The sequence below is a fragment of the Ambystoma mexicanum genome, chromosome 5p (assembly GCF_040938575.1).
Source record: "Ambystoma mexicanum isolate Mex_15411 chromosome 5p, UKY_AmexF1_1, whole genome shotgun sequence".
Classification (NCBI taxonomy): Eukaryota; Metazoa; Chordata; class Amphibia; order Caudata; family Ambystomatidae; genus Ambystoma; species Ambystoma mexicanum.
This window is the reverse complement of record NC_090930.1, coordinates 1348929433-1349506148: the sequence shown is the minus strand read 5'-3', so window position 1 is coordinate 1349506148 and position 576716 is coordinate 1348929433. Positions and strand designations below refer to the sequence as shown.

General features: G+C 45.4%; 1 protein-coding gene across 1 annotated transcript; it reads right to left on the bottom strand.

Moving 5' to 3' along the window:
* Window positions 1–115362: 115362 nt before the first annotated feature.
* On the bottom strand, window positions 115363–496146 carry LOC138481559 (fibrous sheath-interacting protein 2-like). Its single transcript, XM_069613745.1, has 4 exons — window positions 483516–496146; window positions 329702–330316; window positions 173560–173608; window positions 115363–115538 (listed from the first exon to the last, which is right to left on the bottom strand). The coding sequence occupies exons 1-4, from the start codon at window positions 496110–496112 to the stop codon at window positions 115423–115425; spliced, it is 13377 nt and encodes a 4458-aa protein (XP_069469846.1). The 5' UTR covers window positions 496113–496146; the 3' UTR covers window positions 115363–115422.
* Window positions 496147–576716: the final 80570 nt, after the last annotated feature.

The following is a 576716-nucleotide window of genomic DNA, read 5'->3' as shown; positions in this document are numbered from 1 at the left end:
GATCAAGCCAAGGTAGCCTTTGTGTTGTCATATCCCAACGGCAGTGCAGCTGATTGGTCAATTCCACTAGTTACTCAGGATGACCCAATTCTTCGGGATTTTCAGGGCTTTCAAATGAGCATGGAAAGACTATTTGCCCGGCACTCCCAAGGACAGGCCCTGGATAACGAACTTTTGTCCCTACGACAGAGCAACCAGGACCTTCTATCCTACATCGCAACATTTAATAGGTTGATAGTGGAAACTGGATGGCCCGAGGTAAAACGAATCACGTTATTTCATCGAGGGCTTCGAGGAGAACTCAAGGATGTCTTGGTTCAAGTTGGGAACCCACCTCAAGACTCCGCTGAATATATAGACTTAGTGGTCCAGTTAGATCACAGACTTAAGAACAGAAAGGCTGATCGAGCCAAGTTTGAGAATCGGGTGTTGGCCAAAACCCACGCTAACCCCAAAGGAGCAGATGCTTCAGAACCCATGCAAATCGGAGGGGTTAAAGGACCCTTAACCCAGAAGGAAAGAGAAAGGAGACGGAAAAAGCAATTGTGTCTATATTGTGGAATTTCTGGGCATTTTCTATGGGATTGCCCTGTAAACCTACCCAAGAAGGTGGTAGGAGCTGCTGATAAAAGCCATATGGAGTCAGACTTGGGAAACGACCACGCCCGACAAGCGTAGAGGTCCGCTTGCCGAGCTTGAAAAAGGATACTCAGACCTCGCATTTCATCATACCAATAATGGTCCTTGTAGATCCAAGGCAGCCATCGCGTATGCACGCAGTAAGGGCATACATTGATAGGGGGGCCATAGGAAACTATGTGGACTATGAATTGGCTTCCAGGATGAATCTACCTCTCATCCGAAAAACCACCTCAGATGTCATCACCACAGTCGATGGAACTGAAATTGCCTCTGGGCCTGTAACTCATTCCACCGCAGAGATGACACTATTGGGTCAGGATGGTCATCGAGACACTATTGTGTTTGATCTAATCAAAGCCCCACAGTTAAAAAATAATACTGGGGATACCTTGGTTGGAAACACATAATCCTTGTATTGACTGGCGAGAGAAGAGAATAACCTTCCTGGATTGCGCACAAACCTGTTACCCAAAGAAAAACCTGAACGCAGGCCTGGCCACAGTAACCACATCAGTCGTGCAACTACCTCCAGAATTCCAGGATGTCTTCCAAGAACAGGCAAACACCTTACCACCTCACAGATCGTACGATTGTCAAATCGATCTCATACCCGGTGCACAACCCCCTTGTAGCAGCATCTACGCCCTTACGGAACCTGAGAACCTTCACCTACAGCAATACCTAGACCAGTACATTGCTAATGGCTTCATTCGCCCATCCAAGTCCCCTGCAGCTTCAGCTTTGTTCTTCGTGCCCAAAAAGGAAGGTGACCTCCGAACGTGCATAGACTACCGCGCATTGAACCAGATCACTGTTAAGAACCGATACCCATTGCCTCTGATCCCCGAACTACTAGACCAAGTAAAGGAGGCTTGCATATACACTAAGTTGGATCTCCGGGGGGCATACCATCTGGTACGTGTGAAAGAGGGCAACGAATGGAAGACTGCTTTTCACACTAAGTATGGGTTATTTGTATACCAGGTGATGCCCTTTGGGTTGTGCAATGCACCAGCAGCCTTCCAATACTTTATGAACGATGTCCTTGGTGAACTCATTCACGTTTGTGTTGTTGTATATATCGATGATATTCTAGTGTACTCCTCTTCAGAATCTGACCATGTGAAGCATGTCCGAGCAGTCCTTGAGAAATTGCGCCAGCACAAACTATATGCAAAACTGGAAAAAAAAAATGTTCATGCCACAGAAGTTGAATTCCTTGGGTTTATCCTGAGTCCAAAAGGAGTCCGAATGGACTCACGAAAGGTGGATGCAATTCTTAAGTGGCCAACACCGAGTTCAGTTAAAGGAGTACAAAGCATGCTCGGCTTTGACAATTTCTACCGCAGATTCATCCCGGATTTCTCACATGTTGTACATCCCATCACAGCACTCTTGAGAAAAAACAAACGCTTTATGTGGACTGAAGAAGCTGAAAATGCCTTCCAAGAGCTGAAAGCGAAATTCACGTCTGCACCTGTACTAGAGCACCCACGCCCTGAACTTCCATACATAGTGGAAACTGATGCATCCAGTTTAGCCATGGGAGCTGTCCTGTCCCAAAAGGACCCTGAAACTGGCCAGCTTCACCCAGTAGCATTTTGGTCCAGAAAGTTCTCGGCACCCGAGTTAAACTATGCTGTTACTGACAAGGATTTATTAGCCATTAAATCCGCCTTCTAGGCTTGGCGGCACTATCTTCTTGGTGCCAGGCATACCATTACTGTGATCACCGATCACCGCAACTTGCAGTATTTAAAGACAGCCAAGGCCCAATCGTCACGCCAGCTCCGATGGGCATTATTCTTTGCCGAGTTCGATTTCGTGATAACCTACCGACAGGTTGCAAGAACGGTAAAGCAGACGCCTTATCCCGAATAGGGATGGGAGAGGCAGAAGTGAACCCAGAACTAGTACCTATAATTTCCGAACAAAGGATTCTTGGCATGACTACTCTACAGACGCTAGAGGACATTCAGGTGAAGATTCCAGCAACTCTTTGATTCCACAGCCCTGCAGGACTGGGTAAAGAAAGGCCCGGACTACTCTGTCACCAATAACCTGCCTTATTACCAAGGGCGGCTATTTCTGCCACACAAGGAACTACAAGAGCTAGTCATTTCCCATTATCATGACACCCTAATGGAGGGACACCCAGGTATCGCAAAGACTGAAGCTAAAATTAAGAAACAATTCTGGTGACCCACCTGGCGAAAGGATATTAAATCATTTGTAATGTCTTGTGGCATTTGCGCCCAAAACAAAAGTCAGAAGAAAAAACCAGCTGGACTCTTCCAACCTTTAGACATTCCGCCTACACCATGGCACACCTTATCGTTAGACTTTATTACTGATCTACCTCCATGCAATGGACTTAACACCATTCTAGTTATTGTGGATCTTTTTTCCAAGATGGCCCACTTTATTCCTTTAAAGGGATCACCTTCAGCTTCAATCCTGGCGAAGGAGTTCCTTGAAAACATTGTTTGCATACATGGATTTCCGTCCGTATTGGTCTCTGACCGGGGCAGTCAATTCATTTCACATTTTTGGAGGAAATGTTGTCAATTGGCACAAATTGATGTGAGGTTATCGACCAGTCACCACCCCCAAACCGATGGTCAAACGGAGAGGACCAACCAGACTCTTGAACAATACATGCGTTGTATGTTACATCAGACTGAGAGTAATTGGAAAGACATTCTTTGGATCGCTGAATATGCATACAATAATTCAGTACATTCTGGAACCTTATATGGGCACCATCCTCGAACCTCAGACCTTGACTCACCCCAACACTTAGAAATGCCCGCAGTGGACCATCTGCACACTACGATTACACAAGCCTTTAAGGCAGCAACTGCACATTTAAAACAAGCGAAAGAAAAATACAAGAAAAATGCTGATCGGCATAGAAGCGATACTCCACAATACCAGATAGGGGACCAAGTATGGTTGGCCACAAAACACATACCTCTAAAGGGAACACGGACCTTTAACCCCAGATATTTGGGACCTTACTCTGTTAAGGCCATTATCAACCCAGTGGCCGTCAAGTTGGACTTACCTGCTAATATGCGAATTCACCCCGTTTTTCATGTGTCACTTTTGAAACCAGTGTACCCAGGGACAAGACTAACCAAGCCACCAGACCCCATCCTTATAGATAGGGGAACCAGAATTTGAAGTCAAGAACATCCTTGTCTCAAAGTTGGTGAAGTCAAAGCTTTTTTATTTAATCAACTGGAAAGGTTACAGACCACAGGAAAGGTCATGGGAACCTAGTGACCACGTTCATGCACCCCGAATGGTGAAAAAATTCCAACAAACTTTCACAGACAAACCAAAACCACAGGGAAGAACGACTTTAGGAGGGGCCTTGGGGGGGGAGTGCTGTCATGATGCCCACCCCCGGGGATCCAGATCAAGTCCAGCAGCCCCGGAAGCAGGCATCAAGTTATTCCAAGCAAGCCCAACAACATCTGCTAGGGGCCATTTGGGTGCAGTCCTGGCGTCTATGGTACCAGGCTCATATGGAGAGTCAGTCCTGGCGCCATAGGCGCCAGGCTCATAGATTGAAACTTACCTGATGCAGACCATGCTGCAAACTTACCTGATACAGACCATGCTGCAAGAGCTCCAAGCCAAAAGAGCTGGAAGAAATAAGTTATTTTATGCGCGTTGCCTCGCCTGCTGCAGCGCCGCGCTGAACTCACCGGCCTTCGCAGCATCTTCACTATCCACTGCATCCTTCTGCATGTTCCCGCCACACTCCGGCACCTAAGGGGAACACAAGAACAGCAAGGTGAGCCAAGGGAATAAACAGAGGCAATATTAGTTACCCCCCATAGAATTACCTGATTTCACCACCGGGGGTACTATTCCCTGAGACTTCATACTTTCTCTCAGCGCCTGAATAAGGGAGAAAGCAACAGGTTACATACTGACATTATTTTGTCGAACTGTGTTGGATAATACAAATCCTTACCTGAATATTACCGGTTGCCACGAGGAACTCTTCGATAGGGTCAAGCTGCAACCTGCTAGGAATCGGACTAGAGTGAAAGTCAGACATTTGAACTCTTACGAACTACATACTTTCGGCGTCTTGCCGGAAATCTCAGAGTCAATATTGTTCTGGAACTCACCAATTCCTGCGAACCAGTGAAGCAACTGGTTATCTACGCGCCCCTGCGCTTAATGCAGGATGGAGAGCTCATCTTTCCAAACCATCAGGTGAGACTATAAGAGGGGACATCAAAGGTGATCAGTGGGGAGAACAGCAGGGGTGGGGGGTTTACGCTCAACTCCACGGGTGGTAATTCCCTTTCTCCATTTGCAGAAGAATATTCCTACGAGCCAAGCAAACAAAGCTAGGTGGGCCAGTCCAGTCCGTCATCTCAGCACTACGCGTCACATTGGTGGAGACCGCAGCTGTCCGGTTCAGATCAACACCCCTGTGGGTGCCAGGTGAGCGTAACAGTCAATTGGCTGGGAAGCAGGAAAGCAATAACCAGGTGTGGCTTTGCTTAGTATAGCATAGTCTTATTGTGTGCTTTTTTCACAACTTGAAGTACATTGCGAGGGAAGTGGCAGTGATTGTCCATTGTACACAATTAATTTCTCCTTATTGTTTTGTTGGCATTGGGTCCCGACATGTCCGAAATAGAAGCTGAGTTTTCTGATCTGTCTGGTTACCTTGAGACAAAACTTGTTGCTTTTGCTGCATGGTCATCTGAAAATGTCTTAACTTGGCGAGACAGGATTAGCGCTAAAGTGGAGTAAGAAACCCCTGATGAGATTTTTAAAAAGGGGGTTATGGTACAAATGTGTCACTTCGACTATTTCAAGCAAAAGAACACAAACCAGAGATTGACTGTATTATTCGGTGATATGCCAAGTTGTGGTTTTCCTTGCATAAGCTTATTAGGCTGCGAGGAAAAGATTCTGATGTCATTGCTGTGCTACCGTGTAGGTTAGATGCTTAACGCGAAAGGTTAATACAGATGGAAGCAGATTTAAAACATAGAGAGCTGAACATGCAACTTCAAGCTAAATGTAATGATCTCAGTGCACAGCTGATTCAGAAAGACAAACAGTTTTCGGAAAGTGAGAAAGAATGAATACATTTAAAAAGCATGTTAGACAGTGTCCGAAAAGATAGAGACATGGCAATTTCAGTAGTTCAGAGACTCAGGAAGGATGGTAGTGAGAAGGCTAAAGAGTTGCGAGCAATGGAAAATTAAATATTTAAGCTGTTAGATGAAAACGAGGAAAAAACCAAAACAGTTGATCATTAACAGACACAAATTGATGAATTGCAAGAGGTAATCACTAAAGTGAGTGGTCAGAATTCTGCACTTTATCATGAAACACAGCAGCTTCATGCTTCGTGCAGAGAAATTAAGCAACACGTCTCAGATTTTGAATCCCAAGAAAAGCAACAGTGCACCAAGTTCACTGAAGCTGAATTGCAGCTCTAGTCAGCGAAACTTGCCAGCATCTGACCACTCGGCAAGGCCTGGCCATGGTACAGTGTTTGAGGCTGAACCACCCACAACTGCTCACCCACATGCTCTCTCACAAGAGAACAGTGGGGGGAGGACACATCCCACAATGCACCATGAAGTACATTAAAGTTAATGAAGTCTATCAAGGATTTGATCAAACCATTCAAAAAGGGATCAGATAGCTGTATTGAAGATCACCTCGAATTTGTGACCAAGATTTTGCAGATGCTCCAAATTCCTATGGCCCAATATGGCATCTATTTTCACCTTATATTAGACTCTGCATCTGCCAGTGTCACTCAAGGCCTAAATGAGCAACATAAGTGGTCTTGGGAGGATTTTGAGAAAGAGATTAGGCAGCAATTCTCACCCTATCATTCCATTCAACAGGCCAAAAAGGCTGCTTATAGGATGACAGCCCAGCCAAATGATTTGCCCGTTAACCCTCATTCAGTAGAATTAAAGACTGCTTACTTTTATGGGCTCAAGCGAGATATTGTATCTCAGCCAATCCGTGAATTTGACAGGGAAAAGCCACTAGAATGGATCATTGAACAGGCAACTAAAATCTATGAGGTAATATCTAATGAGAAGGAAGAGAGAGCTTAGAGAACCTAGACCAAAAGCTAAAGAATCCACATCAGCAGTTCTAGAGGTACAGTCTGTAAAGATGCCACTAGATACAGCCCAAATTCAGGAAAAAAATGATACACCACACAATCAAAGGGGCATGGCTCCACAGAGAACACCGCCCCAAACTCCTCTGTTCCAGTCCATAGACCCCAGTGACAGAAGTACATATATTAGTCCTCAGTATCTTGGGTAAACTCCCAAGGTGGGATTTCGATATGATATGCCAGGGCTATATAACACCCACAATCAGATGTACAATGGGCCATTTCAGACATTAGGGGCCCAGAGTGGATTTGACCCTAACACAATGGTGTATGGCCATCAGGAAAGACCAAGGTATGTGGATAGGTTAATTGAAAATGGAAATAAGCACATGGAACAATTCCCACCACTTGAAAGACAGAATATGAACTATACACCGCGCCAGTATAGTCAGTCCCCACCACAGGTTGACCATGAAATCAATCTCCTGAAAGGTACCAGAGCAGGCCTGGTCAGAGTGAATTAGAAGTGAACCAGACCAAGTGTGTGAAAATGAGGAACAGGAAATAAGAAATGAACAAGAAAAACCAAAAGACCAGCGTGTCAGAAGGCAATTTAAAAAGAATATGCAATATGAAAATGATGAAACACACACTGTCAAACAAATGATTGTTTGTGACAAAGTGGATCATTACAGGGTTAATGGTACATTGAATATCTCAGCAATGGGAAATGAAAAGAAAGAAGCAAATTACCCATCCTTATCTGATTATCAAAATACTGTTCATACCTCCACAGAAATGAAAATTCCCCAAGAGACAAGTGCAGGTCCGTCACTTGAAGAATATTTTGAGCCGCAGATTTTTCAAGAGGCGAAAATGACAGTTACCGTACAAAATGTATTTAAGTGTCACACACCAGAAACTGATATGCTGCCACATGACACTTGTGAAAATATAGATTCACTAGGTTCCAGAATGGAGGTAAGTGGAAAGGACCAAATCAATGAGGAAAAAGCAGTAGAGTAAAGGGAAATGAACACTGGTGGTCCCGAAACAGGGGGGCAGTCAGTGACTGTGCTGCAAATGGGTTCTTAGTGCAACAATATAAACAAAGAGATACAAAGAGAGATGGGCATAAAGGGGGTCAAGTGTAATTTCATATGCCCCTTTGCATAGCAACAAGTTAGGCTGACCTAAGGAAAGTAAACCCTGAAATCAGTAACAGTTCACATTTACTATGTATGCTAGAAGAAGGCAAGGACAGATATTATGCTCATATTACTACTGAAAAAAGGTGCAATGCATTAGCAATGATTGACACAGGTGCCCAGGCAACCGTGATGTCCAAGAAATTAATGCAAAGCATAACTGAGGGAAAATCCCCACAGGACATGCTGATATTGAGGCAGAGTGAGGGCTCTGTGCATAATTTGAATGGGGAATAAATACCAATGGTGGGTGTCACTGAAATTGGCATCTTGATAGGGAGACATAGAATGAGACAGGAAGTGGTGGTCAAACCCAGAGACGAGATATAATTCCTTATAGGCACAAATTGCCTTAGGAGACTGCCACCTTTTATTGATGGGGTAAATGGGGTATTGTGGTCTTTGACAAAAATAAAAAACTGAAACCTAAAAAGGTAATGAGCGAGAGCAACAGTGCAGGATGTCACACCATTGCTAGATCAGAAAGTGTGGTGCAAGTGTATCTTCAATATGGCTGTTTGCCTAGTGTCACTGTCATTCTCATGTGCCAGAGTGAAATGCAAGGAGAAAGGGAAAAGCAATCTGTAGAGATTTTTCTGGACCCCAAGTAAAATTGACAGACAGAGATTGATGAAAACACATTGCATGTTTATCCAAATGAGGAAAATTGTAAATCAAACGTTGCTGTGAAGTCAGATCAGGAAAAATATATTTCAACAATTGCAGAGATACATGTTATGTTATGTTTAGTTCGAACGTGCACCGCTACAACCAAAAGGCAGTCTCCAGGCGCTCGCGTGTCTCTGCAAGAAAGAGGACAGGGTTGGATAATGAGGGTGAGTGATAGGATAGGTCCAGAACCAGGAGAAACTGGCGTCTGTGTCTTGTGGCTTGCAGCTGGGTTGATTGCATGCACTGGCTTGTTGTATCCATACGGGTAAGGACCAATGCCTGGGATGTTATCTATGGGACTGTATGTTATATTACGGTGTATCTGTGTGGTTCATGTGTAGATTTGCTGGTATTTAGGGTTGTGAGCACTGGCTTGTTATGACCATACAGGTAAGGTCCAGTGTCTGGGTTTGTTTGTTGTAAGTGTGTGTTACTCCTGTTGGTTGTGTGTTACGATATCGGTTGGCTAGTCCTGTGGGTGTGTGTAGTGTTTGGGTGGTGTGTTTGAGGAAGTAGGAATAGGGTGGTTAGTACATTGGCTACTCTCTAAGTTCTTCTATGTGGCTAATCTCCACAATCCTATCTATTGTGAGACATCTAGTGCAACTCATGGTTAAACTTCACAATTCTAAGTGTGACGCATGGCTAAACTTCACAATTCTATCTAAGTGTGGCACGTGGCTAAACTTCACAATTCTATCTGAGTGTGATGCATGGCTGGACTTCACTATTCTATCTAAGTGTGGCACATGGTTAAACGTCACAATTCTAAATGTGAGGCATGGCTAAACTTCACAATTCTATCTAAGTCTGGCACATGGCTAAACTTCACAATTCTATCTAAGTGTGGCGCATGGCTAAACATCACAATTCACTTTGTGTGATGCATGGCTAAACTTCACAATTCTATCTAAGTGTGGCACGTGGCTAAACTTCACAATTCTATCTGAGTGTGATGCATGGCTGGACTTCACTATTCTATCTAAGTGTGGCACATGGTTAAACGTCACAATTCTAAGTGTGATGCATGGCTAGACTTCACAATTATATCTAAGTGTGACGCATTGGTTAAACTTCACAATTCCATCTAAGTGTGGCGCATGGCTAAACTTCACAATTCTATCTAAGTGTGGCGCATGGCTAAACATCACAATTCACTTTGTGTGATGCATGGCTAGACTTCACAATTCTATCTAATAGTGATGCATGGTTAAATTTCACAATTCTAAGTGTGATGCATGGCTTAACCTCACAATTCTATCTAAGTTTGGCTCATGGCTAAAAATCACAATTCCAAGTGTGATGCATGGCTAGACTTCACAATTATATCTAAGAGTGTCGCATTGGTTAAACTTCACAATTCCATCTAAGTGTGGTGCAAGGCTAAACATAACAATTCACTTTGTGTGACGCATGGCTAGGCTTCACAATTCTATCTAAGTGTGATGCATGGCTAAACATCACAATTCTAAGTGTGACACATGGGTAAACTTCACAATTCTATCTAAGTGTGGCGCATAGCTAATCTTCACAATTCTATCTAAGTGTGGTGCATGGTTATACTTAACAATTCTATTTAAGTGTTACGCATGGGTAAACTTCACAATTCTATCTAAGTGTGGCGCATGCTAAACATCACAATTCTAAGTGTGATGCATGGCTAAACTTCACAATTCTATCTAAGTGTGTGGCATGGCTAAACATCACAATTCTATCTAAGTGTGGCGCATGGCTAAACTTCACAATTCTATCTAAGTGTGGCACATGGTTACGCTTAACAATTCTATCTAAGTGTGATGCATAGCTGGACTTCACTATTCTATCTAAGTGTGGCACATGCTTAAACATCACAATTCAAAGTGTGACGCATGGGTAAACTTTACAATTCTATCTAAGTTTGGCGCATGGCTAAACACCACAATTCACTTTGTGTGATGCATGGCTAGACTTCACAATTCTATCTAATTGTGATGCATGGTTAAATTTCACAATTCTAAGTGTGATGCATGGCTAAACTTCACAATTCTATCTAAGTTTGGCTCATGGCTAAACATCACAATTCTATCCAAGTGTGGCGCATGGCTAAACATCACAATTCACTTTAAGTGTGACGCTTGGCTAGACGTCACAATTATATCTAAGTATTGCGCATTGTTAAACTTCACACTTCTAAGTGTGATGCATCGGTAAACGTCACAATTCTATCTTTTTTTTTTTAACTTCTTTTTATTATTCAGCGTGGCAGCAAAACACAGGCGAACAGCGTCAGGCAATTACAGTATGAATACAGTGTACATAATGTAGGTGCGCAGAGGTTACTACACATAATAACACAATCAATGGGCACAGTCACAGCATGGAGAGGGCAACAGAAGACTATGATAGGGGTGAGGACCCAAGCTGGTGGGGGGAAGTGGGTGGGGGGGGGGCATCCGGTGTCGCGATAAGATCAGACATGTAAGAGCAGAACCTGAGCCAGATATTCCTAGGCCTGCAGTGGGTGGGTTGCATATGGGACCAGGCTTCCTCAGAGTCCGAGGCCCACGTGACCGCTCTCAGCCATTGGGCGTGTGTGGGAGGTGAGGGGCGAAGCCAGCAGAGCAGGATGGAGCGCACCGCGAGAAGCAGGCAGAGGCCAGCTAGTTTTTTGGAATCACGGGAGAGGCCTGGGAGGTCATGAAAGAAGCATAACACCGGGGAAGGAACAATGGGATGGTCAAGCACAGCAGACACTGTCGAGCAAACTGCTTCCCAAAACTGTGAGAGGCGGGGGCAGGACCAAATCATGTGAATGTAGTCGGCATCGTCCTGGCCGCATCTGGGGCAGCTGGAAGGGTGATCACTGGACATGCGATGTAGTCTGATCGGGGTATAGTGAAACCTATGTAGTACTTTGAACTGAATGAGTTTAAACCGGGAGTTGAAGGACACTCGATGTGTGCGCTCGCATAGGTGTGCCCAGCGCTCATCCGACATTTCAACACCAAGGTCTGCCTCCCAAGCACGCTTCAGTTTGGCAAAGTCTAGGATAGATCTGGATTGTAACATAGTATATAACCTGGAAATTTTACCCCTCGTGGGCCCGGGGGAGGTGAGCTCCTCAATGGCAGGGTCGTCCGGTGGCAACGCGGGGAACGTTTGGTAATTACGCTTGAGGGTCCTGCGGAAGGGATGTATATTGGAGCCATACACTCTGGCCGCTCCTCAAGGACAAAGGGAGATCGGGCCATTCAACAAATATACCCTGGTCAAACACATCGCGTAACAACTCGTAGCCCGCGTCCGCCCAGCGACGAACCATGCCTGGTGGAACCCGCGGGACCCCCGGGAGGAAATTCCAAAGAGGGAGGTTGCCGTGGAAGGCGTAAGCAGTTCCGGCCAGCTTCCACATTTTTGCTAATGCGATGGATGTGCAGGCGACCGGGCTCTGTGAGTCCAGTGCCAAGGGAGCGGGTTGTATCACCAAGGAGCGGATGTCCCGGTCACAGACCGCAAGCTTCTCAAGTCGGACATGCGGGGGAGGGTCCGTTGTATTAAACCAGTAAGAAGTATATTGGATTTGGGATACCAGCCAGTATTTAAGAAAGTCAGGGGCACCAAAGCCCCCGTTAGACATGGGGGTAGACAGGGTATCGATTTTTAGGCGGACCGCACCCGAGTGCCAAAGAAAGGAATTCACAGTACGGGTCAAATCACGGAAGAAGCCCCCCCCCCCCTGGCCACAAGGGTACGTCGTTAGTGAACCTGTAAGGCAACTGGGGCAACACCACCATCTTCAACAGCCCCATCCTGCCTGCCAGGGAAATCGGGAGTTTGTCCCAGACCCGGACCTTGGCCGTCAGGTGTGTGAGGTACTTCTGATAGTTTTCCTGGAACGTCAGCACCTGCTGGCGCATTACCACTATCCCCAAGTAGGTAAATGTGGATTGAGCCCATGTGAAACCAAGGGTGTCAGGAGGAGGGAGAGTGCATTCCGTGAGTGGGAAAAGAGTGGATTTCGAGCAATTTACTTTAAGGCCCGAGATTCGACCAAACTGAATGATGTCCTCCAGTATTGGGGGTAAGTTGATGGAGGGAGAACGCAGAAACAACAATGCGTCATCCGCATATAGGGACACTATGTCTGTCTGGCCCGCAGTGCGGAGGCCTCTATGAGCATGGAATTGGCGGAGCATATCAGCGAAGGGCTCTATTGCTATAGCGAAGATCAAGGGAGGGAAGGGGCACCCCTGTCTCGTCCCCCTGGCGATCTCAAAGAGGGGGGAGCAACGGTCGTCGGTGCGGACCCTGGCCACAGGAGTAGAGTAAAGCAATCTGACCCAGGAGAGAAAGGAGGGGCCGAATTTGCAACTCTCGAGAACCCGCCATAGGTACCTCCATGAAACTGAGTCAAACGCCTTTTGCATGTCAAGAGTGACAGCCACTGCGTGCGTCTCGGGACTGATTCTGTCTATTATGTTAAATAGACTTCTCAGGTTCAGGGAGGTAGAGCAACCTGGGATGAAACCCGCCTGATCCGGATGGATGATAGATGGCAGGAAGGGAGCTTACCGGAGCGCCAGAGCCTTGGTGTATATTTTGACATCACAATTTATAAGTGAGAGCGGGCGATATGAACCACATTGCGAAGGGGATTTACCAGATTTAAGTAGTACTGTGATTGTGGCCTCACGGAGTGAAGGGGGGAATACACCGGCCTCCACAGACTCCTCCCAAAGAGCCAGCAAGTGAGGGATCAGCTGTGACTTAAAATGCTTGTAAAATTCGACTGGGATACCGTCCGAGCAGGGGCTCGCCCTGAGGATAAGGAGTCTATAGCGTCGGACAGCTCCTGCAGTGTGAGTGGGGAGTCAAGGGAACCCGCGGTCTCCGGAGACAGGGTTGACAGAGGAAGGGCATCGAGAAAGGAGTCGATCTCCGCCACTGACACCTCATCTGAGTTAGAATATAGGGTTTCATAGAATGTGAAAAATTCCCTGTTGATGTCTTGCGAGGAGACAGCCATGGAGCCGTCAGGCCTCTCAATTCCAAGTATGTGTGGGGACCCCTTCTCGTGACGGATCAGTCGCGCCAGAAATCGACCGGGGTGCTCACCCTCCCCGTATCTCCTCGCCATGCCAGGACTATCCAAAAACCTTTGTTAACGATCCACAAGGGATCGGAACGTGTCCAACTCCATCCCGATGTCAGCCAGGTTGCCTAGGGTAGAGTGAAGTGAGCATGTAGCTTCCAGGGTCGAGAGTCTGGATTCACTAGCGGCAAGATCTCTCCGGATCGACTTAAGGACCCCATTCTCCTTGGACAACGCAATCCCTCTAATACAAACCTTAAAGGACTCCCATAAAGTGGCCTGAGACGTTACCAAGCCCGTATTAGTCTCGAAGAACTCTTCAATCGACAGCTCGAGCTCGGAACAGAACTCCGGGTCCAGTAAGGAGAGGGGTTTCAACCTCCAGTTGCGAGTCCGGCCGGGATCAGGACCCCAACCGATGGTAACAGTGACTGGAGAATGGTCAGACAGGGTTCTGGGAAGGATCATTAACTGTATAACATTCTTAACCAATTCGTTGGAGATCACCCATCTGTCAATGCGGGAATAGGAATCGTGGACTGAGGAGTAGAAAGAGTAGATGCGGGAATCCGGGTAGAAGAACCTCCATGCATCCACCATGGCCAGACGGGGTTGGGATGATAGTGCAGCGTAAGCTGCCCTGGAGAGGTGACGGGGCTTGGAGCCAGACCTATCGAGCGCTACATCAAAGATTGTGTTGAAGTCACCCCCCCAGAGGATAGGAACAAGGGGGAAGCCATCGAGGAGGGAGGTGACCTGCACATAAAAATCCGGGTCATCTAGATTAGGGCCATAGATGTTCAGCAGAACCACTTCTTTGTGATGAAGCATGGCATGGAGCAGTACATATCTGCCTTGGGGGTCAATTAACGAGGAAATGAGGGTGAACTTGAGACTCTTATGGATGAGGGTCATGACCCCACGGCTTTGAGTGGAGAAGTCAGTGAAAAACCTATGGGGGCCCCAGGTTTTGGCGAAGCGCATGCACTGTTCGGAGCGGGCATGTGTCTCTTGTAAAAAGAGAATCTTGGATCCGTGGCGCTCGGCCTGCAACTGGAGCTGCCTCATCTTTTTATAATTACCCAGCCCCCATACGTTCCAGCTCATAAAGGTCAGGTCACTCTCAATCACAGATGCGGAGGCGTTTGAAACAGAGAAAATGTCAATAACCAATGGGCCAGAGTCGCAGCCCTGCGGCAACAGTTCCTGAGTGCCACACCACAGTCCGCCTTCGCTGCCAGCGCCAACTTTTTAATAACAAAACCCCAAACATGTCCCACCCCCACCACATCCCCCCCCAAACAGAGGGTTGACAATCCCAACCCCCCTCAGCCAAAACCAAACCAGAGGCATCAGCGCCTGGGGGCCTGTAGGCCGGACTGGCCGCGTCGCTCCGGGCTGCAGCAGATCCAGTAGAACAAAAGGCGCCCACAATAGGAGTCGCATGTAACTTGGGCAAAGTACTTGTACATGGTGATATGGTACGTCTATGTAAGTTGAGCAGAACAAGCAGATTATGGGATAGAGGATCAGCGTGGCCCCGATGCGGGAAGGCGGCAGGGCCAGGCCACTCCCCGTTGGGAACCTAGGGTAACTGCAGAACCGTGGTCAGAGGAGGGGGATCAGCCAGGGAAATGTTCGTCAATGAACTTGGAGGCCTCCTCTGGGATCGTAAAGATGAACACCTGGTTAGCGTGTTCTATGCGAAGTTTGGCGGGATAGAGCATAGCGTATTTGATGGAGTGGTCTCGCAGCCTTCGTTTCACCGCTTGGAAAGTCTTGCGTTCCCGTTGGACAGCTGTTGAAAAGTCCGTGTAAAGGTGAATCCTTGCGCCGCCCAGTAGTAGCTCGCCTTTGAGCCTTGCGGCCCTGAGGAGGGCTTCACGGTCACGATAGTTCAGCACACGAGCTATGATGGGCCGAGGCGGAGCACCGGGCCTAGGTTTAGCCGTTAGAGCGCGGTGTGCCCGCTCAATAGCGAAGTGTGAAGAAAGCTTGGGCTCGTCGAGGAGCGACAACAGTGTGCGCTGAACAAAATCTTCCATTGGCTGTGGACTTCATCCTCGGGAACCCCGATGATGCAGAGGTTGTTGCGCCTTGAGCGGGATTCCATGTCCTCGTTTTTCTTTTCCACCTCGAGGACTCGGTTGGAGAGGGCGACGACCTCAGAGCGCAGGGCACCCAGCGCGTCCTCAGCGGAGCCGACCCACGTCTCGACCTCCAACACCCAGCTATAAGTCCTCTCAATGTGGGCCTTAATAGAGGGTATAGTGCCGTTCATGTCGTCTAATTTTGAGTGAAGTGCGGTGAAGCCCTCCCGAATAAAGTCCATCATATTTTGGGATTCCGGAGCTGCGTCAGACGAGGCAGCAGGGGCCTGCTCGGCAGCCTCCTCCGACGATCTCACCGCCGCTTTCGCAAACATGTTGATGGAGCTCTGTTTCCTCGTGCCCCCCTTGGTCATCCTGGCAATATCGGAAGTCGAGGAGAAGGCAGGGGGGGCACGGACCCCGCACCTCGTAACACAATGTACAAAATATGGTTAGGAACAGGAAGCAACCAGAGGCCGTGGATCAATGAGTATAAGATATTGCGGCAGCCAGGGCAAAATGTGGAAGCTTAGCTAGCCCAGGGAGACCTGGGGTACAACGCCAGGGGAGCACAGATGCAGGAGACCACGGGGGAGGGAAGTAGCGATGTCCAGCGGTCACTGTAAAAGAAGGGGCCCAGGCGTAGATGACTGAGTACTGTGAGTAGGGGGAGCGCTCCCTGGCTCAATGACCTGGCAGTAGGGCGGGCCGATCTCGGGCTCGAAGTCAGCAATGTGGGGTAAGGCGGGCCCCAGGTAAACAACAGATCCAGCAAGAAGTAGTGGCAACAGGAGCGCCTCGCCCACTCAGGAGATAGGGGGCCCCCCAGTGCAGGGATGCGGGCGGCCAGCGAAGATTAGGGCTCCCCCAGTATGGCAGGCAGGTGAAGATGGAACCACAAAGCAGGAGGGCCTGCAGCCCGAGCACAGCCAGCACAGGAGTTGCCCCAGAGGCACAGAATCAAGCAGGGGGGGGCGCGTAGCAGCACCCCCCTTGACGTACCTTTATCACTCCCGGCTCCGCGTCCAAGGGCGCAGGGGCCTGCCACGGGGGGGGAGGGCACCAGCAGGGTGCGGGCCAAGAGCAGAGGAGGCCCGGCCGCGGCAGCGCCGAGGAAGACCCTCCGGGGTCCACGCGCAGTCGAAGGCAGTCCAGGGGCCAGCGCGGGGCCGCGGCTCCAGGGGGACCTCCCGCGCGAGACGGGCCCAGGTGGAAGCGGGTGGCGGGGCCGGGATCACGGCCACAACACAGGTCCCCCCCGGAGCGGTCGGCAGTCGATGTGGGGAGGATCTCCAGTCCAGGGGAGGCGAGGAGCCGCCCAGCAGCAGCGGCCACAGCCGCGGGGCCTCCGCAGCGGTAGGAGGCGGCCCCGGGGCAAACGAGGGGTCCGCGGCCCCGGGAGACACAATCCCACACGGTGGGACCAAGCAGGAGCAGGCGATGAGGGACAGGGCCCCGGGGCACACCGCGGCCCCTCTCCAGAGCAGCCAGAAGTCCCTGGAATGCAGGAAGGTAGGCGCGTCCCCCTCAGGCGTCTCCCTCATGCCAGGTATTGGCACGAAGCCGCGCCGACGGAGGGGGAAGGGCGAAGGGGCGCCCGGATCTCAGGATCCCCAGCTCCGATTCGAACAGGAGCAAGGCCAAGTGGTGCCAGGTCCCCTCAGAGGATCAGTCGTGCCCTCCAGGGCAGGGTGCCAGATCGGCAAGGTGCTCAAAAAAGTATTGTGGGATCTGCAGACCACGGAGAGCTACGCTCAGGCGGCCATCTTGTTCGGCGCTCAACAGCGCCCCCCCCAACGTCACAATTCTAGCTAAGATTATCTTGAAACAAACAAACTACTAGGAACACGTCAATCTGATTTCAGACCCCAACACGGAACAGAAACTGCCCTTGTTGACCTCAAAAGACAGATCGATGAACTAAAAGACAAAGGTAAAGTGGCCATCCTACTCCTCCTAGACTTATCCGCGGCATTTGATCTGGTTGACCATAAAATACTATGTGACCACCTGTCATCAGCAGCTCATTTCTCGAACTCCACTGTCACGTGGATTCAATCTTTCCTTGCTAACAGGACTATGCGTGTCTTCTCACCCACAGCAGCGGTCGATCTGATTCCCATCACCTGTGGCATCCCACAAGGCTTATGTGTGTCGCCTACATAGTACAATATCTTTACAAAGCCTTAGTTCGACAAACTGGACCATCTGGGTGTCACCTACACTAATTATGCAGATGACACCCATATACTCCTACCCTTATCAGGCACCTACGACATAGATGTATCTCGGATCAACAAAGTCTACACCATCATTCAGGCATGGATGGCCACTCACGGCATCTGCCTGAATGATGATAAGACAGAGATGCTCCTAGTCGGCTCACCTAACAACTTACAGAAACTCAGTCCTAACTACGCCAGTATCTACATAGATGGGAACAACATACCCATTGCCAAAGATGTAAAAACACTAGGTTTTTACCTTGATGCCAATTCTAAACTAACCAAACAGGTAAACATGACTGCTTCAGCCATTGCCTACACTGGCAAGCTGATCAGGGCATGTAGACCCCCTAATGTCACCTAACAGTTGCCTCACAATGGCCAGAGCACTCATACAGTCCAAATTGGACTACTGCAATGGTATTTACCTAGGCGGCAATAAATGCATTCTCAAGAAACTGGAGATTTTGCAAAACAATGCGCTTAAAGCCGCATTAAACATACCCAGAAGAGAGCATATCTAGGCAACCAGAAAACGTTGTAAATGGCTTTCCATACAAGAAATAATTGATCTGAAAACTCTCTACCTCACCCACAAAGCATTGAACCACCGAGCCCCACCCTATCTTACCGACAAATTCACCTTGAAATGATCAGCCCGGACCACAAGATCTACCAACACCTCTTGCCTAGTGGTACCCAGATATAACCATAAAAGAGCAGGTGGCTCCAGTTTCCCAGTTCTTGCCTCCCAATTATGGAACACACTCCCACAGGATATCAAATCTATTCAAACCTTCAGAAATTTCAGAAGTCACGCCATCACCTGGCGACTCAACAAGAACTAACATAATCTACCATGACCATGACCTCAGTCTGCCCATTTATGTTCCTACTCTCTCTTGCATGAACGTAATTTATGCTCAGTCTTTCGCTTTAACTGCATTAACTAAATCTTTTGCTACGTAATTTATGCTTCTGTATGTATCATGCTCACCATAAGCCTTGTATGTATCATGTGTCCTATGTATTATTACTGCATAATCTGTATCCTGTAACCATTATCTTCACCATGAGCGCCCAGATACCCCTGGGCCAGGCGCGCTATATAAATAAAATAAACAAACAAACAATTGTGGCGCATGGCTAAACATCACAATTCAATTTGTGTGACACATGGCTAGACATCACAATTCCATTTAAGTATGATGCATGGTTAAACTTCACAATTCTAAGTGTGATGCATGGGTAAACTTCACAATTCTATCTAAGTGTGGGGCATGCTAAATATCACAATTCTAAGTCTAACGCATGGCTAAACTTCATAATTCTATCTAAGTGTGGGGCATGGCTAAACATCACAGTTCAATTTGTTTGACACATGGCTAGACTTCACAATTCTATTTAAGTGTGATGCATGGTTAAACTTCACAATTCTAAGTGTGATGCGTGGCTAAACTTCACAATTCTATCTAAGTGTGGGGCATGGCAAACATCACAATTCTAAGTCTGACGCATGGCTAAACTTCACAATTCTATCTAAGTGTGGGGCATGGCTAAACATCACAGTTTAATTTGTGTGACGCATGGCTAGACTTCACAATTCTATCTAAGTGTGATGCATGGTTAAACTTCACAATTCTAAGTGTGATGCGTGGCTAAACTTCACAATTCAGTCGAAGTGTGGCGCATGGCTAAACTTCACAATTCTATCTAAACGTGACTTGGGAAGTATGAATATGCCTAAATTGAAGAAGGATTAAATGGAAACACCTATGAATTGGTACACAGCAGTGATTTGGAGATTACTTGCTAGCTGGCTAGCATTGGTGTGCTATGTTATGTGGGTAAATAGAGTGCTATGGCTTTTCTGCAATACAGTAATTGCTGCACCCAGACCACACTAATCAGTCACTGCTGGTTGACAGCAACATGCTTCCCAGGCGAACACAGGCGAACAGAGGCAAACACATACTGGTGCTGCTTCTTCAGGAGCTGCTCTTGCCTTGGGACCTTAGCCGAGGGCTGCTCGGGCAGGAGGCAGCCCTGTGACATCCAGCTACGAGGGCTTTCTGCTGGCCCTGTGGCCCGTCATGGAGGGTGGGAGGTGAAAAGCAGGGCAAGGGGGGAAGATGCAGTAAGGGAGCGGGGGGAAAGCCTGTTTTAAGGCTCCGCCAAATGCACATTCATTACAGAATTAAATAAAGATTTACACGCAGTGCCTGAGGTTAAAAAGCCAGGCTGCAACCTGCTTTTAAAGCACACAGAGTGCACTTTTACATAAATAATGAAATCAAAAAAGTGACAGACAGCAGCCTGCTTCCAAAGCACATGGAGTGCACATTCAAACAAATAATTAAATAAAAATGGTCAGGCAGCAGCCTGCTTCTAAAGTAGACGGAGTGCACACAGAGGGCTTCGTGCTGGCCCTGCGGCCAATCAGGGAGGGTGGGAGATGAAATGCAGGGCAAGGAGGTAAGAAGTTAAGGGAGTGGGGGAAGAGCCTGTTTTGAGGGCCCCACCAAATGCATATTCAGTGCAGAACTAAATAAAGATTTACATTCAGTGTTGGATGTTAAAAAGCCAGGCCACAGCCTGCTTCCAAAGCACACATAGTGCACTTTTACATAACTAATCAAATCAAAATGGTCAGGCAGCAGCCTGCTCCCAAAGCACACAGAGTGCACTTTTACATAAATAATTAAATCAAAATGGGCAGGCAGCAGCCTGCTTCCAAAGCACACGGAGTGCACATTTAAATAAATAATTCATGGAAGAAGGGCAGACCCCTAAAACCCAAAAGATGGGATATGCTGTCATCAAGACAATCACATCCTATTCAAAATGGTTGAATCTGAAAGAGAAGAGCAGCAAGGTGAAATGCAGAAAATTGAGATGGGGGTTAATGCGCCAAGATACTTAAGGGTGGTGGCCCTCCAAAGAGACACTGCCACACAATTAGAGGAAATAACAGAAGTCCCTCCTTTGGAGGACTTCCCAGAATTCCCAGACTTCCCTCTGCAACTAATCCAGAACAGGACTGCGAGACTTGTCCTTGGCTTCAAGCCCTCGGATCGTATCTCTCCAGCTCTGAAATCTCTCCTTGGCTCCCTGTGGCTGCAAGGATTAAATTCAAAACCCTCTGCATTGTCCACAAGGATTTCTGGGGCCTGGGTCCAAAATACCTTCAGCTATCTCTCCACAAACACCTCCCCTTTCTAGCTCTTTGCTCCTCCACCTCTAACTCCCTCAGGGTCAGTAATTTTTCAAAGAAACGAGCTGGGGGTAGATCTTTATCTTCAGCTGGGGCCTCCCTCTGGAACAGCCTCCCTGCCACTCTAAAACTTGAGGAGAACCATCTCTGGCTCCGGAAGCACCTCGAGACCTTCCTCTTTGCTTCTGCCTTCTCTCCTCCTCTCCGCTGCCAATCTGTTCTCTCTTGGCACTGTGCAACTGGCCACCCTCTGTCCTGCGGGCCCAGGTACCTGCTCACCCTACCACCCTCCTGCACTGCCTTAGTGCCACCCCTTGCACTGGGGTCTGTATCTGTACCCATGCAGTCCCCCCACCTTTTTCTTCCTGCAATTATCAGACCGGTAGACCCTGTCGGCTGCCTTAAACCCAGCACTTGCCACTTGCTGGCTGCACTACCACTGTTTGTTGCCTTTATCATTTATTTATTATTATTTATATGTTTCTCCTTTGCTCCGCACTTTCCACTTCTCCCCCCTTCCATGCACTTTTCCCCTCCCCCTCTCCTATGCACTTGCGCGTTCTGAAGAGCATTGTTTTGTTCTCCCCTGTTCCCCTCCCTTGCCTTGTCACACTCTGAAACACTTGTGTACGATCGCAATAGAAATAAAATATCAATATCAATTTTCTAAAATGGTAGAGGAACGCATTCAAGCTACAGATGTTTGCAGAAATGAAGTAGCGAGAGGTCAGTTGAGGAAGATATTTATGAAGTTCAAATAGGTTTTTGCCCAAGATGCCTATGACTGTGGGCTGACTGATTTACATGCTGCTACACAACCTGAAGGGTATGCTAGGGAGCCAGTATTTGTGTGACAATATAGGTTACCCCTGGCCTGTCTGAAGTCCCTGGAGGAAATAATAAAAAATCTGGAATCCAGAAGCATCATTAGGCCTATTCACAGTACTTCAAATACTCCTGTATTATGTGTGCTAAAGCTCAGTGTCCAATGGTGCTTGTATGCAGACTTGAGAGAACTAAATAAGAGGGTACCTGTTTCAAGGTGGCATCTCCCATTTATGGATCAAGGCCTTGCACAAGTTCAGGGGTCAACAATATTTACCACTCTGGATCTTACAGCTGTATATTGGTGCGTGCCATTAGCTAAAGATACACAAACCGATTTGCCTTATCCTTTAATCAATTACAGTATGCATGGTCCTGGACCCCATTTGGCTATTTCGATAGTGAAGTGAGTTTGGGATCTTCCTAAGTAAAGAACTCCCAGTTGCAGCTGAGAGAGGAACTGTGATGTATGTGGATAATGTGCTAATCAAAAACGAAGACTTACAAAGTCACTTCAATGAAATTAGACATGTGCTCGGTCAGTTGAAAAAGACTGGCGCAAAGTATATTTACAGAAAGCGGAGTGGTGTAGCAAAAGGGTAAACTTTCTAGGGCACGAAGTAACAGAGCATGGGTTAAATCCACAAAAGAAAAAGGTGGCAGCTATTCAGATACTAAAAGATCCCACCAATTGAAAGGACTAAAAGGTTGTTTAGGAATGACAAGTTACAACAGGAAATTCATTGAAGATGATGCAGAAATCACACAACCTTTGACTAAATTACTGAAGAAAGGGGTACCTTGGAACTGGGGAAAGGGACAAAGTGAGGCAGTAGCCAAGTTAAAGGGCTGTTTGATGAAAGTCACATGTTTGGCTTATCCAATAAAGAACCAGGATTTCTTCCTTGGTAGGTTTCAAAGATCAATGTATGTCAGTGATCATGTACCAAAAACAAGATGTAAATACCAAAACCATTGCATATGCCAGTAAGGCATTATCACAGGTAGAAACTAAATTCAGCAAATGTGAAAAAACACATTTGACCACTGTCTGGGCATTATAACATTTCCGTCCCATTATTCAAGTCATCAGCCTTTACAATGTGTACAAAGTAAAAGTATCAGATCAGGGAATTTGTCTCAGTCAAGAATCACACCATGGACATTGGCATTGCAGGGATTCCCAGTGGAAGTGACATATGGGCAGAACAAAAAGAGTTGCTCAAGGGCTAGCAGACTTAAATGATTGTGCAGCTGTCTGTGCAGCTGAAAAAAAGAGCTAGACATACTTTTGACTGAATTTGAACAATCCCCACACAAAGCATTCAACGAGGAAACATACACGTTTCTCCCAACTGTGTATGTAGATGGATGTGCATACTACATGGGAGATGGTTCTGAAAAATAATTAGTGGCAGGAATAGGGTATTCATGGGTCAAGTCTAGGGGCATTCTGAAGGTAAGCATGAGATTGTGCCCCAAAAGCAGTAAAGTTGCAGAATTGGCTGCTATCTATAAGGCAGTATCCACAGCAGTAGAAAATAAACTTAAAGAAATAGTTACTGATTCTGATTATACCCCAAATAGTTTTGTGGAATATTCACCCTGGTGGAAATTGCGAGGAATGGTCACTTATAACAAGGGTCACTTATAACAAGAAGCCACTTAAACAAAGCAAAATTATTCAGGCCACAGATAAACTTGTTTCAGAAAATGACCTGATCATTCATTGGAGGAAGATACAAGACCATCTGAAAACACCAGGGGAAGACAAGGAGGGTAATGACAAGGCAGATCAGTTAGACAAGATTGGGGCTGTGATGGGGGAGTTGTTTCCTATTGAGTACCTAATGGGTGAAATCCAGGTAGATGCAATAACACTCTCCAATACTCAGAGAACAGTTGATCAGCGGTAGCACAGTGGAGTTTGATATCCGTGATCACAACTTGGTCAAGGCACAAAAAAAGACCCTATTTAAGACTGCAAATTGTTCAACCTTCATTTCCAAATGTTCTTCATATATGTTTGAAGCATTTTCAGGTGGGTTTTGCTGCCTTTGTGTATGTTATGGTGCTGTTCTGGCCCTTTTTGGGTACTTTTTAGTGATAAAATAAAGATTTTGGGAAGTAATGGGTTAATACCAGCACATTGTTCAACCTTCCTCCTTTCCAAAATGTTCTCCTTCTGTGTTTGCATCATTTTCAGGTGTCTTTCACTTCCTTTTTATGTATTATGGTACCGTTCTAGCCTTTTCCATGTACTTTTTCATGTTCAAATGTAGATTATGGGCAGTAATGGGTTAATGACAGCATATCGTGCAGCCTTCCTCATTTCCAAAATGTTCTTCATGCATGTTTGGAGAATTTTAAGGTGTTTTTTGCTGCCTTTTGATATGTTCTGGTACCGTTGCGGCCTGTTCTGTGTACTTTTTCGGGATAAAATGTAGATCTTGGGCAGTAATAGGTTAATAGCATATTGTTGTACCTTTCTTATTTCCAAAATGTTGGTCATGTGTTTGCTTCATTTACAATTGAATTTGGCTGCCGTTTTATATATTAGGGTACCGTTCCGGCCCGTTCCGGGTACTTTATTGTAATAAAATGTAAATTTTGGGCAGTAATGGGTTAATGAGAGCACATTGTTCAAAAGATGTTCTTCATGCATGTTTGGAGAATTCTCAGGTAGGTTTTGCTGGCTTTTTATACGTTAGGGTACCGCTCTGCCCTGTTCTGTGTACATTTTAGTGATAAAATGTAGATTTTGGCAGTAATGGGTTAATGAAAGCACATTGTTCAATATCCCTCATTTCTAAAATGTTCTCCTTCTATGTTTGCATCATTTTCAGGTGTGGTTAATTTCCTTTTTTTATATTATGGTACCGTTACGGCCCGTTACGGGTACTTTCTTGTAATAAAATGTAGATTTTGGGCAGTAATGGGTTAATGAGAGCACATTGTTCACAAGATGTTCTTCATGCATGTTTGGAGAATTCTCAGGTAGGTTTTGCTGGCTTTTTATACGTTAGGGTACCGCTCTGCCCTGTTCTGTGTACATTTTAGTGATAAAATGTAGATTTTTGGAAGTAACGAGTTAATGACAGCATATTATTGTACCTTTCCAATCTCCAAAATGTTTGTCATGTGCGGTTGCATCATTTTCAGGGGAATTTTTCTGCCATGTTATATATTAGCTTGCTGTTCTGGGTACTTTTCATGATAAAATGTAGATTTTGGGCATTAATGGGTTAAGCACAGCACAGTGTTCAACATTCCTCTTGCTAAAATGTTCTTCATGTGTTTTTGGAGAATTTTCAAAAGGGTTTTACTGCCTTTTTATATGTTATGGTACGGTTCCATGTAGTTTTACGTGATAAAATGTAGATTTTGGCAGTAATGGGTTAATGACAGCACATTGTTCAATCTTCCTCATTTCTAAAATGTTCTCCTTCTATGTTTGCATCATTTTCAGGTGTGGTTCATTTCCTTTTTTTATATTATGGTATCGTTACGGCCCGTTACGGTACTTTCTTGTGATAAAATGTAAATTTTGGGCAGTAATGGGTTAATGACAGCATATTGTTCAACCTTCCTCATTTCCAAAATGTTTTCCTTCTTTGCTTGCATCATTTCCAGGTGTGTTTCTCTTCCTTTTTATATATTATAGTACCATTCTGGCCTTTTCCGTTTCATGTTCAAATGTAGATTTTGGGCAACAATGGGTTAATGACAGCAGAGTGTGCAACTTTCCTCATTTCCAAAATGTTCTTCATGCATATTTGGAGAATTTTCAGTTGGGTTTTGCTGCTTTTTAATATTTGATGGTACCGCTCCGACCTGTTCCATGTACTTTCTCGTGATAAAATGTAGATTTTGGGCAGTAATTGGTTAAAGACACCAAATTGTTGCACCTTTCTAATTTCTAAATGTTCTTCATGTGTGTCTGAATCATTTTTAGTTGAGTTTTGCTGCCTTTTCCTATATTAGGGTACTGTTCCTGGCCTGTTCTGTGTACTTTTTTGTGATAAAATGTAGGTTTTGGGCAGTAATGGATTAATGACAGCACATTGTTCAACCTTACTCCTTTCCCACATTTTCTTCATGCATGTTTGGAGAATTTTCAGGTGGGGTTTGCTGTCTTTTTATATATTATGTTACTGTTCCGGCCTGTTCCATGAACTTTTTCGTGTTAAAATGTAGATTTTGGCCGGGTTAATGACAGCAAATTGTTCAAACTTCCTCTTTCCAAAATGTTCTTAATGTGAGCTTGGAGAATTTTCAGGTGGGTGTTGCTGCCTTTTTATATGTCATGGTACCATTCCGGGACGTTCTGTGTACTCTTTCATGATAAAAAGTAGATCTTGTGCAGTAATGGGTTAATAACAGCATATTGTTGTACCTTTCTAATTTCCAAAATGCTTGTCATGTTTGTTTGTTTCATTTACAGGTGAATTTTTCTGCCCTTTTATATATTAGGGTGCTGTGCCGGCCCGTTGCGGGTACTTTATTGTGTTAAAATGTAGATTATGGGCAATAATGGTTTAACGACAGCACATTGTTCAACCTCCCTCATTTACAAAATGTTCTTTATGCATGTTTGGAGAATTTGCTGGCTTTTATACGTTATGGTGCCGTTACGGCCTGTTCCGTGAACTTTTCTGTGATGAAATTTAGATCTTGTGCAGTAATGGGTTGGGTTCATAACAGCACATTTTTGTACCTTTCTCATTTCTAAAATGTTTGTCATGTGTGTTTGCATCATTGTCATGCGAATTTGTCAGTCTAGAAAAATGGATACCTCTCATATTTGACGGCAAACGTATGTTGGTGGCCGTGGGCCAACCGTCTCATGCACGATATGACAGACATATAGGTTTACGAGTTTGCCAATGAACGACCATTTTGATGTAACAAGGATCGCCATTTTGTTTTCTAACCATTGCTCATTGCTTTCTGTTCTTATTGCTTCGCAGCACATTTTCTGCTTACATTGCTCGACTGTAAACATTGTTGTCTGAACGTGAAAGGACAAGGCTGCAGGGCCGCGAGGATAACAAGAGTTCGTTGAAACACAACGTAGGCAGTGCCAGGAAGGAATGCCCGGCTCCCTCCCGAATGTAGCCTTGGAGCAGAGCTATATATGGTAGAATATGTTAGAATAAAGCAGATAAAGGCTTGAATTATGCTCTTCTTACGGCCCCCCTTTACTGAGCCCTGTGGAGCGTGTCGGCTCCCAGGACACGAATAGCACCTCATAGATAGCAAGGTCTGGAATGTGACTCTTCCCCGAATGTAGCTCGCTTCCAAGAACAGAAGCACTGTGTTCTGTTCAACAACTGAAAGATGCCTCCGCACTTGCAAATTGCATATTGTTACTAGAATAGATATTTGAAGTTGTCATAATTGTCGAAAGTGTCCATCATCACACCGAGTTCAAAGAAACCCAATAAAGGGGGGTGTTAAACATGTCATAGTTGATTGTATGATATGAATTTTGTATATATGTAACTGATGTACGTAATTCACTCTCTTGCGTCCCTCGAGGTCTAGAGATAAACGTCGCGGGGAGTGAGACTGAGTTGGCCAACTGAGACTATTTGCTTTGCAATAAACCCTAGCTTTGGGAATACAACCTCGTGCCTGGCGTATCTATCGTGTGTGGTGACTTGCCTTGTTTCCATAGACGTAAGGGACCCCTAGGGGCCCCTTTCAAGATGGCACCCGAATAGGGACCCTCCCCCACTTGTTCCATCGCATATGTTGTAATTGAGTCAAGGCGGAGAACGGCAAGGACGGGACGATCGAGCCGGGATCAAGAGGTGTTCGGGGCGCCCTGTAGAAGTGATGAGAGATTCCTTTGCAGATCTGCACACATCTGATCCCTGATCGACGTGCCTGGCTAGAGAACAAGGATGCGAGGGTCCCGAAACGAGGCGGAAGCCAAGAAACACAGACACGATGTCATTGGTTGCATCAGTATACAGACGACTTGTGTCCGAAAGGACAAATTGATTTATCAGGTGAGTCATTCCCCGATTCAAAGTAATCCTGATATTGGTTGAGAGTTGACTTTGCAAAATCAAATGCCCTAGGTAAGGTTGATTAACCAGGGGGAAGGTTGAAACATGCCTGGGGTATTGTCCACCCTAGCAGGGTTTTTCCGCTGTGGTAGACAATCTTTGGAAGATGGCCGAATTGCACCACCTGGGGAAACACCGGCATATGAGATCTATGTGAAGTATGGAGTGGGTGCAATAATATTCTGTGAGACTTGGCATAGGCAAACCAGAAAGCAACAAGACCATCAGTGGCCGATTAATGGTAGTTTTGAGATAGCGAGAATAGATAACTTGGAAAGGGTGTTGATAGGAAAGAAAGCGCGTCCTGCAGCATTTGATATCGTTAAGGACTGGAGAAGGGAAGCAATGCTCCGATTTAGAAGTAGAGCGAAGCATGCGCGCAGGCATAAATCGAAAGGTGAAGTAGCGGAAGAAAAGGAAGAGGAGGAGTGGGCTGAGAGTCTAAGGAGGTCAGGTAGACGTGACCAGTTGAATATAGAAAAAATATACCCACAACGAGAATTGCACATAGCAGATGAATTAATAGAAAACATATTGACCCATACAAAACGAGGCCCAAGATCAGAAGCGAGGCCAAACACGTCAGTAACTAGTGCCCAAATCCCGCCCGAAGCCCAAACTCTCCCTCCTTTAGCTCAAGCCCTCCCACAGCCACAGACCGCGCACGTAACACTTCCTATTAGCCAACCAGGCCCACAGCAGACACTCCCTGTTCCCATTGTCCAAATCCGCACCTCCCGCCTTAGATACAGACTTGGTACCGTCCGTCCCTCCCGGTGTTGAAGTTGAAACCACAGGGGCGAGAGGCGGGACTGAACAATGTGGATACACGAGGGTAACTCGCAGTGCGATCAGCAAAGAAAGGAAGGTGGAATTGCAGCAACAGGCAGAGATGTATATAGACGGGAATGATGGGACGGCAACATTGGCTTTGATATATGACTTCCGAAGAAGCAACGAAAGACAGGTAGTGCTGGAATGCATGGGTGAATATCTGGTGGAGAGATGGAAACAGTTAATTGGGAAATTACCACCGCAGCGATTGTTAGATTTGAATGCATTAGTATGCTGCAGGGAGAGGGATGAAGAAGTGAGAGAACATGTATATGGACTTTTTGAACTTAAGATTGAATTAGATAATCATTATGCCGAAATGTTTACTGCACCTGGGTACAGGGGTAAGGATATCGGGAGACATCGGAAGGGAATGCAGGGGTCACATAATGGACGGCAGCAGTTACCATCGCCGGGGCAGAAGGCTATGGTGGACGAATTATCGTTGTTAAAACAGATGGGGGAAGACTTGAAAGCATGCCTACTGAAAACACGGGTACTACTGCAGCAAGTAGTAGGACATAATAGAGGGAGAGGGAATGCACAGGGAAGGAGTAATCCGAATATGCATGGGGGACCAGTGGGACCAAATCAGTGTGTGTATTGTAAGGGGGAAGGACAGTGGCGAGCGCAGTGTCCACATCTGCAGAATAGAAATGGGTCTGGTCAGAGGTGACAGCATAGAGGGCACCAAGGAGCGAATGGACCAAATAGGAATAGTATGCAGCAGCACCACAATAATGGAGGTAATCAAAACCAAGCCCAAAACCAAAGTGCCCCTAACAAGAGTGAGGGACAGCAAAACCAACAGCATGGAAACCAGTGTGTGGGAAATAGAGGGAAGAGTGGGAACGTTTTCGATACACAGCCAAACACGTATTACAGTAATAGTAATGATTACACATCGGACGATGTGTTATTTGCCGAATAGGACAGCCCAGGACAGGGGTCGGAACCAGTGTCTATTCCCGTGAATTCCCGGACCAGGGGTCCTGATAAAATGTAGGTTTTGGGCAGTAATGGGTTAATGACAGCACATTGTTCAACCTTCCTCATTTGCAAAACGTTCTTAATATATGTTTGAAGCATTTTCTGGTGGGTTTTGCTGCTCTTTAATATGTTATGGTACTGTTCTGCAAGTTCCGGGACTTTTTAGTGATAAAATGTAGATTTTGTGCAGTAATGGGTTAATGACAGCACATTGTTCAACCTTCCTCATTTCCAAAATGTTCTCCTTCTGTGTTTATATCAATTTTAGGTGTGTTTCACTTCTTTTTCTTAATATATGTTGAAAGCATTTTCAGATGGGTTTTGCTGCCTTTTCATATATTAGGGTACCGTTCTGGCCTGTTCCGGGTACTTTCTTGTGATAAAATGTAGATTTTGGGCAGTAATGGGTTAATGAGACCACATTGTTTCACTGTTCTCATTTCTAAATGTTCTTCATGTGTTTCTGCATCATTTTCAGTTGAGTTTCACTGTCTTTTTGTATCATATGGTACCGTTCTGGCCCGTTCCAGGATACTTTTTTGTGATAAAATGTAGATTTTGGGGTATGCAGTGATAACATTGCGGCAAAAATGTCGCCTGTGCAAAAAATCCCGGCAAAAATGCTGTGGTTTGACCCGTTAAAGGTGTACCCCATTACACCATTTAAGGGGAGCGGGGGTTTCAGGGGTGTCCCCCGCTACCCTCTTAAATGGTATAACGGGTCTGGGGGTTGCAGGGGTGTCCCCCGCATCCTTTACATGGATTGCAGTGGCAAAACCATGGCATTTTTGGCGCGATATTTTGTGTCCGCTGCCATTTTTGCAGAGATTTTAACACATGGAACCGATTTTGGGCAGTAATGGATTAATGACACCACATTGTTTCACCTTTCTCCTTTCAAAAATGTTCTTCATGTGTGTTTTGCTGCTGTTATATATATTAAGGTACCGTTCTGGCCTGTTCTGCAAGTCCTGGGAATTTTTAGTGATAAAATGTAGATTTTGTGCAGTAATGGGTTAATGACAGCAAATTGTTCAACCTTCCTGATTTCCAAAATGTTCTCCATGCATATTTGGAGAATTTTCAGTTTTGCGGCCGTTTAATATGTAATGGTACCTATCCGGCCCATTCCGGGTACTTTCTCGTGACAAAATGTAAATTTTGGGCAGTAATGGGTTAATCATACCACATTGTTTCACCTTTCTCATTTGTAAATTTTCTTCACTTGTGTCTGCATCATTTTCAGTTGAGTTTCACTGCCTTTTTGTATATAAGAGTACCGTTCCGGCCCACTCTCTGTTCTTTTTAATCCTCAGTATCCTGGCTTCAACCCCCCATCATACGCTAAGTATGTATAACTTTTCGAATATGGCGACTCATGTGTCTCTTGATATTCCTAATATCTATATCGAAGACATGTTTATGTTGAGAGTTGTGTATAACCAGATGTCTGTGGCTAATAGACCCAGTTTCAAATGCCAATAGTTGCAATCGTTCAGCCATTTTATTTACACCTGACGATTAAGAACCTGTAGGCTGCCCTAGAGGCCTTATCAATATTTTTGGGCATCCAGCTGAACCTATTACCTGTGTGTTTTTTTTATATATTATGATACCGTTCCGGCCTGTTCTGGGTACTTTTTCTTGATAAAATGTAGATTTTGGGTGGGGGGGGACTGGCCAGCAGCCATGCAGTGAGCCAGCAGAACCGAGAGTTCCCGCTAGATCTGCTGATTTGATCCTGAAACAAGTCTGTTTCAACTAGTAACTGCAAGATATTGCATCGGAAAAGTCATGGAGCAGCTGGACCCAAAACCGTAGTGTTTTGGTGCAGAATTTGGGCGCACGGAGGAGGCGCGGTTCTTGCATCGCTGGGAGCGTGCAATTAAGATGGCAGCGAGGCACCCAACCAGCCCGTGTGGAGGTCAGTGAGCCGCGCGGAAGCCCAGGAAGCCTCCAGAGAGCAAGCGGAAGAAGTTGGGGCCGCGCCAAGCAAATAGCTAGCAGGTGAAGGGGTGGGGGCTGCTGGAAGTGATTGGCTCCAAACATTGTGGCGGCCGCGGACCACGACTGTGGTGCGGTCCATCTGGCAGCATCGCAACCTGTGGCAGCACAGTCCTGGACTGGGGCACAGCCACTGCCCAGAACGAGAAGCACTCAGACCTCATAAAAAACTAGAAGCAAACCACGCCAGTAAACAAAAAGCAATTGGTGCGCATCAAGATCGCACATTGAGGGTCACGACCCCCCATGCACCAGATGCCAACTGACAGCGGGAGTCTGCTCAGAAGAGCACAAGTACAGTTCGTGCCCCTGCCCCTGGGCTATGGTCACTGGTGCCTGGCAGGGCTCAAGTGGCGGGGTCCACCTGGAAGCACAGCCCTCATGGTCCATGCTGCACATCGACATCATATTACATCATCCTTACTTGGATTGTCACGCAGCCCTTGCCTCACGGACTGTTACAGCAGTGTGCAGCGATTTTGACCACAGAAGAGGATCCTCTGGCTGTAGAAGATGAGCTGGTTATCCCCACCAAGCTCAAGGGAAGAAGACTCCGGACTGGATCTTCTCTGAGTCGTTGAAGAGCAGATAGCTCAGCACTGCAGCGGGGCTTCACCGGGGCGGGGTAGTTGCAGCAGCCGTCATTCTCTCCGCTCATCTTCGGTTCCTTGTAGTTCCAGTGGCGACTCTCTGACTTCTAGCCCAAGAGACCTGCCTTTTATGCGAAAACCCCCATTTATGCAGCCTGGCTGTCAATCACCCAGCAGGGAGGCTGTCCAGCCCAGAGAACTACCCTGGCCAATCATGACAAAGTGCAACTTGGGTTTCCTAGGATACCCTGTGCAGGGGGTGACTACACCCCTCCCTCACATTCGGCCCATCCAGACACACACCTAAGAGCCCACAAGGGAAAAAAGCACTGACCGTAAAAATATGGAAACAAGTGGGCCAATGGGAAAACGCAGGCCCTCAAGTAGACCACAGTGACACGACCTGAAGGCACGAACATTGTCACATGGAACGTAAGGGGACAAAATAATTATGTCAAAAGGTTAAGAGTGTACGCATGGTTGAACAAAATGAAAGTGAAAGTTGCGTTACTACAAGAAACACACCTGACAAGCGGCAAACAGTCCATGATTATGGGGTAAAGTATATGGCTCAACTTATTCTACCTATGTCAGAGGGATGTTGGCATGGGTGGACCCAATATCCCTTTCCAGCTTCTGGAAGTCAACAATTACAGAGAAGGATGGCTGGTGATAATACACGGCCTACCTGAGAATAGAGAAGTGTGTCCCCAACCATGATGCTACCGGGTTGTTTAGATCACTGGGTCACCAAATATCACCATACAGAGGAGCGGCATACATCTGGGGGGATTTTAATTGCACACTCAACCCGCTATTAGATATATCAGACACCAAATTCAGGAAGCCAATCATGCCAGTGAAAACCTTAAACACCCTCCTAGGCCACCTCAGTTTGGTGGATGTTTGGAGGGAAACATACGGCGAGACCCGAGGCTACTCCAATTTTTCTGCCCCACACGGTACACACAAACACGAATAGACTATTTGTTTACTGGAAAGAGACCCTAGGCATATGTACAGAAATTGGTTTTAAGGCAAAGACCCTATCAGATCATGCCGCATTAATGGCGACATAGATGCACACTACCACAAGACCCCCTTTACCAACATGGTGACTGCACGCGGAAGCCCTGTTGGAAGAGGAATTTCACAGCCATATGTCAGCCGTGATAGAGGAATACTTTCAAGTTAGCACGGGAAGCGTAGACAGGACAGGCACTCTGTGGGACACCTTTAAGGTGGTAGTATGAGGCTCAGCAATAGGGAAGAGGTGGGGCCTTAGAAAGGACAGGATTAAGGAATTATAACACATAAAGGGCAATTTATGGTATACATAGGCATGATAGGGACAATAAATAAAAGATGGCCAGGTCTCGAAATGGGAGAAGAAACAAATGAAGTACTTGACACATGATTCGATGTGGCGGAAGGAGGACACACAGTGTCCAGACGGTACGAACTGCTCCTGCACAACTACGACACCATGGAATCGCCTGCATGTAGCAAATGGGAAGAAGAACTGGGGAAAGCACTAACCGACACGGAATGGGGGAGGGCCCTATAGTACATAAAAAAGGTCTCCAGAAACGCTAGATTCCAACTAACACAATTATACGTAACACATAGAGCATACCTAACCCCAGACAGATTATCCAAAATGGGCGGCAAGACAAAGCAGACATGCCCAAGATGTGCCACTGTGAATGCAAACATGCTACATGTGTTCTGGACATGCCTGGTGATCAGGAAATTCTGGGAGGAGGTCAAGGCAAGAGCATCCACAGGAGGTATCCAAATTCACGCTTGGCTTCCAGAATCCTACTTGCTAGGACTATTCCCGAGAGGCAAGAAGCAGACGGTACACTTAGCTACGATGAAAGACTTAATGTCCATCCTGGCAAAGCGCAGGATAGCGATGGCCTGGAAGTCGAACACCGGTCTGAGGATAGAAGCATGGTGGGCCAATTTGAGACGCTGGTCGCTGGCTGAGTCGGCCGTGTGTCATAGAGCACTACAAATAGGAACGCATGAAAGTAGTGTAAGGATTGATGCTTGGAACAACCTGGTACAAACAATGTTCTTCCCTTTAGCAGAGTCTGACCCAGGAAGTCCCAGCGGGTAAAGGAAAAAACACTGCTGCCCGGGACCCTGCACAGAAGCCCAATGCCCACTCTGGTTCACTGATAGCAAGTTGGAGTTTGCCCCCCATGAAACATATCCCAGTATCCCACACACGATAATGTATGTGTCGCAAGCGGAAAAGACCCGAAATGTGCTGTGAGACGATAAACTATGCTGTACGATACACTGTCTGTTGCATGCATGGTTGTTTTGTTTGTTAACATGTAACAAGAACTCAATAAAGTGTTTTTTAAAAAAAATATATATATTTTGGGCTGTAATGGGTTAATTACAACACATTTTTCAGCCTTCCTCATTTCCAAAATGTTCTTCATATATTTTTGAAGCATTTTCAGTTGGGTTTTGCTGCCTTTTTATATTCCGGCGAGTTAAGGGTACTTTTTAGTGATAAAATGTAGATTTTGGGCAGTAATCGGTTAATGACAGCACATTGTTCAACCTTCCTCATTTCCAAAATAGTCTACTTCTGTATTTGCATCATTTTCATATGTGTTTCACTTCCTTTTTATATATTATGTTAACGTTCTGACCTTGTCTCTGTACTTTTACATATTAAAATGTAGATTTGGGCAGCAATGGGTTATTGACAGCATATTGTTGTACCTTTCTCATTTCAAAAAAGTTTGTCATGTGAATATTTCTGCCTTTCCTTTTCATATATTAGGGTACCGTTCCGGACTGTTCCGGGTACTTTCCAGTGACAAAAAGTAGATTTTGGGCAGTAATGGTTTAATGACAGCACATTGTTCAACATTCCTCATTTCTAAATGTACTTCATGTGTGTCTGCATAATTTTCAGTTGAGTTTCACTATCTTTTCGTATATTAGGGTACCCGTTCTGTGTACTTTTGTGCTAAACTGTAGGTTTTGGGCAGTAGTGGGTTAATGAACGCACATTGTTCAACCATCCTCATTTCCAAAATTTACTTCATGCACGTTTGGAGAATTTTGAGGTGGGTTCACTGCCTTTTTATATGTTATAATAACGTTCCAGCCCGTTCTGTGTACTTTTTTCTGATAAACTGTAGATTTTGGGCAGTAATGCGTTAATGACACCACATTGTTTCACCTTTCTCATTTCAAAATGGTCTTCATGTGTGTTTCCATAATTTTCACTGCCTTTTCATATATTAAGGTACCGATCCAGCCCGTTCCGGCGAGTTCTGATTACTTTTTAGTGATAAAATGTAGATTTTGTGCAGTAATGGCTTAATGACAGCACATTGTTCCACCTTCCTCGTTTCCAAAATGTTCTTCGTGCATGTTTGGAGATTTTTCAGGTGGGTTTTGCTACCTTTTAATTTGTTAGGGTGCCGTTCCGGTCCGTTGCGTATACTTTTTCGTGATACAGTTTAGATTTTGGGCAGTAATGGCTTAATGACAGCATTTTGTTGTACCTTTCTCATTTCTAAATGTTCTTTATGTGTGTCTGCATCATTTTCAGTTGAGTTTCACTTTTTTTTCGTATAGTAGGGTACTGATCCGGTCCATTTTGTCTACCTTTTCGCGTAAAATTTTGATTTTGGGCAGTAATGCGATAATGACAGCACATTGTTCAACCTTCTAATTTCTTCATGCACGTTTGGAGAATTTTCAGGTGGATTTTTGTTGTATTTTGATATGTTATGGTACCGTTCCGACCCGTTCCGTATACATTTTAGTGACTAAATCTAGATTTTGGGCAGTAATGGGTTAATGACAGCACATTGTTCAACCTTCCTCATTTCCAAAATGTTCTTAATATATGTTTGAAGCATTTCCAGGTGGGTTTTGCTGCCATTTTTTATCATATGGTACGGTTATGGGTACTTTTTTGTGATAAAATGTAGATTTTGGACAGTAATGGGTTAATTACACCACATTGTTTTACCTTTCTCATTTCAAAATGTTCTTCATGTGTGCTTCCATAGTTTTAAACTGTTCCGGCCCATTCTGGGGGGTTTTCTCAGTTGTTCGATATAGGCTGGCTTGTTGCCAGTTACAGGTTGGAAGTCGATGTGTTATGACTACTAAATGATTCTACTTTCCTTTGTTTTAAATATGGAATATGCTTATATTACATATTTTACATTTTTTAGGAACTTTGAGTTAATTTACGTGAAGATGGGACCTTGTGTCCCTAAACCCGTTGTACGACATGTCTTTTCCTTTTAGGTGCTCTATTAGACTTTTAAAAAATGAGCATTTCTTTACAATACTGTAAATATGTTCGTTCTTGTTTAGAACGTTTCTCGATGTGCAGGTGTTTGTGAGAAATTGCCCTATTTTGTCAACATCCTCTGTAGGCATTATTTGTATTTCATGTTGATTTTCGAACTTTACTTCGATTAAAAGTGTTTTGTTTTGTTAACTTACACGGCACTGAGATATTGTAACGCTCACCTGATTCCCGTAGAGGCGCCGGTCTTGACTGGGCGTATACCGTATCTTCAAAGGTGATGTGTAACACACGGCTGGCTCTTTGGGCTGGACCTCTGTGCACTGTATGTCTGACTCGAAGGGTAAGATGTCTGCAGATAGAAAATATGGGATTAAGGAACTGGGTTATTGAATGTCTCTCTCTTCTTCCCTTTCTCTTCTCCTGTAGAACCCCAAAGGTTAACGCTCTCACCTTAGGTAAGTGAACGCCGTGCTCTCCATCTGCCTCGGGGCAGGGTGCTGTAACCAGTTTCTTCACTGGATAAGGGGAGCAGGCCTCTTGACTTCAGAGGACTGCTGTCCGTCGTTTACTGCACGAACGGTAAGTTTCAAGTAATTCTAATGTCTTTAAAGTCTTTAGTAATGATGTTTCTTGTTTTGCAGGGTTCCGGCGATGGCGGATGACGGGCTGAAGTGAGTTGAAGATGGAGCCCGTGTGATGAATAGAAGCGCCTGGAAGCACGTAAGTAAGCGCTTGTTGCCTGCTTCACGATGCGCTCTAACTGTCTTTTTATTTTGCAGGTACAAGTTCGGAGCGGCTGCAGGGTGCCGGAATACCCACTGGGTTAGATGTGGAAAGGAGTAATGGCACGTGAGTATTAAAGTTCCCCAATGTCTTTAAACGCACCTTGTTTTGTCTTTCAGATGCGGGATGCAGCGCCGAAGGCCTCCGGAGCGTGCGAAGAGTTGGTAAGCTTTTGTCTTTCAGATGCCGGAATGCAGTGTGAAGACCTCCGGAGCGCACGAAGAGTAGGTAAGCCTTTGTCTTTCAGATGCCGGAATGCAGCGCGAGGCGTTGGTGACAGCCGATGGACCAGGTAAGTGAAGAGCTGTCACTGAAGACCGTAATGCTAACCTGTTCTTTCTTGTCTTTATAGGTGTTGCTGAAGACTGGATTCAGGATGGTAAGCCTTTTTCCTTAGGCCCAGGATCAGATGCAGAAGACACGATGAGCGTTCTGCTGCAGAGGATGCAGAATAACGCAAAGCAAGATTCATCCATCGGGTGTGGTTTAAATAGCCTCCTGTAGTGCTTAGGTAACTCCTTCCACAGCCACGCCTATGTAAGAAAAGAGTTCCAGCTTTCCAGAAGAGTTCCAGTGTTCTGAATCTAGGGAGTGGCTCCTGCCCCACCCAACAGGAAAAGTAGTTCCAAACAGAAGAGGATCAGAGGCTCAACTGGCAGGCAAGTAAGCAGCATGGTCTGCTGCAGGTAAGTCCACCCAAGCATTATGAGCCCGGCGCTTCCAGCGCTGGGACTGGGCATATTTATGAGCCTGGTGCCACTGGCGCCAGGACTGGGTCCAAAAGGTCCCAATTGGGACTGGTTGGCACTCGGAACCTGGGTTATGGATCTGCTTCCAAGGGAGTTGGGAAAACCCTGACCTTTTGGAAGCAGAGATCATGACAGTACCCCCCCTCAAGGCCCCTCCCAAACCGTGCTTCTCCGGGGGTTTTGGCTTGTCAGGAAATGTTCGGTGAAATCTTTTGATTAGGCGAGGAGCGTGGACATATTCAGCAGGTTCCCAGGATCTCTCTTGGGGGCCGTAGCCTTCCCAGTCAATTAGGTAAAATAGTTTAGATTTGGAGATCTTGGAGTCCAGAATGCTTTTGACTTCAAACTCGAGTTCTCCATCAACTAGGATAGGTTTTGGAGATTTAGTTAGTCGGGTTTGAGGTTGCACGGGTTTTAATAGAGAGACGTGGAAGACCGGATGTATCTTCATGTGCGGGGGCAAGTCCAACTTGACCGCTACTGGGTTTACTATGGTAGTGATGGAATAGGGACCAAGGTATCTTGGGTTGAATGTGCGTGGCCCTTTTAGAGGTAGATATTTGGTGGATAACCAGACTTGATCCCCTACTTGATATTGAGGGGCTTCCTTCCGATGTTGATCTGCTCCTTTCTTGTATTGTTCTTTAGCCCTTTGAAGGTGAGAAACAGCTTCCTTAAAGGCTTGGGTGATTGTAGAATGCAGGTAGTCTACTGCTGGTGTTTCAAGATCTTGGAGGGGATCCAACTCCGAGGTTCGAGGGTGACTGCCGTACAAAAGAAAAAACGGGGTTTTCCCAGTTCCCGAATGGACAGAGTTATTGTAGGCATATTCGGCTATCCAAAGGATGTCTTTCCAAGTTTTTTCAGTTTGTTGCAGCATGCAGCGTAAATACTGTTCCAGAGTTTGATTGGTCCTCTCGGTTTGTCCGTCGGTCTGAGGGTGGTGACTGGTCGATAGTCTCACATCAATTTGAGCCGACCGACAGCAACTTCGCCAAAAATGAGAAATAAATTGACTACCTCGATCCGAAATTAGAACCGAAGGAAAACCGTGCAGTCGGACGATGTTTTCGAGAAATTCTCGGGCCAGAGTTGCTGCTGTTGGCAAGCCTTTGAGCGGAATGAAATGCGCCATCTTGGAGAATAAGTCCACGATTACTAGAATCGTATTGTATCCGGAGCATGGAGGTAGATCGGTGATGAAGTCCATAGAAAGCGTATGCCAAGGGCGAGGTGGGATGTCAATAGGGCGTAAGAGGCCTGCTGGTCTTTCCTTTTGACTCTTGTTTTGGGCGCATACTCCACAGGACATTATAAAGTCTCTGATATCTTTTTTCCAAGACGGCCACCAGAAGTAGCGCTTGATCTTTTCTGAGGTCTTGGCCATACCGGGATGTCCTTCCATTAAAGAATCGTGATAACAAGAGATTACTTTTTTCTGTAAATCTGTGCTGGGTAGGTATAATCGTTCTTGGAAATACAATAAGTAGTCCTTTACTGCAAAGTCCTTTCCCTGCAGATGCCAATTCTGTATGTCTGCTGGAGTTACAAGTTGCCTGGCTTTATCCTTAACTTCTTCTATGGATTCTGTGGCGATTACACCCAGAATTCTTTGTTCGGGAATGATTGGTACAGGTTTAGGGTTGATCAAGTGTTCTTCTACTCCCATCCGAGAAAGGGCATCAGCTTTACCGTTCTTTGTACCAGGTCGATAGGTAATTATGAAGTCAAACTCGGCAAAGAATAATGCCCAACGGAGTTGTCTAGAGGATTGGGCTTTTGCGGTTTTCAAATATTGCAGGTTTCGGTGATCCGTAATCACAGTAACGGTGTGTCGGGCCCCCAGCAGATAATGCCGCCAAGCCTTAAAGGCAGACTTGATAGCCAGAAGTTCCTTGTCAGTAATCGTGTAATTGATTTCAGGAGGCGAGAATTTGCGGGACCAAAATGCCACGGGATGCAACTGATTGGTTACCGGGTCCTTTTGTGATAGAACTGCCCCCATGGCAAGGCTTGAAGCATCAGTTTCCACGATGTAGGGGAGTTCGTGACGAGGGTGTTTTAAGATTGGTGCAGAGATAAATTTAGTCTTCAAATCCTGGAAAGCTTGTTCCGCCTCGGTAGACCATTCAAAACGTTTGTTTTTCTTTAACAAGGCAGTGATGGGCTGGACTATTCGAGAGAATTCGGGGATAAACCTGCGGTAAAAGTTAGCGAAGCCTAACATGCTTTGCACACCTTTTACGGAGGATGGTGATGGCCATTTGAGAACTGCATCGACCTTCTTTGAATCCATACGCACTCCGCCAGGTGATAATATGAATCCCAAGAATTCAACTTCAGTCACGTTGAAAACACATTTTTCCAACTTAGCGAAAAGTTTGTGTTGACGCAATCTTTCGAGGACCATTTTCACGTGTTTCCGATGTTCAGATTCCGATGAAGAATAAACGAGGATGTCGTCAATGTAAACAACAACACACACATCTATGAGCTCTCTGAGGACATCGTTCATAAAATATTGAAAGGCGGCCGGGGCATTGCAAAGTCCGAAGGGCATGACCTGATATTCAAATAGCCCATACTTGGTGCGGAAGGCCGTCTTCCATTCATCGCCCTCTTTTACTCGTACCAAGTGGTAAGCTCCTCTAAGATCCAGCTTTGTATATATGCATGCTTTTCTGACTTGGTCCAGGAGTTCAGGGATCAAAGGTAACGGATATCTATTCTTAACGGTGATCTGGTTCAGGGAGCGATAATCTATACAAGTTCTAAGGTCTCCTTCCTTTTTTGGAACGAAGAACAAAGCTGAAGAAGCAGGGGACTTGGAAGGACGAATAAACCCATTTGCCAGGTATTGATCCAGGTATTGTCGAAGGTGAAGGTTCTCAGGCTCGGTGAGGGCATAAATTCTACTACAAGGAGGAGTAGATCCAGGTATCAGGTCTATCTGGCAGTCATAAGACCTATGAGGAGGTAGAGAGTTAGCCTGATCCTTCCGGAAAACATCTTGGTATTCTAGGTATTCGGGAGGTAACTGGGGAGTCTCTGAAGAAATTGCTGCCAGTGCAACACCAGGTGGAGGGTGACAAGTAGAGACACATTCTGGAAACTGGACCGTTCTTGCTCGCCAATCGATCAGAGGATTGTGTTTCTCTAACCAAGGTATTCCTAGAATAATCTGAAACTGAGGGGCCTTGATCACATCGAACACGATCTTCTCATGGTGTCCATCTTGACTTACTAGCGTCACCTCTTGAGTGGTATGCGTTACTGGCCCGGAGGCTATCTCCGTACCATCCACCGTAGTAATGACGTCCTTTACAGCCTTGGGACAAAGAGTTAGATTCATCCTCAAAACCATTTCATGATCCACATAATTGCCGATGGCACCGCTGTCGACGTAAGCTTCAATTGCATGTAATCGATCCGGATTATCAGGGCTAATGAGGACCATAGGTATCACGAAATGCGAGGTCACGGAACTGGTTTTCACGCTCGGCAAGAGGACCTCTATTCTTGTCGGGCGAGGTCGTTTCCCTGCTCAGAGTTTGTAACTTTGGTAACTGCAGCTCCTACTGCCTTCTTGGCAGGTTTCACCGGACAGTCTCGAAGAAAGTGCCCTGAGTTTCCGCAATAGAGGCATAATTGCAACTGTTTTCTCCTTTCCCGCTCCTTTTGTGTTAGAGGACCTTTCAGACCCCCTATTTGTATGGGTTCCCCGGAGTCTACTCCTTTGGAAGGAATTGGCGGTTTGGAAAATACTCGAGCATCAAACTTGGAACGATCGGCCTTCCTGTTCTGCAGTCTGTGATCTATTTGAACGACTAAGTCTATATAGTCCGAACAATCTTGTGGGAGATTCACTACTTGGGCTAACACATCTTTGAGCTCTCCACGTAGACCTCTATAAAACAGCGTAATCCTTTTGTCCTCAGGCCATTGAGTTTCCACTATCAGTCTGTTGAAAGACGCAATATAAGCCAAAAGGTCTTGATTACCTTGTTGCAACGAAAGAAGCTCATTGTCCAAGGCCTGCCCCTGTGAATGTCTTGCGAACAGTTTTTCCATACTGAGCTGAAAAGCTTGAAAATCATGGAGGACCGGATCATCTTGATTTACTAGAGGGATCGACCAGTCTGCCGCATTGCCACTAAGGTACGAAAGCACGAAAGCTACTTTAGCTTGATCAGTTGGAAAGGCTGCTGGCCGGCATAAGAAATGCAACCGGCACTGATTGATAAATACTGCAAACCTCTTTGGGTCACCAGAAAATCGTTCGGGCGGAGCCAGAGGTACATTCCCAGGTAGGTTGATCTGCACTGGATTCATAGAGGATGTAGAAGGAAGATTTCCCCCAGATGCGGGTAACGGGGTCTGTCCGGCTTGTGACTGTAGCAATTGTCTAGCGAGATCATCTGTTCGCTCCTTGGAAATAATCAGTTCCCTTCTTAGAGCGTTCGTTTCCTGACGGGCTGCACGCACTTCTGCCCTTAGTTCCCCAAGTAACTGGGCTAGCTGGTCGGTATCCGAGGTTTCCATAGCGCCTGGACGGGAGTTTTGTGGTAGGCTTTGCGTTCTGTAACGCTCACCTGATTCCCGTAGAGGCGCCGGTCTTGACTGGGCGTATACCGTATCTTCAAAGGTGATGTATAACACACGGCTGGCTCTTTGGGCTGGACCTCTGTGCACTGTATGTCTGACTCGAAGGGTAAGATGTCTGCAGATAGAAAATATGGGATTAAGGAACTGGGTTATTGAATGTCTCTCTCTTCTTCCCTTTCTCTTCTCCTGTAGAACCCCAAAGGTTAACGCTCTCACCTTAGGTAAGTGAACGCCGTGCTCTCCATCTGCCTCGGGGCAGGGTGCTGTAACCAGTTTCTTCACTGGATAAGGGGAGCAGGCCTCTTGACTTCAGAGGACTGCTGTCCGTCGTTTACTGCACGAACGGTAAGTTTCGAGTAATTCTAATGTCTTTAAAGTCTTTAGTAATGATGTTTCTTGTTTTGCAGGGTTCCGGCGATGGCGGATGACGGGCTGAAGTGAGTTGAAGATGGAGCCCGTGTGATGAATAGAAGCGCCTGGAAGCACGTAAGTAAACGCTTGTTGCCTGCTTCACGATGCGCTCTAACTGTCTTTTTATTTTGCAGGTACAAGTTCGGAGCGGCTGCAGGGTGCCGGAATACCCACTGGGTTAGATGTGGAAAGGAGTAATGGCACGTGAGTATTAAAGTTCCCCAATGTCTTTAAACGCACCTTGTTTTGTCTTTCAGATGCGGGATGCAGCGCCGAAGGCCTCCGGAGCGTGCGAAGAGTTGGTAAGCTTTTGTCTTTCAGATGCCGGAATGCAGTGTGAAGACCTCCGGAGTGCACGAAGAGTAGGTAAGCCTTTGTCTTTCAGATGCCGGAATGCAGCGCGAGGCGTTGGTGACAGCCGATGGACCAGGTAAGTGAAGAGCTGTCACTGAAGACCGTAATGCTAACCTGTTCTTTCTTGTCTTTATAGGTGTTGCTGAAGACTGGATTCAGGATGGTAAGCCTTTTTCCTTAGGCCCAGGATCAGATGCAGAAGACACGATGAGCGTTCTGCTGCAGAGGATGCAGAATAACGCAAAGCAAGATTCATCCATCGGGTGTGGTTTAAATAGCCTCCTGTAGTGCTTAGGTGTCTCCTTCCACAGCCACGCCTAGGTAAGAAAAGAGTTCCTGCTTTCCAGAAGAGTTCCAGTGTTCCTAATCTAGGGAGTGGCTCCTGCCCCACCCAACAGGAAAAGTAGTTCCAAACAGAAGAGGATCAGAGGCTCAACTGGCAGGCAAGTAAGCAGCATGGTCTGCTGCAGGTAAGTCCACCCAAGCATTATGAGCCCGGCGCTTCCAGCGCTGGGACTGGGCATATTTATGAGCCTGGTGCCACTGGCGCCAGGACTGGGTCCAAAAGGTCCCAATTGGGACTGGTTGGCACTCGGAACCTGGGTTATGGATCTGCTTCCAAGGGAGCTGGGAAAGCCCTGACCTTTTGGAAGCAGAGATAATGACAGATATTCTTTTTATATTTAGTTTTAAAACAAAACTTTTAGCAACTAAGTACTCCCGTCTCCCTCGTGAGGTTTTCAGTAGAAAGGGACCAGTTACTTTATCATAATAAGACATTTGCTTAAAAGAATTAGAGCTGCAATTGTTACGGTAATTCAGTCTCCTCTTAGAAGCATTGACCACCACTCCTCGGCACAGAGCGACCCTGTTGATTCCACTAATTTGGCAAAGTACTTAGATCTTATTGCGGTGAGGCCCGGGCAGAGGGTAAATAGATGTTGTGAATCAAAGAAAACCAGCCATTAACAGCACTGGCGCTTACCAGTCTTAGTGTGTTTAGACTTTAGGTAAGCTGCAAACTGGGACTTTTGTCCTGAGACTGGTCAGGGCTATGAATAAGCTTGAAGAGAATTGGAAGTCCTAGGTTGCGCTTAAACCATAATACTATAATGATGCATTAAAATAGATGTTGTAAAGTCTCGAATGAGTACGTTGTTGAACAAAACCTGCAACTAGGCTTTAGAGTCTTCATCTTAGATATCGCCGCTAGAATCTCCATTGTCGGAAATAGGTTGAACCTTAGTCTCATTAGACTGGATCTATACGTGGCATCTAGGAATTTCAAAATATATGGCAAAGGTTGGCCAAGAGGTCTAGTTTATTTTGTTATTGTTAGAAAAGTTTGTATCTGTTAGCCATTTCCCCAGTGGTGATCCAGTCTGTTTCCTCCAATTTTGTCTTGACTCTGTCCGGGTTTAGGAGAAGGTCTTCAATTGAAAACCTTATTTTGATCCAGAGGGCTTTACAGGATTGATCCCAGATGTTACCCGCTGTGTTTTTCCCTTTTGATATTTCAGATTTGATTGCTTCGTGGCTTGCTGCCGTATCCGGAGACTCGTATCTCCGAAAGGGTGCTGCCTTCAGTGACAACAGACCCAATTATCTTCTTATTGTACCGATAGGGGTGTACCTTGGTAGTCTGAGCACGCATTTCCAGATCATCCCTTCTAGCAGCGACCACCAAGATTCTTGTATAGAATACATTGCCTCTGACCCTTAAGTTATGATGGGAACTACTTTCCATTACCGGATGTAAAGTGAAGTGGCAGAATCTTTTTTTAAAGATTCGAGCCTGATTTGACAGCGTCGTGGTTTTTTCTTTTAAAGCATGTATATTGCCTTTGTCCAGGGTGTTTGAAGCTATCTGAATTCCTAGATATTTAATGTTAGGTACACATTCCAGTTTCCTTGAATCTATGAACTAAATAAAGGATGGACCCTTCTTGTTATGTTTTCGGAATTGGATGATCTTTGTTTTTGCAGAGTTCATTATTAAGTTGTTTTATCTTGTGTAGGCCTCCTGCCTTAACAGTTGTCTTTGTAGTCCTATTTGGATTCTATCCATCTGCGTAAAGATGGTATGAAATATCCATCCCTCCGATTCTTGGGAGGAACCTTTTACAGGAATTCATGAATGCTGCCAGATCGGAGCTAAACAGGTTAAAAATGTACGGCGCCACTGGGCATCTGTGTTTTATGCCCCTGTATGTCATAATTTTGTCGCTGAGCAGACAAGCTAAATTTAGGCAAACTCTGATGAACATGTCTGTGTGTAAACCTCTTAGCTGGTCTGGCAGGTCTTCTGGACAGTTTCTTAGTTTTCCCCACAGCATATTTCTCAAAATGCTGTCAAAGGCTTTTGAAAAGTTTACAAATGCCAACAATAGATTTTGGGATGAGTATGTTATCTTGTTTTATAACAACGACAGTAGGAACAATGGAGTAGAGGTTCCGAGACCCTTCACAAAGCCGAATTGCAGATTGTCATTGTGACCCTGGTTCACTGCCCACTCTTTCAGCCTTTTCAAGAGAAGGGACACGTATAGTTTTCCCATGACATCCAGTAATAGTATTGGTCGATAGTTTTCTGGGTCTGTCTTCCATGTCTCCGGTTTTGTAAATCAGTAAAACTATAGCGCACTTCAAAGATGGTGGAATTTTCTTAGTGCCCGTGATCGTCTTTAGGATTGCGTCCAACAACCCAGCCCATTCTTCCAGGTTGTCTTTCAGCGTTTTATTTGAAATTCCATCTGGGCCCATGGCTCTCAAGGGTTTTGATTTCTGAATGAATGCTATTAGGTCTTTGTAGTTATAGTCCAGAAGCCACGGTTGATTTCCATGAGTGTGTTACAGGAATGCACCCAAAGGTGTTTGGCCGGCTGGCTGTCCGGCAAGGACAGCCACCCTGCTGTGTGATTGGCAGCTAGGCTGGAATTAATGGGAGAAACCTGCATAAAAGGTGAGGCTTTTGGCTTGCAAGGCAGAGTCGACCACTGGACGAAGGAGTACGAAGGAATACCCAGAAGAACTTGGAAAGAGACGCCTGCTGCAACTCCTGGACCGTTTGTTTGCCCAGTGAAGCCCTGCTGCTGTGCAGAAGCTCTGAATTCGCCTCGACTAGAGAAGACCTGCAAGGACGACTTCTGCCTTTGAGTTGGTGGGACCAATTAACTCCAAAGTAAGTCCGTATGGACATCCTCTCGAAGCTGGTTGTATTTCCACTGCTGCTGGAACCGAAGTGCCAGGTGGAGAAACACCAGATTGTGTGCGTTGCTTTTTAGTTGGACCCTAGCGCTAGGAAGATCCTCCGAACTTCCTTTATGCAGGACTGACCACGCCTCAGCCACCTCAACAGAATGCTGGACCCCAGAAGCAAGGACAGTCTGAAGTGGTATCCGAGAACCGCAGTGTTGCTATTTGCTGTCAGACGAGAGGAGCTGAAACACCAAAGGACCGCTGAATTGAAGTTTGCCCATTGCTGACGCTGACCTTCCCATTGCAGAGCAGGCGTCCCCAGACGTCCTCCCTCTTGTTCCCATGACTGAGGCTCAGGAACAACAGGATCTGCCGAGCTGTACAGGAACAGAAGCCAGCTGGAACCATGTCTTGTAACTAGAGGTACTGTAAAGTCTAAGAGAACTTACCTCTTGTTGTGTAGCCTTACTTGCTCTCAGTTGAGACCCATCTTGGATACCTTGCAGAGTTGCTAAAACGTTGCCCATCACAAGCCTCCCAGCTTGTGGCCCTTCAAGTGTTTTATTTTCTACACATATTTCTAAAAACATTGTGCAAGACTTTTTACTTACCTGCAAAGAAGATCTTCAGCTCCCCTTGACATTGTGCTATTAACATTGGCTGTCCTGGCTCCCTGAGAGGCTCCTCTTACCTTTGACTCTGTGCTTTATCTTTTCAACCAGGAAAGGGTTTCACTTTTTTGACATTGGAAGGTTTTTAAAAGTATGTACCTGTTTGTGAATGATTTGTTAACCTTTGTTTTATTTCTCTATTCTATCTTTTACACCAAACTCAGTATTGCTCTAAATGTACCAGTGATAAATCAATGTCCACAGTGTCCTAGCTATTTAAGTCACCTGAGGGTGTAGGAAATGTCTGTGTGCCATCCCCAATGGGTATCATCTGACTTAGAGAAACAGAGTGTGTTTTGAAGTGTATTTGAATTGTCATATATACTGCTCCCTTATGAAGAAGGCTCATACAACTGACTGTGAAATAAATTAATAATTGTTTTATCAAGAAACCTTGAGTGTAAGTGTTTACTTGAATAACTACTACTGTGAAACTCTGTGTCACAACATTATTGCTCACAATACCAAAGTTTGGGTCCCTATTGCCAGGAGGAATTGGTTGCTGTAGTGCACCCAAAGGGTACTGCATAAAATCTTGCCTAACACTTCTGATCAGATCTTGCTTGTGCACTCTGATCCAATTTGTATAGGCTGTCTTCAGTTTTCCGATTTCAACTGCCACATACATCTCGTCCGATTTTTTAAGACGCATAACTTCTTTACAAATGGCCGACATTTTCTTCAATAGTTGTAAGTCAAAGCTGTGTCTGTTAAAGCTTTGTTTTTCTGTTGGGCGACGGTTAGGTTTCCGGTGTGTGACCAAGAGAGTCATATAGTCTAGTGTGGATGTAAATCTTATTTCGTCCACGTTGGTTGTCTCAGCTCGGAGAATTTCATTCATTTTAGCTATGTCAGACTTCCGTAATTTGAGTCTGCTGCCACTAATTTCTAGTTGCAAGGGGCAATGGTATAGGAGCCTCGAGCGGTTTTCTCCCAATACCAGTCTACTTTTAGTAGGTTGTGGACGCTTTGGTCTATACGTTGTTCTTCCAGCTCTTTAATTGCTCCTATCAAATTTCTAGCAGCAAAAGTATAGTCTATGACTGATGATTGTGAGCCTCAGTCCAAGTTTGGATTACACTTCTTCCTCTCATCATTAGGTGATTCCAGGCTAAACCTCTTTGGGACTTCGGGTCCAAGATATTATAGGCTTCAACCCCATTTTCCTTGCGGACCTCCTCAATTGATAGGTTTAGAACTCTGCAGAGGAAAATAGAAAGATTCATCAAATTATTTGCCCCCTCTTTTGCTTTCCTCGTGATTTATAGCATATTTTCTATGTCCTCAATCTTTAAATTCCAATATATATGAATCAGCACCAGATGATTATTGGCTGAAGAGGCTGTACTCTGGCCGTTGAGATGGTGTGTCAGTACAGTTAATTGAATGAAAGGGCCATAGTTTGTTGAAGACTAGGGCTAAAAAATGGAGCCTGTCATCAGGGTCAGAAGCCCCGCCGAAGGAGCGTCTCTCCTGCTGCACAATTGCTGGGTTGAGGAAAGATGTAAAACTGTCTAGGGTCGGGTTCCTAGACAGCCAAACCTCTTGGAGGCAGATGAAATCCGCTTCAGTCCAATTTGTCACGCTTTTTTCTGTAAAATGAACAAAGCCTCTTGTGTTCCAAGAGGCTAAAGTGAGGAGGTTTTTATCGGTTTCCTTGCCTGGTAATTGCTAGACCTAAGGCATCTGATGTCCTTGTTTGATAGTATAAGCCCTGTGAGGTTTCAGGTCCGGTTTTACAGGAAACAATTCTTCTCCCCGGTTTTGTCTCGTCCATCTTAATTGACAGTCAGTTTTTCTCTTTTGTTTGTCTCAATCCATTGTTCTCCCAACCCAGAGCTTTTCGGGTGTCTTTCAGGCTGGGGAGAAGTTATTCTGTCTAATTGTGAAAGGGGACCCTTTTGTGTTGGTCACCGTCTTTGGTGACAGAGTCTCGATATTCCTGGATGTCAAATCCTAGTATTAAGAGCCTTGTAGTGGCCTCCAATAAAAGGTTGTTCACCATGGATGAAGGTGGGTGTAGCAGGACCAGGTCTGTGCAGTCTTCTGTGAGGAATTCTATTATTGATTGGTCATCCGATGTTGTTTGTCTTAAGGGTGGAACGCAATGGCACAGCTTCAGGATATTTTATCTGTTCAGGATACATTCTCACCCAAGGTCCTAAATCCTCTCCATCCGTACACAACAAATCATACCTCTGGCCTGGTGAAATCAAACTTTAAGGGAGCCTGGGACAGCCCTTGTGTCATGATCTCTGCTTCCAAAAGGTCAGGGTTTTCCCAACTCCCTTGGAAGCAGATCCATAACCCAGGTTCCGAGTGCCAACCAGTCCCAATTGGGACCTTTTGGACCCAGTCCTGGCTCCAGTGGCACCAGGCTCATAAATATGCCCAGTCCCACCGCTGGAAGCGCCGGGCTCATAATGCTTGGGTGGACTTACCTGCAGCAGACCATGCTGCTTACTTGCCTGCCAGTTGAGCCTCTGATCCTCTTCTGTTTGGAACTACTTTTCCTGTTGGGTGGGGCAGGAGCCACTCCCTAGGTTCAGAACACTGGAACTCTTCTGGAAAGCAGGAACTCTTTTCTTACCTAGGCGTGGCTGTGGAAGGAGACACCTAAGCACTACAGGAGGCTATTTAAACCACACCCGATGGATGAATCTTGCTTTGCGTTATTCTGCATCCTCTGCAGCAGAACACTCATCGTGTCTTCTGCATCTGATCCTGGGCCTAAGGAAAAAGGCTTACCATCCTGAATCCAGTCTTCAGCAACACCTATAAAGACAAGAAAGAACAGGTTAGCATTACGGTCTTCAGTGACAGCGCTTCACTTACCTGGTCCATCGGCTGTCACCAACGCCTCGCGCTGCATTCCGGCATCTGAAAGACAAAGGCTTACCTACTCTTCGTGCGCTCCAGAGGTCTTCGCACTGCATTCCGGCATCTGAAAGACAAAAGCTTACCAACTCTTCGCACGCTCCGGAGGCCTTCGGCGCTGCATCCCGCATCTGAAAGACAAAACAAGGTGCGTTTAAAGACATTGGGGAACTTTAATACTCACGTGCCATTACTCCTTTCCACATCTAACCCAGTGGGTATTCCGGCACCCTGCAGCCGCTCCGAACTTGTACCTGCAAAATAAAAAGACAGTTAGCGCACATCGTGAAGCAGGCAACAAGCGCTTACTTACGTGCTTCCAGGCGCTTCTATTCATCACACGGGCTCCATCTTCAACTCACTTCAGCCCGTCATCCGCCATCGCCGGAACCCTGCAAAACAAGAGACATCATTACTAAAGACTTTTAAAGACATTAGAATTACTCGAAACTTACCGTTCGTGCAGTAAACGACGGACAGCAGTCCTCTGAAGTCAAGAGGCCTGCTCCCCTTATCCAGTGAAGAAACTGGTTACAGCACCCTGCCCCGAGGCAGATGGAGAGCACGGCGTTCACTTACCTAAGACATATTACCCTTCAAGTCAGACATACAGTGCACAGAGGTCCAGCCCAAAGAGCCAGCCGTGTGTTACACATCATCTTTGAAGATACGGTATACGCCCAGTCAAGACCGGCGCCTCTACGGGAATCAGGTGAGCGTTACAGAACGCAAAGCCTACCGCAAAACTCCCGTCCAGGCGCTATGGAGACCTCGGATACCGACCAGCTAGCCCAGTTGCTTGGGGAACTAAGGGCAGAAGTGCATGCAGCCCGTCAGGAAACGAACGCTCTAAGAAGGGAACTGATTATTTCCAAGGAGCGAACAGATGATCTCGCTAGACAATTGCTACAGTCACAAGCCGGACAGACCCCGTTACCCGCATCTGGGGGAAATCTTCCTTCTACATCCTCTATGAATCCAGTGCAGATCAACCTACCTGGGAATGTACCTCTGGCTCCGCCCGAACGATTTTCTGGTGACCCAAAGAGGTTTGCAGTATTTATCAATCAGTGCCGGTTGCATTTCTTATGCCGGCCAGCAGCCTTTCCAACTGATCAAGCTAAAGTAGCTTTCGTGCTTTCGTACCTTCGTGGCAATGCGGCAGACTGGTCGATCCCTCTAGTAAATCAAGATGATCCGGTCCTCCATGATTTTCAAGCTTTTCAGCTCAGTATGGAAAAACTGTTCGCAAGACATTCACAGGGGCAGGCCTTGGACAATGAGCTTCTTTCGTTGCAACAAGGTAATCAAGACCTTTTGGCTTATATTGCGTCTTTCAACAGACTGATAGTGGAAACTCAATGGCCTGAGGACAAAAGGATTACGCTGTTTTATAGAGGTCTACGTGGAGAGCTCAAAGATGTGTTAGCCCAAGTAGTGAATCCCCCACAAGATTGTTCGGACTATATAGATTTAGTCATTCAAATAGATCACAGACTGCAGAACAGGAAGGCCGATCGTTCCAAGTTTGATGCTCGAGTATTTTCCAAACCGCCAACTCCTTCCAAAGGAGTAGACTCCGGGGAACCCATGCAAATAGGGGGCCTGAAAGGTCCTCTAACACAAAAGGAGCGGGAAAGGAGAAAACAGTTGCAATTATGCCTCTATTGCGGAAACTCAGGGCACTTTCTTCGAGACTGTCCGGTGAAACCTGCCAAGAAGGCAGTAGGAGCTGCAGTTACCAAAGTTACAAACTCTGAGCAGGGAAACGACCTCGCCCGACAAGAATAGAGGTCCTCTTGCCGAGCGTGAAAACCAGTTCCGTGACCTCGCATTTCGTGATACCTATGGTCCTCATTAGCCCTGATAATCCGGATCGATTACATGCAATTGAAGCTTACGTCGACAGCGGTGCCATCGGCAATTATGTGGATCATGAAATGGTTTTGAGGATGAATCTAACTCTTTGTCCCAAGGCTGTAAAGGACGTCATTACTACGGTGGATGGAACGGAGATAGCCTCCAGACCAGTAACGCATACCACTCAAGAAGTGACGCTAGTAAGTCAAGATGGACACCATGAGAAGATCGTGTTCGATGTGATCAAGGCTCCTCAGTTTCAGATTATTCTAGGAATACCTTGGTTAGAGAAACACAATCCTCTGATCGATTGGCGAGCAAGAACGGTCCAGTTTCCAGAATGTGTCTCTACTTGTCACCCTCCACCTGGTGTTGCACTGGCAGCAATTTCTTCAGAGACTCCCCAGTTACCTCCCGAATACCTAAAATACCAAGATGTTTTCCGGAAGGATCAGGCTAACTCTCTACCTCCTCATAGGTCTTATGACTGCCAGATAGACCTGATACCTGGATCTACTCCTCCTTGTAGTAGAATTTATGCCCTCACCGAGCCTGAGAACCTTCACCTGCGACAATACCTGGATCAATACCTGGCAAATGGGTTTATTCGTCCTTCCAAGTCCCCTGCTTCTTCAGCTTTGTTCTTCGTTCCAAAAAAGGAAGGAGACCTTAGAACTTGTATAGATTATCGCTCCCTGAACCAGATCACCGTCAAGAATAGATATCCGTTACCTTTGATCCCTGAACTCCTGGACCAAGTCAGAAAAGCATGCATATATACAAAGCTGGATCTTAGAGGAGCCTACCACTTGGTACGAGTAAAAGAGGGCGATGAATGGAAGACGGCCTTCCGCACCAAATATGGGCTATTTGAATATCAGGTCATGTCCTTCGGACTTTGCAATGCCCCGGCCGCCTTTCAATATTTTATGAACGATGTCCTCAGAGAGCTCATAGATGTGTGTGTTGTTGTTTACATTGACGACATCCTCGTTTATTCTTCATCGGAATCTGAACATCGGAAACACGTGAAAATGGTCCTCGAAAGATTGCGTCAACACAAACTTTTCGCTAAGTTGGAAAAATGTGTTTTCAACGTGACTGACGTTGAATTCTTGGGATTCATATTATCACCTAGCGGAGTGCGTATGGATTCAAAGAAGGTCGATGCAGTTCTCAAATGGCCATCACCATCCTCCGTAAAAGGTGTGCAAAGCATGTTAGGCTTCGCTAACTTTTACCGCAGGTTTATCCCCGAATTTTCTCGAATAGTCCAGCCCATCACTGCCTTGTTAAAGAAAAACAAACGTTTTGAATGGTCTACCGAGGCGGAACAAGCTTTCCAGGATTTGAAGACTAAATTTATCTCTGCACCAATCTTAAAACACCCTCGCCCCGAACTCCCCTACATCGTGGAAACTGATGCTTCAAGCCTTGCCATGGGGGCAGTTCTATCACAAAAGGACCCGGTAACCAATCAGTTGCATCCCGTGGCATTTTGGTCCCGCAAATTCTCGCCTCCTGAAATCAATTACACGATTACTGACAAGGAACTTCTGGCTATCAAGTCTGCCTTTAAGGCTTGGCGGCATTATCTGCTGGGGGCCCGACACACCGTTACTGTGATTACGGATCACCGAAACCTGCAATATTTGAAAACCGCAAAAGCCCAATCCTCTAGACAACTCCGTTGGGCATTATTCTTTGCCGAGTTTGACTTCATAATTACCTATCGACCTGGTACAAAAAACGGTAAAGCTGATGCCCTTTCTCGGATGGGAGTGGAAGAACACTTGATCAACCCTAAACCTGTACCAATCATTCCCGAACAAAGAATTCTGGGTGTAATCGCCACACAATCCATAGAGGAAGTTAAGGATCAAGCCAGGCAACTTGTAACTCCAGCAGACATACAGAATTGGCATCTGCAGGGAAAGGACTTTGCAGTAAAGGACAACTTATTGTATTTCCAAGAACGATTATACCTGCCCAGCACAGATTTACAGAAAAAAGTAATCTCTTGTTATCACGATTCTTTAATGGAAGGACATCCCGGTATGGCCAAGACCTCAGAAAAGATCAAGCGCTACTTCTGGTGGCCGTCTTGGAAAAAAGATATCAGAGACTTTATAATGTCCTGTGGAGTATGCGCCCAAAACAAGAGTCAAAAGGAAAGACCAGCAGGCCTCTTACGCCCTATTGACATCCCACCTCGCCCTTGGCATACGCTTTCTATGGACTTCATCTCCGATCTACCTCCATGCTCCGGATACAATACGATTCTAGTAATCGTGGACTTATTCTCCAAGATGGCGCATTTCATTCCGCTCAAAGGCTTGCCAACAGCAGCAACTCTGGCCCGAGAATTTCTCGAAAACATCGTCCGACTGCACGGTTTTCCTTCGGTTCTAATTTCGGATCGAGGTAGTCAATTTATTTCTCATTTTTGGCGAAGTTGCTGTCGGTCGGCTCAAATTGATGTGAGACTATCGACCAGTCACCACCCTCAGACCGACGGACAAACCGAGAGGACCAATCAAACTCTGGAACAGTATTTACGCTGCATGCTGCAACAAACTGAAAAAAACTTGGAAAGACATCCTTTGGATAGCCGAATATGCCTACAATAACTCTGTCCATTCGGGAACTGGGAAAACCCCGTTTTTTCTTTTATACGGCAGTCACCCTCGAACCTCGGAGTTGGATCCCCTCCAAGATCTTGAAACACCAGCAGTAGACTACCTGCATTCTACAATCACCCAAGCCTTTAAGGAAGCTGTTTCTCACCTTCAAAGGGCTAAAGAACAATACAAGAAAGGAGCAGATCAACATCGGAAGGAAGCCCCTCAATATCAAGTAGGGGATCAAGTCTGGTTATCCACCAAATATCTACCTCTTAAAGGGCCACGCACATTCAACCCAAGATACCTTGGTCCCTATTCCATCACTACCATAGTAAACCCAGTAGCGGTCAAGTTGGACTTGCCCCCGCACATGAAGATACATCCGGTCTTCCACGTCTCTCTATTAAAACCCGTGCAACCTCAAACCCGACTAACTAAATCTCCAAAACCCATCCTAGTTGATGGAGAACTCGAGTTTGAAGTCAAAAGCATTCTGGACTCCAAGATCTCCAAATCTAAACTATTTTACCTAATTGACTGGAAAGGCTACGGCCCCCAAGAGAGATCCTGGGAACCTGCTGAATATGTCCACGCTCGTCGCCTAATCAAAAGATTTCACCGAATATTTCCTGACAAGCCAAAACCCCCGGAGAAGCCCGGTTTGGGAGGGGCCTTGAGGGGGGGTACTGTCATGATCTCTGCTTCCAAAAGGTCAGGGTTTTCCCAACTCCCTTGGAAGCAGATCCATAACCCAGGTTCCGAGTGCCAACCAGTCCCAATTGGGACCTTTTGGACCCAGTCCTGGCTCCAGTGGCACCAGGCTCATAAATATGCCCAGTCCCAGCGCTGGAAGCGCCGGGCTCATAATGCTTGGGTGGACTTACCTGCAGCAGACGATGCTGCTTACTTGCCTGCCAGTTGAGCCTCTGATCCTCTTCTGTTTGGAACTACTTTTCCTGTTGGGTGGGGCAGGAGCCACTCCCTAGGTTCAGAACACTGGAACTCTTCTGGAAAGCAGGAACTCTTTTCTTACCTAGGCGTGGCTGTGGAAGGAGACACCTAAGCACTACAGGAGGCTTTTTAAACCACACCCGATGGATGAATCTTGCTTTGCGTTATTCTGCATCCTCTGCAGCAGAACGCTCATCGTGTCTTCTGCATCTGATCCTCGGCCTAAGGAAAAAGGCTTACCATCCTGAATCCAGTCTTCAGCAACACCTATAAAGACAAGAAAGAACAGGTTAGCATTACGGTCTTCAGTGACAGCGCTTCACTTACCTGGTCCATCGGCTGTCACCAACGCCTCGCGCTGCATTCCGGCATCTGAAAGACAAAGGCTTACCTACTCTTCGTGCGCTCCGGAGGTCTTCGCACTGCATTCCGGCATCTGAAAGACAAAAGCTTACCAACTCTTCGCACGCTCCGGAGGCCTTCGGCGCTGCATCCCGCATCTGAAAGACAAAACAAGGTGCGTTTAAAGACATTGGGGAACTTTAATACTCACGTGCCATTACTCCTTTCCACATCTAACCCAGTGGGTATTCCGGCACCCTGCAGCCGCTCCGAACTTGTACCTGCAAAATAAAAAGACAGTTAGAGCGCATCGTGAAGCAGGCAACAAGCGCTTACTTACGTGCTTCCAGGCGCTTCTATTCATCACACGGGCTCCATCTTTAACTCACTTCAGCCCGTCATCCGCCATCGCCGGAACCCTGCAAAACAAGAGACATCATTACTAAAGACTTTTAAAGACATTAGAATTACTCGAAACTTACCGTTCGTGCAGTAAACGACGGACAGCAGTCCTCTGAAGTCAAGAGGCCTGCTCCCCTTATCCAGTGAAGAAACTGGTTACAGCACCCTGCCCCGAGGCAGATGGAGAGCACGGCGTTCACTTACCTAAGACATATTACCCTTCAAGTCAGACATACAGTGCACAGAGGTCCAGCCCAAAGAGCCAGCCGTGTGTTACACATCACCTTTGAAGATACGGTATACGCCCAGTCAAGACCGGCGCCTCTACGGGAATCAGGTGAGCGTTACACCTTGTTCTAGTGGGATGTCGTTCTTGTTTTCTCTTGTGGTCATCAGGTTTAAAGAAGCTTGGTGATCTTAGTTTAGTTTTGAGGTCATTCTGCTGAGGCAACAGATTCTTTATCTCTTTCATGTTTGGCGATGGCTTCAGTTTCCACCCCCAGTGTTGCATTGATATCAATTAATCGGTTGCTCACTTTGTCTGATTTTTTTGGTGACGGTTCTTTGGTGTGATTTTTTATTGCTAATTCCCTCGTTTCCGCCAAAGTCCTGAATGGGATTACCAGGTTCTTACCTCCATCTTGTAACCAAGTAAAGCCCATTCATCCCCATTTTTTGTCTGGGTTGTTGGTCTTTAGCGCTTCAATTTGTTCCTCAATCTCCTTTTCTATAGAATAAATAGACAGGTTTGATAGAGAGATCACCTCCTCGTCCACCGATCATTCATCTGTTGTATCCTCTTCTTGCCCATCAGAGTCTTCCACCTCCGCCAGGTGGAATAGCGACTCTGTAGCCTTTACTGGGGGCAGATTTCTGCCCCTAGGAATGGGTACATGAGATGGCCCCATCCATTTGGGGTGGGGGAGGGGCCACCAGAAAAATTGGCACAGGCCCCCCCCAAGCCTGGGGCAGTACGCTCCCCCCCTGGGGGCAGGTGGGCACACACATGTGCCCATCTGCCCCTGGGGAAAGGGCAAAACATAACAAACAATTTTGAAAAAAAAGATGATGTGGGGGGGTGGACACTAAACCACCAGTGATCATATATAATGAAAAGGTGGGTACCCCTATCCCCCCAACCCTAAGAGGATGGGGGCCACCTCGTGTAGCCCTCCCTGAGGGCTGATTTCTTCCCCTGGGAAGGGGTACATGAGATGCCCCCATCCATTTGGGATGTGGGGGAGAGGGCCACCAGAAATCTTGCCACAGCACCCCCACCCCAAGCCTGGGGCAGTACGTTTTCCCCACCATGGGGGCAGATGGGCGCACTCATGTGCCCATCTGCCCCTAGGAAAGATATTATAATAATAACTTCTTTTGGGTTGGGGGGCACTAAACCACCATGGATGATTAGAGTGGATAGGGGAGGTGGCCCTCTCCCACCCCACCCCAAATGGATGTGGGCATCTCATGTAGCCCTCCCTGGGGGTATATTGCAATCGGTCCATAGGGAGGGCTAGAAGAGATGCCCCCCATCGATTTGGGGTGGGGGGGCACCAGAAAACATTGGAATGACCCCCCAAGCATGGGGCAGTATGTTTTCCCCACCCTGGGGGCAGATGGGCACACTAATGTGCCCATCTGCCCCTAGGGAAGAAGCAAAAAAAAGAAGAAAAAAAAGAAAATATTGTTTTGGGTGGGGGTTGAGGGGGCCACTAAACCACCATGGATGTTTTTAGTGGAAAAGGGGGGGTAACTCTCCCCCCACCCCAAATAGATGGGGGGCATCTCATGTAGCCCTCTCTGGGGGCAAATTGTTAGTTCAATCTGCCCCTAGGAAGGAGTACATGAGATGCCTTCCCATCCATTTGGTTTGGGGGGGGCACCGGAAAACATTGGAATGGCCCCCAATGCATGGGGCAGTACATTTTGCCCACCCTGGGGGAAGATGGGCACACTAATGTGCCAATCTGCCCCAACAGAAGGGGCAAAACAGAAAATAAGTTATAAAACTATACATGAGTTAATTTGGGGTGTGGGGGGGTACTAAACCACCATGGATGTTTGTAATGGAAAGGGGGGTGGCCCTCCCCCCACCCAAAATGGAGGGGGACTCTCATGTAGCCCTCCCTGGGGGCAGATTGCTAGTTCAATCTGGCAATCTTCCCCTAGGAAGGGGCACATGTGTTTTTACTAGGGGGTGAGGGTCACTAGACCACCAGGGATGGCTTGAGATGGGGGCAGTGATCAGAGAGTAGTATTTATGCTTTATTTTTGCTGGGCTGACCATAGGTAACCAATGGTTTTTGTTTCCTTTACAGCTTTTTCTACGCGAGCAGCTGCAACGTAATGTGAGTACTATTTTTTTTTTTTATAACTCTGTTTATTGAGTTTGAACAACACAACATAGAGAAACAAACATGGATCATCGGCATACATAGGATGAAGGTAGCATAACATTAATAACAGCTAGAAGGGGCCCACAGGACCAAGGACGGTAAGACAGTAATAAGACAAAACAGGCAACCAATGCAAACAGTGATATTGATCCACCCCCACCAGCGGATCTCAGTGGGCATCTAGCCATTTACCCAATATTTTTTCGAATTTACGGGGGCAGCCCCGTGCATTATAAATTCGGCGCTCTGAAGCTGCGCACCTGTCCAGCTCGTTACTCCAACGTTTCAGGCACAGTGGATCGGCAGATCCCAAGTTAGCTGCAATAAGTCTTTTGCCTGCCCCCAACGCAATTGCCAGAAACATTTTCTCACATTTTGACAGGTCTACTTCACCCCAGATGCCCAAAAGCACCATTTTGGGATCCCTGGGGATTGGTGTCGCCAGGGCGGCAGAGATTGTACTAATACAGTCCTCCCAGAAGGCCCGTAACACCCGACAGTCCCATATCATATGGTAGAAGGTGGCAGCTGCATTTTTGCATGCCCCGTCTTCTAGTCCGCCCCATCTGGCCATTACAGCACGTGAGTGGTATGAGCGATGAAGGATTCTCAACTGTATTAGCCTAAGCTTGGATTCTATACTAATTTCTCTGGGAGACATTAATGCATCAACCCAATCTTCAGGTTCCAGGTGACCTACATCCCTTTCCCACTTTGCTTTGAGCCTGTCTAGCTGTGTAGCCCCGAAGGAGTTAAGGGCCTGGTAGAGAGTGGAGATGACCTTAGAGGGGATGTGTTGCGGGAGGATATTGGTCTCGATGGGGGAGCAGGGGGTATGATTGTCGTGTCAGGGAATTGGGTACGGATGGCGTGGGTCAGCTGCGCATGCCGAAACCGGTCCATGGGTGCCAGGTCGAATTGTTCTCGGATGGTCTCAAAGCCCAGGAGGTGACCCCTTGTATCACATGTGCTAGTGTGTGTATTCCTTTTGCATGCCAGTGACCAAAAGAGCCCATTTTCACTATTTCCGGGAGGAGCGCATTGTGCCATATGGGTTGTGATAGTGTTGGCTGTCCTTTCCAGCCGACTAGTTTGTATGCGTCTCGCCAGGCGCGACGGATATGGTGGGTCATTTTGGGCAGTGCCGGGAGTTGGTCGTGGGAGGCATACAGGATTTGCAGTGGTGTTAGCGGGGCCATGCTCTCCAGTTCGATACGGGTGTGTGGCAGTGTGGGATCTGCGTGCATTCAGTCATTTACCACTCCTATCTGTGCCGCTAGGTAGTAGGTGTGTATGCAGGGTAAACCGATGCCTCCCTCCCATACTGATCTTTGGAGCGTGTCAAGGGCGATCCTGGATTGTTTCCCACCCCATAGCAGTGTGCGTAGGTTCTTGTCAATGAGTGCGAAGGTTTCTCGGGGGATGAGTAATGGGGCATTCTGGAGAACATACAACAGTCTGGGGAGGGTCATCATTTTGAATAGCGCGGCTTTACCCATTAGCGATAGGGGAAGTGATTGCCAATGGGGGATGTCTCTGTTGAACCGCTCAATTACTGGTTGTAGATTAAGTCGGAGGAACTCATCAAGTGTCGGGTCAAGCCGTATACCCAGGCATTTAAATTCCTTAATAGAGACATGGTATGGGCAGGTGTCCGGCATCGCAGACTCGCCACCCTGAATCGAGAAGAAGATGGTTTTGGCATCATTAACCTTTAGGCCGCAATGTTCTGGTAGTCCCTGAGAATGAGGGAGACAGCCGGGCATGAGATGCACGGGTTACTGAGGTATATGAGAAGGTCATCCGCATAGAGCGAAAGGCGGTCTTCTCCCCCTTCCGGCCATACGAAACCAGTCCAGTTGGTATTAGCTCTAAGCTCAATTGCTAGCGGTTCAATGGCCAGGAGGAAGAGGAGTGGGGATAGCGGGCATCCCTGCCTCGTGCCCCGACCCAAGGGAAATGATTTGGAGGACCTGTCATTCACCCTCACCGTGGCCTCCGGGGATGCATAGAGAAGTTTTACCCATGATATAAATGTCTGCCCCAGGTTCATCCTAGCCATGATCGCCCACAGAACATCCCACCCCACAGAGTCAAACGCCTTTTCGAAGTCCACCGCCAGGAGGGCGAGTGGGGCTGGTATTTCCTTTGCTCTGCGCAGTGCCAATTGGACTCTGCGTAAGTTCATTCGAGTTGATTTATTGGGCATGAATCCACATTGGTCCGGGTGGACGACGGTCTCAATCACCTGCAGTAGTCTGTTGGCAAGTGTTCTGGCGAGGACCTTGGCTTCGCCGTTGATCAGGGATATCAGACTATAGGAGGCACATTCCTCTGGGGGTTTCCCAGGCTTGTGTATGACTACTATGCATGCCTTCCTGAGGTCTGGGGGGAGTGCTCCTAGTTCTCTGCTGCGTAAGAACATGCGGTGCATGTGGGTAGATAGTGTGCCACTGAGGCATTTCCATGTTTCCGTTGGGAACCCGTTGGGGCCCAGAGTTTTCCCGGGTTGGAGCTGTGCCAGCGCCTCTTGCACCTCAGTGTCGGTGATGTCAGTATTCAGAAGATCTGATTGGTGTTGTGGGAGTATCGGAATCTTGATTCGGTCGAGGTAGCGTGAGGGTTCAACTGGCGGGTTCTCAGTGGGTGGGGTATAGAGATTTTTGTAGTAGGCGGCGAATGCCTCGACAATGTCAGAGTCTTCTGTCAGCAGTGTTCCATCTGGAGACCTAATGGCCCGTACATGTCCCCTGCTTTGTTCGCGTCTCTCTAACCAGGCCAGAGTCTTGTTGGCTTTGTCGCCCCGCTCGTATAGTTGGCTCCGGACTGATTGGTGGGCAGTTCGTGCGTTATCTATCTAAGGGCATCCTGCGCCGTGAGCATCGCCTCTTTTGCCTCTTGCCGTTCACACTCCAGGACTCGTGTTTCTGCTTCTCTGACCTTCTGGACTTGACGTTGTTGGTAGGCGGAGACCGCTGAGATAGCATCCTCCCGGAGGACTGTCTTGTACGCCTTCCAGATCGAGATCGGGCAGTCCACAGAGCCTTCATTGAGTTTGAAATATTCTGCTGTCTTTTTTTCAAGCATCTCAGCATTTTCGGGGAGATGAAGATTGTATGTGTTTAGGCACCAGTTACGTTCCGGGCGGCGGCAGGAGTTTTTCATGGTTAGGAGGAGCGGAGAGTGGTCTGAAATTCCTCTTGCGAGGAATCCAGCGTCGAGAAGCCTGTGATTTATGTTGCGAGGGATAAAGGCATAATCGATCCTGGCGAACAATTTGTGGACCCCCGAATAGAAGGAAAAACCAGCCTCGTCGTTGTGAAGCGATTGCCAAGTGTCCGTCAGTCCCAAGGCCTCGGCGAACGCGGCGAGCGGTGTGGAGGTGGGGCGGGTTCCAGACCTCCAATGGGATCTATCGACTGCGGAGTCCATTACTTCATTAAAGTCCCCCCCAATCACCCACGCATCAGCCTCTTCTTCCAGGAGCAAGCTCTGTAGTTCGGAGAGTAGTTCTTTCGCCAGCGTGGGGGGGGCACAGATTGCTGCCAGACCCCATTTCTCGCCCCAGATGTCAGCTAGCAACAGTACATAGCGGCCCCGGGGGTCAGTCCTGATCTTCCTAACGTGGAGGGGAACTCGCTTGTGGACGAGTATCATCGTGCCCCTGGCACCTTTCGTGAATCCGGCATGGTAGGTATGCGAATAATTGGATCTTTTGAAAAAGTTGCTGTTTGTGCCTATCAAGTGCATTTCATTTAGAAGGGCAATGTCCGGCGAGTGTCGGTTTAGGTACTGGAGCACCAATCTTCGCTTTATGCTGGAGCCGAGGCCGTTGACGTTCCAGGACAGTATGGTTACCTTGTTGGAGTTCATTCTATCTGCGTGAGTCTTCTTGTTGGGACGTCTGGGAGGATTAGTGGCAGTCGCGCTTTTTCCAGGGACATATGGCGGTTTCCTTTCAGGGGAGACATCCGAGGGTTGCCTTGCCTTGAAGTGCCTGCTGACTGGCTGATAATTGTGTCCACAGTCCTGGCCAAAGACAGTGCTTGGTTTCCTTGCCTGCGTTTGTCGGCTTCAAGCCTTCTTGTCCCATGATTCCATTTCCTTAAGTCCCCAAAACTGCCCCCACCCTATACTTCCCCCCCAACTGGGAGCACCTGTCGCCCAAACATTAAACTTATAACTTGGTAAACTTCCTCGGGATAACCCTGACTGCGATACCGCCCGCGCCGCATTAAGAGCGGCGGCCGCTAGGTGAGCACTTCCATGTTATTACGTTGCAGATTAGTCCCCCCATTGTGTGGGCCTTACCCCTTTTCCGTGGGGCTCCCCGTCACGTCGTTGTCTGCATTTGCTGGAGATCGAGGGGGCGAGGGCCGCTCGGGCCGGGGCCTCTGTGCGGGTGGGCCCGGTGGTGTGCGCCTCGCTCTGGAATCCGTGAGAACTTGGGTTTCCAGCCAGTCCCATGCTTCTTTGGGAGTGTAGAATAGATGAGTGGTGCCCTCATAGTGGACTTTGAGCGATGCCGGGAAAAATAAAGCATATTTGATAGAAAGCGACTGAAGTTTCTTCTTGACCGAGTCAAAAGATTGGCAGGCTTTTTGGACTTCCTTGGTGTAGTCAGGGTAGAACCCGACCCTATAGCCGTTGTATGTAACCGGGCCGGAGGCCCTCGCCATTTGTAGGATCGCATCTCGATCGCGGTAGTTCAGCAGGCGTGCGATTATCGTTCTAGGCGGGGCGCCCGGGATAGGTGGGCCGGTGGGGACTCTGTGCGCCCTTTCTATGGAGAAGAATTTGGATAGTTTTTTGGGGGCGAAGACATGAGTTAGCCAATCCTCCAGGAAAAGTTCAGCGCTGGGGCCTTCCTCCTTCTCCGGTATTCCGAGGATCCTGAGGTTATTGCGCCGCGCTCTCCCCTCGCTGTCCTCAGCTCGGTATTCCAGTTGGGCATTTTTTTGGGTGATTGCTGCAAGTTGTTGTTCCAAGCGGTGCACCCTGTCTTCTGTGTCCGACACTCTCTGTACCACCTCACCAAGCCTGGCAGATAGATTGCGAAGGTCTTGGCGTATAAGGGACACCTCTGTGGATATGCCGCCTATTTTAAGTTCCAGTGATGTCCTCAAGTCCCCAATCGCTTTCATGAGGTCCGTCAAGGAGATTGGGGAGTCCTGAGGCTCGTCGCCGGCCCCATCGTCTTCTGGGGGCCGAGGTCCGCGGCGTGGAGGGGCCTCCACGGTGTAGAGGTCAATTTTCCTTTGCAGTGTTTGCCGCTTGGTCTTTTCCTTCCCCATGTCGCAGTTGATCGGCCCCGTGCAGTGGGGGTCCGGCTGCTTCACGTAGTCACCCAAGGGGTGGATGTAGGGTTTGGAAAAGAGCTGGTGTGTGCCAGGCGGGTGTGTCCAAGCAACGTATGTCCGTGTGCTGGCTGCGCCTTAATACAGTTGGTAGCGTATCTCCGGTCCACGGGGGAGCGCAGCACACGGTTCTCCTTGTCCTGCTGCAGCTCGACCCCGGGTGCTGCTGTCTCGCCGATTGTGGGGAGGGGGGAAAAGGACAGGAAGCGTGGGTCCGAGCTGCGGGCAGTCAGTTGTGCGGGCCTTCGAGGCGCAGAGCTTCACCCGCTCACGTCGTCGACAGGGCCGGGAAAGGCGCCTTGAGGATTGGGCCCCTCGCAGATGCCTCGCGTATCGCCCACTGCCAGTGCTGGGCCGGTGGAGGAGATCGCGTAGGATCTCCGGCGGTATCTGTAGGGCGCCACCTGTTTTTGGAGGCGGGTTGGCTCTACGTGCCTTCTCAAGGAGGGTTCCCCACGCTCACCGTGTCGTGGAGGGGGCGGGCGCTATGCCAGGGCCTCAGCGGCCGCGCCTCGCCCGTCTGCAGACTTCGGGGAGGATCTCGCGTCTCCTACTCTGATTTTCTTTGGGGTTGCGGGCACTGGTTCTCTGCTGCATCCACTAACCCCGGGGCGCGGCTGGGGTGGGAATAGTACTCTTTAACTGGAGTTCTTGCAGGATAATTGTAGCGGCCGCCGGGAGCCGAGATAGTTAGGTCCGCATACGTTGGGCGCGCATGCGCAGTCGTGAGTACTGTTTGTAAAATAATATTCTATGGTTACAGCCCATTGTCAGTGGGGTGGGTGGGACTTGGGTTGGATTGTTGACGGTGTGGGTGGGAGTGGGTCATCAGGGGAGGTATTTTGGTGGACTGGGGCACAATTGCATGGTCAGGTCACAAATTGCCCCCCATGCCATCATAACATTGGTGTTTCCCCTGGAGCGGCTGTCTCCCATGTGGGTTGACCGTCCGCAAGCCCAGGCTGCACCTCTGGCTTTGCTGCGTTACAGAATTTCCCTCGGGGGAGGAAAGAGGGCGCTGCAGGGGCTCCCTGGAGCTGCCGCTGTGCTTGGGGACGGTACACCCACAAGGTAAAAGGATGTCCAAGGCCGGGGACAACACCTCCACCCGTCCTGGAGTTCTGCGTGGACTGCATTATAGCTTTTCCCTTTGGGGAGGTATTGGCACACTGGACGGACTCCCTGGTGGGGAAAAGCTGTAACATAGGCCAGCAACAACTCCAGGGCATTTGGAGGTAATGTCCCCAGCCGTGGGCATCCATTTAACATGTGGGTGTACCATCTCCAAGCACAGTGGCGGCATCAGGGAGCCCCTGGCAGGGTCCCCTTCTCTCCCCAGGGGGAAATTCTGTAACGCAGCCCAGCCAGCGCTCCAGGATGGGCAGGGGTGATGTCCCTGGCCTTGGGTGGCTGTCACCCAAGCCCAGCAGTGGGTGAAGGGAGGCCCAGCAGGGTTCCCGACCTTTCCAGGAGGGAGAAGCTGTAACACAACCCAGCCAGAGCTCCAGGGTGGTAGGGGGTCATATTCCTGGCCTTGGGCGTCTGACTCCCATGGGGGTTGAATGTCCACAAGCCCAGCAGCAGTTCCATGGAGCCCTGGCAGGGTCCCCCTTCCCGGAGGTAAATTCAGTAACGCATCCCAGCGAGACCTCCAGAATAGTCAGGGGTGATGTCCGTGGCCTTGGGCACCCGTATCCCATGTGGGTCGACAATCTCCAAGCCCAGAGTGGTTCCAGGGAGCCCCGGCAGGGTCCCCGACCTTTTCCAGAGGGAGAAGCTGTAACGCAGCCCAGCCAAAGCTCCAAGCTGGGCTTGGGGATGGTCGACCCACATGGGTGATGGGTGCCCAAGGCCTGGGACATCACCCGACCATCTTTGAGCTCTGGCTGGGTTGCGTTACACCTTATCACTCTGGGAAAGGACGGGGAGCCCACAGAGGCTCCCTGAAACCGCTGCTGGACTTGTGGACAGTCAACCCATATGAGGGACAACCACCCAAGGCCACGAACATCACTCCCAACCATCCTGGAGCTCTGGCTAGGCAGCATTACAGAATTTCCCTCGGGGAACAGACAGGGACACTCCCGGGGCTCCCTGGGACTGCTGTTGGACCTGTGGATGGTCGACACTTTTTCTTTTCCGCTCCTGTAGGTGCACCCACACATGTGAGGTACTGTTTTCATCCGGACACCTGTGGGAATGTGGGAAGGTAGGACAGGTGTTGTTGGCGGTGTGTTTCGGTGGGTGGGCGCAGAGAAACGTCTGAAAATTGTGTTTTTTCCCCCAAATTTCTGTCTTTGCCTGGGATTGGGGGTAATAAATTCTGGGGCGATTCACGCAAGTCAGACCTCTGTGGATTCCCATGGGTGTCTTCTTTTCTGAAATGCATGGGGTTCCCTGTTTTCCTTGGTGGCTACGACACCCCAGGCCCAAATCTGTAGGTTGGCTCCCCAAACCCTTTGGGGCGATAGCATTGGGTTAGCCTTTTCCCTTTGTGCCCAGGAAGGTGCACCCATACATGTCCAAAACCGTTTTTGTCGGGACACCTGTGGGAACGCGGGAAGGTATGATATGTGTTGCTGGCAGCATGTTTCAGTGGGTGGGCGGAGTGAAATGTCTGAACATTTTGGGGTTTTTGCCCAATTTCTGACTTTGCTGAGGATTGTGGGTAATAAATTATGGGGCGATTTGCAAAAGTCAGACCACTGTGGATTCCCACAGGTATCTTCTTTTCGGAAATGCATGGGGTTGCCTGTTTTCCTTGGTGACTTCGACACCTTAGGCCCAAATCTGTAGGTTGTCCACAAGAGCAAAATCCTACAGAATCTGCTCTGCCGAAAGACTTGGGGTTACCAGTGGTTTAGCCTTTTCCCTTTGCGCCCAGGTAGGTGCAGCCACACATGTGAGTTACCTTTTCCATCGTGACACCTATGGGAACGCAGGAAGGTAGGACATATGTTTTTGGCAATGTCTTTCGGCGGGTGGGCAGGGGGAAATGTCTGAAAACTTTGTTTTTTTCGCCACATTTCCTACCTTGCCAGGGATTGTCGGTAATAAATTCTGGGACAGTTCGCTCAAGTCAGACCTCTGTGGATTTGCACGGATGTCTTCTTTTTGCAAATGCATGGGGTTTCCTGCTTTTCCTTGGTGGCTGCAACACCCTAGGCACAAATCTGTAGGTTGTCCACAAGAGCAAAATCTGCTCTACCGAAAGACTTGGGGTTACCAGTGGTTTAGACTTTTCTCTTTGTGCCCAGGTACGTGCACCCACACATGTGAGGTACCATTTTCGTCAGGACACCTGTGGGAACGTGGGAAGGTAGGACATTTGTTGTGTTTGCTTGGTTTTCGTAACATTTCAACACATTTACTGCTGCACTTTGTCACACAACCCTTTCATTTCCCAGTTGTAACCTACATTTAGTCGCTGCTTTAGGCACTATACACAATTTTGTAACCTGCACAAGTCCCCTACCCTTGAAAAGGACTGCCTGTGCTCTTTAAAAAAATGCATGCCTGCCCTTCTTCACCACATATGTTTTCCTTATTTATTTTATTTTACATTTTTAAAGCGCTCACACAGCCCGCGGGCATCGAGGCACTGTTACGTTTTTTTGGTTGCGTGATAGTTTTTTTGTTTTAGTAGCATATTTATAAAACGTTTAAACACCTGGAGGATTCTAAGCACGGACCCGGGGATCGAACCTGTGTTGCTTCGTGTCGTACTGCTTCCAAGGCGCGCACTTTGCCACTGAGCTATACTCCCAGGACACATGCTAAGTACATCTGTTTAGGCCGTAAGCATAAAAATACTGCGTACCATAGCTCAGTTTTTGGCTTGTGGTATTGCTTGTTTTGTGAAACATTACGAAAATTGTGTGATTTCCTAACTGGAAGAGTCGGGGGAATGTAGCAGAACATTGCTTTTCTCAAAATTCACAGAAGCTATTGCCTTACCTGGCCAACCAAGTCTACCACATACCTTTTTTTCTGTCATTTTTCCAATTTTTCCACAAACTATGGTGTTAGGCAGAAACCTGTGCAGTTCCCTTAGGGACCACTGCAAACGATTTAAGACTACAGGTGTTTGGCAGTAAATCCACTTGGTAGCCGTCTGTACCACACAGATTCACTTGGTAGCTGTGGCTGAGCAGTCAGACTTCCCTCAAGAAGAGTTAGGCAGTATACAGAGTATACAAAATAGGTACAGAAATACAGTAGCACAAGCAAACACTGACCAGAGCTTGGGTGTAAAGGTATATACTTATTTATTTAACACACACTTATAAAACACACTAGCACTAAGTTGGTAAGATAAGTTCAAAACACAATCACTTTTATCATATGTACAACCCTGATTACTTGTTGGACAAGTCTTAGTTAACACCACTTATTTCCAGACAGAGGTGAGCGCTTAACGTTTGATGGCACTCCAACAAGTTAAATAAAAAGGGAGGGAAAAGCAGAATTATGGAAGCATACACACTAAACACTTTTTAAAGAACCACAGCAAGTTTTAGGAAGGCACAGTCTACTGGGGACCAAGGAAGTTTAGGCGCCAGGCCCACTTTCAAGGGAGCCGGGCGGAAGATGCCCAAGATCAGACAGTTACACAGAGTCTTCGAAGTTTGTGGAGGTAGTTCGAAAAAGGTTTAGTTCAGTGCAGAAAAGTTAGCTAAGGTGTCCCAGGCTAACCCAGGTTCGAGAGACAAGGATTTAATACACCCCGTTCAAATGGTTGCAAGGGAAGCCAGGCGGAACACGGTACCTTAAATGGAGAGGATCCTCCAGCGGGGGCAGTTGTTCCTGGCAGTGGGTGCAAGTCGCAACGTCGTCCAGAGGAAGAGAAGATCTCGTCGTGGAGGAAAGATGAAGGTTGTTGCACTGCCAGGGAAGAAACCAGCCGCGGAGTTCTCCGGTACAAAGGTATTACCCTTTTGGTTCGCAGTAATGGTGAAAACATGGTATCCCGGTTGCCGGGGTGCTTGGCACAGGCAAGGCGGCCACGAGATGCTCCAGGGAGGCGAAAAGAAGGTAGACTGGTTATCCCAACCAGTCGAAGGAAGAAGACTCTCCGGGCTGGAGATCTCCTCTGTCGTTGGGAAAAGTGGTGAGACAGTTCAGCAGGGCTCCACCGGTGGTGTTGTCGTTGCAGGCCGGCTCAGCTTCTCCCTCCTCAGATTCTTAGGTCCTGTGGCGACTTCTGAAGTTCCAGTCCCCAAAGCCCTGCTTTTATGCAGCACAGCCCCATTCACTCAGCCTAGCTGTCAATCAAAAATGCTAAGTGGTGAGCTGGCCGGCTCACCACTTGGGCCAATCACACAAGAGTGCGACTTGAGTTACCAAGGTAACTCAGTCCAGGGTGCCTAAACCCCCTCCCACACCCCCTGTGGTACCCAGACAGAGTGGCACCACTTTTGGAAGCTTCTGTGGAGAAGTCCGCCAAAAAGTGGAACAAAGGGTTTGACTTGGGCTGGAGTCACAGAAGAGAACACAAACGCCATTTTAGAATCGAGTTCTGGCAAACAATACCAACTGGCGAATTAATATTAAATAAATAAACCGGCGGTATGTTTGAGGCTAGAAGAATTAAATAATTAAAGTTGGTAGCCTCGAACAATGGGAAAATCCCATAGAGATATATTCGCGGTTGAATATAAAAAGTAGTATCCACTGCCACCAGCCAAAACTAAATCAGGGGGGACGGAGACTTGCCCCCTCGAACAACAGACCCCGGGGCAATCGAATTGCCCCGACCAATACGTCCACAATATGATGGTTTGTACTGGTTTCTGTTCATAATTTGGGACTAGTAAAGCCAATGGTGACTTTACATGCCCTGGGAGACAGTAGTCAGTCCCAGGGTATGGAGTCTATGTTGGGGGGTCGCTACGACACCCCGGGGTTACGGCACGGAGGGTGCTGTGTAACCCACATCAAAAAAACACATGAGACCCTATGGAGTAAAAGACCCCAAAGCCCATAAAACACATGGAAAGTTAAAGGAACACCTCAAATCATGTCTAAGAGTGGGAGCAAAAATAATCTCACTCTTAGCAGGAGAGAAAAAAATAAACCCCAGAAATCCAGCAAAGCTGCTGGGGGACTCACTAGGTTTGAGAAATTAGCCTTACAGAGAATTCTCCCTAACATATGGAAATGTTCCCTACACGGTGGTTGCCTGACCTGCGTGAATCACCCCTTCCTAAACTTGGAATTCTGTCTACTTTTCAGAAATGTATGCCTTTCTGTCTTCCCATTCAGCTTTCCTACCCCCCTCTTCCATTCCGTCCATGAATGTCCTATTGGAAAAAAGGGCAAAATCGCCTACCTCTCACAAAACGGCTGCTAACCATATCAAAATATATTTTTTGTTTTTTCCACTCACCAAGTTCTTGAAAGCCTGGCAAATGGTGAATTCAGCACAGCAAACCATTTGTTCCTAGCTCTTACAAGGAAAAAACCACAGGCTTCTTTGTACATCATTTTATGGGCATTTTCTGAAAAAAAAAAACAAATGTGCTCCCTTTTTGGTTATTTTCTCTCACCCCTTACAGCAAATTAGGATTCCTTGGTGGTTTTATAACCACCTACATGATGGAAGAAAAGGGTCCAAATTTGGCCAAGATATCTCATGTACAAAAAAGTTACAAGGGATTGAATGGCGACATACCGAAATCACCAAAAAAGACCTTGGCACTGAGGGAATGGGGGGGAGCCTTGGCAGTTAAGGGGTTAATTGGGGGAACACTGTGATATTGCCTTTTAGGGACACCCTGGTACGTAATCACTTGCTGGGTTGGAATTGTAAGTGGGAAAATTAGCATGTTAAGTACTTAGGGATTTACTCCGTTCGGGGTATAAAGAGAGTTGTTGAATATAATGTGGATAAAATAATTGAAGTCATTCAGAGGGATATCAAAACATAGGGAGGTATTACTCTGAGTGGCTGGGCAAAAATAAATGCAATTAAAATGAGGCTATTAGCAAAAGTTTTACATATTATACAGTTGCTTCCCTTGCGGTTTACAAAGAAAGTCCCTGGGCGTATAGACAATGTATTTCAATAATGTTTGTCAGGTGTGGGAAAAAGGGCTAAAATACCTCTATCTATTATGGTTAGGAGTGTTCAGGAAGGGTGATTTGGATATCCTATACTTGAGAATTACTGTAGAGGATTTTTGTTAAAAAAATTGATCAGATACTTTGATGAAGAGAAGTGCTCTATACCATTGTGGGTGCAAATAGAAAGGCGAAAGTTGGAGCCATATCATGTAAGGAGTCTATACTCATTTGGGAAATTACCTAAACAGGCATCGAACCTAAAGCCATTTGTTGTGACTAAACATGCATTGACATCACTGATATTAACTAGCGGGCAAGGTTTGTTTATGTACAAGGATGCATCCATTTGGCACAACCCAGGGTTACAGGTGGATAATAAAATGTTATATTGGAGGAGTTGGATTAATAAAGGTATGTTGGTGATTGGGGACATCGGGAGTGATGGGGGAGTGGTTTCATTTGAGAGTTTGATGGAAAAATATAGATTAAATTGGATGGAGCTTGGAAGATATAGAGTTATGGAGATCTTGATATCTGAGAGACAAGAGATGTTGAATATGCCGCTGATGCAGAAACCTGAGATTTGTAATCTATTTGCTGCAATGCTGCAGAAAGTGTCAAGTTATTTTTTTTTTTTGATAAAATATTTTATTTTCATTTAATCATAACATAGACATGGTAAACCATAACCGAAAGAGAGGCACAAGAAAGAAAGGAGAAAAGAGGCAGCTACATCAGGTGGGGCCAGCATGTCCCATACAACAGTAGTGTTATGTCATCCCCGTTCACATAGAGCACATCTGCAATTCACAATTCACAACATAATGAACAAAAGGACGTTTCTCAGGATCACGTGTCTCAAGGCCCTCTCTCCTCCCATGCCTCCCATATTTTAGAGGCTTTGTTGGGACAGCCTCTTGCCCTATAGACTCGTCTCTCAAACATAGCGCACGTGTCCATGTCTAGTGCCCACTGCTCCATCGTTGGGGGTTCGGGGACCCCCCATTTTTGTGCAATGTTCCGCTTCATCAGGGCTGCAGCTGTGTGCAATAAGAGTTCTCCCCATTTATTCAGTTCATTCTCCCCCGGTGCTCCCAGGATTAGGACTTTCGGGTCAAGCCCTACTGAGGTGGACAGTGTCCGGGACAGTTCCCTACAACAGGCCCCCCAGAAAGATCGGATGCGAGGACAGGACCACAGAATGTGGAAAAAGGTCCCCTCCTCGCTCCCACATCTAAGACAATTTGGATTCGTTGCCCGTCTCCACCCAAACAGTGCAGTTCTGGGATAATACACTCTATGTAATATTTTAAGTTGCACTAGCCTGAGTCTCGTGGAGATAGCAATTTCCCTGGGGTGCATCAGTACCCGTATCCAGTCCTCCGGGTCAATGTCCCCTACATCCGCCTCCCACTTGGTCTTTAAGCCAATCAATTCAGGGGTCGCAAAGGATGTGATGGCGTTATAAAGAATGGATGTGCATTTGGAGGGAATATACTCAGGTAAAATGTTACGTTCTACAGGTGAATACTCCGGTATGCTGACGTCTGACGCTATGTGGACTCTTAGGGCATGGGACATTTGCATATGGTGGTATCTTTCAGTGTCGGGGAGTCGAAACCGGTGTTGCAGGTCGGCAAACGGGGCAAGGTTGTCACCACTAAGAACATCTCCCACCTTTTGTATCCCTGCGCTCTCCCAGCACGGCCAAGGTCCGAGCCTCGCCATTTCTTTCAGGTTGGTATTCCTCCATAGGGGTTGCGCCGCTGATATCTTTGTCCCCCATCCCACAAAGTTATGCACTTGCCTCCAAATAGTAGTGATCTGCGCCCTCATCGTTAGTGGGGAGGGTCTAGGGGGGGTGTCATACAGTAGCTGTAGTGGATCGGTGTCGTGCATGGTTGCCACCTCGGCCTTAATGTGGGGTAGTTCCCGATCCCCGTGCAGTAGGTCGTTGACCACTACCAATTGTGAGGCCCAATAGTAGGTCTGAAGGCGGGGCACTCCAATCCCACCCTCCCAGACCGACCTCTGAAGTGTGGCCAGAGCTATGCGCGCTTGACCACCACCCCACAGGAGCTCCCTGAGGAGAGTATCCACCCGGTCAAATTCAGTCCTCGAGATCTGCAGAGGGGCGTTCTGAAGGACGTAGAGAAATCGCGGAAGAGCCAGCATTTTGAAGAGCGCAGCTCTACCCATGAGGGTCAGGGGGAGAAGCTTCCAATGCTGTACATCGGCAGAGAAGCGATCTAGGATTGGCTTGTGGTTATGTCTGCAGTAGTCAGTTAGGTCCGATGTGATCCAGATCCCAAGGTATCGGAAACCAAGGTGTTCTATTTGATAAGGGCATTCCTGTGGGTCGGGCTGTCCCCCACCTTTCACTGGGAAGAAAACAGATTTCTTCCAGTTGATCCTTAAACCGCTAAATCTCCCATATTGGACAAGAATCTGGGTTACTATAGGGCAAGCTCGGGCGGGGTCTCCCAGGTATAGCAGGAGGTCGTCCGCAAATAAGGAAATCCGGTCCTCATGTCCCTCCGGCCATCCGAATCCCATCCAGGATGTACTCTGGCGAAGCCATATGGCTAATGGTTCTATCGCCAGGGCGAAGAGAAGGGGAGAGAGGGGACACCCCTGCCGTGTGCCCCGCCCCAGCCGAAAGGAGCGAGAGGTCCACCCGTTTACCTTGACTTCCGCCAATATATTTGTATACAGTAATTTCACCCATCTCATGAACTCCACCCCAAAGCCCATACGTGTCATGATCTCCCAGAGGCCATCCCATCGGACCGAATCGAAAGCTTTCTCAAAGTCGATTGCCAAAAGGGCAAGCGAAGTGTCAATGGCGGGAGCTCTCTCTAGTGCTAAATGGAGTCGGTGCAGGTTCATTCGGGTCGATTTGTGTGGCATAAAGCCACATTGGTCCGGATGTATCAGGGTATCGGTCACAGATTGTAGCCTATTGGCCAGGATCTTGGCAAGGATCTTAGCCTCACCATTAATTAACGAGATCGGCCTATAAGAGGCACAGTGCTCCTGGGGCTTGTTCGGTTTGGGTATGACCACGATGGTGGCCTTACGTAGGTCCTGCGGGAGAGCACCTTGCTCCCGGGCTGACAATAACATTTTATGGAGAGATGACGTTATATCGACCCTTCCCAGTTTCTGCCATGTCTCCACCGGGAACCCGTTCGGGCCCGGCGTTTTCCCGGTCTGCAGCTGAGCCAGTGCATCTGCCACCTCAGTCTCCGAGAGATCGGAGTCTAGTCTCGCCCTTTGTTGAACTGAGAGGACCGGGAGTGGTATTTCGTTTAGGAGGGATGGGTCCAGCCGCGAGGTTGGAGCCCGATAGAGTGTTTCATAAAATTGGGCGAAAGCCTTGGCTATCTCTGCGTCCGACTGAAACCTTTCACCCCGAGAATTGGCAATCTCTCGCACACATCGTTGTCCCTCATCTCTCCTTTCCAACCAGGCTAGCATTCGGCCAGCCCTATCTCCTTGCTCATAGATTCTGGCTCTGGAGTCCCAATGGGCGTGTTTAGCATTATCTAGTAGGAGGTTTCGGAGCCGTTCGGTGGCTCGTTTAAGGGAGAGCTGGGTCTGCGGGGATGGGTCCAGAGTGTGTTTATTCTCACACCGAGCCAGGTCACCCTCTGCCTCTGTCACCTCCCGGAGTCTCTCACGTCTTTTATTTGCCACCCAAGAGATCAAGGCACCTCGCAGAACGGTCTTATAGGCCTCCCAGATCACCACCGGGTCCTGTTCACCGTTGTCGTTAATTTCGAAGTACTCAGTGGAGACTTCAGTAAGGTGATCAACAAGTTCGGGGGAGCCCAAATAGTAAGTATTCAATCTCCACGTCCTAGGGGGGAAAACACCCCTCGTACGGATCTCCACCAGCAGAGGCGAGTGGTCTGAGATGCCCCGGGGGAGGAACTCCGCCGCCACTACCTTATAGAGATCCGCATTCGGGATAAAGAGATAATCAATTCTGGAGAGTGAGCCATGGGCACCAGAATGGAAGGAGTACCCCCTGGTATCCGGATGCAACTCCCGCCACACATCACCCAGGCCCAAGGCAGAGGCAAAATTGAAGAGTCTTGTGGGGGCGTCCGGGTTACGATGTCTGAGGTGTGTGCGATCAGCGGAGTTGTACATGACATCATTAAAGTCCCCACCCAGAAATAGCTCATCAGGCTGGTGTTTGCCTAAGAGGGCAGTCAATTCGTCCATTAGCTCCCGTCCTAGACCGGGCGGGGAGTACATCGAGACGAAGGCAACCCTTATGTTCAAAAGCGTACCTAGGATCATCACATAGCGGCCCCGCGGGTCTTGTTCTAGGTTTTGGATGGTGAAAGGGACACGTTTATGTATGAGGATGAGGGTGCCCCTGGATCCCATTGTATATCCCGCATGGAAGGCCGTTCTATAGTTTGTACGTTGGAAATATAGGCAATTTGAACCCGCCAAGTGGGTTTCGGATAGCAGAGCCACGTCGGGGGAGTGCCTACTGAGAAGTTGTTTGATCAGGCGCCTCTTGATCGCCGAACCCATCCCATTTACATTCCAGGTGAGCACCTTGAAGGACTTAGGACGTTCAGTCGGGGTCAACCGGGGTTGCAAGGTTGCCATTCAAGGACCCACACATGAGGTTTATCAGGTGTATTCCGAGGAGGGCGTCCTCGACTACAGTGGTGTGTTGCAATATGTACCGTGAATATTGAGTGATGTGCTGCCTGAGTTATTCGTAGCCTCTCATTACCATGATCTTCAACTTCAACAAAACTCCGGAGCTGGCAGTGACGCGTTGCTCCCGGGATAACAATAAACCCAATGAAACTTTCCTTTCCCACCCCCACCCCATACTCCACCCCAACACGAAGTACCTGTCGCCTCAACATTGCTGATCCTTACCCACTGTAAGGTGACAGCCTTACAAACCCTTATACAATTAACATTTGAACAAATTAACAGATAGAGGGGCGGAAGAGATGCCCCCGCGGGCCGCATTATTGATAACATAGACAACTTATAGCAGTGCTGTGGTACTTCCCACATCTTCTCCTACACCAATTCGGGCGGGCTCCCACTTGTGGGGGGGGGGAAGTCCTGCTGTGACAGCAATCTTGTTCAGTCTCCGGCCATCGCCGGTTGGTTTGGTGAGGGTGGCTGGCCCGGGTCCGGAGGGTGTGCTGGTGGTGGTCTAGGATTTCTGTCCCTGTTAGGCCGGGGCGTCGACCAGTTCCCTTCTATATGCTGTTCTGCCCAGCGCCATGCCTCCCTTGGGTCGTTAAAGTGAACTGTTGTGCCCTTGTGATATATTTTCAGCTGGGCCGGGAAGAGCAGGCCGTATTTGACTCCCATCGCTTGCAGCTGTCGTTTCAGCTTCTCAAAGGACTGCCTCGCTTTCTGGACCTCTCGAGTATAGTCCGGGAAGAAGGCGATCTTGGACCCATTGAATGTGGTCGTGCCCTTGGTCCGTGCGAGGTGTAGCAGCGCGTCTCGGTCCCGGTAGTTCAGTAGTTTTGCTATCACCGTTCGCGGTGGAGCACCAGGCACCGGTCTGCCCGTGGGTATCCGATGTGCCCTCTCCACGGAGAAGAATTTAGAGAAGGATCGTTGATCAAACAGGTCTGTCAGCCATTGCTCCAAGAAAAGCTCCATACAGGGGCCCTCTGCTTTCTCGGGGATGCCGAGAATGCGGATATTGTTACGCCTGGATCTGCCCTCTCCCTCCTCGACTTTGGCTTCCAGAGTCTTGAGTTTGGCAGTGATCCCTTGGAGCTGTTGTTGTACTGCTTGCAGCCCGTCCTCCGTGTTGGAGATGCGCTGCTCCGCCTCCCCAGTGCGTGCCGATAATTTCTGCAGGTCATGCCGGAGGAGGGACACATCGAGACTAATTCCGTCCATCTTCTGCTCCATCGATGAACGGGAGTCCGCTATGGCTGCCATAACATCCCTTAGGGAAAGCCCCGATGTAGAGTCCCCTTCGACCGACGGCAGCAGTGGAGTGTCAGAAGATTGCGATGGGGGAACCGTATATTGGTCGATTCTGTTTTGCGTGGCTGGCCTTCTAATTTTGTCTTTTCCCATGGTTCCTGCTTTTCGGGGCGCCTTCTCTCACACTGGTTCAGGCCAACCCCGACGGTTGCACTGGTTTATGCACGTTGCCCACACCTGGGGGCGCAGGCCGGACGGAGGGGGGGGGGAGGGGAAGGGCGTAGAGAGTCGGGTGTCGGCCCTCGGTCTATCCTTCCCTCCAGTGCTAAATCTTTAATACTTGTAGTTCCAGGGGGGGGGGCCAGGAGAGATCCAAGTGGCCCCTTCGCTTGCAGCCGAAACCCCCAACCGTCACTGAAGCGTCGCCTGGCCGCGCACCCCACTGCGATGTCAGCCAGTATCTCTCGGGGGAGGGGAGGCCAGCAGACCCTCCCGGAGGCGCGGGACTCACCGGGTAGTTCCGCCCGCGCGGCGGACCAGCAGGTTCCAAGATGTCTGCTCGGGGAGGAGTTGTGGCCGAAGGCCGTATTGGCTTCACAGGATGAGATCGGGTCCAGCGGGTTCGGAGTCTCCCGAGCAGTTCGGGGCATGTCCCGCGCAGGGGTCCCTCAGTAGCAGCAGCGGGCACTCACCGGCGGGCCGCCTCAGGGGTGCACGAGCCTCCCTCGCGGCATCGAGCTCTCCGTCCCCCCCGGCCCCGGGAGTGTAGAAACGACTCGCCTCTCACCCAGAGCGCGCTCCGGCGGCCATCTTGTTTCCCTCACAGGGCCGCTTCGGCGTTCCTCTTCTTCGCCGCGTTCTCCGTGGTTCTTGACCGTTTCGGGCTGGAATTCGCCCCGGGTACTGTCCAGGGTGTCGGACACTGGGGGGGGTATCTTGGGGGTCCCCCAAGCACTGCAAATAGTCGAAAGTAGCAGGATGTTGGGCCGCGGTCGCGGGAGCTCCGGGAGGACACGTCTACTGCATCGCGCAGCTGGCCACGCCCCCCGTCAAGTTATTTTTAAAGCTTATGCCAAAGGAGAGTCATTTGTTGGTCCCATGGGAGAAGTTAAGGCAGGCCTGGTCTGAGGAGTTGAGCAGGGATATTTCAGTAAAGGGGTGGGAGAATCTTTGGAAAGTTTCTGTTAGGGCAAAGATTGACTTGAATTTGCGTTTCATCCATCAAAGAATATTGGGACGTCTTTACTGGACACCTGTGCGAATGCATGTTTTGGGGTTGATTGATAGTGAACGTTCCTGGTGTTGTCAGAAAGAGAAAGGTACATTGTTGCACATGTTATGGGATTGTGACAGGGTGATGGACTTTTGGAAGGACGTATTGGACAGAGTAAACATGATCTGGAACATTACATTCCCACGAAGTCCTTTGGCAGTTATTTTCCAGTCACCAAGAAGTGGTTGGAAAATTGACTGTGTAACATTGAGTTGGATCAACAAAGCCTTGTTAGTGGCAACTAAACAAATACTGAAAGTGTGGAAAGCTAGGAAAAAGACGCTTGTTGAAGGATGGCTCATTGATATGTAAATACTTTCAGACTTTGAAAAGAGGATGTTTCATAGACAACATAAGGAGGAAATGTATGTGGAATTATGGGGACCTTTTAATGAATTCTATGGGTGATAAGAGATTAGAGTTTTGAGTATGAAACTTGTAGGAGGAGGGGAGTCTGTTGTGGGGGTGTGTGTCTGTTCTGTCTTATGTCTACTTATATGTTTGTCTTATGTATGGTATCTGTTGTCATACTCTGGGCTAGGGTTTTGGTTGTTGGGTGGATTGTTAAATTTTGACTGTTATAATACTTGTTTATAATTTCAAAATGTTGGAGTTGATGATATCCTGAAACCTGTATATTAGTTCTTGTAATGTTTTGATGATTTGTTGAAAAGAAAATAAAGAGTAAAAAAAACTGTGTTGAACAAAAGTAGCAAACGGCTAATTGAATAAAATACAAAGAACTGTTACTACGAGAGGGGAAAAGCAGCTACAGAGGAGTCCAGCACCACATGGGTGCTCACTTGAGAAACTCTGGGTCATTATCCTGTGTTGAAACTACTGTTACCAAGAGGCCTTGGGAAAGGTGCGAGAAAGGGGTCAAAGTGGTCATACAGGGCTCTAGCAAAATCCTCTGTACAGTTGAAAGTCTTTGACCGGCAGATGTTTGTAAAGTTAAGGAAAGTGAATCCTGCACCGTAAGAAAAGTAGAAGGAACTGTGTGATTGGTAAAAGTTGGCAAGAGTGGATCTGACAGAGGGATGATGATGGAAAGGGGCGAAGCCTAAAATTCCCAATGAACAGTGTGTTGACAAAAGCTGTAGTGAACCTGACGGAGGGAGGCAAACGGTCGAGAAGGGTCTGAGCCCGGAAGAGTGGTTCCAGGGGTGAAAAGCCATCGACACATGAATACAACAAATGAAATCTTTTGAATACAAGCCATAGTGAACGGAGGGAGGCTGACATTCAAGAGGGGTCTGAGCCCGGAAGACAGTGACCGAGGCGTGAAGCATCATCACCCTACATACAATCAGAGAGGAACTTTTGTTGGTAATTTTGAACATATCAGGCCCATCGGAATTAAGAGATCTAACCACCAAAGGTCCTGATATCGCTAGGAAAATGTTGTGTATCTGAGCCCGGAAGAGGGGGATGCAGGGGTGAAAAGTCATCATCAAACGTACCTACGGAAAGGAACTTTTTGTTTGATATTTTGAACACATCAGGTCCTCAGAGGCAAGAGACTTCTTGTATGAAAGAGACTTAACCGTCGAAGAACCTGTCGTCGGGTGCTGGGGAAGCCAGAGAGTGTGATGTGCTCAGGAGTCCCGCCTTGTCCCATGCTCAAAACGTGAGGAAGGGATACCCCCAGCTACCACATCCTGACTTATCATTTGTGAACACTTCTTTCTTTCTTGTAAATCCTATCCTACACTCTTTTTGTATTTAGCTGTAAGGATTGGCAATACTTGTTTTTAGTATAGGCCTTTTATTTGACAAGACGCCACTAGGACTGCCTTATGGTTTATAGTGAAATGTTTGAATACAAAAGGATCGAATGCAATAGTTTCGAACCAAAAGGATCTAAAAAAAATATCCGAATGCCTGTTTTTTGGGGGAAATACCCCTACTTTTTTCTATACGAAACCAAAAAAAAACAAATACATACAAAAAAAAAGGCATTCGAACATTTTTTTTTGATCCTTTTCTTTCGAACATATTGTGCATTTCGAAACTTTGTATTCATAACTTTGACTGGACACCCTGCCTTATTATTTTTTTTTTGTAAATCAAATTTTATTGCCATTTCATAACATAACATTGGACAGTGTATTGGCATACAAAATAAGAAGTTATAAATGGCTCATGAACACCCCTAACTCTACCCTTTGTGAGTATTTTCTCCCGAGCCCACTCCCCCCCCCCACCACCCGCCCTCCTTGTCTGGCACATAGCACAACAAACAACATATAACCATATGAGGTTCGAGGCAGTGTCCTAACTTTCCCGTTTGCATCTGAGGTCATTTCTTAGCTTCGATAAGTTACCATATTTTGCAAAAAAGGGCAGCCACATTTCTCCATTCTTAACCCTTGATTCATTAAGAATATGTCTCATGTGTTCCATTTCGTATATTCTCCTGACTTTTCTGAGCCATTCCTCTTCTGTGGGGGCTTTGTCACGCTTGCAACATTGTGCCAACAGCACCTGGCCACCACCATCATGGTGCAAGTCATTTGGTTTCCCTGGTCTACCCCTTAATTTGTGTCCCAATACCCCAAACAGGAGGCCCCATGGTGATAGTTCTCTTAAGATCCCATCAATCCCCTTGACGAGAAGACCTCCCACCAGTAGATCTGTATATGGTTACATCCCCACCACATGTGGTAATAGTCGGCTCCAGGCTGCCGGCATCTCCAGCACCTTGAGTCTGCACCCGGATACATTTTAGCCAATGGGGCCAGAGGGTGGTGCCAGCGGTGTATGATCTTAATTGGCTGCATCCTATACTGGGTGGATGCTGAGGATTGTGTGACCCTTCTACACCTGGTTAGCCATAGATTGTCTGTTATTCCGCCCATCGTTCCCTAGCAAACGGGCGCTGGAGAGGTTCCGCGTTCAGTAATACCTTATACAGTTTCCCTCGCCTCATCAATTTCCTTTCATCTCCTGCTGTCTCCTCCTCCCCCCTCCTTGGCTACTTTGCCCTCTGTTCCCTCCTCTTCTGGCCCACCTCGGGCTCCTTCCTCACCTCAGCAGGGCATACCATTGATTTGTACCCCTCCCCGGAAGGCCTTTAAGGCTGGCAACCTTCTTCATCTAGCCACTCTCAACTCTTGCTCTGCTGTCCTCTGACATCGGCCACCTCCTGGAAGAACTTGACCTTGATGTCCTCGGTCTTACCGAGACATGGTTCACGGCCAGCTCTGCCACAAGCTTTGACACTCTCCTCCCTGATGGCTGCAAAATCCTCTCTGCACCCAAATCCACCCAGCGCAGAGGGGTTATAGCCCTGATCTTTCCTGAGTAGATTCCTGCCTCTATCATTCCGATGCACAAATACTCCTCTTTCGAATGCCTTGTCTGCATGCTCTCTCTCTCTCCTAGCCACTCTCTTACTGTTGCTACTTTCTACCGACCTCCTGGTCAGATCACCTCATTTCTCTTTGAGTGGACCGACCTCTCCTCCTGCCTCCTGGCCTCAACCACTCAACTCCTCCTTCTTGGTGACCTCAATATCCACCTATATGATCCTTGTTCCTCCTCTGTACTCTTCCGCGACCTCTGTGATTCCCTCTCCCTTTCTATCCTCCCCTCTGGCCCGACTTACTCTGCAGGGCACACAAATGATGTCTTAATCTCCCTCTGACCTCCCCCTCTCCATCCCTCTGACCACTCCTCTCTCCTGGAGTGATCACTCCCTCCTCTCCTCCCATCTCTTCCTCTCTATCCCCCAGGCCAAGCCAACCCCAACACTGCCACCTACCTTCTCGGATATCCGTCCCATGAAGCGTGTGTCAGTTGAGGCTTTCGCCGCTACCTTCTCCCCCCCCTTCCACCTCTGGCTGACTCACATCCTGACACCGCCCTGTCTTTGCTTTACTCTTCCATTTCTGACACTCTTGATGTTCTTGCCCCTGTCATGAAGATCCGTTTGAAGCCCAAATCCAAGTGCAACTCTTGGTATGACTCTGACCTAGCTACACTTTAACGAAAGTGTAGGGTGGCTGAGAGGAAATGGAGGGCTTCTTGTTCATCCTCTGACAAACTGGCCTGTCACCTACTTCAAAGGCAGTACCGCTGTTAGGCAAAGTTTGAATGCAGTGCTCTCTGGGAACACTACAAACAACTATGACTACAGGTATAGGCAACCCAACCTTTGGTATAAGCTAAAGCCAAAGTCAATAGGCAAAAGTATTTGTATAGAATGCAGCACTTCAGGTAGGTAAATGGAAAAGTCTTTGCACAAGTTCTTAGGAGTCTTTGATAAAAAGAAGAAACAAATGTAGGGCCACAAGCTCATTAGACTTGAGTTGCGGAAGTTACAAGCACTTCCACAGTAAGAGTTAAGTTTTCTTAGACTTGTTTTACAGTACCTTGGTAAAGAAAAGATGCAGCTGAAGACTTCTGTTCCTGTACAGCTCTGCAGATCTCACTGTTGCTGGGCCGCAGTCGTGGGGACAAGAGGGAGGATGTTTGGGAACTCCTGCACTGTACTGGCACGGTCAAAGCTGGCAGCCAGCAAACTTTACTTTCAGTGGCTGTTTCGTGTTTCAGCTCCTTGCGGTACAGCAAATAGCAATAATCGCGGTTCCTGGCTGTCAAGGTGGACTTTCCTGACATCTCAGGTCGCACACTCAACTGAGGGGGGTCGGCTTGGTTAGTCCTGCTTCGTGGGAGTCCGGAGGATCTTCCAAAAGCTTTAGGCCAGCTAACAAGCAACGCACAACATCTGGTGTCCCTCTCCCTGGCTCTACGGTTTCCTGCAGCACTCTGAGGAAATGCAACAAGCTCCGCCATGGGTGTCCAGGTGGCTTACTTGGCTTCCTTCCCCCAGAAGCTCACTGTCTTTCGAGCCCTGGTTCTCTCTAGGTTGGCTTATTGCAACAGCGTCTTTCTAAATCGTCCTGCTGCTACTCTCCGCCCGTTGCAACTTATCCAGAACAGGGCTGCAAGACTTGTCCTTGGCTTCAAGCCCTGGCATTGTATCTCTGCAGCCCTGAAATCTCTCCATTGGCTCCCAGTGGCTGCAAGTATTAAATTAAAACCCTTTGCATTGTCCACAAGGCTTTCTGGGGCATGGGTCCAAAATACCTTCAGCTGTCCCTCCGTAAATACATTCCCTCCCGAGCTCTTCGCTCCTCCACCTCTAACTCCCTCAGGGTCAGTCGTTTTTCAAAGAAAAGAGCTAGGGGTAGATCTCTGTCTTCGGCAAGGGCCTCCCTCTGGAACAGCCTCCATGCCACTCTGAAATTTGAGGAGAACTATCTCCGGTTCCGGAAGCACCTCAAGACCTTCCTCTTTGCTTCTGCCTTCTCTCCTCCTCTCCCTTGTTGATCTGTTCGTCCCAGCATCGTGCACCTGGTCACCCTCTGACTTTAGGCCCAGGTACCTGTTCACCCTGCCACCCACCCGCACTGCCTCCTTGGCAATCCCTTGCACTGCAGTCTATATCTGTTACTCTACAGTACTCCCACCCCTTTGTTTTTTTCTGCACTTATCTGATACACAGTGTGCCCTCAACCTAGCACTTGCCTCTTGTTGGCTGCACATCCACTGTTTGCTGCTTTTAATATTTATTTATTCTTGTTTTATTTATTTATTTTTATTTCCTTTTATCCAACACTTTCTACCTCTCCCCCTTCCCTTGCACCTTACCTTTTTCACTCTCCCATGCACTTGCGTGTTCTCAATTTCACTGGATTTGTTTTTGTTCTCCCTTGTTCCCCTCCCTTGCCTCCTCGTGCTCTGAAACACTTGTGTACGAGCACGAGATAAATAAAATATCAGTATCAATATTAATATATGCATTCTATGCAGCCCTTTGTGTCTCTATTTTGAATAAGTGCTAATTCAAAAGGTGTAAGATCTCTACGCAGGTCGTTTCCCCATTGCGTATCGCTGAAAGCTCTCTTCAACTGCAAGTAACGGAATGGAGGGAGTCGGCCAACCTGCAGAAGGTCCTCAAGAATTCCCCCTTGGCCCACATCTGCTCCGCTCTGCTCAGGCCCGCCTCGTACCATTTTCTGAAACTGCAAGGGTTCTGCTATTAGGTTTCTCACAGGGGGGGTCCAGATGCAACTCCGTGGGGAGGGCCATATTGTGATCCACCTCATGTTATTCCCTTCCTTTCAGATCGTCCATAACACCTCTAGGAGGGGGTTTCTCAGGATTCTACGTGGGGTATCTCTCTGGGGTACTGATAACCACTCCCCCAGGGAGACCGGGTCTAAGATCGAGTTGTCCATGGCCAGTCATTGCTTTTCTGACTGCAGGGCTAAGTGTTCTGTTAGTATGCGTAACTATGCCACTTTATAATAGCCTTCTAGGTCTGGATGCCGATCCCCCTCTTCCTTTGCCACGGTGAGTACTCTAAAAGCTATTCTGGGTCTTTTCCCTGCCCACAGAAATTTTAGAAGCCTTTGCTTAACCGTGTCTAAGAAATGTGCAGGGATTGTTGCTGGGAGCATCTGGAACAGAAATAGAAATTTAGGGAAGACTGTCATCTTCAAGCAGTTGAGCCTAGCCATCCATGAAAGGTTAACCCTGGTTCAGCACTCTAGGTCTGTCTTAACTTTTTCCCATGGGGGGGAGGATCATTTTTGGCAAACAGATTACTGAGGTCCATTGGGATCTCAACTCCTACGTAGCAGAAACCTTCTCCCCCTGGATTGAAGCCCATCATGCATATGCGTTGAAAGCGTTGTTTCCTGCTGGGTCATACGCTTCGTAGTACGCTCTTGTTACTCCGCTCTGTGTTTCCTTGTTTCCCCCGTTGTTCTGGCTCCTCCGGTACCGGCTCTCTCTCTTTCCCTGAGCCTTCGTGCTGCTTCTCTCTCCCTCTCTCTCTCAGTATGTCAACGCTGCTTCGGATTCACTTTCCCTGTCTCCTTCCCTCAGCCTGCGGTCGCGGCTCTTCTGGACGACTCTATCCTGCCATTGCTCCGGGAAGATTCTTCATCCTCCCTCATTGGAGAGACCTTCTCTCATTTCTTCCTCCCGCACTCCCATACCAAGCACTGGTTGCAATCACCTTGCATTGGGGTTCACCCTGGGGAATTAGTGCTGCATCTCAGTTGCCAACCTGCTTGCAGAGATCACGTGGAGCAGGAACACTTACCTCTGCCCTTCCCCAAGCCACCACATTCCAAGTTCCACCAGCCGCATTCCACATTCCACTACATCTACTATGTCACTATTACACTACAACAACAGATCTCTGGGACACCTTCACCTGGAAAAGACAGCTCTACTTACCAGCATTGGATCATCCATACCAAGCTTTTTTCTGCCACACAGCTTTTCCCTGGACAGCGGTCGGCTCCCCGGGGTCCCCATTGCTTGGCAGATTGCTCATAAGGCAAAGTGGCCTCCGGGGAGCTCGCCGTTACCTCTTCCAAAAGAAGAAGGGCAAGAAGACTATCACCCAAAAAAGGACAAAGAAATAAGGGGCCCCTGACGTTTCATCAGAAGACACAGGTGAGGAGACAGTGGAGGAGGTGTGCATAGGTACACAGGACACACATCTTGATTCTGAGAGTTTGCAATGCCCCAAGACCGTCATGGCAAGCTAGGAACAATACCAAGAACTGGTCGCCGCCCTCCAATGGCTCACGGTGGAAGTACAGAATCTAAGAGCTGAGAATGTGGCCTTTCGTCAACAGGCTAATTTCAGGGAAGACATGAGAGGTGATCTTCCCCCTTTGTCCTTACCTTGTGGTAAATACGACGGAAACCCAAGGAAGTTAAAGGAGTTCCTCGACGCCTGCTTAGTGTATTTCACTTTCCGCCGACAAGCCTATGAACAAGAAAGAGCCAGAGTTGGGTTTCTCATTTCCAACTTAGTCTGTAACACCCTAGCCCGGGCAACCCCCCTGGTGATTAACTCAGATCCAGCATTTAACGATTATGCCCTGTTCGTACAGCAGTTCAGGAACCTTCCTGAGAGGCCTGAGGTCCAGTTGTCTGCTTATAAGAGCCTGCTGGACACCCGGCAAGGGGCTTTGGATGTCCAGACGTACATATCCGCCTTTCAGAAGGTAGCCGCAGAAGCCGGATAGCCGGATACTGCCCAGCAAACTCTGTTCCGACGGGGTCTCCATGAGGAGATAAAAGAGGAACTGGCTCGAAGTCTCACGCCCTGCGACAATTCATGAATTGGTAACCCGGTCTTTAAAGCTTGAGTGCAAGTCTGAAAGAAGAAGAACCAGAACTGGATTGCCGTTGCCCTACAACATCCCAGTCCAGTCAGAAAAATCACCCACGGAAGAACCTATGGCGATGCTTGACTGCGGCGCAGCTGGGAACTTTATGGACGACACCTGGGCCAGAGAACATAACATCCCTCGACAGGACAAGATTAGTCCCATAACGGTAGAAGGTGTGGATGGCACACCACTGAACTCTGGTCCCATTACCCAGGAGACCCTGGGATTAGAGATATCCATGATGGCACACCTGGAACACATCAGATTTGACCTTATATGCGCAGCCCACTTTCCTATCATCCTGGGCATCCCTTGGCTCAGATGGCATAACCCATATATTTACTGGGTGTCCAACATCGTCCGTTTCCAGTTGCAATTCTGTCTGGATCATTGCTTACATTCCGCTGACAATAGTCCCCGAATTGGAGTGGCAGTATCCTTTCCGACCTCAGTGGTCCGCTCTGTACCCCCTCAGTATCACAACTACAGGGAGGTGTTTGAAGACGTGCTGCCCAGGGAACTACCGCCCCACAGCAAGGAAGACGGCTCCATCAAACTCCAACCTGAGGCCACCGTTCCTTTCGGAAGAATGTTCCCACTATCCTTACCGGAGAAGAGAGCACTTAAGGAATATTTGGAAAGCAACCTCAAGAATGGCCTTATTCGTGAATCAACCTCTTCTGTGAGCGCATCACTCTTCTTCATTCCTAAGAAAGGTACAACAGAGCTCTGCCCTTGCTTTGACTATCACAGACTAAATAGGCTTACCATCAGAGGCTGCTACCCAATGCCGCTCATTAAAGACATTGTTGAGGCGGGTGAGGGGGCAAGCATTTTCACAAAATTAGACCTGCGGGCATCTATCACCTCCTGAGAATGAAGCCAGGGGACGAGTGGAAGACAGCGTTCCGAACCCCTATAGGCCACTTTGAATATCAGGTCATGCCGTTTGGTCTTGTGAACGCCCCAGCCCAATTCCAAAATTTCATGGACAGGATCTTTGCGGATCTCCTGTTTTCATTGGTAGTGGTCTCCTTGGATGATATCCTGATCTTTTCTACCAGTCTATGGGAACATCACTGACACGTCTCCAAACTTCTGCACCGGTTAAGTTGTAACCAGTTGATGGTGAAGCCCGAAAAAAATGTTAATTCGAGACTTCCTCTGTCCCCTATTTAGGGTTCATCCTTTCGGCCAGAGGAGTCCAGATGGACCCGAACAAGACCAAGGCAATCCTACAATGGCCGGCTCCACGTACAGGAAAGGATGTACAATGCTTCCTAGGTCTAGCAAACTTTTACAGGAAATGTATTCCGAACCTTTCTGAGGTTGTGTTGCCTGTAACCACTGTACCCAAGAAGGGGGCAAGATATGTCTGGGAGGGCCTGGCTGAGAGCACCTTCCAGAGCCTAAAGGAAGCCTTCGTATCCGCACCCATCCTTAGACAGTCTAACCAGATCATTCCATTTGTGGTTGAGGCTGACGCCTCTGAAGGTGCATTAGGAGCAGCTTTGTTGCAAAAGACAGATAACGGCTTAGAACATCCCTATATACTATTCCCGGACCCTCACCCATAGCGAGAGGAACTATTCGGTATTGGAAAAAAAACTCCTCGCCAACCGACAAGCCTGTGACGAATGGCACCATCTACTCCAAGGAGCTTCCCATCCTTTCCAGGTTCGCACGGACCACTGCATTCTCAGAGTCCTGCAGCAGATGGAGTGCCGCAATGCTCACAATGCCAGGTGGGCCTATTACTTCTCACAATTTGATTTTTTCATCACCTACTTACCGGGTCGAGAAAACATCCTGGCAGGCACATTATCCCGTAGCCTTGGTGACGACTCAGGGCAATACGATGGACATGAGAAGATCTTAGCCGGAAAGAGATTCATTGGGTTGGTGACAACATTTCTCAAACAAGTCAAACAAGCCCAGGGAGTTAAGGAGTGATATGGGTCTGTACGCTTGGCAGTAGGGAGGGTCCTTACCAGGTTTTGGAAGTATTACTATCTTTGCCTCCAAAAGGGAAGGGGGACCATACTACTATCGCTAATGGCATTAAACACCTTCGCCAATGGGCCGGCCAACAGTTCCTGAAACTGTTTATAAAAATCTGCTGTGTAGCCATCCTCCCATGGGGCTGTCCCGCTCTTAAGTTTTCCTATGGCTGTCACTATCTCTTTTGCTGTAACTCTGGTTTCCACGACTTCTAATGTGTCAATGGAGAGCTTTGGGATGGCCAGGCCTTCCAATGCGGTGTCCCCTAGTCCTGGTGCCTCCCTGTAGAGTTCCTCAGAACACTCTGCAAAACATCTGGGGACCTCTTCCATCAGGTCCACCACCTTCCCTTCCCGATCTCTAATCTTCACCACCTGCCTGTCCCCTCTGTATCCCTGAATCCTATTTGCCAGCATTGTCCCCACCTGGTCACCCCCTCTCGTAGTATGGTTGTTTGGTGTATCTCACTTTCTTGATGACCTTCCCTATTAGTGTGGTATGTAGGGATTGCCTCTTATCCCTGATCTCCTGCAATAGGACCTTCCTATCTCCTGTCCAGCCTTTCAGCCTCTGTATATCTTCCCGTCATATACCCTCAATGAGCACACTTTCCCGTTTTTTTCCTTTTCCTTGCCCCTTCAACTATTAGTAGTCCCCTCATTGTGGCTTTAGCTGCTTCCCACACTAGGTTGGGCTGAACTTCCCCTGTGTCATTGGTCTCAAAGAATGCACATATTTCTTTTCCCATAAACTCTTTAAAGACCGGGTCTCTAAGTAGGGTGTCGTTGCAACACCACCCTGGCGTGACTCTTCTTTTCACCTCAAACGTCCAGGATGCCGTGACCATTTCATGGTCAGACCATGTGACCGTCTTCACCCTGGGGGCTATCATGTCTGCCTCCTGTTCCCTAGGGACCAGCAAGCGGTCGATCGTGGTGTAGGTCGAATGGAGGGGGTGAGAAGAAGTTGTAGGCTTGACAGTAAGAGGCCCTCCATACATCGATCCAGAAGTGATCTTTCAGGAGGGCTGCAAAATCCCTGTTCTCTTTCCCCATTTGTTTATCTGCTCCCCCTCTCACTGACCACCAATCCATCTTTCGGTTGGCTACTAGGTGGAAGTCCCCCCTACCAGCAGGTGTCCCTCCCACCATTTCTCCAGTACTGTAAGGATCTTTCTCAAGAAGGGGAGTTGGCCCGAGTTCGGTGTGTACACCATGGCCAATGTGAACATGACCCCATCCATTTGTACCTTGAGCGCCGGAAATCTCCTCCCGAATCCTTTCCTGACTTGGAGTTCTTTCATCTGGAAGGATCTCACCAGCACAATTCCCACCCCTTCCTTTTTGTGTTATTTGTTTGAGGCCCAGAACATCTGTCCCACCCCACCCTTACTCAATAGCCTTCCCATCCCCTGCTTAAAATACGTTTCCTGTAGAAACAGGATAGAGAGCCGGAGATTCCGGAACATAAATGTCAATTACCTTTTGTTTGGTGAGTTAAGCCCTTTGAGGTTAAGGGTTGCCACCTTCAGCTCAACCATCACTTTTTTTGGGGTGTTTTCTTATGGCTGTGGCTCCCGCCAAATCCTGTTTGCCCTCCTTAGCCCATAACTGTAAGCCCCAAACAGAACCATAATCATTCAGGGCATATAGCACAACCAGGTAGAGACATCTGGATATCTCCAGGTCACCAGGGTATGTGGAGGCTAGCGATAGGCCAAGCCGCCTCTACCCTGATGGGTACTTAAGCATTTAGGGGAACATATCCTTGCGCAGGGCCCCCTTCTTCCCCCTGAATTGTATTTGCCTTCTTTCTGTTTCTGTTCATCTTGGGGGCGGTGAGCGCCGGACCCTCTGCTTTCTCGTCTGCCTCAAGCTCCCATCTCTCCTGCGTTCCTTGTGCTGGGCAAATGCGCTATTGAAACGTTCCCTTAATTGGCATTGGCTCTCACTTTCTGGCTGTGCTTCTTCACTTTGAAGTTCCTTAAGGAGGTTCTCAGCCTCCTCTCCCCGTTCGAGAACATTATCTTCTCCGTTAAGCTCGAATGCCAGGGCAAAGGGAAAGTGCAACGGTATCTCACCCCTTTTCTTGGAGCCATTTTGTTAAGGGCCTGCATTTCTTACGTTGCTCTAAGGTGTACATTGATAAGTCTTGATAGATTGTTACATGGGCTCCTTCCCAGTCTATTGTACCCTTCCCCCTTGCCTTTTGGAGGATTTCCTCTTTGTACCGATAATAGTGGCATTTAGCCACCACCGAGCGCGTTCCGCCTCCAGACCCAGCATCTCTGTTGACTCTGTTGAATTTGAGTTATCTCTCCTCCGTGGCCCCTAATAGCTCACAGCATCTGCTGCAGGAACTTCTCAAGGTCTTGTGATGTTTCGGTGTCTTTGCCTGAAATCCCCAGATGCGTAGGTTATTCATCCATTCCCTGTTTTCCATATTGTCAACTTTGTGTCTGAACTCCCTGTCCCTGCGCTCCAATTCGTTGAGTCTCATGTCCACCTCAACGTCCAGTATGTCTGCTGCCTGTTGCGTGTGCTCTAGTGCCTCGGCCCTGTCCTCCACCTTTGTGACTCTTTCTGTGATGACCCCCATTGAGCCCAGGACCTCTGCCCAGAAGGCACGCAGCTCCACAAGTACTGCGTGGATGTCTTGATGTAGGCCTCCAGGGCCCCTAATTCTTGTACGGCTCCCACCTCTCCTGCCATCTTTGTTTCTGGGGCGGGACCCCTCTGTGTGGCTCTGCTTCCCTCCGCCCGCTACTACCCTAGCAGGCTCGTGGGTCCCCTCTCTCCCCTAGGCTGTGGATTTTGTCCCCTGGAAGCTTCACTTGGGGCTATTTCTCACCTCCCTGTCCCTGGATAGGCCTGTGTCTTTTATCCGGTTCTCCACCTCTGATATTGCCAGGTTGTGCACCCTCAGAGGCTCCTTTTTCCCAGAACCAGCGGCCCTCCTTGCTGTCTGCCCCAGGTTGGGGTCTCCACCTCTCCGAACTTCAGCTGGGTCCTCCTCAGGCCTCTCTGGTCTCTGCTGCCTTGTGTGGTGGTGGTACTCTCCTGCTCAAACTCCTGTATGCTGCCTAACGGTGCCAACGCTCCCAGCCACCTTCACCTTGATGCAGGGTCAGCGGGTATGCCTCGCTGGCCCCTCGCCTTCCTCTCAGTATCTGGGTGGGGGCCTGCAGCTGGCAGCTGATTCTCACCCTTATAGTGTGGAGCGCAGGGTTTCTTCCCACAGAGCCTCCGCGCCAGCAGGTCGATTTTCCTCCTTGTCAGGTGTCTTTCCGATGTATTTCGGCACACTAGTCTTCCGGCTTTGCACCCCTTGTGCAAATTATTCGTGGGCTAAAAGCGCTGGTGCCTCACGTTTGTTCTTCATTGCCTACTAGGGGGGATGTGGATTGGTGCGCTCTTCTCCTGGTGTGCTCCGCACCATCTCCAGACCCTGTCGCGCTCCCGGGACTCTTCTCCTCACTGGGGGGGGGAGGTGTCCATAGAATGCTGCGTTTGATAGGCATTCGGTAGGCTGCCAGTCTGCAGCTGCCTCCCGCCTACACAAGGGATGCACCTCGTCCCGCAGTAAGCACACTTTCCACACAGCGTTGGGTCTTGCAGCAATGTTCTCCCCGCCTTCAGATACCTTCTTAATGTCGCCCTTTCCACCGTCAGGGTCCCAATAAAACTGCTTTTAATTTTAATCAACCATATGCAGAGCTCTCCACTCATGCAGCCGTCTTCCTCCACGCTCCCTGGTGATCTTCCACCTTATTATTATTTGATGGTCATAGCTTGCTCCCATCTTAGATTTAGGTTTCGATTAGGCGTTTTTCCAACCTACCTATACAGTTTACTAAACACCCTTGAACTGTGATCACTTGTGTCTGTGTTTACTGTTGCCACTATGAGTTCCTTACAGGACTCAGGGTCTAGATGCAGCAGATTGGATTTCTTTACTTTCTTTAAGACAAGTGTTGGATGCTTAGGTCCTGGGTTGCTGATGTGCTAAGCACCAGGGCTCTGGGTTTTGGCTTAGAAAATAGAGGAAAGGTGTTGGTAGAGGAGCTCTTCTTTTTTGGCAGGCCCTCCTCGTCATTCTCAGAGGTTGAGATTTCCCGGTCTGATTCTTGTGTGTCTGGTGGGATCGGTATGATGACTCGATGGTAGACCTCCCTGTCAGGTCCCACATCAGTGTCCGGGGTGGTCTCCTGTCACCGATCGTCAGTATCAAGTAGAAAGAATTCTACTGTTTGTTTTTCCTGGGAGGTGACAATGTTCGTCAGCGACATGCCTGCGTCTGGCAATAGTCTTGCCTGAAGTTGTGGGCTTGGACTTGAAAGCTCACTGCCAGAGTCATGTGTCTACAGCTTGTCAGTTTGGCCAGATGCAGGTGTTTCTGTGTGCGAGGTTGGTACTACTGCTGAAATCGCAGCAGAGGGAAACACAAACGTTGGGGTTGCAATGCTTGTTTGCACTGTCAAGGTATGGTTACAGTGGAGCAGCTTTCAGACTTACCACCTTCCGGGTTAGTCGACAAACAGAGGCTGATGTAGACCTTGTAGGATTGGTAGCGGAGGAGGAGATCTTCACCCTGGGCTCAATGCAGTCGTGATTCTGAGGGATTTGGTCTGAGATGTAAATTCCAATTCCTCACAAATGTCTTTCGGTGTTTCCTCATCCCATTTGATGAATACTCTGGGTATTCTTCGAAGGGTGACTATTTTTTCCTTTTCCATAGTCACCTCGTCACTCGCCTTGCGCCTACTTGAGCTAGACTGGTGAGTTTGTTAAAGGGAGAGCGGTCCTCCCACGCATGGCAAGCAGCGAGCTCAGCAAACAGTGGCGTGGCAATAGCAGTAACGAGAATCGTATACATATATTGAATTTGTGATCTAACACTTCTAAAATCGATTAGTGTTTTTTTCACTCTTCCTTTTTTAGTGTATGTTACTGGGCACCAGCCAAGTGTGGCTGGACTCTTCATCTTCTCAAATCTCTTTTCTCTGCTAGCTGCAGTCAGTACCGGCTCCTCCTGCAGCTATGAAAGCATTTGTTTCAAAACCAGTACTGACCATTACCAAGAACACTAGGGAATGATGTTCTTCAGGACTTCATGTCTGGGGTTCCGCTGTGCCTGAAAATGTTATAATGCTAATGCACAGATTTGTTCACTGCACAATATACCCCAGGCAGCCATTTAAGAATGCCAGCCCACCATCTGGTGGCATTAAGTTCTCAGGTACCCTGACCAGCAGTGTATCTCAATGTGCTTGATCCATTACCAACCAATACTTGAGTAGCATTTTGTTTACTGTGGATCTTATATGGTGTTGACCTTGTTTGTTCCTTGGATTGCATTATGGATTGTGTTATGGGTGAAATGGGTAGTTGAATAGAGCATACGATAAGACAAATCTGTAACTAAGACACAGAGCCAATATTCGGTGCGTCCAACTTTTTACACAATGAAGCGCAAACCTCTTGTGGGCAGTGGCCCTGGCCACTTCTCACACGTGGGACGTGGCCCACTGAAAACCAGAACAACAGAAAGGAGACTTGGCTCCTCACAGCAATAGTAACAATGTAAATGGGACATTACATCTCCCCCCTCCTTAGCATATAACTAGGTTTGTTAGTTCATCTCCTCTATCCATCTTGATGGCTTGCTTATATTCCTCCGTGATGGGCTGCGTGTAGATGGATGTACACTTGTGTTTAGATTATCACTGTCTCCAGCATCTCTGTCCTCTTCTCTGTATTCAGTCTATGGGCCTCATTACAAATTTGGAGGCGGTCATGCCGTTCTTAGCGGCATGGCTGCCTCCAAACTCGTGTCCGGGTCCCGAAAAAAGGGAATTACCGGGCCATTCTGACTTTTGCGGGCCCAGTAATTCCCATTCTCTGGACCCGGTACAACCCCATTCCCATTCGAGCCCCCATAGGGCTCAATTGGAATGGGGAGGATGCTAACAACGGACCCGTTAATGACGGGTCCGTTGTTAGCATCGTGGTCTGCTCGCGGGTGGCGGTATGCACATCGGGTCTGGCCCAGACGTGCATTTCGCCACCCGCAAGCAAACTCGTAATGTGGCGGCCCGTAATGAATGGTGCCGGTACCTTACCGGCACCGTTCATTCCACGGCCGCCAGCCTCGTAATGAGGCCCTATGTCTGATGACTCGTCATCAGACACATGGTCAGTGCGGTACTTGCTTGTTCTCTTTCGCCTTCAAAAGTCCGAAAGAAAGATGTGTTTCGTGTGATGGTGCCTTGAGGGCTTGCAGCAGTTATCATTGACCCATGTATGTGGTTTACAGTCATAGGCTCTGGCTTGAATGCGGGGATATCTTTGGCATTTTGGTTTTGTCAGACCAGGACTTGGTCACCTATTTGAATGGAGCTTGGCCTCGCTTGTCTCCGGTGGTCAGCATATTCTTTCATCTTTGTTTTACTTTCCTTGTCTTTCGCTCTTGCAGTGTCGACGTAGGTGGTAGGAAGAGCAGCATGGGGGTTGTGTGGTAGCGTGGTACTTACTACTCGTCCAAACATCAGGGCAGAGGGACATTCCTCAGCCGAGCTGTGAGGTGTGTTCCTGTATTCGCGTAATAGTGTGCAGATAGCCTGCTTGAATGACCCGTTGGTGATGGAACAAACTTGGAGCGTGTGTTTTAGATTGCTCATGAATGCCTCTGCCATTCTATTTGCTTGTGGCCAGTGGCATGATTTTGCGATGCTGAAAACCCAGTTGTTCTGCGAACATGGCGAAATCATGTCCACTAAATGGTGGGCCATTGTCTGACTTTACTACGGATGGGATTCCATAGTCTGCAAAATTTTGTCTATGGCTGGTATTACTGCATGGGCACTTGTGGAGTGGATGAGGTGCACTTCAGAGAATCGACACATCTCGTTGATGATCACTAGCACGTATTTCCCATTTGCCAGGGGGCCAAACATGCCAATGGCCACTTCGTCCCATACTTGCAGGGGCATTGCAGATGTTTTGAGTGGCTCTGGGAATGTCCGTGGGGCAACTGCCTGGCATGCAAGGCACTTTCCTAGTATTTGTTTCACCTTTTCGTCCATCTGGGGAAACCACACTTTGGTTCTGAGTTGTCATTTGGTCGACACTATTCCCCTGTGTGCTGAGTGTGGAAAGGCTAGCGCTTGTTCCTGCAGACTAGCTGGAATGACAATTCTGTTTTCTTTTAATCTAAGGTCTTCCGGCGATGTTGATAGTGTGTCTCTGATGAGTTTGAATGTGCGGAAGTGTCTTTCTTTACTTGGTGATGGAGCTTGTCCATGATTGCTCTTGTTGTGCCATTGATTAGACTTCAGGCACTCTTGTACTGTTTGGAGTACGTGGTCCTTTTCCATGGTTCTAGCAATTGAGCTGTCGTGATGGATTTGGGTATCGCATTGCTTATCAAGTAATTTAAGTGTTGGTTGGCTTTGGCTGACTGACATTCGTCGTGAGCTGGAAGCAAGTGTCTGGATAGAAAATCCACCGGGTTGTTGTCCTTTCCTGGGTGATGGATGATTCTGAAGGAATACTCCTGTAGCCTTAATATCCACCTGGCGATGTAGGTTTGCTGTATATGGTGGTGAGGGCCTGGTGGTCAGTGATGATCGTGAATGGACAGCCATACAGAAATAGGTGGTAGTGGTCACATGCCCATACGACCGCGAGGCTTTCCTTCTCGGGTTGAGAATATGCACATTCAGTATCTGAAAGACTGCGGCTTGCGTAGGCTACAATGCGTCTCAGGGAGTCTGGTGATGCACCTGACTTGGATTGTGCCAATATCGCTCCTAAACCTAGCGGACTAGCGTCTACTGTCAGTTCAGTGTCAAGGTCTGGATCATAGTAGGCCATGCACGATGCTGATGCAATGCGCTTTTTGGTCTCCTGGAAGGCTTCCTTGAATGCAATTAACCAGTGGTATTCCTGGTGTTTCCCCGTGAGTAGTCTGAGAGGCATGCTTACTGACGCAAAGTCTTGGATGTAGCGCGTGCAGTAACTTGCCATTCCCAGGAATGAGTGCACTGCTGACACGGAGGTGGGCGTAGGGGCCTCCACTAGTGCTTGCACTTTTTCGGGGTCGGGTTGTAGACCGTTGCTCGAGAATATGTGTCCAAAGAATTTTAGCTTGATTTACTAATTTCGCACTTTTCTGGGTTGAGCGTGAGATGAGCATTTTCCAGGGCCATGCACACTCTTCTCAGGGTGTCATCATGTATTTCTTGAGTGGTGTCAAAGATTAAAATGTCATCACTATAATTTAAGCAATTTGGGATGTGCTTAATCACTTGGTGGATTTAATTTTGAAAGATTTTGGCTGCTGATGACACATCAAAGCTGAGCCTTTTGTATCTAAATAATCACAAGTGGGTTGAGAATGTGGTGATGTATCTCGACGATGGGTGCAGTTCAAGCTGGTGGTAGCCCTTGTTTAAATCCAATTTCGAAAAAACTTTTGCCCCATGGAGTAAGTGCATCATATCAGTCATCCTGGGGACAAGGTGACGTTCTCTTTCTATAGCTACATTAGGGGCCCTCATGTCTAAGCAGATGCGGGTTCTGGTCTTGTTCTCCTTTTTGGGCACGGGCACGATAGGGGATACCCACAGCGTTGGTCCTGATGCCGGTTCAATAATGTCTTGCTGTAATAGGGATTGTATTTCATCTTCCACGTGCCTCTGGATGTTGAGGGGGATGCCCCTGTAGTGTTGAGCTGTCGGAGCAATGTGCGAGTTTATGTGTAGCTTGATCTGTTTGTCCTTTAATTTCCCCAAACCTTTGAAAAGTACCAGAACATTGTTTTGTATCATGTCCTTCAGGCTGGTGGCGTATGCAGACATGATTTGATACATTATGTGAATGAGGCTCATTTGGATGGCTGACTTGAAACTCAGTATACTTCCACCTGGTACTTCTCCTTTCATGACTTAGATTTTGAGTCTTTGTCTTTTGTCTTTGTATTGGCATGTAGCTGTGAACATACCACGACAATTGAGGGGTTTGTTTGACCCCTAGGGGCAGATCAGGGTGTCTGCTTCTTTTAACTCCTTTTTTGAGGCGTGAGACTTGTATGTGCTGTCATTAATTACATTCACAGTTGCACCTGTGTCAATTAGAAATTCTTGATTTTGTCCATTTAATTGTAGTAGTGATGTTGGACTATATTCTGCGGCTACGCTGTTGCCAATGGCATGTACGTACCCTCTCTTGCGGTCTCCACTGGAGGAGGATGAGTGTGAGTCTCTTCTTCGTCGTGGCGAATCATCCAGATATCTAATTTGTTGTCTTGGTTATCGTCTTTGGGAGTCGTGCCTGCTCCTGTAGAGACTGGAACTGTCTCTCCTTTCCACTCGCCATCTGTCATTTCGTGACGGCTCCTATGATGTGCTCTGGGAGTGGCGCCTGCTGGCGGTAGGTGATCGCTGTGTGTGAGGTTGTGGACTTTCCAACCTTGAGCTGAGGCCACCTTGTCTCCAGGAGTCTCTGCCGGTTTCAGCCGATTGGAAGAATTTTATGTTCCTGCAGACAGACTGGAAATGGTTTTCACCACCGCATTTGTCACAATGATGACCTATTGCTGGGCATGTACCAATATGGGGAAATTTGAATCCGCATCTATAGCATTTCTTTTGTTCCGCTGTGTCTTCTGCCATGCGAATGGGGCACACTGTCGCAGTTGAGGCGGACTGTGTGATCTTAATGTTTTCTAGTGATTCTGTTTGCAATGCTAGGGCAGAGTCAGCTCTCGCTAGCTGTACGATTTTTTCTAGCGTTCTGCTTTTCTGGAGGAGTTTCTTGTGGAATTCAGGGGATTCGCACCCTGCTATAGCCTGTGATTTGAGTGCTTCCTCTGTTGAGTATCAAACAAAGTCACAATATTTTGCCCGCTTTCTTAGTCTCACTATGAAATTATCCATGTTTTCGCCTCTTTCGTGTGTGGTGGTGTGGAAAATGTGTCTTTCGTAGTCTACATTTCTCAGTGGTATTGATATTGATATTTTATTTCTATCGCGCTCGTACACAAGTGTTTCAGAGCGCGACAAGGCAAGGGAGGGGAACAGGGGAGAACAAAACAGCGATCTTACTAGGCCCAGTGACATTGACAACGCGCAAGTGCATGGGAGAGGGGGAGGGGAAAAGTGCATGGAAGGGGGGAGGAATGGAAAGTGCGAAGCAGAGGAGAAACAGATAAATAACAATAAATAAATAATAAAGGCAACAAACAGTAGTAGTGCAGCCAGCAATTTACAAGTGCTAGGTTTAAGGCAGCAGACAGGGTAGGTCTGATAAGTACAGGAAGAAAAAGGGGGGGCTGTATGGGTACAGATACAGGAGGCAGTGCGGGAGGGTGGCAGGGTGAGCAGGTACCTGGGACTGGAGGACAGAGGGTGGCCAGGTGCACAGTGCCAAGAGAGAACAGATCAGCAGGGGAGAGGGGGAGCGAAGGCAGAAGAAAAGAGGATGATCTTGAGGTGCTTCTGGAACCAGAGATGGTTCTCCTCAAGTTTTAGAGTGGCAGGGAGGCTGTTCCGGACAGAGGCCCCAGACGCAGAGATCTACCCCCAGCTTGTTTCTTTGAAAAACGACTGACCCTGAGGGAGTTGGAGGTAGAGGAGCGAAGAGTTCGAGAGGGGAGGTATTTGTGGAGGGATAGCTGAAGTTATTTTGGACCCAGGCCCCAGAAAGCCTTGTGGACAATGTAGAGGGTTTTGAATTTAATCCTGGCATCCACTGGGAGCCAATGGAGAGATTTCATAGCTGGAGAGATACGATCCCATGGCTTGAGGCCAATAACATGTCTCGCAGTCCTGTTCTGGATTAGTTGCAGAGGGCGGAGAGTAGAGGCAGGTAGATTCAGAAAGAGGCTGTTACAATAGTCCAAGCTAGAGAGAACCAGAGCTTGGGATACCATGAGCTTCTGGGGGAAGGAGAGGAAAGGCAGAGTACCTCTGAGGAGGTGCAGTCGGAAATTTGACTATTTAGAGACCTCAGAGATGTGGGCGGAGAAGGAAAGGGTGGAGTCAAAGATGACCCAGAGGTTCATAGCCTCACAGGTGGGGTTAGGAGGAGGGTCAAGGGAGGCCGGCCAGAGAGTGAGGGGAAACAATGGTGAAGGTGTGCCGATGAGGAGGATCTCCGTCTTGCTGGCATTCAGACAAAGATCATTGGCGGCACACCTATCTTGAATGATCAGAGATGAGAGAGGAGGTGGCAGACGGCAGCCTGAAAATGAGTTGAGTGTCATCAGCGTAGCACTGGAAATTTGAGCAGAAAGTGGCAATGCAGTGGGTGAGAGTTGCCAGGTATTGGTTGAAAAGCCAGGACGAGAGGTTAGAACCCTGGGGAACACCACAGGTAGAGAGGAAGATAGATGAAAGGAAGGACCCAAGTTGGACCTACGAGGGTCGATCTGAGAGGAAAGAGGTCAGCCGGACCAGAGCCTGATCAGTGATACCCAGGTTTTCACGGAGACGGTTGAGCAGGATGGTATGGTTGATCGTGTCGAAGGCAGAAGAGAGATCGAGGAGGAGGAGGACAGAGGAAATGTTAGAGTCAAGGTTGGAGAGCAGATCTTTACTGATGTTCAGGAGAGCAGTTTCCGTGCTTCTGGCAGCTCTGAAGCCAGACTGGTGGTCATGGAGACAGGCAACAGAATTGGAATGAAGGTTAATCTGAGAGATGGCCAACTTTTCCAGGAGTTTGCCAAGAAAGGGAGTAATGGAAATTGGGCGATAGTTAGCTGGATCAGCTGTGGGTTTCTTGAGAAGAGGATGCACAAAGGAGTGCTTCAGAGGCGAGGAGAAAGATCCCGAGGCAAAGGAGTGGTTGCAAAAATCAGCACGGTCCAGAGCGAGCGTGTCAATGTGGTCCTTGATGGTTTTAGAGGAACAGGGATGAACCTGTTTTGACGAGGCTTTCATAGATCGGAATTGTCTAGCGACCTCGTCAGGGGAGAAAAGAGGAAAGGACGAGAAGGATGGTGGAGCGGTGGGTAATGGAGGGTCAGCAAGCACAGATTGAGACGGTAGAGGAGGGGTGTGGGTGGAGAGGGTCGACAGGATGTCCTGGGTTTTTTAAATGAAGTGAGAGGCAAGGGCATTGCAAAGAGCAGGGAGGCAACAGGAGGGGTGAAGACTGCAGCAGGGTTGGCCAGCTCCTTGCAGATTTGAAAGAGTTTGGCCGAGTTGTTAGATGCCGCAGAGACACGAGCTTGAATGTGGACTCTCTTCTTGGTGAGCACAGAGAGTCGGTATTGCCTTTGCAGCAGGCGACAGGCCAGTTTGTCAGAGGATGACACAGGAAGTCCTGCATTTGCCTCTCAGCTGCCCTACACTTACGTTTAAGTGTAGCTAGTTCAGAGTCATACCAGGAATTGCACTTGGCTTTGGACTTCAAATGGATCCTCATGCCAGGGGCAAGAGCATCAAGCGTATCAGAAATTGAAGAGTAGGGAGGTCAGAGGAGATCAAGACATCGAGTGTGTGCCCTGCAGAGTGAGTCGGGCCAGAGGGGAGGATGGACAGGGAAAAGGAGTCGCTGAGGTCACGGAAGAGTACAGAGGAGGAGCAAGGAGAGTCTAAATGTATATTGAGGTCACCGAGGGGGAGGAGTTGAGTGGTCGAGGCCAGGAGGGAGGAGGAGAGGTCTGCCCACTCAGAGAGAAATGAGGTGATTTGACCAGGAGACCGGTAGATGGTAACCACAGTAAGAGAATGGGTAGGCGAGAGAGAAAGCCTACAGACAAGGCATTCAAAAGAGGAGTAGGTCTGAGTGGGAATGATAGAGGCAGGAATCCACTCAGGAAAGATCAGGGCTACACCCCCCACCGGACCGGGAGGATCTGGGAGCTGAGAGAATCTTGTAGCCATCAGGGAGGAGAGTGTCAAAGCTCGTGACAGAGCTAGCCGTGAACCATGTCTCAGTAAGACCAAGGACATCAAGGTCTAGTTCTTCAAGGAGGTGGCAGATATCAGAGGAGTGTTTGACAGCAGAGCAAGAGTTGAGAGTGGCAATATGAAGAAGGTTGCCAGCATTAAAGACCTTCCGGGGAGGGGTACAGATCAGAGGTACGCCCTGCGGAGGAGAAAGAGCCCTAGGAGGGGCAGAGGAGGAGGAGAGAGAGGGCAAGGTAGCCAAGGGGGTAGCCAAGGGGGGAGAGGAGGGGACAGCAGGAGATGAGAGGAAATTGATGAGGCGAGAGAAGCGCCTATCAAAGAGGAGGAGATTGGCCTGAGGGCCTTGGACCATGACAGTGCCATTTAGGTAGACATTAATGATGACTTTAGAGGAGCTGAAGGAAGCCATGAGAACTTCCCAGTGAGTGCCACTATTAATGGGAGAGGAGGAGATAGGGCAGAGCATAGAGACCATATGAGGAGTCCATAGATCTGGCGAAAGAACAACAAATAGGATGTCGGTGAGGGTCTGTCTGGCGGAAGCATTGGAGTAGGTGTCGGCCATAGGAAGACCAGGGTTAGAGGCCAAGATATCCTTTTTGAACTTCTTGCTACCAGACTTAGTGAGAAGGGAAGGATAGTCAATGGAGAAGCAGATGGAAAAGATAGGAGAAACAGAAAGCGCCATTGGGGTGGAAGCAAGCAGAAGATGGAGATACTGGGGAGCTAAGGCAGGTAGGTGTGGGACAAAAGAGAGTGGTGAGGTTACTGGGCTGGCAAGTTACAGAGAAGAAACAGTATTTTTTTGCACAAAGCAAAAACAGCAAGATTTGATTTTTTAGAACAAAGCAAAAGCAGCAAGATTTGACTTTTTGCACAAAGCAAAAACAGCAAGATTTGACTTTTCAATCTTGGAATTGGATGTTAGAAAAGGGTTTTAGGAAGCACTGCGCACCAGGATGACAACATGGGAGTAACAAGCAGAAAGAACAGTGATAGTCAAAGGCAGTAGGAGTGAGTCCATAAGGAGGGAACTAACCCATAGTTCTGGAGGAGGCAAAGTCAAGGCAGTCCGGATTTCTTAGAGGAGTGAGGTGGCAGCATCATTGTGGTTAAGGTGCAGGGAGGACCCCAATTAGTGTTCCGGAAGCGGACAGGATGCAGACAGTGGCCTTAGAAGTGGGCCTTTGCTGAGAGGGCCGGCTGAATCCTGCCGGTCCCTGATTGGATGGAAGAAAATACTCAGCAACCAATGGGAGTGCAGCACAGGGAGAGGTGGTTCAGCACAGCCTGTCTATACAACAAAGAAAACCACGGTGGCCATCTTGGAAAGGCCAAAAAACAGTCAAATAAGCAGGCAATAGTGGGAAAAAACTTGTGCTTTCAAAATAGCAAGGCAGCTCCAGGTATTAAAAAGCTAAAAAAAATGGCAGCACGATGAAAATGCAAAATAAAACAGTCCTTCCCAACAATGTTATGCAAATTTTTTTTTTTTTTCTTTTTCTTTTTTTTTTCCCAATTACGATTTTTCAGGTTCAATAATTCCCCTGAAAGTGCAGTAATGCACATAAAGTGCACCTACCTAATGGAATGGCCAGCAACCAGGCACAAACTAGGCAGTGGCGCAAAGTAGTTGTTTAATGAGTCAATAATGCCTTGAAATGTGTCTGCGTTGGTTTCTGGCATTTCAAATACAATGTCTTGTGCCACTGGACCAAGTGAGTGCATTAGAATACCTTGTAATCTGCGTTCTTCTTGTACTCCTGATGCTTTGATGTATATCTGCAATTCTTTGAGCCACCTGGCCCATCTGGGTGCCAGACTGCTGGTGTCTGAGATATCGAAAGGCTGCATGGCTTGCAATTGTAATAAGTCGGTGCCCCCATCTTCTCTGGGTGTGCGGTGGCCGGGCGTAGAGCTGGACTGTGGGCTCTATATGAGGCTATCAACATTGCTTTCAGACATGATGACGCTGGTTCCCTTTTTGCAGGTGAGCTGATTTGCTGGCTGCTCACTGGCACAATGGTGGTGTCTTCAAGCCCCCCCCCCCCCCAGGCACTATAGCCTTCAGGTCTTTGAATGAGTCTTGTGTTGGCCTGGCACGCAGTACCATGTATAGAGGGGCTGGTGCTGTGTTGAGTAGCTGTAGATGGTCACTCTGATGAGCGCCGGTAGGTTGCAGATCTGATAAGGCAGTGAGCAGCAGTATGTCATAGTGGAGGTGGCAATGGCCCACAGGTCTGTGTTGAAAACACGTGTCATATGCAGCATGAGTATGATGTAAATATATGCAAGTTCCTCTGCAACTGTGCCGCTTATGCTTGGAGTATTGCAGCATTCCTTACTTATGGACGCATAGAGCGTCGGGAGGGTGTGCGTGTGGTGTTTGAGGCAGTACCAGCTTTGGCTCCAGCGCTGCGGTTTCTTCCGAGCGGCCTGCGAGGCGAATGTCAGCAGGATTATGTCCGGAGCGGAGGTGCTGCTTCAGACGGTCATAAACCTCAACGCCATTATGAGTGAAATGGGCAGTTGAATAGAGCAAACGATCAGTCAAATCTGTAAATAAGACACAGAGCCAATATTCGGTGCGTCCAACTCTTTACTCAATGAAGCGCAAACTCCTTGCGGGCGGTCGCCCCGCCCACTTCTCAGACGTGGGACGCGGCATACTGAAAACCAGAACAACAGAAAGGAGACTCGGCTCCTCACAACAATAGTAACAATGGAAATGGGACATTACAGATTGACCCATGCAAAACATCCTCATGATTGAATTTTTGACATGTACTGTTTCTGTTGGATTTGAACTGGAGTACCCCTGCAAATTGAGATAGTCGAGGTGTGTGTGACCTGGCCTGTGTTCAGTGTATCTTGGAATATCCTGTTTGGACTGTACAAACAGTGATTTATCCAGTTCTTCAGATCTTTTTGGCTGTTTCCTGGGCTCTAACCACACATGTGGTCAACTTGGTGATCTTTCTGGATGTCTTTCATCTTTTGAACTCAGACCTCTAACCAAACTTTACATTGTGGATGCCATCATTTGTCCCTTAGTAACATTCTGTTGTCATGCGGATCAGCTCCCTTGGGAAGAGTGTGCACTGGTTTTGACATCTATCAGTCTACTCTTGTCGGCAGGTACCCTAGTATTTGTAGTCTATTTGCATCTCTGAGAGCAGAATTAAAGAACTTGGTTCACTGAGTTGTAGGGTCTCTGTGGTAGTTAGTTGGGTGGTAGAGTATGTGGGGGGGCAGAGTGTAAAATGAGGGGTGAATCGTGATGTTCCTTATTAACCCACGTGTGTTTTTCTTTACAGGTCATGTCAGTCATGCACTATTCCTCCCTCCTTTTTACCAGGCCTTGGTACATTGTGCCGTCAATATCCCACCAGGGCAACAAGATGGAGGTGGTGGTCGATCTCATGGCAACTCTTGCCAAACCTATCACTGGTTTGCATATTGATATGATAGCAGCACAATGGATAGAAATCCATTGGAGAATAGATGCCTTCCAGATCAATATACATTCACAGCACAATATACCCCATGCAGCCATTCAGGAATGTCAGACTACTAGAAGACACCATGTGCTGGCATTAAGATCTCTATTAGCTGGACATACAGTCCTTTTCAATGTGCTTCATCCATTACTGGCAAGTAGTTGAGTAGAATTATGGTTTCTTTGGATTGTATGTGCTGTTGACCTGGTTTGTTCCATGGATTGCATTTTGGATGGCCCATGGCTAAACACACCCTTGACTGAATTTTCGACATTTATTGTTTCTCGTGGATTTGAATTGGATTTCTCCTGCAAATTGAGATATTCTAAGTGTGTGTGACCCAGCCTGAGTTTGGGGTGTTTTGGAATATCCTGTTTGGAGTGCATGAACAGCAATTCTACATCTGTTTAGGTCCATCCTGGACTCTGACCACACTTGTGGTGGACTGGGTAATCTTGCTGGATGTCTTTGTGCTTTTGAACTCAGACCTCTAACCAACTTTTGCATTGTGGATGCCAATCATTGTCTCTTAGTTACACCCCGGGGTCATCCGGATCAGGTCCTTTGTGAACAGTGTGCACTGCTTTTTCCATCTATCAGTCAACTCTTGTTGGCAGGTATCGTAGTCTATGTACGATGTTCCTTATTAACCCACGTGTTTTTCTTTACTGGGAGAGAGCCATGCAGTATTCCTCCTGCCTTTTCACCTGAGCCCTCCACACAGGTGTTTTTGTCTGAACCCTGTTGCACTGCTCTTGAGGGGAAAGTGTTGTTGCACCCATGGACCTGTATGTTGCGCACTAAGGAGATCAAGCCTTGACAGATTGTGCAGTCGAGGTCCCACCTGGGTAACACGAGGGAGGTGGTGGCTGATGCCATGGTACCTCTTGCCAAACCAATCTCTGATTTGCATATTGATAAGATAGCAGCAAATGCTGCTATAAATTAGAGCTTGGAGGCCTTCTAGAGCAATATGCATTCCCTTCCCCCCATGATGAATTCGTGGGGGTGTGTATGAACAGTGAATTCTGCGGTTCTTCACTCCTTGCTCAACCAACTACTCCTGCATCTCCATCAGAATCAGTTCCCATAGTCCTGCCTACGGACTTTACCCTTACTGCTACTCTGAAAAATTGTAATGTTGACTCATAGGCGTATTGGACCTTTAAAAGCCAACGACCCCTGCAGTCAAAGACTGTGGGCGGAACAAGTTCTACGCCAAACAACGGCAGCAGGCAATGCTGACTTGGTGATGAAATATGGCTTTCAATAAAGCATTTGCATATTTCATGGGTCTACACCTTACTTCTGTGGTATGGTAGCCTGTACAAAGTTGTATGGGTAGTCAATCCTGCATCTATTGAATTGTGGTTGCCATGTACCTGGATCATATATATATTTCATGCTGCTCTGCTAAGGCCATGTCGCCTTCCTACCAGGCTTCCTATTAGTCCAGTAATACAGAGGCTTCAAAGGAGTAGGCTGTGCATGCTATTTTTGATTCCTGAGTCAGATGTTTCAAGAGATATTATCTGGCAGACTGGAAGGGGGTACAGCACTAAACATCGTACTTGGGAGCCAGTGGCCAACATATGCTCCCCCTTGCATCATCATTTTTACATCCTTCATCTGGAACACCCACTTAGGTCGGAGGCATTGGGGGGTTTGATGGGCAACTGTCATGGCCTGGACCACCTGCAGTCAGGAAAGTGATTGTTTTGGTCCTGGGTCTGGCATGTACCTCGGCTATTAGGACATTACATTCAGAACTTCATGCTTTGTGTTCCCCCACGCCTGACAAAATCACTGTGCTATACCACACTCAGGACTGCCAGACTCCTGCAAGCCAGCAGATTTCAGCATTAAGTTCTCAGTTAGCTGGATCCACAATGTTTCTCAACATGTTTGATTCATTGCCAACGAGTACATAAGTACCATTTTGCTTTCTGTTGATCTTCTGTGCTGTTGACCTGATCTGTTTCCTGTATTGCATTTCAGATTTCCCCCAACTGGACTCACTCTTGATTGGATTTTTGACATCGGCTGTCTCTCTTGGATTTAAATTGGATTACCCCTACAAATCAAGATACTTAAGCTGTGTGTGACCCAGCCTGTGTATGGTGTGTTTTGGCAAATCCCTACTTGGTATGTATGAAAAGTGATGTCTGTGGTTCTTCATGCCGTTTTGGTTTTGTCCTGTACCAGACTTATAGTGGACTGTGCAATTCTTCTGGATATCTTTATGTTTAAACTCTGAAACCTACCAACCTTTGCCTCTTGGTTGCAAGCACTTGCCCCCTAGTTACGCCTGTGTGCTATTTGAGTCAGGTCCCTTGTGAACTCTGTAACCTGTTATCTGTCCATCAGGAAACTCTTGACGAGTGGGTTTTCTAGTCTATGGGCTCTGGCCAAATCTCTGGGGATAGAATACCAGACTTAGGTTTACTGATTTTCAGGCTCTCTCTTTGGTAGGTGGTTTGTGGTCGGGCAAGTGGGGGCAGCAGAGTGCACAGTGACTGGTGGATTGTGTCATTCCTTCCATGCCGGTGAGGGAGATGTACAGTATTTAACCCACATTTTCACCTGATCCATCCCCATAGATATTTTAGTATGATCCCTGTTGGAGTGCTCTTGGGGAGAATGTCTTGTTGCCCTATTGAGGCCATTGAAACCTGCTCCTTGCTTTTGTCTCTTCATAGCCTTTTCTTATCTTCTGAAATTATTTGCATTTCCATTTAATCCAACATTGTTTCACCCTCTCAAATAAAGCCCTACCTTGCTGCAATATGCTGTAATAAGCAACAATCCACTGTAACCAGAGAAGTAAATAGACAAATGGAAATAATTGAAATGAACATCCCCGAAGTATCCTTTACTTATGTCAATGCCTCCCCATGCCACACAACATCCAAGACTATTGAGAAGATATATTTTGAGGTTTGTGTGGGAAGGGAAAAAGCCTAGAAAAAGTAAGCAAACGTTGACCCTTCCAAAGAATCAAGGCAATCTGTCCCTCCGAGAACTTAGATTGTATTCCAAGGGTGCTAGTTGGGCGCATCAACATAAGTAAAAGGCATGGAACACAATGGTAGAAAGATATTAGGCAGATTAAAAGCCCTCCCCTCCACTAGCCTTTCTAAATATAGATGGATAACATGCTCTTCCAGACCATACAACAAAATGTCCAACATGCTCAGAGAATGTTTTTAAGCAAAACAGAAAAGGAACCTTGAACTACAACTTCTCCTGCTAGACAGCCTGGAAGCAAACCCATACCTAAAATAAATTTTACAAGATATCATGCCAGGGCAATGGAGCCCACAGGGTTTACGGGAAGTGACACAGCTGAAGATTACTAAGGTTTTGCCCTTTGCAATACCTGCAAATAGGGATTTCAAAATGTTTAACAAATATTTCCAAATTCATCGCTACTTCCTCACCAAGGCACCCAAAGAAAACCCAATCACCTTCGCTGACACTCGAAAAACAGTAATCTCCTCTGCTGACACTCAAAAAGCAATAATCCATAATTAATCAATGACAAGAGGGTGTGTTTCCCACTACTACAGGTTAAGCCCACTCATAGATAATGAGAGCCACTCCTGAGAGTCAGAACCTGCTGGAAAAAGAACCTGAATACTACCTGCCTGCTAACATTTTGGGTTGGCTGTTCAAAACCACTAACAAAACATCACTTCCTACTAGCTATAGACTGTTTCAATGGAAGGTAGAAAAATTATTTTTATAACCACGGCTGCATCTAGGAAATGGAATGACTCAGTAATGGGTGAGTGTTGACAGCCAATTTGTTCTGAACATGTCCGAAGTTGCAGATCTTAAAAAATGACGTACGTGATGAACTGCCAGCAATACCCAACTATGTGAGAGATCTATATCCATTTCCACTAATGTTTGGGCATTTCCCTGGGGAAGACAATGCCATGGTTAATAAATACTCCATTTGGACGTATGCAGCAACCTTTAACAAATGCAGGACAATCCTCTGACTCAAAATAGAATGGTCAACAATTGAGGTTGGGTTGAAAAAAATGAACGAGCTCAGAGACATGGAAAAGGTCAGTCACACTGTGCATCTCACTTAAAATCTATTCTTAGAGAGACTGAGGAGATTCCAATACAAAGAGCAGCAATGATGAACTGCCATTGACCCAGAAATAGTACTCTTGTGGCACATACCTCGGAGGAATAGCAAAGAACGGACCTTCAGTGGCTCACCAAAACCATAATTATGTTCAGTTTTCCCATAGCAACCTGAAGCAACCTTTATTACCAGTTACTCACTTTTGATGGAAGGTTGATGGTTGCGTAAGGCAGGTGGTCGATGGTTGCGTAAGGAAGGTGGGAAACTTGGGGAGGTGACATACATAGGTCCAAGGTTCTCCTACGGTTCCGTTCATCGGGGGTTAAGGGCCCTCGGGCTGTTGCACCTAATTGCATTGGCTCGTCGGTGGTCTGTGGACGGGATGAAGAAGGAGCAAATTATGTTCTTGGTGTCCTTCCTCTCTATTGATCTCTCTTTCATCCGGTAATCTATTTGCATCACCAGTGCTATAAATTCAGTCAGTGTCGAGGGACGTGAGATACCTCGTCTTTGAGGTCTTCAGACAGTCCCCTTCTGAAAAGGTGACTTGAGCATCGTCAGACCAAGTGGTCTCGCTTGCCATCTGTTTGAATTTTGTAATGTAGGTTAGTATGTCTAGGCTTCCCTGTCTGAGGTAAAGGAGGTGTTCCTGTGAGGCCACTTGGATCTCCTGCCGACCAAACATGGTACTGATACTATTGCAAAAGGCAGTATGAGAATCTAAAATAGGGTTATTGTTGGTGATTAATGGTGTGGCCCAAGCCAGTGCTGGCCCGGTCATTTGTGACACCATATATCCCACACGGTCTCTATTGGTATGAAAATATGCTGCTTTGAACGTAAACTGCACTGCACAGGAATCCAAGAATTCCTTCACTTTATGCAGGTTACCATCAAACTGACCACCTGGTAGGGGACCAGGAGGGACATCAGAGCAGTGTGGAATACGAGGGGCTGCGCAGTCTGTTGTTGAAGCTGTCTTAGGGAGGCATTCTCCTGCTTCAGCTGTTGGACCTCAGTGGTTAGGGACTGGACTGCAGCAATCAGCTGCTGGATTTTTTGTTGTTGTTGCTCCATGATCAGTGGTTTTTATGCCTCTGCCCCAGAACACATGGGACAAGAGAATAGAGACAGTCTCAAGTATACACAGGGAAGAAGCATAAGACCACTTACCTGGGCTTGAGGAACGGGAAAGACTGGTGTTGGGAATTTGCCTGGTGGCTGTAGGAACGCTGTACCGTCTCTCGACATAATAAGAAATCCCCCTCAGAACCCCCAGATAGACCGGCACCGGGGCTTGACCACCGGGAGGATCCCAGGGAAACCCTTGTGAGGAATAAAACCCTTGGAAGAGCTGCTAGGGTGCGTTGTCTCCCTGAGCTGACCAGGCTTGGAAGGCTGGTCTGTTTAGAATTCTGGCAGGCTTAGAGGATCAGGTCCAGGGCTGGACTGTCAATATGTGGAAAAGAGAATACACAAAAGTTAATCCTAGTGACCTTTCTGAGGAGAAAGGAATCCTAAGCTAGGATTCGGGGCTCTTACCATAGGTGAACATAGAGAAGGCTGCTTGGTAAGTAGTGGCCTTTAGAATGTACAGAATGCAGAAGAATACTGGAAAATAGAAAAGACAGAGTGAACCAGCTTATAGAGGAGTTGAGGTCCTAATCAATGGTGGAAGTTACATTACCGGGAGTTTAACCTACCCGTCTGCGTCTAAGCCTTTCCGAGACAGTATTTGAGGATAATGTTGTTTGCCTGGAGGATACTGATCGAGGGTCCTACCTGTGAGAAAAGTGTCTTGGTGAATGCAGGTTTCTATTTGGTAAGAAACCTCAGTGAAAGAATAATGCAGCAAGATACGTTACCTAAAGGTTCCCAGAGAGAAAGCGCTAACCACGCCTTCTGTGGGCGGGGCTTACGTTTACACTGACGCTGTCTGCCGGCGAGTGAATCCTGCGCTGTAACGGTAAGTGACCTAGCTGATTCCTACGTTTAAGCAAGAGAAGAGGCAAGAGGTTTTAAGGATAGCACAAGTAAGGCGTTCATGGTTGAAAGAAAACAAAGTCCTAAATAACGAACTCACTTAGTGTCTGCCGGCTCCTACCAGAGTAGCAACGCGTCGTTCCTCTGGCGTTGCCTGGCAATATGCAAGTAAACAGGAAGTGATCTGATACGCTTGCGCGCAGCTTGGGGGCGAACAACTAGACTGCAAATTGTGTTATAGTTAGGTGCCGGAGCGGCGGCCATGTTGGAATCAGGCCGGAATGGGAAATCCATATTGATGACCATCACAGAGTTTAAGTTGCAGCCTTATTGTTACTATTGTTGTCTATTCTGCCACTGTATGTTTTCATTTTTTTTATTCTTTCCCTTCATCAAACAAATCATGTAGGCAAAACAACAGACACAGAGACTAGGAGTATGTTTCAAGAATGTTGTAATATGTTAGCAAAGAGAAACCAGCTACAGCTTTCTGTATGCTCTAACAGAAAAGATTTACAAAATATACAATTCCAAGTTGACATATGACACAACACGCATTGCATGATGATATCATTATGATGCATAAAAGAATGCAGCTCTAAATGGCGACCGTTACTATGCATGGTATGTCAGAATAATATAGAAATGCTGATCTCAGCAGGATGGTCTACATCCTAGCAATACAGTAAGTTCGGATGCAAACAAATTAGAATGTTGCCTTGTCTTTTAGCAGTTGTATGTTTATTCATAGACAGCATTTAAAACGTGCACTTTGTATGCCTACTTTTGATCAATATGGTTTTCGACCGGTTTAGTTTTTTAAATGGGCCCCCAATCCGTCCCTCTAGCCCGCAATCTGAGTCCCTTACCTCCCCCACCCAAAAATGTATATATAACTAAAAAAGTGCATGCAATTGGCGGATTTTGAGCAAAATAGCACACACTGCACCTGATGAAACTGCTGCTCCAAACACACCCCTTAGACTAGAACTCAACTTATGAAACATCAAGCATGACCTAATAAAATCTGTTTTATATTGGTCAAGGATTTGGTCTACCCCACTTTTATCTAAGTTTAGTGAACCGATGTTCAATGTTCCAGCACAAGAAGGTAGAAATAAAATAGACTGGTGTAGACATGCAAGGCCCTTGATCAAGAATCTGAACCTTTTGGAATTTTGGGTGAATCCCACTTGTATGAATAGTGAATCAAAGGCATTTGCCAAAAGGGCATACACTAATAAGGTGTGTTGTAATATAATTGACGAATGCCAAAAAAAAGACCACTGGTACGTGAATACTGGTTAAGTAAAATTAACTTTAACTTTGAGGGTTACTTAGAAGTTATTAGTCCACAGTGCACAAGATCCCTCTACATTAGATTCAAGTAGGGTATTTTACCACTAGCACATTTAAAACATAGAGCTGGAATACTGCTAAGACGGACTTGTTCATATCATGTGTAAATGTAAAAGAGACACTGCAATAGTTTATATTTTTATGCCCAGTGGACAGGGAGTTAAGATTTGCATATCTGAAGTCTTTATTTATTCGACATGGGTCAAGAACCTTTATAGAAGCCATGAATCTATGTATATTTACTACTAGTAATGTGATTATCTGTGGGGCTGCTAAATGTATCCACCAACATGTCTATTCATGAAGGTATTGACCGGTGGAATTGATGTTGACATAAATTGTTAGTTTTGTCATTTATATTGACTCGGCTTAGTATTCTTATTATGATGCTTTAGATGCACCAATCTGTATATTCTCCGATTTGCTGTGATTTATGTAAAGGATTTATGTAAATGCATTAGGAATGATTTGTTTTAGCATGTGTATGTATTCATAGTGTCTTATGCTTTCATAACTTATGTCGAATAAAGCTTGTAGAAAGAAATACAAATAGACATTTTACACTTTTAGGATAGAAATACTGTTTATAGATGTTCAGTTCTAAAAGAAACTATGAAGAACCATGAAGCCTACATAGCTTTGTATTGTTTGGATAACATTGGATACAATTTGAAGGCGCATTATTGGATTAATGGCACTACCTCTTACATGAAGAAATACTTGAAGATCCCTTACTCAATATAAAATGACGTGGTGAGTATGAAGATTGAGTGCTCAGTATTTTACTACTAGATTCCCTCTTTGAACACACACATTTTAATGATACCAATATGGAGTTATATTTCATCTTAAAATGTTGTAGAGATATCCATAAAAAGTGAAAATATACTGTTGAGATTTAGACATTTTGTAGCAAGATGACACAATTCAATAACGGTTTTGGAAAGCCAGTATTAAAAGGTAAGCAAGTTGCAACCATTGAACACTTACTTTCCTATCAGATATTTTTTTTCACAAATAATGAAATAAATAGATGATTTTTCAGTCTAGTAAAGAAATATTACATTGATCATGAATTACATATCTATCTTTGCGCATTCCAAATTCCCTATCAAGTCCAATGAAAATCGTATTCCTCATATCAATAAACAAACAGAATAATCATCGGCTACAGCAACTGACTAACCTGTGCTCCCCATTTTTTCCTTTTTGTCCTTCTCTCTTACTCCTTGTCTTAGAGATATAACAAGGCTTCAGTCTATTACAACTATTGAGATCAAAGTATTTTTCAACATGATGTACTTTACACTAATGATTAATTATCCTTGATACTGAATAGTGGGTGGAACACAAGGCTGTGTTTCGGCAACTTAATGTCAAGATAATTATACTTCATGCCATTTTACCTCAATGTTTTTTACAATTCAATGTCAAGAAGATCATATCTCATGTTATGTTATTATAATCAGATATTTTGGTTAATTCCCAGACTATATTTTGATGACTTGGGAAACTACGCTTTTATACATTATAAATGTTTCTTTGTCTCAATTGGCCCTTGTGAACTTATTTTATGGATAAATAAGAATTTTCTATAATTATTAATTTTGTATGTTGTAGATTATACCCCTGGTACTTTATATAGGACCAAACACAATTCCTTTTCTGCAACAATTATGAAGACACTGAGTTGATTGTTATAGACTGGCCAACAAAAACAGCCTAGGTGATAATGTTGTTCTAAATATCTTTACTAATAAAAAAGAACCTGCTTAGAGTTCAGCCTCAATAATACAATGATTCCACCCGCCTCTAGTGTTGATTTTCTGTGCAGTCTCTGTTTCTTTTTTTAATATTCTCATAGAAAGTAATGTCCCAACATGTGGTGCATCTACAACCACTGTCATAACTCTTTGTCATACTGTCTGAAATAAAATCCATGTTAAAAAAACAAGCATGTACTCAGATATAAAGTAAGACATTTACATGTTATATTACAATCCAAATCTGTGGCTTACTGCATTCTTAATGTATGAACAACATAAATCAGAATCAACCTTTTACAGCATGTATACTTTAGTAATATGGTTTACATTCCTTTTTTTAGAGAAGCATATGGTGGTTCTCTTTATAAAGATTCATTTTCATGAATGTAATTGTTATATGTTGCTTGCTACATTACCAATATGCATGTGATAGACAGTTTGTGCTATGTTCATGTTACAATATATTTGAGGTTACTAACAGCTTGTCGCAAATAAATTTTTAACTCTACAGCAAATTTGAATAATCTTATTTTCTAGGTTGTGAAGGGGAGACATGTAGACAAATGGATTTTAATGTGAAAAAATGCCTGTTTAGTAACCTTACCAAATTGTTCTAAATAACAAATAACCTTCAATATATTTAGCTGTTACATTCCAAACAATCATTTTTGTTCCTCTGAAAATGAACAAGTCCTGCATGTTTGGCTTCAGTGCCACAAACAGAAGCATATAGTGGAAAAAGTACTATTAGACATCATTATATTTATTCATATATGATAGGTTTCTGTTAATATAAGATACTTTATTTCAATAAATGTGCACTTTCTGAAGTTTTCTTATCCACGCTGGCTTTCAACCTTTGCTGGAATATGCTTTTTTGCATAAAAAAAGTTTACTTAACGAAGTTGACGCCCGTAGTAATGGAAGCCTCTTAGCTTGCTGAACAGGAGTTGAACTTTCACCAAAGTCTGTAAAGAATAAACACGACTGTGATACAAAACACATTATTTCTTGAACATAAATAGAATAAGTATTTTCATTAAACAATATTTTTTTTTTTTCCCTAATGAGAAAGGTAGGTACGAGTGGTCAAAAATGGCAGCGTATTTGGAGGACATAATAATGGAGCTTGACTAAAATGTCTTAAATCTATAGTGATAAATAAAAATGAGAATATCTTGAGAAATATATATATATTGGGGATACTGAAAGACAGAAAAAGAGTAAATAATGCAAGTCCAAAAAGATGAAAATTGTCAGGAAGATAAATAAGAAGAAATAGGAAAATAGCGCAATGGTGCAGTCACGTGTACAAACATACTCTCAGGATTATTTCTGTAACACTATAAATGGATAATTTTTTTATAATGCACTCAACTGATGCCAGCAGCGCACAGTAAGAGAGCCCATGGCTGGCTCTCACAAACTCCATTCTCGAGTATGTCTTTTACTTAGGCAATAAGGAGAAAGAGTGTTTGAGCTAGGTTACTGTAAATTGTGGTTGTTTGTATTCTGGAAATACAGACCCCATGACCTGTTATCACTCTTATTTCTATTCCATAATGCATTCATTTGATATCAGTTTACATCACACTCTCATTCTTGGCTGGGCTAATCCAAGATGAAGGAAAAGAAACAGCAGGGAACACCTGTATTAAATAGAGATTGGGATATAAATAAGTAAGTGGAACATTCAAAGGTTCGAAGGATGTTTAAAGGGTATTTGAGGTGTGGGGGAGAGAAACTCAACCTTGGCATCTAGGTTGGATATCAAAGAGCAAACCGTGGTAGTTCCTAAAAAGTTTTAGGAACTCCCATCCCCTGCACACTATCTATTATCTGTGAAACAGATCAGTCATTTGATGAAGTAATCAGGGTTCATATAAACAGTTTGATATAATTTCTTAACAATCAATAATTAAATATGTAAGATAGTATGAAGAAATAACCATCTCACAATTTTTAAATCAAAACAATCATCATATTTTATTGTTCAATGTTAAGCCCAACGCGTTTCGAGTTTGCACTCTTCTTCAGGGCAAATATCACAATTCCTGAAATTTCTAGAAAAAATAGAGAATGATACATCTTAGCATGCTCTTGCACTTGTACTTCCATGAATAGAAAGTGTCATTTTAATCAATTAGTAGGCAACCACAGATATATTTCATTTGAAATAAACACATACCTTTGACAAATTGAACAAAATTAATGAGCTAAGTCAGCTAATGCTTAAAGTGGTCATCCCTGCTTAGAAGGATCATCCACACGTATCACAATCAAGGGTCTAGGAGGAGTCTGCCTAGTCAAATGCAAGGTAATTCAGAAGGTGAAGCTAAAGTAAGGTCCAAGGTCAAGGCATCACTTACCACTGAAAGTGAATGTATAGGATAAGCGAAATATCTGATAGTTCAAAGTGATGTGATTTCCAGTTGAATCAGTGGTAGAAAACCGTGCTATGAACAAGAGAATATACCATGAGTCAAAAACAATACTATGGTACAGTATAGAGTTATCTATATCAATAAGTCTATCTATACTTACATCGAAAAGCAATTGGTGTCACACAGGACATCCGTCATGAAAGGAAATTCGTTTTTATAAGTAAGTCTCATAAGCCAATCCAGAATACCTCCCTCTGGCGCTCAACTGAAAGTAAAGTAAGAGCAGGAGAATAGCGTAAGCTTAAATAATCTTGGAAGAGAAGATGCAGTATTGTAGAAGAGCCATCAAATGCCCTGAATACTTACATCTTAAGAAGAGAAGATGAGTGAAGGAACCATGGCGGACCACATCCCGCCGGTGGAGGATGTGGTCCACTCCTGGCGGTCCTTCTTAAATACCAAAGTAATTGATGATGCGTAGGAGTGCATATGCGGCAGCACAGTGCTGCATGCACCCGACGTTCGGCTGAGGCAGCAGCCATTAGTAATACGCATCATAGGTCTGACGACACACCCGTGCATGCGCGGTGGCGTCAGGAAAAAGTAAACAACTGACATCATTCCGCACGTGCGCGGAATGGTTCACAGCGTTCAAATGTAGTTAAGAGTCCTGTGGAGCTTAAGACCAGAGAAAAAGGTACTATGGAGGAAAGATAAGTCTATTATCACAATTTACCAACATGATAGACTTGGAATAAGAAGCGGATAATGGAGTGGTCCAGCGACCAGAATTAGAACAACCCATTGGAAGCCGTAAAACCATCTGTCAGTCCTAATAGTTAGAGTCTGTCAGTCCTAAATATTAGAACCTTTTTACCACACATGTATATACATAAAGAGGTGAGTCATAGATACATAAGATCTGGTTGCACACAACTTGATCCAACAGGAAATGTTCAAATTTTTTGCAGGCAAAAGGCAATAAAGAGAAAATAAGAACAACCATCTTGAAGAACATTGAATCCAAGTGTATAAAAATATCTAATAATTAAATGGAATGATATGGTAAATAAACAGTAATTTGAACTCCTGAAAACATTTACAGAGTATACATGCTTCATAAGTAGGGGCCCAGGTAGTAGTCCTTGTTCATACCAAAGGGGGAGAGTGAATCAAGGCAGTGAATCCAAAAAAGTTCCCTCTGGGATAGTCATTTCTGTAGGTCACCTCCTCTAGGGAATGGATCTATAACCTCAAGTATTACCATTCTCATTTGTGCCACTGTATGATGAGGATCTCTAAAGTGTCTGCATACTGGTATTTGATATTTTTAGTGCTGATGTTTGATTTGTGCTTTGTCTATCTTTCCTTAGCTTTTCTGTTAGATTTTCCAACATAATATTTTCCGCAAGGACAGCGCAGAGCATAAATCACATTTTTAGAATCACAAGTTGCATATTGTCTCAGTGGTATTTTCTTTCTGGTGTTACCATGTCGAATATGATCTCCTTCTATCACATTAGAACAGTGTTGGCAATTGAGGCATGGGTAAGTGCCATTTTTAGGTTTATTCAAAACAGTTTGATTAGTTGGTTTATGTTTTTCCACTTTAATCAGTTTGTCCCGAAAGTTTTTGCCCCTCTTATATTTGTATTTGTATTTTATTTATTTGTATAGCGCACCAGGCCCATGGGCAACCGGGCGCATCACTTAGTTACAGCATGAAAAAGCAGACAAAGCAATATTTACAAAGTTAACAGGTATAATAATAACAATAAAAGGACAAGCAGATTGTATTTACAAGGGTACAGCTATGTACAAGTTAAGGAGTGAGCCCAATGCTAGATGTCTTGGGCGGACAACCAAGCTTTGGTAGGGTGTTTGAATCTCAGGAAGGAGGGTTCTGCTCTAAGCTCATTAGGAAGCGTGTTCCATAATTTAGCTGCCATAATAGGGAAGCTGGTTCCACCTGATCTTTGGAGATTGAAACGTGGAACAACAAGGCAGTTTGATTGCGCCATTCTACGAGGTCTAGTGGAGTTGTGGAGGGCAAATCGGTTGGCCAGGTAACAGGGAGCTTGGTTATGAAGGCATTTGTGGGTAAGAGCCAGAGTTTTCAGGGAGATTTGGTGTGGGATAGATAGCCAGTGAATGTTGCGTCTAGTGTCGGATATGTGTTGGCGCCTGGGAATGTTGAGGGCAGCTCTAATAGCATTGTTTTGGACAATTTGAAGCTTATTTAGGTTGCAACGATTGGTGCCTAGGTAAAGTGCATTGCAGTAATCAATCTTGGATAATACAAGGGTCCTAGCCAGGGTAACACAATTGGCTGCAGATAGAAATGGGCGGCAGGCTGTAATAAGCTTGCAGGTATATGCCGCTACGGATGAGACTGAGTTGGTTTGTCTGACCAGGGATAGAGTCGAGTCAATGTAGATACCTAGGGTTTTTGTGTCCTTAGCGGTTAGGATAGTATTCCCATCGATGATGAAGGACTTAAACGCAGGGTCAAGTTTGATAAGTTTTTGTGGTGAACCAAGAATAAGGAGCTCTGTCTTTTCATCATTTAGACAGAGTCCGTGTTGTGCCATACACGCTTGGATGACCTGGTAGATGGCATTGATAGCGAGGGAGTCAGCAGTGTAATCACCTGAGATAGGGATTAGTATCTGGGTATCGTCGGCGTAGTTGGTGTAAGTGACACCCAGATAGTCCAAGATATCGAAAAGGGGTTTAGTGAACACGTTATACAACGTGGGTGAGACACAAGATCCTTGTGGCACGTCACAGGAGACAGGTGCAGGTGGGGCGTCTGCTGCTAGTGAAGAGAATGATCTATTGTCTAAGAAGGAACTAATCCAGGTTGTAACTTTATCGGAGAAGTGAGCAGCTGATTTAAGGTGGTGACAAAGAAATTCATGATTGACAAGATCAAAGGCCGCCGAGAGGTCCAAGAGGAGTACGAGAGCCAGTTTGCCTTTGTCTTTTAGATCTTCGATCTGTGTTTTTAAATCTATAAGGGCAGTTTCAGTGCCATGACGTGGCCGAAATCCAGATTGCCTAAGTCCCAGAAGTTTGTTAGATTCAAGGTAGTCTTCAATTCAATATGCTGCTCGGTCAAGGATTTTTAGTAAAAATGGGACCGTGATGATTGGCCTGTAGTTTGTGGGTATGCTAGCGTCCAGGGTAGGTTTTTTCAGAAGAGGGATGACCCATGCATCCTTTAGATTGTCAGGTACAATCCCAGAGCTAAAGGAGGAGTTGATGAACGTAGTGATGAATGGCGCTAGGTCATGAGCTGAGGTCGCCTTGGAAGTTGGACGGTTTAAGGCTGACGATGATCTTTTCCACTTCAGAAATGGAAAGTGGAGAGAAGCTAAAAGTAGTCAGAGAATCTGGGATGGAATGACTTAGGGTAGGGATAGGGTTGGGTTGTGGGTTGGATTGTAAACTCGTTTGTTTATTATTGATTTTAATTTGGAGAGTGGCAATCTTGCCGAGGAGAGCCTCTTGGATTTTGGTGCACCAAGTGCTGTCTTTAGTGCAAGTATCAGGTGCAGTGACAGGAGTTTCAAGTTCTTTTAGGATTCTAAACAATTCTTTGGTGTTGGATTTGGCTTGTTCGATACGTTTATTGTAAGTGTCTTTTTTTGCCTGGAATATGGCTTCCTTGTAATTAAAGGTGGCCAGGAGGAGACACGATTTGTTAGCTGCGAACTGGTTGCTTTTCCAGTGTGATTCCGCAGTTCGTTTTTCTTTGCGCAGGGTTCTAAGCTGGGGTGTGAACCAGGAGTTAAGGTGGGCTCGAGGTTTGGGTTTTCTCAGTTTAGATGGGGCGATGATGTCTAGGGCTTTTTGCATAGCAAGGTTAAAGGTGTCAACCAGAGCCGTGGGGTCGGAACATGTAAGAACCTGGTCATTGAGAACAGGAAGGAGGAGGGGGAGGAGTCTGTCACAGGTGATGTCGCGTTTATTACGAGTGGCAGTAGCAGGTGCAATGATAGGAGTGAGGCTGATCGGTTTGGACTGAATGTTAAACGTAATTAAGTTGCGGTCAGTCCATGCACACTGTTGGTTGGAGATGATGTTGATGGGACAATTGTGGGCGGCTAGCCAGTCAAGGGTTCTGCCCTTAGCGTGGGTAGGTTGGTTAATAAGCTGTATGAATCCTGCATTCATAAGCATATTATCAATAGTCGTGGCAGCAGTGTCATTGGGATAAGTAAGGCCAAGGTTAAAGTCCCAAAATATCGAGGCTTGGGATTTGGTTTTGGTGTTATGAGTGATGATGTTAGAAAGGTCCTCAGCGAAGGTGGAAAGCGGCCCAGGTGGCCGGTAAAGTAGATGGAAGGTGATAGTGTGGTTAGGGGTGACGGCTAGTTTGGCTGTCAGTGCTTCCATAGAGGAAAAGTGGTGCACAGAGAAAAGGTGGAAGTTTAGAGCATTTTTATGGATAATGGCAATGCCACCACCTTTGGACTGGTTGGAGTTACGATCATGTCTGATAATATTATAACCTGGAGGGATGGCAAGGGAGAGAAGTGGGCCAGAGGCTGCGTGTAGCCACGTTTCGGTGATAGCCATGAAGTCGAGGTCGAGAGTTAGGATGAGGTCAGCCACTTCTAGAGGTGTGCAGAGAGTGATCTGACATTGATTAACACTCCCTTAATATTGCTGGTATTAGGGGGGTTAGAGTGAGGTGATGATGGTTTGGCGTGGGTGTGGACGAGGTGGAGGTCGGAGGCTGTTTGTTAAGATGCGCAGAGTGGTGGGAGGCGTGAGTGAGTCGCGAGCCAAGTCTGGCATTTCCCAAGGTGATGGAACATGGTATGTTCGGTAAAGGTCTAGATGCAAAATGTTGGAGCCATAAGGCTGGGTTGTTAAGGTAAGGGTTGGTATGGTGAGCGATGGAAGGCATAGTTAAGGTGGTGTAAGGGTGTGGGTGCCGTGTGAGATAGAGTAGGATGGGCAGTATTCGTGCAAATAGAATAGTGAGGGTGGACTTGATCGAATATGTGGCTATGAGGCTGTTAGTGGAGGGCATATTGGCATAATACAGTCTTAAAAGCAGATGCCTACCAGAACTACAAGGGGGTAGTTGGAAACAGATAATTCATCTAAGTGATGCAATGGCATGCGCACGATGTTGAACAACAGTAACAATAACCACGGTAGATGCAATGGCCTGCACACAATGTTAAACTACAGTGACCATAGTAGCAGTGTATTTAGGTACTGAGCAGTCAGCAATCAGCAGAAGGCGTGCATATAGGAGGTTAACACCTGGCGAAATGCAAGTAGAATCAGGTCAATATCTAGGTGTAACAATGAAATACAACACCCTATAAAGCATTTAAAACAGGGAGGCTACAGGTGATGCCAGCATAGGTGGTTCTGGAAAGAGGTGGTTCAATTGGGGGTCTGTTTTGATGATGTCCAGGTTTTTGTGTATTATTCTTTTTATCTGAAAACTCTGGCTAGAGTATTTCAATGAGTGGATCAAACTTGTTTTTTCATTTTTGACTTTTGGGTCCAGTAGGTCCTCACAACTCTGTAGTTCTGTTCTCAGTATGGCTTTGTCGATAAGATCCGCTGGGAAGCATCTGTCTTTGAATCTGGATTTCATGATGGTAAATTCCTCCTGTAGTTTGTCAACTTCTGAAGTGATTCTTTTGACTCTGAGGAGTTGGCGGTAGGGTAAGTTTTCTTTTAAATGTTTCGGATGGAAACTTTGAAAATGCAAGGTGCTATTCACATCTGTTGGTTTCCTGTAAATCTGCGTCTTAAGACCCTCATTGGTGATCTCAATAGTGACATCAAGAAAATTCACTGATGGTTTACCAATGTCTATTGTGAACTTGATTCTGTCATTACATTTGTTAAGATGTTCCCAAAATAACAGAAGTTCAGATTCCGTACCTTTCCATACACCAAACACATCGTCAATGTATCTAAACCAACTTTTGATTTTGTCTTTCCAAATTACATTGTCCAGAACATGGGTGCGTTCAAAAAAATACATAAATATATTAGCATAGGAGGGTGCCACTTATGACCCCATGGAGGTACCTGAGGTTTGCAGAAAAAATTGTCAGTTGAATCAAAAGTAATTGTTAAAAAGGATGATATTTATGAGTTCTATTGCAAAAACCTTATGGATGTTGACTTATCCATGTTTTATTAGGAACCATTCCAGGGCATCAATTCCTTGGTTGTGTGGGATTGAAGTATATAGACTACTTACCTCCATTGTAAAGAGTAGTAAGTTAGGTTCATCAATGTTCAGATTTTTGATATTCTGTAAAAAATTAGTAGTGTCCTTCAAGTAGGTTTCTGTTTTTTGAATCAAGGGTTGAAGAGCTGTGTCGAGGTATACCGCTAGGGGATGAAAAATGATTTCTGTTCCTTCGACGATAGGCCTCAGTGGTGGATCCGTTCTGCTCTTATGAATTTTTGGAAGGCCATAAAATACCAGGGTCACCGGGTTTTTTATCAAAAAAATTACTTGTGTTTTCTGATATCCAGTCCAAATTTACAGCTTTGTCAATGTTTTTTTTTTGTTGGTTTCTTTGATTTTGTTGATAGGATCATAATCCAATTTGAGGTAGGTGTCCTGATCTGATAGCAATTTCAGGCAGCCTTCATTATAAAATGAAGTGTCCATAATTACCAGAGCCCCACCTTTGTCAGCCTTTTTAATGGTAATGCTGTTATCCTCAGCTAGGTTTTTAATGATCTTGAGCTGGTGTTTCTTGATGTTTTGTTTGTTTGAGGCGGTGTATTTGAGGCATTTTAGAGCTCTAGTTGTCTTGGTTTTGAATAAGTTAATTAGAGGGTGATTGATTTGCGGATGAAAGTGACTTTTGTTTTTCATTTCCAGATACGGACATTTTTCTTTTTCACCTGTTTCTGTGGTCAGATTATCAAAAAAGATTTTTAACTCCATTTTACGAATTAGTTTAAAAAGGTTAACCTCTTCTTCAAACAAACTCGTGTTGTTAGTTGGTATGAAAGAAATTCCCAAATTCAGAATGTCCAATTAGGATTGTGAAAGTGGTTTTGAAGAAATATTCACTATTATTGGTTCCTTCAATGTTTGTTCTTCTGGCAGGGTTTTCTTTTTCCCTCACCTGACTTTTCTCCTCCTCCTAAAAAACGTTCCGGTGTTGGTGTAGGTACAACTCCAGTCGGTGGAACAGTATTTTGGCCTTCAATGGATACAGGTGTTGGTAGTGCGGTGCCGCTAGTGTATGGGATTTCCTCAATTTCCCCGCTGGTCACATCACTACTATCTGTGTTGTTATTAGTTGGTCGTGGTTTTGGTTGTCTTGGTGTGAAATTAGTTTGTTTATTGCTGCAAAATTCCTGCCAGGAATAAACGATGTCACGGGCGTAATCAAGGGTATCACGCCTACATTTCCTTATTTTTTGCTCTTCTATTTACTTTTTGTAATTGTCTAATTTGTTATTTGTATCTTCCAAAATGGTTTGTAATTCAGCCGCTTTTTTTAGTTTAGACAATTGTGAAGAGACCTCCTCGATTTCTTGATTGATTTGTGCTAATGATTTTGATAATTCTTCAATTGTAAGTAAAATAAGGTCAAGAGAGCATTTGTTCAATATTTGCTCCCAGCGTTTTACAAATTCAAGGTTGTCCTTACAGAGTGTTGGACGTAGATATATTCGAAGTCCTCTAGGTATTCTCTTGGATTTGAAATATTGTGTAAAAGTCGTGGCGTGAAGTTTTTGAGAAATTTCTCTACGGATTAGTCTTTCTAGTTTTTGAATACATTTTTGAGGGTTGTCTATGCTCAATGGTTCTTTACTGGTGTCCTTAATGAGTCCAAGTATCTTCACAGCTTGTTCATCCGAAAAAGCCAATATGGTTGGTGACTTGTCGGTAAGTGTATTAATTTTTTAAAACGACATTACATAGTGGGGCAGGGTGCCAGTGTTATAAGCAAGATGCCACCCTCTCCACAGGATGGGAGGAGGAACAAACGATAAGAAGGAAAAGAAAACACCAGGGCACACCTGTATTAAATAGAGATTGGGATATAAATAAGTGGAACCTTCAAATGTTCGAAGGATGTTTAAAGGGTATTTGAGGTGCAGGGGAGAGAAACTCAACCTTGGCATCTAGGTTGGATATCAAGGAGCAAAAAGTGGTAGTTCCTAAAAAGTTTTAGGGACTTCCGTCCCCTGCACACTATCTATTATCTGTGAAACAGATCAGTCATTTGATGAACTTATCAAGGGTTCATATAAACAGTTTGATATAATTCTTAACAATCAATAATTAAATATGTAAGATAGTTTGAAGAAATAACCATCTCACAATTTTTAAATCAAAACAATCATCATATTTTATTGTTCAATGTTAAGCCCAACGCGTTTCGAGTTTGCACTCTTCTTCAGGGGCAATATCACAATTTCTCAAATTTCTAGAAAAAATAGAGAATGATACATCTTAGCATGTTCTTGCACTTGTACTTCCATGAATAGAAAGCGTAATTTTAATCACTCATTGAAATACTCTAGCCAGAGTTTTCAGATAAAGAGAATAATACACAAAAACTGGGACATCATCAAAACAGACCCCCAATTGAACCACCTCTTTCCAGAACCACCTATGCCGGCATATAAGAGGGGTAAAAACGTTCGGGACAAAATGATTAATTCGGAAAAACATAAACCAACTAATCAAACTGTTTTGAATAAACCTGTCATACCGCCGAGTTCCTGGCGTCTATGGAGCCGCTGGCGACGCGGAACTTAGCTCCGTTCGCTTCGGCCACGCCCCCTGTTTCCTGGTTTTCCTTCCTCTGATTCTTATTGGTTGGGCGCTCCGCGGCCCGGTGTTTTAACCGGCCACTTCCGGGTCACGGATGCGTCGCAACGCTTCCGGTTTCGTCCGTTAGCTGAGTTGCTTGCTGCCTGTGGCTTTCTTCCGAGTCTCTCGCTTGTCTGCTGGTCGGGTCCTCGTACCCTGTCCGGCCCCTTCTGTTCTTCCTTCCTCCTTCCGCCAGTCCTATCTGTCTTTCTCTCACTCCCTTGGTTTTGCTTTCTTTCACCCGTCTCCCTTGCCCTCCTTCCAACTTGCTTACCCTCCCTCCTTCCCATCTTCACTTACCGCTTTTTTTTCTCCTCTTGTCTGCTCAGCTCATTCCACTCTTCACTCGCCTACCTTCAGTATTGCTTGCTGTGATCTCCCGTGTACCAGACTCCGGCCTGTTCCCCTGGACTGCCTTTGCTTGCTGTATTAGTTACTTCCACTCCTAGCCTGTGTACCAGATCCTCGGACCGCTTACTGGACTGCCTGAGTTCTGGAGTATTCACTCCACGTGTTGCCTCCAGACACTTTCCACCAGCTCTTACCCTTCAAGTATTCCTGGTTCCACGGCTACAAGACACCCAACTATAATACAGGGGTTTTTTGTGCCTAAGGGCTTTTTCCCCTCTTGGTCGATCCCGGGGGTGGGGCCCCCTGGTCTCCCCTCTTTGGGGGGGCACGGTGGCTTCCTTCCGGGGTCGTCCCTATCTTCATAAAAAAAAGGTGTCAACCCGAAGAAAAGAAAAGAAGGGTTCTTGGAAGGAAGAAGAAGGTGAGGAGTCGGGGAGGGGGAGATATCAGAAACTACACTTTCGGACGAAGATATCACCGACCCCGGTGACAAAACCTAAAAATGGCACTTACCCATGGCTCAATTGCCAGCACTGTTCTAATGTGATAAAAGGAGATCATATTCGACATGGTGACACTGGTAAGAAAATACCACTGAGACAATATGCACCTTGTGATTCTAAAAATGTGATTTATGCTCTGCGCTGTCCTTGCAGAAAATATTATGTTGGAAAATCTACCAGAGAGCTAAGGAAAGATGGACAGAGCACAAATCAAACATCTGCACTAAAAATATCAAATCACCAGTATACAGGCACTTTAGAGATCATCAACATACAGTGGCACAAATGAGAATGGTAATACTTGAGGTTATACATCCACTCCCTAGAGGAAGTGACCCACAGAAACTACTATCCCAGAGAGAACTTTTTTGGATTCACTGCCAGGATTCACTCTCCCCCCTTGGTATAAACAAGGACTACTACCTGGGCCCCTTCTTATGAAGCATGTATACTCTGTAAATTTTTTCAGGAGTTCAAATCACTGTTTATTTACCATAACATTCCATGTAATTATTAGATCTTTTTATACACTTGGATTCAATGTTCTTCACAATGGTTGTTCTTATTTTCTCTTTATTGCATTTTGCCTGCAAAAAGTTTTAAAATTTCCTGTTGGATCAAGTTGTGTCCAACCAGATCTTATGTATCTCTGATTCACCTCTTTATGTATATACATGTGTGGTAAAAAGATTGTACGTCCCTATGGGGACAGGATAAAATTAGGACTGACAGGTTCTATTATTTAGGACTGACAGACGCTTTTACAGCTTCCAATGGGTTGTTCTAATTCTGGTCGCTGGACCACTCCATTATCCGCTTCTTATTCCAAGTGTATCATGTTGGTAAATTGTGATAATAGACTTATCTTTCCTCCATAGTCCCTTTTTTTCTGGTCTTAAGCGCTACAGGACTCTAAACTAGATTTGCACGCTGTTGATCATTCCGCGCACGCGCGGAATGATGTCAGTTGTTTACTTTTTCCTGACGCCACCGCGCATGCCCGGGTGTGTCGTCAGACCTATGACGCTTATTACTAATGGCTGCTGCCTCAGCCGAACGTCGGGTGCATGCAGCACTGTGGTGCCGCGTATGCACTCCTACACATCATCAATTACTTTGGTATTTAAGAAGGACCGCCAGGAGTGGACCACATCCTCCACCAGCGGGATGTGGTCCACCATGGTTCTTTCACTCATCTTCTCTTCTTAAGATGTAAGTATTCGGGACATTTGATGGCTCTTCTACAATACTGCTTCTTCTCTTCAAAGATTATTTAAGCTTACGCTACTCTCGTGCTCTTACTTTACTTTCATTTGAGCGCCAGAGGGAGGCATTCTGGATTGGCTTATGAGACTTACTTATGAAAATGAATTTCCTTTCATGACTGATGTCCTGTGTGACACCAATTGCTTTTCGATGTAAGTGTAGACAGACTTATTGATATAGATAACTCTATACTGTACCATAGGATTGTTTTTGACTCATGGTATATTCTCTTGTTTATAGCACGGTTTTCTACCATTGATTCAACTGGAAATCACATCGCTTTGACCTATCAGATATTTCACTTATCCTATACATCACTTTCAGTGGTAAGTGATGCCTTGACCTTGAATCTTACATAGTTTTCTAGCTTCACCTTCAGAATTAACTTGCCTTTGACTAGGTAGACTCCTCCTAGAGACTTGATTGTGATAAGTGTGGATGATCACTCTAAGCAGGGATGACCACTTTAAGCATTAGCTGACTTAGCTCATTAATTTTGTTCAATTTGTCAAAGGTGTGTGTTTATTTCAAATGAAACATATCTATGGTTGCCTACTAATTGATTAAAATTACGCTTTCTATTCATGGAAGTACATGTGCAAGAACATGCTAAGATGTATCATTCTCTATTTTTACTAGAAATTTGAGGAATTGTGATATTGCCCCTGAAGAAGAGTGCAAACTCGAAACGCGTTGGGCTTATCATTGAACAATAAAATATGGTGATTGTTTTGATTTAAAAATTGTGAGATGGTTATTTCTTCATACTATCTTACATATTTAATTATTGTTTGTTAAGAAATTATATCAAACTGTTTATATGAACCCTTGATTACTTCATCAAATGACTGATCTGTTTCACAGATAATAGATGGTATGCAGGGACGGGAGTTCCTAAAACCTTTTAGGAACTACCACTTTTTGCTCTTTGATATCCAACTTAGATGCCAAGGTTGAGTTTCTCTCCCCTGCACCTCAAATACCATTTAAACATCCTTTGAAGGTTCCACTTACTTATTTACATCCCAATCTCTATTTAATACAGGTGTGACCTGGTGTTTTCTTTTCCTTCTTATTGTTTGTTTCTCCTCACATCTTGTGGAGGGGTTGGCATCTTGCTTATAACACTGGCACCCTGCCCCACTAAGTAATGTCATTTTCAAAAATGAATACACTTACCGACAAGTCAGTAACCATATTGGCTTTTTCGGATGAAGAAGCTGTGAGGATACTTGGACTCATTAAAGACACCAGTAAAGAATCATTGAGCATAGACAACCCTCAAAACCTAATTCAAAAATTAGAAAGACTAATCCACAGAGAAATTTCTCAAAAACTTCACTCCACGACTTTGGCACAATATTTCAAATCCAAGAGAATACCTAGAGGACTTTGGATATATCTACGTCCAACACTCTGTAAGGACAACCTTGAATTTGTAAAACGCTGGGAGCAAATATTGAACAAATGCTATCTTGACCTTATTTTACTTACAGTTGAAGAATTATCAAAATCATTAGCACAAATCAATCAAGAAATCGAGGAGGTCTCTTCACAATTGTCTAAACTCAAAACACTGGCTGAATTACAAACCATTTTGGGAGATACAAATAACAAATTAGACAATTACAAAAAGGAAATAGAACAGCGAAAAATAAGGAAATGTAGGCGTGATACCCTTGATTACGCCCGTGACATAGTTTATTCCTGGCAGGAATTTTACAGCAATAAACAAACTAATTTCACACCAAGACAACCAAAACCTCGACCAACTAATAACAACACAGATAGTAGTGAAGTGACCAGCGGGGAGATTGAGGAAATCCCATCCACTAGTGGCACCGCACTACCAACACCTGTATCCATTGAAGGCCAAAATACTGTTCCACCGATTGGAGTTGTACCTACACCAACACTGGAAAGTGTTTTGGAAGGAGGAGAAAAGCCAGGCGAGGGAAAATTAAAACCCTGCCAGAAGAACAAACATTGAAGGAACCAATAATAGTGAATATTTCTTCAAAACCACTTTCACAATCCCAATTGGACACTCTGAATTTGGGAATTTCTTTCATACCAACTAACAACACGATTTTGTTTGAAGAAGAGGTTAACCTTTTAAACTAATTTGTAAAATGGAGCTAAACCTCTTTATTGATAATCTGACGACAGAAACAGGTGAAAAAGAAAAATGTCCATACCTGGAAATGAAAAACAAAAGTCACTTTCATCCGCAAATCAATCACCCTCTAATAAACCTATTCAAAATCAAGACAAATAGAGCTCTAAAATGCCTCAAATACACCACCTCAAACAAACAAAACATCGAGAAACACCAGCTCAAGATCATTAAAAACCTAGCTGAGGATAATAGCATTACCATTAAAAGGGCTGACAAAGGTGGGGCTCTGGTAATTATGGACACTTGATTTTATAATGAAGGCTGCCTGAAATTGCTATCAGATCTGGACACCTACCTCAAATTGGATTATGATCCTATCAACAAAATCAAAGAAACTATCAAAAAAACCATTGACAAAGCTGAAAATTTGGACTGGATATCAGAAAACACAAGTAATTTTTTGATCAACAAAAACCCTGTGACCCCTGTATTTTATGACCTTCCAAAAATTCATAAGAGCAGACCGGATCCACCACTGAGGCCTATCGTCACAGGAACAGAAAGCATTTTTCATCCCCTAGCGGTATACCTCGACACAGCTCTTCAACCCTTGATTCAAAAACAGAAACCTACTTGAAGGACACTACTAATTTTTTACAGAATATCAAAAATCTGAACATTGATGAACCTAACTTACTACTGTTTACAATGGATGTAAGTAGTCTATATACTTCAATCCCACACAACCAAGGAATTGATGCTCTGGAGTGGTTCCTATTAAAACATAGAGAAGTCAACATCCATAAAGTTTTTGCAATAGAACTCATAAATATCATCCTTCTTAACAATTGCTTTAGATTCAACTGACAATTTTTTCTGCAAACCTCAGGTACCTCCATGGGGTCATCAGTGGCACCCTCCTATGCTAATATATTAATGTATTTTTTTTAACGCACCCATGTTCTGGACAATGTAATTTGAAAAACAAGTTTGATCAACTCATTGAAATACTCTAGCCAGAATTAGAACAACCCATTGGAAGCTGTAAAAGCATCTGTCAGTCCTAATCGTTAGAGTCTGTCAGTCTTAAAAATTAGAACCTGTCAGTCCTAATGTTATCCTGTCCCCATAGGGACATACAATATTTTTACCACACATGTATATACATAAAGAGGTGAATCAGAGATACATAAGATCTGGTTGCACACAACTTGATCCAACAGGAAATGTTCAAACTTTTTGCAGGCAAAAGGCAATAAAGAGAAAATAAGAACAACCATCTTGAAGAACATTGAATCCAAGTGTATAAAAATATCTAATAATTAAATGGAATGATATGGTAAATAAACAGTGATTTGAACTCCTGAAAACATTTACAGAGTATACATGCTTCATAAGTAGGGGCCCAGGTAGTAGTCCTTGTTCATACCAAAGGGGGAGAGTGAATCAAGGCAGTGAATCCCAAAAAGTTCCCTCTGGGATAGTCATTTTTGTAGGTCACCTCCTCTAGGGAATGGATCTATAACCTCACGTATTACCATTCTCATTTGTGCCACTGTATGTTGATGATCTCTAAAGTGTCTGCATACTGGTATTTGATATTTTTAGTGCTGATGTTTGATTTGTGCTTTGTCTACATAATATTTTCCGTAAGGACAGCGCAGAGCATAAATCACATTTTTAGAATCACAAGTTGCATATTGTCTCAGTGGTATTTTCTTTCTGGTGTTAACATGTCGAATATGATCTCCTTTTATCACATTAGAACAGTGTTGGCAATTGAGGCATGGGTAAGTGCCATTTTTAGGTTTATTCAAAACAGTTTGATTAGTTGGTTTATGTTTTTCCACTTTAATCAGTTTGTCCCGAAAGTTTTTGCCCCTCTTATATTTGTATTTGTATTTTATTTATTTGTATAGCGCACCAGGCCCATGGGCAACCGGGCGCATCACTTAGTTACAGCATGAAAAAGCAGACAAAGCAATATTTACGAAGTTACCAGGTATAATAATAACAATAAAAGGACAAGCAGATTGTATTTACAAGGGTACAGCTATGTACAAGTTAAGGAGTGAGCCCAATGCTAGATGTTTTGGGCGGACAACCAAGCTTTGGTAAGGTGTTTGAATCTCAGGAAGGAGGGTTCTGCTCTAGTCTCATTAGGAAGCGTGTTCCGTAATTTAGCTGCCATAATAGGGAAGCTGGTTCCACCTGATCTTTGGAGATTGAAACGTGGAACAACAAGGCAGTTTGATTGCGCCATTCTAAGAGGTCTAGTGGAGTTGTGGAGGGCAAATCGGTTGGCCAGGTAACAGGGAGCTTGGTTATGAAGGTATTTGTGGGTAAGAGCCAGAGTTTTCAGGGAGATTTGGTGTGGGATAGATAGCCAGTGAATGTTGCGTCTAGAGTCGGATATGTGTTGGCGCCTGGGAATGTTGAAGGCAGCTCTAATAGCATTGTTTTGGACGATTTGAAGCTTATTTAGGTTGCAACGATTTGTGCCTAGGTAAAGTGCATTGCAGTAATCAATCTTGGATAATACAAGGGTCCTAGCCAGGGTAACACAATTGGCTGCAGATAGAAATGGGCGGCAGGCTGTGATAAGCTTGCAGGTATATGCCGCTACGGTTGAGACTGTGTTGGTTTGTCTGACCAGGGATAGAGTCGAGTCAATGTAGATCCCTAGGGTTTTTGTGTCCTTAGCGGTTAGGATATTATTCCCATCGATGATGAAGGACTTAAACGCAGGGTCAAGTTTGATAAGTTTTTGTGGTGAACCAAGAATAAGGAGCTCTGTCTTTTCATCATTTAGACAGAGTCTGTGTTGTGCCATCCACGCTTGGATGACCTGGTAGATGGCATTGATAGCGAGGGAGTCAGCAGTGTAATCACCTGAGATAGGGATTAGTATCTGGGTATCGTGGGCGTAGTTGGTGTAAGTGACACCCAGATAGTCCAAGATATCGAAAAGGGGTTTGGTGAACACGTTATACAACGTGGGTGAGACACAAGATCCTTGTGGCACGTCACAGGAGACAGGTGCAGGTGGGGCAGCTGCTAGTGGAGAGAACGCATTGATCTACTGTTTAAGAAGGAACTAATCCAGGTTGTAGCTTTATCGGAGAAGTGAGCAGCTGATTTAAGGTGGTGACAAAGAAATTCATGATTGACAAGATCAAAGGCCGCCGAGAGGTCCAAGAGGAGTAGGAGAGCCAGTTTGCCTTTGTCTTTTAGATCTTCGATCTGTGTTTTTAAATCTATAAGGGCAGTTTCATTGCCATGACGTGGCCGAAACCCAGATTGCCTAAGTCCCAGAAGTTTGTTAGATTCAAGGTAGTCTTCAATTTGTAAATATGCTGTTCGGTCAAGGATTTTTAGTAAAAATGGGACCGTGGTGATTGGCCTGTAGTTTGTGGGTATGCTAGCATCCAGGGTAGGTTTTTACAGAGGAGGGATGACCCTTGCATCCTTTAGATTGTCAGGTACAATCCCAGAGCTAAAGGAGGAGTTGATGAACGTAGTGATGAATGGCGCTAGGTCATGAGCTGCTTCCTTAATAATAGGCGCCGGGCAGAGGTCGCCTTGGAAGTTGGACGGTTTAAGGCTGACGATGATCTTTTCCACTTCAGAAATAGAAAGTGGAGAGAAGCTAAAAGGAGTCAGAGAATCTGGGATGGAATGACTTAGGGTAGGGATAGGGTTGGGTTGTGGGTTGGATTGTAAACTTGTTTGTTTATTATTGATTTTAATTTGGAGAGTGGCAATCTTGCCGAGGAGAGCCTCTTGGATTTTGGTGCACCAAGTGCTGTCTTTAGTGCAAGTATCAGGTGCAGTGACAGGAGTTTCAAGTTCTTTTAGGATTCTAAACAATTCTTTGGTGTTGGATTTGGCTTGTTCGATACGTTTATTGTAAGTGTCTTTTTTTGCCCGGAATATGGCTTCCTTGTAATTAAAGGTGGCCAGGGGGAGACATGATTTGTTAGCTGCGAACTGGTTGCTTTTCCAGTGTGATTCCGCAATTCGTTTTTCTTTGCGCAGGGTTCTAAGCTGGGATGTGAACCAGGAGTTAAGGTGGGCTTGAGGTTTGGGTTTTCTCAGTTTAGATGGGGCGATGATGTCTAGGGCTTTTTGCATAGCAAGGTTAAAGGTGTCAACCAGAGCCGTGGGGTCGGAACATGTAAGAACCTGGTCATTGAAAACAGGAAGGAGGAAGGGGAGGAGTCTGTCGCAGGTGATGTTGCATTTATTACGAGTGGCAGTAGCAGGTGCAATGATAGGAGTGAGGCTGATAGGTGTGGACTGAATGTTAAACGTAATTAAGTTGTGGTCAGTCCATGCACACTGTTGGTTGGAGATGATGTTGATGGGACAATTGTGGGCGGCTAGCCAGTCAAGGGTTCTGCCCTTAGCATCGGTAGGTTGGTTAATAAGCTGTATGAATCCTGCATTCATAAGCATATTATCAATAGTCGTGGCAGCAGTGTCATTGGGATCAGTAAGGCCAAGGTTAAAGTCCCAAAATATCGAGGCTTGGGATTTGGTTTTGGTGTTATGAGTGCTGATGTTAGAAAGGTCCTCAGCGAAGGTGGAAAGCGGCCCAGGTGACCGGTAAAGTAGATGGGAGGTGATAGTGTGGTTAGGGGTGACGGCTAGTTTGGCTGTCAGTGCTTCCATAGAGGAAAAGTGGTGCACAGAGAAAAGGTGGAAGTTTAGAGCATTTTTATGGATAATGGCAATGCCACCACCTTTGGACTGGTTGGAGTTACGATCATGTCTGATAATATTATAACCTGGAGGGATGGCAAGGGAGAGAAGTGGGCCAGAGGCTGCGTGTAGCCACGTTTCGGTGATAGCCATGAAGTCGAGGTCGAGAGTTAGGATGAGGTCAGCCACTTCTAGAGAGTGTGCAGAGAGTGATCTGACATTGATTAACACTCCCTTAATATTGCTGGTATTAGGGGGGTTAGAGTGAGGTGATGATGGGTTTGGCGTGGGTGTGGACGAGGTGGAGGTCGGAGGCTGTTTGTTAAGATGCGCAGAGTGGTGGGAGGCGTGAGTGAGTCGCGAGCCAAGTCTGGCATTTCTCAAGGTGATGGAACATGGTATGTTCGGTAAAGGTCTAGATGCAAAATGTTGGAGCCATAAGGCTGGGTTGTTAAGGTAAGGGTTGGTATGGTGAGCGATGGAAGGCATAGTTAAGGTGTTGCAATGGTGTGGGTGCCGTGTGAGATAGAGTAGGATGGGCAGTATTCGTGCAAATAGAATAGTGAGGGTGGACTTGATCGAATACGTGGCTATGAGGCTGTTAGTGGAGGGCATATTTGCATAATACAGTCTTAACAGCAGATGCCTGCCAGAACTACAAGGGGGTAGTTGGAAACAGATCATTCATCTAAGTGATGCAATGGCATGCGCACGATGTTGAACAACAGTAACAATAACCACGGTAGATGCAATGGCCTGCACACAATGTTAAACTACAGTGACCATAGTAGCAGTGTATTTAGGTACTGAGCAGTCAGCAATAAGCAGAAGGCGTGCATATAGGAGGTTAACACCTGGCGAAATGCAAGTAGAATCAGGTCAATATCTAGGTGTAACAATGAAATACAACACCCTATAAAGCATTTATCTGAAAACTCTGGCTACAGTATTTCAATGAGTGGATCAAACTTGTTTTTTCATTTTTGACTTTTGGGTCCAGTAGGTCCTCACGACTCTGTAGTTCTGTTCTCAGTATGGCTTTGTCAATAAGATCCGCTGGGAAGCATCTGTCTTTGAATCTGGATTTCATGATGGTAAATTCCTCCTGTAGTTTGTCAACTTCTGAAGTGATTCTTTTGACTCTGAGGAGTTGGCTGTAGGGTAAGTTTTCTTTTAAATGTTTCGGATGGAAACTTTGAAAATGCAAGGTGCTATTCACATCTGTTGGTTTCCTGTAAATCTGCGTCTTAAGACCCTCATTGGTGATCTCAATAGTGACATCAAGAAAATTCACTGATGGTTTACCAATGTCTATTGTGAACTTGATTCTGTCATTACATTTGTTAAGATGTTCCCAAAATAACAGAAGTTCAGATTCCGTACCTTTCCATATACCAAACACATCGTCAATGTATCTAAACCAACTTTTGATTTTGTCTTTCCAAATTACATTGTCCAGAACATGGGTGCGTTCAAAAAAATACATAAATATATTAGCATAGGAGGGTGCCACTGATGACCCCATGGAGGTACCTGAGGTTTGCAGAAAAAATTGTCAGTTGAATCAAAAGTAATTGTTAAAAAGGATGATATTTATGAGTTCTATTGCAAAAACCTTATGGATGTTGACTTATCCATGTTTTAATAGGAACCATTCCAGGGCATCAATTCCTTGGTTGTGTGGGATTGAAGTATATAGACTACTTACCTCCATTGTAAAGAGTAGTAAGTTAGGTTCATCAATGTTCAGATTTTTGATATTCTGTAAAAAATGAGTAGTGTCCTTCAAGTAGGTTTCTGTTTTTTGAATCAAGGGTTGAAGAGCTGTGTCGAGGTATACCGCTAGGGGATGAAAAATGATTTCTGTTCCTTCGACGATAGGCCTCAGTGGTGGATCCGTTCTGCTCTTATGAATTTTTGGAAGGCCATAAAATACCGGGGTCACCGGGTTTTTTATCAAAAAAATTACTTGTGTTTTCTGATATCCAGTCCAAATTTTCAGCTTTGTCAATGGTTTTTTTTGTTGGTTTCTTTGATTTTGTTGATAGGATCATAATCCAATTTGAGGTAGGTGTCCTGATCTGATAGCAATTTCAGGCAGCCTTCATTATAAAATGAAGTGTTCATAATTACCAGAGCCCCACCTTTGTCAGCCTTTTTAATGGTAATGCTATTATCCTCAGCTAGGTTTTTAATGATCTTGAGCTGGTGTTTCTTGATGTTTTGTTTGTTTGAGGCGGTGTATTTGAGGCATTTTAGAGCTCTAGTTGTCTTGGTTTTGAATAAGTTAATTAGAGGGTGATTGATTTGCGGATGAAAGTGACTTTTGTTTTTCATTTCCAGATACAGACATTTTTCTTTTTCACCTGTTTCTATGGTCAGATTATCAAAAAAGATTTTTAGCTCCATTTTACGAATTAGTTTAAAAAGGTTAACCTCTTCTTCAAACAAACTCGTGTTGTTAGTTGGTATGAAAGAAATTCCCAAATTCAGAATGTCCAATTGGGATTGTGAAAGTGGTTTTGAAGAAATATTCACTATTATTGGTTCCTTCAATGTTTGTTCTTCTGACAGGGTTTTCTTTTTCCCCTCGCCTGGCTTTTCTCCTCCTCCTAAAACACTTTCCAGTGTTGGTGTAGGTACAACTCCAGTTGGTGGAACAGTATTTTGGCACCACGACCCGAAGCCCTATAAGACAAAAGAGCAAAGTGACCAGCAGTCATCAGTGGAGATTGTGGAGAAGGTAATTAGTGTCCTGCACCCAATACTGATGTCTGCCAGTACAATAGCAGTGGCACCACTAACAAAGCTATACGAAAATCTGAATGAGAGCTACCGAGACCAGACCACTCGAATAGCACTACTAAATTGCAAAATGATAAAATTGGAAACTGATCTGGTGGACATGATGACGCAAATCACTGTCACTAGACGAGGTAATGACATTTTGTTAGCAGTCCTGTAGGACTCACTGAAAAATAATTCAGAAGATAAACGACTTCTGGCAGAAGTCACAAGACAGACCTTAAACCTACTCCAGAAGGAACAAGATGGAAGGGCCAGCAGTGATGTAAACCAAACTTTGAATGTGAAACAACCACTGACATCCCAGCCGATGCAATCGGGAATGATCAGACAGAACACAGACTCTCTCTTAATTTCAAGCGGGATGGAAAATGTTGTTGCGAACAAGAAAAAGACAATGCAGATGAATACAGCTAAAGAGAAAGAAGTGCCTAAATCGCTGATCGTCGAGGTGAAAGGCCTGGAAGAGAGCGCTAAAGAAAATTAGTGCCACATGTGACGGAATCTGTGAGTAACGAAGAGATAGACTCGCCTCCCACCATAGATCTTACTAATCCACTGTCCGCGAGAACAAAGCAGGATGAGCCACTGAGTGTGGTTCCTGAATCCGCCTCGAGCGATGCGGCGGAAGACGTTCAAAGCATCCGTCCTAAAATCAAACCGACTGTAGGCGCTCCAGATTCGAAAGAAGCCGAGTGGTTTGATATATTCGAAAAGCAGCATGCCATAAGTAAAACTCAGAAGTTGATCAAAAAGCCTGAAATGATTTGAAACAAGGCAAATGCAAAAATAAAACCAAAAACATCTCAATGCCAAAAAATAAAAACGCCCGAAATTCGGCTAACTTTTTCAGAAATATTAAAGCACTGAATGTGACCTTCAATAATCCAGATATGGCAAATGATGAAGTGCAAAAGGCGCCACCTGAAAAAAAAAGGAAAGCCAGATCACCAAGGATTATCGAAACAAGCAAAAAGGTGATCAGTACAAAACAGAGAGAGGAGTATGAGGATGAGATGAATGAGGACGACGAGTTACTGAATATGTCGACATACAGTAATGAGGAAAATGAGGGCGAAGAAGAGACCCCAAGTAAGACCGAAGTGTGGTCAGATGAATGTGACAGGCATTCTGAGCCAGAGGCAACCGAAGGAGAAAGGACTCCATCACCATCAACAAGCTTTCTAAGCCCCAAAGTGCGGGGCCAATCAGTGAAACGGGTGATAACATGGTCGCCCTCACCTGAAAAAAAACCTTCCAAAGATAACACATGTGACGTGAGAAATGAGGTCAAGAAAAAAGTCTTCCAAACTATCGAAGAGAAACGAAAGCAAAGTATTCAAAACAACTCTGCAGGTCAGGGTGTAACTGACGTTGAACTTTTACAGCCAAGCAATACAGCGACGCGAGACCTGAAGAATGATAACATGCGCAAAAAACGGCTACCCAATAAAGAATGCGATGTACTAGAGCGAGACAAAAACAATTCTCACATAGCTGATCCAAGAAATACCAAGCTAAATCCGTGTCTGAAAAAACAACCCTACGCAGCTCGAGCTTATAGAATTTTGATCGTACGAATGGAGCATAAAAGAGGAGATCTGCCCATATACAGAAACCTAATATTACAGCTGTTTAAATTTATTCCTGTATTGAGAACAACAAAAAGCGCAGAAATTGAGCATGTGGAAATATTGCAAGACTCCAATTGCAAATGTGCCTTGTTACACATTAAAGATCGCAAACTCGCTGAATCAGTGATGATGTGCGAGAGGCAGCTGATAGAGGCAGGCTTCGAGGTTTATGGGGTGGACAATGCTTTACTGAATAGCAAAACTATTGAAGGCCCAAAATCAAGAGCTCCAAATCACAGTTTACGATCACAGATAAAAAAAACTGCGTTTTGGGGAAGCCCTCCACGAAGGATCAAACAAAGGCAATTGACGAAAAAACTAAAGTCTTCAAACATTCATCGATGGACTCGCTAGAAGACTTAAAATTGAAAAAAATAGAAATCACAGTTGAAAATGCGGTATTATCCAAATTGTTCGTTTACAATTGTTCGAATGAACAATTGACCGAATTTAAAGGGTCACAATTGACCTTTTCACAATTGACCGAATATATATATATATATATATATATATATATATATATATATATATATATCTCGGTTTGGTAATATATATATATATATATATATATATATGGGTTTTGGGGGGTTTGGCATTGGGTGGGGGGTTGTGGGGGGTTTCCCCCCACATATATGGTACAATTGACCTTCACAATTCGGTCAATTGTGAAAAGGTCAATTGTCATTCGAGCAGTTGTAAAACAAACAATTCGTATACAACCGAAAATGCGAGGAGCGGTAAGACAGCAAGCAATGAAGCAAAACTGTCTGATACTCTAGGTGAAGAACAAAACTGCTGGGCCTCGGTGGCAAAAGCCATAAATGATACCTCCGAAAGTTAATGCCAAGCCCAATCGAATAGCATAGTGTGGGCCACATGAAATACAAGGGGCTTCTCGCATCTAGTAAAATCTTTCCCAAAAGTCTCGATGTCGGCGGATATAATTTTTCTACAGGAGACATAGCTGGACAAAATGCCATGTGTCGAGGGTTTCAAAGTGGCCTTAAATCCAGCAATTGTGCACCGAAAGGGCAGACCAATGTCGGGTCATCTAAATTTGGTAAAGAGAAAAAGTGGGTTCAGCATAAAAACATCACATAACATTTCGCCACATATCCAACATGTGAATCTAGAAGCCAAAGACATGTCAAATGGAAAAAATAACACAGTGTATGTATTAAATGTATACTGGAACACTTCCCCAGTGGATCACCTAAAGTTCGAAAAGGAACTTCTAGACACTATTGATAACATCATGATCGAAAATGCCAATTCGCAAATTATCTTATGTGACGACTTTAACATGAAGCTGTTGGGAAGATCTAGTCTCAAAAAAAGCCCTAAAGAGAAGGAGACCAGAAAAAACGCATCATAGTTAGAGGAAATAACCTCCCGCTCCTTGCGACATCCATCCTAATGTAACCTGGGAAAGAGGCGAACAAAAATCTACATTAGATTACTTCTTTGTATCTGAAAGTATATTGCATGAAATCAATGCCCTATATGTAACCAAATCACCACAAAGTGATCATAATGTGGTAACAATGGAATGGAAGCAGAGACACTGGCAGAATTTAGAACAATGGAAGATGCAGATAGCGTTAGAACCAGGAGGTAATCGCCTTCGCCTAAGATCCAGTGACATACCCGTATTGGCAGAAATGATCAAACCGAAAGACGGGTGCAAAGAGAATGACCCAATCGAATATCAAACCCTCTTGGAGGTGTCTACAACAAAAAAATACTCTCGTAATAAACCGACATTCCAAAGACATAATTTTCGACCCTCAAGTTGCACAAAAGAAAAGAGACTTGCGCTCTGATATAAGAAGAATCTCTAAGAAAGCGATGCCGGACCAGATGCTCGAGATAAGAAAAATGAAGAACAACTACAACAACTGGCTAAAAGCCCATCGTGGGCTCCTAGAACAAAGAGACGCCGAACCAATTCTAGTGGCGTTGAATAAGAACAATCCAAGAAGCGTCTGGTCGATAGTGAATGAGTTGGAGAATCCACAAAAAGCTAGGATAGCAAATATGTTGACCGAAGATCAATGGACAAGCCATTTGGGTCATCTATTTAAAAAAAAAAGAAGAAATCTTCTTCTCCAAACCTGAGTGTAAGCCAACCATGGGATTTAGTCTTTGAACACGAGGAGATCCTGAACACCATACAAAAGATTAGCTCATCAAGAGCAGCAGACCCAGATGGGCTCTCGAACGCCATCCTCAAAAACAACATCGAGGAATGGACAGACCTTTGCACAATACTTTTCCAAAACATAACAAAAGAGGGCCGCATTCCAACATCATGGGAACTGGGCATTATAGTTCCAATTTATAAAAAGGGCGACCGAACAAATCCAGCTAACTACCGGCCCATAGCCCTATGAGATGCGCTAGGGAAAGTATTTGCTAGTCTGCTCCTAAAACAGCTGTCGAGCTGGATAAAGTTAAATAAGATCTTCGACGTACGACAGACAGGTTTCGTCAAAGGCGTAGGATGCAGTTTAAACCTGCTGATCCTGAACCTAGTGAAAATAGATGCCATCAAATCAGGTAATAAAATCTATCTGGCATTTATAGATTTAGCGAACGCCTTTGAGGGAGTCGATCGCAAAACTCTATGGTTGAAACTAAAATCGAGAGGATGTCCACACAGTCTCATTCAGGCCATTAAAGAGCTCTATTCAGAGACCCAAATAAAGATTTGACTGAACAGTGAGGGTCATCTAACCAAACCCATCAAAGCAGAACGAGGGGTGAAGCAAGGGTGCCCATTGGGAGCGACACTCTTCAATTTCTATATCTCTGAGGTCGGATCCATATTTGATGATGTAGTGTCATTCCCCCCAAAACTAAACGGGAAACACATCAGCTGGATTCTTTATGCCGGCGACATGGTCCTTCTGGACCTAACACCCATTGGTCTCCAAAGAAAACTAAATGCTTTAAAGTTGTTTCTCGAGGACCTGGGTCTTGAGATCAATGTAGCGAAATCAGAGATACTTGTCCTTGAAAACAGGAAAGGGGGTCAGTCGAAGACAAAGAAGCTGAGATGGACATTGGGGACTGAAGTACTGAGCAAAGTAATACAAACGAGATACTTGGGGACACTAATAAATTCAAACATAAATGATGACCCAACGATGAAGAAGATCGCAAGCAATTGTAAACAGCTAACAATCCAAGGCAGAATGCTTCACAAAAAATATGGGAAATGTTCCTATGTCCCTATAATAAAGTTCTACAAGAGTAAGGTGACCCCCATTCTGACCTTTGGAGCAGAAAGTATGTTTGGGTGTTCGTCCGAGATTTCGGCCAGGTGCGAAAGCAAGTTCTGGAAACAGATTCTGCAATTACCGCTGAGTTTTCCTACCGCTTGTGTTCTATATGAGGTGGGTCTAACCACACTAAATGCTCCAATAATGTGGAACAAACTGTCCTTATATAGGAAGACATTAGAGGAAGTGGAACTAGCACCCTATGAAGTTCTAATGGAGCCAAAAAAAAAAATCAAGAAGGCAAGACAACCTTAATCATGTGGAGACAGCAATGTAAAGACATCTTGATACAACTGTCAACGGATGAAAAAACAAAATTCAGACTGAATCTATTTGAAACAAAGGAAATCCTGATTCAAAGAAGAATGATCCATTCTGAAAATAGGAACTGCAGATTTTGCAATCATACTGAGGAAAATGTAAAACATCTGGTCCTCTCCTGCCCGCACTTAAGAAATCTGAGGACATTCTTCTTAGGGAAAGAGATGGACAAATACACGACCTACAGTAGAGATGACTGGTGGTGCCAAATGCACAACAGTGATTGTAAACAATTAACCATGGCACTCATGAGATACTTAGAAAAGCTACAAATCAAGTTGGAAGCAGAGAAATTATAAAAGTAGCAGCGAACAAAGGCCCACTTATGTTGATAGAGTGCCTTCTGAGAGTAAGCCGAGTGTTCGTCGATACAGCATGAATTTTCGCCTTTTCTCTCTTTTCTTTTTATTCTATTAATGTTCATGCGTGGACTTTATGTAAGTATTAATTTTTGTAGTAAGTGATGTAAGTCAAAAGTTTATTTAAACTGGGGGAAATAAATAAAAAAATAAGAATAAAAAAAAGCGATAGTCGTGTCCTGGCCACCTGGATGACAGAACCCCAGGGACTAAGGGTGAGACACCTTCTGGTTTCTCATACCCTATTGTGCCTAACCGGGGCTATGGCCATAGCTTGCAGTAGAAAATCATTCAATAGTTGGTAGAACACATCCACGGCCACCAGCCATAACTAGGAGATTGTCTATGTGACATACAAAAGTCACAGGAGCAGAGATAAGGGGGATACTGGCACTCCACATAAGGTGGTGTGTGCCAATCTCTCAGAATATACATTTTTAGAAGAGATACTGAGTATCTCTATATCCTTAAGAACTGTAGTTACTCTAGTATAAAGAAAAAAGAAAAAAATCTGTAAGGAGACCCCAAAGGGTTCCCAGCAACACTGCCCATAGAGAGCTGTGTACTGCAATAGTAAAATACACTTGCCTTAAAGAGATATGGAGGAAGTTAGACTCCATAGGACAGTTAAAACATAGAGAACAGAGTTCCAAAAGACAGAGCCCATTAGAATGAATGAGTGGAAAAAGGCTCTACTTATTCAGGATTAAAGAAAAAGGTCCAGAGGTCCAGCAAAAGGTGCTGGGGGTCGCACTAGGAGAGGGGATGAAGCATAAAAGTGATAAATCACCCTAACACATGGCCTACATTTTATTTTTCACCAGAACATTAAGAGTCAAACTGACAGTTTTGTTCGGGGGAATGGAGTACAGTTGACAAATGAGGATAATAGTTTTTGTAGGCCTACATTATGTTTTACAGTAATGTGCTGCTTTAGTTTTGTTTTTTTCTATAGCATATAGTTTTTGTTAATAAACTGTTACATCTTTCCTTGCCTAAATTATGCATTTCCTTGCTGAAGTATATGTTAGGATGCATATGCAATGGGGGTACGTGCGTATGCTGTGTGGTTATGGTAATGTTGGCTGAATATTGTTCCTCAAATTATGTCTTTTCTTGCTTCAGTGTATGTGTATGCTGTGGGTGTTAGTGCGTATGCTGTGTGTGGCTATGCTAATGTTGGATGAATAATATTGCTGGAATTATGTGTTTATTTTGTTGAGTGTATGTTGGAATGCCTACGCAATGCGGATTCCTGTGTATGATGTGTGTAGTATGTTTGTAATGTGTATGCAGTGGGGTGACAGCGTATTTTGTGTGTGGTTATTATAATGGGGTGAGTGTGTATGTTGTGTATGGTCATGATAATAGGGTGAGTTTGTATGTTATGTGGTGAGTGTGTCTGTTTTGTGAGTGGGTGTGTATGTTGTGTGTGGTATCCAGCATGCAGTTGTACTGGCCAAATGCTACTCTTTTTCTCCTCGTGTGGACGTTGGTCAACTAGTTCAGTCCCTCCCTTCCACCAATCAGGTGATCCCCTCACAAAGGATGTGTGATTCCCGTTCATCACTCTTTGACATCAAAATTGCTATCATTAGGCAAAAGATCGCCTCTCGTTTACTTACACCAGCTTTGGCGCCTGGTGCCACCATCCTTTCGCAGCCTTTCCACTCCTGGTCTGCATTCCCAGTCTTTCATGACTCGGATGTCATTCGAGCCACTCTTAGCTTGAAATTGGCCTCCCTGCAGACCCTATCCTGCTCAGCATTCTTAAAACCATAATTCCTGCTATTGCACCTCTAGTTTCTGCTGCGGTTAATCTGTCTTTCTCCACTGCTCACATCCCCGCCTCTCTTAAGCATGCTTTGATTATTCTCCTTCTAAAAAAACCTAATCTTGACCCTTCTGTTTCTTCAAATTTGTGTCCTATCTCTTTGCTTTTCTTTATTTATTTTATTATGCGCCTAGTACCATACCTGAGTTAAGTTTCTAAGCATGGATCCGGGATTCAAACCTCTGTTGCTCTTCGTGGTCTTGCTTCCAAGACCAGCGCCTTGCCCCAGTGCTATCCTCCGTTCACTAGGAAACTCTTGGAAAATTTAGTTAACCATTTCCTTTGTTTTTTTTCCTGAGGATTTTGGATTTCTTGACCCCTTCCAGTATGGTTTTCAGCCTGGTCAGGGTACAGAGTCATTCCTAGTGTCTGCAGTGGATGATCTGGCCCAGATTATGGATCAAGGCGGAACTGCTCCCCTGATCCTGCTGGAACTTTCCGCCGCATTCAACACCGTGGACCATGACATCCTCTTGGAGAAACTCTCTCTGGTGGGTATCTCCGGCCCGCTCTTTGACTGGTTTTGGTCTTTTCTTGCCAATCTTTCTCTTTCTCTCTCTCCCCTTTCACTTCTTCTCATAGGTTCCTCACTTGTGGTGTTCCTCAGGGCTCTGCCCTTTCTACTCTTCTTTTTAATATCTATATAGAGCATCTTGTTCAACTAATTCAATCCTTTGGTTTTTACTGTTACTCATAAGCTGGTGACACTCAGATCTTAATGCGGCTTGATCTTTCCTCTTCTGTCACTGCTGAGCGGTATCGCTGTTGCCTGTCTGCCATCCATCGCTGGATGGGAAACAACTGTCTCCGCCTTAACAGCGATAAAATGAAGGTCCTTATCATTGGCTCTTCTCCCAAGACCTTAATCTGGTCGACAGCCTTTTGGCCAGCTGAACTCGGCCCCCTGTATTCCTGCAGTGTTCAAGGACATGGGCGTGAAATTTTCTGATTCACTGTCTATGCAGGCCCAGGTTACTGTGATAAGTCAGTTCATTCACTTCAAACTGCGCATCTTGCATAAAGTTCTTCCCTACATTTCCCCTCTTCTGCGTCCCCTGGTTGCATCTTCCCTTACGTCAGGTTCTTTAGATTACTGTAACTCTCTTTTACTTGCGCAGCCTGCTTTTCTTCTTCAACGACTTCTTCACCGATTGCGGCCCGCTACTCCTCTGCCTATCCCATCTTGTCTGATCTGCATTGGTTGCCTATGGCTAAACAAGTTAGGTTTAAGTCCCTGTATATTGTCCATCAGGCGTTTTACCAAACAGGACCTGAATATCTTCAGGAGAAATTGTAAATATTTTCCACCCCGTCTTTTGCGTTCCTCCACGGCGCTGCATCCCTTGGTTCCGCATTTTAAGTACTCCCATGTGAGGGTTTGCTCCTTTTCGGTGGCTTCCGTCCAACTGTGGAACTCCACTCCGCTGTCTCTTTGGGAGATTTCAGACCATCTTTCCTTTCGGCGGGCCTTGAAGACCTTCTTGTTCTCAGTTTGATTCCAGCATGTGTCTCACTGTTAGTTTCATTTACAGTTTTCTACCTCCTTAGCACCATGATGCCTGAGCTGGTGTAGGCTGCACTATAGAAGTGCTAAAAAAATAAGTGTATATGTTATGTGATGATTGTGTCTCATGACAATGGGTGGAGTGATTTATGGGGTGAGTGTGTATGCTGTGTGTGGCCAGAACAATGGGGTGAGTTTGTATGTTATGTGTGGTCATGATAATGGGGTGAGTGTGTATGTTTTGTGTCGTCATAATGTTGGTTGTATAACGTTGCTGGAATTATCTATTTATTTTGCCTGAGTGTATTGCGAGAAACCTGAGGCGTTTCTCCGAGGCTATTCCCGGAGATCCTTTGTTCAGGTGGCCAGGGCAGGGCCATCGCTCTTGGAACCCAACCCTGGGGGCAGACAAGCGAGGGAGGATCACCTGGGCAGGGGGTCCTTGGGGACTATGGGAGACATGCCTTCGGGCGGGACATGGTATTCCTCCCTTTCCGATACACCCCTACCCGACATCCCTTTAGTTGCCATGGGATATTATCAGCAGAGTCCCATCATACCCCAGTACCTTTCTGTAAGAAAAAGGTGAAAACGACCAGGGAAATTAAAACCCAATAGAAAATCCATTCACTTATCACAATACATTTACCCCCTTCATCCGAACACAAGCCTGCATGGGTTTTCCATGATCTGCAGGAAAAAACCTACAAGTCCCACAATCACTACTTCCATTCTAGAAGTACAACTACTGAGACAAATCAGAGGCAGATAGGAGTCATGAGGATTGCCGATAGGAATCCATGGGCAATGGATTCCTATGGGCATAATCAATGTTGTCCTGATAATGAGGTCAGGCAGAGTCAGACAGGGAGGGACAACTACTCACACCTGACTCCAATCAACTCTTTCAAAGTGTATAAAAGGTCAGACACCCAGGCACACTCTGAGCAAGAAGGGTATGCTGAAGGAACCGTGAAGACCAGAAGGAGAAGTCAGCAGCCGGGAGAACCTTGGGAAGCCAGAAGGGGGACGGATTACCAAGACACTGAGGTATAAAGGAGGCTACAGTGTGGCAGGGAAGCTGTGCCCCAGGGAACCAAAACTCTAGCTACACTTTTCTGGTAGTGTTTAAATCAGTGCTTGCTCCCTTTTTCTAGAAACCCAGGTAGTAGAGGGGCAGGTGCTGGGACCCTGACCTCAAGTGAATCCCCATTGAGACCCCACTAATATCTCATCACTGAGGGTAAAAGATGGAAACCCTGTGACTCGAGGGGAGCTGAACCAGGATAACCTGTTGTGTCAAGAACATTGTGTAAATCCCAAAAGAGTCTGTAACTGGCGAAGTGGGAACAAAACCTTGAATGTGCGTTCTGGGACTTATAGCCCAAAAGAGCAAAGCTGTGAGAAAGAGCGGTCGGGCACGGTGTGCGTGCCCAATCAAAGGTCTCTGTAAGGTATCCAGCTGAGAAGGGGCAGAAGTGAAAGTTAAAGAGTTATAAAGAATTGTAAATCAAAGTGGTCATGAGACGGGTCTAGCAAAATCCTGCGCACATTCTAAAGTCTTCAATTCTGGTGTGAAAAAGGGTCTGAGCCCGGATGATGGGGACCCGTGGTCCGAGCCCAAAGGAGGGAGACCAATCGTGAACTTATGAATGTGAGAATCTTGACAACGGAAAGGAACGTTTGTGTTTTGTTTGCTACATCAGACCCTCTGCAGTAAGAGACTTCGAATGGCAAAGAGACTTTGGCACAGAAGGTCCTGATACTGAGATATTGAACTATACGAGTAACAAAAGGAACTACAAGTACCAGCAGTCACTAGGAAAGAAAGTAATACTGTGTGTTTTGACAAGTAAAGTGAACTTCTGTTTCAAGGCAGAGGAAGCCTGTATTCTGACAAACAAAGTCTGCATTTGACAAGCAAAGTGAACTTTGTTTCAAGGCGGAGGAAGCCTGTGTTTTGACAAGAGGCGTTTCTTTTGAGAATCCTTTCTGTTTCTTAAAGACTTTGCCAGAGTAGTGTGAGACCAGCTGAACCACTGAACTGTGTCCTTGTGCAGAGGAAGCCAGAGTGCATGAGGCGTGAGCGTGCTGCCTTGCCCTAGCTGAAAGCATGGGGAAGGGATGCCAACTGCTCAACTGTCCTGACATATTGTTTCTCAAACACTTTTCCTTTTTTGCATACACTACTGTCCCACACCATTTTGTATTTAGAAGTAAGGATTGGTAATAGGTTTATTAGCGTAGGCCCTTTTATTTTGACAGACTCAGCTAGGACTGCGTTATTATTTTTTGATGGTTGTAGCTTGCTCCCATCCTTAGATTTAGGTTTAGATAGGCGTTTAACCAACCCTTTAAAATTCAATAAACACCCTTGAACTGTGTCTCATTTGTGTCGGTTTTCATTGATGATATCAAGCCTTTCCTTGCAGTATGTTGGAATGTCTATGCAGTGATTTGGTGAGAGTGTATGTTATGGGGTGAGTGTTTCTGTTGTGTGGTAAGTGTCTATGATGTATATGGTAATGGGGTGAGTGTGCATGTTGTGTCTGTTTATGATAATGTGTTGAGTGTGTATGTTGTGTCTGGTTATGATAATAGGGCGTGTAGGTTGTGTGTGGTCATGATAATGGGGTCTTTGTACATGTTGTGTATGGTAACAATGTTGGCTGCATATTGTTGCCCAAATTATGTATTTATTTGCTTGAGTGTATGTTGGAATGTGTATCCAGTGAGGGTGAGTGCGAATGCTCGTGTGGTTATAGCTGCAGAGCGTATGGGTGGCATGGTTGCAAAGAGTGTGGTTGGTGTGTACCTTTAACTTTTTGAGTGTATGTTTGTAATGTGCACTGTGAGGAACCTGAAGGCATCCTCGCATCTACTCCCCTTGGGTCCTCTTTTAAGGTGGCCAGTGGAATGCCATCGCTTCTGGATCCCAACCCTGAGGGTGAATATGCGAGGGAGGATCACATGGGTGGAGGGACCTTGGGCAGTGAGGAGAGGATGTCTTCAGGTGAGGCATTGTATCCCCCTTTTCCTTGACAGAATGAACCCTACCCTCCCCCTGTTTTTGTAAGTTATCAGTCGGCCCCTCTTCCACACACACAAACTGTCCCACACTCATATTCCTTTAAGACTGGGATGCAGAAGAGGCAACTTGGAGTAATGCACCCTTACATTGGTGCACACCACTTTGGTACTGAGACGAGTAAGAGGACTGCAAAGCATCACTACAATGGTCAGGCAAGTCCCACTAATGAGGCTAACTATGGTCAGGCAAAGGACTTGCCCCTGCAGCCAATTGATAGGCTACAGGTGCATAAAAGGAGAGAGACGTGAGCGGAAAAGAAAAACCCACCAGGGAACGATAACGCAGCAACCCCACGTGCAGCAGGCTGGAGAGGGGCCAGTGAAAAGTACGCTGAGCGATGCAGAAGAGCAAGAAGGATGCTGAGGCCAGAGAGGGTCGAGAGCCCTGCAGATCTGAGCCCTGTGTGTCCACAGCTGGAGCTGTAGGATACAGAAGACTCCAGGATGTCACTGGCGGCTGCAGCAGGTTTCGGTAGAGGCGCCCCAGCTTGCTGTAGCTCCTGATAAGTGAAGGGGAGGGGAGAGAAATCCGGAGAAGAATGTGAAGGCACCCGAGGAAGCAGCGGCAGACCGATGAGTGACAGAGAGGGAAAAGTCATGTCGGGCTCTCCACGTACTGAATTTGGGCAGAGGAAGATGCCACTCGAATGAAAACATGTAATCAATGGGTCTGGAGACCAAATAGAAGATTATTGAATACCAAACAAGCTGCCAAGTACTTTATGAGTTATTGAATACCAAACTAAAAAAAGATGCAAAGTACATGAAAAATACTCCACGAGTGAAAAGAAAGTGATGTGCATTTATGAACACAGTGAAAAAAAACAGTAATAAGCATTGATGGACAATGTCAAAGTATGACCCAAGAGAAAAAAGCCAGTAAAAAGAGCTTGTCAAGCAAGTGAAAAGCAAATGATAACCGCTATTGGATAGTGTGAAAGCAAGGTTGTGACACAGAATAAACACCACAAAATGAAGTGTGTGAAAATGACGTTGTGGCAGTCAAGAAACTGTCAAGGATATGATATGATATTTTATTTATATCGCGCTGGTACACAAGTGTTTCAGAGCGCGACAAGGAAAGGGAGGGGAACAGTAGAGAACAAAACACTGATCTAACTAGGCCCAGTGACATTGAGAACGCGCAAGTTCATGGGAAAGGGGAAAGAGGAAAAGTGCAAGGAAGGTGGAGAAGTGGAAAGTGCGGAACAGAGGAGAAACAGATCAATAATAATAAATTAAATAAATAAATAAAGGCAATGAACAGTGATAGTGCAGCCAGCAAGTAGCAAGTGCTCGGTTTAGCAGTCAGGGTATGTCTGATATGTGCGGGAGACTGTATGGATATAGATACAGACCCCAGTGCAAGGGGTGGCCCAGAGGCAGTACAGGCTGATGGCAGGGTGAGCAGGTACCTGGGCCCAGGGGACAGAGGGTGGCCAGGTGCACAATGCCGAGAGAGAATACAGATCAGCAGGGGAGAAGGGGGGCAAAGGCAGAAGCAAAGAGGAAGGTCTTGAGGTGCTTCCTGAACCGGAGATGGTTCTCAAGTTTCAGAGTGGCAGGGAGGCTGTTCTGAAGAGAGGCCCCAGCCGAAGACAGAGATTTACCCCAAGCTTGTTTCTTTGAAAAACGACTGACCCTGAGGGAGTTAGAGGTAGAGAGGCAAAGAGCATGAAAGGGGAGGTGTTCACGGAGGGATAGTTGAAGGTATTTTGGACCCAGGCCCCAGAAAGCCTTGTGGATGATGCAGAGGGTTTTAAATTTAATCCTTGCATCCACCGGGAGCCAATGAAGGGATTTCTGAGCTGGAGAGATATGATCCCAGGGCTTGAGGCCAAGGACAAGTCTTGCAGTCCTGTTCTGAATAGGTTGTAAAGGGCGCAGAGTGGAGGTAGGTAGATTTAGAAAGAGGCTGTTACAGTAATCCAACATAGAGAGAACCAGAGCTTGGGGGAAGTAGAGGAAAGGCAGAGTCCTCTGAGGAGGTGCAGGAGGAAGTTTGACTTTTTAGAGATGTCAGAGATGTGGGTGGAGAAGGAAAGTGTGGAGTCAAAGAAGACCCCAAGGTTCTTAGCCTCGCAGAGAGGGGGGCCAAGGGAGACTGGCCAGAGAGTGAGGGGAATGGATGGGGAAGGTGTCCCGACGAGGACGATCTCAGTCTTGTTGGCATTTAGACAAAGATCGTTGGCGGCACACCAATCTTGAATGGCAGTTAGGCAATCAGAGATGAGAGAAGGAGAGGAAGTGGCAGAGGGTAGACTGAAAATGAGTTGTGTCATCAGCGTAGCACTGGAAATCTTAGCAAAAATAGCAATGTAGTAGTTGAGAGTTGCCAGGTATTGGTTGAAAAGCCAGGGTGAGAGGTTAGACCCCTAGGGGACACCACAGGTAAAGAGGGAGATAGATGAAAGTAAGGACCCAAGTTGGACCTGGGAGGGTCGATCAAAGAGGAAAGAGGTCAGCCAGGCCATAGCCTACTCAGTGATGCCCAGGTTATTGCGGAGACGGTTTAGCAGGATGATATGGCTGACCGTGTCGAAGGCAGAGGAGAGATTGAGTAAGATGAGGACAGAGGGAATGTTAGATTCAAGGTTGGAGAGCAGATCCTCACAGATGTTCAGAGAGCAGTTTCCATACTTCTGACAGCCCTAAAGCCAAATTGGTGGTCGTTAAGCTGAGAGATGGCCAGCTTTTCCAGGAGTTTACCCAAAAAGGGAGTAATGGATATTGGGCAATAGTTAGCCGGACAAGAAGGATCAGCTGTGGGTTTCTTGAGGAGAGGATACACAAGGGAGTGCTTAAGAGGGGAGGAGAAGGATCCTGAGGCAATGGAGAGGTTGCAAAAATTGGCAAGGGCTGGAGCAAGGATATCTATATGGTCCTTGATGGTTTTAGAGGAGCAGGGATGAACATGTTTTGACAAGGCTTTCATAGATCGGGCTTGTCTAGCGACCACATCAGGGGAGAAAAGAGGAAAGGATGAGAAAGAGGGTGGGGGGGTAGCTGATGGAGGGTCAGCAAGCGGAGATGGAGAGGGGAGAGGAGGGGAGGAGAGGATGGACAGGATGTCTTGGGTTTTAGAGATAGAGTGAGAGGCAAGGGCATTGCAAGGAGCCTGGGAGGCAAGAGGAGGGGTAGATACTGCAACAGGGTTGGCCAGCTCCTTCAGATGAGTTGTTTGATGCCACAGAGACACGGGCTTGAATGTGGACTCTCTTCTTGGTGTGGTCAGAGAGTCGGTATTGCCTTTGGAGCAGGCGACAAGCCAGTTTGTCAGAGGATGAACATGAAACCCTCCATTTCCTCCCAGCCACCCTACACTTATGTTTAAGTGTAGCTAGGTCAGAGTCATACCAAGAATTGCACTTGGCTTTGGACTTCATGCAGATCCTCATGGCAGGGGCAAGAACATTGAGAATAGCAGAAATAGAGGAGTAAAGCAGGGAAAGGGTTGTGTCAGGGTGTGAGTCAGACACAGGTGGAGTGGGGGGAGAGAAGGTGGCAGCTAAAGCCTCAACTGACACGCTTCATGGGCCAGATGTCTGAGAAGATAAGTGGCAATCTTGGGGTAGGCTTGGGGGGAAGAGAGGGAGAGATGAGACGAGAGGAGGCAGTGATTGCTCCAGGAGAGAGGAGTGGTCAGAGGAATAGAGAGGGGGAGACCAGAGGAGATCAAGACGTCAAGTGTGTGACCTGCAGAGTGATTCAGGTCAAAGGGGAGGATAGAGAGGGAAAGGGAATCGCAGAGGTCAGGAAAGAGCACAGATAAGGAACAGGGAGAATCGAGATGGATGTTAAGGTCACCCAGGAGGAGGAGTCGAGTGGTTGAGGCCAGGAGGGAGGAGGAGAGATCTGCACACTCAGAGAGAAATTAGGTGATTTTACCATGGGGTCGGTAGAGCGTAGTAACAGTAAGAGAGTGGCTAGGTCGAGAGAGAGAGCCTGCAGACAAGGCATTCGAAAGAGCAGTAAAGTCTGAGTGGGGATGATAGAGGCAGGAATCCACTCGGGAAAGATCAGGGCTAGACCCCCTCTGGGCCTGGTGGATCTGGGTGTGGAGAGGATCTTGTAACCATCAGGGTGGAGAGTGTCAAAGCTCGTGACAGAACTGGCCGTAAACCATGTCTCAGTAAGACTGAGGACATCAAGGTCAAGTTCATCTAAGAGGTGGCAGATGTCAGAGGAGTGTTTTACAGCAGAGCGAGAGTTGAGAGTGGCCAGATGAAGAAGGTTGCCAGCCTTAAAGACCTTCCAGGGAGGGGTACAAATCATTGGTACACCCTGCAGAGGTCTGGAGGGAGCCAGAAGAGGGGCAGAGGAGGAGAGAGGAGAGGGCAAGGTAGCCAAGGGAGGAGAGGAGAGGATAGCAGAAGTAGAAAGCAAGTTGATGAGGCGAGGAAAATGCCTCTCGAAGAGGAGGAGATTGGCCTGAGGGCCTTGGACCATGACAGTGCCGTTTTGGTAGACATTAATGATGACGCTGGAGGAGTCGAATGATACATGGGTACCATTAATGGGAGAGGAGGAGACAGGACAGAGCACAGAGATTATATGAGGGGTCCATAGATCTGTCGAAGGAACGACAAAGAGGATGTCAGAGAAAGGAGAAATATAGAATTGAAAGTGGACTAATGACACAGGATTCAGAGAGGAAGTCTGTGTTGGTAGAGAAGTCCAATGAGAAAAAGTGAACATAACGAAGTGCTAAGGGTTATCGGTTGCATGACCAGGAAGCGCTGGCCTGGAATAAATCACCAACGAAATTGCGGAAATAAGAACGTTTGACAATATTTAGCAAGCGCCTAAAAACACTACTGTTTCTTTGATAGAGGTTGATCTGACTATTCCCTTTCTAATATGCCGATGTTTGTCTTTATGTGCACCCTGATGCCTGCGGGCTATGGCACATGATAAATACACAAATAAAATAATGGATGGACCGTGTGGTCCGACAACTGCGCCTAGACAGAGTAACATCTACTTGGAGTGAACCAAGGAAAGTAAAGATACTGAAGCTGTTGTTCCTAACAAGTGTTAAAGTGATTAAAGAAAGGAGCAAGCTATGTGAACTGTTGAAAAGCCTGAAATGTTACAAAGTTGGTTTGGAATACTTATGGAAAGCTAAACAAATTGAAATGACTGTGATTCTGAAGCTAGAAGAGCTGCCTTCTTGAGGAAGGGAACCCTGAGACTTTGTGAATTGTGCTAAACTTGGGCAAAGGAACCCTGAGGCCTTTTTGCAGAACTGTGTTGAACTTGGGGAAGAGATCCCAGAGGTCTTTTTGTGGAACTGTTTTGAACTTGGGCAAGGGGCAGCTGAAACACACGCCAGGAGCTGGAAGACGCTCTGAACTTTATTTTTAACACTATTTCTTTGGTTGCTGGCATTACTACACACTGCACATCTTTAGTTGTGAGGACAAGTATAGCTTTTGGACACAGATGGACTTTTGAGTTGGACTTAATGACACAGACTATCCTTAGTTTATTTAGGAGGGAAACCCCACCTTAGCATAAGGCAAGTTAGGCCTTACTCCATCCTGACATTTAAGAAATAAACCATTTTATTTTTAGAAAAATGAATCTGTTATCTATGTCTTACTTCATGATGCCTTCACAGCACGTAGTGGGGTATGTGATTATGTTGTGTGTGGTCATGATAATATTGGCTGCTTATTGTTGCTTGAATTGTACGCTATTGCTTGAGTGTATGTTTGTAATGTGTACACAGTGGTGGGAGTGTGTATGCTGAGTGTGATTATAGCTGTTGTGCGTATGGGTGGCGTGGTTGCTGAGCATGTGGTTGGTGTGTAGTTTTTACTTATTTTGTTTCATGAAAAACTTGATTGTCATTGTGCATGCGTCATATACAGATAGATTTTCAATCATTGGTACCTCAAAACTGAGCGAGCCAATGTTCCATTTGTTTTCACTGCACCAATTACAGCTAAAATCTAGGTGCCTGCAAAAAATTAGGAGAATCGAACACTCAATTGGGAGATATTTGGGAAGAAAATGTTATTTTGCTTTCGTATGGGAAAACCCCATGTTAAAAGCTGTTCAAAATGCAATCAAAGTACATATATATACATAGTGACTGTGAACAAGCCACTGGTTAGTGGTGAAACGCGTCAGGCTGCCGTCTGGCCAAGCATAATTTGCACTGGGAGATTACTTTTTATCTGTTGCACACACAAAATAAAGGCTGTTATATTATATGCAACCAATGCTGCAGTGTTTGCTGTTGGATTTCCGTGATTCTTTGGATTATTGGAACACTTTTGTTCGTGGAGTGCTGCTCGCCTGAATAGTTTCTGGTTGAAGCCGTTCGTATTTGAAATATATATATATATATATATATATATATATATATATATATATTTCGTTTAAAAAACTTTGTTAAAGGGCGTTATGGTTAAGTTGCGCTACTAAAAACCTATGAAATTCAGTGAAAAAACGTTGTTAAATGGACGTTATGGTTCCAAGTAAAACCGAAAAACCCTTGAGATTCGTCAGTTATGGTAAGCTAAGCAATCATAACTCGCGCCACTACCGTTCACTGCTAAGACTAACACCCAGGACATCAAAGATGACATCACAAATGTCATTGATGACATTACTGATGACATCACATGTGCATTTACCTTTCATGAAAAGTCTGTACAAGGGTTTCTTATTGTAATGTTAATAAAAAAAGTGTGAAGGATCATTGGAATAAATATCAAGGGCTAATTAGTCCATCCAGTATACTAACGTGCTCATGTAGAAACGTAGGTATTGTGTGCAGCAAACATGATGGAGATTAAATATTCATAAGCTTGCCATGTTAAATAGTGAAATGATAACTGTTTTCTTATTAGACTTTTGAATACTATGAAACATGTGATAAGTAGATAATAAAACCCACTTACTACATAATTGCATTATTACAGACAAAACACAAAGAGACAACACCACATACAAATGTGAGTATACGCACAGAAATTGAAGTAAGAGAAAAACAGCAGCAGTAGTAGCAAAAAGTGTTCATAAACTAACTGATTATCTTTATGCACATAAATGATTGTTCTGTTTCAAAGCTGCTACTTACCCTATGTATATATATCACATGATGTGCCCGGACTCTAATGAAAGTAGTGTGAATACAAGATATACAAATAGGAGCTTATACAGGGATAGTACAGTAATAAAAAAAACAACAGAACTATCAAAAAGTGCTGACAACCCTACTGATTATTTTAATGCACAGAAAGGATTGCTATCTTTCAAGCTTGTATCTTCCCCTATGTATATGTTTCATATGATATGACTGGACCCTAAGGGAATTATTGTAAGAACATAGTATAAGTCTACAAATATACTACCTTTTCCACTTTTAATTCCTGACTGTTACTGAAGAAAACCATGTGGCCTAGATATGTCAGTAAAGGAAAAAAGGGGGAGCCACACATGTAATGTCATCAATGACATCTGTGATGTCATCAGTGATGTCTTCAATGACATGTGTGATGTCATCTTTGATATCCTGGATGTTAGTCTTAGCAGTGCACGGTAGTGGCGCGAGTTATGGTTGCTTAGCTTACCATAACTGGTGAATTTCAAGGGTTTTCGGTTTTATTTGGAACCATAACGTCCCTTTAACAAAGTTTTTTCACTGAATTTCATAGGTTTTTAGTAGCGCAACTTAACCATAACGTCTCTTTAAAAAAGTTTTTTTCACTGAATTTCATAGGTTTTTAGTAGCACAACTTAACCATAATGTCCCCTTAACAAAGTTTTTTCACTGAATTTCATAGGTTTTTAGTAGCAAAGCTTAACAATAGTAACTTTGACTTTATGTACATGTAATATAGAACATACTGAACCACTTCTACTGAATGTGATGTCCGCAAACTTTTTTGATGTCCGCGGACATGTTCGGACAACAGTACCACTACCTTAAAAGTCTGGGGGGTCGGGGGTATGTTTAATTGTTATATTACAACATGATAACATTTAAAAAATTCACAAAGTAGTACACATACATATTATATGAAGTAATACATAAGAAATGTAACCCATATATGTACCACACTTACCATTCATTTAAATACAATATGTTCTAAAATGGAATATACCAAGAGAAGATAAATTGGCTTCCAACATAATTACCTCACAGACACTCCACAACTAAGACCAAGACCAGACCTACAGAGTACTCAGAACATATCTTACCTGAAATAGTAAGTGTACATCATTTTACTCATATCTTTATAAACTTTCTGTATTAGTTAAAAAAAAATGATTATATATTTTTTTTTTCTCACAGAAATGTCTAGTACTCTGGAATGGCTAGAGGAGCACTTCCCACATGACGAAATGTCAGAAAATAGTGAAGCTAATGGTACACACTTTACAATATAAACCATTTAATTGTTATTATTTTATATATATTTAACATATATATTTCTTTTTGAACAGAGCATACCAAAATAGAAAATATCTCTGAAGAAACTGTTATGGAAAACACGCTTGACAGCTTAAAAGAAAAAATGGATTTATTATTGAGCAATTTTAATAATTTGAAAACTTTTTTTGAGGATCATTTTAAAACAAAAACCTCATACCATTGTCCCACATGTACTTGTCCCCCCTCACCATATCCCAGTCAATTATCCCCAAACCCTCACTATAATCCAAAAAGTTTTGATGAGGCTTCCATCCCTTCTTCACCTGATACCAATCATGTTGAAACCCCTAATTCTCCTGTTTTTGTTTCTGTTTCTGCCTCACCTTCTCTGTCATAAATTATTAATATATGTGAAATAAAGTAAAATTTTTATATTGTGTTGTAATTAGTTCCCATTTTTTATTTTTTTAAAAACAATGTAGATGTCCGCGGACAGCACAGGTGTTCTGAAATGTTCGTAAATAAACGAAAATGGAGGTGTCCTGAAGAACACTATACCTGTCCATACTGTTCGCTAGCAAGTTGAAACAGTTCTAAGAACCCAAATGGTGTCCTGAAATGTTCGTAATTAAACGAAAATGGAAGTGTCCTAAAGAACACTATATCTGTCCGTAGTGTTCGCTAGAAAGTTTAAACTGTTCTAGAACACACACGATGTCCAGAAATGTTCGTTTGATGTGTGACGCACTTTTAATTAATTCAGGACCCGAACACTGTCCGTAGAACATCAACGCGCATATGCAAACCAATGTCCGTGCATTTGGTGTCCTGCGGACAGGAGCTTCCTTCGCGGACATGTTCCCGAAGGGATCATGTGACCGCACCAACGCTAATTGCGTGTTCTGAATGCAGACACTGTTCGTGTCCCCGAACAAAACCAAAGTACATTTTCGAGTAATCCACAATATTTTTCCATAAAAACTCATCATGGCACAAGTCCCACATAGTAATCCTGAGTTTCTACATATCTTTTGAAACTTTCTGAACCCTTTTTTGTGTTCGATCTGTCCGCGGACAGCGCGCATGTCCACGAACCGCGTACAAGCACCCCTATAAAAGACCACGCCCTAGAGCTTATTCTCATTGTGTTTCTGGCTATTCTTCAGAGCACAGCTATTTCTCGTGCAACTTGCTGATTACAGCATCGAGATGGCATCCCTGGCTGCAGAACTGCCACCTGGTGCTGCACCTGCTTCAGCACCACCCCCACCCCCTCCACCACCACCACCTTCCCAAGGGCCTGAAGAGGGGAACAGGAGTGAGGATGCAGAGGAGGAAGAAGAGAATGACGAGAATGAGGTAGAGGAAATCCCTACTACCCACACTAGACGTGAGTCTTGGGTGTGGCGGTTATTTTCCATTTATGGGAATGGTCCTAAGGCTTGTGCGAACCGTGTTATCTGCAATGAGTGCAAAATGATACTCAGTCGCGGGAAGCACGGTTCGTACAGCTTTGGGACCACGACCATGAAGCGACACCTGAGGTCATTTCACTCTGGGGCTATTCGCAAAGTTGTACCTTGCGAAGAACGTAGTAGGTTGATTTCCTCTACTTCATCCTCCGTTTCTGATCCTGTCACCACAAAGACCACCTCTGTGGGACAGCGTCTTCCTCAAGCTGCCTCACAGGCCATACAGTTGTATGTATGTACTGTGACACAGTACTCTGCAGGGGGAGCGACTTCGGAGTGCTTTTGAGACTATCGTCTCAGAGCACGAGCAGACCTGCTCACTACCCAAATAAAACCCACTCTACATTTTCCTCTCTCAGCTCGCCCTTTCTTATCCCTGTGGTTGGTGTCCCCCCCTTTACCCTCCTTTCCCCTCCTCTCCTAATGTGTTGTGTCTAAAAAACAAAAAAAAAATACCAAATTACAAAAATCAAAAAAAATAAGGCTCTTTTCAGAGCCACCTTTCACAGTTAAAAAATAGAAGTGAAAATAAATGAAGCAGGGCCCTTTGTATTTTTGAGAAGTCCGCGGACAGTTCGCGGACATCAAACAAATTGGGTTGGTACCTTATCATAACCATTGCAATTTTCTCTGGTAGGAAGTGGTGGCTCTTAAAACAGCCTTTGGGAGGTGTTTGTATGTCAAAAATTATAAATACTTAACACCTACTTCAAAATAGATGCTATAAATCTAAAAAAGGTCGTAATGCATTTTGTATATTTGTCAAAAAAATCTGATTGCCAGCATAAGTAAGATGGACTCCATCTCTGCGAAAAATGTATGTACTACGAAACATAATATTTTCATTATGAGAATAAGACATTCCAAAATCTCTTAGAAAGGCACAAACAGCCTTATTAACATTGCGCCTTGCTTTTTCCATTCGTGGACCAAATGAAGAAGGATGAAGCCACATTTGTCTCTGTGCAATCCGTAAAATATTACTTGAGAATTAGGAAACATGTCCATGACCTTCCCAAGTCCTTCCTTCATAGAAAATTGCAAAGAAATTCCAGACACATGTCCTGAACTATTGCCTCCACAATGAATTACAATTCTGTCTGGATGTTGCTCTGTCTCCAAAGTAGCACAAAGAGGTAGCAAGTCCAACCACTTCATTCCACGTACTCCATGCCAGTGTACTTCCACATGTGGAAATCCAAGATCTACAGCTAATCCACAGCTTTCTGCATGCACCTTCAACCAATGTATCCATGAATCTCCCAAAATCCAAACAATCTGTTTTCTGAAACACACAGCCATAGCTATCTGTTGTTCTCTCAACAAAAGAGTATCTGAGAAACTCTCTCCTGGCACAACAAAAAAAGGATAGGACGCTCAACAGCTCGATTCCTTCTCTTCAAAGACATGTATGTACTCAGAGAACAATTTTCTCTAACTCTTGCATACGCAGTCAACATTCATAAATCACAAAGTCTTACCCTAGACAAAGCAATGATAGACATTGGTAACACAGTCTTTAAAGAAGGCATGAACTACGTAGCACTATCACACTTACGTACACTTGACGGTCTATTTCTAATCAACTTTGATGCAAGTAAAATAAACGCTGATATTCCTTGCATTTTAGAATACAATAGACTTCGTTCACTATACACCCCCCATCTAGAAACATATCCTGTTCCACAAAAAGGAAAATGTTCTAAAAGAAAACTAAATCAAACAGAAATGCAACAGGATGTCACTGCAAATCCTCCAAAGAGAGTAAAAGAAACTAAAACTTCATCAAGTACCACAAGCAAAAAAGAACCAATTAGGGAAAGTAAACCAGGTACTTCGTCAAAGAAGGAAGACAAACTAAAAAAAAAAATCACTCAGATACAAAACTACCTGGTCCATTTAAACTCTCAAATATAGTTGGTGTAAGTTGCTTTGCAAATGTAGCAATGAATATTCTATTTCAATTACCACCAATTGTTGACAACATTTACTTACACAGTACAGACCCATTGTGTATGCAAATGTTAGTACTTCACAGAAATGCAGCAAACAATCCTGACAACACGTATAGTGTTTATGGAATAAGACAATTGGACTACTGTGCTGGAATGGTGAAATTCACTATAAACTCACAGGAAGATCCACAAGAATTTCTAATGTACTTACTACAAGTACTGGAAAACAAAAACATACCTATAAAGGAAATCTTCCAGATTTCATACATGTGGAAACATACATGCACTCTCTGCAACAATGTGACACAAGAAGAAATCCCCAATGAACGCTTCGTATATAAATCAATACCTAATTGTGAATCCATTCCATTTCAGCAACTTGTACAAAATGCAAAACATGGTAGATTATGTTCTACCTGCAATTCAGATAATCGCTCCACGTTAGTAATACAAGCACATAGTAAATACGTAATACTAATGCTTCTACGTTACAATGCAGATGGTACCAAAAACAACTGCAAGCTGACTGGATTCACACATGGTCAAATATAACTTGGTAAGAAAACCTTCACAACAATAGGTATAATCTACCACGCAGGAGCCACAACCAATTCAGGCCACTACACTGCATATATAAAAAAGAAATGTGGATGGTTTGAATCTAGTGATAGTACCATTACTCTAAAGCAGAGATTACCAGCAAATCTTACAAATGCTTATTTAATGTCCTTAAAACCAAAATATGATAACTAAACTGTACTTAAACCTCATGTAAACTTGTAGTAAAAAATATAAACTGTTAGAATATTCCAAAAGCTATCTAACTGCCCAAAGATTCTACAACAATTAATCAGATAAATGAATACCACTAAATTAGAGCAAAAAATAGACAGTTAGAATATGCCAATTGGTATCTAACTGTCCCAAAATTTAACAATATCCAAACAGATAAATCAATACCACTAAAATATATAAAAAAAATAGACAGTTAGAATACGCCAATTGGTATCTAACTGTCCCAAAATTTAACAATATCCAAACAGATAAATCAATACCACTAAAATATATAAAAAAATAGACAGTTAGAATACGCCTACTGGTATCTAACTGCTCCAAAATTTCATAATATCCAAACAAATAAATAATGTTACTGCTAAAAAAAATGCAACAACCCAATGTATAAAGCATTAGCCAGAAACAACAAATGAACACTGAAAACAAACAAACAAATAAACTGTAGCATAACAGAAAATCTTTTTTTTTAATCCAACATGGACTTTTTTTCTCCCACAGACCCAATGATTTTAGCAACGAACACAGAAACTGAACAAACAAATTGCACAGTACTCTGATTTGTAATCTACTAAATATGAGGGTCCAAAAAAAAATAATGTTGATTATACAATGTAATAAGTCATTACAAAATACTAATACTAACATGCTATTTTTTCTTTTATCACAGAAATTAACAAGAAATACATGCACTCCAGTTACTAAACCAAACAGCAAGTATATTATGCACTCTATGCCATGTCCACAACCATCGCAGCATATCACACCCATAATATGTTATAACTTTGTTCCTTATAAATGTGTTTTTGACCCAAAGTTATAAGCAACTATAAGTGTGATATGCTGCGGTGGTTGTGGCCAGGGCATAGAGTTTTGGGTGCATGACCAAATGGTCATGCACCCAACACTCTATGCTCTGGCCACAACCACCGCAGCATATCACACCCGTAGAGTCAAACATTTCAACTGTAGCCTATGGAAACTTTTAATGTCCACGGACATTACCAGTGTTCTTAGAACACTTTCAATTTGCCAGCGAACAATACGGACAGCGTCTTCAGAACACCCCCTACGAACATTTCAGGACAACGCAAGAGTTCTTAGAACACTTTCAACTTGCCACCGAACAATACAGACAGCATCTTCAGGACACCCCCTATGAACATTTCAGGACACCGCAAGAGTTCTTAGAACACTTTCAACTTGACAACGAACAAAACGGACAGCGTCCTCAGGACACCCCCTACTAACATTTCAGGACAACGCGTGTGTTCTTAGAACACACCCCCATTTTCTTTATGTGCGAACATTTCAGGACAACGCGAGGGTTCTTAGAACACTTTCAACTTGACAACGAACAATACGGACAGTGTCCTCAGAACACCCCCATTTTGTTTATTTGTGAACATTTCAGGACACCCCGAGTGCTCTTAGAACACTTTCAACTTGCCATCGAACAATACGGACAGCGTCTTCAGGACACCCCGTGCAAACATTTCAGGATACCACGAGAGTTCTTAGAACACTTTCAACTCGACAACGAACAATACGGACAGAGTCCTCAGGACACCCCCTACGAACATTTCAGGACAATGTGGGTGTTCTTAGAACACACCCTCATTTTGTTTATTTGCGAACATTTCAGGACACCGAGACAGTTCTTAGAACACTTTCAACTTACCATTGAACAATACGGACAGCGTCTTCAGGTCACCCCCTACGAACATTTCAGGACAACGCGTGAGTTCTTAGAACACACCCCCATTTTGTTTATTTACGAACATTTCAGGACACCAAAACAGTTCTTAGAACACTTTCAACTTGCCATCGGACAATACGGACAGCGTCTTCAGGACACCCCCTACGAACATTTCAGGACAACGCGATAGTTCTTAGAACACTTTCAACTTGACAATGAACAATACGGACAGCGTCCTCAGAACACCCCCATTTTGTTTATTTGTGAACATTTCAGGACACCCCGAGTGTTCTTAGAACACATTCAACTTGCCACAGAACAATACGGACAGCGTCCCCAGAACACCCCCATTTTGTTTATTTGCGAACATTTCAGGACACCCCGAGTGTTCTTAGAACACATTCAACTTGCCACAGAACAATACGGACAGTGTCCCCAGAACACCCCCATTTTGTTTATTTGCAAACATTTCAGGACACCGTGAGTGTTTTTAGAACAGTTTCAGCTTGCTTGCGAACAAAACGGACACATATTGAGTCCTCAGAACACCCCCATTCAGTTTATTTAGAACATTTCAGAACACCCGTGATGTCCGCAGACAAATCGAACACAAAAAGAACGTCTACCACATAAAAAAGCACAACATTTAACCTATCTCATAAAATCCTCCCCAAACACTTCTACACACCAACACACTCTACTAAATACACATTTTGAACAAACTTTCACTGCGCTGTCCAAGATGGCGGGCGCTACCGAAAATCTGAAGCGCTTCACGCTTAACACCGTCGAATCAGCGAACAAGCCATATGTCCGCGGACATTACGTAAGCCACTCGGCCAATCAGGACAGTGTCCGTGGAGCGAACAGGGAAGTGTGTCCGCGGACCGAACACAGATATCACTAATTTGTTTTTACCTACTTTTTGGTAATTTAAAAAAAAAACTACTGGACGGATTTTCAGCAAATTTGTAAAAGCACGCTTTCTGTACCAAGCCGCTGCTCCTGGTCCAAATTTGATGAAAATCCGTCCAGCGGTTTGGGCTGTAGGCGCGAGCAAAATTTCTTTCCCATTCAGTCTATGGGAAAAAAATACATTTTGGGACCCCCCCTTTAAGTTTCCCCCCCCTGGACGAATCCTCACCAAACTTTGCAAAAAAAATTCAGAGTGGGCCATATACTATTTTTGCAAAGTTTGGTGTGGATTCGTCCAGGGGGAGCGAAGTTATAAGCCACCCAAAAAGTGCTCTTCCTATGGAAACACCAACTTAACCCTAACTACATGGCCACTACCGTGGCCATGTAATATATGTATATATATATATATATATATATATATATATATATATATATATATATATATATATATATATATACATATATATATATATATATATATATAAAACCTTGTTCAAGGGACGTTATGGTTAAGTTGCACTACTTAAAAACCTTTGAAATTCATGGAAAAACGTTGCTACAGGGACGTTATGCTTACAGGTAAAACAGAAAACCCCCAAAAATGTGCCAGTTATGATAAGGTACGCAACCATAACTCGCGTTATCACTGTGCAGTTGTTAGGAAAGATTTTGTAATTGTAGGTAATTTTCCTTCCATGTGGCAACCCCTAAACTTTTTGCTGTTGTTTTTCACCTTGTTCTCGACTTTGCCAGAGAAGTGCAGCCTTCTGCCGCACTCCTCTGGGCTTTCGCTCCTTTCTTACGGGGAAACTGACATGCCCTTAAGACAGTCAGTACCGGGAAACGCTGTTTTCCGTAGTTTCTTTTATCATGTTGCGGCTTTCGTGCAACATGACACAAGAGGGCACTGTAAGCTAAATTACTGCTCCCTTGGGTCTCTAGCCTTCTACAGGCCCTAGATACTCGTTTAGGATTGTAACTGATCGGTGCAAGTGATTCACGGACGGGAATGGTGGCAGCGATCGTTTCTTGTGTTTTGAGCTCCTTTTGGCGTTTTAAGCGCGTTTCTCGCGCTTAACCCAAAATGGTGGCCTGGCTCCCAAAATGGCCAGACCACGAGGCTTCTTTGTCCTGTCCACTGATCGTCTTGCTCCCTTCACCTTCCCCAGGTCGAGCGGACCCGGGGCCTTCCTTATTTAGGCATGTACTTTCCCGCGAAACACGGATGCTTTCGCGGGCTTCTACATGCCTGGTGTGTGCCTCCAGGATGTGGGCTGGGATGTCTGGTCCCAATACACATCCTGGGTGCCAGAGAGTCTAGGGTGGTGTGAATGCCTGGGACCACAGTGGTCCGTGATAGGTCCACGTATGGCGTGAGTGTTGATGAGCGGATCTCCCATTGGGTCCCCTCCGTTTTGCCGCGAAGGGAACTGTGGATAAGAGGGGGCTGGAAACACCACTACCAGGTCGATCTCCTGAGTTCTCACGAACGAAGGAATACAGGAGCCAAGTATCCTGCAACAAAGAGGCTGAACCGAGGAATCGCTGGTGACCCGCTGAAGGACTTCTCCTCTGCACTGCTGTCGCCTTGTGAAACCCTTTTTACCTTTGATCGAACCAGAAGGCCTGTACTGGTACTTCGACCCTTGAAATAGCGGGAACAGCTATTCTCGGCATCTTCACCATCTCCTGCTTGTAAGCCTTCGGAAGCGTCTCTGGGCCATCCAGCAGACTAACCAGCTTACACCGGAGTCTTGCTCTGTAACCGCCGCCAGGTTGTGTAGTATTTCGAGTCCTTGTCACTCTCACATGCTTCGTACACTTGGCGTTCCCAGGTCTGAAGTGAGTAGTGTACATTTGGCTCAGATACACACGGCCACTCCGTTGCCCTGCTGTGGTAACAAACTGTGCGGGTTCCTTCGTTTGGGACGTCTTTTACTCAACTCTGCTGCTGCAGACTCAACACGACGACGAGACGTCCCCTGCTCTTCTGAACCTGCCAGTGACTGAAACTGACGCGGAGAAGCCTGGGTCTGCTTGCATCGGGGACCGGTGAGTAGCATAGCTAGGAACTGGTCGCCCTCCTGCAGGAGCCCATAGCTTTTCCCCGCTGTATCAAATCAGCACGCCTTTCCGTACTCGCGCTCTGCTTCTGCCCACAGTGGAGGCTGCGCTTGAGTTGCGGAACACTGTTCTTCTTCATTTGTACACTAAACTGAACTGCCTGATTTCCCTCGAAGAGACTCCCCTTTTGCCCGTTGGCACCAGCGTGTGCAGGTACTTTTGAGCACAAGGCTCCACTCTTCGTAGGGCTCGGACTTCCTTTTAGTTAGGTGCCTCTGAAGGCGGACTGGGTCCAAGCATTATTTCGCACTGCCTGTTTTCCTTCCCTTTTAGGTGGACTACACATTTCGTGCATATAACGCTTGAGACTTGTTGTATTTGTATATATATTGTATTGGTATGGTATGTGTTGGTTTACTAGAGTTGTATTGTGATTTCTCGCTACGGCCATTGTTTTAAAGGCCTTGGAATAAATGTGTATATATTTTTTATATAACACCTGTTTGGAGTAGTTTGTAAGTGTCCTTGCTTTGTGTGCTCATTGCGGGCTTTCAGTCACCCTCACCCCTCTTGAGACCTAGTCTTGACCGCCGCGATCGCTACCTTGATTGGTCTGGCTCATCCAGAGGTTACCCTGTTCCAAGTAATTAGGTTGGCCTTCTGAACTTCTGCGCCACCAGGACAGAGTTCAGAAATCCGTCTTAACAGCAGTGCAAGGACTAACACCCATGACTTCAAAGATGACATCACAAATGTCAAAGATGACATCACAAATTTCATTGAGGACATCACTGATGCCGTCACATGTCTGGCTCCCTCTTTTTTTATTCACTGACATATGTAGGGCAAGTGGTTTTCTTCACTGACAGGCAGGAAGTGAACATTCAAAAGGTACTATATTTGTAGACCTTACGCTTCTCATATGTTCTTACACTCTTTTCTTAAGGGTTAAGTCACATCATGTGATACATGTACATAGGGGAAGAAGCAGGCCTGAAACACAGCAATCATTTCTGTGCATGAAGATAATCAGTTAGGTTCTGAACACTTTCTGGTAAGACAGCTGCTCATTTGCTTCCCTGATTTCCCGATATGTGGGCATATTTGTGCGTGTTGTCTTTCTTTATGGTTTGTGTGTAGTAGTACAAATATGTAGTAAGTGAGGGGTTATTAGGTACTTATTACATGTTTTGCAGTATGCGATACTCTGAAAATAATGCATTCAGCATTGTACTATGTAACATGGCACAAATTTGAATATTGTACCTCTATGGTGCATGCTGCAGACAATGCCAATGTTTCTGCATGAGGTGGTTACTATACTGGGGAATAACTGTGTACCTACAGTACCTTTTTTATATAAAGAGCATCTGAGAAATCAGTAGGTCTGTTTTCTTTCTAAAATAATTCATTTGATTGTACTTATTTGGGGAAACAAAAATGTAGAAACCCAGATATATCATGTATGAATAATCCTGCGGATAGCTTACTAAACCCCTGCCTAAAGTCTCCTTCTAGGTGGCCAGAGGAAGGCAGATGCTTCCTGATGCCAACACTGGGGGTGGAGTACTTTGGCAGGATCACCTGGGTGGAGACAGGGTCGTGAGTAGCGAGGAGAGTCTGTGGGATGAAACTGTATTTTTCCTCTGATAGAGAGATTCTTACCACTGTGCCAAAAGAGGTCATGACTTATTGTCATTTGAATGTCTCTCAACCTTCTATTCGATCTAAGGTTGTGAACCCTAAGGATGGAACAACAAAGCAATCTATATCAAAAGAAAAACACTTTGTGGTAACTAAAACTAAATGTCCTCCTCAAATTCAAAGGTACACTAAAAAGGATTGTGGACATATTGTCTTCCCTAAACCATCTTCCTCTATAAAAATGAAAAACCCAAAGATCCTCCATTAAAAATAGTAAGGGAATTAAATCTACCCTTACAAGTAATGACTAAGTAGAAAAAATTAACTTTGTTGAAAAGGACGTCATGTCCCAGAATCTTAGAGGAACTGAGACGAGGAAGAGGGCTGAAGAGGCATGGAGATGTAGTAGTCAGGCAATTAAGCCTAATGGCTGTTGCAGGAGTCGGGCAATTGAAACTAATGGCTTACACCTGAAGCCATGTGCCATACCTGTGAGGCATAAAAGGCAGGAGCAGGAAAGGAGAAAAGAAGGAGCTGGAGCATGAGTTGGAAGGCTGGCAGTAGTAGTAGCAGCAGAGGAGAAGCACAAGACTGGCAATTCACAAGGATGTGGGAGCAGAAGGGACGCCGGAAAGTGGAGACAGCATATATCTCCTGCTAGTTCTGAGAGGCTGCTGTGTTCTCAAACCCTGTATTGTTGAAGCTGCACAGAGGAAGACATGCTGGAATTGAAGTTTTTCCATGTGAGCTGAGTTGCTGTGTTTGCAGAGCCATAACCATGCAGTAACCCAAGACCATAGGCAGAAGGCAAGCCAGAGCTTCGGGTGCAAAGGAGATTCCCAATTCACGTGGCTGAACCGGAGACACCCATGCTGTAGAAGGGTGTGGGTCCCAAGTGAACCCAAAGATGTAGTAGAGGTTGAGGAAGTAAGAAAAGCAAAGCAACCCGCAGCTGCAGTATTCATGGAGCCGGTGAGTGGCACTGCGTTCAGATTCACTCAAAAAGCCATGCCGGTAACTGTAACCAGCTCCAAAACAGCTTGCATATAGTCAAAAGTGAGTATAAGTTGTTTGCCGTTCTGAAACTAATTCTTCACAATTGAAATGTAGCGCATGCATTCATTGGGGAAGGTGTGGTGTTTGCGTGAGAAGTGAAGATCACTACATCCACTGTTTTACACTTTTTGTATTACCGTAATGGTTGCGTGTCCTTAATTGAAAAAGCAACCCTTGCTGAAACTATTCCAAAAACTTAACATTGGGGGTCATTCCGAGGTTGGAGGTAAGGAATTACCGGCACCGGTAAGGGTGCCGATGCCGGTAATCCCTTACCTCCGTATTCCGAGGTCCCTTTGCGGGTCCTTCCTTACCTCCTGCTTTTAGCAGGAGTAAAGTACGGGACCAGCAAAGGTACTTCGGAGGTAATTACGGTACCGTAATTTACGGTGCCATAATTACCTCCTTCCCCATTCTCATTGAGCCCTATGGGGCAGAAATGGGAATGGGGAAGGGCAAAAGGTGAATGGGGAATTACCGGTCCCTCCAACCCTGGAATGGACCGGTAATTACTCCATTCACCATGCCGGATTTGGGACGGTTTGGGAGGCAACCATGGAGCTAATTACTCCATGGTTACCTCCGAAGCCGGAATGAGGCCCATTGACTTTTATAAGAGTTACAAACAAATACAGCATCAAAGGAAGGTTGCATGAGGCCAATTGCATTTAAGTTATCTCTGTCCTATTATACGGGAATACAATTACTTGCAACCCTTTAAGTTTAATGAACTATCTTAAAGAGTGGTTGTGCGTGCCTAATGATGTTTTCCTTTTGAAGACTGAACTTTGTAGCATACCTGAATTGACATTCTTTATTTCAAGAAGTTGTTATACTGAGGCCGAAGTTTCTTGTCGTTGCATGCCTAATAATTTTGAAATACGAAGCAAGAGTAGAAGTACCTGAACTGTGGTGCTGTATAAGGTTGTCAGTGAATGTCACAGTGGAGTAGTTTGAAGAAGTAATATACTGTGGGACAAGAGTAACTGTTATCATAGTAAAAGAAGGGTGGTTGTTACAAAGGAAGCAGCGACCAAAAGAGACGTATACTGACAAATGTGCCAAATGTACTGCAGAAGTCCTAACTAATTGTAAAGTTGTAGAGGAAGAAGTTGTATACTTATTCTTTGAACTGTGGAAAATCATCTCAAAGAGAAGAGATTCAGGATTACCATTGGTGCTATTTTTTTTCGCCGTAATTGGGAGGGGATCTTTTAAACCAAAACCAGAGAATTGTTACCAGAGGATTTTTGTCTGATGAACATTTGGTTTAACTTGGTTTAACTTGGCACTGGTTCAAGATTTTTCTCTTCATTTGAACATCTGAAGCTCACTTTAAAACCTGGGAAACAGGATTTTACCCAGGACAGGTGAAGGTCACCCAAATATTGTTTCTTTATTGTTCATTACCCTGTGTTACTTCATTACTTTATTTGAATGTTGGTTGTTTAGAGTAAGGGCCAGTTTACCCCTGTCAGGACTGCAGGAAGGCAGAAACATGGACAGGCTGGGCACAGGAGAGTTGTGGGCGCTGTTGTGGGCACTGTTGTGGAGAAACCAGCTTTTCCTGAAAGGTTGCAACCATACAGAAGGCTGCTTTGCCCCATGTGCAGGAAACAGAAGCTAAAGACTGCATTACCCAGCAGCCGGCGCCAAAGGACTACAATCCCCAGCATGCCAAGGGCCAATTTGGGCCAATCAGGGACCAGGAGGGGCGCGGCGGCCCCATCGCGCATGCGCAGAGCCCCAAGCACGGGGCTTGCGCTTGAGACTCCATGCCGGAAGGACGTGCGGACCGGAGCTCCACGAGAATCATACGCGAGGGGCCCAGCCCCTCCCGAGCAGCAGCTCGGTCCCTCGCCTACACGGGATAAGTACCTCTTCATGCTAAGCTCCCAAGGGGATCGAGGGGGAAGTGCAAGGGGCGACCACTTGCCCATCCAGAGCCCCTGCACCGATGCGAAACGCTAAGTGGGCATAACTTTGGCACCCTACACGCCGGCGGCACATTCTTTGGGGAATATTAACCCGTTCGGGAGTGCATTGTCATTGGGGTGTTTCTGCCTCCTGGAGACCACTGGAGGCCCGCGAGGCGAAAACACCGCACCGAAGAAATCTCGCTACGTTTAAAAGCACGATCGATCACGAGGGTCTGCAGGAAGACCGCTCGTGAATAGTTGGCTACGGCAAAAACCACGTTCGCAGGGGTCTGCAGGAAGACCGCTTGTGTAGCATCTTGCATAGAACAATCCAGGCCCTAAGGGGGGCACTTTAACGTGTGTGTGTGTGTGTGTGTGCGGATGTCGCATGAGGTGAATGCTGACAAATTCAGAGGGCACGTTTTAATGCTTGTCATTTTCTTTTAGCTTGAATCTTGAAGACAACACTTCAGACGTGCTCAAGGATGCGACCGCCCTTCACGGACAGGACTCAGAAGACCAGAGCTAAGTTTGCATGCTAATTCTTTGTACTGGTCTGTTGACTTAGGGTTAGTAAGGGCATTCTTATGTGCAAATTGGTGCTTATGTAAGACTAGCAAGTAAGGGCTGAGGACACCTGAACAAAAGTGCGCAGCAATCAATCTACCCTAAGTATTCCCCCATTGCTACCCATAACCTCTACCTTACCCTCAATCCGGTTTACCTAACTTCCCCCTACCTATCCAACCATCAAGACCCTAACCCTCCTTCCCTGCTCTGGTCCAGGAAACCCGTGTAAGCTCTGACTTGCGGGCTCCGCGACCAAAGTGGGGGTGGTTGGTACTGCGTTGCTCCTGCGCCTTGGAGTTTGGCCTTCGTGACAACCCCTGCTAGAGATTGTTCCCCTGGCCTTTAGAATAGGTAGGGAATCTATTGGTAGAGTAGGGGAAGCAAGGCTTTATTTGCAAACCTATACTTTATAAAATGCCTAATTATAAGCAGTTGTCTGTTACCTTTTCCAAATGGACTCCACCCAGCACTCAATTTCCTTTTATTTTGTTCCTTTTTGCTGCAACAGTCAGTACTTTTTTTTAATCTGCATTTATTTCTAAGAAGTTTTGATTGGCATAACTCTCAAAGGCGGTTAGTAAATGCTGCAGCCCAACTACAATACAGTCCATCAACAAACAATCATCCACATAAGCCAACCATGAAGTCTGTAAGTGGCTTATTTTAGGTGAAATAAAGGGAGCATTCTTGATTGCTTCCCCCACATCAGACACACATAGACTAAATAGACAGGGGGCTAGTATGTAACCCTGTCTTAATGGATTCCTTACTGGGATTTCTTTGGTCATGTCACCAGCCTGATTTGGTCTGACCTATACCACTGTTTCTTCATGGAGCCTTATTATAAGCTTCAGGAGCCCTGATGGAATTCACCAATTGCTCAATTTCGACCATAGTACATTTCTACTTACTAGGTTGAATGCAGAGCTATTGTTGCAATTGTGAGTGTGGAAAGTAATATGGAATTAAACTGCATGGTGGTGGGTCAAATCAAGGTGGCTGAGTGGGAAACATGATAGAGTGGATGAGACTATGTTTATGTCATTTAAGTTAGTTGGTGAGGTTAAAATCTCAGTCATAAGTGGACTGGTTTTGGGGTTTCCAGGTAGTAGGTCTCTAAAATCACCTTTGATGTGCTTTCTAATGCTGGGAGCGCATTTAATGAGATGGAAGATAATGTGGTGTTGGTGTGAGCATAAGAGATTAGAAGAGAAGCATTTTAAGGAAGGAATGTGGGTGTGGAAACCGGGGTAAGTTTGGGTTTGGATGTGTTGGTGGCGAGTCCATGAGCTGTTTTGTGGTTGCTAGATTTCAGTATACGCTATAACTGTGAAGGATTAGCTCATTGTTTAAAAGAACAAATTAAATATAACAAATATGAGTAGAGAATACATGCATTTGTCAGGATGTTCACTTCTTAATTGGTTGACAAGCCAAAACTAAATACATGGTAAATATCTAACAATGAGCGTGTGTAAATAAAAGAGGAAAAGCTTAGGTTTTGGCTCATACTGTACCTTTTATTAGGTGTTGAATGGGCTCACATTTTCCTACGTGTACGTTGCGCTGTGATAAGAAGGAAAAAAGTGATTATTCTCAAATACAAAATTCTCCTAAACATTAATACGTTATTCAAATGTTTTCAGAACATTAGTTATAACATCTGCAGTATTCAAGAAAAAAGAAGATGGGCTTGTCACCTTACCTAGCCAATACATATCCTAGAAACAATATATATTTGTTTATGCCATTGAAATTTAGATACTTGTAAATACACCATAATGGAACTCTTGTCGCCGAACATAATTGGATTTAATGTGATTTTTTTTTGCTTGACAACTGTCAGCTATAACAGTGTTTCTCTGAAGTGCTGGAAAGATTATATTAAAGGAATGTGTCTGTGGTGAGAAGTATAAGGGATGACGAATTATAATAAACTAGGGAAAAAGCCTGTCTACACGGCTAATGTGCGTAAAGGAAGACATTTTCTAAGTGTAAATATATTATGTGGTATATTTTAACGTAATTTATGTTAATCAAAAAATAAAATGTGTAAAGGATCTTGCTCCTTTTACGTGGAGGAGTAGTAACCTCAAACAGAATCTCACAGAATCCGTTGAAAGTTCAACATAGTACATGCGGCCAATTGTTCTATTTGCTCCTCATTGTCTTTGATTCCACTTACAGGTTTTAGACTCAAATATATAATGTTGAGGGATGTCAGAGTAATACAATTCACATGCAGCATGATTCAAAGTAGACATGAGATCATGAAATAAAGTAAATTGAAGTCAAATAAAGTTTAAAACGTACATGAAGATTATTGTTGATTAATACATACCAAGACATATTACAATGAATAATTACATAATGCATAAGTACATTTTTAAAAAAGTGATTTATTTTGTTGGAGAAATAGTGCTTAATCAAATGAATATCTTTTTATATGTTTTTTTAAATATATATATTTTCTCAGTGTATGCAACTTGAAGTATGCTGTTAAAGTGGTTTCCCTGTCTTGGACCTTTTCTGCAGCTAATTGTATGTTATCATTGTTGAAATGCATTTTGTTTGCCTGGAAGATGAACTTGAAGTCTCATTGTTGAATGCGTAAGGCAACAGCTCCCTCTAGAGTTGATAACAGGTGAAGCAGGCAGGAAATACACATTTTGTTTGCCTGGAAGAAGCGGGCAGGACGGATTCAGACCAACTTACATCTGGCTTTATTTTAAAAAAATATTTTTATTAGCATTTTCAAATAAACAACATCAACTCCCCACCCCCTCTCCAACTCACCTTAACGCACGTCACTTAACATTGTTCTCTATCACAGTCATACAACAAATATTCTTGCTTACATAATATTCAATATCCTTATATTCTGTGGACACCATTGTAATACAAATTTGCTGTTCAGAAAGTCCAGGACCAGCGGCCATTCTCAACTAAATGTATTGTGTTCCCCTTGAAGGTTATAAGTCATCCACTCCAAAGCGATAAACCCCCACAATTTAATTAACCAGTCTCTTACCCCTGGTGTTTTTTTTTGTTTCCAAGCACTTACGATGACCAACCATGCAGCTATTACCAGTAACATAAATACCTTACTTTGAATTTTGGTAGTTAGACAATTCTCTGGGTAAAACAAACCACACAACCATTCCTTAGGTGACCACATTATTACAGAGGAAATCGTACTCTTAATCTGATTCATGACTTCTTTCCAAAACCTTCTTAATTTAGGGCACTCCAAACAAATGTGCCACCAATCACCTTTCCCTCCACATTCTCGCCAACATTGCACCATTGAAGTCAGAAACATTTTGTGCAATTTTTCAGGGGTAAAATGCCATTGGTATACCAATCTTCCCTAACCTGAATAGATTGTGTTCATTTAGGGATGTTCCTCCATAAATGTTCCCAATAACTTCTCAGTAGTTCTCTCCCCAGAGTTTTTCCCATTTGTACATATACCCCCAAGCCTGTCCCTTTTCTTCTTCTGTCAGTATCGAATAAAGCTTTGACACCATTTACTTATTCCCAGAGTGTGTGATTATGAATTTAGTGAGCTCTCTTCCCGCCACTTCGCGCCCCCCTGAACCATCTAACCAATGTCTCAACTGTTAATACTCCAATCTATCTTTTTCCGAGAGACCTAATAATTGTTTATATTCCTCAAACGAATACATGTTCCCTCCGTGCGTCATGTCCCGCATCTTTGTGCAGCCAACTGTCCGCCATTGTATAAATGCACCCTGTATCATCCCAGGTTTAAATTGATGGTTCCCAAAAAGTGGGGTAAATGATCATGGGCGTGTAGACAAGGCTCCTTTATCTAACAGACAATACCATAAATCGAATACCACGGCAAGAATCTGGCTGGTCTGCGTGTTCATATCTATCTTGTCTGTTTAGCCACAATACACCTTCCAGTGGGGATCCTGACACTGCCCTATCCATTTTAACACAAGCTTTCCTAGTATCCCCCCTAAACCATTCCTGGAGTACCTGCAGCTGTGCGGCCTGAAATTATTTTTCACAATTCGGTAAGCCCAATCCCCCACTTTCTCTGGGCGCCATCAAAATATGATATGCAACTCTCTGAGTTTTATCACGCCACAAAAATCTCCTAATCTCTTTATTCAGCAACTTAAAATATGATAAAGGAACTTTAATCGGTAAAGCTTGAAATGCATAAAGTAACCTCAGAAGGGTTACCATTTTAATAGTAGCAATCCTACCTAACCAAAAAATGTGCAACAGAGTCCATTTCCCTAAGTCTTCCTTCACCTTCTGCAATTATTGCTGGTAGTTACTATTGAACAGGAGGGAAATCTTCTTTGTATTTTCCGCTACTTGAAACGGCGAATAGGAGAACAAAGTCTCCTTCTGTGATGCGTATAAACTTAATTTCAAGAGTTCCGACTTCCCCATATTAACCTTGAGATCTGCGATACTCTCTACATCCACCAATTCTTCCAACAATGCAGGTATCGATCGTTCTGAATCCCTAAGCGTCAACAGCATATCATCTGCAAAGGCCGCAAACTTATGATTCTCTCCTCCAAATGTAATCCCACGTATATCTTTTCACACTCTAAATTTATATATGAATGGTTCCAAGTAAACAGCATATAAGAGAGGTGAAAGCGGGCATCCCTGTCTGGTGCCCCTAGTTACTTTTATACTACGAGACACTTGTTTGTTAATTGCCAACTGTATCATGGGAACTTGATAGTTAGCTCGTACCATCCGAATAAACGTAGCCCCCATTCCCACATGGTCCATCACATAAAATGAAAAGGGCCATTCTATGCGATCAAACGCCCTTTCCGCATCCATAAATATTAATATTAAAACTGCGGGATCCTGTTTTATGTTAACTTTTTCAATTAAATGGATGCCTCGCCTGATCCTATCCAAAGTCTGTCTCCCCGATATGAACCCTGATTGATCCATATGTATCAATTCAGGCAGGATCTGCGCTAACCTCCTTGCCAAGATATTAGTAAACAGCTTGGCATCAATATTTAGCAGGGCTATGGGTCTATATGTCCCACATTTCATCAGATCTTTCCCTGGCTTGCGAACACCACCACCTTCGCCTCTGACATAGTTGGTGTAATTGCCCCTTTAACCCCTATCATGTTGAATAATTCCTTTAATATCGGGACCAACTGCCTTGCATATTTTGTATGAAAAATAGCCGGAAACCCTTCTGGTGCTTTGTTAATTGGTAACGCCCTTATTGCCTCAATTACCTCTTCCTCACTAATTACCCTATCTAGGTTGTCTTTTTCCTCTGTTGTAATTTTAGGGATATTAATCTCCTCCATATAACATTGTATCTCTTGATAATCAGAGTGACTAGACCCATATGATTCATAAAATTGCGCAAAGGTTTCTGCTATTTCCTGCGTCCCGGTTACTTTCGACCCATCAGGCTGTGATATTCACTGTATCAACTTCACAGCCTCCATCCCCTTTAACTGTCGGGCCAGCAATGTATCCGATTTATTAGCACAGACATAATGTCTTTGTTTAGTTAGAAGCAGTGATCACTTTGCTCTCTGGGTCCGTACCATATTCAGCTGACTATTCAACTCCTTCAATTTAATGGACAAGACCCTCGTTCTATGTTTTACTATAGCCATTTGGGTATCCCGCACTTGGGATTCCAGATCCATTTCTATCCTGGCCCTTTGTCTCTCCCACCGAATTGTAAGTGCTATAAGATCACCTTGTAACACTGCCTTGAAAGCATCCCACGTTCCCTCTGGCGAAACCGACTGATTACCATTTCTAGAAAAATACTCCTCTATTTGAATTCTTATTTCCTCCACCATTTCTTCATCATATAATACTTCCCTGGGGAACGTCCAGGCCCAGAGCCCCACATGAGGTCTCCGGTCTCTAAACTGAACCGTCGGGGGGGCATGATCCAACAGAGCTATAGATCCTACCTCTATTCCTTTCAATTCCCTCATTAGTCTTGCCAATACCCATACATAATCGATTCTTGACAAGGATTGATAAATTTGTGAGAAGCAAGTATATCCCTTTTCGTCCCCCCTCTTCATACGCCAGACATCCCGCAGTGTTACATTTTCAAGGCTTCCTTTTAGCGGCTGTGAGTTTTGAGCTGTTCCTCTCCCTACACTCCTATCTATTTTAGGATCCCAGGCTATATTAAAATCTCCTTTGAGTATTATTTCCCCACTTGCAAAATCTTCCAATTTTCTAACCACTTCCCTCAAAAATGTCCCCTGTCCTGTATTAGGCGCATACACTGTTGCCAGCGTAATTAGTTCATGTTCCATTTGCAGCAGCACAAAGAGATATCTTCCCCCCTTATGCTCTACGTGCCACATCACCAATGCCCTTAATGTATCCCTAAGTCCTATCATCACCCCATGGTCTTTTTGTCTGCGTTGGATTGGTATAATCTGGAGAACGAGCGCAGCTTGCCAAATAATGTATCTACCTTCCTAATGTGTGTCTCCTGTAACATTATGGTATCCACACTTTCCCTTTTTAATATGGCTTCCACCTTTTTATGCTTCACCAGGGAGTTTAACCCTCTGACATTATAACATGAAACCTTAAATGTGTATGATATAGAAACATTCCCTATCTAAATTAAACAATTCCCCTACAAGGATAGCTACCACCTCCACTTTTACTCTGCCCCCCGTTTTAGCCCCCACCCCTCTTTTCCCCAACACATCCCCCCAAACCCATCCCAGGCCCAGGCCTCTGATCCTATGATACCCTTGGGAGACAGCCCCCAAGCAAAGGCCCTATGTACACCTGGGGTCACCCCCACAGGGAAGTATCATACCACCTCCCTTAGATTCCAAGACATTGCCGCCAGCCCCCCGCTCCAGCCTTCCCTTGAGCCAGCAATAGTGTTCATTCCTGCCCTTTGCTTGTATCAGAATGCATTACTCCTTTTACAAAGTTCCTTCACTCCTCTTTTCAGCTCTTCCACCGTGCCCCTTTCCTCGAGGACCCATCAAATGTACTCCTCGTCCTCCCTTCCTCCCCATTAACAATGACCAATTCCATCATTGCGTCCCCTGTTGAGCGAAGTGACTGGCCTGTCGCTCACCATGTCCTGCTTCTTCCTCGATATTCAGCAATGCCAGTACTTCAGAACTCGTAGTGATATGGTGTTGTGCACCCTCCAGGCTGAATAGCAACCCAAATGGAAATGTCCATTTGTACGGTATCTGTTTTTCCACCAGAACCTGTGTTACTTGACTCATATCTCGTCGCTTCTGAAGTGTCGCTAGGGCCAAGTCTTAATACAGTTGAATTTGCATCCCATTTATTGTAACATCTCCTCCTGCTCTGGCTGCCCGTAGAATACTTTCTTTCATAGCAAACAAAGTCATAGCAACCAGGACATCTTTAGGTTTAGTGCCGTGTTCTCTCCCAATCTGACCCACTCTATGTACCCGATCAATCCCAATGTCCTCTGGCTGGACAGCCATCATCAAATTCCCAAACCATTGCTGCACTGTAGTCTAAGATTGTCTCACTTAAGCCTTTAATACGAATATTAGATCTTCTTGAACGATTCTCCAAATCTTCAACCTGTATTTCTAAATGATGTGAGATTCTCGCTAAATGTTCCAACAGTTCGCTATTTTGACGAACCACCTCTGATATCACCATCAGACCATGCTCAGTAACGTCAACTCTTTCGCACAGCTCTTTCAATTCCCCCTTAACTTCGGTCAGAGAGGATCTCAGCTCTTCACGTAACAATGTAAATTGTTGCTGGAAATTATCTGCCAGTCTTCCTTCCATCTCTCTTAAACATTCTTTGAGGTCTTCTTTACTGAGCGCCTCAGGGTGTCTCGGGAGGATAGCTCAGGGGTAACGTGCTTGCCTTGGAAGCAAGACGACACGAAGCACCACAGGTTCGATCCCCAGGTCACGCTTAGAAACCTCTGGGTATTAAGTGCGTTATAAATAACCTATCATATCATATCATTTCAGACACTTCCGGGGTATCCCCTTTCTCGTACTGTATGGTACACATGTGTAGTCATGAAAGTCACAAGATCATTCACAATTGACAACAGATAAGTGAGGATAAAAGTAAAGATTTTTGTCATATTAACAGAATGAAAGTTGTTTGTACAATACATTTGACAACAAAATTAAACATAAGTAATATAAATCCAAACGAGAAGCCAAGAATACAAACACAAAATAATGGTCGCCAAACCATAAGGGATACAATAAAATAAATGTGACTGACATACCGCAGTACAGGGATTGAGTTCGGGGGTTATGGAAAGCGCACATGGAAGAAAAAGAACAAAAAATGAAACAGAAAAACAAATGAGATGGCATTCAAATATTGGAAAAACTATCTGTAACAATGTCTTTGAGAAATAGAAAGTCACCTTATGTGCCCCAAAACCACCTGGTGAGAATGCAAATAAAATGAATCCACCTAGTAGTCAGAGATGGGCTTACCCCTGTGTCTGAGCAAAAAGAGAGGGAATACCAGTTGGTCCAAAGGCAGTGAAAGTAGGAACGGAAAGGATAGACAATTAGTAGAAAATATAGTAAGTTGACTGGTATGTGCAAAGGGCCACAAAAATCAGATTGCATGGAGTATATTACCGTACCATGTAGCGGCTTGTCAGGATAAAGGACTTGAGTGGACCTTTGTGCAGTAGTACATAATGGAGAATCGGTTACAAAAACATCAGTCATCAGTTTCAATCTGGCTGATGTAATTCAGTATGATTCAAACGAGGCAAAAAATGGGAGAAAAACACACCATAAATAGTCTAAAGTGGGGAACTAGATAGACTTCCACTTTGAAGAAATATTTGACTCACCATATGGTGTAATGAAGAGTAAAACCCCGTCTGGTGTCCGAATCAAGGTGGAATTTCTAAATGTGTCCAATATAAGCGCCAATTCGAATGGGCAAGCAAATATCGTGCATAAGAGAGCTGCTAGGGTAAACACAGGCTCTGGACAACAGGCAAAGGAGTGTGTGAGCCCAATGATACGGGCGGGATCATAAGTGTTGTGGGTGACCCTCCCATGTGTATTGCCCCTTTAAGGGGATGTGTCCCTCCCACGTATATTGCCCCTTTAAGATGGGCCATGACTGTGTCATGGCCCAAGCTAATTAAAGGAGCTCCTGCAGGCACGTGAAACAGAGCGGCTGCAGACTCCCAAAGAGGAACGACTGAGTCCGTGTCTCATTATCGATGTAGGCTGCAGGCCTACATGTGGAGGCACAGGCCTGCACGCCCTGATGCCGTGGGACCCGCATGCCAGGATGGCAGCCGATGTCCGCACGGTCAGAGGCCTGGCAGGCTGTGACCCCACTTCATGGAGCTGATGCCCCATAGCACCGGGGGCCCTGCCGGATGACCAGGGCAGGCCCCAACCCCCACACATAGTGGGACTGTCTGGTGCTAACAGAGATAGCACCCAGGGGCGCCTGCCGGATGACCATGGCAGGCGACCCCCAACAATGGCGACGAGGGCGAGTCCACGTGTTTCCCCCCCCTGCTGACAGTGAGTGGTGGGGGGGAAAGAGGAACGTTCGACCCCACCGCGGGTCCAGCGTGGCCTGCGCCTCACTGCCACGGCGTGGGCGGTGTGTGCCAGGGCTGCCCTGCGGTGGGGCGCACACCCCGCGGCGTTCCGCCGCAAGCAAGATGAAGGAGGAGGAGCGGCGGCTCAGCACCCTTGTCGAGAGGTGCGGGGGGAGCCCTGACGTGCTTCGCCCCGGCCGCGGCCCTCAGTAATGGGGGTGCTCGTGCGGCCGGGATCAGAGCATGGTGCCCCCTCTGTGGTGTCTGCTGCAGGGATGAAGATGCGAGCGGCCGCTGCCGTGAAGGAGGCGGACAGTGATTCCTGACGACATCCGCTGTGCTGGGCCGCCGTGTCACGCCGGCACCCGGCGCGTCTGCCACGGCAGAGAGGTGTCGTGCCAGGGCCCTGTGATAATTCTAGCCCCGGCAACAGTGGAGCCTGCTCCGATGGGGAGCGAACAAAAGAGGAGGCGGCGGAGGTGCTGCCGCAACCGCAGCAATGTGGCACCCCTCCCGGGTGAACCATGCTGCAATCCCCGGCGGTACCTCCTGCTGTGAGATAAAGAAGTAACGAGCGGCATTCGCCGCGTTGGGGGAAGCTGTGCTGGCCCCACCCCTTCCCCGCAGAGAGGTGAAATGGCCACTGCTGCTACTGAAGGCAGGGTGAAGATGCCCCTGCGCAGCCAAAGGCAGGGGGCAGAGAAGCCCTGTCGGTGGTCTCCCTGGCCGCGGCCCTCTGCAATGTGGGTGCTCGTGCAGCCAGAGGGTGTACCAATCTGCACACCTCTTCGGTGTCCGCCGCAACAAGAGAAATAAACAAATGTGGCCGTTTGAGATCCTGGGCCCGCGATCGTGGATATTAAAATTGATCCAAGGTCGAACTGGTGAGGGGGAGAGGCCCCTGTATAAGGCCCGGGCCAATGGCGGTGAAGAGTACTATGCTCCAAGTCGGGGAAACGAAAATCATTGTTGGACAGCCCAGATGCCTGAAACCACTCAGTGCAGGCAACCCCAACAGTGACCCTGCCCCCCCCACCCTTTCTGTGGCGGTGAATGGTGAAGAGCTCCAAGACAGAGCAGAGTGTTATAAAGGCGCTCTATGTCACAGCTGGAAAGTGCCTGATGCTCCATGTAAGCCCGGGTCAGGCTGGAGGTGAGAAAGCAGTAAAGCTCGGTGTCCGAGTGGCAGAAGAAAGAACCCTCTGCCCTTCGAGATCCTGGGCCGCAGATATATGCAAATCCCAGCAGCCCCACAGGGTCGGAGAAGCGAAAGTGTAAACATGGCCCCCGCAGTGATTTGGCGAGGAGAACAATCAAGCAATCCTGTGTTGGAGCTGTGCTGATAGAGGCCTCAGTAAGATCCCGGGCCAGGAGGCAGTGAAACAATGTGAAGCTACGAGCCCAGAGTTTTCCATACAAAAACTTGAAGTGCAATGCACGTTGGCATTGGTGTCATCAGGGCCTGGGATGCTGCATGCGGTGGGCCTCATGGGCTGGAGTCGCTCCCTGCACAGTAATAATAGCACCCAAGACTGCACAATAGCCATTTGTAACATGGGAAGGAGGTCGCGCTACTGTCTGCACTTCTGCAATGTTCCCGGGCTGCCAAGGCAGTGGAATGCGTCTCCCCTATGGTCGGAGCACACATACAAAGATAATCGACAGCGGCCTCCGTGCCTGTGTCTGCTGCCAGACCCACACGAGAGGCAGCACCCGGAGAGGGCCACGTTGCCCAATGCACCTCAATGAAGATCCCGGGCTGCTGCTGGGGAGAAGCCACTGCGCTCTGGAAGGAGCAGGAGAGAAGAAAATGCATGCTCCCCGTCGGAGCTCCTGGCATCGAAAAGGGGCCCCATTGAAAGATCCCAGGCCTCATGGTCGCAGCAAGAATCAAAAGAGTCCCAACGAGTTTCTAGGATGCCGGTGGTAATGGAGATGGCAACTGCCGGCCAGAGGCGCCCCAGCAGGCGGTCCCAAGGTGAAACCTGTGATGAGTGCACGAGACACAAAGCAGAGCGACAGCACCGGCACCCACAGGGTCCACAACACCTCGACAGTGGGGCTTCCACCCTCATGTTTATTAAGGCTCCAAGCCAGGACGTTGGAACCATCTGCGCACTGTACACCGCACTAACGGGGCCGTCCATGAGGTGCTGCATGGGATAGGGGACATTCTGCACTGCTGGGCACTCCGAGAGACCGGGTATCATTGTGCACCTGCTGTGACGGCACTGTCCAGCAAGGGATGCAGCATTGGCAAAGCAGGACGAGGTAAAGGCCCTTCAGCACCGGGGAAGAGGCGCGATGCGCTATTAGATGATTCGAGGGGTTTGCTCTCACCACGCACCAGTGACGCCAATCCAGCCCAGCGTTGGCAGCCGGACAAGATCCGGTACCCCGTTACAGCGATCGGAAGGAAGGCCCCACAGCATAGAAGTGATCATCTCCCGGAACAGTGCTGTCGGAACACAAGCCACCCTGCCTACCATATTAGTGGCCCTGACTGCCTGCCACTGAGGACACCCTGGCCGCCTGTCATTAATGACACCCTATACGTTATGCCTTCGAAGGACCAGGTTTAACAGGGCTTGGGGGAGATACCTGCCGGACCCCCCTGAGTTCAGTCAACAACTTGTGTCTGACCAATTAACCAGGCAGTCGTGGGCCCCAACACCAAGAATCAGTGCATCCGTCGCGAAATGGGTTGCAGCTCATCCTGAGTGCTTGTGCGCCCTTTTGTGCTCCTGGAGGAAAGAGATGTGCCAGATCGGGAGAACATCGCCGACAGAGGGGGTGAGTGATGTCCTGTCACCCGTATCCTATCAACAACACAGTGCCCCCATTGACAGCACTTGGAGCAGCCTGGATGCCCCACGACCGGCGTCTCGCTGCTCTGCTCTGAACATCAAGGGTCAGGCCGATGTGGCCCCTGGTACCCGCCAGGTGCGGCTTTGCCGGCTGTGAACTGCACCATTACTGGACCCAGGAAGTGACTCCTGAACAGACGCTGATGGAAGACGGACTGTGATCCTGCGGTCCTGCAGTTGTTCTAAGAGGACTCTGTAATCCTGTGTGTTTGCTGATGCGAACCTGCATAGTAGTCGCATGCCTAGAGTGGTCTCAGGAAAGAACTATAAGGGAAACGGTGGCCCCAAAGCTGTGGGGTGTGAGTAGGTCCAGCTGCCGACCTTGGCGTGTTGTTAGCAGTTGTAGTTCTGAACCCCAGGTTAATAAAGGGTCCTGTCAACTGGGAGAACTGCCCACATTCCATCGCAAGCTCACCCACCACGACTGTCACCCGCGGAGTGGGTTTAGAGTGGCTTAGCATGTGTTATGGTTGTAACTATTTTCAGTTAGCTAGGTATTGTGTCAGTGCTGTGTTTTGGTATTTGGTTATCTTGCAAGACTTGAAGTGAGAACTAGTTTGTCGTTCTGGAATAGGTGGGACGCATATATGTGTTAGCTATGTTTGTTTGTTTGTTATGAAAAAGGAGGAGTGTTGTGGGTGACCCTCCCATGTGTATTGCCCCTTTAAGGAGATGTGTCCCTCCCACGTGTATTGCCCCTTTAAGATGGGCCATGACTGTGTCATGGCCCAAGCTAATAAAAGGAGCTCCTGCAGGCACGTGAAACAGAGCGGCTGCAGACTCCCAAAGAAGAACGACTGACTCCGTGTCTCATTATCGATGTAGGCCGCAGGCCTACACGTGGAGGCACAGGCCTGCATGCCCTGATGCCGTGGGACCCGCATGACAGGATGGCAGCCGATGTCCGCACGGTCAGAGGCCTGGCAGGCTGTGACCCCACTTCATGGTGCTGATGCCCCATAGCACCGGGGGCCCTGCCGGATGTCCAGGGCAGGCCCCAACCCCCACACATAGTGGGACTGTCTGGTGCTAACAGAGATAGCACCCAGGGGCGCCTGCCGGATGACCATGGCAGGCGACCCCCAAAAATAATGCTGGCGATGTAACAGGAGACGGACTCGCCTCAAATGGTGTGTAGATGAAGTTAAGAAACAAAAGTAATGGGGTTAGATGCCTACAACATGGAAAGTCTCGAAATGGTGCTGGAGTACGAGACAAATGCAATGGGAGACCGCGACGTGATGCTGTAATGACGTCACGCGCCTGAGTGTGCGTGACGTCTATGCAAACAGAAAATGTCACATCGAGAAAAACAATTTGCGGATGAACTCAAATTATGTTAAGGGTATAGGGGTCTGAACACGAACGTTCCAGAAAGTATGGCTTCCAATGTTCCTTTATGAAATATGTCTGGTCAGCATGGATTGTAATGGGACTGTGAAGAGAATAAGGAAGAGATGTCTTGTAGACTGAGTGATACATCGTGCAGGATCAACACTGCAAGGGGAGTTTATGTTGTGAGCTATAATAAAATCGGTAAATATGGGCAATCCTCTCCAAGAAATAATATAAGGTGTATGATATCCATTGATAAGAGCTATATAAGAAATATAAATGATATAACAGGCACGAGCGCACAACATTTGCCATCCTATTTGATGCCCAACCCAACTCCGAGACAAGGCAGGAGGGCAGTTATCTTCCCGCAGTGGAGAAAAAGACCACACATCCCTACTCACCGGCGGCCATCTTGGAATCCTACATCTGCCCTTTTATTATATATAATATGATATGCATCAAATACAGGTGAGGTTATAGTTACTATAGAAATGTCATTGAAACACATGTTTAAGCTTCCCATCCGGCAATGGCCTCACCCAATTTCTTTGACATCAGTCTCTTTCCCCTCAGTCTTTACTATCAGGAACCCACCAGACCAAAACAAATGGCTGACAGCTGAGCTGAAAATGGTATTGGAACGGATGGAAATCAAGCAACAGGTGAATGCCATGTGTCACGTGCTGAAGATGGCAGGGCGTTTCCTGTAGATCTCACCTGCTCCTTCTCCATCTAGGCTGCACTGCCACCATAGTGAGTTACACAAATATGAGTACTTTCTCTTTCTGTTGACAGCAATCAGTGGGATGCAACTTTGGCTTAAACGGGAGGATCTGGACAAGTTTATTAACTTGTATTTGACAGTATCTCACTGTTACCGATTAGCAAAAAGATTTAAACAAGAAAATCTGTCAGGCATACTAGAAGAACATCCCAGAGAAAATTAAGCAATCAAAACGGTTTGAAGGTCAGGGGTGTGGGTCTTTTAAAGTACACTAACACATCAAATTTTGTTTATTGTTCCCGAACTTTGAGACCTGGGCCCTCATTACGACCCAGGCGTTGGACCATGGTGCTAATAGCACCATGGTCCATGCCGGTAACTTACCGACTCCGCCATGGCGGAATGGGGAATTACCACCCCATTCCGAGGTTGGCGGGGCGGTAATTCCCCATGCCACCATGGCCCTTCCCCATTCCCATTTTTGCCCCACAGGGCTCAATGGGACTGGGGAAGGCACTAATTACGGCACCGGAAATTACGATGCCGTAATTAGCTCCTAGGTCCTTTTGCGGGTTGGTTTTTTAACGCCTGCTAAAAGCAGGCGTTAAAGTGCCACCCGCAAAGGGACCTCGTAATCAGGCGTTAAGGGTTTAACGGCGCCGCCACCTTTTACGGTGCCGTTAACCCCTTAACGCCTGGGTTGCAATGAGGGCCGAGGCATTGCAAGAGCAATTGGAAACTTACATCACAGAAGACTACAAGTCACACCGGAAATTAAGCTACTGAAAGAATGTATCATTAAGGTAATGTAAGAATTGTATGCCCAGATCCACATATTACATCCCAGGCCTATTTCCTATGGACCACAGTGATCTCTGACTATACCGAAACATTGCTACTCTGAAAGGCGGCCACACTCAATGGTTATGATTGTTTTTTTTTAACATTCAGAAATTAGTTATTTTGATTGTGGCTGCTAGTACTCCTGAATGTGCACAAAGTTTAATAAATCAATGTAATGAGGCGCACCCCAGAACCTTCTAGTGGTTTGGTACTGGACTATTCCATGGAATCAATCCATTGTATATTTGATTAATACTCTGAATTCATTCTTAACTGTTTCTAGCTGATTTCTTTCTTTGATGACATTTTATAATTATTTCTGTAGTATATTTCCTGCATATACAAACATAGTGTGGATAAGTAATCGATTACTAATGATACAAAATTATGTTCTGAGGCATAGATAGTTTAGCAAAATTAATCTACCATTCAAACTATAACAACACGTTTAAATTGCAAATTATAGCTAGTACTACATATTATATGTTAGTACCCGATAAGCACATTTTTCTGTCCTCGACATGTCACTAATGCTTGGACATTCTTCAGGGTTCTTCCCATTGATATGGTAACTTGTATTGCTCATTAATTTCCCCAAAACATGTTCTTTTATTGGTTGTATCTTCTTTCTAATATTTCTTTGATTGATGTGACTACCTTTTAATGTGTTTGGGCAACAGAAAATTACAGTATTTAGAGCTTACTTAATTTCTCACTAATGAATTAGTACAAATCTTAAAAATGTACATACACAATTTATTAGTAGTCAATATGCCTATCTTCCCATCCATTATCAATATGACTTTACTTCCTTCTACAAAAGATTAATTTGGCAGGAAGAATGATCTATGAAGTATTGTCGCATTTTGCTATTTCAAGCATTTCATCTCTGGTATTTAGAGGCATGAACTAGAAAATATCCTACGTCCGTCTCCCATTGTGAACGTGTAGGTCTGCTCTTGCAATATAACTTAGATGGAATAGCATCCACAAGCTGAATAATCATTACTGCAGTTTTATTAATAGAAAATGTATATGATATGATATGATGGGTTATTTATAACGCAGAGGTTTCTAAGCGTGGACCTGGGTGTCGAACCTGTGTTGCCCCGTGGCGAGCACGTTACTGCTGAGCTATCCTCCCGGGATTATATGCCATGTTATAATCCTGAAACTAATTACATTTTCTTAATCCTCACTTATGATTATATAGATTCATCTAAAAAGGTATTACATATGTGGCTCATCAGATCGGACTACATGTTTCACAAGAAAAGATAACTTCTATAGTAGTACCTGTACCTAAGGCTGACAGCGACACAATTGAATGTATAACAAAACCATTGATAAATCCGTAAAGCCAAGTACGACCATAGTCTTTTTCCAAACACTTAAAGTGGAGTGTTGAAGAGCAACGCCTTTGTGCAGCACATGAACACTCAGTGGTAGGAGTGTTAGCTCATAATGGTCATGAGCTTTGGTTTGATCAGGAGTGCACTAAATTCAGTGTTAAGGATTTCAAATGTGTCTTTAAGGATTTCTTTTTGAAAGTAAAACAATACGAGGGTACTAAAAAATCAAGAAGATCCATGAGCAATGGGAGAAACTGGTTAATGCTGTTAAAGACCAAGCAACCTCTCTATATTGGAAGATGTTGCAATGGGGGCAGGTAGCTAGCTACATTATAACCAGCGATTTTGAGATCTCCACTATTATATGAATAGATCCCTTTAAATCATTTCTATGTAGTGTGAAATGATTGTGCTACCCTCAGATGACAAACGATGGATGAAAAGTAAAACTCCTTGACCCGATAGCTTCAATGGCAGATGCTTTTTCATGGCACCCAGAATGGTGGGCAAACGTGGTGTTTTTTGTCATGGTGGCTACATCTGCAGAAGGAAGGGTTCCTAACTTTTGCCATTATTGGTTGATTTATCCAGCAAACAAGAAAGGACTGACAAGAAATCCACAGAGCGATTACCCAATGTCACTTTTTCACTAGGAAGAGGAAGTTTTCTATGAATGGGTATAGAATAGATTGAAGCAATTAGCCTCCTCCAATGGCATAATACCATATATGTGAATGTGCATGAAGGGGTTGGCACAATGAATTACTGTTTGGTTTTGAAAACAATAATTGATAATGTCTCAGAATGCATGATGGTGGGGTGCCACCTGCAAGTGGCCTTCATACATTTTGATTAAGCATTTGAATCTGCAACTGGAAGCCTACTGTAGGCCAAAGCTGATAGGCAAGGTGTCCCAGGTGACTTACTTCAGCAAATCAAACAAGCGCATTCGTGAACTATATATTACAGCCCTGTTTGCTGCATTGGGGCTGTAACACACTCATGAAAGCTGTCAAAATGTGAAAGCCTCCCTGCAGAGACTGAACAAAGCCTAATGACATGTTGTATGTGATGATAACCACACAATTTAAGACTGTGTACCATAACAGAGATTAAGGGCCTCATTACACGGATGGCGGTAATGGTTAACGGTCACCGTTACCAGTAATGGTTAACGGTCACCGTTAACCATTACCGCCTTACTACGAGGTCCCTTAGCGGGTTGGTGCTTTAACGACTGCTTTTTGCAGGCGTTAAAAACCAACCCGCTAAGGGACCTTGGTGCTAATTACGGCACAGCAAAATTGCGGTGCCGTAATTAGCACCTTCCCCATTCCCATTATGCCCTATGGGGCAAAAATGGGAATGGGGAAGGGCAGTGGTGGAAGGGGGAATTACCGCCCCGCCAACCGTGGAATGGGGCGGTAATTCCCCATTCCACCAAGGCGGTGCCGGTATTTTACCAGCAAGGACCAAGGTGCTAATAGCACCTTGGTCCATGTGCTAATACCGCCATCCGTGTAATGAGGCCCTAAATGTTCTTTTGTCTACCAGTCTAGTGCTGCCGTCAAGGACAGTGCAGCACCGACAGACCCTACCACCAGCAGAGGAGTCATACAGGGATGCAAGTGCATTATATTCCATGCTGGCTTTGATATGTGCCATTTTCATATAAAGCTGACCACCTGTGACAAAGTTCCCTGCCTAAGCTTGCAGACCAACAGGGGCTGGTCAAAGAGGCCAGGGGTGCCATGAGCTAATGACTGCTGGGCCCGGAGCAGGTATACAAAGGATCCCCAGAACACTCCCAGACCACTCCAACTTGGTCCCCACACTAAGGCACAGGCAGTCACTGGAGTGCACCGCCTGCCCACACCACCCAAACAACACTAAACCCCAACCACCTTACAGATGCCCAGGACCACCAAGGGGAAATAAGGAGGAAGTCAGAATCCCTTAAGAATAACCCTTAACATGAGGTTTACCCCACTTACAGAGGCCTACCAGCTCCCTCACCAGACCCACACACCTAGTATAGGAAATAAAGCATTTGTGGAAATATATTTCTTTCTTTTACATCAGTCAGTCAGTCAATCCGTTTTTTCGGATAAAAATCACAAAATTAAATACCATTGTTAAAATGAACGTTTGATAAAAAAAAAAAAAACAGAACAAATGAAAATATAAAAACGAATGAGTACTAAAACCAGATATATACAGTCAAGGTACCATTATAGCTGCCTTTCTTAAAATCATTGATTTTTTCAAAGAAGACAACAGACTCCAAGCCACATGAGAAGTATTGGCTAGAAGGAGAAACAATAAAGCGAGGCAACATTGTCTTACGCAGTGCTTGAGCACAGGCAGGATAGTTGCAGATCTAATTGCCTTAAATGCTGAACAAAACAAAACCACGTGCATAACATCTTCCACTGCATCTCTGCACAAAGGACAGACCGAAGTATCTGGAAAGCCCTTCCATCTAGCAGAATTATTCCTTAAATATAAACAATTAAATCGAGCACGAGTGATCAATCAGCGGTCAGTTTTTTGTGGCTCATGATAAGGTATGGCTATATAGACTCTACCCGGCTAATAACTGCTTGCTGTCTATTGGTCATGACACACATCTCTTGACCAGCTCGCGCCTCTTGCTAACTGCCAGAGCAAAAAAGCTTTTGTAAAGCGTTTGTTGCACATGTAGCAAGAGCGTGTTTGGTGGAAAAAGTGTAAGTTCATGGGATTGTGTCAAAAACGTACTTATAAAGGAAATCCAGGGTATTTTGTGCCAGTGATTCCTGGCCAATATGGAATTGATAGTACAATAGGTTAAACCTGTTCTTGCATTGGACTACAGTTGCAGCCAAAAAGAAATAGGAGCAAGCTTCCAATGATCCTCTAAAAAGCCCACTCCTACTTAATTGTTTACTGTGAAATTGGGGGCTGACCCAAGAAGTCCCAATAAATGTTTCAAGAATTTATTTTTTTCCAGGGTCTGTAATTCAACCATCTTTGTATGGCCCCAAAGTGGGGCTCCATACAGAACGGTAGCCTCAGTCCGGATTATGTAGACTTTATAATCAAATTCAAAGGTTGTCTATGATACATGGCCATAAAGTCGGCAAGCCCTCGTAAATACTGGCTCATCTTAAGTTTTTGCCTGCATAGGTGAGCTTGGCCATTTATCACAGCGGTGAAGCGAATAGCCAGGTAGTCAAATTCCATGACCCTGGGAATTGTCACCCCATTACAAATCATTGGATTAATTTTCGTTTATTTCCCCAGGCACACAGTATCACTGCTGACTTCAAAGTGTTAATCTTCAAGTCCAAAGTATTCATGAACGTGGTGTAAACATGAATCAACTTTTGTAGTGTGTTTGGGTTCTTGGCAATCAACACAGTGTCCAACAAAGAGATAGGTCTACACAAACGCAGGCTAGAAGAATCCCATGAAGATGGATATTGGCTAGACTCCAAAAAAGCATTAAACACTACTGTTAACAGTGGAGCCCAAAGGTTAATAAGATCATAAAAAAGCTCAGTAGGGATGGCATCAGGTCCTAGGGCACAATTAGGTGCCTTCTTAGAGATATCGAAAGAGACCTCCTTAAGAAAAAAGGTCAAAGAAGAAATGGATTCTGCACTACTCAAAAAATAATTTGTTTTACATTTGTTTTTTATTTGCTTTAATTAATTACATTTTTTTTGCAAAAAGTATCAAAGTTACAAAGTGCTTAAAACTACGATGAAGTTTTCCATAAGGTCAGACATCTAGTCCCCCTGTTTTTGTTGGATTATTTTGTCCATGAATGAGACAACTGCTATCACAAGTGAAGTCTTTTCTCCACTCATTAGAACAGCCCACCAGTCCTCTGCATCAAGTGAAGAGAAGTTCGACATAAGCTGGCCAAGTAGTTTCGTTCTGTCCCCCGTTGAACCTGGGGGGTGTGGCAAGATGTGTTTCAATGTTTCAACACTATCTTCTGTTCTACAGAATCTGCACAGATTCCGGTTAGATTTAGCTTGGATTGCGAGGACTTTGTTTGTTGGTAGAAGGTTCAGACGTGTTCTAAGAAATTGATCACGATAGAATCTGTTCGGAAACTTTACTAGTCAGCCTGGAAGTGCATTTAGTTTTCGTGTCCCCACCGCCAGGTGTGCAGTTGATTGATAGCAAACAGCACTTGCAAGGGTAGTTATCCAATGTTCTCTCCTAGCTTCTTTTCTACTCATGTCGGGTTTCGTTTTATGTCATCTTCGGTACAGTCAATTTCACTTAGTTTGTCTCTGTTGTGTCTTGTTCAGTTTTTTAAGGTTGCGTTGGACTCTACAGTGCATTTTTTTATTGATGATGTCCAGAATTAGGGGCCAAGAGGGTAAGAGGCACTTTTTGTACAAAGCCAGGTTGTTCCATTCTACTGTAGCTTTTAGAGAGAGAAGGCAAACTCTCAGATCTGAATGGGTGTTGACATCGGGGACTCCCACGTATCTCTTCCAAAAGAGTCCTTCTAGCCGAGGCCATACTTTATTTGGAATATTTAGCATCGCCTCAGCGACGGGACCACCTTTGATTTGTAATAGTTTACCACTGGCAGTATTGCGAATCGACTGAATTTCCTATTCAGTGCTACTGCTTGGCTGGTCAGAGTCTTAGTTCTCTGTTGAAGATTGTCCACCATCGGGGTTTCGACTGGACTATTGTTAAACCAGATTCTTAGGTACTTAAACAATTTGCCTTGTTTGATAGGTGTATGGCTGAGGAACCATTTCCATTTTTCTTTGTGCCTTTTAGTTCTTTCAAAGCACATCATTTTCGTTTTTCCTATATTTATTTTCAGGGCATTCGAACCAATGTAATTTTGGAGGCTGTCTAAATGTCGCGGAAGACCCACTGAAGTTTGGTCTATTAAGACCAAATCGTCAGCATACAATAAACGGTTTAGGAGGACGCCTCCTACCGTTGGTGGAAAACACCTGAGAAAGACCTGTGGCTGCTTCATGTCAGCCAGGAAGAAGTTGAACAAGGCCGGGGCCATTGGGTATCCTTGTTTTACTCCTCTTGCTGTAGAAATTTCAGTTGATAGGGGATCGAACCAGTTCAGCCGTACTCTCATGCTGGCTGGGATTGCAATGCTATCTGGGGTTCCAGAATGGATTTCAGGCAGTTCCGAGCAGCCAATTTTTCCCACAGGCGTTGTCGTTTTACTTGATTGAATGCTTGGACAAGGTCCATATAGGCCACGAAGATCCTTGGTTTGCCCTCCCGCACTCTCCCTTTCAACATACTGAGAAGTAGTATGTTTGTAGCTGTGTGTCACGGTTCAACCGTGGAAAGTATGGAATAAATGGCGGCTTCATTAGGCCACCGCGGAATCAGCAGCAGCATACTAGTGTTCAATGTGCCTTTTGCTTACATAGGCCGACACGCCCCCTTACCAGACGCGCTGCAACTCTTTCGAACTGCCCGCGTCGGACCGCCCGGTGCTCTCTCCGTGTGGTTTTTTCTCCGTTTCCTTCGCTCTCAGCCCTCTTACCTTACCGTACTTCTTCCTTGCCTATGTTTGCCTTCCCCCGTGACGGCCAAGACTATTTACTCTAATTCCTTTTTTTTCTACGGTCGCGTCCTTCCGCGTACCGTGTTTTGCCTTCCTTCTCTCTTTCCCCTCTCGCTGATTGCCTGCCTCGCACGTCAGGGCTTCCTTCCTCCTTAGTTCCGCGCTTTCAGGGGTTTATTTTCCCTTCTGTTCTTCTTTTCTTTACTTCCTCCACTCTTGCACCTTGCCGGCTTCGCCTTTTGGTACAGTCTTTCTTTCTCTCTTACTTTCCTATCGTTCCCCTTTTTTTTGTTAGCCTTCACTCTCCAGCTCCCCATATCTTACCTGCATAGGTGGCTGTCCTACCTTCAGAACCAATTGGACTCCGAGCTCTCAGGATTGTGCCTCTTCCAGGAGTCACAGTTAGTACGCCATTACGCCGTAGCTGACCTGGGTCCACTGCATACTCCGGTTAAGGATTTGGACCTTTCTTCCGAAGCAAGATCTACATCTGCATGTTGATTCCGCTCAGGGTTTTTTGCGCCTTACCAGGCTTTTTCCCTGAATTTGGGGGCGAGCTCCCTTGGGTCCGCCTGACGATTCTCAAATCATTGTCAAGGTGGCCTCGGGTGGAGAGCGTCCTTTTCTCTACGAACGAAGGAAGGGGAAGAAGGCGGAAAAAGGTGAAGAAGTACGCAGAAAGGAAAGAAGAAGAGACAGAGAGTCTAACCTAACCCTTACACCGGAGGTCACAGGTGAGTAGACACAGGGGGAGGCTTCTGCAGATTCTGACACTGTGCCAGTGCCCTTGACGAAACCGGTTTGGAATGGATTGTTGCACCCTGCCCTTTGGTCCATTCTTGCAGCTGCTGTAGGAGCAGAGAGACAAAAATCTTTCTGATTATGTCCAGAAGGGCAATAGGGCGATCGTTTTTTTAAATTTATTTTTTAATACCAATTTTATTGTTTTATTAACAAACAGTATAATTTACAGAATTTCACATGCATACACTTGACAATGCACAACTGGTTGTGTCTGCTTGTTCCCCATCCCCGCAACTCCCCCCTCCCACACTCCAGCCTATTGCACATGTGTTACACCAAATCATATTCCATCTGACTGTACAAAGTGTATGTATTTATCTCTTGCTGTCTATTGCGACTTAGCCTTTATTTCCGCATGGGTTTCACTATGCGTAGAGGCCATCAGTTCTTGAAGCATAAGCCTCCAAGAGTCCAAGTCTGCATTTAGTTCACCTTGGCCACAACAGGCTTCTTCTTGCCACAATGAGGTCTCTGCCAACGTCTATTTTTTGAGGTCACACCACCACAGTCTGACTTCCAGACCCCTGTGTGCTTTCCAGCCCATCGCTATCCTTCGTTTTGCTAGGATATATGATAGGTCCGCTGACATGTTTTGCCTGCTTCGGCCGTGCAAAGATGCAAAGCATACAGGCCGTGGGGGACCGTGTAGCCAACATTATTCCTGCCTTGGCTAGGAGCTGAGCTATGTCTTCCCAATACTGTTGGATCTTCCTGCAGGCCCAGAACGTATGTAGTAGATCTGCATTAATCAATCCACATTTTGGGCAAGTTTGTTCTGTAGCGTTGCTAAATCTGGCAATTTTCTTTGGGGTTAAATACGCTCTATGGGTTATATACAGCTGTATTAACTGTAGTTTCGCATTTCTGGACACTTTTTTATGATAAGTTATCGCTCTACCCCAATCCTTATCAGCCAACTGTACCTGCAGATCTGCTTCCCAGGTTTGCCGGGCCAGCGCAAGCATAGCTCTGTGCCGAGACATTCTCAATACTGTATGCCCCTTCTATGATATCATAAAGTGTTTCTATTGTTTCATCCTGCTGCAGTTCACTATCTATTTCTGGCCATTTCTACTTTAACCTGGTAAGAAGTGAAGCATATATTATATGCTGCCTGCCATGTAAACCAGTTTCTGAGGTGAGTACTGCAAATCCCATTGGCCTCCCTTCTTGTAATAAGTATCACACTTTTCTAACCCCCATGGGTTTCCAGTACTTCCTCACATTCAATCTGAACTGCGGGTCCTCTGCCTTTAGTGCTACCAATGGAATCTGAGGAGAATAGGGTGACTCTTTCCCTAGCAAGCGACAAGCCCTACGTCATATCTTCCTCCCCAGCGTCAGCAACAGCAGGGGTTTCAGGGTATGTGGCATCTGGGTCCATATCACCTCTTTTAGGAAAAATTGAGTGCAAGCCGACTGTAGCAACAGAGTGTCTTGGGACTGTTCGTCTAACAGCCAGTTTGTAACAAATTGTAGTTGGCTCGCTACAAAGTATGCTTCAAAATTGGGCACTTTTATGCCTCCCTGGTTGTGTGGTCTCTGCAGTTTCGTAAGCGCTAATCTGCATCTTGAGTTGTTCCATAAAACCCTACGACACATAGTGTCGAGTTTCTTAAAGAAGCTTTTTAGGGATGTTGTACGGGACATTAGTGAAAAAGTGAAGAAACCTAGGGAGCACCACCATCTTCAACAATGCGGCTCTACCCACAGTGAAAGCAGCAGTCTAGCCCAAAAGTCCATGGATTTCTCTACTTTATCTGCCGCCTTCTGTGTATTCTGTATGTGTTCTGTCTTGAGATCATGGAAGATTTCCACTCCCAGGTATTTGAATGTGTTCACTTCCCAGTAAATCGGTAGCACTGGCAGTGTGTTCAGAGGTTTTCCCTTATATCCTGCTAGGGGGAGCAAGCATGATTTCTGCGTGCTAATCGTGATGCCCGAAAGGTCTGCGTAGCACTCAAGCACATCCAAAATATACTGCAGGTTGGTCTTCGGGTGCTGTACCAGTAAGAGCATATCATCGGCGTATAAGGAAATCAGATTCCTTCTGCCATATGTAACTATACCCGCATCTTGATACTCCTTCCGGAGATACACTGCTAAGGGTTCTAAGGCCAATATAAACAACATAGGGAACCATGGGCAACCCTGCCTCGTACCTTTTCCTAGCAAACATTGGTCTGAGAAATGGTTGCCTGTTTTAACTCTCGCTACCGGAATGCTATATATGTGGGCCCCATGCCAAAACTCTTCAGTGTAGCTAACAACCATGGCCATCAAACCGAGTCAAATGCCATGACTGCGTCTAGCGAGGCCACAGCATAATAATGTGTTCTGTCTTTGGTGTAATCAATGATATGGTGCAACCCTCTCAGGTTCCATGTAATATTCCTAACTGGCACGTATCCCGTCTGGTCTGGGTGTATGAGTTTGTATATTACTGTCTTAAGCCTACTGGCTAATAGGCCTGTTAGTATCTTCCCATCTTCATTAAGCAGCGAGAGGGGTCTGCAAGACCTGCAGTCTGTGTCGGGCTTGTTTGGCTTTAGAATTGGGATGACAATTGATTCTCTTAGCGATATTTGTAGAGTACCTGTGTCTAGTGCTTCGTCCAGCATTTTCAGCAGCGGGGGCGTAACAACTGCTATGAATTCCTTATAAAATTCATTGGGTAGTCTATCTGCTCCCAGGGTTTTGCCAGTAGGCAACCGTCTTATAGTGGTTTCTAGTTCTTCTATGGTTATAGGAGCTTCCAGCCTTTTGGCTGCCTCTGCCTCTAGTTTCTGGAGATCTATCTGTGCCAGGGCCTCGTCTATTTCAAGTGACTTTGTCTTCGATGTCTCTGCATATAAATACTTGTAATAGTTGTGGAAACATTTGTTTATAAATTCTTGCATCATATATACTTCCCCATTCTTCCCTTCAATCGCCCGTATCATATCCCACTTGGATTCGCTTTTGTATAGCCAAGCCAGCAACCGTCCCGGCTTATCCACTTCTGCGTGTTGTTTTTCTACATATTTCCTGTGATTCAGTGCCCCTAATCTATCCCAGTGCTTCAGGCACTCATGCTTCGGACGGATAACTTCAGAGCTCTGGGTTTAGCGTACAATTAAATTCTCCCCACCAAACTAATGTACCATTTCTATATGGGCCAATTTTGGAGTATAGCGAGCAGAAGTAGGTTACAGTGTCATGGTTTGGTGTGCAGGCGTTAATAATGCATAGTTCTCTATTTTCCATAAATCCCTTTACTACAATCATCCTGCCTTCTTTATCCTTAAACGTTTTAAGGACCCTGAATGGTACAGACGGTGCCACCCATATCAAAACCCCTCTAGCGTATGCCGAATATGGCGAGCCTAGGGTGTTGCCACTCCATTTTTTGGTAAGGATGTAAGGACGGCTAATTTCTCAACGGTAAGGTGCGTCTCTTGTAGGAGTGCTATATCCACTTTTGGCTGGAGCAAGTAAGTCATTATTCTATTATGTTTCATATAACTATTTAGCCCCCTGACATTCCCGGAGGCTATCTTAAGTTCACCCATCACAAATAAGGTCCACCATATGAATCGTCAGTCTGATGTGTATATCTTTCATACTCTGTGTGGTTATATAGGCTATCTCTCCCCTAACGAGCCCCAACTTTTGTACCCTCCCAACACCCAACAATTGCCCAGCTCAGTACCTTGTGCTCAGGCATTCCTGCTTCTCACTCTCGCCCCAGTTACTTGTTCACTGGTGTCTTCAGTGCGGCAGGCGGATACGTAACGACTAGTATCTGAAAACAAAAACCAATCTTAGGTGAAAGACTCTTCCTCATTGCATGCTCTAACTCCACACAGTCTGCGCTGCTTGCTCCTGCAATCTACAGAGGTGTTTTTGCCAAATTCTTCTTTCGCAGGGGTTGCTTCACACTGCAGTCTGTCAGCTTTTGCACAAGCCTCGCCCTTCACAGATCGTACAAGCTTCCCTCAGCATGTGTCCATCTCGCAGACCGTTTGGCTGTCTGCCCCAGCTGGCAAGTTTTCCATGTCCATCCACTTGTGCGCATCCTCAGCGGTATCAAAGAAGATGGCCCTTCCTTTGTTTATAATTTTCAGCCTCGCCGGATACAAGAGCATATATTTGTGGTTTGCCACCCAGAGCCTCCTTTTAACCAATGTGAAGTGCAGCCTCTGTTTTTGCACTTGCAAGGTGTAGTCTGAGTATGCTGTAATATTCGCTGATGCTCTTTATATCGTACTACCCTTACCCTTACCCTGTTGTTGAGGATCACACAGTCAGTTCACGATTCGGCGGAGCCAGGAGTCCTTAGATATTGTCAACAGAGGAAGCATAAGAAGGGGAAGACAAGGGCAAGCCTTGGAGACAAAGAAAAAGGGATTCACCCAAATTCCTCGAGCAGAACACAGTACCTTATTCAAGGAAGAAGCTGGTGCCACAGCAGTTGTTCCCGGTAGTTTCCTGCAGATCCTCGGTTCCTGGTGCCTCGATCCGAAAGGAGGACGTCTGGAGAGGTCTGCACCACACAGGGCTGAAGCCGGCAGCAGTGACAGTGAATAAAAGGTGTGCTCCTTAAAAACAGGAGAGGCTCTTCAGATGGCTATCTGGACCACTACAGCAGTGTGCAGCGATTTCGACCACGAAGAGGGTCCTCTGGCTGTGCAAGATGAGCTGGTTATCCCCACCAAGCTCAAGGGAAGAAGACTCCGGACTGGATCTTCTCTGGTCATCGAAGGGTAGATAGCTCAGGACTGCAGTAGGGCTTCACCGGGACAGGATAGTTGCAGCACTCGACTTCTTCTCCGCTTCTCTTCGATTCCTTGTAGTTCCAGTGGTGACTCTGACTTCCAGACCAAGAGACCTGCCTTTTATGCGAAAATCCCCGATTCACACAGCCTGGCTGTCAATCACGCAGCAGGGGGGTTGTCCAGCCCGGACAACCACCTCAGCCAATCATGGCAAAGTGCGACTTGGGTTTCCTAGGATACCCTGTGCAGGTGGTGACTACACCCTTCCCTCACATTCAGCCCACCTAGACACCCAGGAGCCTAGAGGAGGTATTCTGGGCAGAAGCCCGCCAAAAGATAGTGAACAAAGCAGGCAAACCTGGTTTGCCGCGCAAAGTAAAACACAAGAAGGACTTTAACAAAAAGAAATGGCGAATAAACCCAACCAGAGCCAAAAGAAAAAGCATTTGGTCAAGCGGGTTAAAGTTCGAGGCTAATATAATAGCCTAAAACAATACCACGTTCATACAGCGGTAGAAAAGTTAGGGTAGAAGCCACTGCCACCAGCCAAGTCTAAATGTTAAAAGAGCGAAATAATGCTCTAGGAGGTACAGATAACAAGGGCTAACAATTAACCCTTTCCAGTACTCCATGTAAGAAGGGGTGTACTGGATCTGTGGTTAAATGACTAAGTAAACTTAATGGCAACTTTACCCTTTTTCTGGGGGACAGTAGTCAGCCTCAGAAATGGAGTAGGTGGGAAGTCTAAAAGACAACCCTGTGTCACTGTACTGAAGGTGCTTTGTAACCCACAAAAGAAGGGGGCTACTGAAGTGGTGTACTCCAGAGTCCACAATTACAAAAACAGATGAAATACACATGGCAAAACACAGGTAAGAGTGGAAAGAAAGGGGTACACTCTTACCAAGTGGAAAATAAACTCCAGAGATCCAGCAAAGCTGCTGGAGGACTCACTAGGTAAGGGAAATTAGCCATTGAATGAGAATTCTCCCTAACACTCGCCCCCACCCCTCAGACTAAGGGACAGGATGATTGAATCCACTCCTGGATGGTTCTCATACCTCTAGTCGGTTATAAACATCCTAGAGAGACCATCAGCATTTTGGTGGTGACTTCCTGCTCTGTGCTCAATGGAAAAATCAAATCCTTGCAGGCAGATTGACCATCTGAGTAACTTTGGGTTTTCCCCTTTCATTTGCATCATCCATCTCAAGGGTTGGTGGTCAGTCTGAATGATGAAGGGCCTAAACCTCTTCAGTGACCACACAATAGCAAAGCATTCATATTCTATTGTTGCCCACCTTGTCTCAGGATCCTTTAACTTCCTGCTGATCAAACAAATGGGGTGTTCCCTACCTTTATCATCCAGTTGACTAAGGACTGCACCTATACCTACATTAGAAGCATCCGTTTTTACAATGAAGGGTTGGTGATAGTCAGGAGCTCTTAGGACTGGAGCTTGACAAAGGGCTTTCTTCAGACCTTCAAAGGCTTAATTGCACTCCTCATTCCACTTGACCTTTTTGGGGAACTTGGGAGAGGAGATGACATTCAAGGGAGAAGCTATGGTTCCATAGTTCTCTATGAAGTTCCTGTAATACCCAGTGAGACCTAAGAAGGCTCTCACTTGGGTTTGAGTAGTAGGGGTGGCCCAGTGTTGTACAGCTTGTACTTTGCTAGGCAATGGCCTTATTTCACCCCCTCCTACCTCATGCCCGAGCTAGACCACTGTACTCTGACCGATTTGACATTTGCTTGCCTTTATGGTCAGATGGGCCTGTTCCAGAGCCTGCAATACAAAGCCTAGGTGTTCAATATGTTCTTTGCATGTAGGGCTGAACACTGCAATGTCATCCAAGTATGCCATGCAGAAGACCTCCATCCCATTCAGAACTTGATTGACCATCCTCTGAAATGTAGCAGGTGCATTCTTTAGTCCAAAAGGCATTACCTTGAATTGGTAGAGGCCAGCTGGGGTGGAGAATGCAGTTTTCTCCTTGGCATGGTCTGTCAGGGCTATTTGCCAATAGCCTGATGTAAGGTCAATTGTGTTGAAGTACTGGTCTGCACCAAGTTTGTCCACCAGCTCATCTGTCCTAGGTCAAGGATGGGCATCAGTCTTGGTGACTGCATTTAGAGCTCTATAGTCCACGCAGAATCTCAACTCCTTAGATCCTGCCTTTGGTCCAAGCACAACTGGGCTAGACCATGGGCTAGTAGAGGGCTCCGTTAGGCAGAAACCTGTGCAGGCAGTTCCCTTAGGGACCACTGCAAAAGATTTAGGACTACAGGTTGTTGGCAGTAAACCCAATTGGTAGCAGTCTGTACCACCCAGATTTACCTGGTAGCTGTGGCTGAGCAGTCAGACTTCTCTCAAGATGAGTTAGGCAATCTATAGAGTATACAAGATAGGCACCCAAAGTACAGTAGTACAAGCAAACACTGACCAGAGCTTTGTTAACAAAGTATATAATTATTTATTTAAAGACACACTCGGAAACACTTCAGCACTATTACTATAAGCAAGTTCAAAAACACAGTCACTATTATTATATATACATCCCTTATTCCTTATTAGACAAGTCTTAGTTAACACCACTTATTTCCAGGTGAGCGCTTAACTAAAGATGGCACTCCAATAAGTTTAAGAAAAGGAAAAGGCAAAAATTAGGAATGGCACACAACACACTACTTTAGAAGCACCCAGCAAGGCAGAAAAGACAAAGTCTACTTGTGAGCAAAAAGGTAAGAGGACAAGCTCCCTCTTGGAGAGAGCAGAACACAACTGTGCCCAAGATCACCAAAGTTTAAAAGTCTTGCAGGGAGTTCAGAAAGAATTAGTTAAGTGTAGAAAAGTTCAGTTAGCCAGCCTAGGGCCAACCCAAGTAGTAAGTGGAGGCTTTAAGAGTCACCCCACACAGACTGTTGCGAGTGAGGCCAGGCGGACACAGTACCTTCAAAGTGGAGAGGATCCTCCAGCGGGGGCAGTTGTTCCTGGCAGTGGGGACAAGTCACAGCGTCGTCCAGAGGAAGAGATGGTCTCGACGTAGAGGAAAGCTGAAGGTCGTTGCACTGCCAGGGAAGAAAACAGCCGCGGAGTTCTCTGGTGAAAAGGTACTACCCTTTTATTTGCGGTAGTGGAAAAAACGTGGTTTCCCAGTTGCCGGGGTTCTTGGCACAGGCAAGGCAGCCACGAGATGATCCGGGAATGCGAAAAGACGGGCAAACTGGTTATCCCCACCAGTCAAAGGAAGAAGACTCTCTGGATTTAAGATCTCCTCTGTCGTTGGAAGAAGTGGTGAGACGGTTCAGCAGGGCTCCACCGGTGGTGTCGTCATTGCAGGTCGGCTCAGCTTCTCCCTCTTCGGATTCTTAGGTCCTGTGGTAACTTCTAAAGTTCCAGTGCCCAAAGCCCTGATTTTATGCAGTAAACCCCCATTTATTTACCCTAGCTGTCAATCAAACATGCTAAGTGGTGAGCCGGGCGGCTCACCACTTGGGCCAATCTCACAAGAGTGCGACTTGAGTTGCCAAGGCAACTCACACCCCCTGTGGTACCCAGACAGAGTGGCACCACTTTTGAGCGCTTCTGTGGAGAAGCCCACCAAAAGTGGAACAAAGGGCTCGACTTGGGTTGGAGTCACAGAAGCGAACATGAATGCCATTTTGGCATTGAGTTCTGGCAAAAAATCCCAACCGGTGAATTAATATTAATTAAATAAACCGGCAGCATGTTCGAGGCTATATTAATTATTTATTAAAAATGGTAGCCTCGAACAATGGGAAAATCCCATAGGGAAATATTTGCGGTCGAATATAAAAAGTAGTATCCACTGCCACCAGCCAAAACTAGATCAGGGGGGACGGAGACGTGCCCACTCGACCAACAGTCCCCGGGGCAATCGAATTGCCCCGGCCAGTACGTCCACAATATGATGGTTTGTACTGGTTTCTGTTCATAATTTGGGACTAGTAAAGCCAATGGTGACTTTACATGCCCTGGGAGACAGTAGTCAGTCCCAGGGTATGGAGTCTATGTTTGGGGGTCACTAGGACACCCCTGGGTTACTGCACTGAGGGTGCTGTGTAACCCACCTTCCAAAAACACATGAGGTCCTATGGAGTAAAAGACCCCATAGCCCATAAAACACATTTCAAAGTCAAAGGATATCTCAAATCATGCCTAAGAGTGGGAGAAAAAGAGTCTCACTCTTAGCAACAGAAAAAAATAAACCCCAAAAATCCAGCAAAGCTGCTGGTGGACTCACTAGGTTTGGGAAATTAGCCTATACAGAGAATTCTCCCAAACAGGCTCTATAACCCCGAGATCAAGCATCTTGTTGACCTCATTCCTTATATGGGTCCTTGCATTGTCTGACATTCTGTACCCCCTGCTTTTGACAGGCAAACAGTCACCAGTGAGGATATCATGTTGGCCACAAGGGGCCAAGCCTGATGATATTGAGAACAAGGAGCCAAACTGATTTAACAGTAACTTGCACTCATCCTGCTGGTCAGATGTGAGACTGGAAGAGAGATTAACTCCTTCCACTTGCTCATCTAAAGGTAGGCCTCTGAGGAGGCCAGGTAGAGGTTCACTATCCTCCTACTCATGAACTGAAGCTAGAAGCAAACCTCCTATGTCAGGTCTAGAGACATAAGCCTTCAAACGGTTGGTGTGAAAGACTCTGGGTGCCTCCTTAGGATTGCTCAAGTCCACCAGATAGTTCACCTCTTCAAGTTTACCCACAACTTTGAAGGGTCCTATCCATTTGTCCTGCAAGGCCCTCTGCCTTGTGGGGACCATAACAAGAACAAGCTGGTCTTGAGTAAACTCAACCATGTTAGCCTTCTGGTCATGCCAATGTTTGACCAGAGCTTGACAAGCCTCCAAGTTATCACTTTGCCATCATGTGTGACATTCTCCTCCAGAGACCTATCACATAGTCAGTCACTCTGACTGGCTTGGGGGAAGGAGCACTCTCCAACTCCTCTTTAATCAGGGCCAATGGACCTCTGACTGGATGGTCATAAAGAAGTTTGAAGGGACTGTTTCCTACTCCCTCCTGAGGGACTTCTCTATATGCAAAGAGAAGGCATGGCAGTAGAAGGTCCCACTTTCTTTTAAGGGGTTCTTCTAAAGCACCTATTGTCACAGGTTTCCGCCTTTCTCACCTGTTTTTGCTGCTTGATGGACTCTTTAGGAGGAGTTTTCTTCTGTACGGTACCGGTCTTGTACTAGCCCGCTCGGCCGTCTTCGGCTTCCAGTGTCCATTCAGCTTCGATGTCCGGGATCAATAGGAAGTTCCAGGAAGTCCAGGATAAGGAGAAGGTGCATTCGGAGGCGGGTGCACGGAATCCAGGAAGAAGGCTGAATAAGAAGGAGAAAGGATAGTAGGGGAAAGCGGAGGATCCGGGAACCAGGAAACAACAGAGTTCCGCAAAGGCGAACTACGTAGCACACGTCTAGCCACAGCTAACAGTAGCGTTGAGACACGTGGGGCCGCGGGGGTGTGGCTAATTTATAGAACGTGCTGCATCGGACATGAAGACTGGTAAGCAGCGTTCTGTGTTTACGGCCATGTCGGAAGTACAACAGAGTGTAAGCCCCGACGTGTCAAGGACCAGGAGGCCCAGAAGGGGCGTGTCCGATGGTTCATGACAGCATGCCTCCTCCGAAAACCCGTCCCGCCGGGCTTTCCCGGGTGTATGAGATGGAACCTTCTGAGTAATCTGGGGGAATTTAAGTTTGAGATAGGTTCTCATGTGCGTTCACTGGGAGGGTATCCTTTCCATTCCACCAAGTACTGGAGCTGACCACGTTTATATCTGGAGTCACATATTCTGGAGACTTCATATTCCAATTGGTCATTGACAAGTACAGGATTGGGTCTGAGGTTAGTCCTAGAGGTCTGGATTTATGGTTTCAGTAGAGATGTATGAAAAACTGGGTGAATTTTCTTCCAGGAGTCTGGTAATTTGAGCCGAAAGGCCACTGGGTTAATGTTATCTTTTATGGGAAAAGGCCCATAATACCGGGGGGCCAGTTTATTTGGCCGTAGATGTCGGGGTAGGAGTTTCGAAGATAGCCATACTTTATCTCCTAGTGCGTAGGAGGGCCCTGGTCTTCTCTTGGAATCCACATAATGCTTGGTATGAGTCTGTGCCCTTTCTAATTGTTCTTTTGCTTCTCTTTGAATATTGATGACTGTTTCAATCCAGGAATCGACTGTAGGAACAGGTGTAGGGTGTGGAAGGGTGGAAGGTAGCACTGAGTGATGAAATACTTGACTGCAGAAAAAAGGGCTTGTCTTGACAGCCGAATGATCCGAATTGTTATAGGAGAATTCCGCCAGAGGTATCAGAAGCGACCAATCATCCTGGACTTTGGTAGTGAAACAACGAAGATATTGTTCCAGGATTTGATTCACACGTTCGGTAGCCCTAGTATTCGGCAAAGGTGTTTCCAAAATTGAGATATGTATTGCGGTCCTCTGTCTGATATGATCTTGGAAGGGAGTCCATGGAGTCTAAATATGTGTTCCAGGAAAATTCCAGCAAGTTCTGAGGAAGAAGGTGGCTTGTATAACGGTGTGAAATGAGCCATATGAGTGAATAAATCTATGGTGACAATTATGGTTGTATACCCCCTGGAAGGTGGTAGTTCTACAATGAAGTCCGTAGCAATAATTTCCCAGGGCCTTGTTGGTAGTGCGGGCTGCAATAGGAGGCCCACCGGTCTCTTGTTATCATGTTTGTTTTGACTGCAAACTGCACAGGCTTGAATGTACATTCATACGTCAGTCTTCATTCTCGGCCACCAAAATTGTCTTTGTATTAGATGAAGGGTGTTTGTGATGCCACGATGTCCGGAGTGAAGGGTATTGTGACAAAGGTTTATTATCCTTTGCTGTAGTTTCTGTGTGGGGATGACTAAACATTTATCCTTGAAAAGAAATCCATCCTTAGTTCTGAGATTCCATCGATTCTTTCCTGAAAATTCTTTCCAAAGTTCAGAGAACTGTGTTTGTATCCGAACCTCGTCCAGGAGACTGATTGCTTGAGCTACGAATATCGTGTGTGGAAACATTTTAGGGAATGACCGCTCTTCAAGGGTTTCGAAGTCAGGACGTCGAGATAGGACGTCACCAATTATATTCTGTGTTCCAGGGACATGATGAATCCCGAACTGGTATTGGGCGAAGAAGAAGGCCCAACGGGCTTGACGGCTATTCCTACATTCCAGGGCCTGTAATACTTGACGATTTTGATGCTCCGTGAGAACCTGGACAGGATGTTTTTCTCCTAGAAGTAAATGACGCCAATCTGTGAAGGCTTGACAGATGGCTAGCAGTTACTTTTCTAAAACAGAGTAATGGGTTTCACTGGGAGTTAATGTCCATGAAAGATAAGCAATCGGATGTTCCAGCTTGTCGTCAAATTCCTGTTTTAGGACTGCTCCAATGGCATAGTTAGAGGCATCTGTCTCCACTATGAATGGCCGGTTGATATCAGGTTGAGCCAGGATGGGAGCTTATGTAAACTCTGTTTTTAACCGTTGGAAGGCCTCCTCTTGGGCTGATGTCCAATGAAAGGGAGTGTCTTTCTTCAACAAGGCAATGATCGGTTGGACTATCTCGGAAAAGGAAGGTATGAATTTCCTATAGAATTTAGCCAAGCCCAGGAAAGACTGGATCTGTTTCATGGTGGTTGGACTTGGCCAAGATAGTATGGCCTTAACCTTGGATTGATCCATTCCAATACCTTCTGGGCTAAGGACAAATCCTAGATAGTGACCAGTAGTGACATGGAAAAGGCACTTCTCAGGTTTTGCCAGGAGCTTGTTTTCACTAAGTCGCTGTAATACTGCCTTAACATGCTCTTCATGCTTAAGAGGGTCCTTAGAGAATATTAAGATATCGTCCAGATACACGATGACGAAGAGGAACAGCATGTCTGAAAACACCCGATCCATGAAGCGTTGGAAGACCGCCGGGGCATTTGGAAGTCCAAAGGGCATGACCAAGTATTCAAAATGACCAAAGGGTGATCTAAAGGCTGTCTTCCATTCGTCACCTTCTCTAATACGGATCAGATGGTAGGCACCTCTAAGATCCAATTTGGTGAATATTATGGCTCCTCTTACTGCTTCCAGGATATCTGCGATCAAGGGCAACGTATAGCGATCCTTAAGGGTGCACTGATTTAAACCTTGATAATCAAGACAACGTCTGAGCTCATTGGAGTCTTTCTTAGGAACAAAAAACAGTGAGGCTCTGGCTGGGGATTTGGATGGTCGTATGGTGCCATTTTCAAGGTTAGTATCCATATATTCACAGAGGGCCTTTTTCTCCGGTTCGGATAAAATGAACATCCTTCCAAAGGGAATCACAGCTGAAGGTTCGGTTTCAATAGCACAGTCTTCTGGTCTATGAGGAGGTAAGGCTTGAACAATAGCAGAAGAGAACACATCAGAATATTCCTGATAGACGTTAGGAACCCGGATGATGTTTGAAACTGTGAGTGGGCCTTGATGGTTTGCTGAAAGTCCTTCTGATGGTGTCAGAGCGTGGTCCAGGAGTAGGCAATGAGACATGCAGTGCTCGGTACCCAGGAATAAGGAACCTGCTGCCCAATTGATGTATGGATTGTGTCTTTGTAGCCAGGGCATTCCCAAAACCATTTGGTAATGGGCGGACTTTATGATGTCAAACTTTATCTTCTCTCATTGGTGGTTTATTGCGAGCTCAACTTCCTTGGTCTGAAGGGTTATGGGTCCTGAAGAAAGAGGTCTCCCATCAATTGCTTCTACAGGTTGCATAATATTCCGGGATTCGAAAGGAATATGGTGTTTAAAGACCCATTCTTGATCTATGAATATTCCCATGGCCCCACCATCCACCAACGCCAGAATGGGGTAGGTTTCCTTCTTGGATGGCGATACAAAGGCCTGTAAAATGACCAGATTGTTTTGTCCAGGAGAGTTCAAGGATGGAATAGATGTGGAGCAAACATCTCTCTCCTGACACTGTGCTCCATCTAGGATCGGGAGCTGGCTTTCCCGAACGCCGTGGAGGGGCTATAGGACACTCTCTGACTAAATGTTTGTCTGAGGCACAATACATACATAGGTCAGTATGGATCCTTCGCAACCTTTCTTGGGGGGATATGGGTCCACGGAAGGCCCCTAGTTGCATAGGTTCGGGTTCGTTACTAGGAACAGAAGCACATTCGGGTTTCGAGGAGGTCTCTATGGGGTTCTTCTGGAAGGGTAACTTGGTCTTCTTTTTCTCTGCCTTCCTTTCCTGGCTGCGGAAGTCAATCTGTAGAGTGAGATCCATAAGGGCTTGGTATGAACTTGGGCGTGCCACTCTGGCTAGTTCATCCTTGATGTCTTCATTTAGTCCTCTTCAAAAGAGAGTGAAGCAGGCTTCAGAGGACCAGCCTGATTCTTTAGCCAATTGCTTGAATCGTGTTACATACGTGAGCATGTCCTGGGAGCCCTGCTGGAAATCGAGTAAACGTTCCTGAGCACTATAGACCTGTTCTGGGCGGTCAAACATGGGGCCTCATTACACGGTAGGCGGAGGACCAAGGTGCTATTAGCACCTTGGTCCATGCCGGTAAAATACCGGCACCGCCTTGCTGGAAAGGGGAATTACCGCCCTATTCCAAGGTTGGCGGGGCGGTAATTCCCCCTTCCCCCATTGCCCTTCCCCATTCCCATTTTTGCCCCATAGGGCATAATGGGAATGGGGAAGGTGCTAATTACGGTACCGCAAATTGCGGTACCGTAATTAGCACCCTGGTCCCTTTGCGGGTTGGTTTTTAACACCTGCTAAACAGCATGTGTTAAAGTACCTACCCACAAAGGGACCTCGTAGTAAGGCGGTAAGGGTTAACGGTCACCGGTACCATTACCGGTGACCGTTAACCCTTACCGCCTTCCGTGTAATGAGGCCCATGGTCTTAAGGGCTTGAAGGAATCTGTCATAATCATCCAGGAGGGCATCTCCGGCATTAACTAATGGTGTGGCCCAGGTTAATGCATTCTCGGAAAGGTGCAAAATAATAAAGCCCACCTTAGCCCTGGGGGTAGAGAAATAATAGGGCTTAAAAGTAAAGTGGATCAAACAGGAATGAAGGCATCCACTAAGGTTTTTTGCTGTCGCATCGTATTTGTCTACAATGCCACCCAATAGTACACTTTCCTTCGTGGCAGAGTTGCGGGATAAGACTAATTGTTTTAACGCGGCATTCTCTGCCTTTAGGTTTTGTACTTCTGTCGTTAGTTCTTGCATGCCGCGCATAAGATCTTGAATGGCCGCCTCCATGTCTGTATCGACTTTAGTTAGGTGGCGTCTCAATCTGTCACAGGTTTCCCCCTTTCTCACCTGTTTTCGCTGCTTGATGGACTCTTTAGGAGGAGTTTTCTTCTGTACGGTACGGGTCTTGTACAAGCCCGCTTGGCCGTCTTCGGCTTCCAGTGTTCGTTCAGCTTCGATGTCCGGGATCAATAGGAAGCTCCAGGAAGTCCAGGATAAGGAGAAGGTGCACTCAGAGGCGGGTGCACGGAATCCGGGAAGAAGGCTGAATAAGAAGGAAAAAGGATAGTAGGGGAAAGCAGAGGATCTGGGAACCAGGAAACAACAGAGTTCCGCGAAGGCAAACTACATAGCACACGTCTAGCCACAGCTAACAGTAGCGTTGAGATGCGCAGGGCCGCGGGGGTGTGGCTAATTTATACAACGTGCTGCATCGGACGTGAAGGCTGGTAAGCAGCGTTCTGTGCTTACGGCCATGTTGGAAGTACAACAGAGTGTAAGCCCTGACATGTCAAGGACCAGGAGGCCCAGAAGGGGCGTGTCCGATGGTTCATGACACCTATCATGCTCTTCATAGTTCTGTTAAACCTCTCTACCAACCCATTGGTTTGCGGATGGTAGGCAGTTGAGAACTTGTAGGTGACTCCACAGGTTTTCCACATGGCTTGCATGTAGTGAGACATGAAATTTGATCCCCTGTCAGATATCACCTCCTTAGAAAAACCTACTCTGGTAAAAATACCAAGTAGGGCCTTAGCCACAGCCGGAGACGTAACAGTCCTCATAGGTATGGCTTCAGGAAATCTAGTGGCATGATCCACTACAACCAGGATAAACCTGTTGCCTAAAGATGCGGGAGGGTCAAGAGGACCAACAATGTCAATCCCAACCCTCTCAAAAAGAACTCCCACCACTGGGAGAGGCACCAAGGGTGCCACATTCTTGGCTCCACTCTTGCCAGAGATTTGGAAAGTGTGGCAGCTTCTACAGAATTTGTCTACCTCTGAGCCCATCTTAGGCCAGTAGAAGTAAAGAGAGAGCCTTTCCTTGGTCTTCTTAAAACTTAAGTGACCAGCCAAAGGTATCTTGTGGGCTAACTGCAGAAACTGGAGTCGGTTCACTAGGGGTACTACAAGTTTTTTGCAGTCTCCAGGGGTTGACTCAGTCGGTTCACTGTAGAAGAGGCCATCTTCCCAGTGCAACCTATACTTCCCAGGCTCAGTCCCATTGAGCTGAGAAGCTGCCTGTAGGCGAAGACCTTCCAAGGTTGGACACTCTCTTTGTCCCTTGCTGAAATCTTCCCTATTGGGTCCACCTTCTGCCAGTAAAGACTGCAGCTCAGGATGGTCAACAGGGTCAAGATCTCCTACCAGAGTAAAATCTTCTTCTAGATCTGATTCCTCAGTATCTAGTTGAACCATACAGGGTTGAACCTCATACTCAGCCTCAGCTGGTGGAGGAGTCACAGATGTGACTTTGGACATTCTCAGAGATGTCCTTCTGGGCACAGGGGTGCTTGCTGGTTTCTTTCTGTCAGACTTGGGTTTCCCCTTTGTCTCTTTCTGACCTGCAATAGCAGTAAGTAAGTCCTGTGGACTTGGGGTGATAGTTTCCTCTATCATGTCCCCAGGAGAGTCTCTCAAGGTTCTCTCCCTTGCAGACCTAGTGAGCTCCTGCTTCCATCTGCTGGGGGGCCTGGGGATACTAGACACAACTCCAAGAGTTTTAAGGTCATTAATAGCAGGACCCTCCCAGGTACGTTATTTTGCACACATACAGGTATTCTGACAGTCATATCATTACACTGAATGAGAGCTGGTAACTGGGGAACCATTTGCACAGCTAACTTGGTCAGGTGTTAGGGTGCCTTAGCCACATCCTCCACCTTGAAAAAACATTCATTGACCACAGTTATGCCTGCTCCAGTGTCTCTGATGGCAGGAGTTTCCTGGCCATTCACAATGACACTATCTTTGTAATACTCTTTAGTATTATCTGGGATTGAGTTGTAGACATCTAAGTTCTGTTGTTCCCAAAGACCCAAGGACACTAAAGAAACACTAGCTGAGACTCTCATGGGCTCATCAGCTAGTAACTGAAAGTTTCCACTGGTCATAGATACTTCATCCACCTGGGAGAAGGCTAAGGAGACAGTGTTGACCCCTGAAGGTTTACCCTTACATCTGGGATCTCCTTTCACATGGTCAGGCAACCCACAAAGAAAGCATTTTCCAAATGCTATCTGGAATGGGGGTTTGTTCTGACCTCCATCTGGTTTGGGACCAGATAGTACACTAGCCTGATTCGGTTTTCCTTGTGGCTTACCCAGGTTATGTTTGGGGCCCTCTTTTGGATTGGAATTATTGGAATTCTCTTTGTTGTCTTTCTTTGGCTGCTTTCCCTCATCCTTTTTCTGAGTTACCCCAGAATCTTTGTGAGTAGCCCTGTTGGCAACCCACAAGTCAGCAGCCTTAGCTAGCTTCCTAGGATATATCTCCTTTGAATCAGCCAAGTGGTGTCTAAGCTCAGGGGAGCCGACATCAAAAATATACTCCAACATTACAAGATTCCTCAAACCTTCATAAGTGTTCACTTTGTAACCCTTAACCCAACCATCTACGTTTTCTTTAAACATTCACACACCCAGGTAGCCCAAGGGGTACCATCATGCTTTTTGAGGGTTCTAAACCTCTTAAGATACTGGGAAGGGGCCTTCCCAAATCTAGCTATTAATGCTAGCTTCACACACTCATAATCCTGTATATCCTCCTCCCCCAAATCCATTACAGCATCACTTGCAACAGGGGGAAGCCTAGAGAAAAGCCAGGGAATCAGCTGATTCCCTGAGATACCTTGAATCCCATGATTGTACTCAAACATTGCTAACCAATCCAAAACATCAAGTTTAGTCTCATACATACCAATCATTTCCTTTGGCATATGGGGTCTCTTAGGGCTGGAAGACCTAGAAGACTCTGGGAGAGAAGCATTTTCTACAGACAATTTCTTCATCTCTAGTTCATGATTCAGCTCCTTTTTTCTGAGCCTTAACTCTTAATGTTTCATGGCAGTTTGTGCATTAATATGTTTCACTTCCAAATCAAGTCTCATTTTCTCAAGTGCAATAAATTCAGGAGTAAGTGTAGGACCTGTGGGGGTCCCTGTGGACAGAGTTTGTGCTTTCTGAGCAGGCAAAGGAGTTGTAGGGTCACCGAACAAGGACTCATCTACTTCTTCAAAATTAACACTCTCAGAATCAGAAACATCAGTATCCACATTTGCTGGAGGGGTAGGCCTTTCTGACCCACTCTCCAGACTTTGTTTTCCCATTAACTTTGCAATCAATTCAGATTTCTTTCCTTTACCAGAGAGACTCCTCTCCCTACACATGGTTCTCAAAACCTCAGCAGTGTAGTTGAAGAGACCCTCTTCAGTGTGGTTTTCCATATTTGACATGATTTCTTAGTTAAATAGAATTAGTGGTGTTGGCCTTGTGGTTAGTTGAACCCAAGCAATAGCAGCATGCTAAGTGTAATCACTCTACTTCCAAGTCCTCACCACTATACACCAGTGTTAGGCAAAATCCTGTGAGTGCCCTTAGGGACCACTACACAGAATTAAGACCACAGGTGGCAATACAAGTTTTACCTTTGGTACAAGCCTGTACTACTATGTTAAAGTGGTAGCAGTAGCGGAGCGGCCAGGCTTATCTCAAGAGTATATGAGCAGTAGCAGAGATTAAACAAAGGGACCACAATTACTGTGAGTCAAGCAAACACTGACTCAAGGTTTCAGGTAAAAAAATATAAGTACATTTATTTTTAAACCATTCGTTATAAACACGACACTTCTATTAATTCGAAAACCACACGTAAAATATACTACGACTAACCAATTCACTGTGTACGGTATACTTCAAGGTAAGTACCCTGTGTTTTAGCGAACCGGAGTTATGGAACAAAAGATGTTACCGGGAATACACTTGCGATCACTTTTTGACAGTAATGACAGTTCGGTCTTACTAAAGAAACACGTATCCGCGGCAAGAAATGTTACCGGGGCAAAAACACACTTAGCACCTGAGATACCCAGAGAGAGATGGGGGCAAAAATCATAGGCAATACTTTTGTCAAGGCAGACAGAATCAGAGAACACTCTTAGACAGAAATTCAAAAGTCAATAGGCCGGAGCCAGTGTCAAGTGGAACCATGTTCATGTTGTTGAGGATCACACAGTCAGATAGTTCACGATGAGGCGCAGGCAGGAGTACTTAGATATTGTCAACAGAGGAAACAAAAGTTATAAGAAGGAGGGAAGACAAGGGCAAGCCTTGGAGATGAAGAAAAAGGGATTCACCCAAATTCCTCGAGCAGAACACAGTACCTTATTCAAGGAAGAAGCTGGTGCCAAGGCAGTTGTTCCTGGTAGTTTCCTGCAGACCCTAGGTTCTGGTGCTTCGATCCAAAGGAGGACGTCTGGAGGGGTCTGCACCACACAGGGCTGATGCCAGCAGCAGCGACGGTGAATAAAAGGTGCGCTCCTTAAAAACAGGAGAGGCTCTTCAGATGGCTATCCGGAATACTACAGCAGTGTTCAGCGATTTCGACCACGAAGAGGATCCTCTGGCTGTAGAAGATGAGCTGGTTATCCCCACCAAGCTCTGGACTGGATCTTCTCTGGTCGTCGAAGGGTAGATAGCTCAGGACTGCAGCAGGGTTTCACCGGGATGGGATAGTTGCAGCAGTCGACTTCTTCTCCGCTTCTCTTCGGTTCCTTGCAGTTCCAGTGGCGACTCTGACTTCCAGACTAAGAGACCTGCCTTTTATGCAAAAATCCCCCATTCACGCAGCCTGGCTGTCAATCACGTAGCAGGGGGATTGTCCGGTCCGGACAACCACCTCAGCCAATCATGGCAAAGTGCGACTTGGGTTTCCTAGGATACCCTGTGCAGGGAGTGACTACACCCTTCCCTCACATTCAGCCCACCTAGACACCCAGGCGCCTAGAAGAGGGCTTCTGGGCAGAAGCCCGCCGAAAGACAGTGAACAAAGCAGGCAAACCTGGTTTGCCGCACAAAGTAAAACACAAGAAGGACTTAAACAAAAAGAAATGGCGAATAAACCCAACCGGAGCAAAAAGAAAAAGCATTTGGTCAAGCGGGTTTAAGTTCGAGGCTAATATAATAGCCTAAAACAATACCACTTTTATATAGTATAATAGCGGTAGAAAAGTTAGGGTAGATACCACTGCCACCAGCCAAGTCTCAATGTTAAAATAGCGAAACAATTCTCTAGGAGGTACAGAAAACAAGGGCTAACGATTAACCCTTTCCAGTACTCCATGTAAGATGGGGTGTACTGGATCTGTGGTTAAATGACTAAGTAAAGCTAATGGCAACTTTCCCCTTTTTCTGGGGGACAGTAGTCAGCCTCAGAAATTGAGTCGTCGGGAAGTCTAAAAGACAACCCTGTGTCACTGCACTGAAGGTGCTGTGTAACACACAAAAGAAGGGGTCTACTGAAGTGGTGTACTCCAGAGTCCACAATCACAAAAACAGATGAAATACACATGGCAAAACACAGGTAAGAGTGGAAAGAAAGGGGTACACTCTTACCAAGTGGAAAAATAAACTCCAGAGATCCAGCAAAGCTGCTGGGGGACTCACTAGGTAAGGGAAATTAGCCATTGAATGAGAATTCTCCCTAACAGTATACCCTTTGGAAGTGGGCAGATCAACGATAAAGTTGTTGGCGATGTTATGCCACGGTAAGTTGGTCTTTCGGTAGGCTGCAGGAGGCCCAAACGTCTTTTGTGTGGGGTCTTGACTTGAGCACAAACAGAGCAAGCATCCATGTATTGCTTTACATTGACTGGCCCATCCCGGCCACCAAAACTGTCGGGCAATCAATTCCAGAGTGGTTTTAACTCCTTGATGGCCACTGATGATGGAATCGTGGAAGCCTTGCAGTATGGACGTCCATAGGCTGACAGTGTGGACGTATAAATGATCACGAAAGAACGATAGCCTGTCACGTTCACATATATGATGTTCGACTCAGCCACACCCAAACCCATGCACCAGACCCTCTGCGGCAAAGCCAGCGCAGGTGAAGGTTGCGGTGTTGTGCATCACAGGTCTGCAGAGGACGCTGCCTGATCTACGTTTCACGTTCTACACGATGTTCAACGTTCGACTCCGCCACTCTAAAAACCACGGACCGGACCCTCTGCAGCAAAGCCCACGCAGGACAAGGGTGTGGTGGTGTGTGCCACAGGTCCACAGAGGGCGCTGCCTGATCTATGCTCCATGTTCTACATGACGTTAGACTCCGCCATGCTAAAACCCACACACTGGACCCTATGCGGCAAAGCCAGCGCAGGCCAAGGGCACGGTGGTGTGTGCCGCAGGTCCACAGAGGACGCTGCCCGATCTATGCTCCATGTTCTACACACCGTTCGACTCTGCAACGCTAAAACCCATGCACTGGACCCTCTACTGCAAAGCCTGCACAGGCGAAGGGTGTGGTATTGTGCATCGCAGGTCCACAGAGGACACTGCCCAGTCTACGCTCCACGTTATACATGACGTTCGACTCTGCAACGCTAAAACCCATGCACCAGACCCTCTGCAGCAAAGGCTGTGCAGGCCAAGGGCACGGTTTTGTGCGCCACAGTTGTTATGCGCAGCAGAATGAAGTCTGATCTCTATTCTACCTTGTACGTGCCTTTTACGCTCACATGGCTCCCACAGGGGCGTCGATCTGAACTGGACAGCTGCGGTCTCCACCAATGTGGCGCGTAGTGCCGAGATGACAGACTGGACTGGCCCACCTAGCTTCGTTTGCTTGGCCCTTAGGAGTATTCTTCTGCAAATGGAGAAAGGGAATTAACCACCCATGGAGTTGAGTGTTATAGTCTCACCTGATGGTTTGGAAAGATGAGCTCTCCATCCTGCATTGAGCGCAGGGGCGCGTAGATAACCAGTTGCTTCACTGGTTCGAAGGAATTGGTGGGTTCCAGAACAATATTGACTCTGAGATTTCCGGCGAGACGCCGTAAGTATATAGTTCGTAAGAGTTCAAATGTCTGACTTTCACTCTTGTCCGATTCCTTGCAGGTTGCAGCTTGACCCTAGCGAAGAGTTCCTCGTGGCAGCCGGTAACATTCAGGTAAGGATTTGTATTATCCAACACAGTTCGATAAAATAATGTCAGTATGTAACCTGTGGCTTTCTCCCTTATTCAGGTGCTGAGAGAAATTATGAAGTCTTGGGGAATAATGCCTCCGGCGGTAAAATTAGGTAAGTCTATTGTGGTGAGAAGGATTCCCCTTGTTTGTCCCTTGTTTCACCTTGCTGTCCTTTTGTTCCCCCTAGGGGCTGGGGTGCGGCGAAGATGCGGTGGAAGCTGCGCCAACCCATGAAGAGGTATAGTACCCCCCAGCGGTAAAATCAGGTAAGTCTATGGGGGGTAACTAATATTGCCTCTGTTTATTCCCTTGGCTCACCTTGCTATTTTTGTGTTCCCCTTAGGTGCCGGAGTGCGGCTGGAACATGCAGAAGGATGCAGTGGATAGTGAAGATGCTGCGAAGGCCGGTCAGTTCAGCGCGGCACTGCAGCAGGCAAGGCGACGCGCATAAAATAACTTCTTTCTTCCAGCTCGAAGGCGCGGTGGATCGGGAATTCAGGTAAGGAACAAAGGTATTGCTCTTGTTTTAACCTTTTCTCCTTCTTTCTCCCTCTTTCTAGGAGCTCCAGACTCGAGGCGGGCGTGGCAGAAGACTGGATGCAGACTTGCAGGTACGGTGAGTGTTACGCTGCTGGATGCAGAATAACGCGAAGCGTGTGCTGCTCTTCGGGCGTCGTTTAAATAGCCTCCAAAGTAGTCCCAGGTAAGTATTCCTCCTCGACCCCATCCGAGTAAAAAATAGTCCCTAGGTAAAGTAGTCCCTTCCAAGCCTCTTTTGGCTTGGAGCTCTTGCAGCATGGTCTGCATCAGGTAAGTTTGCTGCATGGTCTGCATCAGGTAAGTTTTAATCTATGAGCCTGGCGCCTATGCCAGGACTGCACCCAACTAGCCCCTAGCAGGGGTTGTTGGGCTTGCTTGGAATAACTTGATGCCTGCTTCCGGGGTTGCTGGACTTGATCTGGATCCCCGGGGGTAGGCATCATGACAGCGCCTACCTCGATCTACGCTAAGTAGGCCCCATCTAGAGACTTGTCTACAGCCACTGCCACCTAGTAAATGGCCCAGCGAAGATCACACACCCTATAGGCAACCTAAGCGTTCTGCTCCTTGAAAACTTAGCCCCGCTAGCCAGCCCACCCCCTCCACCTTACATAAGGACCGCTCCGCTCCCACTCCATCCACACAGGCTATCCCTGAGGTGGCCAATGTCTCTACTCCAGCTCCCATCTCAGATAGGAACATCAGGCTAAGCTCAAGGCCCCCAGCATCACTCCTTTTTATCTCCCTGCATCCGTCCAAAGAAGAAACATTCATTTTAGTGTCAGGGCCAACACTAGTCTCTCCACTATAATGACTAAGACCGCCAATGACTTCAACAAGCTAGTCAGCAATATTTCATCGTGCTATACGCCACCGAACCATACCAGTCACAGACGGAATCCACCACAGAACGCTGCTCCCACCCTGCACTGCCCCCCCACTAAGGATATCAGTAGGTACCATGAGGAGCGCCCCCCAGATCATGTTCCCACAACAAGGGTGCCCTCCAACACTCGGCCCCTGATACCTTCGATACCCCTGTCTCCCACTGCCCGGACCTCCCCCCCTAAGCACCAAGCACCCCCATGTTACATGGAGCCCTCATTAACACAAGGTCATTCCCAGCACATGATCTGGACATCAATTATCTGATCACCACTCCAAATCTAGACCTATTGGCCATCACTGAAACTTGGCTTCACCAAGCCGCATGCCCTGCACTGTCTCTAGCCTACCCGGATGGATTCACAATTCTGAGGTGTGATAGACCGGGGTTAGAGGCGCGGCTCTCATTCATAGAGACTCCCTCCAAATTAGGCCATATGGTACTTCCACAGAGAGTCACGGCGAGCACCTCTCGATTAACCTCGCCACTAGCCTGACAGACTCAATCTCCATATATCTTCTCTATCGCCAGCCAGGCCTCTCAGTCGCCTTCGAGGGCGACCTTACCCACACCATAGTTAATAACATTAAGCCCACATCCAGAGTTATACTACTGGGCGACTTCAATCTAGGCCTTCACGACCCCTTAAATAAAGCAGGCACTGTGTTACCTCCCCCACCCACAACAAAGGCAGAAGTCTGGACTGGATAGGCGACCTAAACAGCCAGATCACTGTCACCTCTAACACACACTGCCCTTGGTCGGACCAACATATCCTGGTCTTCTCTCTTCCCGCACAGAAACAACCACTACCCGCCTCACCCACTCTACTTTCCACGCTAGCTTGGAGCTCACACAAAATCTCCAAAGAGTCAATTGCATCATACCTTTCACCCCTAAGCCTGCAACGCCTTAACACTACTGACCCCCAAAGCCTAGCAGACATTTATGACAACACCTTGACATCTGCAGTAAACCTGGTGGCCCGCTCCTTCTTAGGAAATCCAAATCGACCTGCTACCTCAACCCACGGTTCACTACCAAACCCTGCGCTCTTTCGAAGAGACGGGCAGAAGCCATCTGGAAAAAAACCTGTCAGACCATCATAAAATGAGCTTTAAGAAGATTACAAAAGAATATAAACTAGCCATTGCGGCAGCCAAAGCTGAAGTCTACAACTCCAGAATTGCAAAAGCCAGCTCCAACTCCAAAGAATTATTCAGAATTCTCAGAGAGCTAGAAACCCCTGTCTCAGCCCCCAACACCTTCAACAAAGATGAAACATGGTGCAGACATATTCACGATGCCATGAATACCAAAATATGCTTGCTGCAGCATGAAAATAGCAAACAGATAAGCCCCAATAAGCCCCCTTACTCACCACCCGGTAGCAAAATTCACCCCACACCACTATTCCAATTCAGAAATATCTCAGAACTAGAAACAACCAACATCCTTAGAAACCTTAAACAGTGTAAAGGTGACATCTGCCCAGCATCAATCATCAAAGATTGCTCAGAAGACTTAGTCCCTTTCATCACCAAATTCATCAATGCCTCATTCACAGTCAACTTTTCCCAGCTAGCCTCAAAGAATCATGGGTGGTCCCCCTACTAAAAAAAAAACTCTCGACCCTGAAGCTCCTAACAACGGTTCCATGTAATAATGTCGCCACAAAAATCTCGCCATGCAAAAATATAGTCAAAAAAAGGCCGTTTTTTGTGGCAACATTATTTTAATTTTATTATTTGTATTTAACCAAATTGATTTTTACAAAAGAAGAAATTGTAGGTCCACACTTCGTAAAAAGATTTTTGCAATGTTTCCGTTTGGTACTTTAGGACACCACTCTTGGTCAAGGTAGAGTCATTGGGCTAGAACCTAAAGGCTGGAGACTTACTCCCCAGAGTTCAGAGTTAGGTGAAGTGCTGCGAATTAGCTCTTTTTAAAGCCACAGTTAAAAATTTAGCTGCCGTCCGAGACCATTTCGCGGAATCGCCTGCCATCAGGCGGGACCAAACAGTCTCTTCTTCTAAAACAGAAAAGTCTGAAGTTAGTGGTGCTAAGTACGAGTGTCTTTCGGCTGTTAGAGCTGGACAGGATAAAAGGAGATGGCAAATAGTTTCGACCTGATCTGTGACTCCACACAGTCGGCAATTTGAACCCGTTGAACAAGCACGAATAGCCAGAATTTCCCTTGTATGGAAGATGTTCAGTCGTGCATGCATAAAAGTTTTCCTGAGTTCTTTCTCTGGAAATTTTTCAACATACTTCAGTGGGACCTTTAACTGATTGAGAGCCGGAGGTAGATGATGTAGAGACTAATAAAGTAATGTTTTTTCATTTGTATTTATCCAATCCTGGTCACCTAAATAATATCGCCACGACATTTTCCCGGCGATATTATTTACGCCGACCATATATATGTCGATATTATTACCTGATACCCTAACAACTACTGCCCAATCACAACAGTACCCTTCCTGCTCTAAATCCTGGATAGAGCAGCATAGTGAACCTGGGGATAGGATCCTTTAAGACGAGGTAACAGTATCTGAGATGGATGGGGATGCAGATCTTACTCATACATCAATAATCAGACTGACTCAGGAATTTGGCAAAAGTCAAAGCTGTTTTATTAACAAGTCTTTAAAACAGGGAGTACACTGGACATCAACGGATGCTGCACAGAATTATCTCAACGTTTTTTTTATAAAAAACAGTTCCTTTATACTAAAGAAAACCTACTAGGGGTTGTGGTTGGTCAATGGGGAACATCTACATATACTTTGTATGGGATACAGGGATGTGATTGTGTCTCTAAGATCAGGTGGACAGTTAAGCCAATCCCAAGTGCAAGTCATCTTCCGTGTCAGACTAATACACAACATACTATTGGCTTCTCAAACTATAGGGCTCCTTAATACGTGGGTCTCTATAATTGGTTGGCACACTTGTACCCTTCTGGAATATTCCACTTGCAAGCAGCAAGCAAACTGGTCCAGGGGGTTTGGCCTGGTCATGCCTCCCCACCCAATTAGCCCAACATCCATCATCACTCCTGCGGTCTGCCATTCAATTAGCTCCTTTGAACTGGGCCTTGCAGAGGCTAACTATGCCTGAGAATAAAAGGGAGTGTGGCATGGCCTTATCTTCTGGTCTCGGTGTAGCTCGGCCAAAGTCTATTTTCATCTGACCATGTCACTGGAGACCACGGTTTTGAGCTCTTCATTGTATTTAATACTATTAAATGAAGAAATCCTGGCACCCTCAGTGACTTTCGATCCACCTCAAACAGGAAGTAAGCTTGCTTCTCACGTTATTGTATCTTTTCAAGTACACAGCAAGGCTCTGGGCTGCCCCAATACATTCATATATATATACATTGGCGCATCGCCACAATCTATTCACTACGTAGCCAGCCTTATGATTACTTTGTCTGCTGCGTCTGTACAATTGTAAAATAGTTTTGCATTTTTGTCAGTGCTTCTCCGCACATGTAATCTTCATTTCGCTCATCATCAGATTTTATATGGTCTATATTCTTTCTTTATTGGCATCTCTAGTGATTGCTTTTGTAAAGAAACACCCTCCTGGACCTTGTTTTTTGCCTAATTTTGCCAGCCTCAAGCCCCGTTGCAAGCCCTCTCCTTGTCCGTCCCCCCGCTCTAACTTCCTGGTTCCCTCCTCCCTGCCTGCCCTCGCCACCTGATTGGTTGTTCCTGGTATTTCACAAAGGCCTACTAGTGCGCACTGCCTCCCACTCACTCAGTAATCTGTAGCAGAGCAGGTGAATGCTTTTGGGAAAGAAAGACCCTCCTGGGACTTCTGACCTTGTTGCCTGCCTAATTTTGGCAGCCTCAAGCCCCGTTGCGAACCCTCTCCTTCTCCGTCCGCCTCCCACTCTAACTTCCTGGTTCCCTCCTCCCTGCTTGCCCTCGCCACCTGATAGGTTGTGCCTGGTATTTCACAAAGGCCTACTGGCCCGCGCAGCCTCACGCTCGCTCAGTAATCTGTAGCAGAGCAGGTGAGTTTTTTTGGGAAAGAAAGACCCTCCTCGGCTTCCGACCTTGTTTTCTTTCTTGTTTTCTGCTAATTTCCAAGCCTCAAGGCCCGTTGCGAGCCCTCTCCTTCTAAGTCCCACTCCCGCTCTAACTTCCTGGTTCCCTCCTCCCCGCCCGCGCCACCTGATTGGTTGTGCCTGGTATTTTGCACAGCCTCACGCTCTTTCAGTAATCTGTAGCATAGCAGGTGAGTGTTTTTGTGAAAGAAAAACCCTCCTGTGCCTTCCGACCTTGTTGTCTGCCTAATTTTGCCAGCCTCCAGCCCCATAGCGAGCCCTCGCCTTCTCTTCTCCGTCTCCCTCCCGCTCTAACTTCCTGGTTCCCTCCTCCCCACCTGCCCTCGCCACCTGATTGGTTGTGCTTGGTGTTTCACAAAGGCCTACTGGCCCACACAACCTCACACTCGCTCAGTAATCTGTAGCAGAGCAGGTGAGTGCTTTTGGGAAAGAAAGACCCTCCTGGGCCTTCCAAGCTTTTTGTCTGTCTAATTTTGCCAGCCTCAAGCCCGTTGTGAGCCTCCTCTTTCTCCGTCCCCCTCCCGATCTAACTTCCTGGTTCCCTCCTCCCCGCCCGCCCTCGCCATCTGATTGGTTGCGCCTGGTATTTCACAAAGGCCTACTGGCCTGCACAGCCTAACGCTCACTCAGTAAACTGTATCAGAGCAGGTGAGTGCTTTTGGGAAAGAAATATCATCCTGGGCCTTCCGACCTTGTTTTCGGCCTAATTTTGCAAGCCTCAAGCACCGTTGTGAGCCCTCTCCTTCTCCGTCCCCCTCTACTTCCTGGTTCCGTCTTCCCCGCCCACCCTCGCCACCTGATTGGTTGTGCCTGGTATTTAACAAAGGCCTACAGGCCCGCACAGCTTCACGCTCGCTCAGTAATCTGTAGCAGAGCAGGTGAGTGCTTTTGGGAAAGAAACCCCCTTGCTGGGCCTTTCAACCTTGTTTTTTGCCTAATTTTGCCAGCCTCAAGCCTCGTTGTGAGCCCTCATCTTTTCCGTCCCCCTCCTGCTCTAACTTCCTGGTTCCCTCCTCCCCGCCCGCCCTCGCCACCTGATTGGTTGTGCCTGGGATTTCACAAAGGCCTATTGGCCCGTACAGCCTCACGCTCGCTGAGTAATCTGTAGCAGAGCAGGTGAGTTTTTTTGGGAAAGAAAGACCCTCCTCGGCTTCCGACCTTGTTTTCTTTCTTGTTTTCTGACTAATTTCCAAGCCTTAAGGCCCGTTGCGAGCCCTCTCCTTCTAAGTCCCACTCCCGCTCTAACTTCCTGGTTCCCTCCTCCCCGCCCGCGCCACCTGATTGGTTGTGCCTGGTATTTTGCACAGCCTCACGCTCTTTCAGTAATCTGTAGCATAGCAGGTGAGTGTTTTTGTGAAAGAAAAACCCTCCTGTGCCTTCCGACCTTGTTGTCTGCCTAATTGTGCCAGCCTCAAGCCCCATAGCGAGCCCTCGCCTTCTCTTCTCCGTCTCCCTCCCGCTCTAACTTCCTGGTTCCCTCCTCCCCACCTGCCCTCGCCACCTGATTGGTTGTGCTTGGTGTTTCACAAAGGCCTACTGGCCCACACAACCTCACACTCGCTCAGTAATCTGTAGCAGAGCAGGTGAGTGCTTTTGGGAAAGAAAGACCCTCCTGGGCCTTCCAAGCTTTTTGTCTGTCTAATTTTGCTAGCCTCAAGCCCGTTGTGAGCCTCCTCTTTCTCCGTCCCCCTCCCGATCTAACTTCCTGGTTCCCTCCTCCCCGCCCGCCCTCGCCACCTGATTGGTTGCGCCTGGTATTTCACAAAGGCCTACTGGCCTGCACAGCTTCACGCTCGCTCAGTAATCTGTAGCAGAGCAGGTGAGTGCTTTTGGGAAAGAAATATCATCCTGGGCCTTCCGACCTTGTTTTCAGCCTAATTTTGCAAGCCTCAAGCACCGTTGTGAGCCCTCTCCTTCTCCGTCCCCCTCTACTTCCTGGTTCCCTCTTCCCCGCCCACCCTCGCCACCTGATTGGTTGTGCCTGGTATTTAACAAAGGCCTACAGGCCCGCACAGCTTCACGCTCGCTCAGTAATCTGTAGCAGAGCAGGTGAGTGCTTTTGGGAAAGAAACCCCCTTGCTGGGCCTTTCAACCTTGTTTTTTGCCTAATTTTGCCAGCCTCAAGCCTCGTTGTGAGCCCTCATCTTTTCCGTCCCCCTCCTGCTCTAACTTCCTGGTTCCCTCCTCCCCGCCCGCCCTCGCTACCTGATTGGTTGTGCCTGGGATTTCACAAAGGCCTATTGGCCCGTACAGCCTCACGCTCGCTCAGTAATCTGTAGCAGAGCAGGTGAGTGCTTTTGGGAAAGAATGACCCCCCTTTGCCTTTTCACCTTGTTTTCTGCCAAATTTTGCAAGCCTCAAGCCCCGTTGTGTGCCCTCTCCTTTTCTGTCCCCCTCCCGCTTTAACTTCCTGGTTCCCTCCTCGCCGCCCGCCTTCGCCACCTGATTGGTTGTGCCTTGTGGTCATAACTGACACTCCCAGGGCAGCCTTCTGCCCGGCAGCCCCTGCGGGTAAGGACCCCAAGGCAAAGGGCGGCTCCAACAGACGCGGCTCCAGATAGTGTCTGCAGGTGTCAGCAGGGGAATCCAGTGGCCAGCCATCAACCAGCAGCTACTAGTATGGTAGGAGTGTCCAGAGTGGGGAGTAGAGCAATCACTCTACCCCGGAAGCCCAGCGACTTAGCAACTTACCTTCATCTGTACAATACTGTGAGTACTATCCTCTGCCTCCCTCTCCCCTACTGCACAGGACTCTCAAATCTAGCTGTGTTTATTCTTGTACTCAAATCTAGCTGTGTTTAGTCTTGTACTCAATTGCATTGTTAGGCGTAGGCCTCTCTCCCATTATACAGGACTCTCAAATCTAGCTGTGTTTAGTCTTGTACTCGATTGCATTGTTAGGCTTAGGCCTCTCTCCCACTATACAGGACTCTCAAATCTAGCTGTGTTTAGCCTAGTACTCAATAGAATTGTTAGGCGTTGGTCTCTCTCCCACTATACAGGACTCTCAAATCTAGCTGTGTTTAGCCCTGTACTCAAATCTAGCTGTGTTTAGTCTCATACTCAAATCTAGCTGTGTTTAGTCTTGTACCCGATTGCATTGTTAGGTGTTGGCCTCTCTCCAACTATGCAGGACTCTCAAATCTAGCTGTGCTTAGCCTTGTACTCAATAGAATTGTTAGGCGTAGGCCTCTCTCCCACTATGCAGGACTCTCAAATCTAGCTGTCTTAAGTCTTGTACTCAAATCTAGTTGTGTTTAGTCTTGTACTCAATTGCATTGTTAGGCGTAGGCCTCTCTCACACCATACAGGACTCTCAAATCTAGCTGTGTCTAGCCTTATACTCAATAGAATTGTTAGGTGCAGGCCCCTCCCCCACTATTCAGGACTCTAAAATCTAGCTGTGTTTAGTCTTGTACTCGATTGCATTTTAGGTGTAGGCCTCTCTCCCACTATACATTACTCTCAAATCTAGCTGTGTTTAGCTTTGTACTCAATAGAATTGTAAGGAATCGGCCTCTCTCCCACTATTCAGGACTTGCAAATCTAGCTGCATTTAGCCTTGTACTCAAATCTAGATGTGTTTGGTCTTGTACTCGATTGCCTTGTTAGGCGTGGGCCTCTCTCCCACTATACAGGACTCTCAAATCTAGCTGTGTTTAGTCTTGTACTCAATAGAGTTGTTGCGCATGGGCCTCTCTCCCACTATTAAGTACTCTCAAATCTGGCTGTGTTTAGCATTGTACTCAAATCTAGCTGTGTTTAGTCTCGTACTCAAATCTAGCGGTGTTTAGTCTTGTACTCAAAAGCTCTGTTCGGCGTATGCCTCTCTCTCTCTATACAGGACTCTCAAATCTAGCTGTGTTTAGCCTTGCACTCAGTAGCATTGTTAGGCATAGATCTCTCTAACTTTCTTGTACTCAAGAGAGTTGTTGGGCATGGGCCTCTCTCCCACTATTACTCAAAAGCACTGTTAGGTGTATGCCTCTCTCCCACTATACAGGACTCTCAAATCTAGCTGTGTTTAGCCTTGCACTCAGTAGCATTGTTAGGCATAGACCTCTCTAACTTTCTTGTACTCAATTGAGATTTTGGACATGGGCCTCCCTCCCACTATTAAGTACTGTCAAATCTGGCTGTGTTTAGCATTGTACTCAAATCTAGCTGTGTTTAGTCTCGTACTAAAATCTAGCTGTGTTTAGTCTTGTACTCAAAAGCACTGTTAGGCGTATGCCTCTCTCCCACTATACAGGACTCTCAAATCTAGCTGTGTTTAGCCTTGCACTCAGTAGCATTGTTAGGCATAGACCTCTCTAACTTTCTTGTACTCAATAGAGTTGTTGGGCATGGGCCTCTCTCCCACTATTAAGTACTCTCAAATCTGGCTGTGTTTAGCATTGTGCTCAAATCTAGCTGTGTTTAGTCTCGTACTCAAATCTAGCTGTGTTTAGTCTTGTACTCAAAAGCACTGTTAGGCGTATGCCTCTCTCCCACTATACAGGACTCTCAAATCTAGCTGTGTTTAGCCCTGAACTCAGTAGCATTGTTAGGCATAGACCTCTCTAACTTTACAGGACTCTCAAATCTAGCTGTGTTCAGTCTTGTACTCAATTGCTCTGTTAGGCATAGGCCTCTCTCCCACGATACGGGACTCTCAAATCTGGTTTTGTTTAGTCTTGTACTCAACTTGTTGAGATCAACTTGATTCACACCTAGAAGGGTCCAGACTGTGATACTACTGTGGTTGCTAGCCTGCTCTGCACCGCTATAGCATTGTAGTTGCTAGCCTGTGCCGCACACTAGCTACCCGGAAAACTTGAGATTAACTTGATTCACATCCAGAAGGGGCCGCACTGTGATAGTGCTTTGAATTCTAAAGTGCGTCAATCTCTAGGATTTCGATCATATGTACCTTAAACCTAGACATCCCATACTCTACCGCCACCTATCTGAAACCTAGGCCTCTCCCGCTGTCCAGTTACCTCAGATTTGGGTTTTGCATTACTGTTCTCTAAAACCTAGACCTTCCTCTAGTTATCAAGGGGTCTCGAAACCAGCTAGTCGATCTACCACCTGAGACCGTCTGAAACACAGCCCTGTCTGGCTGTCCAGATCCCAATTGAAGCGTTAAGCACTGCGTGCTAACATCTATCATCAACATCGGTGAAACCAAGTACCACCATCCTACCACCAATACACCTGAAAACCCATCGCTACCTACCTTAACTGAGTCCTAGAACACCCAACAGCCGAACGCCTTGCAACCCCCCAAAAGCCCCGGACAGTGCATCTGTAGGAAACACACCTGTCCCATCGATAGGAAGGACAGACAGAACCCAAGAGCATCTAAGCATATCAAGAGTAGAGGAAACATCAATACTGTCCTAGCATGATACATCACAGAGGACTGCACCAAGAACCAAAGTGCCCCGACGCAGAATGGATGCCGAGAAAGAGAGCAAGACCATGCAACAGTGGACATGGATACACAAAACCACTGCCCTCAGTAGAAGCGGCCTCAAATGCAGGAAACACCCCACCTAACAGAGTTATCACCAGAACAAATTACGTAAGAGAAAAATCCTTATATCTTACACCATACCTCGTGACAACCACAGAGCCTCGATATCTCAACGACACTGACATTTCGAGACAAGCAAAGAATCCCCCCAAACACCTGGAAAAAAGACAGGAGCACCCAATAAGAGAGTAGGATGACTCCAACCCCCTTACCCCATACATCACAAGAACGGAGGGCACCATCGATACCCACAACATACCAGACAAGACGACAAAGCTGTGGTAACCAACAACCCAACCATCAACCTAACAGACCGATTCAATGAAGAGCAAGTCATGGCTGATCTTCAACCAATCGGCATCACCAGAGAAGCACCATGATTGAACAGCCATGCTATCAATCTAGTGGACCGCTTCAATGAAGAAGCAGCCGTCGCTGTTCTTCATCCAATCAACATCAATACAGAAGCACCACGACTGAACAACTACAAACCAAAACAAGGAACAACAACTAAATAAAACCATGCCAAAAAAATCCACTGTAATTTAATCAATGCAAGGTCAATGTCCAAACATTCGACCGAAATATACAACCTCCAAATATACAACCTCCTATCTGACAGAGGTATCTGACAGAGGTATCGACATTCTATTTGGAACTGAAACATGGCTAGACGACAACTACAAGATCACCCTCAACAACTGCCTGCCTGAAAACTTCAAATGCGTCCAAGCAAACTGAAAAACCAAAAAGAGGGGGGGTCTCGCAATCATCCACGAGGAACACCTGGCTATCAGACTGGAAGACCCATTAAAAATTGATAAATGTGAATCCTCAATACTACGCCTATCAGGAAACCCCAAAACAAACCTGAAATTCATACTGATATACAGACCACCATTCTACGGTGCAATCTTTGTAGACGCCTTCACGGAAGCAATCACAATCCTAGCCATCAAGCATAATCATCTGATCATCCTCAGAGATTTCAACATCTGGTTCGATGAAGAAACCACAACCACACAAAAATCCTTAACAGTCCAACTAGCAGCAATGAATCTACAACAAATAGTCAAAGGAGCATCCCACTCGGCAGGCATACACTTGACGCAATCTTCGCCAATAAAGAACTCATTACCACAGCATCCCCAATTCAAATACTCTAGAGCAACCACCTCATCATTCCATTCATATTCACAATGACCACTCCAATGAACAAGAAACAAGACAAACCACCAATCACCGTGTAAAGAAACTGGAGAACCATCAAAAACTCCAACCTAACTGAACTTCTGGAACTCAGCAAACCACAAGCAACAATTATGGAAGAAGCTGACCTGGACAAAAAAGTAGCCCTACACCACACCTGGATCGTAACAACCATAGCCCACATCACCAAAGAAAAACCTTTCACTCTTTCACATAAAAGAACAATGGCAAAATGGTTCACCCCACTACTCAGCACCATGAAAAGAAATAAAACAAAAACTAGAACTAGAATGGAGGATCAAAAACAACACTGCAAATAAACTGAAGTTTCTGCAACATATCCACTCATACAAAAAGGAAATACAAAAAGCGAAGAGGAAACACTACGACAACCGAATATTCAAAGCACCAAACACCCATAAAGAACTCTTCAAAATCATAAATGAAATAAAAATTCACCGGGCTGCAACAACACGCCAATTCCATCAACGAAACTATGCAATAACCTAGCAGACCACTTGAAAAACAAAATCACTACCATCCAACAAACCATACAATGCAGACCAAGCTATCATACTACAGACCTGTCTATCCTCACAAGGAACATCCGAACAAACTACGAAACATCCCCGAAATATCACTGGAGACTTTCGTCAAACTGGTCAATCAAAGCAACAAATCAGGCTCTCACGAGGACCCCTGCCCGCCGGACATTTTCAAATCAATTCTCAAGCAAGGAACTCCCATGGAATACCACAGGAATGTCCTCAACCTTTCAATTTCAACAGGTAAAGTGCCACACTCCTTCAAATCAGCGTACATCAGGCCGCTATCAAAGATACAGCAGGAAACGTAGAGGGCCTCTCCAACTACAGACCCATCTCCAACATCCCGTACATAGCCAAACTGCTCGATATGTACATATACAAAACAATCCAAGAATTCATAGAAGAGCACTGGCTCCTAGACCAGTCACAAGTTGGCTTCAGACCAATGAGAGGGAAGGAATCAGCTCTCCTCTCAATATGGGATGACCTAAAAGCAAACGCAGATGCTGACAACACTACTGTCTTGATACTTCTAGACCTATCTGCAGCATTCAACACAGTCAACCACGACATCCTCATAATGAGATTAGAAGGACTGGGAATAACAGACACTGCCCTACAATGGATAAAATTCTTCCTACCAAATAGAACAGAAACCATATGGATGAAACCTTTCAAGTCCAAGAGAACCAAGAGACTCCACATGCAGAGTACCACAAGGATCATCTTTCTCCCCGCTATGATTCAACATCTACCTGTCTCTATTAATCAAAATCATCAAAAGACACAGCCTCACCTGCTACAACTACGCTGACGACACACAAATAATCTTCAAAATACAAGACACTCAAGAAGAAAACACAACACTAGAGAACTGCCTTCGTGATGTATTCAACTGGATGAACTCGAATTACCTCAAAATTAACCCAGGCAAAACAGAGATAATGGGCCTCGTTACAAGTCAGCCGGTACGGAAACAACGGTGTCGGTAAATCCGCTGTCACTGTTGTTTCCGAACCGGCTGATTCAGAGTCCTGCAGGCGGGAGGTGTCACTCACGCCAGGTCTGACCTGGAGGGAGTAACACCACCCGCCTGCAGGCGGACATGGAAACACCGGCTCTGTCATAGACGGAACCGGTGTTTCCATGGTCCCCATCCCCATGGAGTCATACGGGACTCCATGGGAAAGGGCTTAACAGAATTCCACCTCCAGAATTACTGGGTCACCAGGGTTGTAATGCCCCGGTGATTCTGGCAATCACAGAGGTGGAATGGAATTACCGGGCCGGCGGCAGCCTGCCGGTGTTTATGGCACGGCTACCGCGGGACTCGTAATGAGGCCCAATGATCGTCACAAAAAACGAAGGAGGCAACAACTACATTCTTTGGCCAAGAGAACTCGGTACAACCCCAGCGCCATCGTCAATTGTAAAAAACCTGGGTTACTGATGGACAACAACCTCAATCTAGAGCCACAAGTAAACGCTTTACTCAAGAAATGCTTCTTTCTCCTGCGAGCGGCAAAAAGGATCCTATTATTTCTATCATACCTGTCATTCGCCAACAAAACACTTACCATTATTGCTCTCATCATGTCCAGAGTAGATTACGCCAATAGCCTAGAGTTGGGTATGCCTGAACGACTCCTAAAAAAACTACGATGCATACAAAATGCGGGAGACAGACTGCTTCTCAAACTACCCAGAAGAAAACACATCACACCTGCGCTAAAACACTACATTGACTAAAAATAAAACAACAAATAAAATTCAAATCATGTGCATCATGCACAGAGCAATACACAACCAAGGGGCAGAATTCCTGAGAGACAAATTACGCCTACATCAGCCATGTTTAGAAAGATGTATAGGTAATTAAATCATAATCCTATTTTTGTTTGTAGGGTCTCCTTGTGTTGGTATTAGTTAGACGTTTGGACACTTATAAATATTGCCATATGTGTTTCATGATGTTTTAGAAAATTGTGTTTTTTGTACTTTATGAATTTTTGTATCATATAATAAAATGTATGTTTTGTAACTGTGTTGTATGTCCTCGCACTACTTAATGACAAATCATCTTTTGCATTTATACTGTTTTCAGAAAGGCAACTGTCATTCAGGAAGTCAAGCAGATTCTTGAGGCTAATATTATTGAATGCCCCTGGTCTTCCCCCATCGTGTTGGTGGCAAAACCCAATGGGAGCTGGAGATTCTGTTTTGATTTCAGGAAAGTCAATGCCATATCTGCTCTTGGTGCATAACCGATGCCACGCATTGATGATCTGATTGACTGGTTGGGTAACACAGTCTATCTCTCTACAATAGACCTTACACAGTGATATTGGCAGGAAGGTCTGTTATACGGTACTGACAAAGAAAAAATGGCCTTTGCAACAGCCGTGGGTCTGTTCCATTTTAAGTCCTCCCATTCAGACTACATGGGGCCCCCGCAACTTTCCAATTGTTAATGGATAAGATTTTACAACCATACTCTGATTTTTGTGGAGCCTATATAGATGACAATGTAATACACAGTAAAACCTGGGAAGACATTGTCTATCACCTCTATATTGTGTGAGAAACCTGACAGTATCCTCACACATACACCCCTTGAATCCTCTCCTCAGGTGGCCAGGGAAAGACCATTGCTTTTGGATCATGACCTTGGGGGCGGAGATGCGAGGGAGAATCACCTGGGGGGGGGGGGTCCTTGGGGATTGGGGAGAGGATATCCACTGGCTGCAGGTAGAGCCGACAAGTGCAAGGGAGCAACCAGCAGGAGTGAGCCCAGGCCGATTGTTGCAGGCCTGGAGGGAGAATCATGCATCCCAGGAGGCAGCCGAGATGGGACCTGCAGGAGAGACAGGATGCCGGCAGATGACCCCAAGAAGCTGTGGAGCCAAGGGCTGTGAGAAGGGAAACAAAGTCACTGACAGCGTCCGCGTGGAGAAAGCAGAGCTGCCAGCAATTGTACGTTCTGAATACTGAAAAGGCATCGTAGGTTCATCCTTTCTACCTTTTTCCCCCCCTCTGCTCTTAAATATTGTGTTTTTAATGTTTGCACCACCCTTGTTCCCTCTCTGCCCTGTCCTCGCTTTGAAACAGTGTTTTCTTATTGTATAAGCGCCTAACAAGCAAACAATAAATAAACAATAAATAAATATGGAGAGAAGGTGAAGAGTGAGCGGGGCTCGCTGTCTGAAGAAAGTGTGTCAGCGGATCAGAATCCAAGAGAACAGCCGCCCAGAGGAGACGCCAGGGACAGTTGAGTGACAAGGGAAGATCACTCAAACCGGGGCACTACTGGGGGCTGTGGGAAAACCAAATTAGATGCCGAATTAATGAAAAAGTATGCACAAGATTAAATGAACCCAAGGCAACGGGGTGAGAGAAATATTAAGGACAATATAAAATGCAAGCAACAGAGTAAAACATCAAAGTTATTGAATACCGAACTAAATGAAGGCTTTTGGCAAAGCTATGACCAGATGAAAAGTTTGTGGGAAATACATATACCGCATATTGAAAGCAAAGCATGAACTGTATGAAATACATGGAAAGCAAGTATGAAACATAGTGAGAAAGTATGAAAGCAATCTGGTGAAGGAACAAGAACAACACAAATTGAAGTATATGCGGAAAAACATTGTGGCAAAGTCAAGAGACTGGCAAAGAAAAGAACACAGTGTGGCAAAGCCAAGAGGCTTGCAAGGAAAAGCCAAAGTGAGTGTGAATCATCACACAGGTGCAGATACAGAGGTACCTGTGTGGGCTGAAGAGCCTAGGGATCATGGGTTGCGTGACCTGTAATGGATGGACAACTGCGCCTAGACCGGGGAAACCCTATTTGTGAAATCCAAAGTGGTTGCTGAAGAGAAACAGGAAAAAGCAATCGGATTGAACAGAAGCAGTATAAAGTTGATCTGGAGCTGCTTTTGTTGAACTTTGAAAGATTGAGAATAATTACAAGTTGATTGTCTTGAAATTGGGGAAGTAAACCCCGGGACTTTGTGGAATTCTCTTGAACTTGGGGAAGGGCACCCCAAGACTTTGGGGCATTGTCTTGAACTTGGGAAAGGGAATCCTGAGACTGTGTGGAACTGTTTAGAACCTGGGGGAGGGGAGTTGAAAAGTAATCCAGGAGCTGAAATAGGCTCGGGTCTTTATTTGGAACACTATTTCTTTTATTGCTGTCATGCCTACACATTGTTTAGCTTTAGTTGTGAGGGCAAGTATAGGTTTTGGACACAACAGACTTTTAAGTTGAACTTTCTGACTCAGTCTTTCCTTAGTGTCTTTAGGTAGGGAAATCTCACCTTAGTATAGGGCAAGTTAGGCATTCGACCATCCTGACATTTGAGTTAATAAATCATTTATGTCTGAACTTTGAATCTGTTTTCTGTGTCTTGCCTCATGATGCCTTCACAACTGTCATGCCAGTCTTAAGGAAGGAAATCTAAAAAAATGTAAATTGGCTCAATCTGCAGTCAAATATGTAGGCTTGTTTGTGGGGAATGGTACCGTAAAGCCCCAACAAGAAAAGGTTAAAGCTGTGCTCGATACCCCCACACCAAGAACAAAGAAAGACCTTTAAAGAAGTTTGTGCTTTGCAAGAACCTCTTATGCGTTTTGAAATTAAAGAACTGAACTGCCTATGAGAACTAGTGAAAAGTAACAATATCATAAGAGTTAGAAAGTGTCCCAGGAAATTGTGTTGTTTTGAAAAGCTGGAAGATTTGAACTCTTGGTCAAGGGAACTCCTTTGTTTTTGGAACTATTTTGAACTTGGGGAATGTAAGGGAGGCATGGTATCTCAAGTATGAAACTGACCCAAAAGGTATGATTTGTAAAACCTATATTCAATTCTCGGGGTTTGGAAAAACCCCTACTTTGCCCTATTGCTAAAATGGGAGTAGTCTCTACCATCAAATAATAAAGAAAACACAGTCCTAGTTAGTCTCTGTCCAATCAAAATGGCATGTACTAACAAAACCTAATGCCTGCCCTATCTCTTATACAAAAAGTGTGCAAAGGGGAATATGTACGCAAACGAAAATCAGTGTTAGAACATAAAGAATCAAAGTGGCTGAGTCAGCTCTCCTCCCGACATTGGACAGCATGGAGTAAGGCGATCCCCGTAGACAGGATGACACACTCCGGCTCAGGTTCTCAAAACAAAGCAGTTCAAAACATGGATCGAGGCCCACTTTTACAACGTTGAAAACATTCCTTCACAGTTCAACAAAAGGGTTCACAGTTCAAACAAAAGTTCACAAGGGTCTCCCTCAATCAGGCTTAGACCTCTAAAAGTAAAAGTTCATGTAGGTTTCCCTCTGTTGGGCTCAAACCTCTAAATCACAGCACTTGTAGGGGTTCCCTTCCCCAAGCTTTATTCGCATTTGTTAGGGGTTCCCTTACCCTAACTTATCAGACTTTCAGTCTCCCTCAGTCGAGCTCAGACCTTTTTCTGATGTCGAAGAGTTTCAAATGTGCAAGGCTTTTACAATGGACCTCCGCAGGACCACTTCGACTTACGCTTCCACTCGCACTCTTGTGTTATTTGCCCCAGTGCTTCTTTGTCTATGTAGTTCAATATCATTTTATACACACAAATGAAGAGACGGGAATCATAGAGGCAACTACAAAACACTTTTGCAGTGTTCTGTTGCAGGGAACTGCTGAGCAAGACGGTGTACACCATATATCTTGTCACAATAAATATCAACTATTGACATGAATTCATTGACAATAGATTTGGAGGAATCTGTCATGAAAGGAGGTTCATGGAAGATGTGGTCCCGGTGGAAACTCCGCTAGTCCTGTTTCTATCTCTCTGCAACTATGTATCTCTTCCCCTTTAAAAGCAGGGAAGCCACGCCCCCTCAATGCGTTGCAACTGTGTTGCGGTTTCCTCGCTCTCTGGTTCTCTCGTAGTTCCAGCCTTCCTTCGTTTCTACCTTCCTTACAGGAGTTCCCAGCTATCCTGACCACTTTGCTCCCGTCTCGGTGCCTTCATTCTTGGGGTAAGAAGTTTTCCACTTGCAGGGGTTTCTTTTTTTCACGTTAGTACGGTGACCTTATGTGCTTGTACCATTCTCTCCTTCTTATACCAACTTAACCTCCTTCTATCTTTTCCCCTGATATTTTCCTTGGTTTCCTTTCTCCTTCTATTTTTCCACCGAAGTTTCATCTTCCTGTCTCTGGTCCTCTTCCGCCCTCCATTTTTTTCTTCAGAACTACATTTCCCAGTTCGCATCTTGCCTTCAGAGTTTTGTCTCTTCTTCGTCCGCTGGATCTCCATCATACCAGCCTTCAGGATCAGATTTAAAGAAAGAACAGTTACTTTTCAACTTACCTGATTTATCAAGTCATTCTACTGGATCGGACAAGCCATCACCTCCACACCTTCTTGCCATTCCATCTATAGGGGTTTTTTGTGCCACAGGCTTTTTCCCCTCCGTGGTCTGCACAGGGGGATTGTCATTTCTGTCTGTGACTGTTACTCAGCACGACAATTGTGGCGAACTCCCGGAACAGACCTTACCTCTTCACAAAAAAAGGAACGCCTGATCTCTCGGCAACGACTCTTTCCAGATCCGACCTCTCCTCCGGTGAATCGGATCTCGAAGCACAGGTGAGCCCCACTTTTGATGACAGTTTGCAACGCCAAAAGATGGCTACGGCAGAACAGGTCCAGGAGTTGCTGAACGCAGTTCAGACCCTGTCTATGGAAGTACAGGGGGTTAAGGCTGAAAATGCAACTCTTCGCCAGATAGTCGCTGCCAGAGACGCCCACCAGACTGATCTTCCACCCTTGTCTTTAGCAGTTGGGAAGTTTGATGGAGCACCCAAGAGAGTTAAGGAGTTCCTGGATGCCTGTATGGTATATTTCACATTTAGACCGGCTACCTACGCTTCGGATCGCACCAGAGTGGGTTTTCTCATCTCTAACATGATTGGAAATGCCCTGGCATGGGCCACTCCATTGGTTACATCCAATAATCCGATTCTACAAGACTACAACGCCTTCACTACGCTTTTTCGACAGACTTTTGAGAGACAAGAGATCGGAATCGCAGCCGGCGAAGCCTTGTTTGATTTCAAACAGGGCACAATGGATCTTTTGTCATATATTTCGAGTTTCAAACGACTGGCTGCAGAAGTAGATTGGCCTGAACTGGTCCAATATACAGCATTCAGAAGGGGCTTACATGAGGATCTGAAAGACGAGTTGGCGCGAGTACCCAGACCTACTACCTTGGCTGATCTTTTTACGCTCGTACTTCAAATCGAATACAGGATATCGGAGCGTAGATCTGAGAAAAAGAAGAGTCGAAACCCAATGTTACCTGTATCAGGATCTCCTTCATCCCTACCACTATCTTCAAACCGTACTGGGGACGAACCGATGCAAATCGGCACGGCCAGGGGACCTTTGTCATCTACAGAACGAAGCCGACGCCGGGACAAGGGTTTATGTCTTTACTGCGCCTCTGATTCTCACCTGTTGAGGGATTGTCCTGAGGTTCCCCCACGGCGTCGGGGAAACGACGGACCCCGGTCTTAGAAGGAGCCGCTTACCGGGGTTCAGTCAAAGGCTCACCTTGTGCATAAACATCAGGAGAGGACTCTCGCCTCATGGTTCTTCAAGCAACCATATCCAAGAAGAACCAACAAAAAAAAATGTCTTAGCCCTTATTGACAGTGGAGCTGCAGGAAACTTCCTTGATATCCATTGGGCCAAACAAGAAGGCATCCATCTTGTTGATAAACCGGAAGAACAGAAGGTAGAAGGTGTGGATGGCTGTCCGTTAAGTTCTGGGCCTATTGTTCAGGCTGCAGTGGACCTTCAGCTTTGTATCTCCCAGCATCATGAAACCCTCACTTTTGATGTTATAAGAGCAGCTCACTTCCCAATCATTCTGGGAATTCCGTGGCTTTGCAGACACAACCCGACGATCAACTGGTCTCTTAACACCCTGAAATTTTAATCCGAGTACTGTGATCAACGATGCGGAGTTTCCCGAAGCAAGGTTTCCAACAAGATGAAAGAAGCTGTGGTGACTTTTCCGTCCTTCTCATCAGATTCGCCCCCAGTCCATAATATTCATTCTATCTTCCAAGAGTTTGTCGACGTATTCGAAGACAAGTTACCTAAGGCTTTGCCTCCACACAGACCCGAGGACTGTGCTATTGACATTCTGCCTGGCTCTTCGGTCCCATTTGGACGCATGTTTTCTTTAACCATTCCTGAAAAACAAGCACTAAGAGAGTATTTAGATCAAAACCTTCAAAACGGTCTCATCCGACCATCTAAGTCTCCAGCTGGGGCGTCTCTATTTTTTATTTCCAAGAAAGATTCGAAAGAATTACGTCCTTGTATTGATTATAGGGGCCTGAATAAGATCACAGTGAAGGATCGATACCCAATGCCTCTAATAAGGGATATACTGGAAGCCGTAGAAGGATCACGCTTGTTCAGCAAACTTGACCTCAGAGGTGCCTACCACCTTCTCAGGATTAAAGAAGGGGACGAATGGAAGACGGCGTTCCGTACTCCCTTTGGACTGTACGAATACCGGGTGATGCCCTTCGGCCTAGTCAACGCCCCGGCAGCCTTTCAGAGGTTTATGGACCACCTTTTTGCTGACCTTCTGTTTGTCTCAGTTATTATATACTTAGATGACATCCTGGTTTTTTCGCGACACCCTCAACAACACCAGGCTCATCTCACAGAGGTCATGCAGCGACTAAGACGGCATCAGCTGTTTGCAAAACCGGAGAAATGTCTCATTGCAGTATCTTCAGTACCCTATCTAGGTTTTATACTATCCGAACAAGGAGTAGAGATGGATCCCAAGAAGGTTTCCGCAATTCTTGCCTGGCCCTCCCCTTGCAATGTGAAAGAGGTACAAGCTTTCTTAGGTCTTTCCAATTTTTACAGGAGATTTATCGCCAACTCCTCAGAGCGGGTACTACCTATCACAGCCTTATTAAAGAAAGATGTTCGGTTCGAATGGAATTCTTTAGCAGAACAGGCATTCTGCGGGCTTAAGCAAGCCTTTTGTTCTGCACCCATCCTGAAACAACCCGATCAGAGTCGACCTTTTATTGTTGAGACTGATGCCTCTGCTGGAGCCCTAGGAGCCGTGATTAAGCAAGAACATAATGGAGTGGAACATCCGATCGCATATCTCTCTCGCACTCTATGTCCCAGCGAGATCAATTACTCCGTAATTGAAAAGGAATTGTTGGCCATTAAACAAGCCTGCTCTGAATGGAGAGATCTTCTCCAAGGATCAAGACATCCGTTGGAGATACGCACCGATCACAGTAATCTCAAGGTGCTTCAATATATGGAGTGCAGGAATTCCCGCCAAGCTCGATGGGCATACTTATTTGCTCAATATGATTTTTACATAACATACCTTCCAGGAAGTAAGAATATCCTAGCCGACAGTTTATCTCGCAGTCCCAACTCTTTCAATAATCCACCTTTTGAAGGCGAGGTGTTGTTTCCTAAAGTCCGTTTTATACAGGTCATTTCGAAATTCTTGATAGACGTCAAGAAAGCCTCTCCACAAGCCCTACTTCCGCTTCCCAGAAGTCTATCAAGCCGATTAACTACCAAAGAAAATCTATGGTTTTACCAGGGGAGACTTTTCATTCCGGACACTAGGTTACGAGCACGAATCCTTCATTGGGGTCATGATTCTAAAATAGCGGGACACAGGGGTGTCACCGCCACATCCGAACTCATAAGTCGGATGTTCTGGTGGCCAAAAATGCTTACTGACATCAAACTTTATGTACATTCCTGTCCTATCTGCGCCAGAAGTAAGGGATCCACATCTAAACCGGCGGGTTTGTTACATCAACCAAGACTACCTTTGACTCCATGGTCTCATGTCTGTACTGATTTTGTGGTGGATCTTTCCAGATCAAAGGGATTCACAATGATCATGGTCACAATTGACAGTTTCAGCAAGATGTGCCATTTTTCGCCCTTAAAGGGGATTCCCTCTGCTCCCGAAATGGCACAAGTGTTTTTGAGAGACGTGGTACGTCTCCATGGTCTCCCAGAAACGATCCTGTCAGACAGAGGTTCACAATTTACCTCAACATTTTGGAAGATTTTATGTGCTCTTTTGGGAGTAGAAAGAGCTCTTACTTCCGGATACCATCCTCAGTCCAACGGCCAAACGGAGCGACTCAACGCAACCATGGAACAATATCTGCGTTGCTTCGCCAATGAACAACAGGACAATTGGGCATCTCTCCTCCCCATGGCAGAATTTTCGTACAATAACACTGTTCATTCTGCTATCAAGATGTCCCCATTTTTCTGTGTCTTTGGTCGTCATCCTCGTTCTTTCCCTTTGAGTAACATCCCCAGTTCTTCTATACCTTCGGTGGACTCTCTTCTTGATGATATTGCTAGGATACAAAAGAATTCCATTACTAATTTACAGGAAAGTCGTCTCCGATATAAGCTCCAAGCAGATGCTCACCGCACTCAGGCTCCAGGATGGCAAGTGGGAGATAAGGTATGGCTATCAACAAGATACTTACCTAGATGGACTCATCCCTCCAAGTTGAGCCCCAAGTTTTTGGGTCCCTTCCCCATCACGGCCCGCATCAATCCGGTGGCTTTTCGACTGAGACTGCCTTCTCAGCTAGGCAGAGTTCACCCAGTCTTTCATTCCTCCTTGTTAAAGACCTATCTCCCGGATCTCCACCATCGGAAGAAGGTCTTTAAGTTGCAAAATAAGAAACCGGAGCCAGAAGTCTATGAGGTGGAACGTATTCTGGACTCTCGTTACCATAGAGGTAGACTACAGTACTTGGTTCATTGGAAAGGATACTCTCACGCGGAAGACTCTTGGGAACCTGTAACCAACATCTCCGCCCCCAGATGTATACGACAGTTCTATGCCCTTCACCCAGGTAAACCCGGGCCCGTCACCCCAAGAAGGGGACATACTGTCATGAAAGGAGGTTCATGGAAGATGTGCTCCCGGTGGAAACTCCGCTAGTCCTGTTTCTATCTCTCTGCAACTATGTATCTCTTCCCCTTTAAAAGCAGGGAAGCCACGCCCCCTCAATGCGTTGCAACTGTGTTGCGGTTTCCTCGCTCTCTGGTTCTCTCGTAGTTCCAGCCTTCTTTTGTTTCTTCCTGAAAGCCCTCCGTAGCGTTTCTTCCTGAGCTAATTTCTTCCTGCCTATCTGTCTACTGTTGTTACCTTTTTCTGCACGCAGTAATTCGAGGTTTTCTGACATTGTTTACTTTCACTTTCTGTCACGGCGCTCGCCGCTTTTCTTACTCCGCCTCTTTCAGTCCCTTTGATTCGCATCTTGCCTTCAGAGTTTTGTCTCTTCTTCGTCCGCTGGATCTCCATCATACCAGCCTTCAGGATCAGATTTAAAGAAAGAACAGTTACTTTTCAACTTACCTGATTTATCAAGTCATTCTACTGGATCGGACAAGCCATCACCTCCACACCTTCTTGCCATTCCATCTATAGGGGTTTTTTGTGCCACAGGCTTTTTCCCCTCCGTGGTCTGCACAGGGGGATTGTCATTTCTGTCTGTGACTGTTACTCAGCACGACAATTGTGGCGAACTCCCGGAACAGACCTTACCTCTTCACAAAAAAAGGAACGCCTGATCTCTCGGCAACAACTCTTTCCGGATCCAACCTCTCCTCCGGCGAATCGGATCTCGAAGCACAGGTGAGCCCCACTTTTGATGACAGAATCCCTCAAAAATAGAAATCAAACCCTGGGACATCATGTAAACAACTCTGATCCACCAGGGAGAAAAAGGTAGAAGATTTCACCTTTGAACAAACAACTAAATAATGACTGTGCTCGCGCCCATTTTCGTCTTTTTGTGACCATCACTCTGACAACAACGGGGTACATGCGATTGATTCTCCATAAAAGAAATGTTTCCGTCCTGAAGAAGGCCAACACACCTTTCTTGATAAAGGGTACTAGAGATAGTGCTTAATTGACAACATGGCCGAAACATGTCAACTATCAATGAGACTATAATTAGTGAGTCTCTTCTTTGTCTGGAGACCAGTCTAGGTCCATTTGAGACAATTCTAGATTGATGTGACTGAGAGATGATATTTACAGCCTTGTAATACCTGCAGAAAGAAATTTGACAGTATTGATGTAACATTTGTTTGTTTGCACAATTCCACTGTATTATCAACAAACCGCAGCATAATAATACAATAGAAATATGTTGTTGGATCGGAAAAGAGGATCTTAGTGCGACACTATCTGGATGGATAGTGGAGATTGTGAAATTTGATTGGTTTGGTTTCTCGCAGTGTGTGTGGGCATGCAAGTTGTCCCACTATACTCTCCTATGTAATAATATATCGATGAAGCCACCATGCTTTTCTGTGCCAGTTAACTGACAAGAGTTTATTCACTGGTTTATTATTCCAGAGCGTTCGCTGTCTTGGGGAACTGAACTTCATGGACCAGTTATGGTGATTACACACCAGGACATTGACTATACCAATTAGAAGTGGCAACCCCTAAAACCTAGATGGAAGGATTTTGAAGGTTCATTGCTTTTCCAGCTTTGAAAAGGGCAATCGGCCGAAACACGTGTCGCAATCTTGACTCACTCTCTAATAAACCAGTGAATAAACTCTTGTGAGTAAACTGGCGCAGAAAAGCGTGGTGGCATCATTGATATACTAATAATACAATAGTCACTCGTCAACCCCATTGTGTTTCAATTTTATGTTTTACTTCTGAAGATCTGATCACGAATGATTTTGTGTTTTTTACAGTAAAAGCACAAAATAAAATATATTCTTTCAAGTAAACAACATATTTTGTCTCGTGGTGGAGATAATTGACTAATTAAGTCTGAGAAAAAGTTTTATGCAAGTGTCACCAACAATATATATATATATATATATATATATATATATATATATATATATATATATATATATATATATGGGCGAAGAGAGGGGTAATCAGTTTTCCACTTATATTTTTTGAAGTTCAATATCACAAGCACAAGTGTTCAATGTTCACTTTTCACTTCCCCTTTTGCCCGGGTCAATCTTGATCATCATGCTTTTAAAAGTTAATTTACTTCATGGCTTTATAAAAAACATTTCACCTTTCGCGAAGACTTTCGAGTGGGCTACTTCCTTTCGCCGGACCACTCCGCTACTCTGTATCACAGGCTTCACAATTATCAGTAATTTTAAAGTTCACCTCAGGTGTACCTTTCTTCACGTCTCATCCACACGCGTGCAGCCTTTAATTGTAAGATATATTTTTGCCACTTAAATTTTTCCTTAACACACAACAGCCTTTTATCTTGCTCGCCAACTCACCGGCTTTATGCTTTCCTTTCTTGTCTTTGCCGTTTTAGTTCACGAGTCCAGGTTAATACCGCTGGCTTGGCCTCGCCTCCCCAACTCTGTCGTTCACCTGGGAGGGTCGTGGGTGCCTTTGAAACACAGTGCAGTGTTCTTGTCTAGGATTTGGCCTTCTCCACCTATCACTAAATGTTTTTTGGAGGCAACAACCTCCTGCAGGGAACTCCTGGGTTCCTTCACTATTGGTTCTCATCCTTCGATCCGCTGCTCTGCTCCAGTAGATTGGCCTTTACCCAGAAAGTTCTGCTGCTTCTCGTTTTCCCCTTTCTCAGAGTGTGTCTCTATGTTCCGCCTTTTATCGAAGTGGGGAGAGCTAATGGGTATCAAATGTATGATATTAAAGTAAAGTGCCTGACTTTGCCTGTCTTGATTAATGGGAAATGTCCATTGAGATATGTAAGGATTAGTCTGGTTACTCTCAGTCGCCCTGTTCCTCGGCCCAGTGTTTGTGTAGAAAGGGGGCGGGGGGTTGGAACATCAGAGAATCCTATGAAATGGGAGGGATCATGGGTATGGGAAAGTGGGGAAACTGCGTCTCACTATCAGTCACCTCATCCCCACTCCCCGAAGTGTCCTCACCAGGTGATCCTCCCTCACTGGTCCACCCCCAGGTTGTGGATCCAAAGTCGATGGCCATGTCCTGGCCACCTGATAGAGAGATCCCTGAGGGACTAGTAGACGAGACACCCTTTGGTTTCTCACAGGAAGGGGAGCTGATTACAAGCTAAGAGCTGGAAGAAGCTCTGAACTTTACTTTGAACAGGAAAATACAACCTTAGCAAAGGGCAAGTTAGGCCTCCGTCCATCCTGCCTTTTAAGTTAATAAAACCTTGTGAACCAAAATTGAACTGTTGTCTGTGTTTGACTCATGATGCCTTCAAAGCCCAAGTTAGGAAAGCATTATAACACACAGCTCATAATACAAGGGCTTCAGGCTGTGGTGACAGCAGTGTGCTTTTTTAAAAAATTGTCAGCAGAAACAGTGCACATAAATATTGCAAGACTTTAAGTTTCCCAGGAAATCACAGTGCCAGAGAAGACGCACCAAGAGATACTTTTGAGGCCAATGCGCAAGGTGTGAGAAGAGAGCTGGGGAGCCAGAACAATGGAGTAGGGGATCTGGGGCGCGTGACAGGGGTCCAATCGGGAGAGAGAGTTTTCGGTGTCCCTAGGGTGCAACATGGTACAGTGTCCTCGCTGATGTCTGCGGGTACATCATTGGTCAGGCTCGGTGTGAATGTCTCATCTCTTTGCCATTTCAAAATGTTCTGTCCAATTAGTACACAAAAAACAATCAGGGGATCTGATTGGAAATAACAAATAGCCTTAAGTGTTAACTAAGGTAACTGTTATAACACACAAAAACACTTTCAAGGAGGAATATTTCTTGTAATCTTGCTTCTTTCTTTAATTAATGTGTAAACTACCAGAGCCCCTAGATGGAAGAACTCCCTTTCCCTGTGTGGAGTGCCGGTCCCTAGGTAAGAGGTGATGGGCCGCCTATCTAATAGGGAAAGAACACTATTCAGATCTCTCTATCAGTGGCTGAACAAAATTTGACAAGGAGGCTGACCCCCATCTACTTTCATTCTGTTGACATTTCGTGGAGGAATTATTTCCTTGGGGCACCAGGGCCCTATATTACTTTTATTCACCATCCAAGAAGTGTGTCCACTGTATTATTGTAGATCGAGTGGTGATTTGTGGATCAGCCCAAACAATCTAAATAAAAATGAATTTGAGTCTTGGAGATTGATAACAGACCGGTTTGTGTTCGAACCAAGGTTGCAAGCGGCAACATTGTATGACGAAATCTGCAAAGAACAGAGTGAAAGAAGTATGTGATGTGTGACGCAAATATAATTGAATATCCAAGGAGCGATTTTAACTTTTGAAACCAGGGTAGATGCCATATACAGAGTGGTACGGCACCACGTGGGTGCTCATTCGAAGGACTCTGTTAAGCATCCAGCTGATAATGTAAAATTGTGAACTGTGAAATCAAAGTGGTCCTGCAACGGGTCAAGCCAAACCCTATGAACATTCAAAAGTCTTTGAAGCTAAATAAGAACTTTAATTGGTCTGAGCCCAGCTGAGGGAAACTAATTGTGAAAAGGGGATCTGAAGGGATCTGAGCCCGACTGAGGGGAATCTGGGGTGAGCCGTGAATCACCCGCGAACGGATATACTAATAGTAATTGGTCCGAGCCCGGCTGAGGGAGACTAATTGAGAAAAGGGATCTAAGCCCGGATGAGGGGGCTCCAGGGTGAAGTGTGAATCACCCTAGGTGAATATTTGGAAAGGAACTTTTTGTTTGATTGATTCATCAGGCCCTCTGAATAAAGAGACTTTTTGATAATCTAAGAGACTTGGGCGTAGAAGGCCCTGATGCGTGTATCAGAACTGTGTCCTCAGGCCGAAGAAGCCCAGGAGTATGCTATGCTCAAGTGTACTGCCTTGCCCCGTGCTGAAACGTGGGGGTAGGGAGGCCAAAGGCCTGAACTTCTTTCTTTTTTCATGAACATTCCCCCACACTATTTGTAACTTAGCAGTAAGAATTGGAAATAGTTGTTTTTAGTATAGGCCCTTTTATTTTGACGAAGACTCCACTAGGACTGCATTATTATTATTTTGATGGTCGTAGCTTGTTCCCATCTTAAATTTAGTTTTAGATAGGCGTTTATCACCCCCTCGATAAAGTTCAATAAACACCCTTGAACTGTGGTCACTTGTATCTGTCTTACTTTGATACCATGCCTTCCTTACAATAAGAAGAGCGTGAATCTTTATTGGGATATTCATACTCGTCTCAGTGAGGGACCAGAGTGGAGAAAGAGTCTGAATCATTACGTGACTACTAAAAACTTGTCCCAGTACAGAACATGTATAAAGAAAGAGTTGTAATCATCACCGGCTTATTCATACCCGCCCCAGTGAAGAATAAGTATACAGAAAGAGTGAGAATCAATCTTTAGCTACTCATACTCATCCCAGTAAGGAACAAGTGTATACGAAGAGTGAGAATCTTTACTGGGCTACTCATACTCGTCGCAGTACAGAACAAGTACATACGAAGATTGAGAATCATTACTTGGCTACTCATACTCATCCCACTAAAGAACAAGTGTATACGAAGAGGAAGAATCATAGAATCATTATTGGGCTACTCATGCTTGTCCCAGCATTGAACAAGTACCTAAGAATAGTGAATCATTACTGGGCTACTCATACTTGCCCCAGTATCGAATAAGTACCTAAGAAGAGCGAGAATCATTATTGGGCTACTCATACTCATCCCAGTGAAGAACCAGAGTGGAGAAAGAGTTGGAATCATTATGTGACTACTCATGATCATCCTAGTGACAAACTAGAGTGGAAAGAGAGTGAGAATCATTACATGTGCAATAACTATTATACCAGTAAAAGATCATTATGGGAAATACATAAGAAGAGTGAACCTGATAATTGGAATAATAGAGGTGGTCCCAGACAAGGAAAAGATTGGACAGTGAACCAAGAGTTTCTCAAATTTGTTGAATGAAACCAAGAGAGACTAATAAACAAAGTAATTAAAGCAGCAAGAGGACAAAGCCTGAGAGAGAAGTGGAATAACCCCTTTGATACTTTGATAAACGTATTCACCCAGAAGTACCTTTGACTACTTTACTAAAGTGAACTGTTGCAGAAGTCAGCCCACAGGTGATGGGAGTCATTCTCCTGTGCCTTTTTTTTATTGGTGGTAGGGACAGCATAGATTAGTTTTGGACTTGACAGCTCTTTCTTTTAGAAATCGCTGACGACTGATGAGCAGCATAGTTAGTTTGGTCAGGTATTGAAACACCATAGCTTAGGGAAAGGCAGGCCTTTTTACCTTTTATTTAAATAAAGATTGAATTGAAATGGAAGATTTGAGCCCTATTCCTTCTTCTGGCCTGCAACACTTGATAAAGACCTTTCTAGGTCAAAACATGTGTTGGCTACAACAGTTCTAATAAACCCATAAACATTTATGCACAAATCACTGAATCAATGCAATTAATCTTTATGTAGCACTATTTGATTGAATAAATAAGGGAACTAGTGCATGCGAACACGAGTACACACCCATCAAGTTGCAACTTTACTAGGGTGGCCAGGGTACAGCCACCCAGCCTGTATTCACTCAGCATTTCCTGACATATTTTAGATTATAACTCTTTGAGTACCCAGCACAGGCATAGGTGTGCCTTTATGCCACACCCTCAACTTTAATTACGAGTATATACACACATCACCATAGCAGGGTCACTTGCAACCATGGCAGAATGTTTACTAACCAGAGACGAGGATACTAAAGCACTTTTTGCCCCAATATACAGTACAAGCAATGCTTTCAGAAACGCACAGAGCAGTCAGGAAAAAAGTCTGATAAAAATTCTTCAGACTAGAAAAACTTTCTGAAAAAGAGATAAACAAATATTGGGAAAAGGCAACAAGGCAAAACTATTTGGATCAAGGGAAAATCCATAGAGGCCTTTGGGTCTTCATCTTCCTGGACTTTAGCAACACAGAAGATTTACACATTGCCCAAAAATGGGAAGACAACCTAAATCTCACAATTTATGATTGAACTATTAATTGAACAAGCTAATTGTGAGCACATGAGAAAAGAAAAATTAATTGAAGCATTAAAAAAAGAAATAGAAGAGATGCCAACGCCGGAAACAACAAAACTGAAAAACTATTAAAAAAAATGTTTCCAAATGGCAAAATCGTGTATCCGAAGATCAGTATAGCCTTGAAAAAAGACCTTTCCAGGTCGAAAAACATGCTGGCTACAGAAGTTCTAATAAACACAGAAACATTTATGGGCAAATCACTCAATCTATGCAATTAATCTTTCTGTAGGACTATCTGATTGACTAAATGAGAAGGGAACTAGTGCATGTGAACATGGGCTCTGTGAGGAGCCTGAGGGAATCATCCCATCTACTCCCCTTGGAGCCTCTTCTTGTCAGGCTGAGAGGTCCTGTATCCGCGGAAGCTGCTGAACCCCCGACAATCCCCCTGAGATGTATTTCCCAGAACTAGTTTTCAATACAGCTCTGTAAACTACACCCCAAAGGGAAAGGGGGAATGGGACAACAAAACAACACCAGGCAGACTGCGTCAAGGCTAATCAGTGCTGAACCTGCAGAGGATAGAGAATAACATATACACTTCCTTAATTCACTTACTTAACCTTATGAATGGGAAGTCATTAATCCTTAACTAATAATTGAGAATCCTACCTGGTTCTTCTCTTGAAATTTCTTAGAGAAGCGGATAAGAAGCTGAAAATCTCTCTTACTTGCGATACTTGAAATTCCCAGCAACTTCTTACATTAGGCAAAACTGGAAGTCTTAGTTCTTTGTTTGTCTTTTTTCCAACATGCACTGGTAGTTCAATTAGATTGTCTTTAAAATGTTCTTTCTTGTCATTTCAAAACTTTTCAAACTATTTATAATTATCTTGAGTCTTTGAATCCTTGAAGAAAGAGGAAACACATGCTAACTGCACACGCAGGTTATTTCCATTAAAATTATCGATGAACTTCACGTAGAAATCTTCCTGGTTGAAGAACACGCGCAAACGGATGAAGACGCGTGATCAAAATAATCCACACGCGCAAAAAATCCAGACGCGCAATAATTCCCACGCGCAATAGTCCACACGCGCAATAATGTTCTCCTGCGAGACACGCGAAATAAGAACACCCGCGCTATTGAGTTCAAACGCAACGAAGTGATTCTCACGCGCACAATCACTCGCGATGGAAAAAACACACGCGCACTCTCATGGCACGCGACGAACAGATTTCTCGCGCTTTGTACCCCCGCGCTAAAAATCACACGCGCTTTGTATTTCACACGCGCTTTGTACACCCGCGCTAAAAATCACACGCGCTTTGTATTTCACACGCGCTTTGTATTTCACACGCGCTTTGTACACTCGCGCTAAAAATCACACGCGCTTTATATTTCACACGCGCTTTGAATTTCACACGCGCTTTGTAGTTCTCACGCAGCGTATAGCTTTTCGCGCAAAGGATCACCCGCGCAATAAAACACACGCGCGTTTAAAATGGCACGAGACCAACCTCTACTCGCGCTCGGAATACACACGCTAGAAAGCACGCGCTCACTTGAATACGCATGCGACAGTCAAAATCTCGCGCTAAGGAACACTGCACTGGAAACACAAGCGCACTCCGATAGTTCAATAGTTTTAGTAGAAACACTACTTTTAACGAATTTTCAAGGAGACTGTTATTGAGATGAACAGATTTACAGTAGAAATAAAGTCACTTATCTCCTGAGCGAATTCACAAAGGTTTCCTGCTTTTCCTATCTTCAAAACGAATTCATGCCAGCTGAAGACTTCTCCTGAACCCCCAAGAAAGTAGCCGCTCAACTGCTGAGATCTGAAGGATAAAATCCACCAGGCCTAATACTAAAGCAGGAGCAGCCACTGAACACGTCCTCTCAGATGGGGTTTTGATGATGAAAGGCACAGAGTGACAGTTTAGAATGTTCATTGTTGTTCAGCATTGTCTTCCAGCCAATCAGAGCTGTCACTGTGAGGCTCCATCTTGCCTTGGGTCAGAACCAGGATTCTGAATCAACAAGTTAAGGCCTAACCAACTATAATGGAAAACTTCCCACCCACACAAAGCTAATCTGAAAAGGATAATAATAAAAAGGAAACTTGAATAAGAGAAGGAAACCTGACAGTACCCCCCTCCTAATGCCCAGTCTCTGGGCCTATCTTGTGTGGGTTTTTAGCATGAAACTTAGCCACTAAACGGGGGGCATGTACATCAACTGAATCTTCCCAAGATCGTTCCTCCGGTCCATATCCCTCCCAATCAATCAAATACTGCAATCTTCCCCTCACTTTCCTAGAATCCAAAATTTGTTTAACCACAAATTCCTCAGATGAATCCTCCAAAATCACAGGGGAAGGTGGTGTTCTGAATCTAGTTCCTGAACAAACTGGTTTTAAAAGACTAACATGAAAAGTAGGATGTACCTTCAACTGCTTGGGTAATTTCAATCGTACTGCCACAGGGTTGATGATTTTCTCTACCTCAAAAGGGCCCACAAATCTTGGACTGAACTTATTCTTCCCCTTAATTTTCAGGTATCGAGTAGAAAGCCAAACTAAGTCTCCCACCTTATATTCAGGTCCAGTTTTTCTTCTCAAATCGGCATACCTCTTATATTTCAACTTATTTTCTCCCAGAACCTTTTTTGCTCTATCCAAGTTATTTTTCATTATCAACAAACGATCTTCCACTCTAGGATTCCCTGAATCTTCCTCCAACACCTCAAAACTCAGAAAACGAGGATGAAACCCACGACCCAACAAGAAAGGGGACATAGAAGTAGCATCTTTTCCACAATTGTTGTAAGAGAATTCTGCCAACCACACCAAATCCACCCATTCCTCTCTAGCTTGTAAATAACACCTTAAAAACTTCTCCAATTCTTGATTTACTCTCTCCACTTGTCCATTACTTTCCGGATGATACCCAGAAGTCAAACTAACTTCCACTCCAAGTTTCTTACAGAAGGCCCTCCAGAATTTTGAAATAAATTGAGATCCCCTGTCAGAGATAACTTGACTTGGGAGTCCATGTAGTCTAACTACACCTTGCAAAAAACTATGAGCCAGTTTTTCCGCGGTAACCTCTCCCTCTATTGGTAAAAAATGTGCTTCTTTAGTAAGAAGATCGACCACAACAAGAATGGTAGTACAACCCTTATCTTGAGGGAGATCAACTATGAAATCCATAGAAATTGTGTGCCAAGGACGAGGAGGAACAGGTAATGGCTCCAATAAACCATGCGGCTTCCCAACTTGACTTTTCTCTTGTGCACAGACTACACAAGTTTTAACAAAATTCAAGGTGTCTTGACGAATTTTTTCCCACCAAAAATTCCTTCGAACCAGTTCCAGAGTTTTTCTGAACCCAGGATGTCCTGCTAAAATGGATTCATGACAATTTCTCAAAACCTTTTCTCTCAACTCATCAGTAGGTACATAAAGCTTGTTATCAAAAAAAGGAAGATTGTCTTTCAACTTTCTAGCTGGATCCAGTCTCACCCACTCCTCCATCTTCTGCAAGGACATATTTTGACGAACTTCATTCAAAAAATCAATTTCTTTAATGGCTCCAGCTAACAAAAAACGTTCTGGAGCAATTATAGGTTCTGGTTCTATAATCTCTTTGTCTTCACTTCCAGGAAATTGGCGAGATAACGCATCAGCTTTTTTGTTTTGACTTCCGGGTTTAAAAGTCACAATGAAATCATAATCTGCAAAGAACAAAGACCAACGAAGTTGGCGTGGAGACAAAGTTCTGGCAGATTTTAAAAACAATAAATTTCGATGATCAGTAAGGACCGTTACTGTATGTCTTGCTCCTTTAAGAAAATGTCTCCATTCTTCAAAAGCGGACTTTATTGCTAACAGTTCCCGATCAGCAATTGTGTAGTTCACTTCAGCAGCAGAAAACTTTCTAGAAAAGAATGCAACTGGATGTATTTGACCAGTAGTTTCATTCCTTTGAGAAAGCACCGCCCCCAACGCTAAATTTGAAGCGTCCGCCTCCAAAAAAAAAGGTTTAGAAAGATCTGGATGAATTAGAATTGGACTAGAAGTAAATCTTTGTTTTAACTCTTGAAAAGCCTTTTCTGCTTCAAGGTCCCAGTCAAATTTCACTCCTTTTTTCAAAAGCCTCGTTATAGGAGCAACCAGCCGAGAAAAACCTTCTATAAATCTCCTATAAAAATTGGCAAATCCTAAGAAACTTTGTATTTCCTTAACCTTAGTAGGAGGGGGCCATTCAAGAACGGCTTGCACCTTTTTAGGATTCATTTCTAAACCCTTAGGTGAAATTATAAAACCTAAAAACTCCACAGAATCAGTATGGAATTGACTTTTTTCCAATTTGGCAAACAAATGATTTTCTCGCAACTTTTGTAACACCAAGCGCACATGTTTCTGATGTTGATCTAGGTCAGAAGAGAAAATCAAAATATCATCGATATAAACGACAACAAAAATATCCAAGTATTCTCTAAAAACCTCATCAATGAAAAATTGGAAAGCCGCTGGAGCATTACATAGACCGAATGGCATAACTTGATATTCAAACAGCCCAAATCTGGTCTTAAACGCTGTCTTCCATTCGTCCCCTTCCTGCACACGTACAAGATGGTAAGCTCCTCTCAGATCTAATTTTGAGAAAATATTTGCTCCTTGTATTTGATTAAGCATTTCTGAGATGAGAGGAAGAGGATACCGGTTCTTAATAGTGACTTTGTTAACTGCTCGATAATCTATGCAAGTTCTAAGCGAGCCATCCGGTTTAGGTACAAAAAATAAAGGAGAGGCCGCAGGTGACTTAGAATGACGAATAAATCCTTTGGCCAAATTTTCTGACAAATATTCTTTTAAATAATCATTCTCTTTCTCAGTAAGAGCATATACCGTACTACTAGGCAAAATTGTTCCTGGCTCCAGTTCAATTTTACAATCAAAGGATCTATGGGGTGGTAATTCTCCTGCCACTTTCTCATCAAATACGTCCCAGAAATCTTTGTAACACTGGGGAAGTTGACCCACTACAGCTCCCACATCATGACGTCCAATTCCAGTCTCAGCCAGAAAACTAGACACGGAATTACTTTGTTTTACCTCTTCCTCTAAGAGACTTCCTGAAAAGCAATTCTCTTTACAAAAATCGGATTGCATGTCAATTGTCCTAGCACTCCAATCAATTAGGGGATTATGGAGAGTAAGCCAAGGCATGCCCAAGATAATCTTCAACAAAGGGGCATCAATTAACTCAAACGAAATTATCTCTTTGTGACCTCCTGATAACTCCAAAGTTAAAGAACCAGTTCTATGAGTAATAGGACCAGAAGATAAACATGTACCATCAACAGCCCTAGCCTGCTCTACAACCTCCTTCAGAATAATTGGAATTCCCAACGATTTGGCCAGACCCCAATCCATGAAATTCCCAGTCGCACCCGAGTCAATCATTACAGGACCATTTCCCTTACACTCCAAATCAAAAAATAAGGATACATTTATGGTTATATGAGGAACCGCTGTCTGCACCGTATTAGCGATCTGTTGTACCTTGACTGCTGAGGAAGAAGTCTTCTTGGGAGTGTAAGGACAGTTTCCTAAAAAGTGCCCACCTCTTCCACAGTATAAACACAGATTATTATCTCTCCTCCTAGTCTTTTCCTCCACTGTTAACGGGCCTCTGATTCTTGGAGATGAATTATTCCCTTTGGGTTTACTCTCTATTTTAGGTCTATCTACTCTAAGTATAGACTTTACATCACTCTGACCATGACGTCTCTCTGCCTTCCTTTCACTCAAACGGAAGTCCAATTGAATAACCAAATCAATCAGACCTTCACAAGTAGGAGGGCGTTCTACTACTCCAGACAAAGCATCCTTTAACTCATCTCTAAGGCCCCGATAAAACAACGAGGCCTGTTTAACCTCGGGCCACTTGCTTTCTAACACAAGGGACTTAAATTGTGTTATATAAGCAATCAAGTCTCTATTACCTTGTTTTAATTCTAAAAGTTCACCATCTACTTCCAGAGATAACTGTCTTCTATCAAACATTTTTCGGAATATCTCTAAAAAACTGGTATAATTTTCTAAAACCGCACTCTTTTGACTCACCAACAACCCAGCCCAAGCAGATGCCTCCCCAGAAAGATATGACAACATAAATGTTATCTTAGAAGCATCCAATGGAAATAATTCTGGTCTACTCATAAAATGTAATTCACATTGTGTTAAGAACACCCTAAATCTCTTGGAATCCCCATGATAACGTTCTGGGGGCGCCAAAGGAACTGGCATAATTATACTCCTTACCCCTTCTGCCACTGAAGGCGCCCGTTGTATGTGTGGTAACTGATCTTCTCTTTCTAACTCAGGTGGAGAACCTGCGCCCCCTGAAACCTCATCCTCTCTCCTTTCTCCCCTCTGTTGAATTTGTGTAACTTTAACACTTAAGTCATCTACCTTTTGACTAAGTAAGGCATTTTCTTCTCGAGAAATTTTCAACTCCTCCCGTAACTCCCTAATCAAAGATCCTAACATCTCCATGGATTCGTCGGGGTTCATGACAGCTCGGGCGGACTAAATTATTGGCCTTTCATTCTGTCAGGCTGAGAGGTCCTGTATCCGCGGAAGCTGCTGAACCCCCGACAATCCCCCTGAGATGTATTTCCCAGAACTAGTTTTCAATACAGCTCTGTAAACTACACCCCAAAGGGAAAGGGGGAATGGGACAACAAAACAACACCAGGCAGACTGCGTCAAGGCTAATCAGTGCTGAACCTGCAGAGGATAGAGAATAACATATACACTTCCTTAATTCACTTACTTAACCTTATGAATGGGAAGTCATTAATCCTTAACTAATAATTGAGAATCCTACCTGGTTCTTCTCTTGAAATTTCTTAGAGAAGCGGATAAGAAGCTGAAAATCTCTCTTACTTGCGATACTTGAAATTCCCAGCAACTTCTTACATTAGGCAAAACTGGAAGTCTTAGTTCTTTGTTTGTCTTTTTTCCAACATGCACTGGTAGTTCAATTAGATTGTCTTTAAAATGTTCTTTCTTGTCATTTCAAAACTTTTCAAACTATTTATAATTATCTTGAGTCTTTGAATCCTTGAAGAAAGAGGAAACACATGCTAACTGCACACGCAGGTTATTTCCATTAAAATTATCGATGAACTTCACGTAGAAATCTTCCTGGTTGAAGAACACGCGCAAACGGATGAAGACGCGCGATCAAAATAATCCACACGCGCAAAAAATCCAGACGCGCAATAATTCCCACGCGCAATAGTCCACACGCGCAATAATGTTCTCCTGCGAGACACGCGAAATAAGAACACCCGCGCTATTGAGTTCAAACGCAACGAAGTGATTCTCACGCGCACAATCACTCGCGATGGAAAAAACACACGCGCACTCTCATGGCACGCGACGAACAGATTTCTCGCGCTTTGTACCCCCGCGCTAAAAATCACACGCGCTTTGTATTTCACACGCGCTTTGTACACCCGCGCTAAAAATCACACGCGCTTTGTATTTCACACGCGCTTTGTATTTCACACGCGCTTTGTACACTCGCGCTAAAAATCACACGCGCTTTATATTTCACACGCGCTTTGAATTTCACACGCGCTTTGTAGTTCTCACGCAGCGTATAGCTTTTCGCGCAAAGGATCACCCGCGCAATAAAACACACGCGCGTTTAAAATGGCACGAGACCAACCTCTACTCGCGCTCGGAATACACACGCTAGAAAGCACGCGCTCACTTGAATACGCACGCGACAGTCAAAATCTCGCGCTAAGGAACACCGCACTGGAAACACAAGCGCACTCCAATAGTTCAATAGTTTTAGTAGAAACACTACTTTTAACGAATTTTCAAGGAGACTGTTATTGAGATGAACAGATTTACAGTAGAAATAAAGTCACTTATCTCCTGAGCGAATTCACAAAGGTTTCCTGCTTTTCCTATCTTCAAAACGAATTCATGCCAGCTGAAGACTTCTCCTGAACCCCCAAGAAAGTAGCCGCTCAACTGCTGAGATCTGAAGGATAAAATCCACCAGGCCTAATACTAAAGCAGGAGCAGCCACTGAACACGTCCTCTCAGATGGGGTTTTGATGATGAAAGGCACAGAGTGACAGTTTAGAATGTTCATTGTTGTTCAGCATTGTCTTCCAGCCAATCAGAGCTGTCACTGTGAGGCTCCATCTTGCCTTGGGTCAGAACCAGGATTCTGAATCAACAAGTTAAGGCCTAACCAACTATAATGGAAAACTTCCCACCCACACAAAGCTAATCTGAAAAGGATAATAATAAAAAGGAAACTTGAATAAGAGAAGGAAACCTGACAGTTCTCAGGTGGCCAGGGAAAGGCTATCGCTTTTGGATCCTGACCCTGGGGGTGGATATGCGAGGGAGGTTCACCTGGGTGGAGGGACCTTGGGGAATGGGGAGACGATGTCTTCAGGTAAGGCATGGTATCCCCTTACCCTTGTCGGAATGCACCCTACCCTTCTCCTGCCTTTGTAGGTTATTATCAGTCTGCCCCTCTTTCACATACACTGTCCCAAATTCCTATGCCTTTAAGACTGGGACGAGGAAGAGGCAACTAGGAGTAATGCACACTTCCATTTGTGCACACCACTCTGGTACTGAGACGAGGAAGAGAACTATGGAACACCACTACCATGGTCAGGCATGTCCCGGCAAAGGACTTACACCTGAAGCCAGTTGAGGGGCTACAGATGCATATAAGGAGAAACAAATGAGAGGAAAAGGGAGACGCTCCTGGGAAGAAGGATGCAGAAACCGAACACGGAGCAGGCGGGAGAGGGGCCGGTGAAAAGGACACTGGGGGACACGGAAGTCTCCAAGAAGCCGCCAACAGCAGCAACATGCTTCAGAAGAGGCGAGCGCTGCTCATTAGAGCTCCCCTCAAGTGAACGGAGAGCGAGAGACCGCAGGAGAAGAAACCTAAAGCACCCGGAGGAGCAGCCGTTTACTGGTGAGTGGCGGAGTGGGAGCATTCATCCCGAGGAGCTCCCGGGGCTGGGATTGGGCAAAGGAAGATAATGATCGAATTAAACCTTGTAATAAATGGGTCTGTAGACCGAAGGAAAGATTATTGAATGCCGAACAAGCTGCAGAGTACTTAATGAATTATTGAATAACAAACTAAGGAAAAGATATGCGAAGTATATGAAAATACTGCACAATTGAAAATTAAAGTGATGTGCATTTTTTAACAAAGTAAAAGCAAGTGAAAAGCATTGATGGACATTGTGAAAGTATGAGCCAAGCGAAAGCCAGTAATGAGAGCTTGTGAAGCAAGTGAAATCAAATTATAAGCACTATTGGATACTGTGAAAGCAAGGTGGTGAAAAGGAATACACACCACAAACTAAATTGTGCGAAAGGCAAGTTGTGGCAGAGTCAAAAGACTAGCAAGAAGAAATGGAATTGAAAGTGTACTAATGGCACAGGTTCAGAGAGAAAGCCTGTGTTGGCAAGGAAATCCAACGAGAACAAGTGAACATAAGAAAGGGTCATGGGTTATATGTTGAGTGACCTGTAATTGGTGGACCGTGTGGTCTGACAACTGTGCCTAGACTGAGTAACCCCTACTTGGAGTGAGTCAAGGAAAGTCAAGAGACTGAAGCTATTCTGCTTAACAAATGTTACAGTGATTAATGAAAGGAGCAAGCTATGTGAACTGTTGAAAAGCCTGAAAGGTTACAGAGTTGATTTGGAATACTTATGGAAAGCTAAGAGAATTGAACTGCCGGATTTCAAAGCTAGAAGTGCTGCCTTCTTGGGGAAAGGAACCCCAATACTTTGTGAACTTGGAAGGGGAAGCCCAGGGCCTTTTGGAACTGTGTTAAACTTGGGGAAGGGAAGCCCAACGACATTTGGAACTGAGTTGAACTTGTGGGATGGGAACCCCAAGGTCATTTTGTGAAACTGCTTTGAACTTGGGGAAGGGAAAGCTGAAACTCAAGCCAAGAGTTGGAAGAAGCTCATAACTTTATTTTCAACACTGTTTCTTTGGTTGCTGACATCCCTACAAATGATATATCTTTAGTTGTGAGGGCAAGTATAGGTTTTGGCCCAAGACAGACTTTTGAGTTGAACTTAATGACACAGACTCTTCTTAGTTTCATTAGGTAGGGAAATCCAACCTTAGCATAGGGCAAGTCTGGCCTTAATCCATTCTGACATTTTATTTTAGAAAAGTGAATCCGTTTTCTGTGTCTTACTTCATGATGCCTTCACAAATGGTGTCAGAGTGGGATGCGGCTCAACCGATACAAGTCGGGGAACCCTCAAATTTGAAAAATTAAGTATCAGAGCATCAGACCCCTCAGTATCCACTAAGGGCTCTATTAGGTTTGAATTTTTAGCAGTAGGGGCGAGAACATTCCCCCGGGTGAAATAGACTGATACCCACTGATTTGATCCTAATTCCACCCCCTGAAATGCATATTAAACTGGCTCCCAAATCAAGACTAGCATGGAGGTTTGAAATTGATGTACTGGCTGGGTTTATAGACCCAGACTTTAGAGGTGATGTTAAAGTGTTGTTATACAACCATGAAAAAGATCCATTCCAAATCCATTAAGGGGATAGAATTGTTCAATGGGTGCTTGAGAGGGCAATGTTCCCTAGGATCAAGCAAGAGGCCGGGAAGGAGGGAACCGATAGAGGTACTCAAGGTCTCATAGTAGCTATGCCTAATCCATGAAGAGGAGACCTGACCTAGCAGTTAGGCCTGGCTGCTCTCATTGGTGGCAGTACCTGACTGATTTCCATATGGCTTGAACCCTTTTGCAGTAGCGCAGATGGGCTAAAAAACAGTGGTGTGGAAGGTTGCCCAGAGCAGTGCCAGGGGTTCAGATGTTTTCAAAACCTTTCACTGTGATGCTGAAAATGCCTTTTTGTGTGTGTTTTCTATGTTTTCTGCCACTGAGGTCCAGCCTGGACCTCTGGCAGTGCAGCTCTTCATTTTTGCTTTTGGTGAACAACACCCATGGGATACCCCTATGGCAGCCATGGGTGGGGTACACCCTTGTAACCCTTATGTGTGCTTGCGGGCACATGTGTGCTGCCCACAGAGGAGGGTATGGGCTTTTGGCAGCTATGTGCTTACTTGACAGTGGCTCTGAGTGTCCTCCATTTTTGGGACATCCAGGCCCTGCCATAGGAATCAATGGATTGCTGGACAAAGTAAGATGCCCACTATAGCCTCTTTCTTTGGCCTTTCCACCTTGTTTCCCAAAGACCTGGTATCCATAACTCTGTATTTTTCTCCCTGACTGGCTGTTGGGTGGAAAGACTATGGGCCTCATTCCGAGGTGGGCGCAAAGGGATACCGGTCACCGTTAAGGACATTGGTGCCGGTAATCCCTTTGCGCCCTATTCCGAGGTCCCTTAGCGGGAGCTGCAAAGGTACCAGGGAGCAAATAACGGTACCGTAATTTGCGGTACCGTTATTAGCACCCTCCCCATTCCCATTGAGCCCTATGGGGGCTCAAATGGGAATGGGGATTGCCTTTTTCAATGGGGACTTACCGGTTCCTCAAAAGTCGGACTACACCGTTAAGTCCCCATTGAACCAGGTCGGAGTCGGTACCGGTATTGGAGGCAGCCATGGTGCTAATAGCACCATAGCTACCTTCAATCTTGGAATGAGGCCCTAAATATGGCTCTGGGGCTGCCTCCTGTAAGACTGACTGGAGCCTTCACAGGGGATGTGTGTTGTGGGTAAACCCTTGAGGTGAGACCTGTATGAATGGAGTCTGAAGTCAACTCACATTCTGTGCTGTGGGTTTCTGGTTTTGGTTGTGTGACACAATGCATGGACCAGCACTGACTGAAACTGGAGTGAATGCAGTGTAGTGTTTCAGAAAGGCTGGGTGCTTACTTCAATCCACATTCTGTGTTATGGGTGTCTGGTTTGGGTGAATGGCCTGTATACCTGGTGAGCCTGATTGGCTGCCTGCCTGCATGAATGCACTAGTGTATGATGGCTGACCGAGCCTGGCTCAGCCTGAGTGAATGGGGAATTAATGGGTATAGCTAAAGACCCTCACTCGCCAATTTGTTCTGAAGGTGAAGCTGAAACCTGAAGATTGAATCCTGGGTCCAGTCGCAGGACAGAATCTGCAGCTGCATTTCCTCAAGGAATCCGAAGACTGCTGAGCTGACCCAAGAACGTAATCAAGGGAGGACATGGTTAGGTGACCTCTTCCCAAGCTACAAGGGACTATCATGCACCTGCTACTGTAACGCTCGCCTTATTCCCACAGAGGCGCAGGTCTGGCTTCGAGTGCTGATGCTTCTTCAATGGTGAAGCGCAGGACTCTGAAGATGGACAGGAAGGGCCCTCTACTCTGGCTTCTCCGGCTCGCAGGAATATTCCCCTGTGCGTGAAAAGGGAGTATTACCTGACTGAGTTATGATCAAGCCTCCCACTTTCTTCCAACCCTCCACGATACCCTTCCACGATTCCCCGTGAAGTCTCACCTTAGGGTCAGGAAGGATGAGCTCTCCATCCTGCTTCTGATGCAGGGGCGCGTTGAAACCCAGTTACTTCACTGGATTGAGGATTGATGGGAGTTCAGGTAAGCTTGACTATTCAGGTAAGGCTCTGTAAAAGTTCTGTTGCAAGTTCAAAAGTCCAAGCTTAGTAATAATGTTCATTGTCTTTTTGCAGCAAGCGCTAATGCATATGTCTTTTTTCCCCTTAGGGGCCGGGGTTCGGAATGCCGGAGATATGGCACCGACCTGAAGTGAAACGTGTAGTTCCAGTAAATGGCAGGTTAGTTCTGGGTGAGCGCTCGGGAACTGACTTTGCATACGCTCATTCAATGTCTTTGTCTTTTTTCCCCATAGGGGCCGGGGTCCGGAAAATGCCTGGAAGCGGCAAGACCCGAAATGAAATGAGGTAAGTCTTATTCCGTTCCATCTCTCACCTCTTAATCTTGTCTTTTTCTCTAGGCTCTGGGAAGTGGCTGTGTATCCGGATGATCGCTGCTGAAGATGGAGGAACCCAGGAAAAGTGAGTGAAATGCAGCGCTGCATCGATCGTAACAAAATGCTTTTAAAAATAATGTCTTCCCTTTCAGGATCATCGGTGATGTCTCCGTGGTGCAGATTTAGCTGGTAAGGTCTCTTGTCTCCCTTTGCAGGTGACCCAGGATGCTGACAGGCGTGGCTGAAGTCCAGATGCAGGAGCTGACACGGTGAGCGTCCAGCTGCGAGGAGCAGAACAACGCGAAGCGTGAGTTGCTGATCGGGTGTGGTTTAAATAGCTTTGGGAGAAGTCCCAAGTGTGTATCCTTCCTCCGATCAGGTATGTATCCTTCCCCGACCACACCCGGGTGGAAAGTAGTCCCACAGTTAAAGTAGTTCCATTCAGGCCTCAAGAGGGCCTGGATGTGGCAGCATGGTCTGCATCAGGTAAGTGCACATGAAAACACTTGAACACATGTCTAGCTTTATGAGCCTGGCGCCTAAGGCGCCAGGACAGAGGTCCAACATGACTTGGGCCCTTTGGACGCAGTCCTGGGGGAAATGATGCCTGCCTCTGGGGTCGCTGGGTCAGACCTGGCTCCTTGGAGGTAGGCATCATGACAGTACCCCCCCTCAAGGCCCCTCCCAAGGTTCTTCCCTCCGGGGGTTTGGGCTTGTTCGGAAATTTCCGGTGAAACCTTTGAACTAATCGAGGTGCGTAGACATGGTTACTAGGCTCCCACGATCTCTCTTGAGGTCCATATCCCTTCCAGTCAACAAGATAGAAGAGTTTCGACTTTACCACCTTGGAGTCTAAAATGTCTTTAACTTCAAATTCTAATTGCCCTTCAATTTGAACTGGATCTGGAGGCTTGGACAATCGGGTTCCTGGTTGTACTGGCTTCAAAAGTGATGCATGAAAAACTGGATGAATACGCATGTTGGACGGTAGATCCAGTTTAAAGGCCACTGGGTTGATTATAGCTTTGATGGGATAAGGTCCTATGAATCTGGGATTGAAGGTTCGCGGGCCCTTGAGGGGTAAATGTTTAGTTGCTAGCCATACCTGGTCTCCTACTTGGTAAGGAGGAGTTTTACTTCGGTGCAAATCAGCGTTTTCTTTATACTTTTTCTTGGCTTGCTGTAAATGAGTTGCAGCTTCTTTGAAGGCTCGGGTTATTGTGGAATGCAGATGATTTACTGCGGGCATTTCCAGGGTCAGAGGTGGATCTAGGTCAGAGGTCCGAGGATGGTGACCATACAAAGTATAAAAGGGGGTTTGTCCGGTTCCAGAATGCACTGAATTGTTGTATGCATATTCTGCGATCCAAAGGATGTCTTTCCAATTTAACTCGGATTGGTGTAACATGCACCGAAGATATTGCTCGAGAGTCTGATTGGTTCTCTCAGTTTGTCCTTCGGTCTGGGGGTGGTGGCTGGTGGATAACCGCACATCTATTTGTGCTAGTTGGCAACACTTCTTCCAAAAATGTGAGATAAATTGACTTCCTCGATCCGAGACTATATGGAAGGGAAACCATGTATGCAAACTATATTCTCCAGGAATTCCTTGGCCAAGGTGGAAGCTGAAGGTAAACCCTTTAAAGGGATAAAGTGGGCCATTTTGGAGAATAGGTCCACAATTACAAGGATTGTGTTGTAACCAGCACAAGGAGGCAGATGTGTTATAAAGTCCATTGACAGGGTGTGCCATGGCGCCGGTGGAATATCCAAGGGTTGAAGTAGGCCGGCTGGCCTTTTCTTTTGAGCCTTGTTTTGGGCGCAAATTCCACAAGACAGTACAAAAGACTTTATGTCTTTTCTCCAAGAAGGCCACCAGAAGTGGTGTTTCATTTTGTCCTCCGTTTTAGCGATACCAGGGTGTCCTTCCATTAAAGATTCATGATGATGGGCAATAACAAGTTCTTGCAATTCTTTACTTGGCAGAAACAACCGCTCCTGGAAGTAGGGTAAGTCATCCTTAACAGTGTAATGAGGACCCTTTTGACTCCATTCCAGTAAGGTTGAAGAGTCTAGAAGTTGTTTTACTTGTGTTTGGATATCCTCAATAGTTTGCAATGAAGTTAAGCCTAAGATTCTTTGCTCAGGTATGATGGGCACAGGTTCTAAGCTCGAATTAGGTTCTTCCATGCCAATCCGGGATAAGGCGTCCGCTTTTCCATTCTTGCAGCCAGGGCGATAGGTAATTACAAAATCAAATTCCGCAAAGAATAGGGCCCATCGGAGTTGTCGTGAAGATTGAGCCTTGGCCGTTTTTAAATACTGTAAGTTTCTGTGGTCCGTAATTACGGTGATGGTGTGTCTTGCCCTGAGAAGGTAGTGACGCCAAGCCTTGAAAGCAGATTTGATGGCCAGTAACTCTTTATCGGTGATTGCGTAGTTGATTTCAGGAGGAGAACATTTTCTGGACCAAAAGGCCACTGGGTGTAGTTGGTTAGTTTTTGGGTCTCTTTGCGACAGGACAGCTCCCATGGCCAAACTGGATGCATCGGTTTCCACTATGTACGTGTTAAGCTGATCGGCCCGAGAGGACCGCGTACCTGTAATCTTGGTGGTTGGTCTTGCTGAGGTCGCCAGTCTGGAGTCCAGGAACTGATGAATTAGCGGCACGAGGAATCAGCCCCTCCGCCACCCAAAAGAGGAACCGGGTGAAGGGTGGACCGACCCCCAATGTCACGATAAGTACTGTCCAGATGAGCGTGACTCGAGGATTGATGGCTCAAGATGGTGACACTGTAGTTTTAGGTAGAGCCGATTGTAGATATCATGAAGCTTCCGGAACCAATGTAACAGTGAGGAATTACAGCTGATAGAAAGTCCGGTTGGTGCTGATAGTTCCAGAGGTTTGCAGGATTAGGTTCGGAGGTAGGCAAAACAGGAAGAGAGAGAGAACAGCTGGAGACTAGCTGGTACTGGGCAAGTCCCGGGTAAGTCTGAAGATGGGCAGACCCAGTGCCGACAACAAGCCAGGGCTGGAGGCAGGCAGGCTCAGGACAGGCCCCAGGTAAGGCTGAAGGTAGGTTGGCTCAGGAATGGCCACAGGTAAGGCTGGAGACTGGCTGACCCAGGACAGGCCACAGGTAAGGCTGGAGGTATGCTGGCTCAAGACAAGCCACAGGTATGGGCTGGAGACTGGCTGACCCAGGACAGGCCACAGGTAAGGGCAGGAGGTAGGCTGACCCAGGACAGGCCACAGGTAAGGCTGGAGGCAGGCTGGCTCAAGACAAGCCACAGGTATGGGCTGGAGACAGGCTGACCCAGAACGGGCCACGGGTAAGGGCAGGAGATAGGCTGACCCAGGACAGGCCACAGGTAAGGACTGAAGGTAAGCTGACCCAGGACAGGCCACGGGTAAAGAATGGAGGTAAGCTGACCCAGGACAGGCCACGGGTAAAGAATGGAGGTAAGCTGACCCAGGACAGGCCACAGGTAAGTGCAGGAGGCAAGCTGGCCCAGGACAGGCCACAGGTAAGTGTAGGAGGCAAGAACAACGAGGCAAGCGAAGCGAACCGCGTTGAGACGCGACTCGCTGAGAATTGCGGCCTCTTTTATGGGCCGCCGGCGCCCGAAAGGCCTGGGACGCAAGCCGTTCCGTTTCCGGACGCCGGCGGACCCATAACGAGGCTTGAGAAGCAAGCCCCGCTAGGGAGATGAGTTCGGCGCATGCGCGGAGCCGAGAGAGAGGCCTTCCGCGCATGCGCCGAAGGCCGCCAGCCCTGTAGCCCGCCACTCCCCTCCCGGCGAGCCCCCGGAAGCAGATGCGCGGGTAGACTCGCCAGGAGGGGAAGAGAGCGGCAGACCCCCGTTTCCCGTGTGACATAACAGTACGGGAGATCTGGGTGCGGGTGCTTCAATACAGGTGCAGAGGTGAATTTGGTTTTCAGGTCCTGGAAGGCTTGTTCGGCCTCAAGAGTCCATTCGAAGCGTTTGTTTTTCTTTAGGAGAGCGGTGATGGGTTGGACTGTTCGGGAAAATTCCGGGATGAATCTTCGATAGAAATTGGCAAAGCTGAGCATGCTCTGAACACCCTTCACCGAGCTTGGAGATGGCCATTTGAGGATGGAGTCCACCTTTCGCGAGTCCATTCGGACTCCTTGAGGTGTCAGGATGAATCCGAGAAACTCAACTTCTGTGGTGTGAAAAACGCATTTTTCGAGTTTTGCAAATAATCTGTGCTGGCGCAGTTTCTCAAGAACTGCCCTAACATGTTTTCTGTGATCAGATTCTGAAGAAGAGTACACCAGGATGTCGTCAATGTAAGCAATGACACAGACATCGATAAGTTCCCGAAGAACATCATTCATAAAGTACTGAAAGGCGGCAGGTGCATTGCACAAACCGAAGGGCATCACCTGATATTCGAAGAGCCCAAACTTGGTGCGGAATGCAGTCTTCCATTCGTCGCCTTCTTTTATGCGCACCAGGTGATACGCTCCTTGGAGATCTAACTTGGTGTACACACACGCGTCTTTCACCTGGTCGATAAGCTCAGGGATCAAGGGCAGAGGATAACGATTCTTAATCGTTATTTGATTTAGGGCGCGATAGTCTATACACGTTCTAAGGTCGCCTTCTTTTTTCGGCACGAAGAACAGAGCTGAAGAGACAGGAGACTTGGACGGGCGAATAAAACCATTGGCTAGGTACTGATCTAAATACTGACGCAAATGCAGGTTCTCAGGTTCCGTAAGAGCATAAATCCTACTACAAGGTAGTTGAGCATTGGGTACCAGATCGATTTGGCAATCATAAGACCGATGGGGAGGTAACGTGTTAGCCTGTTCTTTCTGAAAAGCGTCTTGGAATTCTTGGTATTCTGACGGTAGCTGTACAGGGGTGGAAGTTGCTGAGGCTAGACCCATAGCTGGATTTCTTAGATAACAAGTTGGTTCACAATCAGGAAAACTTATCTTCTTTGCTCACCAGTCAATTCTGGGATTATGTGTTTCTAACCAAGGAATTCCAAGAATTACTTGAAATTGTGGGGCCTTGATCACATCAAACACGATTGCTTCCCGATGTCCATCCTGACCCACCAGTGTCACTTCAACAGTGGAATGCGTTACAGACCCTGAGGCTATTTAGGTTCCATCTACTGTAGTAATGACATCTTGGGTTACTTTCGGGCGGAGAGGAAGCTTAATCCTGAAAGCCAATTCACGGTCTATGTAATTTCCAATAGCTCCACTGTCGATGTTTGCTTTTATAGCATGCAACTGCTGAGGCTGTTTTGGGTCCACGAGCACCATTGGCATGACAAAATGCGAGGTCAAAGAGTTAGTTTTCAAGCTCGGCAAGCGGACCCCTACGCTTGCCGGGCTAGGTCGTTTCCCGAATCAGGTGTCACTAATTCGTTATCAGTAGCTCCAACCACCTTCTGAAGTGGTTTAACTGGACAATTTCGGAGAAAGTGACTGGAAGTCCTGCAATACAGACAAAGTTGCATTTGCCGCCTTCTCTCTCGTTCTTTCTGCGTTAATGGTCCTTTAACCCCACCGATTTGCATAGGTTCAGATACGTCGGTACTCTTGGAGTTAGCGTGGGTTTTGATCGGTGCTCGGTTTTCATACTTGAACCGATCTGCTTTTCTATTTTGTAGTCTGTGATCAAGTTGAACCACCAAGTCAATGTAGTCTGCGCAGACCTGGGGTGGGTTTACTATCTGAGCTAGAACATCCTTAAGCTCTCCGTGCAGGCCTCGATGAAACAATGTGATCCTTTTGCTTTCTGGCCATCCAGTTTCCACAACCAGGCTGTTAGGGGTGGCTATGTAGGACAGAAGATCCTGATTACCTTGTCGTAAGGATAGCAGTTCGTTATCAAGGGCCTGTCCTTGAGAGTGTCGAGCGAACAATCTTTCCATGCTGGCCTGGAAGCCCTGAAAATTCTGGAGAATGGGATCATCCTGATTTACCAATGGAATAGACCAATCGGCAGCACTGCCACTGAGGTAAGATAGTATAAAGGCTACCTTGGTCTGGTCGTTAGGGAAGGCTCCGGGTCTGCATAGAAAGTGTAAACGACATTGGTTCATAAAGACGGCATATTTCTTGGGATCCCCCGCAAAACGTTCAGGCGGGGCCAAAGGCATGTGTCCAGGTAGATTAATTTGTACCGGGTTACTCAAACCCATAGATGTGGAAATGTCTCCGGAATTAGGTAAAGGAGTGTGCCCTGCCTGGGCCTGTAATAACCTTTTGGCTAGGTCATCTGTTCTTTCCTTGGATAAGATCAGTTCTCTTTTGAGAGCGTTAGTCTCCTGGCGGGCTGAGTGCACCTCTGCCCGTAATTCCCCCAAAAGCTGGGCCAGCTGGTCAGTCTCGGAAGTCTCCATAGCGCCCGGGTGGGAAATTGTGGGTAGGCTTCGCATTCTGTAACGCTCACCTGATTCCCACGGAGGCGCAGGTCTGGCTTCGAGTGCTGATGCTTCTTCAATGGTGAAGCGCAGGACTCTGAAGATGGACAGGAAGGGCCCTCTACTCTGGCTTCTCCGGCTCGCAGGAATATTCCCGTGTGCGTGAAAAGGGAGTATTACCTGACTGAGTTATGATCAAGCCTCCCACTTTCTTCCAACCCTCCACGATACCCTTCCACGATTCCCTGTGAAGTCTCACCTTAGGGTCAGGAAGGATGAGCTCTCCATCCTGCTTCTGATGCAGGGGCGCGTTGAAACCCAGTTACTTCACTGGATTGAGGATTGATGGGAGTTCAGGTAAGCTTGACTATTCAGGTAAGGCTCTGTAAAAGTTCTGTTGCAAGTTCAAAAGTCCAAGCTTAATAATAATGTTCATTGTCTTTTTGCAGCAAGCGCTAATGCTTATGTCTTTTTTCCCCTTAGGGGCCGGGGTTCGGAATGCCGGAGATATGGCACCGACCCGAAGTGAAACGTGCAGTTCCAGTAAATGGCAGGTTAGTTCTGGATGAGCGTTCGGGAACTGACTTTGCATACGCTCATTCAATGTCTTTGTCTTTTTTCCCCATAGGGGCCGGGGTCCGGAAAATGCCTGGAAGCGGCAAGACCCGAAATGAAATGAGGTAAGTCGTATTGCCTTCCTTCTCTCACCTCTTAATCTTGTCTTTTTCTCTAGGCTCTGGGAAGTGGCTGTGTATCCGGATGATCGCTGCTGAAGATGGAGGAACCCAGGAAAGGTGAGTGAAATGCAGCGCTGCAGCGATCGTAACGAAATGCTTTTAAAAATAATGTCTTCCCTTTCAGGATCGTCGGTGATGTCTCCGTGGTGCAGATTTAGCTGGTAAGGTCTCTTGTCTCCCTTTGCAGGTGACCCAGGATGCTGACAGCTGCGAGGAGCAGAACAACACGAAGCGTGAGTTGCTGATCGGGTGCGGTTTAAATAGCTTTGGGGAGAAGTCCCAAGTGTGTATCCTTCCTCCGATCAGGTATGTATCCTTCCCCGACCACACCCGGGTGGAAAGTAGCCCCACAGGTAAAGTAGTTCCATTCAGGCCTCAAGAGGGCCTGGATGTGGCAGCATGGTCTGCATCAGGTAAGTGCACATGAAAACACTTGAACACATGTCTAGCTTTATGAGCCTGGCGCCTAAGGCGCCAGGACAGAGGTCCAACATGACTTGGGCCCTTTGGACGCAGTCCTGGGGGAAATGATGCCTGTCTCTGGGGTCGCTGGGTCGGACCTGGCTCCTTGGAGGTAGGCATCATGACAGCTACTCTTCATCAGAAGTACATTGGAAGCCAGTCCTTTGTGCCTGCCATCTGGAGAAGGGTGAGTCCATAAGAGGAGTGTGGGTACATCTTAATCCAAAGAAGTCCATTTGTTCCCCAGGGTCCAGGGGAGTGTTCCTGACAGCTGGAAGCTAGATTGCTATGTGTTGACTAGAGGAGGGGTACACTGGCATAGTGTTGTTTGACACCCAGAGCTGTGAAAGTTTCACTGATTAAATAATCTTTCAAGGGATATCCCTGAAACGACATCTGACCACATTTTCCAGATGAGGAAGATCCCAGTACGCTGTGTGCAGAGGAAAATCCGCCAGTGGCTTTCCTGCCACCAAAAATAGAAGATCTCCCTAGGGTCCAAACTTGGTTACGGTCCGTAGTCCAGTCCAGTGATCAGGTCCAGGTTGCCAGAAGCAATCCAGAGGTCCATGCTGCGGCCACAGCACAGAAGAACCAATTGCTCATCTTGGATCCTGTTCTCCTGTGGCATCTCAGGTACTTTGGGGGGGGGTGGCACCTGTAGAAGTAAAGCAGAACATTACTGAACATGTATGGACTGGGCTGTAATAGACAAGATAAGGTATACCCTAACTTTTCCCTTACAATTGCCCAGGTGGGGGGATCCTAACATACTATCACTATTTAAGTCTAAAGAAAGTATACTGCCTATGTTCTGAAACTAATCTGCCGTTCTTCTTTGATCTATGCAATTATCCCTTGCTTCGTAATTCACATGCTTTTTAAAGACTGTCAGCGGTTGGTGCTTTTTTAATGAATCTAAGTATTATGAGGTACCACATAGAGTATATATATATATATATATATATATATATATATATATATATATATATATATATATATATATTGGCCATGTAGTTATGGTTAAGTTGCTGTTTCCATAGGAAGAACACGCTTCTAACTTCGCTCCCCCTGGACGAATCCTCACCAAACTTTGCAAATAAGGTATATAGCCCACTCTGAATTTCTTTTGCAAAGTTTGGTGAGGATTCGTCCAGGGGGGGGGCAAAGTTATAAGGGAGGTCCCAAAACTTTTTTTCCCCCATAGACTGAATAGGGAAAAAAATTTGCTTGCGCCTACAGCCCAAACTACTGGACGGATTTTCACCAAATTTGGACCAGGAGTAGCAGCTTGATCCCAAAAGCGTGCTTTTGCAAATTTGGTGAAAATCCGTCCAGTAGTTTTTTTTTAAATGACCAAAAATTAGGTAAAAAAAAAATGGTGATATCTGTGTTCGGTACGCGGACACACTTCCCTGTTCGCTCCGCGGACAGTGTCCTGATTGGCCAATCGGCTTACGTCATGTCCGCGGACATGCGACGTGTTCGCTGATTGGACGGCACAGTGCATGAAGCGCGTCAGATTTTCGGTAGCACCTGCCATCTTGGATTCGCGGACGTCCGCGGACAGCGCGGTTAAACTTGGTTGAAAAATTGTATTTAGTAGAGTGTGTTGGTGTGTGAGAGTGTTTGGGGAGGGTGGAAGAGTATGAGATGGGTTAAATGTATTTTTTATGTGGTAGACCCTCTTGTTGTGTTCGATTTGTCTGCGGACAACACAGCTGTTCTGAAATGTTCTAAATAAACTAAATGGGGTGTTCTGAGGATGCAATATGTGTCTGTGTTGTTCGCAAGCAAGGTGAAAATGTTCTAAGAACACTCGCAGTGTCCTGAAATGTCCTTAAGAAAAGAAGTTGGGGGTGTCCTGAGGACGCTGTCCGTATTGTTCGCTGGTAAGTTGAAATTGTTCTAAGAACACTCTCGGTGTTCTGACATGTTGCTAAATAAATAAAATGGGGGATTGGACGGCACAGTGCATGAAGCGCGTCAGATTTTCGGTAGCACCTGCCATCTTGGATTCGCGGACGTCCGCGGACAGCGCGGTTAAACTTGGTTGAAAAATTGTATTTAGTAGAGTGTGTTGGTGTGTGAGAGTGTTTGGGGAGGGTGGAAGAGTATGAGATGGGTTAAATGTATTTTTTATGTGGTAGACCCTCTTGTTGTGTTCGATTTGTCTGCGGACAACACAGCTGTTCTGAAATGTTCTAAATAAACTAAATGGGGTGTTCTGAGGATGCAATATGTGTCTGTGTTGTTCGCAAGCAAGGTGAAAATGTTCTAAGAACACTCGCAGTGTCCTGAAATGTCCTTAAGAAAAGAAGTTGGGGGTGTCCTGAGGACGCTGTCCGTATTGTTCGCTGGTAAGTTGAAATTGTTCTAAGAACACTCTCGGTGTTCTGACATGTTGCTAAATAAATAAAATGGGGGTGTCCTGAGAATGCGGTGTCCTGAAATGTTCGTAAATAAATAAAATGGGGGTGTCCTTAGAACGGTATCTCTGTCCGTTTTGTTCGTAGATAAGTTGATAGTGTTCTAAGAACACTCGCTGTGTCCTAAAATGTTCGTAAATAAACAAAACAGGGGTGTCCTGAGGACGCTGTCCGTACTGTTCGCTGGCAAGTTGAAAGTGTTCTAAGAAAACTCGTGGTGTCCTGAAATGTTCGTAAATAAACAAAATGGGGGTGTCCTGAGGCCGCTGTCTGTATTGTTCGCTGGCAACTTGAAAGTGTTCTAAGGGCACTCGCGGTTTCCTGAAATGTTCGTAAATAAACAAAATGGGGGTGTCCTGAGGACGCTGTCTGTATTGTTCGCTGGCAAGTTGAAAGTGTTCTAAGAACACTCGCGGTGTCCTGAAATGTTCGTAAATAAATAAAATGGGGGTGTCCTGAGGACGGTGTCCGTATTGTTCGCTGGCAAGTTGAAAGTGTTCTAAGAGCACTCGCGGTGTCCTGAAATGTTCGTAAATAAACAAAATGGGGGTGTCCTGAGGCCGCTGTCTGTATTGTTCGCTGGCAAGTTGAAAGTGTTCTAAGAGCACTCGCAGTGTTCTGAAATGTTCGTAAATAAACAAAATGGGGGTGTCCTGAGGACGCTGTCCGTATTGTTCGCTGTCAAGTTGAAAGTGTTCTAAGAACACTCACGGTGTCCTGAAATGTTTGTAAATAAACAAAATGGGGGTGCCCTGAGGACACTGTCCGTATTATTCGCTGGCAACTTGAAAGTGTTCTAAGAACACTTGCGGTGTCCTGAAATGTTCGTAAATAAACAAAATGGGGGTGTCCTGAGGACGCTGTCCGTATTGTTCGCTGGCAAGTTGAAGGTGTTCTAAGAACACTCGCGGTGTCCTGAAATGTTCGTAAATAAACGAAAAGGGTGTGTCCTGAGGACGCTGTCCGTGTTGTTCGCAAACAAGCTGAAACTGTTCTAAGAACACTAGCGGTGTTCTGAAATGTTCGTAAATAAACAAAATGGGGGTGTCCTGAGGCCGTTGTCCGTATTGTTCGCTGAGAACTTGAAAGTGTTCTAAGAACACTTGCGGTGTCCTGAAATGTTCGCGAACAAACAAAATGGGGGTGTCCTGAGGACGCTGTCCCTATTGTTCGCTGCCAAGTTGAAAGTGTTCTAAGAACAATCACGGTGTCCTGAAATGTTCATAAATAAACAAAATGGGGGTGTCCTGAGGACACTGTCCGTATTGTTCGCTGGCAAGTTGATAGTGTTCTAAGAACACTTGCGGTGTCCTGAAATGTTCGTAAATAAACGAAAAGGGTGTGTCCTGAGGACGCTGTCCGTGTTGTTCGCAAACAAGCTGAAACTGTTCTAAGAACACTCGCGGTGTTCTGAAATGTTCGTAAATAAACAAAATGGGGGTGTTCTGAGGAAGCTGTCCGTATTGTTCGCTGGCAAGTTGAAAGTGTTCTAAGAACACTCATTATGTCCGCGGACATTAAAAGTTCCCATAAGGCATATTTAAAATGTTTGACTTTATGGGTGTGATATGCTGCAGTGGTGGCCATGCTCCCAAGACTCTATGCCTTGGCCACAACCACCGCAGCATTTCACACTCATAGTGGCTTATAACTTTGGGATCCAAAAACAAATTTATAAGGAACAAAGTTATAAGCCACTATGGGTGTGATATGCTGCAATGGTTGTACTTATTATAATATACTTACTGTTTGGTTTAGTAACTGGAGTACATGTATTTCTTGTTCATTTCTGTGATAAAAGAAAAGATCATGTTAGTATTGGTATTTTGTAAGGACTTATAACATTGAATAATCAACATTTTTTTTTTTTACCCTCATATTTAGTACATTACAAACCAGTGTACTGTGCAATTTGCTCAGTTTCTGTGTTTGTTGCTAAAATCATTGGGTCTGTGGGAGAAAAAAAAATCCATGTTGGATTAAAAAAAAACCTTTTCTTGTTATGCTACAGTCTATTTGTTTGTTTGTTTTCAGTGTTCACTTGTTGTTTCTGGCTAATGCTCTATATATTGGCTTGTTGCAGATTTTTGGAGCAGTTACATATCATTTATTTGTTTGGATATTGTAAAATTGTGTAGCAGTTAGATACCAGTTGGCGTATTCTAACTGTCTATTTTTTAATATATTTTAGTGGTATTGATTTATCTGTTTGGATATTGTAAAATTTTGGGGCAGTTAGATACCAATTGGCGTATTCTAACTGTCTATTTTTTATATAATTTTGTGGTATTGATTAATTAGTTTGGATATTGTAAAATGTTGGGTTAGTTAGATACCAGTTGGTGTATTCTAACTATCTATTCTTTGCTCTAATTTAGTGGTATTTATTTATCTGATTACTTGTTGTAGAATCTTTGGGCAGTTAGATACCTGTTGGAATATTCGAACAGTTTATATTTGTTTACTACTAGTTTAGTTAAGGTTTAAGTACAGTTTCGTTAATTCATTTTGGTTTTAAGAACATTAATAAGCGTTTGAAAGATTTGCTGGTAATCTCTGCTTTAGAGTAATGGTACTATCATTACATTCAAACCATCCACATTTCTTTTTTATATATGCAGTGTAGTGACCTGAATTGGTTGTGGCTCCTGCGTGGTAGATCATACCTATTGTTGTTAAGGTTTTCTTATCAAGTGATACTTGACCATGTGTGAATCCAGTCAGCTTGCAGTTGTTTTTGGTACCATCTGCATTGTAATGTAGAAGCATTAGTATTACGTATTTACTATGTGTTTGTATCAATAAGGTGAAGTGATTATCCGAATTGCACGTAGTACATAATCTACCATGGTTTGCATTTTGTACAAGTTGCTGAAATGGAATGGATTCACAATTAGGTATTGATATATATATACAAAGCGTTCATTGAGGATTTGTTCTTGTGTCACATTGTTGCACAGAGTGCATGTATATCTCCACATGTATGAAATCTGGAAGATTTCATTTATAGGTATGTTTTTATTTTCCAGTACTTGTAGTAAGTACATTAGAAATTCTTGTGGATCTTCCTGTGAGTTTATAGTGAATTTAACCATTCCAGCACAGTAGTCCAATTGTTGTCTTATTCCATAAACACTATACGTGTTGTCAGGATTGTTTGTTGCGTTTTTGTGAAGTACTAACATTTGCAGACACAATTGGTCTGTACCGTGTAAGTAAATGTTGTCAACAATTGGTGGAAATTGAAATAGAATATTCATTGCTACATTTGCGTAGCAACTTACTCCAACTATATTTGAGAGTTTAAATGGACAAGGTAGTTCTGTATCTGATTGATTTTTTTTTAGTTTGTCTTCCTTCTTTGACGAAGTACCTGGTTTACTTTCCCTAATTGGTTCTTTTATGTTTGTGGTACTTGATGAAGTTTTAGTTTCTTTTACTCTCTTTGGAGGATTTGCAGTGACATCCTGTTGCATTTCTGTTTGATTTAGTTTTCTTTTACGACGTTTTACTTTTTGTGGAACAGAATATGTGTTTAGATGGGGGGTGTATAGTGAGCGAAGTCAATTGTATTCTAAAATGCAAGGAATATCAGCGTTTACTTTACTTGCATCAAAGTTGATTAGAAATAGACCGTCAAGTGTACGTAAGCGTGATAGTGCTACGTAGCTCATGCCTTCTTTGAAGACTGTGTTACCAATGTCTAGGGTAAGACCTTGCGATTTATGAATGGTCACTTGTATGCAAGAGTTAGAGAAAATTGTTCTCTGCGTATATACATGTCTTTGAAGAGAAGGAATCGAGCTCTTGAGTGTCCTATCCTTTTTACTTCTAAAAGTTTATCAAAGAGAATATTGACAAACTGAATTTTGTTGTCACGTGGGTATGTTTGAAATCCAACAACTGTACCCAGTGCTCCATTAACTAGTCCTTGGTCCACGTCAATGTTATGTTTAAGCATTACTCTGCAATTTAAGGATCATTTTAATATCTTTTCCAACCCAGCTGTGTTCTAAACTATTTAGTCTTGTTGTGGCTTGCTCACACATGGGTAGTGTCATACCATGTACATCTAGTTTGTCTGTGGCGCTAATTTCCATTATTGGTTGCATTTCTTTATTTAACATTATTTCATTGAATTTGAAACAGCTTGCAAGAGTTGGCATTAAGGCCATACAATTGACATTTTTATGGGCTAATTGCTCCATAACATCTGTAGCACATGCATTATCGCCATAAAGTGCATGAATGTGCCGGGTTTTCAATATTGCTTGTGCTTCTTTAGATAGTATACCAACTCTAATACTTTTTAAGATGTTGGCATAAGTGAGATCTGCAGATTGCCGCATGTTTTCTGTTAATTCTCTGTATTGGAAATGTTGCCAAAGGTTGATATTTCCAATGCTGCCAACAGTTTTACGGCAGAGTTTGTGTCCTAATGTTTGAAAAATAGGCTCACCTTTTACTGGTGTCAATTGAAGAAGATCTCCGAAAACAATAATGTGTTTTCCTGCAAAGAGCTCTTCGTAGTTTGTTTTGAGTACTTCTTGTAATCTGAGGTGAATCAAAGCCAACATTAGGTTGGACACCATGCTCACTTCATCTATCAGTAGCATTTTCATTTGTTTTAATACTCTGCGTAGTTCCATTGCAGCTTCAGTAGAAAATTTGTAATAGTCTAATTTGTTTTGGTGTTCTACTGCCAGGAGTAGTAATCGGTATAAAGTGACACCGCCTATGTTGTAGGCAGCTAAACCTGTGGGGGCAGTGACAACAGCTGACAGTTTGTTGTTTATTAATTGTTGAAGGAACTTGCTGATGATTTTGATTAGGAAGGTTTTACCAGAACCAGCTTCACCACTGACGTACAGTAGTATAGGTTTGTAATTTTGGCAGGTGCATTCTTTGTTTTCATGTTGTACACCATGTGCAATTTCTTTTGTTACTTCTTGAGAAATGCTATGTTGCTCATTGTTTAGTTTTGATTGTAGAATAGTTAAGTCTTCTTTATCTTCATACTGACACATGGTGTTTTCTACTTCTGTCATAGCTAATTCTGCCTCATTTGTTATTAGTGGTTCTCCCAGTGGTTCTTGTCTTCATGTTACAGAAGGTTGACTACTGTCAGGAGTGTCCTTATCTAGTTGGGCCTGCAGTTCTTCTTCGTGTTGCTGTTCATTGTGCAACATTGTTTTGTACTGTGTAAAGTTTACATCAGTTATAGTGCTTTCATTGGCTTTAAAAGAGTCTTCATATGAGTCATAGTTGTCTAGTATGTCTTCTTCTTTTCTCCATGGTTTAAAGAGTTGTAGCAGGGACATCTAATATAGTTCTTTCTGTTGAGGAGTCTTCAATGACAATTTTATATGATTAATTAAATTTGGTTTTGTGAGTTTTACTAAGCTGCCTTCACAGTTTGCAACTCTGTATTTACCTTTTTTTTCATCAGGTTTAATATTTTTGTATGTGAAGTTTTGGGCTATGTGGTATAGACACATGGTTTCCAAAGTATTACTTCTGTTTGGGTAGTATGTGTCCAATAAATTGTTTTTTAAAATGTCTTGGCTGTTGAGATCATGTTTGGCTATTGTTTCTATATCTTCGTATGATTTTAGAACTCTTTTTCTAGATTTAGCAGGACCAAGACTTAGCCATACTATATTTTCAGATTTACCATACAATGCAGTACCAGTTAAATGATCTGCTGCTTCATAGGATCCACATTCTCTATGGGAGAGCATTTTTATGCCCAAGTTGTATAATTCCTGAGACACTGTTTTGTCTGATGACAGGTCATTCCAGGGGTCTTGGAGCTCTGTTTTTTCTGCTTTGGTTAAGTATGCTGTAACATATCGTGCAACTGCAGTGGAATTGTCTGCAATGTACTGCACATCTATGTTTGCATTCCATAAGTGGGCAATGATTGCATTGTAATCATTGATATATTTTTCTTCTTCTGTTCTTTTTATGTAATATGTATTTTTAGGTGACTTACCTTTAACACTATGTCTAACTGAAGACATGAGGTTGTTCACTTGACCTGTATTTGTAACCGGTCTAGAAAAACCAAAGCAACATTTGGTGTAGTATTTCCCTTTGTTTTTGTATTTGCGACGTCAATATTTGCCACATTTGTGTCTTTGAAATTGTAAAATGTGTGCATGAAGATCACCATTTGTGGTTTCTGATGGAATTTCACAAGTGACATATTTTTCAATAAACTGTAAAACAGTTTCATCACTGTCTTCACCAAATTTAGGAGCATCTTTAATCCATAAAAGCATGTGGATATGTGGTGTTCCTCTGGCTTGGTATTCTTTTCTCCAAAAGAAGTGTTGCACTTCTCCAAGGGGAGGAACAGTTTTATTACAAATAAAGTGTAGCATAGCAATGAAGCAATGGTGAAAATATCTTGAAACATTAACAGGATCCAGAGAACAAAGTTCTCCAGGTGTTAGTATACCTATGTTTGTTTTGTTTTTGTTTGATATGCGTAGGAAATCATGTAAATCTTCCCATGCATATTCTGCACAACTTAATGTAACAAACCAAGTGGGTGGGCCAAGGTTTCTGATCATACAACGTACATCTCCATGACGTCGAAACCAGTACTCTTTAGTACCATACATATTTGCTAATAGATTTGTAATATTTGATTGTAAAACCTCATCTTTTTGTTGCACTTTTTGTAATAATTGTGTAGCTGACATATTTTGAAAGTGGGATCCTGATTTTAATGTGTGTGCAACTCCGTAACATAAAGTTGCCAGTTCACTTTCAAAGAGTAGGTGGAATATGTATTCCACATTTTGTCTAAATCTGGGATCTTCAGAATACATCTGTAATGAGCGGTATTCTGATGCTGATATTTGAATAGGTCTATCATTGTACCTTCCTCCTTTGCCAGTAGGAAAGAGTAGAGGAAAAGCATGTGCTTCTATCCTTTTTTCCCATATGCTGATTGGTGATCCTTTTGTTTGACACATTTGGTATGTTTCTAGTGCATCTTCTATGGTGTCATTAGAGTGCAATGGATGAATTGTATAATGCTCTAAAGTATTTGATATTGTAGCAGGATCTAGGAGCTCAAATTGACCAGATTCTTGTGCCTCTTGAATTATTTCAGTTGTATCCTTCAAGTTTTCTTCAATATTAATTTCTTTGTAGTATTCTTTATTTTCTTTAAGATATTGCAAGGCTTGTCTAAATTTATGTAAATCTACCAGCTGTTGCCAGATTTTTTTGTCTTTTGTAGATACTCCATTTACTAAGATAATTAAAGATTGCTGCATTGGATGTTGCACTCCTAAAGTGTGCACATTTTCTTTTAGATCTAATGGTAAATACACTACTTTTCCACGAATACCTTTCACTAATTCAGAGGGAGGTAATTTTGCTGTTTTTGGTTGAAGGCGTATTATTGCTTGAAATGGGTGTACTGTTTGAATTATGATGCTCTCATATAAATTAAGTTGTTGTAGGGGTTTTGGTAGTGGATATAATTCCAAATTATTTGTGATAGCACGTGAAGGAGTTTGGTTGTTGTCAAGTTTTGTAGTGCAGTAACTGCAAAGTATTAAGGGGTCAGTTATTTTGTATTTGTTTTCTGCTATAAGGTAGATAGCTAATTCAAACCATTTCAAATGTTCATTGTCTTCTATTTTGTATTATAGGTCTACAGTTTTTGTGTTACTTTTATAAAAAGTTCGGCGTCAACATACACACACATGATTTGGTACTTCAGCTGATGTACTTTTAAATTTTAGCATTTCTTTTTTGTATGTGTGTAGTAAAAGGTTGCCATGCATAGAATTGTTGCTAATTTGGTTTAAAGCTATTTCATTTTGTAAGTGGCTTTCACTTCCAAAATATTTTTTCTGGATATAGTTGATTTCTTCAAGTAGGTCTTTTGCTGTACCATGTAGAAGCATGTTATTTAAATTGGCTAGTGCTAAAGCAGGACTTTTACCATAGTACAGTTTATTGACTACATTTCTTATAGTTGAATGATGTGTTGATATCCTTTTGATATCATGGAAGGTGGTTTTGCAAATAGGTCCTGTAATGCAGGCCAATGAACGTCCTTGTAGTCCTGTGTACTTGTGCACTGGACAGGTATCCATATTTTGCAGTAGTTTCATTTTGATTTTGTCTTTACCTTTCACATATTGATTGAGGAATTGGCATAAAGACTTGAAATTTCTTTTGGGAATGGTACACATTGACGTGCATGGCCATTTGTACACTAAACGTTCTGATTCAGTTGAATGGAGAGGTAATTCTAAGTTTTCAGGGCACATTTTTGTAAGCAGTACTTCTTGTTCCATTATGGTATTATTAACGTTTTCATAATCTCGACCACTGCTATGTATGGCAATTGTATTTGTTTGCTTTTGTTTGTATGCTTCTTCATTAAAGTATGGTTTAAAAAGTTCTTTCTGTTGACATTTTGTTTATTGAGAAGTCTTTTTTGTAATGTAGTCATTAGTTTTGTTAGTGGTTTCATTTTGTTTAACACTAAAATAAATAACTTTCTTTTGAGAAGAATTGCACTGTCTATTAACGCTTCTAAGATTAATTTCCTACGATAGGTTTTAAGGGTTGAACCTGGTTTATCTCCTGTTTTTATAAGATTTTGAAGGACTCTGTGACGGAACATTTTGGCTAAAATACTTTTCTTGGTATGCTTACTTTGCACTATATCGAGATTTATAGAAGCAGTTTTATCTGTAGTGATAGCTGTTTTTTTGTTAATTGTTTTCTGGTTTGTTTTACATTTTGATAGAGGAGACACAGTTTCTGTACTTGAAACTTCTTTTGTTTCACTAAATGACTGTATTAGCTGTTTTGTTTCAACTTTTTTTACAAATTCTGCTAGAGATGGATGCTTATGTTGGACACTTTTATTTTCATTTGCTCTGCTTCTGCGTTGCTTTCTACGGACTTGATTTTTGGTAGGCATTCTTTAGGGTCTGTTGAAAAAAATAAAGAAGGTATGGGTTGGGGTGTTCTGCAATGTATGTGTGCTATGTGCATGAGTTTTTGAGTAAGATGATAAAGATGTATGTAATGGTGTGTGATTGTGCATTGGGCAACTACAACTAGTAGGGATGGGTATTCTTGAATTAATGTATTACTAAACTGGGGTTCACATGACAGAAAAAAGTAAGCTAGTGGTGTGGAGAGGTACAAATAGTAAATCTAATGCTATACAATTAAAATTGTTGTTTGTTCTATAACATCAAAATTCTAGCGGCTGAGTTGGGTAATTTGTGTGTCGAAAAATAGGAATTCGTGGGCCATTCTGGCTGTAAATTGCTGTTTAAGAAATGGGGATTTTTAGACAGAATGGTGCACAATCTCTATTTTTAGGCACAGAAATAGCATGAATTAACCTCACAGTGTGTTTGAGTAATAATATAATACAAATATTATGCTGGTATGCAACTTACTTTTTTCTAAAATGAGCAGGTTACTTCTTAGTTGTTCATTGTACTTCAAATTCGGCTGCTTTGTTTGTATATAGCACTGTTTTTAATTTAGACATTGATTTTTTTAATTGACATCCTCAGCGCCTTCCTCAAAACCATTAAAACTATCTTATTCACATAAGATACGTCGCACCCGTTGAATACATATCATATGTTCTTAATGAATAAACTGTATTGCAATGACTAAGTGTAGCACACAAAATATCTTTACTATGCCTTGTGAAATTCATAATGTACCAGTGAATACCACTATTCCTGTATCTAAGCTCTTGCAAGTAATAGTGCCTCAATGTCATGGGATGCTTGTGCTATATAAATATAAGTAAGTAAATAAATAAATAAATAAGTGTTTATGTTATTGTACAAGTATTGTTGTTTGAGATTTGAACATAGTGTGTTCATGCAATTTTGTTTGATTATATGCAGTCTATATATTTTATTTAAAAAATGTCACTTCAACATGATTTGAATATGTGTGTATAAAAAGAAATTAAATAGTATAAAGGTTTGTAAGTGACAGTTGATTTTAGGAGATGGAAAAAAAAGACATTAAGTTCATTTTACAGATTATACAAGGTAAAAGTCAGTTAATCTGTTTATATGAAACTAGAAGAATTGTACATGTACTTTACAGAAAATATGCATACCTGTAGTTTGTGTTCATGCATATGGATATGCATGGAGCTGCAAGTAGAAATCTTGGAGACTTGCACAGTATTTCTTGTAGAAGGTGCTGTCCAATGAAATGACACTTGTACTCAAGAGAGATTCACAGTACATTTGCAGTGCTGATCTATGATGATGCAGTTACATGTAGAGGTCTTCTATGTGATTGGTAGATGGGCATGTGACTTCTTAACTGCATCCAATGAGGGAATGGCACAGAGAGTGAAGTGGAAATGGTAGAAGGCTGTCCGTGTTATGATATATCCGCGGACATGGCGGTACTTCACGGACATCGGGTGTTAAATCCGGGAATTTTTGGGTTGGGAAGCCTTGCAAATTAGAATGAGCATAGCAAGGGATTGGTTAGGAAAGTTTAGTGGGTGTGTTGTGCCAGTAGAGAGTTTCTCAGATACTCTTTTTGCTGAGAGAAGAACAGATAGCTGTCGCTGTGTGTTTCAGAAAACAGATTGTTTGGATTTTGGGAGATTCGTGGATACATTAGTTGAAGGTGCATGCAGAAAGCTGTGGAGTAGCTGTAGATCTTAGATTTCCACATGTGGAAGTACACTGGAATGGAGGACGTGGAATGAAGTGGTTGGACTTGCTACCTCTCTGTGCTACTTTGGAGACAGAGCAACACCCAGATATAATTATAATTCATTGTGGAGTGAACAGACTAGGACATGTGTCTAGAATTTCTTTGCAATTTGCAATGAAAGAAGGACTTGGGAAGGTCATGGACATGTTTCCAAATTCTCAAGTCATTTTTTCACGGATTGCGCAGAGACAAATGTGGCTTCGTTCTTCTTCATTTGGTCCACAAATGGAGAAAGCAAGGCGCAATGTCAATAAGGCTGTTTGTGCCTTTCTAAGAGATTTTGGCATGTCCTCTTTTCACAATGAAAATATTATGTATCGTAGTAAATACATTTTTCGCAGAGATGGAGTCCATCTAACTTATGCTGGCAATCAGATTTTTCTGAGAAATATACAAAATGCATTGCGACCTTTTTTAGAATTACAGCATCCATTTTGTAGTAGGTGTTGAGTATTTATAATTTTTCAAACATAAACACCACCAAAAGGCTCTTTACAGAGCCACCACTTCCTCCCAGAGAAAATTGCAATGGTTATGATAGGGTAGCACCCCAAAATTTTAGATGTCCGCGGACATCTAAAAAATACAAAGGGCCCTGCTTCATTTATTTTCACTTCTATTTTTTAACTGTGATAGGCGGCTCTGAAAAGAGCCTTATTTTTTTTTATTTTTGTTTTATATTTTTTGTTTTTTTTTATACAAGACACACTAGGAGAGGAGGGAAAAGGAGGGTAAAGGGGGGGACACCAACCACGGGGATAAGAAAGGGCGCGCTGAGAGAGGAAGATGTAGAGTGAGTTTTATTTGGGTAGTGAGCAGATCTTCTCGTGCTCTGAGACGATAGTCTCAAAAGCACTGCAAAGTCGCTCCCCCCTGCAGATTACTGCGTCGCAGTACATACACACAACTGTGACCCTCGATCATCAGCATTGTGTAGAGGCAGCTTGAGGAATACGCTGTCCCACAGGAGTGTTCCTTGTGGTGACAGGATCAGAAACGGAGGATGAAGTAGAGGAAGTCAACCTGCTACGCTCCTCGCAAGGTACAACCCTGCGAAAGGCCCCAGTGTGAAATGACCTTAGGTGTCGCTTCATGGTAGTGGTCCCAAAACTGTACGAACCAAGCCTCCCGCGACTGAGTACCATTTTGCACTCGTTGCAGGTGACTTGGTTCGCACGAGCCTTAGGACCATTCCCACGAATGGTAAATAACTGCCACACCCAAGACTCACGCCGAGTGTGGGTAGTAGGGAGTTCAACTACCTCATCCTCGTCATCCTCTTCTTCCTCCTCTGCATCCTCACTCCTGTTCCCCTCTTCAGGCCCATGGGGAGGTGGTGGTGGTGGAGGGGGTGGGGGTGGTACTGAGGCAGATGCAGCACCATGTGGCAGCATTGCAGCCATGAATGCCATCACGTTCAAGATGGAAATCTGTAGGTTGCAGTAAAATTTGCTGTGCTCTGTAGAATGGCCAGAAACAGAATGAGAATAAGCTCTAGGGCGTGGTCTTTTATAGGGGTGCTTGTATGCGGTTTGTGGAAATGTGCGCTGTCCGTGGGCAGATCGAACACAAAAAAAGGTTCAAAAAGTTTTAAAAAGTACATAGAAACTCAGGAGTAGTATGTGGGACTATGGTGAGTTTTTATTGAAAAATATTGTGGATTACTTGAAAATGTACTTTTAAAATGTTCAGGGACACGAACAGTGTCCGCATTCAGAACACACGATCAGCGTGGGCGCTGTCACATGATCGCTTCGCGAACATGTCCGCAAAGGGAGCGGCTGTCCGCAGGACACCAAAGGCACGGAAATTGGTTTGCGCATGCGCGTTGATGTTCTACGGACACTGTTCGGGTCCTGAAGTTATTAAAAGTGAGTCACAAGTCAAACAAACAGTTACGGACAGGCGTTTGTTCTTAGAACAGTTTCAACTTGCTTGCGAACAATATGGACAGACATAGCATTCTCAGGACACCTCCATTTTGTGTATTTACACACATTTGAGGACACCATACGTGTTCTTAGAAGAGTTTCAACTTGGTTGCGAACAATACGGACGGGCATAGCGTCCTCAGGACACCCCTATTTTGTTTATTTACGAACATTTCAGGACACCGCGTTTGTTCTTAGAACAGTTTCAACTTGCATGCAAATATTACGGAGAGGTTTAGTGTTCTAAGGACACCCCTATGTCGTTTATTTACAAACATTATTGGGCACATGATGTGTTCTTAGAACAGTTTCAACCTGCCTACGAACAAAACGGACAGTCATACCGTTCTCAGGACACCCCCATTTTGTTTATTTACAAACATTTGAGGACACTGCGAGTGTTTTTAGAACAGTTTCAACTTGCTAGCGAACAGTACGGACAGGTATAGTGTTCTTCAGGACACCTCCATTTTCGTTTCTTCATGGACATTCCGGACACCCATGCTGTCCGCGGACACCCAAATTGCTTTAAAAAAAATACATGAAATGAATTAGAACACAATATAAAAATGTAACTTTATTTAACATGTATGATTAATTTATGACAGAGAAGGTGAGGCAGAAAACGTATGTTGTAAGTGGTCTGTAGATTTGCTGTTGTTCTTGGTTGTGGAGTGTCTGTGAGGTAATTATGTTGGAAGCCTATCTTTCTTCTTTTGGTATATTCCATTTTAGAACATATTGTATTTAAATGAATGGTTAGTGCGTTACGTATATGGATTACACTTCTTATGTATTACTACATATAATGTGTATGTGTGCTGGTTTGTGAATTTGTAAAATGTTAATATGTTATGATATAACAATTAAATATACTCCCCCAGAGTTTTTGGGTAGTGGTGCTGTTGTCCGAACATGTCCGCGGACATTAAAAGAGTTTGCGGACATCAAACTCAGTAGAGGGGGTTCAGTATGTTCAATTTGACATGCACATAAAGCCAGAGTTATTATTATTAAATTGTGCTACTAAAAACCTATGAAATTCAGTGAAAAAACTTTGTTAAAGGGACGTTATGGTTAAGTTGCTCTACTAAAAACCTATGAAATTCAGTTAAAAAACGTTGTTAAAGGGACATTATGGTTAAGTTGCGCTACTAAAAACCTATGAAATTCAGTGAAAAAACTTTGTTAAAGGGACGTTATGGTTCCAAGTAAAACCGAAAAACCCCTGAAATTCGCCAGTTATGATAAGCTAAGCAATCGTAACTCGCGCCACCACCGTGCACTGCTAAGACTAACATCCACGACATCAAAGATGACATCACAAATGTCATTGATGACATCACTGTTGACATCACATGTGTATTTACTTTTCATAAAATATGTGTACAAGGGATTCTTATTATAATGTTGAGAAGAAAGTGTCAAGGATCATTGCAATAAATATCATACCCTAATTAGTGCATTGAACGATGCATTGATATAAATAGCATTCTATTATGGGGTTCTATATAGTATACTAAGCTACTCATGCAGAGACATAGCATTGTGTGCAGCGTACAAGCTGAAGGTATAATATTCATAATGTTGATATGTTGAATAATGAAATGATAATTGTTTTATTAATAGATTGTTGTGTACTGTGAAATATGTAATAAGTAGCTAATAAAACCCATGTATTACATAATTGCATTACTACAGACAAAACACAAAGAGACAAGAACACATACAAATATGGGTATATACAGGGAAAGTGAAGTTAGCAAAAAAGCAGAAGTAGTAGCAGAAACACTTCATAACCTAACTGATTATTATCATTTAAATAATGATTGCTCTGTTTCAAAGCTTCTATTTACCCTATGCATATGTATCACATGATGTGATTGGACCCTAAGGAAAGTAGTGTGAGTACAATGTATACAAATATGAGCATATACAGGGAAAGTACAGCCATAAAAAAACAACAGAACTATCAGAAAGTGCTGATAACTCTATTGATTATCTTTATGCACAGAAAGGATTGCTGTCGTTCAAGCTTGTGTCTTCCCCTATGTATATGTTTCTTATGATGTGACTGGACTCTAAGGGAATTACTGTAAGAACCTACTTGAAGGATAGGTCTACAAATAAAATAAAATGTTTAGTTTCTGACTGTTACTGAAGAAAACCATGTGGCCTAGATATGTCAGTAAAGGAAAAAAGAGTGAGCCAGACATGTGATGTCATCAGTGATTTCATCAATAACATTTGTGATGTCATCTTTGATGTCGTGGGTGTTAGCCTTAGCAGTGCACGGCGGTGGGGCGAGTTATGGTTGCTTAGCTCACCATAACTTTAACAAAGTTTTTTCACTGAATATATATATATATATATATATATATATATATATATATATATATATATATATATATATATATATATATATATTACATGGACACGGTAGCGACATGGACACGGTAGCGTCCATGTAGTTATGGTTAAGTTGGTTTTCCTTAGGAAGAGCACTTTTTGGGTGGCTTATAACTTCGCTCCCTCTAGAGAGGTTTGGTCCAGGGGGGGCAGAGTTATAGGGGGGGTCCCAAAACTTTTGTTTTTTCCTATAGACATAATGGGAAAAAACTTTGCGCACGGCTACAGCCCGAACCGCTGGACGGATTTACACCAAATTTGCAGCAGGAGTGGCGGCTTGGTCCCGAAAGCGTGCTTTTGCAAATTTGGTGTAAATCCATCCAGTAGTTTTTAAAAAAGTGACCAAAATGTAAGGCAAAAAAATTAGTGATATCTGTGTTCGCTTGGATTAACAATTGTATTTAGTGGAGTATGTTGGTGTGTAAGAGTGTTTGGGGAGGGTGGGGGAGTATGAGATAGGTTCAATGTTTTGTTTTTTTATGTGCTATACGCTTTTGTTGTGTTCGATTTGTCCGCGGAGAACACGGCTGTTCTGACATTTTGTAAATAAACTAAATGGTGGGGTGTTCAGAGGACGGAGTATGTGTCCTTTTTGTTCGCAAGGAAGGTAAAATTGAGCTAAAAACACTTGCGGTGTATTTTAATGTTCGTAAATACACAAACTGGGGGTGTCCTGAGGACGCTGTTCGTATTGTAATCCGTCAAGTTGAATGTGTTCTAAGAACACTTGCGGTGTCTCGAAATGGTTGCAATTACACAAAATGGGGGTGTTCTGAGAACGTTGTTTGTATTGTTCGTTGTCAGGTTGAAAGTGTTTTGTCCGCTGATAGTACAATTTCCTATGGGCCTCACCCGACTTTTTGTCCACTAAAGAAACGATAAATCAGGCTGGTGTGCGCCGACATTATGTGATAATCCTATGACTAGCGCTATTGACCTGGCTGACTTGCTTTTGCGACACTAAATCATATCTCCCGCCCCTAAGCCTGGCATTATGAAAGCATTCATATTCCCCGCCTCTCTCCGTGACGTTACAGGGTGCGTCATCAAACGCGCCCAGTCGTCTCCAGTCCTACGCGACTTTACACAGAACCCGGAAGACAACACAAATTATGTCACAACACAGCGCGCCACAATTCGGAATATGAAACTGTGATTTCAAATCAAACAGCAAATTTGTAAATTTTGTAAAGTACATTTATTTGACATCAAATGTTTAGAGAATATTCAGCGATTTGCATTTGTCTTTGTTGTTGTTCCGCAAAAGTTCATGTTGAGCCACGCAATGTTCCTTTGCGGTACAGAGGGTGTTAGATCAGCTTAGAACACAGTGCACCACAATTCGGAATATGAAACTGTGGTTTAAAAGTAAACAGCAGGATTGTACATCACATGAAATGTTTAGTGATTATTCAGCGATTTGCAATTGTCTCTGCTGTCGATCAGAAAAAGTTTATTTTGAGCCACGCGCTGTTCCTTTGCGGTAGATAGGCTGTTGGTTTATGATAAAAGCAGTAAATGGTCGCACTGATAATCGGAAGGTTGCTCCAACAACGAGGCATTAGACCACCATAATGGTTGGTATGTTGCTTCTAGCCGCTAGTACTGCGTAAGGGCATATTGGTCCTTGGCGATTGTCCCATAAAATGGTGAGGGTCATGAAGTTGCTTACATGGAGCTGCACCTGGCAGTTGAAAAATCCATCCGCTGGAGTCTGAAAATCATGATATTGGCAAAATGGGGCAACATACCTGTTTTAAAAAACATAAATTAGTCTCACCAGCCGATCTTTATTAAAAATATTCATTTTATTTATTAGGGCATGAAACTATTTGCTAGCGAAGATAGTGCAACTGAGTATGTTAATAATAAAATAATAATATTTTTGCATTTATATAGTGCTAAGAACCGTCAGGTATCTCAGCGCTGCTTATTATTACCCACAGTGTGTGGGGCTCATTTATCGACCATGGAAGGATGAAAGGCTGAGTTTGGCCGTGCCAGGATTCGAACCTGCGTTAGCAAGCTGTGCACGGATGGCAAAGCGAGCGCTCTACTCGCTGTGCCACTTGACCGGCTACAGTGAAGTGGCACAGCGAGTAGAGCACTTGACTGGCTACAGATCGGTTAAATTATTTCTATTAACCCACCCTGTGACGTCTGCCTTTTTCAGAGCCCTCTAAACGACAGGGGATCAATTTGGCGGTGATAGTGCGCGGTAGAAAACAATATGCCACATTGAACGAACAAGTACAACTTGACTGGGCTTTAATGCCACGCTATTGTTATTATATTCCGGTATAAAATAATCTAAAGGGTTACTTACATTATAATTGCATTTTCCATTGTCCAAGTGTAGTGCAGTCCCAAAATACGACTCTGCGTGTGCCAACGATCTTTCTCAAAGTGATATAATATACAAAAGTGGTTTCGTTTCAGAAATTTCATCTTTATCGTGTCTTACGTTTTTGCTACACTTCTTCAAAAGAAGTCTTTCAGCAAATCTCTGTCTGTCAAGGTAAAAAAAAAATAGAACCTTATACTGGGAGTCGTGGGCCTCTCCGGCCCGCAAGAAAAAAATGGAAGCAGCTGACCTTCACTGTGAACGAGCATAAATTCTTACTTTGCAACATTCTGTGTAAAGCCATCTATGAGAACTTGCTGTTTACACTACATCTTTGTATATTGTTTGCGTGCTAATAAAAAAAGTTTGTTTAAGGGACGTTATGGTTCCAAGTAAAGCCGAAAAACCCCTGAAATTCGCCAGTTATGGTAAGCTAAGCAACAATAACTCGCGCCACCACCGTGCACTGCTAAGACTAACACCCAGGACATCAAAGATGACATCGCAAATGTCATTGATGACATCACTGATGACATCACATGTGCATTTACTTTTCATGAAATTTGTGTACTAAGGATTTTAATTATAATGTTGCGAAAAAAGTGTCAAGGATCATTGCAATAAATATCATACCGTAATTAGTGCTTTGAACGATGCATTGATATAAATAGCATTGTATTATGGGGTTCTATCTAGTATACTGAGCTACTAATGGAGAAACATAGCATTGTGTGCAGCGTACAAGATGAAAGTATAATTTTTGTAATGTTAATATGTTGAATAATGAAATGATAATTGTCCTGAAATGTTCGAAAATAAACAAAATGGGGGTGTTCTGAGGACGTTCTTCGTATCGTGTGACTGCTTAGCTGTATGCAATGAGGGAATGGCACAGAGAGTAAAGTGGAAATGGTAGAAGGGGTGTCGAAGAGTTACGCGGTCCGCGGACACCGCGGCTGTCCGTGGACAGGGCGTGCTACATCCGGGGTTTTCCAGCAAATCCAACATGGAAAGAAGACTGTACGGATTAGCCAATCAGATGTTGAGGTTGTGGATTTGTGTTGAAAGAGACTGTGTGTGGTGAAGATGGCAGAAGTAGAGAAAGTCAGGGTGTTGGTGCTCGGAGATATGTTTGTGCATGGTTTACAACAGTATGCTCGATGCAGGCATGTTGAAAAGAACTTTGATGTGAAAGGAGTGGAGGTGGTGTGGAGCACTGTGCCTGATTGCAATGTACAGGGAATTGTACAAGTTTGTGAGGGAGGATATGGCCACGATGAACAGTCCGCATGTGGTAGTTTTGCACTATGGTGCTTTCCATTTGGGCAACGTCAGTGCCCCTACTTTGTTGGCTGATTTGGAACGCTTGGTTCAAGCCGTAATGAAGATCCTTCCAAATGCGAAAGTAATTTTTTCTGGATTACTACCTAGGGTAATATGGGACAATACTTCAGTTTTTTGTCCTCAGCAAAACATTGCTAGGTGTGTCATCAACCAAGGCATGTGTGCCTTCATGCTTAGAGCTGGTATGTTCTTCTGTAATAATGGGAATATTGATGCCAGTAATACTGTCAATTTGAAAGAAGATGGCATCTCTATCTTTTACGGGAAATGCCTTTCTATTTTGGAATGTAAGGGTTGCTTTGGAGAAGGTTATGTGAAGATTTTAGGAGTAAAGTAAGAAAAAAAAACAAGAAAAAAAGTACAAAATAACAGGTGTCTGTCAAGCATCTGTAAAAAAAAACAAAAAAAACGTCTCTTTTCAGAGCCAACTTCAAAGGGGAAATGGGGCACACTATTTAAATTTACATTCACCACACTCAGGTTCGCGATATGTCCCCGGACATGGCGGTAGTCCGCGGACATCAAAATCACTACGTGGGGGTTCAGTATGTTCTATGTTACATGTATATGAAGTCAGGGATATTATGGTTAAGTTGTGCTACTAAAAACCTATGAAATTCAGTGAAAAAACTTTGTTAAAGGGACATTATGGTTAAGTTGCGCTACGAAAAACCTATGAAATTCAGTGAAAAAACTTTGTTAAAGGGACATTATGGTTAAGTTGCGCTACGAAAAACCTATGAAATTCAGTGAAAAAACTTTGTTAAAGGGACGTTATGGTTACGTTGCGCTACTAAAAACCTACGAAATTCAGTGAAAAAATTTTGTTAAAGGGATGTTATGGTTAAGTTGCACTACGAAAAACCTATGAAATTCAGTAAAAAAACGTTGTTAAACGGACATTATGGTTCAAAGTAAAACCGAAAAACCCCTGAAATTCGGCAGTTATGGTAAGATAAGCAACCATAACTGGCGCCACCGTGCACTACTAACACTAACACCCAGGACATCAAAGATGACATCACAAATGTCATTGATGACATCACTGATGACATCACATGTCTGGCTCTCCCTTTTTTCCCTTTACTGACATATCTAGGCCACATAGTTTTCTTCAGTAACAGTCAGGAAGTAAAAATTGAAAAGGTACTATATTTGTAGACTTAGGGTCAAGTCACATCATATGAAACAGTGAAAAAACGTTTCATATGGCTTGAAAGAGAGCAATCCTTTCTGTGCATGAAGATAATCATAAGGGTTATCAGCACTTTCTCATAGTTTTATTTTTTTTACTCTACCTTCCCTGTATATGCTCATATTTGTATACATTGTACTCACTCTCCTTTCCTTTGGGTGCAGTCACATCATGTGATACGCATACATATGGTAAGTAGCAGCTTTGAAACAGAGCAATAGTTTCTCTGCATAAAGACAATCAGTTAGGTTATGAACTCTTTCTGCTACTACTTCTGCTTTTTTGTTTACTTCACTGTCCCTGTATATATTCATATTTGTATGTGTTGTTGTCTCTTTGTGTTTTGTCTGTAATAATTATGTATTAAGTGGGTTTTATTATCTACTTATTACATGTTTCACAGTACGCAAAACTCTAATAAGAAAGCAGTTATCATTTACTATTCAACATGACAAGATTATGAATATTGCACCTTCATCATGTATGCTGCACACACTGCCTATGTTTCTGCATAAGTAGCTTAGTATACTGTATAGAACTTCATAACAGAATGCTATTTATATCAATGCATTGCTTAATGTACTAATTAGCTCATGATATTTATCCCAATGATCCTTGACAGTTTTTGGTCAGCATTATAAGAATCCCTTTTCCTGAAAAGTAAATGCACATGTGATGTAATCAGTGATGTCATCAATGACATTTGTGATGTCATCTTTGATGTCCTGGGTGTTAGTGTTAGCAGTGCACGGTGGCGCGAGTTATGGTTGCTTATCTTACCATAACTGCCGAATTTCAGGGGTTTTTCGGTTTTACTTTGAACCATAACATCCCTTTAACAACGTTTTTTAACTGAATGTCATAGGTTTTTTTTAGTGCAACTTAACCATAACGTCCCTTTAACAACGTTTTTTCACTGAATTTCATAGGTTTTTAGTAGTGCAATTTAACCATAACGTCCCTTTAACAAAGTTTTTTCACTGAATATATATATATATATATATATATATATATATATATATATATATATATATATATATATATATATATATATATATATATATATATATGCCATTATTAGGCTAGCATTACCAAAGTATGAAGTGTTATTATTTATATGTATATATTTATTGGAACCTTATTTATTAAACTCTTCATGGTATTAAAAGGCTATGTTATCACATAACATAGTGTGTGGACATTCCTTTGTGGGGGCTTGGGGAATCACTGTACTTAAGAACTAACCTGCATCACCTCCTGAGAGCTTAGGACTGGCTGCTTGTCCAACGTAACCAATTGAGAGCCTTGGCTGGGGGATGCTCTGTACCTCTGTCCCAACCACATAGAGGGCAGAAGTACAGATACCCCCTTCCAGTCTTTACATTCACCTATCAATTTGTTGGTTATAACCCAAAAACAAGGCAGAACTGGCATCTTGTGTAGAGGTGTAGCATTTTATGGCAAATTCGTGAAGCATTTGCCCAACAAAACAAGGTGTTTACGAACAATAACACAGAGGAATGCCTGCTGGGACGATGCAGGTGAGAAGGAATCTCGAAATATCAAGCAGGACTTTTTGGTGCACCAGTCCTTAAGAGGTTTCATGATTTATTGCACCCCATTCAGTATACAGATGCAAGTGAAGAAGGCATGCAGCGGTGTTGATGCAGACAAATGGGAAGGAGCATTCAAAGGTTTCATTTCCTTCCAGAAATCTGAAAGGTTTGGTGAAACGATACTTGGTTATAGAGCAGGAGGCTTTAGCATGCATGTGACCAGTGCCTACAATTAAAACCTACTCATGCGGGAGGAGATTTACAGTTGTAAGTGATCATAAACCATCAGTAGCAATCTTTAACAGGATGGGGTTAGATGGCATATCTTGCAGCTTTATGAAGTGGATAACAAGTCTGCAAGGTTGGGATTTTCAAGTAATGCAAGTAGATGGTCGAACGAACGTTGCACACGACGTACTGTCTAAAAATGCTCTCTGCTGAGCTGGAGGGGTTGATATGGGGTTTCTATGGAGATGAAAGGTGAACGAGACATCAAGGAGATTTTCCAGGTAACGCTGCCACTGAAGGAGAGTAAGTGAGTGAGTGAGTGAGTGAGTGAGATGAGTGTTATCAACAGGATGCAATCTACAGAAAAGTGTGTGTGAATATGTATGAAGGCTGGCCTATTGCAGGTCTGGATGATTGTCTTAAAGATCATAAAAAGTTAAGGATGAGTTGAAAGTTCAAGGGAGATTATACTGAGATGTCATCATCTAGTGGTGCCTTTGGGGATGGGTGATGGGGATATTGATAGAGGACTGGAGGGCCATTTTTGAGTCAGTAACACCAAGGGGCTGATCAGAGAAGATTATTGGTGAACTAGAATAAATACATGCAAAGAGCAGTGTATTGAGAGTGATAAGAGGTTGGTTACAAGAGCACCACCTAAGACAATTAAAAATGTTTCTAAATTGCCTTGTGGTGAGATTGCTATAGATGTGCATGAACCCCTAAATTTCAAGTGGGCAAGTGATTGTTATATGATTGTTGTAGTAGATCTGTTATCAAAGTGACCACAGGTATTTGTTACTAGGGATGCCAGCTCTAGCAGTATCATAACGTTTCTTTAATCAATATTTTGACATAAGGGGTTTCTGAGCAAAATTGTCTCTGACAATGGACCGCAACTAACATGCAAGGAAACGGAACGGTCACTTTTGGACCATGCATTTGAACATTGTGCCACCTCATTGTATCATATTGTATCATCCCAAATTCAAAGCATGCGTGAAAGGTTTCAATCATGGATGTTAATTGTATTGCTGTGAGTATAGGGGGTGACTGAGCGAGAGTGATCATGGAAACCATATTCCAATATAGACGAGCACCTCACAAGGCTACAGGTGCCATTACATTTGATGTAGAGGAGGCATAAGCCAAACTCCACACTCTGCCCAGGTTGGATGGGTAGAGTGAGGATTATGCATATAGACATTTAAATATTGTGAGAGGATGTTTTTGATGAAGGTTGCTAGGCCAAATGCAGATATGATTGGATGAGATGTGTGCAGGAGATTGAAGTGAGACTTCGGTGTGAGGTCGAAATTAAGTATTCTCATTGGATGCATAATGGACAATTGAGACACTCCAATACGATGATCGTTCAAAAGGATCTGGGCAGTGCAGTATGTGTACAGAGTGGGAGATTTGGGAAAAAGGAGGATTGTTATCGTGTATTAAAAAAGATAAACAATGTTTTTAATCCCATTGAAGATAAGAAGGGTTGTTGTATCATGTAAATATGTGCTGTTGCACAGTTGTCAATGTGCAGTTGTTTGGTTTCATTTTGTCTGCATAGGTTCATACATTCATCACACATATGAGTATGTGACCATTCCCCAGTGGGAGGACACGTTGCCAGCATGTAGGTGTGTGACTGGTGAGCTAAAGTTTGGAGGATCGGCTAGAGCAGGATAGCTAACGGGGCATGCATGAGGGCAGGCCTCGGGCTGGTTACAGCATGTAACTTAGATAAAAAAAACGTAAAACTAGACTTGAAAAACGTAAATGTGAATCTGCTTGGCGACTAGCCCCAACAGAGACAAATAAAATTACACTCATCAATGCCTCCAAGATTTATAAAAATGAAATAAAGAAAGCAAAAAGAGAGAACTTCAACAACAGAATACTGCAGGCCAAATCTGGTACGAAGGAACTATTCCTTATACTAAAGGAACTAGAAAACCCTATTCCTGTCCAGGATAACTGTGATAAAAATAAAATATGGTGCTCGAACATCCAAAAAGCACTAAATGACAAAATTGCCACACTCCAAACAAAAATTGAGATAAAGAAACAGAATATTCCACCCTCAACTAACCTAAGAGGCAAACTACCAACTAGCACTAAACTAAACCATATATTTAACTTCTCGAAAGTAACCATACTTGAAACCGAAAAGATAATACTTTCACTCAAGCCATCCAATTGCCGAGGTGACCTATGCCCAGCCCAACTAATAAAAGACATGGCCAGAGACCTCTCACCATTCATTTCTAAGCTTATTAATGCCTCCTTTGCTTCAGGCACTATTCCAGATAACCTCAAGCAATCTTGGGTCCTCCCCCTTCTAAAAAAACAAACATTGGACCCATCCATCCCGACTAACTACAGGCCTATCACAACGGTACCGTTCCTGTTAAAAATCCTAGACAGGGTAGCCTACCTGCAGATCCAAAAACACCTGGAGCTGCACCACCTTTTAGGCACAAGACAATCAGGTTTTAGACCTCAGCATGGAACTGAAACCGCACTTATCGATCTTAAAACTCAGGTCGATGAGCTGAGAGACTCCGGAAAGATGGCCTTACTCCTCTTACTGGACCTCTCCGCAGCCTTCGACCTAGTGGATCATGATGTGCTATGCACCCACCTAGAAACAGCTGCCCACTTCTCCACGCATGCCATCGCATGGATCAAATCTTTCCTAACCGGTAGAACTATGAGAGTCTTCTCTACTTCTGCTGCTGCAGACCCAGTATCCATCACATGTGGAGTCCCACAAGGTTCTTGTGTCTCCCCCACTATGTACAACATCTTCATGAAGCCCTTGTTCGATGATCTAGATAATCTGGGTGTCACCTACACTAACTATGCGGATGACACTCAGATTCTCATACCACTCTCAGGGGATTATGAACAAGATTTGGCCTTGGTGAACAAAATCTATCTCATTCAGGCATGGATGGCCACCCACGGGCTATGCCTGAATGATGACAAAACTGAACTCATCATACTGGGGAACACACAAAACATCAAAAGACTAAAAGAAGAATACTCATCCTTCGTCATAGACGGTAACACTATCAAGGTGGCAAAAGTGGTAAAAACACTAGGGTTCTACCTTGATTCCCACCTCTCCCTAACCAAACAGGTGAGCGCAATGGCATCCAGCACCGCATATACCTGCAAGTTGATCAGAGCCGCAAAACCATACCTATCCACTGCCAACTGCCTAACCCTTGCCCGAGCATTAGTGCTGTCGAAATTGGACTATTGTAACGCTCTATATATAGGAGCCAACAAACACACGGTGCAAAAGATTCAAACACTACAAAACAATGCCCTTAGGGCTGCCTTAGGAATTCCAAAAAGAGAGCATATTTCAGAAGCTAGAAGACAATCTAATTGGCTCTCCACAGCGGACAAAATCAAACTTAAGACAGCTTCTCTAACCTTCAAAAGCATCAACTATCTAGCACCTAAATACCTAGCCGCTAGATTCAACAGAAAAATCTCCACTAGACCCACCAGAGAAGCATACTCTAACCAGTTAATGATACCCCCATTCAAACTAAGTACGGCCGGAGGAAACAGCTTCCCGGTCAAAGCTGCCCAGCTTTGGAACTCCCTCCCGCCCGGCCTGAGATCCCCCCAATCCTACGCTCTCTTCAGATCCAACTGTATCAATTGGATCAAAGAAAATGACCGATAGTCCATTACCACTGTTCTACAAACGTACTATGTACATAATTATATATCCTCTTTCTCCCTACTGCATATTTCCTGCTTATATTATGTTACATGTATATACCATGGCCTGCATTATGTAATTCCTACTATGTATAATCACTATTTGTAATCATATGTAACCTGTAAAGTTTAAAGTATCCTTGAACAACGCGCCCGGTTACCCTCGGGTCTGGCGCGCGCTATAAATAATAAACTCAAACTCAAACTCATAAAGAGTTACTGCTGCACCTGCTTACCTTTTTGGTGAGTTGTTCTCAATACTGCAACGAAACTGTGTTGCTGACATATGTACTGTCACAGATGGCCTCAAGAACACACCAACTCTCAATGAATGTTCATGGATTATTTGAATTTTTGCAAAGGGGCTCACTAAAGGACGTCCCCATCTCTGATGGGATTTGCCCTCCCTAGCCCAGATGTCCCTAAACCCCAAAGTGAGGACTAGAGATTGGAAACCCCTGCTGTCTATAATCTTGCTCTCTCTGGTAATTCATAGGGGGATCCTATCCAGAGATCCCACAGAAATAACAAGGTATTCTATGACTGGGTTAAGTTCCTTCCAGCTTACCCAGGCTGCACTTGCCCTTTTCTCTCACACCACTCTATTCCTCACCCTGAGCTTTGCTCGGTTCCCTTTCCCTTCCCACTCTTCTCCCTGCTACTTCTGTCTCTTGTCGCTCTCTCTCCCTCTCACACTCCTTCATCCGTCTCACTCTATTTCTTACTGCCAGTTACAGATTGTATTCCCTACTATTCTCTCCTCTCACCACTCTCCACTATTCCCACTACTCTTCACTGCTTGCACTGCTCTCAACTACTCCCACTCTTCCCATTACTCTCAACTCCTCCCAATATTCTCCACTACTCTGCCTACAACCACTACACTCTCCTCCCACTACACTCCGTTCACTTTACAACCACTACACACCGCTACACTCTCCTCCCAATACTCTACACCCACACCTTTTCTCACTGTAAGCTTCCTTTCACTCTCTCAGTCACCCTCCTCAACAACTCTCATACACACCACTATCACTCTCCTTTAATCTCACTCACTCACGGTGCATGCACTCTCACATCCAAGTACTACTTTACCTCAGAAACATATACCTCACTTTGCATACCCTCTTTAGAATTCACCTTCATGCTCCTTTGCACTGTCCTTCCTATGCCTGTTCAATTGGCCCTTCTCCTCCCTTAACCTCACCCTAACAACGCTTACTGACCTGGTCTCTATGCCCCTTTTTTAGCCTCCGCTTGTCTCCTCCATTCCTTTACCCATCAGATGATTTGCTTGGCCAACCTCTGGCTTCCCCCAGGTTCAAGGTTACAATAACAAAAAGACATATAATGTGCCTTAAGCCCCATTCACATTTTGTAAGTGGGTCTGCTGTCGTTTGGAAATGGTCACCTTCTGAAAAGAAAGACATTTTTGGAGTTCCTGGCATGATTACCTGAAGCGTCTGGACTGCAAGTGGATGTGTGCAGCTTTCTCCAGCTGCTCTGCTTAACGCTGACTCTTTCCCAGGAACTGCCGGTCAGGTCTCAAAGCTAGGAATTATGGTAGGCAATGGAAGAAGTAAAAGAACAATGGCGAGCATTGTGCACAATAGGTATGAAACAAGAGGAAATGGCTCTTTACATATTCAGCCAGGGAGGTAGAAGGGACAGCAATTGGGGCCCACATCGATAGACCGCGTTACCTATAATGTAAGTATCAGTGACCCACTCTTGCTTCTTTGTTAATTTTATGTTTCCTCTTGAATCTCAAACTATTCTCGTGCCTCATTTTTAGTTGAGCGCCGAAGGGATAGACTGTGTCGACAGATTACTTCTTACCAGGAAGACAACAATAAGTCTCGATGTAAGTGTAGACATATCTCTTTATGCTACCTACTCCTCTCCATTTTCTTAATTTCTCTTATTTTGACTTTGGGTATATTTTTTCTTTTAAAGCACAGTACTCTGTTAATTTTTGGACCAGCATTCCCAGAAACCATTTCGCTGTGAATCCGTTTGGAAATCTTAAACTCTGACGTTGACCCTTAGGGGTAAGTGAAGTATTTACCTTTACTTTCTTTTTTAAGAAAAGTGACTGACTATGACCAATGAGATTCCTCCTAGTCCGTTGGTTGAGATAAGTGTTGGTGATTATTGTAGACAGGATTAATCTCCTTTTTTGGCAAGAATGCCTTTAAGTGCACTGATATATTGTTACATGAGTGGATGTTATCTATGCTTTCTTACATTTTGAGCCTAAAAAAATGCTTGCTATTTGGTATTTTTGTAGTTATAAATACAAACTAAGATGTACTCTTCTCTATATCTTTTTTAGAACACTGAAGAATTGTTATTTTGCCCCCGAAGAAGAGTGTGAACTCGAAAGGCGTTGGGCTTTACTTTGTACAATAAATTATTATGTATTTTTGATCTGAAAATTGAGAAATGGTATTTTTTAAACTATGACACAGATTGATTTGTTGATCACCCCAAGAGTATGTCAAAAACTCTTTACATAAATCATTTAGAATTTCATCAAATGCTTTATCTGTTATACAGATATTAGACAGTCTGCAGGGGACGGGAGTTCCTAAAAACATTTTAGGAACAACCATTGTTTTCCTTTCGATACCCAACCTACATGCCAAGGTTGAGCCTTTCTCCCCCGCACCTCAAAAACCTTTCAAATTATCTCTTTAGATTCTGATTTAAATTTCATACGATAAACTAATTCAAAACAGGTGTGTCTTAGTGTTCTCTTGCCCACATCTGTGGCAGGTCTGGCTCTGCCAAACCCAGTGGTAGGCCTCCTGCCTCAGACTGAGAAGGGTCCCCATCCCCTGCTGACAGTGTCAGGTCCCTGACCCTGTTACAGTACATAAAATGGCCTCACATCCTTCCACAAAACACGTTAGAACTGGGGGTTTGGCCTTGTTCTCCTTTATTGCATTTTAAAAGTATTATATGCATTCATCAGTCCATACATACCAAAGACCTCTCCTGGTCAGTTTTCGAAACTATTTAATTTTAATCACAGATCTGTCCACACATATGGGATTGAGCTTGATCATGCCTAGGCATAAGATCATTTCATCTTAGTCCTTAGGCTGGGGCATCATCTTCATAATAGCCCCTTGCTAGTTTTTTCTAGTTTAATTGCCTCTACTGAAAGTTCATGTTCCAGGCAGTTGATCAACTGTTGACCCAATTACACTTGTCAAAGATCACAGTTAGGCCTGCCACTTTCATCATATTGAGAACACTTTTCACCATTGCATTATGCACACGTCTTCATCTTCCCCACAATGACATGTATTATCTTGGTAGCATCTGATGCAATCCTTCTTCCACAGGGCTTGCACATTAGTTTTTGAAAGATGCTACATAGGCTGGCCACAGGCCAAACTACATTCCCTTGCATCAGATTTTTAACGCAGGCGCAATAAATGTATTGAGGTCCACTGAGTTGAGGTTACGTATGATCTGGTTCTGTGCTGATTTTAAGTAAATCATCTTGAACCTCCTTGCCTACAGCTGTAACTAGTTCAGCAATATCAGGAAGAGTTAATTGCTCAGTTAAGATATTTTGTTAGATCCTCTTAGATTCATTTCATGACCGTTGGTTTGCAACAGTAAGGAACTCACCCATTTAAAGACATCAACTCCTTCAATAAGTCTGTCTTTCACAGCCTTTCTAACTCTGCTTGGTCCTCTCCATCAGTACAATGGCAAACATCTTCATCACTGGCACTACTGAGAGGACATTGAACTTGATTCTGCCCTTGTGACAGAACCTTTGTAAGCACCCAATTTCTTTCCTGAACACCGCAGGACACCACCGTTCTAAATTTGTTGTACACACTTCAGGTGACTTTTCTTTCCTTAGTGATTCACAATCTGGTACTACCAGCATGTACCTCACATTGTTGGGGTATCAAATGATACCTTACTTTCCTTCCTCATCTCACCCTACCAAGCTGCCTATTTAGCTGTTTCATGTACATATCTTTAAGCCTTCCTCTCCTTGAATTTAAATGCAGTGTCATAATTTAGCTCCTCTGTAGGCTGACACTATCACTTCTGTCCCTCGAAGGGTACACTCAAGACATGTTCTCCTACAGCATTCCTTAATGCCAAGTGTATAATCTGCTCCGCTATCTTCTAGCAACTGAGTTTCCACCCATTCATTTTCACTAGGCTGTACTACTTCCTTTTCCCCTTGACGCTGTGCATCTCACTAATGAACACCACTACATCAATGTAGCATCATCCACCTCTTGAACCTGTCTCCTCTTGCTAAAGTTCTTGCAACACCTGGTGAGAAGAACCTTTTCCCACAATCTCTGCATATGAACTTGAAAGCATAGCAGTCTTTGACGGTTGTGAATTCATTCAAACTGGCATATCTAAAACAAAAACTGTCCACTCCTCTTTTCGTCTCTCCCCTGTGTGAATCTTATGTACACCCTACTCTGCCAATTTGGCAGAGTAGGGTGTACAGCACCAATAGGGCTATGGGTTCCTGGTTGTAACACATTGCCCTACTGGTCATGGTAGCCTCAAACCTGCTTTAGGCTGATCCCACTGCTTTTTGCTCCATCTTGTACTTCAATTATTTTCACAATGTCTCTTTCCTCATCCAAGCAGGGGATACTCTCCATTCACAATTCTTCTCTGATCGTTCCATTAGCTAATCATACATTGGCCCCTATTGTGTTAATTATGCCCTTGACTGAAACTGCAGTTGACTGTTCACCCCTTTATTGCTGTTTTGTATCCTTCCATTGACTCCCCATTCCTATGCTCTCTAATACCAAAATGGCACTTCATTGATATAATATTTTGCTTTGGCATGAAATGCATGTCTAATTTGTATACTCCTTTCAAATGTATTTCTGTTGTCCCTAGACCTGTCAGCCACAGCGTTGCTTCAAAGGGTGCTTGAAACTCCTGTGTCCCTCATACGCCAGATAATGAAATAGTAGGGCATCCTTCACGTCTTGGGTGAAGTTATTTCTGTAGACTACCAGTATTTACTTCAGAAACAGATCCTTGCAGTATTGTGCTTAACAACAGGTTCACATGGATTGGGCCAGGAAGAGGAATGGCCAGGATACATTAGACATTTGTAGTTTATCATGATAATCTGCTTAAATCAGAGCAAAATCATGGATTGTGGTGTCCCGGTCCCTAGGCACCACTGTTTCCGTTTCCCAAAGGTTGTCAAGTTGCTGACTGAACAGGTGAGCTTTGTGGCCTTCATCTGAGAATCCATGGATTAAAGGCCATTTAGATACATTTTGTGGTGAAATCCCTCACTGGGATTCTGCTTGTCTGAAGTTACACTTATTTATTTCCACTTTTAGCATGGTAATCATTTTGTCAATGCACCTGTGTTCAGACCAAGGAAACAACGGGGAGGCAAACTCCCACCTTTGCTCTCTGGTGACCTTTTACAGCATAACTTGCCTGCATATCTACTTGACACATTTTCAGCTCAGGATGTCACTCCTTCAAAGCAAACCTGAGCTTTCCCTGCCCATTTCTCCTTTGCTGCAGCTCTTTCTCCTCTCCCAACACCACCACATCCTTTGCAGGTAGGGGCTACAACAGAGAATTGCAGCAGAGCACCAGTGAACTGCCAACCATGAAGGGGTTGCCTCTGTGTCTGCCCCAAATGTTGCCAGCTGTCCAGTATCCAAGCATGCACCACACGGGATGTGCTCCATGTAAACATGCAGGTATTGGGCCCATGACTGTTAAGGCCAGTTTTTGCTTTCACCAGAAATTAAAGATCCAACGGCTCCACATTTTACTCAGGGAATGCTCTAAAAGCTCCCAGCTCAGCAGCTACCTGGCCATCATGACCTGCAGGTTACAGGCACTGCCAGACAGGGACTTATAGAGTCCAATGAGAGGTGAGGCAATAACCTGCTGCGCTTCTGGTCAATGAGTTGACTGCCTTGCGATCTCCTATTGCAAGGGTTATGAAGTCAGTGAAACCCTCTCACGGATGTACCAAGAGAAGTACAGCTAAAAGCAATAATTCTGCCTTTTAAAACAGAGTGCTGCAGAAGGGAGTTGAGTAGCTAAATTGCAGGCTCACTTACCCACGTTTTCTTCTGCACTTACCTGACACCCTGTCTGTTGACCTAAACCTAGCACTTGCCACTGGCTGGCTGAACTATCATTGTTTGTTGCTTTTAGTTACTTATTCATGTTTATTATTTTTATTTATTTTATTCTTTTTTGCTCAGCACTTTCCATTTCAACCCTCCCATGCACTTTCCCCTTTTCCCTCTCCCATGCACTTGCGCATTCTCAATAGCACTGGGCCTAGTAAGATCGCTGTTTTGTTTCTCCCTTGTTCCCCTCCCTTGCCTCGTGGCGCTCTAAAACACTTGTGCACGAGTGCGATACAAATAAAATATCAATATCCAGGACAGTGACCAGGTTAATGACACAAAAATAGCCTTCCATGCCCCTGTAGGCATGCCTAACATCATCAGTGCCTTAGACTGCACACATGTGGAGCTGGTGGCCAGGCATGATGTGGAGGCAGTGTACCGCAACAGAACACTTTTTTTCATTCATTGAACGTGCAGATGTTGTGTGATGCCCGCCACCTCATCACCCTTTTCTGTGTCAGATTTCCCAGTTCTACCCATGACTCCATGGTGCTGTGCAACTCCATGCTGCCTCGGTACAGGGCACATCACGGTAGACACCGTACCTGGCAGCTGGGTGAGTCTAACTACAAGGCCATGTGCACTGTTGAATTGGGGGGGGGGGGGGCAGCAAACAACATAGCTTACCTGGCTGCTGGGTGAGTCTAACTACAAGGCCATGTGCACAGTAGAATTATGGTCATGTATACCACCCATCACCAGTGGCTTTGCACAGTGTATGCATCAATCCATGATTCCTCCTACTTCTATGCGCTCATACAATAACAAAAACCCCATGAAAGTGCACAGAGACCGGATAGGGAGGTAAAAGGGGAAGGTAGACCATGAATAAGAGCAAGGATCATTAACGGTGACAATAGTACAAGAAAAGTCACAAAAGTTAAGGTGAGAAGAACCTACATTGTGTTGTGCGTGCATGAAATGTGAAAGTGTACAGGTGTCACTCAAGGTGCAACACATTAATAGCATGCCTGAGTGCAAGGCCTTGACAGGTGTGTCTCAATTTCCGAAAAAGATCCAGTCCATGCATGATAACATCACGTCCATACAGTAATAAACAAAATAACTATATGTACCAGAATGCCACACACCAAAGTGACAACAAGAAGCACAGACACCGTCAAGCAAACCCACTACAACTGATGCACAGACAGACAGAGAATACTTATGCTCCCAAACACATAGCACTGTTTGTCTGCACATCAATTGGCCAGGTCCCCTGCCCGTTAGACCCACACAATCACACATGCATCTCATAAATCTAAATCTAAATGTACATGTACATATTGGCATTATTTCTTTGTAACACAATAATGACATATACAGCGCTTCCATTTGTGTCAGTTGTACTAAAAAGGGTCAGAGGTCATGTCTATTGAATGGGCCATGTGAATGCCACAGCACACCACACACCCAACACGCATTCGGACAAAGTGCATTTCAGGTACCCGAAAAAGGACATATGCTAGCTAAACAACATTTTGCATGTGCATGTTTGTCAACTCAAATGAACACTATACAGCCTGTGGCAACATGACATGGCCAGAAGAATGACATTGTGAACTTTCTGTTTCTCCCGTGCAGGTGATGCTGGTTACCCCCTGATGACATGGTTGATGATCCCCGTGAGGCAACCACACAACATCCATGAGCAGGCATACAACCGTGCTCATGTACGTACTCGGAGCACCATTGAACAGACATTTGGCCTGTTAAAGTTGAGGTTCCGCTGGCTTAGCAGATCGGGGGAGCACTGATGTACAGCCCTGAAAAGGTGGGAAAGATAGTGCTTGCCTGTGCCATGTTGCACAACATGTGTATCATGCGCAATGTCTCTCTGTCCCCCAACATGGACATGCACCCACCAGAGGCTGAGGACGACAGTGATGATGAGTTGGCAATTGCACAGCGCCGTGATGGCATGGATGGACATGTCGCACGAGATGAACTTATACAGCACTACTTCTAATCACCTGTCACACACACAGCACAGGCCAGCTAGCGCACTGGGCACTGTACATAAAATCACTCACACTGAAATATCAGTGTCCACTCATTAATTTTTTTACAACACCAAGTATATTTTGTGTTATGAAATTATATACAAATGTGAAATGACTTAACTCCCAATACTATACACGCAACTATCCCTCCCCACTCTCCCGCCCCAACTATCCTCCCACTCCCCCTCCCCAACTATCCCTCCCCACTGCCCCTCCCCAACTGTCTGTAGCCAACTCCTGTCCTGTTTTGCTATGTAAATTAGCACAAGTCACAGACAGGGCACGTATGGGTCCATGGCCTATTTACGTCCCCTATTAGGCTCTGTTATGCGTTTGTGTGCAGGGCTGGACAGCCACATGGAACACCGCCTTGGGATGCTCTGCACAGAACTCCCTGGTGTTGTGCTAGTTGATGGAGCTGGTGGTAGTGCCATGGGCCGTCGGTCCGGGAAAGCCTGGAGCAACATGGCCATTGTTTCGGCGATGGAAGACATAACGCTGTTGCCCTACCTTACGCTCTGTGACATCTGGACAATAGCACATGTGCAGCAACCAAGTGCATGTGCATTACATCTGGAACTGGCCTGCTCGCTCTTGTGCATTAGCTGTGCCTCCTGAAGGTGCTGCTGCACCAGGGATTTGAGTGCATCCTGCCGTTGCTTCATTATGGTGAGGCGGCCTTCAATATCCCTCACACTGTGGAAGGGGGGGACGTTGGGGGCACATTTGGCCAATGGGGCTGAAGGGCAGGGCCTCCTTAATGCTCTGGTCTGTCGTGTCACCAGTTTCAAGACCACCCTCGTCCGGTGAGTTGTTTACAGAGCACCCATGTGCACAGCCTTGTGGCAGTGGTGGTGGTGCCGGCACTGCTGCTTCTAGGGCTGCGGGCTGGATGCAGCTTGTGGGGTCTGCGGTGGCAGTGGTGGAGGGGCCACAGGGGCCTGCACTGGCAGTGTTGGAGGGGCCACAGGGGCCTGTGCTGGCAGTGGTGGACGGGCTGCAGGGGCCTGCGCTGTCAGTGGTGGAGGGGTCACAGGGGCCTGCGATTGTTGGACGGATGCAGCTGGGGTAGCAGTTGCGCATCTGCCTGTTGAGGCTGTGGAGTCCTGGGCTGAGGTGGTGGTGGTCCTTCAGCATTGAGCCTGGTGCCCCTTAATGTACTGGGATATCCGTCCTCATTTACAGGTGATGTGCCTGAGGGAGTTAGAAAAGCCGGGCGTCAGTGATGAGTGTGATTTGATGAGGCAGACATTAATGCTTTGGCTTTTTGATGACAGCGCTGTGTCAGGGACATGGTGGTGGACATGGCATGGTGCACACATGCTTGTGCCATGGATACTGTGGGGATGAATGTGTGATGTGCCTACATGGTGTGTGGTGTGCTGGAGATACTGTTGTGGTGTACTTGTGATTTCTGGGTAGGGTGTGGCACACAAGCTGTGTGATGTTGTGTTGTGGAGGGTTGTGCCATTGATGGGGTCCCCATGTGCCTGCTGCCTGTAGCACTTACAGCGTCAGTGGAAATGTGTGGTCATGTGTCGGCTGTCTAGGACGAGAGAGTCACATGTTTCCTTGGTGTGTGACACTGGTCATTTGTGGGTGGTGTAGGTGCTTGGCACTGACGTGACTTTGTGCCTGCCTGTGCTAGCCTACCACGGCGGAAACACCACAAGTTATGCTGTGGCAGGGGGATGTGTTTCTGAGTGCCAGAAGGAGCATGTTATGTTGGCGATACAGGGTGCATGTGCTATGTTCTATGTGTGATTGGGGTATGAGTGAGGTTTAGGGTGAAGGTGTATGTCATTGTGTGCAACGAGGTTGCAGGTGGGGAGGGGCGGCAGGGCTGTATTGGTGTTGTGCACAACACACTTGACGTGTTTTGCAACTCTAGTGTGTGCAGGGTGGACAGGGAGGTTGATGTGACATTGGGGTTATGTGTACTCACTAGCCTCCTCGGATGTCATGCCTCTGGCTGCCGCAGCAGCAACTCCCTTGATGGATTCAAGGTGCAGCACACTGCTGCACGTCTCATCCCAGGGCTGCAGGTAGATGGGGGATGCACTGCCTCCACCTGTGGCCATACCCTGGTTGCTCTGGGCCGACAGGAGGTTGCGAACCCTCAAGCGCAGGTCATCACACCTTTTGTAGCAGTCACGCACAGTGCGGGGGGTTGTGCCAACTGCAGTTATTTTCTGTGCAACCTCCTCCCAGATGGTCTTTTTCCTGAACTGTGTCTGCCTGTGCAGGTCGGTGGAGAACAGTTGGTCTGCATGTTCCACAATGGTGTCAGCCAACATGTTTAGTTGTACCTCGCAAAAGCGTGGCTTGCGCCTCCGTGTTGCGCAGACTCTTGTGTCATCTTCAATTAGAAAGTTGTGTGCTCAGGATATGGGTATGTGTCCTGTGCTCTGAGGATTGCAATGGACTGTGTTTTATTAAAGGAATGGTTCGGTCAAAAAATGTTATTGCCCCTACGGGTCGGCCATGTGTTTTTAAGCCTAAGTCGCTCGATTTTAGAAAAATTTCCTATGGACCTTACCTGAGTTTTCGTCCATTAAACGCACGCGAAAACAGGCACCAGGGAGCTGCCATTTTGTGATAATCCTATCATTTCCCCCATCGCTCTGGCTGACCTGCTTTTGCGGCACTAAATCATATCCCCCGCCCCTGAGCCTGTCATCAGCAGACGCGTACTGCCCATTTCACAACGCCAAAGCACGTCTCGTGTCAACATTCGCTGCGCTTCAGCTAATGACGTGTCGCCATGGAAATGGCAGGACGCCTCTTTCCTCAATAAATATAAACAGACCATTTCACAACACACAGCAGCAGATTTCTGATTCCATTCCTCTCTCTGTGCTACTTTGAATATTCTGTGACTCGTTTCTGTGCTCTGGTCAGCTACCTTCATTGCTTGTAGCCTGTGTGAACAGATAACAGTACTACCGCTATCAATTATTTTAGTTTGTGCAACACACAATGGATACAATAATGCCCTACATGTACGAGCCTTAGTATACGGAGGAGGAACTACTGGAAAGGGAAACACGCGAAAACGATGGGTCTTCGGACGGCAGTTGGGAGGACGATTCAACAGCTGAAGAGCCTGGACCTAGTCGCATGGACGGTGTTTCCACGTGGTGCACATGCAATCGGTGCAAGCTAATGCCAACCGAGAACGAGAACTGCTGCTGCTGTGAAAACTCGGGATGCGTGGCCTACATTTCGGAAGGCGAGCCACGACCGCAATGCATCACCGAGCTGCCAGACTTCAGGGCCGCCTGCCTCACACAGTCCGTGTTGAGGATAATGATGGTGCTTATGCACAAACTTCGCGCAACTGTTCGTCCTCGTAATCCGAGTAACGAGTAAGTATACTCTCCTTGTCATGCCACTCCCATTTCATAGTCTTCTACTATATCCAAAATTACATATACATATCATTGTAACGCACGAAAGTCTTTCAATAGTGTGCAGTGTCTAGATAGCATTTGTCCAAGCAGAATGTCATTAGTTACAAGAATTGTCATTGACAACAAACGTTTATTAAACTTATCTTGGTCATTTAAAAACAGTTTGTTTCATTTCTTTTCACAGGTGGTACAGGCTGGTGGCCTATCGTTCCTTTACATGGTGGCTTCACGGGAGGCTTGGACACCGTGTTCGAAGAGTGTTACCTGCCTGTGCCGTTCGTGCCATAAGAGAAACGTTCCCGAGTGACAGCGGTCAGTACAGGGGATTTTCTCTCGCTGTGCTGCAACCTGAACTGTACAATGTGTAAAGTTTTGTATTTTTGTGTCATCAAAATAAGCTACAAAATAAAACACCACATATACTTTAACAACGGTTGTTTCGATTTTTTAAATCAATCAAGTGTGTCTCCATTCAAGGATGGACGTCAGACACCTGTGCTCGGAATGGGTGAAGTTCAGGTCGCTGTGAAGCGGGGTGGTCACTATCTAAGCTAACATAATATATCATCAATAATGCATGCACTAAATAACACTTGTTCAAAGTCTTTCAGTCGGTTATGTCTCTATAAAAGTCACACATATATCAATACTATCAATTAACATTGGATTATACAGGCCTTATGTCAAGGGTCTTGACCACTATAATACACTGTTTGAAGTGTGGGTCTGTGCTCACAAGAATCTCCGATATGTGGCATTTGTTATTGATAGGCAACGATATAATGCAGTAGGGGTCTAATGTTAGTTGGGGATCTGCTAGGTGGGCATCATGGCGTGGTCAGTGGTCTGGCACATGAAGAGAATACCTTGCAGGGACACAGAGTCAGAATGGCAGTAACTTTCCACTGGCGAGGGTGCGTGGGCAAGGACACGTTTGTGGAGATGAACGAGCCATGTGCTTGGTTCAGGCCAGTTCACATGCAGGACCGTGATCTCAGAGAGTGATGTGTTACATTTATTAGCTGTTGCAAATACCTCTGGAGTTTTCCAGTCAGAGTGGGAACGAGGCTGTGGGCCATGTGCTCTGCGCGCTGTACTATTGCAGTGAGGCCTGGTCACCAAAATGGAGTGGAAAGGGGGTACAAAAATTGATGACCCGTGTCCTGCTCAGTGTTCCCATCTACGCGAATGTCATGCAAAGTTAACATCACATAAGGGCAAGGGACGGGCGCAAACGGCCAAGGTGCCAAACAGCATGTACACTTCAAAAGGTATCCCACGTCCAGGGGCCATCGCTCAAATGGCCTCCTCAGACCCCGTGTCTCCAGGCAGGCCTCCCCTGAGGCAGGCCGCCCCCCTGCAATAAACATAATACCACGACATACACACGTCATTCATTCACAAACACACCCCTGTTTCTAATACTTTATAAACCACTTGATATGTCTCATGAGAACATCTTTGTGCTTTGCAAGTCAACTCCTGAACCTTCTACCTGAGAAGCACTGAGATCTATGCTAATCTGCTCGTCGCCGTGCTATCTGTGACCGCTTCGAGCAAACTCGTCAGTGTGCTACCTGTGGCCATCTACCTGTTCTCCTGCAACATACTGCTCGGCCTGCTGAATCCAACTGTTTGTTGGTCAAGGTAAGGCCATGTATCCTAGTCATATTTCGGTCATTTTTACATTTCAATCTATTTGCTATTACAGTACCCAATAGAGCTATGGTCATTGGTCTTATTGCTATTGACTTGAGTTTCAATTGTTATGCTATCAATAGATCTATTTATTTTCATCTGTGTCAATTGTCATCGAATTGCATCCTTCGGGGGTCCAGTCTATAATGTAAGCATGGTTCCTTTTCGTTTAAGACAGAACATCCAAGGGACGAGTCACATGTTCAGAGTTTAGTCACATAATTTAAAAAATGTCTGATATTTACTTTTCAGAATTTTCAACAATGCCGGCCTGTTCGATTAGCGGTCGCCCTTCGAAGACCCATGCTAAATCTGAAGGCACTACAATGCATGTATTCCTGAAAACTGTTGATCGAATAAGAAAATGGGTCAGACATTGCGGATATCCACTGGATGAGCTAGAAAGTAGAGTCCACCAAGTCTTTGAGGACAAGAGGGGTGATCGATACTGCATCTGCAGCCGGCACTTTCCCTCGAACATGTACACCACAACTTGGGTAACAAAGAAGAATAAACGGCGATCGACACGAAAATTGCTCGCAAACGCTATTCCCACTCTAGTCATCCACAATCTGCCACTGGTGAGTCAAGTGTCCGTTTTTAGCTTTAGGCCTTGCGGTAGTGTGTAGGTAGCCGAATGGATTCATTGATATTTTAGGTGTTGTTTCCAATTTGTAATACTTTCGACATTGATATAAGTGTATAGCTTTTTGAATAATGACATTTATCAATATATTATCTTTAGATTTCATAACCCACAAACAAAATCTATATATGGGCACAGGGAACTGTGATATATTGCGCATTACTCAAGTATTCTGTCTCCTTACATGGCAATTTTAAATATTGGCATTTCATTATCAAACAATAATTTACCTTTACAACTTTTTGACTATCCCTTGATCTGAAGCAAGAACATTCTACTTCCGTCACATGCTCGCGTGTATCAGGTAATCATACTTTGCTATTCTGCTACAGACTTGTTTTATGCATGTCAAGTAATAGTTTGTATGTATCGTGTGATTATTTTACCAATTGTTTGGTTAGTGCTTTCCAATTGATATACACCTTAGTTGTCGTCCCCTGGTGTTTGTTTTCAGTTATAATTAGTGTTATCCATACTAATGCAAGTACTGTCTTTCAGGGAGATGCTGAAGCGTCCACCACATTGACAACAGCCCTAGATGTTCTTCAGCAGCCCGAGGTATGGATACTGACAGCTCAACTGACCGTGATCATCAGGACAGCAACACTTGTCGTTTGATTGTTCTACACCATGTTTCATTTGTGGTTAGCCGTTGATATGTACCTGTGCGGTCGACCCCAAGCGTGTGTTGTGTTTTCAATATTGTAATCCTTACTAATGCAAATACTATGTTTCAGGCAGTTGTTGAATTGTCAATCCACGCACTTAATGCGGAGCCTGACATTCAAGTAATTCCGGTGGAAGCGGGACCATGCGGATACGAATCGGCCCAACAGCTTTCGGAAGTGCGCACCACATTGACAACAGCCCTAGATATTCTTCAGCAGCATGAGGTATGGATACTGACAGCTCCATCGAGCGTGATCATATAACGTGATTCCATTTGCTATACTTTCTTCCCTATTAACGCAAGTACTGTGTTTCAGGGAGATGGTGGAGCTTCCACTACAATCACAAGATCCCATTTAGATGATGCAGATGTAAAGAAATCAGAGAAATAAGTCGATTAAATCTGATCATTTTTAAATATTCCTTGATTCTTTTAGACAATGCAACATTTATGGTTATCTCTTCATATGTACCTGTGCCGTCGACCCCAAGTGTGTGTTATGTTTACGATATTGAAAACCATACTAACGCAAGTACTGTGTTTCAGGGAGTTGCTGATGCCTCCTCTTCAATACAATCATTCGTGGCAGTCCATGTAGAGCCAGAGGTATGGATACTGACAGCTCCATCGAACTAGGTCATCAGAGCTCGAATACTTGTCGTTTGATTGTTCCACACAATGTTTAAATTGTGTTTGGCTATTGAGATGTACATGTGTGTTCGTCCTCACGTGCGTTTTATGCTAACAATATTTTGATACACAGTAATGAAAATACTATGTTTCAGGGAGTAGATGGAGCCTCATTCCGTGCTGTCTATGCGGATACAGAAAATATAGTCGTTGCAGCGCAAGAGGAAGGGGAGACATGCGGATACGTATCGGAGCAACAGCGTGCAGATGTTGAAGGTCGAGTCAAAAAAGTTGCAAAGAAAAGAAACAAAAATAAGGTTAGTTACAAACAGTTCATAACTTTAGAAATTTCTTTGTGCTGGGGACTATTTTATGTTTTTTTCCAGTCAATTTTACTATACTTTATCTTGTGTTTAAACTGAACATCCCTTTTCCAATCTGTCCTCTAGTTACCCGTGGGTCTACGAACTATACATACACAGACAGTGAAGCGAATGAGAGATGTTGCTTGCCAGACCATTTACACTATAGAGGAACTATTAATTCAGACGTGGCATGTTGAGACTCGGGATGCTCATGTCCAATGGCCAGAACATGAAATTAATGTGTCCGGAGAATCCAGCAAAGTTGTATTGGACCATTGCTACAGTACGACCGCACCGCCGCAACAACATGATACTGGATGTATTGAAGATAGCTCTGAAGTAGTCGCAGCACAATTCACACAATCTACACCCGCCAAAAAATTGCCACCAAAAAAGCTGTCAACATTGTTGTGTTCTCCCATCAATGTTGAGGTAGCAGATGTTGAAATGACAGAGAATGAACCAGCAGCAGCATTCACTGACGCATCAGAACTTGATAGCAGCAATATTTCTTTCAAATGTGGTGATATGTCCTCAACGTCACAGGCCAAAACAACTTTGACGCAGGATGACAGTCTAATGAAAGAGGGCAAATACATAGTATTCGACAGTTGTTTGATGGATATTATAAGTATGCTGAAATGTGGGCATTCCGTCAGAGGGAAAGTATGTGGGAAGCCATTGATTCATGTGACTCGTCAAAAACAAGGCAGTAACATCACAATACATGCCGCCTGTAGATTACATCATACGTTCTCATGGTCTGCACAACCAATGCTGGGGAAACTGCCAGCAGGCAATCTACTGTGTGCAGCTGCACCACTTTGTAGTGGCTCTAGTTTTAGAAAGTTAGAGTCTTTCTTTCAGTTTGTGGGACTCCATTTCATTTCAAAAACGCAGTACTACAAATACCTAAAATGATTTTCTGTTTCCGGCCATTAGTGATGCTTGGAAAATTGAACAATTGTCTCTAGCAAGTACATTCGAAGGCAAACGATTCAGCCTAGCTGGCGATGGACAGTGTGACAGCCCTGGATTTTCTGCCAAGTACTGCACCTACCACTTTCAGGACATGGATAGTAAGAAAATTGTGAGTTTGGTGGTCGTGCAGGTAACACAATGTACATCCTCAGTGGCCATGGAGAAACTAGGATTTATAAAATCAGTGGAATATCTACAATCGAGGGGAATGCACATCGACCTCATAGCCACGGACAGACATGTTTTAATTGCCAAGACAATGAGAGAGCAGTTCCCACATATTAAACATCAATTTGACGTATGGCATCTTGCTAAATCAATCAATAAGAAAATCTCGGCTGCAGGGAAAAAAAAGGCTTGGAAAGTATTTCAGAGTGGTCCCAGTCTATCAGCAACCATCTTTGGTGGAGCTCCAAAACTTGTGAAGGGTCAGTGGAAATACTACTTGAAAAATGGCGGTCACTGATGCACCACTGTACCAACGTGCACCGCTGGTCAGAAAACCTACATTTCCACCAATGTGAACATGGCCCTTTATCCCCAGTGGAGGCACGGAAGAAGAAGTGGTTGAATCCATCTTCACCGACACACAAAGCCATTGAGAAGATTGTTTTCGATAAAACTCTATCAAGAGATTTGAGGGGACTGACAGAATTCTGTCACACAGGAGGTTTGGAGGTGTTCCACAATATGTACAGGCCAAAGCGCTTGCATTTCAGCATACAGGGCATGAGACATAGGACTCTACTTGCCGTCTTGGCCCATAACGAGAATCTCGGCTGTGAACAATCTAGGACTAAGGGTAATGTAAGGATGCCTCGCTACACTAAGGCCTTTTCAAAAAGAAGTAAGCAATGGGTGATCAAACCAGTCTATGAGGAAATGGAGTTCGACTTTGTCAAAAGCCTTATTGTTGCTGTATTAGAGAAGCACAGATATGGAATTTTGAACGTTTCTGTGCAGAGCACTGATCCATTGCCACCCAACATTGCCACTGTGCCATGTCCACCCAAAGGAGAGCTGGTTGTGAAGTACAAATCCCGGTTTAAATAATTTTAATACGATTGTCTTTTTGTAAATACATTTTATTCTACAGTGTGCATACAAAGTATGCTAATCCTAACCCCTACCTTCACCATCCTGGGTGACAAACTACCTGGGTGTCATCTTTGAATTCTCTCTCTATTCACCTCATATTGCTGACCTTGTCTTTATGTGTATGTATATATTTTTGTTGATGTAACTAATTTTCGCAATCTCTTATAAATGCTGGGCACTGTTAACCGAGGAGAGGCTTGCGTATTGCAAATAATAAAACAAACAAACAATAAATCTCACTTTCAATTCAACTCCTCGGGTACTTTATACTTTCCCTGACCTTCCCCAAAAAATTAAAAGTCTCAATAGTTATGGTTCTTTGGAGCTTCAAAGCTCGCAGACAACGAGGACAAAATTGGGGCCTTAGAACGCGCCAAGCGAGCCGTTGCAGATGGGAGAGAAGCCAGTTCGCATTTGCACATTGAGGCGCACTACATAGATGGATTCGAAACAACAAGTGCTCACAGATGGCTTTACTACGGGATGTTGCAAAGAAAGAATGTATGCTCATTTCTAGTGAAGGTCAGTGGCTTTGATTTTCAGCTCGCGCCCTGAAGAGGCCCACAACTCGCACTGGCAGTATAAGGTTCTATTGTTTTTTGACCTTGAGAGACAGGGACCATGCAGAAAGAACTTCATTTGAAGGGGGGTTTGGGGGGTGCAATAACGTAATAGACGATAAGGCAGAAAATTCTTAAACTAGACCGAGTTTCATGTTACTTCAGTATACGAAAAATCGTTGTCAAGAGCACAGTGGGATTTATGGACTGCATTACGCAGAGACACAATGGAAATTGCAAATATAATGTAAGTAACTCTTTAGACGCTTTTATACCGGAATGAAGAATTAATGAATGGATGCATGAATAAATGAATGAATGAAGAGCTTTGAAAAGGTTTGTGGGATCGTCCTTGTAGAGGGCACATGGGCATGCAGGTCCACATTCCACACGCATGTAGACAAAAAGTCGTTTCTCATTGTGTACTAACCTTGATTTATTTCGTTAGTTTTCGCATTGATTTTAGAGCCGAACATACTCCATTGCACTATCCTTGAAAGCAAATAGTTTCAGCTCGGCCGTAATAAATAAAATGAATAATATTAATAAAGATCGGCTGGCGAGACTAATTATACATTTTATGTTTTCAAAATAGGTATATCCTTCCCTTTTGCTACTGCCACCAGTTTCAGACACCGGCATATGGTTTCTTCAGCCGCCAGCTGCAGCTTAATGTAAACAACTGCACCATTCTGATGATCTTATGGGACGATCGCCAAGGGCCCATATGCCCTTACGCGGTACTAGCGGCTAGAAGCAACATATCAACCTTTACGCTGGCCTAGTGTCTACTTGATGGAACAGCCTTGCGGTTCAACGTGCGACAAAAGTGCTTCTTTTCCTGTTCTCGTTGGTTCAGGGTACTTTTGATGTGATTCATGCACAGGATCTTTTTGGTGCCAGACTTCTGACTAAGCCTAAGGTAGCACTCTTAGTTATTACCTCGCATTGCTATTGATTGTTATCTTGTGGGTTTTTGATTGTTTGATTTCTTTTGCAGCCAGCTGAATCCTGTGGCTTCCTCCCATATTTTGGTTGATAGACTTCTTAGGCAGTCCTTTTGCACTCCTGAGAGGTACATCGACAAAAAGAACTTGTTGACTACACAATTTATTCAAGGTCTGGAGCGGGTCCTCTGGCTACTCGCACAGTTGATCCCTAACACAGAGCTGCACAGTAACAGAAGTCATCTGCTGCACGCTTTCTTCAATTCAAATATACTGCACAAAGTCTGAGAGAACTTACCTCTTGCTGTAGAGTTGCTTGCATCTTCTACCACTCACAAGTCTAACGGCTTGTGGCCCTACATTTGGTTCTTCTTTTCTTCAAAGACTTCTAAAACATTGTGCAACGACTTTTCAACTTACCTATCAGAAGTGCTTCGTCTTATATAAGACTTTTGTCCATTTACTTTGGCCTAGCATGTTATACTGAATCACTCTGCTTTGGGGATCCAAAAGTATTTGCCTGATTAAGAAAATGTGTGTTCTCTTTTTGTTCTAATAACCTTTTCTTTTTACCAACTTATGACAGTATTCTAAATGCAAATAGTAAGATATTAATGTCCTCAGCACCCTGGCTATTGAAGTCACCCGAGGGTGTAGGTTGTGTCTGTAGACCATCCCAAAAGGGTCTTTACTGATTTAGAAACTAAGAGTGTAGAGTATAGAAGTGTATTTGTGTGTTGTTATTATATTGCTCCCTTCTGAAGAAGGCTTATTGTAACTGACTGATAAATAAATTAATAAGTGTTTATGCCAAAAACCTTGAGTGCAGGTTTTTATTTGAATACTTGTCACTTTGAATATCTCTGTAACTCCCCTACAGCTCACATTGACCCCTCTTGACATAAGCCTGGCTGTTCAACACGCTACCAAAACGGTGTAGTACAAGCTTATACCAAAGGTTGGGTTTCCTATAGCTTTAGTCAGAGTTGTTTGTAGTGTTCTCCGAGGGTACTGCATACAAATGTTGCCTAACACGTACAGAGGAAAAAAGTGATGCAGTTAAATGCCCTTTGGGTGGATGGGATTTATAGTATAATTTGTCTGTATTGAAGGCATCTCCGCTGGGAGCAATGGATAAGTACATTGTTTACCTTATGGTGATAATGAGGTTGGTGACCCATTTTGTGAACAGAGGAAATGTTGTCCTACACAAAATCAAGTTTTAAATTATGTTTTATTCAAGAGCACAAGCATCTAGCGATCAGTCAGAAATGTCATGGTCAAAATGAGACAACCTGCTTAGTTTTACAATTAATGGGATTCACTGATTGACATGATTAGGGATAGCTGCTGGTGCATATCAACGAGAAGACACAAGAAAAATGTAAGGGAAAGACGTTACACTTGACGGACCTTTACAGACCTCTGCAAATAACCAGACCACTAGGTGGAACCCTCTCCAAGAAAAAAGACATGCCTGTATTGTTCCGTGCATCTGGGATTCAGGTACTTTAGCTCCTCCCATTCAGGGCTCAGAGCTTCTGAATTTGTTTCCTTAGCCCTTACACTCGTTCTAGCAATACTTGATTGTGACCTGTATTTTGCCTACGGATTGTGTTTTTGTCTTGCCCTTATCTGCTACTCACTATTGGATTTTTGACCTATCAGCGATTATTGCCCGTAATGGAGGTCACTCCGCCACCTTACTTGTAGTTGGCCGGTGCAGTAATGTGGCAGTATACGTTAATACTGCCACTTTATTACTGCACTGGCCAACTATGTCCACGAAATCCCACAAGCAGTCCCAGCCAATTATAAGGTCTGCCCATTTACAGCAACTACAAGACAAGCATTGGAAGATCTACAAAAACAGATCGAAGTCTCAGAATGGTCCAGGTTTGCTCATTAAGAAACCTTAGTCTAACAAACTCTGTCTGTGTATCAACTAAAGAAGCTTCAACCAAGGAATCACTTCTAATTATCCCTTGCCTAACATTTCTGAACTGGCTTTGATTCTCATTGATGCCAGCAACTTTACCAAATTAGACCTGAGAAACGCATACCAACAGATAAGGCACATTTGTCTCATTCAATACCCCCTCTGTCACCTAGAGATACATGTGGATGTAGTTTTGGCTATCATCCACAGCATCTGTGTTTCAATGGATGATAGACAATACATATATATAAAACATAAACTACTTCCAAGATGCTATTCTGATTTATGGCAAAACCTGCACTGATCGCAATGCAACTATAGAAATGGTACCCCAAAGGCTGCTAGCAGCAGGCATTTGACTGCGAAAAGAGAAATGTGTCTTTCACACAGAATCGGTCGAATACCTAGGATACACGCTGTCAACAGAAGGCACAAAATCCAATCTGAAATGACAGCTATATTTGAAGATCCTGCACCCACAGTGATAAACGTATATCCTACCTGAGCATGGCAAGGTAGTATGTAAAATACATACCAACATTTTCATAAAAAAATGGAAATCTTAGTTGGCTTCTCAGAAAAGGAGCAGAATTTGAGCGGTCAGACTCCCAACAGAAAGCTTTTGAAGTTGTGAAGTCGCGTCTGCACAATGCACCTTCTGCACAATGCACCCTGCCGCAAACCCTTCAATCAAAGTTGGAGACATGCATTACAGTTGATGGAAGTGCCTATATCTTGGACACCAACCTCACACAGGTGAAACTCAATACAGAACACATGCTAGCTTTTGCGTCAAAGTTGCTCTTTCAGGGTGGCGCTGTTGAGCAGCCCGAGATGGCTGCCTAGCTCTTTGGCTCTGTGTGGCCTTGGCAGTTATCCGCTTACATCTGCGGTTCATCGTGCCCCTGATGGTTATAACTTGGGGAAGGTGCAGCTTGCCGTCCTTACCCTGCATCCTGAAAGTTTGGCCCGGATCCGTGCATAAGGGGCCTGTCTGTGGCCGCGGCTGGCCGTGAGGGGGTGCTGGCCCTGCGTGCGCCGAGTTCCTGTCCTCCTGCAACGGGCTCCCCGCGACCGCGACTGGCGGTGCAGCTGCGGGTGGGAAGCCCCAACATACCGGCTGCTGGCCTGCGGCGGGTGCCTGTGTCGAGTCGCCCCTCCCATCATCTGTCAGCGGGGTCACTGTGAAGTGGGGCTGCGGCCGGGGCCTGCGCTGGAGCGCGCCCTGATCCCCCCCTCCGTCCCCTGAATCTGAGCTCCTACTTTTGGCCCGTGTCTCAGACGCCACCAGAGACTGCAGTGTTGCGCGCGCCTGATCCCGGCGGACCAGGTGAGGAGGTGGGGGGTCGCACTCTCTGCTCCCTGCTGTTGCGGTCCGTGGCCCCGAATATATATTAACTACCCTCCGGATCCTCGCAGGGAGGAAGACGGGATCCACTTTCAGCTCCTGCTGCGGTGACTGAGCCCTGCCGCTTCGGGCCTGCCCGCCTGTCCTGGGGGGGGTCCCGCACGCACAAACTGCCACTCAACACCCTACTGGACCTACTACTGGGCCCCAACCTGTGCGGCAGCCCCCTCATCCCTCTGTACTTTATCATCGGTTTGCTCCCCTGGGAGCGGGTGCCCCCGCATTGACGAGGGAACACGTCTCTCATGCTGCGCTGGCGTGGCTCACTGTGCCATAACTGTTGTAACGTTGCCACTCAGTGCTTCCACTTGACGAGGGTCACTCGCCCCACCTGAATTCTAACCACCGTTGTCACTCTGCGGTCTTGCCTCCTCTGCCGTGGCCGGTGCCGGGCCCCCCTGTGCGGTGGCTGCCACGGCTGCACCGACTCGGCGCAGTTCCCTCCAACTGGACTCTGGGCGCTCCGGCTGCACATACCCGCCTGCGGCCCCTGCTCCTCCTGGTTCACACTGTAATAGCGCCTGGCGACCAGTCAATTATCCACAGCCCTCCCCAGCTGTCCCCCCCTGCTGGCACTGCCTGTAGGCCACCTACATTTCCCGTCCCACTCCAGCAATGTCGAACAGATCCAAAGGAGCTGCCAAGGGGGCAGCTATGGACAAGTTTGCCAAGGCTGTCCCGAGAGCCGAGGCGGACCAAACGTTATCCTTGCAGGAGGAGCCGGAGGTTGCCCCCCATCCTGCTGCACAGTTGCCAGACCTCACTGTATTGATGGAATCAATGGCAAAACATTTTGCCGCCTTCCATGAGAAGTTGGATGACATTAACGCCAATGTCGCCTCGCTCAGAACACGAGTGGACCAGGCAGGTACCAGGATCACAGAGGCTGAAAATAGGATCTCTACAAACGAAGACGAAATACACACACTACAGAACACGGTTGCATCTCTGTCACGTGATATGAAAAATGTGAAAGCAAAATGTGAGGATTTGGAGTCTCGCTCTCGCAGGAACAACCTGCGCATTATTGGGGTTCCTGAAAACGCCCTCAAGGGGCGCATTGAAGACGCTGTCGAAGGCCTACTCAAAGATCTTCTGGGAAATCCGGCCCTGTCACTGTACTTCACGGTTGAGCGAGCTCATCGCGCTTTGTCCCCACGCCCCAGGCCAGGCGACATCCCTAAGCCCATCATTGCCAGAATCCTCAATTACCGTGACAGAGACCTCATCCTCCGTCTGGCACGCGAGAAGGGCGACTTATGTTACACCATCAGGATCTTCCCTGATTTCTCTGTTGGGGTGCAGCAGGAGAGACGACAATTCCTGGGTGTCAAGAAACTGCTCAGGGAGCGCAATGTCCCCTATGCCATCTTGTTCCCTGCGCGACTCAAGATCACTCATAACTGCAAATTTTACTTCTTCACTGTCCCTGATGAGGCGGTGAGGTTTATCGAGGCACATATTCCACTCCCTAATCCTGAAGGGGACGGCGCCAACAACGTATAATCACGCACTGTCATGCCTGATGATGCCCATTATAGCTGGTGATCCTTTATTCTCAACGCGGTGATGGCAACGTCGCTCTCTAGTCAGCAAATATAGATCCCTGCAGCAGGTGACCTGGCTGCTGGCCTTGTTTTAAAACTGGAGACACTCATCATCATTTCTTCCCAGTGCCGGTAGCCGGCCGCCTGCCTTGAACACTCCTGCAACCGCATCCTATGTTTTTGGTAGCATACTAGTGCCTGGGATCAGACATTGGATCCGCCCACCACAGAAACCTATCCTGGACATCATATGCTGTCCGTCTCTATGTTTAAGATGCCGACCACACGGCAACAGCGCACCTCACTGCAGTTGCATTGTTCTTGTTCATTTTCACTTGGTTGCCACTGTTTTGGGGTCCCGGTTGGGCCATGGAAGAGGCACACCCACATTGGGTGCTGCCCACCGACCTCTGCTTGTGTGATGGCGTTGGCTTAGCCAGAGCCACCTGGGCTTAGGGAATTGATGGCACCTATATTGGGGGTGGGGGGGTCTACACTGCAAGTTGGGGGCTGGCAGTGAGGGTGGGGGGAGGCAAAGTGGGAAATTGTTTAAACGAAAACGACATGGAAGAAGGGTACATGATTGCAAGGCAATATGTTTGCACTGCAGTTGAACGCAGGATACTGATTAGTAATAAATATCGCTGCTGGGATGTTCCATAATACGGCACTATGGCCCTTAACATCATGACATGGAATGTTCGGGGGCTGAGTAACTTCACCAAAGCCCGTAGAATAACTGCCTATACCCAGAGGCACACAGTTACAATACTCCTCCTTCAAGAAACACATGCCCTCGGGAGCCTAGCCACATGTCTTGCCCCAAGTTGGGGCACCAACAGATACTACACGAAATACTCCACTCAGTCCAGAGGAGTACTTACTCTGGTCCACAAATCAGTCCAGTTCTCGCTGCGCACCAGTCACATTGACCCAGAGGGCAGATATGTAATACTCCATTGTCTACTTGCTAACAAGGAATGCCTCCTTGTGAACACATATGCCCCTAACTTTGACGCTCCAGACTTCTTTGATACAATCACCTCCATACTTGTGAAATATGTCGGGGTTCCAATCATATGGGTGGGGATATGAATCTGATTTTGGACAATGAGCTCGACAGATCTGGGACTGCCCGAAGGGCCAGCTCACACGCGGCCAATAGACTTCACACATACATGGACGCACTAGGTCTCAGAGACGTAAGGAGAGTTCTCCACCCACAGGTGAGAGAACATACCTTTTACTCCTCGGTACATGATAGCCTATCTAGGATAGACCTGTGCCTCATATCGAGCGAGATGGTAGGCAAGGCCACTGATACAGAGATACTGCCACGCACACCTTCGGACCACTCTCCAGTAACGCTACGAATCACACTGGGACATGACCAGCCTTCCCGCTCATCCTGGCGATTCAAACCAGAGGCCCTCCAAGATATAGTTTTCAAAGCTGAAATCCTAGCCGATATCACCACCTTCTTTGAATGCAATAACAGACATGATACGTCTGATGGGGTTCGATGGGAGGCGTACAAGGTCTTCATCAGGGGGATGTGTATCTCCAGGGAAGCTGGGGTCATCAAAGTCATTAGAAATAGCTTACAGCAGTCGGAGGTGAAGCTAAAAGACCTTGAAAAGCAGCACACCTCTGCCCCCTCCCCGACCATACTGGCACAAATTAGATCGGAACTGGAAACGTTCGAGGCCCACGCCCGGAGGGAGATACAATACCACGCCCGTCCCATGGCAGCCCGGAAATACGGTGAAAGGGACAGACCGGGGAGGACGTTGTCCAGACTGGTCCGTGCAGAGGGTGGCAGCACCCATATAGACTGCATCAAAGACACATCCGGTGCATTGTGCTGGTCTGACCAACACATTCTTGAAACATTTATTGCGTTCTATACAACCCTATATGGCCCCTAACAAGAACACAGCCCACAGGATACAGACCTCCTGCTTGACCACATCCCCATGACCCTCCTCTCTCGTGCTACCAGAGATCAGATAGAGGTTCCGTTCACCCTTGACGAGATAACCACAGCTATATCGAGCTGCCCGAAGGGCAAAGCACCTGGCCCAGACGGTCTTACTTCAGAGTTTTATCAGGAGCACGTAGCCATCCTCGCACCCAGACTCCTCGAAGTCTGGAACAAATCACTCGAACTGGCTATTCTGCCCCAGTCTATGCGCAAAGCTGTTATAACTATGCTCCCCAAACCGGGCAAGCCACTTGACGAATGCGGGTCCTACAGACCCTTGTCTTTAATCAACACCGACATGAAAATCTTTGCTAAAATCATTGCAAACAGGTTCCTCCCCATAATGACCCATCTAGTACACCCCGATCAGAGCGGATTCGTTCCTGGTAGGTCCACAGCACTTAATATCCGCCGGCTGTTCAATGTCATGTCCAGAATTGACCCCAATGCCAACGCAGTGGCGGTCACCCTTGATGCCCAGAAGGCATTCGACATGGTGTTGTGGCAGTATATGTGGGCGGTACTCCACAAAATGGGAATCGGCCCACGAATTATATCTTATATCAAGCTACTATACACAGACCCGGTAGCCAGAGTCCTTGTCAACTCTAAAGTTTCGTCCCCCTTCGCGCTCCACAGAGGCACTCGCCAAGGTTGCCCGTTCTCCCCAATACTTTTTGTGCTTGCTATCGAACCCATGGCTGACAGCGTCAGAGACAAACGCACACGAAAGGGCATACGCCTGCGAGACACCCCAGAGATAATCTCATTATACGCGGATGACGTACTTCTCTATATCAGAGACCTGGCTGCTCATTTAGACCCTATATTACGCGATATAACGGAAATAGGCACATTCTCGGGCTTCACAATCAATTATACTAAATCCGAAATGTTCCCACTCACGGTGGCAACCTCCCAACCAGAATGCGAATTTCCCCTCTGATGGTCACCCGGGGGTATCAGATACCTCGGGGTTCAGGTATCCCTCACTGTTAGCTGACAACTACGCGGCTGCGGCGCAACTCGTGGAGGCCCGGCTGTCGAAATGGCATAGTCTACCGCTTTCCTTATCGTTCAGACTGTCCCTAATCAAAATGATAATTGTCCCTAACATGATCTACATCTTTGTGAACGTGCTGATCTGGCCTGAGAGGCGATACTTCAGGGACCTACACACTGCATGCGCCCAGTTTCTGTGGCACTCTGGTGCGTAAGAAGTGGCAACATATGACTCTTCCTTACGAGAAGGGTGGCTTCACTGCCCCAGACTTCGCCAAATACTGGACCGCCGCACAAGCTCAACACGCCTCACACTGGTATACATTCACAGATCCTCCCCCACATGTGAAACTTGAGAAACTAGCAGGTGAGAAAGTCAACATCCTCTCCCTCATCCTTCATCACACATTCCATACAGATGCCCCTGCCGACCCCGTTGCAGCTACAGTCACAGCATGGAAACGATTACTACTGGAACACACTGGCCACCACCCATACTACAAATGGCTGCCCATCTGGCAGTTCCCAGGCCTCAGCCCTACTCATGACAAACTCCTAATGAGACACTGGTACGACCTGGGCTACCGAGCGCTGACCGACCTATACCCCGGAGGGAAGTTCATTACCCCGCAGACATGGCAACCCGGGCACTCTGGCTCGGCACTGGAATTTTCCAGTATTTCAGGTTGAGGGCAGCAATTCGCACCTGGTGGCCCTCCTATCCTGACGAACCCCCAGACTCGCCTGAAATCCAATATATAGCTAACTGGGCGGGGGCCAGGGGCATAACATCATCGTTGTACAAAATGCTGATGGCTAACCCTGATGATGCACCGCAGCCGGCGCGTGACATGTGGATCCCCTAGGGCGTATCCCCTAACTGGCATCCTCAAAATATGTAATGCCATACATGTAACTGTGATATTGTTTGTCCTGTGTACTGTGTTGTTAGTCTGTTCTCTTTCTATGCCAATAAAGAAAAGTTAAAAAAAAAAGTTGCTCTTTCAAGCGAAACAGAATTACTTGATGATCGAGAAAGAAATACTGGACTCTGCATTGGCTACAGAGCACTTTTGGCCGAAGATTTTGTGAAACAAGTTCAAGTTGCTCACTGATCACAAGCCATTTGTCCCTCTACTAAGTTCGGGCATCCTTAAATTGTCCATGCCCAGGTTGGCAGGGTTGGCCGGCAAGCTACAGGAATACACATTTAATATACATCATGTTCCAGGCTGGTTGTATAACAAAGGAGACTGCATGTCGAGATTACCAAAGAAAGAGGTGGGTACAGCAGTATTTCCACTAGATGAATGTGTTGTAGACACTAATGTGTGCACTGAAAGTCACCATGCGATCAAGGAAAAGGAGTCAAACATTGGCATGACCAGAAGGTCAACATGGTGCAGTTTACTCAAGACCAGCTTGTGTAAGTTATGGTGCCAACAAGGCAGAGGGTCTTGCAGGACAAATGGATAGGACCCTTCAAGGTTGTGGGCAAACTTGGAGAGGTGAACTATTTGGTGGATTTAGGCAGATCTAAGGAGGCTCCCAGAGTCTTTCACACCAACTGTTTGAAGGCATATGTCTCGAGACCAGAAGTGGGAGCTTTGCTTCTAGATTCAGCTCAAGAGGAAGAGGAGAGTTAACCTCTACCTGACCTCCTCAGAGGCCAACCTTTGGATGAGAAAATAGAAGGAGTCAATCTCTTTTCTCAACTGACTTCTGAACAACAGGAGGAGTGCAAAGTTCTGTTAAATCAGTTTGCCTCCCTGTTTTCACTATCACCAAGCTTGACCCCTTGAGGCCAGCATGATATTCTTACTGGTGACCGTCTACCTGTGAAAAGCAGAGGTTACAGAATATCTGAATATGTGAGATCCCACATCAAAGGAGAGGTCAACAAGATGCTTGATCTCAGTGTTATAGAGTCCTCTACAAGTCCATGGTGTAGTCCAGTTGTTCTAGTACCAAAGGCAGGATCCAGGGAGTTGAGATTCTGTGTGGACTATAAGGCTCTAAATGCAGTCACTAAGACTGATGCCCATCCTTTGCCAAGGACAGATGAACTGGTGGACAGACTTGGGTCAGCCAAGTATTTCAGTACATTTGATCTAACGTCAGGCTATTGGCAAATAGCCCTGAAAGACCATGCCAAGGAGAAAACTGCATTCTCAACTCCAGCAGGCCTCTACCAGTTTAAGGTAATGCCTTTTGGACTAAAGAATGCACACGCTATATTCCCAACGATGGTCAATCAAGTTCTGAATGGCATGGAGGACTTCTGCATGGCATACTTGGATGACATAGCAGTGTTCAGCCCTACATGGAAAGAACATATTGATCACTTAGAATATGTTTTGCAGGCTCTTGAGCAGGCCCATCTGACCATAAAGGCAAGTAAATGTCAAATTGGTCAGAGCAAAGTGGTCTACCTTGGTCATGAGGTAGGAGGGGGGGAAATAAGGCCATTGCCTAGCAAATTACATGCTGTACAAAACTGGGCCACCCCTACTACTCAAGCCCAAGTGAGAGGTTTCCTAGGTCTCACTGGGTACTACAGGAATTTCATAGAGAACTATGGGACCATAGCTTCTCCCTTGAATGTGATCTCCTCTCCAAAATTCCCTAAAAAGGTTAGATGGAATGAGTGCACTCAAGCCTTTGAAAACCTGAAGAAAGCCCTTTGTCAAGCTCTAGTCCTAAGAGCTCATGATTATCACCAGCCCTTCATTGTGCGGACAGATGCCTCCAATACAGGTATAGGTGTAGTCCTTAGTCAACTGGATGAGGAGGGTAGGGAGCACCCCATTTGCTTCATCAGTAGGAAACGTAAGGAACCAGAAGCAGGGTGGGCAACCATAGAGTGTGAATGTTTTGCCACTGTGTCGTCTCTGAAGCAGTTTAGACCACACTTATATGGATCTACTTTTGTGATTCAGACAGACCACCAACCCTTGAGATGGTTAATGCAAATGAAAGGAGAAACCCCAAAACTTCTGAGATGGTCAATCTGGCTGCAAGGGTTTGATTTCACCATTGAGCACAGAGCAGGATGTCACCACCAAAATGCTGATGGTCTCTCTAGGATGTTTTTAACTGACTAGAGGTAGTGATTCATCCAGGAGTGGATTAAATCCTCCTGTCCCTTAGTCTGGGGGGTGGGGGGAGTGTTAGGGAGAATTCTCCTCAATGGCTAATTTCACTTACCTACTGAGTCCCTCAGCAGTTTTGCTGGATTTCTAGGATTTTTTTTTTCACCTGGTAAGAATGTGAGCCTTTTTTTCCTACTCTTACATGTGTTTTGCTGTGGGTGTTTAACATTTTTGTGTTCATATGTGGAGCCTAACCTACTCCACAGGCATCATATTTTTACTGTGTGTTACACAGCACCTTCAGTGCAGTAACACAGGGTTGTCTTTTAGACTTCCGAACTCAGACTCAATTTTCTGGGATTGACTACTGTCTCCCAGAACATATAAAGTTGCCATTAACTTTATTAGCCTCTGTAAAACCACAGACCCAGTACACCCTATCTTACATAGAGTACTGGAAAGGGTAAATATGTATCCCTTTTTTTGTCTGTTTCTTTTGGAGCGTTGTTTCGCTCCCTTCTCATCAAGACTTGGCTGCTGGCAGTGGTAACTACCCTATTTGTCCTACTGCGGTTATCTTAAATAACCTTGGTATTGTTTTAGGCTATCTTGGTAGCCTCGAACTTAAACCTGCAAGACCATATATGTTTTATTTCGGTTCTGGCTGGGTTTATTCACCATTTCTTTTTGAAAATGCCTTTCTCGTGTTTTACTCTGTGCGTCAAACCAGGTTTGGTTCCTTTGTTCACCATCTTTTTGCAGGCTTCTATGCAGAAGCCCTCCTTAGGCGCCTGTATGTCTGGGGGGGACAGGATGTGAGGGAGGGGTTTAGGACTCCCTGCACAGGGTCTTCTTGGAGACCCATGTCACACTCTGAACTGATTGGCTGTGGTAACTGTCCCGGCGGTGTGATTGACAGCCAGGCTGTGTGAATGGGGGAAAATTGCAGGTCTGTGGGTCTGGAAAGGCAGAGTCGCCACTGGAACAAAAGAACCAACGAGGAGCTGATGGAAGAGGACCACTACCACGAATGAACCGCCCAGTGAAGCCCTGCTGTAGGTCCGAATCCTCGAACTCCAACGACAGAGAAGATCCTCCAGGAATCTTCTTCATCTGAGCTGGTGGGACCAACAAGTTTGCCCAAACTGCAAGCCAGGACTCCCTCCTCTGGTCAAATTCGCTGTACAGAGCTACAGTGGGCCAGATAGCCAGGAAGTTCAGACCCTGCCTGAGTTTTAAGAAGCGCACCTTTTATTTGTTGCTTTGCTCTGCTGCTGGTTTCTTCGCTGGGCAGTGCAGGACCCTCCAGTCTTCCTACTTCATGTCAGTCTGACAGTCGCTTCAGGAACCGTGAGCCTGTAGGAACTGCCAGGAACGTCCGCCTCAGCTACAGCTTCTTCTCCATTTAAAGGTATTGTGCAAATCCGGTTGTTAGTTTTGTTCAGCCGTGGTGAAAGTGTGTGAAATCTTTCTCCAATCCCAGGGCTTGTCCTTCTCTACTCTTTAGGCTAACTTTTCTACTGACCAACTTCGTCCGGAACTCTTGGCAAAAACCGCGAACTACCCTAAACTGTGTGATCTTGAGCAAAATACTTTTGTCCTATTGACTTTGGCCCTAAGCCCTTTTGATTTGGTTCCATCACTGTAGTTCCTCTTTCTAGATTGCCCTGCTTACTTACCTGTTGGTGCTGTTCAATTGCTGCCTAACTTTGTCTTTCCCTCCCTTTTAAATTTCTGGAGTGCCATTTTGCTCCCACTCCATTTTTGAGCTTAACTTGTCTGGAACCTATTGGGAGTGGTGTGGTGTATTAAGAGTGTGATTTTTAAACTGCTTTACTTTAGTGAAATGTTATACAACTGGTGTGTAAATAAATGTATATTCTTTTACTCAGAAACCTTGATTCTGTGTTTGTTTGAATCATAGTAATTGCTGTCCTTTCTGTAACTATTAATACAGCTCACTTGCTCATGAGCTAAGTCTGGCTGCTCAGCCATCGCTACCAGTTTTACTTGTACCAAAGGTGGATTTGTACTGTCACTTGTAGTCTTAATTGTGTGTGGTGTTCCCAAAGGGTACTGCATATAATTCTGCCTAACATACACTTTACTTAATAAATCAGTGTTGTATTATACCTCTGTGTCTGCCTCCTCTGTCTGACTTACCACCCTCAGCAGACATACGAGCGCCACCACAGAAGCAGCCCTTAGAATTCAACAATTAACGTCTCAACTCACACTGAATAACCTTCAGTATGCCAAGTAATCACAACATACAGCAATAATCACACCATAAATATAACAGTCACCCACGAAATCAGAAGCATCAGACTGGCAAGGGAAGCAAAAAGCCAATCAGATTCCATGACTATGAAATGAACAGTATACACCCTTGGCTTTACCATTTGATACGAAAAGTAGTTTTGTTTTGAGAACCACTAAAGCTGTGCTACGCACAGTGTCCATACGGCATGACATCACGGTGAGGGGGACAATCCGTGCATGCGTGAATGAGGGCACAGAGGACAGAGGAGCAGCCAGCATGGATAGGCAGAGCTGCAGCCCTCTGGGTCTGCTTCTGTACTTTCTGCTTTTTCTTAACGTTTTTTATACTTTAATGCATTTTGTTACATCACACCTCATTGCTGCCTCCATCCTCGGTCTGCGCATTTACTAACAATAAGCTTTTAAACACGACATGCAGGAAATTCAAACTAGAAAGGCCCCACTGTTCCAGTGGAGTACAGTATTTTATATCACAAACACTAAATGTAATAGGATTACTTACAGTTTTTGGCGTTTTACCACTGACGAAAGAATCTTGATGAACGCTTCCACCGTTTGAAAGAAGCAAACTTAGAGCTTGACAGTTTGTACTGTTTCCATGGCTGTTTATTTTGCTTGGCAAGGTGAGATTACCATTTTTGAAAGGTGTAGCAACAAAGTTATAACTGTCATTTTCTCTGTTTCTGCCAGATTTAGTTTCACTGTTGATCTTTGCAAAACGTGGATTAGCTCTCTGCTGTCCTTGGATTGCACCATCGCAGCAAGGGTCTTCTTTTTGAGAACTAGTAGTTAGTAAACTACAGTTGCTTTTACAATTAAAACCCTTTATGAACCTCCTTATTCTAGTAAGTGAACTAAGCTTAGTTTTCAGGTTCTGTTCATCGTTAGGGCAGTCTTCCTCCATCTGAAATCCTTCCTTAGAGGGCATCAAAGAGGAATCTCCCTTAGTGGCTGTGTCTTCAGTGTCGTGATCAGCCTCTACATCCCCAGCACGAAGGTGGATGATACTGGTGACTGATTGAATGTAAAGACCCTGTTCTGTTTTTGGATTTTCAAGGAGTTTCCCCTTGCAAGCATCTGGTTTTCGCTGATCCACAGAGAAGTTTTTATTTGCAATCTAAAAGACAAACAGGTATTACTGAACAGTTCTCTAAGGTTAGATTGTATCTAATGTATGCACGTGATTAATATTCTATACTGTGCGAAGTTGCTGTTTAGTAATCACCATCATGTAAATGTATTACATTTCAATTGCAAACCTCAAAACTGCATAAAAACAAAAACAATCAAGATAAAAGCAAATATCCAAATTGAAACATTACCACATTTAAGAACATTCAATTGTTTTCCATATAAAAACCAGCCCAAATACCAGGGAGGTCAAAAGCAGCCAGCAAAAATCAAAGTGAAACGACAATTTAAGAAACTGAATTTGTTTAATGCATGAATTCTAACTCTTTTCCTTAATTGTGAGTAGAATGGACAGAATACAGTTTTGTACAAGGGACTATTCAAAGTAACAAATGGATACAAAACAGTGGGGCTCATTAGAGTTTGGAGGCAGCCATGCCCTTAATAAGTCCAAACTCGGGTCCGGGTCCGTGGTCCCTGAATGGGGAAATACCAGGCCATTCCGACTTAGAAGGGCCCGGTATTTCCCCATTCAGGGAACCCGAACCATCCCCATTTGAGCCCCCATAGGGCTCAATGGGAATGGGGAGCATGCTAACAACGGGCCCGTTAATGAGGCCCAGTGTGACTCTCTGTTTTTAACACTTAAGCATCATACCAGCAAAATTTCTAGGTTGTCACTAATCTCATTTACAATGGTTTCATACACTCCAGATATTGCTCCATGTCAAATTCCAATTTGGTGGGAGAATATGCTATAACAACCATATGAACTATGAGATGTGCCATTTACAAATGTATTTCTTCAATGTCTTATTAAAGATGTTTTTATTTCCCATGACTAGGGTATGCCAATCGTGAAGTCGATTAGCAGTCTATTGGGACACACATTCTAACAATAAACTTGGCCAGGGAGCTTTGTGACCCACCTGTGTCCAATGTAATCAGTTCATCTAAGGCCACATGCCTTAGGTTGACTGCCAGATTGATACAAATTGATAGCCATAGTTTTAGAGATGTTGTCAATACATTTCCAATGCACCTGTTTCCATATATATATATATAATATATATATATTACATGGCCGCGGTAGCGGCCATGTAGTTATGGTTAAGTTGGTGTTTCCATAGGAAGAGCACTTTTTGGGCGGCTTATAACTTCGCTCCCCCTGGACGAATCCTCACCAAACTTTGCAAAAAAAAGTATATGGCCCACTCTGAATTTTTCTGAAAAGTTTGGTGAGGATTCGTCCAGGGGGGGAAAAGTTATAGGGGGGTCCCAAAACTTTTTTTTTTCCCATAGACTGAATGGGAAAAAACTTTGCGCACGGCTACAGCCCGAACCGCTGGACGGATTTACACCAAATTCGCGGCAGGAGCGGCGGCCTGGTCCCGAAAGCGTGCTTTTGCAAATTTGGTGTAAATCCGTCCAGTAGTTTTTTAAAAAATGACCAAAATGTAAGGCAAAAAAATTAGTGATATCTGTGTTCGCTTTGCGGACGGACTTCCCTGTTCGCTCCGCGGACAGCACCCCGATTCGCCCATGGCCTTGCGTCATGTCCGCGGACATGTGACGTGTTCGCTGATTGGACGGCGAGGGGCGTGGAGCGCATCAGATTTTCTGTGGCGCCCGCCATCTTGTATTTACCGTCGACCGCGTACAGCGCGGTGATACGTGGATAAAAAATTGTATTTAGTGCCCTGTGTTGGTGTGTAAGAGTGTTTGGGGAGGGTGGGGGAGTATGAGATAGGTTCAATGTTTTGTTTTTTTATGTGCTAGACGTTTTTGTTGCGTTCGATTTGTCCACGGAGAACACGGCTGTTCTGACATTTTGTAAATAAACTAAATGGTGGGGTGTTTAGAGGACGGAGTATGTGTCATTTTTGTTCGCAAGGAAGGTAAAAATGAGCTATGAACACTCGCGGTGTACTTAATTGTTCGTAAATACACAAACTGGGGGTGTCCTCAGGACGCTGTCCGTATTGTAATCTGTCTAGTTGAATGTGTTCTAAGAACACTTGCGGTGTCCCGGGCAGTGCAGGACCCTCCAGTCTTCCTACTTCATGTCAGTCTGACCGAAATGGTTGCAATTACACAAAATGGGGGTGTTCTGAGAACGTTGTTTGTATTGTTCGTTGTCAGGGTGAAAGTGTTTTAAGACCACTCCTTTTGTCCGCTAATAGTACAATTTCCTATGGGCGTCAACCGACTTTTTGTCCACTAAAGAAACGATAAATCCGGCTGGTGTGCGCCGACATTATGTGATAATCCTATGACTGGCGCTATTGACCTGGCTGACTTGCTTTTGCAACACTAAATCATATCTCCCGCCCCTAAGCCTGATATTATCAAAGCATTCATATTCCCCGCCTCTCTCCGTGACGTTACAGGGTGCATCATCAAACGCGCCCAGTCCTCTCCATTCCTAAGTGACTTTACACAGAACCCGGAAGACAACACATATTATGTCACAACACAGCACGCCACAATTCGGAATATGAAACAGTGATTTAAAAGCAAACAGCAAGATTGTACATTTTGTAAAGTACATTTATTTGACATCATATGTTTAGAGAATATTCAGCAATTTGCATTTGTCTTTGTTGTCGATCCGCAAAAGTTCATGTTGAGGCACGCGATGTTCCTTTGCGGCACAGAGGGTGTTAGATCAGCTTACAACTCAGTGCGCCACAATTCGGAATATGAAACTGTGGTTTAAAAGTAAACAGCAGGATTGTACAATTGGTAAAGTACATTTATTTCACATGAAATGTTTAGTGAATATTTAGCGATTTGCTATTGTCTCTGCTGTGGATCAGCAAAAGTTTATTTGGAGCCACGCGTTGTTCCTTTGTGGTAGATAGGCTGTTGGTTTATGATAAAAGCAGTAAATGGTCGCTCTGATAATCGGAAGGTTGCTCCAACAACGAGCCATTAGACCACCCTATTGGTTGGTATGTTGTTTGTAGCCGCTAGTACTGCGTAAGGGCATATTGGTCCTTGGCGATTGTCCCATAAAATGGTCAGGGTCATGAAGTTGCATATTTGGACCTGCACCTGGCAGTTGAAGACCCCATCCGCTGGAGTCTGTAAATCGTGACATAGGCAAAATGGGGCCACATACCTGTTTTAAAAAACATAAATTAGTCTCACCAGCCGATCTTCATTAAAAATCATCATTTTATTTATTAGGGCGTGAAACTATTTGCTATCGAAGATAGTGCAACGGAGTATGTTAGTAATAAAATAATAATATTTTCCCATTCATATAGCGCTAAGAACCGTGAGGCATCTAAGCGGTGCTTATTATTAACCACGGTGTGTGGTGCTCATTTATCGACCACGGAAGGATGAAAGGCTGAGTTTGGCCTTGCCGGGATTCGAACTTGCGTTAGCAAGCTGTGCACGGATGTCAAAGCGAGCGTTGTACTCGCTGTGCCACTTGACAGGCTACAGTGAAGTGGCACAGCGAGTAAAGCGCTTGACCGCCTATAGACCGGTTAAATTATTTATATTAACCCACCCTGTGTCGTCTGCCTTTTTCAGAGCCCTCTAAACGACAGGGGATCAATTCGGCAGTGATAGTGCGCGGTAGAAAACATTATGCCACTTTCAACGAACAAGTTCAACTTGAGCGGTCTTTAATGCTACGCTATTGTAATTATATTTGGTATAAAATAATCTAAAGGGTTACTTACAGTACAATTGCAATTTCCATTGTCTACGAGTGGTGCAGTCCCAAAGTACGACTCTGCGTGTGCAAACGATCTTTCGCATAGTGATATAATATATACAAGTGGTTTCGTTTCAGAAATTTCATACTTATCTTCTCTTACGTTTTAGCAACACTACTTCAAGAGAAGTCTTTCATCACAATCTCTGTCTGTCAAGGTCAAAACACAATACAACCTTATAGTCCGCTTCGTGAGCCTCTCCGGGGCCTGAGAAAAAAATGTAAGCAGCTGACCTTCACTGTGAAGGAGCATACATTCTTACTTTGCAACATTCTGTGTAAAGCCATCTGTAGAAGTTGGTTTTTGCACGCCATGTTTGTATATTGTTTGCGCGATATTAAAAAAAAGTTTGTTTAAAGGACGTTATGGTTCTAAGGACATCCAAAAGACCCCTGAAAATAGCAAGTTATGGTAAGCTATGAAAAATAACTCGCGCCACCACCGTGCACTGCTAAGACTAACACCCAGGACATCAAAGATGGCATCGCAATTGGTATTGATGAAATCACTGATGACATCACACGTGTATGTACTTTTCATGGAATTTGTGTACTAGGGATTTTTATTATAATGTTCCGAAAAAAGTGTCAAGGATATTGCAATAAATATCATACCGTTATTAGTGCTTTGAACGATGCATTGATATAAATAGCATTGTATTATGGGATTCTATCTAGTATACTGAGCTACTAATGGAGAAAGATGGCATTGTGTGCAGAGTACAAGATGAAAGTATAATATTTGTAATGTTAATATGTTGAATAATGAAATGATAATTGTCCTGAAGTGTTCGAAAAATCACAAAATGGGGGTGTTCTGAGGACGTTATTCGTATTGTGTGATTGCTTAGCTGTATGCAATGAGGGAATGGCACAGAGAGTAAAGTGGATGCCGTCCGCGGACACCGCGGCTGTTCGTGGACAGGGCATGCTACATCCAGGTTTTTCCAGGAAATCCAACATGGAAAGAAGACTGTACGGATGAGCCAATCAGATGTCGAGGTTGTGGATTTGTGTTGAAAGAGACTGTGTGTGGTGAAGATGGCAGAAGTGGAGAAAGTCAGGGTGTTGGTGCTCGGAGATATGTTTGTGCATGGTTTACAGCAGTATGCTGAATGCCGGCACGTTGCAAAGAACTTTGATGTCAAAGGAGTGGAGGTGGTGTGGAGCACTGTGCCTGATTGCAATGTACAGGGAATTGTACAAGTTTGTGAGGATATGGTCACGATGAACAGTCCGCATGTGGTAGTTTTGCACTATGGTGCTTTCCATTTGGGCAACGTCAGTGCCCCTACTTTGTTGGCTGATTTGGAACGCTTGGTTCAAGCCGTAATGAAGATCCTTCCAAATGCGAAAGTAATTTTTTCTGGATTACTACCTAGGGCAATATGGGACAATAGTTCAGTTTTTTGTCCTCAGCAAAACATTGCTAGGTGTGTCATCAACCGAGGCATGTGTGCCTTCATGCTTAGAGCTGGTATGTTCTTCTGTAACAATGAGAATATTGATGCCAGTAATGCTGTTAATTTTAAAGAAGATGGTATTTCTTTATCTTTTACGGGAAATGCCTTTCTATTTTGGAATGTGAGGGTTGCTTTGGAGAAGGTTATGAGAAGATTTTAGGAGTAAAGTAAGAAAAAAAAACAAGAAAAAAAATACAAAATAACAGGTGTCTGTCAAGCATCTGTAAAGAAGAAAAAAAAACAGCTCTTTTCAGAGCCAACTTCAAAGGGGAAATGGGGCACACTATTTAAATTTACATTCACCACGCTCAGATTTTCGATATGTCCGCGGACATGGTGGTAGTCCGCGGACATGAAAATCACTACGAGGGGGTTAGTATGTTCTATGTTACATGTATATGAAGTCAGGGATATTATGGTTAAGTTGTGCTACTAAAAACCTATGAAATTCAGTGAAAAAACTTTGTTAAAGGGACGTTATGGTTAAGTTGCGCTACTAAAAACCTATGAAATTCAGTAAAAAAAACTTTGTTAAAGGGACGTTATGGTTAAGTTGCGCTACTAAAAACCTATGAAATTCAGTGAAAAAACTTTGTTAAAATGATGTTATGGTTCAAAGTAAAACCGAAAAACCCCTGAAATTCGGCAGTTATGGTAAGATAAGCAACCATAACTCGCGCCGCCACCGTGCACTGCTAACACTAACACCCAGCAAATCAAAGATGACATCACAAATGTCATTGATGACATCACTGATGACATCACGCGGCTGGCTCTCCCTTTTTTTCCTTTCCTGACATATCTAGGCCACATGACTTTCTTCAGTAACAGTCAGGAACTAAAAATTGTAAATTACTATATTCGTAGATTTATCTTTCAAGTATGTTCTTAGAATAATTCCCTTATGGTCCAGTCATATCATATGAAACATATACATAGGAGAAGTCACAACCTTGAAAGACAGCAATCCTTTTTGTGCATTAAAATTATCAGTAGATTTATCAGCACTTTCTGATACTTTTGATGTTGTTTTATTACTGTACTTTCCCTGTATTTGCTCATATTTTTATATGTTGTACTCACACTATTTTCCTTAGGGTCCAGACACATCATGTGATATATATAAATAGGGTAAGTAACAGCTTTGAAACAGAGCAATCATTTCTCTCCATAAAGGTAATCAGTTAGGTTATGAACACTTTCTGCTACTATTGCTGTTTCTTTTTCCTACTTCAATTCCCTTGTATATATTCATATTTGTATGTGGTGTTGTCTCTTTGTGATTTGTGTATAATAATGCAATTATGTAGTAAGTGGGTTTTATTACCTACTTATCACAAGTTTCACTGTACGCAAAACTCTAATATGAAAACAGTTATCATTTCAATATTGAACATGGCAAGCTTATGAATATTGCACCTCCATCATGTATTCTGCACACAATGCCTATGTTTCTACATGAGTACCTTAGTATACTGGATTGAAGTTAATAATAGAATGCTATTTATATCAATGCATAGCTTAATGCACTGATTAGCACTTGATATTTATTTCAATAATCTTTGACACTTTGTTTATTAACATTACACTAAGAATCTCTTGTACAGACTTTTCATGAAAGGTAAATGCACATGTGATGTCATCAGTGATGTCATCAATGACATTTGTGATCTCATCTTTGATGTCCTGGGTGTTAGTGTTAGCAGTGCACGGTGGCGGCGTGAGTTATGGTTGCTTATCTTACCATAACTGCCGAATTTCAGGGGTTTTTCAGTTTTACTTTGAACCATAACGTCCCTTTAACAAAGTTTTTTCACTGAATTTCATAGGTTTTTAGTAGTGCAACTTAACCATAACGTCCCTTTAACAAAGTTTTTTTTACTGAATATATATATATACATAAAATATTGCTGAGTATCAATTTTGAGACAATTTTTATATTCTTCAAAGAATGTAGACTAAAGTATGCTCACTAGCTGTCTGTCTCATAGCACCATGCTCCAAAACAAGGCTTGATAATGCCCTTTGATTTAGCTATGTTCCTCTCAATGGCTGACCTTGGGATTAACTATTTTGATCACCTATAGTATCGTCCCATTGTTATGCACAGTTTGTAAGGCACGCCTTTGTCTTTGGGCTTCCAACCTAAATTACCTGCCAGGCAGATTCCTAGATAATCGAAGCATTCAACTACCTGAAGGTAATGTCCTTTAAGAAAAAATCATTGACACTCTTTAGCTTGTTACAACTCATCCACATAACCGTGGATGTGTATGTATTAGTAATGAGCTTCATATGAATCATTTATTTATAAACTATGCCAAGACTTTGCAGGGCAGCTCAAGTATGCCTGATTAGAACTATGTTACCTGCATAAAGGAGGACTGGAATGCGTCTCCTTAATACAGTTGTGACATTAAGGGTTGATCGTAGTATTTCTTCAGATTGTTGATACAAACAGAAAACATTTTGAGATGTATAAGCCTGTTTTACTTCCTCCAAAAACCATACTGAATGTTGGTTAGGACACAGGCATGTTCACACCATTCTTCCATCTGAAGAAGGAGGAGTTTCTCCATCATTATGGTCCTTCGGCCAAGATAAGGGTAGTTTACAAGTCAGAACAATAGCTTTAAAAAGATTAGCAATTAGGGGTACCCAGATCCCTAAATTGTCTTTATTCAGGTCAGTGATTACCGTATCTGAGCCTGTGGGTTTTCCCCCTTTCTGGTAGCGTAAAATACTTGTAGTATAATCTTATGCTGTCTAGCTGTTATCATCGAAGCTCAAGATGTGTTACTATACTATTTAGGCGGAATGCGCGCATGGTATGGGGCAACAAATGAATAGGTCCAGAGGGCAGGTGGCAATGGAAGTCACTTTAGATGGTAAAGTACAGTTCCACATGAACATGTATGCTCTGAATGTAGATCAAGGTAAATTGTACTTGGAGATAGGGAACATTTTACGAACACTACAAGGTGAGGATATTATTCTAGGAGGGGATTTTAACCTGGTTACTAATAGTGTGCTTGATAAGTCACCAGATAGTCCATGTCAGATTGAGGGGAAGGCTATAAAGGAGTTGAGAGGTATGATACAGTTGTGGGAATTAATAGACCCATGGAGTACATTCAATCCAAAAGTTAGGCAATACACATTTTACGTGAAATCACATAACACTTCAACATGTATCGACGACTTTTCAATTTCTAAAAGGTTGCAGCCAAATGTCTTAGATACCATGGTGGGAACATAGTAATTTCAGACCATGCTGATATTAACATGACTTTAGAATGTTTATTAGCAGGGCCTAGAACGGATAAAGGGTGGAGTCTTATTATATTTTTTCTCTCTGATATAGCTTTTAAGGAAACTATAAAGGAGGAACTTATGCACTATATACATGAAAATAGGGAATCTGTTTTTGTTTTTGGGAAGCTTTGTAGGCCACCATCAGGAGTAACATCATTAGTAACCTCACAACTTAAAAGACTCAGAATGTGAGAGGAGGAAAAGATAATTTGTTTATTGAGGGTAGTGGAAGAGAAGAATGACCATGAACCATCAAACAAGCATAAGGAAGCAGCCCTTGGCACCAGACAGAAATTGGATCGATGGCTTACGGAAAAAGTAGAAACAGCAACGTTTTATATTAGGCAGTCTTATTAGGAGTTTGGGGGAAAAGCTGGTTCCTTGTTGGCTAGTAGACTAAAAAGGGTTGAAGAAAATAAGAGTATTACCTCCATTGTTTCAAAGGATGGTATGGTGTTGACTAAAAATAGGAACTTGTGGATGCCTTAAGGGACTTCTATGAAGTCTGATACAAATTTGAGGATTGAGGCACTGAAGTTGATAACATTGAATTATTGGAGTCGGTTGGGCTACGAGGTATGCAGGATTCAGATTTTGAGTTATTAGATGCCTCACTTACCCAAGATGATGTGTTAAATGCAATAAATAATACATCAAGGAATAAAAGTCCTGGTTCTGACGGGTTCCCAATAGAATTCTATAGCATGTTTAGTGAACTATTGTGTCCAATCTTATTGGGTGTTTATTTAGAGATCATAAAAAGAAGAGAATTATCGGATCTGTGCAATTGGCCGTGATTATGTTGACTCCCAAAAAGGGCCAAGATCATATAAATTGTGCAAATTATAGACCAATATCCTTACTCTATGTGGATGCTTAGTTATTGGCAAAAATGTTCACCATCAGATTGAGTTCTATAATGCCTCGATTCATTCATAGCAATCAGACTGATTTCATTAAGGGTGAAGTGTGGCTTCAAGTGTGCAGTCGGCAGGAAGGAGTGACACTACTCTTTCTATTGCTGCCCAGGAAAGCTCCAGCTACCTTCCTACATAGCGGGCTTCCCCTGCAAAGTGAGCCGGAAAGTGTGGCTCCAAGTGTGCAGTCGGCAGGTAGGAGTGACACTACTCTTTCTATTGCTGCCCAGTAAAGCTCCACCTACCATCCTACTGAGCGGGTTTCCCCCAAATTAAAAGGGGGCCTTGAAGTGTGCCTCCAAGTGTGCAGTCGGCAGTCAGCAGAACTGCGGGACTGCCAACTCTCATGGATATCTCCACTGGACTTCTCACATCGTGAGTAGGGGAGGTTGAGTAACTGTCTGGAGATTGTGGGGCTGAGTGAGGATGCTTGTATTGAAATCCACTGCTTCAACTGAACTTTACTAGCTTTCAAATGGAACATATTATCCTATCCCTGTCATCAAGTCCGTTTGCCTGCCAATATACTTTGCTGTCCCTCGTTCCTGGACTTCACTATCAGTTTTCTATTGGGCGACTGTGGGGGTGTGCCACTTGGAGCCGGGAGGCTAAATTCAGAGGCAGCAATGCGCAATAAGTTTCGCAGCATTTCGCCGGGGGGCCGTGTAGAGCTGTGGCTAGCCATATTCCCTTCATTTTTGTTACCCCCACCCCTCCGCTCTGTTATATGGGGTCATTGCCCTAGATATTCAATTATGAAGTTAAGTGTATGGGCAGAGTGGGCATGCGTAGTGATGTCGCATAGAAGGGGAAATTAATTGCGTAGTCCTATGCTTACACGTAAATCACAGAAAGAAGCCCCGAAAACAAAAAAGGGAAGAAAGATTGTGGTTTGAATGGTCGCTTCCCGCACACCACACAATCTAGGATATCCGGATTCTTCACAGGACTGTGATGTGTTTCTACACAGTTGGAAAGTAACAGGGTATTGGACCCGCTCTTAAACCCTGGTTCACAATTTACATAGCAGGGTTCGAAGGAGTGTTTGTTTACGAAATCCAATCCTCACAATAGTATGATAGAGGAGAATTCAGCTCTGTTATCTGGCTCCGCCCTTTCCCTTGATAATAACAGTTCCTTGCTGAACCTATACAGGACTTTACAATGAAATTCTCTGGGGCCAAGTACACAAGTGAATGGCGATAATCTGACAGGCAATTTATCAAATAGCCCTAATCTTGAGGCTTTGGCTGCTGATTTGGAATTTGGTGCTGAAACTAATTTGGAGCCTGAGGACATGGCATCTTTGTGTGACGCGGACTATGTACATACGTCTGTGTCACTTACCCACTATTGAAAAGCCATGTTGGCCAAATTTGAAGCCCTGTTTTCCCTAGGGACCAGCGAGAACTGAAACTGTCAATGGCCAATGTCCTGGAAGCTACCAGGGCCTATTGTCCTGTTCCAAGCCCACATCCCTGTAAGCCTGCTGGTATTGATTGTGAGGAGCCTGTTTTTATATCTGAAAGGGCCCTAGTTAAACCAGATGTTCGGGTAACCCGGAGTAAGGCCAGGGAATTGGAAGGTCCTGACTCCAGGATCCTTGTTTCTACTGATGAGTCTGAGGTCTCTTGGAGGTCCCAGGACTCTGTAACATTTGCAGCTGTGAACGAGGAGGATGAACTGGAGATTTCCATGATGGAAAAATCCTTACCCTCAGACACAAATCATAAAACCATCAGGAGGGAGCAAAATGGGGAAGTACCAAATAGGCCAACATACCTCCCTTCTGTAACCACATTGGGTGGACGGGATAGGCTCATAACAACTACAAGGATTGATGGAGCAGGTGTAGCTAATAAACCTAATATTATTAAGAAAGTTCAAATTGATGGATCCAGGTGCACTGTGATCCTGCGGGGTCCTCTTGACAGTTGGGCTCTCCCAAAGCCCAGACCATCTCCACTTAATATCATTGAAGGTACTGGGCCACGAAAAACAACAACGAACGACAATGCCGAGCCTAGGGCATCAAAGCTGCGGTGTCTAAATACTAATTCATACATTTCCGCAAAGCCCCAAGGGCAGGACCGGCATGGAGCGGGCATGACATGGACGACGAGTGAGGGACCTATTCAACAAGCCCCTACCAGAAGGGTCTCTAACTCAATGTCCTACATGGCTGCTACACCTAATACTGAGGAACTGGTAGGGGTGGTACCATTTAAAACCCGGGACCTGGCAGGATGGCAAACAGACTCATGAATCCACACCTCTGAGTCGAGCCCGTTTCTTAATAGGACAACTCTTCTCCGGCTCTGGGCCATGATTTCTTGGCTATACTCAATTACCTCTGCAGATATCCTTCAGCTCGAACTACTGAAGTGGGACAGCAGTACTAACTGGGTCTTATTACAATTTGTTTCAACTGCAGTGGTATCTTTGTTATGTGCTAGTCTGGACGCTCCAAATTCTTTAGACTTGAAACTATTAGTATGTGGTGCTCCACTAGTAAGTTCTGGGCCCTTCTGCATCAGATAACCCTGCATTGTATCACAAGGGGGAGGCCCGCCTGGCTGGGAATCAGGGGTGTAGCAGTTTAAACACCCCTTACCCAACCCAGTCTGTTTATGCTTATACTTACCCCAGCCATGAAGAGGTGTACTGGGTTCCCCCGAAATGGAAAAAGGAATACTCAAGTACCTCGTTGGGGTGTAATTGACCCCTAAGGATAGCCAGTTGGAATACTCGGGGGCATAGCCACCTTTTACACCATGAGGGGTCTATGCATATATTGACCAATTACGATGTTTTCTTATTACAGGAGACCTGGCTTGACTGCCCTGTACAGGTTGAGGGCTTCCACATCTACCAAACCATGGCCAACAAAGGCCCTAAGAGTAGGCCTTTTGGGGGGCTTATCATAGGAGTTATGCACAACATAAGCTCACGCCAAGTGTTGATGCCCATAGTTGGGGGTAATATCTGTTAGGGAGAATTCTCAAGAATGTGCTAATTTCCCTTACCTTTTGAGACCCCCAGCAACTTTGCTGGATTTAATTTTGTGTTCTTTGGATATGGGGTTTTAAACAACTCCATAGGCATCATCATTTTCTTATGTGTAACACAGCACCTTCTTGCAGTGGCACAGGGGTGTCTTTCAGACTCCCCAAGGTTTAAATGCCTTCTCTGGGACTGACTACCATCTCTCAGAGCATGTAAAGTTAAATTGACTTTACTAGTCTTTTTAAATTCATAGACCCAGCACATACTATCTTTCTATAGAGTGCTGGAGAGGTTGCCCAGCATCCCCTGTATCTAAAAACTCATGTAACAGTCAAATGTTACCCTTTCCTCTTGAAATGGCTGGTGGCAGTGGTTTTACAATGAACTGTGATTTTTCCCAACTGCGAACACCAGTAGCTAAAAATTGGGTCAGCCATGTTTTTCAATATGGCGCCCATGACCCCTCTGTAAAAACAGACTCCGGTCATTTTTTTCGCCGTTTCTTTTAGGAAAGGTCCTTCTTGTGTCTAACTCTGCGAGCCAAACCAGGTTTGGTCCCTTTGTTTGATGGCCTTTGGCGGGCTTCAGTGCTGGAGCCATCCTCTGGCGCATGAGTGTCTGGGGTGGACAGGATGTGAGGGAGGTGCCCGCAACTCCCTGTGCTTAGTCTCCTAGGAGACCTGAATGCACTTTGGTGTGATTGGCTGGCTGACTGTCCGACAGGGACAGCCACCCTGCTGGGTGAGTGATAGCTAGGCTGGAATGAATGGGAGAAAACTGTTTAAAAGCGAGCCTCCAGGACTGGAAGGCAGAGTCGACCACTGAAACAAAAGAACCGAAGACGAGCTGAAGGAAGATGACTGCTGAAACTCCTGGGCCATTGGTTTGCCCGGTGAAGCCCTGCTGCAGGTCCCAATTGCCTGAAACTCCGTCTACAGAGAAGCTCCTCCAAGGACCACTTCTTCCCTTTAGCTGGTGGGAACAACCAACTCGTAAGCCACCTGGACACCGTCTCCATACTGGCCGAATTTTGATCAGAGTGTTGTTAAAAACCGGATAGCCAGTGAGAAGGATCCAAGTTTGCGGACTTTAAGGCACTTGCACCTTAAAACTGATGCTTAGCCAAGCTTGTGGCCTCTTCCCTGGGCAGTGCAGGAACCTCCCGACGTCCTCCTTCTTGTCCCCACGACTGAAGCTCAGGAACAGCGAGATCTGCAGATCTGCCAGGAACAACTGCCTCAGCTACAGCTTTTCTTCATACTTAAGGTACTGTGCAAACGCGGTGTGGAAATCCTTTCCCTACTAAACTTTCCCTACTTTGGAGTTTTGTTCGCTCCTAATCCAACATATAACTCTTTTTCTGGCAAACTACTTCTAAGAACATTGGCAAAGACTTAACTGTTTACTTCCAGAACTGTGCTATCCTATCCAAGACTCTGAACCATTGACTTTGGCCCAGGCCTATTAAATTGAATTGCCTGTTGTAGTGAACTGAAACAATTTGACCTGCCTATGAAAGTAATTGTGCTTAACCTTTGTCTTTCTAAACCTTTTGAAAGTTACTGAAGTGCCATTTTGCTCCCACTTCAGGGGAGACTAACTTGTTCAGAAACGTATTGGTTGTGTACTGTAGTGCATGAGATTGTGATATTGAACTGCTTCTTACTAGTGGAATGTTTTCCAACTGACTGTGTAAATAAATATATATTCTTTTACCAAGAAACTTTGAATAGTGTTTGTTTGAACTACTGTGATTGCAAGTCCTTTGTGTAACATCTTGTACTGCTCACATCCATCTTGAGATAAGCCTGGCTGCTCAGCCACTGCTAGCACATAACTGTGTAGTACAGGCTTGTATCAAAGGTGAGATTGTGCTTACACCTGTAGTCTTAATTGTGTGTAGTGTTCCCAAAGGGTACTGCATGTGATTCTGCCTAACATTATCCAGGGTGTTCAGATACAGTCAGGCAAAGAGGTGAACGACTGGAGAATGTTGGTCATAAACCTACACATTTTTTCGTCGCACTAGATATATGGAAGAAGTACAAACCTCCTTGGAAGTAATTTTGGCAGTTGGTGAGGTGAGATATGGGGAGGTTGCCCTATTATATTGCTGTTTTGCTGGTGATGTGGGGAGGCGGGGCCTCATAATCTGCACCCGTCACACCAACAGAGTACTCAGGACATCAGGATACCATTGATCCAACACAGAAGACGGAGGTGAACTGTCAGCGGATCACTGCGGTTTGCACCACTATCCAACCACTGCCACGGTGCACAGAATCGGGTGCTGAGACCTGCAGTTTCTGAGTGTGTTGGTAAGTACCAACGCCATCAACCATAGAGCCGGGTGAGTTCAATGAAAAACTGTTCACAGCTGTCAATAACATAAATATGACTTGCGCTACCAGCCCACTCATGCGACAAAGACTTAAAACACTCACCGCTATAGACACTCCCCACTCACTTACAGGAGAGACGACTGAAAGCGTTGAAACAGGCTTGAATGCCATCCCTCCGGAAGTGCACAACATTCTGCTAACACCTGTTGGAGATGCGGTAGTACTAGCGGTATTGATAGAAATAGCATGGAAAGGCAACACGCAGGAACAGCATTTATCATTGCAAGAGACATTCTCTGAAGCAAAAGGCACTGATTACATCCGAGAGGAGACGATCGAGTTGTACAGCCCGTGCAAACAGACCCAAAACTTATTCCCACAAACAACAATGGAAGTTGCTCAGCTACAACAGCAGAATGACATAGATGGGACAAATATAGTGGAAGTTGGGTCGGGAGAGAGACAAGTGGCAAGAAAATTAGTAACAGAATATAGAAGCTCTGAGGTGGAAGCGGGGAAACCAGAGTCGGAACTGCCTGGTTATACACCAAAACTACGGTTGAAGACCCCAACCAGCACCAAGACCAATATTGTAAGACCCAAGAGTCAGAACTTGATGAACACCAAATGAAAAACAACCAACATGTTCAATAAAGCGGAGAGCCGTATAACGTTGGCTGCAAACCACCATGACTTTGACTCAAGCTACACTCTGTCACCAGTGAAGTGGGAAATGTTGCAAAAACAGAAAGCGATAGTAGTGAAACAAAGATGGCAACTAAGAGAGGATTACTCAATGAAATCTGAAGGGATAATCCTTTCCACACCTCATACACCTAGTGCGCGTGTAACAAGACTCTCACTCGACATTACCAAAATCAAGTTACTTATGTCAAACCATGAAAAAAAGAAAGAATGTCTTTGCTGGAAATAAAAAGGCGGACATGAGAACACAACAATCAACATCCATACCGGTGACGTCCATCCTGGAAGATAAGTTGCCGGGACAGAACCCGACGCCATTGACATCACACAATGACAATCTACCACCTGTGAGCAAAATAAAGATCGAATCTCTAAAGAATCAATCCATGGGTTCCCAACCAAGAGCTGAAAAGTCTAATAATAAATGCATCTGTACCCTGCCGAGGGGATGTTCAAATGGCACAATTCCGACAACTATGATGGATCTGCAAAACATGCTGATAGCAACGACATCATAAGCAATGATACCATTATGGAAGCTCTAAGGAATTATTGTAGAGACAATGAAATATCAAGCTACACTTTTAGCATTAATCCACTACAAGCAGATCTACATTGAAGCCTTTTTGAACAGACTACATGTTCAGAAAGACACTGTAGCAGAAATAAGCATTCAATGGCAGAACAGATTATCTGAGCTGGCTAAACATGACAGATCCGACAAAAATGAACTAAACAAACTTCTAAGGTCCAACTTGGGTCCTTGCTTTCATCTATATTCCTCTCTACCTGTGGTGTTCCCCAGGGGTCTAACCTCTCGCCCTGGCTTTTCAACCAATACCTGGCAACTCTCGCCCACTGCATTGCCATTTTCTGCTCAAATTTCCAGTGCTACGCTGATGACACTCAACTCATTTTCAGGCTGCCCTCTGCCACCTCCTCTCCCTCTCTCATCTCTGATTGCCTAACTGCCATTCAAGATTGGTGTGCCGCCAATGATCTTTGTCTGAATGCCAGCAAGACGGAGATCCTCCTCATCGGCACACCTTCACCATCCTTTCCCCTCACTCTCTGGCCGGCCTCCCTTGGCCCTTCTACCCCCACCTGCAAGGCTAAGAACCTCAGGGTCATCTTTGACTCCACCCTTTCCTTCTCCACCCACATCTCTGAGCTCTCTAAAAAGTCAAATTTCTGACTGCACCTCCTCAGAGGTAACAGCCTCTTTCTAAATCTACCTGCCTCTACTCTCCGCCCTCTGCAACTAATCCAGAACAGGACTGCGAGACTTGTCCTTGGGCTCAAGCCCTGGGATCGTATCTCTCCAGCTCTGAAATCTCTCCACTGGCTCCCAGTGTATGCAAGGACTAAATTCAAAACCCTCTGCATTGTCCACAAGGCTTTCTGGGGCCTGGGTCCAAAATACCTTCAGCTATCCCTCCGCAAATACCTCCCCTCTCGAGCTCTTCGCTCCTGTACCTCCAACTCACTCAGAGTCAGTCGTTTTTCTAAGAAACAAGCTGGGGGTAGATCTCTGTCTTCGGCTGGGGCCTCCCACTGGAACAGCCTCCCTGCGACTCTAAAACTTGAGGAGAACCATCTCCGGTTCCGGAAGCACCTCAAGACCTTCCTCTTTTCTTCTGCCTTCGCTCCCCCTCTCCCCTGCTGATCTGTTCTCTCTTGGCACCGTGCACCTGGCCACCCTCTGTCTTTTGGGCCCAGGTACCTGCTCATCCTGCCACCCTCTCGCACTGCCTCTGGGCCACCGCTTACACTGGGGTCTGTATCTGTACCTCTACAGCCCTCCCTTTTTCTTCCTGCACTTATCAGACCTACCCTGTCTGCTGCCTTAAACCTAGCACTTGCAAATTGCTGGCTGCATTACCACTGTTGGTTGCCTTTATTATTTATTTATTGTTATTTATCTGTTTCTCCTCTGCTTTGCACTTTCCACCTCTCCCTCCTTCCATGTACTTTTCCCCTCCCCCTCTCCCATGCACTTGCGCGTTCTCAATGTCAGTGGGCCTAGTAAGATCGCTGTTTTGTTCTCCCCTGTTCCCCTCCCTTGCCTTTTCATGCTCTGAAACACTTGTGTACGAGCGCGATAGAAATAAAATATCAATCAATCAATCAATCTAATAACCATGCTAAACCCTAATAGCATAACTGCAGAGTTGGTGCTGATAAAAGAAAATATTAACCAACTGAAGCATCATCTTAACAACGGAATTTGTAATGACCTGGCACCGTGAAACATGAACCCAGTGAAGGGAAATACGCTTAAAGAACCTGCAAACCAAACCAGGAATGCTCGACCAAAAGATTCTAACCCTACGACCCTTATTCCATATACGCAATCATAGGAGAATAATATTACGGGCAGAATAAAAGAATTGCCATCATGCCCTTTAAGTTTGCCACAATTAGAACAACAAAGAGCGAATATGAAAGAAATATACATCTTTTTGGGAAAAACAAGCCAAAATAAGAAAAAACATCAGAAGGAATCTAAGACAAACATAAAAAAAATCTGAAAGGATCGAGAGCATTTCTACGACAACTATCTTTACCTCAGAACGACAAAAAAATAAAGTTAACAAAACAACAACCAACTCAAAAAAGAAAGTCTGGAGTGGAACAAAAAGCTACTGCAGTTCCAACGTTACCAAATGTAAATGGACTTTCTTGTACTCCACAGTCAAGTGAGGATAATATACAAAAGACCCAGCCACAACAAGGGTTGGACGCTGAAGCGGCTGCCAATATCGACACATCCCAAGCTTATAGATACGATAACTCATCCATGAATTCCGTGATAATCATCGACCAATATGATGAGAACGACTCCGAAGTAGAGGAAAAGTCATATCTCTCATGTGAGGATATAACAGACGATGACTTCAGGGATTACACGATGGATCTATCATGCAAAGATGTGTCCAGCAGCTATTTAGAAAGCACCTATTGACAGGAGACAGAAAATGTTGATCTAACTTCTAACTCAGGAAATGCAATAGCAAAAGCAGATACTTCCCACGAGACAACTACAAATCGGACAAACCTGCAAATGAATCTTTGTGATACTCATTTGACGCAAGCCAAGTTTATGGATCCAACAAAGAAGCAGACAGAATATAGACTACAGATACAAAGAATAGTAGAATCTAAAGAAACAATAATACTAAATCGACATAATATACTATGCTTGCTACATGCCATCCCACAATTGAAATGCCTACCTTCATGCGACATAAAACTAGTCCAGTTCTGGGAAGAACGCTCCTTAGACGATGTATGGGTGGATTTTTATGATAAAGCAAAAATGGAAATTGTGCTGACCCATAGGAACTTACTTATCTAACTGGGCTTCCACTGCATTAAATATAATAACCCGCGTTCAGAATAAAAGAGCTTGAACCAAACACTACGTGATGAAGGATCCAGCATACATACGCTATATTTTGAAGTGGAGAGCAGAAACCGGAGCAGCTTCTACTATGAGGAAAAGAGAAGTATACAGCATTGGAAAAACTCAATATGGAGAGATACAGACTACATGGAAGCTTCGCAGACAGGAAATTATTAACCATCAACTGTTGAAATCGACTGGAAGATATTCCTGTGCTCATGGAACTCACAAGCCCACAGCCATCTTGAACAGAATAACTACCAGCTTTCCACTTTCCATATTATTTGTCTACAAGAGACATGGATGACGCAGCAACCGATATGCGAGGGATACATCTCCTTCATGAATCCGGTACTCAAAGGGCCGAGAGGTCATCCAGCACCGGGCCTCTTAATGCTAATAAAAGTGGATGCAAATCTGGAAATCGTTAACGCAATAAATGTGAATCCATGGATCCAAATCGTCACCTTGAATTATTATCCATCGGCTGACAAGGCAGCAGAACATGAGAGTCGACCCAAGGAGAAAAAGATCCCGACAATCATGAACTCGTATTGGAATCCGTTAGCAATAAACTAAGAAACCTTCATCGATGCTGTATTCTCAGAAATTGACAACGCTACAGAATGATTCCACCAAACAGACTTCATTATTTGTGGCGAATTGAACTTACATGTCTATGACCAAGTTGGTAAGAGACAGGAGGATGCCACATCTCCCCCCCCCCCCAGAGCGAGACGCTGGAACAGAGAAATGGACGATCGTAATTTGCTAATCACACACAAACCCCTAAACAACAAAGACGAGATACAACCAACCTGGTCAAGAGGTACCTCCGTGGCTATCATTGATTACATTTATACATCCCCAGGGATCTTCACAAAATTATTAAAACCGAAACAATTTATTCTAATATGAGTTACCATTGGATGTTACAAATGGTCTGGCTCATAAAGCCAAAAAAAAAAGAAAATATGTCTTCCACAGCTCTAACTTGATGGAAGTCAAATGAGACTACAGATTCAAAAGAACCAAATAGATGGATTGCCAGGAACTTTTTTGTCGACCCTGCGAACAGGAACAGAGAAACTAAATTACAAGTGGCTCCTGAGACCTTATCAACAAAAAATAATGTTTAAAAACAAAACAAGACCACAACATATGCACTGCTTTAACATTAAAAGAAAGAATAAGAAAGCAGAATTGCGCATGAACATCACAAATCTTAGGAAAAGCCAAGATACAAACAAATTAGCGCTGATAAGGAAAGAAAAACAGAGATACACCAACTGGAGCAAGAACAACAAAGCGCAGACATTACAACAGGATGCCGAAAAGATGCTTGAAGCATCTAGAAACACCAGAAACCTGTGGAACATCCTAAATCAACGTGTGTAACGCTTACCTGAACTCTGCGGGAACACCCTGAGAGATCTTTACCAATCCCTTCTTCAAGGAACAGAGAATTACTGTGGAAACATCAAACAATAACTTTCCTTAACATCCACCCCTTGGGAATTTCTCTTTCAACAGACTGTTTTGGATTTTAGTCCCCAAGTATACCCCCAGGCTCACCTGATTATAATTTTTTATGAACTCTCCATCCTGTTTTCACACAGGGGCGCAAGTCCTGAAGAATGTTGGTATAATGGAGGCAGCCACACTAAAGGGGGGTGTAGATAACTAGAGAGTTCTAGAACATGAGGTAACCTAACTCTAGTCACCCTTATCCTAAATACCTAAGTGAAGTTTAAGGGAAAAGGAATAGCCCTATAATAACCAACGGTAGTGAGTGTAACAACCCTCCACCTAATGCTTCAGAAAATATTCATATAAGGGATTGACTATCGAGTGATGTGTGGGTGATTTACATTTATCAACTTGGCTGAGGAGAAATTTTGTTATTTTAATATCAACAGCAATTACACAAAAGCCTGAAAACAATGCCTAAAATGTCAGAGGCAACTCCACTCGAAAAAACTAACACGCAGACAATTATAAGTTTGACTCATCGAGTAGAGGAGCGCCTCTTGAAAACACTAGCAGCTCTGATAATTATGCCACGGTGCGTGCGCTCCTTGCCGGCAGTTACAACTGTCAACTGTGACTAGAAATTTGCCGCGTAAACGGCGACAACAAGAAACACTGACTCTAATAAGAATATTAGAGACTAAACCTTTGCAATTACAACAACACCACAAAAGAATACTTGCAAATTGTTCCAGTATCCCTGCCGGTATTCACTGAGGAGACGTTTCACAACACGACGGAAAAGAATAAAATGTAAGGGACTGGAACTAGCCTAAATGGAAGGGAGGCGGGAAGAAGAATTGAGTAGAAACTACGGGCAAGGGCAAGGGCAAGGGCTCTGACTGAAAACAGCTGAGGAACTTTCTGAGAGACCGCAGTAAGCGTTAGTACTGCAAGCAGTCAACGACGCGAAGCGCAAGTCTCCAGATGAGCCTGCAATATATAGGAAAATACTGAAATAGACTAGACCTGTGAGAGTAGTCTCTGGATGGCGCAATGAGGCGGCCATTGCAGGAAAACAGGAAGTCCTATTGATTCAATGGAATTTACCTGTCTATCCCCTGGCAACACCACTATCTGCCTGGAATTAACCCTTAAGACTACTATTAACCTACGAACTGGCCTGTGATCATGACAATGTGAAAATACGAGGAACAGACTGATCTCAGACATCCCAGAAGCCGCCTGGATTGCTCATATCACTGACTTATATAATCACGAGACTCGACCCAGATCATGATGCCTGACAAACTACCATTAAGAGGGGCACTAAAATATAAGAGCTCAGATATACAGGAAACCATTGCTAGACTGAACATCTCTCAGGCTGTCTAACTCAGTCATCAAGCAGAATCCAAATCATTGGACAAAATTTTGTCTCAAGATTTTTGAAATGATCAGAGAACTCAACACAGTTCCCCAAACCTGGCAATCTGCCATACTTGTTCCGATCTTCAAGCAGGGCGACAGAAAGCAGCCAAACAACTATCGTCCTATTGCTCTGCTTGACCCACTGGGGAAAATCTTCACCTCTTATCCACTACAACAATTGGAGAGCTGGGCGGCAGCAAATGAACGGCAAGCGAAAAGACAAGCTGGCTTTGTCAAAAAGGCTGGTACTAACATCGACCTGATGTTACTGAATTTGTTAAAACAAGAGGCCATTCGAGACAAAATCCAGGTATTTGCAGGATTTATTGACTTAAAGCCTGCATTCGATATGATAAGCAGACAAGAACTATGGAAAAAATTCAAACTGTGGAGGTGCCCCGTAGAAATTTTGGAGCCCATCAAACTATTGTACAGCAACACCAGTATACAAATTTGGATGACAGCTGATGGCATAGTATCCATGCCAATCCACACTCATAATGGACTGAAACAGGGCTGCCCACTGGCAGCTACTCTTTTCAAACGTTTTACCTTAGATTTCTATGAGTATATGAACATCCCATCACGGAATCCGCCTAAAGTTAATGCTACTCACCTACCGCAGATGATGTATGCTGATGATATTGTGGTGTTCGATAAAACGCAGAGGGGATTACAAATATGTCTGGACCAAATGGAAACCTATATGACATTGAACAAACTAAAAATGAACACAAAGAAAACACAAATTATGCCATTAACGAAGAAACAAATGAACTCGCAATTTACCTGGTTCTTACAGAATAACAAACTAACACAGGTCAACACAGTCAAATACCTAGGTGTCTGGGTTAATCAATCTAAAGTTGAAACTGAATGGAGTATCCACCTTAAATCCAAAGCCCATGTGCTAGCCAGACAAGGAGCATTTCTACACAGAAAATATGGGAAATATTCGTTGCAACCGGTTATAACCTTTTTTCATCAAAAGGTCATAGCAATCCTAGTTTATGGTGCTGAAACAATGCTAAACCTAAATACAGAGATATGGCAACAGGTAGAAGCCATCTTTTGGTGCAAGGTTTTAGGTTTACCACAGTTATTCCCCATGGCTAGCACTAGCATTCGATACGAAATTGCAACACAATCACTGCAATCCACCGTGACGTGGAAACACCTTGACTTATTCCGGAAAATCATGAGCGACGAATATAACCCAGCTATTGAGATACTTCGTACTAATGCTGCAACAGTTAACAAACAAACATTCAACAACTGGAAAAACAAAATGGAAGAACACCTTGAGAAGGTCTACATTTCGATGTAAATGCTGATCCAGTGTCCACAGCACGCGAAGAAAAGAATAATGCAAAATGACTGGATCCTTACTATCCAACTAAAGATTAATATCACATGAATCTCAACTGTGGCATGGAGATAAGGCCTGTCAATCATCTTCCGAATTATCTGAAACTCTTCCCTGATAAGCATATCAGAGACTTGTTTCTGCGACTACGTCTCAACTTGCTCCCCACACGTGAACGCTTTCTAAAAATCAAACAGATTTCTAGCGCACAGCACAAGCCTTCTGTAGATGCAGGAAGAAACAAACACAAATTGAAACTCTTTTCCATGTCCTAATGGAATGTAAAGAACTGATGGAAAAAAGAAAACTCTACAGTGGAATGTTTTTGCGGTCGACATTCAGCTGAATGTAAGGGAAAGATGGGGACAAATACTGTTAGACAACAACAAGAAATTGACTTATACGATAATTCAATTTTGGAGAAATATTATCAAATACGCTGTAATGATTTAAGAATGATTTTTTTAAATGTATTTATCTTTTTTTTTCTTTTTTCTTTTTTTTCTTTTCTTTTTCCTGTTTTTCCTTCCTTTTCTTTTATATGTACAGACTGAAAATTATGAATGTAATGTATAGAAATGAAAAGTTTAGAAAAATAAACTATATCATTTTAAATAAAAATAAAAAAACATTGGTGGGGGCTTTCATGCAAGATGTTTAGATGAATTACAGTGTGCTGCCTATTGCAATAGGGCAATACACTTGGGTTGGGAATAACAGCAAGGCCACACATGATTATTTTTGGGGGACTGATGCTCGTCTGAGCTACCCAGGACCTCAGTGTGATTGCTAATGATTATAGTGCCCATGACAGGCTAGCCCTCACAATTAATTTAAAGCCTGATTTTCAGCTCAATCAGAGGGTTCCTCGTGGCTGTTCCGGTTTACAGCTTAATCATGCTGGGAATCGAATACAGTGGACGTTAGAAACCTTCAAAAGTTGGGGACAGGATCACCAAACTCACTGGCGGGGACATTGAGTACCTGGGCGCACTGGGTTGTAACAAGGTTGAAGCATGGCTTAAACTACTAGCTCCCAAGTATGTTCTTGCCCCAAGATGCATCTGCTGGTTAGTAACTAAACCAACAAATAATTTGATAGGGATATCCGGGATGCTAAGAGATGCATGCTTAGGCAAATAAGAGTAGTGCAAGGCGGTAGGTGGCCAGTTCCATTGTCCCTTCCTTGCTTACCTATTGTTTCCTAGTTTGTATGGTGTTTGTCTTGTCTCACCTGTTGATTTCCAAGTCTTCACAATTAATTGCTATTTGAAAATGTAACTGAGAGAGAAATTGTTATATTATAGTTTACTATGATTTATTATTTTTTAATTGTATCCATTGTACACGTTTTTCATTTGCCTTTTGTCATTGATGTATTAGAATACCACTAAATGTATGTGTCACGTGTAATTTATGGCCAATCAATAAATATATATTTAAAAAAAGAAGGAAAAAAAAAAGAATACTTGTGATTAAATCCAGGGTCATGATTTCAGCTAAGGTTGTTAGCAGGTTTTGCTGATCCCAAGTAGGCCTGGATTCCTGTGAGAAGCCTGTGGCACTATACAAGTTACTGAAGTGTGAAATCCATTCTTTGGAGAGGAAGGAGGAAGGAGGAATCATTGAAAAATGTGGATGTGTTTATTATAATTAGTGGTTCCCTGAGCATTCAGTCAGCAATTTCTACCTCTACCCACAGTTAGGTGTTAGCCTTCTCTTTCATATTGTTAATGGCTTTTCTTAGTCAGTATGAGTCGCCAGCACATTGGTATTGTCCTTGTGCCCTGCTTTTCCCCGTTCCAGAAGCTTTTCCTTTTTTCCCTCGTTTCTTTGATGTACTCCACCTGTTCATAATCTTGACTCTTCCTATGTGTTTTAGGGATTTGGGTAACTAATACTACTTGGTGTTCAGTTAAAGCTTCCAAAGCAGGAAATGCAATTTTCTCTCAAAACATTTTATTGAAGGTATCACCACAATATCAAATGCGTTTAATTCACATAATGTATGCCCATGTTAAATGGAACCCCTTACATACCAAAACGTCATAACTAGTAACGAAAACATTCTAAAAAGATTCCCATTTTCACATTTCATGCTTCCTGTATTAAATATAACCTCTTATTGAATATACCATTTAAATTTGTGTGTGACTCTCGAAATGTCCGAATTAAATATCGGTCGTTTGGGAATAGTGCAGTGATCATCACCCCATTGCTCTGAGACTCAAAGGGCTACAAATGGAAAATGACCATAGTCCTAATCCATCCCTAAAGCATGAACTAGTACAACCCCAGCCGACAAGAGTTAAATGGCAGAAGATTAATGGAAATGTGTACCGATGATCAGATTTTACAACCCATTTTAGTCCAACTATGGTTATTATTTAATGGCATGAATGACCGAGCAGGAATTTGAGTACCCACTTACAAATCCATGATTGCACAGATCTCAGATTCCTTTTACAAAAAAAGGTTTCCAGCAGGTCTGGCCCAAAAGAAATGGCTGGTTCGATGGGAAATGTAGCCAGCCGTAATCAGAACTCCTCCAAGCACTGAAAGATGTTTCCACGAAGACCAATACGATTGCTCAAGTCTGGTCAAACTATAAACAATGCATTAAGAAACCTAAGGCAGATGAGGCAGATGAGGCATGGGATGAACTTGTCCAAGGCATTCAAAGATAAGACCACTGGGATATTTGGGGATTTGGTCACAAAGGGACCTAAACATGTACATTTGGTCAAAGACTTGGGCACCTCAGCTGAAGATCAATCCTGGATAGAGCATTTTGTTTCTTTGTATATACCAAGAGGGGAATAGTTGGTGTAAATTCCACTATCTTGCTACTCAATGTGCCAAGAGTATTGTATGCAAGTGGAATTGGCATGGGTAAGGTGCCATTTACAATAGACAAGATTGCTACCGTTACATAGGCACAGGGTAGTATTAGGTAACATTTAACTTACTGCTGTTTTACCTCGGCATTTGTGGACCCCACAACTTTTTGCTTTTGTTTCAGCCACCTGACCTGACTTTCTGCCAGCGAAGCACAGCCTTCAAATGACTCCACTGGGCTTTCGCTCAACGTTCTGAGGAAACTGACTTGTCCTTCTGACAGTCAGTACTCAGACTTAGTCTTATGACGTTGTTGTCACTTTTGGCCACCGTAAGTCAGTGCGCAAAGTACATTAGTGTACCGTGAACTAGGGTCCTTGCGTTTTCGGGCCACAGACATCCTTTAAGGATTTTTTGGTAACTGGACAATGTGCCTAGGAGTAGACTGGTGGCAACAGAAGCTTTTTGTGTATTTTTCTTAACTTTTACTGATCCATACTAAGCTTACCGCCTTTGGCTTCTGACTGTCTAGGGCACAGGTTCAGAACTGATTTTGACAGAGGGCCGAAAGTACCTTACATGAGGGCTATAGTGGGCCGAAAAGTAAATGTGGGCGGGGCGGTAGGCGGGCGTGGCAGGAGGCTTTTTAAACCCCCAATTTGTACTAAACACATGGAAAAAGAATGTTTTTGAGGGGTAACGATTTTTATTTGCATTTCAAACTTACATTTTGTACTGCACATTTTCCATTGTTATAATTTATTTCTATTTAGTTATTGTATCTCGCCTGTTTAATTAACTTATATATATTTTATTGACCCTAGATTGGACATGCCGTTATTTTGGACTGCTACAGTTTGCTATTTGGGTTGCCCAAGAGGAGTATGGCCTTCGTTGAGTCAGGTTTCCTCAAAAAGCCAAAGATGAACATCTCCTAACTTTGCCTGTTTTAGCTTTATTATTGGGTTCACTCTTGGAGTGCAACACTTTGCCCCATGGCCCCCTCACCCCCGACCAAACACTATGCCCCATGTCGCTCACCCCCAACCAAACACAATGCCCCATGACCCCCTCGCCCCCAACCAAACATTATGCCCCATGTCCCTCACCCCCAGCAAACACTATGCCCCATGGCCCCCTCACACCCAACCAAACACTATGCCCCATGGCCCCCTCACACCCAACCAAACACTATGCCCCATGGCCCCCTCACCCCTAACCAAACACTATGCCCCAAGTCCCTCACCCCCAACCAAACATTATGCCCCATGGCCCCCTTACACCCAACCAAACACTATGCCCCATGGCACTCTCACCCCCAACCAAACACTATGCCCCATGGCCCCCTAACCCCCAACCAAACACTATGCCCCATGACACCCTCACCCCCAACCAAACACTATGCCCCGGGGCCCCCTCACCCCCAACCAAACACTATGCCCCATGGCCCCCTCACCCCCAACCAAACACTATGCCCCATGGCACCCTCACCCCCAACCAAACACTATGCCCCAGGGCCCCCTCACCCCCAACCAAACACTATGCCCCATGGCCCCCTCACACCCAACCAAACACTATGCCCCATGGCCCCCTTACACCCAACCAAACATTATGCCGCATGGCACCCTCACCCCCAGCCAAACACTATGCCCCATGGCCCCCTCACCCCAACCAAACACTATGCCCCATGGCACCCTCACCCCCAACCAAACACTATGCCCCAGGGCCCCCTCACCCCCAACCAAACACTGTGCCCCATGTCACCCTCACCCCCAACCAAACACTATGCCCCAGGGCCCCCTCACCCCCAACCAAACACTATGCCCCATGGCCCCCTCACCCCCAACCAAACACTATGTCCCAGGGCCCCCTCTCCCCAACCCAACACAATGACCTATGGCCCCCTCACCCCCAACCAAACACTATGCCCCATGGCCCCCTCACCCCCAACCAAACACTATGCCCCATGTCCCTCACCCCCAACCAAACACAATGCCCCATGTCCCTCACCCCCAACCAAACACTATGCCCCATGGCCCCCTCACCCCCAACCAAACATTATGTCCCATGTCCCTCACCCCCAACCAAACACTATGCCCCATGGCCCCCTCACACCCAACCAAACACTATGCCCCATGGCCCCCTCTCACCCAACCAAACACTATACCCCAAGCCCCCTTACACCCAACCAAACATTATGCCCCATGGCACCCTCATCCCCAACCAAACACTATGCCCCATGTCCCTCACCCCCAACCAAACACAATGCCCCATGGCCCCCTCACCCCCAACCAAACACTATGCCCCATGGCCCCCTCACCCCCAACCAAACATTATGCCCCATGGCACCCTCACCCCCAACCAAACACTATGCCCCAGGGCCCCCTCACACCCAACCAAACACTATGCCCCATGGCCCCCTCACCCCCAACCAAACACTATGCCCCATATCCCTCACCCCCAACCAAACACTATGCCCCAGGGCCCCCTAACCCCCAACCAAACACTATGCCCCATGACACCCTCACCCCCAACCAAACACTATGCCCCGGGGCCCCCTCACCCCCAACCAAACACTATGCCCCATGGCCCCCTCACCCCCAACCAAACACTATGCCCCATGGCACCCTCACCCCCAACCAAACACTATGCCCCAGGGCCCCCTCACCCCCAACCAAACACTATGCCCCATGGCCCCCTCACACCCAACCAAACACTATGCCCCATGGCCCCCTTACACCCAACCAAACATTATGCCCCATGGCACCCTCACCCCCAGCCAAACACTATGCCCCATGGCCCCCTCACCCCAACCAAACACTATGCCCCATGGCACCCTCACCCCCAACCAAACACTATGCCCCAGGGCCCCCTCACCCCCAACCAAACACTGTGCCCCATGTCACCCTCACCCCCAACCAAACACTATGCCCCAGGGCCCCCTCACCCCCAACCAAACACTATGCCCCATGGCCCCCTAACCCCCAACCAAACACTATGTCCCAGGGCCCCCTCTCCCCAACCCAACACAATGACCTATGGCCCCCTCACCCCCAACCAAACACTATGCCCCATGGCCCCCTCACCCCCAACCAAACACTATGCCCCATGTCCCTCACCCCCAACCAAACACAATGCCCCATGTCCCTCACCCCCAACCAAACACTATGCCCCATGGCCCCCTCACCCCCAACCAAACATTATGTCCCATGTCCCTCACCCCCAACCAAACACTATGCCCCATGGCCCCCTCACACCCAACCAAACACTATGCCCCATGGCCCCCTCTCACCCAACCAAACACTATACCCCAAGCCCCCTTACACCCAACCAAACATTATGCCCCATGGCACCCTCATCCCCAACCAAACACTATGCCCCATGTCCCTCACCCCCAACCAAACACAATGCCCCATGGCCCCCTCACCCCCAACCAAACACTATGCCCCATGGCCCCCTCACCCCCAACCAAACATTATGCCCCATGGCACCCTCACCCCCAACCAAACACTATGCCCCAGGGCCCCCTCACACCCAACCAAACACTATGCCCCATGGCCCCCTCACCCCCAACCAAACACTATGCCCCATATCCCTCACCCCCAACCAAACACTATGCCCCAGGGCCCCCTCACCCCCAACCAACACTATGCCCCATGGCACCCTCACCCCCAACTAAACACTATGCCCCAGGGCCCCCTTACCCCCAACCAAACACTATCCCCCATGGCTCCCTCACCCCCAACCAAACACTATGCCCCTTGGCCCCCTCACACCCAACCAAACACAATGCCCTATGGCCCCCTCACCCCCAACCAAACACTATGCCCCATGACCCCCTCACCCCCAACCAATCACTATGCCCCATGTCCCTCACCCCCAACCAAACACAATGCCCCATGTCCCTCACCCCCAACCAAACACAATGCCCCATGGCCCCCTCACCCCCAACCAAACATTATGCCCCATGTCCCTCACCCCAACCAAACACTATGCCCCATGGCCCCCTCACACCCAACCAAACACTATGCCCCATGGCCCCCTCACACCCAACCAAACACTATGCCCCATGGCCCCCTTACACCCAACCAAACATTATGCCCCATGGCACCCTCACCCACAACCAAACACTATGCCCCATGGCCCACTCACCCCCAACCAAACACAATACCCCATGGCCCCCTCACCCCCAACCAAACATTGTGCCCCATGTCCCTCACCCCCAACCAAACACTATGCCCCATGGCCCCTAAACACACCAAACAAACACTATGCCCCATGGCCCCCTCACACCCAACCAAACACTATGCCCCATGGCCCCCTCACCCCCAACCAATCACTATGCCCCATGTCCCTCACCCCCAACCAAACACTATGCCCCATGGCCCCCTTACACCCAACCAAACATTATGCCCCATGGCACCCTCACCCCCAACCAAACACTATGCCCCATGTACCTCACCCCCAACCAAATACTATGCCCCAGGGCCCCCTTACCTCGAACCAAACACTATGCCCCATGGCCCCCTCACACCCAACCAAACACTATGCCCCATGGCACCCTCCCCCCCAACCAAACACTATGCCCCATGGCACCCTCACCCCCAACCAAACCCACCACCCCCCAAATCAGCACACACAAACCAGCACCATTACAGACCCGAACCCCCACCCCCCAACTCAGCACACACACAAACATGCACCCATAAAGACCCCAACCCCCCACCTCCCCAACTCCAAACCCCCCACCCCCCAACTCAGCACACACACTCTCAAGCATGCACCCATACAGACCCGAACCCCCCACCCCCAACTCAGCACACACACAAACATGCACCCATACAGACCCAAACCCCCCACCCCCCAAATCAGCACACTCTCAAACAAGCACCCATACAGACCCGAACCCCCACCCCCCAACTCAGCACACACACAAACATGCACCCATAAGGACCCTAACCCCCCAACCCCCCAACTCCAAACCCCCCACCCCCCAACTCAGCACACACACTCTCAAGCATGCACCCATTCAGACACGAACCCCCACCCCACAACTCAACACACACACACAAACATGCACCCATACAGACCCGAACCCCCCACCCCCCAACTCAGCACGCAAAAAACATTCAAATCGAAACATGCATACACATCCGACAATCCCCCACCTCCGCATCTCAACATACACACAAAAACATTCAAATCCAAACATTCATACACATCCAACACCCCTCAACCCCCACATCTCAACATACACACAAAAAACATTAAAATCCAAACATTCATACACATCCGACACACATCCGACACCTCCCACCCCCGCATCTCAACATACACACAAAATACATTCAAATCCAAACATTCATACACATCCGACACCCCCCCACCCCCGCATCTCAACATACACACAAAATACATTCAAAACCAAACATTCATACACATCTGACACCCCCCCACCCCGCATCTCAACATACACACAAAATACATTCAAAACCAAACATTCATACACATCTGACACCCCCCCACCCCGCATCTCAACATACACACAAAATACATTCAAATCCAAACATTCATACACATCCGACACACAAATCCGACCCTCCCCCCTCATCGCAACATACACACACAAACATAAAGCAAAACAAACCCGACACACAAACACAAACAGACCACTTACCGGAGACGTGCTGGAAGGCAGGTAAGCTGGAACGCTGGAATCGTACTACGGCTGGCGTGGTCCAAGGCTGAAATGCCTTCCGGCATCAAGCCTTATGGACCACGCCAGCCGTAGTGCTGGCCCTCCATTGGTGCAGCACACACGGATTACGTGGCTCGTTGGAGCGACGTGGTGCGTGTGTGTGCTGAGCCAATGAGGGCCAGTGTTTTGTCAGGCCCGGAAGACAACAAAGACTTTCCTAATGGAGGGCGGCCGGACAAAAGAGCATGGCGAGCCGCAACTGGCCCGCGGGCTGTATGTTGTGCACCCATGGTCTAGGGTCTGTCATGGCCATGCCAAAAGATCTTTTGTCTTTTCCTGTCTCCTTTGGCCATTTTGTCCTTTGGCCTTCCCCTTGCTCTTTGTGACCTGAGGATTCCTTATTTGGCCATGCATTCACCCGCGAAAGCCGGCGCTTTTCGTGGGCTAATGTATGTCATGTGCGTGGGTGCCCAGGAGTGGGTGCCAATCCACACTGTTGGCGCCAGGATGTCCTGTGTGCATGAGAGCATGAGAGCTGCAGTGGTCCCTGATTGGACCACTGCTAGTGTGCATGAGTAAGTGCAGAACCGCAGAACACCCTGAGTTCTGAATCGACCGCTACACAGAGCCAAGTATACAATGCAGCAAAGCAGATCCAAGGACTGTCTGGAACCGCACAGAGAATGTTTGGCACCCGGAGCCCGCTGTTTTCCCAGGAGAGCCCTGCTTTGTGATCAATCTCCGAAGACCTGCAAAGGTGCTTCAACCCTTTTAAGTGGTGGGACCAATCATTCTCTACGTCTTGTTGGTGCCCTGCAAACAAGCCTTCTCAGAAGTGATCTTGGGCCCTCCAGTGGACTGACCAGCTGTTCCCTTGGCATCCGTTCTGGAGCGTTGCTACATCGAGTTTCGGCTAGAGCTTTGGGAGAACCCTAGTTCGCACTGTAAGGCACCTTCTTGCCAAATCTCGTTGTCCCTACTCCTTTGTGCCACGAGAGAGAAGGATGCATCAGTCCGTGAGACGTGGGTGCTCCTGCATCACTGTGCAACAGTGGCAGTCACTGCTGGTGACTTTTCCGTCTTTTTTCAAGTGTCCTAAAACCAGCTGCATCAGTGTTTTCTTTGTCCTGTGTTCGAGATGAGAGGTACAGCTCCTGATGTAAATTGGACCCACATCCACACCCTAGCGGCTGTTCACTTGGAAGCGTAACCAAGGAGGGGATTTGGTAGTCCAGGCGACCTTCTTCAAACCTGCCAAGTTTGAAGCCAGAGTGAGATAAGGGTGATGAGTAATCTTACTACTTACCAGTGGCCCCTGGTTCATCCAATACCTTTTTATTCACAAAGGATCCCTTGTGGTGTTTGTCTTGACTTGGGTGGCTCTTGCTTCCTATAGTCGTCCGAAAGTTGGGAACAGCTTTGTTCTCCATAGCAGACCCACCTCTGACTCTTGGAACCAAATATCTCAATCCAATCTTTGTAGAGCTGGACTTCTTAAGTTAGGGACATCCATTTCTGGAGTGGGCCATTGCGTTAACATTTGTGTGCTTTCCCTCCTTGAAGGATTTGGTAGGAATCCACACTTTACCACATTGACCGAAAAGTGTTTGTACACATGTTTTATATAGTGTGTTTAAGTAGTATTATTACTGTGTTCATCATTATTCACTTGTGTTTGTTAAAGGCCTAATACATTGTATATTTTTGATATACTACTGTCTAAGAGCTTGTGTCCTACTGTGTGTGCTCATCCAAGACCTCAGGTCACCCCCACTACCCCTGAGGCTTAGACCCGACTGCTCTCCAAGCTACCTTGAATTGTCCTGGCTAACTTTGCAGAAGTGTTCCCTTTTTCACTAAACAAGGGTGGCCTCCTGAATATCTTCTCACCAGAGCAGAGTTCAGAAATACAATCTAACTATTTACTGTACAGCGGTGGGATAAGAAATAAAGTACTTTGGTGTTGTACACTGGTGTGGCACCGGATTAAATTTAAACAGTAACTCAGTGACTTTTGTTTAGCTAGTAGTTGTAAACCACTTAACTTATAAAAATGGAATCAGTCACTCCTATTACTTTGGGTGCTTCCAGATCAGAAACATTAAGAAGGCAATGTGCAGAAAGAGGCATCCCTGTCCCTAACACAAAAGCTGAACTTATCCAAAAGATTGATTGGCAAGAAAGTAGCATTGTTCCTCTTCCCTCCTATGATAGAGCAGAAGGTGCTGGGGCTGCTCCCAGTAACAGTCATGATATGTCTGTTTCTGCCATCATTGAGAGAGAGGATGAGGATGATGATGTCCAATCCCATGTGTCCTCTACTTCCTCTGAGGCTGAGGCTATGTTAGATCGCAGAGACAGAAGCTTAGGCTAAGAGAAAAATAACTTGAATTTAACATGGCTAATCTTGAGATGGAGAAATTATATCAACAAAAAGATAGGGAACATCAGTTGGAGCTTTCCAAGCTTCAAGTTGACAACAGCTCCTCAAGGGGATCCAGAAATGGTTCTGGTTCCTCCTCATATCCTATATTTCCTAAAGATCTGCTCACAGTGTATGATATGAAAAATGACATCATGGACTGAATGACTGCTTTTGAGTATGCTTGTGAAGTACAAGAAGTAGTAGATGCTGATAAGATTGTATTGTTACTCAGTAGACTTCCCCGCTCTGGCTGCAGTGCCATTGTGGAAATGTCAAAGACTGAGAGAAAAGACTACGAAATTGAAGCAAGCCCTGATCTTAAAGTTTGGGAAGACTCCTGCCCAATACTTTAAAGATTCAGGGAGTACAAGAAAAGAGAAGGTACTACTTGGGTCACATCCGGAACAGTGGGCTCGTAAGAATAAAAAAATCCACTCCAGACACTCACCTCTCCTATCACTATGCTCACTCTCTACTCTACACCAACACACAATAGAGCGCAGCTATACCCCTCTATCAATTTGTCCTAGCTGCTCAGATATGAACAATACTCCATGAACACGTCAACATCCTGCTAGAACGCAGCTATACCATATGACAACAAAAAAAATTGGCCTAGCTGCACACATACGCGTCCTACACATGCCAAATGCCGCCAGAATACAGTCTTGGAGACCAACCACCAGACTGCGCACATTCAACTGATCTCTCAATACCACTGCACCTAATGTTAGGATGCAGCTACCATCAGGCAATCACATCAGCTGCTCACATATTGAGTGCACCCAAGCACCCTATGCAACCCTACTCTCTCAACTGACCTGGACTATGGTCTCCAAGGGCGTTCAACCCACAAGCGCTTTGAGATCATACCAATGATATATAGAGAGCTATATAAATGCCAAATAACACAACATATGTAACCAAATCTTTAAAGAACTTGACTGGTTGGGTGGATGTTACTCACCACTCCGAAATAGGCCGAAGATGCGGAGGAGTGACCTTGGAGATGATGGTGGTACAAGAATCAATATTCAGCCTTCCATCCCAGCTCCCCTGAGTACAAGACTCAGGCTTCCTCAAAGAGGGGCTCTTTTCTACAATGTACCTCTCTGCTGTTTCAGTTGGGACAGACAGAGGTGTCAATTGAATAAAAGAGCGGGGAGAACACACACCGCCAATACCAATGCTGCAAAGGAATACAAAGATATTAGACAGTGTTAAGTTTAAGCAAGAAATCAGAACAGTTGAATTTAATGGGAAACTACCTAGATAAGTATTGGAGTGGAGCTTCCCGGGGTGGATCTACAAGAAATAACACAAATGAATGGGAATGGTCTAAAGAGCCTTTTAAAGTATCAGTCCCAACTTATATATATCGAATTGGTAACAACTAACCTGAATAAGGATATTTTGAGGAAAGGAATCCAGGAAACAGACGACAACGAAAGGAGAAAATAACAAACAGGAATGTTAGTATAGGGAAGTAGCCCCGGACGGCATGAAGGTCGCACTAGTGCCGGGTTGGTGCAGTTTCAGCAGAGCGTTTATATGCACTTGAAGACAAGTTAACAGGATAGTCACTCAATGTCCCAAAATCCAACAGGAGACAAATATCCAAACACGTCGTGGAGAGAAAATAGTAGCAGAGATGGGATTTGCCAATTAGGTATGTACCTGAGCACACATGCATCCAGAGTAGGTGTAGAAAAGTTCCGGATAGTTGACAGCAAGTCCTCTGCTTTGGTTCCGTATGCAGAAGCGGCAACCTAGAATGAAGTACCGCAAGAGACAGAAGGGAGCCGGATCCAGTAGCGTTCCGAGTCAACAAACCAGATGAGCACGACAGGAATAAAGGAGGAGACAAGCCAATCCAATAGTCAAGCAAGGGTCAAAACCAGGAGTTCAGATTAGAAATTGTGTGGAAGACACGAAGAAGTGACGGACGTAACCGCGTGTAGCTTGTAACGCTAAATAGAAACAAACGAGCCCCTTGAAAGACGGTGGTTTTATAGTCGTGAAGGGCCGTGTCTTGCCGTACGTCTTCCACGTACAAGACGTGTCAGCTGACCCGGAGTCCGTCGTAGTTTGTACAGGCGCCATGGCAGCCTGTATCTGGTCCACAGAAGAGCTTGTAAAGAAGTCGTATTCTGCAAGGAGGCCCGCGGGGAAGCCCGAAGTGTAACAGCATCCTCCCCCAAAGACTCCGGCAACCCCCTGGCGGAATGGAAACTCCTCAGACGATCCGGACAATGTAAATTGGAGAGAGGCTCCCATGTACGGTCCTCAGGCCCAAAACCCTTCCAATCCACAAGGTAGAACAACGTACCCCTAGACACCCTGCAGTCCAGGATACGCAAGACCTCATACTCCTCCTCTCCATCCACCAAGATTGGCGAAGGACGTGTAGGCAGACGGGTCCCCTGGATGAAAGGCTTGATCAGGGAGACGTGAAAGACTGGATGTATCCGCCATGAGCGCGGCAGGGAGAGCTTGACCGCCACAGGATTGATAACATCAGTAATGGCATAGGGTCCCACGTATTTGGGCAGAAGCGAGCGTTTGCCCGCAATTCGTAAATTACGGGACGACAACCACACCTTCATGCCACTCCGATAGACTGGTGCAGGGGATCGATGCACATCGGCATACTCCTTGGCACGATCTTGAGCTCGGAGTAAATGACAGCATACATCCCGATGAATCTTATCGAGATCTCTTATACAATCTCTTGCTGCTGGATTAACGGCTGGTAATACCGGATCAAGTGGGAGTGCCCTAGGATGACCACCATACAGGGCAAAAAAGGGAGAAACCCCAGTTGATGTATGCATAGAGTTGTTATATGCAAACTCCGCATAAGGCAGAGAAGTAAACCAAGACTGTTGGAACTGAAGGCATAAACAGGGTAGGTACTGTTCGATAGTAGCATTAGTTCTCTCAGTCTGCCCATCAGTCTGAGGATGGTGAGCCGAGGAGTACCTGTCCTCAATACCCAGAGAAGCTGTAAGAGCCTTCCAGAATCGTAACGTAAATTGTGTACCACGGTCGGAAACAATAAACGAGGGTAATCCAAAGAAACGAAACACATTCGTCAAGAACAGTCTCGCCAATTCCGGAGCCGCAGGCAAGCCAGAGCAAGGTATGAACAATGCATATTTTGTGAAATAATCAACAATCACCCAAATGGTGTCATGGCCCTGAACGTCAGGAAGTTCCACAATGAAATCCATTGACAGCATCTGCCAAGGTTTGTATGGAACAGGAAGAGGTTGTAACAAGCCTACTGGTTTGGTTCTAGAGGTTTTACACTGAGTTCATATGGAACAAGTCAAAATGTAGTCCTTCACATCACGAACCATGGAAGGCCACCAAGCCCAACGCCGTAAGGCTTCAAGAGTCTTTTGACTTCCTGGATGTGCAGCAATCAAAGAATCGTGAGACCACTGGAGCGCTAAAACTCTAGCTTGACCTTAGGGTATATAGACGCATCCTTGAATGAATGGCATACCCTGAATTACTTCCAGGTTGAAGTCAGTGATCTCTTTTGGATGGGTTGAGACCCAATCAAGGATGATTGAATGCAAAGAGGGCTGAACCGAACAACCACAAACAACCTTGTTCGGTAGGAGAGGAAGTGCTTCGATCTGTTGGGACTGGCCATCCGCATGTAGGCGAGAGAGAGTATCAGCCAAAACTTGAGCTTTAGCAGGACGGTAAGTGATAACAAATTGGTACTGTGAAAAGAATAAATGCCACCGCGCCTGTCTAGCTGTAAGACATTTCATAGATTTGAAGGCTAACAGACTGCGGTGATCTGAGTATACCGTTACAAGGTGTTTGGCCCCCAGAAGGTGATGTCTCCATTCCAAGAATGCGTCTCTGATGGCTAAGAGTTCGCGTTCCGTGATGGAATAATTTCTTTCGTAAGCTGTCAATTTACGAGAGAAGTAGGCAACAGGATGAATCTCGCCCGAATGAGGACAGGTTTGTGACAACACCGCCCCAAAAGCATAACCCGAAGCGTCAGCTTCAACAAAAAAAGGAAGCTCGGGATCAGGATGTTTGAGGACAGGGGCGGAAGTGAAGGCTGATTTTAATTGATCAAAAGCTTTCTGAGCTTCTGAAGACCATACAAATGGCACCCTGGTACTTGTCGGAGAGGTAAGAGGTGCAGAGATTTCAGAAAAACCATTGATGAAGCGTCTATAAAAGTTTGCAAATCCCAGGAATGATTGTAAAGATTTGACTGAATTGGGCACAGGCCATTCCAGGATAGCACTAATTTTGGACTGACTCATGCGCACCCCATTGTTAGTAAGATCATATCCCAAAATCTCCACCTCTGAGGCATGAAATATGCACTTTTCGGCTTTTACAAACAATTTGTGATCTCTCAGGCGTTGGAGCACTGTTTTGACATGTATTTCGTGGTCTTCCTGGTTTTTTGAATAAATCAAAATGTCATCCAGGTAGACAACAACAAACTGATCAAGGATGTCATAAAACAAATTGTTCATGAATGCCTGAAAGGTGGCCGGGGCATTACATAACCCAAAGGGCATGACAAGGTATTCAAATAGACAGTAACGTGTTTTGAAAGTGGTCTTCCATTCGTCCCCCTCTCTCATACGGACGAGATTATAAGCTCCTCTGAGATTGAGCTTAGTAAATACTTTGGAAGAACCCAATTGATCAAGGAGGACAGAGATCAGAGGAAGAGGGTACTGGTTTTTTATGGTTGCTGCATTCAAAGCATGATAATCAATACAGGGACGTAAATCCCCTTCCTTCTTAGGAACAAAGAAAAGTGGTGATGCAATTGGTGATTTGGATGGACGAATGAATCCCATGGCCAAGGCCTTGTCTATATAATCTTTAAGGACTTCATCTTCTTTGAGAGTGAGGGAATACACTCTGCCGGATGGTATCTTTACTCCCGGTATTAGGTCTATTGGGCAATCATAGGCTCTATGTGGAGGTAGAGTCTCCGCCATCCCTTTGTCAAAAACATCTGTGTAATCTGCATATTGAGAAGGTACCATAGAGACAACATTTTTAGAAACAGCTCCAATATGCATAGTAGGAGAAACCAGTGCCCTGACCGGACTATCCTGGGTAATTTCAAGTAATGTAGTACATTGGGTATTGCATATATTGGAAGGGAACTGAATCTGAGATGTCGACCAGTCGATGGCAGGGTTATGAAGCTTCAACAATGGAATACATAGAATGACTTTGTAGGCTGGGGCTTTGATTATATCGAATGACATCTCTTCAGTATGGCCTTCATCGGTACTCATATGTAGTGTAACCATTTGGTGAGTTACCATTCCTGATACAAGAATTGAACCGTCCACTGCATTCACTGTTTCAGGTATAGCTTTGCGAACCAATGGTATTCTTGACATAGAGGCAAAGCATTGATCAACATAATTACCTGTTGCACCTGAATCAATCACGGCTGTTGTCTGGAATGATACACCGTGATTTAGGGAAAATGTAACAGGTAGGCGGACTAGATGACTCGGATTCTGTAATGTAGAGTCCAAAGGTGAGTTTCCCGACATTGGGACTCTGTCTACTGTCGGGATTTGGCGTTCCCCGCCTTTCTTTTGGGTTTTTTGGGACATTCAGGCAATAAGTGGTCAGCGGCCCCAAAGTACATGCAAAGATTGTGTGATCTACGATATTCTCGTTTAGCAGGGGTAAGTGGTCCCCTAACCACTCCAATCTGCATAGGTTCTGGCGCAGGAAGTGAAGAAGACGAGGTCTCTGCTGAAACCGTGCTGAACAATGCTGGTTTCTTTTTGCCACGTCTTTCGGATTTACGGGGATCAATCTGAAGGACTAAATCTAGCAGTTCCCTGAATGCCGTGGGGACTACAGGAACAGTGGAGAGGATGTCCTTTAGTTCATCTGAGAGGCCTTGATAGAAGACGGCTGTCTTCTTTTCTTTAGGCCACTCAGTTTCTGCTGCCAACTGATTGAACCGGGCCAAATAGATCAATAGAGAATGTTTCACTTGTCGATGCTTTAAGAGTTCCAGGTCAGTAGCTTGAGTGGTATAACGTGTATCAAATACTTTACTCATCATAGCAAGAAGGGCATCACAATTGTAGAGAACATGACTGTTGGATTCTAACAATGGGTTAGCCCTTGCGGCTGCAGTGCCTCCTAAATGTGACAAGACAAAAGCCGTTTTAGTTGTAGAGATTGGAAATGAAGCAGGACGGCACAAAAAATGCAGTTTGCATTGGTTAATGAATGTTCGGTATTGTTTAGGATCGCCTAGGAAGCGTTCAGGAGGAGCTAGAGGGAACTGGGTTGCAAGCATGATCGGGTTTGATTCCTGCTGCGGAGGTGGAAACCCTGATCCTGATGCTGTAGCACCAGCACCAGCCATCTGTGGCGCTGGTGTGGTAACCAAGGCCTGAATGGCGTCCATACGTTGGCGCAGTGCCTCTTGTGCATTGGTCAAGTCGGTTCGTAGATCTGTGACCATTTGCACGATTTGAGTCAAAGCATCACTGGCCTCCATGGACATGGTTCGTGGCTGCTAATTCTGTTACTCACCACTCCGAAATAGGCCGAAGATGCGGAGGAGTGACCTTGGAGATGATGGTGATACAAGAATCGATATTCAGCCTTCCATCCCAGCTCCCCTGAGTACAAGACTCAGGCTTCCTCAAAGAGGGGCTCTTTTCTACAATGTACCTCTCTGTTGTTTCAGTTGGGACAGACAGTGGTGTCAATTGAATAAAAGAGCAGGGAGAACACACACCTCCAATACCAATGCTGCAAAGGAATACAAAGATATTAGACAGTGTTGAAGTTTAAGCAAGTAATCAGAACAGTTGAATTTAATGGGAAACTACCTAGATAAGTATTGGTGTGGAGCTTCCCCGGGGTGGATCTACAAGAAATAACACAAATGAATGGGAATGGTCTAAAGAGCCTTTTAAAGCATCAGTCCCAACTTATATATATCAAATTGGTAACAACTAACCTGAATAAGGATATTTTGTGGAAAGGAATCTAGGAAACAGAAGACAACGAAAGGAGAAAATAACAAACAGGAATGTTAGTATAGGGAAGTAGCCCAGGACGGCACGAGGGTCGCACTAGTGCCGGGTTGGTGCAGTTTCAGCAGAGCGTTTATATGCACTTGAAGACAAGTTAACAGATAGTCACTCAATGTCCCAAAATCCAACAGGAGACAAATATCCAAACAAGTCGTGGAGAGAAAATAGTAGCAGAGATGGGATTTGCCAGTTAGGTATGTACCTGAGCACACATGCATCCAGAGTAGGTGTAGAAAAGTTCCGGATAGTTGACAGCAAGTCCTCTGCTTTGGTTCCGTATGCAGAAGCGGCAACCTGGAATGAAGTACCACAAGAGACAGAAGGGAGCCGGATCCAGTAGCGTTCTGAGTCAACAAACCAGACGAGCATGACAGGAATAAAGGAGGAGACAAGCCAATCCAATAGTCAAGCAAGGGTCAAAACCAGGAGTTCAGATGAGAAATCATGTGGAAGACACGAAGAAGTAACGGACGTAACCGCGTGTAGCTTGTAACGCTAAATAGCAGCAACAAGCCCCTTGAAAGACGGTGGTTTTATAGTCGTAAAGCGGCGTGTCTTGTCGTATGTCTTCCACGTACAAGACGTGTCAGCTGACCCGGAGTCCGCCGTAGTTTGTATAGGCGCCATGGCAGCCTGTATCTGGTCCACAGAGGAGCTTGTAAAGAAGTCGTATTCTGCAAGGAGGCCCGCGGGGAAGCCTGAAGTGCAACAGCGGGAGGTTAAAAAGTTACCACTTTTGAAGGCATGATCCATTTGGTCATGCTGGAACATATTTTTGCTGCATGTTCCCCTGAGTTTAAGCAGCATATGGCTAACTCTAAGGAGATAGAGCCTAAGAAGGTAGCCACTGCAGCAGATTTATGGGTATCCCATGGGGTGTCCCATAAGGACAAGCCTGCTTCTGGAAAGCAGGAAGAGGGGAAGAAGCAGAAGGATAAGAAGGGTGGTTCGACTGAAAAATCTCCACCCCAAAAGGGCCATAAAAATTAAAAAAGGGTAAGTCACATTACCGTGTACAGGGTAGTGGGACTAATAATCCCAAGCACAACTCTGGTGATAATATCCTCCCTATGTCCCAAGACCCAGTGGATCTTGTGTGGCTTGTGGAGCAAATTACCATATGATGGGCGACCCAGATATAAGGTCAGAACATTGGGAGTCCAGTCTGTGAATCTGGCCTTCCACCATGAGGAGGAAGAAATATGCACGGCAACCTTCTGTTCTGACTCCTTCCCCTGTGGGATAGGTTCAGAAGTAGTTTTAGTTTCCCTGGGATCCTGAGAATCTAGAGTGTCTGAGTAGTATGCCTCCATCCCTGGCAATACTAAGCACTATATTAAGGATATTGTCCTGGTAGATAGTGTAGAAACCTCTGCCATCAGGGACACTGGGGCCAGTAGAACTGTAGTGGATTCCACTTTGGTAAATTCAGAGGAGCTGGCCAGAGCTTCTCTGATGCCCACTAAGGTAGCTGATGGTCCCCCTCTCAGGTTTCCAGTTACGCCTGTAAATATAGCTGTAAATGGTTTAGTAGTCAGGATACCTGCAAGTGTTCAGAGGCACGTCCCTGGAAGAGTCCTGCGTGGAAATTATCTCAGAGACTTAGGTCTTGTGGCAGATACAGCAGAGAGACCCTGCACTAGGTCTCAAACAATGGCTGCCCTGGCCAGGTCAAAGGCTGAGCCAAAGCCAAAGGGGAAACACAAGGCAAAAGGAGTCGAAAAACAAGAGAGGGAAAGAAGAGATTCCTCCAACTCGCCTACCACTGAGGTGGAGGCAGTTGGCCAAGCTCCTGAACCTGACAAGGAAGAGGCGATGCCTGAAGTATTTGACCTCCATGACCATCCTGACTTGCAGTTTGCTGGCAGAAGGTGATCCTGGCAGGGAAGAATTTAGTAAAGGCCAACGTGAGTGCACATCTTTGGAAGGCCTTAGGAGATAGGCCTGTTCCCAGCTTGAGGGTGAACCTCCTGGGAAACATAGAATTTATTGGTAAGGTGGGCTGCTATATCGTGAGGCCACAGATTCCACTGAAGGAGACCATAGGAGGTTGGTGGTTCCCCTTCAAATGAAACCCTTTCTTTTGCAGTTGGCATATGAGGTTCCCCTTGCAGGTCATCTTGGCATCAAGAAGACTAGGGGGATGCTGTCCATGCACTTCTACTGGCCCAAGATGGGGGTCCAGGTAGAAGGTAGAAGGTCAATGCAGGAGTTGTGCTTCTTGCCAAATTTCTGGTAAAAGTGGCACAACAATTCAGGCTCCATTGGTACCACTCCCAGTAGTGGGTATACCATTTGAGAGGGTAGGGATTTACATTGTTGGTCCCCTTGGCCCACCAAAATCCTCTGGCAGCAGGTTTATTCTGGTGGTAGTTGTCACGATTCGTTCCCTTCGCTCTTGTTCCCACCACTTGGGGGCATGATTTGGGGTTTATTCCCTACTGGACTTTCCTTCTGAACCTTATGCTACAGTGCTGTGATGAATTGGGAACGCTAAATCCTTATTTTCCAAGCTACTTCCCTTCCAGATCCATTCCAGGTTTTTGGCAACCAGCATGCTGCTTTAATCAAATGACTATGCTTCCCAGAATGCCTGGCCCACAGCTTAATCTCTACCCTTGCAGGACAAGGCTGGGTGGAGGATGGGCAACACCTGTGGCTGCAGATGCAGCAAGCAGCACACCAGAGGCATGTGCTCGTTAAGCAGCTTTAAAAGCCTCAGTTTGTTTCAGTCCAGCGCTGGTCATTGATGCAGTGTTCCTGTGTGTGACTGGTTCTTAGCTTTGTGCCTAGTTACAAGTTTCTATTTCTTGTTCCTTATCCCTGTATTTCGAATGTATGTGCTTAATTGATTTCTGCTTCCTAGATTCCCTTCTGTCTGCCTCGGTTTCAGGAAGCTTTTCTCAGTGCTTTCCCTTTTGGTGCAGCCCAGTTTGCCTGTGTTCTATATTTCTTTGACTTTGTCATTTGCTGCTGTAAACCTTGATGCTTTAGTCTTTCCTCTTTATAGATTCAGCTTCTTGCCTTTTTCCTTGGATGGGTGGGGGAAGTTTGTCTTTGTAATTTTGTTTTTCCTGCGCCTGTTCCTTTACTTTCTCTTGGAATCCATTGCATGTTTTCCCTTGCACTTCTGCATTTATTTCCCTTTGATTATTAAGTGTGGTGTGCTGTTGTAGCTAGCGCCTGTGTGAATGCCTATGTTTTCCTCACTATTCTGTAATCACTATTCCTACTTGCCCCTTGTCTTGAGTCTTATGTATTTAGTTATCCTCCCATTGCTGTTATAGCCTTTCTGGGTCCCTGTTTCATCAACAGGGTTTGTGGGCTTGCTGACATTCAAGTGGTATTTCTCGTCCCCGCGAGTACGGTTTTTAAGTTCCCTTATTCAATACCATCAAGAGTGTTAGATCACAGATCCTGTCTGTCATTGCTTGCCCTCTACGTGGGCTTAGTGCTTACCTGTAACAGCAATTGTGGTTAAGGAGCTTGCCGACTTTCCTTGCAGTCATAAGGAGCTTCTAAGTGCTTACCCCACATCCCTTTTCATATATTTGCATTGTTGTCACACTCTATTTGCACTCCTGGGTTTTTGTATACATAACTCTTGGTTCCTGTGTGCATGTTGCTTGACTCAAAGCTATTCACTGTGTGATGTTGTGCCCATTTCCCTTGCCATAGTCACTGCCTTTGTCCTTACCTGCTTATAATTGGGTACTCCCAGATTTTTTGATATCGGGGAGGGGGTGACACTATCAAAAGGGAGACTGGTATATCAAAAGGAGAAAGATAGGTCAACTACCCCTTCTTTTAGTCCCTAAATTGCAACAGATCAGAACAAACACAATTTGAGTAATTCACACTAGTTGACCATGCAACCAGATATCCTGAGGCCATCCCACTGAAAACAGTAACTGTGAGGTCAGTTGCAAAGGCATTACTTGGCATATTCACCAAGGTTGGCTTCCCTAAAGAATGTGTTTCTGGCAGAGGCAGCAACTTCATTGCCAAGTACATACACACCATCTGAAAGGAGTGGGGGGACCTCAACGTTTTGATCAGCTTATCATCCACAGACAAATGGCTTAGTTGATAGGTTCAATAGTACTCTCAAAAGCATGATTGGAGCTCTTGAAGAGCCCCAGAGGAGAACAGCCGATCTTCTTTTACCATGCTTACTCTTTGCCTACAGAGAGGTGTAGTGGAGGTCCCAAATGCAGCCCACACTCCAACTGTCCAGTTTGAAGTACCAGGAACATTCACACCGAAATATGAGACGTATGATGAGCAAATAAACCAACAGAGAGCCGCAGTGGGGCTCTGTCCAGTACTTATCAGAAGAAAAAGACCTATTGAAGTACCGATACAAAGGAAACCATGGACAGTAAGGTACCCATTGAGAAAGCCATATCAACAAATGAAACAAAATGAAGATCGTCTAAGTACAGTCCCTGAAGAAACCGAAAGGGTCTTAATGGAAGACGAATGGTAACGTCACGAGAACCCGGACTGACTCATAAACAGAAGAAATGACGACCAGAGAAAGACATAAAGAGACGAAAACACCATGGGCTAGGGATATCACAAACCTAAAGTGAAAGACGATGTCAAATGTAAGAAGCTTAAGCCATGAGCATGATGAAGATATTTGACCAGTTTATGCATGTACATATGCTTGGAACCACAAGAAAGCTAAGAAAATTGTGCACCTTGCTATGCTTAGTAGAAAGATAGTGCGGCAAGTGTCACCTATACATATCTACCTCAAAAGAAGCACATTTTATAAGTATACTTCCACTTTGCACAAGAAGCAGAATTAACCAAAGGTTACTAAAGGCCACACGAGGAGAGCTTAATATTTAGCAGAATCAAGAATAAACGGCAGAAACGAAACTTAGCAGAGGCAACTCGTGCCAGAAAAAGCCAAGGTCGTATCAGTAGAATAGACGAACTGTAGCTACAATTAATTGAAGCTAAGAACAGAATACCCTGCTTCAGAAAGGCCAAGATAAGAAACTGGAGACAGGTGGTGGATGAAACGAAAATCAAATACACGAATTACATGAAGAAGAGGCAAATTCACGGTGTCTGAATCACGTGACCAGCTGTTAGGCAGAAACCTGTGCAGTTCCCTTTGGGACCACTGCAAAAGATTTAGGACTACAGGTGTTTGGCAGTTAACCCACTTGGTAGCAGTCTGTACCACACAGATTCAATTGGTAGCTGTGGCTGAGCAGTCAGACTTCCCTCAAGAAGAGTTAGGCAGTATACAGAGTATTCACAATAGGTCAAGAGCACACAATAGAACAAGTAAACACTGACCAGGGCTTGGTGTAAAAGAGATATAATTATTTATTTAAAACCACATCTAGAAAAACACACAGGCACTAATAGTAAGCAATTCAAAAACATGGTCACTAAAAGATATACACTCCCTTAAAAGAATATTAGACAAGTCTTAAGTAAAGCCCCACTTATTTTCAGACAGCGGTGAGCGCTTAACGTAGATGGCACTCTAATAGTTCGTTTTAAAAAGGGAGAGAAAAGCAGAGAACAAATTGAAACAGATCCCAACACTTTTTCACGAACACAACAAGAGAGGAAGGCAAAGTAACACCGTGAATTCAGAGTCAGTAGGCCGGATCCGCTTTAAGAGGATCAAAACGAAATGTGTCCAAGGTCACACGGTTGCAGTGCACAAAAGTCTTGTAACGGTTCAAAAAGGAGTTGGACCAAAGAAAGGGACCTGTTAGAGGGTTAAGGCGGCCAGCCCAGTCCAGAAGGTTAAGGAGTTATTATTACCTTGTTGCAATCTTTAGAAATGGAGGCCTGGCGGACACGGTACCTTAAAGTGGTGAGAACGCTCCATCGGGGGCAGTTGTTCCTGGCAGCGGGTGCAAGTTGGTGCTTCGTTTGGGGGAAGAGAGGATCTCGTCAGGGAGGAAGACAGGAGCCCGTTGCACTGCCAGGGAAGAAACCAGCCGCGGAGTTTCTCAGGTACAAGGAGAGGTCCGTTGATTCGCGGTTCAGTGGTGAGTGGCTATCCGGCCGTCGGGGTGCTTGGCACGGGCAGTTCGACCACAAACCGAGCTGGGGTGCGAAGAAAGAAAGGTAAACTGGTTGTGCCCACGAGTCAGGGGAAGAAGCCTCTCCAGCCAGGAGATCTTCTCTGTCGTCGGGAAGTGGTGAGTTGGTTCCGCAGGGCTCCACCGGTGGTGTCGTCGTGGTAGGTCGGCTCAGCTTCTCCCTCGTCGGATTCTCAGGTCCTGTGGCGACTTCTGAAGTTCCAGTCCCCAAAGCCCTGCTTTTATGCAGAAAACCCCATTCACTCAGCCTAGCTGTCACTCAAACATGCTAAGTGGTGAGCCGGCCGTGGGCCAATCACACAAGAGTGCGGCTTGAGTTACCACGGTAACTCAGTCGAGGGTGCCTAAATCCCCTCCCACACCCCCTGTGGTACCCAGACAGACCACTTTCTCCTTTGCCCGTACACTCATCCTTCGGATATGCATAAATTATGCTACAATTTAGGAGCAGATACACTTTAAATTCTTTTTGCATATAATTAAATTGCAACCAACTTGACTTCTTTAGACAGGACTCCCTTTTGTGTTCTCTTTCTACTGATAGCCCTTTGTCCTGTGCTATTAATTGGGGCTTTCCCTCCTGTATCCCTTTGTTGAGATATAGCTTCGGCTATAATAGGGACTTTTTCTAATTGACCCAGGTTACTTAGTTTAGCCCTACCCTTCAGGACTTACTCTGGTTTTCTTCCCCCCCCCTATTCCTTTCACTGCCTTTACATTGTTCTCTGTTCTAGCCCTGCACCATGGATCAAACCCTCAGCTTCACGGAAGAACAGATCCTAGAGATCATCCAAGGTCCTACTTTGTTTAATATTGAGGGTGCCCAACAATCCCTAGCGTCATCAGCATCAGTTGATGACTTACTTAACCTTAAAAAACGCTGTTTTAGAACTGAAGTGCATGGGCACTTCTTAAGGGAATACCTCAGAGTAAACCTAGTACCCATGGGTTTGCAGGTACGCAATGAGCCAGCCTTATTCTTAGAGGATAAAGATTACATCCTTGGATTTAGTAAAATTGCAACCAAATGCAGCAGGGACCTGATGGTACTAACAATCACCACAGCTAGGAGGATACACCTAGACATTTCTAAAGAACTTAAAGTACAAGAGGAGAAATTCCTCAATGACGACAGCTTGGATAACGCTAGAGAAAAACTAAAGGAGATAAATAAAACAATGGACACCTTTATGAGTAGCACACTGGAAAAGAAGCATAAAAAACTAGCTAAAGATATCAAAAATTTCCAATTAGAACTCGTATATCCTTATTTATCAGCTGACTATAAGGACAAGAAAGAAAAAGAAAGACTTCTCAACCAAACGGGCCCAGCAAGAAATAGACGCAAAAGGGTCTCTTTCTGGAATACATCAAGCTCGGGTTCATCTGACGACGATTCTACTAATTCTAATGGCAGACCGAGTAATCGCGATAATCATCAGCAGCCACAGACGGCGCCTTTTTTAGGCCTAGGGGGTCCCAGGGGAGGTTACTGATTTGTGTTCTCTTCGTACCCAGACAGAGTGGCACCACTTTTGGAGGCTTCTGTGGAGAAGCCCGCCAAAAAGTGGAACAAAGGGCTCGACTTGGGTTGGAGTCATAGAAGAGAACACAAACACCATTTTAGAATCGAGTCTTGGCAAAAAATACCAACCGGAGAATTAATATTAATTAAATAAACCGGCGGTATGTTCGAGGCTATGAGAATTAAATAATTAAAGCTGGTAGCCTAGAACAATGGAAAAATCCCATAGGAAAATATTTGCGGTCGAATATAAAAAGTAGTTTCCACTGCCACCAGCCAAAACTCGATCAGGGGGGTCAGAGACGTGCCCCCTCGACTAACAGACCCCGGGGCAATCGAATTGCCCCGACCAGTACATCCACAATATGATGGTTTGTACTGGTTTCTGTTAATAATTTGGGACTAGTAAAGCCAATGGTGACTTTACATGCCCTGGGAGACAGTAGTCAGTCCCAGGGTATGGAGTCTATGGTGGGGTGTCATTATGACACCCCTGTGTTACTGCACGGAGGGTGCTGTGTAACACACATAGGAAAAATGCATGAGACCCTATGGAGTAAAGGACCCCATAGCCCATAAAACACATTACCAGTCAAAGGAATACCATAAATCATGTCCAAGAGTGGGAGGAAAAGAGTCTCACTCTTGGCAGGAGGAAAAAAACAAACTCTAGAAATCCAGCAAAGCTGCTGGGGGACTCACTAGGTTAGGAAATTCAGCCTAAAGAGAGAATTCTCCCTAAAACTCAACCCCCTACCCCCCAGACTAAGGGACAGGAGGATTTAATCCACTCCTGGATGAACCTCATACCTCTAGTCGATGACATACATCCTAGAGAGTCCATCATCATTTTGATGGTGACACCCTGACCTGTGCTCAATGGTGAAATCAAACCCTTGAAGGCAGATTGACCATCTAAATAGTTTGGGATTTTCTCCTTTCATTTGCATTAACCATCTCAAGGGTTGGTGGTCAGTCTGAATGACAAAAGTAGAACCATACAAGTATGGCCTAAACTTCTTCAGTGCCCACACAATAGCAAAGCATTCTCTTTCGATTGTTGCCCACCTTGTCTCAGGATCCTTCAGCTTACGGCTGATGAAGCAAATGGGGTGCTCCCTACCTTTTCCATCCAGTTGACTGAGGACTGCACCTATTCCTACATTTGAAGCATCAGTTTGCACAATGAAAGTCTGGTGATAGTCAGGAGCTCTGAGTACTGGGGCTTGGCAAAGAGCCTTTTTCAGGGTTTCAAAGGCCTGATTGCATTCCTCAATCCATCTAACCTTTTTAGGGAATTTAGGAGAGGAGATGACATTCAGTGGAGAAGCTATGGACCCATAGTTCTCAATGAAATTCCAGTAATACCAGTGAGACATAAGAAGGCTCTCACCTGGGTTTGAGTAGTAGGTGTTGTCCAATTTTGCACAGCTTCAATCTTACTGGGCAAAGGCCTTATTTCTCCACCTCCTACCTCATGTCCAAGGTAGACCACTTTACTCTGTCCAATCTGGCATTTACTTGCCTTAATGGTCAGATTGGCCTTTCCAAGAGCTTGCAAAACATATCTCAGGTGGTCCACATGTTCCTCCCAGGAATTGCTGAACACTGCTATGTCATCCAAGTATGCCATGCAGAAGTCCTCCATCCCATTCAGAACCTGGTTTACCATCCTTTGAAACGTAGCAGGTGCATTTTTCAATCCAAAAGGCATAACCTTAAACTGGTATAAGCCAACTGGGGTAGAACATGCAGTTTTCTCCTTGGCATGGTCTGTCAGGGCTATTTGCCAATAGCCTGACGTCAAGTCAAATGTGCTGAGGAACTTGGCTGCACCAAGTCTATCCACCAACTCATCTGTCCTTGGAAAAGGGTAGGCATCAGTCTTAGTGACTGCATTAAGAGCTCTGTAATCCACACAGAATCTAAGTTCTTTAGATCCTGCCTTTGATACTAACACAAATGGGCTAGACCATGGACTAGTAGAGGGCTCTATTACCCCGAGATCAAGCATCTTGTTGACCTCACCTTTGATGTGGGTTCTTACATTCTCTGACATTCGATATCCTCTGCTTTTGACTGGCAGACAGTCACCAGTGAGTATGTCATGCTGTCCCCAAGGGGTCAAGCCTGGTGAAAGTGAGAACAGAGAGGCAAACTGATTCAACATAGATTTGCACTCTTCGTGTTGCTCAGGTGTCAGATTTTAAGAGAGATTTACTCCTTCAATTTTTTAGTCTAAAGGTAAGCCTCTGAGGAGATCAGGAAGAGCTGCACTCTCTTCTTCTTCCTCTGATGATGCTAGAAGCAAAGCTCCTACATCAGGTCTGGAGACATACGCTTTTAGTCTGTTGGTGTGGAAGACTGTTGGAGCCTCCTTGGGGTTGCCCAAGTCCACCAGATAGTTGACCTCTCCAAGTTTACCCACAACTTTGAAGGGTCCCATCCATCTGTCTTGCGAGGCCCTCTGCCTTGTGGGAAACATAAAGAGAACTAGCTGGTCTTGAGTAAACTCAACCATGTTAGCCTTTAGGTCATGCCAGTGCTTGACCAATGCTTGTCCAGCTTTCAAGTTATCACTTGCTTCTGCCATCATTTGTGACATTCTCCTTCGGAGACCTATCACATAGTCAGTTACTCTGACTGGCTTGGGGGAAGGAGCACTCTCCAGCCCCTCCTTGATCAGGGCCAATGGACCTCTGACCGGATGACCATAAAGAAGTTCAAAGGGAGAATAACCTACTCCCTCTTGAGGGACTTCTCTATAAGCAAAGAGAAGGCAGGGCAGTAGAAGGTCCCACTTTCTTTTAAGGGTGTCCTCTAAAGCACCTATCATGCTCTTCATGGTTCTGTTGAACCTTTCAACCAGCCCATTTGTCTGTGGGTGGTATGCGGTTGAGAACTTGTAAGTAACTCCGCAGGTTTTACACATGGCTTTCATGTAGTGGGACATAAAGTTTGACCCCCTGTCAGAGATTACTTCCTTAGGGAACCCAACCCTGGTAAAAAATACCAAGGAGGGCCTTAGCCACAGCCGGAGCTGTAAGTCCTCATAGGAATTGCCTCAAGGTATCTAGTAACATGGTCTACTACAACAAGTATAAACCTGTTGCCTGAGGAAGTTGGAGGATCAAGGGGACCAACAATGTCAATCCCTACTCTCTCAAATGGTCTACTACAACAAGTATAAACCTGTTGCCTGAGGAAGTTGGAGGATCAAGGGGACCAACAATGTCAATCCCTACTCTCTCAAATGGGACTCCCATAACGGGGAGAGGCACTAAAGGTGCCACATTCTTGGAGCCAACCTTACCAGAAGTCTGGCAGGTGTGGCAGCTCCTGCAGTATTTATCTACTTCGGCCCCCATCTTTGGCCAATAAAAGTAGAGTGAGAGCCTTTCCTTAGTCTTCTTGAAACTCAAGTGACCAGCCAAAGGAATCTCATGGGCTAACTGCAAGAACTGTGGTCTGTTCTCTTGGGGTACTACAAGTCGTTTGTTGTCCCCAGGTGCAGACTTGGTTGGTTCACTGTAGAAAAGGCCATCTTCCCAGTGTAACCTATATTTCCCAGGCTCTTGCCCTTCAGCCTGAGCATCCACCTGGTGGCGAAGACCTTCCAGAGTTGGACATTCTCTTTGTCCCCTACTGAAGTCTGCCCTGTTGGGTCCACCTTCTGCCAGTAAAGACTGCAGCTCAGGATGGTCAACAGGATCCAGATCTCCAATGAGTTCCTGGCCTTCTAATAGCTCTTCTTCAGAGTCTAGTTCAACCACACAGGGTTGTACCTCCCTCTCAGCCTCAGCTGGAGGGGGAGTTACTGGTGTAACTTTGGACAACCTAGGGGAAGTCCTTGTTGGCTGCACTGGAGTGCTGGCTGTGAGGTTCTTTTTAGAAGTTTTAGGTTTCCCTTTTTCTTCTATTTTCTTAGAGACAGCAGCTGACATCTCCAGTGGAGCAGGAGTGATCTCTTTCTTCATCATCTCTTTGGGAGTACCTCTCATGGTTCTCTCCCTTGCAGGTCTGGTGAGCTCCTGTAACCTTTTACTAGGAGGTATGGGGGTGTATGACACTACTCCAAGAGTTTTCAAGTCATTACCCAGCAGAACCCTTCCTGGCACCTTACTTTGTATGCTGACAGGTATATTCACAGTCATGTCATTACACTGGATGAGAACTGGTAATTGGGGAAGCATCTGCACAGGCCCACCAGCTAACATGGTGAGGCGTTTGGGTGCCTTAGCAACATCCTCAGCCTGAAAAAACGATTTGTCCACCACAGTTATGCTGGCCCCAGTGTCCCTAATGGCAGGAGTCTCCTGACCATTCACCTGGACACTGTCCTTATAATACTCTTTAGTATTATCTGGGATAGAATTATAGACATCTAGGTTCTGTTGTTCCCATAGGCCCAGAGACACTAAAGAAACACTAGCTGAGACTCCAATGGGTTCATCAGCCAGTAATAGAATTTTCCACTTGCCATTTGGACTTCCTCCTCTGGAGCGAAGGCTAAGGAGACAAGTTGGACCCCTGAAGGTTTACCCTTACATCTGGGATCTCCTTTCACATGGTCAGTAGAGCCACAAACAAAGCATTTACCAAATTATTTCTGGAATGGTGGCTTGTTCTGACCTCCTTCTGGTTTGGCACCAGGAGGTACACTAGCCTGATTTGGTTTCCCTGGTGGCTTACCCTTTTGGTTCTGTTTGGGGCCCTCTTTGGAATTGGAATTATTAGAATTCTCTTTGGAGTCCTTCTTTGGCTGTTTTCCCTCATCCTTTTTCTGAGTAGCCCCAGAATCCTTGTGAGTGGCCCTGTTGGCAACCCACAAGTCAGCAGCCTTAGCTAACTTCCTGGAATCTAATTCCTTTGAATCAGCCAAGTGCTGTCTGAGCTCAGGAGAGCAGGCATCATAAATTGACTCCAACATTACAAGATTCTTCATTCCTTCATAAGTGTTAACTCTGTAACCCTTAATCCATCCCTCTAAGTTTTTCAAACTTTCACTCACCCAGGTAGCCCAAGGGGTACCATCATGCTTTTTGAGGGTCCTAAACCTCTTAAGGTACTGGGAAGGGGTCTTCCCAAATCTACCTATCAAAGCTAGCTTCACACATTCATAATCCTTCTTATCCACCTCCCCCAACTCCATTACGACATCAGTTGCAACAGGGGGAAGCCTAGAGAACAACCACGGAAGTAACTCATTCCCTATGATGTCCTGGAGCCAATGATTATACTCAAACATTTTCAACCAATCCAACACATCCAATCTAGGTTCATACATACCCACTAATTCCTTAGGCATCCGGGGTCTTTTGGGACTGAACTCCTAGAAGAACCAGAGGAGAGAGAAGCATTTTCTACAGACAACTTTTTAATTTCTAATTCATGGTTAAGCTCTATTTCTCTGAGTCTTAACTCAGCTTGCTTCTGCTCAGCCTGGGCATTCATTCTTCTGAACTCTAGCTCTTGGTTTCTTTCAGATTGAGCTAAAAAACGTTTGTACTCTAATTCAAGCTTCATTTTTTTAAGTTCAAAATAGGGTTACATGCGGGACCTGATATAGGCCCAGTAGGTACAGGAGGTAAAGCAGACAGAGGCTTAGAGTGGCTACCTTCATTAGGTTCACTTTCCTCTTCTGACTCATTATCAAGACTTTGATTCAGATCAATACCATCACTGTTTTCCACATTTGCTGGGGGGGGGGGTAGATTCCTCTGCACCACCCAGACTTTGGTTTTCTAACAATCTTTCTATACTTTCCATTTTCTTGCCCTTCTCAGAGAGATTCTTATGTCTACACAATACTTTTAAGCAATCAGCAGTTTTGGCAGACAATGATTCTAGGGTATAACTCTCCATAGCAGACATAGTTAGAAAATCAACTTTTTAGTGCTAAGCACTGTGGTTAGTTGTCCTAAAGTGTTCAACAAGCACTTTAAAGTGTATACTCAATACAAATCTCACCGCTGTACACCAGTGTTAGGCAGAAACCTGTGCAGTTCCCTCTGGGACCACTGCAAAAGATTTAGGACTACAGGTGTTTGGCAGTAAACCCACTTGGTAGCAGTCTGTACCACACAGATTCAATTGGTAGCTGTGGCTGAGCAGTCAGCCTTCCCTCAAGAAGAGTTAGGCAGTATACAGAGTATTCACAATAGGTCAAGAGCACACAATAGAACAAGTAAACACTGACCAGGGCTTGGTGTAAAAGAGATATAATTATTTATTTAAAACCACATCTAGAAAAACACACAGGCACTAATAGTAAGCAATTCAAAAACACGGTCACTAAAAGATATACACTCCCTTAAAAGAATATTAGACAAGTCTTAAGTAAAGCCCCACTTATTTTCAGACAGCGGTGAGCGCTTAACGTAGATGGCACTCTAATAGTTTGTTTTAAAAAGGGAGAGAAAAGCAGAGAACAAATTGAAACAGATCCCAACACTTTTTCACGAACACAACAAGAGAGGAAGGCAAAGTAACACCGTGAATTCAGAGTCAGTAGGCCGGATCCGCTTTAAGAAGATCAAAACGAAATATTTCCCAGGTCACACGGTTGCAGTGCACAAAAGTCTTGTAACGGTTCAAAAAGGAGTTGGACCAAAGAAAGGGACCAGTTAGAGGGTTAAGGCGGCCAGCCCAGTCCAGAAGGTTAAGGAGTTATTATTACCTTGTTGAAATCTTTAGAAAGGGAGGCCTGGAGGACACGGTACCTTAAAGTGGTGAGAACGCTCCAGCGGGTGCAGTTGTTCCTGGCAGCGGGTGCAAGTCAGTGCTTCGTCCGGGGGAAGAGAGGATCTCGTCGGGGAGGAAGACAGGGGCCCGTTGCACTGCCAGGGAAGAAACCGGCCGCAGAGTTTCTCAGGTACAAGGAGCAGTCCGTTGATTCGCAGTTCAGTAGTGAGTGGTTATCCGGCCGCCAGTTCGACCACAAACCAAGCTGGGGTGCGAAGAAAGAAAGGTAAACTGGTTGTGCCCACCAGTCAGGGGAAGAAGCCTCTCCAGCCAGGAGATCTTCTCTGTCATCGGGAAGTGGTGAGTCGGTTCCGCAGGGCTCCACCGGTGGTGTCGTCGTGGTAGGTTGGCTCAGCTTCTCCCTCGTCGGATTCTCAGGTCCTGTGGCAACTTCTGAAGTTCCAGTCCCCAAACCCCTGCTTTTATGCAGAAAACCCCCATTCACTCAGCCTAGCTGTCACTCAAACATGCTAAGTGGTGAGCCGGCCGGCTCACCACTTAGGCCAATCACACAAGAGTGCGACTTGAGTTACCACGGTAACTCAGTCCAGGGTGCCTAAACCCCCCCCCCCCCCACCCCCAGACCTCCTGTGGTACCCAGACAGAGTGGCACCACTTTTGGAGGCTTCTGTGGAGAAGCCCGCCAAAAAGTGGAACAAAGGGCTCGACTTGGGTTGGAGTCACAGAAGAGAACACAAACACCATTTTAAAATCGAGTCTTGGCAAAAAATACGAATAATATTAATTAAATAAACCGACGGTATGTTCGAGGATATGAGAATTAAATAATTAAAGCTGGTAGCCTCGAACAATGGCAAAATCCCATAGGAAAATATTTGCGGTCGAATATAAAAAGTAGTTTCCACTGCCACCAGCCAAAACTCGATCAGGGGGGACAGAGACGTGCCCCCTCGACTAACAGACCCCAGGGCAATCAAATTGCCCCGACCAGTACGTCCACAATATGATGGTTTGTACTGGTTTCTGTTAATAATTTGGGACTAGTAAAGCCAATGGTGACTTTACATGCCCTGGGAGACAGTAGTCAGTCCCAGGGTATGGAGTCTATGGTGGGGTGTCATTATGACACCCCTGTGTTACTGCACGGAGGGTGCTGTGTAACACACATAGGAAAAACGCATGAGACCCTATGGAGTAAAGGACCCCATAGCCCATAAAACACATTACCAGTCAAAGGAATACCATAAATCATGTCCAAGAGTGGGAGGAAAAGAGTCTCACTCTTGGCAGGAGGAAAAAAACAAACTCCAGAAATCCAGCAAAGCTGCTGGGGGACTCACTAGGTTAGGAAATTCAGCCTAAAGAGAGAATTCTCCCTAACACCAGCCACGCAAGCAGAAATGAGACTTTTACACCTACGCATGGCAGCAGGCCATGCGAAGATATTAGAACTTTTCCAGACAGGAGATGCAGTCTCGAGGCCAAGCACAGTTCAATAATTGACACATGGCCACTAAAGTGATAACTGATTGTAACAATAATTGGAGGAAGGGCGGGGGAGCTAAGGGGTATCCTGCACCTGGCCGACAATTCTGCGTGCTGCTAAGCAAAGTGGAAAAGTATGAGTGGGGTTGGTGCCAACCCAATCACAATGGACCAAAGAATCTAGGGTCCTATAGTTAGTAGAACCAATAGGACATCATACTTTTAGTGACATCTACAGTAGCCATTTTGAAGGAAGGGGTTAGATGCCCCACCTGACAGTGTTTATCCAATCCCCTTACTCCGTTACAATATACAGTTATAGTACCTATATTACAGTTACCTTTCCTGAACCAATAGAAATGCATGCCAACTTTTAAGCATTAAACGAGTTTTCAGTATAAATGTTATGTTTTGAATGAAGTTCGTTGGAGTTGTGAAGCGAGAGAGAAGATCACGCATCCGCTGATATTCATGAGACTCCTCATTTTTTGTACTTGTCATTAAACTGACTCCCTTTGCCAAACGTTGAGTTGTCATTATTGGTTTGGTGTTGGAGAATTAATCTGCACCTCCATCCATCTCAAGGGTGCTGCTATCTTGTCTTAAAGTGCTTCTGGGCAAACCCTGACTCTATGGGCCGGTTGGGGGTCCCAGAGCACACTTGGTAGCAGAGATCAGATGGTTATCGATTAGATAAGACACCCATTGACCGTCGACATAAAGTAACTCTAGGTTCTCGGCAATATCACAAGTCCTTTGCCATCCGGCTGAGTAGACCGTGAAGCTCCCCGTAGACAGTGGTTAGAGTAAAAAATAGAATCTGCAGACAGAGGTCTGAAGGGACCTGTGTTTCCCCACATAACCCCTTCCCACGCCGAGCTGGCTGAGCGGGCGAATGGCAGGAGAGGCGGTCACGAAGGTGGTGAACCAGAGCATCCAGAGAGGAAACATGCGAACGGTGAGTGAAAAAGACTAAACACTTTGTCAAAAAGTGCATGTCTTAGAACAAGTAAGGGAAAGGTAACGGAGGGAGGTGGGAAAACAAAATATAGTTAGAAGTAGAGTAACATGTGTATATATATATATATATATATATATATATATATATATATATATATATATATATATATGGGGAAGGAAATAGTGACTTAACGGGTGATTAAAAACAGTAAAACAGTAAAAGAGGATACCGGGGAGGACACCCAAGAAGATACAGCATACCAGGGGGGACACCTGAGAAGAGAGGATTGGCCTAATTCCTACGCTTTAATATAGCAGCTAGAAGAAACTTGCATCCATAGTCCTGAATAAAAGAGTAACAAATAGGTCACCAGAGCAGTTAAAGATGATTGTGAAAGGGATGAGTTTAAACTCCATGTCGGGGTCATATTAGAGGCAGAGGTCTGTGTAACCAGCTGGAGTTTGTCTAGTCTGTGAACGTCTGTCTTATGTGTTATTTGTTGTGACGTCATAGGATGAAAACAATTTAGTCGAGGAACTAGCATAAAAATTACACGATTGGATACTTGAAATATTGTAGAATATAAGCTGATGCTTATTGAGTAAAATAGAAGATATCAAATTTTGTGGAAAAACGGGATTGGAGCTTGCAACGATTGGTGCTCGCTCATATTGTTGGAATTGTTTAAGTAACGAAAGACATTAACAAGTGTTGTATAAAGAGAGAGTGAACAGATTTAAATATGGAAGACATAACTCCATTAGTACACCTGTGAAAACAGTTTCCAAAACATGCACCTAAACTAAAAAAGTACAATGCAGAATGGGTTAAAGGAACCGCAAACAAGATATTTATGCCATGGCCCCAGGGTGGATTGTTATCTAAAACAGACCTACAGTACATGATGACATATTTGCATGCCCACATACACGGGCAAAAAGTTAGACAAACGCCCAGCCAGTCTAGAGTTGTGGAAAATGTACCAACAGGATAAAGAGGAGGAGCCGCCATTAGATTGGATACTTAATGTATACACAGAGGGGACTGAGACGCTCTCAGCGCCACCCGCCCCATCTGAAATGAAAATTGAAGACAGTAAGGAAGAGGGTTTATACCCGCTCAGAGAACTTAAAGCAGCCACAGGGTACAGCAACCCGGCATATGAGTCACCTACGCAAAGTAGTGACAAAAATCTAGACAAAGATAAAGATAGAGATATCACCTCCAAAGTACCGAGGGACAAAAAGAGACGCGAGAATGAGAGAAAAGACCAGGCACAAGCAAGTACATTTCTCGACACAGAGAGAGAAGGCAAAAGATGGAAAGGAACTGAGGATAGAACTGATAAGATAGCATTCACACAAAACGAAAGGATGGGAGGGCAGATTTTATTGAAACTCGATGGTAAAGGCATAGATGACGTGAAACAAAAAGAGAAGCTAGAGGATTTACAGAGAAAAGAGAAGGACAAAGAAAAAGGATTGACAGACGAAAGAATAAGGAAAAAAGATAGGCAGAGACGAGAACAGTTATATCACGAAGAGCAAGAAAGGCAACACAATCGTAAACAGAGAGCAGCCAATGATCAAGACAGACAGGAGCAACGAAGGATAGAAGAAGAACAAAGGATACGGGAGAAAAGAATAAAGAGACGAAGGGATGAGGAAATCCAAAGGGCAAATGAAGGTAGAGACACAAAGAAAGAGGAAGAAGAAGAAGCGAGAAAGTGCAGAGAATTCAATGACGATGTAGAATGTAAGCGAAGACAGAGCACGCGATCTCAAATATCTCAAAAGGGAGGTTAAAAAACCTGAGCCAGTAGTAGACTGGCAAGAGATAGAAGAATTCTTTCCTGAGTATGATTTAGTACCAGGCACGTCTAGGGCGAATATCAAGGATGACTTAGACACCAGAAGCATCAGAGAGACGATCAATAGAATATATGATGAAATGGGGCTAGAACAAGTACCCCAAGGGGAGGGGGAAGACGAGTGCCTGGAGAGCACTCAGCTGTACGATACTGAGGTCTACCAAAGTAGTGGAAATAGAGAATCGTCCCTAGATAGGTCGTAAATAAGTAGGAGCAAAGAGGATGCAAGAAGTTGCACGAGTTGGGCGCAGACAATGTCTGACACCGAAAGAGAGGAGCATGAAGAAAAGGAGGAAGAGAGAAGACGTGAAAAATGATTCTCAGGAGGAAAAGGGATAAGATGGTTAGATTCTAGTGGGTCTATCAGAATCAACCACACAGTCAGACCGAAACGAAGTAGCATCTCACGGTCAGAGGGGGGTGTCTCCACCACCCTATGTGAGCCAGATAAAGACATTGCCATGTAGGCGGCGATGCAGGAATATTAGTCCTGCAATAGACAGAAGAACAATGAACGAAGATCGAGAGGGCTATGTGTCCCAATTTCCGTTGCTCGAGAAAGGTGGAGCGAGGCCACAGTATATTCCATGGCCACACATGGATCGGGAAACCCTGAAAAATAAGCTTCCAATGTTGACATCGGGAGCCGGAAAATGGATACACGAGCTAGAGAAAATGACAGGAGGGAACACATTAGCTATAGGGGATATCAAAGGTCTCTTAATTGCCATACTTGGTGATAGAGCAGACGTTGTGTGGACACGGGCAGGTTACCCTGGTGTGACCACAGTTAATACCGCGCATGACAGCGGAGCAGGCCATTTCGGCGTGGCCGGTTCGGCGTGGGCTGATTTGGTGCGGCCGGTTCGGCACAGGAGCCGGTTCGGCACGGCAGCCTGCGCCGAACTGGCCACACAGAAATGTCCTGTGAAACTGGCCGCACAGAAATATCCTGCTCCGCACCTGTAGCGAGCCTAGTCCACGTTGCAGCATTATTGCAGGGCTATGTGTTCGCTCTGTCCCTGAAGCTGGTCCACCTTACCGCTCATATGACCTAAACATGTGCTATATAAGATAATGACACAAGGCTTCTTCTCTCTCCACAAAATACAGAGAAACCACCCCCAAACAATCGACCGTCCCAGAACAGTCCTCTGAATGCACACGTGTTTCAGTGCACACATACGGGTGTGTCTATATTATCCCCGAAGTTGCACAGCATTTATTGTTAGTTGGCTCAATGACGCCTTGTAGTATGTGGTGCCGGTTGCCTTAGCCCACTCGGCTGTCTGTGTCAGACCCTGGCACTGGACCGGCAATGACCCGCCGCCTGAGCTAGATGGGGAAAGAGAGCCCCCGAGTGCACACTGGAGCACTGCAGAGAATCCCATGGCGCACCAAAACATCCCAGCGCCAAAACATTCCGTCTCTGAACTGGCCGTGCCGAACTGGCCGCAGCGGATTGGCCCGCGCCGAACAGGCAGCGCTGAAACGGGGTGTACCGGCATGACGGAGCTCCATTTAACAATTGCAGAGCCCGGTATGGAAAGCATTATGATTGCTGTATCCAGATACTTCTGACATGGGAGCTATAATGACACGTAAAATGAAGGAGTCAGAAGACCCGTTGCTTTACATCCAGAATTTCCAAGACGCGTGGGTACTCGAGATTCGGGAATCTTGTGGGAAATCTATACCCGTGTTCTACCATATATTATGCCAAGGGCTGCCAGAGCGGGTACAGAAACAGCTCAAGATATTGGTAGGCAGCGAGGCCAAACCATGGTCTGAGATACAGTTGACCATCACACTCTATTGCAGGCTGCTGCAAGAAAAGAATCGCAAAAAAGAAGCTGCACGAAAGGGTGAAGAGGCAACATTTGTGCAGAGGAAATTGTCAAAATATGCCCTTGAAGGGGCAATAATAACTAGAACAGACGGGTCGAGCATGCAACAAACCAATAATCCACAGCAGAATAATCAGGGCAATACTGGGTTTTACCCCAGGGGAAGAGGATTTAGAGGAAGAGGAGGGCAGAGTAATCAGGGAGGTTTTCAGAGTAATCAAGGAGGCTTTCAAAACATACAAAATGACAATCAAGATATGTCAAATGGGCAAATGATCAGACTACCGCCAGTATGTTGGTTGTGTGGGATGCCAGAGCATCTAGCACACGCATGCAGAAGTCAAGGCATGATGCAAAACGACCCAGGAATAAGAGCAGGTATGGGGAATGGAGTTGCACAGAATCACACGGTGCAACAACAGACGCCAGGAGCACAGCAAAACTCGTAACCTCAGAATTTGATGATTTTCCCAGAAGGACAGTCTCAAAAGTCTCCAATGCAACTATCACAGACAGTAAGTACAGGACAGGCTGCAAACCCTGGAATGAGGAGTAACACTGGTGATGGGGAAAGTCCATTTGCACAAGGTGGAACAAAATTATATATAGACTAGAACAGCTCACTGGGAACCCTGATGTGTTCTATCCTATCGGTGACACCAGACCCTCACCAGGAACCAAGGGTGGATGTCACTATAGGGGATAAAGAATATTTCTTCTTAGTTGACATGGGTGCAACACATTTGTGTATACGTGAAGGCAAATTTTCCTTGTCCGGCGATGCTATAAATACTCAGAGTTTCACAGGAGCTACAAGTTGTGTTCCTTTTACAGATGCACTTCCAGTCTCTATAGGAGAATGTGATATGAATGTACCTCTATTATATTTGTGACAAACCCCAGTAAACATCTTGGGACAAGATCTAATGACAAAGTTAAACATGACAATCTCGTTCACTGAGGACAGCATAGTATGTTCAACTCCAGGAATGTATTATTTGAACGTATGCGAAATGATTACAGCATACGCAGGACACAAAGCTATGAGGGCTGTACCATTGGAGCCAGAAATATTCGCGTATGGAATACGTGTGCTAATGGCAGGGCTGCCAGGACTTGCTGAGAAAACCGTGAGGACCACAGATGAATTTCTATTTAGGCCAAGAATACCTATGCACGAGGAAAAGGGACACGTATTTCCCTTGGTGATACACACAGCTGCAATACGAGGAAAAATGGCTTTGATTGATGGTTGTGATGAAGGCCGACAATGGTCCACAGTAATCGCCATTTAAGAAGGGCACAGATTGACTGACATCACTGATGACGATCTGTTTGACGAGCAAGCAGATGGGGGAGAAACAGCAGGTGAGGTAAACCTGACTTTTGGGTGAAAATGATAAAAAGAGAAGTGCCTCAGAGAATGATGTTGGCACAGAACCGTCCTGAATATTTTGAGGACGACATGCCCAGGTGCCTGTCTCAGTGTGGACGACAGGCCTCTATGACGTAGGCTTATTGAAAGGAGTCGGAGAAGTGAAAATTAAACTGAAGTCAGGAGCAATTCTTCCAAAAGCATGACAATATCCCATGTCAAGGGAGGCAGATGAAGGAATTTTTAAGGCAATTTCGGCTATGATGGAGCAAGGCATCTTAGTGACGTCAGAATCGTCATACAATACTGCAGTTTACCCTATCAGAAAATCAAAGGGAGGGTCTTGGCGTTTAATTCAGGATATACACCCAATAAATGATATTGTTGAGGCCGAGTTCCCTTTTTAGTCCCTAACTCGGTACAATCCTATGGAATATACCTGTTGAGGCAAAATATTTTACGGTAATTGACTTGAAAAATGCCTTTTTATCAATCCCATTGCACCGAGACTCACAAGATCTGACGTCATTTACGTTCAGACAAATGTGTCTGAAAAGCACAAGGCTACCCCAGGGGTACTGTGAGTCTCCTATTTTCAACAGAGTCCTGCAGATGGACTTAAGCAATATTGCATTAGAAAGTGTTGCCTTACAATATGTGGATGACATCTTAATTTGCAGCACGTTAGAAGAGAGATGCAGACATGATTCAGTTCAGCTATTAACTATATTGGCTGAAAAAGGATATAAGGTTGACAAAGAGAAGTTACAATATTGTCAACAAGAAGTGCTATACATAGGCCAGCTGATCTCACATGAGCGGAAAAGGGTTACCCCAGAAAGGGCTGAAGCCATACTGAACACGGCTAAGCCACAAACGATAAAGCAGATACAGAGCTTTTTAGGCCTTTGCAATTATGTCAGGGCATGGGTCTTCGACTACAACTCATATACCAAGCCTTTGCTACAGGCTCTAAAGAAGACACAAGTGACGAAAGAAAAGATTGAATGGTCAGACCATGGAGGAAGGATTTGCTGAACTCAAAAGAGCCATTTGCACGGCACCAGTTTTAGGGATTCCTAATTATGCAGAGGAATTTTACCTGTTTTCACACACGAATGGCAGCGTTATAACAGCAGTGCTCACACAGAAAACCACATTGGGGTACAAGCCCCTGGCATATTATAGTGGAAATTTAGACCCAGTGTTGAGAGGTAATTTCCTGTGCGTACAAAGTTTAGCTGCTGCAGCGTTCACCATCGAGAAGGCTACAACCATTGTGATGGGATTATCAATGACATTGTACGTCGAGCACTCGCTATTTGCTATTCTAGAGAAACCGAAGGGCACACTAACATCTCAGAGAGCTTCTGCTTATGAAGTGATCATACCGAATCCATCGATTAACATAGTCCGATGCAAAATAGTGAACACAGCTATGTTCGTAGCAGAACCAGTCACTGAAGGAGAGCCAATACATGACTCTGCAAATTATGAAGAATTCTATGACGAAATTCCCCAGAGTGAAAGAAAATGCATTGGCAGAAGGAGAAATTGTGTTCGTTTACGGTTCCTCGAGGATCGATCAAAGCGATGGACAAAGATATACAGGCGCAGCTGTGATGTAGCACACAGCAAATGGAGAATTTCAAGTGCTTCTTAGTGAACGATTACCATCTCATTATTCAGCACAGGCTGCAGAATTATTAGCGTTCATACTCGCAATTGAGAATCACGCAGACCAGGAAGTAATGGTGTACAGTGACTCCGACTATGTGATGTCTACAGTGCACGCACGCGTAGCACGCTGGAAAAGGAGGGGCTACCTCTGCGCAGACGGCATGCCAGTGAAGCACGCAGCCTTATTGGACAGGCTGATTAAGGCACTACAGCTCCCAGTGGGCATAGTGGCCGTGAAATGCACCGCCCACACGAAAGGGACAGATTTGATCTCACGAGGAAATCAAGCAGCAGACACAGAAGCCAAGCGTATGGCATCCAAGAGCGAGACGATCATGAATGTTGATGTCACAAATTTAAATGAAAAAATGATTGTTGCACGGAGTGAACCTGAGAGCTACAATAATATGGGACAAACACAGTTAATGGAACTCCAAGAGGAGGCCCCACAGGAGGAGAAAAATGTCTGGAAGTGGCAAGGGTGTTCTTTAAACCCCTCCGAGAGCTTGTGGCGACAAGACAGCACTGGTAAACCAGTAATGCCTATAGCCCTGTTAAAAAGAGCACAGGAGCAGTTACACTATCCAGCACACATGACAAAATTGAATCTAGCGGCAACATTCGCTGAAGACTGGTTCATACCGAACTTAGCAGAGCATGTTGCATTTTTTATAGTGAACTGTATAATTTGCTAACAGTTCACGGCTGGGCATACACTAAGAGTAATGAGAGGAGTCATCCCAAGGCCCAATGGACCTTTTCAGCACTTGCATGTCGATTACGTCGATATGATTCAAGTATGTAACGGGTACAGGTATTTCATTGTTGTGGTGTGTTCATTCTCTAGATGGATAGAAGCAGGTCCATGTATACACCGAGACTCTACCTGTTGTTCGGCAGAAACCTGTGCAGTTCCCTTAGGGACCACTGCAAAAAGTTTAAGACTACAGGAGTAAGCAGTAAACCCAATTGGTAGCAGTCTGCACCACCCAGATTTACCTGGTAGCTGTGGCTGAGCAGTCAGACTTCTCTCAAGAAGAGTTAGGCAGTATATACAGTATACACAATAGGGCTAAAAATACAGTAGCACAAGCAAACACTGACCAGAGCTTTGGTATAGAAGTATATAATTATTTATTTAAAAACACACTTGTAAAAATACACTGGCACTAATATGTCAAGCAAGTTCAAACACAGTCACTATAAGTATATACACCTCCCTAGTTAATTATTCGACAAATCTAGGTTAAGACACCACTTATTTAGCAAAACAGCAGTGAGCGCGTAACCGTAGATGGCACTCCAATAATTTGTTTAAAAAGGGAGAGAAAAGGCAGAATAGGAAGATAACACAGTAGCAACACGTTTAAGAAACCACAGCAAGTCAAGAAAGGCAGGGTCTACTGTTTAGCAAAAAGTTCATAGGCCAGGCCCACTCTTGGAGAGAGCAAGGCGGAATGTGCCCAAGATCACACAGTGGAAATGCACTCAAAGTCTTTGCAGAAAAGTCAAAAGAGGTTGGATCAGTTCAGAAAGGTAAGGTTAGCAGGTCCGAGGTCACCCCAGGATAGAGAGTCAAGGATTTTCAGGACACCTGGGACAATCTGTTGCAAGGGAGACCAGGCGGGACACAATACCTGAAATGGTGAGGAAGCTCCAGCGGGGGCAGTTGTTCCTGGCAGCGGGTGCAAGTTGGGGCTTCGTCCAGGGGAAGAGAAGATCTCGACGCGGAGGAAAGCTGGAGGTCGTTGCACTGCCAGGGAAGAAACCAGCCGCGGAGTTTCCCGGTTAAAAGGTACGACCCTTTTATTTGCGGTAGTGGTGAAGCGTAGCTATCTGGCCGCTGGGGTGCTTGGCATGGGCGATGCGACCACGAGACGGTCCAGGAAGGTGAAAAAGGTGAACTGGTTGGTCCCACCAGCTCAAAGGGAAGAAGACTCTCCTGGAAGAAGATCTCCTCTGTTGTCGGGGAAGTGGTGAGTTAGTACAGAAGGCTCCACCGGTTGTGTCGTCATTGTAGATGGCTCAGCTTCTCCCCTCTTTGGATTCTTTAGGTCCTGTGGCGACTTCTGAAGTTCCAGTCCCCAAAGCCCTGCTTTTATGCAGCAAAATCCCCATTCATCAGCCTAGCTGTCACTCAAACATGCTAAGTGGTGAGCCGGGCGGCTCACCACTGGGCCAATCACACAAGAGTGCGACTTCAGTTGCCAAGGCAACTCATTCTAGGGTGCCTAATCCCCCTCCCACATATCCTGTAGACCCCAGACAGAGTGGCACCATTTGGAGGGCTTCTGTGGAGAAGCCCGCCAAAAAGTGGAACAAAGGGCTCGACTTGGGTTAGTTTCAGAGGCGAACTCAAACGCCATTTTAAAACCGAGTCCTGGCAAAAAGACCCAACCGGGGAATAAATATTAAATAAATAACCCAGCGGTATTTTTAACATTGCACCAAAAAGTGGTGCATTTAAAATGAATGGGAAAATCCCATAGGAAATATTCCAGTGGAATATTTCGCGTGATATCCACTGCCACCAGCCAGAAACTCGACAAGGGCCTTGGAAAACAGACCCAGGGGCAATCGAATTACCCCTACCAGTACTTCCACAATATGATGGTTTGTACTGGTTCTGTTCACAATTTGAGACTAGTAAAGCCAATGGTGACTTTACATGCCCTGGGAGACAGTAGTCAGTCCCAGGGTATGGAGTCTATGTTTGGGAGTCACTATGACACCCCTATGTTACTGCACTGAGGGTGCTGTGTAACACACATACCAAAAACACATGAAGCCCTATGGAGTAAAAGACTCCATAGCCCATAAAACACATTTACAGTCAAAGGAGATTCTCAAATCATGCCTAAGAGTGGGAGAAAAAGAGTCTCACTCTTAGCAGGAGAAAAAAATAAACCCCAAAGAAACCAGTAAAGCTGCTGGGGGACTCACTAGGTTTGGGAAATTAGCCTTAACAGAGAATTCTCCCTAACACCTGTGCAGCCGAAAATTCTATTGAGAGAGGTATTTCCCAGGTGGGGAGTATGTGAAGTCATGAGATCGGATAATGGGACTTGCTTTGTAAATGAAGTTTTCGAACAGATCAGCTTGTTGCTTGGTATAAAGCACACGTTCTCGACGGCGTATCACCCGCAAGGTAACGGGTTATGTGAGAAGCTCAACGGCTTATTAAAGGAGAAGATAGCCAAGTTGAAGCTTAGTCTAAGAAAGGGATGGTTACAATGCCTTCCTTTGGCACTGTATGCACTCAGGAATCAACCCGGTTCTGACCATCATCTTACGCTGCACAAAATAGCCACAGGAAGAAGAATGCATACTCCTCTGACACCCTGAAATAGACCTAGATGTGATGCCCAGCCAACAAGAGAAATCTTAGGGTCTGAAATGCAAAATTACTTGAATTGCATGAGATCTTGTCTTACTGTAATTTCAGGCCAGCTGCAGCGATGACAAAAAGGTTGCAGGGCAGCACGGAACACAGAAGGAGATACTATTGCAGATACAGCTCAAGGACCACGTCTTCCATCAATCTTCCCTGGAGACACTGGCCTGGTGAAGAACCACACGAGGAAAAGGTGGGACAAGCCAAGGTTTAACTGTCCCTTTACAGTGGAAGACTGCACTCCCTCTGCAGTGAAGCTGCAAGGAAGAAGAGCTTGGATCTTTTTGGGTGACATCAAACCATACATCGGAGAAGGCCCCCCTGCCTGCAACCCACACCGAAGAGACAACAGACAACGGGGAAAAACCACAGAACGTGCAGACGAGATCCATGACGAGGAAGAGGATGACAAGCAGCAAAGCAAAGACAAGGAACTTTGTGCAAAAGTTGTGGCTTCATTTTGGACATTCCTCTCAGCAATAAAGGGGATAAGGACATAACAAACAGACACTGTGTGCATCCTAGTTGCAGGGTAACAAAGAAAATTGCACATGTAAGCCACAACATAGTCTGTTGACTTTGAACTTTCGACTGAGGCACACTGAAGCCTTGATTAGAAAAAGAATATGGCAAATTTTGATCAAGGACACATAAATTGGAAGAAAATACCGTACGCAGATTCTTTCCAGGCAGAGACCTTGTTCATAATCACTTATGGTGTCCCACAGTAGCAACATCACCAAAGATGTGTTAATATATTTCGATTTAGGGCTAAGATCGTACCCGTCACTGCTTACTGTAATTGCCGAACAGTTCCTCCTACTTCCGGAATACAGCGAGGTAAAACCAAATGTCCCTAGTGGAGGAAGAAGTGAATAGGCTTATTAATGTACTGTTCTTTCGCCTAATTGAAGACTGTCCAGATATTGTCGGAAGAACTACAGACGTGTTAACATTTCTTCGAGATCCGGCAAATACAGAATGTCTAAGTATAATACTAAACAGAATTATTATTCAAGTTGCTCTTCACGCACACTGAAATTGCAGAAACTGTTCACAGTGAGAACCAACAGTCCCAAACCTCAGCAAGGGCAGGACAAATGTCCCTGTCACCAGAAGACAGCAGATTAGCGAGTAATGTTTTCTTTTGCCTAATCAAGGATTTTCCAGAGCTTGTGGGGAGACATGTCAATGTTGACATCCTCACATTCATCAGAGACCCAGCTAATTCTACGCAGAAGAGCATGCTCTTGCATGGTATCGTGATGCAAGTAGAACTTTCCAACCATCAACAGAACTATCTGAGGAGATTTTAAGCTTTCCGCCGAGGGACAGATCGAGGGAGTAGTGCCAGAGATTTCACTTTTTGTTATACTGACAAGAACACAGCATGTCTTCGGGAATGAAGCAAATCAGAGGCACAGATTGGGAACTTGTATATTTTGAACATGCTCAGTAAAGAGACTTGCTGAATTATTGCTTGATTTTGACACTTGCCATAGCCCAGCAAGAGAACTGTATTCAGAAATAATAGACAAGCCATTGTTCAGACAAAAGGGGACAATTGTTTTAGTACCTGCAACTCGCAAACAGAACTAGCAGAATCCAGAGACAATATTGTTTAAAAGTGTATTAAAAGTTAGCATCTTTCAACGGATGATCGAGATGGGGATCCAGAGCAGCAATCTTGTCCTCCCTCAGGAGGAGAGACATCTGTACTTTTCTAGAAGTAAATGCGGTAGATTGACCTACAGGGGTATTATGTATTTATGCATTATATTCATCATTGTTTTACTGTCACTGACAATAAGAACTGCATTTTGTATTGGCGCACAAAGCATTCCAGTCCCAGTGCACCCACCTAATGATGCACACATGAAGCCCAAGAAGGCACCCAGACCTTACATAGTCATTCCAGTCCCTAGAAGATCTGATAATGGAGTGAGTGTGTTAGGGAGAATTCTCTTATAAGGCTAATTTCCCAAACCTAGTGAGTCCCCCAGCAGCTTTGCTGGATTTTTGAGGTTTGTTTTTTTCTCCTGCTAAGAGTGAGACTCTTTTACTCCCACTCTTAGACATGATTTGAGGTATGTCTCTGACTATTTGTGTGATTTTGGGCTATGGGGTCTTTTACTCCATAGGGTATCATCTGTTTTTTGTGTATGTGTTACACAGCACCCTCAGTGCAGTAACACAGGGGTGTCATAGTGACCCCCAAACATAGACTACATACCCTGGGACTGACTACTGTCTCCCAGGGCATGTAAAGTCACCATTGACTTTACTAGTCTTAAATTGTGAACAGAACCAGTACAAACCATCATATTGTGGAAGTACTGGAAGGGGTTAATTATATTGCCCCTGGGTCTGTTTTCAAGGGGGCACTGTCTAGTCCCCCCTTGTCGAGTTTCTGGCTGGTGCCAGTGGTTACCACGCGAAATATTCCACCGGAATATTCTCTATGGGATTTTCCCATTGATTTTAAACTCACCACTTTTTGGTGCAATGTTAAAGATACCGCCGGTTTATTTATTTAATATTAAATTCACGGTTGGGCCTTTTTGACAAAACTTTTTTCTAAAATGGCATTCGTGTCCGTCTCTTTAACTCTGACCAAGGTCGAGCCCTTTGTTCCACTTTTTGGAGGTCTTCTCCACAGAAGCCCTCCAAATGGTGCCACTCTGTCTGGGTTCCACAGGATGGGTGGGGAGGGGCACCCTGGACTGTGTTTCCTTAGCAACTCAAGTCGCACACTGTTCTGATTGGGCCAGTGGTGAGAGACATGTTTGAGTGACAGCTAGGCTGTTGAATGGGGTTTTTTCTGCATAAAAGCAGGGCCTTTGGGACTGGAACTTCAGAAGTCGCCACAGGACCTAAGAATCCGAAGAGGGAAGAAGCTGAGCCATCTGCAATGATGACACCACCGGTGAAGCCCTGCTGCAACTACCTCACCACTTTCCCGACGACAAGAGAAGATCTTCTACTGGACGAGTCTTCTTCCCCTGAGCTGGTGGGATCAACCAGTTCACCCTTTTCGCCTTCCAAAGACGTCTCTTGGTCGAATCGCCCGTGCCAAGCACCCCGGCGACCGGATAGCCAACCTCACCACTTTTGACTGCGAATAAAAGGACCGCACCTTTTAATCGGGAACTCCGCGGCTGGTTTCATCCCTGTGCAGTGCAATGACTCCACGTCTCCTCCTCGACGAGATCGTCTCTTCCTGGTCGGAACCACGAACTTCAACCACTGCCAGGAACAACTGCCCCCGCTGGAGCTTCCTTTCTCTTTAAGGTACTGTGACCTGCCTGGCCTCCCTTTTTACAGATTGCTAATGGTGACCCTTAAATCCTTGGCTTCTAAACTGGGTTAGCTCCAGGCCTTCTAACTATATCTTTTGAATCTCCCCAACCTCTTTTGAACACTCTGCAAAGACTTTCAGTGCACTTTAAATCGTGTGATCCTGGGCACATTTCGCTTTGCTCCATTTAAAGTGGGCCTGGCCTATGAACTTTGGCTCTACAGTATAACCTGCCTTTCTCCCCTTGCTCTGAATTCCTAAAAGTGTTGGGAACTGTTTTATTCTTATGCTCTGCCTTTTTCTCTTCCTTTAACTACATTATCAGAGTGCCATCTTGGTTAAGCTCTCACATCTGTTCTAACAAATAGTAGTGTTTTAACCCTGACTTGTCTGATAACTATTAAGGGAGGTGTGCATACTTTACCTGACTGTGTTTTAACTTGCTTTTGATTGAGAGTGCTAGTATATGCCATAAAGTGTGTTTTAAATAAATAATTATATACTTTTTATACAAAGCTCTGGTCAGTGTTTGTTTGCTCTACTGTGTTTTGGCCCTATTGTGTATACTCTACATACTGCCCTACTCTTATTGAGAGAAGTCTGACTGCTCAGCCACAGCTACCAGGTAAATCTGGGTGGTGCAGACTGCTACCAATTGGGTTTACTGCTTACTCCTGTAGTCTTAATCTTTTTGCAGTGTTCCCCAAGGGAACTGCACAGGATTCTGCCTAACAGAGTGAACTTGAGATGGATGTGATTAATAATGACACACACACACTTGTGGTAACAAGCAAATTGAAAAGCCGGAGACAGGGTCAGCAGAGTGTGAATGTAAAAAGGTTACTGACAACCACACGCGTGCAAACATTGAATGCATACACGCCAGGAGCTAGTGTCAACAACTGCAGACCCACAATCTGAAGCATGAGAGAAGGATAGACTTCCTACTATGAGAAGTTCCACTACAAGTGAGGTGAAAAGACAAATGGAAATGAAAATGTCCAAGGAAAAACTCCAGAAGAGGCTCAAAGTTGGAAAAACAGAGGCCAAATGCAGATTTGGGCAACAGTGCTTTCACCAGACAGACGGATGGAGTAGTGATACGCAGAGCATGGATGGTCATTGGTCAATACAAACCTACCATCAACATAGTGCTAAATGGATACAAGCCATTGTGGCCAAAGCTTGCAAAACTGCTGACATGGGTTGAAGACAGAGGAGGACCATTGCAGATAGTGCCACTGGAAAGCCCAAAATTCTGCCTCAGGAATAAATGGCACTAGAAAGATGGGAGGAAATCTGAACTGTGGACGAGTTTTTGACGCTCCAGGAATGGTGCATGGAACTGCAGTAATTATGGACCATTACTGGGCATGTGGATCCAAAGCATACATCAGACCGCCGAGAAAGTGGGGAGGTATATGCACAATAGTGAATGTCCACGTTCCAGCGTTGGTGATCCAAAAAGTGACCTGAACATTGACAGTTTACCAAAAGCAGATGCTCACCTGAGGAAGAAGAGATATGTGGAACTGCTGACTAGAATGAAGAGAGAGAATTACTTTTCTGCCAAATCGGAAGATGCTTTTCTTGCAATCCCATATGAACACAGGCTGTTAAGCCTAACTTCATCAGTGTTCATGACAATCTTCATGCCAATATTTCAAGTTGGAGCAAATACTAAATGGTTGCAGATAACCAGATGGGAGTTACTGCAGACCATGAACACAACCATAAAGGGATTCAACGCAATCAAAGAGGAGTTAAGGGCAGTCCGACTGATGACTCTCCAGAACAGATATGTACTTGACATGATCACAGCTATGGATGGAGGTGTTTGTGCAAAAATTGGAGAATCATGTTGCACATTTATACCATCTCACGATGAAGAAAATGGAACTCTAACATAGGCCATAGGTATGCTGACGAAACTACAGAATCATATGATTGATGAAACTGATGAAGTTGATGATGACAGCTGGTTTGGATAACTATTCACCTGGGTTCCACAATGGATGGCAGATGGATTCAAGTTCCTAGGAGCCCTGCTAGTGATGATATTGCTAGGATTCTGTGTTATGAAGATAATAATCTCTCAGTGCCAGAAAACTGTGAAAAAAGCCATAGGGATGAAAGTCATGATTGATGTCGAGCCAGGATGGAAGCCCAAAGACCTGACTGATGAAGAAATAAGAGATGTTGTGAAGGCCAGCATTCATGAACCAGAAGGAACAAAGTTTCTATATCCAAGGAAGCATACAAATTATGTGGGAAGATGGGTTTACTGCAGCCTGATGACGTAGAACAAGGACAAACACGTAAGAACAGCAGGAAGTTTAAAAGGAGTAATAAAGATAAGATATAGACCCCAAAGAGACATTTCTTCAGACCATCATGTATAGACCCAGAAGATGAAGAAAGAATGAACCCAGGTGATGAAGCGAAAGTGAATGCAGAGGAACCAAAGAAGATGAATCTAAAGAAAGAGGTGAAAGTGGTCGATGAACCACCCGGGGAGGAGGAGTGTAGAGGAGGTCCTAAATGCAGCCACACTCCAACCGTCCATTTTGAAGTACCAGGAACGTTCACGCCGAAATATGTGACGTATGATGAGCAAATAAACCAGCAGAGAGACACAGTGGGGCTCTGTCCAATACCTATCAGAAGAACAGCACCTATTGAAGGACCGATACCAAGGAAACCATAGACAGTAAAGTACCCATTGAGAAAGCCATATCAACAAATGAAACGAAATGAAGATCGTCTAAGTATAGTCCCTGAAGAAACCAAAAAGGTCTTAATGGAAGACAAATGGTGACGTCACGAGAACCCGGACTGACTCATATACAGAAGATATGACGAACCTAAAGTGAAAGGATGATGTCAAATGTAAGAAGCTTAAGCCATAAGCATGATGAAGATATTCGACCAGTTTACGCATGCACATATGCTTGCAACCACAAGAAAGCTAACAAAATTGTGCGGCTTGCAATGCTTAGTAGAAAGATAGTGCGACCACCTATACATATCTACCTCAAAAGAAGCACGTTATATAAGTATACTTCCACTTTGCACAAGAAGCAGAATTGACCAAAGGTTACTAAAGGCCACACAAGGAGAGCTTCATATTTAGCAAAATCGAGAATAAGCAGCAGAAATGAAACTCAGCAGAGGCAACTCGTGACAGAAAAAGCCAAGGTCGTATCAGTAGAATAGACAAATAGTAGCTACAATTAATTGAAGCTAAGAACAGAATATCCTGCTTCAGAAAGGCCAAGATAAAAAACTGGAGGCAGGTGGTGGGTAAAACGAAAATCAAATACACGAATTACATGAAAAAGAGGCAAATTCACGGTGTCTGAATCACGTGACCAGCCGAGCAAGCAAAAATGAGACTTTCACACCTACCCATGGCAGCAGGCCAGGCGAAGATATCAGAACTTTTCCAGACAGGAGATGCAGTCTCAAGGCCAACTACAGTGAAATAATCGACACATGGCCACTAAAGTGATGATTGATTATAAAAATAATTGGAGGAAGGCCGGGGGAGCTAAGGGGCACCGTGCACCTGGCCGACCATTCTGCGTGCTGCTAAGCAAAGTGGAAAAGTATGAGTGGGGTTGGTGCCAACCCAATCACAATGGACCAAGTAATCTAGGGTCCTATCTTTAGTAGAACCAATAGGATGTAGTACTTTTAGTGACGTCTACAGTAGCCATTTTGAAGGAAGGGCTTAGATGCCCCACCTGACATTGTTTATCCAATCCCCTTACTCCGTTACCATATACAGATAGAGTACCTATATTAAAGTTACCTTTCCTGAACCAATAGAAGCACATGCCAACTTTTAAGCGTTAAACGTCAATGATGACAAGTTTTCAGTATACATATTATGTTTTGTATGAAGTTCGTTGGAGTCGTGAAGCGAGAGAGAAGATCACGCATCCGCTAATATTCATGAGACTCCCGTTTTTTGTACTTGTCATTAAACAACTCCCTTTGCCAAACCGTCGAGTTGTCATTATTGATTTGGTGTTGGAGTATTAATCTGCACCGCCATCCATCTCAAGGGTGCTGCTATCTTGTCTTTAAATGCTTCTGGGCAAACCCTGACTCTATGGGCCGATTGGGGGTTCCGGAGCACAGAGGTCCCTCCGCAAGGGGTTGGTTTCCGTTCCGTTGGAATTCTTTTTGGTCACCCTATCAGGGACCCTTGTCTATGGTCAAGGATGGGGTGGAACACTCCACTCCCCCTATCACTACCGATGTAGTGGACTATGTGCTAGGATTAGGGAAGAGGATGGCCTTAATGATGGCTCAGGCCAGTGAAAAGTTGACGGTTGCTCAGGCCTTGGTTAAGCATTAGTATGACCAGAAGGCTTCACTTGTTCACTTTCCCCCGGGTCAAGAAACCCTGATCATGAATCTCATAAGGCCTAGGGCCCTACAGGATAAATGGTCAGGTCCTTACAAAGTTGTGGAGCAGCTTGGTGAGGTGAACTATTTAGTGGACCTTAGATGGCCGGGTCAAGCCCCAAATGTGTTCCATGTAAATAGACTAAAGGCATTCATCCCTAGGGTGGAAATGGCTGCTCTGCCCTTGGCATCAGACAGAGAGGAAGAGGAATCTGAACCCCTCCCTCATCTCATCTGTTCCAAGGCAGTCATTCAGATGGCTCCATTGAGGGTGTGAAATTGGGCCCTCAACTGTCTCCTAAGCAGCAACGTGAGGTGAGAAGTTTGCTGAGGCGATTCTCCCCATTGTTCTCACTCACTCCAGGTTTGAGGCCTTGGTGCAAACATGACATTGACACTGGAGATAGTGTGCTTATCAAAAGTAGGAACTATAGGATGTCAGACAACGTTAGGTCCCACATCAAGTCTGAGGTCAACAAGACCAAGGTCAAATACCTAAAAAACACACTTTTCAAGTACCCCTCCATTCCCATGGCTACCCCCCACGCTTCTTCTCTTCGTACAAGTATGTTATGTCTCTTTCTCTCTGTCTTATCGTGCAAATCCAAAACTTTTATCATCTCCTTCAACACTGTTGTACACTGTTCTCATCTGTAACCAAGTATGTAAGTTTCTGTAATCAGCAAGCCTCTCTGTAACAGCGCCACAATGCCTCAGGGCTGATGCACGTTTTATAAATACTAATAAATAAGTAAAACATTGGATCTAGGGGTGATTGAACCCTCCAGTAGTGCATGGTCCAGTCCTGTGGTTTTGATGCCAAAGGCAGGTACCTCTGAGTTTAGGTTCTGTTGGATTACAGGGCTCTGGACTGCTTACTTGAGTCTAGCCAGCCAACTAAGTCCTAAGCCGGTGAGAATGCACACAAGCATCTCTTAATATAAACTCTTAGAACCTCCTACACATTGACTGCAGTCACCAAGGGCATTCCATCAACAAAGCGTATTGAGGCCATACAAATTGGGAAAGCGCGCTATATAAATAACAAATACAATACAATACAAAGCCCTGGTATGTTAATTCGAAGTGTGGGTTAAAGAAAACAGCATCTTAATGCTGATAATGTTTGGACCTCTGGCCCAGGTTGGGAACTAGCCAACAGATCTTGAATCTCTACTTAATCATCTCAAACGCAAACGCTGTGTATCTTAAAAAGGAGCCTGTTTACCTTGCTTTTATGGATTGTGGACCTGAGCACAGCGTTTGAAAAGTTAAAAAGGCCCAAATTATGGCAGATCTTACTCGACAGGGGTTGCCTCGAGGAGCTAGTTAACATTTTAGCTCAACTTCATTCAAACACAACTGACTGTGTGGGGAATGGAAGGAACGGACACACAACATTCTCTTTCCCATTAAGATCAGGGGCGTGTCAAGGATGTGTAATGGCGCCTTTACTATTTTCCCTATATGTTAATTGTGCATAACAGGCCCTCGTACAAACTGTGCGTGACGCCGAAACATAAGAGGTATGTCCCTCCCTGTGCCAGTTTATGCAGACAACACGTGCCAGTTATGCAGTTTATTGCATGCACTCCACCTGCTGTACAAGGTGTAATCAAGGCGTATGCGTCCCATATGACCAACGTAGATTTCAAAGTAAACATGAAAAAAATGTCTGCATGGTTTGTCAGAGGGTGAAAAAAGGCTAAAACGACCAGGATTTCATTCTAATCATAATCCTATTCGGACTGTGCGAGAATTTGATGATCTGCACATTTGCTTTTCTTCGACCGTCAATGGGCATGCAAATCTAGACTAACAAGTGCTGAAAATGAAACAGCCATTAAATGGTACTTTCCGATTCTCAAAAATGGTCAATGCACATCCAATTGACATATTTTTAAGGGTCTACAAACTGAGGTGAAGCTACTCCCTAAATATGTAGTAGGGTTGGAGACCCTGCACAGACGCGTCAAGTACTGAGAAATAGATGAGAGTATGTTCTGTCTAATAATGCGAGTAGAACTTGATTTTGAGAATGGTAACAATTGTTTTATTACTGTAGCCTATATGTGTTTTGACCTAAAGGGGTACGTTTCAAGGCTAGGCCTTGACATATAATACAATCAATTTCTGTCGGTCACCCAATAGTGTGTTGTGCCCAAAGGTCAGGTTGTTATAAAAAAAAAAAAACAAATAACACATTGCGACATTGCATGGTGAGCCAAAATTGTACATAAAAGTTCATTAGGAACAAAAATTGGAGCAAGTTGAATTTCATTAGGGTTACAGGTAGTATTTTTACATAAAAGTTGAAAGTCTGACATAGTTCGGTCATGTCGGATGAGGCATACAAGGCGAGAGAGGGCGGAAAGAGGGAGAAGGACAAGTCATTGTATATGTAGAATGGGACCCCCTGGATTGGAGTGAGCTGGTGGTTTTAGTGGGGCATGAGAATAGATTCTTACCGAGTAAAATAAGGTTGAGCTAGAGCTTAGTCTTATGTTGAGTTTGGGGAGGAGCCCCATGCACTGGTTGGGTGGATAAACCACAGAGATAGTTAGATGGAGGCCAGAGGAGAAGGAAGGAGGAAGCATATAGCAAGTCCAAGTGGGGTAAGGGGATGGAGGAACATGCCAGGTGATCACCAGAATTGACGGAATTGGGCAAAAACGAGATGCTGATTGGCCGTGGTCACAAGGATAAGGGAGGAGTGAAATGAGGATGACTTGCCAACCTAGCCCTTGTGTCTAGGGGAAAGGCTGCTATGGTAATGTTGGCACGATGTCCACAGAGGGTGTGCAGCACGGGTGGTGTACACTGGAAGGAGTGTGGCCCCTGACGGGGGGTGTGGTGGGATAAGCCGTGTGGAAAGAAATAGGTGTTCAAGTAGGTAAGGGTCCAGTGGAGCTCTGTCAGTTACTACCGAGGACCAAGAGGAGGGCAGTGTGTACGGGACCCTGTGTATATGGGCGATGAGTGGTGCAAGTTGCTAGGCAGCCTTGAAGCCTAATTATGTATTTGCAAGAATTGCCCTAGCATTCCGTGCTAATGGAAGGCTTTGTTGGGTGCCGCTGTGCACAGTGGTGAGCAATATTATATAAGCAAGAGGGTCGGCGAAGGTGGGAGTATGTATATAGGGCATTGTGCCTGTGGCCAGTATGCATAAACACCTAGGAGAGGAGCTGCCATAATGGGCGGATGAAACGAATTAAGCTTGCGTGCTATAGGATGAGGCATTTGGGGGTGAAAAAGGAAGCCTTGGCAAAGTTAATTAACCCTTACCTGCTAGGGTTCATCTAGGAATCACTAAATATGGGAGCTTTATTTAGGGGTTCTCAGATGCTTCAAAACTTCAATCTGTTGAAAATAATTATTTTTTCAAATATGTTGGGGTTTTAAATATGTTGGGGTTACCTATATCAGCTCCCAATTATGCAGTGCACCAAGATCTAGAGTTGGGATTTGCGGCAGATGAATTGGTTCTCAAAACAGCATTACAATGGGCAAGAGTTTGGTGTAATGTCAATGCTAGCTTGGCCCATCATATTATGCTGTCTATGATGAGTAACAGGGCCTGGCTGTCTGTAAAGCAGGTAAAGCAATGTTTAGATCTAATTAATAAACCTGTCTACTTTACCACCCAAAACTCTTTAGACTCTAAAAATTATCAACTGAAAAAATCCTTGACCAATTTTTACGCTCTCTTATACGTGAACACAGTGAATTGATGAAATCTTCCAATAGAATCGAATACTTGGGCCTCATTCCGAGTATGGCGGTAAGGGATAGCGGCCACCGGTAACGAGACCGGTGGCGGTAATCCCTTACCACCATACTCCGAGTTCCCTCTGCGCCCTCGCCCTTAACGCTTGCTTTGAGCAGGTGTTAAAGTCGAGGGCGCAAAGGGGCCTCCAAACCAATAACGGTGACCGTAATGAACGGTCACCGTTATTTGCATCTTCCCCATTCCCATTGAGCCCTATGGAGGCTCATTTGGGAATGGGGAAGAGCCTTGGTGAATGGGGAATTACCGCCCCGCCAACCTTGGAATGGGGCGGTGATTCCGCCATCCACCAAGGCGCTGCCGTTCCGGGTACGGCGTCAACCAAGGCGTTAATAGCGCCATTGGTTAGCGCCATACTCGGAATGAGGCCCCTTGTGTTCTTAAGCCTCATTTCTGAATATTTGTTGTGGGGTAAATATAAGGACAAGCAGTGTTTAATCACTCACACTAGCTGAACTGCTTACCCTTGAGAGGAGTAACAGCCAATTGGTCTAACCCTTATCAACGGCTGATTAACGTTTTTTAATCTACTATTTACCCTAGCAAGACCTAAGGCACTTTATTTTATTTTGTCCAGCATATGCCCACTAGAGATAATACACCCTTAGGCCTTGTGATAACTTCTGCTCAGGAAACAGACACGAGATCATCTTTCATACACTGTTCTATTAAAAAGAAGAGAGTAAGTCCTACCCCAACCCTTCCTCTGAGGAGGTTTGACGCTAGTACATAAAGAAAGTAATAAAGAGTGCTCGCCAGCATGTCTTATAACCATAAAAAAGTTCTCGGTTCAAAAAGGCTGATCTACCTGAGTTCTGTTCCTACCACGAACAAAAGGATTAACTCAAACTTGACCAAGAAAGGTCCAGTAAGGGGTTTCTTCCCAACCTATGGGGTGGCTGGCATCTGACCCCCATCCAAATATCTCTCTGGTTTCTAACAGGCCACTCTCCCGTTGTACAGCTAAACATTCTGGTTCCTCTTCTCCTTGTATAGCAGTCTCTGACTTTTGTAGTTGGACTGTAGTTACTGAGACCTGGAACAAGGTGTCTCTCACCCCCCTGTGCGGTTGTGTTTCTCTCCCTGCCTTGGGATCTTGTTTCTCTCACCCCACCGTGTGGTATTGCTTGTCATACCTCACACTGGTGCCTTGCTGCTCACACCTCACCTTGGGGGTTCTGCTTCTTCCACCTTGTCTTGGAGTCCTTATACTATCTCCCCGCCTTGGGATATTATGTCTCTCATCGCACCTTGGGGTATTGAGTCTTTCTCCCTGCCTGTGGGGCTTGTTTCTCACACCTTGTCTTGGGTTCCTGCTTCTCGAACCCCATCTTGTGTTTGGCCTCTCATCCCCTGTCTTGGGATCTCTTGCCTCTCACCCCATCTTGGGGTCATTTGCCTCTCATCCCGCCTTGGGGTCTCTTGTTTGTCACTGTGCCTTGGGATTTCTTGTCCCTAACTCTGGCTAGGGGTTTGTCTGAGCCTCTATGCCCTCCCTCGGTTCCCTGGAACCACTCCCTACCTTGTTCATTGCAACAGTGTTCCTATGGGGAGATGGTCTCCCTGGCTGTTGTGGAGCCACGTTTCCGTTCCCCCTTCTGCGTTGGTTCGACTTACCAGTTCTTCCTGTCAGGGCCAGTTAGCCACTTCCTGTGCAGTCCGGATTCTTCATCGTTCAGCAGGCCTGAGCATCCCTGGCTATGGCCCTCATAGGAGACAGCAGTACTCCGCTGGCTCTCTGGCTCCTCCACAGTCCATGCGATGTTAGTGGTGCTGCTTTCTGGCTCTGCCTTCAAGTAGGAACACGCCTCCTGTATGCTACTCCACAGGCGTACCTCTCTCTCCTAAATTGGTCTCACAGGACCTTTATGTTCCACTCTGCAACTAGATTGGGCAATCCATTATTCCTGAGCTTCATACAATGATGGAAGCACAAAAGGGTCAGAAACATCACCAGATGCTTCTACAGGGGTTTACACCTAGTTTACTTATGTCATTCCCATTGAGCCAACACAGATATTGTAATATTGATACAAGGGAAGATAACTCATATCCCTCTGTGGGGATTCCCTATCCAATAAGAGGGGCCACCCCTAGTGGAGTCCCACTTACCATGACCCCTAGGGGGTGTTAAGCTTAGTGGGCTCATCTCCCTTGTCCCAAAGGGGGTGTCTCCCAAAGGGTGGCTCCCCTTTGGGGAGGGGAGATGAATTCCCTGGATTCATCACATCCTAATCTAAAGCAGGCAGGATTTAAAAAGTGTCGTCCTGCTCTATGTTTTCTATTGAGAGAATAATACCTGCTATTGACTGGGCATTGTCATGTTTTATTCAACAGGCTTTAAATGTGAGGAAAAGATGTATTGGGCAGGAATACATTTACATGCTATTGTTCTTTCCGGATCTTCATCAAGAATTATGTTTTTCTATAGACGTGACGCTGATTAAATGTAAAAAGCCACGTTGGGAATGTTTTCATAATGTTTTTATAATGTTCTCAAATTGTATGTTCATGTGTGCTTGTGTATACGTTTTATGGAAATTCCTTTCTGAAATGAACTTTAAAGAAATAAAGAAAGAATACACTGCAAAACCTCCATTCTCACTCCTTGAAAAGGAGTGGGGAAAGGATACAGTGGGAAAAGACAGGGGGAAAGTGCCAGGATCAACTCTCCACATAAAAGCATATCCTACTTTGTAAAAAAGACATTACTGTTTAGCCCCCATAATTTTAGCCAAGCTCATTCATTCCGGCCTCTTCATTCATGTAATGCCTACCGCCAGACAAATGCAGATGCGTGACAAGCATTTCTGCCAAGATATCACCAAAGGAAACCCCCAATTGCCAGCACCGGATTGCCCAAAAAAGAGCCCCCATTACAGTTGTCTGCAACTGGGCATATTTCAAGAAGAATATTGTGACAAATCTTTGGATGTCGTCCCTTCTGCCTTAGGGGGAGCCCCTTCCCATGAGGCCAGGGGCTGAGGCCGCTACCTGATAATCACCATGCGGGTGGTACTCAGCGGATGGATCTCATGGGGAGGCATCCCCTAATGGGACTAGGGGCAACTATCAGGGGAGAACATGGTATACCTTATACCTAAACACCATCTCTGATGTACCCCTACCCTGTTGTCCCATTTATCTATGTCAGGTTCAAAAGGAGCAAAATACTGGGACGAGGAAGAACCTAATAGATCTCAGGGAGATTACTGAGATAGATACTGGTATAACAAGGAGGTGTGGAGCCATGAAGAGCACTTCTAACATGAACAATGATCCTTCTAGTGCTTTGAGAATGCTCATTGGAGAAACCACAGTAGAAATAGAAGGATGACTCCGGAAGGAGTTGAGCCCTCCCTGGAGGAACCACGAGATTCAAAGTAAGCAAGAAGGAAGAGGAACCGAAGAATCTTCTTGGGACGCTGCCCGTGAGTCAGAAGAGTCCCCAGTCAGTCCTTGGAGGAAAGACCAAGCAGAGCACACCAGAAGCAGGCTGACCATGCACCTTGGAGATGTGAAGCCAGCAGAGCAGGCCTTGCTGCGAAGACTCCTCAGCACCCATAGATGGGTGAGGAGAGACAGGGACGTGAGAGTCACCAAGGGGCACCCCTTTTCGGTCTGCAATCGGCAGACAGACCAGAGAGCTGGAGAAATGGAAACCAAGTGGAAGTAAGCCACCAAACCATGCAGAAATGGAGAGATCCTCCAGCTGCCCAGCTTTCATTGCTGCAGAGCCGCAGCAGCCAGCGAGATACCTGCGAGAGAGAGAGCACAGGATGACTGACTGGAGCAGCAGGAGTGCTCTGTGGGGGCAGGGAAGACCCAGCAATGAACCTGTAGGTAACAGAGTTGTTGGGAGAAGTCATAAGGGCACGAGAAGCCCAAGAACCAGGGAATGGGACACAGCAGGAAATACAGAGACTGCCTTAAGTAAATGTAGCCAAAAGAATACCGGGCAGGATAGTGAAACAGGTATATCAGCAGCAACCTATGAGGAATCGAGAAGGGTCTAGGACCCACCACCAAGGGAGGAGATCACTAATGCCCTCCTTTATTGCAGTACCTGGCAGGCCAGTAAACCAGGTTTGCCTAAGCAGAAGAGAAAAATTTGGTCTGGTACGCTCACCCACAGAACTGTGTAAACCATAGAGAGAAGCCAGGGGAAGGGAGTTATTCCCCCTGGCGTTATGAACTGCATTGAAAAGTTTGAGAAGGGCATGGCGAAGAGAGTTGATCGCCCAGCCTTCTTGAGCTGTGGCAAAGAGTCTAAAAGAGGTCAGAGAAAGGAAGTCATGCAGCCTGACCGTGTGTCTCATGGAGCCAAGCCAAAGAAGGTCGAGGGAAGGGAGTCATTCCCTGGGCACTGCAGAAGCAAAAACACCTAGACACCTGGCGAGGGGAGGCATTCCCTAGGAACCCAACAGTAGAATTAACTCTGGGCAATAAGGAATTATGTTTGAGTTGGAACGTTTACCTTTTTGATTTAAAGTGAGAACTTTACAACATCATGAGCTGGAACTTTGGTTTGCATCCCTGAAAGGAACAGAGACTTGGAGAAGAGAGTCATTCTCGCAGGCGAAGTTCCCATCTGCAGTTATAACTATAGAACATTGTCCAGAGGAAGGGAGTCATTCATCTGGACCAACAAAAAAAAAACAAGTGTGAGGGATAGATGTAGGCATTCTGGCACATGACAGTGGACTCTTGATTTATGCATTAAGAGCCCCAGAATTTCTAGAAACACTTAGGGAAAAGTGCTCCTCCTAACAGCAAGAGCAGTAGTGATGCGAGTAGTAACTGGGAAACATTACATGTCCCAACAGGCCCCACGAGGAGGAATTTGGTCCCAAGTCCATATGATTATGGCCAAAGAGGTAATATCCAAGGTTGGATCAGTAGAATGGGATGACACTCTTTTAATACATATTCAAATTTTATTACATACGTTCATTACACAAGAAAACATCTAAATATCATAAAAATTGATAAAAAACACAATTTCATACCAGCAATCATAGCCACATACAAAAAATCATTCAAACATTCATACAATAAGAACACGCAAGGTGTTTAATGCATCAAAGGGTTTTGGAAAAATACTATTTCCCTTCATTTGATATATTCAACAATGACCCAGTCCCTAATATTAGGTGTCGTGGTATATCCGATGTCAAATTGAGGTCAGATATCTTTTACAGAAATGCGTCGACACGTGTTTCGATCGGAGACCTTCTTCAGGACGTAGGGCAAAGGGAAAGTGCTTCGCCCTGTTCTTAACACATATGGGCCCGTAACCAACCCCCAGGTTCCAAGTCGAGGGTAGATGAACAGGATAATGGACTTTAATCCTCCACTGGAAACAGTGTAAATACTGTACAGGCACCCAGGGTGCTGCTCGAGAGTCTTCACCGAGGTATCGTGACCAATGGTCAATCATGGGCCAACATAGGACTTGCCAACTCAATAGGCCATTCACAATGCTTTAGTACGCGACAGAAGTTCAAAGCCCGGCCGCCAACACTCGTACGGCTCAAGTAACTCCCATTTGGTTGGACCAGGTCTGACCAGGTCTGACCTGGCGGAATGAAAGGCATCCACGAGCACAGCATGTCGGATGCACAGGCACCGTTATAAGCGGTGCCTGTGCATCCAGATTCCCCATTTCCATGGAGCCCTCTGGGGCTCAAATGGGAATGGGGACTCATTTTTTCCAGCGCCCAGGAATGGGCAAACACTGGGTCCGGCAAGGCCGTAATGACCCAGTAAATGCCCATTGCTGGGCGCTGGAAAAAAATGAATACCTCGTAATGCGGCCCAATGGCTCTCATTCTGATGAGAACTCCCTAAAAACCCTCTTCATAATACCTCTGAGAACATCCATTGTGGAATAAAGGATAAGGAAGAAACCAATCAATGCTGTTGTAATTCAGTAACCATAATATCTCTTGTAATGATATAGAAACCAAGCGAGATTAATATAGAAAGGCCTGGATGAATACCAGCGAAGTCCAAAGCATACGTCAGAGAAACAGAGGGAGGAGATTAGGAAAGAGAAAAAGCCTGCGAGTTACAAATCAGAGTTGATGGCAGTTTCAGACAGATAAGTAGGCGCAAGGCCTCTTATCGAGAAGTGATAATGAAAAGAGTTAGATCCGCTTCTTCTGACCGGCAGAACTGAGAGAGAATTAGATGTGCTGCATCCTACACCCAAACAGGAATGCAAAACCGAGACAGATGCGCAGCGCTTTACCTGGGGAAAAGCTGGAGTGGAGACAGAGGGCAGGGCATCCCAGATGGTGGCGTGACTACAGCAGACTCATGGTGGATGAGGAGTCCCCCAAACAATGCCAAGGCAACCCCACAGCCGAAAGCATGAAGCAGAACGTACTGGGAGCACCTTATGACCTTCCCCAACATCTATATGAAAAGGAAAGCCTTAAAGTATGGACAGGGAGAAACCTGACAGTATAGAGAAGCCCCAGTGATGTTGCCCCTAGAAATCCCAGGTAACGGGGAGAACGGGAGACCCTGGAAAGGGGTGCATGGAAATTATTATAGGACTAATCCTACTCGTCCCATCCAAAGTAAAGAGATTGTGATACGTGAATCAAGACAGCTGATTGACTGTGATATTTGAATCAAGAGGAGTGGGTGAGAATCATTATGGCACCAATCATACTCATCCCAGTCAGAATAAAGAGATTTGAATACTTGAAAGTGTGCGAGAAGCAAAACACAACAGAGGGGAAGAGAGTCATTCCCCTGTCCTTAGTTATTGTTATAGTGGTAGGATCAGTTTGGTTAGTTTTGGAGAGCAGACAGTTTATGTTAAGACACTCACTGATGACTGACAAGCACCTTAGTTGTGTTAGATACAGATGCCTTACAGAATAGGGAAAGTTAGGCCTCTTTCCATTTCTTTAATAAACCTAAAAGTGAAATGGTGCATCAGAGTCTGTGTCCTTCTTCTGACCCTCCACAGTGTGCACAGCTACCCCACTCCTTCACCTCCATATGGATTGTCTTCAATGCCACAACAACCTCCACTATCCCTGGAAGTGGCCATGCAGCTCCAGTTAGCTATCCTTTCCAATCTGTGCTATTGCCCCGGGATCACTTGTAGAGTCAACAACTCCAGGAGACAAACTGCTATCTCAGAGCAAGTAGGCTGCCACAGTTTTCCTGTTAGGCGATCCTCAGCACATCAGGCCTCCCCACATCAGAACACTGCTCACATTCCCCCAACATCTCCACCCCAGCTTCGAGGCTCAAGGGATTCGGTGAACCCACAGAACCGAAAACACTGTACCTTCTTTGGTGTACGGGCTCGATTACAACCTTTCCTGCATTGGCAACTGCCTTGGAGGATATATCGCAGAAGGGGCGGCGTTACGTCATCACGTCGGTCACGTGATACAGTGTGGCGTTCCTCACGTGATCTTGGTGGACGTCACATGGCCCAGAGACGTCACATGACCCAGGGACACACAGTATAAAGAACTGAGAGGCAGGACGATCATTGCTTCTCAGCTGGCTTCGGACCCGGTTTGGCGGTATTACTTGCTCCTTGCTACCTCGACCACGGAACTCTATCTTGGACTCTCTTGGACACCCCTTTGTACCTTTGCTTGGAACTGTTTACCTGTTGCCGGATTTTTGTACTGCACATCGACTTGTCTTTGGATCATCCCTGAGTATCTTGCTGTACTTCTACGCCCAAGTCAAGCCCTATCTTACAGGTGGCCTACCCGTATCCACGCTTACCTGCGGTTCTACCACTCCAGGGACCGCTGTATCTTATTGAGCCTCGAACCTCTCTACTAGGTTACCTGGGTCTCCCTTACACCAGATAGGTAAGACATTTTACATTCTTTTGTTTACCTGCCTGTATTGTGATTGCCTGGTGCTTAACCTCATTCCTTCTTGACAGCAGCATCGGTGTTCCAGAGGCTCCGTGGATCTGGGAAGACATCTCTCACCTGTGGCCTCAAGGGTCGCACAGCGGGTTTCTATTTGTTCCCCTGTGCGTCACTTGGGGACGGAGGTCTCATCGGTCTACACGACACTCAAGTCAGAACAAACTGAGAAGCCGTATAGTCGTGTTAGACGATGCAGGGATCCACGGACGAACCCATAACTGCTTTAGTTCAGGCAATTACAATATTAAGGGCAGACATGGCCGCCGCAAACACAGTGATCCATCAAAGGTTGGATACCATACAGAGCGTTCAGCATTCCCTTCCTGCAGACCCTGAGTTTGGAGATGGCAGCTCCTCCACTACACCCCCTCCCTTGGCTACTTCTACAGTCCCGACTCCAATACTCTTCCCAACTCCTTCCCCCCTGGCTGAACGTTACCAGGGCGATCCCAAGAAATTCAGAACCTTTGTTAACCAGTGCAAGTTACATTTCTTATGCAGTCCACTGCTAAGGCCGCCTTCGCCCTTTCCCATTTAGCTGGAACAGCTGCCGCTTGGGCTAATCCCCTGTTAGAAAACAATAGTCCAGCTCTTTATGACTTTGATTTGTTGGTCCTAGAAATGTCCCGAGTATTCGATACTCGACACAAGGCACAGTCTAGGGATTTGGAGTTGTTGGAATTGACTCAGGGCAAAAGGACTCTGATAGATTACATCACCCGGTTCAATCAGCTAGTTGCGGAAACATCATGGCCAGAAAACAAGCGGGCGGTGGTCTTTTATAGGGGGTTGAGTAACACCATGAAAGACGCTTTAGCAGTGATCCCTTCTATGCCTACTCAGTATCAGGAATTGGTTGATCTCGTCCTGCAGGTAGATGCACGCCGATCGGAGCGTAGAGCTGAATTGGGGACCTCTTCCTCTCCTACTCTTGTTAGTACTCCCGCTTCCGGTACTGAAGAACCTATGCAAGTGGGAGGGTTACGCAGTCCTATTACAACATCTGAGAGGGAACGTAGAAGGGTAGATAATGCATGCTTTTATTGTGGCACCACTGGACATTTCGTGAAAGAGTGTCCTCGACGTCCCAAGAAGAGTCAGGTTTTTCGGATGGCTCGACCTTAGAACCGGAGAACAGGTCGAGTGTCCCATCAGCTTCTCCGGGTACCCCTCTTGCCTTTGCTCGTGTTCAACCCATCTCCGTGAAGGCTACTCTATGTCCCTCTACTGGCCTTCTTCATGCAGTCAATATCATTATTGATTCCGGTGCTACTGGTAACTACATAGATATTGATTTGGCCCATTCCCTCAATCTACCCTTAGTGGTAAAAACACGACCGGAACATGTCCAAGCCGTAGACGGCTCCGCACTGGTTTCTGGTCCTGTTAGACATCAAACTGCACCCCTCTTGTTGAACGTACAAGACATACACACAGAAACCTTAAGTTTTGATTTGATCACCGCACCTCAATTCGGTATCATACTAGGGATTCCCTGGTTACGTGAACATAATCCACTGATCAATTGGCAAGCAGGCACTGTACTCTTTGAGTCCGATATTTGTCAGAATTATTGTCTCCCGGTCCATCAAGCCCCTGACACACCCTCTCGGGTCTTGGGAGCCTTAGCACAACTCACACTGACCGTTGACGATCCAGAAGTCATTCAGTCCCATACTGTTGTGGGGTTGATGTCTGGGATTCCGCCAGAATATCGGGCTTTCGAATCAGTTTTCGATCGTGGCTCGTCTGAGGTACTACCTCCACATAGAACTTATGACTGCCCAATCAAATTGCTTCCTGATTCCACTATTCCTTCGGGCAGGATCTACTCTTTGTCTCCTTCGGAGGAACTGGTGTTAAAAGAATATGTACAGAACGCCCTGTGTTTAGGACTCATCCGCCCCTCCACTTCACCAGCGGCAAGTCCTATCTTCTTTGTACCCAAGAAGGAGGGGGATTTACGTCCTTGTGTAGATTATCGGCGTCTTAACGCGATCACCAAGAAGGATAGATATCCCATCCCGTTGATTACTCCACTCTTAGATCATTTAACACATGCTTCCATTTTTACCAAACTTGATCTACGCGGCGCATACAATTTAGTACGCGTTCGCGAGGGAGACGAGTGGAAAACTGCTTTCTGTACTCGTTACGGCTTGTACGAATATCTTGTCATGCCCTTTGGCTTATGTGACGCCCCGGCCACGTTCCAACGATTCATGAATGACATATTCAGGGATATTCTGGATGTGTACATGGTTGTGTATTTGGACGACATCCTGATCTTCTCTCGTGATCTTGATGACCATGTAAAACACGTCCGAGAAGTATTAACCCGTTTAAGCACACATTCCTTATTTGCCAAACCTGAGAAATGTCAGTTTCATAAGACCTCTGTTGAGTTTTTGGGTTTCCACATCACCCCTGGGGCGTTATCTATGAACGAGTCTAAGGTCAAAGCAGTCTTAGATTGGCCAGTATCTCAAACACTCAAGTCCTTGCAGGCCTTTTTAGGATTCGCCAACTTTTATAGGCGTTTCATTTCTTCCTTTTCTACGATTGTAGCCCCACTCACGGCCCTGACTAGTCCTCGGGTACCATATCAGTGGCAGAGAGAACAGCAGGAGGCTTTTGAGACTTTGAAAACCGCCTTTACTACCGCACCGGTACTCCAACATCCCAATCCTGATCTTCCGTTCATAGTCGAGGCAGATGCCTCTTCCTTTGCCCTCGGGGCGGTACTGTCACAAACATGTCCTAATACAGGCAAATTACATCCAGTGGCATACCACTCCCGTAAGTTTTCCAGTACTGAGTCTCATTATACCGTTACTGAGAAAGAACTCTTGGCTGTCATGGACGCATTCCGTGTTTGGCGTCATCATCTTCTGGGGGCTAAACATCCCATCACAGTATACTCCGATCATCGGAATCTACAGGATTTGGCCTCTCTGAAATGCATTAATAGCAGACAGGTCCGATGGCATCTTTTCTTTTCCTCTTTTGACTTCCGTATTATGCACCGTCCTGGAACGGCACATGGGAAGGCGGATGCCTTGTCACGTTCCCCGGGGGGGGGTCCAATTGCCTACATTCCCCGACACTGTTCTCGGAAAGAGTCATGTGATTTGTCTCTGTACTCCCTCATTGTCACTGATAGACTCGGTTCGATCCTGGACTAGCAATCATTCTGACCAGTTGCGAGAATGGGACCCAGTGTATTCTGATGGATTACCGTTCGTACATGAACGCCTGTTCCTTCCCACACCTGACACACGTAATCTGGCCCTTGAGTGGTCTCATGACGCTCCCTTTAACGCTCACCCCGGACAAGAGCGCACTTTAGATCTTCTCAAGCGTTGGTGTTGGTGGCCTTCTATGAAGCGCGATGTAGAATGTTATGTTAGATCATGCGCAGTATGTGCTCAGGCTAAACATCAAAGGGGTCGACCAATTGGGTTGTTGCTTCCGCTTCCGGTACCTCCCAGGCCCGGGCATACGTTGACGATGGATTTCGTTACTGATCTCCCCAAGTCGAAGGGCTTTGACTCCATCTGGGTGGTGGTGGACACGTTCACTAAAATGGCCCGTTTTGTTCCCTGCAAAGGTATCCCTTCGGCTCCTGTATTAGCGGATTTGTTTTTTGAACATGTGTTCATGCTATTCGGCCTTCCTTCGGTCATTATATCTGATCGAGGGTCACAGTTCACCTCTCGGTTTTGGAGATCCCTGACAAAGCTATTGGGCATTGATACCAGGTATTCTTCGGCCTATCATCCTGAGACCGATGGACAGACCGAAAGGACGAATCAATCTATGGAACAATACCTTCGTTGTCTTATATTGCAACATCAGACCTCTTGGTTGGCCGCTTTACGGCTTGCGGAGTTCGCATATAATAATGCGGCTCATTCAGCCACTGGTTATTCTCCTTTTTACGCCCTCTATGGTCAACATCCCAAGGTCTTGCCGGTCCCTGATGCTTCTGGTTCTGCGAACCCTGCGGCCACGACATGTCTTAGGGATCTTTCTGCCTTGCACGCTAGTACAGTGGTTCATCTCACTGAAGCTAAGGCTGCTATGAAGGCCCGTGTGGATGGCAAACGTCGGGCTGCTCCCCCTCTGGTGGTGGGTTCCAGGGTCTGGTTGTCTTCACGTCATCTTCGCCTAGCGGGTTGTCGGAAGTTGCTACCTCGCTTTGTCGGTCCTTATGTAATATCAAAGGTTGTGAATCCGGTGGCTTTCCGTCTAGTGCTTCCCAGCTCTTGGCGCATCCATCCTGTGTTTCATGTCTCCCTCCTCAAACCTTGTCCCGACTCTGTCCGTCTTCGTACCCCTGTTGCACCGGTGTCCTTGACCTCTCCTGATGTTTTCGAGGTGTCGGCCATTTTGGGCTCCAGATGGTTTAGGGGAGGGATCCAGTATCTGGTGGATTGGAAGGGTTACGGCCCGGAGGAACGTTCATGGGTTTCCGCCTCTGACCTGAACGCCCCTCGCTTGGTAGCCCGTTTCCATTTAGACCATCCATCCTGCCCACGGGGTCGTGGGCCGTTGGGGAGGGGCTATGTTAGGCGATCCTCAGCACATCAGGCCTCCCCACATCAGAACACTGCTCACATTCCCCCAACATCTCCACCCCAGCTTCGAGGCTCAAGGGATTCGGTGAACCCACAGAACCGAAAACACCGTACCTTCTTTGGTGTACGGGCTCGATTACAACCTTTCCTGCATTGGCAACTGCCTTGGAGGATATATCGCAGAAGGGGCGGCGTTACGTCATCACGTCGGTCACGTGATACAGTGTGGCGTTCCTCACGTGATCTTGGTGGACGTCACATGGCCCAGAGACGTCACATGACCCAGGGACACACAGTATAAAGAACTGAGAGGCAGGACGATCATTGCTTCTCAGCTGGCTTCGGTCCCTGTTTGGCGGTATTACTTGCTCCTTGCTACCTCGACCACGGAACTCTATCTTGGACTCTCTTGGACACCCCTTTGTACCTTTGCTTGGAACTGTTTACCTGTTGCCGGATTTTTGGACTGCACATCGACTTGTCTTTGGATCATCCCTGAGTATCTTGCTGTACTTCTACGCCCAAGTCAAGCCCTATCTTACAGGTGGCCTACCCGTATCCACGCTTACCTGCGGTTCTACCACTCCAGGGACCGCTGTATCTTATTGAGCCTCGAACCTCTCTACTAGGTTACCTGGGTCTCCCTTACACCAGATAGGTAAGACATTTTAGATTCTTTTGTTTACCTGCCTGTATTGTGATTGCCTGGTGCTTAACCTCATTCCTTCTTGACAGCAGCATCGGTGTTCCAGAGGCTCCGTGGATCTGGGAAGACATCTCTCACCTGTGGCCTCAAGGGTCGCACAGCGGGTTTCTATTTGTTCCCCTGTGCGTCACTTGGGGACGGAGGTCTCATCGGTCTACACGACACTCAAGTCAGAACATTTCCAATCTAAGGACCATGCCAAAGCAGATTGTGGGGGGTCCCCATGCACAGCATTCATTCCCCCAAACGAATCCCTCCTATTGAGGTAGCTCCCCAACCAAGGGACAGAGGAAGAAGCCAACAAAGTGGATCTTGCTGGAGCCTCACATAAAGATGTTGACTATTAGCCCGGTTGGCTTGTATCCACCCCCTGCAACCCCCAGTGATAAAGTCATGATGGAAGAGATCAAGTTCCAAATGCTCCATGAGCTCACTTTTAGCTAGTCAAACTGGTCCCTTATTAACACACCCAGTAATACAGAGTCCCATATAACCCCTTTGAGATTCATAGTGACTGTAAAATCTCCTTTTTGGCTCTATATGGGTGGCTGAACACCACACGGAATTTTTATATCAGTGAAGGGGGAAGTGATCACTCGCCACACATTTCAGGAGAAAAACACTTTTTAAAATGTAATTTACATAAAGGAGGCATGTGTGGTGTTGCTGCACACCAAGCTGCAAAGCTAAAATGGATCTACCCAGGATTAAGTTGATATCTTTGTTATGCTTACTTTCCGCTAATTTGATATATTGCTTACAGTTGTAAGACCATTCTCCCACACATCCTTCCAGTCGAGGGGTTAGATTCTGCCCTCTATCACTGCACGACTTCCTGTCCAGTAAGTGATTCCGGGTGGTAACTCAAGACGCAGAAATCCTACATCTCCCCCCTGGCTCAGAGAGATCCCTGCAATATCTCATATGTGCTCAATCCATAGGTGAGGTTGCCTTAGGAGGAGTCCTGACCTCCTGATTTGTGTCCTCTGGCGTTTCAGCAGTCCTACCACGTTTGACCTTCGGGAGAAGATGATTTTCCTTAAGTAATCTTCTAGCATGTGTTGTCTCTTGAAATGAGATACGTTTCTGATGAGGGTGCGATCTAATATCAATCAATGGGCAATTGCCACATTTGGCTTAGTGATAGTAATCAGAGTGAGGTCAAACATGATAGCTGATTTTCTTGTTTACTGATTATATGCTAGCACTTTGACTCCCTTCTACCAAAGTATATGGTCCCCCTTTCCTCTGTTGACCTGCATGATCTTCAGCTTTGCCTTTGATTCAGGACTCATACTTCCGTGTTTATAGTCCGTTGGCAAAGGTGGCGCTCCCCGGGGCAGTCTGGTGTTAGGTTTCTGAGCCAGCATGAGCTGCATGGACCCTTCTGTGGAGAGCTGTGTGGTGAATTTCTGGATCATATGATCATGGCACAGAATGCCTTATGTAGGAGCTTGCTCTTTGCCTTACAATTCTGAACCGTTTTCTTGATGATGCTCATAAAGCATTCCACCATTTAATTGGACTGTAGCCATAGCAATATTATTTTCTGCCGATTGACTTCTATGCACTTGAGGTTTGCCAACTGTAGAATATATGTGGAAAACACGTTTGCTAGTCAACATGTATTTTGCATTACAGTTCACCTCTATAATGTGCCATTACCAGCCATATCATACAATGCTGCAAAACCTGTGTTGTAATACGCACTGTGTCATCTATGTAATGTACACACTCATATAAATGGCCTCCAACTAAAATGTTTAAATTAAACAAGGGTTCTTTGTATGCACCACATTGTATGAATAAAACACACATTGTAAATGAATGTATCAGAAAGCCATAAATGCAATGCAGTGCAGGTGAGTGAAGGCGGCCACTGCCCCTCCTGGGCTTGGTCCACCTCATTTGGGCCTTGTTTTGTGCCCCTGACCCTGGCTGAGGCCCTCACAGTTGCAGATTCCTTCTTCCTCCCTTTCCCCCTTCCTCCTGCCACTGGACCCTGATTGGCCCGTTGTTTCCTGGTGTGTTCCAACAGCCTCCCCCTGCACGCTCATTCAACATCTAGACCACTGCAGGTGAGTGAAGGCGGCCAGCGTCCCTCCTGGGCTTGGTCCACCTCATTTGGGCCTGGTTTTGTGCCCCTGACCCTGCCCTAGGCCCTTGCAGTTGCCGGATTCCTTCTTTCTCCCTGTCCCCCTTCCTCCCGCCCGTCGCCAGGCCCTGATTGGACCCTTCTACTGTTGTTTCCTGATGTGTTCCACCAGCCTCGCCCTGCACGCTCATTCGCCATCCAGAGCAGTGCAGGTGGGTGAAGGCGGCCAGCGGCCCTCCTGGGCTTGGTCCCCCTCAATTGGGCCTTGTTTTGTGCCCCTGACCCTGCCCCAGGCCCTAGCAGTTTGCCGGATTCCTTCTTCCTCCCTCTCCCCCTTCCTCCCACGTCCAGCCCGCCCCCGGATCCTGATTGGCCCGTTCTACCGTTGTTTCCTGGTGTGTTCACCAGCCTCCCCCTGCACGCTCATTCACCATCCAGAGCAGTGCAGGTGAGTGAAGGCGGCCAGTGGCCCTCCTGGGCTTGCTCCACCTCATTTGGGCCTTGTTTTGTGCCCCTGACCCTACCTGGACCCTCGGAGTTGCGGATTCCTTCTTCCTCCCTCTTCCGTCCCACCGCCCGCCTGCCCCCGGGCCCTGATTGGCCCATTCTACCATTGTTTCTTGGTGTGTTCCAGCAGCCTCCCCCTGCACGCTTATTCGCCATCCAGAGCAGTGCAGGTCAGTGAAGGCGGCCAGCGGCCCTCCTGGGCTTGGTCCACCTCAATTGGGCCTTGTTTTGTGCCCCTAACCCTGCCCGAGGCCCTAGCAGTTTGCTGGATTCCTTCTTCCTCCCTCTCCCCCTCCTCTCGCCTCCCACCCACCCCCAGACCCTGATTGGCCCGCCCAGAACTCATTACACACCAGGCCAGGGCAGCCCCCTGATGCAAAGGATGGCTCCAACCGCTTTCTTTACTTTTGCTGGGCTGGTAGCGCAGCGTTCCATTCGTGTTCAACATCGAGATTTTAGCTGAAGCTCTGGGCTGCTGTGAAGCAGGACGGCTCTGCAATTGCATTCCATGACAGCGGGAGATCAATCAAGCATCAGGTTCCTAGATCGACTCGACCCCTGGGGCATCACTGATGCGCTCCTCTTAAAATAGAGGACATCAAGACTACTGGGTCATTTATAGTAGTCCAGGAATCTTGAGGCACACCGAATCAAATGGTGCCAGTTTTTGTGATTCAACGCTGTGGGTCCAATCACCGTTCACGTATTAACACAAAGTTTATCTTGATTTATCTGTGCCTGTCTGACATACTCAATATGAGTGCACACACCAAAGGGTTAGAAGATTAGATCGTCATTTCAAATTAGGCTGCTCTGTCCTGACAAAGGCCTCCTCCCATCTATATAGAAGACCACAACATGGAAGAGGACTATCTTTTTCATATAGGCCGAAACGCAGTGCGTCGACAATAGATCATTTTCCATGCATTTAATTTTCTTGAAAGAAGGTGACAGTCAATATAGCACCTGTTAGATACGATATAGGTTGTCTCAAGAGCAAGAAGGATCACCAATTATCTATAAAAATTCTTTTGTTCAATATATTGGTGAGAATTGACATTTTAGGTGGTACCTTTGAAGTACATACAATCTTTTTCGCCATGGGATAGCCTCCCAAGTTATCACTCTGACACAGTAAGTCCAAGCATTGGACACTCATAAATACGTGTTATATATATCTTTTGTTATAAAGATGAACTAACCCATTGTGAATGAATTTATTCTGTCTGTAAGTCAATTAATTGTGTTTGTGAAAAGGTTTTTATAGATATATTTTTTTAATTAAAACATGTGTTGAAATACTTGATCTGTGTGGAGTGCAACAAGATGTGCGTACTCCCAAAAGACAATGTGGGGCCTTTAACTACTTAGTAGCCTTTAACTACTTAGTAGTGTGTTTAGAACAGGAACAGGAGGTGGTTCATGTGTTTCCCCTTACATACGTACCTTTTACACCACCTTCCACTCGTCACAAAAAAATAATAGGTACGACCTATGTTTCACCCAACCGAGGTGGCTCTGAAGAATGTCTGCAGGTGTCCGCAGGGGAAGCCAGTAGCCAGTCATCAACCAGCAAGGACCAGCACCAGTAAGGTAGGTCTAGGTGAGAAGTAGAGCAATTACTATACCCTGGATGCCTAGAACAATTATCAAACCTGTCTAAAACACCTAGATAATAATTAACACCTCTGCTGCCTTCCTCAACATCACGCTATTAAACAAAACCGCGTTTAGTACAACACCCATTTGACCCGTTAGGCGTAGGCCTCTCTCCCACTATACAGGACTCTCAAATCTTGCTGTGTTTAATATTGTAATCTTTTGGTCTCCTGTGTCTCAAATCTTGCTGTGTTTAGTATTGTAATCTTTTGGTCACCCGTGTCTCAAACATAGCTGTGTTTAGTACACCAATTTGACCCGTTAGGTGTAGACCTCTCTCCCACTATACAGCACACTCAAGGCTTGCTGTGTTTAATATTGTAATCTTTTGGTCTCCTGTGTCTCAAGCATAGCTGTTTTTAGTACAACACCCATTTGACCTTTTAGGCGTAGGCCTCTCTCCCACTATACAAGACTCCCAAATCTTGCTGTGTTTAGTATTGTAATCTTTTGGTCACCCCTGTCTCAAACATATCTGTGTTTAGTACAACACCCATTTGACCTGTTAGGCGTAGGCCTCTCTCCCACTATTCAGGACTCCCAAATCTTGCTGTGTTTAGTTTTGTAATCTTTTGGTGACCTGTGTCTCAAATCTTGACGTGTTTAGTATTGTAATCTTTTGGTCACCTGTGTCTCAAATCTTGCTGTGTTTAGCATTTTAATTGGTTGCCCCTGTGTCTCAAACATAGCTGTTTTTAGTACAACACCCATTTGACCTGTTAGGCATAGGCCTCTCTCCCACTATACAGGAGTCTCAAATCTTGCTGTGTTTAAGATTTTAATCTTTTGGTCACCCCTGTCTCAAACATAGCTGTGTTTAGTACAACACCCATTTGACCTGTTAGGCATGGGCCTCTCTCCCACTATTCAGGACTCCCAAATCTTGCTGTGTTTAGTATTGTAATCTTTTGGTGACCTGTGTCTCAAATCTTGACGTGTTTAGTATTGTAATCTTTTGGTCACCTGTGTCTCAAATCCTGCTGTGTTTAGCATTTTAACTGGTTGCCCCCTGTATCTCAAACATAGCTGTTTTTAGTACAACACCCATTTGACCTGTTAGGCGTAGGCCTCTCTCCCACTATAGAGGAGTCTCAAATCTTGCTGTGTTTAAGATTGTAATGTTTTGGTCACCCCTGTCTCAAACATAGCTGTGTTTAGTACAACACCCATTTGACCTGTTAGGCGCAGGCCTCTCTCCCACTATTCAGGACTCCCAAATCTTGCTGTGTTTAGTATTGTAATCTTTTGGTGACCTGTGTCTCAAATCTTGACGTGTTTAGTATTGTAATCTTTTGGTCTCCTGTGTCTCAAACATAGCTGTGTTTAGTACAACACCCATTTGACCTGTTAGGCATAGGCCTCCCTCCCACTATACAGGACTCTCAAATCTAGCCGTGTTTAGTACTGTAATTCTTTAGTCACCTGTGTTTCAAACCTAACTGTGTTTAGCACTGCACCCATTTGATCTGTCAGGCATAAGCCTCTCTCCCACTATATGGGACGCACAAATCTAGCTTTACCCTACTTCAAATTGCATTGTTGATTGTAATCCTCTGTCCCACTATACAGGACGCTCATATGTGAGTGACCAACTCAAACCTAGAGAGCATTACTGTAGAGTGAGACAGAAATCACGGGCTGATTACTGTGGAGTGATACTGTGATTAGGGGCTCACGCCTCTTAAAATGACACAGTGATTCTTAGTTACACCCATTAGTACAATTCTATAGTTAGTAGCTATCCTTCTTGACCCCACATAGCTAGCTCATCTTTGTGAACCTCGTCCAGGGAGACACCCATTAAGGACAGCCCCAGATAACACCCAAGAATATAACCCTAACTAACCTCTCCTACCTCACTCAAGACAGGGACTGAACTAGTCGGCAACACCAGCTGACAACACCAACTACAGACAGAACCCAAACTTGTAGCAGACAATTCTCTACACCAAGTACTACACCACAAGAAAGCCAGACCAAAGCAAAAATCAACTCGCCATCAACAAATAAAGACCAAAACAACTCTCAAGATCAAAATGCCATGCAAACGACCTATACCGAGGGAAAGAAAAAGAAAAGAAAGAACAAACACACCAAAACAGCAACAAAGACAACTGCAGAACACACTCCCACAGACAGGAACGAAAACTGAACAAATACTGAGAGAAGAGACAAATCCCTCTACTTAACTCCATACCTCGCAAACAACTGGTCACCAGAACGAACCAACCCAATGCTAGATTCAGCAACATCAGACAACTAAACACAACCACGCAGAAGAAGGACGGACAACACTAGAAACAAAAACATAATTGACGCAATAACACCTTACATCACCAAAACAAGAGGAACTTCCACTCAACACCCACAATTCTTGGAAGAAGAACCTGATGAAAACAAAACCCCAAGACAGAAGCTAGAAGAACTTTGACGACACAGACACACCTGTACCAACACCTCAACTAGAGATCGACCAGAAAGGAAACCTCAACACTGATCAGAAGACAATCCCAACTATAAAGCCCAAACCAAACTACACCTCCACACTCCACTTCAATCTAAAACGCAGGATCCATGGGAAAACACTCAACAGAGATCTTTGACCTACTCAATGACAATGGCATTGACATCCTATTCATCACAGAAACATGGCTGGATGACAACTACAAAATCACACTCCAAAGCTGCCTCCCAACCAACTTCAATTGTCTTCAAGTAAACAGAAAGAAAAGGAGAAAGCATCGCAATAGCATTCAAAGGAAACCTGAAAATAAAAACAGACAAACCTCTCAACATCATCAACTGTGAAACCATGGTCATACACCTATCAGCGAACCCAAAAACCAACAGCACATTCTTCCTGGTGTACAGACCACCGACATACGATGCAACCTTCGTCCGTAACTTCATAGAAGCCATCACCAACATAGCCATCAAATACGAACATCTAGTCATCCTGGGGGACTAAAACATCTGGTTTGAAGAAAGTCATGCCAACTCCCAAAAGTCACTGATTGGACAACTTACAACCATGAAGCTACAACAGCTGGTCAAAGGGGCAAAACACTCAGCAGGACACACCATTGACGGAATCGTCGCCAAGGAAAAACGTATCACCATGGCACCACCCATACTAATACTGTGGAGCGACCATCTCATCATCCCATTCGTGATCAGACTACCAACTCAAGTCTGCATCCAACCCCACAAACTCACAACCACCTCAAAAAGAAACTAGAAAAGTGGCAAAGCAAGCAACCTATTTGAACAACTAGAGATGACTAAACCCTCAACTATAGAAATTGAGCTGGCTGACCTAGACGGGAAAGCAGAGCTACTACACAAATTGATTGCTGATACAATTGATAAGATCGTCCCAGAAAAACCATTCACCCCATCAAAAAAAAGAGCAATGGCAAAATGGTTCACCCCACTACTAAGCACCATGAAAAAGGACAAGAAGATGGAACTCGAATAGAGGAAAGAATACCACTCAGACAATCAAATACTGTTCAACAACCAGCGCATACAAGAAGGAAATACAAAAGGCGAAGAGATGGCATTATAATGACAGAATCACCAATGCCACCAACACAAAAAAAGAAATGTTCAACATCATTAAAGAAATTATAAACCCACCAGGCTGCAACAATGCACCACCCCCTCAGCTAAACTTTGTAACGACCTGGCAGACCACTTCAAGAACTAAATGAATGACATCCGACAAATCATACAAAACAGACCAACCAACCACAACATTCAACCAACCGGACCTAACACAGAGCGCAGCACAAACCCCAAAACTTTCCTGAAATATCAGCAGAGGCATTCATCTTATTGGTAAAACACAGCAAGAAAGCAGGATCACCCATGGATCCCTACCCCCCCCCCCTGACATCTACAAATCAATCCTCGCACAAGGAACACCATCAGAATATTACCGAAACCTCCTACATCTCTCGCTAGCAACAGGACCTGCACCAAGAGCCTTCAAATCAGCATACATCAAACCACTTTTAAAAAACACAAGTGGCGACGTAGAAGACCTCTCCAACTACAGGCCTATTTCAAACATTCCCTACCCAGCAAAACTCCTCGAAACCTACGTATACAAATTAACCCAAGAAAACTGTCAGGGACTCAGGTAGGCAGAGACAAGGACAGGCTGGCCGCAGGGGTGTTGTGGGTACTGTTGTGGGCACTGGTGGGGAGAGACAAACAAAGCTGCAACCATACAAAAGGCTGCTTTGCCCCATGTGCAGGAGAAAGAGGTTAAAGACTGCATTTCCCAGCAGCCGGCGCCAAAGGACTACAATCCCCAGCATGCCCAGGGACGTTTTGGACCATCGGGGACCAGGAAGGGAGCGGCCGCCCCATCGCGCATGCGCAGAGCCCCGAGCACGGGGCTTGCGCTTGAGACTCCATGCCGACAAGACGTTTGGACCGGAGCTCCAGCAAAACTACACGCGAGGGGCCCAGCCCCACCCGAGCAGCAGCCCGGCCTCTCGCCCACACGAGATAAGTACTCCTCCTTGCTAAGAGCCCAAGGGGATCGAGGGGGAAGTGCAGGGGGGATCACTTGCCCACCCAAAGCCCCTGCACCGCTACGAAAAGCTAAGTGGCCTAACTTCGGCGCTAAATGCGCCGGCGGCATTCTTTTGGGTTAAATTAACCTGTGCACGGGCGATTTGTCATTTGGGATGTTTCCGCCTCTCGGATACCTACCACAGATTTAAAGCACCAATTGGTCACGAGGGTCTGCAGGAAGACCGCTTGTGCATTTTATCACGTTTGCAGGGGTCTGCAAGAAGATCGCTTGCGTAGCATAGTGCGAAAGCACTACACAGGTCTTGAGAGGGGCATTTTAGTGTGTGTCTGTGTGAGTGGAAGTTGCATGAGGTGAATGCGGGCAATGACAGTGGGCATGTTTTAATGCTTGTTAATTTCTTTTAGCTTGGACCTTTTGAAAACAACCCTTCAGACGTGCCAAGGACGCGACCGCTTTTCATGGACGAGACACAGAACCAGAGCTAAGTTGCATGCTAACTCCTGTACCGATCTGATGACTTAGGGTTAGGCAGTATAAGAATGTTCTTATGTGCAAAATGGTGCTTATGTATAAGTAGTTAGTAAGGGCTGAGGACACCAGAACAAAAGTGAGCAGCAACCAATCCTTCCCTGCCAAATACCCCATTCCCACCCATAACCTCTACCTCACCCTCAATCCGGTTTACCTAACTCCCCCTACCTATCCAACCATCGAGACCCTAACCCTCCTTCCCTGCTCTGGTCCAGGAAACCTGTGTAAGCCCTGACTTGCGGGCTCCACGACCAAAGTGGGGGTGGTTGGTACTACGTCGCTCCTGCGCCTTGGATTCTGGACTTCGTGACAGAAGCGCAAGCCCACGTAGTATTCAGGCGCCCGAGTGGCGTGGCCAGCCCCCCATTGAAACCATGGAAGAAATAGCCAAAGCCCTGCAAGACTTACAAGGTGAACTGGCGGCGTCTAGACAGGACTATGCCACACTGTCCGCACAGGTGCGCAGTTTAGCAGCTCAGACAGCGCCCTTACCTGGCCAACCACCTAACCCGGTGCAGGTACACGTCAGTCCGGAGGCAATAGTTCCGTTGGCCCCTCCAGAGCGCTACGCCGGAGACCCACAAAAGTTTACCACTTTTATTACTCAATGTCGTCTCCATTTTCTGACCAAGACTGCAGCCTTTCGGTCCGTTCAGTCCCGAACGGCGTTTGTAATATCGTACCTCACGGGGGACGCAGCGGCATGGGCAAATCCATTAGTCCAAAAGGACCATGCCATTCTTTATGACTGGGATGAGTTCCTGGCGGAGTTTGAGAAAATATTTAACCGGCGAGCTGCCACCCTTTGCAAGGATCGGGAACTGTTAAGCCTCAAGCAGGGGTCTAGGGAACTAGTGACATACGTCACTCATTTCAATCGGCTGGTAGCCGAAGCCGACTGGCCCCATGACAAAAGGATGTCCCTCTTTTATCAAGGTTTGAGGGATGACATCAAAGACCTTATTGCCCAGGTTGATCCACAGCCAAGGGAATGCTCAGAGATGATTGACCTGGCCTTACGGCTTGACCATCGAATGGCTGAAAGGCGGGGCGATAGACGAAAAGGAGATTCACAAACTGTGCCTCGATTGGATCTGTATAAGGGATCCCGGGGGGCGGCGGCCAAGTCAGAGGGGGATGAACCAATGCAGATAGGTTCTGTTCGAGGTCCCCTCACTAAAGAGGAAAAAGAACAAAGGAGGAAGGACGGCCTCTGTATGTACTGTGGCAAGGCTGGACATTTTGTACGTGAATGCCCGAGCAAGCCCAAGACCCAGGGAAACGCTTCGGCTCGTCGGTAGTGGGGGTCACCCGATCGAGCCTGTTGAGTAGCAGGGCCCCAATGGCAGGCATTTCGAACTATGCTACGCATGTCACCTTGACGGGTTGTTTGGAGTTCCAAACACAGAAGAAACAGGTCACTATGTTTGTGGACTCGGGAGCGACAGGTAATTTTATTGATGCCCAGTACGTGGTTACCTTAGGTATCCCAGTACAACAAAAGGCAAACCCGGAACCTGTACGTGCTGTAGACGGCACTCCCCTCAGCTCAGGGCCCATAACGCATAACACCTGTTTGGTGGCTTTACAATGCGGAGTTTGGCATAGAGAAAACATTGCCTTTGATATCATTGCTGCCCCACAATTCGGGCTGATTTTGAGTTTACCATGGCTAAAAATGCATAACCCCCAAATTCATTGGACCACAGGTTCAATCAGTCTGGACTCACCGCATTGTCTAGAACATTGTCGGCAAGAAAGTACACCTTCAGTGTGTGCCCTCAACGTCTCGGTTAAGCAAAAGGAAATGCGTCCCGAAAGTATACCTCAAGAATACGCAGATTTCATGGACGTGCTTAACAAACAAGCTGCAGAATCATTACCCCCACATCGGCCATTTGACTGCAGAATTGATCTGGAGCCTGGGGCTACTCTACCGTGTAGTCGTATATATGCCCTAACGGAGGCTGAAAATAATCACCTCCAGGAGTACATAGCTGCGAATTTAAAGAATGGTTTTATTCGCCACTCTAATTCGCCAGTGTCATCACCTTTGTTCTTCGTACCGAAGAAGTCTGGAGAGCTCCGGACTTGTATAGATTACCGCAGAGTGAACCAGATAACCATTAAGAACCGTTATCCGCTTCCTCTCATCCTAGTTCTTCTGGATCAAGTTAGGGACGCGACAATCTACACCAAGTTGGACCTTCGAGGCGCTTACCATCTTGTGCGGGTGCGCGAGGGAGACGAATGGAAAACCGCCTTCCGGACCAAGTTCGGATTGTACGAATATCAGGTTATGCCATTCGGTCTCTGTAACACCCCTGCAGCCTTCCAACATTTCTTGGATGAGGTCCTTAGAGAATATTTAGACGTATGTGCGGTAGTGTACATAGATGACATCCTAATATATTCTCATAACCTCCAGGAACATGTCCGACATGTACGCGCAGTTTTGCAAAAGCTGCGAGAATACCACCTTTATGCAAAACTGGAGAAGTGCGAATTCCATTGTACCACCGTGGAATTTCTAGGCTACTTCCTGACCCCAACCGGCGTACAAATGGACAAGAAAAAGGTGCAGGCAATCTTGGATTGGGCTCCCCCTACCAGTGTGAAAGAGATACAGTCATTCCTGGGGTTTGCGAACTTCTACAGACGCTTTGTAAAGAACTTTTCTGCATTGGTCACTCCAATCACGAAGCTTCTTCGTAAAGGCTGCCCTTTTGTGTGGGACACATCGGCCGACCAGGGGTTTCAACAGCTCAAAAAGGCCTTCACCGACGCCCCGGTACTGAAACACCCGGATTTGTCCAGACCATTTGTAGTGGAAACGGACGCCTCTAGCTATGCTCTAGGTGCTATCCTGTCCCAGCGGGACCCTCAGACAGACCTGCTACATCCCGTGGCTTACTTTTCAAGGAAGCTACTCCCAGCTGAACAGAACTATATCATTGCCGATCGGGAATTGTTGGCAATTAAGGCAGCTCTTGGTGAGTGGCGACACTACCTGATGGGGGCACGTCATACCACCACGATCATAACGGATCATCGTAACCTCCAGTTTATAAGAACCGCCAAGACGTTGAGCCCGCGCCAGTTGCGATGGGCTCAATACTTTGCCGAGTTTGATTTCATCATAACATATAGACCCGGAGCCAACAATCGAAAGGCAGATATATTGTCACGATATCCCGAGTCAGCAGAGCGAGAGGCAGGCATTACACCTCAACCTATTATTTCCCCAACACGTATCATTGGAGACACTTCTGATTTCTTTGAGGCCGTATTAAAAGACCTCACTATGCAGGATATCCATCAGTGGTGCAAACAGGATCCTCAAAACACATTCGTTGAAGGACTCCCCTACCATGGGTCAGCCTTGTACTTGCCCACCAAGCAACTACGGGAAAAGGCCTTATCATGGTGCCACGATTCGTCATTGGCGGGACACCCGGGAAAGTCAAAACTCAGGAGTTGGTGGCCAGACATTTCTGGTGGCCAAAGTGGCGGCAAGACGTTCTGCAGCATGTGTCTAAATGCGAGGTGTGTGCTCGAAATAAAGCTAGTCACCAAAAGCCCGCTGGGCTCCTTCATCCCCTACCGACTCCTGCGATACCATGGCATACGATCACCATGGACCTTATTGTGGATCTTCCCGAGATTCAGGAATACACTTCTGTATTGGCGATAGTGGATACCTTTTCGAAAATGGCCCACTTCATCCCATGTAAGGGAGTGCCAACTGCTGGTGCAATTGCCGAATTAGTTCTGCAAAACATAGTCCGCCTCCATGGCCTTCCCTATTGTGTGGTCACCGATAGGGGCCCACAGTTCACCTCTCGCTTTTGGCGTGAGTTTTGCAAGATTCTAGGAATGGAAGTCCGCTTGTCGTCCGGTTACCATCCCGAGACAGATGGCCAGACAGAACGCGTGAATCAATGCCTGGAGCAGTATTTACGGTGTTTTGCCACGAGTAGGGAGACAACCTGGGTCCAGCATACTTGGTTGGCAGAATTGGCATATAATAACGCCACACATGCCTCCACCAAAAAGACTCTGTTCTACTGTCTTTATGGGCGACACCCACGGATTCTCCCAGTGGCCATTCCAGCTTCAGGATTGGAATTGCCAACGTTGGCTGGACAACGGGTGGGCATAGAGCAAGTTTGGAAGGAGGTGCAGGGAAGTCTCACAAAAGCCAAGGACGCATATAAGCGCTATGCAGATAGGCGTCGTCGACCCAGTCACCTTTACTGTGTAGGAGATAAAGTGTGGCTATCCACCCGCAACCTTCGCATGGATGGGCCCAGGAAATTACAACCCCGATATTTGGGTCCATTCCCAATAGTTAAAATTGTGAACCCTGTTGCAGTAAAATTGACCTTACCTCCCCAAATGAAGATACATCCCACTTTCCACACCTCCCTCCTGAAACCCGCTCCACATGGGACGATTGCTAGGAAACCACCTCCCGTTATGGTGCAAGGGGAGCCTGAGTATGAGGTTCGAGCAATATTGAATTCTAAACGAGATAAAAAGGGCCAAGTGTTTTACCTCGTTGACTGGGTGGGGTTTGGCCCTGAGGAACGCACTTGGGAACCCTCACAGCATGTACATGCCCCCAGGTTGCTGCGTGCTTTTCACAAGACTTACCCTAGTAAACCCAGAACAACTGCCTTCTGTGGGAGGGGGAGTACTGTCAGGGACTCAGGTAGGCAGAGACAAGGACAGGCTGGCCGCAGGGGTGTTGTGGGTACTGTTGTGGGCACTGGTGGGGAGAGACAAACAAAGCTGCAACCATACAAAAGGCTGCTTTGCCCCATGTGCAGGAGAAAGAGGTTAAAGACTGCATTTCCCAGCAGCCGGCGCCAAAGGACTACAATCCCCAGCATGCCCAGGGACGTTTTGGACCAATCGGGGACCAGGAAGGGAGCGGCCGCCCCATCGCGCATGCGCAGAGCCCCGAGCACGGGGCTTGCGCTTGAGACTCCATGCCGACAAGACGTTTGGACCGGAGCTCCAGCAAAACTACACGCGAGGGGCCCAGCCCCACCCGAGCAGCAGCCCGGCCCCTCGCCCACACGAGATAAGTACTCCTCCTTGCTAAGAGCCCAAGGGGATCGAGGGGGAAGTGCAGGGGGGATCGCTTGCCCACCCAGAGCCCCTGCACCGCTACGAAAAGCTAAGTGGCCTAACTTCGGCGCTAAATGCGCCGGCGGCATTCTTTTGGGTTAAATTAACCTGTGCACGGGCGATTTGTCATTTGGGATGTTTCCGCCTCTCGGATACCTACCACAGATTCAAAGCACCAATTGGTCACGAGGGTCTGCAGGAAGACCGCTTGTGCATTTTATCACGTTTGCAGGGGTCTGCAAGAAGATCGCTTGCGTAGCATAGTGCGAAAGCACTACACAGGTCTTGAGAGGGGCATTTTAGTGTGTGTCTGTGTGAGTGGAAGTTGCATGAGGTGAATGCGGGCAATGACAGTGGGCATGTTTTAATGCTTGTTAATTTCTTTTAGCTTGGACCTTTTGAAAACAACCCTTCAGACGTGCCAAGGACGCGACCGCTCTTCACGGACGAGACACAGAACCAGAGCTAAGTTGCATGCTAACTCCTGTACCGATCTGATGACTTAGGGTTAGGCAGTATAAGAATGTTCTTATGTGCAAAATGGTGCTTATGTATAAGTAGTTAGTAAGGGCTGAGGACACCAGAACAAAAGTGCGCAGCAACCAATCCTTCCCTGCCAAATACCCCATTCCCACCCATAACCTCTACCTCACCCTCAATCCGGTTTACCTAACTCCCCCTACCTATCCAACCATCGAGACCCTAACCCTCCTTCCCTGCTCTGGTCCAGGAAACCCGTGTAAGCCCTGACTTGCGGGCTCCACGACCAAAGTGGGGGTGGTTGGTACTACGTCGCTCCTGCGCCTTGGATTCTGGACTTCGTGACAAAAACATAGAAAAGCACCACCTGCTAGACCAAGTTGGTTTCAGACCGCAAGAGGAACAGAAACAGCACAACTATCCATCTGGGAGGACCTAAACATTTACGCGGACTCCAACACAACCTCAGCCCTGATTCTGCTCAACCTCACCGCAGCCTTCGACACAGTTAGTCATCACACCCTAACCAAAAGACTAGAAGACATAGGCATAACGGACATGGCATTACTATGGATTAAATCATTCCTAGAAGACAGAACAGAAACCGTATGGATAAAACCCTTCAAATCCACCCCACAATATAACGACTGTGGAGTACCACAAGGGTCTTCACTATCACCACTGTACTTCAACATCTACCAGACCCCAGTAATCAGAATCTTCAAAAAATACAACATTACATGCTACAACTATGCAGATAACACTCAAATCATCTACAAAATCGAAGACACTCAAGCCGATCACTCAACCCTAATCAAGTGTCCAAAAGAAGTCTTTAACTGTATGAATGCCAACAACTTGAAAATCAACCCAGGAAAGACAGAAATCATGATTATATCCAAAAATGAAGAGAACACAACCTACATTGTATGGCCAATGGAAATGGGACCCACACCAACACCATCTAAGGTAGTAAACAATCTGGGAGTCCTGATGGACAACACCCTAACCTAAGAACCACAAATAAATGCAATCATCAAGAAATGCTTCTTCCTCCTCCACACGGCAAGAAGAATCTTATCTTTCCTCTCCTTCACCCACAAAACACTCATAATCATCACCCTCATCATGTCAAGAATCGACCATGCAAACAGCCTCTGTCTCGGAATACCAGAATACCTCCTGAAGGTACTACAACAGATCCAACATACAGGAGCCAGACTGCTCCTCAAACTATCCAGAAGAGACCACATCACTCCAGCCCTTAAAACACTGCACTGGCTCCCAGTTAAACATCACATCACCTTCAAAACAATGTGCATAACGCACAGGGCAATCAGCGGACAAAGAGCTGAATTCCTACAAAAGAAAATAACAATCCACAAGCAAACGAGACTCCTCAGATCAAACAATGAAATCCACCTGGAACAAAAACCATATCTTAAGAAAACTTGGGGGCTCCTCCTTCTCCCACTTAGCCACAAAAACCTGGAACAACATCCTGAAAGAAATAAGAAACATCAAATACCACCTACAATTCAGAGAATTACTAAAAACCTGGCTCTTCAACACCACAGATTCAAACTGAAAAACCGAAACAACCAAACGGAAAACACAAAGAAAAGGATGACTAAATTTAGGATGACACTGACAACACCCAGAACCAACCAGAGAAACTCTTACTACAACCCGAGAGATGATGCTAAATCGATTAGGACACAAGCAACACCCATGAGGACAGAAATCAAGATCCCTAGCCAACTCCAGCCAACAAGCTCAACCGCCCCATAATTGCTACCAGGTTTCATACTTGTATAGAGTTGTAGGAATATTTGCACTTGCCACTCTTGAACTAAGTTGTGGACAACGGCATGGGCATTGACCGTATGGAGCTGTGAATGAAGGCAGCCGCCGCCCCTGGACATAATTGCAAGCGTTGGCATGTGCCACGTTTCCAAGGGGCTTGGAGCAGTAGCCTGCATAAACAACTGAATAAGATGATGAATGCCAACCACCTGCCACATATGGATGGAGTAGCTTTGGCTAGTCAATGCCGCGCACCGACTGGATTGGGAATGCTCTCTGGCCCAGATTTGAAGGGACGCACAAACGCCTGCCTGTCCCGCATACAGACAGGAGTCACCACAACAAAGGCCCTGTCTAACCCTGTTCACCACAGTACACTGCATTGCCGCCCCCTTGCCCCCCGTTAGTGGTCTTGTGGCTCCCACCAATCCCTTTACCCTGTGAGTGTTCTTGTGCCCTCCACCCACTCCCTTGCCCCTGTGAGTGTTTGTGTGCCACCCACCCACCCCCATGCCCCTTGTGAGTGTTCTTGTGCCCCCACCCATCCCCTTGCCCCCATGAGTGTCTGTGTGATTCCCTCCCACCCCCATGCCCCATGAGTGTTTGTGCACTCCCCACCCACCCCCTTCTCCCCCTGAGTGTGTGCCCCCCACCCACCCCTTTGCCCCGTGAGTGTTCTTGTGAATGCCAGACACCCCCTTGCCCCATGAGTGTTTGTGTAATGCCCACCCACCCCCATACCAAACGTGAGTGTTTGTGTAGCCCCACCCGCCTCCTTGCCCATATGAGTGCTCTTGTACCCCCATCCACTCCCATGGCCCCTGTGAGTGATTGTGTGCCCCCCACACACCCCCTTTCCCCTGTGAGTATTCTTGTGCTCCCCACCCACCCCCATGAGAGTCTTTGTCCCCACCATCTCTTCCCCTCCCCCCTAGCACAACTTGATTGTCGTTTTGCCCTTCCCCTCCTTCTCACCTCTCTCCTACCCTTCTCCCTTCTCCCCTCCTCCCCATCCCTTCCCCATCCTGTTAAATTCTGGTGCTACCCCCAATTGACGTCAGGCTTAGTAATTGTAGCCGCCTGTCTTGCGCAGTCACCTCCCCTCCCCTCCCAACACCCCTCACCTTGTCTTGCTTAAGCCAGGCACTACCTCAATTGCCGTTAGGCATAGTAATTGCAGCTGCCAGTCTTGCGCAGCCTCCTCCCCTCGCTTGCCCTCCCCACAGCTCTCCCCTTCTCTTGCTAATGCCAGGCACTACCTCAATTGCCGTCAGGCATAGTAATTGTAGCCTGCAGTATTTCGCAGCCACCTCCCCTCCCTTCACCCCTCTCCTCCTCTTGCTAAAGCCAGACACTACCTCAATTGCCGTCAGGCATAGTAATTGTTGCTGCCTTCCTTTCGCAGCCACCTGCCCTCTCCTCCTCCACCCCCTCCCTTTTTTGTACACTAGCACTTACTCCTTTCATCTCCCCCATCCCTCGTGTCTTTCTCCTCCCACTCCCCCAGCACTTTTCTGAACTAACTTGATAGTTGCTTCGTTTTGTCCCTCTCCTTCTCCCTCACTCCTTACCCCTTCCCTTCCCTCCCCTCCCCCTCCTCTTGTTATTCATGCACTACATCAATTGTCGTTAGGCATAGTAATGTTACTGCTTGCATTGTTCTCCTTTTTTCCCCTTTCCCCTCTCCTCCTTAATTGTTCCTTGTACTATCTGAAATGTCGTCAGGCTGATTATTATAGTTATTTTTCATTCTGATTTGTTTCAAGAATGTATTTATATTCTCCCTTGTTCCCTCCCTCCTTGAAGCGCTTTGAAACACATTGTGTATAGGCGCTATGTTTTTTATTATTGAATCAGCTGATAAATCAACTTTACAATTACAAGTTTTAAAATGTACTAAATAATAGTTTTTGAAAAAAAAATTGTTTAAATGGAATTCTTCAATTCATAAGTTAAAAACAGTAAACTCGTTCAAATTGTCAATCAAGATCATGTCTGTTCTTTCCAAGTCAGTTGTTAAAAACACTTTAGATTAATTCAAATAATTATTCATAAAATCAAGTTGTTAGTTTCAGTGCATAGAGGAAATTTAAAGCAGCAATTCGAATTGAAGTCAGAAAACCTGAAAAAATGATAATCCACATCTGATCACAAGTAACTGCACGGTACTGTGTGAACAATTTTTTAAAGTGCAATGTGCGTAAATCATTGAAGCTTATGCAATTAGTTAATAAATGTTGCAGCGTTTCTTTGTTCACCACATTCAAACAAAATCGACATACATTTTTCATGCTGACAGATCTGACCACATCTATTCTTTATTTCTTTTGTAGGTCATAGATGAAATCTTAGTCGTAAGAAATCTATGTCCATGTAAAACTGAGGGTGATTTTAACATATATGATTCGGCAACACTATACTTCTTTTAACGAAATCGGTAGTTTTTGAAGTCCTTATACTTTTGGAACTTTTCCCTGGTATGAATCTAATCATTGTGGAACAATTTTTTTTTCCACCCTTTATGGAAGTTCTAACTTGTACTTCAGTATTGGTGTGAAGGGATTCTATCAAGGCTCGTAGATTCTCAGGGCAATCCACTCTTTTCAATTTCTGAAATAGTATCTCTCTCGAGATTGAGCCGAATGCAGCCTAAATATCTACGAAGGCCATGTAGAGTGGTTGCCCAGTCACAAAGTGATTGTGATGAATAGCAGTGATGGTGTGCAAATTAAAAGCTGTACCCAAACCTCCCATAAAGCCAAATTGAAAGCGATTTCTTTGTTGATTTTGAATTGCCCAGATATTAAAGTCTCTTAAAATAAATCTGGAAAAGGTTTTACCCAGTGCATCAAGAACGGTGATTGATCGATAATTCGAAGGAGACGACTGATCACCCTTCTTGAATATTGGAACAACTATCGAGCGTCGCCAAGAGTCTGGAATTTTGCCGGTGACAAGAACATGATGAAATATATTACAAAGGATGGTTGCCCAAGCTTCAGGATGTTGCTTCAACATTCTGTTATGAAGGCCATCCAGGCCTGGGGCTCGAGAATTGCTTGATCTATTAATATAGTATAGCACCTCCTCATCCAACTCCAGATGAAAGGTCGGAACGAGAGACAACCACTGTTAGTTCAAACTGTCGAGTGGGCTTGCATAAAATTTTGTATAGTGACTCATCCATTTTTCATTTGTGACTCCATTCATTTGAACTGGAAGTTGTGAAATGAGTTGCTAAATTTAGGTATCCCCAAATCTGCGCCAACATTTTGTCAATAATGGCTTTTAACATCAGCTCACCCTCTGTTTGATAAAGTTAGATTTTTTTGGATCGCCGCCAGTTATTATATCTATATTTAAAGGTTCTTAGCAAAGGTGATCTTTCATGAGCAGGTCTCAAAAGTACTTGTTTTGTTCTGCTTTTTCAAGTCTCTTTCTCGCTCTTGTATCTCTGAGTCAAATGTGTGTTTGTTTTTATAGATGTTCCCAGCATTCAAGGAGACGTGAATCTTAAATATCTGCAAAGCATCAATATAATTGTTCTCAGATGTATTAGAGACCTTCTCGATTGTAGATTTCACTTTTATGATGTTTTCATTTAAAAGTTCAACAATTTCGGATTCCGGCTAAAGCGCATTTTTGTATTATTGACTTGCAGATTTTCTGTATAACGACTCTGGTTGTTCTGAGAAACATTTATCTGCAGGTGGCATTCGAGAGTGAGCATTTGATGGTCACTAATATTCTGTTTCACTACCTCAAATTTCGCAATTTGGGAGAACGTACCCAGGTCAGCATATATATAATCAATAATATATTCACTAATACCTCGAGACCAAGTGGCAGCAGGAGGAACATTGCCTCTAATCACACCATTTAACATGTATAACTGGCAGTTATCCATCAAGATGTCCATCGATCATAGGCTGCATTTTTCTTCCTTTTATCAGTGGTTAGACATTGTATGTTCAAATCGCCTGCAATGATAACATTTGTTATCTCTCGGGATAAATTTATCACATTCAGCAGCTCTTCAAGGTCATTAAAGAATGTGTGGTCCGCCAACGCAACAGGATTTCTATACACGTTGATTAGACAATCACACCCCTGCCGTTACAAATTTTAACCATTTGTAAGGGTGAATTAGAAGAGGCCCAGGTTTGTAAATCCAGGCCTATATTATTCTTGATGGCTATCATTAGGCCTGATGTAGGCCGTCCTTTATTTTTTATTAAAGCAGGAATTAAATTAATCGTGTGATTGTCCCACACAGGCTGTTCTACTAACCAATTTCTTGGCACATTAATACATCAAATGAGTCAATTAAGTTTACACTTTGATTACATAGATGCACATGACCTCAGGTGTTCCAACATGCTAAGGTTATTATCCTATCTTGCGTTGGTTCGTCCAGCTAGCATTTATCATGAGTTCTCCAATATTCGACACAGGCCTTAGATTTATCTAAATGAATTGAGGGTAAAGACTGTAAGTCTTTGTTGTGTCCAGAATATGGTGGCAACCCAACACTATTCAGTTGTGGTCCATTGTTGGAAGGCAGATTAAATATCATGGGATCTTGTGCTATTATAAAGCCCAGTCTGAAGAGATCCATTTTTGCTTGCCAAATAGTGTGTCTCACCACATCTGAATATATCCATAATCACACAATGGACAAATCTTCACTATTTAAAAACTCTACTTGCTCGATGCCTGTTGAAGTTATGTCTTGTAATTGCTGTATTTCAGAAAATATATTTAATATGCTAGAAAAACATAAATCATAAGTCGAGAATGGAGCAGGGCGACACTTCATGATTATCCGATGACAGGGGTTCATATTTTTCTTTCTCGAGCTGTTAATGGTACCACATCCCTTCATTGAGCTCATTTTGGAGCTTTGTACAGCTGCTCCTGGCTCTACACATTTAGGATTAGTATGATTAATGGATTGTTTGTAAGCAAGATATACTTCAAAAGTGATTTCCTTGTTCCCTAGCTCTCTTTCAGATTGCTTCAAATCCTCAACTTGGCTTTGTGATTTTGCTTTTATTACCAGAAAATCTTCAATAGATTTCTGGACTTCAGCCCTTATTTGCAGCAAGAGAGTGTCATTGTTTTCATGTCTAGTTCCAAATTTATTTGTTGAGGTCGAGCATTTTTGTTAGGGACATTCTCAGATATTGCTGGGTTATCCCCGCTATTTCTCTGATGACTTTCAATTGTAGATACAAGATCATCTAAATGTTGATAGAAGTCAGGCAGTTTTTCTTTGGTGCGGGATCCCTCTTTTGAGACACATGTCATGTTTTTGCATTTGGACAGTACCGCAGTGCTAGCAATTACATTACTCGTTTTTGAGCCATGAATTTTCTTTATAAATTGGTAAACTGGTGATGTGGATGAGGATTTCGTGACTTTTTCATTTTTGGACTTCTTTTTTTTATTTGTTAAGGTGATTTCCTCAAGCAAGTGTGTATTTCTGTGTTTATCAAGCTGTTTTTGAAATATCGGGTGCAAAGTCAAAGGCTGAGATTTTGTAGAGCTTGGAAAGTCTGATTTCGCCAGAGGATCAATAACTTCTACCAATTTACCTATAATTGAAATGTGTTCAGAACTAAATGCCTCCTCCGATTGTATTATGTGTGAAATAACTGGAATGGCTGACTGTAAAGTGATCATCATTCGTTGGGGCGTTTGTATTCAAATTCACTGGGCACCCTTTTATTAGGTTATCGTGGATCGAGGAAGTAGTTAATCTACTATATTCACTTTTATAATGATTCCATCCATTGTATAATTTGATCAATCTTACAGTTTTGTTTTGTAATGTTTAAGTCTAATGTGTCAAACAAATTAGTCAAAGATTGACTCATGGAATGCATTGCCATACGGGTAATTTCTAGAAGTGGAAGCTGAGATTTGGATGAATCTTGGTTCATATATGGTGTTTGTCCTTCACTGTGTGAATAGCTTCTACGAGGGGTGGGCTGAATGAAAGACAAGGCTGAAGAGTCACGTTTAGAAATGTCAAATATATCTGGTGATTGAGAAAGTGAATTTGAAATGTGAGCCGGGCTAACAGGTTTGAGTGAAGTTGGAGAAGGCAACTCCCTGTGGCAAAAGGCACATAATTCTGCAGAGGAACCAATTGATTGGTAGTTTCAAGCAAGTTTGAATTGCTTGCGTTCACCACGTTAGAAATATCAAGAATTTCTGTCTCTCTCGCTAGGAATGCATCTTGCATGGGCATGTGGCTTAGTCCAACCACAGTTTGACATGGGGCTTGTACAGAGTGGGGTAAATCTTTGGAACTTGTGATGGTGCCCTCTTTTTCAGGAGCAAGCAGCACTGAATCAGAAATAGTTTTGTGGCTTGTTATTGAAGACTGTACTTCATTTGCCTGAGTTGAAAAGAATACTGGATTGTCAATTTCAGTGGGAGTTACAAAACAATACATTTCAGACAGTGCCAACAATATTAGCTCGAACTTTGCAGAACTCACGAATGTCCACATGTACAGGTTTGCTTTTCATAATTTGAATTGAGAGAGTACTGACTGCAGGCTTTGGAGAACGAGTTTTTGGAATGGTCGAAGTTCTAGTGACCACAGTATGGAGTGACATTTTTCATTGCAATGACTGAAAGTGCGATTGCATACACACACTCTGGGCTCACAAAAATTCCACAAGAAAAGACCCCGTAGTACAAGTTAGAATCAAAAGAATACACTAATTTTGAATAAGGGATATAATGGTATGCATTAACCACCACTCGCACATGGAAGATTCAACTTCTTACCGCTTTCAACGCGGCAATGATGCAACACTGTCTTCCTCCAACACTTTCACCTGCCCTTCCCGATTTTGCCCATTCACGGGATGAAGAAAGTCAGAGGACAGAGAGAGGAGCACAAATTCTGTGTTAGCGAGTAATCAATTGGTGGTGTAAAGAGATCAATGGACAAGCAAAAAAAGTTCAACATACAGATGAAAAAGAGTGTGATAGGAGAAGCTAACCACTGGAACACTGCAGGGAGGCAAACTTCCTCCAATGCCTTACACTTCACTTCCCAATTTTAAAAATACAATTATTCAGTCTAATTATGAAAGGTCCAAGTGGGGCTCAAAGGTTTAGAAGCTCCCTGTGCAACCCACAATCACCCCACAATCTTAGGAAATTTGATTTCAATTACAAGAAGATTGCACAACCATTGGGAAAGGTAAGGAAAACTGCTGAGTTAAAAGAGAGGAAATCCAGAGTTGTGCATACTGCCTTCCCGTGCCGTGTTTTGGTTAGACGAAACACGTGAGGTTCACAGGCTAACTTTGCTGGCAGACACCTCACTGGAAAAGTAAAGGTCCAAAGTTATACTGGCAGCAGGCACGGACCGTAGTCCAGTTGGTCGAGATTTGTGAGGCTCAAAGGGAAAACATGTCAACAGTTACCTCACTACAAGAAAGGAAAAAACTAAACAAAGAAAACAAAAAACAATTAAAGTTACAATGTGGCACGCGCACGCCGTTTTCCAGTTAAACAGGACTTGTGAGGCTTAAAGGTGAAATGTGCCAACAGTCACCTCACTATGGAAAGAAACAGTTCAATGTTACAGTGTGTCATGCACACGCCATATGTCAGTTAGGTCAAACTTGTGGGGTTCAAAGGCAAAACATGCCGACAGTCACCTCACCTGTTTACCAAACAGTATGGAAAGATGGAAGACTATATAAAGCGACCACTATAGATGTTGATACGTCGTGAAGCGAAATAAAGAGACCACTGAATTTGCAAGGTTTGGCTTACTTAAAGGAATGTTTTCCTCTGAGATCATCTGATTCTCTTGACTGAATGCCAGCGAACAAAGCCAAACACTTTGTACACTTTGCTACATAGCCAGTATTTATACTCCCAGTTCCTTAAAGGGCCAGCATGTATTTCCAAGCCATTTCACTGAGAGGTTAGGGAGACACCAATTCTCTGTAAAAACAACAGGGTTCCAAGGCAGCACGCACCCAAACTCTTGATACTAGGCGCTATACAAATGAACAATTAATCAATCAATTATATTTAAAGTAGGATTGTTTTGATAATAAGAAAATTAGATGTGAATCAAATGTTTACATGTATACTATTACATGTTTCTCTAATGCCAACACTTGTTGGGGGAGTTGGATAAAATAAAGTAAAATGTATATTAGTTTTATCTGATCCCAATACTTGTCACTGAGTTTAGAGAAAATAAAGTGCCTGTAATGGGGTCTAATTACACAAAGGGTTAATGATCATGCTATGGGAAACAGTGTTATACTGATAGACTTAATGCCATAGATATGGATGTGTACATGTTGCCAAGAGAAAACGGTTTTGGTCTGTTCCTCAAATTGTTTTGTTGGTTGCTAGGAGACCCCAGAGGAGGAAGGAGAAAAAAAACGTCTGTTACGAATGGGCGTATTAATGGAGGCCTGAATGAAGCTTTATGCGCCGTTGCACCAACGTTATAAATTATTGAGTTAATTGAGTAAACTGTGCGAACTGCGGAAAGAGTAAGAGGTCTGATTCAATTGGGGACCTAGATGTTGAAGATCCAAATCGGAGAAAGGGAAAGCGATGTAAAGGAGAGGAGATGGCTGAACAGCTGATCGAGTATTCGTAACTGCTGTTCTCGTTGCCGTACGCAGAGGAAGAAAGGAGACACCCCCACAGCTGATCGAGTGCATGTCAGCCGGTGAGAGTCCCAAAAACAGAGGCTGGCACAGAGAGGAGAGGCCGCCAGAGCGTACCAGCTCTCGTACGTCAGTTCAAAGCTGATGGCATTCCTGAAGCTGTTCACAGACCAGGAGGGGCCTGTGCGGCTGTCAATTCTACGCGCACCGGCTTCAACAAAAACAGTGAGTCGAGTGGCCCAGGGAAGCGGGGCTTGCTCCAGCAGAGGCAGCATATGTGCAGAGAGAGAGTTAGAGGCGACGTTTTAATACAGTGGCAGAAAGAGTATAAATAAGCAAACGGTTCAAGACTGTTTATCTGATGTTAAGAGGAAAAATCCAGAACAGGGACGGTTGTGTGTGAGAGAACACTATTAGGGAAGAGCAAGATAAAGAGCCTCACACACATAAAGTGAGAAAGTCCATAAAGCAACAATAGTCGCCTGATCACTACAAAAGAGAAACACCTTTAATTCATAGAAGGACTTTCATTTCGCAATGGAGTGCTGTTTTGCATATCAATAAGAATGAACCTTTATGATGATTGCTGACAACCCATAAAGAGGGATATCTACCTCCTATTTTCAAGATATCAACAGCAATAGACTTGGTTGTTTAAAGGAGGAGTCTCACATCTTCAACCTGAGGATTCATCTACGCTACCAAGTATCCTTTTGTGTCTGAGATATTTTATTTATTTATTTATTTTGTGTTTTTTTTCTTGCGGGTTAATAAACTAAGTGTGAAAAACCATATACAACCATCTGTGTATCTCTTAATCCCACATCAAAATTAAACATTTGGTGGCAGCCGTGGGATTGAGAGTACACCATGGAGGATCTCATTAAAACATTAAGTGAGGGGCAACACTTGCTACAGAAAGCTCTACAACTCCAGCGCCAACAGGCACAAGCCAATTGACTAGCCTTTCAACAGGCCTTGCAGGTCCAACAAGCACAACTGTTGGAAGCTACTACTTTGAGAAACATCACACAAGTACCTGCTTCAACTCTGCAGAAATAAACTCCGGGTGAAGATCCTGCACATTTTATTTTTTATTTTGAGTGCGTAGCAAGGAACGCCCAATGGCCCTCCGTAGAGATGGTGCACTACATTGCACCCTTAATGACAGGAGTAATGCAAAGCGCATACCAAGCGGCCAACCCTACTGGTGATACCAACTATGGCGATATGAAGAGGGTGGTGTTAGAGAGACTGGGTCATGATGAGGAAACTTATAGAATAAAGTTCCGCGAGGTAAAACTACAACCCGAGGAAACCCCCAGACAGCTATTTTACAGGGTGAAAGAACTTGCAGAAAAATGGCTACATACAACGACCTCATTCCCACAAGAGATGACGGAGAAGATTGTCCTAAAACAGTTTGTACAAGCACTGCCCATGCCAGTACAACGTTGGGTCAGACAACACCACCGACCCTCGTTGGCGGAAGCCGTTAACATAGCCTCCGCCTACCAGAAAGAGGGGCAGAGTCGACTTCTGCCTTATACTATTAACATCCGATCTAACGTCACATCCTCAGGCTCCACTAATAAGCTGGGGAACCAATCAAGATGGCTGAATTCATGTTGAGGAAACCAGATTCAGAAAATATACGGATCCGACCTGGCAGTGAAGGCCCATCTAATCTGAGACAAATACCTGGCTCTATTAGGGGTCCACAATGTTTCGAGTGTCTTGCCAGACTCTGTCCAAAAAGGGGGAAAAGTGAACCGATGGATGTGGGCCTGTTTGAAGTCCTGAATGACGGCGATTACCAAGAGCAGTCAACGTTGAACAAAGCTCAATTTGTGTATACATGTGATGCAGAGGTAGATGGAAAACCTACACGAGCCTTGGTTGATTCAGGCAGCCTCCAAACCGCTGTTTCTTCAGATCTGGTAGGTGAAATTTACGATTCAAATAGAAATATTCCCATTAGATGTGTACATGGAGATATAAAGTCATATCCTTCGAAAGAAATTCAGATAAAATTGGCTGGGGAGAGAATAGGGATAAGAGCGGCCTATTACCAAAGTTGCCCGAACCCTTACTCGTTGGATCAGATGTGCCTAATTTCCTAAAATTAATCAAGAATACAGAGAAGAGCTGGTTAGAAACTGCCCCGTTCCATGACCAAGAAATCATTAGCCCACCGGAGAAACCACAAAAGAGTAAGTCATACAAGAGAAGCCTCAAAGGAGTTTGGAGAACAAAAAATGTCCTACCATTGACTGTAGATTGGAAATTGAATGAGGAAGGAGACATTTTTCGCATGGCACAGGAGTTGGATCCTCTTTTACAGTATGCCAGAGAGCGTGCCATGGAGGCTCCAATAGGAAAAGGTCCTCATTTCATAAAAAAGAATGGTCTCTACTATCGAATAACTAAGAGTCAAGACGATGAGGATCTTAAACAGCTGTTAGTACCAAATATGTTTAGCAAGACTGTGTTGGAAGTGGCCCATGCATAGGTTGGGGAAGGGCATTTGGGATCTGAAAAAACAACACAAAAGATTTTATCAAGGTTCTACTGGCCAGGAGTCTATAACCAGGTAGTCAAGTTTTGTCAAGCTTGTGAAGAATGTCAAGAAAAGAACAGAGCTAACATAAGAAAAGCGCCTCTACAGTCTATGCCCTTAGTCCTAGAGCCCCTTAGTCGAATAGGCATGGGTATGGTAGGTCCATTGGACCCTTCGGCAAGAGGTCATAAATATATCCTAGTAATAGTGGATTACGCCACCCCATACCCTGAAGCTTTCCCTCTAAAGTCAACCAACACACAACAGATATGTGACGTGCTGATCCCTTTTATGAGCCGTGTAGGAATTCCCAAGGAAATTGTGACAGATCGTGGAACACATTTCCTTTCTAATGTGCTTAGTATGTGAGACATTGAAAATTGATCACCTGAAAACAGCAGTATATCATCCTCAGACCAATGGGTTAGTAGAAAGATACAACCAGACCATTAAGCAGATGTTGAGAAAGACTGCTAGACCAGAGAAAAGATATTGGGATAGAGTACTTCCGTGGATACTGCTGACCCTTCGAAACACCCCTCAGTCTTCAACTGGTTTTTCTCCTTTTGAGCTCCTGTTTGGTAGACCAGTGCGGACTTTATTAGACATACTAAAGGGAAGTTGGGAAGAACAACCTTCACAGCAGATATCTCTTACAGAGTATGCTTGTCAATTGCGAGAGAGGGTGGAGAAGCTACAGGCCATCGCTAAGGATAACCTACTCAAGGCTCAAGGGAGACAAGAGAAATACTATAATCAGAACACTCAGCTCAGAAGTTTTAAAGTTGGTGACCAGGTTTTGGTGTTGTTACCTACCTCTGAAAATAAAATGTTGGCAGCCTGGAGAGGTCCTTACAAAACCGAAGAGGTCTTAGGGCCACTGACATACAAGGTGAGGCAACCCGAAAAGAAAATTCTGTTACAAACTTACCATATAAATTTGCTTAATGGATGGGTAGAGCCAGTTCGGACTTTGGCAATGATTACTCATGGTGAGTTGCAGGAAGAGCATTTTCCTCAGGCTAGAATAGAAACCGGAATGGAGAGCCTGAATATTAACCCTGAACTATCTTTAACGCAGAAGACAGACTTGTCCGTGTTATTGAGAAAATACTCGGATATATTTTCTTCACTAGCTGGGAAGACCAACCTTACTTTTCACCACATCACTACGAAACCAGGATCTGTTGTAAGGTTAAGGCCGTATAGAATTCCAGAGGCAAAAGTTAAGGAAATGAATCAAGAAGTTCAGGAAATGTTAAATTTGGGAGTAATTGAACCTTCCCGTAGTGATTGGTGTTCCCCAGTAGTCCTAGTGCCAAAGCCGGATGGGAGTGTTCAATTCTGCATGGACTTTTGGAAGTTAAGTGAAGTCTCGAAATGTGACACTTATCCGATGCCAAGGATTGAAGACCTTCTTAATAATCTTGGAAAGGAAAAGCTTTTAACAACGATAGACCTCACAAAAGGCTACTGGCAAATACCCTTACATCCAACTGATAAAGAAAAAACAGCATTTGCCACTCCAACAGGACTTTATCAGTTCACAGTTCTTCCTTTCGGTCTTCATGGAACACCAGCTACATTTCAAAGATTAATGAACCACATAATAAAGGGGTGTGAACAGTATGTTGGAGCGTACCTAGATGACATTATACTATTCAGTCAGTCTTGGTCTGACCACCTTAGTCATCTGGAAGCCATCCTTGATACCCTAAGACAAGCAGGACTACATGTGAATCCAAAGAAAACCCATGTGGCTAACTGTCATACCAAGTACTTAGGATATTATGTTGGTCAAGGAGTCATTAAGCCACAGGAAGAGAAATTAAAGGCGATTCGCAAATTGCAATTTCCCGGGAATGCCAGACAGTTTTGGGCATTTTTGGGATTTGTAGGCTACTACAGGAGATTTATTCCACTTTTCTCTACAATGGCCGCACCACTAATGGATCTGGTAAAGAAGTCTTCTTATTCAAAAAAGAGATGGCAGACTGACGAGACAGAGAAAGCCTTCAATGCACTGAAAAGCGCTGACAGATAAAGCTATACTACATTGCCCAGATTACAGTGCCCCATTCTTCTTGCATACGGATGCTTCAGGGACTGGCCTTGGTGCAGTCTGGTTTCAAAACAAAGGAGAAAAAGAGAGGCCGATTTTATTCATAAGCAGGAAACTGCTTCCACACGAATTAGAATATGCAACTATAGAAAAAGAGTGTTTAGCGGTCAAATGGGCAATTGAGACTTTGAGGTATTACCTTCTTGGAAGGGAGTTTACCTTGGTAACAGACCATGCTCCACTGATATGGCTTGCCCGAAACAAGGATTCAAATCAAAGGGTCTTAAGGTGGTTCCTTTCTCTCCAGCCCTTCTCTTTTAAGACTGTCCACTAACCGGGTCGCTTAATGGCCCAGGCTGATTTCCTATCAAGAACTAATACCCTTCCTGAGCGTAAGGGCCCAGAACAGGGGGTATGTAATGGGGTCTAATTACACAAATGATCATGCTATGGGAAACAGTGTTATACTGATTGACTTAATGCCAAAGATATGGATGAGTACATGTTGCCAAGAGAAAACTGTTTTGGTCCTTTCCTCAAATTGTTTTGTTGGTTTCTAGGAGACCCCAGAGGAGGAAGGAGAAAAAAACGTCCGTTACGAATGGGCGTATTAATGGAGGCATGAATGAAGCTTTATACGCCGTTGCGACAACGTTATAAGTTATTGAGTTAATTGAGTAAACTGTGCCAGCTGCGGAAAAAAGAAAGTAAGAGGTCCGATTCAATTGGGGACTGAGCTGTTGAAGATTTAAATCGGAGAAAGTGAAAGCGATGTAAAGGAGAGGAGATGGCTGAACAGCTGATCGAGTATGCGTAACTGCTGTTCTCGTTGCCGTACGCAGAGGAAGAAAGGAGACACCCCCACAGCTGATCGAGTGCCTGTCAGCCGGTGAGAGTCCTGAAAATAGAGGCTGACACAGAGAGGAGAGGCCGCCGAAGCATACCAGCTCTCGTACGTCAGTTCAAAGCTGACGGCATTCCTGAAGCCGTTCACAGACCAGGAGGGGTCTGTGCAGCTGTCAATTCTACGCAAACCGGCTTCAACAAAAACAGTGAGTCGAGAGGCCCAGGGAGGCAGGGCTTCCTCCAGCAGAGGCAGCATATGTGCAGAGAGAGAGAGAGAGAGAGAGAGAGAGTTAGAGGCAACGTTTTAATACAGCAACAGAAAGAGTATAAATAAGCAAACGGTTCAAGACTGTTTATCTGATGTTAAGAGGAAAAATCCAGAACAGGGACGGTTGTGTGTGAGAGAACACTATTAGGGAAGAGCAAGATAAAGAGCCTCACACACGTAAAGTGAGAAAGTCCATAAATCAATAATAGTCGCCTGATCATTACAAAAGAGAAACACCTTTAATTCATAGAAGGACTTTCATTTCGCAAAGGAGTGCTGTTTTGCATATCAATAAGAATGAACCTTTATGATGATTGCTGACAACCCATAAAGAGGGATATCTACCTCCTATTTTCAAGATATCAACAGCAATAGACTTTGTTGTTTAAAGGAGGAGTCTCACATCTTCAACCTGAGGATTCATCTACGCTACCAAGTATCCTTTTGTGTCTGAGATATTTTATTTATTTATTTATTTTGTTTTGGTTCTTGCTGGTTAATAAACTAAGTGTGAAAACCCATATACAACCATCTGTGTATCTCTTAATCCCACATCAAAGTTTAACACTGCCATACATATATTGTCAATTGCTGATAAAAGTACTATAATATACAGAAGCTGACAAGCAGTGATTATGTGAATGCTCATTGCATACTGCTGTGTAACAGTTATTCAGATTAACAGGGTAATTCATGGAATAAAAGTGCACTGAAAAGGGGCGCGCAAGCATGAAAATCGCAGCGCACAGGTGCCAAAGCTGCGCATGCAACCGTTCTTCAATTTATGGAATGCGCTGCGCTAGTAAAACCTGGGATGTGCGTCAAATCCATGGTTGGTGCACGCAGGCACACACGTCACTAAACGGCATGGACTACGCGCACAGGTAAAGCGCATATCGTGTAGCGCACACAAGAAAAATGGGCGGAACACGGGGCGTAACATACGGAATGGGGAACAACGCGTGAAAATGTGGGCGTTACGGGGGAAGTACAGGAGGTAAATGCTCGCAACGCCCACACACGCGCTAACAACACATATTCATGGAATCGAACAGGTGAATGCCGTGCACCAAAAAAGATGCGCTAATCCGGAAACATGTACGCCAGCAGGAAGCAGGCGTAAGCAGCCCCGCGCAGCATAAAAGTGCACGCAAACAACAAACAAGCTCAGTTGCTACGATGAATATACCGTTCCTCGCAGCAGTGGTCGTGGGACACAGCAGGAGGAGGAGGATAGCCAGGCCCCGCATTTTTTTACCCAGGACCAGCCTTTTTGGGATGCCTGATGACCAGGTGTATGGGAGGTACAGGTTTCTACCACACATAATCCTAGAACTGGTCAGGGAGTGGGAGGATGACCCCACATCACCCCCCCTGTGCTCCCAAGCACTGAGCCCCTTGGAAAAGGTGCTCAATGTACTGCATTTCCTGGCTACTGGGTCATTTCAGCGGACAAGTGCCATAGTGGGGGGGTGTCACAGGCCACACAGTCACGCTGCCTACACCAGGTGTTGGCCATCATGACTGCATGCCCCTCATTCCGCAGGCACATATACATGCCCAGAACACCCGCAGAAAGGCAGGCTGTTGTCCAGGACTTTTACATGGTGGCACACTTCCCCAAAGTGCTAGGTGCCATTGATTGCACCCATGTGGCTCTGCGTCCTCCCAGGGCCACTGAGCATATCTATCAAAACCGCAAGCACTAGCATTCCATCAACGTGCAGGTAATATGTGATGCGAAGGGAATCATCACCTCAGTATATGCCAACTATCTGGGGTCCAGCCATGATAGTTTCATATTCAGAATGTCACCCCTAAACCGGGACCTGGAAGCTGGGCAGCATGGCGACACATGGCTAATTGGTGAGTATAAATGCCTCTGCACATGCATGCATGTCAGAGACTGAGAAATGTGAAAACCCCACTAATGACAACCATTATCACCTCCCCAGGGGACAGTGCCTACCCTCTGAGCACCTACATGATGACGCCAATTTGGAACCCCACCACATCACCCGAGGTAAGATACAACACAGCCCATATTGCAACCCGGGGCATAGTGGAGCGCACATTGGGAGTGCTCAAGTCACGCTTTCGCTCTCTTGACCGCTCTGGTGGGCAGCTGCTATATGCGCCCCCAGTAGTGTGCAGGATCATAGTGGCAGCATGTGTCCTGCACAACGTTGCAAGCCGGCAGGGCGTGGCAGTGGACATGGAGGTGCCCCCACATCCCCAACCACATGCACGGCCGCAGGTGAAAGGGCATGTGGTGAGGGAGCCCATACCCAGCTTGTGGCAAATTACTTCACCTAAAATCCCGCCCCTGCGGAGTGCACACAGGCCTGGCACATACCAGCTCACAATCAGTGATGATGACAAAAGGGACAGTCAACTGTCACAACCATACCAGCCTGAGAGTGTTCACCTGGAAGTGCTACATTGTGTGCATCCCTAGCTACTCAAAGACACCCAATGCTTTGTCAGAAAAAGGCACACATTCATGCAGCATGAAGTATCACCCCCTTGCAAAATACCACATCAAAATAGTGGCATGTCACCCAACCCCTCCCCATCTCACCTACCCAACACACCATGGCATGGCATGCAATGTGAAAGCAACCAAATTAATGCACAACACATGACACAAGAGTCGCAAAGTGCACTGTTCGAAATGGAAACAGGCCACAGACAATTTGCTCTCAATAATGAATAGAAAAACAACACACATGAACAAATACTTACCAGCAAGAGAAAACATCAGTACATGATCAAACAGTGGCAATATATGAGAATAAAAAATTAAATTAGTGCAAGCGTCACAACCTGACTAAGGCAGCACATCGACCCCTTCCAACTGCAGAGTGTTGATGGTAGGCAAATGTTTCAGTGTACTGCATACAACATGAACTGCATCTGCAAAGTAGACGGGCTTGTTAAGACATGAAGAAGGTACATGTATATAAGGAAAAGTCATGGATGTAGAACCATACATAAATCCACCATGCAGTGGAGATTTGAACAACAATACCCACTAGGGATGTATACACAGTTTTGACTACAGACTGTCCACACAACTTATGGGAGCCCAATGTCACTGTGTAAGTTACAGTCACTTGGTCACACTCTTTGCGAGCCCATGGAAAGGGGAAGCAGGAGGGGTGTGTGTGTCAGGAACCCAAGTTTCTAACCCAAAGACAGGACAAGCCTGCATGTGCCCAGCTAGAATACACAGTGGATGCCTACGGGAGCCACACAAAGCAACACACTGTAAAAAAAAAAAAATAGTAATGTGTGGACTGGGGGGGGGGGAGGCCACCCAGGAGGGACGAGGTACAGGGTGCACCCCAACACCCACATGTGTGGATGTTGAGAAAAAAAAAACCTCCATGGACTCATGGCCTGCACGGCTACGCTAGAGTGGGAGAACTGCCGTCACTGTCATCACCCTCTGGTGGTACATTAGAAGCCGGGTGTGATATGGGAGGCAGACCATGCAAAGCCCTGGCATGCTCCTCCATGGCAGCAAGCATGCAGGTCTGAAAGGTTTGGTTCTGCAGGATGATGGTACGGAGATCCCCATGCAGCACCTCATGGGTAGCACACATTTCTGCCTGCATGGCCTCGCGTGATGCCCGGATCTCCTGACGGGTTGCCTGGAGCTCAGCTGAGAGTGTGCGTGTCAGCTGCTCCAGCTGCTGTTCTGCCCTTGTACTCCGGGACACCTCAAGTTCACACAGAGTATCTCTGAGGGAGCTGTGTTCCAACCTCAGGGCTTCCCTGTGGGCCTGTGACTCTACAGATATGGCTGTGTGCAGAGTCTCTAGTCCAGCCCGTCGCTCCCTGTCGGAGGCCAACATGTCCTCCCTGTGTGAGTGGCAAATGGACTCTGTTGCCTGCTGCTGGAGCTCCATCTGCCTTTCAGGGGGGAGAATGGAAGTGGCCACCCTATCCATTGCCTGAGCCATCATTTCACACGATGCCCCCTGTTGTGCTGCTATAGTGCAGATGGAGTTCTCCCACACAGTATTGCCTGGTGGCGCACGGCAACCGCGTTGGCGGGCACCACACCTGTTTGGGGCAAGGTGATGTGCACCTTGCTGTGCTGGCACTGCCTGAGGCTGCAGGACTGCATTCCTCCTTTGATCTGCTGGACCAGTAACAGGAGCAAATATTGTGGAGTGTGACCCTGCATCCGTAACCGCCACAGGCAGACTTTCCAACACTGAATTCCCCATAGAGGGGTCTACCCCCGGTGCAGGTGGGTTGGACAGAACAGCATCCCTGCCAGAAACACTCACCTGCGACAGGACATATGTCTCAATGTCCGATTCAGCACCTGATTCATAGAGGTCTCCAGGGGTGTACCGAGAGACACCCGTGGACAGTATGGTCTGTAGGAGGATTGGGTTTTCACTCACCACCACCTCATGTCCTCCACTGGTGTCCGGTTGTGGCTTTGAGTACTCCTGGCTCTGCGCCATCTCCTCCTCCTCAACAGCATCAAGTGCCTCATCACCTGCAAAAACATGAAAGATAACTAATGAAAACAGGGATGAGAACCATAGCACACACACATAGGCATGACAAGGAAGACATCTAGTACATATATGACACATGTCACACATGACAATAACTCTGGCATGCATGCACTGTCAATGAGTTGGAAGGGGAGGCAAAAAGCAGACACTGATGACGCCAAGATGGAAAACCAACACATGTGCTGTAGGGATGTAACGGTATAACGGTATACCGTTAAAGATACCGTGAACCACTTAATTGACCAATAATAACCGTCACATTGTTTATACCAGTATACCGTTTATACCGTTAAGTGTGCTTTTCAGTCTGATTTGGAAAGGCTGCAGAAAGCAAGTGCTGCGCAGTCTTGGTCTTGCACTGTTGGATGTGCCATCTGCCAAGTAGTTTTACTTGGAGCAGTTTTTAATGCCATTCCATAAACCACACATGCCTGACACAATCAATATGTTAGCAATAGGAAGAATAAATACAGTGCCAAGAAGGAAAAGGGTTTACTTTGGGATGGCGGCTTTGGGGTTTATATATTTATAATGGATAATGTTTGCTAAACATATGACAATGGGGGATTTCCCTGGTTCTATCATTGAATTTACATATAATAAGTCACACTGCAAAATTCACTAATCTCTGTGGGTATTCACTGCTGTCATACCAAAGGTGACATGTCCGTGTTTACTGAACACCTTTTGGCCCGCAAGTAAACTAAAGGCTGTCACATAAAGAGAGAGTGCGTGTGTGTGCGCTCATGCGCACACGCGTATACTACCATCAACCTCGATTGATCTGTGGCGTGCAGGTTATCAAGATGGCAACATGTTCATCTTCACCAGTAGCCAGTGGGGGAGCCAAAAGCCTAAATGACCACGTAAGAAAAGCTATTAAGTTTGCTTTGCCAGTCGCAGCATGGCTCTCCCCTCCTCCTCTCCACACGTGTGTTTGTGTTTGGTGGAAGCAAGGGGTGACATTTCAGTGGAAAGTATGTTTGAAAAGCCCAATTCTGGTCCTGGGTGCCTGGTTTTGTTTGTGATGATAAATCTGACAGTTTATGATCTTTTAGAAAATATTTGTTAAGATTAGCTAACTCCACCTGCTATACCGCGATAACCATGATATACTGTCATTTGGCAAGAAGGTTATCGTACCGTCATAAAACTAATAGCATGACACCCCTAATGTGCTGCATGCTGGATAGCACTGGCATCACACATTAGCCTGTGAGTGGCATGGACAATCCACATACATGACACATGCCAGCACACAGATGGCATGTAGCATAGCCATGGCAGATTTGACAAGGACACCCAGATGGTAGCAAATCACTACTGTCACCCATCCATGTGAGATGGAAATCTTGAAATTAAACATGGATAAAAGTGTGACAAAACATGCATGTGCCACATGCTGCAACAAAGCCAGTGTTCACTGATGCAGTGATGGCAGGCACATCGATACATCAATGGTTGCTCACTTCGACATGACAGAATACAATTGTCATGTTCAACATTCAAACAGGGCCCCAACATGATTGTGTGCAGGCCATAATAAGTTGAGAAATGTGGGCCATTGTGGGGTGTAATGTATGACTGAATGATGTCAAATTTGGGGCAGTAGGCCACAAAAATGTGTGGTAAAAATGCTAATTATTTCATCAATCAGGCAGAATGAACAAGAAAACAGTATGAACAATGTTGTGGCAAGAGGACAGTTGAAGGGCAAGTGCAGTAATCATGTGCAAATTGTCAACTGCGGTCAGAAGGGATACTGTGAAATGGAAACCCAAGGCCAGGGTATGTTTTGGAGGGACCACATGTGTTAACAATATTTCATTTAAGTTCTTCAAAACAGTGGCAATGACCAGGAAAGATAACCTTAGAGCGAACCCACCTACAGAGCCGGTGTTAGGACCCACTTGTGACTCGGATTCAGGTAAGATGAAGCTGGAGTGGATTCCACTGAACCCTCCTTCCTCTCCCGTGGCCAATCCCCGGGGGCGGATTGAGAATCCAGGGAAACCCTCGGGGGAATAAAACCCTGTGTGTCGGTCTATTCATCCGCTTCTGGTGTCTTGTAGAAATGGACCCTGCGTGTCAATCGACTCGTCTGGTTGTGGTGTTTAGTAGACGTGGAACTCCCAGGAACAGTTACATTGTACAGTCGTCTAATAGGAAAGAGGATAATATACAGTAAGCAATGACGGGTGATAGATTAGAATCAAGAAAAATGTTAAGGGTAAACACCTTGTTGCAGATCGGGAGAATGGAGTACGAGAACCCTGGTTCTCTGCCTTTGGGAGATCTCGGGAGGTTGAACTGAGATAGAAGGCTAGAGTTCGTTTTGGGGCCGGAAGGAAGAGAGATAGTAGTATATTTCTTTAAACAAAGAGTACCTGTGCTAGGAATGGGCTGACCGCTAATCTGTTGTTCAAATAGCTCTTCCGTGATGTGGTGGAAGTGTAAGATTGGCTATGATGGAAGGAGAAACAATGTTAGGATAATTCTACCATAGGAGGGAGAATAGTAATTGTCAGCCCGACCTTCGTACCTTGCATGAGACCGAAGGATGATCGTAGTAGAAGTGCCGAGGCAACCTGGAACTTTCCCCTGAGATAGAGAGGGCTCGAACAGCAATTGGAATCGCCACGAAACAGGTTCTGCAATGGGGGTTATCACTGGGGAGTAACAGGAGGTGGCGTTGGTAATTAGGAGTAGCAACGCGCTTGTTCGTGGGAGGAGCCGTGTTGCCGTGTGGGAGCCAGGCAGCTAGACCGTCAGGAGTAGCAACGGTCGCCATCTTGGGTAAGAAAATGGACACTACATGTCTCCAAAGCCAGCGGTGCCATAAGGACCAGCTTATTCTGAGAGGCGTGACAATGTGCTCCCTCTGAAGGGCAGGGGAGCCCAGTTTACCGGGATGAAAACGATAGAAGCGCCGGACCAAAACTGGGGCATGAACTGCAGAAGCAGGCTCCCAAGATCTGTCGGCGGGAGAATATACACGCCAATCAATCAGATTTTGGAGACGACCCAGATGTATACGGGAGTCACAAATCCCAGCTACCTCAAATTCAGGACCCAAAGGTGTGGAGACAGGAGGTGGATGAAGACCTCGACGCCTAGAGAAGCGATCTTTCACATCTTTTTTAAACTGGGAGACATGAAACACCGGATGGATCCGGGACCATGAGGAAGGGAGTCGAAGCTGGAAAGGCAGCAGAACCTATTCGTTGAAGAACAGGAAAAGGACCAAAGAATTTGGGTGACAGTTTCGAGGGTACCAGATGGCATGGGAGGAAGGGGGAAGCCAACCAAACTTCATCCCCTGGAACAAGCTGCGGAGCGGCGGATCAATGTCTGTTGGCAAAGTTCTTGGCACATTCTTGGGTAGCAAGAAGAGAGGACTTAGCCGACCGCTGACAGTCCCGGATGGATAAGAGTAGACTGTGAACATCTGGGAACTTAGATGGAGAAGCTAAACCCACAGGGAAACAGAGTGGATGGAATCCGTATGAGCATAAAAATGGCCTAGACTTCAGAGCCGAATGTTTCGATTTATTGTAAGCAAATTCAGCCAATGGTAGAAGATTGCACCAATTGTCCTGGGAGGCTGAAACGTAGCAACGTAAGTAACCTTCCAGTGTCTGATTGAGATGCTCAGTCTGGCCATTGGTCTGTGGGTGAAATCCGGAGCTCAGGGCCCTATTGATCTTCAGATATTTACAGATCTGACTCCAGTATCGAGAGGTGTACTGTGGACCACGATCCGAGACTATGGTTTCCGGAAGTCCGTGGAGAGAGAAAATCCAGGCAATGAGGACCCTTGCCATTTGAGCGGCGTGGGAATCCGAGGAAGTGGAATAAAATGGGCCATTTTTGTAAAATAGTCCACAACTACCATTATAGCGGTGCATCCTTCAGAAACAGGTAGGTCAACCACAAAATCGGTCGATATGAATTGCCAGGGAAGAACCGGGACAGGCATTCTGGAAAGAAGACCCTGGGGGGCAGTACAAGGTGTTTTGGTCTGCAGGCAAATAGAGCATGCCGCAACATAATCATGGATATCCTTGACCAACTCAGGCCACCAAAAATGTTGCTGTACGAGTTCCATGGTGTTGGTTATTCCACGGTGTCCTGCCATTTGTGAGTCGTGGCATAATTGTAACACCATCCTTCTCAAGCTTTCTGAAGGCAAAAATAACCATCTTTCGCGGTAGGCGCATCCCTGGGACAGTACCAACTTTAAGTCTTGTAATCCCGTAGGGTTATTCCTAAGAAATAGAGCGGTGGCTTCCGAGACGGATTGTAGGAAGGTGGTTGCCACTAGTACAAAGCGAGCCTTAGGAAATAACGGCTCTGACTGAAAAGTTTTAGAATAGGTGGAATCCTTTCTGGACAAGGCGTCGGCCTTGAGGTTGATTCTGCCAGGTATGAATGTAAAAGTTATATCATATGGGAAAAAGAAATGTGCCCATCGGGCTTGTCTACTGTTCCGAGTCTGGGCATACTGTAGGGCTCGGAGGTTGCAATGGTCTGTTCGAACCTTGATAGTATGTCTTGCTCCGAGTAGCAGATGGCGCCACTCCTCGAAGGCGCATTTAATAGCTAGTAACTCCTTTTCAAGGACAGTATAATTTCTTTCAGAAGGTGAGAGAGTCTTAGACATATAGGCCACTGGGCACTCTATCGCCTGTTTGTTCTTCTGTAATAAGACGGCCCCCAAGGAATGATGAGAGGCATCTGATTCCACTATGTACCTTTTAGTCTGGTCTGGAGTAAGAAGTATAGGACCAGATACAAATCGCATTTTGAGTTTGTCAAAGGCTAGTTGAGCCTTATTCGACCAAAGAAACTGCACTCCTTTCTTAAGAAGAGCAGTCATAGGCAGGATTTCCTCAGAGTAATTAGGGACGAAGCGCTGGTAAAAATTAGTGAATCCGAGGAGTCTCTGAAGTTCTTTCACATTCCCCAGGGTAGCCCAGTCAGTAATTGCAGATACTTTCCGTGGATCCATTGATGTTCCCTGTGAAGATAGAATGTAGCCTAGATATGCCACTCTGTCCTTGTGGAATTCACATTTATCCAGTTTACAATACAAGTGATTATCGGACATTCTTTGGAGAACCTCCGTGACATGACGTATATGTTGAGGAAGTGAAGATGAGAAGATCAGTATGTTGTCCAAATAAACAATCACCGAATGAAGGAGAAGGTCTGAAAAGATGTGGTCAATGAATAGCTGGAAGACAGCAGGGGCATTGGAGAGACCAAAGGGCATGACCCGATATTCAAAATGCCCGAAAGGTGTACGGAACGCCGTCTTCCATTCATCGCCCGCTCCAATCCGGATGAGATGGTAAGCTCCGCGGAGGTCCAGTTTTGTAAAGATAACAGCACCTTGAACGGCTTCAAGTATGTCTGGGGTCAGAGGCATTGGATACCTATCGGCGATGGTGATCTTGTTCAATCCGCGATAGTCTATACATGGTCGGAGTTCTTTAGTATCTTTTTTTGGTACAAAAAATAAGGAAGCTCCTGCTGGAGATGTAGATTCCACTATAAGACCATGATGTAAGTTCTTTTATAGATATTCCTTGAGGACTTCTTTTTCTTGTGAGGACAAAATGTACATACGCCCAAACGGGATAGGAGCATCCGGTGTCAGTTCGATAGCGCAGTCATCTCTCCGGTGAGGTGGGAGTTCTGCATATTCAGTGTCTGAAAAAAAAATGTTATAGGGCTGATAGACGTCTGGAATGCCCTGAAAGTGATTAAGCATAGCAGGGGTAGGACCACGTTCTTGTGAAGGGGGCCCATGATGAAACCCTACAGCCTCGTTCTCCAGTCAATATTTGATACAATGCTCCGAACCCATATAAAGGGTCCCTGCCGTCCAGTTAATATATGGATTATGGACCTTGTGCCAAGGTAATCCGAGTATGATTGGATAATGAGCGGTTCGGATGAGGTCCAAAGTGATGGTTTCACGATGAGAGGTTATTCTCATGTGTAGGGGTTGAGTATGTTTAGTAATAGGACCTGACACCATAGGGCTGCCGTCAACTGATTCGACTGGGATGACTAGCATCTTGGAAGAGGAAGGCACCCCTGCTTGTTGTGCCCATTGAAGATCCATAAAATTCCCCGCAGCTCCACTATCGATCAAGGCGGGTACCTCCACGGGCTCAGAATCATCCCATTGGAGAGTAATGTTCAGAACAACCATCTGAAGATTGGGAATTTCTGTGACTTGAGTATGTATCTGCTGAGGTGAGGAACCGTTACTCAATTCCCTATCCGTGGTTCCCCTGACGGTAGAGAACGAGCGTTTCCCGATCTTCTTACTGGAATGACTGGACAGTCCTGAACAGTGTGATCTTTAGCCCCACAATACATACAAATATTCTGCTGCCTACGCCTGTTACGTTCTTCCGGGGTTAGGCGACCCCGAGCCGAGCCAATCTGCATTGGTTCATCGGGTGGATCCCTGGTGGGAATGGGAGTGTAATCTGAAGTTAAACGTGGATTCCTGGGCCTACGACGTTCTCTATGCCTTTCCAATATTCGGTAATCCATTTGCATTACCATAGAGATGAGTTCTGCAAGGTTGGGAGGACGAGGAACTCGAGAAACCTCATCGTTAAGCTCCTCGTTTAGTCCTCTTCTAAAAAGAGTAACGAGAGCGTCATCAGCCCAAGAAGTGCCGGCTGCCAGCTGTTTAAACTTAGTGATATAAGTCAGTATGTCCTGTGAACCATGCCTAAAGTCCAGTAGTTGTTCCTGGGCTGAGATAGTAATTTCTTGCCTACTAAACATAGTCCTAAGGCTATTCAGAAAGGCAGGAAATTAATCTAATAAGGGATTGTTATTAGTGACCAACGGTGTAGCCCAAGCTAAAGCCGGGCCGGTCAGATTCGAGATTATATGACCAACCTTATCCCTGTCAGTGTGAAAGAAGGCAGACTTAAATGAAAATTGGACGGTACAGGCCTCTATGAAAGCCTTGAATTTATGGGGATCCCCATCAAATAACCCTCCAGGAATCCGGCCAGGAGGTAGCTCCGAGCAGCTAGGAGCTCTCCCCATATGTTGACGTAAAATAGCATTTTCTTGTTTAAGGGATTGAACCTCGGCGGTCAGAGATTGTACCGCTGCCAGCAATTGTTGCTGTTGGGCTGGATCCATAATAGAGGTAATAACTGGAGAGTCACCCAAAGTATCAATCCCCGTCACAACCACAGTTCTTGTCAATAATATCTTTTTAGGGTGTTGCTAACTGTTAACAATATTTCATTTAAGTTCTTCAAAACAGTGGCAATGACCAGGAAAGATAACCTTAGAGCGAACTCACCAACAGAGCCGGTGTTAGGACCCACTTGTGACCCGGATTCAGGTAAGACGAAGCTGGTGTGGATTCCACTGAACCCTCCTTCCTCTTCTGTGGCCAAGCCCCGGGGGCGGATCGAGAATCCAGGGAAACCCTCGAGGGAATAAAACCCTGTGTGTCGGTCTATTCGTCCACTTCTGGTGTCTTGTAGAAATGGACCCTGCGTGTCAATCGACTCGTCTGGTTGTGGTGTTTAGTAGACGTGGAACTCCCAGGAACGGTTACATCGTACAGTCGTCTAATAGGAAAGAGGATAATATACAGTAAGTAATGACGAGTAATAGATTAGAATCAAGAAAAATGTTGTACGAGAACCCTGGTTCTCTGCCTTTGGGAGATCTCGGGAGGCTGAACTGAGATAGAAGGCTAGAGTTAGTTTTGGGGCCGGAAGGAAGAGAGATAGTAGTATATTTCTTTAAACAAAGAGTACCTGTGCTAGGAATGGGCTGACCGCTAATCTATTGTTCAAATAGCTCTTCCGCGATGTGGTGGAAGTGTAAGATTGGCTATGATGGAAGGAGAAACAACGTTAGGATAATTCTACCATAGGAGGGAGAATAGTAATTGTCAGCCCGACCTTCGTACCTCGGATGAGACCGAAGGATGATCGTAGTAGAAGTGCTGAGGCAACCCAGAACTTTCCCCTGAGATAGAGAGGGCCCGAACAGCGATTGGAATCGCCGCGAAACAGGTTCTCCAAAGGGGGTTATCACTGGGGAGTAACGGGAGGTAGCGTTGGTAATTAGGAGTAGCAACGCGCTTGTTCGTTGTGACACGAGGTTGATATGCTGTGCTCGGAGGAGCCGTGTTGCCGTGTGGGAGCCAGGCAGCTAAACTGTCACGAGTAGCAACGGTCGCCATCTTGGGTAAGAAAATGGATGCCACATGTCTCCGAAGCCAACGGTGCCATGAGGACCAGCGTATTCTGAGAGGCGTGACAACATGGATGACCCATAGAAGTCATGACTACACAGCCTCACCTGGCACTCAATCAGAACACATCACCCAAGCAACATACACATGGATTGCACACACATGCATGGTCACTCACCGGACATTGCTTCAAGATCTGGTAGGTCTCCCACGCCTTGGATCTGATCCTCTGTGATGAATGCTCCAGCGATAGACTCATGTTCAGTGAGCTGTTCCTCCTCTGGTGGAGACCCACCGCCAGTCACCAGAGTAGAGGCATGATTGGAAGCCAGCTTGTTCTTTGCTCTGCGTTTCAGGTCAGAAAACAGCTGCGCGCTTCACAAATCCAAGGGAACTAATGTGGACCGCGATGGTCTGCCAGTGGGCCCTACGTTGAGCAGTCATAGTCTTGCACCCTGCAGTCACCACCATTTCGCAGCCCTGGGCCGACACGTAGCCCACAAGTGCATCTAGTTCTGCATCATTGAAACTAGGCTTCCTTGACGTGCCGGAGTGGGTAGCCGTGTCTGGGGTCCCAGCCTGTACCGCAAGAGCACCCTTCTTCCTCTTGGAAGGTGGTGTGGACCCTGAGTGGCTTACGCCGCTCTGGTTGGTAGGGGCGGAAGCGCAGGTGGACTGGGCACTGCAAGTAGCCAAAGGCACGATGACCAAAGGTCTCACTGCAGGCATTGGCTGCTGGGTGATGTTGGCAGGACCAACCTCGGTGTGATGGACTTGGACCAACACTGACCCGGCTGGGAGACTCGGAACTGGGGTGGATTGAGCTGCAGCTGCCCCTACAGCCTCCTCACCCTGGCTACTTGGGGCAGCAGATGACATTGCTGTCCCAGATCTAAGTGGCGTGGTGACAGCAACTTTCACCGCCACACGTGGCTTCGACTTGGTGACATCGAAGTCAGCCTGGGAGTCATCCTGTGCCGGTTCGGTTGAAAATATGGGCTGGGTTAACAAGGCCTGAGCTGGGATGGTGTCAGCTACATCTCCCCGACCCATTGGGGGGGCATAGGTGTCCCTGACTGGTCCTCCACACACTGGCCTCTTGAGCCACCCTGCACATCCGGGCCACGTCCCCTACCGCGCCCACCTCTTTGAGGTCGGCCACCTTTGCCTCCCTTACTGCTTGGTCGCCTGCCAACCATGGCACTGATGTTGTTGTGCGAATGAGAGTTGCAGTAAACAATTGTCCTGGGCAACTGAGGTGAAAGGGGTAGGGTACTAGATGGAATACGTACCCTAGTGCTCTAGCAAGGCTGTCTGTGACCCCTGGGGGAAGATGACAGGTCACGCAACGCACAGGCACCCCGAAAACAAAATTTAACATGCACGCGACGCCTGGTAGACCACGTGCATGGAATAAAGAACCCGCACTATGCTGTGGCACCCAGAAACACAAAAATAAGCATCCGCGTGGTACACACATCCTACAATGACCTCTGAATGGGTATGTGACACACGAGGGCAACCACAGTTGAAAAATATGTGCGCAACTCACCGTTTGCCTGGAAAAAGAACGTGAAAAAAACACGCGTGTGCACGTTGGGAACACCCCCGCCAAAAGAAGAATTGAACGCTGTCTGAGTATACAGGGAGTACGAACTGGAACCGTTGTGAAGTAATCGCGTGTGAACCGACAAGAAGTACAAGAATCACCTGCTCGCTCTCCACAAAAATCACGTACAAGAAAATTGCATCCTACGCGTACCTTTTAACCCAGCCCACACGTGCAACGTCACTTACGCGCGTACGCGCTAAGGGCCTTTCCTCCAATTACATGAAGTGACACCCGGACCTGCAGTTTTTGCACGTGTATAATCAACATGCACCCGTGTTGAGGGAAACGCCCCTGCGCGTCACGTCACAGACGTGCTTACGCACTAAGAGCCTTTCCTCAAATTACACGCAGACATGCAGTTTTTTCACGTGCCAAATCACTCTGTATCAAGCTGGCCACGCAACAACACACGGAAGACCACGCTCCTGCCCAGAAGGCCATTTTCCTGCCCCCAGAGCCCCAAGCACGCTCCGACCTGCCATCTGCTGCTGCCTGCCTGCTGCCCATGTGCCCTGCTGTTTGGTGCCTGCACGTCAGCCATCTGCAGGGGTGCAGTTGCTGTGACCACCCCTGCTGGAACAGAAGACTCCCGACTGGTATTCCATCGCTCCACAGCCCAGCCCCAGGACCCAGTTGCCCACCCACACCTGCCTCTGGGGTTGCCATGTAGGACACAACATCATCTGGCACCACTGGCAACCCCCAGCCAGAGAGGCAGAGGGCTACCAGCTTCAGTGCCAATGAAGTTGGTATCCTGGTGGAACAAGTCCTGGGGAAGCATGATGCCCTCTTTGGAAGTTTGCGCGCCGACAATGAAGGACGGAAGAGGATCTAGATGGACATTGTGGCTGCCATCAACGTGGAGGGGGTGGCAGTCCGCGACATTCAACACGTCCGGAAGCGCTGGGGGGACTTCAGGTCCAGGACCCTCAACAAGGCCTGGCGCCTCTTGAAGGCAGCGGATGCTGAGGGGTGCTGGGTCCGCCTAAACAACAACCAGAGGAGGGTACTGGAACGTATACGCCCTGCGCTCCACCTTCAGGTACTTGAGAGGCAGGCCCATCTGGATTTGAGCGGTAAGTGTACAAGCGTACTGATTGGATGCTGTGCATGTTGAGGTGTGGCAGGAGTGTGCAGGTTGCACATATGTCTTTGTAGGGCCATGTATTGGTGTGTATGTACAGGGACATGAGGCTGCCGCATGTGAGTCCTCTCATGTGTGAGACACATCAATGGTGTATGTGTTGGTAAGCATGCTGGCCAAATGCAGTTGTGGGTGCACACATTTTAAAATTTCTGTGAATGTACTGTGGCATGGTTGTGGTGTCACACATGGATGCTGCTTCCACCTGCATGCATCTGCACTATGTACATTTGCATGTGTGTGTATTTGACAAGTGTGCAACTGTGATACACCATGGATGCATGTGACACTGACATGAATGGCGATGTTATCACTGCGACAGGTGGTGGAGATGTACAGATGCATGTATGTCTGGTGGCGTGTGTGCATGTGTTCTGCACTCCTCGTGTTGCATGTGATGTCAGGCTCACCTTCGGCTGCTCATGGTGTTGTTTGTGTATGGATGGTGCTGCCTGGTGCAACATTCCTGTTGATTTGCTCATGTGTGTGAGTTGAAATGACATGTGTGTTGGGGAGTGTGATGCCATGTCTGAAGTTTGACACTGCCACTCATGTACAACTGTCATGTGTGTATCAGACCATTGTACAGTGCCCTGATGCGGTGTCCGGTCAAATGGTCGAAAATAAAAGATCGAATGACCATTTGATAGAAAGTCAAATGGTCGAAAAAAAAAATGGTCGAATTTTTTATTTATTTATTTATATATATTTTTTGTTTTGTTTGGTAAAAAAAACTAATATAGAAAAAGGGGGGTTGGAGGAACCCCCCCATAAAAACAAAAATACAAAAAAAAAAAACAACCATTTTTTCGACCATTTGACTCTCGATCAAATGGTATTCGATCATTTGGTTTTCGACCAAATGACCTACAACCCCCTGATGCCTGTGTTCTATCTCTCCCTGTCTGCAGCGTCAACTGATGAAGAGGGCAGAGACGGTGCTGTGGAGCAAAGCGGCAGGGATCGCACCGGAAGCGGAGACGCAAGGCCCGGCTCCCCTCCCATGTTGTCATCTCGTCGGGGAGTGAGGAGTCTGCTGCCGCATCCGTGGCCTCAGCTGCCGAGGGTAGGTCCAAGAGGCAGAGGTCGGAGGTGGACTCCTCGGCAGCAGAAGGGGCAGCTGAGACCCCACAGGGTCCAATGGAGGAAGATGGCACAGATTCATCCAGGTTGGTGGGGGTTTGGTTGTGGAGGAGGCTGTGGAAGGGACACACACAGGGTCTGGAGGGGAGATTCCACTGGTGCTAGTGGTGCAGTCCAGGGGCAGAGACAGGAGGCAGCACAGGCCGCCGCGGAGGTGCCTGTGTGTAATCCTGTCCCCGATCCTGTGACTGCATCATCCCGCACCAGCACGGATGCCTACGTCCAGACCCGTTCTCAGGGAGGGGATGAGCGCACAGCAACTGGCCTTCCTCTCCCTGCGGACGTGGCAATCCGGGATCGTGTTGAGCCTGTCCTGGCTTGGATGGCGTTGCCTCAACGGGGAATGCGAGATGACCTGCAGTGTTTTCGTGAAGACTCTGCACATCATCTCGGATGCCTCTTTGACCACGTCGACCTACTAGGACGGGTCACCAGGGCTGGATTCCTCCATGTGCTGGACCTTCTACCGACCCCCTCCTCACCTGAACCCCCTATGCGCCAGTCATCCTCCGTGCCATCTTCCGGCCCATGTATCACCTGGGTACCCTGTGGAGCTGCCTCTGACCCAGCGGCCAGGCTGGTGGAGGACACATCCCTGCCACAGTCAGGAGTCGGAGGTCCAGCAGGGGTGGCCACACCAACAACTGCACCCCAGCAGGAGGAGGATGTGTAGGCATCAAGAGGCAGGGCACAGGCATGGCAGCAGCAGGATCAATGTGGGAGCGATGATGGCTCAGGGCCATCAACATCAGAGGGGCAGGCATCGGCCGTAGGGCAGGAGGACCCTGGATTGGGAGTGTCTTCCGTGTGGCAGCGTTTGGGCCAGCAAATAGATGCGGAGCGGCGGCGGGCGGAAGAGGCACGGCTCACTATGGTTAGGGCGGAGCACTCCATGCGCAGGGCGCTGAGGCGGGATGAGTGCCTCGAGGCAATTCGCAGGGAGTTGGAGGTGGACATGGCTACATCCCTGCGAAACCTCGGGGACATGGAGCAGGCCCACCTCCAGGATGTGAAACAGGAGTTTGATGATGCCCTGGCCCGGGAAATCAACAAGTGAGCCGTAGGACTTGCCCGCCGCCATTGTATATAGTTAATTAGTGTTAGGTTTCCATTCTGTTTTTATTTATTTTGGGGCGCTCGGACAATGCCCCACCTTTTTGTATATAGTTGTTCATTAGGTAGGGTTTTTGTAGGTTTCCTTTCAATAGTTGGGCTCATGGACCCTGGATTTGTACTTTGTATATAGTTCTACACTGGATTTCACTTCTTTTTTTTTCCATGCATCAATGGTTTTGTCTTATTTTTTCACTTTGGATTTGTTTTGACGGACAGACACTTTGGACCCCTGTGTTTTTGGATTGACTTGGATTCTGCTTTCACACATTTTTATTTTATATTTTGGACATGCAGTTTTTTATTTATTATTTCCATTAATGTGTGTTTCATTTCATTCCCTTGCTTTTGTGTTTAATACATTTTTATTTCATACGTCAATGTGTGGTATTCTCTCTTTGGTTTCATGCATGTCACGATGTGTGTTTTCTCAATCACTTGCACCCATTGTGTGTGTGTGAGGGACATGCGTTGATGTGCATACTTGCCATTTGGGATGATTCATGTGATGGGGATTTCAATGTGGGGTGGATGTAATACTTGGTTGTGTGTTTGGACTGGGATGGTGTGGTGTGTGATTTGAGTGGCCATAAGGCCCATGATTGTGGATCGTGATGACGTGTTAGGGGGGGACATGAGTCGGGGCCTGCTGGCAGGTGCCTGTCAATGCTGGGTGGGTGAGTGGGTGGGGGGACATGAGTCGGGGCCTGCTGGCAGGTGCCTGTCAATGCTGGGTGGGTAGGGATGCAGGGGGACATGAGTCGGGGCCTGCTGGCAGGTGCCTGTCAATGCTGGGTGGGTGGGGGTGCAGGGTGACATGAGTCGGGGCCTGCTGGCAGGTGCCTGTCACTGCTGGGTGGGTGGGGGTGCAGGGGGACTTGTGTCGGTGCTCACTTGTTCATGGTGACATGTGGGCTGGCTGGGGGGCATGGCCAGGGGTGCAGGGTAGTCCCCTGTGTTGTATGCTGCCTGCAGGGCCTGGGGAGGGGGGAGAGGGCACACCTGGGAGGACACACACTGCCAATTCGTGTTGGGGCACACGTTCCCCGCTCGCCCAGCAAAACCGCGTGTGAAACTCCCCGCACCCCCTCAGAATACACGTACCCCGCTCGCCCAAGGCCTATCACGTGTACAACTTCCCGCGTACCCCCAAAATACACATACCCCGCTTGCACAAGGCCTATCGCATGTGCAACACCCCGCGCACCCCCAAAATACATGTACCCCGCTCAACCAAGGCCTATCACGTGTAAAACTTCCCGCGCACCCCCAAAATACACGTACCCTGTTCGCACAAGGCCTATCGCTTGTAAGACTTCCCGCGCACCCCCAGAATACACATACCCCGCTCGCACAAGGCCTATCACGTGTAAAACTTCCCGCACACCCCCAGAATACACATACCCCGCTCGCACAAGGCCTATCGCGTGTAAGACTTCCCGCGCACCCCCAGAATACACGTACCCTGCTCGCACAAGTCCTATCACGTGTAAGACTTCCCGCGCACCCCCAGAATACATGTACCCCGCTCGCACACGGCCTAACGCCTGTGAAACTGCACACGCACCACCAGAATACACGTACCCCGCTCACACAAGGCCTATCGCGTGTTCAACTTCCCACGCACCACCGAAATACACGTACCCCGCTCACACAAGGCTTATCGCATGTAAGACTTCCTGCACATCCCCAGAATACACGTACCCCGCTTGCACAAGGCCTATCACTTGTAAGACTTCCAACGCACCCCCAGAATACATGTACCCCGCTCACACAAGGCCTATCGCGTGTTCAAATTCCCGCGCACCCCCGAAATACACGTACCCCGCTCGCCCAAGGCCTATCGCGTGTACAACTTCCCGCGGACCCCCAAGATACACGTACCCCGTGCCCCACTCGCACAAGGCCTATCGCGTGTGAAACTCCCTGCGCAGCCCCCAAATACACTGTACAGGCTCTGTGAACTGGTGCAGGGTTAGCGCAGCCCTTTGCGCTGCATTGGGCATTTCAATGCCTTATCCTTGCGCAAGGGGCGTTCTTGAGGGCATAACTGGCGCTGCGGGATGTTCTCTGCGCCAGCGCTCAAAATGGCTTTGATATTCCATGAATATGCGGTGCGCCAGAATGCTGTTTAGCGCACACGGCTGGCGCACGCTGGCGCACACTACCTCTCTGCGCTGCTTGCGTGCGCTGCCTCTGCGCTCAAATCTATGAATTACCCTGTTAATGTTATTGGAAAGGACGTTGGTGTCTGTTCTGGAATGATTTAGGGAGATAATACTAGGGAGGTTATTTTGCTGTTTGTAGGCAAGTGGCCTACTCTTATTTGTAAAGAATATTGAAAGTAATAAAGCTAGGACACACCATTCATTTTTATTTACTTTTTAAACAGAATATTAAGATCAAAAACAGCCTGGTTCTTGTCCCAGAATTTCGGGATGTGATTGTGGTGGTAGGCGGTGTTAGATCAGGGGGTACCTCGCTGCACGAATACAGAAATTAGATAAAATCATCTTACAAGTCATCGCTACTGGAGTGGTGGGACATTATCTTTATTCATGGTCTCTGGAGGCCCCACATGAAGAACATGTTGGCAAGCAGCAATATTATTGCTCCTGAAGTAGTTGATAGTGTCTACATTATATTGGATAATCTTGAACATTCATTGATCAGAACCAGCAGGTGTTACCTATTTTCATTCATCTGAAGAAATGTTCTGCTGCTACCTTTTGACAGATTGCCTCTGGTAATTCTGGCACATTCGTTGGGGCTTCCATTTGTACTGCTCGCTTGTGCATTTACAGAGGCGACATGCTCCCACTAACATGACATCCATTCCAAGGGACCATTTGGTGTCACAGAATTGCCATTTTCATTGCCACAATTCCTCTATGCCCCTCATTCATAGTGTCAATGATATGTTAAAGCAGACTCTTTGGGAACACAGAATTGGCCCCTTCACTTCTTTCAGTAAGTACTTTTTAAGCACTTTTATGTCTTCCTTGTCTGCTTATAATGCATTTTTGTCTGCCATTTGTTGTGAAATGCCTCCTGCACTGTTCGCTCATAAACATATATCCCTCTTTCAGTGTTGAAATCCTTGTTTGTGGTGTGTTAGAGTGCATCTGCTTAGCTGCTGTAACTCCATTTTGAATGCAAGCTACTGGTTTTATTAGTTTGGGCTATTAGATGTAGCTTGCAACACCAATAAGCCAAAATGATTGCATTGGAGTACAGCTAGGGAGGAATAGCATGTGAGGAGGGCATAGGTAAATTACACATGAGGCGTTACACGGAGGGCTCTATCATGAGGTTGGCGGTATCCCGGTGGTAATTATGTTGGGATATTGCCAACGCAAATAGCGTTACCGCTACTCGGTCTGGCACTGTTAGCGCCGGATCACGAGTAGCAGTAAGCCTGTAAATGTCAGGTAAGGACAAAGGCAGTGAAAATGGCAAGGGAAGTGTGCACAAAATCACATAGTGAATAGCTTTGAGTCAAACAACATCCACACAGGAACCAAGACTCACGTATACTAAACACAGGAGTGCAAACAGAGTGTGACAACAATACAAATATATGAAAAGGGATGTGGGGTAAGCAGTTAGAAGCTCTTTATGACTGCAAAGAAAGTCGGCAAGCTCCTTACCCACAATTGCTATTACAGGTACTGCCAGCGCTAAGCCCATGTAAAGGGAAAGCAACGACAGGATCTGTGATCTAACAATCTTGATGGTATTGAATAAGGAAACTTAAAAACAGTACTCGCGAGGACAAGAGATACCACTTGAATGTCAGCAAGCCCATGATCCCTGTTGATCAAACAGGGACCCAGAAAGGCTATAACAGCAATGGGAGGATAACTAAATACATAACACTCAAGACAAGGGGCAAGAAGGAATAGTGATTACAGAATAGTGAGGAAAACATAGGCATTCACACAGGAGCTAGCTACAACAGCGCACCACACCTAATAATCAATGGGAAATAAATGCAGAAGTGCAAGGGAAAACATGGAATGAATTCCAAGAGAAAGTAAAGGAGCAGGGAAAAACGAAATTACAAAGGCAAACTTCCCCCACCCATCCAAGGAAAAAGGCAGGAAGCTAATCTATAAAGAGCAAAGTCTAAAGCATCATGGTTTACAGCAGCAAAGGACAAAGTCAAAGAAATATAGAACACAGGCAAACTGGGCTGCACCAAAAGGGAAAGCACTGAGAAATGCTGCCTGCAAACAGAGGAAGACAGAAAGGGAATCTTGGAAGCAGAAATCAAATAAGCACATACATTTGAAATCCAAAGATAAGGAACAGGGAATAGAAACTTGGAACTGGGCACAATGCTAAGAACAAGGAAAAAGGGACCAGTCACAAACAGGAACACTGCATCAATGACCAGTGCTGGACTGAAGCAAACTGAGGATTTTAAACCTGCTTAACGAGCACATGCCACAGGTGTGCTGCTTGCTGCACCTGCAGCCACAGGTGTTGCCTATCCTCCACCCAGCCTTGTCCTGCAAGGGTGGAGATGAAGCTGTGGGCCAGGCATTCTGGGAAGCATAGCCATTTGATTAAAGCAGCATACTGGCTGCCAAAAACCTGGAATGGTTCCGGAAGGGAAGTAGCTTGGAAAATAAGGATTTAGCGTTCCCAATTTATCACAGCACTGTAGCATGAGGTTCGGAAGGAAAGTCCAGTAGGGAATAAACCCCAAATCATGCCCCCAAGTGGTGGGAACGGGCGCAAAGGGAGCGAATCGTGACAGTAAATCCCCATTCCCCATTACACTCAATGGGTTTGGGGTGGAGCTATTAGCACCAAAACTGGGCGGAAAGGTGACATTTTTACCTCCCGCAAAAAGATGGAAGGTCCAACTTTCTGCCCCATGCTAATCCCTATGGTCATTCCTGCCCATTCCTGCCTCTGCCCGCCCAAAACACCTCCTTATGAGAACTCTTTGAGCTCACTTTAATCAAAAGTCAAGGGTTACCATCATGCTTTGCATTCAAAGTGCCTGCCAGTGTTTGTTCAGAGTCTTCTGAGAGTTAATTACTTCATTGGAGTTATATACACACTACTGGTGTAGCCTGCCTTCAGCCACTTGATTTATAAGTGCTTTGCATGTCCTTCACTGAAGTCCTGTTAAAAACAAGCATTGATAAAGCCACTGAACTCCTGTTTAAAATAAGCATTGGAAAAACCTACTTTTTTTGGTATTCACGTTTTTATTAGTTATATCAAAGTCAGAAAAAGAATAATACATAGATAACATTTATTCTCACCCCATCCCACCCTAGTTACCTTTCCAGCCCTCTCCCTGAAGACCATTCAGCTTATTACATCACTTCCAGAAAGTGTGTAAATGGATTTAAAGACGTTTCATGCTTCACTTCTGTTTAAAAATTGAACTATTCCTTGTGCCCCTTGTTCACGGCGAACAGCCTTTTGACCATCACATAAGTGATATTTGCAGCTCTCTTTCCTAATCCCAACTCATGAGTTTGCAATGTTAGGCAGGAGGTGCTGAATGCTTGTCATATAGGTTTGTGTTAATAGTAGCTCAGCTTTGCATTTGCTACCCAGACTAAAAGCAGGAATGGTAATATTCCCCTCACACCCGTCGCCTCTGTTGCATTAGAACTTCCTGACAAGGTCATATGAAGTAACAGGTGCCAGTGAAAAGGCTTAACCAATAGTTTCTGAACCTCTGACCAGAGACAAATCAGTGGAAACTCTGTAGCTTTTAATACCAAAAGCCAAGTCTCCCATCTTGAAATCACCAAGCTGTGTGCATCCAGATCTATATCTTGTAGGAAATCCTGGTTCCTGATCGCTTGCTTGAAACTCTCCACTGATGTGTGCGGGACGTTGCAGAGTTTGTTCTGGTGTTCTTTGCATCGGGCAGAGTCTTCAGTGTAGTGGTAGCATGGTCTGTTTTGTATGGTCTGTTGGATGGTCATGATTTTCTTTTTGAAGTGGTCTGCGAGGTCAGTGCATAATTTCTTCGATGGTATTGCAGTGTTGTTACAGCCGGGTGGGTGTTTTATTTAGTTTAGGATTTTAAACAGGTATTTTTGGGTGTTTGGTGCTTTGAGGATTCTGTTGTAGTATTTCCTTTTTGCTTTTTGTATTTCCTTTTTGTATGAACGGGTATGTTGTTGAAGCTTGAATTTTTTTCTGCAGTCTTTTTTGAACCTCCATTCTAGTTTAGTTTTCGTTTTTTCCTTTTCATGGTGCCTAGTAGTGGGTGAACCATTTTGCCGTCGCTTTTTTGCAGGATGGATTGAAAGGTTTTTCTTTTGCGATCTTGTCGATTGTTGTGGTGATCCAGGTGTGAAGTATATCTATTTTAGTGTCTAGGTTAGCTTCGCCCATGGTCGTTGTTTGTGGTTTGGTGATCTCCAGTCGTTCCGTTAAGTTGGAGTTTTTTATGGTTCTCCAGTTTCTTTTCATGATGATTGGTAGTTTTTCTTGTTTCTTGGTTATTGAGGAGGGCAGTGTGATTACGACAGGGATGATGAGGTGGTCGCTCCAGAGAATCTGAATCGGTGGTGTTGTGGCAATTAGTTTTCTCTTGGCGAAAATAGCGTCTAGTGTATGTCCTGCTGTGTGGGTTGCTCCTTTGACCAGCTGATGTAGTTCCATTGTTGTTAGTTGGCTAATAAGAGATTTTTGTGAGGTTGTGGTTTCTTCATCGAACCAGATGTTGAAGTCTCTGAGGATAATCAGTTGGTTACGCTTGATAGCTAGGTTAGGATTTGCTCCTATGAAGTTGTCTATGAAGGCCGCATCGTACGTTGGTGGTCTGTATATCGGGATGAATTTCAGGTTTGTTCTGGGGTTTGTTGATAGACGTATGATTAGGGATTCACATTTGTTGATGGTTAATGGGTCTTCTGATTTAATGTCCAGGTGTTCCTTGTGAATGATTGCCAATCCACCACATCTTTTGTTTTTCCTGTTTACTTTGATGCACTTGAAGGTATTGGGCAGACAGTTATTGAGGGTGATCTTGTAGTTGTCATCCAGCCATGTTTCTGTTATGAAAAGGATGTCGATGCCTCCTTCACTTAGGAGGTCGTAGATTTCGGTGGCGTGTTTGGATATTGATCTTGCATTGATTAGATTGCAGTGGATCATTTTGATGTCATTTGGTTTCATTTTTGTTCCCGGTTTTGGTTTGTGGGTGTTCAGTTGGGGTGATTTTATGTTGCCTCCGAGTGGTAGAGGTTCTGTGAAGGTGGCTTTGCCGCTGAATCGGTCTGTGAGATTGATAATTGGGTTGCTGACTTCTATTGTTTCTTCATCTCTTGTCATTTGATGTGGGTATCGATAGTCCCCATCTGTTCTTGTGATGTAGGAAGTAAGGTGGTTGACATTATCCCACTCTCTTTTCTGGTCCCCTCTTTTTTTGTTTCGTTGCTCGGGTATTTTTTTTTATCCGTCTGGAAATGTTGGTGTCGTTGGAGTATGTAGGTTCTTTGGTTGGTGCGAGGTACGGTGTAAGGTATAAGGATTTTTCTCTTGCGATGTTTGTTCTGTCGATAGAATTGTTATACGGGGTGTGTTCTGTATTGAAGGCATCTTCTGCCGGGGTCGGTTGAGCTTGTGTATATGTGTTATTTGGGCCGTGCTCCTTTTCTCTTTGTCTGCGTCCAATTCTGCGTCGGGTCTTTTTGGTTTTAGGTGGGAGGAGTTGTTCTGGGTGTTAGACTTATTGGGACAGTTTCCAATTGTGGTGCCTCGTGCCAGGTGTCATGATGCCTACCCCCGGAGCACCAGGCCAGGTCCAGCACCCCCGGGAGCAGGCATCACGCCCCCGGGTAAAAGCCCAGCGGCCCTTTATAGGGGCTCTTTGGACTCTGTCCTGGCGCCGTTGGCGCCAGGCTCATGTTGGACATCAGTCCTGGCGCCATAGGCGCCAGGCTCATAAAGGGAAGTGTTTGGTGCACTTACCTGAAGCAGACCATGCTGCACACTCACCTGATGCAGACCATGCTGCATGAAGAACCAAGCCAAATGAGGCTTAGGAGGGACTATTTTTCTGAAGGAACTATTTTGTTACTTGGGTGGGGCTGTGGAAGAATACTCACCTGGAACTTCTTCCAAGGCTATTTAAGCCACACCCGGACAGCCACACGTGCTTCGCGTTGTTCTGCATCCCAGCAGCTGAACGCTCACCGTGTCTGCTCCTGCACCTGGACTCCAGCCACGCCCGCCTCGAACCTGGAACACCTGTAAGGGAATAAGAGAAGAGAAAGGTGAAAACCAAGAACTATCTCAACCTTCTTACCTGCATCCAGAATCTTCACGCCAGCCTTCCTGAAGGAAGACTTCCATTTAAAAGCACCACGTTGCTCGCTGCAGCGCCGTGCTCCACTCACCTGTTCCCGAGACGCCGCCCGGCTCCATCGCGGCTCTCAGTGCCAGTCGCCACATCTCTGCACCGCACCTAAGGGAGAGAAGAAGAGACAAAAGGTGAGCAAGGGAACACAAGAGGAAAGCCGGATTTTCAGCCATATTACTTACCGGCTATTCTTGGTAAGCCATTCCACATCTCGGGTCCGCGCCTCATCTCTGGCAGGTACCGCACCCCGGCCCCTATGGGGAAAGGACAAAAGACATTACTGGGGAATTATAAAGACATTTAGAGGGGTCGCCCTCATCACTGACTCACCTGATTTTACCCCGGCAATTTAACCCCTCAACGCATCGCCTTTGTTCTGCACCTGAAATAAAGGACAGAAAAAGACAACATAAAAGGAGGCTCACACTTGAACTTTTGCATCTTCATACTTTCGGCGTATCGCTCAGTAAAGTCAAGTGGATTTGCCAGCGCCATTCTGAAAACCAGTGAAGTAACTGGACGAACGCGCGCCCCTGCACCAGAAGCAGGATGGAGAGTTCATCCTTCCAAACCATAAGAAGGATATTCCTACGGGCCAGACAAGCAAGATTTGGGGGTCCTGTTCAATCGGTGGTCCGAATTCTGCGCATCACGCTTGAAGAGGCCACAGCAACCCAGACCAGACCAGCGCCTCCGTGGGAGCCAGGTGAGCGTTACACCAGGCTGGTGTTGATTTTAATCCTAGATAGTCCCGTCTGGTTGTTTCCAAGGGTGTGTCTTTGTTCGGTCAGTTGCGTCTTGGGTCAGTAGGACTTTGTTCTGTCAGTTGGTTCTAATCCTTTTAAGTTGTTCTGTATGGATGTTTTCGAAGGTGTGTCTTTGTTCAGTCGGTTGGGTATGGTGTTCCTCTTACAATGGGAGGGCTGTCCTGAGGGGTATTGTACGTTAGAGGTTGGGCATATGGATTTGGCTAAGGGTGCAGGTAACTGGGGAGGGGATTATGGTAGTAGTTTCTGGCATAGGTGCTTGCTGGATGTCCTGGGTGTCAGGTTCCTAGGATTCAGTTGTAGCAGCTACTGATAATACCTAGACAACTGAGGTACAAGAGGTGAAGAGTTTAGAATTTTACAGGTGGTTTACAATGAGATTGTATTCTTGGGTGTGGGGTATCAGAAGTCTGAGGCAATGTAGGTTTTCGACAAGAGCCAAAGATGATTGAACAGCTTGATTTCCGATCCTTGGACAGCAGCGGGTAGGTTTGGTTCCACAAGGCAGGCAGTGATCAAGATAGGGACATCAGTGTATCTGGAGAGGCTTTGGCTTCGCAGATGGCAGTGGGTGATCAAGTATCAGGTTGGGGACATCTGGGTGACAGAGGAGGTGTAGGTTTGAGGTAGGTAGGTGGTAGTTAAGGTCAAATTGACGCATAGATATTGGGAGGAAGGTTCAAGGCTCTAAGAGTGGCCGGCAGCAATTAAACACCTAGACTGGGAAACCCAGGCAACAATTGAACACCTAGGCTGGAGTACCTGGATAGCGGGAGAGGCTCCGGCCTCACATTGTGGCAGGTTTAAGTTATGAGATGGAGGTGGGGACACCTAGAGTTGTCTTTCTCACAGTGCCCGTTCATACAGGAGAGAATATTTGGACCTGAAGGTCCTATATTGAGGTGGAGAGGCCTAGGTTTCAGAGTACAGTTTATTACAGGAGAGCACGCTGAGATTCAAGAGTCCTGCATAGTGGGAGAGAGGCCTATGTTTCAAAACGCAGTTTCAGGTGTAATTTCAGATGTGGTTTCAAATAAGTGAGTACACTTAGAGGGTCCTGTATAGTGGGAGAGAGGCCTAAGTTTCAAATGTGGTTTCAAATGTAGTTCACATGCAGTTTCAATGCAGTCTCAAATATAGGGAAGCACACTTAGTAGGGTGTTGTATATTGGGAGAGAGGCCCAAGTTTCAATTGCAGTTTCAAATGTAATTCAAATTCAATTTCAAATGTAATTTCAAATGCAGTTTCAATGCACTTTCAAATACAGGGGCACTCCTGGAAGGGTACTGTATATTGAGAGAGAGGCCTAAATTTCAAATGCAATTTCAAATGTAATTCAAATTCAATTTCAAATGCAGTTCAAAAGCAGTTTAAGTGCACTTTCAAATACAAGGGGGCATCACTTGGGGTGGCTGAATATGATTAATAGTGCAGACGCAGACTCATCACTAATGTAGAGCATTTCCTTTTCTATAAACTTGGCTTCAAAAGTGATGCATTTACAGTAACTCCCTTACTGAAGTTTGACACCATTTCTCAAACTGTGAACTGAGGTTCAAGAATGTAAGCATAAAAAAAGACGTTTTTCACTGCTTTTTATTTACTTATGCTATGCTGCCTCGTTAGTTAGGCAATTCATTAAATCCTATGGTATGTCGGTTATTATCATAACTATAAAGAGCTAAATTTAACCATCTCTTACCATGAACTGTGATTCTAATTTGAAGTTATGTACTGGAAAAAATTTCTATTTTTATTCTTCCATTTTTGTTGTATCAATTTAGATTTTATATAGAAATGTGTTAGACTGTGATGTATTTTATTAATGAATTGTGATTACTGCTGTGTTTTATGAGTCTTTCGTGATTCAAAATAAACAGTTATGATGTTATGAGAAACTATGTCCGTCGATGAATTATATGTCAAATAAAACATTAAATCTAGACTACAAATGTAGATTAGCATGTTCGGATAAGCACAAAAGAAGCTCCTGCATTTAAGGAAATAAGAGCAAAGCTGAGTATAAGAGAGGTACTTTTTACTGGGAATGATTCATTACAGATAGCATGTTGAACTAGTAGTGTAGACCAACAATTAACAATCTGCTTCATTAGATCATGTGGAAAATGAGATTGTAACAAAACTAACATATAGTATTATATGATATGATATGGCATTTATAACGCGCCTATACACAAGTGTTTCAAATATACAATAGGCAGTCCAAGTAAATACCTGTAATGCAGCTCTGTGTAATTTACCTTGTTTATGTAGAGAGGTAAAACAGATGGTGCTCTAACAATGCAGAGAATTCTTTCAACCATTTTCGAAACTTCTGTGTCTGTGTAAGACTCGCATGGCATACCAACAGCTGAAAAATGATGCAGTTCATATTTGGAAATTTCTTTAATTATAAGACATGCTATTCTTTCAGGAACCACATAGCTTCCAAATGTAACGTCTTTCCAAAGGTTAGCGGTACAGCCATATTCCTTCAAGGCTCTGATGTAAACCGAATCAGCTACAGCAGCAATAACATGTTTATAGTCAGGATGTAAAATGTTTTGGTCCTTTACTTGTTTTGTTACACTCATTTTACTTTGTAGCATTTTTTTCAACAATGTATTTATGAATTTTTCAGCTATTGTTCTCAATTCAGGTTGCAATGTACTGCTGGCTCTTGAGGATTGAACAACATTGCATGACATAAAGATTTTTGTTAAGATTTGGTTTACGATTCCTTCCACAAAAAAAATACAGACTCCATGTTCTCTGGCTTCAACTGTGTGACACAGAGGTGGCAAACTACTCAAATAATTCAACACCCTTTTAACAAAGTAACTGGATTCTTTGCCTAAATATTTATTGGATAATATACCAGAAGCATGGCATGGCTGAAAAGGATAATTGGACATACTTGCAAGCATTAAACTAGCTACTGTTTGTGGCAGGCCTTTGCTTTTAGTTCCAAAATGTTTGTAAATAGACCAGTGAGAGCCACATAGCTGATAAACCTTACTGTAAATAGCCTCAACAATCTTTTCTGCGGTTTTATTATCTTTTGGATGTATATAGTCCCTTTCTCTGTTATCGTGTGCAATATGTATTTGTTTTTCAAAAATACTACTTGTCAAAGCAGATAACAACAACTGAGTAATTGATTTCACTTGAGAAGCTAATGTAATATCTTTTGAGCTTGTAGCCATGCCCGTACAGTTGAAAAATAGCTTAATTAGAAATTTGGCTACAATTTCATCTAAAATTGTGCATGACAGCACAATTAACTGTGGATGTGAAATGTGATTTAGATTTTTCTGTAGTGTGTTTCTGACACCTGTTTGAAGAAGCAATGTAGTTTGAACACTTGTTAGAGGAGTTTTACTTTCTAGCATATTTGACAAGGAAAGGCATTTTTTGCTTGCTTTAATTAGATTTTTTACAACTTTTGAAACAATGCTCTTGGAATCTAGTGAAGTGTATGAAAACAGCGATATATCTTCATTAAAACTGCTTTTTAACTTGTATTCTGAAATCTCGACCCTAACAAAACAGATCATTTTTTTAACAAATGCATCGCTTTGACAATTTAGACATCTATACATTTTGATGTCATTTTCATATTCTTCCAATATTTTACTGACAACAGAGTTCACAACCACATCCACTAATTGTCTATTGTATTTTTCATTACAAATGTTGGCAATTTTAACTTGTGAGCTCTCAATTTCTACCAGCAAAGAATTCACAAATTGTAAAACCACTTCCTGGAGCCGAGAATATGATTGAGATACATTGTTTTCTATCAGGATATGATCCAAAATTCTGATAAAGAGTTTGGATAAAATGCCTGAAATTATTTCCTCCACAAACACAGAGGAATATACACTGCCGTGATTGTTGCCTTCACTTTGTTTTTCAGACATATGAGTACAACACTGAATATGTTTGACATCTCCTGGTACAGTTGGTGTTGAATTTGATGACAGACATGTTTGGTTCTTCTGAATTGCTGGACATTTACATCTAGAAATCACTTTTATTAAGTAATGTGATGTTTCTTTAACTATATTGCTTCTTCCACTATTTATTTTCTCTTGTACTACCACTTGTGTTCCATATTTTTTCAGAAGTTTATTGTAAATTTGATCAACTATGTTTGATATATTCTTTTTCGAATACTGAGCAAATGTTTCACTCCATTTGAAAGTAATATCATGGTTAGAAATGTCATTCATGACAGCATGTAAAAATGTTAAGGTTGTTTTTCTAAATTCAGAATCTGATAAAGTGCCTTCATATATTGTACAGTCGGTACCAACAGCAGCAAAGAATTTTGAAATAAGTCTGACAAGAATGTCTTCCACACATCCACGAGATTGCCTAATTGAAGGTGACACGTCAGGCACATCTTGTTCTCTGGCCAGTGTAACATTTTTTAAAAGTTTCTCAACAATATTATTAGCTTCTAAAGTTACATACTGATGAGAAGATAACTCTAATAAATGAGATTGTTGTATCTGATAATCAGTGATTTCTGCTAATAATAAACAATTTATTCTTTCAGCAAAAATATTATTGGGAGTCATGATGTAACTTTTAATTGCCTGTTGAGTCCCAAATGCTTTTAAAACCTTATGGAAAATGGAGTCAGCAATTCTATTGACATCATTTGTGGTTAGTAAACATCTGATAGTCATTCTGTCTGTTTGTACAAACTTAACTGGTGATTTAATCAGTTCTTTAACCAGATAATCAACACATTTAAGTGTTGTTGCCCTTGGAATAATGTTGGGTTCTTCCTCATCTTCTAAAGGAACATTTAAAGCACAATATATGTTGCAAAGCAGTTTAGAAATAACATCTTCTAAAAAAGAAGCCAAATAAACAACATGGGATGTTAACTGTTTCCTTTTTTGACAAAGAGGGAGAGGATTGGTTGCTGATGACACAATAGCAATACTATTATCTGATGATGTGTGTGGTCCTTTTGCTATTTCTTCAGAAAAATACTGTTGTAGATGATGTGTCATTTCTAAAATGATAATTTTTGCTATTTTCTCAAGAACTGTTTCAATGGAGGCTGCAAATGCTGTTTGTATTGCTTCTGGTGATTTATAAATATACAAGATATTACCATGAACCAATTCAACAACTTTTTGAATATTTATTCCTGTTTGTAAATACTGCTTCAAATTTGAATTATTTGCATTCCATGTTTTATAATCTGCAATGTTACATAGAACTTTATGCTTTAATTTTGCTGCAACCACATTAAACTCATCTTCAGATAAAATATGTTCTCTTTCTGACTGTGCAGTAATATTGGGAGATGAAGGGAAAATAGTAGATAGTAGATTGTTAATAATATCTTCCAAACATGTATTAGCAAAAAGCAAAGCTACGTTCATTGATAACGCTTGCCATGGGTTACCTGATTTGCTAATATCGCGTATAACTTTTTGAATAATATTATCAGCATCTAACATTATGAATGAATAAGAAGTCAGATTTTTAGAATCAATGTTTTTTACTGCACAGTTAGACATGTCTTTCAGTACTAAGTCAATCATTGTCTTAGCAAACACAATACTATTGTTTACTAAGGCTGCATAAACTCTGTGTTGAGATCCATATTCATGTAATATTTTGCAGTAAATTGAATGAACTATTTTATCAAAATTTGCTTTCTCTTTTGTTGAAAAGCACAGATTTATTTCATCAGTTTTTACAATTTTAATTTTCAATTGTGTAAGGTAATCCAACATAGACTTTAAAAATCTGAATGTGTGCTCAACTAATTCATCTTCATATGGTTCTCCTTCTCTGTCACACATGGCATTAATGGAGGAAGCAAAAAGGATTTTACATACAAGTCCAGAAAGTATGTTCTCTAAAAATGAAGCCTGGTAAACTTGATGTAAACAATACTGTTCTGGCTTTATCAAGTGCAAGTCACAATGTTTGGGATAAATCTGATTTATTTCATATTCCAACTCTTGTTTCTGGAGTTCTGAGGATGATCCTGCCAGTTTTGGAGTTAGCACACAAGTGCTCTTTGATGTTGAATACATTACAGGATGTGTATTATTGATTGTTTCTGCAGGAGTAGCGAACATTGGATTTAATTCAGGTTCATTGCTTATCATATTCAGAGAATGTGCTTGTAGACCCGACCTATCTAGTGCTGGCTTGCATGCAACAGTCCTGATTGACTTGTCTGTCAAAGATTTGTTTTTCAAGTTCACATCATAAGTGAGTGAATACTTCATTTTTGGTGAATGGAGCTGCTCTACTTCAATATGCGTGTATTTTTCATTTTCGCACATTTCAACAACTTTAGGAAAATTATCGTTATTTGGAGCTTGCCTCATATCATATAACACATCTGTAGGTAGTTTGCTTTGCCCAGTCTGGTTCTTTTCCTGGCCTTTCTGAAAATTAGATGCTAATTCTGGCAGTTTAGCAGTTGCCTCACCTGTTGTCTTCGATATTGCGCATTGAGCAACATGATTATTTGCCACTATTTCTGCAGAAGAGGCTCTGGCATGCTTTAATTCAGTTCCTTTCATTGTTAAATTTGGAGAGGCTGTTAGAGGGCATACATTTTCTAATACTGCATTTCTTGCACAATGACTGTCTGGATGGTGTGAGACAGTATTGTGCTTGAAGGTCATATCATGACACACATCATAACTGAGTGAATACTCCATTTTTGGTGACTGGAGCTGTTCTACTTTAATTTGTATGTATTTTCCGTTTTCACATATGTTTTCCCCTTTCAATAAATTCTTTCCATGGGATGTTAATTTCAAACCATTGATTGACTCATCCTTTAATGACATTTCCAGCCCTTCTGAATTAAAACCAGATGGTGGCAAAGGTGTTTTGTAACTATCTGTCACTGATTTTTCCGGAACTTCATTTATAACCTTTGGATATGATGGAGATATTTGTTGTTCATTTTCTGATGATTTGTGATTAAGACTCAGACAAATTGTTTCATGTTTAAAGTGTGGTCTAGAGTTACTAGCACTGCTTTTTGAAAGGGCTTTATCAAATTCAATTTGTTTCATCACACCACTTTTCAGTTGAACTGGTACAAGGGGATTTAAACTTCTATTAGACACCTGGGCTTTCGGCACATTAGGCACTTTGTTTTTTAATTCAAAAGTAGTAAGGGATGGCGACGCAGAATTCAAATGTCCAGTATCAGTATGGTTGGGATTGTCAAATGAACAACTTGTAGTGGTACACTTGAAAAAGGAAGACTGAGGAATACCATATGTTTTATTGGATGAATTGTGTTGCCCAGCAGAATGCTGTATTTGATGAGTAGCATGTTGGACAGGTAATTGTAATCTTTGGGGTTCTAGACATGCCTTTATATGCAACATTTCTGCTTCTGAATTTATTTTACTATTGGGTATGTGTTTAGACATTGAGATATACATACACTTTTTGTCTGTAGGTAATTCTTTTTTTGCCAATATCCTAGGTTCTTTCTGCCTTTTCTGATCCTCATTTCTTTTGTCACATACTGCAAAAATACCATGTTCATCATTTATGGAATGCTCCACAGCATTTTCCTCCCCTGAGTAATTTTGTGAACACTTTGTCTGATTTTTCAATGGTGTACTGGCCTGTGAAGATACATTGCTAGCTGATTTACATTGTGATAGATTATTTGGCGGGTTTTCCGAAGGGGTCTTTACACATATTCTATCCAGGGCACATGCTGACATTTTTGGTTCAATAAAAGTGTCCAAATTAGATGATCTCTGCGATATAGTTTTCTCTTGGTTGCCATTTTCAAAATAATGTATCATTTCAGGTTTATGAATAGTCTGGGTTTTTTTACTTGTGTCCACTGCAATTACATTTTTAGATGGCATTGGCAAATCAGTTGATAACTCAATGGCAAATGTTTCTATTTTCTTTGCATAATACGGAAGTAAAGGAACTTTTTTTTCCTGTGTAGCTGACATTTCACTTTTTGAAAGATTTGGGATTTTAGAAATATTTTGCAAACATTGTTTTCTATTTTGTGAGTTTGCACTTCCGAGATGCATTTTATGCATACTGTTTTTGGTTGATCTAGGTTTAATTTGTGCTTTTCCATTGGTTTTTGCATTGTGTGGTTTTACCACTAAAGAAGTGGGTGGAGGGCCACTTGACTGATGTCTGGGTAATGTGAACTTGTCAATGGGGGAAGCAATTACTTTCTTTTTTCCATAACGTAAATCTGTAAGTAACAATCCAACAGTATTGATCGCTGACGTGATGTTAGATAAAGGTAATGAGTCGCCGCCTAAGGCTGTTTTGTGATATGTTTCTAGTTTTAACTGATTTTCAAATACTTGGAGAATGTCATGCAAAACATATTTTGTATAGTCCGCCAGCACAGATTCTGACACATATACACAAGACAATAGTTTTTTAGGATCCTGTGTTGAAGAAAAGCTTGGAAGAATTAATAAAGGTTTGGACATTTTTATTTTATGGAAAATTGTTTCTTTCATAGGTTTGTTTCTTTTACAAAATGAAGTGAATTCATTAAGCCCAGTGGGCTTCCAGCTTGGCTCAGAAACTGAAATCTGTTCTAATCGGGAAGAAATAAATGATTTAAAATGATCGCCAACATGTTGGACTAGATCCTCAAATTCTTTTGAAGGAATCTTTTTACCATTTCCATTGACTTCTGAGCACAGTTTATTTTTTAACATGAAACAAGTGTTTTCCTTTTCTCCATCCGCCAGGCCAGACCAGTGAGTCTTTGCAATGTGAGGAAACTTATTTTCTATAATAAGAGCTTCCTCTTGGTGCACCTTTTTTAAAATAATGAAATATACTTTTTCCAGTGTTGTTTCAAGAATTTTATTAGCTTGCAACAGTGCTTCTGATTTGGATTCAAATGTCAAAATGTCAATGCAAGATATAATGTTAGGCTGGGTAACTGACAGATTACATGCATAATGCATTGTTCCCTTAATAAAATATGGGAGTGAAATAGGCAAATGTCCTAAATCTGTGACTACCCTCTGAATAATCTCTTGTAAAACATCTTCTATTCTGGTCAGACATGAAAATGTCTCTTCTCCCTTATTTCTCTGCGTTGCAATTATTGCTTGCAAAATGTTTTGCACAGTCTGCTGCTGATAACGGAATGCACTACTTGACTTACTTTTGGTTGTGGTATCAGGAACCAAATGTAATGTTTTTTCTTGTGAATGCATAATTTTGTTTTTATCCTTCTCAGATAAAATGTTGTTTTTGCTTGAAACAATGTTACACTCATCACATTCACAATTTACACATGATATTTGTGAATAATTAGCGCCAACTCTAAAACCATTCTTCTTCATCTTAGTTATTTCAGCAGTTTGCTGATATAGTGGAGCATTCTGACAGACTCCAGTCATGGAAGCATTTATATGATTGCAGTTTTTGTCAGGTGAAATTATCTCTAAAATAGTGCTAACAATGGACTTTGCGGCAATACTTTGCTTGCATAATTTGCTTTGCTTTGAATCTCTTAGTTCTATCGTCTTATCCAAGTCACTTTCAATTGCTGTCAAGATGGAACCAACAATTTTTCCTGCATTTACATTTAGAACAGATTGTGAATGATCTGTTATGGGTAACTGGCATGAGGTGTGTGTAGATGGTAACCTCTTTTCACCTATTGGTACTTGCCCTGTAGCTGATAGTTCACTATGGTCTTCATTTTCATTACAAATATCATGAAAACAGTTTTCTTTTTTACTCTTAAGATCAGCAATGAATTTGGAGTCTATTGGTAAGGATGTAAATGACTTCAATCTACTTGCAACACTTTTAATCATATTATTTGCAGCAGCGTTTGGTAAATCTGGTGTTCTTGAAGAATCAGGACTGCTATTTTTTGAGCCTCTCTTTGTTGGAGATAACAAATTATCCAGTACAATGCCAACCATGTCACGTGAAACAAATTTCACATCAGGTTTAGAAATGAAAGTGTTTGCTTTCAAAACATCTATAATATGTTTATTTGACTCTGATCCAAGCTTATGATATACGTTGTGATTGTTATGATCAGAATTTACATACGCAATGTTCTCTATATCATACATTCTTCTTTGAAAAACATCATTTAAAACATGTTGAACAGTGTTGCTGGTTTGAAATTCAAGTTCCTGTCTAAAAACAGGAACTTTGCTAAGATTGTTTTCCAGCAAGACATGTTCCTGAGTTTGTGATTTCAAAGACATGCCATATTTATCTACGTCTTGCATTGTATCCAAAATGCCATTCACAATTATACCTGCAACAGTGCTCTCTTGTGGCGGATTACTGCAGGGTGGAATAGTCTGTATTTCATTCTTGATTCCCTTGAAAATAGTGTTAGTTGCTTCTTTTGCATGTGTATGTAATTTTGTCAGAAGCAAGTGGGAAAACAGAGTATTTCCATTTTCAGTTGGTGTATCATGGTTGTAATTAGGAGAAACTGAAAAGTGTGTTCCTTCGTCCACATAAGATTTTGATATACTTGACTGATAATGTGAACCCAACAAATGAGAGCCTGGCTGAACCCCAGTTAAAGTTGATGTTTTTGCTGATGTATTTGTATTTTGGTTCCCCAAACTAAATATGCATTCTACTTTCGCTGCAGCAAAGGTCTCCACTATATCGAGGACTGTTTCCAATACATCATCCATAAAATTATAAATGAGAGGACTCTGGGTTCTTAAATCACTTTCACTATTTTGAGCATCTGTAAGTGTAAGTTTGTTATTTGAGTTATTTTCCATTTGATCAGAGATGTCTTTTGTGAACATTGGATTTAAACAATATTGAGTTGCTCCTTTGGTTGATTTTTCACATAGATTGTTTATTTGTTCAACAATAATTCTGCCATGAACAGGGTGTTTGTATTCTTTTAAACATTGAGTGGTATTTACATTTGTATTAGATAGAAATGCACAACGCAACTTCTGAAATATCAATTTTACTACATCATGTGCAAGAAATGACATTTCCGAGGAAGAAATTAATGTGTCTGCAGTTTTATTATTCAATTTCAAGAGTGCTTCTGTAACCTCTTTCTTGTATGATTGATCAACATGATTGGGGTTATTATATATGTGAGGTAAAAGCAGATCCACAAAATAATTTTGAAAAATGTCAGTTACAATTTGCTTAACTATTTGTATGATTTGAGAACGCTGTGGAGCCTTAGATTCTTCTTCAATCTTTTGAAAGATATTTCTAAAAACAAATTCCAGATTATTTTGTAGCTGCATCAAACCAGGATTAGAAACAGTCTGTTCCTGGTTGGCAAGATAATTTAGACCATAAGCAACACCTGCGGATTCGTTTGTTATTTCTTTTTCATCTCGTTCCCAACCAGATGAAACAAAGATTTCAGAATAGCTCAGACACTGCTGATCTTTTTCATTTTTGGTTTTCTGAAGCTCTGTTGAAGCACCAACACTTTTTGTATTGTTTGCTTCAGTAGATGAAGTCCGGCTGATTGAATTACAAATGCTTTCAATTGACACTTTTTCTTCAGTTTGCTTATCTCCACTTGAGAAACTGTTCTTTTGTTCCTCATCTATTGCATTACTTATCAAGTTAAAAATTGCTTCTGACACTTCGCGTGCATATGGATATAATTTAGGTATCAAAGTAATTTCTAGCGCTGTGTCTGTACCAGTTTTCTTTTCAGCTATTTCATGTTCACGGTCAGACTTGTAATCTAACTGTAGAAAATGGGAAAGTTTCTTTGAAATGACATGTATCATATTTTGCCCAATAGTAGTCATGGATGCTGACTTTGTGCCAGATTCTTGCACATGGTCTTTTTTGACAAAAACATTTACAAATGACATGTCAACCTCTACAAGAGAAGTCAAACAGCCTATATCTTCTTTTAGTAACCACAGATCTGCACACAGGCCCATAAAAGGGCTGTTTGCTGTGTCAGGAAATGCTCCTGCTTGTTCAAAAGCCACACTCAGCATTTTAAGCATAGACTCTGTAATATCAATTGTGAATAATAAGACATTGGATTCAGAGAACAGAGGTATAGGTTTCAACTGACCTTTATCATTGTAATTCTTTAGACAGGAATGACACTCTGCATCTTCCATGATATGTGCTAAAGTGTTTGATATTACAGTCGTGGCTGCCCTTACTATGGGGCACATTTTGTTTATACATGCAGCAGCACTGTGTTCACTTATTTTTGACACCCTTTGTAAAAGGGGATGCGGACTTGCTTTATCAAGCTCATGGTCAGAAATGCTTTGTGAAGATTTATTTTCCAGTGTATTTTCTGGTGTATTTATAATTCCAGAAGTAATTTTAAAAGCATGTTGTATTTCCTTTTCAACTTGCTCCTTATTTTGTGTACCATGCGTTGCTAAACTTACACAGCCATGAAGATTTAAGACCACAGGTTTGTGAAGCAATGTTGCAGAGATTTCTCTAGTATCATTTGTTTGTCCTTGAGAGCCTAATTTAACATATGATGCTTCTGAAATTAAATCGCAGATTTTTCTGATTGTGTTATTTTCAGTGGTGGATGTTATCACACTTGAATCCTTTGCCTGATTTTCATTGGCTGCAGCATTTTGAATGGCATTTAAAATTGCATTTAAAATCTGTTTTGCAAATGCATTTAAATCAATTTGCAAAGGTAGCATGTCACCTTTCATTTGTATAGTGGTACCCGTGGTTTCACAGAGATTTACTAAGGAACCTTTATGCTGCATTGGTGATGATGGTGGGGATGCAAGTGACATATCTGCATTTGTAAACATCCTTTGTGAAACCTGTACTACTTGTTTTTCTTCGGGCTTTGCTGGGATTTTGTTAATGGATATATTTCTAATTTGATATTGCTCAAAATTTGATTTCGATTTTGACTCAAGGAATTGTTTTAACTCTGTTACAATCATGCGTACAATAAGTTCATATATATCTCTTAAAATAGTAGACTGTGCCACAGATTGAAGAGGACATACAGTATCAACATCCTCAATAACATTGACAAATTTGTTTTTGCCTTGCTCTTGATTTTTCTTTATTAAAATGTTCATAAGCTGAAATACATATTCTTTTGGAACTTCGTGGATTTTATCCATCATGCCTTCCTTGTATACCTTCAGGTCAGCACATAGTCCCATAAAAGGTGCACAATTTAAGGCAGGAAAATCTATGGTATGTGAAAGGATATTATAGTCAAAAGCTAGACTGAGCAACTTAAAAATAGATTCAACATTATGAAGAACAAATGCCAGGACATCAGTTGCAGCAAATGGGTGTTTGGCATTCAAATGGGACTCTGGTGCAAATTTGAACGCAATTTCCCAATCAGCAGGACAAAAGTATGAAGAATAAGGGAACTTCTCATCTGCCATTATCTTTGCCAAAGTATCATTTACAAAATATTCTACTGTTTTTATTAAAGGTCGAATTTTGTTTTTACTTGCCATAACTTCTATATCATGTAATGTGTTTTCACACAATGAGGTACTGTCTGATCTGTCATTGTCTGAGTTACGTGATGCTTCAGTCTCTGAACTAGAAGAGATATGAATAGACGCTGAGGATTCTTCATGTTCATTTTCTGAGAAAATGACTTTTTCATTGAAATCATCTAGTAGTTTTTCTTTTTCTACTTTGTAATCAAGAGTACATAGTTGGGGACTTATCTGTTTTGGTTCTGGTGTAATAATAGGGCAACGCTGGTCAATTGGGATATCTTGCAATCCTTTTTCTGTGGCTTCATATGTCACAGTGTGCACAATGTCTTCACCCCTCAAAGCATTTACATCATTTAAGATATTAGTAATCAATCCAAGCAAAACAACTCTTTCTTGCAAGGGAAACACGTGTTGGCTAGATCCTTTTGCATGATTGTCCTGGTCAAGTTCTTTCAGAATGCTTCCTAAAATGCTTTTCAAAATGTCTCCAATACAGTTAAATAAATCAGTTCCTGAACGACTCACATGCATTTGGTTTTGTTTCATTACTCCTGTCACATTAAATGGGTCTAGTATATCTCTTTGGTTATTAGGTTGTGTTTTTTCTATCACTTGATTGAATACGCTTCTACTTGTGCTTCGAAGTTGCCGAGTAAAGATTTGTGTTTGTGAATTTCTAATTCCAGGCATTTGAGATATATTAATAAATGTTTGCTTGGAAACAGCAAAAGCTTCCAATTTGTTAGAGACAGTGTGGATTATTTCTTTAGTAATTCCTGACACAAAGGTCACAGATGGTCGTTTCTGACTATTACTACAAACTTGTTTTGGCTGTTTAATAATTAGTTTACTCCTTGAAGTTTTAATAGGTTCTTTGTATTCTTCTGGTTGATCCAGCGGTATGGTGCTGGTGTTGCATGTTTCCACCACAGCAGACTTCAGCTTAACAAATATATTTTCTGTAACATCTTTGGCAACATAACTTACTTCAAGCTTGGAGATATCTTTTTCTGTCAATTCAGTGGGTACCTTCACTTTCGGTGGATACTCACTTACATGATGGTCTCTTATGAAAGTAAAACAGTTATCTGTATTGTTGTTGACTAAGGAAAGGGAGTAGTTCAGCTCTTTTACTATGTTTTTAAAGGTGCTTTCGATTACATCCTCGGTTATTTTTCTCATTTGTGGTTGAACATTTTTTAAAACACTTATACTCGCTTTTAACATGTCCATTGGAGTTTTACCCACTTTCTCATTCTCATTTGAACGTATCCTTCCACGTTCACAAAGTTCAAAACATGGCTGAGAAGATTCATCTTCAAAACCACTGCTCGTTGGATGTTCATAATTTGTTGTTTTCATTTTCAGATCAAGAGGTGTTACTGCAATCATCTGAGGAGGTTTAGTTGTAAACAGTGGATCTTTGGTGCATCTGCAAAAAAACACACATTTTTCCTATTTAACTGAATCTAAACACAAAAGATACTGCATGGATGTAGTTGAATAGGTAAAGTTATAATCTCCATACGCAGTTGTTATATAAAATTCATTGTATCCATGTCTGTTGGTCAGCATAGCTTTCACAATAAATATAAAACATGTATCATTTACTTATGCACACATTAAAAAAATAAGAAGAAAGTAATCTATTAGGGTAGTTCACAACTCTCAGAAAAAAATGCAGCCTTTTAGGCAATATAAAAGGTTATAATATCCTATCACACAAACCGTTGTACAGACCAGCTGATCCATACTGACCACAAGGTCGAGAGAGCCTAGGAGTCCATCACCCGGGCCAAAACCTGTGATGAAACACCTGCAACCAACCACCGAGCTCTATCATTTTCCATGCCATCAGTGAAAGGAAGCTGTCCACCACCATCGGGTGCAGGGCTCTCAACAGATCTCCTAGAACATGTGGCATCCAGGGAATTAAGGTGGGAAAATTCCAACAATGTTCCAGAAGAACTTGAAACCACCCTTGTACCACACAGAACAGCATCACAATTACAGGATACGTATCCTGCTGCACTTACATCAGTGCCCTCATTATCATCCTGAAGTGTGTGAAGGCCTATTCTACCCTGTGATAAACCTGAAGGTGTCTCTCTAGTTAGTCCCCAGGGATCTCTCATCCAGTGGCCAGGACACGGCCATTGCTATTGGATCCAGTTCCTGGGGTGGATCAGTGAGGGAGGATCACCTGGATGGGGGGGGGTCCTCTCGGAGTGGGAGTGAGACACCGGCGGATGAGACACGCTATCCCCCTTCTTTCAACACCTTTTCCTCACCCTACCACTTAGAATATTAAAAACCCTACCCCACTTTTCCGACACGAACACTTTTGCACGACACAAAAGAGAACGTACTGACACTAGAGTCGTTTACCTGACATTTCCCAATACAAGGGTCAGGCAAAGTCAGGCAATTGATCAGAATCACACACACCTGATGGCCCTTTCCCTTCCCCACAGGGATAAAAGTAGGAGCAAGAGAGCACAGTATAGGTAGGGCAGACCGCACGACTAGACATATCGAGAGGCTAACAAGGCCTTGCCCTTTTCCATGCAGACCTGCAGAACCTCTGCAGAGGGAAGCAAAAGACCAAGGACAATAGCCCAAGTGTGTTGCAGCAGATGTCAATGATACATGCAGCGTATCAATGCTGATAAGCCGGAGCGAGTGAGACTCCTGCTACCGTGGTACCGGCCTTGACTCCAGTTAAGAAGAAAGCCAAGCGGTTCATCACAGCCGATGAGTCGAAGGGGGCACCAATGAGAACCGGGCTCTGATAAATGAAAGTCGCCAAGTGGCAGAGCAAAATAAGTTCAAAGAACTGTAAAATTGTAAAGGGGAGACCAGCTGCAGAAGGGGACTGGCACCATGTGGGTGCTTCTCCGAGAAACATTGGTCGATCCCCGTCTGAGTAAAACTACAGATACCAGAAGGCCGTAGGCGAGCCGCCAAGATAGGTCAAAGAAGTCATACAGGAGGTCAAGCAAAATCCCTGTACAGTTGGAAGCCTTTGGCCTAAGAACTATAAAGAAAGCAAGGGAAGTGAATCCCATAAGCATTGAAAGTAAATTTGAATGTGCAAGAGTGAACCCGGACGAGGCACGCTGATGAGGAAGGCGCAAAGTCCCAAGAAAGTCTGTTGACAAACGTGAACCCGGCCGAGGGATGTCCACTGGAATTGTTTAAAAAGACATTAAGATTTGTGAGTGAAAGTATAAGCCATAGTGAACCTGCAGGAGGGAGGCTAAAAGTAAAGAGGGGTCAGCGCCAGGAAGAGGGGGACCCAGGGTTGAAGAATCCTCACCCCAAGTAAAACCAGAAATCAAACTTTAATTTTGTTGGAGGAACTTTTGTTTTGTTGTTGAATATGTCAGGCTCTCGAAGGCAAGAGACTTTCAAGAGAAACAAGACTTGGCCATTGATGGCCCTGATAGCTGCGAGTGGAACTGTCGTCTCGTGCTGGGGAAGCACGAGAGTGTACTGTGCTCCAAGATCCCACTTTACCCCGTGCTGAAAACGTGGGGAAGGGAGACCCAACCTACCCCATCCTGACATATTATTTGTGAACACTTTCTTTTCTTGAAAACCATCCCACACCCTTTTTGTTTGGCAATAGGTTTCTTAGTATAGGCCCTTTTTATTTGACACAACGCCACTAGGACTGCCTTATTTTCATTTGATGGTTGAGGCTTGCTCCCATCTTAGATTTAGATTCAGATTAGGCGTTTTCCAACCTGCATACAGTTCAATAAACACCATTGAACTGTAATAACTTGTGTTTGTCTTTACTGTTGCCACCATGAGTTCCTTACAAGTTCCCAGTCCCTACCTCTGCAGGAAGGCATCTGAGGCAATGGTGAAGGAGTCCAATCACAAAGTGCATAACTCTGTCAGGTGTGTGTTGATGCAGGACACTAATAGGCCTTTCCAGAAAGTGCCCCACCTGGAGGAGACAGGTGAAGATCTGTGGATCCAGACTGGAGTCACTGAGGTCCATGAGGAATCTGGAATTCAAGTCCACTACACCTGTGAAAAATCTCAGTAGTTTTTCTGCTGTCATGGTGAAAAGGTGCTACCAAAACTCCTTCGCCGGCTCTGCCAATATCTGGAATTTCGTGCCTCCAAGATGGTTGATGTATCAAAATACTGATACATTGTCCTTTCCAATATGCAGGTGTTCATAATGACAGCACATACAGCAAAGGAACCCGGCAAGAGTGAAAGGTTGTTTATATGCAGGGTCATTTCTTCCCAGGGCCATTTGCCTCTAGTTGCAAGGTCATCACAATATACTCCAGTACATGAACTGCTGGCATCCTACTCTATCACTGAAGAAAGGCGAGCGTCAAAGATGGCATGAAAGCTCCATGCTTCCATGTGGGCTACCGAGCATTGCAGTTTCGTACTGCTCCAAGTGTCCAGTGGCACTCTGCCATAGTAGGACAGCCCTTTGTATGGTTGCCAAATTGTTAGCATCTGAGGGGGGTGCGGCTTTGAAGCCATGCGGTAAGAGGCGATTCCTGTTTCTCCTGCTGATCCGGAAAAGATCCTGTCTTGAATGGAAGCCAATGTGCTTTGGCGCCTATTAATTCATCACTGTGTACATAAAGGAGATGTGCGCAGCCGGGTGCAAACATGAAGCTGCAGACGAGTTCATAACAAAGTATGGGCCGTCTGAAATTTGCAACCCAGCGAGCATATGCAGAAACAAGATGACGGTGTCAAGAAGACAATGGCCCTCATTACGACCCCGGCGGTAAGTAATGTACATTACCGGCATGGCACAACTAACGTGTCCGTGCTGGCCTGAAACCGTAAAAAGCGTCACATTACGACCCATCGGGCACGAGCATTGCGCCATGCCGGTAATGTAAACTGCGCCATGCCGGTAACGCCCCCAAAATGGCACTTACCGGCATCGTATGCCGTGCAAGGTGCACCACCGCCACCCTTCCCACCGATATTAGCGGCGACCGCAATCAGCGGTGACCGCAATTAGCGGGGACCGTAAATAAGCGGCGGAACGGGAAAGAGCACGGCGGCCATCTTCAAAAACACAATCCATTGGCATCCTCCGCAACCAGTGGACATCTGACCCTGAGAACCGGCAGAAAACATCAGCTACATCTACCCTTCGAGAAAATGCCTAAAGTTGTCAAGAAAAGTTGTGATCGCCAGCGGCAGGACCGTTTCAGCAGGGAGGAGCTGAACATGTTGGCGGAGACACTCCAGGAAAACGCCGCTGTAGTCTTTTCCACCCAAATGACCAGACCAGCAATTGCACAGAAGAAGGCCATATGGGCCCTAGTTGCACAGCGGGTCAGTGCAGTGGGAACAGCACCCGGCAATGTGAGACAGTGCCGTAAGCGGTGGGATGATCTCCAGCTCTGCGTTAGGAGCATCCTGTCCGCCAACAGGAACATGGGCATGGCAACCGGCGGAGGATCAGAGTCCCCAATAAAATTGCAGCCCTGAGAGGAAATCTGTGCCAGTATAATCGGCATCGAGTGCATCGAGGGGGTAGGAGAAATGGAGAGAGGAGCCCCGACATCAAGCGATGCAGGTAGGTGCCTCAAATCAAGCCATGCAAAAGTCACTGAAGTCCATATTCATGTGAAGCACAATGTTGCCTAATAGTGTTAATTGCGACACATCAGCAGAAGACTGCCTAGAGCCATTTCTGACCTCGACCCTGTACACATGCAGTATGCACACCCTAACTGTAGGCACCCACATACCTCCATGCTACTTCCACACAAAAGGGAGACAACCTGTATGTCCCAGCCTCCAATGTGCAGCATCTAGTAATCAAAATGATGGCAGTCATCACAATGCCCGCTCAATGTCTGCAGACCCATCAATAACACTTTCCCTCCTTTGCTCCACCACAGGCTCCCATTCCGACCTCGACGAGGAAGACACTATTGCCACCACACCTGCCAAGAAGGCCAGGACCGCAGTGCCAGTACACCAACCCTCCACCTCTGCTGCACAGACCAAACCCACACAGCAGACAAAATCTGTGGGAAAAACACAGAACAGGGCACTGACAGGCACCACAGCAAGCAGCACGGTACCAGCAGCAGCAGCAGACATACACCAACTGGTGGCCACAGACGGGACTGTGTCTGCAGGAAGCAGCACAATCGGGGAAATTGCTGCCATTCCAGCTTCCTCTGACAGTGATGCAGGGATTGATGAGGAGATCGTTGTAGGCCCCCCCACTGCCCACCCTCATTCTCCCTACCTGTCCCAAAGCAGCCAGCATGAAGATGCCACACAGGGGCAATCAGATGTTGAGGCTTTGCCCAGGCTCCCCATGCTCAATGCAAGATGTGCGGGAGGCGAGCAGCCCAATGGAAACACCACTGCCAATATCCATGGGCCAGAAAAATCAACAGTCGTTGGAGGAGATTATCACACTGCAGCACCAACTCTCCTCACTTCTGACTGAGCATGTGGCAGAATGTGGGGGTGCAAGGGCAGGAAAGCAGCAATGCGCTGAGACTGTGAAGGCTGCAATACAGTCCTCCACAAAGGACATCTGTGCTGAACTCGCCGCGGTGCGGCACGTGCTCTCTGAGCTAGTTCAGGCAATTAGGGACATGCGTCCCAATGAGCAGCCAGGTACCTCCTCTGCTGCAAGTTCAACCCCAAGCAGCCCCATCCGCCGATCGGGCAGGAACCTGCGGAGCACAGGCAGGGGTGCCCCGGGGGCCGGGAGAGGGGGCTGCCAATAGTGGCCGCCCAGTGGACAAATGCAACATTAGCCACTTCATCACAGACATCCTCACACCTTTGCAGGGAGTTCAGGGGGGAGAGGGAGGGGAGAGTGGGTGTGTTGGGGAGTTCAGGGGGGAGGGAGAGGGGGGAAGGGGGAGTGGGTGTGTTGGGGAGTTCAGGGGGGAGGGGGGAGGGGGGAGTGGGTGTGTTGGGGAGTTCAGGGGGGAGGTGGGAGGGAGGAGTGGGTGTGTTGGGGAGTTCAGGGGGGAGGCGGGAGGGGGAGTGGGTGTGTTAAACCAATTCACATTTCCAATACACTTTTTCCTTTTGCACAAATCAAATGTGTGGACATTGCTCATTGCGTATGTGTGCTTTATTGGTGTACAGTCCACAGTGTGCATGTCCCAGACACACACAGTGCCCCAAGTACCGTCTTCATGTTACACACACCAGCCGTGTGTGCTAGAAGCATTGGTTAATGATATTTTGACGCATATCACGCCCCTCCTGTGCATCGCTGCCTCCCTGAGGTGCTGCCCCATCCCCACCCTCCTCATCCTCATCGTCAGGTGGTTGCAGTTCAGCGTCAGGGCCACATTTCGTCTGATGCACATATTGTGTAGCATGACACATGCCATGATGATCTTTGCAACCTTCTCATGGCGGTACAGGAGTGCCCCACCAGACCTGCTGAGGCAGCAAAAACGTGCCTTCAGTAGGCCGAATGCCTGCTCAATCACCACACGGGTACGTGTATGTGCACGGTTGAAGTCCTCCTCGTGCTGGTTCTGTGGGTTCCGGACTGGTGTAAGGAGCCACCTCTTCAGGTGATAGCCTGCATCACCTGTATGTGGGCAACAATGTATGTGTCAGTCATGACATCAAATACCAAACATGATGTGCCACCATGGCATGCATTTGACTTTTACTTCGTACCAATTTTACATGCACAAATGGATTCACACTATGTGACCGGTATATGTGTATTGCTCTCATGGACTGTTTCGCATGCCAACAACCAATGTATGCAGGGGGGTCAAGTGCCTTGTGAGTGCCCATCCACTGTGTTCGTTCATGGTGTTTGTTTTGGTGACCTGGCACGTGTCCTGTGATATCAACGCTCACATTATGGCAACATTGCTGTCAGCCTCATGATGACCCCAATGAGCACTACTGATGTTGATAGGGACATTTTTGGTGCCTTGGTGTCTGTGTAATGCTGTATTGATGTTTCTGTCCGTCATGTGCCTCCTTTGTGCGCAGTTATGGGGGATAGCCTTTCAGTTGAAGGTGTTTGGTGCCGTGCATGTAGGTGCATAACATTGAAGTCAATGTGGTCCGAATCGGTACAATGCACTTGCAGACGGTTGTGTCATGGTTGGGACACATCTTCATTCACATGGTAGGGCTGCTTACATCGGGCATTATGTGTACAGGTGTCAGCTGACGTTTGTGCTGCTTTAGGGTATGAGCTGGCTCCATTGCCTTTGCTACTCGCAGCCAGGTAATGTATGCATCATTCCCCCCCCTTTCAGCCAGGTAAAGTATGCATCATTCCCCCTCCCCCCCTTTCAGCCAGGTGAAGTATGCATTGGTACGTCGATCACCTACCCACTTCCCATTTCCATGTCCATGACATGAGACTCACCGAGTAGCCAGGATCTTGGCCCTGCATGTCACTCCATGTAGCGTGGTATTGTGGAGTTACGCAGGACCATTGAATCATGGGTTGATCCGGGGAATCGGGCACAACAATGTGTGATGATCCTGTTGGAGTCACAGACCATTTGCATGTTGATTGAGTGAAATAGTTTACGGTTGCGGTACGGTACCTCCATGGCATGTGGGACCACCAATTCCACATGGGTGCAGTCGATGGCACCAATGCAACCAGGTATGCCGGCTAGTGCATGGAATCCCACTTTGGTGTTTGCAATCTCCTGGGCAGACCGTGGTAATGAGATGTGGTCGTCTGTGTGCTTGAGGAGGGCATCAAGCACTTGGATCAGTGTATGTGAGAATAATGGTTGTGAAATGCCATGCAAGTGCCCCACTGTGTGCTGGTAGGTGCCTGTGGCCAGGAAGTGGAGCACGGACACTACCTTCAGTAGGGGTGGGATGGCGGTGGGTGTTTCTATCTTGCTGACGATGTCGTTGTGTATAATGTCCACGATGGTGGTGATGGTGTCCCGGTCCAAACGGTACAGGGTGTGGATCTGCTCAGCGGTGAGGTTGAATGGACTGGCTCTGATGCGTGGGATTGGGGGCTGCCTGTGTGGTGGCACTGGCTGTGCTGGTGGGCTGGTGGGGCTTGCTGGCCCTGCCTTGCCCTCCTTCTCCTCCTGCGTCTCCTCTGTGCTGCCTGTTGTTGTTGTTGTTGTAGTTGTAGTTGTAGTTGTAGCACTTGCATTGCAATCAGGTCCTCCAGCCCCAACATTGCTAGTCCTATTGGAATCATTGTTGAGTGTGACTGGGTGTGGGAAGGGGTGGGGTGTGCTCTTTTTGTACTTGGTGAGTCTGTATTGCCTCCACCTGTGCTGATTCTGTGCACCTGTGGCAGCTGGATACAATGCACATGGCCATTTATGGTTGGTTCGCAATGGTGGAATTAGCACCATGGCGGTAAGGTGATTCGCGTACCTTTCGCGTACCTTTGCGCGATGCCGGTATTTACGGCGTGGAAGGTCGCGTGCGCACGACCTTGGTGCAGTTAGCGGCACCGTTAACTACGATGCCGCTAATAGCACTTTCACAGGTCATAATCGGACCTAGCGGAAAACGATGTCGGTAATCATTTACCGGCATCGTTTTTTGCTTACCGCCGGGGTCGTAATGAGGGCCAATAACAGATATGAGTGAGGAGCAACACGGCATAAAACCACTTTAGTGAGGGACAGCGGAGAGCTGCAATAGCCTGGTCGGATCCCACACAGGGTCAATATTGAGGTCGGGTTCCATCTAGCTGACTCGGAGAAAAGTGCCACGGAACGTACAGTGGCATTGGTGCCTGCGGCAGGCACACCATCAAATGAGGAGCAAGTTGGCTCTCACACTTGTGGCCGCGAAGAATAACGTGGGCGCTGAGGACGGAACAATGAAATAAGCGACGAGAGAGAGGCCTGCTTGAAACTGGTAATTTAACAGAATAGCAGCGCTGACTGCACCTCACTGGAAGCCGGGAGGATCCCGCAGTGCGTGGGAAGCAGAGCTGAGCCTGTGATAACACCCCGTCCTCTGGATGCCGTACCCAATACAAGTCAGAACTTGAAAACGAACAGAGGAAGGATTTGGCCTGGACTACGGCAGGCTGAATGAGAGCAATCACACACGCTGGGGTCTGTCAGGATATACAATACACAGCCTGCAGCAATTTTATATTCGGGCACCCCCTAGAAAGGGGTCTGTGTAGGCACCAGAAACTTGGCTACATACACCAACAGTTAAGCTACGTAAGTGACACTGTCACGACTTGGACACAAAGTAGCAAAAGTTGCAACAAGACTCTCAAGCAGAACAGGATGTCGCAAGTAAGAGGGGGCTATCTGGACATGGTGTGCTAACGGGCAGAGTGCCGGTGGCTGCTGGGCAAATGAAAGAGCAGGCACACACTACTCTGTGATGCATCAACGGAGGGAAGATTCACTAATTTGCTGTCTGTGATCGTAACATTGGAGTAGCTGATGACTGAGATTGCCAATGCCCACAGACACACAAGATCCCTCCGTATGGCGGGAAGCAAAATATGTGGATGGGCCATTCAAGCAGTGAAGTGCGCACTGGCCAACACTGACGTGCCCAGAAAGAGGCAAATTGTATTTGCATGTGCATGAATTATGACTGAAAAAAGGGCTACCTCCCATCGTGATACGCATACCTCAACAAAGAAATAGTGGAAAGTAACTTCGCCCAGGTGTAACTTAAAGCAAATACTGAAGCGATACAGCTGCCAACCTCCAGGAGAATACGAGGTTCTATAAGGCGGGAAGGGAACGCTATACATATCTGTATCCCAACAAACGCAAAACACGGCCAAACAAGACAGTGCAGCATGCAGTCAGTCGCCATCACGACAGAACCTACGGGGGACGTCTGATAGCAGAGCACAGCCTGAACACTTAAGCACTAGCGGAGTAACCAGGTACAAAGTGAGAAGCCCCCTCTGAACATACTGGAGGAGACAACCTAATAGATATCACACAGGGGTAAAACCATCCTGGAGCAGCTGGTGAGCAGTGGAACAGGTGTGAATTGGTAGGAGGATCAAAAAGAAACAGACAGAGTGGTGTGAAATAACTGGACATGGCGTCCAAGACCCCAAAAACAAGGTGAAGCAACCCACACTGGATGTGTTTGCTAAACTTGCAAGCCCAGCGGAGGGCACCACCCAGGCAACCTCAACACCACAAGGAGAGCAGACGCACATGAGAGGGGACCAGCAGGTCCTGGAACCTATAGCAGCCTTGAAGGTCGCTCTAGAAACTAAAATGGACGCCATTAGCTTAGATGTGAACCTCTTGAGGCAAGATGTAAGGTGTAAGGTAAATGGAGGAATGTACAGGAACTCTTGAAAAGGAAGTGGCAAGAAATACAAGCAATATGAAAGACACCTCAAAAGAAGTAACGGTACTGCAACAACAAGTACGGAATCTTGAGGGAAGAGTCGAAGAGGCAGAAGGAAGAGCAAGATGCAACAATGTAAGAATAATTGGGCTCCCTGATGGAGAAGAAGGAGAAAATCCTACCAACTTCATAGATAATTTGCTGCTACAGGAAATAGGCCGGGGGCCCTCACTCAAGGCTTCACAGTCAAAAGGGCGCACAGGTCCCTGATGAGGAAACCCTACCATGGCCAATAATAGCCCAGATATTGAACTACAAAAATAGGGAAAGAATCCTTGAACACTTCCATAAAGGAGGGAAAATTCAGCGAGTATCTGCCACCATTACTGCATATCCGAACTATACCCTACAAGTGCAGAAGCAGAGGATGCATTACATATCGGTCAAAAAGAAACTGCGGGAAGCAAACCTCAAGTACATGTTGCTGTATCAGGCTAGATTGAAAGTCATAAACAAAGGTCGTGCTATTTTCTTTGACAACCCCTAGTATGCACATAAGTGGATGGAAATGGAGAATTTGCCAACTGGTGCGGACACCCACGCAAGCCGGGGAAGGGATGCATGCTGAGAACCAATGTAGAAGCTGGGAGGATGCGGACGATTGTGGCTATGTGACGATGTTGATGTGCAAATTCTAGGCAGAGGTCGCAGGAACTAAATTTTGCTAACGGCAAGAGCCAACAACGTATTGCCCATTAAAGAAAGCACTACGTGGAAGCATCCTGCACCTCAGACTGGATTTGTTTCTCGTATATTAGAAGTGACGTATCCGCCTGCTGTACCCTGTGCATCAGGATTAGTATCTGAGACAGGAGCGAGAAGCAGGGATGCCTGAGCACAAGGGATTGAGCTATGCAATTGTTGGGGGCTGGGTGGGAATTGGGGTATTTAGTTGGGAGTTAGCCTACAGATCCACACAGAATATGCAGAACTTGGACATCGGACTGCCAGGGCATGCGATAGGGGAACTTAAAATAATGTCCTGGAATGTCAGGGGCCTAAACAGCTATATTAAATGTAATAGAATATGACATATTTGAAGCGTCAAAAAATTGATATAGCACTCCTTCAAGAAACGCATTTTACAGGGGAGAAACAAAGGGCTCTAGCCAAGAAATTGAGAGGCATTACGCTAGGCTCGCCATTTTCCACATATGCAAGAGGGGTATTAATATGGGTGGCCGTGACTGTGCCATTGCGAGTGCTCAAGACCTTTCAGGATAAAGAAGGCAGGATGATAGTAATGCAAGGATGGGTGGAACATAGAGAATTTAGTATTATCAACACACATGTTCCAAAGAAGGTTACAGCAGCCTACTTTCGCACGTTATACTCACAAATTAGCCCACACAGAGATGGTACATTAATTTGGGGGTCCGGGGGGGAGACTTTAATTGCACGCTTAATTCAGCGTTAGACAGATCTGATGATAAGGTGTGAAGGACTATTTCACACACAACAAGGGAAGTGTAGAATTAGCAGGTACACTATGGGTGTATTAGTGATTAGGGGGACAGCAATTGATAAAGCAAAACAAATACAGGCCATGATAGAGAGGCACCCACATAAAGCCGAAACAACATTAGAAGCCATGAATTGCCCGGGGGAACTATCCAAAGAAAAGGCTCAGGAAGCCATCGGCTCGCAGAAGGAGTGCCTAGAGCACAGGGATATATTGGGTATGTTGAGTTATAGGAAATATGTGGAAAGTCAGCACGTTGAAGGGGATAAACCAGGACGCTTACGGCCTGGCTATATAATCCGAGCAAGATATGGTTCAGGCAATAGTAGCGGAGGATGGGGGGCGGGCTTGTGAGACACAAGAAGGCATAAATGTTTTTATGATTATTACAAGGCGCTATATGCGGAGATGCAGTAACCCAGGCGTCTGGCAAAGAGGAAGCCCTAGCACTGATAGATCTCTCAAAGCTAGATGCAGAAGAAGCAGATAGGTTGGAAGCCCGCATCACCATAAAGGATTTGGAACACACCATAAGAGGGTTACCGACTGATAAAGCTCCCGGGGAAGATGGATTACCAAGTGAATTTTATAAAGAATTCATGGCTGAGGTTACGGCCCTGTTATTAGCAATGCTGAATGAAGCGCTGGATAAGGCCATTTTACCTATATCGCTGAGGGAATATGTTATTGTCCCCTATTGAAACCCAACAAACCCAAAACCGAATGCGGATCTTACATACCCCTCTCGCTGCTTAACCAGGATGGGAAGATGCTAACAGCTCTGCTGGCGAACAGGCTAAAGCCAGCAATTTCCAAATGTAAACACCCGGATCAGTCAGGGTATGTTCCAGATAGAAATATGACATGTAACCTAAGGCGGTTGCACCATTTCATAGATAACACAAATGACAGCACCCAGCCGCTGGCGGTCACCCTGCTCAATGCAGTCAAGGCATTTGACTCAGTCAGGTGGCCATGGGTGCTGGCGGTACTGAAAAGCTTTGGTATGGGTGCTACATACATTAATGGGTAAAGCTCTTATACAACAATCCAATGGCAAGGGTCAAGACAGGCACCAATATTTCGGAACAATAGCAGTTAAATAAAGGCACACGGCAGGGTTGCCCATGGTCTTCTATGCTGTTTATACTGGCCCTGGAGCCATAAGCGGTGTACCTCCGAAATGAATATCAAGAGGCAGGCATAAAAACACAGAGCAGTAAGAACTTGATCTCCCTGTATGCTGATGATATGCTTCTAAACCTACAACACCTAGAAACTAACTTGCAGTACATTCTTGATGTTTTTGAACACCATGCAGACTTATAGGCATCATGATTAACGCACAGATGTCGTGTTTGTTCCCTCTGGCGGGTTATATAGGGACACCCCTGAATATGCTCCAGAGCTACCAATTAAATGGGAAGTGACCACATTTAGATACTTGGGAGTAGATATTTTTCATGATCCCAAGACAGAACACATACAAAACACGCTCAAGGCGGTAGGCAAAATTGAGAAATCCATGACTTTCTGGACTAGACTGCCGCCTTCATTGATGGGAAGGGCAGCGTTATTGAAGATGGTGGTGCTCCCAAGGCTTCTCCATTATTTCACTAACGTTCTGTATGATATACCTAGAGCCTTTTTTAGGACACTTAATACCATATGTGGGAGCTTTCTATAGCACCACTCCAGATGTAAGATGTTGTTGGAGAAATTACATAGACCGTATGATCAAGGGGGGATAAAAGACCTTGAAGCATATTTTGTGGCGTGACAACTTTAATTCGTCACAAAATGGTTGTCAGACAAACAGACCCAAGACACCCAGTTGCTACAGCCGACATGCACCCCATTCATTTTGAAAGAGGTGCTATGGATCACAACACCAAGAAACTTGAAACCCTTGTTGCTGTTGGGGCTGGGCACGAAAATATGGCATTGGGCTTGTCCCCTTCTAAATAAAGAAGCAGCTTACTCCCCCCAGATCCTGTTGGTGGCACTAAAGGGGGAAGATGCACAACTTAGGCTGAATGTGAGGAAGTACTGGGAGTCCATGGGGGTGGTGACAGTGGGGGATATGTTACAGGAGGGGAGACCAGTGGCCTTAAGTGCGCTCACTTCCGAAACAGGAGTACAGGAAGGGCAATACATAGCTTATGCCTCACTCCTCAGCGTGATAATGCAGGAATGGCCAGGAATGGATAGGGATCTGATGGAAGATGAAACAATAGAAACTCTCTACGATATTTCAGAGGGCGGACACGAAATATCGAGAATATATGAGTTATTAATGACAAGGCCGGGGGATAAGTTAGCACAGACCAGGCGCAACTGGGAAGAAGAGTTATAGGAGCAATTGACAGACGAGGCGTGGGGTAGGGCTATGGCGTATCACAAGAAAGTGTCCAGAAATGCGAAGCTCCAGCTGATCCAATTATATGTAACTCACAGGGCATAACTAACCCTGAAGTAAATAGCAAAGTTCAGAAAGGCAACAGCACAAACTTGCCCGAAATATTGCCTGAACAATGCAGAATTGATACACATGTTCTGGGCCTGCACAAAGATTTGTCAATTTTGGGAAGAAGTAGCTCTGGCCCTGGCCAAGGCAGATATAACAATAGACGTTGGTTCTCCCACAGCTTGTCTGCTAGGAATCTTCCCAAGACAAAAGCATGCGAGACACGTTAGCAAATTGAAAGACCTAGCACTTTAGTTCCTTTAACATATATGGCAACATCATAAAGGTATCTAAAGAAGTAAAAACCCTGGGTTTTTACTTAGACGCTTCCCTGACACTTTACAAACAAGTTAATGTCACTGCATCAGCACCAGCCTACACCTGCAAGCTCATACATGCCTGTAGATCCTTTCTGTCCCCTGACAGCCGCACCACAGTAGCCAGAGCGCTAATCCTGACAAGACTGGACTACTGCATTGCCCTTTACGCTGGTTTCAAGAGCCCGAATCTCAAAAAATTACAGGTCTTACAAAACAACGCCGTCTGAGCAGCCCTAAATATTCTGAAAACATCTCACATCTACAACACAAGAAGGAATGTACATTGGCTTCTGGTTCAAGAGCGCATCATCTTCATAACTCTCACTCTGACACACAAATGCCTTAACAACTCAGCGCCTACCTACCTGGCAGACAAAACTACTAGATCCCAATCAAACAGGCCCACGTGCACAGCACAAAAATACATGCTGGCCACACCTAGATTCAAACGAGTGAAAGCAGGAGGTAGCAGTTTCTGCACAATAGCTATGAAACACTGGAACACACTACCAGCTAGACTTAGATCTGAAGACTCGTTGTGGACCTTCAGGAAACAACTCAACACACATCTATTTTCTCAGGCAACCTGTAACTAAAGCCTACCCTCCAGTGAACGAACACCAACAGAAGTTATCATCAATAATCTTATAATGGCTGCAATATCAGGCCATCTTCCATTATAGTATGCATCTCCAATATCTGTAAAGTATATGTGTCTTCTGTCTATCTACCTATGTAACGTCTTCCTATGTCAAGCTCAGCGTCCAGATACACTCATGCTTAGCGTGCTTTATAAATTGCTAAATAAATAAATACATAAAGACATCCTGGCAAAACGTAGGATGGCAATGGGCTGGAAAACACAAAAGAGCCTGGTAGTAAGCGTGGTCTGGAGAGACCTCCAGAAATGGACACTAGCCGAAACCTTACCATGGCAAGAGACATCCCGCCCGGGGCTAGGAGAACAGAATGTAGACTTAGACGCTTGGAAACATATGTGGCAGGAATTGATGGTCTCTGCACACAATGACACCCAGACGCAAGCACACGCACCAACAAAAGTGGTGGATTAGAGATGTAGATATGTGCTTGGTACAGTCAGATACATAGCATAAGTAGACAGCGCAAGTGGAATAGGCTGGGAAGGGGGTGGGGGAGGGTAGAGGTAGGAACAGATGCAAGTGGCGATATACTGTCTTGTTAATGTTTACAAAAGTCTAAGTTATTTTGTTGGAAATTAATAAAACTGTTAAAAAAAAATATATAATATTTAGACTCTGAAAAGCACTGTAAGGCAGGGGTCCAAGAAAAATTGCCTGAATTGATAGGGCATTGACCCCAACAGACAGGCTAGGTCCCTGAGAAAGACACCTGGGTGGGTCATGGATGCTCTGCTTTTTTAATGCTCTTTGCAAGTTGGTAGTTGGAGGAGAAACCAATGGTAAGTACCACACCATACCTGCAGGCCATCCCAGGAGTGGCGGGTTTGGTGGGGAGAGAAAGAGAGAGGGAAAGAGAGAAAGAGCGAAAGAGCGAGAGAAAGAGAGAAAGAGGCCGAGAGAGAGAGAGAGAGAGCGAGAGCAAGAGAGAGGGGCTCTGCAGTGAAATATCCAGGTGCTTGGTGAGAGAGAGATCCAAGGGTCTAGGGAGAGAAAGAACAAGGAGACTGGAGACAGACAGACAGAGGGTAGGTAGATAAAGACCAGAACACTGGGGTGAAAATGTCTCAGGAAGCTGGCGTGTAAAAGACCCAGGAAGCTGGAGAGAGAGTTAAACAGGAGATTGGAGAGAGGAAAAACTCAGGAGGCTAGGGAGAGAGAACACCATGAGGCTGGGGAAAGGGAAATAGAACCCCGGGAGGCTGTGTATAGAGAAACCCAAAGAGCTGGATAAAGAGCCAAAACAGGAGGCTGCAGAGAGAAAGCAAGATTTAGGAGGCTGGGGTAGAAGTGGACCCAGAGAGCTGGAGAGAGAGATACCTAAGAGGTTGGGGTGAGAGAACCAGGAGGCTGTGGAAAGCACTTTGGGAGGGGAGAGAGCAATGTTAGTTCAAGTTACACAGGTTTTTAAGGAGGAGGTAGTAACTTAAGTTAAAGACAAGGTGGTGAGGGAAGTTCGTTCAAGATGCAGTGGTAAGAGAAGGTGAAGATGGAGTGGTTACAGGAGCCGAAGAGGGGCTTGAGAAGCCAGCCCCAATACAGGTGGACCTCAGAAGGAGATGCCTAAAGAGAAGGTGGTGAACAGAACGGAAACTGCTACAGAGAGAAAGCAAGATTTAGGAGGCTGGGGTAGAAGTGGATCCAGAGAGCTGGAGAGAGAGATACCTAAGAGGTTGGGGTGAGAGAACCAGGAGGCTGTGGAAAGCAATTTGGGAGGGGAGAGAGCAATGTTAGTTCAAGTTACACAGATTTTTAAGGAGGAGGTAGTAACATAAGTTAAAGACAAGTTGGTGAGGGAAGTTCAAGATGCAGTGGTAAGAGAAGGTGAAGATGGAGTGGTTACAGGAGCCGAAGAGGGGCTTGAGAAGCCAGCCCCAATACAGGTGGACCTCAGAAGGAGATGCCTAAAGAGAAGGTGGTGAACAGAATGGAAACAATCATAAAAAAAGGTACCAGAGTGACAAGGAAAATCAGTGATTTACCTGGGGTAAAAGAGGAGGATAGGAAGATGGGGATGGAAACAGAAGGACAGGAAGAGGAGGAGGAGACTGAATGAAGACGCAAGGTTGAGCCTTGGACGGGTGAAGGAATGAACATGTGGCGAAGAGGTAAAAGCGAAGTGAAAGGTAAAAAGAACATTGGTGTTTTGAGAATCAGTATTTGAAGCTTGGGGAAGGGTACCCCTAAGCTCCTTTGAAATATTGTTTTTTTGGAAATCAATATGTGAAGCTTGGGGAAAGGAACCCCTGATCACCTTTGCAACATTGTTGTTTTGGAAATCAATATTTGAAGCTTGAGGAAGGGAACCCCTGAGCTCCTTTGGAAAATTGCTGTTTTGGTGAAACAGTGCTTCAGCTTGGGGAAGGGAACCCTAAGCACCTTTATGAACGTTGTGGTTGGAACTGTATCCTGAACTTGTGAAAGGAGCTAGAGACTGCTCCTGACTTTATGTTTCAGTGCTTGAAGCTTGGAAAATGGAACCCCTGAGCTCCTTTGGAACATTGTTGTTTTGGTGAACTAGTGCTTAAGCTTGGGGAAGAAAAACCTAAGCACCTTTTTGAACTTTGGGGTTGGAACTGATCCTGAACTTGTGAAAGGGGCTAGAGACTGCTCCCAATTTTACGTTGAACAATATTAAGTTAGAACATCCCTACGCTACATTTCTATACTAGACGTGAGGGCAAGCATAGGTTTTGACACAGACAGACTTTTGAGTTGGACTTATGTACTTAGACTGTTCCTTAGGTTCTTTAGGAAGGGCTATTCCCACCATAGTTGGAGGGCAAGTTAGGCATTATATCCATCCTGATATTTTAAGAACGGTTTTCAAAACTGTTACATCTGTTGTATGTGTGATCTCTTGAAACCATGCCGGTTTTACACAGCCATCCTCATCAAAGGGCGCCTGCTGATTCGACTGTATAGCTCCAACACGGCACAAGTTTCACTGGGTCCCCCTCACCACCAGGATCATATTTTAAACAGCATGTATCACCTCCGAAGCAGTTACAAACGTGAACACCAACATACCTGGCGGCTACACTCCACACCAATGAAGGCTCTTGGAGCACATGCAGCAAAACTAACAAAAGGTTGAAGTCTAAACCATCCCGAAAAGAGAATCGTAGCACTCCTTTCATGCTCAAACATCTGGATGTCAATCCTGGCAGACGCCTGAAATGCTCCCACCGTCTTCTATTTCTTCAAAACACTAAAAACATGGCTCTTTAGCATTACATGCTGGATGAACAAAAATATCTCTTTCCCTCTAACAACAGTAGTGCTCTACTGTTTAAAATGCCAAACCCAATGCTGGCACCCTCATATTATAAAGTGCTCTGTTGCTCTAAAATGAGGTCTGCTCTCTAAGCAATAAAATAAGTTTAAAAAAACATTAGGTGTGTATCTCATACAGCAATATTGACACAGATACAGCATCAGGGCAAAGATTCACAGCACTGATATCTTTCAGACATAAAGTGATTCCTTCGTCACTCTCTGTGAACTGTGACGAATCCTGCGGATCCCTCACTAAAACCCTGCTTAAAGTCTCCTCTCAGGTGGCCAGCAGAAGGCAGACGCTTTCTGATCCCAACCCTGCGGGTGGTGTACTATGGGAGGATCACCTGGGTGGAGACAAGACCCATGTTAGGCAGAAACCTGTGCAGTTCCCTCTGGTACCACTGTAAAAGATTTAAGACTATAGGTGTTTGGCAGTAAACCCACTTGGTAGCAGTCTGTACCACACAGATTCACTTGGTAGCTGTGGCTGAGCAGTCAGACTTCCCTCAAGAAGAGTTAGGCAGTATACAGAGTATTCACAATAGGTCAAGAGCACACAATAGAACAAGTAAACACTGACCAGGGCTTGGTGTAAAAGAGATATAACTATTTATTTAAAACCACATCTAGAAAAACACACAGGCACTAATAGTAAGCAATTCAAAATCACGGTCACTAAAAGATATACACTCCCTTAAAAGAATATTAGACAAGTCTTAAGTAAAGCCCCACTTATTTTCAGACAGCAGTGAGCGCTTAACGCAGAGTCAGTAGGCCGGATCCGCTTTAAGGGGATCGAAACGAAATGTGTCCAAGGTCACATGGTTGCAGTGCACAAAAGTCTTGTAATGGTTCAAAAAGGAGTTGGATCAAAGAAAGGGACCAGTTAGAGGGTCAAGGCGGCCAGCCCAGTCCAGAAGGTTAAGGAGTTATTATTACCTTGTTGCAATCTTTAGAAAGGGAGGCCTGGCGGAGACACGGTACCTTAAAGTGGTGAGAACACTCCAGTGGGGGCAGTTGTTCCTGGCAGCGGATGCAAGTCGGTGCTTCGTCCGGGGGAAGAGAGGATCTCGTCGTGGAGGAAGACAGGAGTCTGTTGCCCTGCCAGGGAAGAAACCAGTCGCAGAGTTTCTCAGGTACAAGGAGCGGTCCGTTGATTTGCGGTTCAGTGGTGAGTGGCTATCCGGCTGCCGGGGTGCTTGGCACGGGCAGTTCGACCACAAACCGGTCTGGTGTGCAAAGAAAGAAAGGTAAACTGGTTGTGCCCACCAGTCAGGGGAAGAAGCTTCTCCAGCCGGGAGATCTTCTCTGTCGTCGGGAAGTGGTGAGTCGGTTCCGCAGGGCTCCACCGGTGGGGTCGTCGTGGTAGGTCGGCTAAGCTTCTCCCTCGTCGGATTCTCAGGTCCTGTGGCGACTTCTGAAGTTCCAGTCCCCAAAGCCCTGCTTTTATGCAGCATACCCCCATTCACTCAGCCTAGCTGTCAATCAAACATGCTAAGTGGTGAGCCGGCCGGCTCACCACTTGGGCCAATCACACAAGAGTGCGACTTGAATTACCAAGGTAACTCAGTCCAGGGTGCCTAAACCCCCTCCCACACCCCCTGTGGTACCCAGAGAGAGTGGCACCACTTTTGGAGGCTTCTGTGGAGAAGCCCGCCAAAAAAGTGGAACAAAGGGCTTAACTTGGGTTGGAGTCACAGAAGAGAACACAAATGCCATTTTAGAATCGAGTCTTGGCAAAAAATACCAACCGGAGAATTAATATTAATTAAATAAACCGGCGGTATTTTCGAGGCTATGAGAAATAAATAATTAAAGTTGGTAGCCTCGAACAATGGGAAAATCCCATAGGAAAATGTTTGCGGTCGAATATAAAAAGTAGTTTCCACTGCCACCAGCCAAAACTCGATCAGGGGGGACGGAGACGTGCCCCCTCGACTAACAGACCCCGGGGCAATCGAATTGCCCCGACCAGTACGTCCACAATATGATGGTTTGTACTGGTTTCTGTTAATAATTTGGGACTAGTAAAGCCAATGGTGACTTTGCATGCCCTGGGAGACAGTAGTCAGTCCCAGGGTATGGAGTCTATGGTGGGGTGTCACTATGACACCCCTGTGTCACTGCACGGAGGGTGCTGTGTAACACACATAGTAAAAACACATGAGACCCTATGGAGTAAAGGACCCCATAGCCCATAAAACACATTAACAGTCAAAGGAACACCATAAATCATGTCCAAGAGTGGGAGAAAAAGAGTCTCACTCTTGGCAGGAGAAAAAAACAAACTCCAGAAATCCAGCAAAGCTGCTGGGGGACTCACTAGGTTAGGAAATTCAGCCTAAAGAGAGAATTCTCCCTAACAACCCAAGGAAGTGGGGAGAATCCATGGGATGAGACACAGTATTTTTTCTCTAATAAGGAGAATCTTACCACTGCACCAGTAGATGTTATGGCTTGTTGTCATTTTAATATATCTCAAGCTCCTATTCAATCTAAGGTGGTAGAGCCTAAGGTTGTCACACCCAAACCTATTATACCAAAAGACAAAGTCCTTTTGGTTTCTAAAAGCAAAGATCCTCCTCAATACCAAGGGTACACTACAAGGAATAGCGAAAATGATGTCTTCTCTAAACCAACTTCCCCTAATAAAGTTAAAACCTACACCCCCTCTGTTAAAAGTGATAAGGGAATTCAATATTCCCTTAAAACTACTAACGAAGTAGAAAAACCTAACTTTAATGAAGTACATGTCCCAGAATCCTATAGCGACTGAGACGAAGAGGGGTGAGGAGGCATGTAGATGTTGTAGTACGGCAATTAACCCTAATAGCCTTTACCAGTGTCAGGGAATTGAAACAAATGGCTCACACCTGAAGCCAATTGCCAAATCTGTGAGGCATAAAAGGCTGCAGCAAGGACAGAGCTGGAGCAGGAGTTGAAAGACTGGCAGCAGGAGTAGCAGTAGAAGAGCATGAGGCTGGCAATTCACAAGGAAGTGTCCCATCATTATAGAAGTTCTCTTTGACAGTGGAAATGTAACACATGCACTATTGGTGAGAGAAATGGTGTTTGTGTAGGAAGAGAAGTCTATTATTTTCCATTGTTGAATCAATTGCTGTAACCAGAGTGGTCGTGTATCCCTAATTAAAGAGGGAACGCTTGCTGAAACCCATCTTGTCTTTAATTGCCTAATAACCCAAAAGTCTTAAGCTGAAGCAGAAGTGACTGAACTTTGGTGGTTTATAAACTGTCAGTGGATGTTACGTTATAAGTTTGTTGAAGCAGTAGTCTACTGTGAAACAAGAGAGAATGTTTTCATGTTAGCAGTAATAGAAGGGTGGTTGTACGAAGAAAGTAACAGTCGAAAGAGAAGCATCCATGCAATTATACCAAATGTACTGCAGAAGAAGAATTGTTAACCCTTTTACTGAACTGTGTCAAATAATCCTGGAAGGAGGATATATCCATGAGTAACATTGGTGCTATTTTCTTAGCTAGAATTGGAAGGGGATCTTTTCAACTGAAAGCTGAAGAACTATTACTAGTGGAGTTGTGTTTGATGAACTTTTGTTTACCCTTGGAACTTACCTAGCCATAGTTTAAGACTTTGTTTCCTCTTAAACAACGTTTTAAAGAACTTATAAGAACTGGTTGAAGACTTTTCTTTTCCTTTGAATATTTTCTCAAAGCTGACTTTGAAATCCTGGCTAAGGGATTTACTCAGGACAGGTTTAGGACATCTATATACTGTACACCTATTGGTTATTGTTTTATATTGTTTTATTGTTTATCTTTGAATGTTTTGTTGTTTGGTGTAAGGACCAGTCTGTCTAGGTTAAGAGTTTTCCCCTAAACATATGGAGACTAGGTGGGGAACTCCCTAATGGAGTAGTGCAAGCAAGGTTTGTTTATCTAAATTTGACTTTAATAAAATGTCTAAACTTAAGAAAACTACAAGCAGTTGTCCGCCTCGCAATACTGACCTCTCACAGAACACACTGTAATTGATTATTTCCAGTAAACCTCCAAATGAAAAACAGACAGAAACTAAAATGGTGACACTGCTCAACCTCGCCAACATGGGTGACCAAGCACAGGCAGCCGCAGATGCAGGAACAACTGCCATAGCCAACATAGGACCCGCCTCACACACCACCCTCATGCGACGGCCCAACCCATTTACCTTGAACCCGCATCACGACTAAGGACAAAGATGGTAAGACTGGGTCGAGGAGTTCGAAGACTTCCTAGGAACAATTGGGGGACAAGGCTCAACAAACAAAATGTACATTTTTACCAACCTAGCAGGAAAAGAAATAAAAGGCATAATAAAAACGATTCCAGCACAAGAAAGGACCACATACCAACGCGTTCTAGCTGCAGTCAACAACAAGCTGATTGTACACACCAAGAAGGACTATGAACGATATGCATTCAATCAACACGTGCAGCTTCCACATGTGGCCATGGGAGAGTTTGTCATCCACCTCCAGAAGAACATAAAGTGCTGTGAGTTCGCCAACTTCAATGTTTGTTTGTTTTGTTTGTTTTATTATTTGTATTGCGCACCAGACCCAAAGGTATCAGGGCGCAACAGGTACAAGAATATGTGAAGCTTAGTTACAGTGAGTAATACATAATGCAATACAGTATTATACAATATTATACAAAGCAGGATAAGGATATTTACAGATATTACAGGTATTATACATAGAAGTGAGGTTACCGCCATGGGATTAGCAGGTAGGAGTTAAGGGTTGCATTTCGGTTAGATAGTCGTGCGGTTAGTGGTCAGTGGATTTTAACCATGAGATAGTATTGGTTCTGAAGTTCTGATAGGCATGGTCGGAGGGAGGCAGGGAGTTCCATAGTTTGGCCGCTTTAACGGGGAAGCTGTTGCCACCAATCGTGGATCGTTTAAATCTGGGGATGGACAAGCAGTCCAGGTTTGCTGATCTGGTTGGTCTTGGGGATGTCCGCTTGTGGAATCTCTCTGAGAGGTAGATGGGTGCGGCGTTGTTGAGAGATTTGTGGGTGAGCGACGCAGTTTTTAGTAGGATTTTGTCATTTGTTCGGAGCCAGTTGTTCTGACGTCTGCTCTCAGAGATGTGCTCTCTTCTGGAGATACCTAAGGCCGCTCTAAGGGCATTGTTCTGTAAGGTTTGGAGTCTAGTAATGATGGATTTGTTGGATCCTATTTATGGGCGTTACAGTAGTCCAGACGGGACAAGATGAGGGATCTGGCTAGGATGGTACAGCTATTGTTCGAGAGAAATGGCTTACCGGTTTTAATGAGTTTGCACGTGTACGCCGTGGAGGACGCTAGCGTGTTTACCTGTTTAGAGAAGGATAAGGTGGAGTCGAGGTAAAAACCTAATGTTTTTACCTCCTGTGCTACCTTAATGAGGTTGCTGTCAATTATGAAGGAGGTATAGTCAGGTCCTAATTTTTTTAGGTTAGTGGGGATACCCAGGATGATGAGCTCTGTTTTATCATCATTCAGGCATAGACCGTGCATGGCCATCATTGCCTGGATTATGACGTACACTCTGTTTACTAAGGCCAAATCCTTGTCGTAATCCTCTGTAAGTGGGAGGAGGATCTGAGTATCATCTGCATACTTTTGTAGGTGATACCAAGATGGTCCAGATCGTCGAAAAGGGGCTTGGTAAAGATATTGTACAGTGTGGGTGATACGCAGGACCCCTGTGGCACCCAACATGTGATGGGTGTGGGGTCTGCCACTGCTGAGGGTGAGAAGACCCTCATTGTTCTGCCGCTTAGGAAAGATCTAATCCAAGTTATGGCATCTTTGGACAAGTGTGCTGCTGTGTCGAGATGGTTGCATAGGATTGTATGATCTACCAAATCGAAAGCAGCTGAGAGGTCCAGGAGTAGCAGCAACGCTGATTTGCCGCTGTCTCTGAGCTCGTTGACTTGGGTTTTGAGATCGATGTGGGTGATCTCAGTTCCATGTTGTGGGCGGAAGCCTGACTGTCTGGCTCCTAACAGGTGGTGTAGTTCTAGGTATTTTTGAATGTGCATGTAGGCCACTTTATCTAGTATTTTTAGAAGGAAGGGGACTGTTGTGATTGGCCTATAGTTGGTGAGGGTTAAGGGATCAAGGGTAGGTTTTTTTAGGAGTGGGAGTACTCACGATTCTTTGAGGTTAGTAGGGATGGTGCCGGTGGCAAAGGACGCGTTGATGAGCTTGGATATGAAAGGTGGTAGGTCTCGGCCCGCATCCTTGATGAGTTGTGCGGGGCAGAGATCACCCTGGCAGTTGGTTGGTTTGAGGGACAGAATAATTCTTTCCACCTCAATGATAGATACTTTAGAGAAGTTACATCGGATGGGGTGGTTTTCAGCGATGTTTGCGGATATGTTAGGTGTGTGTGGAGCATTTAGTGATGCTTTTTTTTGGGATATTTTATTTTGTAGTGTAGATACTTTATTAGCTAGTGCGTGTTGGATATCTGAGCACCATTTTTTATCTTTGGTGCAGGTGGTATTGCAATGGGGTCTCTAGTTCTTTAAGACTAGTGAATAATTCTTTCATATTTGAATTAGCTTGGGAGATACAGGTGTTGTAGGATTCCCGTTTAGCTAAGCAAATTTCTTTTTTGTAGAGTGAAGCAAGTTTTAATTTGTTGGCTTCCGATGGTAGTAGTTTCCATGCAGCCTTGCAAATTCTTTTTTGTTGCCTTAAGTTTTTTAGGAATGGTGTAAACCATTTCTTTAGGTGGTTTTTTGACTTACTTGGTCTCAATTGGAGAGGGGCAATCTGATCTAGGGAGGAAGCCACTTTCCCCCAGGGCCCCATTTTGTTGTACTCGTTGACCATGCTTTCTGGGTCGGTGTTGTTAGGGAGTGCGTTAAGGGTAGGGAGAATAAAGGGGATAAGCTTATCCACTGTGATGCTCTTATTATTTCTAGTTAAGGTGGGTAGGGCCCTGGGGGAAAGTGCGGGAGGGTCTGTTGGTGGAGAGCGTAAATGAGAGTAGGTAGTGGTCAGTCCATGGTAATGGTGAAATGGAGAGGATGTTGGCCTGTAGTATCTCTAGTATTCTCCCTTTGTTGTGGGTGGGGGGTTTTGCTTCTTTGGGTAAGGCCATATTCTGCTAGGATGTTTGCCGTTGCTAAGGCGGGCTGATCCGAGGGGTCATTGAATCCCAAGTTGAGGTCCCCAAGTAGTGGTACTTACGAGGAGCTTTTGTGGTTACTAGAGAGTATGGTATGGATGTCTTCCTCAAATGTTCCGGTTTGGCCCAGGGGGTGGTAGGTCAAGTGGATATTGAGCGTCTGGGAGTTGATCAATGTTAATTTGAATGAAAGGAATTTGCACTAATGAATGTCGTAAGGGGGTGCTAATCTCATGGAGAGGGTGCATTTGCAGAAAATGGCAATGCCTCTGCCTCTGGTTCCTTGTCTATCTTGTTTTAGGATTGTATAGCCCTCAGGGACTGCTAACATGAGCATAGGGCCTGCTGCAGCGTGCAACCATGTGTCAGTGATAGCGAGGAAGTCTAAATTATCGCTCAGGATCAGATCAGCAATCTCTGTGGCATGTGCTACAAGAGATCTGGAGTTTATTAGAGCTCCTTTAATAGGTGGGCTTGTGAGAGTTTTTGTAGTTGCTAGGTGAGAGGTTAGGTGTTTTTTACGTTTGGAGTGCTGGAGTGTACAGTTTTTTGTTCTAGGAATGCCGTTGTATGCTACTTGTGTACTCATGGGGGTTAGGTCAGGAAGGGTTTTTGGGGTCCTCTTTCCTGTAGGGGTGGGTAGCGAGCTAATGGGAGGCTCGTGTATTTTGGCTAGTCTCACTCTGAGGTGCGAATTCCTGGCCTCATCAATGATGAGGAGGCAATAAGGCTGAGGATCATAGAAGGGTGCACCTTGTCAACACTCAGGAAACACCTTCTCAAAAGGCCCCTGTCCCTACAAAAGATACTCAACCTGGCAAAAACGTATGAGCAAGTCGACGCACAGTCAGCCACCATTGAAAAGAAAACCCAGAGTGACTACATTGCGGCCCTCACTGCAGGACAGCCGGGATACCCCGGGCCTGCAAGACCAAGGAGAAGACGGGGACTCAGAAACCCACGTCAAGAAACCCTGAACGAGAGGCAATGCCACAAATGCGGATGGGAGGTCCCACACAGACGACCATGCCCAGCCATTGGATGGAGATGCCGGCGTGCGGCCAAGAAAGCCACTTTCAGATGCCCGGTCAATACATGGGAGGATCCAGGCACCGCCACCACAAGAGAGATACCTGATACCGCTGGTGGCACAGACTGCCATCATGAGGGCCACCCCGCCCAGGCATGAACTCCCACTCCACCCGCAGTCAAACCACCGAAGACCTTAAGAGAAGCCGAAACGGGGGGACGCAGAAGCCACAATCAACGGCAACAATGAGCAACGCTCTCAAACCAGAGAGGAAGCATACCCCCTGGGCAGGCCCCAAGCACACGTATTCCAACAGGGGATAGCACAGCCAGTACAACCAAAAGAACAACCATGCTGCTACCCAACCCACTGTCATCCACATGATACCGAGTCCCGCCATAGGACACAGCCGCCTCAGTCATTGGACAGCACTACAGAGCGCCCTCTTCTTCATCCACTACAGATCATTTGGAGTCACCCAGGTGAAGGACTATACGCCTGAACAAGAGACGGGAGGGACAAGAAAAGCCAAAGAAAGGACAGGCCGTGCAGATCCCATCCTAGCGACAAGGGGTATGCAGTAATAAAATCATGGCAAAAATGTTGCCTTTACAAAAAATCGCATCAAAAATGCTGTGGTTTGACCTGTTAAAGGTGTACCCCATTATACCATTTAAGGGGATCAGGGGTTGCAGGGGTGTCCCCCGCTCCCCTTAAATGGTATAATGGGTCTGGGGGTTGCAGGAGTGTCCCCCGCATCCTTTACATGGATGGCAGCGGCAAAACCACAGCATTTTTGCCACGATTTTCTGTGTAAACAGCCATTTTTGCTGCGATTTTAACACATGGAACCCGACAAGGGACAAAAAACCAGAAACAATCACGACAAAGGACCATAGGGAAATGATGCCACTGGCCTCCCTCTTCCACGAGTTATACCTGGAGGAATATGAGCCAACGAAAGAGACAGCGATTGAGATCGAGGAAGCAGAGAACAAAGAATCATATGAAACACTGCAACAAGAAAATGCGGGGAAGACCCGCGAGCAACCGAGCAGGGCTCATCGAACCACAAAGAGACCCCAACGGCTTATTGAGCAAATGTAGCCTGGGAAGTCTCATGTTAAGTGGGGGGGGGGTGTTGCAAAAGCACTAACAGCTGAACAGCAATGCATGTAGACATGCTGTTTCCTTGTTTATGACTCTTTAAGAAGGACTGCCGTCCTCAGAATAATTTTCAGAAGGCACCTTGGATTAGACATTCCATACTGTGACACAATTAACTCACTGGTTGTCCCCTATTTTAGAACAAACATATGACCTGCTCAGCCTCGTCTTCCACCGATGACCACTATCTTGTTCTAGGAGACCTGTCCCGGGTCAGGTGCTGTGCTAACGGGCAAGAGCACAACTGCCCATTCCCCATCTCTGTCTCTGCTTTCCAGTGGCATGGTAGAGCCCTGTGCCCGAAGTAGAGCTGCTTTCCCTGTGGTCATAAAATGGCTCTGAGCAAAGGACCTTCACTGCTCCAGTGGCAAAGATAAAACATCGAACAGAGTAGGGAACCCTGACAATCCAGCACCAAGTGAGAAAAGCCAGGATAAAAAAAACAATTGGTACATCAGTATGCCCCACCACGGAAACACAGGACTTAAAGAGAAGCACACAGGAGACAAGGTATATGGACACTTCAATGGGGATACAAGGTGGTTTATGATGAAAAATCTGCCCAGCATAGTTATTCAGGCTATCAAACACTAGGAAACATCTCTGAACGATGCAGGCATCAAAGATTTGCTCAATGTCATATTCGTTATTAATGACACTAACAGGTGCAGGTGGAGATCTAAAATGTGAAAATAAAAGATCTTAAAGAATGGATTTATATTGTGATTCATAAAACACTAGCTATATGAGTCAAGAATGCGCAGAGGTAAGGTTGCATCACTGCAGGATTGAGAACAGGATTGATACTTTTTTTTCAAAAAAACATTTTATTGGTTTTACAAGATGGAGTGATTACATGTAGCAGCGCAACATCTGTCGATACAAGCTTTAGTTAGATCCTTTATAGTCTATTGTAGATTGTAAAGTAGGGGGAAGGTGGTTGCTCCTCGGAATGGCGGTTGGGCGGAGCCTTTCTGGTTAAGTGTGCTCTTATTTGCTGGAGTGTTCGGGGAATGGACGGTCGTTATTAGTTAGTAGATGGGACTGCATTGGAGCCATCTGGTGAGTGGCGGCCTCCTGGTGAGGGTTGGATATTTGGTCGCATAGTCGAAGAATGGGTCCCATATATTCATGGTTCTGTTTAAGGAGTCGGTGCGAATAGCAGTGATTTTTTCTGCAACTGCAATCTCCCAGCATTTAGCCCACCATAGGGCGATTGAGGGGCCATTTCTGTCTTTCCACAATCGAGCCATTGCGATCTTTGCGGCCAGGAGTAGGTGGGTGCAAAGGCGGGAGATAAGGCCTGAGATTGGGAACGCTCCATTGCCGGTTTCGCCCAAAAGGATAATTCCTGGGTCCCATGGGATTGAGAGGCCAGTGATTTCTTTAATGTGCTTCAGCACTTCCTTCCAATATGCTTCTGCCTTTGGGCATGTCCATACTAAGTGGTAGAGGGAACCCGCGGTTTGGCAGCCCCGCCAGCATGAGGCGGAGAAGTCTGGATTGGATTTATTGATTTGGGTGGGGGTGACATAGTATCTGTAGCATAGTTTGTAGCCTCCTTCCTTATTTGTGACGCATTGTGAGCTCTTATGGAGTCTGGCCCAAATTTGCTCCCAGCTTTCCGCAGCTATTTCCCGGCCAATATCCTTTTCCCATTCCGTCATGTATCTTTCTTTCTTTGCTGGATCCGATCTGTCTAGGAGACGGTATATGGTGGATATTCTACCTTTGTTGGACGGGGATGTTAGGGTGAGTTCCATGGCTGTTGGCTCTCTCGAGCATTTGTCTCGGGTCGCTTTGTGGGACATCCAGTGCCTGATTTGTGAGTATCGGAATCTTTCTCGTTCATCCACTCTGAATTTTGTTTTACATCTTTCGAATGTGATGGGGGAGCCCTCTTCTATAAAGTCGCTGGTTTTGGCTAAACCCCCTGCTATCCAGGCGTGGAAGTTTCGGGGTGTGTTTCCGGGGGAGAAGGCTGGGTTGTTCCAGATGGGAGACATAGGTCCTAGGTGACCACGAAGACCCCATTTCCGCGCTGCGGATTTCCAGCTTTGGATTGTGGTGAGTGTGGCCGATAGTGGCCCCGAGTTGGGCTGAGCTTTTGTTGTTGGTAGGTGTGGGAGATCATGTAGTGGGACCGGGCTCCAGGATTCTTCAATTTGGCGCCATAATGGGGGGTCTGCTTCTTGCATCCAGGCGAAGGCATGCGATAGTTGGGCCGCTAGTGAGTAGCCGGCAAGGTCCGGGACTCCCATTCCTCCCAGCGGTTTGCTCTTCAACATGATTCGTTTGTTGATTCTGGGTTTCTTCCCACCCCAGACAAACTCCATCACCTTCTTCTGTAGAGCTTGTATGGCCGGTGGTGGAATTTGTATTGGTAGGGATGCACATTGATATAGCCATCTGGGTATTAGATTCATTTTCACGGCTGATATTCGACCGAACCAAGAGATTTCTTGTTGTTTCCATCTTTTGAGGTCGCTTTGCAGAGCGCTAAGTAGTTGTGGGATGTTTTTGGAGTATAGGCGCGTTGGATTTCCGGTGATCTGGACTCCGAGATATTCTATGGCGTCTTTGGCCCAGGGAATCGGCGAAAGTGGTGCGAGTGTGACCTCGTCCAGGTGAGAAAGATTGATGGGTAGTGCTGAGGATTTAGTTAAGTTGACTTTAAATCCTGACATGGAGCCAAACGTCTCGATCTCTTTCCACAGGGACCCTAATGAGGCTGGGAGGTCTGTCATGGTGAGCATGACGTCGTCTGCATAGAGTGCGATTTTATATTCTTGTTTTCCCACCTGGATCCCTTTTATGGTTTCACTTCGTCTGATTCTGGCGGCAAAGGGCTCCATGGATAGGGCGAAGACCAGGGGTGAGAGCGGGCAGCCCTGTCTAGTGCCTCTCGTGATGCGGATGTGTTCAGATCTCGTTCCGTTAACTCGAAGTTGTGTGGTGGGGATTTGATAGTTGGCCATGACCCATGATGTAAAGTTGGGGCCGAAGCCAAAACGATAGAGGACCTCGCGAATATATCCCCAGTCCACTCGATCGAAGGCTTTGTGGGCGTCTAGTGAGATTACAGCCATTTTCGTTTTGAGTTTATGAGCGCTTTCAATTAGGTTCAGGACCCGGCGTATGTTATCATGGGTCCCTCTGCCGGGGATGAATCCCGTTTGGTCGCGGTTGATTAGGTCTGGAAGGGTCGGGCCTAGTCTTCTGGCTAGCACTTTGGCAAAGATTTTTCCGTCGTTATTCAGGAGTGATATGGGCCGGTAGGAGTCAGGCAGTTCGGGGTCTTTTCCAGGTTTGTGGAGCAGGATCGTGATTTATTCAGCCATGGATTTTGTGACGGTTTTCGTGGACAGAAAGGAGTTGAACAAGGTGGACAGCTGTGGGGCCAGGACTCTGGCGAATTTTTTGTAGAAGGTTGCGGTAAGGCCGTCTGGGCCTGGAGCAGAAGGTTTGAGGACTTTGATGGCTTCGGTGATTTCTTCTTCCCCGATGGGAGCCTCTAGGTGTTCCAGATGGTCGGCGTTGCGGGGCGGAAGTGCATTTAGGTATTCTGGTAGGTCTTTTGGTTTTAGCGGATCGCTGGACATTATAGAGGTATGGTATCTCAGTAGTTCATTTATTTTCTCCGATGGGGAGAAGAGTAGTTTCCCATTTCCACTTCGTAATTTGAGAATATTGTTCCGGCTGCGGAGAGCTCTTAGCTTCTGTACTAATATTCTATTCGCTTTGTTTCCTTTAGCGTAGTAAAATTGTTTTGTGTATGCTAAGGACTTGGCTGTCCGGTCGGCGCAGTGCATTTCCAAGGCTGTTTTTGCCTTCCTCAGGGCTCGCTCGGATTTCCTTGAGTAGTGCGTTTTTAGCTGGGATTCAAGGCGGGTTGCTTCCTCCTCCAGTTTGGAGGAGGCTATGTTTGAAATCCTTTGCTGCTCTGCTCCAGCCCCTATTAGCACTCCCCTAACCACCGCTTTCATTGCGTCCCAGATTATATTGATGGGGGATGATTGTGTGGTGTTCTCTTCGAAGTATTTTATCAGTGATTCCTCCACTTCGGCCCTTATACTAATGTCCAGGAGGAGTGAGTCGTTCAGTTTCCAGTATCTTTGAGGGGGTGATTTCTGGCCTGAGATGGATATGTTTACTGATATCGGGGAGTGGTCGGAGATCATGCGAGTGTGGATGTCCGTGTTGATGATGCATGGGACGAGGCAGCCGGGGATCAGGATTAGGTCAATTCTTGAGTATCCCTTATGAACGTTGGAGAAATGTGTGTAATCTCTTATGTTGCCCTTTTGTATTCTCCATGCATCTACTGTCTCTGTTTCTCTGAACAGTTTAAGTAAGGCTAAGGCCTGTGTATAATCGTTATTCGTGGCGGGGAGAGTTTTGTCTAATAGCGGGTTGGGGAAGGCGTTGAAGTCTCCGCCGATGAATAGGTGGCCTTCCCGGAATGATAGTATTATTGGTAGGATGTCGTTTAAGAACTTGCTTTGGGCGGTGTTGGGGCTGTAGATTGAGGCTAGGGTGATGGGGAGTACTTCGAAGATGCCTTTGAGGAGCAAATAACGGCCTTCTGGGTCTCTTCTTATTGTGATATTGAGTAGTGGAATTTTGTCACTAAGTAGAATTGCCACCCCCCTTTTCTTTGAGCCGGACGTGGCGAAGAATGACTGTTTGTATTTTTTGAATTTTATGCGGCGTTCATCTTCTGTGAGCAGGTGTGTTTCTTGCAGTAGGATGATGTCTCCGGCCAATTGATCCAGGCGGTGTTCTACCGATTTGCGTTTTCTTGGTGAGTTCATCCCCTGTATGTTCCAGGAGAGAAACCTTAACTCGCTTGTGTTAGTCATTTTTGGCGGCTTGGTGATGCTGTTGTGTTGTGGGGTTTATCCCTGGGCTGGTCTGTAAGGTTTGAATAAGGCCTGTTGCGTGTAGAGGGTTATGGGCTTGTTTTCGCATGTTGCTGCATGTTGTGCTGCAGAGTCCAAGAGTGACTCTGAAGACGGTGCGTAACCGTGCTAAATAAAACATTCTTGTAAGTTTCCGAACTTCTTTCTGTGTATTCACTTCTTTCCCAACGTAGGACTGGTAGATGGAATTTCTACCTACTGCCACTGGGGAACTTGTGGCACCAATGCGCTCGATATGGCCAACTGGGCCGTCGTGGCGAACCGGAAGCGGGCTCGTCGGAGGGTAGACCCCTGTATAAGTACACTAGAGTTGTTTGCGGTGCTAACAGGGGGGCCTCGTTTGGTCTTGGGAGAACGCTGTTTGAGAGAACCACCACCTCGTGGACCGGTGCATTGCGGCCGTGTGCTCAGCCCCTGTCGCCATCTTTTTTCGGGGGGCCTCTGAGTCTGCGCCGTCTGTTGGATTTGGACCATGACCCTCCTGGGGAGCCGTCACGGGGAGGGTGAGCAGGTTCATCCTGTTCGGAGCTGGGGACGGTGCTGGTTATGCCCATTAGTTTCTCTGCCTCTTTCAAGGATTGTATTTGTCTTTGTGTTCCTTCCCATCTAAATTTCACTGAGGTGGGAAATCCCCAGTGGTATGGGATTTTCTTTTCCTGTAGCCATGTTGTGAGGGGCCGCATTGCTTTCCGTTTCAGTAATGTTGTGCTCGCTAGGTCTTGGTAGATGGAGATCGTAGCCCCTCTGAAAGTGATCTGTTTCATTTGCCTTGCTTCTCGCATAATGTCCTCTTTTATCTGAAAGAAGTGAATTCTGGCCAAAACATCCGGGGGGAGCGAAGAGGTTTTCCTTGGCGTGGTTCTGTGCACCCGGTCCAGTTCTAGAGGGGAGGTGTCTGGGAGGGTGATGATGAATCTAAAGAGATCCGATATGTAGGATTTCAGTTCTGGCTCCGGGATAGTAGTGGGAATACCTCGGACTCTAATGTTGTTCCTCCTTGATCGATTTTCCAAGTCCTCCTGTTTTGCATCAAGTATGTTACATCTTGCTTCGAGGGCGGCTATCCGGTCCTTGTTATGTTCATCTTCGAATCTATGGTCACAGATTTCGGATTCAATTTCGGCGGTCCGATGTTCCACTTCCCCCATTCTCTTGTCAAGAGTGTTTATTTTCTTAGTGATTTCCTCAGAGCTTTTTTGGATTTCCTTGGTTAGGGCTGCTAATAGGTCTTGCAAGTCAGCTTTGGTTGCAGCTTGAGGCGCCATGGGATCTGTTTCTACGGGTAGTGGCGTGCTGTTTTTGATCGCATCCCCCGGTGGGTCGGCTTTCTTAGCTCTTTCGGTAGCAGCGGAGGACATGAGGGTGATAATGTCAGATTGTTTAGGTGGCTTCCCGCCTTTAGACATTGTAGTGAGGGATTGAGTGGTGGTGCCTCGGTGATGTCGAGGTGGAGAGATCAGGGCGGTGTTCAGGAGCTTTTAGAACCGGGCCTCCGAGTCCAGCGACGGAAGCTTATTTGAGCCAGGGGGGAAGCGCATCCGGGTCTGGAGGAGGTCCGGAGCAGCAAAGGCGCAGCCAACGGATTGGGGGCGGCGCTGGGGACTCCAAGCTTTAGTGATATGGGCTCTCAGATAGACTGGGCCGCGAGTTCGTGAAGTCTCGCTTCACCCCCGGTGCATGAATAATGCCCTCCCGTGCTCCCCCCGACTCCTCACCTCTCGGCCCCGGTGCTGGGGTGTTATGCGGTTGTGGTGGGCACGTGTATCTTCTGCGGCCAGGATCCACCTGCGGAGGTGTTGGGGGGCCTCCGCCCCAGCAGGGTTGTAGAGTGATGGTCCAGGAGGGGGGGTCAGATGGCAATTGGCCTGGGGGTGATTGATGTGGTGGCCGGGGGGGAGGAGAGCCAAGGCGAGATCTGCTGTTGTTTTGGGAGAAGGAGGGGGGGCAGGGGGCCCCGTTGCTCCGATGCGGGCCTCAGGCCTTGGCGGAGGTCCTCAAGATGGCCGCCGGGCTCGGAGATTGCCGGGACTGCAGGAGGAGTAGGTCGGAGTAGCCCTGGGACCCTGGGCCACCGAGATGGAGCAGGTGGGTAGTGCTGTGGTGATCCGAGAATACCAACGGGAGCACCACCACTCATCTAGTCTTCTAATCAGGGTGCGGGGGTCCCGGGAGCCGGATACTCTGTGGTACTGATATGGGTTTGGAATGCGGCCCCCCCCTGGCGGGCTTGATGGCTGGTCGAGTTGCGAACCCTCGAGATCCGGGGGCGCGGGGGAAGGTTGATGGACTTCTGCGGCGGGCCGAAGGGGTGGAGGCAGGTTGTGTATGTGGGGCCGGCACCGCTTCACTCTGGGCGCAGGAGGAATAGGGGCTGCGCACCGGGCAGCGGGCGAGAGGGGAGTTGATTGTACCTCTGTTCAAGGTGCCGCTTTGCCAGTCGGGCTTCACTGTTGCGGATTCTTGTTGGGACTCCCGCGTCCGCCGGAACAAGCAGGAGCCTGTAGGGTGTCTGTGCTTGTCGAGTGTGCACGGCGTGTATCAGGTCGAACCCCTCCACGCCAGTCAGGGCTCGGTCGCACAGATCGCGGCCAGCGGCCGTGTCCCGGCAGGCGAGGGGAGAGTCCGCTTTGGCGCCTTCGCCTCCTTGGGTGCAACGCTGCTTCAGGCTGTGCTCGGTTGGGGAGGCTGAGGGATGGGTCCGTGGGCAGTGTGGTTCCACAGCGTGCGACGAGCCAGCAGGCTCCGAATCACCAAGGGCGGATGCCAGTCGGATCAGCTTCTAAGTCCGTTCCGCCCCCTCTTGGGAAGGCTCCCGCTCTCGAGGCTGCGGCGGCCATTTTACCGCCGAGTGGGTCCCGGGGCTGTCGAAGGGTCTCCCACGGCCGTTTTAGAATGGAGCCGGGACCCACTCGGGCTGTGGGAGCAGGAGAGGTTCCCCCGCCGGTGGTTTCAGTTTCGGGAGAAAACGGGGGCTGGAAATGGGGTCTTTGTGAGAAGGCGCATTGGGCCGGACGGGAGGACTCAGGAAGTCATTCCAGGCAAGTCGGCTCCAGGCCACGCCCCCAGGATTGATACTTTATGCAATGGGAAAGAATCCCACAAACCGTGGGCTAAAGTTTGCCTCTAGGGCACTTGTATGCAAAAATCCTCTTGACATCCAGACACAATCATCCACATAATATGCATGGGCCTTTTGGAAGTTCATATCAGCAGTCCTGTTCTTCCTGATTTGTGCTAGACGTAGATTGTCATCTACTCTCTTTCAGATTTTTTGGTGTCTATCTATGGGCCTCATTATGAGTTTGCTGGTATTACATTTGTGGAATTACTGCCAAAATTGTTAAATGTTACCGCCACCTGATCTTGCAGAATTATAACAGGATTAAGGTGGTGCAAATCCCTATTCTTGAAGTCTGTAGGACTGCATGGGATTTTTTCAGAATTATTGCGTGCAGCAATTCTCCACAGAATCACTGATGATATTTCATGGTAAAGTGGATGATTTATCTCCAGTTTTTTCCTCATGGTAATTCCTCCACTTCACCATCAACACTCGTAGTACAGTGGTGCAGTAAAGTGGAAGTAATTCTATTAGGCCAGTGTTTACCCGTACATCCGTAGTCATAATGAGGTTGTACATAAGGTATCAGCAACTGCAGGTATTACACAACTTTACAATAACCACAAAAGCAAAGGCATATGGATGCATGCCATGCATGCAGAAAAAAAGAGGAACACCACTGCTTTCCAGTTTCACTGAGTAGCTTTCATTAAGAAATATAGGCACTGGATCCATGTCTGATTCACCTGATAACTTTGACTGCTGGTCTCGTAGTGATATGGTTTTACTTTGTCATGTATCTTTCACGCACACATAATTCAGGATGTTGTAGAGAATAAGATTTTTTCCTTTTTAATCTTTAATATTCATAGATTGCTCTGGACCCAACAAAGCTAGGATAAACAGCTCTGGGAGTGGGCTTTGTCTGGTACACATCTACAGGTGGCTGTACAACTTTATACCTAAAATCTATTTAGAATGAGCGCAAGCCTCATTCTGGAGAGTTCGGACCCAGCACAATCAGCCACCAACTCAGACCTGAGGGAGTTACTAGCGGCCCTGACGAGAGAGATCCAAAAAGGAACTGAGGAGGTGACGCAGAAGCTCAACTCGCTACATAAGAGAGTGGTGGCAGTAGAAACCAGAACCACTGAAATTGAGAACGAGCTTTGTGAGCAGAAATTTGAATGGGAGAAGGGGCTGGACAGAATAGCAGCACTCGAGGCGAGATGGGTAGCGCTGGAGGCAAAGCAAGAGGACGCAGAGAACAGGTCGCAGCGAAACAACATCCGCCTACGGGGGATCCCATCCTCGATCTCGGACGCAGACCTGAAAAATGATGTGTCGGAGCTGTTTCAATTTATTATAAAACTCCCCTCTGGAATTGCACCGTGTGCACAGAACGGTCCCGAGACAGGCTTCCTCCTCGCCACCGGATGTCCTCGCAAGAGTGCACTTTTATCAGATCAAAGAGGACATCATGCGCAAGGCCAGATCAATGCAACAAATCACCTTCCAGGGCTCTACTATCCTGCTCTACCAGGACTTAGCAAACTCAACCCTCCAGCAGCGGAAATCTCTTAAGGGGTTTACGGAATGGCTGTGAGAAAGAAAGACCCTGGGCCTCATTATAACATAGGTGCTCCCGTAATGAAGGGTGCCGGTACGGGACCGGCACCCTTCATTACGGGATGCCCTATTACGAGGTTCCCTTGCGGGTCCTGGAACAGACGTCTGGTAAAACTAGACGTCCTTTCCGGGTCCCGTGAGGGGACCAAGGAGCTAATAACGGGCCCACCTCCCCATTGAGCCCTATGGGGGCTCAAATGGGAATGGGAATGGGTTTTTCCAATGAGGATTTACCAGGTCCTCCATGTTTGGAATAGCCCGGTAAGTCCTCATTGGAGGAATCCGGTACTGGAGCCCGGTATGGAGGCAGCCATGCCCTTTTATAAGTGCCCTTATAAAGGGCATGGCTGCCTCCCTACTCGTAATGAGGCCCCCTGTATCGCTGGGGTTTCCCAACATCTGTGAAATTGTCTTGGGAGGGAACTAAAATGGAGAGTCACTCCCTGAAGGAAGCAGAAAAATTAATGGGCATCGGTGGGGGCACAGAAGAGTCAGAATCAGAGGAGACGGTCCAAAGCACCTCCAGGAAGCAGCCGGAGACATCTTGGTCTAGAGTCAGCCTGAGGTGCAGGATCCACGGCCCTCCCCTAAAGCCGCCTAAACCAGTCTGACTACTTTCAACTCTATTTGTCTAAGATGACTGGCAAACTCCAACCAGGAACTTCTACCTCCTCATGGTCGCCAATCTGAAGCGGGTCCCGGACGGAGGGTGGGGGTGCCAGTCGGGGGCAGAGGGAAATAGAGAATCACAGTGGGGCATCTGTGAAGTTGAGCCTCCAGAGTCTCTTGGCACACCCATCTATGGGATCGAAACCCGAGTTGCTATGATACACCACAATCTATGCGTTGGGCCCAGTTGGCCACTTGTTAGGTGCAGGAGCACCACTAGTTACCCTGTTAAGTGGTACGAGTTCTATCCTGCTAGGTTTGAGGAGGGGGTGGAGGGGGGAGTGAGGGAAGTAGGGTGCACTCGAAGAGCGGACTTACCTAGCCCGCCATCTCCGAAAGCTACACACCACTACACAACATCAGTCGCAAGCATCTCAAAACCATACAACCAGCATGTCACCCCACACAAGGTTCACCTGGGCACCAGAAGAGGCAGGGACATCACCAACCTCACCACTACTAAGCCTGAATATGGCTGACAAAAAGGAAATTATGGTCCTCACCTGGAATGTCCAGGGCCTTAACTCCTCTCGGAAGCGCAGATCAGTGGAGCACAGGCTGGGGCGTTTTGCAGGGGACATTGTTTTCCTTCAGGAGACCCACTTACTGCAGTAGAATGAAAGCCGCATTAGATTCAAAAGATTTAAGAAAGGGTTCTTTGCCTCTTCCGGGGAGAAAAAGCACAGAGTGGCAATCCTGCTGAGCGATAAAGTCCCCCTAACAAAAATCACAGTCAGAAGTGACCCGGGGGGCAGATTCCTCCTGTTGAGGGGTCTATTCGTGGAGCAGCCCATCACTTTGGTCACTATCTACTGCCCAAACACTGCCCAGAATAAATTCCTCACAGGCCTTATCCCGAGCATTCTAGCATTTAAAGAAGGGTTCCTCCTCATAGGTGGAGATTTCAATCTGGTCCCCAACCCCCAAATGGACAAGTCCCTGCCCCCACTAATTCAGACTTCACGCAATCGCTCTCCCTAGCAAAGCTCCTAAAGGAAACCGAAACCGTGGAGGCATGGAGACTGGCTAATGGGGACACAAGGGACTACACCCACTACTCAGGCGCGCACAGAGGATTTTCAAGAATTTACCTCCTGCTAGTCTCCAGTGTCCTGTTCCCCTGCCTAGGCAATATAGTGATCCACACCCGTATGATCTCGGACCACGCCCCAGTCTCCGCAAAATCTCAACATCTCGGGCCAGGTGCACCCTCCACAATGGCCGTGGAAATTGCACGACCCCATACTGCTGGATGACAGCATCAGAAGGGAAATCGGGGGAATCAATCGAAAATTATTTCAGGGAAAACTCGCACGCAGATACATCCATAGGCGTAACCTGCGATGCTATGAAGGCAGTGGTCAGAGGTTCCCTCATGAGCGCAGGGTCGGGTTGCAAATATTTCGGCTGCTAGCCTTGAGAACTGGGTCCTCGCATATAAGCTTAGAAAAGTGCACAATAGGAATAATATCCAGAGGATCATACGAGCTGACGGCAAAGCCAGATAGCCAGATACACAGACACAGATATAATGGAGGAACTGGTGAACCACCACAGGACAATAATGTCAGGCCACCCCACACCGCTCACTGAACTGCCCAGTTATCTCCACCCCATCTGACCCCAAAATAAATCCCTTCTAGCGTTGCTAGAATCCCTGATCACACCAGAAGAAATAATGGAAGTCATCAAATCATTAAAGAGCACGGCTCCGGGCACAGATGGCTTTACAGCAAAATTTTACAAAACTTACGTGAGCAAACTGGCCTGATACCTAGCTGTCCTATTTAACTCCTTCCTATCCACAGGCTCCATAACGACATCTATGGCAGAATCGGTCACAGTCCTCATCCACAAGCCAGGGAAGGATCCCGAGCAGGCCACTTCCTACCGACCAATTACCCTAATGAACAACGATGGGAAAATATATTTAAAGGTACTGGCGGGTAGGCTAAGCATGTCCCTCCCTGAGATAATACATCGGAACTAGACAGGGTTAATTCCAGGACGGGGGACAAACGACAACATAAGGCGCACAATAAACCTAATCGAAAGCACCTGTAAGAGGAAAGGGGGGATGGCCGTAATATCTTTAGATGCTCACAAAGCTTTTGACTGGGTTGATTGGGACTATATTCGAGGGGTTCTGGACCATCTGGGGTTTGGCCCAAACTTTAATAAACAGGCTATGGCCAATTACCAGAACCCCACCACACATCTTCGGGTTAATGGCATCAAATCCGAGGCGATTAAGATAAACAGGGGTACACAACAGGGCTGCCCTCTCTCGCCCTTGATCTTTGCTCTATCTATGGAGCCCTTCGCAGCCAGAATCCGGCAGAATCCTGGGATCAAGGGGCTCAGGGTGGGGAATCAGGAATGTAAAGTAGCCCTTTACGCAGACGATGTCCTGGTAACTGTAACTGACTTGGCCGCTTCCCTTGGCTCCTTCTGGAAGGAAATTGAAGACTTTGTGGGGGGTATCCGGGTTCAGGGTTAACCTTGACAAATCTGCGGCCCTTTCAATCAACCTTTCTAAGCAACCGAGAGCGGCCCTTGGTCAGCTGATGCCAATCCCCAGGTCTAAAGAAGCGATTGGGTGCCTGGGGGTGCAGATCACCAAAGACCCTTCCTGTATATACATGAATAACTTCCCGCAGTTACTCTGTGAATTCTGGAGAGGTCTAAAGAATTGGAAGAACCGAGATATCTCATGGTTTGGGCGCATCACCGCTATAAAAATGAATTTAATTCCCTGGCTGTTATATCATTGTGCAGCACTACCGGTCCACGTTCCAAAGAGTGAGCTGCTCTCCTTGAAGAAGAAAATACAGGAATTTGTTTGGTGGCAGAAGAGACCTAGAATAGCAAAGAAGAACATGACCGCAGGCGGGCAATGGGATGTCTGGGAGTCCCCAAGGTGGCTAGATAAGCCCACGCAGCCCAGCTCTCCGATGCATATACCTGGTCCCAGACGACTGACCTTCTGCTGTGGAGACAATTAGAGGAAGCCTGGTGCCCGGTCCCGCTGTCCGACCTCCCGCACCTGCCATCCATAAAATCCTGAGGAAATGAGGGCCCCCTTACTGCAACTAGAGTAACTACCGAATGCGGGAAAGCCTCAGCACGGAAATGGGGCACCCGGGGAACATTAGGCCCTTTGACGCCCATTTGGAACAACCCAGATTTCTCCCCCGGGATGCCAGCCAAGCGCTTCGGGTCTTGGAGAGAGGGGGGATTACAAAAAAATCACAGATTTCCTGGAGGGCGGATCACCAATAACATTCGAGAGATGCAAAGAAAAATTTGGAGTGGGAGAATCAGAGAGGTTCCACAATGTCCAGCTCCGTCACTGATTGTTGCATAAGGTGGTCAGAGAAAAGGGGTCTAGGAACCTAACAACATTGGAACTATCCCTAGTGTCCCCAACCCCCAAAGGAAGAATCTCAACGCTTTATCGCATCCTGGACAGAACTGACCCCTCAAAAAAAGAAGGGGCATTTTGGGGATGAATTTGTCCACTACACTTGAATATAAAAAAAAATGCTCATGTTGGCTTTGCGCATACATGTCCACGCTGGCTGAAAAAATATAACTCATCCAGGCGAGCAAACCCTCTCTGTCCTCTGACAATCGCCTCCTAATTGCCCGAGCTCTTGTCAGTTCAAAACTAGATTACTGTAACGCTCTTCTCTCTGGCAACACCGAAAAACCCCATAAAAAACTACAAATTGTACAGAACAATGTCATCCGTGCTGCACTGGACAACCACCTCTCTGACTCCAGAACAGCCATCCACTGGCTCCCTGTTAGGGGAATAATCAAATTCAAAGTCCTCTCCATTTCCCATCGGTGCCCTGCGAACCATGCACCCATATACTTTCCCAACGACTAAACAGACACACGCCGGCAAGATCTCTGGAACCTACACACAGCTACTGCCTCACCATCCACAAGTTTTCTTAAAGAAAGCCGGAGGGTCCAGCTTCGCAGCATGCTCCACTGCCCTTTGGAACAATTTACCACTTCATCTGCACGCTGACCCCTCCTACCTCTCGTTCAGAAAAAAACTCAAAACCCACGTTTACCACTAAGCTTTGTACTTTTTCTTTCTGCTAAACCTATCTCTTCTTTGTAACTAGCGCCTAGATGCTCATGGCTTAGCGCACTGTCATAAATGCAATAATAATAATAACAGTACCCCCAGATAAGCACATGCTAATTTATGCTTTGCCCATAATGCCATTATTGATTCTGTAATATTGTGCTGGCTCTGCCAATATATGCCAGTCTCCCCACATAAAAGCATACTCCTGTTGGCATTGCTCTTAATGCCAGAAAAATCTCATGCCTCAGTAAGAAAATGTGTTCTTGCTTGCTCCAGAAATGCCTCACTTCCGACCATATAAGAACACTCATCATGTTCACTTTTATTATTATTATTAGTATTAGTAGTAGTAGTAGTAGTAGCATTGCTATTATTAATATTGTACTATTATTAGGGTATTTACTGAGTGTGGATTTAGCTTCTGGAAGCAACAAAGCATTTTACAAGTCATAGGGGGCAGGGCACGGTGAGGGAAGCAGAGATACAAGGGACCAGAGAGCTAACAACAGGGAAGTGCAGGCAATTTGGTAGTTAGGGATATTCAAGCAACCAGGGGAGGAAGCACAAGGAGCATATCACCCAATCTCAGTTTAGGTGGGAATGGAGGGTGTGTGGACCTAGGTGTTAGGGAGGAGCCATTCTTTGAAGAGAAGGGACTTGAGCTCCTACTCTCATTCATGCACACACTTAAACAGACACACCCTTGCATGCACACATGCATACATGCACTAATACATACATACACACATACATACATAGACATTCAACACCCTTGCACACACGCACACATACTGTGGTGTGCTGGAGTGGGGAGTCAGAGACATAGGTGGCATTTCACTTTGATTTTAATTTAAAGAAAGAAAAACATGTCTACTTTTCCCTAGTTCTAGTGGGTTGTCCCTACCTAACCGAGGAATAACTGGTGTGTTCGTCTTCAAGGTGGAAGTCCAAATGAATATCCAAGCTCTGTCCAAAAATCTCCTCTACTCTAGCCCTAACACTAAACAACAGAAAGCAAACTAAATAGTACCAGGATAATTACTACCTTCTTGTTCAGCCCTAGGGGCAATGCTCAAGAGTCTTTATTTCAGTTCAGTTCTTTTTCTTGAAGAGAAAATGTGTCATGCACTCACAGTCCCAGCACTCACTATCCCTCTTTCCCTCTAAACCCAGTCTCCTTCCATATGTAAACCAGACAGGACAGCGGCAGGGATTTATGATCCCACCATTGTGCAGAAGAGGACATAACCTGAGGCGTCCTTAGCAGTTACATAGGCTGCGAAGTTCCTGGCGGCTTCCATGGCTTCTAACATCAAGGGATCGAGTCACTATGGTAACACGATGCGGATGCGAACTAAGACAGCCTTTGCAAAGTCAGGGTTCGCGTAGTCCGTTGTCTTTGATTCACGCACATTCAGCTCCTGGACACGCCTCCATGATGATGCTGGGTGGAAACGGTCACGTGACGCGTTCTTCATTGTCACGTGACACCTTCTCCATGGTAACGCTATAAAACATCAGATATTCGCGCTGGTAACTTGCTTCTCAGCTGTGGTTACTCAGCGTTTGGCATTTACCTGTTTGAATTCTCGCCTTCTGATATTCTGTTTCTAGACCCAGATCACGTTTCTTGGGCTGCCTTTTGCCTCGCCCTTGCTGTGTTGCTACGATTCGGCTCTCCACGGACCATTGACCATAGGACTGCTTCTTGGACTGCTTCTGGATTTTCCCTTTTTGTGCCTTTGCCTCGAACTCTTGTCCTGTGACCCTTCATCCTTGGATTCCACTTCCCATGGGACTTCCGTTCCTTCCTGATTGCCTTCCTGAAATCATCTGCCCTCAGGTGCTTCCAGTGAACCTGCGTTCAATTCTGCTTTTGTTACCAGGTATTTTCCCAGTTGCTGCAGCATAGTTCACTTAGGGAACAGGAACCTTCCTTCCCTTTCCAGTAGGGCCATCCATTTACACCGGGTAGGTGTTTTGCTTTGTTCTTTGTTTCTAACATTTTCACCAAGTGGGTTGTTTTAGTTATCACCTTACATTGCTCCTTCCTTTGCAGCCACTCAGAGGACCCAGTATTCCTGTTCCTGCCACCTATGGCTCTAATAATCGAACAGCGAGTTCTTGTATCTCGCTGTTAGATACTTAGAGACGGAGGTATCCTTACTCTATGCGATCCATGAGTCTTGACAGACTGAGAAGCCGTTTTATTGCTTGGAGTATGGATGCCTCTGCCGGGGAACCAGTGGCGGCTCTGGTACAAGCCATTACGGTCTTAAGCACCGATATGGCCGCTGCCAACTGTGTCTATTCATCAGCGGCTGGATACTATTCAAAGTGAACAACATGCTCTCCCGCAGATCCAGAATTTGGGGATTCTCCACCACATCCTGCTGTCCCTCCCACTGGTGCACCCCCGACACCTATATTTGTGCCCATACCGTTTCCCCTGGCTGTGCCGGAAAAGTTTCAGGGAGACCCACGCAAGTATGGTACTTTCCTCAATCATTGTGAACTACACTTCTTGTGCAGACCCCAGGAGTTTCCGGACCACAAAGGCGGCCTTTACGTTATCTCATTTGGGAGATATCGCTGCAGCCTGGGTGAATCCCTTACTCGAAAACAATAATCCTGTGTTATACGATTTCGATCTCCTTGTAGCTGAGATGACTAAAGTCTTTGACATTCAACACAAGGCCCAGTCTAGGGATCTTGAATTGCTAAACCTTTCACAAGGTAAATCTTTAATTATAGAATACATCACTAAGTTCAATCAATTAGCGGTTGAAACTGAATGGCCTGAGAATAAGAAAGCCGTGGTGTTTTACAAGCGATTGAACGATTCTATGAAGGATGCTTTAGCTGTGGTCCCTTCCTTACCTGCGCAATATCATGAACTCGTGGACTTAGCCTTCCAGGTGGATGCCCGACAGACGGAACGTAGGTCAGAATCCAGGTTTGCAACATCTCGACCCTCACCGCCCACAGAATCTTCTGGGGAACCAATGCAGATCGGAGGGATATGTAGCCCGATCACTGCAACTGAAAGAGAATGTAGGAGGACAGCGAATGCCTGTTTCTACTTTAGTCTCAACGGGCATTATGTCAAAGAATGTCCCCGCCAACCTAAACCCAAAACCCAGGGTTTTCAGAAGGCTCGTCCCTGAATATGGGGGCACGGACGGGCCAAGATTCAACCCCCTCAATGACCATGCCCACCTACGGCAGCATGAAGCCCATCTCGGTTCAGACTACTTTGTCTTACACTCCTGACACTGTACACATGGTTCATTTAGTCATTGATTCCGGAGCTAACGGCAACTACATAGATATCACAATCTCCCTCTACAGAACAAAACCCGGCCTGAACCGGTACAAGCGGTGGACGGTACGTCCTTAATTTCAGCACCCATCAGACAACAAACCACCCCTTTAAGCCTGGTGATTCAGGATACCCATAAAGAGGTGGTTTCCTTTGACTTAATCACTACGCCACAATTCAGGCTTATTCTAGGGATCCCATGGTTGCGTGTCCACAACCCTGTTGTGGACTGGACTACAGGTTGTTTGCACTTTGAGTCCGCCCTTTGTCAGTCCGAATGTCTTACCCACATGGACTGCGATGCGTCCCCTATCACAGGTACTTGGCGCTATCGCTCAACTTACTCTTGATGATCCGTCTCCTATGGACCATGAAACATCACATCATGCAGTAAGATCCATTGCCTCAGGAATTCCTATAGAATACCATGACTTTCTAGAGGTCTTCGACAAGGGTTGCGCAGAGATACTTCCCCCACATAGAATCGATGATTGTCCTATTGACCTCCTGCCCGACTCGGACATACCCAAGGGAAGGATATATTCATTGTCTCCCACAGAGGAGCAAGCCCTCAAAGAATATGTTCAATTCGCTTTACGCCTTGGTCACATCCGTCACTCAACTTCACCTGCTGCTAGTCCCATATTTTTTGTGCCAAAATGAGAGGGGGACCTGCGCCCCTGTATTGATTACAGACGTCTGAATGCCATCACCGTAAAGAAACGTTACCCCATACCACTCATTGGTCCATTGCTTGATCGACTAACTCATGCCTGCATCTATAACAAGTTAGATCTTAGGAGTGGCCTATAATTTGGTACAAGTCTGCAAGGGCGACAAATGGAAGACAGCGTTTTGCACAAGATACAGGCTTTACGAATATACCGTCATGCAATTTGGCTTGTGCAATGCACCCGCCACATTCCAGCGGTTCATGAACGATATATTTAACGACATCTTGGACGTGTTCGTCATTATCTCAACGATATATTGATCTACTCTCTGTCCATACAGGAACATGTGATACACGTCCATGAGGTGCTGTCTCGACTCAGGTTCCATTCTCTCTACGCTAAACCAGAGAAGTGTCTACTTCATGTACACCAGGTGGATTTCTTGGGTTTCCATATTTCTCCTGGGGGTTTATCCATGAAAACCTCCAAGGTCTGTGCTGTATTAGATTGGCCCGTTCCAACGACAGTCAAGGTCTTCCAGTCATTTCTTGGTTTTGCCTATTTCTACAGACGGTTCATTGCTGGTTTTTCAGCTATCACGACAACACTTACCACCCTCACCAGTCCAAGGGTGCCCTTCCTCTGGACATCTGCACATCAAAAAGCCTTCGACACACTCAAAACAGCCTTCACATCGGCACCTGTACTTCAACATCCAAACCCTGATCTCCCATTTATTGTTGAGGCTGATGCCTCCTCGTATGCTTTGGGAGCGGTTCTCTCTCAGACGTGTCCAACCACTGGTCGTTTACATCCTGTAGCCTTCCACTCACGTTAATTCACCCCAGCAGAAAGACATTATACCATTACAGAAAAAGAATAATTATTGGCTGTCAAAGATGCCTTCCAAGTTTTGGAGACATTACCTCCTTGGAGCCACTCACCAAACCATAGTGTACACTGACCACTGCAATCTGCAGGATTTAGCTATGTTGAAATGCGCCAATAGCCGTCAAGTACGTTGGCACCTGTTTTTTTCTGCATATGATTTTGTGGTCAAACACAGACCAGGAGTTGTACACATGAAAGCAGATGCCTTGTCCCGTTCTCTGGGCGGGTTCTCGTTTCCACTCCTTGAGAAAAAACACATAGGGTCTTCATTACGAGTCCGGTGGTAACCGCCGGACTCGTATTACCATTTCACCTCCGTGATTCCTGGAATTACCGGGGCATTACGACCCCGGTGACCCGGGAATTCCGGAGGCGAATTGTGTAAGTCCCCATTCCCATGGAGACTCCATGGGGATGGAGGCAATGGAAACACTGGTTCCGTCTATGACGGAGCCGGTGTTTCCATTTCCGCCTGCAGGCGGGTGGTGTTAGGCAAAATCCTGTGCAGTTCCCTTGGGGAACACTGCAAAAAGATTAATACTACAGGAGGGTGTGGGAGGGGGTTTAGGCACCCTGGACTGAGTTGCCTTGGCAACTCAAGTCGCACTCTGGTGTGATTGGCCCAGTGGTGAGCCGCCCGGCTCACCACTTAGCATGTTTGAGTGACAGCTAGGACTGATGAATGGGGGTTTTCTGCATAAAAGCAGGGCTTAGGGGGCTGGAACTTCAGAAGTCGCCACAGGACCTAAAGAATCCGAGGACCGAGAAGCCGAGCCGACCTGCAATGACGACACCACCAGTGGAGCCCTGCTGAACCGTCTCACCACTTTTCCCGACGACAGAGGAGATCTCCAGTCCGGAGAGTCTTCTTCCTTTGACTGGTGGGGATAACCAGTTTGCCCGTCTTTTCACCTTCCTGGACCATCTCGTGGCCGCCTTGCCTGTGCCAAGCACCCCGGCAACCGGAACACCACGGTTTACCACTACCGCAAAGAAAAGGGTAGTACCTTGTAACCGGAAAACTCCACGGCTGGTTTCTTCCCTGGCAGTGCAACAACCTTCATCTTTCCTCCACGTCGAGACCTCCTCTTCCTCTGGACGAAACACCGACTTGCACCCGCTTCCAGGAACAACTGCCCCCGCTGGAGCGTTCTTCCCATTTCAGGTACTGTGTCCCGCCTGGCTTTCCTTGCGAGAGATCTTTCGGGGTGACAGTAAATCCTTGACTTTCTAACCTGGGTTAGCCTGGGGCCTGTTAACTAACTTTTCCTGACTTGATCTCAATCTTTTGTGAACTATCTACAAAGACTCTTTGGGCATAACCCCACTGTGTGATCCTGGACACATTTTGCTTGCTCTCTCTAAGAGTGGGCCTGGCATTTGAACTTCCTTGCTCTCCAGTAGACTTTGCCTAACCTGCCTCACTGTGGTTCTTTGAAAAGTATTGAAATTGTGTTCTTTCATAACTCTGCCTTTTTCCCTCCCTTTTTCTTTAACTTATTAGAGTGCCATCTTAGGTTAAGCGCTCACCTCTGTCTGAAAAAAGTGGTGTTTCTCACTAAGACTTGTCTAATAAGTAATTAGGGTTGTATATATATAATAGTGACTGTGTGTTGAATTTACTTACCTCTTTTTGTGCTAGTGTAATTTACAAGTGTGTCTTTAAATAAATAATTATATACTTTTACACCAAAGCTCTGGTCAGTGTTTGCTTGTGCTACTGTATCTCTGTACCCATTGTGTATACTCTATATACTGCCTTACTCATCTTGAGAGAAGTCCGACTGCTTAGCCACACCTACCAGGTAAATCTGGGTGGTACAGACTGCTACCAATTGGGTTTACTGCCAACCACCTGTAGGCCTAAATCTTTTGCAGTGGTCCCTAAGGGAACTGCACAGAATTCTGCCTAACAAATGTTCGAAAGAGGTTGGGGCGATTCAAGAAGGTAAAGTTAGAAGGTCTTTGGCCAACCCAGTTGGAAAGCCTAGGATTTAAGGGTCACCTTGGGCAAAACGAAGAAAGGGAGGCCAGGCATGACACAGTACCTTTAAGAGAGAGGAAGCTCCAGCGGTGGCAGTTGTTCCTGGCAGTGGTGGCAGCTCGTTGTTTCGACCAGGGGAAGAGAGGATCTCATCGAGGAGGAAACGTGGAGTCATTGCACTGCACAGGGATGAAACCAGCCGCAGAGTTTGTCGATAAAAGGTGCGTTCCTTTTATTCGTGGTCAAAGCGGTGAAGCTTGGCTATCCGTCCACCGGACTGCTTGGCCCAAGCGATTCGGCCAAGAGACGTCTTTGGAAGGTGAAAAGGGCGAACTGGTTAGTCCCACCAGCTCAGAGGAAGAAGACTCGTCCAGCAGAAGATCTTCTCTTGTCGTCAGGAAAGTGGTGAGGTAGTTGCAGTAGGGCTTCACCGGTGTTGTTGTCGTTGCAGATGGCTCAGCTTCTTCCCTCTATGGATTCTTAGGTCCTGTGGCGACTTCTGAAGTTCCAGTCCTATAGGCCCTGCTTTTATGCAGAAAACCCCCCATTCAACAGCCTAGCTGTCACTCAAACATGCTAAGTGGTGAGCCGGGCGGTTCACCACTGGCCCAATCAGAACAGAGTGCGACTTGAGTTGCTAAGGCAACGCAGTCCAGGGTGCCAATTCCCCTCCCCACCCATCCTGTGGAACCCAGACAGAGTAGCACCATTTGGAGGGCTTCTGTGGAGAAGCCCGCCAAAAAGTGGAACAAAGGGCTCGACCTTGGTCAGAGTTACAGAGACGGACACGAACGCCATTTTAGAAAAGAGTTCTGGCAAAAAAAACAACTGTGAATTTAATATTTAATAAATAAACCGGCGGTATCTTTAACATTGCACCAAAAAGTGGTGCGTTTAAAATCAATGGGAAAATCCCATAGAGAATATTCCGGTGGAATATTTCGCGTGGTAACCACTGCCACCAGCCAGAAACTCGACAAGGGGGGACTGGACAGTGCCCCCTTGAAAACAGACCCAGGGGCAATACAATTAACCCCTTCCAGTACTTCCACAATATGATGGTTTGTACTGGTTCTGTTCACAATTTAAGACTAGTAAAGTCAATGGTGACTTTACATGCCCTGGGAGACAGTAGTCAGTCCCAAGATATGGAGTCTATGTTTGGGGGGTCACTATGACACCCCTGTGTTACTGCACTGAGGGTGCTGTGCAACACATACACAAAAAACAGATGATACCCTATGGAGTAAAAGACCCCATAGCCCAAAATCACACAAATAGTCAGAGACATACCTCAAATCATGTCTAAGAGTGGGAGTAAAAGAGTCTCACTCTTGGCAGGAGAAAAAAACAAACCCCAAATATCCAGCAAAGCTGCTGGGGGACTCACTAGGTTTGGGAAATTAGCCTTATAAGAGAATTCTCCCTAACAGGGAGTGACACCTACGGCCTGCAGGACTCGGAATCAGCCGGTCCGAAAAGAACGGTGGTGGTTGTTTTACCAGCACCGTTCTTTCCGGACCGGCTGACTCATAATGAGGCCTATAGTCTGCCTGTGCACCCCCTCACCGGGTCTTCTGTCCTCTGTACGATCCTGGACGGCCCAGCATCCTGAACAAGCATCAGAATGGGATTGGGATTTATGGGACGGTTTACCTTTTTTTTCAGGATAGGCTGTACCTTCCTACACCAGACACACGTAGTCAGGCTCTGGAATGGTCCCATGATGCTCCCATCAGTGGTCATCTGGGCCAAAAATGGACTCTAGCATTGTTACAATGCTGGTGTTGGTGGCCGTCTATGAAGAGAGATGTCACGGTCTATGTTAGCACATGCTCTATCTGTGCACAGTGCAAGAATCAGAAAGGCCGCCCTTTGGGACTACTACAACCTCTACCTATACCACCTAGATCTTGGCACACACTTACCATGGATTTTGTTACTGACTTGCCCAGGGTAGCGGGGTTTGATACGGTTTGGGTGATAGTTGATTCTTTTACCAAAATGGCCCATTTTGTTCCTTGTTTAGGAATACCTTCAGCTCCCACACTAGCAGGTTTTTCTTCGGGGAGGTCTTTTGTTTGTGTGGGTTACCCACACTTCTTGTATCTGATCGAGGTTCCCAATTCACATCTAGGTTTTGGCGGGCTCTCACCACATTACTTGGTATTGATGACAGGTTTTCCTCTTCCTATCATCCTGAGACGGACGGGCAAACTGAACGTTTAGATCAGGCCATGGAACAATACTTACGCTGTTTATCGCTGCAGAACCAACATAACTGGTATCAGTTATTACATATCGCTGAATTCACTTATAACCACACTCATCCACTGGTTCCTCCCCGTTTTATGCCCTGTATGGCCAACACCCACGTACATTGCCTACACCTGATCTTTCCTTGTCAAAAGCCCATGCCGCTTCAGCTTGTGTGAGGGACTTGTGTCTGGTTCATGCCCAGACTCTCACACATCCCAGAGAGGCACAGGAGACCATGCGATGTGCGGCAAACAAAAAGCGCTCACCAGCTCCTCTTTGCTCCTGGGGACAGAGTGTGGTTGTCAACCAGATACCTACGCATACCCGGCTGCCGCAAGCTACTCCCAAGGTTCATCGGTCCATACAAAATCACCAGTGTAGTGAACCCGGTAGCTTTTCGAATGTCCCTTCCTCCCAGCTGGCGCATCCACCCCGTGTTTCACTCTTCTCTGCTCAAGCCTTGCCCTGTCTCTACCAGAATAGTCCTGCCCCGACTCTTATTTTGCAAGGTGTGCCTGGGGCTGAATTTGAGGTCAATGCAATCTTGGGTTCACAGGTTTCCAGAGGTCGTTTGTTTTACTTGGTTGATTGGTTGGGTTATGGTCCCGAGGAGAGGTTCTGGGAGTGCTGATGCTGTTCATGCCCCTCTTCTGGTATCTCAGTTCCATCGGGATAATCCTTTTAGCCCACTGGGTTGTGGGCCCCTGGGGGGGTGGGGGGGGTTCTGTCATCCACTCACAGTCCCAGCACTCACTATCCCGCTTTCCCTCCAGACCCCAGTCTCCTTCCATATGTAAGCCAGACAGGACATTGCTGCAGCAACAGGGATTTTTGCCCCCACTATTATGCAGAAGAGGACATTAACTGAGGCGTCCTTGGCAGTTACATATACTGTGACGTTCCTGGCGGCTTCCATGGCATCTAACATCAAGGGATCGAGTCACTATGGTAACACGACGCGGACACGAACTAAGACAGCCTTTGCAAAGGCAGGGTTTGTGTAGTCCGTCATCTTTGATTCACGCGCATTCAGCTCCTGGGCACGCCTCCATGATGATGCGGGGCGGAAACGGTCACGTGACGCATTCTTCATCGTCACGTGACACCTTTTCCATGGTAATGCCATAAAACATTGGATATTCGCGCCGGTACCTTGCTTTTCAGCTGTGGTTACTCAGCATTTGGCGTTTACCTTGTTTGAATTCTAGCCTTCTGATCTTCTGTTTCTGGACCCGGATCACGTTCCTTGGACTGCCTTTTGCCTTGCCCTTGCTCTGCTGTGTTGCTACGATTCAGCTCTCCTCGGACCATTGACCATAGGACTGCTTCTTGGACTGCTTCTGGATTTTCCCTTTTTGTGCCTTTGCCTTGAACTCTTGTCCTGTGACCCTTCATCCTTGGATTCCACTTCCTGTGGGACTTCCATTCCTTCCTGATTGCCTTCCTGAAATCATCCGCCCTCAGGTGCTTCCAGTGAACCTGCGTTTAATTCTGCCTTTGTTACCAGGTATTTTCCCGGTTGCTGCAGCATAGTTCACTGAGGGAACAGGAACCTTCCTTCCCGTTCCAGTAGGGTCATCCATTTTCATCGGGTAGGTGTTTTGCTTTGTTCTTTGTTTCTAACATTTTCACCAAGTGGGTAGTTTTAGTTATCACCCTACATTGCTCCTTCCTTTGCAGCCACTCGGAGGACCCTGTGTTCCTGTTCCTGCCACATATGGCTCTAATAATCGAACAGCGAGTTCTTGTATCTCGCTGTTGGATACTTAGAGACAGAGGTATCCTTACTCTACGCGATCCATGTGTCTTGACAAAATGCCAGGAGAATTACTCCCTTTTCCTGGGTCCACATGTTCATTCCTCTCTTGACAGTCCTTTGCAACCTTTTGCTTTAGCTTCTGATTCAACAAATGCAACCAAGGAGAATGACTCCCTTCTCCTGGCTCTGTGACTCAAAGTGCTTTTGTATCTGTTTTTCACAATAGTTCTTACAAGCCTTTCTAATTCCTCCAGGCTTCTCTGAGGGATCGCTTGAATGTATCATACACTTTATCTCTGAATTTAACATTCTTGTACCACTTACTGAGACGAGGGACAATGCTCCCAAGGCTCTGCTCATTTTGGTTACTGGTAAAACAGTTATTGAAATGAAGGAGATTCCTTCCAAGGCATTCTTCCCAACTTATCCTTAGTGCAATTACTGGGACAAAGGAGATCACCCCAGAGGTTTTCTTTACAATTCTTATTCTCAATGCAATTACTGAGAAGAGGGAGATCACTCACAAGGCTTGCTTTGCAATCCATATTCTCAATGCAATTACTGAGATGAGGGAGATCACTCCCGAGGCTTTCTTCACAATTCCTATTCTCAATGTAATTACTGAGATGAGGGAGACCACTCCTGAAGCTTGCTTCACATGCCCCACTCCCCTACCGGGTCTCCCGTAGCTCCTGTTACCTCTACTTTGGTCGGAGCACGTCACTGGTTCTTCCTTGGCTGTCAGGCTTCTGCGTTCCCAGTGAATGCTTGCTCGGTTTTGCTCTTCTCTCTCTGCGGTCCCGCTGTGTCTCTGGGGGCGTTCCAACCAGGTGGTATCGTGGTAGTTGTGGGACCACTCAGTCACACGCCTGAATTAAAATCACAGTAAGTGACACTGCAGAAAGTGGCATAAATCTTTTGCTACTCAAGGGCATCTGGGGACGGTACATTACAAAAATATGTCATAATTAAAGCAAGAGAAAATACATTTGCGATTTATCATGCAGATTAAGATTTAATGAGTTGCCCAGAATCATACACTTTAGTTAAACAGTGAAGTCAGGGCTTCGACCTTGTCTACAATGTTGTCACTTGACCATATAGCTCATCAGCTTTGTTTGATATCTTTTATGCAACATAATAATGAAAGTTATAAGACAGGCATCCAGGGATTCACAAGGGGAATGGGTCTGGCTTCACACTCAGGGGAAGATAGAAAGATACATCCCTCAGACAGAGGGTTTGTAGGGAGGGATAGTTATAACCCAAACAGGGCACTAAGAGTGCAGAAAGCAGGGTGAAGCCCTAACAGGTTAGTATTGTAACACAACAATGGAGGGCAATATACAACTGTGTATCATTTAAAAATTAGGCAGTAGGAAAACCCATTAGGTATAGAACAACAGCACTATGCAGATGTGGCCAAAGAGATACAAAGTTAATTAGAAAGACAGTAAGACAGAAAGAAAATCACTGTCTCACCCTGCCCTAACCCTAAAGGTTTCAGGGAACCTTTCCCTAGGAAGTGCTGGTGTGCCGCTTACAAAAAGGGGGGGGACCGTAAAAGAGGTCAAAGAGAATCCATTTTTGAATAACAGAAACAACATGAAGGTTGTTAAACACTTGTATGTCTTTGGTCACTGTAAGCAGAGAGGAGGAAAGTGTAAAAGTAAAGTTTACACCTTGGACTGAACATACATATACAAAGTAACAGATCTGAGCTGTCTATTGTGGGTACATCACACTTTTACTATCCCATAGACAGGTCAAAACTTCCCAAGGTGGCTCTACAGATAAAAACCACACTGAAAACGGGCTTAATGTGATGTCATTAGACTGCTGAGGCACTCATTTATGAATGCAGCAGATGCCCCCTGTTGGGGATAAGCCAGTTTTCAGATGAAATCAAGTGAAGACAAACATGTAGGCTATGTGATCCCTTCAGATGAACTATTTTTGTAATGGAAGAGGACGTAAGGCTTGTAAAGGTTGTTCATGGTCACGGTAGAATGTATTTTGGTTCTCCGCCACGTAACAACCACTGTCTATCGGTTTCAGTGGTGTATTTTGGGTGTAACCACTTTCTTCAGGACAGTCTTCTAAAAACAAGGGGGAAGAAATCTATGGTGGTGTACAGTGTTCTATCACCATATTTCTGCCAACAGGGTTTTGTATACTTTCCCCCAATTTTCTAGTGCCAATGCAGAAAGGTTCCTGGAGAAAACCTAAGGGAAAACAAAGCAAATAAAGCCTAAGTAACTCCCAAATACTGCCATGCGCACAAAACGCTAGGAGACTGCAGGAAAAATCACTGCGTCGCCTTTCATAGGTCCAAGGGAATCCTTAAGTAGTCAAATGTACACAGTAGAGATATATGTAAATACAAGATTACCCACAGACAGTGTGGCAAAATGGTCTATGGTTACCTTTTGTCGTAGAATATCAATATCCTATATATGCATTCCCCGCTCACGGCTATATTCATAAGACAAACCCGGTTAGTTAAGTCTACAGCCTTTTGTTAGCAGTTAATAAGGAAAAGCACAACGTGTACTGACCTTACAGCTGCAAAGGATATGAATTTGTTGTGAAAGTAGGCAGAAACCACAAGTTAGCCATATCAGGGTAGCTGTATGCTGAAACAATAATTAAAACGGAGAGCATCACTCAGAGCATATGTATAATTTATTGTACTCCAGGCTTGCCTTATGCCCGGAGGGCCTCATATGTTACAGGCAGATGCTCTGTATTGCAGACACAAACCACCTGTCTGGTACCCAAAAGAAAGAGGGGGACAACGTGTATTGTGTTGTTCATGGGTTCGGCCCGGACCATCCCCCAAGTCCCACACACTCCCCAGATTTTCAGAAAATGGGCGGGGGCGGGAGGCAAAAGGGATGTAAATCCCTACTAAACGATATCAGAGTTTTACTTACTTGTACTACCAAACGCGGCCCCGCTATTGCAATCCCCCAAACTACGGGGAAGCTGTAGCCGGGTCTGGCGTACATAGACGCTACGCGAAGTCACGTGATAGCCGTCACGTGACCTTCTTTTTCATTTTTTGCGTACGCGTCCAACAGGGGAAAACAGAAAACTCTGCGCTCGGCAGCCCCATTCAAAGCCTGTGAGTCAGGCAAACCCATGCAACAAGTTCTTATATACCGTCCTAGTAAAGGATGGTGAACCTTCCTCATTTGGGCTCAATGTGTGCTGTTTCTATCGAGGTGTCGAATAGACCCAATAGTTAGGGACTATAAACAAGCATGATGTTCTTTAGCTAGCAGTACTCCGACTCCGGCAAGCGAAAAGGCTTTTATGCCAGGAGCGCAGATAAGGACCAAAAGACAGAGGGACGCATTGATGACATCAAAGAGGGGTTCCGCCCTGTGGTGATAGGAAGCGGATATACATTTTATATCAAATTGATAAGCCCCCCAAAGTTTCTGACAGCAATTTTACTGAACCCCAATCATTTTTATATAAACTTTATAGGAAGTGGAAAATGATATCAAACCATTTTGATATCTTTTTTTAAACATTTATCTAAAAAATGATATAAAAAATATTTTTGGACATAAAAATGTATATACAAATCAATCTAAAAAATAATTTTGGATATAAAAATGTATATAGAATGTATATAAAAATATGAAAACTCATATTTTTATTTATAGAAATGTATATAAAAATTAATATTAAAACCATATGTTTTATATAGATTTTTTTTCTGTAACATATGTATTTACATTTTTTATATAAACTTCCCTGAAAATATTGCTATAAAAAAAATGTATATCCATTTTGATATAAAAATGTATACCAATCTTATATGAACTGGCTTTGATACAAAGTGTAAATTATGAAAAGCAGTTTGCTTTATAAGTAAAGTGTGCTGGAGGGAACGCAGAGCTGATTGCTGAGGTGATTGCAGTCAGAACAGAGTCTCTACATAGTCTATCCTTGTGACTTTGCCTAACGCTCAAAACCTCCAGGGTCTCGCGGAGCGATCGCAGAGATGATTGCTGAGGTGATTGCAGTCAGAACAGTCTCTCTGCGATGTCTATCCTTGTGACTGTGCCTAACGCTCAAAACCACCATTGTCTCGGAGCTGATTGCTGAGGTGACTGCTGTCAGAAGCAGTCAACAACAGGCGATGGGAGGTGTGCAGCAGGTGATAAGATTAACAGCACCCGCCTGAACGGTATGTGGATCCTATTATTTTCTTATCATCACGACCCTGGCTACGGCCTCACTCAGACTAAAGCCCCCTGATTACGCATAGAGGATTACTTCCAGCCTATCCCATGGCTGGAAGCGGGCATCACACTGGCGACAAGGCGGGATTCCCAAACCGCCCAACGACTGCGCCTCCCGGGCAACCCCATGGCCTGCTGAGCTCCTCGCGCCACACGAGGGGAAGACCGGGAGAAGCGAAAGAAGAAAAAAAAAAGACACAGAAGTGCGCCGCCCACGCTCAGTACAGGAGGGGAAACACGGACAACGCCCCCCTCTCCCGCCGCCACATACATGCGCAAGCCACATCAAAGGCGTCCGCAGCACAGGCACCAGCTCGCGCTCAAATATATTTTTTTTTAAAAACATTTTTTTTCTCTCTACGGCCCAACGCAAGCAAGGACTATACCAAAGTACGTGGCCGCAGGCGCTCCAAAGAAGCGCGGAAAGCACACAAAACACAGCTCCACATCAAGGGTGCACCACATAGTCCAATCAAGGGACTGGCCACCAAGGCCCCAGGCCTATGAACACAAGTACCACAAGGCCCAATCCACAACCCCACACCTAAGGGGACCACTATCACAAAACGGACTGTGAACCACACAACCCACACCAGAAGCCCCACAATAAAGGCCCAGGCACGACGCTGCACGTGCGCTTGCCCCAAGTATCTAAAGGCACAAAGCCCAAGTCACCATGACGGACAACATCACCACGCCACAGAGGCTGCAGGGCCACAACCCAGACACCAGCACATGGCTAGACACCACACAAGGCACGTTCATGCAACCCTTCCAGCCATTTGGATCTCGCACTGGCCTCCGGTGGGAACTGTGGTTATAACAGTTTGAACTACCACTCCACACTTGCAAGATCGATGACGAAGAAATTAAAAGAGCTTTTCTCATGCTCAACCTAGGTACGATGGCCATTCGCATCTTCAATGCCCCACCGAACCGAGGCACTGATGACTACTATGCAACACCCAAGGACGTTCTCACAAAGAAATTCAAGCCAAAAGACAGCCATGACTTTGAAACGTTTAAGATGAGCCAAGCCACACAACGCCTGCTGGAGAATACAGACGATTTTCACAGCCGCCTGAGAGAAATGCCACTATCGTGTGACTTCCCGAACGAGGAATTTTCAGTGAGGCAGTGAGGCAACAAGTCATACATGGGCTGTCCTCTGAGAAGCTAAAATGCGCCATCCTCACAGAAGAAGACCTCCCGCTCAAAACCAACTTGGCCATGGGACAACTACGAGAGGGAACGGATGAGTATGTGACAAGATGGAGCAGATCATAAGCCGCCTGCCCCTAGACACCGACCTTTCAAAGGACAACGCCTCGACGATAAACACCCTGAGACAATAGAAGCCACGGCAGGACCACCCAGCACAAAACCGAAAGACTGCATATGGTGCGGAGGACAACACAGCAGAAACGACCCATGCCTGGCCTATGGCACCATGTGCCACAAATGTGGAAAAGAGAATCAATATGCATCGGTGTGCCTGAGCTCCAGACAGACCAAAGACACTACCCACAGGGAGAATGCCCCGCGACACAGAGATGACGCAGGAACCCGAAGACACACAAGGCACCCAGACAAACCAGACAAACCAGTCCACTGTCAGAAGAGGCAAACTGGCGGGACACGATTCGGCAGAAGTGGGCGCGCCTGCGCCATCAATGGAGAACATTCAGACAGCTCCAGCAGCGACGAAGACCAATCCAGCAGAGAGCCTTCCCTGGAATAACACAGCCGGACCCGCAACCACAAAAAGGAGAGCGCGCACATGATTTTGGCAGTGAAACCAGGAAACGACAACCAAAGTGGTACCAGATCACAGCGATGCACCATAATGGTAGGAGACATTCCTGTCACCATGATGATAGACACAGGGGCCACCGTGAACGTCATGCCTGTCTCCAGATTTGCCAAACTCGAGCCCAAGCCGACGCTCCGACGGCGCTCAGTTCTACTTTACGCCTATGGATGCAAAAAGCCCCTCTCAGTTGCAGGATACTTCAAAACGATACTCTCGCCTCGAGGCATCAGTTGCAAGACACGAATCCATGTTGTCGACGCCGGAATTGAGACGAGATGCTGCTCAGCTGTACTACAGCTGAACGCCTAGAAGTCATACAATTCAACTTCGCCATCCAGCCCGAAGACATAGAGCACCTGCTCAAGAAACACAAGAAAATCTTCACCGGCATTGGATGACTCAAACGCTGAACCCAGGGTAGTAAGGCACAGGAGGGTACCGTTCCACATGAGAGCCACAGCGGAAGCCGAACTCAGCAAATTGGAAGACCTCAAAATCATTGAGATGACATCAGGAGCCACCCCATGGTTCTCTCCCATGGTAGTTACAGCCAAACTCAAACAACCAAATGCAGTCTGCAAATGCATTGGCATGTGTTTCCCCAATGCAGCAATAGGATGAGAAAGACATATCATGCCAACAAGGGGGGCGTGGCCAGCGCACATGGCATGAAGACGGAACCCGCCAGCGCTTCTGCCCGAGATCCTGTTACAGACCGTATTGCTCCGGTGACACATTGATATAAACTTAGCAGCAGCAGGAAGGAGTACCGTTTTCCTACCCCCGGCGCTGCCTCCGAGAACAAATCGGACCTGCATTGCAAACGAAGCAAGAGAAGTAGAGCTCCTATGACATGCAAGATGGCGGCGCTCGCAACTGGCAAGTGAGCCGCGGCGGAGAAACGCACACAGGCAGGGAGCCCGCCGCATGCTAAGAAGAGGATAGCGGTGTGCAACACCCCCCACTGCGGGCACGGCAGACACCTTGAAAGGCGTCTGGATTTGCAGCTGAACCTCCGGCGCCAGCACAGAACAGCGACCCGGAGGTGGCGACAATACGAGCCCCACACCCCGGGCTGAACAATATAGCGGGGGCACCAGTGCCGTGAAGGGAGCTCCGAAAGAGAAGAGGAGGGGAGAGAGACCCCTTCTGCGCCTGGGAGCAGGAAGCACTGGTGAACCGCGGCTCCATCGGAGCCCTGCCGATGAGGAGGAGAGGCTCGGCCCGGGCTACGTCGGAGCGCAGCGGGCCTGGAGGCTGTAAATAAGCAGACAGCGCAACGGACCCCGTGGCGGATCCGGGTGGCTGCACGCCACCCCAGGTATGACGGAGGGGGAGGGAGGCCCAACAACAACTGCCCCAAAGCAGGCCGGACCGGGATGTAGGAGTCCTCTACACTGCACCAGCGGCTGAGGCTCAGACACAGAGCCAATATTGCAATATAAATCAGCCACCCAAACAATAAGGTGGAGAAAAAGTAGATCAACTTATTGGGCCCAAATTGGCACCGGGCCTAGCAGAAGAAACCACCAGATTGAATGGGAGGATAACTATAAACAAGCGGCTAGGGGAGGGCATTACCTGACTCGCTGCAATCTGCCCTCCAAAGCCCATAGACAGAACCACCATGCTATGATCGGCCCAACGGCTAAACATACCAACAACAGGACAGCTAACGTGAAGAGGCGGCACGCAACGCTGAAACCAGGCAGGAGCGGAGGCAAACCAACGCCTTCAAGCGGGAAGCTAGCACAGAAACCAAGCCATCGCATGCTGTGCCCTACGACACTTTGTTCCTGGTGAACATTCATTAATCAGCATGCCTAAAGCCCAACTAAACTCGGACCTTGCCTCCAAGACCTCGACGTAACGGCAGCCGAACCACATATCAACAAACTGAGCCACCTCCACGACAACCTACAACCACCACACGCTAGCGAACCTGAGAAGCGGCAGCACAGCCCCACTCAGCCAAAATTCAACGCATAATCAGCCCTAGCCATGGTTCTCTGCCCAAGGCCAGAGTAATTGCCAAAGAACTTGGAACTGCCAGCCGGGCAGCTATCCCTGACTCACAACAACAGACTGTGAACCCTGGGACTAGGGATGTCTCCCCCTAAAAACAAACTGAAAACTGCAACAATGGACTCCTTCAAGACTGTCAGGCCTAAACAACAACAAGATGCCATGACCGCGGAAGAACCACCGACCCAGGAAGTAGACCCTAAAGACACGCAAGTCCTGCAGGCCATAGCGGCGCTCCGCACGTTTATCGATACCAAAATAGAAGAAGTTAAGTCGGACATGCAGCTGATGCGACAGGACGCCCACAATTTGACTGAAAGAGTGACCACTGGGGAGGCCACACTACAGGACACCGTTGACAACACGTCAGAACTAAAAACAAGAGTCCAAGAACTCGAACTGAAAGTGGCACGACTGGAGGCGCGCTCAGAGGACGCAGAAGGATGAGCCCGCCGTAACAATATTTGAATTCTGGGAGTCCCAGAAGATATGGAAGGCCCAGACCCAACAGAATTCATAGAAACAATGCTGCAACAAGAAATCGGAGCAGGCAAACTCTCCCAGGGATTTTCAATAGAACGGGCCCATAGGTCACTAAAGAAAAGACCTCCCCCGGGCTCCCACCCTCGACCAATAATCGCAAAAGTCCTAAATTTCCGCAACAGAGAGACAATACTGTGATTTTCGAGAGAAGGCGGGGAAATCAAAAGACAAGATGCCACAATAGTCATGTACCCAGACTATACTCCTGCAGTGCAACGCGCCAGGAACTCATTCATCCTGGTGAAAGCAAGATTATGGAAACTCAATCTCAAGTACATGCTATTATACCCATCGCGCCTCAAAGTACTATACAAGGGAAAAGCCATCTTCTTAGAGACTCCAGCTGCAGCAAATATGTGGCTCGAACATAACAACCTCGCAGAAGATAAGGAAGGAACAACAAAGACGGACACAAGATAACGAACATCCAATGTAACAGGAAGCAACTGATGCTTGCATAATGAAACAAAGAATGGACTATCGGATCGAATTAGGAACTACAACACTATAAAAGCTACATCAGCAGGAGCGCAAAGATCCACACACATGCCGATGACGACCACCCACCCCTCCAGAAAATGTGTAGGCCGAATGCCGACACAGAGCCCGCACCGAAAGGCCTGGCAATACCCAGAAGGCTTGGGAGCCCCTGAGCGCTGCAAGTTAGAAGCAACTGCTGGGGGCAGTTCACAGTTAACTGGTTTGTTGTTCTCATTCACTAGAATGAAGGTTACTGTTGTTGGTAAGTCTCCAAATAATACCACGCATAAGGGTGGAGGAGAGCGGAAGGAGGGAAAAAGGACGGGCCCGAGCCCACACACAAGCGGTACCCTCGGCGACCAAGCCACGACCACGAGCAATCATGCCAGGGAAGAGAGACATCCAAATTACCCTCCCTGAACCATCATGACAGCAAGAGTAAAAATAATGACATGGAATGTAAGAGGTTTGGACACTTACCTCCGCAGGAACAGAATTAAATCCTATTTATACAGAAAAGGGGTGGAGATAGCACTACTGCAAGAGACCCATTGTACAGCAGAATCCACAACCAGACTCCAGGAGCACTGGGGGGGACAGGGATTCGGAACTACTTACTCTATGCCAGGGGAGTCTACACCTGGATCCACCCACAACTCCCATTCCACCTGACCAAGTCTGAGAAGGACCCTGAAGGCAGATTTGTAATAATAGGAGGGCACATCGAACAAACAGAGATATTCATAGTGAACTCCTATCTCCCCAACCACAACATACCGACTTATTTGAACTCACTGCATACTAGAATCATACAATATAGGAATGGCCTTTTCATCTGGGGGGGAGATTTCAATTGTGTACACGACCCAATACTGGACAGGTCCATACCCCAACCAAAAGGCCCATCAGCAGCAACAATTGCTCTGGCTGCCATGACGGACAGGCTAGATCTGGCGGACACATGGCGGGAACTGCACTCGGTAATGCAAGGTTACTCATTCTTTTTGTCCCCACACGGCCTATATACGAGGCTAGATTACATCTTCATAGGCAGGGAACACCTGCCCCAGATCTAAAGAGCACAATACCTGGGAAGAACTATATCGGATCACTCCCCACTCCTGGCGGAATGGAACCATACTGGCCCCAGACTCCCGATCCCCAGGTGGAGAATGCCCGTAGAGGCCCTGAGGGACCCAGCGTTCAGAGATGAACTTCAAGTCTCCATTGACAACTACATAGAAGAGAACACGGGACGTGTAGACTGCATTAGCACAATGTGGGATGCCCTAAAAGTAGTGACACAGGGAGAAATCATGGCAAAAGCAGGGGGCATCAAGAAACTACTCCGAAGGGAATTGGAACAATGCGAACGAGAGATTGAGGGTTGGAGGCCACTCCCATAGGCACCGATCAGAGGGAAGTTGAGCTCATAAAACTCAGAGATAGAAGCACAAATGCGTGGAACAGACTTCAAAAATTCGACTATACCACCAGAACAAACAGAGCACACGTAGAAGCGGACAGGCCGAGTAGATTACTAGCCTGGCTCTGCAAAAAAGAACACCCCAGACATCCCACCACCACACTACAAGACGAGAACGGAAACATGCACCAGACACAGCAGAGCATAAATGATATCTTCAAACACTTTTACGCACACATGTATTCTCACAAATATCGGGTCCCCCAAGATCAGATCGCAGACACATTGGAAGAGATAGGGCTTCCCAAACTGACCCCCACACAACCCGAAAACCCTAGATGCAGACATCACACCTGAAGATATAACTGAAGCTATTAGGTCCCTGGCCACATGTAAAGCTCCTGGTAGTGATGGACTACCATCGGAGTTTTACAAAACATATGAGTTCTCCCTGACTCCCCTGCTACATGGAGTTTTTCAAGAGGCATATGAGAGGGGGTTACTGCCTGAAAGCATGAGAGAGACGCTAGTGGTCCCGGTCCTCAAGCCCAACAAACCAGCAGACAGATGTGACTCCTACCGCCCACTATCGATGCTTAATTATGATGGGAAAATCTTAACCACAATACTATCCAAGAGGTTGTCCAGACTAATGGGAGACATAATACACATGGACCAAAGCGGTTTTATGCCAGGTCGTAACACATCCATGAACCTCCGCAGGCTGCAACATTTTATAGCGCAAATGAACACAGACATAGAATCATATACACTACTATCCCTAGACGCCGTTAAGGAATTTGATTGCATATATTGGGAGTGGTTGGTGGCTGTCCTTGGGGAATTTGGTTTTGGACCAGGATTCATCAGATGGATCGAAATACTCTATAATAAACCAAGAGCACGGGTAAAATCCAGGAAACACGTATCAGAGGCCTGGGACATAGGCAGAGGGACTAGACAGGGCTGCCCACTGTCTCCCATGCTTTATATATTAGGATTAGAGCCCAAAGCCATCTATTTCAGGAAGCAATTTTTTGACGCAGGTATAAGACTGGGTGGAGTAGACCACATTATTTCACTCTATGCAGATGATATTCTCCTATGCGTCAAAAGCCCACACCTGAATGTGCCCACCATGCTTGAAGTTCTTGACAATAACTCCAATGTCTCTGGCATACAATTTAGCAAGTCAAAATCTTGTCTGTTCGTCCTAGCGGGTCTGAAAAACAAGGACACAGAGGAACTCCCCGCATTAGGGATACGATGGCAGACCACTACATTCTGATAGCTTGGAGTCCAAATACTGCATACCCCCAAACTAATGCATGAACATAACACAAAAGCAGCACTCCCAGTGCTGCGCAAATCAATGAACTTCTGGGCGAAACTCCCTCTATTCCTGATGGGCAGGGCTGCGATAGTCAAAATGATTGTCCTCCCACGATTTCTCTATGGGTTCCAGAACGTGCATTATTACATCAACAGACCCTTCTTCCGCTTACTCGAGACAATAATACGAGAGTTCCTGTGGGGGAAAAGCAGACATAAGATAGCACTCTCCACACTGACTCTACCATACAAACAGGGCGGAATCCAACTTCCAAACCTGGAAAAATACTATTTAGCAGCCCAGCTTAGCTTTGTGACCAAATGGCTAGCGGACAAACCCACATCTGAGACGCCCCTGCTGCAAGCCATGATCTCCCAGATACAACTGAAGGAGCTGGTCTGGGCACACCAACACCTGCTGAAAAGCACACCCTCCCTAGCTGTCCTGGAAAGGAAAGTATGGCGCAGAGCGAAAACGCTTCTCCACTCGCAGCATCCCTACTCGCCAGAAGTGCCATTGATTGCAGGTTTATGCACGACAAATACAGATCTGAAGCACATCAGACTATGGGAAAAGAAAGGGGTATACACCTGGGGGGACCTATATGACGAAGGCACCTTCAGGGAATTTGCCTCACTACATGAAAGAGAAGATATTCACACTGGCCAATTCCTATGGTACCAAAGGGTCCGCAACGCAGCACGACACAAGTGGGGCACCTGGCCTGAGAAGCCAGACACGGACCCTTTCATAACACTGCTGTACAATTTAGGGGAGGGCTGGAGACCGGTATCTCAAATATACAGTCACCTGAGCGACACTCCCAACCCCCGAAGCATGGAAATGAAGGGAAAGTGGGAAAAAGACATAGGACGAGAATTGACAGAAGGGGAGTGGAGCAGAGCGCTTACATTACCTAAAGAGGTGTCCAGAAACCACAGATTCCGGCAAATACAGCTGAACGTATTGTACCGCATTTACCTAACCGTATGCAGAATGGCGAAATTTAACAAACAAATACAACCCAAATGCGTCTGGTGCAAGGCGGAAAAAGCTGACCTGATCCACATGCTGTGGGAAGGCCCCAACACACTGTCCCTGTGGGACAAAATAAGACAGATATGCGAAAAAGCAGGAATGACCAAGTATAAATCGACCCCGGAAGAGTGCCTGCTGGGAACTTATCCCAGACTAGCTAAACTCAAGCATGCGGTAAAACTCATGGACATAACGTGCATATTGGCTAAAAGAACCATTGCAATGTCTTGGAAAAAACCTGCAGGGCTGCAATACAACATATGGCACAGAGAACTGGAGTGATGGGTGAGTGCAGAGACAAAGGCATGGGAATATAGCGTTGCCAGGTCTACTGACGACTCCAGTATGACGTTGGAGGCATGGAAAGAACTCACTAGAAGTATGTTCCACCCCTCAGATGATAAACCTCCATGAACAAAAGTCCTCAGACGACGCTGACCTACAACCAATGCAGAGATAACTAAGGAAAGACTTGCGCAAACAGAAGTGGTCCCCTGAGAGACCCCTCTTGCTGACGTTTGGCTACCCCCCCTACCCGGGAAATAAATAACTGGAATACATGAACAAAATACGGAGACAGTTAATGTTGTTTTATTAAAATGTTAATGTTATAATAGGAAATAGTGATATCATCATATGTGAAAGGCACATTTAAATGCCATGTAACAGCTGCAAATAACAAATGCCAATAAATAAATTGAAAAATAAATCACGCCAACAATAGACAAACTGATCGTAGACCTAACAGGTGCAACTGTCTTTAGCAAGCTTGACCTTTGGTCAGGTTACCACCAGATCCGTCTCGCTAAGGAATCACGTTACATTAACACCTTCTCATCACACTTGGGCCTTCGGCGCTACCGTCGCCTGAACTTCGGCATTTCCTCTGCAGCAGAAGTTTTTCAGAACGAGCTATGCAGAATGCTCCAAGACCTGCCAGGAGTGACCAACGTCAGCGATGACATCCTGGTCTACGGAAAAACAGAAGCTGAACATACCACCTGGCTAGTAGCGACACTCCAGCGACTAGAGGAATCAGGGCTCACACTCCACGAAGAAAAATGTGAGTTTGAAAAGAAATCACTCCGCTTTTTCAGCTACGTATTCAACGAGCAGGGTGTCTCCCCAGACCCCTGCAAGGTCAATGACATCAAAAATGCGCAAGCCCCATCCACGGCGTCGAAAGTCAAAAGCTTCCTAGGAATGGCCACCTACATTCCCGATCTAGCCACCACCGCAGCCCCCCTACGTGAACTCACAAAAGCGAAAGCTCCATGGCAGTGGGGCGCCGTTCAAGAACAGGCATTCCAAAAGATTAAAGACTCCCTTTCAAGTGATGCCACCATGGCATTTTTCGACATCAACCCCACCACGGAATTACTCGTCGACGCCAGCCCGGTAGGGCTAGGGCCTGTGCTGACGCAAAGGGACAAGGATGGAACAGTCTACACCATCGTATTTGCAAGTGTCAGGTTTCGTGGGATTTGGTTGAATGTGGTAGAATGAGGATATGATTAACATAAAGTATGGTTTGGGCCTTAACTTTCTGTGCAGAGTGTGGAGAGCTTCCCAAGTCAAAATGGAGACTTCCAAAAGGATCAGTGATTGGTCAGAAGTAACAGAAAGGCATTGTTGGAACATTCTAAACCGCCTTTCATTGTCAGAAGCCCAGCTGGAAGGTCCTATGTTTGAAGCTCTTAAGATTTAGAAAACTTTAGTTAGGCCCTTGTGCCTAAAATTAGTTATTTTGGTTCTGGAAAGTGTTGGAGATTTAAGAAGAAACTTAGAAAACGTTCCGGTGAAAGAAAGAAGCAAGCTAAGTGAATTCATTATCTTTTATGGATCTTTGTGATTTTCAAGCAGGAGTTAAATATTAATTCCATTAATTAACTGGTTCCTGTTTTTATTAGTTTTTGTTAAAATAGTAGTTCATTTCGTTCTTTCATGAATCTATTTTTGAACTTCTAGAACTGTATTTAAATTTACTGAACTGCGTCACATTTTTTGCAATTGGCTAGTTGGAGTGTGGAGGTCTGTTTATCATTTTAGCGTCGTGTGTTTTTTCGGCCGTATAAAATATTGAGTATTGTACCCTTTTTCGGTAACAGTGCTTTTATTAGCGTCGGACTAGCGTTAGAAATCTTACACTGTCTGCGCAAGTGACAGTGTGGTAGCCATGCGACTCTGAAGCGTTATGTTTAATTTACTAACATTCTAACCTGGCGCGTGATCATCACTGGGCTGCCTCTTCAAGGATTAGTGTCCGGAACTGAGGACTTTCTCCTTCCTGTTTGAACACTTCATTTTAAGAAGAGTGGAATACTATTCATTTACGCATGCGCCCATGCCAGTTTCATTTTTGAACTCTTTTCCTTGTTTTTGTGCGCTTCCATTTTAGAAGGAGTAAACAATATCTTCACGCATGCGCATATTCTGGTTAAAAGAACGCTTCTTTTATGAGCGATCATCTTTGCCAGCAAAAGATCCAATTAATGAACACTTTTATATATTCAGGAAACAAACCATTTTAACTTGAATAGCCAGAGTGTCATTTTTGGAATTGGTATTGAAGCAGCTAGAAATCATCAATACAAACTACATGTATAATATTTCCAGCGGGTTGTTTGGGTAAATGACATTGGAACTGCTTGAAGATTAACTCATTAAACTGAGAGAGATTAGCAGCTTTTTCACAACCGAATTGAAGAAATTAGTAAGAGCATCTGAGACTCTATTTTTCTGTTTTCTTCATTTGAATTCACACGTCCTCTAAGTTATTCACAGAGGATAATCAGGTATGGTGGCGTGTTTATTTACTTAAATATTATAACGAGAAGTCAGAGCCAAGGAATTCAAAGGTTAGTGACTAAAGTGAATTTGTTGTTATTTTCACCAACAGGTTGACAGATAAAGAAGCTGAGCAAAACCTGAAGTTTATTATTTTGTCCCATTTTCCCCCTTTCCCTTGGGGGTGCTCTCAACTGAACTGTTTGATACCAGTTAAGAGGTTAGCATCCAAAGGGGACTGCGGGGGTTCAGCAGCTTCCGGGGACAACATCAGATTTGAGAAAGCCTGACAGTATGAAAGGCCAGAAAAAATAGTCCTCCTAAGCTGTCATGAACCCCGAGTTCTCAATGGAAGCGTTAAGTGTTTTAGTGAGGGAATTACAGGAAGAATTAAAGGTGGCATATCAAGAGAATAAAAAATTAGGACAAAGAGTAGATGAGTTAAGTGAAAAGATGGCACAGACGCAGGGAATTGGGAGAGAAGAATTTCCCCCGGAATTGGTAAGGGTTGGTGAGGAGAGAGGTGTGGGTAGAGGTGATGGGGCAGAGGGAGGTTTTAGGGCATTAGTTATGCCAGTACCTTTGGCAGCTCCAGAGCGTTACTACGGAGATTCAAGTAAATTTCAGACATTTGTAACCCAATGTGAGTTGCACTTTCTTAGTAGGCCCGAACTATTTCCTTCTGATGCTTCCAAAGTTACTTTTATGATGTCTTATTTATCTGGAGAGGCTTCTACTTGGGCAGGTTTATTGGTCAGGCAGAAGAGTTTATCTTTAAAAAATGTTTCTTTTTTTATGGAAGAATTTAAGAAAATGTTTGATAAAAGACAACTGTCCTTAGAAATTGATGGTGAATTATTAGATTTGCGTCAAGGAAACAGAGACTTGGTTACATATATCACACAGTTTAGGTCTTTGGTTTTAGAATCCCAGTGGCCAGCAGAGAAGAGGTCTTCTCTTTTTTATAGAGGCCTCAAGGAGGAGTTGAAGGATGCCTTGTCCAGTGTAGTCCAACGCCCTTCTTCTTGTGAGGAATTGATTGATTTAGTAGTTCAGTTGGACTATCGTATAAGTGAAAGGAAAGCAGAAAGGCGTCGTTGTACTCAGGGGGAGGTGAGGTCAGTCATTAGAGGAGAGCGTTCAAAGCTTGAGGTGGGTAGTAAAGAAGTGAAACCAAGGGTGAATGATCAACAAATTAGAATAAAAGGTCCTTTATCAAAAGAGGAAAAAACTAGGAGGCGTGAGAATAATTTGTGTTTATATTGTGGTAGGGGCGGTCATTTTTTAGGAAATTGTCCCTTTACACCCAAAAAATTTTCATCAGCCGGAGGAAAAGCACAGCAGGTTGCAAATACAGTTCAGTCAGCGGTTCCACATATAACTGTAAATGTATCCTTGTATTTGAAGGAGGAAAAGAAAGGGTATGGACCGGTAGTGATTGATTCAGGAGCCACCGGGAACTTTATGGATTGGGGAGTAGCTAAGGCATTGGGAATACCACTAGTGAGGAAGGAAGTTGTGGAACAAGTTCGGGCTGTAGATGGAACTTCTCTTTCATCAGGTCCTATAACTCATGAAACTGGTGTCTTGGTTATGGAATTACTTGGAGGTCATAGAGAAGAAATCTCATTTGATTTAATTGATACACCAATTTTGAAAATAATTTTAGGCATGCCATGGCTAACCTTGCATAATCCTCACATTGATTGGAGTAGACGAGTGGTAGAATTACAGTCTAGTTTCTGTTTAGAAAATTGCCTTTTGAAAGGTAATCCTGGGAGGGAAGAAACACAAGGTTTAGTTTCCTCTTTTCTGACTGATGCAGGTATTACAGGACATAATATAGGAGCGGTGTTAGGACATCTTCCGGAGTGTTATCAAGGGTACAAGGAGGTGTTTGATGAAAAGGAGGCAGGAGAATTACCTCCACATAGGAGTTTTGACTGTAAAATTGATTTGGAGCCCGGGGCGGTTTTACCAAGTAGTCGAGTGTATGCATTAACTGAAAAGGAGAATGATTATCTTAAAGAGTACCTTGCAGAAAATTTGGCTAAAGGTTTTATTCGTCATTCTCAATCTCCAGCCGCATCTCCATTATTTTTTGTACCAAAGCCAGATGGGTCTCTCAGAACATGCATTGATTATAGAGCTGTGAATAGAATTACAATCAAAAACAAGTATCCTCTCCCTCTAATTTCGGAAATCTTGAATCAGGTCCAGGGAGCCACAATTTTTTCCAAACTAGATTTACGTGGTGCCTATCATCTGGTGAGAGTCCAGGAGGGTGATGAGTGGAAGACGGCATTCAAAACCCGATTTGGGCTTTATGAGTACTTGGTGATGCCTTTTGGTTTATGCAATGCTCCAGCTGCCTTTCAATTCTTTATGGATGAAATTTTAAGAGATTTTTTAGATATATTCGTAGTAGTATACATTGATGATATTTTGATTTATTCTCAAGATTTAGAGTCGCATAAAATTCATGTGGGAAAGGTTCTACAAAGACTCAAAGAGAATCATTTGTTTGCTAAATTAGAAAAATCTCAGTTTCATACTAATTCAGTGGAATTTTTAGGATACATTGTTTCTCCCAAGGGATTGGAGATGAATCCGAACAAAGTTCAAGCCATCACGGATTGGCCAACACCAACGAAAGTAAAAGAAATTCAAAGCTTTTTAGGTTTTGCGAATTTTTATAGAAGATTTATTGAAGGATTTTCTCGATTGATTACTCCCATAACAAAACTTTTAAAGAAAGGTGCCAAATTTGTGTGGTCGACAGAGGCAGAGGAGGCATTTCAAGAATTAAAGAAAAGGTTCAGTTCGGCCCCTATTTTAATTCATCCAGATCCATCTCAGCCTTTTTATGTAGAAGCGGATGCATCGAATCTTGCCATGGGGGCTGTTCTTTCTCAGAGACATCGAGAGACCGGACAACTTCATCCAGTGGCTTACTATTCTAAAAAATTCTCTATGGCAGAACAAAATTATACGATCTCAGATCGAGAATTATTGGCAATCAAGTTTGCTTTTGAAGAGTGGAGGCATTTTTTAAAAGGAGCAAGACATACAGTGACTGTGTTAACAGACCATAGAAATTTGCTTTTTCTGAAATCAGCCAAGACTCTCACACCAAGGCAGTTAAGATGGTCATTGTTCTTTGCTGATTACGATTTTGTAGTGACATTTAAGCCAGGTAGGCTTAATGGAAAGGCTGATGCTTTATCACGTCAATTTCCTGGAAGTGAGATGGAATCAGAAAAGGAGATGATATCCATTATCGATCCATGCTGTTTTATTTCTGCCGGAATACAGAAAATTGAGGATGTTGAGGAAGAAGTTCGAAAGTCCATGTCAATTGCACAAATGGAGGAATGGGTCCGAAAGGATCCGGTTCGAAAACTTGAGAAAGGATTGCCGTTCTTTGAAAATAAACTTTACTTACCTATTTTGGAATTGAGAGAGAGAGTAATAAGAGACTGTCATGAATCTATGCTGTCCGGACACCCAGGTTTTAGAAAGACGCTAGAATTGGTCAGGAGGAGCTTCTGGTGGGAAAAAATGCGTCAGGACATCTTAAATTTTGTAAAAACTTGTGCTATTTGCGCTCAAATGAAGAGTCAAACCGGAAAACCAGTCGGGTTGTTGGAGCCGTTGCCTATTCCACCTCGTCCTTGGCATACAATTTCCCTGGACTTCATTACAGATCTTCCTTGTGACAAGGGTTGTACATCTATTCTAGTTGTGGTGGACCTCTTGTCAAAAGAGGCTCACTTTGTTCCAATGGAGGGAGAGGTTACTGCAGACAATTTGGCCAAAGTCTTTTTGCGAGAAATAGTTAGACTGCATGGTCTGCCTAATCAAATTATCTCAGATAGAGGTCCTCAATTTATTTCTAGATTTTGGAGGGTTTTTTGTAAGGATTTGGGTGTGGAAGTCAGTTTATCATCAGGTTATCATCCCGAGACCAATGGACAAGTAGAAAGAGTAAATCAAGAACTGGAGAAGTATTTGAGGTGTTATCTACAGGCAGGGGAAGAATGGGTGGATTTGATTTGGCTTGCCGAATTTGCTTATAATAATTGTGCTAAAGATTCAACTAACATGTCTCCATTTTATCTTGGAAGAGGTTTTCACCCACGGTTTTTAAGTTTTGAAATTACTGAAGAGTCAGAAAATCCTGGAGTTGAGGTTCGATTAAAAACTATGAGAAAAAATTTGGAAAGAGCAAAAAGGGTACTTTTCGATAGTAAACAGAAGTACAAAAGATTTGCAGATCAAAAAAGGAGGTTGGGTCCTAAATATAAGGTTGGTGACTTGGTTTGGCTTTCGACGAGACATTTGAGAATTAAGGGCAAAAACAAATTTACTCCACGTTTTGTAGGTCCATTTAAAATAGAAAAGATAATCAATCCAGTGTCAGTACGGTTAAAACTACCTACTTCCTTGAAAATACATCCAACTTTTCACATTAGTCTATTAAAACCTGTGATTCCGGGGACTAGAGTTGTACATCCACCTTCACCAGTTCAGTTAGAGAATTCATCCGAAGAGTTTGTGGTGAAAAGAATTGTAGATTCCAGGAGGTTAAGAGGGAAACTACAATATTTAATAGACTGGGAAGGTTTCGGACCTGAGGAACGTACATGGGAAGACGAGGTGAATGTGCATGCACCACAATTAGTCTCAAAATTTCATAGAAAGTATCCTTCTAAAATTGGCCCTGGGACAGGGCATTAAGGGGGGGGTACTGTCAGGTTTCGTGGGATTTGGTTGAATGTGGTAGAATGAGGATATGATTAACATAAAGTATGGTTTGGGCCTTAACTTTCTGTGCAGAGTGTGGAGAGCTTCCCAAGTCAAAATGGAGACTTCCAAAAGGATCAGTGATTGGTCAGAAGTAACAGAAAGGCATTGTTGGAACATTCTAAACCGCCTTTCATTGTCAGAAGCCCAGCTGGAAGGTCCTATGTTTGAAGCTCTTAAGATTTAGAAAACTTTAGTTAGGCCCTTGTGCCTAAAATTAGTTATTTTGGTTCTGGAAAGTGTTGGAGATTTAAGAAGAAACTTAGAAAACGTTCCGGTGAAAGAAAGAAGCAAGCTAAGTGAATTCATTATCTTTTATGGATCTTTGTGATTTTCAAGCAGGAGTTAAATATTAATTCCATTAATTAACTGGTTCCTGTTTTTATTAGTTTTTGTTAAAATAGTAGTTCATTTCGTTCTTTCATGAATCTATTTTTGAACTTCTAGAACTGTATTTAAATTTACTGAACTGCGTCACATTTTTTGCAATTGGCTAGTTGGAGTGTGGAGGTCTGTTTATCATTTTAGCGTCGTGTGTTTTTTCGGCCGTATAAAATATTGAGTATTGTACCCTTTTTCGGTAACAGTGCTTTTATTAGCGTCGGACTAGCGTTAGAAATCTTACACTGTCTGCGCAAGTGACAGTGTGGTAGCCATGCGACTCTGAAGCGTTATGTTTAATTTACTAACATTCTAACCTGGCGCGTGATCATCACTGGGCTGCCTCTTCAAGGATTAGTGTCCGGAACTGAGGACTTTCTCCTTCCTGTTTGAACACTTCATTTTAAGAAGAGTGGAATACTATTCATTTACGCATGCGCCCATGCCAGTTTCATTTTTGAACTCTTTTCCTTGTTTTTGTGCGCTTCCATTTTAGAAGGAGTAAACAATATCTTCACGCATGCGCATATTCTGGTTAAAAGAACGCTTCTTTTATGAGCGATCATCTTTGCCAGCAAAAGATCCAATTAATGAACACTTTTATATATTCAGGAAACAAACCATTTTAACTTGAATAGCCAGAGTGTCATTTTTGGAATTGGTATTGAAGCAGCTAGAAATCATCAATACAAACTACATGTATAATATTTCCAGCGGGTTGTTTGGGTAAATGACATTGGAACTGCTTGAAGATTAACTCATTAAACTGAGAGAGATTAGCAGCTTTTTCACAACCGAATTGAAGAAATTAGTAAGAGCATCTGAGACTCTATTTTTCTGTTTTCTTCATTTGAATTCACACGTCCTCTAAGTTATTCACAGAGGATAATCAGGTATGGTGGCGTGTTTATTTACTTAAATATTATAACGAGAAGTCAGAGCCAAGGAATTCAAAGGTTAGTGACTAAAGTGAATTTGTTGTTATTTTCACCAACAGGTTGACAGATAAAGAAGCTGAGCAAAACCTGAAGTTTATTATTTTGTCCCATTTTCCCCCTTTCCCTTGGGGGTGCTCTCAACTGAACTGTTTGATACCAGTTAAGAGGTTAGCATCCAAAGGGGACTGCGGGGGTTCAGCAGCTTCCGGGGACAACATCAGATTTGAGAAAGCCTGACAGCAAGCAGAGCACTTGCGCCAACAGAAAAAAACTACACCCATATCGAAAAAGAGGCGTTAGCAATTATCTGGGGGTGCAAACACTTTCACGTGTACATCTTAGGACACCCAGCGAAGGTGCTAACCGACCACAAGCCACTCATCCCCATCTTGGGAGGCTCGGCACTGCACCCCCACGCAAGGATCGAGCGCTGGTTACTGCAAGTACAACAGTTCGACCTAGACGTCCAATACCGAGCAGGCGCTGACAACCCAGCGGACTACCTGTCCTGCCACCCACGCCCAGCCACCACGACTGAACGCGAGGCGGCAAAAGTCACAGAGGAACACGTCTGCCAAATAGTCAAATGTGCCAGACCAAAAACCATGACACTGGAGGAAATACAAACAGAAACAGACAAAGACCCGTGCCTGCAATTAACAAAGTCTGCCATCCTATCAGGAGAATGGAAGACATTCCTGACAGCTGTCACTCGAAGGACGGCCCCAGGTCAAGAACTCATACACACACTCTTTGGGATACACCATGAGTTGTCCATGTCGGTGGACGTCCTAAAAGGACACAGGATCGTACTACCAATGTCTCTACACGAGACGGCAATTCAACTAGCGCATGAAGGGCATCAAGGCATCGTAAAAACACAAGCATACCTCAAATCACGCCTACGGCTGCCCCAGATGCAACGAAAAGGCCTGGCCCTTGTAGAAACTTGTTCCGCATGCCTGTCCACATGCCGACCAGGACCGCCAGAACCCATGGAATGCCCACCCCGGAGCAACCGCAGGTGGGACTCCATCAGCATTGACTTTTGCACGATCGCAAACGAAACATAATAATAAAAATAATAATAATAATAATAATAATAATAATAATAAAATAATTAGGCTTTTATATAGCGCTACAAACCCTCAGGTATCTGAGCGCTGCTTATTATTACCCACGGTGTGTGGTGCTCATTTATCGACCTCGGAAGGATGAAAGGCTGAGTTTGGCCCCGCCGGGATTCGAACCTGCGTTAACAGGCTCTGCACGGGTGTCAAAGCGGGCGCTCTACTCGCTGTGCCACTTGACCTGCTAGTAGCGATTGATGAGCACACAAGGTACCCCGAGGTCGAACCTGTTTCCTCCACGGATGCCACGTCTGTCACCACTGTGCTAGAAAAAATGTTCACGACACACGGCATCCCGTCAGCGATCCAGAGTGACAACGGACCACCATTCACAAGCAGGGGTTTTAAACGCTTCATGAACGACCTGGGAATACGGCACCATCATCTAACACCATACTGGCCACAAGCCAACGGAGATGCTGAAATATTCATGGCGTCCATCAACAAGACTGTAAGAATCGCCAGGGACAAAGGTCGCAGGTGGCTCCCAGAGGTCTACATATTCCTACGCGCTTATCGGCTTACAACACACTTCTCAACCCATGTCAGCCCAGCAGACATGATGTTCGGCGTCCCCATCCAAGGGAGCCTTCCCCTACACCACTCCTGGACACCGGCCCCATTCGACCTAGAAAGTGTGGAAGCTAGAAGGCGCACACACAACGCCAAAGAAGACCTTGCTAGGAAGGCAACACCCATTGATCTCCAAATCGGGGACAAAGTACTGGTAAAGACCAGAACACCGAAAGGGAAGATTTCCCTCCCATAAGAGTCTCACATTGAGAGCACGGCCTCGCGTCTGCCACCCGAGTGCAGGAATCGGTAACCAGAAATGTCTCACACTTCCAGAAAGTCCCGTCGACCCTATGGGAAGAAGAAAAAGTAGACAGCAGTCCCGCAGAAGACCAACCGCCACTAGCATGCAGCCCGACAACGAGAGAGAGACTCGCAAAAGAACCAACCCCAGGGTCTCCTGACCAAAATGAAGAGGAGAGGGACAATGACACACATCAAACTCCCCACCAAGAGCGAGGAGAACAGTACGCACTCTGGAAACGACCCATGCCATCCACAAGGCTAAAAGGATACGTCCTCAATGGCATATACGTGCGACCGAGAAGCTGAACCGGGAGCCAGCCCATCCCAGAAACAATGAGACTTTGTTCCAGCCGCAATCTCTAGAATGTTGTTAATGTTTCACATGTTGAATGTTAATCCAAAGTTGATAAGGGATGTGATGTCCACGTGATCCCAGTCGGCAGTTCCCGCTCCAGTGTCAGGCAGAGCAGTGTGCAGTGTCCCATTACACGCGTGAGCCAGGGCCCGCGCAGCGCCCCGCCTCAAGTCTACCCGTGGCTGGAAGCGGGCATCACAGCTAGCAGGCTGGGCCTGAGAAGCCAGAAAAAAAAGGCGGCTGAAGGAGAACTCCAATGCCTCGCAGAAAACGCGCAACGTTCTCCCTTTAGCAGTTGGAACGAATGCCTCCTCGCAGGTGCAACTGGAAGCATCTAGAATAGTAAGGAATATACAGTCACCAGCTTAGGCGGGTGATCTAATTACTGAACCAGCTGGGCCCATAGCAAACAACAGAGGCAACGAAGATGTTACCAATCGACATCAAAGGAAAGATTGTAAACTTCATACCGCTTGAAACGAAGGACTGACATTCTAAACACCTCTCCCATAGCAGGCAGCAGCTGGCTTGCGAATAACAGACTTCTTTCCAGCAGCCGGCGCCAGCACAGAAATTAAAGTTCTACCTGCAATGCGTGCACTTGCCACCATTAACCGAACATGTACATGTTCTGTTCTTAGGTATGATCGATTTCATGAACACTATTTCTTCAGCTGTAGCGGAGACCGACATACCAAATGCAGAAAGTGGACAGAGTGTCATTCAAAAAACGTGTGATTCTTCGGTAATGGGGTCTCCATCTGACTTAACAGCCATCATCGAAGCAGCTCACATGACCCATGAAATACCGGATGGCACTCACAGCTCAAATACATCTTCCAAACCGTCTGAGTCCCATCTTCATTACAGGCTTCGAGAAATGGATGACAGACTATGACTGACACCCCCCACTGTCTCAGCTTTGAATGTCGTTCTAAGTTCCTTTGTAAACCTCAACAACAAGATCTGGGAAGAAGTCAGAGTGCACACCGACGGCCTAAATGAAGTAAATCGGAAACTCGACCTCCTGAGTGCTCGGCTGCTTATTCAGCAGGAGCCTCGTACACATACCTTGGAAGACCCATGCGTGAAGTATTTGCAGGATCAGGAAGGCAGTTTGGTTCATCAAGAGCCCTGTCAACAGATATCGAGAGCCAAGGACATAAAAACATCAGGTAACCCAGTAGAGGAATGTGAGGTTTCGGAAACAACTGAACACAAGTAAAAAGGAAGCACTCTTCAAACCTACAAGGTTTGTCTGGGAGTGCCATGCTAAAACTGGTCAAAGCACGAGTTGAAAAGAAATTGGGTTGTCCCAAAAAGAACAGCGACTATGAAAATCAGCAAAGGAAAACACATAATGGAACGCAGAAGTTCCTGAGTGGCCTACACATTGTGGTGCTATCCCCTTTAAGGATGAGCATGCGGCGGAGTGACGTTGCACTCCGCCGCGTGCCATATAAATAAAAGGGGCGTCTCCCAGCCACGCTAGTGCGACCGGGGAGCCCGAAAGAGCAAGACGTGTCCGGGTCAGTCTTTGCATGATCGGGGCTCACAGGGATTCGCTAATTGGGGGTCATCCATAGACTCCCAACAGTGGCGACGAGGCCCGGGCCCGGCAGTGAACAAATGTTGAATTTTTTTTATCTCCTGGAGCAATGACAGTCCTCCTTCACTCCGTGCCGCGGGCTGGGCTGGCCCCACGCGGCCATTTTGGAATCACGCCAGGAATCTTCACGAGGCTTCGTTTTGGCCCGTGAGTGACATCCTAAGCTAATTTCTGGATATTCTGCAAGCGGGCAGTGTGTGCTGTCCATTCATGATCAGGGTTTGTGATTTCTGCTAATTTTGGGCGAACTACGTCGAGCGTGGTGGAAGAAGGGCGGTGAAGTGCCAAGGCCTGCTCCTTCCTCATCTCCCCTGCTCAAATTTTGGAGCCCTTTGATGCTTTTCATCTGCATTATTACCTTCATCATCATTAGTGGGGGCATTTGGTATCCTGCATCTATGTCACCACCTTCATCATCCTTGGCAGTGCTGTGTTATGGTGGCTCTGGAAAGCTGATGGACATCATCTTCATCATCATTATCATCATCATGGACTGGTGTGTCTCATGCCTGTAGTGGCTGGGTGAGTTGTGGCCCCTGTGGTGTCAAGTGGGGGTGCCTGTGCGCTTGACCCATGAGCGCGCCCGGCGATCAGGGAGGTGGACAGCCTGCAGTTCAACAACCCCCTGCTGCCCAACCTCCTGCTCCTGTTCAGCATGCCCCTCAGCCCCCACCATTGCCTGCGCCTGTTCCGTCACCACGTGCCATGGCGCAAATGCATGCTCCTGCTGCGCTTCAGCCCATTCCGGAGTTTGATGTGTCTGGCCCTCCGTCTATTATGGGGCCCAGGTGGAAGAGGTGGATTGATCGCCTGGACATGTATTTCAGGGCGATGATGGGATGGAGACTGATGACGACAGTAAGCTGGCGACACTACTGTATTCAGCGGGACCGGCGGTTCAAGAGATTTTTGAGTCACTCCAGCCTGCTGACACTTCGTATGACGCTGCCAAGGTAGCTCTCCACAATCATTTCCTGCCTTTGGCGAATGCTGATTATGAATGTTTTGTTATGCTGTCGGCTTGCCAGAAAGAGGATGATACTTTGGACACCTTCTATGGTCGGCTCAGGCGCCATTCCCTGGCTTGCGCATGGGGTGATCCTGACGACATGATTAGGACTCTCCTCATTCAGGCATGCTCATCGGGGAAGTTGAGGCGGCAGGTACTGAGGGAGCCGGGTACCACCCTTGCTCGCATCCTTGAACTGGGCCGGTGTCACGAGGTGTCTGAAGCTCGTGCATCCAAGATGGAGGCTAGTTCACGGCCAGTGAAGACTGAGGAGGTATGTGCCGTAGGGTGTGGTGGTAGAGGTGCCAGGAGGTCCGGTGTTACCTTCCGCGACAGGGGCGGGAGAGTGGGGGAGGCTTGCCAGAAATGTGGGTATGACCTCCCGCACCCTGCTGAGTGTCTGGCCGTTGGGAGGACCTATGGACGATGTGGCCTGCAGGACCACTACGCATGGGTGTGTAAAGCCTCTTTGCCTGTGATGGTACCCAGGAGCCCCGTACGCTCCGGTTTTCTCTGGCAATCACGCCCACCAAATGTGGCCCAGGTTGACCAGGAGGGTGAAGGTGCCCCTCCTGGGGATGATGAAGAGGAGAACATTTTTTTTGTTTCGAGCATAGGGACTCTTAGGTTGAAAAACAGGAGACAGCCAAGGTGCATCGTCCCTGTCAACCATTCTCCAGTTCCTGTGCTGGTGGACACTGGGGCGTCCGTCAATGTCATGGCCCGTGGACACTATGAGGCGATGGACACCCGGCCGCACTGGTCGCCCCCAAAGCTCACATATCCACCTTTGGTGGGTCTGACCCTATTCCTCTTGACGGGGCGTTCGTGGTAAAAGTTGAACATGATGGCTCGAAGATCACGGCCCGTTTCTATGTTACCAATATCAGCACGAACACCCTTTTGAGCTGTGCTGTGGCAGAGGCTCTTGGAATAGTGAGTTTTGCCTATTCGGTATATCTGGAGGACATTAATGATCTCTTGGATAGGTACGCCAGCATGTTCCAAGGGATGGGACAGATGGTGGGTGAGCCGGTGCGGCTGCACATTGATGAGTCGGTGCAGCCCATTGCATTG

Bases quoted from the DNA above. Each gene is read 5' to 3' on its own strand.
- LOC138481559 (XM_069613745.1), bottom strand. From the start codon at position 496,112: ATGATTGCAGTAACACCTCTTGATCTGAAAATGAAAACAACAAATTAT. The intron at 330,317-483,515 runs GTAAATTACACA...TTTGTCTTTTAG, and splicing joins TACCTCTCTACATAAACAAG to ATTGCAAATAAAAACTTCTC. The intron at 173,609-329,701 runs GTAAGTAATCCT...TTCTTATCACAG, and splicing joins GTGGTAAAACGCCAAAAACT to CGCAACGTACACGTAGGAAA.